Source organism: Vanacampus margaritifer, chromosome 1 (genome assembly GCF_051991255.1).
Source record: "Vanacampus margaritifer isolate UIUO_Vmar chromosome 1, RoL_Vmar_1.0, whole genome shotgun sequence".
NCBI classification, from domain to species: Eukaryota; Metazoa; Chordata; class Actinopteri; order Syngnathiformes; family Syngnathidae; genus Vanacampus; species Vanacampus margaritifer.
This window is the reverse complement of record NC_135432.1, coordinates 31,937,636-32,477,347: the sequence shown is the minus strand read 5'-3', so window position 1 is coordinate 32,477,347 and position 539,712 is coordinate 31,937,636. Positions and strand designations below refer to the sequence as shown.

The window sequence follows — 539,712 nt, the reverse complement described above, 5'->3', positions numbered from 1 at the left end:
CAACCGGTAATCATTGTCCTTTCACTGACTGAAGGAGCAGACAGTCAGATCATTAGTGGTCACTTTGAACCTCAGTACACAATATATACCAAGTGGTAAACTCATAACACAAGTATAATGTAATTATATATTATCTTATGCAGCAACAGCCACAATGCTAAATACTATAGACAAACTAAAGATTAAACATTACATTAATGCGCCATTAAGAGTTTTTAAAATTTATTTTCTCCACATCCTTTTTCTGTGCTATTCTGACTGTACACTGCCTCCTGCCATCCCCCAGCACGCACAATAGGCCTCTGTGTGCACGGCGGCCCGCGGAATGCTGCGAGATGGCAAGGCGGTGGGATAGCTGCATGGTGAGGATGGGGGTTGGTGGGTGAGGAAGGGTGTGGAAGCACGGTGGATGAAGGAAGGAGGGGGGCCTAGTCTGGAGGTAGGGAAGAGATGGCAGTGGCGGCCGCAGGGTGGTGATGGTGATGTGGTGGGGGGATATTTTGCGACTGTACTGCTGCACAGAGGCTCCAGGGGTCTACAGGGTGTCTAGGTTTCGGCAGAGTGGCCACAGAGAAGCAGTCAGCGACACTCATCTGAGGGGACGGAGGTGCATCATTATTAAAAAAATGTTTTGTGTGCACAAAACCAGGGATTTTTATTTATTTATTTGCAAAATTTCATAATTATATTTTGTGCATTCTTTCCTCCATGAGCTCATTTATACCCACAAAAGATAGACACAACTCTTTTTGAGCTGTGTGCAGAGTGGCTGTCATCTTGAAACGGGATCCTGCAATGGTCTGACTCCTGCCCCGCCACTTCATTTATTTCCATGGAGACCATGGGCATGAGCACAATTCGAAACATCATAACTCACTGAATCAAGCAATTTTCATGTGTTTCCTTTGTTTAATTGAAAACGTCAGACATGAAGCCATAATACAAAAAAATCAGTGTGTGCTAAAATTATTTCTTAACTCAAAAACCTTCACTAAGGAAATAGTAGGCTGAAAAATAGACATTAGCTAGATGCACGAAAACCCACATTTATAGAGTATTAATGACGAATCTATTTTCAATATCTAAATATATGTTACTCTCCGTTCTTAAATGTATAAAATAATACATAATGCATATAAATATATACTGTATATATATATGACCATAAATAAGTACAAGTAAAAATAAATACAATGTTTTCCATGTCTCTCACAGCAACACAGGTGTTAGTCAAACGATTAGGTAATCAACAAGCTTGCATGAAGCCGGATAACGATCTTCAGGTGTGTTGGCTGTCTGGCTTGTGTCCGAATGTCCACCCTTGTTCCCTAACCCCTCATTCACTACATAGCCCCGCACTATTACGTGGCCTAATACTGTATGTAGTGCCCTCATTTTGTTTTGCGATTCGTACAGCCAGCTCACTACTTTCTCCTCGTCCCAGATCACGTGACCACCGTAACTGTTAATGTTAACTGTGAATGAAAATGTTTTAAAACTGTACTTTAGTTCCTTTGTTGTTAATATTTTGAGCTAAAACACAGGAATTATTTCCATAGTATATATTAATGCATCGCTTTGATTCTCGTGCTTGCATGACACTTTATGATGATAATAATTTGCATGTCCACAAATCTTTATTTATAATTGAATTATTTATTTATGTATTTATTTTAGTTTTATCTTTCTTTTTATTTCCAAATAGTTCAAGAGACCACGTAAATACACGTAGAGTTCTAAACTTGAATAAATCAGAGAATGATGGCACTGCACTCGATTTTATTTATTTATTTTTCTTCAATCAGAAATGCTTTAGGGGGTACCAGGCTGAAGGGAAAAAAATATTTCGCAGGGTGTATGCCACTGAAAAAAAGTTGAGAACCACTGGTCTAAAGCACTTATCATGTTCAGGGTTGTGGGAAAGCTGGAAATGGTGTTAGTTAACTGTGGGCAAAAGGCAGACTACACCCAGCACATCGGTGTCAGTCAATCATAGACAACCAGTCACACTCACTGAGCAGGAATGGAATACATGCTGACCACACAAAAGTCAGCCTTGTGTATTATTACATTAGTCAGTGACTATTGTGGTAAGGTAATTGAGAGGCCAGGAAGGTCAGTAGGTAAGTAAGAAGCTAATTGTAAGTAAAAACATAACAGCCATAGGTACAGTATGTGAGGTAAATAGTAAACTATAATACAAAATGGAAACTGTTTGATAATAATTAAATACACTATAATGTGCTCAAATGCTGTGTGATTGTTATCCAGTTCATACTGTATTGTGCGAACAGTCATGTAACCCAACAGCTACTTGAGCTAAATGGCCAACATTGACTGTGGCCACTAAAGCAACTCTTCAGCCAGTCCTGACTTTACTGAGCCTGAATCAAAGACTCCGGCCCGCTATGCTCCTTTCCTGTGTGAGGTGTAGGGGGAAGAGGTTAAGTTTGTGCAGTCTTGGTGAGAGCGAGGGGGGCTTTCTCACACAAGATGGAGGATGAAGGGACAAAGGTAGTATTCATTGGCCCAGGAATGGAAAACATTTTCGCCTGAAAACAGAGAGGGTACAACCGGCTGATATAGTACGCAGAGGCTACATGTAGCCGCTCACCTCTTCGGATAAGTCACAGGCCAAAAGTCTTCGATAGATCAACATAGTCAAGTAGGAGCTGTACATTTGGAAAATACTAATGTACCTCTCCTCGCAAATGACATCAATGACGTTAGTATGTGATTCTATAGGCACAGTGAGCACTGTGAACCTGTTTAACAATGACAATGATAAAAAGGATTATTGTTCAAATTTGATACAATTGAGGGAAGTTGAATTCAAAATTCCAGGATCTTCTTCTTTGCATTTATAGGTTTTCATTTCAACAATAACAACAACACGCATGAAGCATACCTTTTAATGCCTAAAAAAACATTGTGCAACAAAAGCATTATATACCAAAGAAAGTATTTATCAAAGAGACCATCCAGCATCTTGATGTAATTCAACATGGACTCTCTCTTTTTCAATGAACGCTCTGCAATTTTGACGAGGAGTAAAGATTTCCTAATTAAATTTGCCTTTTGGGACTATTTTACAAGTGAAACGTTTGACTTTTTACTGTCTTGGAAGAATTTTTCTGTCTGTCTGACAGTGGAAATAGACGACAGGAAGTAAAATTCAAGAAAAGACAAATCTCATGATGTTTTGTGTGTTTAGAGGAAGCATCTCAGACACATGAATGTGAAGTATCCTCTGGAGAAACCTGCCAAGAGAGCTGCCTGAGACTTGCCCGAGCTGACGGTTCTGGAGTGAGGGCGCTGCCTAGAGGAGGAACTTATTAATGTTCAGTGAAGTCAACTCACCATGAGGTGTCACTACAAAATCTGGCAGCAGCACAACTGGCATGCTGTAGTAAACCACTCGCTCAGTGTCTTAAAATGTGTCTTTGTAAAGGTGATTAACACTGTCGGGGTTAGTAGTCAGTCAACCATCCATCAATTCGTTGTCTTTCGTGACAAGCCAGTCGCAGGGGTCGAATAGACAAAAAAACATTGACACTCACAATCACACTTACAGTATAGACCAGGGTTCTCAACCTTTTTTTTAGTGAAGTGAAATATTTTTTTAGTCAAGTATCCCCTAACCAGCGTAAAGCATTTCTGATTGAAGGAGTAAAAAAATAAATAAAACTGAGTGCTGTGCCATTATTGTCTTATTTATTAAACGCAGAAACTCTATTTGTATTTTTGTGGTCTCTTCAACTATTTGGAAATAAAAAGATATACCGGTAACAAAAAATTAATGAATGAATAAAGAAATAAATAAATAAGAAAACATTAATTAATTAATTATAAATAAAGATTTGTTCAAATGCTCAATTGTACAAATTATTATCAACAACCAATGTCCTCTTTTGGGATCATAGTAAAGCTCTGTTCTCAAAAAGAAATAATTAATTACATTTTAAATAAAGTTTTCAAGTGATTGACAGGTGATTCTAGGTGGCATAATGACAAGTTGGGTCAAACCATTCTGGTATGGGGGAGATGCTGGGTTTTTAGCACACTGAAATTGAATAGCCTACTGAATATAAAATTCCATTTATGAACTTATATATATATTTCCAGAAATATTTACATATACTTTTAAAATATATTTTAAAATCTCACGTACCCCCTTGGAAGTGCCTTCACCTACCGCTAGGGGCACACGTACCCCCATTTAAGGGACAATTTAGAGCGTTCAATGAACTTACTGTGTATGTTTTTAGAATACGAGAGGAAACCGGACTACATGGAGAAAATATGTTGTTACTCCATAAGAAAATCAACACAGGCACAGGTAGAACATACAAACTCCGGATTTAACCAAATGTTCTGTATTGAAATTGAAACACGCCCGCAACCCTTGTGAGGATAAGCGGTTCAGAAAATGGATGGATAGAGACGGATGGAAGGATCTTGAACATCATGAAGTTGGTCCTAATATTTTGGTTACCTAAAATAGTTACATAGGTATATAGTATGGTTGTACAGTAGTTGAAGGCGAATCTTTCTTTTTGCCCAAAGTTAGCTTCCGGTTGACCAACACATGTGGGAATATAATGTGTTATGATCCGATAAAACCAAGTTTGAACTTTTCCGTCATAATTCCAAAAGGTATGTTTGTCGCAAACACAACACTGCTCATCACCAAAAGAGCACCATAGCTACAGTGAGGCATGGCTGGCGGGAGCATCATGAACAGGGGCTGGTTTTCTTCACCTGGAAATACGGACTGAAACAAGGTGGAGTAATTATGAGCAGTTTCAAATACCTGTCAGTGTGTGGTGTGGTTACTTCTTTTTTCTTTTTTTTTCTCAGGAGAGCTCAGCATCGCTCTCCTTTTTTTTTAAAAAAACAAACAAACAAATAAATTTAAAAAATTTAATAAATGTTTTTTTTTTAAATATATATACATATATATATACATATACACACACATATATATATATATATATATTTTTTTTTTGTATGTGGGTGTGTATGTTTATGTGTATGTGCGTGTGTGTGTGTGTGTGTGTGTGTGTGTGTGTGTGTGTGTGTGTGTGTGTGTGTGTGCGTGCGTGCGTGCGAGCGTGTGTGTATTCATCAGTTCACCTAAAGCCCATTAAAAAAAATCCCATACTAATAATATAATATAATAATAAATTGCCAAATGCAGAAACATCAATGTAAGTTATCACGATGTAGTGGCTCTCGCTAACAGACAGAATTAAGTAACCAGAATTAGGTTAAAAAATTCTTTGGTGTGGTTACTTCTGAAGTGAGGCGCATCCCAGTTACAATAGGGGGTGAACACCACATTCTTTTTGGTAATTTTGTTGTTACCCCTCTCTTCTTTTTGTTTTCTTCTGTTTTTAAAGGAGAGCTCAGTATTATTCATTTGGCCGCCGTCAACATGTCATCATCTTTGCGCTCCTTTGGTTGTTGTTGTTTGAACAGGGAGTGTATAGACTTTTGCACCCACTGAATATATACTGTGTGTATTCATATTGCTAATTAGAATACATGTACTGTACATGTTTTTTTTTTTTGTGTGTGATCAACGTCTATCTAAACTATCTATAAGCATGCTTCATGATTAATTTTCCCTTTATGAAATTGTACAAATGGAATGTTTTCCACTTTAGTTTGAGAACATTTTATGTGAAGTTAAAAACGAAACAAAATAACAATTGGAATTAGATTAAATTGTCAATTCAAGGGTTTAACTGTCAAACCTCACATGTGTACTTTCCAAAGAATTAAACTGCAACAATAACATTTGACCAATCAGGATCATGCACGGTAGCTCAAAGCATATCCAGTTCAGTCCCAGCAGCTGCTGCTGTTTATTTACTCTGGCATCTCAACCATCACGCCGTGTGACCCTGCCCCCTTAGGCAGCATGTAGTTGGAAGAGCAGCTGCTGCAAACTGTGAACACCCCACAGCACTGGTCACAGTAGTCTAGATAACACCTGGAGGGCAAAAGTAATCAACTATTTTCAATTATTACAGATTAGTTCCTACTACAATGCATTGTCTGAAAGCTCTGAGGGCAGCCAACCTCGGAGTCTTGCAGCTGCTTAAAAATGCAGGTGTCGCGACCAAAGTTGGAGCTGACAGCAGTGTTTTGTCCAGGACGCAGCAAGCTGTTTTTCTGCCCTGCTGGGTCACAGCATCACCTCACAACCACAGAGCCCTTCATCACCACACCGGTCCTGATGGAGACCAAGGACAAGCCAAGTAGGTCATCGCAGGCCGACACACTTGTCCGCTTATAAATGCACCTTGTGTGTTATTGAATGGAAATAATACGTGTGTCGGCAGGCGAGTGTACAATGTATCCTAGGGTGACCGTATTTTCATTTCCAAAAAAAGAGGACACTCAGCCTGACCTCCAGATACTTGATACTCAGAGACAAGATGCCATACATTCAAACTATTTTAACATATGCCTCCTCTGTATGGGTAGAAAATAAAACCCCAAAAAATTACTCTCTTACATTTTTTGCTCTGCAATCTTTTTCTTTTCTACTTCGAGCGGGGTTCGTACCCGTCGCCTCCGATGCGGCAGCTCAACACTTGCCACCCAGCTAAAGTTCTGGGCCACCGTCAGCCAGTGCGCAGTCTGCCAGCCACAGTAAACGTGCAGTGTGTTGAAAACAGACAATTTTAAACCCGCCCGGATGCCCGGAAAGAATGTAATCAAAAAGTCAATATCTCCCTGTAAAACAGCCTAATTCCTCACAAAATCAAGCTAGCAAGAGCAATAGCAATGCCAAACACCATGTAAAGTGAAACAGGCAGTTAATCGAAGCACATCCACAAAGCCAATCTTTCCTTTTGCACCATTCTTTGTAAAAAGTACGAATAATTCTTTGTCCCTTACTTTGCCGAAGATCCGGTAGCTAAGGCATTGGTCTCCCTCCTTCAAAATATGGCGTTTTCCCTCAAAAGAAAGGCGTGAAAATAATTTTATATTTTCCAGAGTGGTGTCATTTTACCGCTTTGCTGTGCACTAAGTGTGTTTTGAATTCACGAATGCACTGTGCGAACGTATGTTCGCATAGGAATAATACAGCGACGTAAAAAGGCCACGTAGCGATCTGCCTATTAGCGTAAAGGACTTTTCAACTGGGAAACTGACTACGCATGCACGAACACACATCGCTACGCGAACAGGGCTGGGAAAAGCACAGCAGCGGTTTGCCTTCAGGAAGATAATTTTTGCAGCATTTTTGCCTGCAGGCCAGACGAAGTAATGAGTCATTTATAATTGAGGTATGAAAATCATTAAATGTTGTCACTTTCAAACCTATAGGTAGTGTAGGCTTTCTGAAATGAAAGTAATAATTAAAATGAATAGAGAAAGCCAAACGGTTTTCAACTTTCATTTTAGCCTGGGGTAGGCAGTGCCTACCTTGCCTATCCTGATCGCACCTCAATATATATATATATATATATATATATATATAACACTCTTAATAATAAATAATGACCGCCCCTTACTTGGAAATCCTGTACTGGGAGAATGTCCACGTCAAAATTTAGTAGTAATAAATTGAATAATAATGCATATATTTATGGAGATTGGGGTCAATTTGTGTTTTACAATTTTAAAAATGCCCAGAATTTCATAATTTATTTCAACGCCTTACAAATGTAATTATGCCATCTAGTGGCAGAAAAATGACCTCAACACAAATGAAAATCACTCTTGTTTTTTTTACAATGCTGTACAGTAACCTCTTTTTAATTTTTAAAATCTTTGAATTTTTATGAATTTACTGTATCAGTGACTAAAAGATGCAGCCATATTTCTAATAGTTTAACATTTTTTCCACTTTTATGTTAACAAGAGCATCAAATATTGTACATTTAGAACAGATATAGAATTTGTGATTAATCGTGAGTTAACGATTGACGTCAACAACCTTAACAATAACAACCTTTTTTTCCCAGTATTTCAGTAATAGCTGGATGTAAACATACATTAGCCCATTATTTTCATCCTCTCACTATCTATTTTGTTTTGTGTTAACAGCAGTCAGTTGATGTCTAGTATGGAGGATCTACTTTTCTACACCATCACTGACGGCAGAGAGATGATCCCCCTCTCGCAGTTCATTTCAGTGAGTCAACAGCACCCTCACATTACTTGTGTCACATCACATCACTTTGGCCGTCCGTCATGGACATTCTGTGTCAGTATGTACACAAGCACATGTTCCCCTCCTGCCACTTGTGTTTCCTAAACACGCCTCTGACATTTGTAGCAGCAAAGAGCCCAATGCAAAAATACACCTCCAATTGAATCACAATTAAGTAATATGGTGTCTAAGAGTTGTTTATGTAATTGGTGTAGTGGCTGTGAGTCACAGGAAAGGACACCAAAACAAAACCACATGGATTGATCTCATTTAGCATTTTAATGACAACAATACAATACATTTTATACATTCTATAAGACATTTAATTGAATGTGACCGTGAGTAATTAGTCATGCTTAATACAGTAGTTCTAATACAGCTTGATAAGTTTCCAGGTTGGTCCACCAATAGCACCATCTCATTTTACTGTTAAAACATTTTACAAGTCTGATATGTGTGTATAATGCAAGCCATCGTCCTTTCACTTCAGTCAACACATTACATAAATATTGGACATCTGGTGAACTCTGTGTCTATGGTAACTTTTTTTTTTGTAATGGAACATACCGTATACCTTAGAAAAGTGACCCTTGTGTACATAGGGGGGCTTGTTAGTGCTCTTCGGATGACTGGATGTGTTTGTAGAAGTGACTCAGGTAGAAATAGTCGAACTAGATGAATCTGAGCACAGCAAAACCTTGGCATCAATGTTTGCATAGTCAGAGGTGTTTGTCCTTGTCCCTTTCAATCTGTTGTTGCATAAAGGTTTAAAGAGTAGAGGGGAAAAACTCCACGTGCTGTGCAAGCATATGAAACATTTGCTTGTTTGTAGATGCTCATACATTAAATTTGACAGATGTATGCATATTTTATTCTAAACATATCTCGCGGCACATTTCCAAACTAATGTGACCAACAACAATTACGGGAATAAAGATGATCTTGTTTCAAAGTTTGATTTTGTGTGACATCTAGGCCTGTTTAGTTGAACATGAAGCTATTATTCTGTTGTATAAATGGCAACAGGTGAATACACAGGTTAATTGTACCTTCTGCCATCTAATGGAAGAGAATTTATTTCTTCTGCCTGTCATTATACGACACTGGCATATTGATAAATGAACAAAGATATATATACATCCATCCATCCATCCATTTTCTTAACTGCTTGTCCTCACAAGGGTCGCAGAGCCTATACCTGCTGGCTTTGGGCAGTAGGCGAGGTACAGCCTGAACTGGTTGCCAGCCAATCGCAGGGCCAAAGATACTGTATATAGATAAAAGATTTTGTTGGGAATCAGTGGTACAGATGCTATGCTAATTTCAAAACATGTTGATGTGTTGATTATCATAGTTAATGAAAACTAACAAATAAACTAAAGCTAAAGTTGAAAGAGAATATTTTAGTTAACGAAATAAAATAAAAATGCTTTAAAAGGCTAAACTTTACTGAAAACTATATTACGTTTATAAAACTAACTATAATTATAGTGAGCATTTTTGTCAATAAAACAAGAACTTTCAGTGTTCATTTTAACTTTAACAGCCAAAGTCGCAAAATCTCAATTTACAGTATGCCTTTATCTCTAACCATTTTCACACTACAACCTTTTGAAATAGATAATAAATACATTTTATTGAAAAACCTCTGGTACCTAAACGCTTAATATTGGTGGTCTAACAGTTTACTTTTTTACACAATACTTATCGTGACCCATTTTCCCCCAATCTTGCACTCGACAAACACTCCATATTAAAAAATAATGAAAATAATAATGATAGTAATAATAATAATAATAATAATAAAACTACTAAAAACTAAACTAGAACATGGCATTGTCGACTAAATAAAAACTAGAAAACTTCCTCTAAAAAGTAACTGATTTTCAAAACAAAAGTGAAGTACAGTAAAACCTAGCTAGAATGAACAATCCGAAGCTAAACAGTGTACAGTAGGTTGCTAGGGAATACATTTTTTTAATTGATTTATTTATTCTAAATAAGAAAACCCTGCTTTTTTGTTGTTGTCTGTACAGGCTTTGCGAAAAACAGGTCTGTGGACTTCCGACCCTCGACTCCGTGACTGTATGCGTCAGATTCGGCAATTCACACTTGACTCGCTGGGGCCATCCATGATGGACAAAACGCTCTTCAGAAGGTATTAAAAGCTCCTCGCGTGTGCTGCAATGCACTCACGTGTTCCCAGTGATACTCGATGTGCCCACATTGCTTCTACCACCGCAGCTGCTTTCTTCTTTTCGCCTGCCAATCATTCACAGGACAAGCGTGAGGAAGAAATAAGAATTTGAAAGGATGAGTGAAGTTGAGGGGCTTTCTAGATTTTAATGCCGATATTTAGGCTTTGGTGCTTGTGCTATTTGAGTTAGCAGGGAGTGACAGAGACAGGCAGGCGTTTTGGAGGCGACAGCTGTCACCAGACACTTTTCACGTGCGTGCATGCATGCATGCTAAGAGTTGCGGCAGGAAGACAGATTGCCCTCAAGGCCTGTGAACGGCTGAGCTTCATTACATAAGGACGCTCAACAGTTCCATGCTCTAACAGATTGTTTCCTATCAAATGGAAAGGCTTGTTTATGGACACAAGTGATCATTCTTTTCTTCAAAAGCTCACTATATGATGGAAAGCAAACCTTTATAGTTATTCTTATTTTTTGCATAAGAGTGTTGTTTTTTTTTGTTTTGTTTTTTCAAATCTATCCTCCACCTGCAGGTGTGTCGGTAACAACATCATGCTGCTGACTAAGGCTTTCCGAAAAATGTTCATCATCCCTGACTTTCAAGCGTTCACCCAGAAAATCAACGAAATATACGACAGTGCACAAAAGCAAGATGGAGGACAAGTAAGTAGCAGATGAATGAAAAATGTTATTCGGTTCATTGGCAAATAAAAAATTTAGCATGGTCAAAAACTAAAACAAACAAACAAACAAAACTAATTACATACATAAATATACAACTGAAAGGGTGAAGGCAGAAGCAAAAGCTTTTCATTTCTGTGCCTACCCCTCTGGCACTACAAAATAGAAGAAAATAAGAAATAATCAATAATTCAATAATTGTACTTTTTATATAGCACCAAATCAAAACAAGTCGCCGCAAGGCGCTCCACAGCAAGGTCGAACCTTGCACGTACCCTCTGACTCAAGCAAGCACAACAGCAACAGTGGTAAGGAAAAACTCCCTACTTCATTTTCAATTGTAGGAAGAAACCTCAGGCAGACCGGGCTCAGAGGATGACCATCTGCCCTGGCCATTCGAACAGCAGGAAAACAATACTGCGGTTTAGAACACAGATCATCCATCAGAACAATGAAATCATGAACAATGGAAAAGAATACCAAACATTTAACACATATCAACTAAATCTGTGATTATCTTTCTATAGCATAGCTCATTATCATACCATCCTTACAAAGTTTTTTCATCATACTTAATGACCTACAGGTTTTGATACTTTCAGAACAGTTCCACAGATTGACACCTTTTAACATTTGTACGTATTTTTGGTTTTTCAAATAGTAGGGATCCTCTGAAATTATATTCTTTGTCTCTTACTTTAAACAACGTCTGGATACTTTGTGGTAACTGTCTTTTCTTTCTTTCTTTTTTTTGCCTTAAACATAATTTAGAGTGTGTCATTACATTTTAGTATATTTAACTGAATAAAAAGTAGATTAGTTGATTCTCTAAATGCTTTTTGACTAATAATTCGTGTTGCTTTCTATTGCATCAAGAAAATAGCATTTGTATTTGTTTTACAAGTATTTACCCAAACCTCAATACAGTAAGTCATATATGGAACTACGAGTGAATAATATAATATTTTCAGGGAGGTTTAGTTTCGAAAATGTTGTGCATTGTATAAAAGAGCAATAGAGTTTGACATTTTCATTTTGACATAGTTTATATGAGATTTCCAAGATCATTTACTATCGATTATTACCCCTAGAAATTTAATTTCGGTCACAGTAACACAATTTCAACCTCATTAATTTTAATCATTCTTTGTTCATTTGATGCCCGATTTCCAAAAATGATGCATTTTGTTTACCCAGTATGCAGTGACAATTTGTTTGCATTAAACCATTTCTTAACAATTTGTAATTCATTCTCAACTGTATCCCCTGGGGTTGTTTCAGGTCATCCCCACTACAAAAATACGTTGTCATCAGCAAATAAAAACACCCTTCAATGACGTGGTAACCAAATGTAAATCATTAATATACAAAATAAAAAGTAAAGGTCCAAGAACTGATCTGATGAGAAATCTTTGAATTTGTGTTGTTAATATAAACAAACTGTTGCCGTTCTTCTAAATAACTAGTTAGCCAATCATAGGCCAATCCTCTAATACCATACGTATGCAGTTTTAACAAGAGCAATTTATGATCAATAGGGTCAAAAGCTTTTTGCAGATCCAAGAAAATTCCTACTGAATATTCATTTCTTTCAGTAGTATTTTCGATCTGTTAAACCAAATCGAAGTAGTTTCTGAATCCATTTGTTGCTCATTGAGTATTTTTTGTTTAGTTAGAAAGTAATTCAACCTTTTATTAAATATCTTTTCTAAAATCTTAGAAAACTATGATAGGAGGGATATATGCCTATAATTGTAAAACAAATGCTTGTCACCTGATTTATAAATTAGTATGACTTTAGCTATTTTCATTGATTTGGGGACTTTTCCCACCATCAGAGACTGATTGCAAATATAAACTAAAGGATTAATAATACAATCAATGTTTTTTGTTTTTTTTAATCAACATCTCATATTCATTCCAATCAGTGGATATTTTTTTGGGGCGAATTTGTAAACAATATCTATTATTTCTGCTTTATCGGTTCCTCTTACAAAAATTTAATGTACATTACTATTTTAGAGCACATCTGGTGGATCTAATGTTGTTGCTGGTAAATGTACTGTACTGTATAGAGTGCATAGGCTGTCTAACCTGCAGGTACATGTCTTCATACAGGTAGCTGATTACATTCCTCAACTTGCAAAATTCAGCCCTGACCTTTGGGGAGCATCTCTGTGCACCATAGACGGACAACGGTAAAATCTTTCTTGTGAAAATGAGTACATCCATTATGATATCATTCCACATGGGCACCATCTCACTTCTTCCATTTTTATTCACCTGCCCGTGCCGTGCAGACACTCGGTGGGTGACACCAAGGTTCCCTTCTGTCTACAGTCGTGTGTCAAGCCACTGGAGTACGCCATCGCTGTGCACGAGCTGGGCAGCGAACAAGTCCACCAGTTTGTGGGAAAAGAGCCCAGTGGGTTCAGGTTCGACAAACTGTCGCTGAATAAGGAAGGTAAGTGAGGCTTTTGTGACAATTATTCTTTCTTTCTTGAGAAACTTGAGTCAGTTTAGTGGATCAAGGTTCAGTTTGAAACAGTATATCCAGATCGGAATTTGGTTTTTACTGTGGAGAATTTTTGCAATCTTCTGTTCTAGAACTCTTTTTTTTTTTGCATAGTTTCCCAACTTTAATGTTTAGGATCATCAAACAAATGTATGTATCAGAATCAGACAAAGATGAACAAAGTAAACATAGAAGGCCATTTTTAAAAGGTAATTTTATTTAAATAAGGAAAACAAATATTCAAAGCTACTCGGCCCTGTGTGAAAAATGAGTCGCCCCCTAAACGACATAACTGGTCAGGCCATCCTCAGCAACAACTGAAATCTTAACATTTTCTAGAACTGGCAATGCGTCTTTCAAATCTCAGTGGAGATATTTTGACCCACATTTCCTTGCAGAATTGCTTTAGTTGCACAACACTGGAAGCTGTTTTTTCATGAACGGCCTTTTTAATGTCATGCAACAGCATTTCAATCAGACTCAAGTCTGGACTTTGACTCGGTCATGTGTTTTTTTTTTTGTTGTAGACATTCAGAGGTTGACTTGCTAGTATGTTTTGGATTGTTGTGCACCTGTGGAGCCCAACTGCATTTTAGTTCAGGTCATGCACTGGTGGCTGAACATTCTCCCAGCAAGTCATCCAGGTCCTGAGTAGCAAGGCAGCTCCAGACCATCACACTCCCACTACCATGTTTGACTGGTGGTATGATGTTCTTTTTCTCAAATGCTGTCCTACATTTTACGCCAGATGAAACGAGACACATACCCTCCAAAAAAAAATTCTACTTTCCTCACTTCAGTCCATAGCATAATCTCCCAAAAGCTTTTGTTGCGCTTAGGTCCAACTGACATTACTGCAAAGCAAAAAGTGGTAGTGTGCAGATCTGGTAGCATGTGATCGTGAGCTGTTAAATCCCAACTGAAGCATGCTCCAAATAAGTCGTCGTGAAGTACATCTTTGAATCTCAGCAATCCATCGGCAGGGGGTCGAACTAATAACAACATGTTCTCATTTCTTGTGCAGATCGACCACACAATCCAATGGTGAATGCTGGAGCTATCGTTATCAGCTCTTTAATAAAGGTAAATACTGCATGACTGCCACCATCTGTAGCCTATTTTAAGATTTTAATTTTAGAAAATACACCCTGGTTTTGACTTCTGATGTGTGCAGCAATGTACATAGTGTGGTAGTAAACAGTAGGATAAATACAGTTCGCATGGATTACACTAAAAATACGACACACCTTGTCACTCAAGGGTTGGCTCATGGTACAATGAGAAAACAATTACATTTGACTGTTTCTAATGTTGGGTTGAATAATCGCGACCTTTAAACGTGTAAGATGTTCATAGAAAGTTAAGCTGTTTTTCATAATGAATGTTTTTTGTTTTTCCCCAAGTAAGATAGGACGGGTTCTTTTTCAAAACATGTTATACAAGTTTAACGTGAGGATCCTGAAAAGTTCAGAAAAGCACGTTGGAATTGTATCAGGTAACCTAATTGTGCTTATAAAACAGATTTCAAAGCCAAAATCTGTCTGCAAACTTATGTGATTTGTATTTGTAGAGAGTCAGCAAATACACAACAATCGCTCCGTGACAGTCGGTTGGTGCAGACGTTGGACTTTGACCGTCACCGTTTGACTTGATAGACGTCAAACTTGTCTGTGGTCACAAACAAACACGGCGCGTGTACGTGTTACACCCGTTGAATTTGGCTTGACTTTCACAGCTGATTCAAGTAAACTTTTGAGAGGGAGGGGTTGTTGGGCGTGTGTGTTCTTTGGCCCAATCAGAGCGTCCGCAGGAGTAGCGCCCTCGCCAGCTTGACACTTGTGTATATTTGGTGAGGGGGCAATTTATAGTTAAGTGGTTGCACAATTGAAGCAACATAGGGAAGAAGACGTGCGAATGGTGACGTTGTGTGACCAGTCAAACCACTCAAACACTGCCATCTTTAGGACTGGTAGACATCAACAGAAAATTACAACGTTTAGACATTTGTCTTTTTTTGCAGCCTGACTCAAAAAAAGCTGAGAGGTTCGATTATGTGAGTACAGTTTTTATTGTTGGTTTTGTTTGTATTTTTCCATTCACTATATACTGTTTAGGTTTGTTTCCACCTTCCACCTCCTAATGGCATCTCCTCACATTGTTTGCAGGTAATGGATATTTTGAAGCGTACAGCGGGAGCAGAATATGTTGGCTTCAGCAATGCAACGTGAGTATAAAGAGTAGCTGCAACCGTTTTGTTTTGTTTCATTTGATTCATTTTATAGCTGTGATGTACTCACAGGTTCCAGTCAGAGAGGGAGACGGGCGATAGGAATTATGCAATTGGGTATTACCTCAAGGAAAAAAAGGTAAGTTTGGTTGATGTGTACGGTTTCATTTCCAAATGAATTAGTCATGGCTTGAGTCTGATGTGAGAATGTTCTATTTGCAGTGCTTCCCTGAGAACGCTGACATGATTGATGCCCTTGACTTCTATTTCCAGGTGAGGATCTTTCCGACACATATTGTGATTGTCGACGTATCAAACCAAGAAATGTAGACTTTCCCGAGTATGTGTGCACCCCAAATGTCAAGCCAGCGCATGTTTAGTCATCAACAATTGATTCCTTTCCCTCCAAGCTGTGCTCCATCGAGATGACCTGTGAGTCGAGTAGCGTCATGGCGGCCACGCTGGCCAACGGAGGCATTTGTCCAACCACCGGCGAGCGTGTGTTGAGCACGGCGGCGGTTCGGAACACGCTGAGTCTCATGCATTCCTGCGGCATGTACGACTTCTCCGGACAGTTTGCCTTCCGTGTGAGTCCCTCTTCTAAATGCGTCACCTACGTGAAATGTTTCTTTCGATCACATCCAGGTGGTGTAAGATATTATGCTTGTTTGTTTTCTTTCCAGGTGGGCTTGCCCGCCAAATCTGGAGTTTCTGGTGCCGTGCTCCTGGTGGTCCCCAATGTCATGGGCATGATGTGTTGGTCTCCCTCTTTGGATCGCCTCGGGAACAGCGTGCGCGGCATTCAGTTCTGCCAGGTACATCGACGTTTTACCAATCAACCTCGAGTGTGTGATTTCTTCTAACTTTTTATTCACTAGGAGCTGGTGTCTCATTTTAACTTCCACCATTATGACAACCTGAGACACTTCACAAAGAAGCACGACCCCAGAAGAAGCTTAGATGAAGAGCCAGTGAGTTCAGAACCGAGTTGCAACCAGTCTCAAACTCACGACATCATCATCAGCATGTTTATTTCTCCATCCTTTAGAACAAGGCCGTTGTAAACTTGATGTTTGCGGCCTACGGCGGCGACGTCTCTGCTCTGAGGAGGTATCAGGTTCTTCATGTGACAGAGAACAGACCTTTTTGCCAGAAGTTTTTCAAAATTAATGTGTTACTGCATTTTATGATAAGTAAAATATTTGCTAATCATACAGAAGAGGATTAGGGCCAATGAAGAGAGAAAAATAAAAGTTTGGCAGGATTCTCACTTTATTCTCAGAATTCTGACTTTAAAGTGATAATTCTGACTTTAAAGTGAGAATTCTGACTTTAATCATTTCTCACATTAATCTCAGAATTCTGACTTTAATCATTTCTCACCTTATTCTCAGAATTCTGACTTTAAAGTGAGAATTCTGACTTTAATCATTTCTCACCTTAAGCTCAGAATTCTGACTTTATAGTCAGAATTTTGACTTTAAACATTTCTCACCTTAATCTCAGAATTCTGACTTTATTCTCAGAATTCTCCCTTTTAATGTCAGAGTTCTGAGAATAAAGTGAGAATTCTGACTTTAAAGTGAGAATTCTCAGAATTAAGTCAGAATCCTGCCAAACTTTTTTTTCTCTCTCTTCCCTGGCCCTAATCCTCTTCCGTATAATTAGTATGCTTCGGGAAAAGTTTTTAGTGTTTGTGTCTCATCTTTTCTTGACCAGGTTTGCTCTTTCAACTTTGGACATGAACCAGAGAGACTACGACTCTCGTACAGCTCTCCACATTGCTGCCTCAGAAGGTGACTCTCTTTTCATCCATTTTCATCATCCATTTTCTTGAGCCCTCATTCACCTCAAGGGTAATTGGATCATTTTCAGGCTGGGTACACCCTGGACTTTGCAGTCTCTTTCTGTTGACTTTTTTTTTTTAAACAAGATATTATCTAGTCAAGGTTTTACCAAGCCTGATATTCACATATCCGAGTTACATATGCAGCCCACACACTCATGCAGCTGCGTCAACCTACAGAAAGCTTGTCGATTTTAGTTTCAAATAATTTACTTTAACCTCCAGGATCCCTTGTCGTACAATAGCCAGTGGCAGAACACAGGGTGTTTGTGTTTTGGTTTTTCCACTTTTGGTAAATTTGTACATCAATCCGTGTCGTCCATCCGTGTCGTACTATTGTAGTAGCTAGCTAGTGCTGAAGCTAACCTGGGGAAGGTTTCGTCTCCAGTTCAGCGTGCACAGCGCTAATATGATCACACACTTTTTCTTTTAGGTCATGTCGAAGCTGTGATCTTCCTGACTGAAGAATGTAAAGTGAATCCTAACATCAAAGACAGGTAGACGGTGTACAATTTACAAAGTGCAGTCAAAGTCAATGTGCAGTCTAACAGTCCTTCTACTGACACGGTGTTCCTTGTCAGATGGGGGAACACTCCTCTGGATGACGCCAAGCAGTTTGACCATCACGTCATCGCCACCATTCTACAGCAGTACCAGATTGCGTACACCGATGGGGAGTCATCGAGCTTCAAGGAGCAAAAAAGCACCGTGGACACGCTAAAGAGCATCAATTGAGGGGACCAGAAGAGGAGCAAATGTAAAGCACAGCACTTGAAAGGAAACAGGGTGACTTAGACAAGTGATGAATGTAGGATTTTAGATGTACGGTACTTGCTGTTATTAAGATTAATTTGTCTGTCATGAATATGTTTGTAGTGTTCTAAACAAAACATTATGTTTAGATCACCCTGTTTAGTGGCACAACAATCAACAATGCAAGCTGTTCTGCACCACTGCAACCTCAAACCATCACCATGAAAATATTGTTGAATTGATTACTGAAGGGGACTTAATGTTATTGAGTACCAATATTTTTGATGTTCTTTCATTGAATTTCACAATTGTGTGCAAATGTACATGTGTGTTCATTGGGAGCATAATGATATGTGATTGAAGTCTATAATATTGCACAATATTTTATGGCACTGTTCTGGGGAATACTGTATTTAATTCCATTTGTGATATACAACAGTTTTTTATGCTGTATATAATTAGTCGAAATATAGTAGTTGTGCACATCTTAATAGTGAGAAAAGCCAATTCCTATCAGGAAGTTTTCTTTATCCTCCTTGATTTAAATGCACAAACGTTGCTGAATCAGATGATGTGGACATTTGTGGTTTTAGAGAAATAACTTTTTATTGTAAATGTGATGCATTTAGGACCTGAGCATCTGTTATACACCTGTTGCTACTATGAACATTTTTTAATAGCTTCAATCAGTCAGGTTGACTTTTTCACAGAACTGTGGCAAAAGACAAAATCCTGTTAGTCTGTCCTTGTATAAAAATATGCAACTAAGCTGTGAAGGAAAGAAATGTGAAGCCAATGTAAAAGATATTCTTTTAATAAACAATATACAGTATTAACATGAGCATGTGGGTAGCACCAGAAAGGTTAGCACGGCATGCCGTGCCACGCGAGTCGACGTTAGCAAGACTTGTCAAAACGAACCTGCAGAAAGTCTGAAATAATTAATTTGTATATACTAATAAATGTAACACGCAAGTGGCTGAAGTTGCAACATTTTGGAAAAAGTTGTGAACTTTCCATGGGAATTTATGGGCTCAAACAAAGAATTCAAAAAATTGAAGTTGGCTCCTAATTGCTTAGTCGATGTTTTTGCTGTATGTCGTAAGCCAAAATTTGAAGGAGTAAATTTCTGATCTGTTAATTGAGTAATGTCTGTGTGTGTGGGGGGGGGGGGGGGCAATTAAGGCACCATAATGCTCTCACATGTAGGCAAGGCAATCTATCCATTATGCATGCAAAATGTTTCTATTTAGGCTTGAATATGATATTTCCTTTAAATCCCCCCTCTCCAAAATCCTCCATTTTAACATTCCATGGAAATTCACCCAAAATGTTGCAACCCTAATCCCAGCTATCCCTCAAGGCCCTCTGGCTCTTCCAGACCCGAGTGCGTGAGCAGCTCCCCGTCCCAAAGTCCAAACGCAGGGCAGAGGGGAGTCTTGAAGTGATTCCTGATGGCGTGAACGACCCTGCGTTTCTCAATGTCGACCAGCCCCAGAACGCCCGCCTCAAAGTCTAGCAGGACGCCCACGCGGTCCGCCTTGCCCACCAAGGTGACGGGAACGATCTTATTGTTGGTCATGGCGAACCACTTGCGCTGCGCGTAGCCAAACACCCACGAGGAGCCATCCGTGCCCACGCAGTCGTCACGGGACATCAGCGCTTCGGCCACGCCCACACGAAACTCTTGCGACTTTTTGACCGTCACCTCCCAGTAGTGGCGACCGCCAGTGATCTTCTCGTCGCCAAACACCACCGCCCAGTCTCGGAAACGCTCGGGGTTGGCTTGCACGTGGCTGGGGTCGAGACCCAGCACGCGGTAAATGACGCCCGTGTCTTTCTTGAAGAGGTCCAGACTGCTGTGAGCTGTCCTCTCGTCCAGGCGGAACTGCAGACCTGCAAGCAAACATACAAGAGTGGGTTTGTCTTTTTGGATGCTAAGGCTGATTTGAAATGTGTCCATCATTCCTTCTTACCCTTTTAACAAAATAGTCATTGGAAATGAGAGAACAAGCAAAAAAGTGATTGATTACATTGGTATTGTTTTCAAAAAGACAGATGCGTATTACCAAACTTCCGGTTGACGTAGCCCTGTACAATTAAATATTTTTCTACGTTGTAATTTTTTTTTATCTGAGTATAAAATTGAAATCTAAAAAAAGAAAAAAAAACTTTTAGCTTTCAATTTTTGTTTGTGTGGATTAAAAAGAACATACAAAAATAATGACAGCCTAATTATTATTTTATAATCATCACTACTAAAAATACAAATGTACAGTATTAAACATTAACGAACAACTGTCCAGTATTTCACAGGACATTTTGACGCAAGAGTAAAAATGTTATACATTATGGATCGACTCTACCCTAAAAGTTCACGTTAAAACTTTCCAAAGTTATCCAAAGCACTAAGCAGACTTTGGCTTTCGTCCAGTTCGAGCGACAAAAATAAGTGCCCACTGACCTCTGACCAGCTACGAGTCCGAAGCTAACGTGTGGCTATTTTTCTCAAATCTTTGACATCGCGTTCACTTACTGTTCCCAGTCGACGTGATGAATTGTCTCCTCGCCGGCCAGAGAACACTTTTCTTGGGGCTCGCCGACACAAAGCTGACGGTCCGTCCCGCCAGGCGACTCACACAAGCAACACTTCGAGATGACGCCATGTTTCCTTGCTCACGTGCTCCCTGTCCCTTCGCTTCCGCTTATCAAAACTAAAACAAGCTGGCTTTATCGCCGCCTGCAGGCACGAGGAAGAACAGGCGTCAGTACCATGGACAGATACCTTGCAAAGAAAACTTTGGCATCAATTTGCCAGTCCTAAAGTTCCCATATATTAAAGAAAAGAAACTGTAGGTAAGTGAGGTAAATGAAATCCATGAGTGTGGCATTGAAACCCATAAAATCGCTTTTTTAAAAATTCTTTGTCATTTACTTGGCTGACTTGACTACTTACTTTTTTTCTAATGTTTTCTATTATATAATTATCATTTTTACGACAAGGCAGCTATTTCATGTAATATTCAGAGTTTCCAAAAGACGATTTAATGGACTGCACTCCAATGGAGTAAATGAAGTGCATGAATGAAGTGCAGAAACCCTGTGCTGACCACACAGAAGAATTTCATTTTAATTGATAAATGTTAAATAATTCAAGAATTTGAAGCTCCCCCCGATGCTGTTCCGTGCATGTCACACCGGCAGGAGGCCCCCCAGGATGACCCAAGACAAGCTGGAGAGACTGTACGTCTCTTGGATGGATGGATGGAAGCTCCCCTGATGACTTCTATAGACTTGGTACTGAGAATACATGCGCAGTATATAAACATCATTTTTGAGATTGTTTTACAAGCCGTACATTGTACAAACAAACAGGAATTTGAAGAGTTATAAATGATAAAAATAAAAATATATACCATATGCTAGAACCCTTTTGGAGTGCAATATTTAGTTTAAGCATAAATAATAATAATAATAATAATAATAATAATAATAATAATAATAATAGCAGCATGTGTCAATCTCCAGTCCAAGATCTTTGCCGCTGGTGATTTTTTTTACGCACACGTACGCGCGCGCGTGCAACTGCACACGTGGACACACGCACGAAACCTCACGACTCAGCAGCACTGCAACAAGCAAGCGTCTCATTTCTCTGCACGCCCGGAAGAGAGAAGCTGGACGTGAAGATGTGCGCATCGAGAGAGACACGCGTGTCTCCAATTCCTCTCCAACGCGCTGAATTGTCTTGAAGGATTTGCGTGTTCTTTTTGTGTCTGCGACTCGATCAGACTCCTGCTGACACGCGCATCCACCACGCGCGCTCCACTGCACTTGGGATCGACCAACAAACGTGCAGCCCGATCTCGCGCTGCGTTTACGGAACTTGACATCTTGTGCGAAACACCCGACTCTTGTGTTTTTTCCCCCTCTTAAACAGTCGCAGCAGTGCACGTGAAAAAATGGCGAGTCGACTCGGTGGGCGGTTTGCGTGTCTGCACCTGTGCAGGTGGACGGTAGGCGCCACAGGTGATCGAATGAATGACTGAAGGGACGAGTGGATTGAAGTGCGTGCAGGCGCTGCTCTCGCTGACATCGAATTTTTCCCCACCACGCCGTGACGATCATGGACCTCAAAGTGGAACGGGAGGAAATGGACTCAGATCATCCTCTACCGATTGAAGTTTTCGCACACAGGTCCACCTTGCACGGCATCTCACACATTTTCACTTACGGCCGCTTCTGCTTCAGGCGCTGCCTGTGGCTCGTCTTCTTTTTCGCCTCTCTCTCCCTGCTGCTCTTCGTGTGCGTGGACCGGATTCATTTCTACCTGGAGTATCCGCACGTGACCAAGCTGGACGAGGTCGCCACCCCGATCATGACGTTCCCCGCGGTCACTTTCTGCAACCTGAACGCCTTCCGCTTCAGCCGAGTCACACGCAACGACTTGTATCATGCAGGAGAGCTGCTGGCGCTTCTCAACCACAGGTAGCCTTCACTTTGCATTTGCACGCTTTTCTTTGCAGAGTCTAACTCTGGTCTTTCGTTTCCAAGTTGAATTCATTAATATCACTTCACAAAAAGGGAGCCCATTTTTGTTGTAGATTTTTTTTTTAACACACATGAAATGGTCTACAGTATCATATATATACAGTAGTGTTGACAATGGCATTACCATATTTTAAAATAGTTAGGCCAGGGCTTGATGTCACACTTTTTACATTTCGTTATTTCTTGGAATCAGCACATCATAAACAAAATGTATACCAGGTGAAAGACAAAAGTCTTAGGTATGTATTTCATCATCATGTCATTTTCACATTTTGTGTCAGTGCAGACTTACAAGCAATCAAATAGAGAGTGTGAACATGTGACATATTGCCCCAAATTTGGGTAAATTGTCTCACCATATGGGATAAGATGTCACACTGGATTTTGCAGCAACTAATAAAACAAGAACAAAATTGTTGTTCTCCTAGGTTCTGTTTTGTTTTTTACTTGAAATTGAACATTGAATCAGCCAAAGGCTGATCTTTAAAAAAAATGTTGAACATAGATATAGAGCAAATGTTAACAACAAATATTATGCAACACACACTGGATTAAAGTCCTTAGGAACTGCTGGCATGTGGGTGAAGGCTCTCAGCCTCAAATGCCTGTTTTGCCTTCCTTGAACTGAAAATATAAGATGAATTTGAATTCCAAACAGAAAGCATTGCTTCATCATGAAATTTAAACCAGTCCTGAAATGTGGACATAATTCCAACAACAACTGGAAAATCAATTTTTAAGCAATGAAACAAAACTAATTTCCTCCCTCATCAGACTTATTATTCGAAGGGCTTTTCTGGCGTATGTAAACAATTTGCCAGCAGTGTGTTGCTGCCCAAAATGAGACAAGTTGCCCCAAACTATCATTTTGGCTAATACTAGCTCTAGTTTAAAGTTAGCTTAAAACAGAAATGCCTGTTTCTCTCCTCCGAGTCCACATGAACTGCTTCTCGATTTTGTGTGTGAACAACACTTGTTTCAAAATATGTAAAGTTAAAATATTTTACTTCAGGTTGTGCAATATTGTTAACTAGCGCTCATCTCATCTCACCTCACACTATGCGATTTTCTTCTCAGACAACACACAACCCCTAAACATATAGAGAGAGAAAATTATCCACTTCTTAGTTGCGCCCTTTGCTGGAGAAGATAATTGCAGTGTGACAACCTACCCGTGTGACTTCAAGCCCCGGCAGTCTCCTATACTAAAACGAAGAAGTCTTGCACTGTAACGTATAAATAGTGAATTTCCAATATGCGTGAGCCATAAAAGTTTCAAGCTAATGCCAATTTCCAACTCTAGTCTCCAGTGTGCATGTTGCAGTCATTGCTGATGTTACTCAAGCTTAGTTGTTAATGTGGTGGGGGCGGAGTGAGGCCGCCTCCACAAGGGAAATATACTGTAATGCATGCTGTGGAGGCTTGCATGTGCTTCATATTTTTTAGTAGTTTTTTTGTTTTTGTTTTGTGATTTAGGGCTCTATAAGTTGTCCAAACATGTTATCAAAACACTGGGAACTGTTTTCAAAATTGAAATTCCATAATGTGTCTTCCTTTTCTACACTCAGAGACAATTGGCTTATTAGTTGAGCTTGTCTGAGATGCTGGATGTGACCACTAAAGACACATTATTAGATCTCACAGGACAGGTCATAGAAAACTCTGCTTCCTCTGATCACAAAAGGTGGCAAAATCTGTGAGTTAAATGTTAACGCATTTGAGACCATGTTTTGGAAACCTGCAGGGCAGATCTCAGGAAGAAGGTCTCTTGTTTCTGAGATGTTAAATATGCAGCTTCCCTGCTAAATAAAACAAGAGTTTTAGGTGAATATTGTTACAGCAATATTTTCAATGTCTGAGATCATGTACGAGCCTGTCTGAACACAGGAACTGGGAGAACGCAAGAAGTAGAGAGGCTTTTAGTGAGACGTGGGGTTGCAAACGGCATTTGAGCGTAGAAATTATATCGCTGGTGTCGGGCGGAATCTTCACACCTCCAAAATCATCACTTTTTAGGAAACCGAAAAAATATCAGTTTGTTTGTTCAGCAAAAACAGCAAGCAATTTTAACCACTTTGTAAAAATAACTGACCCAAACAGGGACTGACCAATAGCATGGATTTATGAAAAATATGACATTGACCAAATTTGGGCATAGGTTTCCACCCGATAGTGACGATATGCAAAACGTTCGACTGTTTCTACTTTTGTCTTTACATTTCTTCCACTGTTAAGTATGTCCCCTCAGTGACATCTATGAAGACTTTATCCAAGAAGGCTGCTCTGAAACATGTGACTGGATAAATACATTATTTCTATTGCCCAGCAGGGGGCGACTATTGCTGTTTACATGGTAGCCAAATTATTTACAATTTTAAACAGGTAACATTTGGTGTTCTAGTAGAAGTTCATTACAAGTTTGGTAGGTCAGCATGACGCCAATGAGCGTGCTTGTGTCATGACACCTCATAAGTCACATCTTGTCTATTGGTCGGTTGATTGGTTGTTCTTTCTCAGGTGCAGTGGTTTCTTGTATGACAAATTAGAGGTACAAGCTGTGGCCAGAATTGATAGATTTTTTTTTCACAGATCACATTTATTTATATATTATTTACTACTGTCAAAGCATAATGAGTATTTTTGACAAATACGACAAAAAGTGCTTTTTCTTTGTTTTGTTTTAAATGCAAACCCCCACTCTAATGTCGAGGTATGACGGAAAAATGACTTTTTAATCACTTGTCTACTTCTATTTGGCTCTCTGGAGTGCCTGCCCAGCCCTCAAGTCTTCAAATTCAAATTACCAAGCAAATCTTGTCAAAGAAATATTAAAATAAAACTGTTTTAGATTTTGTAAAATAATTAAATAAATGCACATCTCCTTAGAACGAAAGCTCCCTGAAGGCATCCGCGGAGTAATTTAATGTAGAAGAATTTGACTCAATTCTGTCAAACACATTTGGGCTGAACTTAAACAGAGATTTTTGAGCCATCAGGCCTTCGTTGGCACAACCTCAGTGACCTCTTCACCTCACAATGGTCTTCTGCATGAACGGACAAGACAGCTCACTCCAGCAGCTCCAAGAGAGACTTCCCAGAATAGCGGATGATGTTTCAGCTCTGAGTTTTTCAGGCTTGTATTTTCTTTTATATTTCATCGTAATGGCCTGATTCCCCAATACATGCGACCATTTGGTGTAAGCACAGCATTAAAATAATTTCATGTAAATGTAATAAACTGCATAAAACCGCCAGCTGCTGCCAGTTTTTCCTGGTGAAGGTTAAATACATCAAGCTACAAAGGACCAAAACTGCCAAAATTGAAAATAAATAAATAAATGACCCCAAGTGAAAATAAAAACAAATATAAAAAATATTATTCAAAAATTGAATTAAAAAAATATAAATGGAAATTATATATATATATATATATGCAGTGTTGGGAATAACGGCGTTTAAACTAACGGCATTGGGTAACTCCGTTTTCTTTTCCCTATATGGACTAAGCTAACGAATTATTCTCCCCATATTTGAAACGCCGTTATCGTTATAGTATGAGAAATGCGTTGCGTTACAATTTATTTATTAGATTCAAGGCTCGAAGTAAGTAAGTAAAAATAAAAAAACGAGTTTCAAAAAATAAAAATAAATGTCGAAAAAACTACAAAAATAAATATAATTAAATATTAATCAATAAATAAAACACTCAAGTTGCAAGTTGTGGTGACAGCGGACAAGATAGTCGTCCAATGCTGGAGTTCTCCAATGCAAGCCGGCGAGACTTACTTGTTTGCTGACCCGCTCACTGGACCAATGAAAGGCAGTTTGCAACGGCGGAGTCCAACCCAAGACACGCTTAGGACTGCCCCCTCATTTGAATAACATTTTGTCCTGGCAGAGCAACTGCAGAGCGTTATTGATTGATATTTAATTCTATTTATATATTAATTTTTATATTTATTTCAACATTTATTTTTTGAATCTCGCTTTATTATTGTTGTATTTATTTTTACCTTTATTTATATATATATATATATATATATATATATATATATATATATATATATATATATATATGTTATTTATTTTAATTTATATATATATTTTTTGTATTTATTTTTTTTACCATATTTTTTTACATCTGTTTTTATTTTCACTTTTAGTCATTCTTTAAAATGTATTTAGTCATTTATTTATTTTTAGCTTTGGCAGTTTTTGTCCTCCATACGAAGTTTCAGGTGACGTCAGCCTGTGATGTACTGTCACTGCAGATGTCGACGGTATGACAAAGCTAATGTTGCAAATTGCCTTGTATTCATGTTAATTTTTTGTTCACTTCCATTTGAGAATGTTTTCAGGCCACTTCTATGTTTGGAGTTAGCATTGTGTCCTGAAGCTGATTGAAAAGCAGTCCAACATATTTATGAGCCAAAGTTAAACACCATATATAAATTCACAGGGTGCACATTACGCACAACAGATATTTACAATAAAATGTCAACATTTATATGATGCTTTCTGAAAGGCCTTTCAATTGTAAGTTAAGTTGGACAAGTGGAATCAAAGTCAAGACTCTTTGGCGAGTCCATTATGCTGCTGTATTATTACAAAAGTGCGCATGGAAAGTCTGCAGCCGATGCATTTACGGCTATTCCACTCCGCTTTGATACATGGCAGCGTAACCAGACATTTATGAGCTCCATTTGATGAAAGGAAACTTCCCGGGGGCCTACCATAATGCTGAGGGTGATGTGGGATATTTGGCTCCCTCGCTCTGTTACTGGCTGGCATTTAGCGCAGGAGAAAGGCGCCTGGTGGCTCGCACCAGACAAATATCAACGACATTTCAATGAATGCCAAATTCCTCAATCAACACTGCGATTAGATGTGGGAGTTAGTGTGATTACTTGGAAAACAGAAAAGTGGGAAGGACATGCAGGCTTAAGGTCAGATCTACTATGCCATTATAGGTGAACAGAAAAAAAGCCTAAAATATTGTGACATTCACACTGATTCCATCATTAAACTACAATAATTTGTATTAATGTACCCAAATTTCAAAGTCAGAGATCTTTTTTTCCACATCACAGTAGTTTTGACACCAATGCAATACATTATTGTGCACGTGATGCTGATTTTTGTATTGATGTTTCTTCCTCATGACCAGATGAATTTTATGGATTTTTTTTATGAAGTCAACAAGAACTATAAATGGATCATTTTGGCTAGTGACAAATTTTGAATCGGATTCTCTGGGGAGCAAGAGAACAAAATGAAATTTGCATGGGGGTGTGGGAGGCTTGTGAGAAAATTGCAGTACTTGAATAAAATACCGTTTTTTTTTTATTATTATTACTCCACACTGCTACTTTGTCTGAACTTTACGCAGTTGACTTCTGAGCAGATGATGAAACGTTAGAACTATATTCGATTGTATTCCCTTTGTGAAGGTATGAGATCCGAGACGTGCATCTTGTGGAGGAGAGCGTTTTGGAGAGCCTGAAGGTCAAAGCGGACTTCCACAACTTCAAGCCGCGACCTTTCAACATGTTGGAATTCTACGACCGCACCGGCCACGACATCAACGACATGCTGCTCTCTTGCCACTTCCACGGCACCGTGTGCAGAGCCGAGGACTTCAAAGTGGTACGTTTGCATATCATTAAAGCCCTTTTGTGACGGTCTTCTTTTCTTTTCATTCTTTTCTTGTGATAGTGGATTGAACTTCATCGTCGCTGTCACAGGACGAAAATCAGTTTAATCGCCTGACGCCCCGAGTTTTTAAGAATTTGTTCTTTTTAAAAAAAAAAAATTCATTCACTGCCATTGACGGATATAAACGTCAAAAATTCATTTGAACTATTTCTATTTGTTTAACATTTTTTCCAACTTTTGTTAACAAGAGTATGAAAACCTAGAATTTTTTCATTGTACATTTAGAACAGATGTCAAATTTGTGAGTAATCATGAGTTAACTAGTGAAGTCATGCGATTAAATACAATTAAAAAATGTAATCGCCTCTTGCCCCTAATTTTTAATAATATACATATATTTTTTACTAAATGTATGGCAATGAATGAGTTAAGTGACCTAGAAAGCCTGTGCGAACACATCTTACACACTATACAAGTGCACAGGATTATGTATTTTCGTTAGAAGGTGTGATATTGGCCAAAGTGGACATGTATGACGTTATTGAAATTGAAATAAATTTGAATACATTTAAATATAAAAATCCTATCAGACTTAGAGTCGTGCTAATTGGACTGATGGTATTGATGTAGAAATAGCATGATTTGATAAGTGGGTGTTCTGAAGATTTGACCTCCTTCACGTCCAAAGTGTTGATATTTGCAATTATTCTGCTGCAATTGGTCACACCTACAACAAATAAATTAGCATTTTTGGGATTATAACGTGCATGCAGAGTACTTGTAAGTCTTGTTGATCTGATGATGTTTTTTGCTGCACAGTTGAGTCAGCCCCTGCGGTCCTGTGCAAATGTTTACACCTGTCTTTTTCATCTTTTCCGTGTTTGTCTCCTCTGCTTGATAGTGGAGTTGTGTATAATTAAGCAGTTGTGGAGTGTAGACGAATACACGGCGCACATGAGTGAAAAGAGAAATACCTTCACTGGAGTGAAACAAGATCAGCCATAAAAGACCTGCTGTGTCTCATAATTTTGTCATTCCACACAAACAGCATTCCCTTTTTGGTTTCAACATTAGAAAATATTAGCAAATTGACACGACATCTCCTCTTGGACTGAGCATAGAAGTGGTTGATTGAGTGGATGAACTTCAGAAATTCTAAATAAAGTGATGAAAATTGGTGTTTCGATACAGTAGCTCAGCTCTAACCATAGACAGGTGTGTTCAGTAATTGTATGCAAGACTTTTTATTTTCCTAATTGTACTTGTATGTTCCTTTGTTTGTTACCAGCGTGACTCAAAAACTACTTAACAGATGTCCAAGTAACTTATAAGCCACACTGCGGTTGCACCCCCTTAAGAGCTCTGTTGTTCCGCTGTGTCTGTGGCTTTATGTGCTGAGGTTTTTTTACCCAGGTTCATACTGTGAAAGCAGCAGAGTTGAGCCTTGATTTTCCCTCCCCCTTCCTTTTATTCATTTATTTTATACTCCACAAAAATATAAAGGCAAGACTTTTGTTTTTGCTTCCATTTTTAGGAGATGTACTCAAAGATCTGAAACTTCTTCCACACACTGATTAGACACCATGATTAGTGCACAGGTGTGCCTTAGACTGGCCACAATAAAAGGCCACTCTGAAAGGTACAGTTTTGTTTTGTTTTAGGGGGGGAGGGTGCTCAAAAAAACAGTCAGTACTGACTCGTTCTCATAAAACCCAGAAAATGTAACAAAACTGCACCTTTCAGAGTGGCCTTTTATTGTGGCCAGTCTAAGGCACACCTGTGTACTAATCATGGTGTCCATTCACCATCTTGATATGGCACACCAGTGATGTGGAATGGATTATCTTGGCAAAGGAGAAGTGCTCACTATCACAGATTTTGAACAATATTTGAGAGAAATGGTGAGATTGTGTATGTAGAACAGAGGTGGGCAAACTCAGTCCTCAAGACCGGGTCCGGTTTTGGTTTTGGAGGTTTCCCTGCTGCAACGCAGCTGATTCCAATCAACAGGATCGTTACCAAGCTTATGCAGAGCTTACTGATGAGCTGATCATATATCAGCTGTGTTGGAGAAGGGAAACATCCAAAACCTGCAGGATTCCGGCCCTCGAGGACCGAGTGTGCCCACTTCTGATGTAGAAGAAGTTTTAGATCTTTGAGTTCATCTCAATGGGAGCAAAAACAAAAGTGTTGACTTTATATTTTTGTTGAGTATTTATTTATTTATTTTCATTGAAGAAACTCAAGGCACTGAAAGGCGACCCACCACGCTTCCTGTTCTGTTTTACACTGTTGGTCATTGCTGTTTCCGTGTTTCTTGGACGCATTGTGACTGAGAGAATTATGGCAATTCAAATCTGAGTCTGCATCTGAATTGAAAGGCAAAAAGTTGTAAGGTATGAGAATATTTTTTTTTTGCCATAATGCTATTAATTATTAGGTGTAGTATTGTGGTATAATTTGTTATTTTCACAAGGGCACTCATACTTGAAGAATATAGTTAATTTTGCTGGCATAATTTTTTGGGGCACCGTTTATTTTATTTTATTTATTTTATTATCTCATTCACTGCTGTATTGTAGTGTATTCACATACACTAACTAAATCTTTAGAAATTAGTCTAACATTTTTTCCACTTTTTTTAACAAGAATATGAAAACCTAGAAAAAAATGATTGTACATTTAGGACAGATATAAAATTTGTGATTAATCGTGAGTTAACTATTGAAGCCATGCAATTAATTATAATTAAAAAAAATTGATCGCCCGACGCGATTAAAAAAAAGAGAAAAGGTTATTAAAAATTAGTGGCGTCAGGCGATTAAAAAATCTAACCGTGATTTTTTTACGTCTATAGCCGTCAATGGCAGTGAATGAGTTAACAGCAGGTGCCCGTATTGATGCAACCCAACCATTTTCTTTTTTAATCTGGCCTTGGAACCTATGGTGACTGCCAGGTACTGGGCCACTGGCCAGCTATTGAACATATAGCAATTTAATAAAATGCAGCTTTATAGTCCATTACACCATCAGTACACTTGAAAGCAATAATGAAAGCATGAAATTGAATCAAAGCGCAGATGCAAGGTTGGGGTTGATGCTCGGCTGAGTCCCCCCCGTGTTTGTGATGTGCTTGACTGGCCAAAGTCTTCAAACTTTAAGACTCATTAACCTTTTCTTCTCATTTGAGACGAATGTATAATTCATGTGAAAAACATGCACGTAAGCTGGCAGCCTGTCTACTGTGATCGAGTCATTCCAGTGGTCTTTGAAGAGGAAATTACATTTGTTCAGAACACAGAGGGAGAGGAGAGGTGCTTCCCCTGGAGCGCTTGAGGCCTGTATTTCCCTCTAACTACCCTTTGTTGGCTAAATCTGTGCAGAGTTCTCCAACATGTACTCCCTTTGAAGACGCCTTTGATGCAATGCATTGGTAATCTATTCATTGTTTTGTTTGCGCAGTGTGTGATAAACGAAGAAAGATAGGTGTCCTAGTAGACTTTTCTTTGTGCATAGATCAAAAGGGGGGAAAGAGGCTGATAAGACATTTTGAAACATTTGCATCAAGAGTCCGAGATAGATGCTGGACTTGCATGTTAATACTAGTCAGCTCTTCCACCTTGAACTTAGAATCCAAGTCAAGGATGAAAAATTGGACACAAGTCTTTTATTTTTGAATGAGACTAATAGTCAGAAGGTTATTGATGACTCCGTGACAGAGCAAATTGTTGTCTATTACGCTACGTGACGTGTAGCAAATTGACAAGTAGTCTGCCTTCAGTCTAAAGTCAATTGGGACAGTTCCAGCTCCCCGCGGCCCTGAACAGGATATGCGCTACGGAAAAAAGATGGATGGATTCTTTGTCTGTTTTTGGAGAATGATGAAATGTCAAATCGCAAGTCTAAATCAAGTCTTGTATTTTAAGCTAACCTAAGACAAGTACGTCTGTGATCTTTTGGCTTTGTTTGTATACTCAGTCCAAAATCCTATTGCCAACTCATATCCTGCTTGAAATCCAAACAGCAGAATCACCTCAATTCCATCAAACCGCATGTGACATGAGATGAGATTGAATTCAAGTTCTTAGTGCTTCTTTAATCCAGACACTGTGGTCTCACAAACTGTTTAACAGAGAATGTAACATTCATTCATTCTGAGATCTTGTAACCCTTAATACAACACACATGCAACACTGACATGACGATAGAGATGGACATGTTTGGGTGCAATAACAGAGCTGATGAAGAAACGATGGTAGAAGACACGAATCACCACTAGTTGTTACTACGTATGTGGATGTTTCCAAACCTCTCGGTTTCAGCACTGCAATTTAACAGCCATATTATTATAGCTCAGTGTTGCATTATGCATAGTTCCGTGTTTGTATTCAGCATTCATATTGATGCTTGTGTTGTTATTATCATGTGTGTATATTTATACAGCACACACAATTCCCAGTGGGAACATCCCCTTGACATAATGCATTTGCTAGCCCCTAACCCTTAACCATCATAACTGATTCCCTAATCCTAACCCTCATCCAAATCCCAACCAAAACCTAATTCAAACCTAAACTCTAAAACCAAGTCTTGAGTCGTGAGGACCGGCCAAAATGACCCCACAAAGCACCTGTGGTCCCCACAATGGTAGTAAAAACCCAGAATATGGTCCTCACAAGACAACACACTCACACACACAATGGAATGGAATCAGATTCCATTGCACTAGCCTTTATCTTTAAAGCAAGAGTAAAAAATATGTATATATATATATATATATATACCATAAGTGGTTCCTGAAGCTTCATTTATGTCAAGCACTTCCTTATGACTGTAATTCTTCAAAGCATACCATTTTTATCTGCATTCCTGCATTTGATTTGATGACGTAACAGTTGTTTTCCATGCCTAAGAAATTGTCAATTATGTGTCATTATTTATCATTAAACAAGTAATGTTGCTGCGATGGCATGAGACAAATCCAATGGACCCCTGACAAACGCAAATGTCAAATGACGATGCGGAATAATCAGCAGTGCTAATATATTCTGTGGTGATGAAATAACCCGACTAAGGTCACACTCAACATGACGCACAAGTCTGGTTTTCAGATTGAGTGTTTGGCCCCAGTGGGAATCATCTTAAAACTAGACTGAGGGATCCTGCGGTCATCTCTGCCTTTGCTTGGAGCTGGAAATGAAGCACGCTCCTTGGAGAGGGGGGCTTCCGTTGTATTTCCTTCAGATGTGATGGTTCGAAGGGACAGATGTGATGCAGCCCACTAGCAACACTGCGCAGCGGCTTTTGGGTCAGCACAGCTGCGCTTCCTGGCTCCTGAACGCCCTACCACAGATAAAGTTATGTCACCTCTCAGTCGGGGTGTTTATCCTCATTCTGTCCCCTCGTGCCCTCGCCCGTCTTCAGCTGCGTTCCGCATTCCTACTTCGTCGACTGTGCAGCGAATCCTTCACGTCAGCCCCCATGGGCATGACAATCCTCATTATGTTTTCATGTCATGCTCTTGACTCCCTCTCTTCATCTCATACCCTTCCCTTTGTTCTCTTCGTTCGAAAATGACGTCCCCTTTTTCAATTAGGAGTTAAGGGCTTTGGACGCAGAAAAAAATCTTAATAAATCCATTCATCCATCCTTTTTCTGCAGCCTGTTCAGGGTCCTTGGGAGCTGGAGCCTATCCCAGCAGACTCAGTGTGAAAGGCGGACTACACATCCTAGACTGGTCGACAGAAAGTCCCGAAAGAACCAGACCGCCATTCACACTGGAACAGAGTTGGAACTAAATCCATTCTGCTTGGACCAATCACTAACTTTTCTCTTAACTCATTCACTGCCATTGACGGCTATAAACGTCAAAAATTCATTTGAACTATTTGTATTAGTTTAAAAAAAAAAAAAATCCCCTTTTGTTGACAAGAGTATGAAAACCTAGATTTTTTTATTGTTCATTTAGAACAGATATGAAATTTGTAATCAATAGCGAGTTAACTACTGAAGTCATGTGATTAATTACGATTAAAAACTTTAATCGTCTGACGCCCCGAATTTTTAATAATATTTTCGTTCTTTTTTTAATTCATTCACTGCCGTTGACGGCTATACACGTCAAAAATTCATTTGAACTATTTCTATTAGTTAAAAAAAAAAATCCACTTTTGTTTACAAGAGTATGAAAACCTAGAATTTTTTATTGTACATTTAGAACAGATATGACATTTTTAATCAATCGCGAGTTAACTACTGAAATCATACGATTAATTATGATTAAAAACTTTAACCGCCTGCGATTGGCTGCCAACCAGTTCAGGATGTACCCCACCTACTGCCCGGAGCCAGCTGGGATAGGCTCCAGTGCCCCCCCTTGTGAGGAAAAGCGGTTAAGAAAATGGATGGATGGATTGATGAACTTTAATCGCCTGACGCCCCAAATTTTTAATAATATTAACTTTCTTTTTTTTAATTCATTCACTGCCATTGACGGCTATAAACGTCAAAAAATAATTTGAACTATTTCTATTAGTTTAACATTTATTTTCACTTTTGTTTACAAGAGTATGAAAACCTAGAATTGTTTATTGTACATTTAGAACAGATATACAATTTGTGATTAATCGTGAGTTAACTAGTGAAGTCATGCGATTAATTACAATTTTAGAAAAGCGGCCAAGAAAATGGATGGATGAATCGCCTCTTGCCCCTAATTTAATAATCTTTTTTTATTGAATTTATGGCAGTGAATGAGTTAATAAAGTTATTAGGCAGCAAATATTTCCAACATTCTCGTAAATGTTCATTTCCCAGCACGCTCTTGATAAACACAACACACGTGACGGATTAAAGTCATATTTGGCCACATGCTGAACTTTGACTATTTAGTGCTGACTACCAGCAAAGAGTCATCGTCAGCTGAAGCAACCACATTTCCTAAATCAGCAGGTGACTACTCGGGGGCTCATAAAGGAGACTAATCTTATGTACAAAAGGCATCTGTCAGCAGTGGGACTATTAAATGCAGCAAGAGTTTCAATTTGACTTCACCAAGCGTGTTTTAAAACAGGACTGATATCACTTGTTTCATTTGTTTTCTCCGTGCTTGTTAATTCGACAAACACCCGCAGTCTTTAGGGGACGATGAGCAAGCATTCATGGTGTAATTTCAAGTAAATAGTGGATGAATATTAGGAGATTAGGCTCCATGGATTTTGGAGTGACTTTCCCTGTCAAGTAACAGGAATGCATAAGATTCGGGCCTGGTCTGCTGACTCCTTGGAGGTGACTTGTAACAGTGATAACATTTTTACTATTTGTTTTCAAACAAAGGTAAAATTCAAACCCTAGTCATCTAACACAAGACGAATGCTGCTAGTTTCCACGTATAAATTACTTGTGTGAGACTTAGTTTGTCCACACATAAGAAAAAAATGGAACACTGGAAAAGCTAGACCTTATTTCATTAGAATAGGGTGATCAGCTATCCCGCTTTAAGCGGGAAAGTCCCTCATTTTGAGCCTCCTGTCCAGATTCACAGCAGATTTCGCCAGGCCAATTGTTTTGTCAATTAATACGACTAACTACATCTAATGGCTAACAGTCTTTATACGGGAACTAGAAGCACTTCCTGCTTCTGCGTCTATGAATAATGGGAAATGTAGTCCTACCAGCCTAAAGCCTGGGTCACACAGCAAGACTTAAAAATTTTCGTCCGACTTCCAAACTCTGAGAGACACCACACATGTAAAGAAAAAAATCACGGGAGTAACAGTTTTGAACATTACCGTGTACACACGAGCCGAGTTCATTCATGAATGTGACGGGAAGTCTCGCAAAACCTCTCGAGATTAAACGTGACTTCCGAGTCAACAAACATGCCGGACCAGTCGCGATACTTCCTGGTTTTCAGCCAAAAAAGCGGCATAAAATAAAAGGTAATAATCTACTCCAGTCTGACTCGCCAATGCTAATTAGTGCTCTACTCACGGCACTTTTATCACTCAAAAAAACGGTTCCACACTACAAAAAAAAATACTTTTATTGGAATAACTTGATCGTGACTTTTTCCTTCTACTCTCTAATGTGGCTACAACTTAAAAGTGTATCAGACCGCATGGAACCACAAAGCCCCTAAGTGGCCAAATCGGGTACAACATGAACAGCGCTCCCAATAAAGGGACACACAAAAAGGGAAGACAGTATAAAATAATTTAAATAAAATCAATTTGGGGGCATTTAAAATCGATTCTGAATCGTACTAAATGAGAATCGCGATTCTAATGAGAGTCGATTTTTTCGGCACATCCCTGTTTAATGGTCAATCAAGATATCATTTAGCATTAGTTAAAGCAATAACAACCAGACTGACTAGCGATTACATTTTTTATACAATAAATTCAAAATTTTAATAATTTGGAAAATCTGGTCATCCTACTTTAGATGTACTTGCCACATAAAACACAATAAAGAATCCAAACCGCCATGATTGTTGTTGAGTAGTATGAGCATGTCAATATGAACTCTTTTGACATTCAAGCCAGCAAATGTAAATACAAATAAGCTTCTTTCAGTAGCGGTATTAGCCTGTGTGCTAACTTCACTGGCCTGGATTAACTCACTCCATTCGATTTTCATCAGTGTGCAGACAATTAACGCCGCTTGGCGGATATAGGCCTACACTGATTTCATGTTCGTTGGGGGCGAACAGCACCTCTTCTAGTTCAAACCCAGTAGTCCACTCCATTTTACAATTGTGAACGATTAATTATACACAATCGCCAGAATTCCAAACTGTCGATAAATCAACTAAATAGTTATCGTGGCCATCCGTATAGTCTTGGTATGGTAACAACTGTATGATTTTTAAAGACCACCATTTCAGGGATGTCAATATAATCACCCCAAAATAACCCAATCTCATCAAGTTGTGTATTTCGGTGATCTCACATCTTCATAGCTATAATTGTCATTTTCATAACTGCTAGAGGACAGGAAATGAGTGTACCAGCCATGTGTACCTGTTGAACTATTTTGAGTGTAAAATCCACACCAATGAGCTCAATCAAATGATCTGAACTTGAAGGTCATGTTGTTAAAAGGCGGACATCTCCATAACTCCAGCTGCTTTCTAGACGGATCCGTAATGCTGCTCAAGCACGCTCTATTTGCCCAAACCAGTGAGGGGAGGGGAGGGGATGCTTTTTATAAAGGCATTTTGGACCGAGTGATGCTGAAAATAGCTCAAGTGGTCTGCATTGCTCTGCCCATGGTTTATTTATTTTGAGGTTTAGTGCAGGTGACTCTGCTGGTCCGGGCTCTGTGTTTGCTGACAAGAGGCTTCAGTGACACGCTGGACTGCGGGATGACGCGACGATCCCAGCGAGTCACCTCACCTCAAAATCAGCTCAATAATTCCCGATGAAATAAAGTGGCAGGGTGACGCAGTGTGTCTGATTTCACTGACCAGCATGATGAGCTTTTCCTGTTGGTACCCTCTGAGTGTTGCCAAGGTCACCATGTCAGTCTGAATCGCAATCATGACAGGCTGTGTGTTTCAATATTTCACTCGGTGTGAATGGGAGATCACTTTAATGACACGCAGCAGCAAGCCGCTGCCTAACAGAGTGGAAGGAATGAAGCTTTGTAACGGGAATTTAAGGGAGAGAGTAAGAACATCGGTGTGGTTAAAATGGGTTATCCGGTTAGCTGCACAGGCACGCCTGCTGTTTTACTTCTGTTTGGACTTGGCGAGAGGGAATTATAGCTTGCTGTGTTTGGACCAACAAGCAAACCTGTGATAATTGTACAAAACCCTCCCCGTGTGGAAAGGTGGCATACTTAGACTTAATGAGAACAGACAGTTAGGAACAGGTGAGCATTTTACTGACACTAGTTTGGTGAGAGAAATCTGAAAAAGGAAAGAAAGAGGGGGATTTAGCTGCAGGCGAATATTAAGAGTTATAATTAGGATTTGAATAGGAGGAGAAAGCACGGGGAGATTAGGACAAGGAAAGCTCTCTGCATGTTCATCGGACTCTAGCATAATGAGCCCTTTGATTTTATTATGCAGCAAGTGCCATCCCAAAACTCTAGCTTACATTAACTGAACTTACAAATGTCGACGGGAAAGCTATGGCCAAAGCGCTCACACTGGAACCAAACTCACACAGATCAACAATAGCAGGAACAGCCTCACCAGAGATTGACACACTGATTAGTATTTCCTCGATGTGCCCTTTCACTTTTATATCAGCCTCAGCTTGGCATTTCCTCTGCAATTACTGAGCGAATCTGTTTGCCCGGCTTGGCCTGCAGCCTGAGTTTGGCCCACTGTTATTTTGAATCTCGTATTTCTCGTATTTACATAATTCGCAAGTGGAGAGCTTGCACTTTTCTTTTAAATGTACTTTGCACACACCAGTCTTCTGAAATGGACTCCATCGAGTCCTTCTGCCACATCGACCACATACCTTTCTCTACGCTGAATTTAAAGGGAATGAGGGGAGCCGCTTCCATTGGATGTCAATCAAGTGTGCTGTATTCCCTCCCACAATAGCGCAAAGCTATTTTTCTGTTCAGGAATGCCACATGACTATATTTCGACATCTTCATTAACTCATTCACTGCCATTGACGACTATAGACGTCAAAAATTCATGTGAACTTTTTCTATTAGTTTAACTTTTTTTCCCATTTCATTAATTTTTTTATGAAAACCTAGAGAAAAAAATGATTGTACATTTTTTACAGATATAAAATTTGTGATTAATCATGATTCAACTATTGAAGTCATGCGATAAATTATACAAATATACAAATCGTCTGACACCACTTATTTTTAATTAAAATAATTCAATTAGGGGTCAGGCGATTACATTTTTTTATTGTAATTAATCACATGACTTCACTAGCTAACTTATGATTAACTCTTTGACTGCCAGACGTTTTCAGAAACCGGATGTCGCCAGTGCCAGCCGATTTAAGCATTTTGACTGATCTTTCAAGGTCCACAGAAAATGTTGAGTTTGGACTATGGAAACACACATACTACCAAATGAAAGATTGAACTCTCATCTTTCATCAGAAAAAAAAGTTTGTTTCTACCCTATTTCGTTCTTCAGTAATCAACAATAGAAAATGGTTAGTTTCACCGAAATGCTCTGTTTTGAAACAAAAAGCGGAGAAAAAGAGCTTTTTGTGAAACTATGTTATTTCATGCACTCTAGTGAATTGTACACTTCTTTTTTTCCATGAATGATGCCACAAACACCTAAATAGTGCTTTACTTCTGTAAAACGCTATCACCAACAATGAAAAAGTGTTTTTTGGTTGCAAAATATGTTTATTTCCATTCAACAGTGTAACAATTTGACAAAACAATTTCGCAAACTATTTACAAATGTGTGCAACTGTGGTACTATTTACAATTATGTGAATGTTTCAAATACAGTTTTTCTTTTTGTAACGCTCCCATGCGCGCAAGTTGACGCAGCAGGATTTGCACAACAGATTAGTTTCACTTGCGATGGCTCCTTTCGCGTGCAGACGTTACACTTTCTTGACGGCCTTTTTTTCCAGGGAATAGCAAGTAGCAGACTGTACCCACTACTCCGATGAATATGCGTTGGACTCGGGGCACTCTTCATCGTCCGATTGAACGTACGTCTGAGCGTGCTCGGTTGTGCTCCGCGTTTTCCGGTGTTAGCATCGCTAGCCGGTGAACCTTTATGACGTCGTCATAGCCGCCGCGTCAACGCTTCCAACTTCGGCGTCAACCTCGGAGTCACCATCATCATCATCGATGATGATCATCGTCGTCATCAATGTGCTCTTTAGCGTTGGTCGATGCCTTTCGTCTTTGAAAAAAATTCCCAAGTGTGAGCTGCTTGCAACCGGTCGCCATTGTTCGCTTCTTCAGCCATCTAGCTCCGCCTCACGTCTTCTACTGCCGCGTCAATGCTTCCAACCTCGGAGTCACCGTCATCATCATCGATGATGATCATCGTCGTCATCAATGTGCTCTTTAGCGTTGGTCGATGCTTTTCGTCTTTGAAAACTTACTTGACGTCTTTTAACGTCCATGGCAGTGAAAGAGTTAATCACACATTTTATATCTGTTCTGAATGTACAATAAAAAAAATCTAGGTTTTCATACTCTCGTTAGCAAGTGGAAAAAAATGTTAAACTAATAGAAATAGTTCAAATGATTTTTTGACGTCTATAGCCGTCAATGGCAGTGAATAAGTTAATAATAATGCGCTGTACTATTTATTTAGTTTATGAATATACAATGAATATATATATATATATATATATATATATATATATATATATATATATATATATATATATATATATATATATATATATATATATATATATATATATATGTATGTATATATATATACAGACGCTCCCCTACTTACGAACATTCGAGTTTCGAACAACGGTACATACGAACATGTCTGCGCGCATGTCAAAAAATGTTCGGAAAGAGATGCTGTAAGTTAGATTTTGTATTGCGCACCTTTTTCCGAGTACTGTAGTGCTTCTTTCCGCCGCTTATACCGACGCTTGGCGCTGTGAGAGCTCACCCAGCATTGGAGGCTCAGCAACGTGTCGAGGAGGAGGAAGAAGAAGAAACGCCTGTCGCTCATAGATAAAGCCATCGCACTCTTCGAGCTGCAAGACCCAAATATTGAACGTTGCACAAAGGTTGCAAATCAATTGAATGATGCCATACAGTGCTACTGCATCATTTATGATGAAAAAAGAAGAAAACTGTGCAATCGTAGTTAGATCACTTCTTTCGGCCAGTTTCTAGTAAATCCTCCAAGGAAGATACTCATCAACCCTCATCTTCTTCTCCGCCACCCTCAACTTCTTCCTACATTGAAGTTACGGAGGAGGAAGTAACTTTTGAAGCCCATTCCAGCGACGACGAAGAACCTCTCATGATATAAAATCCTCCTCTTCCTCCTCCTCCTCCTCCATCAAATCCTTAAGCATCGAGTACATCTTCCAAAAGTAAGTTGAACTTCATTTTATTTATCTTATTACGTACATGTACATACTGTGTGTGTCTCTCGCTCTCTCTCTCTAACATACGTAGTACAGTACTGTACGTATTCTCTTTAAACATAAATTATAATACAAAATATAGCACTGAAGCAACTTACGAACAAATTCACCTTACGAACGATCGCTCGGAACGTAACTCGTTCGTAAGTTGGGGAGCGTCTGTAGTCCTTTTTATGCTTGCCTGCATCCACATACGTACTCACAGTGAACAAAACTATTCTCTTTACTCCTAATGATGAGAAATGAAAGCCGTCATTCATCCCGCTTTGCAAGCAAAACAGGCATTACCGCTTAATGAGTGATGTTGTGACTGCCACCAAGTGTAGAGGACATCAATCACTGCAGCATGCAGCCACGCTGAGCAGCGGCAGGTCTGATTGGCTTTGCCGTCATTGTTTACTCACTGCTGGTCATTGCCTCTCAGCAGCTCTGAGAAGAGGAGCAGAGTTGAAGGTGGAATTGAGACCACGTCGTCTTTTCTTGACCACCTCTCAGTGTGTCTTTTGGGTGCAGGAACGCACCTGTTAAAGATAACAGAATCTTGCTTATTATGCACCTCAAGTCTGGCCTGTGTCACCTCTCCACCTCAATTATATTCCTGTGCTTGAGTAACATTCTGTCAGAGTAACTAAAAAAACATGTTGTACTTTTTGCTCTGACCTCTGTGACGACTCACTAATTCTAGTCATTTTTGGTGTTTTCAAGAAGCTTTTCACTTCCAAGGTGGGTCAGAGAGAAAAAGGAATGATCCTACTGGATAGTATTTAGCTGTGACCAATCTCCTCATTACTCTGGGACAACAGAGGCAAAATATCAGTGCTGCCTCTTGAAAGTTTGTGAGGTGAATTTGCCAGCAAACAGTCACATCAAGTTAAGTCAGTGTGTCCAACAGCTTGAATTTAAATTTAAAGAAGCGGAAGAGGTCACATAGGTTCATAGAGGGGATGTTGGTGCAGTGGAGGATTATTGAGCAATAGGACATAGTGAGACATTCAGCTGCCACTGTGCTGCAATTCTGGTCGATTGGTGCTTCAAAATGTTGCACCAAAATACAAAGTCATCAAAGATCATTTACTTTTCAAGGCATCTGCAACTCGCGACCACCTCCACTTTAAGGTCAAAGTTCAGTAATTCCGATTCATGCTCAAATCAAAACATGATAAGCTTGACCTAATATAAACTGTCATCGAGAGAAATGATGTTGTGTGTTAAAAGGTTAATTGAAATATGCATAACGTAAGACAATAACCTCCTAGGTAGCACACAGCATTATCCCTTATACTTGGAAAAGAGTTTCTCCTCATTATAATGCTGTTGTTGCCTGGCAGCAAGGGAGCGATTGGGAAGTTATCACCCCCTTGTGTTGTCACCTGTGACACATTATTAATGCAAGTGTCGTTTTAATTATACATTGATGGAAGGCGGACGAGTAACGATTGACTGGCATCCGCCATGTATACCATTTGCATTTAAAGACACACAAATGAGCTGCGTTGCAAATGTGCATATTTAGCTCGAGGAGATGCTGAATCTTTAGTTTTTATTACAAGATTCTTCAATTTTATTAAGCATTTGCGCAGTGATGAGTCATTTTAAACACAAGGGAAGGTCATTTTTATGCACTCTTCACCATCATAGCTTTCATATTAATAATCTAGAAAAAAAACATGTTTATTTTCTTAGTTTGTTCTCCAAGAAATCCTACAGGGGAAGTCAACAAAAACATTATTTACCATAAAATACTATATGCGCCCCCACTAGTCTAAAATTCTGATTAATATTGCGTTTGTGGAATCTGAATAAAGCAGCAAAATCCACCCATTTTTACCCATCTAGGGGGGCGGCCATTTTGTCACTTATTGTCTACTGAAAATGACATCACAGTTCCTCAGGGTACAGGTAACAACCAATCAACATCTGAGATGGATAAAAAAACAGGTGGATTTTGCTGCTTTATTCATATTTCACAAATACAATATTAATCAGACTTTGTTTAGACGAGTGTGGCTGCGTAGAACATATTATTGTAAAGGAAAATAATTTTTGGGGATGACTTCCTCTTTAAAGTAGCTATAAATATAGAAATCTTATTTAGTGTTCCAGATAATAGCATCTCTGTTATTGCCATGACAACAATAGATGACTCAATTTAGTGTGTAAATGTCTATAATATTAGTGGATATATGCCAGGAAATATCTCGTGTGTGTGTGTTTATTTAATTTTATGTATTTTTGTCAATCATGTCAGATAATATTTTATGCAGCTGCTCACGAATGAGCCTTTTCACCTGTTTGCTTGTCAATGTTTGACCAATATCCAAAACCTTAATAAATGTGTTGTATGACAGTCGCTAATGAAATAACAAAGCTCCAAAAAAGAGAAAGCATTCTTTTGTCACTACAAATACAAGGCATGCCTGTTTTGAGAGCTTCCTGCCTTCTTCTTGGCAAATGAAAAGACACAACATGTAATGAGGAATGTCCACCATCCTGCTACCCTGCCTTGTTCCACAGAACTGGGAAAAAGTGGTGTAGCACACTAAGCTTAGATCTGCAGTGTGAAAGGGGCTTTATATAAAGATCCAATATGAAAACTGCATTTGCACATGATGAAAATGAATGATTAATAATGTCTGAGTATTTGCATAAATGCGCACAAATCATTCTTCTATGCAGGGACCTGTGCTTTTAAAACTCCAGCTTCTCCAGATGTCCTTTTGTCGGGTTTTGGAGTAAAATGTCTTTTTCACACTTTCGCCACTTTGATCGACGATTTGTGGCACAGTGAGGTGCTCATCAAGTTATTATGCGGCTACTTTTGGTGTTTTTGTAAAAAGGTACCTTTGCCTTGAATGAATCGTTTGCATGAGCTTAATCATCACGGCCTTTGAAGACAACCTTGAAACATATTACTAATAAAAAGAAAACTCACGGGTCTTTTCTAACAATTGTTTAGTAACAAAGCTACAGGATTAAAGTTGAAGCCTTGTTCGAGGGCACCTCGACCCCTTACACACTGATCAAGGAAATCGAAGCAGTGACAGGCCTAATACCTTAGCTTCTTGGTCCTGGCGTCCCACATTTTTCATTTTCATCATTGGGTCACCATAGCAACACCTCAACTTATTTTCAGATTGACCTTTGAAACCTCTGAACATTATCTTCATATACCGCTTGTCCTCATTATGGCCGTGGGTGCAGTGGAGCCGAACTCAGCTGACAATAGATTAGCAACCATTCACACTCACATGCACACCTATGGACAATTTAGAGCAGGGGTGATTTATGCTCATTTTCATTGCAGGTCACGTGGTAGTTATAGTTTCCCTGTTAGCAGTTTGAAGACCGTACACATGCACAAACAATATGATCACCTCATCCCATTATTGTGTATGGGTAATTGCCTCTACATTTGATAGTCATTATATGCTGTCTATTTTAAACATCCATCCATCTATCCTTTTTCTTAACCGCTTCTTCTCACAAGGGGGCGCTGGAGCCTATCCCAGCTGGCTTCGGGCAGTGGGCGGGGTACACCCTGAACTGGTTACCAGCCAATCGCAGGGCACACAGAGAAGAACAACCATCCACACTCACAATCACACCTATGGACAATTTGGAGTGTTCAGTTAACTTGCCATGCATGTCTTTGGAATGTGGGAGGATTACCCGGAGAAAACCCACGCAAGCACGGGGAGAACATGCAAACCCAGGAAGGCCGAAGCCCGGACTGGGGGGCGGACGTGCTAACCAGTCAGACACCGTGCCGCCCCCATTTTAAACAGCAAATCAGAAATCAGACATTACGGGCAATTGTGACAACCAAATATTTACGGATAAAACTATAGTTTTTAATTTGTTTTGAGAGGATGTGGTTGGAATAAAATTATTTTAATATCAGTAAAAAATGTAGAAAAATTGCAATCTTGGTACAGGGTTTTTTTTGTGCCAAAAATGAAAAGATTAAATCCATTTTTAAAAAACTAATTAATTAAATAGTCATACTTCATTTGCTTGAGTGGGCCACCAAAAAAACATATCTGGCATGCTGGACCCTGTCATGTCTGGGGAGATCTGGCTTTGGTTGAGGGCCCTGAGTGGGTTCCCGCCCTTCCACGGGTTGACTAATCCGGGCCCTCAGCCACTTGTGCCTGGCCCCAGGTGTGGCTAGTTACCAAATTAGTGTGGGTGTATTTAGTTCCTGGGTGGTGATCAGTCCGTGTGGGATCATTGCCGTTTGTCACGGTCACCCCCGGAGTTCGTTCTGTCATTTTGATTTGATTTTGGACAATAAAATACGTCAGTCTAACCCGCACTCCTGCCGTGGTTCTCCTGCCTCCCTGCATTTTGGGTCCTCTACTCCACACGCCGCTCCGTGACTACACCGTGACAGACCCAGCCCCCGAGCCTCAATTTTGAGACCTGATTTGGAGTCGGAATGAAGCTAACATGCATGAAAACCCACACAAACATAGTAAAAACATGCAATCAACACAGGAAGGCCGGGGCTGAAATTCAAAGCAAAAACCTCAGACCAATAAAGCAGATGCGCTATTGTCAGGTATCTTAAAATAAATGAATAAATAAATAAAAAATGTCTCTTTTTTTTTTTTTACAGTAGCCTATAAGTGTATTTGTATTTAATATATTTAATTTAAGACTTATCTATGTTTTACTTTTCACACCTCACTTTTTTCGAAGCCTTTGAACTGACCCAGTTGGTTTTGACAGTCTTTCCAATTGATTTGACAACACAGACGTGATTGTTAGCCTGAATACATGCATCATATGCTTCAGTGTCACACTGAAGGCACACACTTGCTGTGTATCTTTTAAGGCGTGATTGTGAGTCCTACGCTGTTCTCTCTCCGACTCAACACAGCAAGATGGCCGACTCCTCCCGAGTCCGCCCGGTAAAACAACAAAGAAACCACCATGCACACACCTCAGTCGTTTGATTTCAATTTCTAAAAATGTGTCTGTGAGCAAACCGTAATCTGCACGTCTACCAATGTTACATAACAGTGGGGCTAATTTACATAATAATAACGAACCAAGTTTTTCAACCAGTGACCAATGGTTGATTAGCAACACTTGTAGTAGTAATAGTTTATAAATTGCTTTCTCCATGAGTTAAAAAAACTTGTCTGAGTATTGATACAATCGAATTCTGTTACTCTGGGGAAATGATTCAAAAAGGGTGAGTTACAGAAAGAGAAAAGTGAACGTTCACAGTCTTGACTGAAGAACTCAGGCTGGAACACGGACGGGCTCACAGCCAGCGTTGAAAATGCTCCAAGCAAAGCAAAGAGAGGTGAAGAGCAAACATGCAAGAAAAAACACCAACTTAAAAATTCAAAGAGGAGATTGACAGGGAAGACCTTGAGTGATTCAGACAGCGAGCAGAAACAAAAAAGAGAAATGGTCCTTAAATCAGGCAAAAGGAGTTCATTCACAAGGAAACAAAGACACTGGGGGGAAGGAATGTGCTAGAAAACTGACAAAGGTGACCTGAGATTCAGCGGGAAGTCGCACCTGGGCCTCTTTGACATGGTGCACGATTCATTTTGCCCCGCGGCTTGTTGTAATTTTAATTAAATAATCTGTTTGCATTCAGAAACAGTATGTGAGCTAGCGGTTGTGAGATCTTTGCGTGCTGCACTCTTAATCCACTAAAACTGTATCAAAGGGTTTCTAGAGTCTTAGTGATGAATTGATAGTTTGTAATTATGACTCCATGAAAGACGGACTGGTTTGTTTGGTCTCGTTTCAATCAGGAGGCTGGCCACCTCCCCGATTTGCATGCTGTCCTTGAGAGTAGCATGACTCCATAGGTGCTTGTTAATCCATACTCCGATCCAATCCATGCACTTCACATACTCATAGCTGCTCACCATCATAATGCAGAAGCAATTTGAGCTCTGAGCCTGGACTCCATAAGATGAAGCATTTCTCAAGGCATCATTGTTTCTACTGCCTGCCGTTAGACTGGTTTGTTGAGATAGACTTTTTTTTTGTCGCATTGGTTTTGTCCTAAATTGTGCAAATATCGATGGATTTGAGGAAGAATTTGGCCAACATCACAACACAAGATTAACTCATTCACTGCCATTGACGGATATAAACGTCAAATATTCACTTAAACTATTTCTATTAGTTTAGCATTTTTTCCCACTTTTGTTAACAAGAGTATGAAAACCTAGAAAAAATGTATTGTACATTTAGAACAGATAGAAAATTTGTGATTAATTGTGTGTTAACTGTTGAAGTCATGCGATTAATTACAATTTTAAAAAATGAATCACCTGACGCCCCTAATTCTTAATAATCCTTTCTTTTTTTTCCAACAAAAAAAGATTAATAAAAAAATGTCTAGGTTTTCATACTCTTGTTAACAAAAGTGGGAAAAAATGTTAAACTAATAGAAATAGTTCCAATTATTTTTTTAAGTTCATAGACGTCAATGGCAGTGAAAGAGTTAAGATTGCGTAGCAAGCATTCTTCAGTGTCAATCATTGCATCATATGAATGATGATATTGGAATAGTCACATTGCATCAGGCACAGGTGTCGACTCCATCCGTCCATTTTGTATAGCTCAGGTGAGCTGGAGCCTATCCCAGCTACACAGTAAATTCTGTAGAGTAAATTTGACTCTTCTTCGAGTGGGACCAAATAGACTCAGTTTCAGAGTAATATTTACACTCGGAAGAGAGTAAATTAAATAATTGAAAAATAAATAAATAAATATCACTCTAAAACTGAGTCTATTTGGTCACACTCTAAGTAGAGTCAAATTTACTTAGCTCAGGGTGGGATACACCCTGGACTGGTTTCAAGCTAATCACCACAGTCATCTTCACGACTATGGACAATTTACACAAAGAATAAGCAAAATCCGTAAAGGAGGGCCTCAGAACTGTTTGGTGTAACCATGTTGCCTAACGTCAACTCCAATCAAACATTTTCTCTTGATCTGTGCTCAAGAAGACCCTTCACAGGGGACATCTCAACAATCCCTGGTATCACTATCACTATGGAAAGCTTTCCAAAGTAGATCAAAGTAGAGATGCCGTTCTACCCGCTTCAGTGATTCACCTCTTGAGGTACAAAAGCAGCACGGCTTTCATTTTGCCTGACTGTATGAAAGCAGTCCCGCCTCAACCCACACAGAGCTAAACTGTTTTAATACTGCCACTCAGATGATGAATCATAGAGGAATGCCAAAAATACATTTAAGAGTCCTCTATTGCTCACTATGTGAGAGTGTTGCAAGTTGAGAGTGAGCAAATGTGAAAGTTTGGCATGCATCATCTGTGTTCCCGTTGTGCATCTGTGCAAGGTGTGTGGATTTGAACTTGTGTGACATGCTACCATATGTCCGTGTTTTCGGCCCATCATTTTACAAACTCTGTGTGACATCGGAAACTGTCTCAGTGGTACACGACACTGAACATAATGACTGTAAAGTGATGTAAGCATTCTACATAATTTCATTATGTGGGTGAAGGAGTTATTGACTGAAGTCAGAGTAAATTATGAGAACAGCTGGAATGTTTCTAGGACGTGATATTTTAGAGGCCTTGAGCTGATATGGTTAGTGGCTGCTTAATTTTCCTTATTCTGCATTCTCATTATTATACGCTGTATATTATTAGACATGCACTAGAGATGATCCATAGCCACACATAAACACATAGTGGAGCCACTGAGGTCAAACACAATCAATTGTTAGATGCTGGTCGACATCTAATTGTTCAATAATGGAAAATGACAATCTTTTTTCCGGTCTCCATCATGAAACTATAATGTTTGTATTGTATTGTTATGCATTCCTGTATTATATTATTTAAATTTCATATTCATGCGTCGATTTAAAAAAAAAAAATCACATATAAAGTCAAATATATATTTTTTTATTATTGACAATATGTTATATGCAGCCCCACTATTCTAAATATGTTGAAGATGACGTCAATGTTGCTCAGGTCTCATGTAACAACCAATCACACAGCTTCGAAAACAAGTGAACTGTGATTGGTCGTACAACATTGAGTGGCATTGAGTTGGCATTAAGTGGCAAAATGGCCGCCCCCTAAAATGAATAAAAATGGCTGGATTTTGCTTCATAACTCATATTCCACAAATGTAGCATTCATCAGACTGTCATGTTTAGACCAGTGAGGTCACATATAACATATTATTGTCAAGAAATGTTTAAGGTTGACTTCCATTTTAAAGCACACTGTGTGCACATACACCTAGTTTATGAAATGCCCTACACAAATGACGCTGCCTTATTTTGCCAATTACTCAGTTATTTTTTACTCGTTCTTTTTTTCCCACTGCATATGTATTTATTCTTATACAATAATTATTTGGAGGGCTACTTTTTACCTTGACATGAGTCCAATTTTGGGCTATTTTACCCATCTCTGTTTATAAATTATACAAGCAATGTTCAAACGTTTGCTGCTTATCAGGTCTATCTATTGGTGCGGAAACAACATGGTATTAAAACAAATTGAACAAGATAAGAGAGAGATTTACTGTCTAAATCTCTCCATCACCCTTGAGAACATCATATTTAATCCTAGTTAACCCCACTGTCTGCCACCTAGAATGTTGTCAGTTATAATAAGGGGATGTCTTGCCTCTGTGACTGACCCCTAGGCTGTTTATCCCTCCGTGTTTACTCAACTGTGCCTGACAAGGGGTCGGTGCACGGTGGAATTACAGCGCAAAGAGCTGTTGCTGTGACTGTGTCTGCCTGCCTGGCATTTTCCTCACAGCAGAGCTGGAGCATGAACTGTGTATACACGCCAGTTTAGCACAAATGGACATGCACGAGATTAGTGAGTGGGAATTGAAACATGCATGGAAAAATACCAGCAAGTTAAGGCATCCAATAGTAAATGTAAAGAAGTGGGGGGCAGTGACACTGTGTGACATATCGTTCTTTTCATTCTGCGCAGAACTCTGAAACAGCCATACATCTAGAATAGTGTTAATTTCGTCAACAAAAACTAAACAAAAATCATTTCGTCAACGCACATTTTTCACCGCACTAAAACTAGACTAGTCTAAAACTCTCATTAATAAACAATAGCTGGGAATAAATCAATATTCATTTTCGTCGACTAATGAAAACGAGACAAAAATGTACTTCATTAAAAAAAAAAAAGGACTAAAATCGATGGACTTTTTAGTTCATGAATAAAAATGAGACAAAAATGAGATGATTTAAAAAAAATCTTGTCTCTGCTAATCCGTCACTGTGACACACAGTGACACACCAACTTTCAAAACTGCAGCTAGCGAGTGCACATGGGACAAACAGGAGGAGGATTCACAGTGAAAGGTTTAAAAAAAAAAAGAATTACATTTTTAATTAATCCAACGGCTATAACGCGCCAACAATAATGTTAAACCAACCGCTAACTAATGTTGGCTAATTTACTAGCTTGTAGCATGGAGCCATAGTAGCCACTTGTTTATATACTGTAATTGTGTGTCAAGTTGTTTATCATTAAAAAAAAAGATGAGAGAAAATTTGATGTGAAATAGTTTTAGATTCGAAATGTTCAACATAATCTTCTTACAAAATATATATTATACAGAGGCAAAATGATTGTCCTGACTAAAACTAGACTAAAATGTTGACAGTTTTTGTTGACTAAAACTAGACGAACAAAATTATGTTTTCTTGGATTAAAATAAAGACTAAAATGCTATCTTTATAGTCGACTAAAATTTGACTAAATAAAAATGGGATGAGGTTGACTAACTATGATAAAAACTAACAAGCGCGATTGAAACTTAACTAAAACTGAGAATAAATGTAAAAATGGCAGATAGAATTAACACTAATCTAGAACATCGAATCTGATTAATGTTTGAAAATGGCTGCATACTGTAAGTGCATCACATAAGTGGCTGACTGCTTGTGCTCACCCGAAGGACAAAATTACCAGCCAACAATTTATTTCCATAATCCAAATCAGAAATAAATTTCTTTCTGTGGAAGCCTTATCTTATTTCAAGCAAAAATGTGTAGTAAGTTCACTTAAACTCATTCACTGCCATTGACGGCTATAAACGTCAAAAATTAAATTTAACTATTTCTATTAGTTTAACATTTTTTCCCACTTTTGTTAACAAGAGTATGTTATTGTACATTTAGAACAGATATATAGATATATAGACATTTGTGATTAATCGTGAGTTAGCTATTAAAGTCAAGCGATTAATTAATATTTAAAATTTTAATCACCTGACGCGATTAAAAAAAACAAAAGTTTTTTTTTTTAATTAGGGGCATCAGGCGATTACAATTTGTAATTGTAATTAATCACATGACTTCAGTAGTTAACTCACGATTAATCACAAATGTTATATCTGTTTTAAATGTACAATAAAAACTTCTAGGTTTTCATACACTAGTTGACAAAAGTGGGAAGAAAATGTTAAACTAATAGAAATAGTTCAAATGAATTTTTGACGTCTATAGCCGTCATTGGCAGTGATTGAGTTAATAAGAACTTATAACACTGTTTTAATAAGTTGGATACCATCTCACTCATTGACCCCAGATCAAAAGTTCTGAGAATAAGTGAAGTCCAATAACAGCATTCACGCATAGAAGTTCTGAGAATCCAATTGGATGAAAGCCCAATGCAAAGGAGCAGAGATGGTGTCCTCTGCGGATCTGTTTGACTTTGCAAACGGAAACGGATCATGGGAGGGAAGAATGATGTGTAAGTGATTCGCACTCAAGCCACACAATACGGCGGCAATGGCAGGCCGTGGTCCCCTGCGCTTACCACGCTCGCCCACACGGGCCCCGCCGCGGTAGTTGCTGCGCTAGCGGGGAGGTCGGTCGGGGCTGACCTCGCTCGGAGGGCGTGAGAAACGCTCCCATGGCGAGCCTTTAGTTGAGCGAGGAGGTCGCTTGCAGTGCTCAGGGAGTCTTTTGAGGTCAAATGACAAAAGTTGCACGCAGTGCGCATAGTGAGTACGGTAGTTGTTGACAGTTTTTGTATGGCCGTGTTTGACATGATGTTGCGTTCAAGAACTTGCAAATAGCAGCACTCAAAGTAACAACATGACATCATTGCTACAAGCCTTCAATGGCAACACATAATAAAACACAACCTAGTTCATGCTATGTTATACTGTAGTGATAAAAATATATATTAGTGCTGTCCATCCATCCATCCATTTTCTTAACCGCTTTTCCTCACAAGGGTCGCGGGGGGCGCTGGAGCCTATCCCAGCTGGCTTCGGGCAGTAGGCGGGGTACACGCTGAACTGGTCGCAGGGCACACAGAGACGAACAACCATACTCACAATCACACCTAAGGACAATTTGGAGTGTTCAATTAACCTGCCATGCATGGCTTTGGAATGTGGGAGGAAACCGGAGTACCCGGAGAAAACCCACGCAAGCACGGGGAGAACATGCAAACTCCACCCAGGAAGGCCAAAGCCCGGACTCGATCTCACGTCCTCTGCACTGGGAGGCAGACGTGCTAACCAGTCATCCACGTGCCGCCATATTAGTGCTGTCAAATGATTAAAAAAATAATAATAATCAATTGCACAATTTTCCATAATTAATTGTGATTAATCGCAATTAATCACATTGTTCTACTTCTGCTTCTACTTTTTTCTTCAAAGCTTGCAACAGATATTTACTTGTAAAATCATCAAATAGAAAGTATGTTTATTTTTTAACGCTTTAATGAATTTAATCTCCAGAGTTAACGCTTTCATTTTTGACAGCCCTAGTTTGTACATATTTTTAAACAATTCAGGCTGTAAGCTAATGATTCTTACATATAAGAGTAAAACCTAGCTGCTTGCTGGCTGGCAGGGCAAGGCAATTTTATTTCTATAGCACATTTCATACAACTCAATATAACTTCCAACCTCCCAACGGAACCTCCTGCCAACCCAGGTTAAACTGTTTAGAACCGTCACTGCCAGTAGCGTTCCATAAATGCCGTTAGTGTTTTAGCAATTCACTGACTGTTAAAAATATGACAGATATTGAATGTTATGCATACATTTTAAACAAAATACTGATGTTGTAATTTCCTAAAAAGGTATCAGTGTCAAGTTATAAGTGAAATTCTGTGACTATTTTGTGGTGATAAAGGCCCAAACAATTTTTATTTTTTAGGCCAATGTAGAGTCCAGTGGTTGACTAAAAAGAAAGGGGAAAAAAACATGCGTTATAGCATCTTTAACTCATTCACTGCCATTGACGACTATAGACGTCAAAAATTAATTTTAACTATTTCTATTAGTTTAAAAAAAATCCACTTTTGTTCACAAGAGTATGAAAATCTAGGGGAAAAATATTGTAGACCAGACATTTAGACCAGACATAAACATTTTGATTAATCATGAGTTAACTATTGAAGTCATGTGATTAATTACAATATTTTTTTAATTATCGCCTGACGCCCTAATTTTTAATAATCATTTCTTCTTTTTTTAAATAATCTTTTTTTAGAAAAAGAAAAGATTATTAAAAATTAGGTCGTCAGGCAATTAAAAGTTTTAATTATAATTAATCGCATGACTACAATAGTTAACTCATGATTAATCACAAATTTTATATCTGTTCTAAATGTACAATAAAAACGTTTTTCTCGGTTTTCATACCTTTGTTAACAAAAGTGGAAAAATGTTAAACTAATAGAAATAGTTCAAATGAATTTTGGACGTCTAAAGCCGTCAATGGCAGTGAATGAGTTAAATGTGTTTGAAATTAAGTCAGATAATTTGCTGTGCACAACTTGACAAGTCCCTAACATGATTTCATTTATCCCAGGTACTGTCCTCGTGGCCTCATCCGCCACTACTATCAGGGCCATCTCATCTGGTTTAGTGTTGAAAGTGAAGGCAGCTGCTCCTCTCCCCTAAACAACTCCCTATGGATTAAAGAGAGCCATCTCAACATTACCCTTGAACATATTAGACATCGACTCAGCAACTCTTGCTTACAACCTCAACCTTTTTAGTCCTCTACCAGAATGTTGCCTTCCTTATATGTGTTAATAAGCCGCCCTGATATTTAGAGACGAGCAGCACTCATATATACACCCACCCAGTCCCCTCAAGTGGCCCTTCCCCAGCGAACCGATGCTATCGTCTCTGAAGGTGATAGGTAGTGAGAGGCTGGACAGAGCCTGGGAATAGGATGAGAGAGGCTGAGCATCTCTACTGGCCTGTGAAATATTCATCAAATGAAGCAGAGGTGGGTGGGGAAGTGCGGCAGCAGATAGAGAGAGTCCACAGGGGTAAAGAACGTCATACTTTTCAGCACAGGCAGAAGAACTACAGGCAAAAACTGTGACCAAGGAGGTGGTGGAACGTTTTTTTTATTCTAATTATTACTGTATGTGAGCAGCTTCTTAACGACCTGAATATAGCAGCCAACGTGAGAGCAGGGTTTTAAATGTTGATGTTTGGTTTTGTTGAAGCAACTGGCCGTATTTTCACCTTATGGCCTTAAAGTCAGGTGTCTGCCTTGTCACAAAGAGCAAGATAAATTCTTAGCCTTTATTTTGACTTTGCTTCTTTTCTGTAATATTTTCATCCAAGTCGGGCTACAACAGATGTGAGTTTATATCATTTGTCATATCAGGTCAAAAACAGGCCAATGCTGGACAATAGCGATGTGTGATTTCAAAGCAAATTTCCCCATAGTTAATCGTGGTAATAGAATTCATCTGTTCCAGGATCATGTTTTTCACCATGATAAAACTAATACTTCTTTCTTGCCATACAACAGAGTGTAACCAGAGTGCAAAATGTCCACACAACTGTGAGCTACAAAAGGTCACCAGTTACGGTTATCACCAAGCATATTGTAGTTGCTAACGCTTCCAGCGTCCTTGGACGACTTTACACTGCAATGATGGGTAAACGAAGAGTGTGTAGGAACAACAACTTTATTATACAACAGTAACATAACACGCACCAATATTGCAACACTTGTGTCCCTTTATGACACAGACATTACTTGTTGCAGTATCATGGCCGTATACAATTGCTCTTAACAACAATAGCACCCCTTCGTATCCTACACCCTAAAAACAGATTGGTCAAATTGACCCAAAAACATTACATTTGACCAATCTAGCTGGTGGTTATATGTCCCACAGATTCTTTGGTTAAAACAGGGGTGTCAAATATACGGCCTGCGAGACGATTTAGAAAAAGTAGAAAAAATGAGTAATGTCAGACCAATTAATCCACCTGCCACAATCACAGCATATAAATTTGTAATTTCACAAGTAATCCTCAAATGAGCGATGCAACTTGTCTTGTACACGGAATTGTTCTGGATGTCATTATTTTACACACAACTTAAAGTTATTTTGTTTAAAAAAAAAAAACAGACCAACATAAATCAAACGTGCTACATACGACACAAATTCAACTACACAAATGACATGGATTAACGTCCTTATAACTTCAGTAATGGCACCACAATGCATTCTGTGAAGAATATACAGCTATATGCAAAATAGGTAGATATAAGATGCCCGGAACTTATACGAGCAAAGTGTTGCCGCGTTATATTTGTATTTGTGTTTTTTTTTTGGGGGGGGGGGGTGGGGGGTGGCAATATATTTACAGTTGAGCCCTGCAATTTAGGGCTGGTGTCATGTCTGGGAAGATCTGGCTTTGGTTGAGGGCCCTGAGTGGGTTCCCGCCCTTCCGCGGGTTGACCAATCCGGGCCCTCAGCCACTTGTGCCTGGCCCCAGGTGTGGCTAGTTACCCAATTAGTGTGGGTGTATTTAGTTCCCGGGTGGTGATCAGTCCGTGTGGGATCATTGCCGCTTGTCACGGTCAACCCCGGAGTCTTGGCTGTCACTTTGAGTTTGTATCTGTTCAGTTCCTTGTTTTGTTTAGCATTAACCAGTACCCTGGTTAGTGTGTTTTGTAAAATAAAGCACGCCAGTCTCGCCTGCACTCCTGCTGTGGTTCTCCTGCCTCCCTGCATTTTGGGTCCTCCACCTCACACGCCGACAGACACCACGCCGCTCCGTGACCACACCGTGACAGCTGGCTTGCAAATCTCGAAAATCTGCGTATAATTGACGGCAATTGTTTTTAAATAATATACCATGATTTTATCGATCCGGCCCACTTGGTAATATATATTCCTCCATGTAGCCCCTGAACTAAATTGAGTTTGACACCCCTGGGTTAAAACAACCACTCTAGAATGGTAGGTGTTTTCAACCAATATATATTGGTGATTGGGCCAACCAATACAAATTGGTAATTCTGACCAAGATATTGGTTAATCTGTGTTAGAGGCTGAGATTTTTTCGGGAATCCCCCAAAAAAGTACCACTGATTGTCACACCCATTGTCTGATTGTCGTTCTCCACATTTGACCCAGGGAGCAGTGGGGGCCGCACTTGGGAATCATTTGGTGATCTAACCTCCAATTCCAACCCATAATGCTAAGTGTCAAGCAGGGAGGCAAATGTGCCCCATATTTTTAGCTTTTGGTATGAACCACCCAGGAATTGAACCCACAACTTCCCAATCTCAGGGCATAAACTCTACCACTAGGTCAATGAGCTGGTCACGCCTGGTGATCTATCTAGACATACATTTCCATTTTTAAACACTATATTTGTAATAATATACTGTAATCACTTATAATAATTAATAAATACATTTAGAATACAATAAATTGATACAATAAATATATTTCCAAGTGATCTATCTAGACTTACTTTCTACTGTAATCAATTGAATTGGTTGTTTGGCTAACCCCCCAAAAATTGGTATACTCGTAACCACCCGGAATGGTCAATGGCTGACCAATCTATTGGTTAATCAAGCCAATAGGAGCTTAACCTGCTAGATTGGTAGTTTTTTTAACCAATCCATTTTTAGATTTCAGTGTCCTTGGAAGATTTTACACTGCAATAATGGGTGAACAAAGATTGTGTGGGAAGGACAACTTTATTACACAACACGCACCAATATTGCAACACTTGTGTCCCTTTATGACACTGACATTACATCATGGCCATATACAATTGCTCCTAACAACAATAGCACCCCTTCATATTCTAGCTAACTAAACTGGGTAGACCGCAAAGTATAAACACATTTTCTGAGAAAAAAAAACTTTACTTTACTCTTGCTCCTCTTCCTTTTGATTTTATATAGAAAAAAAATTCAATTATCCATCCATCCATCCATTTGCTACTGCTTATCCGAGGTCAGGTCACAGGGGTAGCAGCTTTAGCAGGGAAGCCCATACTTCTTTCTCCCCAGCCACTTCATCTAGCTCCTCCGGCGGCAGGATCCCGAGGCGTTCCCAGACCAGCCGAGAGATATGGTCTCTCTCCAGCGTGTCCAAGGCCTCCTGCCGTTGGGACATAGCCATGAACACCTCATCAGGAAGGTGTCCAGGAGGCATACTAACCAGATGCCCGAGCCACTTCAGCTGGCTCCTCTCAACATGGAGGAGCAGCGGCTCGACTCTGAGTCCCTCCCGGATGACTGAGCTTCTCAACCTATCTCGTGGGTAGGCAACCCTGGTCCTGCGTGTTTTAGATCTCTCCCTCCTCCAACACGGGTGATCTAAATGATCAGCTTAATCATCAAGCTCTGGAGAAGTCTGATAACGATCCTCACCTGTGTCCACCTGCGGCTCTCGAGGACCAGGGTTGCCTACCCGTGCCGTCTCAAAGCGAGAGCCTGGACAACCTGCGGAGAAAACTAATTTGTCCATGTATCCGGGTTCTTGTTCTTTCGGTCATGACCCACAGCTTGTGACCATAGGTGAGGGTAGGAACGTAGATCAACCAGTAAATCAAGAGCTTCACCTTTCGGCTCAGCTTACCACGACAGGCCGATACAGAGTCGATACAGTGTGAACAACACCCCAAGGGCAGGATCTCATCCCCGACCCGGAGAGGGTGCTCCACCTTCAAGTTTGGAGGTGCTGATTTTCATCCCAACCGCTTCACACTTGACTGTGAACCGCTCCAGTGAGACTTATAGGATATTGTGGCTTGAAGAAGCCAACAGTATCACATCACAAATCCAATTGTGTGTTGTTGTTGTTTTTTACAAACCCAATTCCAATGAAGTTGGGACGTTGTGTTAACTATATAAATAAAAATTATGTTCAATCTATACTTAATTTAATACACTACAAATAAAATATATTTAATGTTTTTTTTTTTCTAGTCTAGTACCCGCACACTTTAACTACGAAGCCACACCGATGTAACATGTGCGGAATGTATTGCTGAAATAAAATAAGCAGGGGCGTCCATGAAAGAGACGTTGCTTGAATGGCAGCTTGTGTTTTTCCAAAACCCGTATGTACCTTTTATCATTAATAACGCTTTCACAAATGTGTCAGTTACCCTTGCCAGTGGCACTAAGACAGCCCCATACCATCATAGATGCCGGCTTTTGAACTTTGCGTCCTGGATGGTTCTTTTCCTCTTTGGCCCGGTGGACACGACGTCCACAATGTCCAAAAAACAACTTGAAATGTGGACTCATCAGACCACAGAACACTTTTCCACTTTGCATCAGTCCATCTTTGATGAGCTCGGGCCCAGAGAAGCCAGCAGCGTTTCTAGGTGTTGTTGATAAAGGCTTTTGCTTTATAGAGTAAAGTTTTAGGTTGCACTTATGGATGTAGCGCCGAGCTGCATTTACTGACATTATTTTTCTGAAGTGTTGTTTTTTGATGCAGTGCCACCTAAGGGATCCGAAAGTCACAGGCATTCAATGTTCAACGTTTGGCCTTGCCGTTCACATGCAGTGATTTCTCCAGATTTTATGAATCTTTTGATGAAATTATGGATCGCTGATAATAAAATCCCTAAATTCCTTTAAATTGTACGTTGAGGAACATTGTCCTTAAACTGTTCGACTATTTTCACAAAGCGGTGAACCTCACCCCCATTTTTGCAAAGCAATTTAGGGAAGCTGAATTTTTGAAAATGTATTTAAATGGTAAAAGCATACTGACTCACTTTGCATTGATTCCCTCCCACATTCACACCTTGGATTGCTTAAAGATCCCTTGCAAAGGCTCCAATGTAACATGACCCCCCCCCCCCCCCCCCAAAAAAAAAGGTCAAAACAACTAACTAAAACCTTTCACATTACAACAACAACCTTCAACATTAAGGAAGCAATCACCATGGTAACATGGTTCATCACAATTGCCACGAAGTCCGTAATAAGTAAAGTAAAAAGAATGTTAACCCACCAGCCTGCAGGTCTCCATAACCTCACTGAGATGAGTTTTCTTCCCAAATGCAATGGCAAAAATGTTCCTTTTTATTTTTCTCTTCCCTTTTCTCCATCGTTTTCCACCGTGAAAAGCCTTTTCTACCCGTTCAGACATAAATGGAGACAAACACTGACACCTAGTGGAACTGTGAAGAATTTTAGCACTCACCCCAACCAACTAGTGACCAGCAGAAGAGAAAATCTCTCTGGTCTATCTTTCAGGTCTTCACTCGCTATGGCAAGTGCTACACCTTTAACGCCGGGGGTAATGATCGGCCTCCCCTCATAACCACCAAGGGGGGGATGGGAAATGGACTGGAGCTCATGTTGGACATCCAGCAGGACGAGTACCTGCCTGTCTGGGGAGACACAGGTGGGTTGGAACACTCGTCCCTCTTTGACAGTATCACACACCGGCATTGTGGCTGGGTTGCACTGACCACATCATTTGCCACTTGTCAGATGAGACGTCATTTGAAGCCGGAGTCAAAGTGCAGATCCACAGTCAAGATGAACCTTCTTTCATCGATCAGCTCGGTTTCGGAGTGGCTCCGGGATTCCAGACTTTTGTCTCTTGTCAGGAACAGAGGGTAACAACTTTTTCTTTCATCACAATACAATACATACTTTTATAGGTTTCCACTGCAACCTCGTTCAGTTGTTGTTTGTTTGGGGGTGTTACTCACTTCAGTCTCCTCTTAACTCATTTACTGCCATTGACAGTTATAAACGTCAAAAAAATGATTTTAACTATTTCTATTAGTTTAACTTTTTTTTTCTACTTTTGTTAACAAGAGTATGAAAAACTAGACTTTTTTATTGTACATTTAGGACAGATATAACATTTGTGAATAATCTTTCAGTTAACTATTGAAGTCATGCGATTAATTACGATTAAAAAATTAAAAAATATATTTTTTAATCATAATTAATTGCATGACCACTAGTTAACTCACGATTAATCACAAATTTTATATCTGTTATAAATGTACAATAAATAAAAAAAATCTAAGTTTTCATACTCTTGTTAACAAAAGTGTGTGTGTGTGTGGGGGGGGGGGGGGGTTAAACTAATAGAAATAGTTCAAATGAATTTTTGATGTTTATAACCGTCAATGGCAGTGAATGAGTTAAACAGGTCAAATGCATGCTTTATAAGGTTTATGTCTCGAACCTTCCACTTCTTGCTCCTGATGAAGTCAATTGATTTAGCAGGGTCTGTTTTCAGTATCAGTTTGTTTCTTGCTTTCTTAAAATTGGCAGACAAAATGTTTCTGTAGTTACATGTTCCTAAGGATTCACCGGAAATGTTGATCTCCCGTCACATTATTTTACTTTACCATTATCATATAATTAAACCTGGTTCAGATAATGGATAAATGGATGGATGCTGTCATTGTCAATCAACAGGGGAAAAAAGGGACTTGGCCTCACTTTTCCAATGCTTTTGGAGGGGAGTTTTTACAAAAATGTGTTAATATGCTGTGCGGTATTTTTGTTCTTGTCTTGCTTTTTAAGATTCCTTGCATGCAAAAATAAAAAGATTTTCAATGTTGCAGCTGATATATCTTCCACCACCCTGGGGTGACTGCAAGGTGACGCCCATGGATTCAGACTTCTTTGAGACTTACAGCATCACAGCCTGTCGCATTGACTGCGAAACACGCCACTTAGTGGACAACTGCAACTGCCGCATGGTGCACATGCCAGGTTGGACATCAGCCATTAATTATCAATAGTGGGTGGCCAAATCCAGTCCCCGAGAGCCTGTTTTAGATGTTTCCCTCCTCCAGCGCGCCAGATTCATATGATTAGGATCGTTATTAGGCTTCTGCAAAGCTTGCTGATGAGCCGATCATTTGATTTAGGTGTGTTGGAGGATTATCTAAAACAGGCTAGGTAGTCGGGTGGCTCTGGAGGACCAGACTTGGGCACCCCTGCTCTATACGCTTGAAATAAAATGCATGTGAACCTTTTGGAATGACCTGGATTTCTGCATATATTGATTATGAAAAATTGAAAAAAAATTGTGCAACAACTAAATTACCACAGAAATAATTACCAGTATAAAGTTTTATTTTACTGCTCACACCCTGTAAAGCATTCACAATTCAGGATGGAAAAGGAATGCAAACCCGATGCTAATGAATTTTCCAAAATCTAATCAGTCAATACGACAAGAATTGGAGATGTTGGTTAAAGCTGCCCAGCCTGCCCTATTAAAAAACACGCACGTTTTTTTTTACCCTGAAGAAGCATTACCCGATTTGAACCATGTCTCACACAAAAGTGCTCTCAATTAAGAATTGCTCATTTGCGTGATGTTCCACAGTGCTACTGGCAAACTATTGTCAAGCCCTTCATTGAACAGGGCCTCACATTTTTTACTTGAAACTACCAGCTGACTGAAGGTGAGGGGCTGGGTCCATCCCAGACCAAGACCGATCTTCAGTCATTGTTTGAACTGACACATATATGGACTATTTAGAGCAGGGGTGTCAGAAATCTGAGAGATGCCAGGGCCACAATGACATTCTACGACTTTATTAAACAATCTAAAATCAATCCATCAAGCAATTGTGCACTATTTTTTTGAGAAATGGCATCACGGCTTTGTAATAAGGTAAATCATTTTGGCTTTTTCATGATTTTTGGAGTGGCCCTGCATCCCACTAGAATAAGTCTGCACCTGCCCTGAGCAGATCTCCATATTCAGGACCAAAACAAGAGCAATCTGTATTAAGCTGACAATCTTTAAATCAGTTATTACGTGACGATCATACTGCATTTTTCTTTGTCCATTATTTTTTTTTGCTTCAAAAAAATGGAGAGGGTGTATTATACACAAGTATACGAAAAACTACAAACATTCATCCCATTATATGGACATTTTCTTTGTATACTGTGTCTCGAAAAGCTACATAAGATCATTTTATTATCAACAGTGAGATGTATTATTTTAACATCTACACCTAATAGCATTGAGGAATAAATGTTTTTTTTAATGTTTATTTTTAAATACGTACAGTACAGGCCAAAAGTTTGGACACGCTTTCTCATTCAATACTATGCTCTATTTTGATGACTATGTACATTGTAGATTCTCAGTGAAGGCATCAAAACTATGACGACAACTAATGAACACATGTGGAGTTATGTACTTAACAAAAAAAGGTGAAAATAATAAAATAAATACATAAATAAATAGCCACCCTTTTCGCTGATTACTTTTTTGGACATTCTTGGTATTCTCTCGCTGAGCTTCAAAAGGTAGTCACCTGAAAGGGTTTTCCAACAGTCTTCAAGGAGTTCCCAGAGGTAATAATGACAAAATGTGCAAAAATATGCACCATTTTTTTAGTTAAGTACATAACTCAACATCAGTTCATACATAGTTTTGATGTTTTCAGTGAGAATCTCCGAAGTAACCAGTCATGAGAATAAAGTAAATGCATTGAATAAGAAAGTGTGTCCAAACTTTTGGCCTGTACTGTACTGTATATGTTGTGGGCCGCTAAAAATAGTCAGCATACTTTGGTCACCTCTGATTTAGAGTTCTCAATGAGCCCATTGTACATTTAATTGGATGATAGAACCTACATTCCACACAGTAGGCCTGTCATCAACAAGGAAACTCATAAACCTGAATGGCCACAATGTAATGCACCTAATCCATGTTATTAATCAATATAAAGTGCATTTACTACAAGCTTCCAAGTGCTAAAGGTTTTTGCTTGTGTGTTTTGGTGGCAGGCGACGCACCCTTCTGCACCCCGGAGCTGTACAAAGAATGTGCTGATCCCGCTCTTGGTAAGAAAGAGGCTTTGTTCAGCTCTAGTCTAGACTCATACACAAGTTACTGTAATTTGCATCATGGCATTACCTATTTTTCGATCAGAAGAGTTTCATATCACAAGTTCATGATCTTATTTTATTTTTTATTTTTGCCCTCCAGATTTCTTGGTGCAGGGAGATAATGATTTTTGTGTGTGTGAAACCCCATGCAACATGACCAGATACAGCAAAGAACTGTCCTTTGTCAAAATCCCCAGCAAGGCCTCAGCTAAATATCTGGCAAAGAAATACAACAAATCTGAGCAGTACATTAAGTAAGTACCAACAATGAGCAATTAGTTTGTCTCGTTTGAAAACTGGTTTAAATGTGCAAAGCGTACGTGTGAACTTAAAAGCTGCCCATTTTTGAAAGGGTGTCTCTAAGCAAGCCATTCTGAATTTTGCCCGACAACAAGTTTTCTTTCATGACTTGGAAGTTATGATTGGCTATTTTCAAGTGATGACTGGAATCTGGCCAATGGACAACAGTGAAGCACCACCATGTAAAAGCCTAACGGTATGCAGAGCGGCAGGGTTAGCTAACCACTAACCAGCATATAATTGAATGAAGGGCGAAGTTGGTGTTGGGCGTAAATGCGTTGGTGACGTATCCAATGCATGCACCTCATGTACAGATATGCACATCAGTTTATAAATGTAATTTGGTGGCTTGATGCCATTGACGGCTATAGATGTCAAATTCATTTAAACTATTTCTATTTGTGTTCCACTTTTTCCACTTTTGTTAAGAAGAGTATAAAAACCTAAAAAAAGTGTACATTTAGAACAGATATAAAATTTGTGATTAATCGTGAGTTGATTATTGAAGTCGTGTAATTAATTACAATTTTAAAAAATTATTCACCTGACGTGATTTTAAAAAGAAAAGAAAAGATTATTTTAAAAAATGGTGGCGTCAGGCGATTAAAATGTTAATTGTAATTAATCGCATGACTTCACTAGTTAACTCACGATTAATCACAAATTTTATATCTATGTACAATAAAAAAAAAATCGGTTTTCACATTCTTGTTAACAAAAAGTGGAAAAAAATGTTTAACTAATAGAAATAGTTAACATTTATTTTTGATGTCTATAGCCGTCAATGGCAGTGAATGAGTTAAGCGCTGCCACGAGAAAAAAATAAAAATGATGCTTTTATTTATGTTCATGGTGGTTCCAGTTACTTTCAGACTCTGGGCTGCTTCAGAACAAGTGTCCACTTGCTTGATTGCAACACCCAACCTGCAGCCAGTCGTCATGGTAACAAAATCCAGCATAGGCTCCAATTTGGGGGGCCTGATGTAGGGTGGCTAATTAGGATGAGACTGGTCCACCCCCTCAAAACAGGCTTATTTCAGGGTGACTAGAAAAATTAGGTGTTGTGTGTGTTAGTATTTGTGATCCTGTTTTTAAGACAACTGTTTTTTTCATGTTTCTTTTAAATGCTAAAGCTAAATATAAACTCTGGAATCTACAGGGAAAACCTTCTGGTTTTGGACATCTTTTTTGAGGCTCTCAACTATGAAACTATTGAACAGAAAAAGGCTTATGAAGTGGCTGGACTATTAGGTATTATGTGCATCATCTATAACTGGATATAGTGAATTTGGTGATCATTTTAACGTTACCATCCTGTATGCCTTCATTTGAATATTGTAGGTGATATTGGTGGTCAGATGGGACTTTTCATTGGTGCAAGCATACTCACCATTCTGGAGATATTTGACTATATTTATGAGGTGAGTCATTTCTGAACAAATACAGTGGATATAAAAAGTTTATACACAACATGTTCAATTTCCAGGTCCAACAAAGCATTTCAAAACGGTTTCAATCATTAAAACTCATTCACTGCTATTGACGGCTACAGACGAAAAAATAATAATTTTAACTATTTCTATTAATTTAACATTTTTTCCCACCAAGAGAATGAAAACCTAGATTTTTTTGTGAGATTTGTTATTAATCGTGAGTTAACTAGTGAAGTCATGCGATTAATTACAATTTAAAAAATTGAATCGCCCGTGACCCTAATTTTTAATCATCTTTCCTTTTTTTTCTAATCGCATCAGTCGATTAAAATTTTTAATTGTAATGAATTAATCACAAACTTTATATCTGCTCTAAATGTACAAAAAACATTTTTTCTAGGTTTTAATACTCTTGTTAAATAAAAGTGGAAAAAATGTTAGAAATTGTTAAAATGATGACATCTATAGCCGTCAATGGCAGTGAATAAGTTAATGTTTCCTAGAACCTGTACAACTAAAAACAAATAAAATAAAAATACAGGGGAAGTAAAAATAAATGAGATAATATTGTTGCACAAGTGTGCGCATAAGTGTGGTGTGGCTGTTAATAATTAATCAATCACATTCAAACTCATTTTAAGAGCTTGTCAGCTCACACCTGCCACCACTTAAAGTGCCTGTAATTAACTCCAAATAAAGGTAAAGGTAAGCAATTGTCTTATAGTTTTCCTGACATTTTTGTCATCACATCAAACAGCACAAGCCATGTTCTAGGGATCTCATTGTCGGATTCAAAGTGTTAGTCATGAGATGGGCATGAGACAATTTTCAAGGCATTAGGCATGACATGGAAAACAGTAAAGACCATCATCATCAAGTGCACAAAATATGGCAAATAGATGAAAAGACAAGAGGAAAACGGGTCAGGGTTTTTAATTTTTTATCTGACGGTCGATAATGGATCTTTTTAAAACTGTGTTGATCTCTGGGAACTATTTATTTAGATTTTCAGTTAACTTTATAAGAGATGCTGCTGACCCAAGGAACTCTCTCCATCTTTAGTTTTTGTTTGAAAATTAAACAAAGATATATAAAGGTTTAACATTTCAGTTACAGTGTTTCCTGATTTTCCGCTGGGTTTGGGTTCCAAAAAAATGCCCGCAATAAATCAAATCCACGAAGCAGTTAGCTTTATGTTTTACATTTATTATAAATATTTTAAGGCTCTAAAACCCCACACCACACAGTTTGTACACTTTTTTCATCGAGGCATTTAAATTTTTTCACATTTCTCTCTTGTTTAAACAGTCTCAATGTTCAAACTTTCATAAATTTTATAAAATAGGTACATTACAGAAGAAAAAAAATGCATGTAAAATTGCACACAAAAAAGTCCGCAATACAGCGAGGACACGAAAAGTGAACCGCGTTATAGCGAGGGAACAATGTATTTAGAAATTTTGGCAAATTTTATTTACTGTATGGGGAGCTATGATATTTACTTGACTAGGTTTTCATTTAGATTTTAAGACATAGGCTACTGATGACCCTGGGAGCTACCTGAAGTTTTTGTTAGAATTTTAAAACTTAGATGACGATTGTCTAATATATTAAAAAAAAAACAAAAAAAAAAACGACATTTTGCAAATCTGAAAAAATGTTCTATAAACATATGCTTTAAGACATTCCAACAAAGTTAAGAGTTGGAATATGTATTTTGAAAATTTTTGACTCCAATATTTTTTTCTTACCATCGGTTATTGGTCTCCTTGACTAGTAATAATCGGTATCTGCACTGAAAAAAAACATATCGGTTTGTCTCTACTTACAAGGAAAACACACAAGCTACATTTAGAAAAAACACACTTGAAATCTTCCAAATGAATGTGTGATGTTCCCATGAAACAAGGGTTGAACTTTTTGGCCATAAATCCAAAGAGAGGCACTTCAAATGGTGACAGGCGTGTGCTAACTCCTACTTAGCATGAATTTGAATGTGAATGTTTAATTCTGAACACGTGTATGCACACTGGTACAACCACATTAGCTCAATTGCTAATTTTTACTTTCTTCTTTATCCTATCGAGTAGTACAAGTCACATTAATGGTGAAAAAAAGTTTAGAAATGATTTTGGGCTCAGTTTAGCTAGCATTTCAAAAGGGGTGTGCAGACTTTTTATATCCACAACGGTTAAATGAATCCAGGTTTGTTTAGTCATTGACCATTCTGTTTTTATCTTCTCAGGTGATAAAGCACAAGCTGTGCCGCTGCTCTGATAAAAAGCACAAACACAACAACAATGATCAGGGTACTGTGTTAAGCCTTGATGATGTCAAATGTCACGTCAGTAACTTCCATTAGGTGTCCAGCCAACAATCAAAGTATCTCAATTGTGCCTGACCTTTTGGCAGAAGCAAAGGAATGGCCGGACTGCAGGGATGATGAGCACGACTGACTTTGAAGAGCCGTATGGCAATCTCTCATATAGTAGCAACAAACATAAAACATAGGCATGAACAAAACTCAAGTTCTGATGTGTTTGGTTTATCAGCATAAAAAGATTTTGCTTTGTTGTTAATGTAAAATAATGAATATCAAGCCATTTATACTTGATGACTTGCATGTAACTTTTAGCGACTTTTCAACAAGTTCCCATTTTTATTTTCATGCCATCCAAGGCCATATTTGGGCAGCCTTACCCTGTTAAACACCTGAAAACATCTTGACATCATACAGTTTTCTTATCGTATTCTAATTCATTGTGCAGGGTGACTGCACGTGCAAGTGACTGAGCTGGGCAAAAAAGGAAGAGTTCAAGTAGTGTACTGAAAATGCTAAAAATTGGGCAGAAGAAAATCCAACATTGGCACCATCGCCATTTGCAGAGCAGCAGTTGTGTACATTCAGTGGAAAAGGCTCTAATGCTATGGCTAAAAATTGATTTAGTATGATTGACAACTTTCACTGCTAATGCTGGTTGTCTAACTTTTGAGAACGGATGTGTTTACACGACAATGAATAGCTGAATGTCTCATCATCTAGGGCTCAAGACGCATGTAGCAGCACTGTGTTGAAATGTCATCGATCACATGTTGTTAACCTGCAGATGAGGTTGTATACTGATAGCATCTACGTATGTTTCTCATTGTGCAATGCGAGTGTCAAAGGCTGACGCTGATATGGGAAGAGTACATGTTGTTTTCAGCAGTGCCTGCTTGAAAGTTTGTCTCTTGCAACATTCCGTGACATATTATTTGTACTTATTTTCTCGAGATAGACCGATAAGCTTTTTCCAGGGCCGATACGGATTATCGGTAGTCAGAGAGGCCGATAATCGATATACATTTGCAGAAAAAAAAAGTTGGTGTCAAATTTTTTAATCATAAAATAATAATAAAAACTCCAGCGCTTGACTGCTTAAATGCCTTCAAGGACATGTTTATTAAACAGCTTTTGTGATTTGCATCATGTTAAATTTTTTTGTTTGCCATCAGCTTTTACAGCAACTATACAGTAATGTGGCTTCCGCACACTCACTCCCAAATAGACGCTAATTTGCAGGCTATTTATGAGCTTGCGGGCTAACTATTCACCCACAAGCTAACCCCGGGATAACTCCCAAATAGCCGCTAAAAAATGGCTATTAGGTTAGCCCGCGGGCTAACCATTCACCCGCACATCAGCTTTTGCACCAAATATAATGTGGCTTCCGCACACTAACTCCTAAATAGCTGCTAATTTGCAGGCTAACTATTAGCTCGCGGGCTAACCATTCACCCACAAGCTAGCCCCGGGATAACTTGTCAAGCAGGCAAAGTTTGGTGGAGGACCCAGTCGCAGGGAAGCAGGGCAAGGAGGTGAAGGTGATGTACAAAAAAGGACTCTAATTACTACAAAACAAAAGCAAACTTCAAATGGCAAGAGAAAACAAAACGCGGGGGTGGGGGGGTGGGGGGCATTGACAACAAGGCAAAAACTGGTAGCATGACGGGAGGGAAATGACACTGAACCGACACAGACAGAGGGGAAACTGGAGACTAAATACACACACATTAATGACACAACAAGACACACCTGGGGCAAGACACTTAACAAGACCAAGGGAGACACACAAGGAAAAACAGAACCCAAACATGACATAACTCCCAAATAGCCGCTAAAAAACGGCTATTAGGTTAGCCCGCGAGCTAACCTAATAGCTGCTAATTCGCGAGCTGTTAGCTTGCAGGCTAGCTATTTACCCACACACTAACCCTGGATAACTCCAGAATAGCCGCTAAAAAACGGCTATTAGGTTAGCCGCTAATAGCTACTTATTGGCTGTTAGAACTGCACGAGCAAGCAATCAGATGGTGCTGTGGGCTGGCCAATGCTGCAGGGAGTCAACAGCCGCTGACTTAGAGCAGACGGAGGAGAAAAACGCCCGTCGGAACAAAAATAACAGTTTTTAATATATCGGCCATCAAAACAAAAAAAGAAGGCGATGGCGATATTCATAAAATGCAGCCGGGCCGATTATCGGTCTATCCCTATTATTTTCACAATTTCCCATTTAGCTCAATGCTAAGGTCCAACAACTATACCATCAGTTGACATTAAAAGAAAAAATATTAAAACTACAGTTATTATGTATAATAACATTGTTTTAGCATAGCCTAAATTGTATACTACTGTACTAGATTTGCTATGCGTGTCTGTTTTCTGTATGATGCCATCAGTAAACAATTTGAATATTAAACTTTGCTTTTTAGTTTTGTGGCTACAGTCTGAGATTCTTATATTGTATCAAGTAATTACAGAGCTACATTGTGTTTTGCAGTGAATACTGCATGAAATCATACACTTCGTCACTGTCTGAATAAAAGCATTAATCTTCAAATGTTATGGCATTTTTGCACATTTGACAAGACATTGTTTGCTTTTTCTGACTCAAAAAAATACTACATAACTCACACAACTTGGAGATACATGATTTTACGGAACATGCCATGTTTTTGTTGTTGTTAGGGCTTTCCTTTTGCTCTTATAATGACATTAAGTGATTATGGAATTAAAAAAAGTATTTCATTAAAGTTCAACTTCTTACCATTTATTCATCCTATGTCTTGTGTCTTGATTTGTTGTTTACAAACTTGGGTTGCGCTTCCTGCTTATATTCCTCCCACACTCCGGTGAGTTTTACTCGATTCAGAAAAATTCTGAGAGAGGTTGTTCGTTTTTCTGAAGTTTAATAGAAGTGCGTTAGTGGAAAAGTATTTACACTAACTCAGCGCTCCCGGCAGTTGCTGCCGTACTTCAAATAGTGCTGCCATGTGAATAAGCAGTCTGTCAAACAAATTACTGTTTGCATATCTAAATTTAAAAAAAAAAATTCTTGCTCACATACTGCTGAGTTTCAGAGAGACTGAAATGTAATTCTTCTAAAGTCAGCTGATTTATTTTGAAACCCCACAAAACACCAGACTGCTGAATCCGTACTTAATAGTTCCTTCACGCTTCTCTGGTCTCTTGTTCAAGTCTTACACAACCAGGTCCGCTTTTATCTGAGTCCTGTAAGACTGAAGTTTGGGTGGTACATCTTGTGACTTTTAATGTGCTGGTTATGTTTAAGGTGAAGTGATTTTAAACAGAGAGACTAATGCACACGATTGTAAGCACATTATTGGTAAGAGAATAAATAAAATCCTTTGTTTGTTGTAAAAACCCAATTAAAATTGTTAATTAAAGATATAATGTAATAAAAAATGACTTTTAGAAACATGTTTTAATGTTATTAAATAATTGAATATTTTTGTTTCATGTATGTGCAACCGTCACAGTTCAACCCAGCGTTTGTGGAAACTGAAACATCACAATTGCACTCACACAACTTAAAATTATGCAGATTTTTTTTATTTTATTTCACGTGCAGATATTTGCTCTTGCAGTAAATCCCATTACAGAAGACAATTAAGAGAATGCTAACACAATATATTAATTAAATGGATAGGGAAAATCCCTTCTATTTAGAGACCTTAAGTGAATGTTTAACTATCCACTGCTATCTTAACAACCCTTGAAGGGCTGTTTGCTTATTTGGTAATCAAACTTTGCAAATAGCTGTTGAGAATAAACTTCCAAATGTTTATTTGGGGCGGTGGGGGTGTTGTGGGGGGCAGAATGTTGACTTTGACAGCAAGATAAATTCTCGCGGTATTTGTGAGTTCACAAACTCTCAAGAATTACATCTTGTACAGCTCCCGCTGATACGTTTGCAGCCGATCTTTTTTCGATCGGACCAATCAGACGTTGTTTAGGTAAGACGAAACCAATAAGCGGGGGGGGGGGGGGGGGTCAACCTAACAGACGAATGGATGCTGCAATTAATTACGTTCTCGCAGAATTACTCGCCGTTTCCTCGTTCAATTTGAACACGGAGAGGAGTTTCGTGCATTTTTATCTGGCAAAGATGTTTGTGCCAAGACGAGACGGAAGACGAGATTTTCATCCGTTGCGTTGATTGGTCATAACAATATGCGCTAAGATGCCGCATCGTCCAATCAGCTCGAAGTATTGTACAGCAAGCCCCGCCTTTTCCGAACGGTGATTGATAATGTGAAGAACTCCCTTGAGTGAATCACAATGATCAATCTGGCTGGTAAGGTTAACAGAATGTCGGGCATGCCCAAATCACATTAGAGCCAACTAAAAACAAAAACAAAAAAAAACGGCAGAAAATATCATAGTTATTGCGCAGGTATTGTGCTTATGTTTGGCCACTAATAAAACGTGTGATATATTGTTTAATTGTTTATTGTAATATTGTTTCATATTGAGTGATTCTAACAAGGACAGTAGCCTACTATTCTATTTCCGGTAACTTCTTTCATTTTTTTTCTTTTTTTTAAACCAGTCTGGTAAACTAGCCAAGTGAGCTAAGGAAGTAAGAGACATTTGCCCAAGTTACTTTGAGCCCACTAACCTCATGTCAGCTCGATGAATGAGTGACCGAGCGGGGTTGGAGCGTCGCCCGCAATGGGCGGACCGGAGTGTCCCCTCATGCTGGCCAATAATAACACGAAAGGCTCGGCCTCTACACGGCACATTTGGCAGGCAGGCAGGCAGGCAGTCAGTCAGGCAGCTGCTTGAGCGTTGCGTAACCTCACGTAGAGTTCACTCTCTCATCGATTTGCCTTTTCACCATGGCAGCCGCGAAGAAAGTCTGCATCATCGGATCTGGAAATTGGCAAGTAGTAGCACTGATGCTCCAATGTGTACAGAGCGAGGGAGGGAGGGAGGTTGGTGGATCGGGCTGACTTTAAAAACGCTTGGCCATCTCCCCTGTGTTCTCAGATGCTACTTTGGTTAGCCAAATTAGCATCACCGGCCAGCCAGTGTCAAAAGCTAGCTAACCAGCTGCTTTTCTCTGAGCTTTTGCTTCGCTGGGCTCTGTATTGTACTTCACCACTTCAAACAGTAGTGCGGTCTGACTGGCTGTCATTCGCTTTCGGTAGTTAACGCGCTGCCTTTTTGAATTTGTGTGCGGAGTGTTACAAGCATCTTGCTTGGACTGCGGTATGACGTCATACATCACTGTCAGTTGGGAAAAAAACGTTCACACAAATGAAATTACCTGTAACCAATCAATTAAATATACAAATACGCAGTTGAGACTTCATTTTAATGCCGTTTTATTTAGGGTTAGGCGGATGATCACAAAAATAAAATATGGACATTAAATGTAAAGAGACATTTCATGATTTTTGCGTTTTCTTTTGTGAATTTGTTTAGAAAACCGTTGACTTACTACCACAACAATACCTGTGTACTTAATAAATGACCTGTTTATTACAGGCCAGTGGTCACCAACATGCCCGCGGGCCATCAAGTACCGCAAAGTAGCCTGTTCTAAAAATAGCTCACCAGTGATTGGACATTGTGATTTCCTAGAAAAGTTGTCGTGATATTTTAAAAATGTTTTTTTTTTTTTTTTTTAATTAAACTACTGAATCACCGTGAGAAAAATGAACACGATCAACACCTTCACATACAAACACAATTCCCAAAAAGTTGGAACACGATACAAATTGTGAATAAAAACTGAATGCAATTAAGTGGAAGTGCCAAATTTCTATATTTTGTTCAGAATAAAACATTGTTGCTTGGTATACCGGTACCAGTACCGTACCTTGATGTTTTGGTGTCAAAAACGGCTGGGGTATCATTTTTTCTTAGTACCGGTACTTAAAAAAATAAATACAAGACAGCCCGCCAACTCTGTTTTAAAGGCAGGTACACATACACGCATGGCCGCCTGTCTACCAATATGCGGAAAACGCCTTAAGTAAGCGACACACCTCTTTCAGCGTGTGTGCAAGAGGCCGCAGGAAGATTGCTTCACGCACTGAAGCGCTCGCTGGACGTGCACTCCTCGTTGAGAAGCATGAAGCGCTAATTAAGCTTATTAAAGTTTATTAAGTTTGGTATCTTGACAACACTATTTTCAACACAATCAACCAAGTGCCCTCCCATCCTTCACACCAACTGAATTTTAATGTGACTGTAACATATTTTGGGATCAAGTCCAAAACTAACTATAGATTATGAACAATCCAGGGGCTCTGCCATCGCCAAGATAGTGGGCGCCAATGCCGCTCGGAATTCCAAGTTTGACAACACAGTAAAAATGTGGGTGTTTGAGGAGTTGGTGAATGGGCGCAAACTGACTGAAATTATCAACACTGACCATGAGAATGTGAAGTACCTTCCTGGGCACAAGCTACCAGCAAATGTGGTAAGACCATGTTGCTTTCTCATCATTTACCACAACATTTGTGAGACGTTGCTTTGCCCTTCCCGCTAATGCAACGCTTGTTAGAATGCATGTTTTGCTATATGTCCTTCTATGTAAAGTCTCAGCGTTTGTCCCCGTGGACCTTCAAAGAATATTATAGCACATCAAATGTAAATGCATCAATGGCCTCTTCCTGTGATTGTGCTTCAGCTGGCAGTTCCAGACCTAGTGGAGGCATCCGGTGATGCAGACATTCTGGTGTTTGTCATCCCGCACCAGTTTATTGGGAAAGCCTGCGACGCCATGAAGGGCAAGATAAAGAGTGACGCACTGGGCATATCTTTAATCAAGGTTTGACTTTGCAGTGTTCTAGTGTCCTGTAAACAACCAACCCCTATTGTTACAATAAAGTGAATACACGTTAACATTGGTACATGCTTGCTTTTTTTGTAGGGAGTTGACGAAGGGCCCGATGGACTTAAACTCATCTCTGATGTGATCCAGGAGAAGCTTGGCATTGCAATGAGTGTGCTGATGGGGGCCAACATTGCCAATGAAGTAGCTGATGAGAAGTTTTGTGAGACCACCATTGGTTAGTCTTTTGAATGGCCTTGTTTTCTATGCCTCTCGCTACTGTCCGGCAGTACCTACTACAAATCCCAGAATGCACTACAATTGGTGTAACATGTATGTGGTTGTTTAAATCAGTTTTTTTTTAAAGTGTTTTCATTACAAATCAGACTGCATGCATATGCAAGGTCAATTTACTTCTTCATTTTTAACTAATTTCCAACTTATTTTACTCTTGTTGCATTTGACTGTTTTTCCATACTACCGATCTTAGAGAAGTATGGGACTTAATACCTCTTCCTTGAAATATATATTTTTTTTTTGTATGCTTACTTTGTCTGTTAGCAGTATAACACAAGAGTCTAGATGGCAATTGTGTCCGGAATTGATTTCAATTTGGAACGTCTTTCACAGTTGATGAGCCATTTAGGAGAAGACAAAGTCCGGATGTAACGGCCTCAGGCTGCAATTTTACAGCAGCCATTCATGCTGTGTTTCAAGAGAGACAAAACGGAGAGCTTTGTTTAAAATTTAAAGTAACATGAAGAAGATGTTCTTGCCAGCATAGGTTCTATATTGAGCATTTTGTCTTTTAAGCATGGAACGTTGTTAAATTTGCCTTCTATTTTCTTTTTTAATGACAGAGTGGTTTGGTTTGGCTTCACCTCCCTGCAGTTTGCTTCAGTTTTTTTAAGCCACACCATAGCTGAGGGGAACATTTATAGCCCTGGTGATACTGTTGACAAAGTTGCTTCAAGGACAAAAACAAAAGATTGACACAAAGGTTGTCATTCATTTACAATAAATAAATAGCTGTTTGGTTTTCATCTTCCAGGATGCAAGAATGAAAACCACGGGGCTCTTCTGAAGGAACTCATGCAGACCAACAATTTCCGTGTGACGGTCGTGCAAGAGCACGATGTGGTGGAAATCTGCGGCGCTTTAAAGGTGAGCTTTCTGCACAAAATCAGTGAAACCGTTCACCACCAAAAATGTGAGGTTTTATCTTATTAGTTGTTTAACGTGGGCTTTATTAAGTAATATTTACATTACATGCAGCATTATAAATTAAGAGGTTGCATTTTCAAATTTTAATGACCAGTGACTATGATGCCTCTTAATAGCAGTCAATCTAATTTAAAAGTTATTCCTTTGTTCCTGTAGACTCAGAAAATGCTTCATTTACCTGTGAATTGACAAGAGAGTATTTGGGTATTGTGCAATATTGATGAAAAGTTCAATTTCATGGAAAAAGCTTAATTGGAGCTTTTTTTTTCTCCACGACTTTCTAGAACATTGTTGCTGTCGGGGCAGGTTTCTGTGATGGTCTGGGTTTCGGAGACAACACAAAAGCAGCAGTGATCCGATTGGGCCTGATGGAGATGATCGCATTCGCCCGCATTTTCTGCACTGCCGGACCTGTGTCCTCTGCAACCTTTCTGGAAAGCTGTGGCGTCGCTGATCTCATCACAACCTGCTACGGTGGCCGCAACCGCAAGGTAGCCGAGGCCTTTGCAAAGACAGGAAAGGTGAGTGCGAGGAATACGTCTCAAGTGTGGTAGCCTCTCCGTGTTTTTAATCAGAGGCCATTGTCATGTTCCCGCTTGGTTAGTCCATTGAGGAGCTGGAGAAAGAGATGCTGAACGGTCAGAAGCTGCAAGGCCCAGCGACTGCGGCTGAGGTCTATCTCATCCTCAAGCACAAAAATTTGGTTGACAAGTAAGCCAAACTTCAAACATGCAGCCCAATTTGGGGGAACCAAATGTCATCCGTCCACCTAATTTTTACACTCACTGCAAACTGTTCCCTCCACCAGGTTCCCATTATTCAATGCTGTCTATCAGATCTGCTACCAGGGCCATCCAGTCACAGAGTTTATCAGCTGCTTGCAAAACCATCCAGAGCACATGTAAAACGCAAACAAACTGACCAAGTGCCTTCTACATGGAGAACGTTACGTCATCTGTTACTCATCCAAAACTTGAGGCGACCAGTCACTCCACAGCTGTGTTGCAACACAGTGGCCCTCTCGTTCACTCCATGGAGACGCTGCATAACATTTGTTTTTAAATCAACCACTTTGTCCTTAACCATGGGTTAAAGTGCTTTTTCATTTCATGAAATCATGCTGAAGCTTGAAAGATTTTTTTTTTGTTTCCCCATGTTTAGTCCTGATAGGTCTTGTTGCTTGAAATTTTGGTTCCCTGAATGTCAACTTGACTTCCACCACTAGGAGGTGGTCAACAGTGATTTGGCCGGATTTTGGCTATCCTGCCCATATTAACACTGTACAATATTTATTGCGCATCAATGCATGCATTCAAATTTTAATGTCTAGCGGATATGGACAAGATCTATGGAAGTAGCTGGGGGTGATGGAGAATATTAATGCCGTCCAGAAGTCATTTCATCATAATGTAATCCTGCTTCATGTCTTAGTAGCTTTTAGTGTCCTCAAATCAGTTCCTGTCTTGTACTTTAAATTACGCACAGCAACTGTTTTTACTAAACGCAAGTGCCTTTCAAATGCACGGTTGCTCCAGTAAGTCTTGGCTAGCGCACGCATTTGTGCAAACCAAATACTTATGTCTGAAATGTCCGTCCATTTGTTAACATAACTGTGCCTAAGAGCTTGCATTTTTTTTTTAATTTTGTGTCAACATTTGTCTGTGAATAAATTGTCATCCAGACATCGATGGAATATTTTACCCAAGTTACAACTACTTAGAGCATCAAAATGTGGTGGCTAAAAATACTTTGACTCACTTCACTTAAAAAGAAAATCGTGAAATGATGTGGGGCAAAACGGGTAAAAGCTATTTGGCAAATACTGCTGCAAGGTTTCAATATTAATATCTAAAATTACAATATGTTTGAATAAAACAAATTCTACTACAAAACATTCAAAATGAGGCAAAAGTAGTTTATTCCATGATATTGCTAGCATTACATGACAGCAGAAAAGAGCAGCACACAGTTGGTCATTATAAGGACATTCAAAGCTGACGCGTACACCTGCGGCATGTTTCTAGATGGAAGAAATATGGAATGAACTTGAATAATTGTGATCATGTAAACAAAAGGGAATGCAATCAGAGGGACGCTTAAGACTATTCCAATAGAAATGCTGCAAATATAAACAGAACTCTCCATTCTCATATGTGTCTGTTTACAAGACGAGCCAGTGTTCTTGGTCACAGGCAGAAAACGCAAAAAAAAAAGTTCCATAAAATGCAGTCAAAGCTTTGTGCTATTACAATCACAATAATGGGTTTTGTTTGAGCACGGTACCGGTACTTCCTGTGGTCCACCGCTGTGGTGAACTACCATCTTTTTGGTACAGTAGGAGATTCCGCTGAATGTGACAGTTGATTAGTTAATGGAGGATAGGGAGCCTGCTTATCAGACCTTTTTTTTTTTTGTCAAAAAACATTTGGCTTTCATTTGTTTTATTTCCAAATTAAGTTAACTGTTCTCCACAATCAACCACATAATGAGGTAAGTCATGATGCCAACTTCTTTTAAAAAAAATCTTCACTCTTTTGAACATCTGATAAAGTGGCGCTGAAAAAATAACCTATTTACCTGAGATATAATAATTGGAGCCACAAAGTGGAAAAACGTCACTTTAAAAAGCGGATTGGGACATCGTGTGGCTCACCAACACCAACCATGGTGCACCCTTCAAACTATTCTACCTACCTAATTCCTCCCTAAAATCAGCACAGCTCAAAGTTTGTTGGGGTTCACCCATCTGTAAGTGCCTTCATAGCGGAATCCAACTCGCTTTACGAGCTCATCTGCTTCTGCTGGGCCACGGCTAGAAGGAGGAGAGATGGAAGTGAAACTGTCAAGATGTGTTTTTAATGTTTACTTCCAATTGAGGATAAAAACACTGACTAACCTTCCGTATTTGTAAGGAATGGGTTTTGGCTTCTCTTTGTCTATTTGGTGAAGGAGCGGCGTGAAGATCCTCCAGGCTTCCTTTAATTCATCACTGTCAAGGCATTCAAATGAAACTTAGAACCTTTCATCATTTGTACCGTTTTTAAAAAGGCACAAAAACTGCATCACTGACGACACCTTTTGGCCAACATAGTTCATTGCATCTAAGTTTTCAAATGGTAATGTTGACTACCGACCTGCGCACAAAGTGCATCTGACTCCCACAGAAGACATCCAGAATGAGACGTTCATAGGCATCTGGTAGCTTCACGTCCTGCAAAAAACAAAGCTGATTATGTTTTGGCAGGTACAACACAAATTTATAATGCATGGTAAACTTTTATAAGCAGTGAGAATACATGCAGCATGATGAATGAAATTGGATAACGCATGCCTTATATCGGCTCTTGTAGGTGAGGTCCAGCTCCGTTTCCTCCGGGGCGAAGTACACACCAGGTTTCTTGCTCATCATCTTGGCGTAGACGGCTTCGTTGGGTTGCACGCGAACCACCAGCTCGTTACGGCGACACCGATTTTCAAAAATGTCCCCCGGGACATCTGTGAATTGCAGCCGCACCTCGGCCTTTCTCTCGTTTAGCGCTTTTCCACAACGAAGGATGAAAGGAACGCCTGAGAAGGAAGCATGCGTTTGTAACTCGGATCCGAAAAGGGAATTTTTCTGATGGACAACACAACTTTACCATCCCAGCGCTCGTTGTGCACATAGAGCACTGCTGTGGCAAATGTGGCCTGAGTTGATCCTTTGGGAACTGTGGGATCATCAAGATAACCCAGTTTGGCATCTCCTTCCCCCTCAGGATCACCCACATACTGACCCAGAACCACATCGGACATTACAATTGGATTGATGCATTTCAGCACTTTGACCTTCAAGAAGAACACACATCGATTGGATAAACGATGAAATTCCATTTTGGATGGAGCAATAAAAAATGATTTGCACCTTTTCGTCCCTGACATCATCAGAGCTGGTGGAGGCTGGTTTCTCCATGGCAACCAAGGACAGCAACTGGAGCAAGTGGTTCTGCATGACATCTCTAATCAGGACAAAGAAGAGCAGACAGATCACAGAGAGGAAGCCGCCTAACATGTAGCATGTGATGAGTGATCATGGTGATTATTATGGGAGCTGATCATGTGACCTCATCAAATCTTCTCTGGTCAACAGAATTTAACTGCAGCGCATTTTGGCCTCTCACCGGATGATTCCAAAGTCATCAAAGTAGCCTCCTCTTCCCTGAGTGCCAAAAGGTTCTTTAAATGTGAGGACCACACAGGCCACACTGTCCCTATTCCAGATCGGTCCGAAGATGCGGTTTCCAAATCTGCAAGAACATCACATGAAGTGTTCTTCAGAGGCATGACATGCAAAAACAAGCTGTTGCTCATGACGACAAGCTTCTTTTGTTGAACGACCTCTTTTGGTTTACTCTATGAGGCGTTTGAAATAAATTATTTGATTTAAGAATCGACACGTGTGATCACACACTAGTATGTGCAGTTCAGATTCTGACAGATATTGGTTTAACTGTTTATTCTTGTTGTTATAGTTTGCAATGATGCAGCATTATAAAGTGTTTCCTGTATTTTTGGTAACATGACAAAGCCATCAATATTAAGACCAGCTCTCAGTATGCAGTTATATCACAGCAAACTACCTCGATACCGCAACAATGAGCCTATTCAATTAACACCACTCTGATCGTGTTAAAACTTATAAGGCAGAATATTTGATCCAGCTATTGTACTGGACTGGTGCAAGGAAGCATAATGTTTTTGTACAACTTCTTATTTACACTTTTTGATATATCATTGGTGTATATTCCAAGACTGGTCATTCATTCTTCCAAGGATAATAGACATTACGTAACATTTGTATTTCTTACCTGAGCACCATAAGGTTCTGCACCATTTCTTTCCCAAGATAGTGATCTATACGATAGATCTGGTCTTCCGTGAAGAGGGAAGAGATGTGAGCCGACAGCTCTTCTGAGCTCTGAAGGTCATGTCCAAACGGCTTCTCTACAATCACTCTTGTCCAGCCTCTACAAAGAACAAACGGGGCAATGTTAAAAGTCACTATTCACATCTAATCCAAGACCTGAGCTTCTGGCAAACTGTGTATGATTAATTTAACTACCGCCATCTTACGTTTCTTTAAAAACAAAACAAAAAAAAAACACCCAGTTATCTAGCTTATCTAGCGCACTGCAAGAGATAAAGGTGAACAAAATGCGGACTGACTTCTCACTCATACAGTGGTGCCTTATGTTCTTGGTAACATCGTGGTAGACTGTGGGCGGCAGAGCCAGGTAGAAGAGCCGGTTTGCCTCTGATCCTCCCGGCAGTGTGAGGATGTGTTTATTGAGATTGGAGAAGGAGTCATCATCTGCATATTTCCCACTTATGTATGAGTTTCTGCTGAAGAAGACCGACAACCGATCCACTTCAGAGTCTGTCACCTAGGACAAGAGATGAGCAGATGCAATATCAGTAAATCACAGCCAGGTGATATTTCAAAAGAGAAAATACCCCAAAAGCATTTACATATAGTACAGTAGTACTGATATGCTTCCTTGCACGGCTACCTTGAGGTATGGCATGCAGGAAGCCCTGATAGCATCAACCTTCAGGTCAGAGCGAGCAAAGCCAACAAAGAATGTTTTCTCTGGGAGGAGACCGTCTCGGAACAACCACCTGGGAAAGAACTTCCACAAGTTACTCACAACCTCTATGAGTCAGTCTACAGTGTAGAACTTGACATCACTAGTTGCAATATGAATGGCATTGAAGAATTTTCCTAGGTAATTAATTCATTCACTGCCATTGACGGCTATAGACGTCAAAAATGTATTTGAACCATTTCTATTAGTTTAAAATTTTTTGAAAACCTAGAATTTTTTTTATTGTACATTTAGAACAGATGTAAAATTTGTGATTAATCGTGAGTTAACTAGTGAAGTAATGCGATTCAATTACGGTTAAAAATTTTAATCGCCTGATGCGATTTAAAAAAAGAAAAGCTTATTAAAAATTAGGGGCGTCAGGAGATTAAAAATTTTAATCGTAATTGAATCGCATGACTTCACTAGTTAACTCACGATTAATCACAAATTTTATATCTGTTCTATATCTGTAAATGTACAATAAAAAAAATTCTAGGTTTTCATACTCTTGCTAAGAAAAGTGGGAAAAAAATGTTAAACTAATAGAAATAGTTCAAATGAATTTTTTTTACGTCTATAGCTGTCAATGGCAGTGAATGAGTTAAATTCACTTACCAGAGAGTTGGGTAAATTTTCTTCTTGGCCAGATCACCCTGCAGGTCCAGACACACAAACAAAAATACAATAAAAATATTGTTTGCCTGCAAACATATTCAAGTCACCCTGCTGAAGTAGGTCATCACTTTCAACAACACAAACATGTTGAAAACACATAATAGATTATCATCAACACGTACGCGCAAACACACACAATGTTCAACATGAAAGCTGAATCAAATAATGCTCATTTTGAATGAATTATTGTGTTAAACGGCAGTTGCATTTCTGAAAAGGATAGGAGGGCACGGGAAATGCATAGATGGATGCAAAAGTATGAATTTTGCTATGCAGTATTCTTGCCATTAGATTAGATTCAGCAACCGCTGATGCACTAGCCTAAATTCCTAAATTAATTCTTGCATATTAGTGGATGTTGAAGTTCTGATAAGGTATAATAAAGTTAGAAAATCCTTTGCTGACATTTTAAATGCTTATTAGTTTACTAGAAATCGCCAACTTTTGTATAATGGTTCAAAGTTAGACATGATAACCAACTGGCTTAGATAAAACTATAGCCTAGTATACACAAGTAAACAGCATCAACTAAAGTGAAACAGCACACAGCTGAGTCCTTCCCTTTATCTGCCTGCATAGCGACCTGAAAGGAAAATGCTGACAGCCAGTGACATAGCAAAAATACCAACAAAGCAAGTGGAGAAAGGCTGAACTGGTAACCCTGAAAGACAATAATCACATCTATACGGACTGTGCGTGCAACAAAAGGGAAATTGCTCATTTGATGGCGTGAATCTTGACAGTGATGAAAAAACTGACCTTCAAAGTTTCATTTCATAAGGCAACAACCTCAATTTCAATGAATTCAAGTTCATCGGCTTCCTCTTATAGCCAGCAGGTGGCAGTAGTTTTTACAATTGTGTGATCAGTTTTAACTGTACTGAAGTCCGTGTGCGGCATCACATGAGATGTCAGCAAGTCTCATGAGACTTCAGCTCAGTGAACAGACAATCACAAGTGTTTTTTTTCTTTTTCTTTTTTTTAGCTTTTTCTTTGACAAGAGTACCAGTGATAATGAAATGTGAAGTTTGACGATGGCAATAGAACCGGTAACAGAACTAACTTACTGTGACAATATTCATATAAAGGGCAGTTGCTTACAGTGCCATTTGCAGAATGTACGGTATCATACCAAGTCGAAGCAAAGAGGAAGCTCAAGGTGACGCTTTTGAAACCTTGCATTACTGAGCAGACCTTGTTTGTAGAAGCTTGCTGAAATCACTTTCAACATTTCCTCAATCCGATCATGCTGCAGTAGTTGCACTGCAGCATTTTTGAATACTTACAACATACTTTAGTTTTGATTGAAATGTGCGAGAGCTAATGCAAAGGGAACACATTTCAGATGCTTTTGATACAAATTCTAACAGTATTACTATTTACAGGTGACTTACTTTTGAAAAACTGCAGCTGACAACCCAGACTAAATATAAATTGCTTCCAACATTCAAAAATGTCTCTCAGTTGTGATACATCACTTCAACATCTTTGAGTTTGACACCAAGTACTCCCTTGCAGTGTTTCCCACACCATGTTAATACTTGGGTGGGCCACCCAAGTAAACTGGCCACCACCCAAGAAGTGTTCAAGAAAATGTATTAAAAACATTTTTTTTTTTAAACAAAAAACATGTCGTGACCGGATATACCACATGTAATGTTAGTTTGCCCTCACTTTGTGAATCGTGAGGCTAGAAGAGACGTAGTAAAAGGATTGTGACACCCGCCCCCCACTGGAGTCCACCCAACCAAGTAGATTTAAAATTTGTGGGAAACACTGCCTTGCTATTAGCCAGGGCATGGGCGCCATCTCATGGCCTTCTAAGTGTCACTTTAGGATAGGTTGCAACAAAAACACAAATAGATAAATAGTGGACCGTAAACAGGTTTGACTCTTTACTGTAAAGTTACCGTGTCATGAAGTGTTTCTATCATGTGGATAACACACCCAGGTATTACAGAGAAGTTACCGGGAAAACAGTACAAGAAGCCACTGTCTTTCTTCATTGTGCTCTAAAACGTTTTTCAGCTAATCTATTTGGGGATTCCTGTTGCTTTTAAGTTGGAAATCACTTCTCAATTCGGCCCATAAAAGCAGGTCCAAATATTAAATAGGCACTTCATTTGTCCAGGGACGCAACTGCATCAGTGTAAAAATGGGCAAACTTAAAATCTCACCGAGGCTCCCATGATGATAAATACGTGAACGTCGGATTCTCGGAACTCATCATCATTGTGCAGCTCCTTCCTCAGCTCCCCAAACACCTCGGAGCGAGAGAGGGGGATGTTGCTCATTTTCTCTGTAAAAAACAACAACAAACAAAATAAGGTGGACAAAGACAAGTGATATAGAGAATAGATGGATCGTTAAAAAGCAAAACAATGTTTCTCCACTTGTTAACCCAAAAATGAAGATTACAACAGGAAATTGCCTGCATTACTAGTTTGCATAAATAATTATTCCAGCAATGTATAGTGAGCAACGAAGACACCTGACATTATCTGATCGTCAATAACTAACGTAAATTTGATTACAAAAAGTTTAATGAGTTGTTTATATGTGGGAAGTAGGGGTGCACACATGTAACCATCGCTATTCCAATCTTGTTCTATTGTAAAACATTGGACAATATCTGTGAAACAATACAAACGTGTTGTTTTAAAGGCGGGGTCTTTAGTTTTGACAGTTTGTTTGTAAACAAGAAATTAAAAACGGACTCCTCCCATGGATCAACCCCAACTATTCTCGTCAACATTGCACCTGCCTTCAGCGACACGCCCCCCGCTCTGTGATTGGCTGGAGGAGTAAACATTGACTACCCTCCCAGAAACGTCTTTTAAAACCCTTTATGGCAAAATACAGGCTGGGGTGGTAGTGGATGATGACAAAATCACCACCACACATTAACAGAAGCCCAGAGGTGTTGATTGAGAAGGATTGCATGTGTATACATCCAGTGTTTAAGAAGTGTTTATTTCTGAGTGAAAACTAAAGACCTCACCTTTAACTGCACATGGAATAGTGCTAATAAAAATGAAAAGCTTATTAGTCATCTCAACAGAAGAGGACAGTGGCTTTCAGACCTCTTAGGAGGGAGATGAAATCGGTGGAAAACGTTGGTTTATTTTTAAGGGATCAGCCAATCACTGATACCTAAAAATTAAGGCAATTGGGGCAGATCGAGTGCACCCACCCCTGGTGGGAAGATAAAAAATTGACTTCAATATCCAGTGGTGGGAAGTAAAGAAGTACAAATAGTTCATTACTGAACTTTAGTAAATTGTTCAGGTATCTGAGACTTTACTTGAGCATTTAGTTTTCTGCCGATTCTTAAGATTTGCTCACAACATTTCAACACACATATCTGTACTTTCTATGCTTACTCTGTCAAAATAGGACTGTTACGTTCTTTTTTAATCCCTAGATGAAAACAAGAAGTAAAGACAGACGTAAATAGAAAGAGATAAAGTCAACTATGCTTAAGATCTTGATTAAGAGCTCAGTGACTTATGAGGTGGAAAAAGCAGCGCCATGGAGGAACGTTAACAGTGAGCATTAATGACGATGATGCACAAAAGATTCAGAGAAGCAAGATATTCCCAAACCACCTTGTTTAAGAGAATTGTTTGATGTTTGATTTTCTTTTTGCCAAGTTATCAAGATATTGTAACTTATTTTTTACCCTTTCACTTGAAAGCATTTCAGAGTCTGTACTTTTTTTCTTATACAGAGTATTTAAGTAAATGACTCAAATTAGTACTTTTACTTTTACCAGAAACTTTTTTTCTTACACAAGTATCCATACTGGTTTTGGACTATATAAAACACTTTGTGAGTCCTCGCATTGAAAAGAGTGTGATACTTTTGCCACCTCTCACAATATTGCATAGCACAGAGACTGCTGCATTTCTGGCGACTGCATATTGTTCAAAATTACTTCCTCGTTCATACTCACCACTCAAAGCGGAGTTGAAGGAAATTCCTCCACTTCGAGTGATGATTAAAAAGTAATTAGAGACTTACTTCCTGGGGTACTGCGATTATTCATTGCGCGCATTGCAGCTCTGTCACGTCGGATAAATACAGCAGATAATCATTTAAAAGCAATAGTGTATTGTAAAAATAAAAAAAGACAGCGAGAGCACGTGGATTTGGGCTCAACGTACTAACCCTTCCACAGTCACTCCAACTTCCACAAATAGCCTGAGAAAACTATAATGATATTAGTGAAATCCTCCACGAAATCCCGTATTAAGCAGGGATCAACCTTTCCGCTGATCACCTTCAAAGATGACACAACCAGCCAGTACAGTCACAGTCACAGTCAGGCCATCATTCGGTTCTTCGTCTATCATTTAAATCAAATGCTAGCGTTGGCTTCTAAATGCAGGACGAAGTTTTGTCTGTGCTGCTAGATGTTTCTTTCTGTGAGGCATTTTGCAGCGGACTGCGAACCGAAACTGCCCTCTCATCAGTGTTTAGCTTCACGTGCTGTTATGACAACACAAGCTGCGTTCTCCCAAGCTAGCAAGCGGCGTCAAACTCGGTCTAGTAATTCAACGGAAAACAACGTTACTTACTTGTCCGTTGTCAAGAAGATACACGCGCCACAACAGAACACACTTTGTGTGCCAATAATACACACGAAAGCCCTGCCCACCGAACCGGGATGGTGCGGCACACTACTTCCCTGTTCAAGTGACAAGCCAGAATTGCGCGATATTATTGGTTTGCGAGAAACTCACCAGCGCTCGCTCGAGTTCCCATTGCTGCCGGATTACGTCACGGCCTCGTTGGTGGGCGGGGCGTCTGTCGCTCGCTCACGCCACGTGCGCGTGCACGCATAATGAGACATTACAGGTAGTTTGGGGAAAATTCATGGCACCCCACGAAACAAAAATGTCATAATAAGCCATTGATAAAAATTATATATGGGTCATTACAGAAGTGGAGTCCATTTTAGAGGTTAACATTGTTAATGGACAACTTGGATTTTATAATTTATAGTTATGTATAGAAAAATAAAGAAAGAAAGAAACAAACAAACAAAATGTCCTCCAACTTTGGAATGATGACCCATATACAGTACTAAACTAATGATGATCTTTTCTCAAATTGCTCAAAAATTTACTGGCGCAGCGTAAAATCTAGGTCTGCTGAGTTGAACACAAAGCTGTTATATGTTCAGTAGTTGCGCCATTATTTACGAGCTAAAAGAAAATGACATTGCATTGACGACTCTAGCCTGTTATTTACCAAATTTCTAAATTTGCTTTTAAATGTCCCATTTTGTTTCTCTTTAATCGTAGCTGCAATGTGATTATTTAGAATGTCGTTTAAGATGGATCCATAATTTTTTTTCTGCCTATTAAGTGGACTTCCCTAAAACTACCAAGCAGCTTTTCGTAAAACTTTTGTTAAGTAATTATAAATGATGGCTTACATAGACAGTACCGTACAAGGTGTTGCATGACAACTTGTGGCTGCCTCACGATGACAACATGTCTGCTCAAACCATGAGCATCCGACAGTTTCTGGCATGAAGAGCTGGAGTAACCTTGAGTTACTATGAAACTGAGCTGGAGTAACCTTGAGTTACTATGAAACTGCCTCTGTGAGATTTTGTTTCCTCTTTCATCAAAGGGACCTGTTTTGAAGATGTGGATGACAACAAGATGGCCGTGATGACAGAGGTGCGGAGGATCCCGGAAGACTCCTTCCTGGAGTGCAGGATGGTGCGGCAGAAAGAGCTGGAAATGTGTGTTGGACTCCAGGGGCAATACTTTGAATGGGAGATTTTGTATTTTTTAATAATAGTAATAATAATAATAATAATAATGTCACTCAATCTTGGAACATTTTTTGAACGATTTGAAGACTTGGGAAATGTGTATACAAATTCTTTCTGATGCCACAAAAGTAAGTATGTCCATACCAAACATGGCAGCAAATTGACAAGCTAGGGCTGATCCTGTGTAACCCCCCCCCCCCGTAAAAACAGTGTAGTACTGTTCGACTGAAGACAACCTGAGGCTGGAGTAGTATGCACATTAAAGCAAGTGCTAAATTATTGGTGCACTCTGGTGCCATATACAAATTAATTATACAGTGGAGGTTTTACCAAACAGTGTTTCCTTGTTAATGACAGTGAATGCAACAAATGTAACATTTAGCCCCCCCGCAAAAAAATTTGAATAAAAAAATAAAATGATGATGAAAAAAAAAAAACCTGTATAAAAAAAAAAATCTGTATAACAAAAAGGCCTATTTGGAGCCTGGAATCTACATACTTTGGTGAGGAGCCTATAAACCAAAGTAGATTTATCAAAAGGTTCTTCTTTTTGGAAATGGCACAACAATTCTGACAAGAATGAGGAAATAAATTTCACAAAGTGTTTCATCATGTACTTAGTTGACTTAATGATGGTTGACTGTTGCTACAGCTCCTGTTCATCCTTAGCTGCCTGTGGAGGCTCTTTTGAAGTACAAAGGACTGTATATTCTAAATACAAAGTACCACTAGTCACGACTAAGTGACATATATTACAAGATACCTACAGCAAAAATAATGTAACTCTGACATTGTTAAAGATTGTCTGGAAAGTAAATCCAGTGTGACAATGAATATTAGCAAACATCAGCAGACTGGAAGGGGGTGGGCGGTTCTTCACTTCTGCCATTCATGCACACTTCAGTCCAGTCCAAGCTGCCTAACCGGTAAATCATGTTGACTATAATAACTGCTATTATACTGTGATTACCAAAGATCAAATGCTCCACTTATTCACAGTAGTTGTTTGTGAAACAGCAAAAATAAACTGTAGCTGACATAATTACGGTAGGTATTCATTCCCTGACTGAGACTTTACAATAGACTTAATTAGGTCAAGCATGTAGCAGATGCAAATGTGATGCATGGCGTGTCTGTTTAGATTACATTTCATAGTGTGCCATACATAACCCTGCACAATCCAATAACATTAAACTACAAGAGTTGTTTTGGATAAGGCAAAAACAATGGAGAGCGCAAACAATGTTTTTTTTATTTCAGCCTGAAGACATCAAATGAATATTGCAGCAACCAGAAGACTGCATTCAATAATATTAAAAAGGTTTGCACCTCCTCAAAAGTCCAAGCATGAATCTGTTTGAAAGCCATTGTTGTCCTCTCTTCATCGTTAATGGCAGCTCTTTTCCCGGGGTGGTGTTTTGCGCAGCTGCACATTGATGACATGTCTCAAACCAATCATTGGCCTCCAAAATAATGACGTCACGTTTTGGAACTGAGCTACTTTTTTTTTTTTAGAACCGCAAAGGAGCAGGTACCAAAAAAAGTGAGTAGAGTAGAGCCAGGTAGATTTATTGGTGGAGACGGGGCTTTTGCAGAGTAGAGTAGAGTAGAGTAGAGTAGAGTAGAGTAGAGTAGAGTAGAGTAGGGTAGAGACCGTCTGTGGAAACGAGGCTTTATGGCCGTTCTACAATCTGGAACTAGAAATTAGGAAATTTAAAATTAGAAATTCAAAAGTGGTATTGAACATACTTATAAAAACAAGGTCAGTTTTGATCGTCGGAAAAGTACTAATTTAACAATCGGTTCATTTGAGCTGAATATGATAATCAAGCGTGCCATCCATTTTGGCCATCCAAAATGTGAATCCTCCTATGTGAAAAATGGAAACCTAAGAACTTGTTTTACCGCAGAATGCTATTTGTATAAATCCTGTTTATTCTATAGAAAATCCTGCAGATTGGAAGTTTTCATTTAGGCCACTTCCACTTTCCACGCAGAAGGTGTGAAGCTAGTTTTCCACGGTTACTTTCAAACTCAAAGTGTTACTAGTTACCAACGTAAGCTCTGTTTCCTTTAGTAAAATTCTGAATAAACATAATTTTGTAGTTTCAGTACTTTTTGCACAACTTGCTGTTCTCTGACAAAGCAAAACACTCACAACAGGAGTTTCATCCAGTAATGAACAAATAAATTTCCAAGGACGTCCACTTCTATGACTTTTTGTGACTCTTCCAGTGTCTCTGTTAACTCTGTTGCAAACCTCTGCTAACACTACACTCAGTGGCCACTTGCCTCTGAGCATATCCTGTTGCAAAATGACGAGGGCACCGTTGATCAATTGTTGTTGTATCTTGGGTCATGACTCATTTTGGTCGTTGTTAGAATGAAAACAGCATGATGAAGAGGACTGTTTGAATACTAATTTGAAGTGAACCAGGAAATGTATTGGCTGATTCATGGTTAAAACACCTGTTGTGAATTTTGCCGTTCTGCTCAAAGTTGTGCAAAAATTACTGAAACATTAAAAAGTTGTTCTTCTTTTTTTCTTTAGGTTATAAGTTTAAAGCTGCTGAATGCAGAACATTCAATTTCAAATTGCTACTGCCATGTGTGGCTGAAAAACGAGACTGCACTCCCTTCTCACGTGCACAATGTGCACATGACATCACAGAGGGCAGTAAATTTGAACCCGAATCCAGTCTGAAAACTATTGCCCAGAGCCTTGCAGGAGTACCCGTTGTGAACAGCTCAGGTGCTTATCAGCTAATTAGAAGATGCTTGAGTCATAAATGGCCAAATAAAACGGCTACTGTAAAGATATTTTGGGGCAAATTGTTACATATTGCAGCTTTAAAGAAGTGTTTATGAAATTCTAAAACTGCTGCTTACTGTAGGAAACATAGGAAGTTAGTAAATGACAGTTTCTTAAGCAATTCGCCAATAATCGTCAGACATGAAGGAGGTATATTGTGTTGATCTTCAACATTTGCAAATAAACATAAAATCTTAAGTTTACAAATAAAACAGTTGACCTATTTTGTCTGCAACAATAAATCCATAAATTTTTCGTTATTCATTTTTTTAGTTTTACTCTAAAACTGGAGCCTATTCCAGTTAACTTGCAAGAGGGAGGGCCATGAACTGGTCACCAGTCAGTCACATATGGGGCAACTATAAATCTAAGGTAACTGACTTAAGTCAATAAACTCGCGTGCAGGTAGATACTGCTGCCCCCCCCAAAGGATGAAACAACTTTTTTCTGAGCATGCTTTCAAATGCCATTACAAAACGTTTTAAACGCCTTATAAAGAGACCCGGTGTGTTGTTCTGGTTTAGTGAAAAAAGGCATGTGTGAATAAACACACCCAAAATAGGGCCATCATAAAATAATGTGATGGCAAATTATTCAAGAATAGGAAAATTAATACCTTACATTTTCCACCACTATTAATGTACTTATGCACCACATAGAAATGAAAATGAGCCATTGATCTTTTTTCATTTTCTTTCTTCAAGGGGGGATTTTATTTTTCTTTGTCATAGTCCTCAACTCTTCTTGTCATTTAGCAAAACAAGCCCCTCTCCGCTCCTTCAACTCAGGAAAAATACAAGTAAACAAAACAAGTAGGGAAGGTTGTTTATCAGGCCTGAGCAAAAATACTGTTTCCGTTGTGTGGGGACAACCTTCTTCTACTGCTTCCTCAAAACATCCTAAGATTGAACAATTAACAGAAGTCCATGGACAGCCAACAGAAATAAATACATACAATGCACTTTTTTTTTTTTAATATATAAACGCTTGTCCAATCTATAAATTCTTTGCTAATACGAATCACGCTTTATTGGTCACAGTTCACTCGTGAGTTGGTGTTCTCCATTACATTGCTGTCTTCTGGTGCTTGTGCCACGTCTGACTCCACACGGCAACAAAGCAGGGACCGAAAGCACAAGGCTGCGCGAGCTGGCTTTGGCACAAATTGTTTGTCGCCGTGGAGTCGAGTCAGGGCAAAAAAAGGTGGGTGATGAGCTGTTGCACATAGAATATTCTCAACAAGCCCTTATTCTTTTCTCTTTTTCTCTCAATCAGCAGTCCAGGAAGGGCCAGCAGGCACAGTTCCTTTAGAGTGTTATTCGAATAAATGTCTTCTATTAACTTAAGGCAATCAAAGTCAGCCGTCAGCACAAATGTTGCTGAAAGACCGGGGAAAAGAATACATGAACTGAATAAATTATCCTGAAAAAACATGTGCAGCCTTCTGCTTCCCCCTCATCCACTCACCACATAGTGGTATATACCAGGAAATATAGGTATGTTCTGTTCTCTGCTGAGATGTGTGGAAAGGAGACATCACTTAAAAGCCTGGCTGCGATTTACAATACTGCAGGAGTGTCATAAAAAAAATGAAAAGAAGAAAAAGCACAGTGAATCCTTCAAAAATCTGTTCACTGCTATGCTTATGTGAGCACACATCGACTGGGCTCAAGTTATTACTTGCTGTACATGATCGCACCGACGGCCAGTGGAAATACTGTCTCGTATATTAGGACTGAAGAGCAGTTGTTATCCGTGAGCTCGAGCTTTACCACTGGCGTTGAACAAAAAAACGTGCTGGTCTTTGATCCTTTTTCACTGGAATGGAATCTTCAGAATAAGCATTAGAATTTGTCTTCGTCATCATAATCATAATAACAACATTAAGAATATACAAATGATGGATACAGAAGTGGTACAAATTACCCTACATTAAAACAAAGAAAATGGAACTGAAGATACCACAATAAGACATGCTTCAAAGCGGTTATGTTTGGCAAGAAAGCAGTTTTGCTGTAGAATAAAAACCTCACAGTGAAAATAGTTATGCCCCTCCAGGATTACAAAGCACAGTATTCAGTCAAAACAATATATATTTCTTTCCTCCTTAAATCAGGCTGCGCTGAAATCCAAAGTGTTCTCCCCGATTCCTTCGGAACAGCTTGCTAACAAAGTTCCTCCATTTCTATTTGCACCAAAAATACACCTCCAAAAGGTGAAGGGGGGGCTTGACATACTGTTACGGCTTGAAAAGAGCTGGATAGTGGCGGCTCAAACTCTGAGAAAGCAACAAATGTGTTGTGAAACAAGAGCTTGAACCCAGCTGAAGCTACTTGCGCTCCTCAAAGAGCACAAATAAAAATAGAGATTTGAAAGACAGCCTCCTTGAAAACATCCTTAGTCGCCTTTAGTCACCTAAAGGTTGAGGGCACTATAATAATTTAGAGTTAATGCTGCCGGAATGACAGACAAAAATAAATACTTCTTTTCTCTTCTTACATATTTTATGAAAACAACGAAGCAGTTTTTACTGCCAGCAGCTGGGCAAGAAGACAGAAGGTTCAGGCCTCCGTTGATAACGGTCGCCACAACATATCACGTGACATGCCTTGCCTCGCTTTTAGCAAATACTTTAGTCTTTGGTCAATATAGTCCTCCTCATTTTATACATATATTCATACACAAATATGCATGTACATACACACTTATTATGGTGTAGTAAACTGGATATTTGTGCACGCATTTTATGTAGTCACACGTTTTCATAAAGGACCTTTTGCACAATACATTTGAAATTGAAATAAATATTTCATCTGGAATTAAAATACTAGTACCTCTTCTGAATTCATGTAAAACCCAAATGAAGACGTAAAAGAAAGTAGCCTTATGTACAGCGTTCAATCTTCTTTTGACACAGGCTAAAAGGCGTTGATTTAAATAAACAGACTTTGCATCTTTCAAGAAGCCCGATAGAGGCTCGACACGAGAAAAACGGCTGTCCTTCGAGTTGTCGCTGTGCCGCGAAGGTCGTCCATTCAGACGCTTTTCTCTCTTCCACTGAAGTCCGACACTTTCCCCCTGCTCCCCTCCTTGCTCCCCTCCTTGCTCGGCATTCAAGTGATGGCGTTCCGAGTTGTTTTCGCCATTTGCTCAACACTGTGAGTCCTCACTCAGTGGTGCTGTGTCCCTGCAGTGGCCACCTGCGCTTGCCGTGGCTGCTAACTGTTGGGCGGCCCATCGTTGAGGAAGTAGGTTGTCATTTCCCCTTTACCTTTGACCTTCACCACCCCACGACACTCCAGCACGTAGCCTTTGCTCGCCAGCACCTGGTGGAGGTCTGTTGTTACCTGAGAACAGCAAAAGCAGAGATACAAGAAGCTGAAATGTTTATCAAATAAAGATCAATTACAAATATATATATATATATTTTTTTTAAATCAGAGATGTAAACTTTTATACAGGAATGTATTGCGCGGATTCTGAATCTACCCTTGTTTTTTTGTTGCAAACCAGATTTTCATAATAATAATAATATAATATGCAATTTAGTAATACTGCATATTATTTTCAAATATTTTAGAATTACATAGTGCTGTATCAGGCCGATACAAGGCCTTATTTCAAGCTATTAGTACTCGCAATGGAGGTCGATACCGCCCTCTTGTGGCCATTTTACAACCAGCAACTAGAAATTGGAACAAGACAATTGCCATTAATTTCATGCAATTTTAATTAAGGAAAAATACAGGAGTCTCCAATCGGTGTATGAATGTGTGACTGCCTTTGTAATGTGCTTTGAGCACCATAAAAGCGTTATAGAAGTGCAGTCCAGTTACCATAGAGGCATTTCTCTAAAGCCCCAGTGTGTAGTCCTTAGCGCCATCTTGAGGGTAGAAGCACGCAGGAGATCACATTTGGCAAGCCTATCACTAATTCTTATTTTGCGTGAGCAAACGAGCATCTTGGCAAGCGACGGCGACTTGGCAGCCGTCGTGATGCCCGGCGAGCGACGCCGAAAGACCGAGCGAGCCAGAGTTAGGCCGAACAGCTAACAAGAGCCTCTAGCGGGAGTTAGTCTGAGCCATAGGTTGGAGTGGCTAACAAGAGCGGCTAGCGGGAGGAGCCAGGAAAAAAAAAAAGCTAATGACAAGCGTTGGGCCAAATCACGGGATTTAGTGATGACCACCTGCAGGCCCCAGCTGTGGAAGGCAAGCGGCGGTCGACTCGTTGGGTCCGACACTCGATGCAAGCATGACCTGGACTAACTACATAAAAAATACAAATAAAAAATACATTCACTGATTGTCCCTTTAAAATGATTGATTGATGTTTTTTGGGGGGTAGAAAGTTTATCTATCAAAAGTACTAGTGGTATCGGTGACTACTCAAGAGTTTAGTACAGTGGTATCAAACATCCCTAGAATTACTGGTTAGGTTCAGCAACATGGTCAAATCAATATTGTGCAAGCTTTTAAGGGTCAAACTTAAAAACAAAAAAAATGAAAAGATCTTAAAAAACAATGACGTGCAAGAAAAAGTAAAGACTTTTTGGAAATCAGTGTCAAAAATAAGTTTAGAGAGACATAAAGCAAATCTCTGATTAAAATTGCGCCGTTTTTGATTGCGTGTTTTATGAATCCTACAATTGTCTATACGGCTTGTCCTCATTGGGGTCACAGGTGAGCTGGAGCAAGGGATATTGGGTGGCAGGTAGACTGGCATATGAGGCGTGTTTGTCAAGTTGGCCGGATATCACATGGTGAAGCTCCTGCTCTTGTCAGCACCAGGCCTGCATGTTTGCTGTGAGAATCAGAAACTCACCTGTATGCAGTCGGGTACACCTGTGCTGTCCATGCGACTGGCCACATTGACCGTGTTTCCCCAAATATCATATTGAGGCTTCCGTGCGCCAATGACCCCTGCTACCACTGGTCCAATGTTCAGACCTGGATATTGAAGGGGGAAACCATTTATTGATATGCTGGAGGGAGAAAAGAAGGCAATCGTGTCTCTTTACCTATCTTCATTTGGAAGTTGTTGAAGGAATGCTCATTGATGTATTTCATCTGCTCCCTCAGTCGCATGGAATAGTCAGCCAGTGCAGTAATGTGCGTTCGTCCCTCTTTGTCATAGGTGGAGTCATTGAGGCCGGAGGCGGCCATGTAGGTGGAGCCGATGGTCTTGATCTTCTCCAGCTGCTTGTATTTCTCCTCACTGATAATCTGCCAATAAATGAAATGAATAAATGAAACCTGTCCTTTCACTGCATCTCGAATGACCATGTACAGATGTCGGTACCTCATCAAAGTCAGCGATAATCTCATTGAGGAGACGCAGACACTCCACCCCCTCGTTGTTGGCCTCCAGTTCCACGTAGAACTCGGAGAAATTGCTTATGGAGGCAAACATGACGGCCACGCACTCGCAGGATTGGTAGTAGAGCTCGTCATTACGTCGCTCGCGTGCCAAGAAGTGAGCGGCCACGTCTTTAGGCAGAATATTGTGGAGGAGGCGACGATTGTAGGCTTGGAGTTCTTCCATCTCCTCTTTTTCTTCAGTGGCCTGAGAGGGAAGGTTCTTCATTAGTGACATTCATATTTGACATTTATGTTTAGAGCGAGGCATGTTTCACAAATCTATCTTGCCAAGCTTCATCCATCCATCCATTTTCTACATTAGATCACAGATGAACTGGAGACGTCCTGTACTGCTCAACAACTAAAATCAACAGTCAAGCATCTGATGCAAATGTGGTTAGAGCTTGCAGATCTGGGTGTGGCTGATACATTGCCACCAGACTAGTTATTCCCTGCAACTTCCCAAATACACAAAAGTGTGACAATCAGGTTTATTTGATCTGACTGGATCATAATGATGTGACAGAATGTAGGGCCAATCATTCCTCTTGATGTCGTTTTCTGTTCTATATGCATTTTCCCAGCTGGATTTATAAAACCATTTCTTGTGAAACTAACCTGCTATGTAAAGTATGTAGTGAAATGAAAACCATTTAAAGCTACGAGCAGTGATGAAAGGGAATTCAGACCCCTGCACCCGTCAGGGACACGTGAGAGTTGGGAGGTTTGCCAGGCAGAGGACAAAATGTGAGCACACAGAGTCTGAAGGAAATCGGAACATCAGGACCACGTATGAATCTCAAGGGCGGGACCTTCATTACACACAAAACGTTTTGTCCAGTTCCGGACTTGTGGAGCTGAGTTTCATGTTTTCTGACGAATCAACAAATTAAACTCAATTTTGCTTCACCAATCTGTCTAGTACTTGTGGTTCGTTTTGTTCCAGTGCGACGAAATGTCTGGGACAAGTTCACCTGGGGGCGGCATGGCTCAGTGGTAGAGTGGTCATCTCCCGTCTGGGAGGTTGTGGGTTCGATCCTCACCCCTGGCGAACAGGTCGGAGTGTCCTTGAGCCAAGACATTGAACCCTGATTTGCTCCCAGCAGGCCTGGCAGCGCCGCTGCGTGGCAGCAGTTGACCACTAGTGTGTGAATGCGTGCACGTGAGGATTTGTAAAGCTTTTACGGCACCATATGGTGTAGTTAAAACACTACATAAAAAGCAGCCCATTTACCAAGGAACTTCAATTAGTTGACAACTCAACACTTATTTAATTAATTGACAACTATTTTAATAATCGAGTACCATATTTTTACCACTGTAAGTCACTTTTTTTTCATAGATTTGCTGGTACTGTAGTAGAAGAAGAAATGCAAGAATAGTGGTCATTAGGGGTGGAAATCTTTGAATGTCTCACGATTCAATTCTATTCTGATTTTTGGGTGTGCGATTCGATTCAGAATAGATTTTCTATTAAGAACGATTTTTGATTCAAAATGATTTGATTGACAATGATTTTTGCTTCAATTTATAGATGTTCAAGGAATCGTAATGATCTACTCCAGTCTGACTCGCTAATGCTGATTAGTGCGCTACACTTTTATCACTCAAAAGAACGGCTCCACACTGCAAAAAAAACAACTTTCATTGGAATAACTTGATCGGGACTTTTTCCTTCTACTCTCTAATGTGGCTACAACTTAACAGTGTATCAGACCGCGTGGAACCACACTGCCCCTAAGTGGCCAAATTGGGTACAACATGAACAGGGCTCCCAATAAAGGCACACACAAACAAAGGGAAGACGGTATAAAATAATTTAAATTAAATAAAAACGATTTTGGGACATTTAAAATCGATTCTGAATCGTACTAAATGAGAATCTATTTTTTTACACTCCCCAAGTGGTCATGCACGCCGGTCGCACTCTTTATAGCATGATAAAGAAGGTGGTAATGCACCAAAAGTACATGCCGACCACCAAAAGGAGTATAAGAAGAAAAAGTAAAAGAAGAAGAAATACACGCTAAAGAAGAAGTAGTTGTCATGGCAACAGTTGTGTGACCTAAGATAGCTGTCGCCGCTAGCATGTGGCCACAACAAGGGTTTGCTATTTACAACAGCAAAAGGCACAATAACCAACCAGGATTCTACCTTTGGCCACAATGTAATGCAGAATTCTAGTTAAGGTAAACCATTTTAAACTAACACACATTGACATTGACATTCATTCATGTGAAATATCACGCTTGTTCAACTTTTGTCACTGTCGCCCGGTGCTACAACCAATCAGCGGAGGTCTCATTGACAAGCCAATGAATGCTAGCCATTAACATGGTGGAGAAGCTCATTATAGCGGTGTCTGACTTTCCAATTCTTAATGACACTTTGCGTAATTATTTCAGCAAAATGAATAAAAAGGTGGCATTGGAGATTGTTGTTTGAAAAATATGGTTATCATTTAGAGTCACAATTTAACTTAAAGTTGTCCAAATCCTCTGATTTCAGCCTCTCATTCGAAATTAATCTCTGATTTCTGTAGTCGTTTATGAAAACAGACTGATTATCTATTGAGTTTAGTAAAAATAAGACATTACAAACATCTGCTTTCACTTTGAAGAACAATGACCGAACTAGTAACTGAATGAGTTTCTAAAAAAACTTTTAATCACTTAACAATACCAAATAAACAAACAACAATACAGTAATTGGTTAATAAACAGTAATCAGGGAAACACTTTACACTTGAATTTACAATAAAATTCTATCCATTATTTGCTAAAAGATGGAATAATTGATAGAATATTCCTAAAAATCAATTGTGATTCCTTGTGGCTTTTTATTTTTTAATGAGTTTTTTTTTGTCAGCAGATAATAGACATCTCCATTACATTTCTTGTTGCCAATTTCACTTATCAGATAATTATTATGGAAGCCCTCATGAGGGCTATTTTGACTAAATAAAATAAAATAAATGAATTAAGCTCCACAAAGCAACTAAGCATTCTCAAGATAGCTTTCTTAAGGTTGCGAGGTAACGACTCGAGATACATTAGTTTACAGTAGTTTGCGCAGCCACATAAGAAGCACTACTTACTCTGATTGTTTTATATTTAAGGCCTCAAAGTGTTTCTCATACAAATTTTTACTGTATTTTATTGTACTTTATTTTTAACCCTTGTTTTTAAACTCTGCTATATTTTACGGTAATTCGTTTTTAACCCTGAGATTATTATTAATATTATCATTATTACTATTATTATCATTATCCTTGCACATTGATGGGTGCAGCTAAGACTTTTTTTCCGACAGTTTAAAATTTCATCATAGCGCCCTCTGGTGGGCAGAGGAGATACCTGTAATTTCCACAGGAAGTCGAGGCGTGCAGTCGATTCGACCTGCTGCGCGTGCAGGTACAGTGCCAGGACAAAGACTGTGAGGATCACTGGCGTCATGACCCTCAGGGACACTTTGGTCACAACGAATGGGCTGCAAAGAGGCAGACATGTTACGAGGCGGCAGATTAAGCGGACAATTGATAGAAAGAGAGTTGAGGTATCTCACCACTGGTTTGTAGTTTCATTGAAACTGGACCTAATTAACAAACACAAGGAAATTAGGTCTTACAATAAAAAAATTAATTAAAAAAAGTTGAATTTCATCAGTATTAGAATGTTAGTACTTACCACTGAGTACTTGTTTCATTTAGATCGCTACAATGACAACAGAGAAACAATATTAGAAATCATAAAACTTGATAATAATGTCCACAAGAAAGAAGCATGGTCAAGTAACAACAAGTCTGTCCAATGATTGTTTGCTTGCGTTGCGTTTTAAAATGATGTATTTTGCCTTGCACCATGACAATGAATCTTGAGGAGCATTTGGAAGAGCTAGCACACAATGAAAGTCCATCCCGAGGAGGGGGCCCTCGTGTGGCACTTACATGGCATTGGAGGTGACAAAGAGGTCTGCGTTGTCGAACAGTGCTACTTGTGGCCACTCGACCAGCAGCAGGAAGGTGAGCTGGATGAGCAGCATCAGAGCCAACTTCCCGATGCTGCTGATCTGCAGGAACACTGAGCAGGCCAGCAGCGTCAGCAGCACGCTGTAGCTGAAGTACTGCCGCAACACAGGAGAGCATCGTCAACTCTCCAGCTCACAAATGCAAATGTGACATTTCCTCACATGAGAACAAAAGGCGCTTAATTGGAGGACTTGCCACGGAATCACCGCTCACCTCGGGAAAGGGGCAGGAGGGGCCTTGGCTGGGGCAGATCTCCAGACCCCCTTCAACAGACACATTCAAACGGCGGATCGCGCAGGGCGTCACCATGGCTGCAGAGGTGTTGGACTTCTCCGCAACACACTCCACTAAGCTCTTGGTGTCGCATGCAAACTACAACAAAGACACAAATGTTTTCGGTCTGGCTTCAAATTGTTAATATTTTTTTTGTGCGGGGGTGATTTTGATCGTACCATGTTGACAAAGGCAGAAATGAAGACGAGGATAATGGTAAACACTCCAACTAGAGTGCTGTTGGTGCGAGACTGGACAATCTTCTTCGAAACTGTCTGCATTGCAGCAGGGAAGAGCTGTGAGACAAAACGACAGGAATCGTATAACCTAAAATCCACGGTGGAGAAAATGTGCGTTTTTACGAGCTCTGCTACCTTGATGCAAGAGTATATGGCACAGATGAAAAGGATGTTGGCCAGGATGATGAATATACTGATGTAGATTCCCAGCATGACCGGAGTGCTGAAAGAAACAGAAGAGTTTGAGAGGGGGTGTCAATGACTCAACCACAGAGAGGACCAGACCTCCGTTAGATATGAGCAGCTCAAGATTGTAGAGCAGCGCAGCCTGAAATCTTGCATATCCTGATTTTCATGCCGACGCAAGCCTTGGTGTGCTTGTTTGGGAATCTGGTTCATCTCTATGTGCGCGCCCAGGGCATTTTAAATTTTAAGGCCTTTTTTTTTTTTAATTTTACAGCCATTTTAAAGCTTGCTGAAACCATGTTTAAGTATTGGTGCAGGTAGTGTAACGTGCCTTTGGTGAATTTGATCCAGGTGCAAGAAGACATATTCCAAACTCTGCGGATGTGTGTGGTGGCAACAGCATGCATCAGACCCTCTGGATGATTGCAGAAAATAATCCAATCATCTTTATTTTCATAATTATACCACTGGGCGCGGTACGACACGTACAAGCAGTCAGCAAGAGCCCACTTCACAGATCTGAAATCTCCCTGGCCAACTTTTTCTTACATACTTTGCACACTTGGACCTACTGCAAGAACTCCAGCAAATCAGTTCTTCTTTCCGCCCTGTCAAAAGGACTATGCGCCTCTTGATCATAAAGGGAATGAATGCTTCTATTGGCGGTAAATAAAGTTGACTGTGTTCACGCCCACAACGGTGCAAAACTGCACCAAGCGGCGTGCCTCTGAGTAAATACCAAAACAATGTCTAGCCCGCCCCTGCGCAGACTTACACAGCGCCTTGTGCTGCTCATGGAAATAGAACCTGAGGTTTGCTAAGTCCTTTACTTGTGCAACCAGCTGACATTGGTGAAAAGGCAAACAACATCCTCCACTGGTTGCCAGTCAATCACGGACTTGTGCAACTTGTAGTCCCCCACAATTATGAATGGTCGTTTGTCTTTATCTGCCCTACGATTGGGTGACAACCAATCCAAGTCAGTTGGGAGAGGCTTCAGCTCTATGTGACCCAAATGCCAGCCAGCAGTATAGAAAACAGATGGAGTTGTAAAAAAAAAAAAAAAAAAAAAAAAGACCATTATGTCGAATAAACAGCAACACAGTAATAATACCATATGCTGGCTATACTGTATAGAAGCACCTGAAACACTGTAATTGGCAGAAATGTCATCTCCACATAATAAGATCATTTTGAATACTGCGCCGGGAGTGGCGAGTAGTAAGACTCACTACTTGTGTGAACAATAGCATCTAAACTCAGGTATTTTCCCTTGCTCCCAGCTAGTGTATTTTGGGAGAGGTAAGAGTAAAGGTCATTATTTTAGGAAGTATGATTACAGTGAAAGCTGTCAATCAACTCGCAAGGGTTCGAAGAACTAGGATAAAAGGCGTCGTCGTAAATTGCTAATAAAACATTGAACTACCAGACGAAAGAGGCCTTCAATTGGCGAGAGGAGCCATATTTGGACACACATGCGCGTCAGCAAACCTCGACCTATTCACAAGTATTCAGCTGAGGGCCGCCACTCAAACATTTGTATTTGGTTTCCCTAAAAAATGTGTCAATTAAATGTTAGTCACAGCAGGTGTACTACGTGTCCTGCTGGTTACATATTGTGTGAAGGGGGACAAATGAGGGCCTATGTTCTGGCAACAGTACAGCGTCTGTGAAAAGCGAGTTTCTTTTAATTTCATTTCTGTCAATACAAGTCTACCATATCAAACACAAATAAGGTTAGTTTCTTTTTGAAGAACAATTTTTACATTTAACATTGTTATCTAAAGTAAACAAAAAATATTGTTGTAACGCTCTATTGAGATGGATGACAGTGCAGTAAAATTGTACTATGCTGTAAGATTATTTGAAGAAGTCTCCTCTTAGCCTCAATTCCCTCTACTCCTTTGCATCTCACTGGGTTAAGTGCATGGAAATAAACCTGACGGGAGTTTTTCCATATTCAACTACATCCCATACAGTGCAAATTGGAGTATATTCAAGTAATATTTGAGCTACTCACTGTGGAAAAATAACAATCTGTATGAAGGATATGAAGCAGAATACTAGTAGAGTGCAAGCCACATAGCCACCAAAACGATCATCCACTTTCTTGGAGTACTGAAAAAGTAGAACAATGGAGTCCAATAAGAGGAAGTGTGGTTTAAAGAGCATCAAGTGATAATTAAACATCTCAGACCTTCTTCTCCAAACTAGAGGTTTGAAAGGTGAGTAGGAACTTTTTAACGTGGTCTTTTCTTAGCTGGTCGATGCTGCGAGCATCAATGGCTCGACCCAGGAATTCATCCACCTCGTCTTCCGGGTTCATGGTTTCCTGAACACCGCGGCTGAAAAAGAAACAGATCATAAGAAGAAGAAGAAAAGGCTGCAAACAGTTCATCACCTTTGCAAAACTCACTTGTCTTTACTGGAGGTTTCATCAATGCCCTGAAAAAGAAAAGGAAAATCACTATCAATGTGGCAAAAATCCATTTGTAAAAGCATAGACAATACGATATTAATCCTGGCTCTGGCAAGTGTTGGTGGCAACTCACCATTTGTCTGAATACTTTGGAGTCTTTGGTCCTGGCGAAAGTTCTGTCAGGGACCCAGCGTGGCATCAGTCCCTCGTTGGAGTTGGCTCGCGTCCTCTGCATCTTAGCCATCATCGCCTTTTCTTCCTTCTGCTCAGACAGAAAAACATGAGGGCTTTACCAACTGTTCTCAGTGCAAGTGACTAACTGCAGCGGAAGTCCGTCATGACAGCCATAAGTGTTCTTCAGTTCAAGATCAAATATACTTTTTTTTTGTGTGAGCACGTTATTAGCTTTAGCTATCTCAACGGCTTATATAGTAATTGGAAGAATACCTGTTTTAATGGTTAACAAATATGCCTATCAGCATCTGTTAGCAGCTTAGCATGCTATTAGCTAAATCTGTTACAGTTTACATGCCCAAGTCATTGTATTGGCTACTTTCTCATTCATGGAGATTGGAGAATAACTTTGTTTTTCTTGACAAATCAAAGGTTAGAACTTGACTACATTACCAGATTGACAGTAGTTATCTATTCCCTTTTCTGATTCAAAAGCTTCACTATAAAGCATCATTACTGCGATGGACAGCACATCTACTGCACCATATGTTAACATTGCATGACTGACCCGCTTTTGGCTGCAACCGAGGATCAGAAAGGTCTCGATGCTGTTCTCCTTTAAATAAGCGTTCCGCTCCCCTCCAAAGCCTGGCTCGACTTCGTAGTCTCCATTAAGATACTGCAGGGTTGCCTTGGTGATGTGGATCCGTCTAAAAGAGGACATAAGGATCAAGTATCCCATAACAAATCTGAACACGAGTCCATGTTTGCACTTGTTTTGGGGATCTGGTGCTTATTCCGCCTACCCTGCTTTGCCTCCCGCTTCCATGTGATTAGCCAGTGTAACGTCGTTTGACCACACGTCAAACTGCCACTTCCTGAGTCCGAGGACGCCACAGTGCACGCGTCCGCTGTGGATGCCGACACGCATGTTGACGTTGACTCCCGTCACCTCGCGCACCAGCCTGAAGACACAATGCCAAGAAGGTTAGTGTTATTTAACCACTGCAAAACAAAACGTGTGCCCTAATTAGTTTTTGTACTCACGAGATGGCCTCGATCATGTCCACGCCCATCTCTACGCAGCAGTGGGCGTGGTCCGCACGGGGTTCAGGGAGCCCAGATACACAATAGTAACAATCACCTAAAATTTTAATTCGCAGACAGTGGTTCTCCTAAAGAAGTGACAGGGAACAATAGAACAGCATTTAGGCATAAGCATCTACATGACCTCATTCTCTTTCTTTTTTAATCACAAAAGGAATTTAGCATCATTGGATAACATGTTGACTTTTCCACCTAAATAATTCAGTCTAATTTCTGTTAAGTTTTCTTTTTTTTTATGTTTTATTTATTTATTTATTTATTCATTTATTTATGTATTGCAAAGTATTTATTTTTATGGTTAATCTAATGAAATTTAACAAGCTGTATCATTTTTCATTCAGTATGCAGAATTTTTAAACCACCTGTTCAGGTGTATATGATGTATTTGTGACACAATAAAATCAGTATCTTTTGTTAGGGATATTCAATACCACTTTTTTTCCAGACCAAAACTCTTGAGTTGTCACAGATACTAATACCAAGTGCTGATACCACTCGTTCTAATTTAATACATAAATCCCCCCCCCCCCCCACCGCCCTAAAAAAAACAAAAACAATGATAGATACTTTTAATGTAATGAAAGACCTATATATCCCAATATAGCATTTTCCTTAAAATTGCCTGAAATTAACGGCAATTTTCTCTTATAATTCCTCATTTCTAGTTTCAGTTTGGCTGCCATCATGAGTACCGATACCTTGGTAATAAGGTTTATTAGTCCAATATCAATACCTTGAAATATGGTGTATCAGTCCAATACCGATACCTGGTATTGATACTCGCCCATCTATATTTTTTTTATACTATATTTGTGAATGTTACAATGGGCAATATTATACGTTTTTTTTTTGTTAGTATTACACAATAATAATTTTGAGAGATTTAATTGCTTTAGTCAGCTTGCTGATCATTTTATTCCAACCACATCCAAAGTTATTATCCCAAACTATACCTTGACAAAAACATGCGTCAACATAAGAAGTTTGAGTGAGGGTACAGGTGACTGCGGAGCATTACCGAGGCCAGCTTGTCGAAGCGGGCGAAGAGTTCATTAAGTGTCATGACCAATTCCTGAGCCGTGCACTGGGAGGCCAGGCTGGTAAAACCCTCGATGTCAGCAAAGAGAATACTGAGAAGGACACAAACATGAGGTTTATTGTTGACATTTTGCCTCAGCGGGTAGCAAAACATCCACCCACATATTTTCTATGCACTTGTCCTCATTAGGGGTTGCGGATGAGCTGGAACCTAACCTGGCTGACGAGAGGAAGGGTACACAATGGAGTAGTTGCCAATCACATGAAGGGTGGCACAACATGTTGCTGCATTTACACAACAGGTCCAAGTGCCTAATTTTTAGTACTGTATTGTTTTTGTGACCCACATCCATTAACATTGTGCATGTGTTTTGGTTAATCTAGAATGTCATGGATAACTTTAAGGTGGGGTCTTAAGTTTTGACTGTTTCTGTTTGCAAACAAACATTTCAAAATGGACTCCTCCTATGGCTCAACCCCCCACTCTTCTCATCAACATTGCACCTGCCTCAAGAGACACGCCCCCCGCTGAGGGGTAAACATTGACTTTCCGCCCAGAAACGTCCCTTTTATGTCAAAATACAATAAAATGGCAAAATACAGTCTGAGGGTGGTGGTTGATGACAAAATCACCACAACACATTGACAGAAGCCCAGAGGTGTTGATTGAGAACAATTTCATGTGTATACATCCAGTGTTTATTTCTGAGTGAAAACTTTGGACCCTCCCTTTAATAGTTTAAATCAAAACGTGAAACATACTGTAGATTTACTACACACGTAGTGAAATATTTTTATGATTTTTTACAAATAATTTTGATGATTTATGAAAACACAAAATTACAGTGACATTTATTAACTTTTCTACACTATTCTAATTCTACACTACTCTACATAAATGAATATGGCAACTATTTCTACCACCAGGACAATGATTCAAAACTAATTCACATTCATATAGAGTATAATCAAGGCCGGATTCGGATTTGAGGGTATCCAATTCAATGCACGTTTCTGCTTACCAACCATGTCTTTTATTTGTAGAATGTAAAGTGTAAAATCTAGTCAGATTTAAAAAACTAAACAAAAAACAGCAACAGTAGACTGAAGTGTAGTGCTGCAACTCGAGTCATAAAAAAAGTAATATATCTCTAATACAGACAGACACATAACCATAAATGGAAAAAGCCAAAGAATAAATGAATTTTAACAGAAATCGCTTTAGTCTGCCACATAGATTGGACAACTGAGGATGAAAATCGAATCACATCCAATCAATGCACATGACAGAATTACATTTCGGGATGAAGAATACGTTTGTTTTAGATAGCGAATGTGTGCAGTGTGTTGGCTGCGTGCTGTAATTGAATGTGTGCCGATGTTCTTCATCTTTGGGGATTATCTTTCCTTGGCTGCTGGTGATTAAGTATTCCCTCACTAGTGTTAATTAGGATGCACTCCACCAAGCCACACTAACCTCTGTCTGACTGAGTGTGTGTGTGTGTGTGCATGTTTTGTCCTTATTATAAATGATATCATACCAACATGCTGTATTTCCATGCATGAAACTACCATTAAAGAAAGTGAAAATTCTCAATCAATATTGAGAAAAATGAGATTATAGTGTGACATTGTGTGTCCAGACTGACCTGACATTGTCGTGTTTCTGGATATAGATCTTATGAAACATCATGTCTTCCTTCTTGGCATTGATGTCAGCCTTCATCTCCAAGGCAACATGCCTTGGCAGCACTGAGAGCAACAGACGTTCCTGGGAAACATGCAAAAAAAAATTGAAACAAAATGCAGACTGCATCACACAGTGCGGGTGTGTTCCATGATGAACACGGATTACATGGCCTCAATCATGAACACAATGCTGTTTCATTATCCTTGTAAACGCATCTTTTTGGCTGGCATTCATGTGACTCGATTTGACTCTGATTTGAACTCCATGACTAAAAAATTAATGAAGATTTTTAAGGTAGTGTGGGTGAGGATCGTTATCAGGCTTCTCCAGATCTTGCTGATGAGCTGTTATTGGAAACACCTGTGTTGGGAATAGGGTCACATGGAAAACAGGCTAGATAGTGTGCCCTGAGGACCAGGGCTGAGAAACACTGCCCTGTAAGCTTCTTTTCATGGCTGACTTCAGCCATAACCAATTGTAGAAATTTTCTGTTCATAGTTGGCTGCTCTCCGCCCAAATGTAGCTCTGTGAAAAGTGTACTACTGGACTCTGTAGCACTTATTGTGGTCTTTCGCAACTCTACATTGCATACTAGATTAGCGATTAGCATTAGCTGCTCCATTAGCTTCTTTTCATGTTTATAGTGTAAATAATCATTCATTAATCTAAATAAAATTCTGGTTCTAATTTTGGTTTTTCATGATCATAAAAACATGGTATCCGAAGAAAAACTGTCAACGTGCCAAACCGACATTTTGAAAGCACCCTGAATGCACCGTGTTGCTTGTACAAGCGTGTGATGTGTATGTGATTCTTCCTTCCCTGAACGTGCTTTACAATGTATGGCACCCTAATTGGAGTTTAATGCAAAACTTTGTTTTCAAATAATGGATATTTACACACAAACACTGAAGGAACACATACCGGCAGGTGATATAACAATATTCAAATTTGTGAAAAGTTCATTTGCTATTTTCTTCATAGATGCACAGCACCACACTGCCCCTAAGAGGCCAACACGTGCACAGCAGGAACAATCAGTATTTCTTTTTATTTATATTTTAGTATATTGTTATATTACTTTGTTACTAATTAATTTTCTAGTTGTCCTTTTAATTTATATTTGGTTGAGTTTTCAACAATGCAAGGATATTATTTTTATTGTCATATTAACACATATTCCCACATGATAAAGTACGAAATACGATACCAGAGGTCCCAAGTTAGCCCAGCAAGTCTAGTGAAATTTGTGAAAATAAAAATATAACAACAAAAGGAGATAGTTATTCACAGTTTGAATGTGTGCAAAGACGCAATGCAGCAAATGTGTGAATGCAGCAAAATGAAAATGCAAGAGGCTTTAATTTCACATGATATTTACAAGGTCATTGACTTGATGAAAAGAATAGCGTGTTAAATGTGCAGGAATGAACAGACATTAGCTATGATGACACTTTTGAGTAGTTCGGTTTTGGTAGTCAAAGCAATGAGTAATCGTTTATTAATTGTGAGCTCACTATAAGTCAAAAATAGTTGTCATTAATATTTATTCCCATAATCACCCAGCACTACATCAGATGTTCTGGGGCAAACATTTTTTTATTGCGGTTTACATACAAGCTATAAACTGATCTCATCTAGTGCTGAGTAATCTGTAGTGTTACATGATGCCAGAAAGAAATTGCAGAAAATTTTCAAAGCATCAATGGCCTGTATGATTACGGAATTTTTTTCTTCACTGAAAAAGCAAGAAATGTTGAACCACAATAGGTTACTGAAGAAAGGAAAGGTGTTGACTTCTAACCAGCGCTGCCATGCATTGTACCTGTTGCTGATTCTCCCTTTGCAGATGTAGTCGGGCCTGGATGTATCCTCTCGTCTCCTGGAAGGCTTGTCTCTGAGAAACCTCAGCAGGGTAGTGGGTGCAGATTCCAATGATGTTGGTGCACAGGAAAATAAGGACATTTGCACTCACCTACAGAGAGGAGGGCGAAAAAGGATCATGTTTGATGAACAATGTGAAAGAGGGTCGTTGAACTCAGGAGAGAGAGATTTGTTTCTAAATTTCTGGGGGAATTCACAACATTTACAATAGAAGTAATTCTAATTTGCAAATAAAAGGGCACAAAACTAACTCACTGCCATTGACGGCTATAGACGTCAAAAATTAATTTGAACTATTTCTTAGTTTCATTTTTTTTTCCCACTTTTGTTAACAAAAGTATGAAAACCTAGAAAAAAAATATTGTACGTTTAACACAGATATAAGATTTGTGATTAATCGTGAGTTAACTAGTGAAGTCATGTGATTAACTCATTCACTGCCATTGACGGCTATAGATGTCAAAAATTTATTGGAACTATTTCTATTAGTTTCACATTTTTTCTACTTTTGTTAACAACAGTATGAAAACCTATGTTTTTTTATTGTACATTTAGAACAGATATAACATTTGTGATTAATTGTGAATTAACTATTGAAGTCATGCGATTAATTACAATTACAAATTTTAATCGCCTGACGCGACTTAAAGATTATTAAAAATTCGGGCGTCAGGCGATTAAAATTTGTAATTGTAATTAATTGCATGACTTCACTAGTTAATTCACAATTAATCACACATTTTCTATCTGTATTTCTAAAAAAAATCTAGGTTTTCATACTCTTGTTAAGAAAAGTGGAAAAAAATGTTAAACTAATAGAAATAGTTCAAATGAATTTTTGACGTCTATAGCCGTCAATGGCAGTGAATGAGTTTACAATTTAAAAAAAATTATCGCCTGATGTCCCTCACAATTCATTGCAAATTGAGCAGCACTGAAATCTGTTCTAAATGTACAATAAAAATATTCTAGGTTTTCATACTCTTGTTAACAAAAGTAGATTTTTTTTTAACTAATAGAAATAGTATTAATATTGAATTTTTGACATCAATGGCAGTGAATGAGTTAAATGGTGACAACTTTACCCTGCTCTAACGTTGTTGTTTTTTATCCTACTCCCATTGTAGATCATTTTCTGTTCCATTATCTCTTCAATATTTTCCGAACCGCTTATATTTTTATGTTTATTATTCATTTTCTTTGTTTGACTCTGTTGTCTGCTTCCAGGTCGATATTTCAAATGAGAACCTGTTCTCAAGTGTCTTAGGTCAAATAAAGAAAGAAATGTCTATATCGGTAGTACTGGGTGCAGCAATTTGTCAACTGGATGTCAAAAGTTGTAGAATTATAAAAAAGTGTTTATTTTTAACTTTCACTCATTTCTGCATAGGATTTTTTTTTTTAAAGCAGCAAAAAATAAGATAAATGCTCCATTAAACAATTTGAACAAAAACATATTCATTTTTTTGTGTTGAATTAGTTAATTACATAGAGAAAAAAAATTGGTCAGTCAAAAACAAAAACGAAATTATGGTGCGAGCGTCCAGTACATGATGGTGACATAAAAAGAAGGCGATAGATTGGATATTTGTCATGTGTGATATTAGGTGGCCTGGTGTTGGAGTTTCCATTGCATCGTGGGAATTGCCGTTGACCCGCCACTTCCTTTAAAGATCTTCGTGTTTGCAGAGTGAACGTGACACTCCTCACCCAACAGGCTACATTTGGTCACTGATAAAGAAGGGGGGTGGCAGTTGACGGCTAAGGAAGCATGCGGGAGAAAATACATCCCGTATCAAACATTAATAAGAAGACCTGCCACACTCGACTGGATCATGTCAACTGAAAGTGAAAGTGGAAACAAACACAGGAATCTACTATGTTGCTTCCTTTGAGTTCAATCGAGGCTCAACTTTGTTCTTGAGTTTCAACAGACATTTAATGTCGTCTACATGTCTTTTTACAACACACCGACAATGACGTCACAACTAAGACAAATCGCAAATAGGCTTAATTAGCACACAAAATAAAAAGGCTTCCCAATAAACTCTTAATGTTTACCTCATTGGCCACATTCACTAAAAAGGAATAATGACTCTTAACAGAAAAGCAGTCTTCTGAACAAGCTCTTTCCTTGCCGTATAAAGTTTTAAATCCAAATTAGATTATCTGAATATTATGACTTATTTAACATTTTTACATGCAATAATGACTTTATTAATTGTTCTTTTTCTACCAAAATAAAATTATGGAATTAATCAATTAAATAAATGATAGTTGCCTTTGATGGCAGCAACATAATAGGGGGGGTGCGAGTGTTGGAACGTGGCCATCAGTGGCCGGAATGATGTGTGAAACCCGGAAGTCCGTGGCATCTACCCCATTTGGTGACAAAAAGTAGACTTGATTTTAGACTTGGTAAAAGCAGGTCTAAATGGTAGCGCAGGTGGTGTAACGAAATTTTGATGTACGTATAGGAAAGGGATAAAAATGCACTTAATGAATCAATTCAAATGTATTCTGTATGTTAAAGCCACAGTGTGTAATAAGTGACCACTAATCATAGAATGCAGCCAAAATGTATGCATTTCGAAGCACCAAGAAGCACACACAGGCTCAGAGAGACCACACTTCACAAGCCTACCACCAATTCTTATTTAGTGTGAGCAAACGAGCATCTCGGCGAGCGACGGCGACTTGGCAGCCAGTGTGAAGCCTGCCCGCCGAAAGATCGAGTGAGCCAAATTTAGCCAGAGCAGCTAACAAACCTAGTGAAAACAAGCAAATGAGAAGGTGACGGGAACCCGAATCACAGGACTCAGTGACAACCACCTGGAGGCCCCAGCTGTGGAAGGTAATCGGCGGTTGATCCATTGGGCCTGACACTCGATGCAAGCACCACCAGGGTTAAGGAAGACGGCGGCGAAACAAGGCAGTCTTTTGTAAGGTGAGACGACAGCCATGTAATATAATTAGTGATTACTAGATTACATTATATTAAAAAAAATAATTACCTTGATTTTTAATGGAACATTTTTGTTGTATTTTATTGGAATCAATAGTGTTTTTTTAAATTGAATGAATTATTATTTCACCAATAGATGAGCTAAAAAAAATACACACTGTGGCTTTAAATAAAAATGTACTTGCATGTTTAAAAACAATTAAAGAATATAAATGAAATGTATGACACTTAAATACTGTATACAAATGAACTGCACTTAAAGGTTAACTAGGGGTGTGAACTGCCTAGTACCTGGCGATTCAATTTATATCACGATTCGATTCGATACCGATGCGAATCTATAAATGGATTAGTGCGATTTTTTTTTGTACTCAAATTTAGAAAATACTAATCCATGAACTTGTACATGTACACTGTAAGATTTTTTTGTAATTGTATTTATTTATCTGAAACTTCAGGCTTGTAACTGAGCTACTGCCTGAAATAAAATATTAAGGCTTAATGTTCCATTAATATAACATTCTTCCATGCTTAATGTGTGAATCCTAACCCTAAGTAAGACGTTTTGTTGAATATTCTAATAAAAAATGTATGTTAAAAATCGATTCAAAAATCGCATATCGAATCGATTCGAGAATTGCGCGCTGTAATATCGCAATATATTGCTGAATAGATTTTTTTCTAACACCCCTAAAATGTACTGTACAAATACAACCTTCATTTTAATATGCTTGATTGTGTATGTCACATTTTCAGTGTAGTAAATTACATTTTTCAGTGACCCCAGTTAGGATAAGTAAATAACCTGGATGGGTGCATAATATGTCTAACCCTAATTACCAAAGGGCCTACTCATAGTAAAAAAAGAAAAATTAAACATTTTGGAAAACAAACATTCTAGAAGAACAGAATGCCATTTTAGTGCTTACCTAAGAAAATAAATGCCAAGAAAGAGAGTGTATTGAAGTGGATGAAGTTGAAGACGGATATCAAGTGGTAATAAGCAGGATGTGGAAGGAAAAAGAGAAAAAGAAGCGTGTGAGTGAGTGATATCTGCAGAGGACAGATTTAGGCCGCAGTGACATGAGGCAGATGGCCCCGGGCGCTCACTTCTGTTTACATTTCACTCGCTATTCAAGCAAAAACCAGCCAAGTGCTGCATGGTGTTTGTCTGCAGGTACAGGTACGTTTCCACCCCCCAGCTATTTGATGCGATGAGATTCACACCACATGCTTATCATACCTCGTGTGTCTGAGCACACTAGCCACTGCTAATTGCTTGCTTTTCTCAAGAGGCTGAGGGCTCGTGGCTGTGCAGTGTACACAGGAAGCTCCCGTGTTTACGCAACAGCGCTGCACCTCTTCAGGAGCTTAGCAGCGTTTACCTGCTCCTCGTCTCTTCCGCAGGTGCAGGACCCCGTGCACCTGCTCGCGTCCTCCGTGCTCATTTGCAGCCATGCGTCACTTTGTTGCGATGCCGTTTTAATCACAGCGCGGATCCATTATCGTCTTCACGCTCATGAAGCACCGTTTTAGCCCTCTAAAAGGGTTCTGTTTATTTTACAAGGCGGAAATAAAGCAAGAATGATATGACATGACCTAATTTCATGTCCGGCACAAAAGCAGACGCTATTTCCACTGACCAGTCAGGACAGGACCACATCCTAATCTCTAGATATCAAAATGGCATTATGTAAGATCTCTTCTCATCTAGACTGGACAATGTATATTAAAATGTATTTTTCCCACACAAAGCCTCCATCAGCTTAGGCAAGATAACACAGGTTTAATCAATGAATGATCAACTCGCAAAGGACGGGAAAAAACACTCTCGTAGACCACGTTTTAATACATACATACATAAACTTTTGCTGCCATTAAAACTAGAGATAGACCAATGTGTTTTTTTCAGTGTCGATATAGATACTGATTATTACTAGTCAACCGGTAACTGATATTTCAGTAAAAGGAAAAAAATATTATAAAAATTCCAACTCTTGAATTTTTGGAGCATGTGTTTATTGAACAAAATTTCAGATTAGCAAAATGTCTTCTTTTTTTAAATCTTAGGTAATTGTGACCTATCACAAAAACTTAACTTAGGGTCTTAACAACCAAATGAAAACTTAAACAAGTAATTATCATAGCTCCCTATAATTTTCTACAATAAATATTTATTTCCATCATTTCAAAATTACTGAAATGTTCAACTTGAATGCATCTTTGTTTTACTTCCAAACAAAAACAAAAGATGCAGAGAGTTACTAGGGTCAGCAGCATCTCTTTTAAAGCTAACTGAATAAATAAATCATTCCCTGAGGTCAACACAATTTTAAATTGATCTATTATCGGACGTCAGATTTATTTTTATTTTTTTTAAAGGCAGATACCGATATTCGTCAAAATGCCCAATATCGGCGCCGATCTATCCCTGATCAAAACAATTAAATCCCTTTCCTTTTTCATGTTGTCACATGAATTTCCGAGCCACTCCTGAACGCATCATTGACTATGGGGTGCACACAAGCTGTTAGACACACACAGAGCAGGTGTTTGGGACGAAAGGTATACAATGAGGCTGGTCATGGCAGCAGAGATGATATAATGTTCAACAAACAAGTCGTGTAAGTTGACTCATACTGTTTCACGTTAATAAATTAGTTAAATTAATTAATAACGCAAGGGAAAATGTCAAGTGAGACTTCCATTATTGTGAAAAATCCACCGACAGGGAAACGTTAAGAGCATTTTACACTTTGTGTCAAAAAGTCAATTCAGAGAGCTCAGGCTGATATTATTCTTCAGCCTTGCAAAATAAATAAATTATTTTTTATAATTTTTTTTTTCCTCTGGCGAGCTCAGTATTGTTCATTCGGTAATTTTACCGATTTGACATGTCATCATCATTGCTCTCTCTCTCTCTTTTTTTTTTTATATATATATTTTTTTAAATACATTTTTATTTTGTATGTGGGTGAGTACGTGTATGTGCGTGCGTGTGAGTGTGTGTGTATTCATTAGTTCACCTAAAACCTATTAAAAAAATCCCATACCGTTCACCTAAACCGAATGCAGATCAGAGGAAGGTAGCTTCTCTTTTTGGTAGAAGTCTCGAAAAAACTAAACATGAATTTGACAGTCAAATGAATGAAGCTGCAGGATGTGCACTTGGAATCTAGTCAAATACTTCCTTTTAGTTGCATCTGCGAGGATAAATCAGTCAAACGGTTTATTTTAACAGTCCTGCTTTACATCTTCTCTGATGTCAGCTTACAGTAGAAGCTGCATTCATGTAGCAGAGTCATTAAAGGTTCTCTCCTGCATGAGCGAGGGAGCCGTGATACCCATTTGAAATGCAATTCTCATTTGCTCCCCGCGTGCAGATTTTTTTCGCAGCGCTGCGCGAGGTTCTGCACGAGTGTTGGTCCGAGACTCACACCCACGAAAACTGTGAACTATCATCCAGGCTGCACAGCTTTCACTTAGCAACTATCACCCACATTCCGCAGCTTTCCTCTAAAGACCTGCAGCACCCCCACCTGGGTTCAGGGCCGGTACAGGACCGGAACCAACCAAGGAGAAAAGGGCACTGATGACTTGTATGGGCGCATCACAGCAACATTCCACAGTGGGAACATATTGTATGCATATAAATGTTCTGACTGATTCTTTGATGTCATAATAGGGATGCTCTTTAGCCTGGATTTACACCGTATGGTTCAAGTGATGGCATTTTGATTATTTTTTGCATTTTTGTGATACCTTCTGATTGGAATCAGGCCCTTTGACTTAAAGTTGATTAAGGTATTGAAACGTGATGCAAGAATTTCTTCTTGTACTTTAAAGCAGTATGACAACGTTTTTCTTGTGTTCGGATCCTAACATAACGCTTGCTGGACACCCAACAGTCGAGTGACTCCAAAAGGTAACACCAACCAACAAGTTTCTATGGAGAATGGTTTACCCCCTGCCGTACCACTTAACACAAGAGAGTAACCTGTGCAGAGTACAGTGCAATGCCAGTTAACTTGAAATAAGATGTAACACTCAGGAAACTACAAAATTCAGTTTTTGCTGACAAGCAAAATAAGGAGATAATTTTGATCGAAAAATTATCAAACCAAAAACAAGGTAGCTATATACCACTACTAATAAACACAATCTTTAATAAATCAATACGTTAAATTAGGGGTGTGAATTGCCTAGTACCTGGCGATTCGATTCGTATCACGATTCATAGGTCATGTTTCGATTCAATACCGATTAATCCCGATACAAATCTGTAAATTGATTATTGCGATTTTTTTTTTACCTCAAATTTAGAAAATACTAATCCGTAAACTTGTACATGTACACTGTAAGATTTGTACGAAAATGTATTTATTTATCTGAAACTTTAGGCTTATAACTGTGAGCCACTTTATTTAACAATCTGTTGCAATCTGTTTCATGGTTAAACGGCATTGAAATAAAAATATTCAGGCTTAACTCATTCACTGCCATAAATTCATTTAAAAAAAGATTATTAAAAATTCGGGTGTCAGGCGATTATTATTTTTTTATGGTATTTAATCGCATGACTTCAATAGTTAACTCACGATTAATCAAAATTTTTATATCTGTTCTAAATGTGCATCTGATCTCCCTGCATGAAATTTCACGGAGAACTACTGAACTGTACGGAATGCTTATGAAATAAGATAAAACCAATGAATGAAGCCAAATTGCGAGAAGGCAAGTTTGCCGGAGGTCAAAATGAGTTTAGAGGACCAAAATAAAAAAAACAATTTATCACTCTTTGCCATTTTGGTTGTTTACTTTCGTCATGAACGCTTTCAGGTCGGAACTGCGAAAAGCCAACTGGGATAAGTCCGACTTCCGACCATCCTTGAATGCAACATAAGCTCTATCACAGCCTTTCCTCAAGTAGAATGCACAGGTGAGACGGGGCAACCTTGGCAAAACTTTCCAACACGATGATATATCTGTACTTTTGCAATGTATAAATGGGCACTATGTCTCTGCTACTGTACTTTCGTTTGTACGTGTTTCTCAGAAGGAATTCAACTCACTAGCCGCTTTAAAAATAATAATTAAAAAGTCACTCCAATGGGTACAAACAGTCTCTTCCTGACAATAGAATATTAAAATGTATAGGAAAATCCTATCAACGACTGTAGAGAAAGAACAGAAGGCATGACTAAGGAGTCTTGTCAATCATTTGCCGTGTACACGATGTTAGCAACCCTGCGGGACACCTAGCAACCTCGGTTTCAGCCTCGTAAGTAATTGGACAGCTCCAAAATCAAAACAAAGGTACCAATGTAACACTCATCATTAATAAGTCATGTGAGCAATGTAGCAGCCGTGCTAACAGTGCACGTTTAATGATGGGCATGACGTTGGTCAGAAACTCATGCGGGGGTAAAGAGACGCTACATTTTAATCTTGCTAGTAGTGTCATAACGGCAAACTACCCTTTTAACAGATGTATTACGAAGCGGCAAAAAAATTATTCGTCCTGAGTAATAGAGTCACATTTATCTCATCACCCAACTTTCGTCTGCATCTATTTTCAGATTTTAAAAAAATGAGGGGGAGGGGGGGTCATGGGCACAGATCACGACATGGAACACGAAATGCGAAAGCAAGTTGCCTTAGCAATTTGAGGGATGAAATAAAGCGTGTGCTATAGACACCTAGAGGACTTAACTCATTCACTGCCATTGACGGCTATAGACGTCAAAAATTCATTTGAACATTTTTTCCACTTTTGTTAACAAGAATATGAAAACCTAGAAAAAAAATATTGTACATTTAGAACAGATGTTAACTATTGAAGTCATGCAATTAATTACAATAAAAAAATTTAATTGCCTGACGCGATTAAAAAAAAAAGAAAAGATTATTAAAAATTAGGGGCGTCAGGTGATTAAAAATTTTAATCGTAATTAATCGCATGACTTCACTAGTTACAGTATCTCAAGATTAATCACAAATTTTATATGTTCTAAATGTACAATAAAACAAATCTAGGTTTTCATACTCTTGTTAACAAAAGTGGAAAAAAAATGTAACTAATAGAAATAGTTCAAATGAATTTTTGACGCCTGTAGCCGCCAATGGCAGTAAATGAGTTAAGCGAAACAGCGACGAGGACTCAGTTTGAGGAGTCAAGTCTCAACCTTGTGAATATAGTGTGAGCACCTTAAGCGATTAAAGTTGTGTGTTGCAATTTAAAATCAACACTTGTAAAATCAGATTCTAGCATATGCCAAATTTTATTGAACTCTAACCCTAACCCTAACCCTCCAATCATGTTTTTGTGTGTGTGTATTCAGAAAATGTTTACATTTTTGTAGGTAATTTGTAAGCTCCCTAAAAAAGGCCAACATTTCACATCAAAAAACCATTGTGGTGTAAAATCAGCGTTGGGTGATGTTGCCGGACTTTGAACGTACTTCAGAACAATTTAGAGCAGCGCAGCGCTGCAAACGGGCTGAAACCGGAATGAGTTCAGCACTGCTTGATTTCAGCTGGAAGTTGTGACTTTGTTACTGATCGGATCGACCTTTGAAAAGCATATGTAACTCTTTTCAACATCTGTGTAAGATCCGGGGTTGATCAGGTTGCACCTTATCTTTGCTTGAGAGGTTACTTAATTCAATATCCTTCCGTTTCATTTATTGGATTCCACGCCTCCTCCCACGCACACTTGTGCCCAATGTCACATGAGCCTTTGTGAGAGAGTGCGTGCGCCGTGCCAAGCATCTGCTGAGTTTGTGTACTCAGCCACGGTCTCGTGTCTACACACGGCCTTATCACAAATGACCAGAACCGCACTCGATAACGAGTCAAGCCCCACCTTCACACTAACTGCAGCTACAGGCGCTCAGTGCTTGCTCCAGCTGCAGAGTTTGGAGCAAATTGCTTCAGTAATTCATCATTTTTAATAGAAATTCTACTTTCCACCCATACCAAATTGGCTGATATTTTGCATTTTATGCACATTTTGTGATTGTAATGTTTGAATTTTTAAAGCAATCTGATCAATGGCATCGTTGATCGAAAGCCGCACTGTTTCCTACATCAGGGATGTGATTTGACCAAAGTGAAATTATCTGACTACTCACCCACATACAAAAAAAAGGGTATATATATATATATATATATATATATATATATATATATATATATATATATATATATATATATGTGTATATGTGTATATATATATGTATATGTATTTAAAAAAATAATAATAATAAAAAATAAAACATTTATTAATTTTTTTTTAATTGATTTGTTGGATTTAAAAAAAAAAAAGGAGAGCAATGATGATGTCAAATCGAATGAACAATACTGAGCTCTCCTGTGAAAAAAAAAAAAAAAAAAGGGATGTGATTTGACCAAAGTGAAATTATCTGAAAATTTAGCCGGGGGTCTGGGGGCCGCTGGCACCCAGCTAGGTCCAGGGCAGTGCCCTGGTGGGGGGACAAGGGGTGCTCATGGGTTTTCCGTGTTTTTAAGTACTTTCAATGCACTCACATGACAAAGAAATAGATAAAACAACAGCATAAATTTTCAATGTATATTGAACTATCCCATATAAAATGGCAGTTTTAGTCAACTCAAAATCAGTCACATTCAAAAACATTGGACTGCCTTTGCTTTTAAAAACTATCACTGAGAATATCATTATATCTAACTAATGTGATTACTAAGTTAACACATAAATAATGTTGAAGAGTTCAAATTTCATGAACAAATAATTGTATCATGACCAAATGAAAAGTAACTCATATTAGAGCATACCACAAATGTCTTTGTTATAGCAGAAGATGTTATCTGTCGGAGTCATGTGCATACACAATGAACTACTAAAAAAAATAAAAAATAAAAAAAAAATCGAAATTTTTTTTTTGGGGGGGAGATAAAAAAAGCGGAATTCCGCGAATTAGCGGAAAAATCACATCCCTGCTACATATTGCTGGCGTCAGGCCAAAACCTTGTACTGTACCTCTAAAATAGTTACTTTTCAGGAGAGCCTAAATACGGCATGTTAGCTCAGCCGTTAACAGCCCACCAACAAAGAGAGCAAGTCTATCGATCATCCATCGAAATTCAAATACAATCGGCTTCTTCCTCTGGTCGTTGAATCGGTGGAGGCTGAAGTCTGTGGATCTCACTCTGCTTCATCTATCCGTCCTTCCTTTTCTCAGTCTCTCCTTTGGTCTCTTGAGGTCTCCTTAATTTGTTGGAATTTAGATGTTTCTGGGGTTGGTGAAAGACTCTGGTTGGTAACCCGGTGGGTAGTAGGTAATGTCTGGTCGGTGCTGGATTTCACTTTACTTTCTTTTCTTTGATCCTTCCTCGGGTCTCCTGACGACCTCACGACTCTAGCTGGATTCTGAAGTATTCGGTTTAGCTGAACGGTATGGGATTTTTAATAATGAGTACACGCGCACACATGCACATACTGACGCGCATACAAAATTAAAAGAAAAAAAAAGAAAGCAAGACATTATCAACACTTTTGATGAGTCAATCATTAGTACAAATAAATAAATAAATAACACCCACACGTGAGGACTGACCGTTGGTAGCCTATAGATTTTTGAACAAATATTAATTTTAACAATTTTATTTTTTGGTGGTTTCGGCCCGACGCCAGCAGTATGCGCCACAAATGAATTCTGACCGCCACTGATAGATTTTGGTGCTACCTTCCAATATGTAACCGTTACTTTCTTTTGAGTGGAGATGTCATCTCGCTCCTTCTGTCTGTACTGCTATTTTTCTGCTATGATACTGCAAATACAGTACCTCAAGTTTGTTAAGTCTGAGAATGGATTTTAGTGACATCAGATGCATCAACATTTTTGTCAGTATCGATCCCGCCACCGCACTCCAGTAGGCATAATGGCCGTCACGTCACAGCACTCTTTGTGCTCTTTTTGTTGTATTTGTGTATATTTTTGCTTAGGCAAAGACTATGTACAGTCATCAGGATATTCTGAGTTTTGTTTTTTTCTGCGAAAAGACTATTACAAGAAGAGAACCAACCATCAGCACGGACATTGATTTCCTCCCACACTCTGCATATACTGTATAATGTTGTAGTATTATAAACTTAACTAAATGACCCCAAATTAAAATCACTGATCAGTGCTCAACCCCAAAAATCCTGAAGGTGTAAAGCCAAAGAGAAATCACATTTTCCCTTTTTTTTTTTTTTTTTTTAAGTGCTTCCACTTGCTGGTTTTCGCTGTTGTCACTCTTGTACACAGACGTGAAACTGCAATTTCTTTCACTTAACACACAGATTGTACATTCATTCATCATTATACGCACATCTGGCAGCTGTGAAAATATAGTTGTTGTTGTTTTATCACAATGCATGCAATAATTAACAATGGTTTAGCATAATATCCCCGTCCACAGAAAGACTGTGATATAAGGCCTGCACTCGTGCTGGCTTATTTTCCGAACAGTTTTTATTTTCTTGTCTATTGTGCAAATACGATGCAGCGCAAAAGTCTTTGACCATAATTAGACGATGAGCATTTATGATGAGAATATCTGCCAGGGCCAAACTGGTCACATAACTAAATACAAACATCATGTGGTTGTTTTGTGCGGTGCTTTTTTTTTTTTTTAACAGAAGTTGCTGAAGACTTCAATCGAAACTAGGAAAGTTAACAAAATCTTGTTTCTTTTCATATGCAAATCTGTCTTCCTCAGCTATGCGTCTGTATATTTGAGCAGGGACGTGCTGGGGGGTCCTGGCGGTGTCAAACTCCTCACCACACATTTCACTTGGCAATCATGCAGGTGTGATTTCTGTGGAGAGAGTGTGACTACTAAAGTGTTCTGTCACTGGACTTGCCAACGTGCTTTCATTTAAAGAACAGGAAAATATACGGGAGAAGGGTTGAAATTGAGGACCTAAAAAGCCTTTTGACATGCCCTAACTTAGCCTGTTTCCTAAAAGACATGCTATCAAAGATAAGCTCCGACTAACAAGACCACATCCGGTGTGTCCTTCTTTCTTTCTTTCTTGACTCCTGACCACCCCCACCCCACTCATATGACCCATGTTTAATTATGGACCGTCTCATTACGACAGCAGCGGAGGTGGCAAAGCAGCGGACAAGCTCGGAGCCCTCAGTCACACGTCAATGTCCTTTATTCAAAGTGAAGAGCGGTAATACGGTTTGAAAATATGTTTTAGTCTTTTTTGGGGGGGGGGGGCGAGGGGGGGTGTGCTGTGGGGTTTGAAGTGACAATTACCTAACTGTACACCAGTAGAATGAACTGGGTCTCGGCAGCTTGAGTCATACCTGTTTCCATGGCAACCACTGGACCAACTGAGCACAGGCACAGAGGGAGACACTTAGCAATGCTGTTTATTCCCCATCATTCTCAGAAGTGATGTTGAACTGGTACTTCATTTCCAGCCTTCTTATTGGCTTAGTGACTAGCAGCCGTGGTATGTGTGAGTGGTGTGTGCGCGAATATATATATATATATATATATATATATATATCCTGTTAAAGTGTTAACTCCATTAATCACAATAAATGATCGCATTAATCATGTATTAATGCAAATTAATCGATTAATCACACTATTCGTTTTGATGACAGATGATTCTTGAGCTTGACAGCGGATGGTTACGTGAAAGGTTGTGTTTGAGCAATCAACATAACTACATGCATTAAAGCATTTAACACATGTTTGCGTATGACATTCAGAAAGAACAAGATCCCGGATATAAGCTGCCGAAATGAGTTTCCTCCGCAGGGTGTCCGGGTTCGAGATAGGGTGAGAAGCTCGGTCATCCGGGAGGGACGCAGTTGAGGGGAACAAGTTGAGGTGGCTCGGGCATCTGATTCGGATGCCTCCTGGACGCCTCCCTGGAGAGGTGTTCCAGGCATGTCCCACCGGCGGGAGGCCCCGGGGATGACCCAGGACATGCCGGAGAGACTATGGAACGCCTTGGGATCCCGCTGGAGGAGTAGGTGTCAAACTCCGGTCCTGGAGGGCCGCAGTCCTGCAGGTTTTGGAGATTTTTCCCTCTTCCAACACAAGCTGAATCCAATCAGCAGGATCATATCAGGCTTATGCAGAGCTTGCTAATGAGCTGATCATATATCAGCTGTGTTGGAGAACGGAAACATCCAAAACCTGCAGGACTGCGGCCCTCCAGGAACGGAGTTTGACACCAATGAGTTAGACGAAGTGGCTGGGGAGAAGGAGAACTGGGCTTCCCTGCTAAAGCTGCTGCCCCGAGACCCGACCTCGGATAAGTGGTAGAAGATGGATGGATTGATGATTAACATGATTAAAAAAAATGTATCCTTTGACAGCTCTAATATTTACTAGGGATATTCAATACCACTTTTCTTCAGAGCGATACCAGTATGAGTACTCACCTCTTGAGTATTCACCCATACCAAGTACCAATACCAGTAATTTTGATACATTAAATTTCCCCCAAATACGTCGGATAATTTTACATTGTAAAGCGGCCCCAAGAGGGCCACCGTCGCAAATACTGATACCTTGAACTAAGGCCTGATATTGGCCTGATACCGTACTCGTCCATCCCTGGTTATGTGTCCGTGTCCATGTAAAGTCAGTCAATTATAAAACTGTGAAACTTGGAAGATATAGTTCACACATCCCGTTTAGTTGAGATTGCTTATGTTCTCTTCACTTTAACGTTCCTGAGTCAAGACAAGCTGTGATGTGGCTCGCATCAGTCAGCAACCATCATAGTTGTGAGCTACTTCAAATGCTGCTGCCACGCTAATCACACAAATGATTTATTAAGTAGCATGTGGAGGAACTGCGTGGGGAGAATGTCGGATTTGTGGAGTCCTCATGCACCTCCTTCGTGCATGGCACCTTGTTCTATAGCTTTAGCTTTGCACAGGTGATCATAGATTGACACTTGCTCCGATGGGATCCAAGTCTTCCTTCTCGATGCATAATGCACACGGGAACATTTCAACACCACTCGCATCTGTGAGGCTGTGAAAAGATGACTGGATTAACGCAGTGTAAAGTTTTGTGATTTGGATCCTTTTGCTTTTAAAACGACGCAAAAAAAACACATTTAATACTTGAGAGAGACCCCAATACAATATTATTGTACTATTGTCATTTGGTAATGACAGTGATGCTATTAAGAGCGACTTTTTGATCATAAACAAACAACATCCAACATGTGATTAAACAACAAAAATCTAATAGTGATTGATGATAGATATGTTTTAAAATATTCATGCTCACAGATGGTTAAAAAAATGTACACAGAGAAACAGGTGTATGTATGTAGTTCTCCACTTTTAACAATATGTAGTAGTAGTTAAAGATTTTTTTGTAGTCGATGCTAAAGTCGCTTTCAACTACGTGATCGATTATACTAGTGTTATTTTTTTCAGTTGTCAATTCACTGTATCTCCAAACACAAGCTCGCTCAATTCGCCATTCCCAGTTGCACAGGCATAAGACAACTGCAAGGTTGCTAACTCCCTCGTTTGAAATAGTATACAAAAAAAAAAACGAGAGGAGGGAATGCATTGTCATACTGTATTGTCGTTGACGCAAAGATGCAGTTGTGTTACATGAATTGTTGCAAGAGTTTTATAAGATCCGTCTGTCTGTGAGGCAATGAAGGTGTCTGTGATTTGTGATTGGATGAGTGAATCTGGGGCTGAGGCCAGTGGAAGGGTGGGAGAGGTTTGCGAGCGAGTCTGCTGAAAACAGGCTAACAGTTGAGAGAACGTGGATGTTTTCTATGGCGCCATTAACCATTCATTTTTACAATAAAGGTTATTGATCACCCGTCGCTTGTCTTCACGTCATCGTCTCGAAAGACTACTGTATGTTGTCTGTCTTTTCACGTCTTGATGCCAACCGCAACCGCTGCTACTCATATGAGAAGAGAAGCAAAGTGAGAAGTCGTTCGAAGATCGAGTGTGACCTATACAGCGGCGAACAGTGCCATAGCAAACTGTTTGCTGCTGAAATGCAATGGAATGGAGCCCCATTTGAATAAGAATTAGGATGTCCTGTTCGTTCATCTTTGTGTCACTGGTATGGTGGACTTTGTGACCTCTGTGTTTGGGAGTGTGTGTTTAAACATATTTGAGTTGTTACCCGTTTATTTCTCTTTCCGGAATGGCTTTCGATCAGTAGAAGGTGCCGTTTCATGTCTTTCTCACGTTGAAAACAAACCGAAACAAGCTCATCCCATCCTCCCGTCGGTTAGAACAAAAACTGGCAACGCAGCGATAAGCCTTAATGTTAATTTATTTCAAAATGAGACGAATCAGGAGGAGAAAAAACACATGCACACACACAGCCAGCAGGTAACAACTTGGCTCTACTACGTCCTATCCGGTTTGGCCACTGCGATCGCCCCACTGGGAAGATGTTCGAGGAACCGTTCATTTTGCCGTGTATGTTATGTTGTTTAATACAACATATTTAAAAAATACCCCACAGAATCCCATACACTTTAATAAGACGCATTAGAACATCAAGCTCAGCACTATTCGCAACTCCACATACTTTACTTGGAGGTCAAACAGCAACACTATTGGCATCCGATTCTGGCATTCCCGTACTGTACCAGAAAAGATAATGATATATGATATATCACAATATCAATAATTTGTGTTGCACCTTTTGTCAAGTAGACCTTAGAAACATTGAGTATATCTTGGCCAAAAGTCTATTGAGCTAGAGCAAAGATGTCTCTATACAATGTCAACAAAGTTATACACTGACAACCAGAGTTTATACAAAAAGTGATATATATATATATATATATATATATAGATATATATATATATATATATATATATATATATATATATATATATATATATATATATATATATATATATATATATATATATATATATATACTGTATATATATATATTTATTTATTTATTAGGGGTGTTAGAAAAAATCGATTCCACAATATATTGCGATATTACAGCGCGCAATTCTCGAATATATTCAATATGCGGCGATTTTTAAACATCCATTTTTTATGAGAATATTCAACAAAACGTCTTACTTAGGGTTAGCATTCACACATTAAGCATGGAAGAATGTTATATTAATGGAATATTAAGCCTTAATATTTTATTTCAGTGCTGTTCAAACATGAAACAGACTGAAAGCTGTTTGTTAAATGCAGTGGCTCAGTTATAAGCCTGAATTTTCAGATAAATAAATACATTTTCATACAAATCTTACAGTGTACAAGTTTACTGATTAGTATTTTCTTTGAGTAAAAAAAAAATATATAGCAATAATCAATTTATAGATTTGTATTGTGATTAAATCGGTATCGAATCGAATCGCCAGGTACTAGGCAATTCACACCCCTAATATATATATATATATATATATATATATATATATATATATACACATATATATATATATATATATATATATATATATATATACATATATATATATATATATATATACATAAAGTACTTCTCATATCTAGTTGACAAAACATACTGCATAAAACCACGTCGTTACTGATATGATAAGAAAAATCCATCAAATTAGGATTTGGTCCAAAGTGTGGCTACACCTGGTGTATTTCTGGGAGTGGGGACATACAGTGCCACTATCGTATTGATGTGCTCGCTTGGCCAACAATTATGAACAGTACACCTCACGAGATATGGTCACTGAGGTTGAAACATACATAAATGGGATCTTAACCAGAAACAATAGCACATTTGTAATTACTAAGACAAAGGGTTTTATTTTCATTACACATGGAAAGAAAATCAACATGTCCTGTATCCGTTTTTTTTTTCTTCCACAGCCCAGCCTTCAAGGTGCAAAGTATCCAATATAAAGACCCATATAACATGAGACACTTTTTTTTTTTTTGACTGGACCGCGTGTGCACCATGAGTAAAGAAAAAGGGGGAACAGAGTCACTTGCCTGCTGCGCTGACAAAAGCTCTGATAAGCCTGTACGTACCATGTGATGTTAGCAGAAGTTTTTGTTTTTTGTTTGCTCTTCCAGCCCTTTAGTCACCACCAAGCCCATGATAAAGCATCCATTGCTTTTGGCTATAGAGTAAAACCCACAGGGTGCAGGAAATAAAACCCACAATTTCACTCACTATTTAAATGAGCAATGCAATATGAAATATGAAGTAAGCGTTCCACGTAAGTAACATTTTTGCTCATTAAATGTAACAAACTACTTCCTTTCTGTTAATCACAGCACTACCTCTGTATTTACTTTAGAAACAAATGTCACATGAATGAAGATAAAAATAAAAAATATATAATCATTTTCAAGTATTCAAAGCTGAGATAATTGCTTAAAAAGATAAATACACATTTGCCTTATACTGTATTTGCTTTACGTGGTGTGTTTTCCTAGCCATAGTTTTTGGTCCCAAACGTACCTCAAAAATCCATTTTGGGTCCTGTCCTTGTTGCCTTGTTAATTGTTATTGTATAGAGCAGGGGTCTCTCTCATCTCTCTGCATACTCCTCAGCATCTGATTTGTTCAACACTGCAACTTCATCTGTGCCTTCAAGACAAGTCAGGGTGACCCTTTACTCCCCCCAAAAAATATCTCCTGTTTTTCTTGAAATTGGTTGTTCTCGTCGCCAACCTTTCACTTCAAGGCAGATTTTGAAAAAGACATAAGTGGGACTGGGTCACAGCATACAGTATCTTTTCCTTCCACTTGGTGTCACTTCAGATTTACATTTTGTCAAACGCTGTCATGAGCCTGAGCTATCAAGTAATTAAAAAAAATTGCAATGACAAAGCAAAAAAGGTGGGGACCGCACTAACATTTAAACTTTGATGTGAAATAGAGGGACCGCAAAATATCATCCTGCGGGCCACAAATGGTCCCCCGGCCATGAGTTTGGGACCGTTGGGTCCATGCATCGTGATTTTCACATCACTTACTCCTTTCTCCGACTGCATTCTGTTTTGCTGATTCAGGACAACCAAATATTCTCATCATGAATCCTAACCTTAAATCATATCTCTACACAAATAAATAGTCATGTTTGCACAACTCCTGCTAATTTGTTTCAGCTGTGAAGTCTGAGGATCCGGAAAACGAGCAGAATGATTAACTTGATACATCACCGTTACAAGCTGTTGCATGTTTCATCGATTATATGCACGTTTTGAAAGGCCTCTTATGTTTAACAAAATGGTTCAGCAACTCCACAATAGTGTATTATGTGCATCAAACAAAAAGACCCTCAAAAAGATACACACAGTGCCGAAAGCAATGCAGCTCACCAGCAGATGGCTTTGACTATGTTTACAGGAACTTAGGAAGTTCCATTTCAAGAGCCAACCATGTCACATCATCATCACTCTCGGAATCATGTCACATTTTCTCCAACAGCCAGTTCACACACAGCAACATTCCAGGACATACTGTCACTGTGATCATGACAAGTTTTTTGATGTGTTGATATTTTTAACTCCACACAATTATGCCTTATGTCTATTTCATTAGACAAGTCTAATAGATGTTGATGAAGATTATTTTTATTCCGATGCCCCATCTATTGATATGTGGATGCCCCCGACCTCCCCACCTTTTCACGCCACTGCCTCTGTGGTTCCACTGTATTGTTAAAATACAGTAGCTCCCAAATAAACACAAATCGAGGGGGACCTCGTTTTTCTTCTTTAGGAGTTCTGCTTCTCCCAAAAGTTGTACGTCAGAAGGCATCGCAGTCTGACTTACGCTAAAGCGGTAGTAAAGTCATAACTGCAATCAATATTCATATGAAAAACACTTAAGAAAACAATCAAGTGAAAAAAAACGTACGTGCCTCTATACGGTTCAGAATTGATCCTCATATTTCCATTATGTATTTATACAATGCTTTTTCCATTTGCTACAACACATTTGTTGTTGTTACATGATGAACTTTACATCTAGAAAACCACACTCTGAACCACAATCAACATTAACAAGGCTTGCCTTTGCAAATACCTTTTTGTTTTAATCTGCAGAGAGCAAAAAAGAAAAACGAGGATCGGGAACCATCACTGCAGCCAGAAACCCAGTGGGGTTAATGAGTGAGTGGAGAAAGAGGAAATACACACGAGTGAGAAGCCGTGATTAATGACACTGTAAAATGGTGCCTCATAGTACACAGGCGACCTTAGGAAAACACACAGCATCGCTGAGCCGCAGTTATCTCACAGCATTCATTCTCTTAACGAAGGCAAACATTGTCGAAGCGGGTGATGGATTGCACTGCGTTCACTGAGTTCCCATGAATGTGTTGCTTCATATGGCTTTCCTTCTTTTAATGGCTGCAAAAAATCACAGTTGAGTCTGATATGAATTTATTTTTAGCTATATAAGACAGATCATTGGATCTAAATGTGAGTGGTCACCATACTGTAACCCCGCCCCCAATCCCACTGCTCTCATCCTCACCACTATGGGTCAATGCACAAAGTGTCTCTTATGTGACGACACAGAGACCCGAGTGACCCTTTTTAATATCATCATACTCGCCCACTGTCATACAACGCTAGCACGGAGTCGTCCAGCCGAGGTTGCCTAACTCGGCCCGCTGACCTTCAGCGAGCCCCCGGGTCCTTGGCATGACGCACAAACAACACACTGTTCGAACTGAGCCGAACAGTGCATGTCAGTTGGTGGATGTGACGTGGTGACAAACATGGCAGACATTTTACCACAATGTCTGCTCACCCAATATTAGCCCATTCTAAATACGGTACTGAGATGACATTTTGAAATTGATGTATATACTGTAAAATATGTCATGTTCTGTTAAATTGGAGGGTCAACTTCAAAATGGATGTTTTTAAAGTAAGTTTTTAAGTAAATAGCCGTGTATGAGCTTTTTAAAAGATCATGGGGTTCGCTTTAAAAGCAACATAAACAATATACCACAAACAGTGTTTTCTTGTGCACATCAATATTTAATGGCGTTTTTAGCAACCATGGATTTCTTTCCCAACACTGTTTAACTAACTCGTGATTACATGTATTGCTCTGTGAGAGAATTTGCTTTCCTGGACACGCAGTCCATGAAAACAAAAGATTAAAAAGAGAAACAGGCTCGTTAAAGAAAATGATCCAAGAACTGAAATTAGGATTTGAATTACAGAGATTCGCTTGTGTGTGGATCCGAAGACGGCGATCGCTTCTTTTAACGTAAAATGAGGCTAAACCTACATTAGGCTGCCCTAGATTAGCACTGTGAGCTTTTTACAAGTTTCTTTACGAAGCAGAAGCAGATAGCTTGTACACGTTCCATGTCTGTCAGACTTTATTTGACATGTACTGTATTATAAACTAAGTATCTAAACAGATTTGGAAAAAGTCAAACACACATACGACATAAATGTAGCTATTTTTTGCTTAAATAACAGGTAATATTCTTCCTAACATTACTATAATACCACACACAGTGACACATCACTATCGTAACCAGAATTTTTTATTAGTAATCTATATGGAGCAAACAATATTGATTTATACTTTCATATTCATGGATGTAGAAGGAGGCATGCTCCTTAAAGCCCTTCTCAAAATTGTTGCTCGGTGCTCTCGAGCAAAATTAACAAAGACGATGTCTGTCTGGTGGTGAAAGGTACTTTGGGTAAGCCCTGTAAACACTGTATGTAGAACTTTTCAAAACCGGAAAAGAGTGAGCCGCATTTTGTCATCACGGGAGATTATGTGCAAAGAGCCCATTCCTCAGCAGCATCCTATTCAAAGGTTGAATCACCAAATGAAGTAAACAATTAAATCACTTGTTGTTTTAAATTCACTCATTTCTGTCCTTAGAGTACTCTATGTGTACTTATCAGAAAATCTGACTGTGTCGTATAATCTGCTGTGCTTAATTGGGAACAATGCACAGATTTTTTTGACAGGAACCACTTGAGACATTCTGAGAGTCTACATGATCTATCACAGATAGAGGTGATAATCCTTACATAAGATACACTTGTTCCTACTTTAACTATCGGAGTGACAAAGTTGGTCTCTTACATAATTTCATTTCATCATGATGTGCAACTTTTCAGAAAATCTGCATTTATCTAAGAAGAAGTTAGAACAGCGCATTGTTCTGGTTGAACAGTCTTTAAGTTTATATTTCTCGTTCACCCAAAATGCTTTCGGGCATATTTGTGTTGAAGTTTTGAAGGCAAAACTACATACACACAGAAACCCACCGAGCTCCACCGTCCCAAACTCAAATAGCAGACTTAAGTGGCAGTCTGATGAACATGGTAGATCTGATCTCTGGGCCAAAAAGCATATTTGCCTACAGATGAACACTAACACTGCTCCCATCTCTCAGAGATGTTCGTCAAATTAGATCTGGGTCAAATCTTTAGTAAACCACAAGGCTCAAACTTTAGGCTACAAGTTCAAATCCTACCCTCTTCTTTTTTGTCTCTTTCTTTTGCTTTCAGCTTGTCCTGTTAGGGGTCATCACAACATGTCATTGTCCATCTAAGTGGATTTCCAGGGACCTCATCCTCTCTAACACCAACTGCCCTCATGTCTTCCCTCACTACGTCCATCAACCTTCTCTTAGGTCTTCCTCTCAACGCTCATTCCGGGCAGCTCCATCCTCATCACCCCTTTATACTCACTGTCTGTCCTCTGGACATGTCCAAACCATCTAAGTCGTCTCTCTCTAAGTTTTTCCCCAAAACATCCGACCTTGGCTGCCCCTCTGATGACCTCATTTTTAATCTATCCATCCCGGTAACTTCTAATGAAAACCTCAACATCTTGATTTGCACCACCTCCAGCTCTGCTTCCTGTCGTTTCTTCCGTGCCACACTGCCACTGTCTCTAATCCGGACATCATGGACGGCCTCTGTCAGTCACTGTCTTATAAACTTTCCCGTTCATCTGTTCCAACCTGCTTGGATCCGCTTCTTCACCTCCTTACCACACTCAACATTTCTCTGGACTGTTGGACCAAAGTATTTAAAGTCCTCCACCCTCACTATTTCTTCTCCCTGCACCCTCACTCAAGCTCCACCACCCATCTTATTCACGCACATACAGTCCGTCATGCTTCTGTTCTTCATTCCTCTCATTTCCAGAGCATGCCGCCACCTTTCTAAATGTTCCTCCACCTGCTCCCTGCTTTGACTGCAGATCACAATGTCATCTGCAAACATTATCCATGGGGATTCCAGTCTAACCTCATCTGTCAGCCTATCCATCACTAATGCAAAGAGGAAGGGGCTTAGTGTTGATCCCTAATGCAGGCCCACCTCCACCTTAAACTCCTTACACACCAACAGCAATTTCTGCTACTGCTCATACATGTCCTGTACTATTCTAACACAATTTCCTGCCACTTCAGACTTCTTCATGCAGTACCAGAGTTCCTCTCTGGGTACCCTATCATAGGCGTTCTCTAGATCGACAAAGACGCAATGCAACGCTTTCTGGCATTCACCATCAACACTCTCAAGGCAAATAAAGCATCTGTAGTACTCTTCCAAGGCATGAAACTATACTGTTGTCCATAAATACTCACTTCTGTCCCGAGTCTAGCTCTAACTCTTTTCCATAACTTAATTGTGTGATTCATCAACTTCATTCTACAACAGTTCCCGCCAACTCTGCACATCTCCCTTGTTCTTGAAAATGGGCACCCTTAGGCATTTTCTTATACTCTAGAATTTTATTAACGAACATGATCAAAAACCTTCCAGCCACCTCTTCGAGATGCTTCCATGCCTCCACAGGTATGTCATCAGGACTAACTGCCTTTTCACTTTCATCCATTAAAAGGAACCTTGACTGTAATGACAAGTTTGTGCCTTCTGATTTATTTGGTTGTTATTAACATAACTATGAGATTCATTTTTCAAAAACCATTCCCAGTTTAATACATTTTCTAGAAACTTCATTTGTATATACAGTACGCCACCATTGATGTTTACGTCACACACATTCGGTGTAGCGATGTAGAATGGCCGCTCGTCCTCTGCCGAGCAATGCGAAACGGGTATAAAGAAAGCGAGGTAAGCCTCCGTAGCGTTCCTAAAGAAACAACATGCGATCGGGAGTCACCCTCCCCCATGCTGTGCTCTCCAGAGCTCTCCCAATCGCATGCGCCTTACCTCGCTTTCTTTATACCCATTTCACATTGCCATTCTACGTCGCTGCGCAGAACAACAATGGCGTATGTACAAATAAAGTTCCTACAAAATGTATTAAACTGGAAATGATTTTTGAAATATGCATCCAATAGATATGTTAGTAACAACCAAATAAATCATATGGACCAAACTTGTCATTACAGTCGGGGTTCCTTTTATGTGACGTTCCATTTCTTCCTTACCAAACATTAGTTACTTCCTGGCCCACCATAACAAGTGAAGTTCGCATCTCGGCAGCGCGGTGCATTATGGGTAGAACGGCTGGTAGCTTGCTACCAACTTGTCATTGAAAACTAATGGAGTCTAAAGGGGGAAGCGCTGATTTGGACCATTTCAACCGTTGGAAAGTTGACGTTTTTTTATTGAATCTATTTTAAACATGAATAGCATGTCGTTACTGTCTCTGCCGGGATGCGACAGTTACGCCTATTTAAGTGCTTATTAGTGCGCCAGTATGGAATTCTTAACATGAATGCTCATAATTGTTTAGCAAAGTTTTAGGCCGGATGCCCTTCCTGACACAACCCTCTGCATTTACCCGGGCTTGGGACCGGCCTACAGTTTGCACTGGGTTGTGCCCCCCGTAGGGCTGCATTAAGTTCATAACCAATCTTAAAGTGTTCAAAAGCTTCTGCTTGAATTTATTGGCGGGATGTCAGAATAACCTCCCAGTGCTGCTGTTTGGATGTGCCTCTGCTGCCCACACTGATCTTTTTTGGAGGATGCTCCATAGGTTCTCACCCGGTCTTGAGGTCTTTTTATATACAGTAAATTGCAGCCATTTATACAAAGGTATTCCCTGCAACATTAGATTGTTCACTGATGAGTGCCGTGCAACCCTGGATGGTACAGATGGATTGAGTAGTATCTTCATTCCAGCAAGGCTACAACGCCAGTAGTGAGGTTGCGGAGTCATGTTTTGGGCCGGAATCATGGGTAAAGAGCTGATCGGCCCCTTTTGGGTCCCTGCCATGAATGTGTGAAAATAAACTCTGAAAAGTATGTGGAATTTCTGACTGACAACTTTCTTCCATGATACAAAAAGAAGAACCATGCTTCAATCACAAAATCATATTCATGCAAGGCAATGCACCATCTCATGCTGCAAGGAATGACTCTGCATCATTGGCTTCCCAGACCCAAACCCTGTTGAGAACATTTGGAACATCTATAAGATTAGTACACAGTCCAAGCAGCAGCTCTAGGAGGTGATTTTGACATCCTGCAAAGAAATTCAAGCAGAAACGATCCAAATACTCTCTGGTTCAATGGATTCAAGAATTGTGAAACTGCCATCAAAGTGGTGCTATATTAAAATGTAAATGGAACTTCAACTGTTATGATGTATTTGCCTTAAATAGCTTTTGAATTCAGTAAATATGACCTTGTAATGCTGGGGAAAAAAGAAGAAACAAAACATGTTTGCAAACTTGTGCTAAATATTTTGGAACAGTGCAGTTTATTTTTTTCATCTTTGGAAAAAATACAGTTAGATGGATGATAGAGAGTTTTGTTTAAAATAATTTAACTTATACTCTAATAGTTGAAAATTATGACGGCAGTCATTTGCATCAACTGTCTTTAGAGGAATCCAAGCAAAATATCATTTGCACAATAATTTGGTGCATGGTGTAAAGGTGCTAGTGATAATTATTGGGATGGGCATTTGATTACATGCCTGGATCTATTACATGAAAATGATCAATTACTCTAATTGCCACCAATCTTAATCTCACACTGAATGTTATAAACATCCTAGTTTGATGCCATAGTTGTATTGAGAAAACAATGAAAAACTGAACAACAGTGCCTCTGCTGGTTACAGCGTAGTGCACTTCAATTAACCACAATTACTTTCAAATGTAACGACTCCGCAATCAATTCCGCACAATCACACTTATTAACAATCATTCAAGTACTTGATTGATTGCCCTGCCCATCCCTTAAATGTAACTTTTTTTTCTGCCCCCTTTCATTTATTTTCTTTTAAATAAATAAATGAAAAATGAAATAAATCCCTAGTCTGAAATCGCCTTTAACGTTTCTATTTGCTATGGCAGGATGACATGAAATGAGTTGGTGAGACAATACTAGACTATTGCAGTCTAAATGTCCTCTATGTTTGCTCCTCTTCTATTTGGGTGCTTTAGGTTAAAATGTTGACCTTTTTGGCTCTAGTGTGCTCTGAACTTTTTCACTCCAAACCCTTGGTATGGTCTTTTGGAACAATGGGACCAACTGAAAAGCTTTCCAAATCTCCAACTGTCAAGTTATTTTCTGTCCTGTTTACCAATCACCAAGTACGATGAGCAAAGCAAGCAGCGAAACCAGTCAGATGTCAAGCTTTCTTACCTGTTTCCAAAGGAATTCGTCCTCTTGGTTGATCTGCCAGGTGGTGATCACGTGTATGATGGACAGGACAGCTCCGCTAAGCACCGCCGCCCTCATCCTCACAGGCAAGAGGGTGTAGATGATGTAAATGAAAAACACAGACCACCAGATGCCCTCTGAAGCACTCCGGGGTGCCACCATGAGCACTCCAAAGATTTGGACTGACACCAAGACGCCGATGACCAGGTAACTGACCATCCACATGTAGTCCTGATGGAAGCCGTTGCGGTTGCACACCACCATAAGAGCCATGAAAAGCGCCATGGCCACCGACAAGGCGGACGAATAGGCCACGTGAGGGGGTGCGTGGACACAGTGGAAGGTCAGCATGATGCCGCACACAATCACGAGGACCCCCATCAGCATGGTCAAAGAGCTCTGGTTGAGCCTGAAGAAGTATCGCTGGTATAGGCGTTCCAGTTTGCGGGACTGGAACTTTTTCGATTGGAATACCTGCACCACCCTGAGCCAACAGTCGGCAGCTGTCACCACGCCGGCTGCACCGTTGCCGCTGTCGTCTCCCATGTCGCCACCTCCTCCGTTACACCCGCCTGTCCTGCCTTTCAGCTCCCCATCCTCAAAGTCCAAGTCCACCGACTTCAGCCCCACCCCTTCCCTATGGGGCCCGGCCCTTTTTCCGTAGTGGTCCTCCTGCCATCCGCAACGGGCGCCAAAGCTGCTCCCGCCTCCCATGGCCCCCGCCATCCCTCCACGATGGTGCTGGTGGAGGGGGGCGCCGGAGGGAGGCTCCATTGCATCTGGATCCCGCAGACAGCTCATGTAACGTGGGTTGCAGAGAGATGAGCCTCCCCTCCGTTTGGACTTCTTGCCATTGCGCTCCCCCCACGCAGTCTTACGGTCATCCACTCTGGCGACTAGGAAACCACTGAACCAGGACATTCTGTGTGAACAAAGTGACGCAAAGAAATTAAAGACAAATTTGTACATTTCAAGATTTTTTTGGGGCATCTTACCTGTTGGGGTTCTGGTACATATCCCCGCCCTTTCCCTCGCAGCCGGCTCACTCATTTATACGAAGTTTAGAAGGTCTGAGTGGATTCTCTGAGCCACACTGCAGGGCTGCACACTGAGAGTGAATGGATGGGGTCAAAATGTGTGCTACAAAGCTCCAGATGTCTGTTCCAGAGACGTGATCGAAGCACCAAGGTTTGTGAGAGGACCGATCTCTGCTGTCAGGCCTATCTCCACGGTTTTCTCTGGGTCTAAAGGAGAAATATAGATAGAGAGCAAGAGTTACTCAAACATTGAAGATCTGTGATTACATTTGAGAAACAAATCCATTTTGGAGATGAGAAGGTCAAGCATGTGTAGCCCAGTGAATTTGTGGTTAGCACTTCTGCCTTAGGATCTAGATTCAAATCTCAGCTCAGGCGCTCTGGCGTGGAGTTTGCATGGTCTTTATATAAGGCTGTGTGGTTGATTTGATATGACTGATAAAAAGCAGGTCGGAATCTATCAGCACTGAACATGCAAATGATATACACCACATGTGTGAACAAACCAAAAGAGAGAGAAAAAATAGCTCAAAAACAACAAAGTCAAAACAACATAGAAAGAAAAGAAAATAACAATTACACCTACATGTCCGAAAAGGTTTCGGGCTTGGTCTTGGTCTTCGTTTTTTAAAGACAGTGACTCCAAGTGTTTACTAACAGCAATCCTCTTTTCTTTATTGCAAAAAACAATTATCTCAGTTTTGTTTTGGTTTAATTGAAGGACATTTCGGTTCATCCAGTTGTTAATTTGCTTTACAGTGACACAACATCTTAATTGAGCTGTTGTCATTTGAGGACGCTGATAGAAATTTCATCCGCATAGCCATGAGAGCCAACACTGGCGTTATGAACAATTTGAAGCAAAGTGCAGCATATAGAGGCTGAACAAAAGGGGTCCAAAGACCAGAAAGTGCTTGGTCTTACAAAAATTCCAAACTTTTTACAAAAGGCTCAGTTCGATAAGTCCTCAAAAGCGCTTCACTGACCAAAGTACTGGAACAAAAATCACATGTGCTTCTTTAGCTCAGCACAACCGCGCTTATGGTGAGCTGAAGCTAATGCTAACAGCACAGCCTAGCGAGTCCACATTCATTCAGAGCCCAGATCATATTATATTCGCATTATCCCTCAGGACAACGTGTACCATATTCTTGTTTATATTCTACTGACAAATAAATGGTTTTGAGAGCCTTCCAGATTGTCGTTGCTGTGAACCTGACAACTTGTTGTCTATCAGAGAACCAACATGTGTAGCCATAACATTGTAGAGGTCTGCAAAGTGGCATCGGCTTGGAATCAAATTAAAGTCCAAAAACAAAAATCCCACACATATGATGGCCGTGCCATGTTTACGTATTATGTCATACAATAGAGGCTTGGCACGTGACGCTCTTAAAGTGGCGGTAGCCAGACCAATATTGGTGTATTTGAGGCATTTCTTGTTATTGGCCCCGTTTTATTGATACCAGACTGAGTCTGTTAGTTATCTGCCTGATAGTTATCGATCATGCATCCTTATAATCAACAGAGGTGGGCACTTCCGTCTGTCCGTCAGCCCTGTTGTTGACGGATGCCAACATTTTCGACAAATGCCCACGTTCGCGGTGAGTGCTTTATGACGCAAACTCGTGAAATACACGGACGGACTGAGCATCGACTGAAGCAGGTGTTCGTCTGTCGATCCGGGTCAGTACAGACGGTCCTTCTCAAGTCCGTGCATTTTTTCAAGGCTTCGCGTTATAAAGCAATCACTGAAAATATGGGAAGTAACAGAAGTGCTACTTCTGGTAATAAACCCACCAAAGTGGCTAGTGAGCGTACTCTCGCCACCCTTCCAAATTCACCCGCATTTTATGGGTTGGTGGTTTTAATGTCAATCCTTATGAGGACAAGCCAATGGATGGTTAGAGATTGGGTGAGACAGTACGGTTAAATCGTAGACTATGGTGATAGCAAGATTTTAGTGTTTGGTATATCTGACATGAACCAACACTTTGTGATCCCTTGCAAAGAAGACACTCCTTCTGGTAATGCATTTTGAGAGAACTACTGTACTTTGCACTTGCACTTTATTATCACAACTGATGAAGGAGTAATAAATACAGATAAATGCCACTGGACAACAGGACTCTGTCAAGATGAATATCGCAATAGTAGATAATATTCACCATGGCAAGGCTGGATATGAGGGCCCTGCAGCACATCCTTAAAATCACAAAAACCTCCTGCATGCTAACACTGACAGTAATGTTTATAGTGTCTCAGTGACCAATGCTATTGGTGAATCAGCAAACCAGTTTGACTGCACATGTATGTGGAGTAGTGGCTGGCCTGTCTATAGAGGCAAGCAAAACACCACATTAAGATGGTGTTCGGCAGACAATTTTTATGAATTAGACTAAATAGCATTTGAAACTTAAGTGTTTTCCACAATTATCTGCTGCATCCATAGTTGACACTGCTTATCCTGTTCAGGGTTATGATGAGGAAGATGGAGTTTTATTCCAGCTGATTCATACCGCCTTTCCAGACCTAATTTCTTTCTTCCAAGAAAGTGAGTGTGGTTTGCCAGTTTATTTATCCCTAAACCAAAAGAACCGTCTAGAACACTAATTAAAAATATCGCAAGTGGTTCATGAAGCTTCATTTTCCCATCACTAAAATCAATATGCATCAGTCGCAGAAAAACACGCTACCAACCAGAAAACAACGCAATGGAGGAGAATAATGTAAATAATAATAGTGTTAAACCTGCATAAAGTACCGAAAATAATATTATATTTATTTGGGATTTTGAATTAAATGTAGGACAAAAATAGCATAATAATAATAATAATAATAATAAGAAGATATTTATGCAAGTTGATTTTTGTGAAAACACGCACAAAATTCAAAGTTCTTGCACATAATGGTCGGTTTGCTGTTTACCAATTTTGTACAATCTTTAATTTTTATGCAAGGCAGCCGTTTGCATGGGAAAAACTTCCACAGTATGTGGTTATTTTTTGGTGGCTTCAACACCTTTGTAGTTGAGGAGTGGATCTTTTATATATTGCTGCTGTTGGGTTGAAACCTCCTCCTATGTCAAAATTGTCTGAATTTCATATTAACAAATCTAAATGATCTAATATTGTAATATCATTATATACTGTACTCTATATACCATATTTTTATGGATTTATGTAAGCCATCTGGATCTCACTTCAAATGTTTGTTTTTGCTTTTGAAGCGCATGTGATGACACAGCATTTTTGTGACACACACCTTACACCTGCGATTCAAATGCTGCAAAACAAGTGTCGGCCACTCATGAAAACTAGAACCTTGCACACTTCTCACTATTTCTGCAGTGAGTCTACTTTGCACTGCCATTTAAAACATCTGTCTTCTTAGCACCTGGCTGGCTGATGGCATCAGGCCTGCAGACCTGCATTTTGAACTGGGGAGCATGCTGTGTTGATGAAGCAAAAATAGCATTTCCTCACTACATCTTGCCTGCCTGTGCCTTCTCTTGCACGTCCAGGCCCTCCTCCTCCTCCTCCTCCCTCCTCCTCCATCGACCAGATTCAAAGAGACACCCCCTCCTCCCTTCCACCTTCCCCGGCTTCGTCACTCCTCTCCCCTACACAAGGTCGACCCGCGTGGACCCACTCGCATCGCGGTGGTCGCTACGAGCGTGGAGCTCGCTTGGGAGGGAGGGCGGGCGGCAGATGGGCGGGGTGGGGATAAGAGAGGGCGTGGGGTTGACTATTCCTACAGGGGCCATTTTTTAACCGGACTGCCGCTACATTGGCGCTAACTCCCTAACCCACTACACGTACACACTCAAACACACCAAACAAAGTCATTCATCAAGCGGCTCGCTCTATTTTCGACGTGATGCCCTAGTCAGGCTGCGCATCTTTAGCTGCGGTCCAGATGTTCCAAATAATCACGCGATCTGCGGGGAAAGTAATGTTACATTATGCACTGCCGCGTTCAAGTCAAATACAATGATGTGATGTAAATGCAGGAGGGAAAAGGCCACGCACAGGCCGTGTGTGCGAGACCGCATTCAAACAGCGTAGGCTTCTTGTTACATAACAGCGTGGCCTATGTGACAACCATAGCGGGGACCATTCGTCCAGCGGGCCAGTGGACCGACACAGACACGCCGCTCGCAGCCATTTAGCCTTTTCCATTCGAGCGCATCAGTATCTCCGCAATCGTTTATTGACAGCGAGACATGCAATTGCCGCTGCACATTCCTCAGCATCATTCGGCGATTGCAATTTGTTACAAACTCAGTTTCAGTTTTTTGGGGACTTTTATTCAAATGCATCTCGCAGCCTCGGGTCTATAAGAAACACGGCAACGGCGCAGCCCGAATGTCCAACGCAGATACCGAATATGTTGTTATTAGCGTCAGAGTGGGAAAACATGCACCGGCCGCGTCTCCTTTGCCAACAAGCAGCAGCAGAATGGCGGCCTCCAGCTATGTCATTCACTCCACTTTGACGGAGAGTCGCCAGGCGGTTCTGTGCAACAGCTTCTGGGACGTATATGTGCCAGCGTGTGTGTGTTTATGTGCGGGTTTGACATATATTACACATGTCGGTCTGTCATTATGGGTGCAAGAGGCAGCTCGCTCGAGAGCAAGACGCGGACTCACCGTGATCATCTCCGCGACCGCAGCGGACAAGCCGATTCGGCGAAGAAGTCGCAGGGAGCGTCCAGGGTGGAGGACCATTGGCGGGGCTAGCTGTCCACGGACGGTGCCGCTGAATTGGTCACCCTGTGTTTCTCCTCCTGTAATCGTCTTGCTCCACTCCCTTGCATCTCCTCCCCCCTGACCCTCTCGGGCTCCCGAGCACCGCTATCAAGACGAGGGAGGCAATACGATACGATATCACACTTCCGGGTGTTGCTTTTCAAATAAAACTTAAGCGTCGTGTTCGACAGTACACTATCGTCAGACTATATAGCCTACTGTATAGGGCAGGAGGTGACTATTCTGAACAGCATTATTTTTTTGGTCTGTGTTTCAGTGTTATTATAGTTCATGTAAACTGACGAAATAACTAAAAAATAAACTTGAAAAACATTTTTATTTATGAAATAAAATCAAGAGTGCTTAAAAACGAAAAACAACTGAAGCTGGACTTTACATTTATAAAAACGGACTAATTATTATAGCAAATTGTTTTAGTCGTTGTATATTAATTTCATACAGGAGCTTTTGTGGTTTATTTTAAATATATTTATTGCTGGCCACATACAGAAGAAACAGGTTGGGCAGTTGTTTGAGAATCGTGATATTATTACACAATATTGTGACCTTCATATTATCTCGTAATCCCCAAATATTATTATTTTTTAACTAATACTAAAATCAAAACTATAAAGAAGCAGTTCTGGAGAAAACAAAAACTAATTAAAACTAACTGAATTTTCAAAACAAAATTAAAAATGACTATAGGGCCTATAATGGGAAAAAAAATAGTTTAGTTTAGTTTAGTTTAGTTTAGTTGGGCATGGTACTGTACATTCCAGTATAACCCGTGTGTTCCGGAAACATCGGGCCAATACACTTTTAAAAAATTCCGCTGCACTATAATGTTAAATTGTGGTTCAATTTCGGTAGAAAAAAATAGTTGGCTCCAGCATAAGGCAATTTTTCTCACCCAGGGCAAATGAGCAGGTGCTGTGGGCATGTCTGCCATGGACTGCACCTTCCAATCACACGAGTTACATAGAAACATTTCGGGCAGATGCTCGCATGGTCAAATTAAGGAGGATACCATTTTGTGCAGTCTAATCAGGATGCATTACCCTGAGGTTTATGTCGCTTTATGGGACTCGGCTAATGGAAGCTCTTATTTTGAAAAATGATTTCCCAAACATCCTGTGTAAGTGGATCTAACTTTGGTTGGCTGGCGCAGCTGTTCTCAGCCATGCGCGTTTTTGCCGAGTGCGCTCCCATATAGGAAGGCGGCACTCCCTCTGGTGGTGAAACAGGTTTCCGCAGGGTTCCGTCACCACATGAAAACGAGCCATCTGAGTATTTATTCTATATCCTTGATATGAGAAGCATGTACTGTGCGCTCTTTGTGCTCGCTAAGTAAGACAATTCAGCACACTAGCTGAACAACTGTGTCTAACTACAACTTTTTTTTCCCTTTCCACAACTACTTTCCACTCACACTTCAGCACACTGAGGACAACTTTGGCAAACTAAATATCACTAGCCAGGCAAAATGCATTATTATAATTTATTGTGCTTCAGAATGCCTGAATGGGTCTGGTTTTATTGATTCCAAGTATCACATGCCTGGTGACCAGTTTTTTGCTGACAGGTTTACCCTTCATGAGGACTTTGCTACTCGTTGCAGAGCTGTGAACTCTTGACTCCGGTGTTTACAAAGGGTAAGAAACGGTTACCTGCCAGGGAAGTATTGAGATTTCCTCTGTGAGCATATATGTTTTGTGTTTGTTTTTATTTGTTCATTTTTCCTTTCGGACAATCATTGTGACAATTGACAATATTCAATTTTCAAATAAATAATTTGCACATGTCAGTGGCCTCAGGAAAAATGGATACTATTTTGAAAGGTACATTGCCAATTCGAAGTGTGCGGAGTTGGAAAGATAAAACACTGGGTTGTACTGTGTGAAATTGCAATAAAATTGTGTGAGTACGTGCTACAAGTATTGTGTATGACGAATAGTAAGTTGAAACTGTGCAATAAAATTACCATGTTTGACTTTCCTCCACGTTGAGAGGAACCAGTTGAGGTGGCTCGGGCATCTGGTTCGGATGCCCCCTGGACGCCTCCCTGGGGAGGTGTTCCGGGCATGTCCTACCGGCGGGAGGCCCCGGGGACGACCCAGGACACGCTGGAGAGACTACGTCTCTCGGCTGGCCTGGGAACGCCTTGGGATCCCGTCGGAGGAGCTGGCTGAAGTGGCTGGGGAGAGGGAAGTCTGGGCTTCCCTGCTAAAGCTGCTGCCCCCGCTACCCGACCCCGGATAAGCGGAAGAAGACGGACGGACGGACGGACGGACGGACAGACGGACGGACTTTGATCCCGCAGGTTGCATTGGGAATCTATATTTTTATTGTTGCTCCAAAGGTGTTCTGATTTGTCATTTTTTTATTAGTAAATTTACAAGAATAAAGGCTAGATTTGCACCCCGAGTGAACCATCCCTTGCCCCACAAAATAAGAACTTACCCCTAAACCCCAACACCAACATAACAATATGTTATTTGTTACATATAACGGTGATGACCTGTTAGCACGTCCGCCTCTCAGTGCTGAGGACGCGAGTTCGAGTCCGGGCTTCGGACACTCTAAATTGTCCATAGGTGTGATTGTGAGTGTGGATGGTTGTTTGTCTCTGTGTGCCCTGCGATTGGCTGGCAACCAGTTCAGGGTGTACCCCGCCTACTGCCCGAAGCCAGCTGGGATAGGCTCCAGCACCCGTGACCCTTGTGAGGATTAAGGGGTTAAGAAAATGGATGGATGGCTAGATCATCTTAAATACAAAAATGTGCCAGTGTTTTCCATTTTTCAACAAAGGTGAGGTGGATTGGATTGTTGCCATGAGAGGTGAGCAATGAACTTGCATGTTTCCTGTCTGTCAGACCTGAGCTTGATAAATTAATTGTCTTTTTTTAGAGAAATATTTGCAGCAGAAGCAGAAAAAGCTGCTGTTTTCTCTGAATAGACAAACCAGCTTCTGGGAAACTTTTCACCATTAACCAATGTCTTTTTGAAATACTGGTGATGACAACTTTTTCCATCCAACTCATTCCTAGGGAAAGCAAAGTAAGCAGGTTCCTCACTTGGTTCTCTACAAACCAGCTGTGTCCGAATCCTGTCAGCCAAACCTGAAGGCCATTTAACAGGGTCAGCAGACAGAAGCTCATCCTCGTGCACAGGATTTGGGTGGATTTCTAATGGAGGTGTTTTGAATAAAGACAAAATGATAGATTGCTCCTCATCAGACTCTAGGACAGAGGTGGGCATCGAGGGCCGGAATCCTGCAGGTTTTGCATGTTGCCCTTCTCCAACACAGCTGATATATGATCAGCTCATCAGCAAGCTCTGCATAAACCTGATACATGATCATGTTGATTGGAATCAGCTTGTGTTGGAAGTGTGAAACCTTCAAAACCTGCAGGACTCCGGCCCTCTAGGACCATGTCTGTGGCTACTGTGCAAGTGGCCAATGGGTGCTCCAGCACCCAAATATTTCAGAATTGCCCCTGAATGTACAATTAAGATACAATATATGTTATGTTTCGGTTTTGTTTATTATGGGTGTGTTTGTCATTTTTGTCTGTTGTTGGTGTTTGCCATGTGTTCCTGATTTCTCCCCTTGTCTCGTTATGTCTGATCACGTCCACCTGTGTGTTTTTTCCCTTCCCAGTGTGTGTGACCAATCGGTGCCTTCAGCCAATTGTGTTTCCCCAGGTGTGTCTTAATAGTGTTGTTGTATTTAGGCCCGGTCCACACGAAAGACAGTTTCAAATTATCCTCACAAGTTTCTTACCGTTCAGGCCGTTCGGCCACACGATGGCGCAGTTTTGGAGCTTGAAACCAATCACTTTTGAAACCGGGCTCTAGAGTGGAAAGATTTCAAAACGCGCCCGTACCCGTCTGTCTGGACACCATATGCAGGATACTCCTCCAGCGATGACGTAATTGTCGCAGCTCGATGACGGTGCATTGTTGCAGATTGATGACGTATGCGCCAATTCTCACGAACCGGCAGTCTGTCAACAACAATGGCGGTTAGCCGTGTCGTAGTCGTTTTGCACAGCCTCCTTAGCTTGCTCATGCTTTTGCAGCAAAATATTTTTCTTCTTCATTCCCACGTTCAACAAGCGGTCGTACTTGAATCACCCGTCTTTTTCAAGTTGTTTTGATACATGCAAAGCCATGTTTGTTCTGTAGATTGCAATAAAGTTAGAAAAAAAAGTGTCTGTCTTCTTCGCTGATTCTTCTCCTACGCTTTCTGTTAACTTCCTGTGGCTGCGCTACAGCGCCACTCCAGACTTGGCATATACATTACAGCCGTTAAATGTCCTCAGCGTCTTTTTTTGGACACACGCAAGTCTAAAAATGCTTCTGTTTGTACGAGATTTGTTTGAGGAACGAAGCCGCTTCCGTGTGGACGGGGCCTTAGTCTGTTGTGTTTGTCCAGTCTGTGTCGGTCCATTGTCGTTTCCACATTTTGTCGTTTCTTCCATGTCTTGCCAGTTCCTCGTCATGCCACTTGAGTTTGCTTCAATTTAGGACTTTGCTTTCTTTGTTTCCTTGTCATGCCGCCTTGTGCATCACCTTGTTTTTGTTTATTTAATAAAACCCTTTTGTTTTGGACTTTACCTCAGCCTCCTCGCTCTGCCTCCCCACACTTGTGTCCAAAACCACAGCCAATCGTGTCAATATAATCTAAGTTAGATCACACTGACATCACGCATGAATCAGTTACCCAATTAAAATGACCATAATACACATTTTGTTAACATTTGTTAACATCCTATTTGTTAATAAAGCAATATCACTTGTAGCTTACAAAATGGCATGTCAATGTATGTGAGAGTTATTTAATTTAGTATATGGTATATAGGAATAAACATTTTTAAAAAGTCCACAGTCAAGTCGTTTAAATTTATTTGCACTTGTGTTGCAAACATAAACTGGACTAGGTTGCCTGTGGGTGAAATTATTTGCATGACATGATTCCTCATTTTTAATAGTTAGTAGTTCAGCAAAACTAAATACCAAATACTAGGAATTGGCGTTGTTACCTATGCCAAGTATCGGCATCGGGCAGATACCCAGTCTTGTTTGAATAAGGCGATACTGGTATTGGCTGCCTCTTGTAGCCATTTACTGAAAATTAGAATAATATTGACATTAATTTTAAAAGAAAAACGCTATAATGAGATATAAACATCTTTCTTAAATATCTCTTTGAGTGATATTTTATGTATCAGAAGTACTAGTGGTATCAGTCCTTGGTATTGGTATCATATACATAAGAGTTGAGTACTCATATTGGTATTGGTCTGGAGGAAAAAAAAAAGTGGTAACGCACACCCCCACCAAATACAGACGTCTAATGCTGCATTCATGGAAGGTGGGAAGTCTGACATATCCCACTTGGAATCTCCCAGCTCCGACCTCAAAGCGAATGTGAACAACAAAGATGGCTCATTCGGATAAATTGTTTGTTGTTCTGGTTAACACGGTCGTTCGAAATCACGTTGAGTTATATAAAGTTACTTTTTTCTAAAAAACTAAATTAAGGCTATAATAAATAGATTAATATGTTTATAATCGTGTGCCATTGTCGAGTGACGGTGATATTTCATTGGATTTTACTTTATTGTAATTTACATGACAAATATGGCAAGAGTAAAGTTTTTGTTTGCATGTATCAAAACAACATAGGGGGATTGCAAAAAGGAACATCGTGCATGGATCCATCAATACAAATATGATTTAACATCACAAAAGGGAAATGATCGATCAATAATAGAATTACAAAAGAATCAATAAAAATGAATTAAGAATTACAAAAATATGAAACCACCACCACCACCCCCAACCAAAAAATGTGAAAATAGTACACAAGGGAGGAAAACAGTTCTTAGACATTACACAATTCAGTAGGGAATTCTTTTAAATACTTTACTAATTTCAGAGATTTCAAATATGAACTGAATTCACTTAGAAAAACAACAAATTTGGGAAATGATTTCAAAATCCTATTCTTACGAACAAAAAACTTGGAAAGACAGAGAATTACATTACAGCAGATTTCTGATCAGTCTCGGACCCGTCTTTGCAACACGTATTTCCGAGTTCAAAGGGGCGTTCCCGTGCTCACTTCCTGGTATGAATTCGGCAAAGTCCGACTTCCGAAGTCCTCCAATGCAGCATTAGTCTGTGACTTAGCAACATATTAGCAATATGCTAATAAATAGCCTATAGCGGTCCTGCTATCCACTCATATCACTCATATCTACATACCTTTTTCTTTTGACACTTTCTCCTCTTCTTTCTTTCTTCTTTTTCTAAACTGGGCACCTGATGCTTTTTTGGTCTTTTACTCTTATCAATGAGCTTCATTTGAGTCTTGCCTCAAAACATGAGAAGCTTCTGCACACATTACATTTAATAGTCAGCATCTGTGAGTGTGATGATTTTATTTACAGTTTTCTGTCAATGTTTTTGTCGCGTCACTTGATAAATGTTGCTTTGGAACCGTTTCATATGATGTACGAGGCAGAGTTATATTGGGTTTTGTTGATCAATTCTACAGCTGTGACATGATAGTGGTGATATTGAGAGGGGGCTTTAAGCCCACGAAAGTGAAATAAATTTTCATGAGTGATAGATCCACTTTCCGCCACTGGTTTCGCTGTAATTTAACATTTGAATCAATGGTGAACAATTTTGCTACATCACAGGTGTAACAGCCTATCAAAAATGCATAACTTTAAAAAATAATGTTTCTGGAGTTTAGGCATAAGTGAGACCTAAGTGGCTGGCGGCCATCTCCAAACTGTGCCAACACAGTAGACATTGTATATACATTGGTATTGTTTTCATATAATAATACTGAACAGTAAATTATGCAAATTAAATGGGGACCAAATAGACTTAATTTTAGAGTTAAATTTACACTTGGAATAAATAACTGAAAAAATAAAATAAAAGTCAGTCAAGGGTTGAGGAACAAACTCACAACATTCAGCTTGAGCTATGCCCCTCCTCCTGTTTACTTATATCCAAGAGTACATCAAAAACATTGTTTTTGGTCTTAGATAGACGAAGATTCCGGCTGACACAAGTGATATACTAACACTGAAGTTGTGGGTTTGTTCTCCAACCCTTGAATTACTTCTTCTTTTTTTAACTCTCTTCCAAGTGTGAATTTTACTCTATTTAGAGTGAGACAAAATAGACTCAGTTCAGAGAAAATTTCCTGTGTGAACTATATTTATAATTAGGGATGTTCTATACCACTTTTTTTTTCAGACTGAAACCAATACTCAACTCTTGAGTAGTCACAGATACCAGTACCAAGCACCGACGCCACAAATATTTTTGATACATAAAAGTTCCAAAATACATAATGACAGTAACTTTAACAAAGACCTCGATACAGTAGTATTTTTCCTTAAAATTGCATAAAATTAACGACAATTTTCTATTATTTTTTTCTCACATATATTTACAAAAATTGCATCTTAATGGATATCTGTCCGACGTGTATGCCTTAAATTCCTGGTCGTAAAATAGCCACAAGAGGGCGCCAATACGGGTTACAGCCCCCATGAGTTATCGATACGTTAAATTATGTCTGGAATCGGCACCGATACCGACACCTGGTATCAGTAGCCTATACTTCCATCCTTTTTTTATAATGTCATATATGTAATATGTACCTGTGAAGAGTTCCTGTTTCTGAAATGCACAGGTGCAGTCTCTGAATAAGCCAACGAGGGGATTGATCATTGGCTGCAACAGTCTCCAGATAGCCACTCTCTCCTAATTGTTATACGTTTTTTGTTTTTTTCTTCATCTTTGTGGTTCAATTAAAAAAAGATAAAGAAATCAACAACACAGGACAGTATATTGTATGTGTAGCCTCAAAACCTGAATACAGGATTGTACTGATTAGCAGATCAATAGATTCTGCTGTGCTCGGCAAAAAGTCACCAACTGTCTTTTTTTTTTTTTGCACTTTGCTTGGTGAATGGTGCGACTAGTCAGGCAACCAACTGTCACTGAAGGCCTTGGTACCAAATTCATGGTCACTTAGGCTACTGTAAATTGTATAATAAGTAATGTAGGCTATACGTGCTGCTGGTAGATTACATTTTGGAGGAGAAATAAGTAAAATAGTATATATTAGCATCTGAAATGAAAAGATGTTATGAAACCATATGTGAACCACATCATCAAATATTCAATTTATCACATCCGCCATGTTAAATACCTGAATACATAAATACATATACAAAAGGAATTTAATTTTAAAAGGTAAATTATTCTAACGGCATGTCTTCATTGCCGTGTGGAGGTATTTTTCCTCCAGATAAAGCAGCGTGGACACCCCCAGCATTGAGACACTTAGTACGGACCTGCTGGCAGCCTCCGCTTCAGTCCCAAAGGCGCGTCATTACAGCTTCTCTCTTTTGCTGCTACCACTGTCACATGTTTTTTTTGTCGTTGTTTTTTTTGTTTTTGTTTTTTGCTCGGCTCTGATAACTGATCGCCTCGCCATCGTTTTGTGGCTTCTGCGCTCGCTTGCATCGCGGATTTCGATGTGCTTGCGGTTGCCTACTGCCTCTCTCCACCTCCAGTAACCCATGTCCGCGTGCATCTCGCCTCCTCCCCGCGCCCCCGCTCACGCTCCGCGGTGCCCGCCGCCGTCACCATGTCCACGCCGCCCGTAGACCCGCTCTCGGCTGTGGAAAGCGGCCCCCAGTCGCACTATTTCCAGGTAGGTTGGGAGGATTGAAGCGACGAGGATGGCTCGTTGTGGCTATGATTGAAAATGAAGGCGTCGCATTTTGGCATTTGGCTACTTTCTTTCTTCTTCTTTTTTTTTTTCACGGAAACTGCAGTTGATGCTCGGTCGACAAAAAAAAATGCATTATTTAAAGGGACTGTCATTATGATGGACATATTTTCACACAATTTTACAATATTGGTGCAGTTGATGCTTGTGGTGTATCATTTACAGCGTCTTTTTGTGACTGTGAAAGAAGCAAACACTACCGTGTTAATCTGCTTCACCTGTAGCCTCCATCTGCTGGGCCTGTGGCATTTAAGCTTACTGATTTATTTATTCTTTTTATTATTATTATTATTATTAACCAAACAGCTAAGTGCCATATCAGCCTGCATCCATCCTCTTGCAGTCTTAATTTGTGATTTGAGGAAAGATGCAGTTCAAGAAAACAGCAGCTCTTTTCCACTCAGCTGCTCTTAAAGAGGCTACATGGTTCAAGATGATATCTGGGTTTTGTGTTTGAATCAGGTACTGCCACTGGGAAAAAAAGCATATAATAGGTTAACTGTCAGATTTTGATGGCTTAAATTTTCTTAATATGTGATCAAAATGCTTGACTCATTCAATCTCAAAATATCAAAACAAGTGCAATATTGGTGAGTTCTTTTTAACCAAATATACAGTTATGTGATAGGGCTTAAAAGTGCTTTGTCAACCTGGCACTAAAGCAGCAGAGTTAGTTATTTAAGTTGAGATGGTTATAGAAATGGAAATTGTTTGTGGACAAGCTGACTGAAAAGTACTGAGTTAAATATTGTAAATTGGACTAACAACAGCTCTCTTGGCGATTAAAATTATTTTGCATAAAAACTCTTCTGAAAGGTTGCAATCATTTATATTGTCCATCCATCTCATTAGTATAACATGTGAGCTGAAGCCATTCCAAGTTGAAAGTGGGCAAGAGTCAGTCGCAGGGCAAATACAAACATTCACACCTATGCCCACTACTGTATAGAGTCTCCATTTAGCATGTTTTTGGAATGTGGATGCCAGAGAAACTCCACACAGGAAGGCCCAAGTTGAGATTCAAACGTTGAACCCCAGAACTGTGCAGCAGATGTGCTACTAACCAATAGTCCACCGTGCTACCCCATTTTTTATTGTTTATTTACGTGTGTAAAACGTGAATAAAACAAAATACAGTACAACAATTTGCATATTTTTTTCAATCTATATACAATTGAATATACAGTACTACAATATGGAACGTTAAAGTAGCACTAAGGAACTTTTCAACCTTAATAAAATATTTTCATATTACACAGTATAATGTGATGAAAGGGACAGTAACATGAAAAATCAACTTTTTGGAGCTTTTAGCCACGTTAAAATGCTAATTCCTCACCAGAAACATGACCAAAGTTGTGTTTTCCTCCATTCACCCGTCTATGAGAAATTCTAGGTCATTCTGCTCTCCAAGCACCAGCCCATCCCAACCTGAGAAAACGAGTACTCATTTTTTGACGTCATTACGTGCGGAGCCACCCCGCACTGCCTCTGTGGACTAAACGCACGCCCACTTTCTCTCCATGGGACAGTGACAAAAGTAGACTTTATAAGTAAACATTCTGTCCAAATGAATTCAAAGCAATTAATTATGGCATTTGTAATGGCAAAATAAATGACAATTGGCCGTCTTAAAATCTGTTCTGGCGGAGACTTGTGTAAATTACAAGTAAAATTTTTGCACAGTTGTGCCTAACCTAACTGAACGAACGAACAAACTTTTTTTTCTTTTTCTTTCCTCTCTCTTGTTCCCTCTCCTCCCCTCCACCAGCACGATTTCTTGCGGCAAGGAGCCATTCTGTTTCAAATGTTTATTGAGGAATTGATAGCTTGCGTGGCCATTCAGAGGAGTGCTCAAATGCAGAGCTCCAGCAGTGGCCCGGATTTCACTCGCTGGTGTGAGCTAAAAAACGATGCAATGCGCTTGTCCTCATAGGAAATGTGGTCTTCCTTCAGACACAACAATATCGCTTTTGTCCATATGACGCCGCCATATTCAACGCAGACTAAAATTTCCTTAGTGTTGCTTTAAGGGGTTAAATGTTCAATCTGATCAAATGTATTGTTTTTTTTTAATATACAATATATATACTTGACTTAAATTCCATGCCTGCAACATGTTCCAAAAAAAGCTGTGACAGTAGCATGTTTACCACTTTATCACATCACCTTTCCTTTTAACAACACTCAATAAACGTTTGGGACCTGAGGACACTAATTGTTAAAGCGTTGTAGGTCAAATTATTTCACATCCTTGCTTGATGGACAATCTTCAGTTGCTCAACAGTCCAGGGGGCTCTATTGTCATATTTTTTGCTTCAAAATGTGCCACACATGTTCAATGAGAGGCTGGTCTGAACTGCTGGCAGGCCAGTCTGTCAATAGTTGGGTTTCCATCCACCCATTTTTATTTGAATTTTCAAGAAATGCAAAAATAAAACTGAATGGAAATTCGAAAAAAAAGGGCCCACAATTCACCAAAAAGTTTTTACGCTTAGATGGGGTGGATTTTGAAGCATATCGAAAAAAGGAAAATGCGAATTTTGGCTACGGAAAAAGGTTTTGCGAATAACCGCTGGCAAGACCGGACACACGTCGCACGTTTTGACCGGATATTAAGTCACACGTACGTTTGTAGTCCCAAAGCAATGTCGGACAATAAAGTAACGTATGTTTGAGGGGAAACAGAAATCTTTTTGGAATAAATTAAAGAAGCGAAGCTTAATGCTATTTTAGATGGAAAACAGCAAAGAAACGCTACGGTTTATCAAAAATTACAAACGCAAACTGATACTCATCACTTCCTGGTCTTCTTCTTCTTAAGTCGCATGTCCATTTTGCGCATTTTCAGCAAATTTGCTTAAAAAATTCCAAACAATTGGATGGAAACCCGACTACTGGCACTATTTTACTACTAAGCCACGTCGCTGTAACATGCAGAATGTGGCTTGGCATTTTCTTACTGAAATAAGCAGGGTCTCCTTGAAAATGGCATTGCTTGAATGACAGCAGATTTTGCTCCAAATTCATAGTATATGTTCACAAAGTGGTGAACCTTGCCACCCCTATCTTGCTCGTGGACAACTAAGCTTTTCAGGAGGCTCTTTTTTCACCCAATCATGTCACCCTCTTGTTTCCAATGAACCTGTTCACCTGTGGAATGTTCCAAACAAGTGTTTGTTTTTTTAGATTTGCTCAACTTTCTCAGTCTTTTTTTTGCCCCGTTCCAGGTTGCTTGGAGTGTGTTGCAGGCATTAAATTCAAAGTGAGAGAATTTATTTTTATTTTTTTAAAGAAAGCAGTCATGTTCATCAATTGTTTCCTATTTATGTATTACACAACGTCACAACTTAAGTGGCCCCGGATTGGTCTTATATACGTATTTTGGTTTCATTAATGTCTAACTAGCTGGGGGCGGGTGCGCCTCCTGCCCTCGCCGGGTTGGTAGAGGCCCCGCTGATCACTCCTCTTAACTCACTCCACTAGTTTTGCACAATACACTTTGTTAATAGACACATAGGGCACATAAAACACTCCTTGGGGCGGTAGTACAGGTGGCTGGGTGGGGGGTTCTGGGGATGGTCTGTGGTGGGTGGCGGGTGTGGGCGGGGGGGTGGTGGCTGTGGGCCGATGGGGTACCTGGTGGGCCTGCCGTGGCCCGTTCTGCTGCGTTGGGCTGGGGGCGCGGGCCGTGTTGGGGTAGGGGGCGCTCCGGGCTCCTGGGTTTGCTCTCCGGCCGGGGGTTGTGCCCTGGCGCTGCCGAGGCCTGGGGGGCCCTGGGGTTGTTGTGCTTGCCCTGTCCTGGCCAGGGTCGATGGGTCCCTTCTTTGGTGGAGGATTTTCATGCATGCCAGATCCACCACACCAGCATATACCGAAATTCAAACACAATCTGCTTCTTCCTCTGGTCGCTGAATCGGTGGAGGCTGAAGTCTGTGGATCTCACTCTGCTTCATCTATCCTTCCTTTCTTTCTTTAGTCTTTCCTTTGGTCTCTTGAGGTCGCTCTAATTTGTTGGAATTTATATGCTTCTGGGGTTGGTGAAAGATTCTTGTTTGTAACCCTGTGTGTAGTAGGTGGTGTCTGGTCGGTGCTGGATTTCACTTTTTTCTCTTTTCTTTGATCACTCCTCGGGTCTCCTGACAACTTCACGACTATTGGGATTCTGAAGTATTCAATTTAAGTGAAGGGTATGGAATTTTTAATAGGTTTCAGGTGAATTAATGACCACTAACTCACACGCACACGCACACAAACACACACACTCACACACACACACACGCACACTCACATGGCTGCTCCATAAATATTACAGCCCACTGAAGTAGCTGATCCTTGATCACCATTGCAATGACAAAAATAATGTAAGAAATAAGGGGTATGCTGCACAATACTTGTTCTCATAATTTGCAAAAAAGGATTGCACATAAGCATCAACAAACCCAAGAAGCAAAGCGTACAGCACAGTATACTGTATGTCTGATATTGGTCGAGGAGTATTGGAATATTCATCCGATGTTTGCCCACAGCTGCCCAGGAAGTTGCCAAAACGCAAGAGCCGCTTCAAACGTTCGGATGGCAGCACTTCCTCAGACACAACATCTAGTTTCATCAAACGGCAGGTAAGAAAACATTTCCATTACTTCGCTCGCTTCTTCTTGACTTTTGTTAAACCAAGTTAAAAACAAACAAACAAACTGAGATTTACAAACTCTTTTTGCCAGAGTGACCTGGCCAAAACACGAGGGTCCATAACATACAAATACAAAAACATTTTTACTCATTTTTGTTATTACAGACTACTTTGGTTTCTGGCACGAGGAGGAATTTAGATTAAGAATGCAGTCATTGAGTTATATGGAGGCCATTTTGTGCCATCTAAAGATCAGATTCAGGTTCTAAAGAGGTCATAGGAGACTGACCTTTCCATGTTTTTGCCTGTTCTAAAAGATTAAAGTAGTCAATTTTTGGTGTTATTTTTGTCATAATGAGTTAACGTTTAACATAGTGGCATTGTTGGTTATTGACGTCTCCTTAGTTATAGTTTTTACTTTGATCGGAGGAGGGCAACAACTTTTTAAAATATGGCAATGTTAGATGAAAAATCCCTCCAGAGGCTCAAATTGTAATTAAAGTTTTTGGGTCAAGCACATGTAAGAGACCCAAATTAAGATTTGGTGAAGTGCAGCATCTCTGCTAATTTGATGATGTCCTCTCGAGGCCGTTCGTTATTATTCGCTGGTTTTGTTGTTTCCAAGGTGTATTTCATTTGATGTGTCCCGGTTTAGGAGGAGGGCTGTTTATCGTTTATAGAGACATGATCCTGACAGGAGGTATGAGGTTTTACTGAGCTAATGTTAACAAAAGACTGCAACTCATTATATTGTTGCTATTTTCTTTGTTGCTCAAACATGTGAACTTGTTTCTGTTTTCTGTGGCAAGAAGCGTTTACACAAAGAAGTGGGGCAGCTGCAAGAAAAAGGGGAGGGGAAAAAAGGCTGAGCAGACACCTTCTTCAGGAGGGAACATTAGTTATCCTGATCGCGGTTGGGGGGGGCTTAATGACAACCTCCAGCTCGCATGAAAATATTGCAATGGCGTGAAATATTCACAATGTTCCCTGTAAAGTCCTCAGGCGACTTAATGCGTGGGTTCCATGCTCACACGGACCCCTCTGTCATGACCTCGTCTCTCCACACAGGAGGTGGCACCCATAGGTGATCTGACAAAATGCGTTGAATGCATAGGGAGGCCATTTTCCCCCAACAGAGCAGATAGTTTCTTGTCTGGGGTGGTGGGGTGGGGTGTCCATGGAGGAGCTGTGGCGTATGACTCATTTCTGCAGCAGCATGCTGCCATAAGTGGGACTGAATGTTGCTAGGCCTTCAATAGTCTCTTCTCCTACTAAGAAGTTTTTGGAACAAGTTGCAAATAGCTTGTTGGGATTAGATGAGGTCGCTGGTGTCTGCCTCCCATCATGTGGGTGGGGGGAGGCTGGCTTCAGTCAGTCTGCATGCAGCATGTACTGGAGTGTACGGAGAGGGAGGGACCAGTTACCAGCAAATGACTCCCAACATCGTGAGCAATGTCATCGCGCCCTCATCATTGTAGCATTAGCATGATGTTCTTCACCTTTCAATGGCGCTTTTGTTCCCTTCATTCCTCTCCCCACCTGCTTTTCTTTCTTCCAATTCCATCCCCTTGTTTTTCCTCCAGACCACCTTCCTCCTCCTCCTCCTACTCAGATTGATCAATTGACACATCATGACTTTGATATTGATGCAAACGCCCTGTGATTTATGGCATTGTGTACCAGAAAGCTATACACATGTCATTTTTTGACAATGAATTATGACCAGGGCCGGACTGGGACTCATTTTCAGCCCTGGAGTTTCAGGGCTCAGACCGGCCCACTTTAGTTAACATTTTAATGAACATACACAATTTTACAGTTTGTGGATCAATGTAAAATAGATGAGCATTCCCTCTAACGATATTCGTATTGCATTTGATTAAAAATGTAATTTACAATTGAATGCTCTTACAATACAAAAGCATGGTATTTGTTTATTTGAACAAGTTTGTGAACATAAAATGGGCCCCAAAAAAAAGACAAAACAAAACCAATAAGCAAATGTACATTAGATGGGTTAAGACATTTTATAGGACACACTTACTAAATGAAGTTAAACCAGCAAGATTAAGGCAGCTAACACTGTACTTCCTGTTTGTACTCTTATTTTGAAATGTATTCTCGCCACTTCTGAGGCACACTACTAAGCTGATAGACGCTAACTTGAAGAGAGCAACGGTAATCCTAGGAGGCTTTCCCATCATGCTTTGTTGCTGTTACTAGTAACACTTGTGATTGTGTTTTGCCTCTTTTATGTGTTATTTTTGTACAGACAAGGTTTAATATAGTTATATTTGCCTCTTTTATGTGTTATTTTTGCACAGACAAGGTTTAATATAGTTATATTGTTTATTGTTTCTATTCATGGATTAAAGTTTTGCTACTCTTGATATTAAATTATTGTAACTTGGTGACACCCTGATTAACAAAGCCAGGCAGTCAGTGCTATATATAATGGCCTGTAAGGATAATTTTGTGACAGTCAACATAAAATGACATGGAGATGTATGGGTCTTATTATGTGTGGACTGGTACCTTCCACTCCTGTGTGATTTTGAAACGTGTGGGCTCATGCCTGCTGATTCGCAGTTCAAAATATAGGACTGTCCATAAATGAGTTTAACACCCGTATCCTAGAGTAAGTTATTGGCTGAAAAAAAATCAGCACAATGGTAGTGATGAACAGTGGCAATATAGGGTCAAAGGTTTAAGGGTGCTGAGCTCCTGGCCAGGCAAGATAAATTTCACCATTTTGTAGTACTTTGGCTAATATTAACAGATGTGCAGGACATACAGTTAGCTTCTCCCATTCCATTCAAAGGAAGGACAGTGGTTCTGTCTCTGGCCACATAAAATATCAGATAACTCCTGCATAAACGACATAAACAATTAAATTCAGCAAAATCCAGCTTTTTTCATCCTCATGGGGCGGCCATTTTGTCATTTGCTGTCGACTGAAGATGACACCAATGTTGCTCAGGTCTCAGGCAATGACCAATCACATCTCACCTGTTTACTGAAGCTGAGCTGTGATTAGTCGTTACCCGAGACCTGAGCAACATTAATGTCATCTTCAGTCGGCAGCAAGTGGCAAAATGGCCGCCCCCTGAGATGGATAAAAATGGCTGGATTTTGCTTCATAACTCTTATTCCACAAATCAGAATGTCATGTTTAGACTAGTGAGGTCACATACAACTTATTTTTGTAAAGAAATATTTAAGGTTGACTTCCACTTTAAGACAGGAAATTACCACTTAAACCACAACTGTAATGTTTACTGGAAGGCAGCATATTCATCTGAGCCCAATCGGGAGAGATAGTAGAGACTGGGTGGAACAAACCATTTTTTTCTTCATAATATTAAATAAAGATTGAACAAAGTAGCATAGTTCTCTGGGTTGTTTAAAAATGACACAGGGGGAAAAAATCTCTTACATTTTAGGCGTGCATGAACTATTTATGTCAAACCAGTGTGCTAGTCAAACAATGATAGACATCCCAATCTCACGCCATTTCTTCACCGCATTCTATTACCTCCCCACGAGATAACCACGCTTATCTCGCTTGTAAATCGTTAATGACTCTCTCGTCTCTATCCGTCTGTCAATCATGGCCATTCTTAAGAGCTTGTAAACAGTCTTCTCTCAGTAATATGTCCAACGGTTGACTCCAATCATCCACCTCATTCTCCTTTTATTCATCCAGTGCTGCCTGGCGCTGGTGCAGTGTTGCTTTGCAGAGCTTATGAGAGCAAGAAATCAGACCTTGTTATCTAACATAGGCAAACGCACAAGGAGGAGAGGTGATCGCTAGCTGGTTGGTGATACGAGATGATGGGCTTTCAGATGGGCAGAGCATGTCTAATTTGCAGATCTCCTTATTTGGGTCTCTTTTTTGGGGGGGAGTCACTCAGTCTCTAGTTGTGTCTGTATACAGTAGGGAACATGATGGCTCTCTGAAGTTTTTGTCTTGTAGTGAAAACCAAGAAGATGATGAACACCATTTCATTTTCATGTATTTTTTTTTTAATTTTGAGAATACTGAACCCATTTGCAGCACAAAATAAAGTTTGTCTTTGTTTGATCTGTTGTTTTCAACACAATGCGGCACAAGCCAAACTGGGATGTGTCCTGAAACTACTAGGAGTGAAAAATGATCGTAGGCATATATTTAGCTAATGAGGAAATGGATGTCTTTGGAGAATAAACAGGGCAAAAAAAGGATGTATATGTACTGCACTGTGTGGGGGATGCTGGGATGGAATGGGGCCAAGCAGGCGAGAAGAGAAAGCAGTTTCCTCCTTTGTGCTATATTTGGTCTTCCAGAGGATGTGGGAGAGCAGCACATTGTGCTGTACATACACACAACGCTCCCTCATGAGCGTGTTGGGGTGAACAGACACCTGCAAAGGAACACAGCAGCACCAAATACAGCACACGCTAGATCTGGTGTCGCAATGCAAATGAGGAAATGACTGCATAAAGACTCTTGCATTCCCTCGCACCAGGGGTCAGCTGATTCCTATACCAGTAGACCGTCGGATTCCGACCTGTCAGCAGAGGAGGATCGCGAGGCGTATCGGCGTGAAGCCGAGCGCCAGGCACAACTTCAGCTCGACAGAGCTAAGGTACGATAGCCACTGATTTCGTACCAAGAAACAGAATTGTTCCCGGCAATTTGGAATCATAGTTGGATATTTTTGCTCATTTGCTATTTGTTTTGGCATGTGCAGTAGATTTGTATATTGATTCTGTTAAATTTATAAGATTAGAGATGCATGTAATACAGAATGGGAAAAGGGTTCAAACTTGACATTAAAACAAAATTCCAGAACCCATTCAAAAACTTTTTTTATGACTCTTTTATAATGGGTCATTGTTGGAAAAGATTTTACTAGAGCCAGTGGTTAATTTGTTATGAAAACACATAGAATATTTATTGAGGGAATTCTGAAAGCAAACGGCAGAAATGGCTCCATAGTTAGAGCAGTTACCTGCGACCAATGAGTACCTGGGTTCAAACCCTGCTTCGACAGCTCTTTAGTACAAATGCAACATTAAATACTAATCATTGTCAAATTATTTCACATCCATTACTTTTTATTTCATTTGTCATTATTAAGTTTTGTTTCTATATTATTGTGTTCTATATTCAAAATTCAAATTTAACGCCTCCTTTCAGTATAGATGTATTCGCTACAATTACATACCTGTTGACATACATGTCACAGATTCTTCTATGACAGCAATGGCTAGTTCAGCGTAGCTTTGACCGGTAGGCAGGAGGTGGGGGCTTGAATCCCGCCTTCACCAGATTGCGGATCAAGTTTTCTTTTTATTCTTTCAACTACAGTTAAAACTTTGTTATTTTCACATAATTTATCTTTCGATTTAGTTCATAAGCATTTAGCTTAGCATTCATGCAATTTCCATGCAATTTCTGCAGAAATTGCACTTAGTCTAGTTCTTTATTATTATTATTTACTTTTTTTTTGTCTTTTGTTTTTACAATTTTACTATTATCTACAATTTAGGACATAAATCTATCATGGAAATATTTGATCTGATTTGGTCAGACCACATAATATTTTCAACTGAAACCGAAGTTATGAGGCTATCAATTAGCCATCTAAATAAAACAAGCTAGTAAGCCACATAATTAAAATTATAATGAAAAAATATATTTGTTGGACCAAATTAATATTGTTTTTTTTTTCAGGCCATACCAAATGTGTCCAAATATGACTACAACATAACTAAAGTGGTAGCTTTTTTACATAGCTGTGAGACAAACTTGATAGCTGCTCCCATGTGGGTTCTTGGCTGTCTTGTGGATGATACAAACTCCTCAAATGTATTTCAAAATAAAAGTGCCAAATTGTTTATTTCCTTTTGGTCGCACCACGTGATAATTCATAAAATGGGGGTCATCGGACAATCCGTCAATGATCCTAAAATATAACGACAAAAAAAAAGGTGCAAATCGCGCAAAGCATTCCTCAGCAAATTTAAATGTTGCTTTTTTTTCCTTCGAAGCAAAAGAGTTTCTTGTGCAGTAAATAATTTTAGGGGGCCAAGTTCCCAACACTCTCAGTCCATGTTGTCATATGTGCCTATCAGATTATTCACACCAGGCAACTTCTTTTTTATTTTTTTTAGTCCAAACCTGTAGCGTTTGCAGTAAAGACAAATGTGAGTTACTGTGGAGCTCTGGATGAGGACTGTCCTGTCCAAGGAGCTGCAGTCAACTTTGATGCCAAAGACTTCCTGCACATCAAAGAAGTCAGTGATTGATATTCCTTCTTACACACCTACACGTTTGTGTGATGCTGAAACAGTTGTCAATTTAACAGAAGTACAATAATGACTGGTGGATCGGCCGGCTCGTCAAAGAGGGAGCGGACATCGCATTCATCCCCAGCCCGCTGCGACTGGAGGCAATGAGACTCAAGCAAGAGCAGAAACAGAGGTACTTTGCCTTTTGCCGAGTTATTTCAGAATCAGGTTTATTACCAGTGGGCAGTAATTGCTCCTGGGAAGACAGTGCATGTATCAGAGTACAAGGATTGACAGAAATAGGGCAGTAATGAACAAACCAGAATGGAACCTAAACAAAACACTGTTTATAATAATAATAAATAATTAAGTACAAATGAAGTGTTTATATGAATTAGAGGTATCAAAGTACAAATTTTTTCTCAATTTTCTTTAGGTCAATGGATTTTATGTAATATTGTGGTTTGGCATTGCAGGAAATCAGGGGGCAACTCGTCCAGTTTAGGAGACATGGTGACTGGGAACTGGAGGACCACACCACCATCTGCAGGTGAATGTAAGTATTACACATGCAGCCTGTTTGTCAGACCGCTGCCGGTGTTTTATCTAAATCAACTTAATCGCCTTTTTGTTTTCGAAAGCAAAACAGAGGCAAAAACAGGTAGGTTTGCTCATTAGTCTCCTTTTTGACATTTTCTGTGGTTGTCTTTTCGCCAATTTTATCTCCCCATCCTTTTCCGCTACCCTTCTGTGAAATTGTCATCTCTTTCAACTTTTACCTTGCCTTGTGTGTGGCAGGAACATGTTCCTCCATACGATGTGGTGCCGTCCATGAGGCCGGTGGTCCTTGTCGGACCGTCACTGAAGGGTTATGAGGTCAGCATGCACTATTTAACCTGTGGCTAATCATTTTGCACTAATGTTAATTTTATCCACCATTTTTAAATTTAGTCTCACTTTTAGTCCAGTTTCAATCACGCTTGTTAGTGTTCATCATAGTTAGCCAACCTCATCCCGTTTTTTTTAGTCCATTTTTAGTTGACTATAAAGCTAGCATTTTAGTTTTTATTTTAGTCCAAACAAGCATAGTTTTATTCGTCTAGTTTTAGTCAACAAAAACTGTCAATGTTTTAGTCTAGTTTTTGTCAGGACAATCATTTAACACCTGTATTTTTTTTGCCCAGCAGATTATGTTGAACATTTCGGATCTGAAACTATTTCACCTGAAATGTTCTCACATCTTTTTGATGAAAAACAACTTCACACACAATTACAGTATATAAACAAGTGGCTACTATGGCTCCATGCTACAAGCTAGTAAATTAGCCAACATTAATTAGCGGTCAGATTAACATTATTGTTGGAACGTTATAGCCGTTGGATTAAAGTTACGCTAACTATAATTTCCTTTTTTATATATATGTAATTTACTTTTGTTTGTTTAACCTTTATTAACCTCCAGTCTGTTCCAATGTTTTTACATGTTGCACTGGCTAGCTGCAGATTTGAAAGGGGGTGTATCACTGTGTGTCACATGTGACAGATTAGCAGAGACAAGATTTTACTAAATCATCTAATTTTCATCTCGTTTTTGTTCATGAACTGTCCCATAGATTTTAGTCCAGTTTTTATTAAATTATGTTTTCGTCTTGTCTTCAATAGTCGACAAAATGCATACGTATTAAGTCCCAGTTATTGTTTATTAATGAGGGTTTTAGTCTAGTCTAGTTTAGCTTTAGTCCAGTGAAAAATGTTTGTTGATGAAATTATTTTTGCTTAGCTTTTGTTGATGAAATGAACACTCATTTGCACTAAACCTACTATGTTTACTGTCAAATATAGTAGTTACATTAAATATTATTTTTTTCTCTCTCTCTCTCTCACAGGTTACAGATATGATGCAGAAAGCCCTTTTTGACTTCCTGAAACACAGATTTGAAGGGAGGTCAGTTGACGTCAGAGAAGTGATCGTTTGCTGTATCTCTGGTTTGATCAATGGTGCCCACAATATTGCATTGACTGTATGTTTTTGCCATTTCCTTTGAAACTGCAGAATCTCAATCACCCGCGTCACTGCCGACTTGTCCCTAGCTAAAAGATCCGTCCTCAATAAAAGACCCATAATGGAGAGGTCCAACACTCGCTCCAGTTTAGGTAAAGTCTCATTAAAAGAGGGGAATTTTTGATGGACAAAAGTTTAAGGACTGAACTTGTGTTTTGTTTTTTTGTAGCGGAGGTTCAGAGTGAGATTGAGAGGATATTTGAACTTGCCAAAACGTTGCAGCTGGTGGTCTTGGATGCGGACACCATCAACCATCCCGCACAGCTCGCCAAAACCTCCCTCGCACCCATCGTTGTCTACGTTAAAGTCTCCTCACCAAAGGTACCGTCAAACAAAAACTCTCTTTTCTAACGCCATGGAAACAAATTCTGCTCTTTTGGCTCCACTTAGGTGCTCCAGCGGCTGATCAAGTCCAGGGGGAAGTCTCAGAGCAAGCACCTGAACGTGCAGATGATGGCTGCAGACAAACTCACTCAGTGCCCCCCCGTAAGTTCGACTGACATTTCTTGTCAGAATATTTGAATGAGCTCAAATTTACAGGCTGGTTAAATATTTACCGTTTGGGTTCGACTGGCGACCAGTCCATGGTGTACACTGCGTTTCCAACACAACTGCGACCCTAATGGGGATATGTGGTATAGAAAATGAATGAATGATATACAGCACATTGGGAAAGAGCCCATATTCATATTTCACAGTAATATATTTAGTTGGAGTGTTTTAGAATGCATCCATCATAGATGTTTGAACGACAAAAAGATGGTAAATCTGAGTTTATAGTTATTACATATCTTAGCTTCTGTAATTGCTAATCACAAAAATACCAAAATGTCACTCCCACCAGAAATACTTGCATGTATTCTAGTAGCTGTCAAAATGAGTGGTGGCAATGCCAAATACACAAGGCAGAGCAGGGCGAGCAGAAATGAAATAAATATTTCATTGACTCAAGAGAACAGCGGGAATTATACACCGAAATGACAGGGAAATCAATTCTCTAAAAAGGAATGAGCAGAAACAGGAGCACTAATTACAACAAAGAGCCACCCTTGGTAGAACACAAGGGCGGGTCACGAGTTGATTAGGGACACTAGAGGGCTAAAACAAATGAATGAATAACAAGGTATGGAAACTGGGAAAATATGTGCATGAACCCAAACTACCTGTAGCAGACCACAACTGCAGCTTAATTGCGCTCAGATAATTGAGCATAGTTGAGAACAATCAAAGATGGGTAAAGTAACCGGGAACTCAGGTTCAACTTTGTCTCCTGACCTTCGGTTTTAATTTTTTAAATATTAAAAACATTGCGTTGCCTTATGTGATATCTTTTGATTATTAAACATTAGAACGGGTCACATTGATTGACCCATGAACATCGTTAAGAAACAAACACAACAGGAGGGCTACGTTAACATTTACAGTTCCCAAAGTACGCTCACATTTCTAAAAAAATAATAATAATAAATCTTTAAATGGAATTAAAGTAGAAGTCAAGTCAAATTTTATAAAATGTTCTACGCAGCCCCACTAGTCTAAACACGGTACTGCTGATTAATACTGCATTTGTGAAATAGGAATAAAGCAGCAAAAATCCATCCGTTTTTGTCACTCAGGGGCGGCCATTTTGCCATTTAATGTCAACCTAAAATGATGGATGGATGATAGATAGATAGATAGATAGATAGATAGATAGTTGGTGATGCCATAGGTGTGCTTTACTTCAATTTACTCGTATTACACTTCTGCCCTTAGGATTTGTTTGATGTCATTTTGGATGAAAACCAGCTGGAGGATGCTTGTGAGCATTTGGCTGAATACCTGGAGATGTACTGGCGGGCCACTCATCTCCCAGGCACCACCCCTCTTAATCCTCTTTTAGAGCAGAGTCTGATGACCCCGCCGTCCGCCATGTCCAGCCTCCAGGTGAGCTGCTCTTCACTGATCTTGTCTGCCCCGCGTCCAGACTTTTGTGTTATGTTGTCGCTGTTTTCAACGTCTTCCAGTTCTCACTCTTGTGTTTTTGATATAATTGTCTTCGCTTGTGTGTCCTCTCGCTCATCCATGCTTAACATTTTCTGAAATACAGGAATTAATTGAATGATGGCTTTACCAGCTGGGGTAAGTAGTGGGGTATATACAACACACACACACATACACCTATTAACACCTGAGCCCAACATGGGGATGACAGTGTTTTATCCGTGCGCCGCATCCTTCCTCCTCTCCTTGAGTTGACGTTCTCAAGTGAATCAACACTTGGAATTGACCGCAATGAATGACACATGGAGCCGAAAATGACTAAACTTGCGTGTCATTTGGCAGAATTTCCTCATTATTCCTTCTTGTCTGTTGATCCGTTTCCACGCATGCCACATAAATGTGCCAGCTCTCACAGTGGCACATGACGCTATCGGGAATGTGTGTACTTCCTGTTACACAATAATAGTAATAAGACCACAATGCAGTATGTGTACAATACACTAACACTTATGCCATCTACACTTTAAAGTTGTAAAGTACATTTTCCTCAAAAAAATAGTCTGTTTGGTCCCACTTTAACAGAGTAAAATTTATACTTGGAAGAGAGTAAAATATTCAGAGTCAATTTTACCCAAAGTATTTTTACGGTGTATGAGAGAATTTGCTTATCCCATGAAAAAATACTTTTCACTCAGGAATTCTTAGTAAATTTTTGGACTAAATTTTACTAGTTTATAAAAAATAAAAAAAATGAAGTCACTTACGGGTTTGAGGAACAAACCCACAACTTCAGGTTGGGAGACAGCTCTCACTCCCTGAGTCATGCCGCTCCTACTGTGGGTTGGATATTTATTAGCAAACAGTAGGAGTGGCATAGCTCAGGAGGTAGAGTCTCCCAACTGAAGGTAATGAGTTTGTTCCGCAACTTTTTTTATTTTTTTATTTAATAAACTAGTAAGTGTACTAAAAAAAATCCTTCCAAAATTTACTTTCAGTTTCTGAGGGTTAAAAAAAACTCGATTTTTGTCATGTCAATTCTCTCATACACATTGAAAATATGAATATTTTATTCTCTTCTAAGTGTCAAATTTACTCTGTTTAGAGTGGGACCAAATAGACTCTGTTTAGAGTAAAATGTACTCTGCAAAATTCTCTCCCCATTCTCGCCATCTCCACCGTTACGTTGTTGTAACAATGTGTGCACACAGACAAAACTTTGCAAACACTTTGTTGAAAAGGACATACTTGAACTCAAACAAAACTTATCATTTATCACTTTTAATGGACACATATGATTTTTTTATTCATAATTTAAACCAGTTCCCGGGTCTCATCTTGTCTGTGACACACAAAATACACACAGATATCTAGCTAGCTAGCTTGCTAGCTCGCTAGCTTGTTAGGTAGCTATAGACACAAGACAGACTGACAGACAATTTAATCATACCCATCCCTTAATACAAGCGCTCATACAGATTCCATTCTGTTTTTACTCATGGAGGCAGCATTCACAAGCCGTCAAATTACACATTAGTGTAGCGCATTAACACAGCCACCAAAGCAATGTTTACAACTTATTATTATGCCCTGAACACAGGTCACAGTTGGTCTTGGCTAAAATGGTGTCTCTATCTTCTTTCATGTTATTTGAAAAAACACACAAATGAATAGTTTAATTATGTTGTTTGCGGTCAATCCCTTTAGTGGATCCGTAAGAGACAAACGCACGGTATGCAGTAAAAATGAATAAATAAATGAGGTGCACATATAACAGTTTTTATTTCTTCGTATGCCTTTACTTTATCACACGTGGTTTAGTAAGTCCTTCCTCTCATGGTGTTTGCATTCTTTTGTCACCCTCCTTTATTTGCATCCACCAAAACATTGACGTGACAAAAGCTGTCACGAACAGGACGTGTGACTGTGAAGCCACTTGTTGTAGAGTTGTACCACGCGAGTCATCCTCCTATTGCCCTTCCAGAACAAGAATCAGCCGCAGCCTAGTGAGGCTGTGGAAATGGAGGCTGAGGAGCAGGAAGAGGAAGAAGAGGGGGAGGAGGAAGAAGAGGCAGGCGAGGATGCCGTCTCCCCCTTGGAGCAGGACAGTCTCATGCCATCGGACGAGGCCAGCGACTCCCTGTCTCACGGCCAGAGGGGGAGCCCGTGCCGAAGGGGCAGAGAAGAAGACGAGGAAGAGGAGGAAGATGAGTACGCCTCTCCTTGCCACGGCCGCACATACAGGGGCATGTACCCCGCCCACCGGGGGCATGCCGGCGGCCATAACGCCAACAGCCACGAGTCACAGGACAGGCTGCTTCAAAGTGAAGCCCGGCAGGGTCACAACCAGAGGAACAACCGCCAGCGCAGCCGCCCTTGGCCTCGGGACACCTACTGAGGAATCCACAAGTCCAGGTCTATTTTTAGGGCATCACAGGGGACATTTTGACATCTCCGGGCAGATTGTCAACAGGGCTACTCTGCAATGGAATGTCTTCAGGCAAACTTGCGCTGCTTTGCCTGTTGTAGGATGTCTCCATATACGTGCAGTATACTGGCCTTAAAGTGAAACATGTTTAGGTATCTTTACTGTTGCATGTGTGACTAGGGTAACATCATTTTGAGACTATTTGCACATTGATGCCAGGACAGGAGCTGAATGATCTTTATGGCGAAATTCATGTAGGAATGTTTACTGTAGAATCCACAGATGGGAGATACTAATGCATTTTTTTGGATCATGTAAATATGAACGGGCACTTAGTTTAGTTGCTTCTTGATTTGGTCGCTTGTTTCGGATACACGCTGCCACCCACGTTTTGTCATTTTTGGACATTGGGAGTGTGAAGCTGCAGTACATGCCTGTCACCACCAGCGCATCTCTCTCTGACTCTCTCTGCTATTGCACAATCACTCGCTAACACCTCGAAAAAGCTAATGGGCACAGAGAATGTAAACACGTTACAAAAAAAAAGAAAAAAAGGAATGTTGGTGCCCTAATTGCTTGTTTACATTGACCCGTCCCCACACATGAAGCACCAGAATGTACGTTTGCATGCCTCAGGGTGTCTCCCCTGAACCACCCTGTCGTCCGATTGTAGCACATCCTTTGATTGTAGCATCCCCGGGTTCCGATATTCTCTCCTTAACCATCGCGCCCACTTTGCGTACTGCAGTTTTACCGCGGCCGACCCTCAGGTGTCCCTCGGCTCCATGTGACAAGCGTGCGGCTAAGGACTCGCAGCTGTAGCACCTGCCTGTGACATGACATTTATGCAACACTAAGGAACTTACCGTTTACATTGATTATGGCGGTGCCATATGGACAAAAGCGGCATTGTTATGTCTGAAGGAAGACCACATTTCCCATGAGGACAAGCGCATTTTATCGTTTTTTTTTTAACTCACGCCAGTGAGTGAAATCCGGGCCTGTGTTGATCATTGACTGGCCTTTCATCCGGAGTAGCTTTTGACGTATGCCATAAAGCAGTCAGCACATTTGTAGTTTTTTGCGTAGCATTGTTCCTACCATCCTCCTCTAAGTTGCGTCGTGCCAGTAAAAATGATACAGACCCCCTCAGGCTATGGCAAAGGTACCATTCAACTAGTTTTAAGTCGATGTTTCATCAGAAGAGTTATGAAAATATTTTATCAAGGCTGAAAAGTTCCTTAGTGCTACATTAACGTCATCAACCTGCGAGCATCTCACAGGGTCCATACCAGCTGACTTAAGGAATTAATTGGTTACTGCTTCTATGTCGCACATGTATCTAGTGTTGTATGTATATTTTGAAGAGAAAAAAACAGCATGATTGAGAAAAAAAAGACAAAAAAACTATGCAAGTGCTGCATGAATTCTGATTCTTTTGACCGTTAAGTATTTTAGTAATGCATCGTTTCTGGTTCTGCCCGTTGTCTTGCAGTGATAGTCGTCTTTGGGGCGGTTTCCTTCTCCACTTAGAACTAACAGCACTCTTACTCACTCCCTCAAGTTCAAGTTGAGCTGGGTGGGCACTCACTCACTCACTCGTCGCACTTTGAAAGTCCGCCACTAAAAATGGTCTCCAAATCAGATTGATGAATGATGTCCTGCATGTCTTAGTTCAACAATTAGCTATTTTCGTTCTATTTTGCCCGAGTGGACCAATGATTAAACAACTGATGAAGCAGTTGCAGTTAATTTCCAATTTATGAAGCACAATTTTTACAAGGTTATCATTTAATTTCCTATGTCTTATTCTGTATGCAATACTAAGCCTAACGTTGAAAAATGAAACGCCTTACACCATCTGGACTTCCTTTTCAGTGTGAGTAGCGGAAAAAAAGAGAGAAAAAAATTGCACTACTTCTTTTTGGGGATGGTTGCTTTGTAATGCAATAACTGCACTAAATCTAATCGTGTATCTACCACACTACCACAGCGTGCTAGCGTGACACAACACGCCTCTTCCCGCTCCTGATCAAAAGGTGTACAAAGTGAGACATTTCCTGCCTGATGCTGTAAAGAATGCTTTCTATTTGAAAAATAGATTTACAATGCTAAGAAAATTATGACTTCAAACAAAATAAACACATTTTATGTACTTCAATTGTTTGTGTCCATTTTGTGTTTCTTATTCAGCGTATTTGTTCATGTCCATACAATATTTGCACTATAAAATGAACCTACAGTCGTGCTTTCTGAAGGCATAAAAATCTGGATTACAAAGGATGACATTCAAGAATTTTCAACAAAAGCTAGGTTGTGCTGAAATACTTCCTGTTTTTGTTCTTTCAAATTTACACCATCTCAAACTGAATACTGAATTACAATCAGTTCAACAGAGTTATACCAAAATGGTTAACTGTACTAAAAATAAATACAAAATCTGTTAAACCACAGGACTGCATAACCTGTGATGGGGTGGGAGAGGTTATTGTTTATTATAGTTAACTATAGAAAGGTATACAGAGTTTTTATTGTTATCCTTGCCTTTGAATTTTGGATGAACATTTCTTGAAATAAAAATTAGGCCAATAGGACTTTACCTTATAGTCTGTTTGATTAGCAGGTGAATGGTCAATGTGTGTCATGATGGTCTGAAGTAGTTGTGGGCAAACTCGGTCCTCACGGGCCGGCGTCCTGCAGGTTTTGGAGGTTTCCCTGCTGCAACGCAGCTGATTCCAATCAACAGGATCGTTACCAAGTTTATGCAGAGCTTGCTGATGAGCTGATCGTATATCAGCTGTGCTGGAGAATGGAAACATCCAAAACCTGCAGGACTCCGGCCCTCGAGACCGAGTGTACCCACCCCTGGTCTAAAGTGACACAACAGTACATTTTCCTAAATTTGGAGGGCCCAGCCTTAGGTTTAACGATGAGGCGGTCGTACTTCCCCTTCGCTATGGCCTCCTTCATAAGTCAATTCAATATTAAAGAATTGATATAGAGTATCACATTACATGCGTTGATTCTTCAAGAATGTACAGCACGTTTTTAAACAGTAACAACAAAAAAACAGATAGATGCAGATGATGATTTATTCACAAGACTTATTGTTTTCATACAAATGTTTTGAATTAAAATGTTGCATCATAATATAGACGGTAATTTTTCTAAGTAAAAGTAGAAAAAAAAAAACTTTAGCCAAGAAGTCTATAATAAAAGTAATTTGGGGGGGGACAACAAGTCAGTTACTGTTCTGTACGCAACCTGAGTTATTTCCAGCACTGCTAATGAAGATCTAACCCCTTAACATCATAGATCTTCATGAGAGGAATCTCAATTTTTGATGACAAATGCACTGAAAACCCAAGACATGTTCTAAGTTCCCAAATTTTAAACAAGTGTTAAACAAACAAAAAGACTTCAAGTTCAGGCAAATATTGTCTCCTCTCGCCTCTTCTTGGTCAAGATGGTTCCAGGTTTGTGCTGTGCATCCGGATGGTTAGTCAACTCTGGCGGGCATGTCGACACGGGGCTCTCTAGGATGGCCTGCTTCAAGTCATAGAACACAGCCGAGTCCTCCTTGGTGAGGAAGGTCAGGGCCACGCCGCTCTTGCCAGCACGACCCGTACGGCCAATACGATGGATGTAATCTGGGAGGAATGATCAATGGAATGTTAGTCAAGTGCTACAACAGTACGCACCAAAACCCAACTGAAAGCAAGCTACAACGGTACTAGTGCAGTCCAGTCAAAAAAGTGCAGTTTTGTTTGTTTGCGCTTCAATTTCTTAGTTAGAAGCCAGGCTATTTCCCAGTCCATGATGGCTAATTATGATGCTTCCATTCACACTATATTGATTCAAACAGCAAAAACAGAAAGTCAAAAGCACAACCATTATGGTACGTTTCATATTTAGCCTTAATTGATGTTATTTCACATTTGTGCAATTTGTTTGTGCTCAATGTTATAGTCCTATTTATACAATTTTGATACATGCTCACTCCCCTGTAATGAACAACAATTAGTTTGACTTGAGTAAAAGACGAGGGTGGAGAGCTGCTTACCCTCAATGTTCTTGGCCATGTCGTAGTTGACGACCATGGACACGTCCTGGATGTCGATACCTCGACCAGCCACGTCGGTGGCCACCAGAATGTCTTTGGCACCCGCCTTAAGGTTGGAGAGTGCAAACTCTCTTTGCTCCTGACCTTTGCCACCGTGCAGTGTGCAAGCGTTGTACTGTCGAGAGAAATTGTAACATCTCCATTACTATAAATTGCAGCATGCAGAACTTTTATTAGAACTACTATCTTGGGCAAAATTATCGTGATTATAATATTGTTGCGATATTAACTCATTCGCTGCCATTGACGGTTATAGACGTCAAATATTCATTTGAACTATTTCTATTAGTTTGACTTTTTTTCCACTTTTGTTAACAAGAGTATAAAAACCTATAATTTTTTTTATTGTACATTTTAAACAAATATAAAATTTGTGATTAATCATGAGTTAACTTGTGAAGTCATGCAATTAATAATAATTAATTACGATTAAAAAATGTAATCGCCTGACGCTCCTAATTTTTAATAATCTTTTCTTCTTTTTTTTTTTAAATCGCGTCAGGCGATTAAATGACTTCAATCATTAATCATAATCTTTATATCTGTTCTAAATGTACAATAAAAAAACATTTCTAGGTTTTCATACCCTTGTTAACAAAAGTGGAAACAAATGGTAAACTAATAGAAATAGTTCAAATGAATTTTTGACATCAATAGCCGTCAATGGCAGTGAATGAGTTAATAAAAGAAATGCAGTTGACGTGTGGCGCTGGTTGACTAATCCACAATGACTTACGCCCATCTTCTCCAACGACTTGGCCAGCACGTCGCAGCCCTTCTTCTGGTTGACAAAGATGATGATGGGGGGCTCGAAACCATGCGCCAACACCTCCAGCAGTTTCTTCCTGTAGCACACAAATCGCATGACCCCGTAAGCGCTTGGAGCCGCCAATACGATGCGGGATGTTTCATTAACTTAATGAGTCTCACCTTTTCTCTCCCTCGGACATGAGCAGCACTTTCTGTTCGACTCTCTCGTGAGGTTTGCCCGCAGATCCGATGTACACCACGGCGGCGCGTCTCAGGTAGCTCCTCGCCAGCCTCTCCACAGCGGGAGGCATGGTGGCCGTGAACATGACAGTCTGCAAGGCAACGAGCAATCAATGCAGGACAAATGGAGCGTGGGAACGCCAACAATGGGAATTGACATACTTGTCTGTATTTATGTTTCCCAGACTCAAAGTTCATGGTCATTTTCTCAGGGTCCTCGGCTTCTTCTGTGTCCGGTTTCTGGTTGGTCACCGGGATATACTCCAGAATCTTCTGGACGTCGGGTTCGAAGCCCATGTCGATCATACGATCAGCTTCGTCCAGGACCACGTAGGTGCAGCGGCCCAGGACCAGGTAGCGATTCTCCAGGACGTCGATCAGACGGCCGGGGGTGGCGATGACGATCTGGCGGAACATGTGAACAGTTAGAAGAAGATCTACAACACGCGCGTCGTCTGACGAGCTATCGATTCATCTCACCTCGCAGCCCATCCTGAGACGGAAGCCCTGATCTTCTCTGGAGATTCCTCCAATAACAGCCACGGTACGGATGCCGAGCGGTTTCCCAAACTTGATGGTTTCCTCCTCGATCTGTTGCGCCAACTCGCGAGTCGGGGCCAAGATCACAGCATAAGGACCCTGGTCCGAGTCCTCAATCCTGTACCAATCAAATGCCATGGACGGACGGATGTGAACAAACCAGCACGTTTCCAGGTCACGTCACTCCAGCCTAAATGGTATCACCTGTCAATTTTTGGAAGGGTTGTGATCCAGACGAGCAGCGGGATGAGGAAAGCAGCCGTTTTACCACTACCCGTCTCGGCCACACCGATGATGTCACGGTTCTGTAAGCCAATAGGAATGGCCTGCCTCTGAATTGGTGTTGGATCCTGGATGTTTAGAAGAAAACAAATTGTTTTGTAAAGAATTTCCAAACAGAACAAGCTCAGACGACAGCATGCAGTGGAAAAGTGGCATGATTAAAAATAAGTGTCACTGTAAAAATTAGGGGTGTCAGGCAATACATTTTTTAATTAATCGCATGACTTCAATAGTTAACTCACGATTAATCGCAAATTTTTTATCTGTTCTAAATGTACAATAAAAAAAAAATTCCCAAGTTTTCATACTCTTGTTAACAGAAAAGTGGAAAAATGTTAAACTAATAGAAGTATGGCTGCATCTTTTAGTCAATGATACAGTAATTTCATAATTCATAAAAAAAATAAAAAGATGTAATGTACTGTAAAAAAAGAGTGTGATATTGATTTATATAAATAAAGATGACTTGACCTCTGTTGAGGTAATTTTGTCTCTACCACTAGATGGCATAAATGCATTTGGAAGTCATTGGTGACAGCTCAGTACATTTTTCTTTTCATATTAAAGGCTATCTGATCTTTAACATGAAGCAACACATTTTTTAAATTGTATAATACAACTTGAACCCAGTCGCCACAAATATATACATTATCATTACATTTATTACGGCTAAATTTTGACGTGGACGTGTCTGCAGCGTTGCGACTGGAATTCCCCCAGTTCAGGCTTTACAAGTAAGAAGCAGTCAATCACGCGTTTAAAAAAATGTGTGGCGTTAAAGGAACTTGAAATGAACTTAAAACTAACACACTAATTTTGACACCCCAAGTAAAATGACATCCGGGTGCTCACAGAAATGAAACACACATGAAGTGGCATGTACTGTATATAAGTATGTGTTACAGTGTCGGGTGACATGCTGACCTTGTAGCCGCATTTGTCGATGACCTCGAGGATGTGTGCTGGCAGCTGGTACTCCTTCCAGTTCCTGATGGGGTTCGGGATTTTCCCCCCCTTTGTGGTGATGCTGTAGTCCTCTCGGAAGATTCTCCAGTCTCTGTCGGTCATCTCGTCCAGCTTCTTCTGAGACCAGTGCCTGTCGTCCCAGCGCTGCTTGGCTTCTTTCTTACGCATCTTCTTCAGTCTCGTCCTGAGAGCAGTGACGAGCACGGATGGCAACAGTGCCCAGACGGAGGGTGAGTTAGGACGATGGGGTCATTGGAGGGGGGGAATGGCAGGTCATTCAAAAAAATGTAGACTCACTCTTCCTGCTCCTTCTCCTCCATCGTACGCCTTTTCTCCATCAAGTCGCCATAGAAACGTGATTGCTCTCTTTTCTGCTGCTTGAGGTCAATTCCGGCGATGAAGCCACGTCCATACAGCTGCACCGAATGTTTGTCTTTGTATCTGTGGCAACAGTTCAATTATTATTGGAGGTGTGACACTATATAATTGCAGCACGTGCTCGCTGCACTGGCCACGCTATATACTGTACCATGTAGTCCAACAGATCAGCTGTAATTACTGTATAAACAGCCACATATAGGTAGTGGAAGTCCTATTGGAGTAATACTGTGTGCAAATTGGACTTACATGGGGTTGTAGTCGACTGACGTGTCTTCAGAAGCATCCCACTCAAAAACAAATTTCCTGTCATTCAGGTGACGTGTTCGGCGGCGTTTCTTCATCCCACCCAAGTAACGTTCCTGTTAAGTTGAAAATGTTTATTGAAACTGGACTCTCACTGAAGGTCTAAGTTCACAACTGCGATTTAGAACCTATCGCGGTTTCGTTTTTTTTTTAAAGCTCCACATCTTCAACTCTTCCTTTGCTCTCATGTTCCTCATTCGTTAACTTCTCAAAGTATCCTTTCCATCCATCCAGCAGACCACTGGCATCAGTCAACACATTTCATGCTAAATAACTGAAGGAGTTCTAATGACAACATACGCATTTCCAGTGGGCACAACACATTCATAAAGTGCAACAAATTTCCAACCTTGATAGCCTGCAGTTCTTTGCCTTTGTCTTTCTCCTCTCGTATCTTTTGCCGCCCATCATCCTCTTCGTTCCCGTTGTTCTCCCGCTCCATCCGCTCTCGTCGTTCCCGTCTCTCCCTTTCTTGTGGATCCTCTGCAACACACATTAGTCGCTTAGTACCGACACCTCCACAGTGCAATAAAGTAAAAGGATGACACACCGAGCATTTTCCGCCCAATGTCTTGAAAAGCCCTTCGCTTCTTCCTCTCCTCGTCCATCATCTTCCTCCTCTCCTCTGTTTCTTGCTCCCGCCGCTTCAGAGCCTCTGCCTCTCTCTCTGCTTTTGACAGGAACTTTGGCTGAAATAAGGGCAAAGGTGTATAGAGGTGACGAACGAAATGCGCTGTGGGCTTATAAAAGGTATGGCAAGTGTTTTTTAGAAAAAAAAAACCCTACCTTTGCCTCTGCTTCTTCCTCTGCCTTCTTCTTGGCGAGAAGCTCCTCCAAAGATAACGGCTGCACCTGAGAAGAAGGAACACAGGTTTAACACTTGTAACGGCCACAGTATAAAATTCTCGGCCAGACCGAACCTTCTCTTTTTTCTTTTTGTCATCTTCTTCTTCATCTGGTTTTATGTCCTTTTCGCTCTTTAGCTTGACATCCCTCGACTTGGGTGAGAGACTCCTTTGCAAAAGGTGACAAAACAGTGTTGTGAGGGACTAAAGCTCATGTTTTATTGTACTGTTTTTTTTCTTTACTCATGCCTTCATCATCCATCCATTTCCTATATACCGCTTATTCTCACTAGTGTCACGGTTGAGCTGGAGCCTATCCCAGCTGACTTTATGCAAGAGGTGAGGTACAACCTGGACTGGTCGGCAGTTAAGTACATATAGACACACAACCATTTACACTCACAATCACGCCAATTTATAGTCTTCAATGAACCTGAGAAGGATATTTTTGGATTGTTAGAAGGAGCTGGAGTATCCAGAGAAATCCCATGCAAGCACCAGGAAAACATGCCAAACCACAGGATTTGGAGCCTGGATTTGAACTACCAACTCCAGAACTGTGAGGCAGTTTTGCTAACCATTATCCCACCATCATTCTATTATAATTAATGTCAGTTATTTTTTACTTCAAAATCCTCAGCAGTGAAAATAGCTCAATTGAAATTGAAACCAAAATATTGTAAATAATATAATTGAAAATATTTGCTCCCCCAAAGTTGTGCATACAAAAATGTACCTGGAGCGCCGGCTGCGATCCTTATCACGTCGGTGGCTGTCTCTGTCTTTACGGCTTCTGTCTCGGTCACGTTCCTTGTCCCTGTCTTTCATGCGGCGGTCTCTACAGTCACGATAAAAGTGAAAAGAGGAGACAAGTTGAACAAGAGCCACGCACAAAATGTGTTCTAGAGCAGTAGTTCTCAACTGTTGTCACCCTGGGAGGAACATTTTCCTTATTGACACAAAGTTACGACCAACTTTGGAGAAGAACAATTAACAAAATGATTAATTTAAAAATAGACACTGAAAGCATATGTATAGTATACATCATTTTCAAACCGTTTGAAATGTGTTTAATGTACCACTCGAAGTATATTGCTGGCCAACCAGATGCTGAGCTGCTGCTGCTGCACTGTATTTGTTTATGAAGTAAACTAGTGGCTAAGCATGAGGCAGCTACACTTCCTGTCACTTACTTAATATGAACTTCATAAGGCTCTGTACTGTGCCACTGATCAAGAAAAGAACACGTCTTTTTTTATCTATTTGCTCTGCATCCCACCAGTTGAGATTCATTGTTCTAGAGGGGGCTGCTTTCAAGCGTTGGGATACCTTTCAACAGATTTTGAGCGATTACGCTCCCGAGATCGACGCCGTTTGCGTATAGGTGATGGTTTCCGATCTCTTTCCCGTGAGCGGCTGCGTTTCCTCTCTCTGTCTTTGGTCCCTGAGGAGTCAGCATCTTTTTTCTCTGAGGAATCGGCTGCCATCTAAAAGCATAAAGATAACATGGAAATGGTCATAGTTCATAGATATTTGACATCATCTTTTATTAGGCAGCTTGTGCATAATGTACAGACTAGTTCAAAAGACAATGCATCAAGAACTAATAGCATATAGTGAATAGATTTTATTTAAAATCATGCTTGACCTGGTCGGCGTGAAATACAAGCAACACACGATCGGGAAATATATATGAATGTCTTATTTTTTATGGACTTCATTTATGCATCCATTGATTCTCCCTAGTGATTTAGTTGTCAGAAAGCTGCAACACAAATAAACACAGAAGTCCCCTTTCAAACCGCTGTTTCACACACCGTGAAAATGTATTTAACTGAATGACTACAGTGCGCAGCATGCGGAGCAACTGAACTAGCATTTGAAAACGCAAACAACTTAAAACAGGCGAAGTCTATATCAAAAACAGCACGAATGTTTACCACTTGTTTGACATTCAAACCGAGTGTTTAAAAATAATATTTTCAGCTTACCGTGCTCCCTTGTAAATAAAACACTTGCGATTAATGTACGCTTCAAGAAGACGCCATATTGCTCGACACAAGGAATGGCGACAAGAAATTGTGGGAATTGTAGTACTGAAGGACTAAAATCTGAGTTATAACTTCAGTTTAAAACTACATTTCCCTGCAAGGCGAAGCTACATCAGGGCCATGTTTCTGAACACCTAAATGCCTGTCAAATAATAATAATAATAAGGTTATACTTCCACTCATCTCAAGCACAAGGTGGCGACTGTGTGTTATGTAAAATGACGGTTTGTAAATAACGTCTGTATTTGGTTGAATATAAAAACTCCATATTTTATTGAGCAATTATGCACAATTTATGGGACATAGTTTAGGTATGTGCGTAAAATTTCAAAGAGCAATTATTTACATGAAACCACTGCCAACGTTATCAGACAGACCTACAAGTATAATTTTCGCGTGACAAATATTAAGAAAGTTATGACTCTTTAAAAGTCGTGAAAATGCACCAATTTTTTGCCAACGTAAAATCAATGGGTGTGAGATTTTAACTGCGACTTTTTTTTCTACAAAAAAAAAAGAGTTTTGTTCCAAAAATACAAAACATTAACTTCTTACTACTGAAAACGTCTAAATGAGTCAAGTATTCGTTTAAGCTGCAACCTGCATCGTTGGAAAGCTTCATTAGCTAAATAGGTAATTCCATTTTCTACATAGAACAATAGGCTAATTTTAAAACATCTACACAATTTTAAAACTACAGTAAATCTTAATTTTAAATGTTCAACTGAAAATAAGCCTGAAGCCTCCTTATCCATCCATCCATTTCCGAACTGCTTATAATGTACAAATTTAAAGTAATCTGAATGTGGTAAAATTCAGCCAATAAGGCGACAATAACAACTATTTCGCTGGACATCATGCTTATAATGAAAAAAAAAAAAACTAGTTAAGCATCATGAATGAATAAACACACATTTGTTAATATACATCGTAAGGAATAAATAGGTCTGAGGCATGAAATACATGATACTAACATTGGAAAAATATGAGCCATCATGGCAGGTCAGAGTAACATCACAATTAAGGAACCTGTAAACTCTAAACCCAAAACAGGCATCTGTAAGTAGAACAATTTACTTTAGATTTGGCAGAAACATAGAAAAATATATCATACACATGCCCATTTGTATTTGAAGAAATCACAAATTTGGGAAATGTTGACCAGGCCTTATGCCATGTGTACTTGAGTTTTCAAGAAATTTCCAAATCGTGGTTAAAACTGGGACCAGTGTTTTACATCATTGTTAGTGGTTTATAGTCAGGGTTTTATGTTTCCTGATCCGATCATCCATGAGTGAGACTGGCTGATACCAATACTGATCACTTGTATGCGATGCACATTTTTCAATTCTAATGCTGCTTATTAATGATTATTTTAATAATCAATATGTCATATGTTCTATTAAATCAAATGATGAATCAGTTTATTTTATTTTATCCCAATTCCTATTCCTTTATTATTCAAAATCAGGACATTATGTCTAATTGACAGCACAGAAAATGCACCAACATTTTCTATGATTCAGTTCCTGGTTTAATCTGCAATGTGCAGTGTTAAGAAAAGGGGGAGGGGACGCTACACTGCTCACAGACTCACTGATCTGCAGTTAGCTGCAGGCTGTGAGGTACAGTACGAGCTGTGCGTGATCATTTTTTTGTGGTTGGCAATGTAAGGCATTGATGAACCTATGTCGACATATGCTCATGTAGCCTACTTTTCAGCGTAAATTGGCCGATCGATCGGAGCACCAGTAAATTATAGCAGTAAAATAAAAAAGGTGAATGCAGTAAATCCGGGAAATCAGCAGTTCTACTATCACTCAAAACGCACGATCATGAGTGTAACTCGTTGAAATGCCATATGTTTAGAGTAATTCTGTTGCTGTTTAAATTGTCTTAAATATGTGGCCTAACCATACACCCCTCTAAAAAAAAAAATCAGGTGAAGCCAATTCGTTTTTATCTGTAGACTGAAAACATTTGGGTTTGATATCAAAAGATTAACATCAGACAAAAGATCAAAAGATTAGCTTTTATCTATAGATATTTTTCCTGAATTGCATAAACAACTTAATTCATGGTTGTTTGCAATGAAACTATTCGATAAGAATGGATGTGAGATGTTTTGGAATCGGAACAGATTCAATTCAAATACATTAAAGATGATACATTATGCATGTTTTCACAATTTAAAACAGTTCCCACTGCCAGGTGTCTTAGAACATCTGTGGCATGATTTCATCAAAATGCTCCAAGGATCAAGAATTATCTAAACGCTCGATGGGTGAACAGCAGGCACTCCAGAGAATCAACTATTTGTATGCAAACATTAAAAAATCAATTTTATCTCATTTAAAGTAAATGAAATTAAGTTGCAAATCCTTTGTTTGTAATCACTGCAATCCAGACAGTGGCCCATTGACAGCACAAAAATTCTGTCTCCTTTTGTCTCTACTGAGTGCAGTCTTTGAGCAATGGCTCTGATTTATTTTCCATTTTCTCTAGCCTTCACAATAGTGCAGTGAAGTAGCTTTCACAGGCAAGACCCAAATCTGAACAGAAACTGAGTGAAGAAATTCAGCTCTAAATATTGTTTGACTAATTGGTGTAATAGGACACACCCATCAGTCACATGTTCTATTAGTTTTGCCTACATACAAAATGGGTGGGCCTCAATTAGATCCAGATGTAAAAAAAAAAATTGTGGGGGGGGGATCTGAAATGCTTCTTATATTCATCTTTTGATGTCAAATCCAAAAAGTTTAAAAGAATTTGCCTCACTGCTTGCATGCTTTTGGAGCGGAGCGTTTCTTAGCTGAGCTGAGTGAATCATCATTATGAAAACCAATCACTTGCCAGAAACACAAATTGCTTTCAAATCAACTGTTTTAGGATTACAGTGACATGGGTGACTACAAATACAATCCATGGCTTCTATCATCACATTAATGCAGACTGAAAAAAAGACCTTGAAAAGAAAATCTTCAACTGCAGATTCAGTGATGCTGATTCAAATTCTGAACGTGTCTTTCCCTCCGCCAGAAGATCAAGAGAACTATATATTGGCCTTCTGGCGGGGAAACCGTGTCAGATGAGTTGATGTCTGAGAAGATACATGAGACTAGATTAACTGGTGAAAATGATAGTTTGCCAGAGCCTTTTTTTTCCAAGTACAGGTATTAATGTCTAATTTATGTAATTCGCTGTGCCTAATACTGTAGGCTGTAACCATATTGTAATGTCACATGTTCAGTCAATCATTGAAAAAACAATTTTGTCAAGTAAAATACAAATGGTGGATGATTCCCTGAAATAACTTTGGTGAAGTCATTGGAGAGAGTTCAGTGGTAGGCAATGGTGGTGTCAATTGTAGATGGTTACTGTAATTTTAGAGTGCATAAGCAAGAAAAAGCAAAGGTGAGCAGAAGATGAAGCGCATAGACGAACCGAAAGGTTTCAAACATCTTTCAACCTTACAGCACATTGCATTATGAAAACAATGAAGAAAAATATAAAAATAGTTCAGGGTTTTAGGCAGACGTCTGTCAGACATCGTAAATCGAGTACCAACAATTTAATCTATGTGTATCACTGGTGGGCGGTGAGTTTCGGACATGGGCCTTCATTGGGGACTTAAGTGACCTATAATCCACCTCTTAAATGCATCATCACGTTGCAAAATAATATCTAAAAGCACAATATAACTACTGTATATGTAGTATGAAAGAAGAGACAGTTTGTGGATTTGATCACTGTAAAAAAATAAATAAAAAATGGAAAAAAACTAGTTCCACTTAGAAGTTCTAAGTACATTTTAGAATATATATTTTTTTGCATTTCACTAGTTTACTAATGAAGAAAAAAAGTTACCCAAGCATTGAGAAAAAAACTCATGACCTTCAGCATGGGAGACAGCCACTCTACCACCTGAGCCATGTCACTCTGTCTGTTTGCCACTGTACTGCATTGCTGGTGTGTCCAAAATGAGGCCAAAAACTGGTCTCTTGGCAGTACAAGGATTCCGCCAGACACCATCAATATATTTAATTATAATAATATAATTATATCCCAACCTGAAGGGTGTGGGTTCGTTCCTCAACCCTTGAGTTGCTTTTTTTTAATTTATAAACTGGTAAAAAGTACTCAAAACTCTCCTTGTAAAATAATAAAGTAAGTATTACTCCCTTTTTTCAATGATGAATACCATTTACTGCACAATCTGCACATGCAAGACACGCTACGAAATGACTACAAAACACTGTTGGAAATAAATTATTACAATTTCACATGAATTGTAAATGTAGGTCTGTGCTTCTGATGGGTCAGCAGAGAAGGCCCCAAACAAATCATGCCAACTGAAGTCATTTCTATACAGACGCAACATGGAAAACATGCTACGGATCAGCAAACATTTAGCAGGATTTCGCTGAAGGTACATGACAGGATGGCACAAAGCCTAACCACAATCCACCCCTAATTCAGTCACCGCTTGTGCCCTAGCTTGAGTTCCCCCCCCCCCCCTTGCTCTCCCCGATGCCAAGCAGGACTGTCTAATTAAAGCACTGGAGGAGCGCTCCGTCTTGACGTGCCCTCCGGGTATGCCAAACTGGGCACAGGGACATCAAAGCGTGTGCATCTGTATGAGGAGCCTTCGATTTGGTGAAGGTGAACAGGAGGAGATAATGAGTGCAGGGATGTCGATCCGTTTCCTATCAGAGAAAACTATTAACCACTTGCAGGCACACAATGCGTCTTAGCTTTGCAGTATTCCCGAGCTGAAGGGCAGCGTGTTCACAAACATGCACTATAAGGAAATATGCAGAGCAGATGATATAAACTGCTTAGTATACACAGCACATTTGACACACATTGATACACCACTTGACGTGTGTGCATGAATGCACCGTGCCACAAATAGTGCACAGGCAGACCTGAACTAATGGTGAGAGAAAGAATAACAACAAGGCTATCGCAGCAAAAGCCATCTGGTTAATAATAATACAAGCATCTGGGTTCATGGTTGACTTTGGTTTGTGTTGTCTCTCTGCCATCATAAAATCATAATGCTGCATATTCTTTCACATTAGAGAACAGAATTAACGGATTCAATGCCTTTTTCTTTTTCTTTTTTTTAAATAAACATCATCCCAAATGAATGCAGGCAGACATAGCCCACTATAGATGGGTGAACGCAGCATGAGGATAGACGTAACTGAACCACATGATGACAGTCAGGAGATTGTCTCTTTCCACCCAGCTGAGCCCAATGCCCCCCCCCCCCCCCCCGCCCAAACCCACCCCCGTTCCCCAACGCAGATAGGAGTTATGATGGTGTCAGTGCAGCTGTGGCACTGCTCACTATTTTGTATGTGTGCGCACTGGCAAGGGATGTGAGGGAATGTGATCTATATGTCAGTGCAGATAGCTAATCAGCAAGCAGGCGGCATCGTGCTGCAAACCCCCCATCAGACCCTGTGCCGGCTTTTTCCGCTACTGTATCTCTCTTGTAAGAGACAGCGTCATCAGAGTGTTTTTATTTGTCCGCACTGCCATGGCTGATAGATGATGCACTCGTGTGGTAATGAGATACGCAGCGCGGCGTCCATTTCTTCCTAACACTCCGAGGGTTTTAGACGAAAACGCACTGCGAACAAAGCCATCGTTCCTCCAGGTTCCTGATCCACGACTGGCTCAGCGTCTCTGCTGCAGGTTTTAGTCAACCCAGGAAATAATAGAAACAATATTCTAGTGATGCCCAGAAACAGGACTGTATGTAGTTCATTGCGCTCTTGTGGTTCGTAACCTTTAAAGGTCGTATAAATACCTGCAATTTTTTCTAGTTGTCCACGACCAACCCAAGATGGCTTTATGACCCACTTTTGGGTCCAGTTAGGAATCATTGAGGCCCCGTCCAGACGGAAGCAAAGCCGGCTTCGTTCCTCAAACAAATCTCGTACACAGACAAGCATTTCAAGACTTGCGTGTGTCCAAAAGAAGACTCTGAGGACGTTTAACGGCTGTAATGTATATGCCAAGTCTGGAGTGGCGCTGTAGCGCAGCCACAGGGAGTTAACAGAAAGCGTAGAAGAAGAATCAGCGAAGAAGACGAACACTTTTTTTTCCTAACTTTATTGCAATCTACAGAACAGACATGGCTTTGCGTGTATCAAAACAACATGAAAAAGACAAACACAGGAGAAGTGACGATGGTGGGTGATTCAAGTACGACACCGCTTGTTGAACGTGGGAATTAAGAAGCAAAATATTTTGCTGCAAAAGCATAGGCAAGCTAAGGAGGCTGCGCGAAACGACTACGATACGGCTATCCGCCATTGTTGACAGACGTCATCAATGTGCGACGATGCGTCGTCATCGAGCTACGACCATTACGTCATCACTGGAGGAGAATCCTGCATATGGTGTCCAGACGGACGCGTACGGGGCGCGTTTTGAAATCTTTCCACTCAGGAGCCCGGTTTCAAAAGTGATCGGTTTCAAGCTTCGAAACGGCCTAAACGGTAAGAAACTTGTGAGGATACATCGAAACTGGCTTTCGTGTGGGCGGGGCCCGAGTAAAGGCAATGTTAAAGTTGCACTAAATTGACAGCATTGGTAATTACCAGTTGCTGCCCCTGTTGGTGATGGTGGATGGTATAGTATACCAAAACATTTTTTTATGTCTCTGTAAAGGTTAATACATCACTATGTAGAATCTCTCTAACCAAAATTATCATTTCAATATTGTCATGTCTTGTAGTTTATGTTAAGTTCTCAGTTTACAGTCTGTCTTTCATGTTGTCATGTTTGCTTTTATTTTGTAATAATTGTTCCACTCATTTCAAGAGCTTTACTTCCTGCCCTCGTGTCTCCTCATTATGGTGATTGCCTCCACCTGTGTCCCACTCCCCTGTGAAATGCTCCTCACCTGCCACTCTCCTTTGTCACATCATCTTGGATGCTGCCATGTCCAGAAATCGAAACGTTTGTTGTGGTTCCTGAGTTCGTTTTTGCTGTGATGTTTTGTTGGTATTTTTGTCCCTAGTTTTTCCAATATGTTGCTTTTTGCAAGTTTTATTTTTATTTTTTATATTTGCTATGATCTTTTGTTGGTATGTTGGGATGCCTGTTGAACACAATAAATGCAGTTGATTTTTAAACCTGTGAATCGTGCTGGGTTTTTATTTGTGTGTGTGCGTGTACGTAGTAGATTGTGGGGACCAAAATATGTCTTTAACCAACAGTTTGAGGACATTTTTGTGAAGTGAGGACATCTTGGCCGGTCCTCACAACTCAATACCTCTTTTTGAGGGTCAAGACTTGGTTTTAGACTTTAGGTTTGAATTGGGTTATGGTTCAGGTTAGGGTAAGGAATAGAGGTAGGCAATCATTTTTGATGGTTGGGGTTAGATGGAGAGGCGAGGAAATGCATTATGTCTATGGATGTCCTCACAATTATATAGGTACAAGTGTGTGTGAGCTGTCATTTATCCACACATGTTTTAATTGTTTTACAAAAAAAGGGGGTAAAGACATTATTTCCTGATGAAGTTGTCAGATCACATTTATTTACCGTACATGCATTCCTGAATAGAAAAATAAAAATAGTGGGGGAATGTTGTACTTGTCCGACTTCTCAGAAAATCTCAATGAGACGCCTCAAATTTGGAGTTTAAACGATGAATTCTTTAAATTCCTCATTCCTGTTCCAACTAGAGTAAAATAGAGTCTCCATTAAAACGCTAAATGATGTGATGATGTTGAACACTACATGTACGTTTGTATCATGGGGGAGTGGCAAAAAAAGACGCATCAATGTCTGTGCAGACGAGATGACATTTATTAGAGCGTGTGTAGTGTATATCCTCACAAGTGATATCTCCCTGTTATCGTGCTAATAGATAAGGAGGCCACGAGTCTGCACTGTATGCTGAGTGTGATAGCTGAGGAATTCCAAACGTTCAGCAGCCACTGCACCCGTGTCGTTTGGAGAGCAGACTGTGGCTGGGATCCTGATAAGACTTCATGCAAATCAAAGGAAGGCAAAGCAGATGCAGGACAGTCGGCTAAGTAATCTAATAAAGAAAGCAGGAAATGGATGAGGATCAGCAATCTTTGGGTCAAGTGTACCTTGTGGCATTACTAAGTAATAAGGGCTCGTGTGTGTGCAATAGTACGCTAAAGCAGTGGTCCCCAACCTTTTCTGTACCACGGACCGGTTTAATGTCTGACAATATTTTCACGGCCCAATCTAAAGGTTTAGCTGATAAAGACAAAATAAAATGACAAGAAAAAAACTGTGCAATTTTCTCCATAATAATAATGAACGTAAATCTACTGTGTAATCATGTGCAACTTTATTAACGGTGTCCGTAACGTCGCACCAACAACAGAGTTGTAAAGTAAGATGGATGTAACAGACGGAATCCGGCCACTTTTCAAAATAAAACATAATTTTCGAAAAAAAAATAAAAAATAATGCAAATTTTTTTCTTTCGGTACCAAATGACTCACGGCCCGGTACCAAATGACCCACGGCCCGGTGGTTGGGGACCACTGCGCTAAACGATGAAAACTAACTAACAGCATCAGCCAATGCTAATACAGATGAAAGAAGAACATGTTAATAACTTTCCCATCCCACAGTGAGGAATTCGCAATGACAAAGCAGCAGAGGTAAAAATAAATAAATAAAATAAAATAAAATAAAGTTTACTATCCTCTTCCTTGCCATGAAGTCATGTGGTGAAAAGTTGTTGGCAGTTCAATATGGCCACCATATGAGCAAAAATTCTAATCAATATGCAGCAGTTTCATGATGTCATCTTCTTCACTGGCCTGTCCAAGGAGACGAGTGTCTATGTCATTGCCATGGCGACCCTACATAGAATATAAGCTGGGAGACCCCTTATGGATGTACAATTCTTGTAGGCGGAAATGATGGCATGTGCCCGGGAGGTGAGTCTCTTTATGAACGCTTAACAACACTGACTTTGCCAGACATACTGTACACTTCTCAAAAATGTCACAATGTTGTCCAAAAGTTAGTTACTGGTCTATATTTTCTGGTACCTGCAACGTAGAATTTAGGTAGCTGACATTAACAAAAATACTTTTGCAACATTTTTATGGTGGTATGTATGAGATTAATATCACATTTAGTGGGCCTAAATGAAATGACTAGTTATCACAATGCATCATAAAAAGACATTGTAAAACAAACTTCAGACTATGATGTTTTGAGTTGTGGGGCGTTCTTAGGTAGAATTACTGTCAATTGGATGGCGTGTTTGTGTGTTACGTACAGTATGTTACCTTTACCAGGCGTAAATCTAGCGTGCAGTGTCACTTCAGCCCACCTGAGCTGCTCATAAAAGACAACCCAATGCGACTATTTGCCTTTTGAGAATAACAACACAAAGTGACAGGTTTTCAGAATAAATCATACACGTAAAATGATGCATAGTGTATATACTAGGGGTGTGCCGAAAATTCAATACTCATAAGAATCGCGATTCTCGTTTGGTACGATACAGAATCGATTTTTAACTCATTCACTGCCATTGACGGCTAAAAACGTCAAAAATTCATTTGAACTATTTCCATTAGTTTAACATTTATTTTCCTCTTTTGTTAACACGAGTATGAAAAGCTAGAATATTTTTTATTGTACATTTAGAAAAGATATGAAATTTGTGATTAATCGTGAATTAAGTAGTGAAGTCATGCGATTAATTACGATTTAAATTTTAATCACCTGACACCCCAAATTTTTTATTATCTTTTCTTTTTCTTTTTTTTATTCATTCACTGCCATTGACAGCTATAAACGTCGAAAATTCATTTGAACTATTTCTATTAGATTAACATTTTTTCCACTTTTATGTGAACCTAGAATTTTTTTTCATTGTACATTTAGAACAGATAACAAATTTGCGATTAATCATGAGTTAATTAGTGAAGTCATACGATTGATTACAATTAAAACATTTAATGTTTTAGGGCCTGTCGCCCCTAATTTTTAATAATCCTTTTTGAATGATTATGATATATTTATGAATTTATGCCAGTGAATGAGTTAATGTCCCCAAATCGATTTTATTTAAATTATTTTATACTGTCTTGCCTTTGTCTGTGTGTGCCTTTATTTGGAGCGCTGTTCATGTTGTACCCGATTTGGCCACTTAGGGGCAGTGCTGTTCTATGCGGTCTGATACACTGTTAAGTTGTAGCCACATTAGAGAGTAGAAGGAAAAAGTCACGATCAATTTATTCCAATAAAAGTTGTTTTTTCAGCGTGTAGCCTTTCTTTTGAGTGATAAAAGTCCCGCGAGTAGCGCGCTAATTAGCATTATTAGCGAGTCAGACTGGAGTAGATCATTACGATTCCTTGCGCATCTATAGGTTGAAGCAAAAATTATTGTCAATCAAATCATTTTGAATCAAAAAGTGTTCTTAATCAAAAATCGATTCGGAATCGAATCGCAGACCCAAAAATCTGAATCTAATCGTGAGACATTCAAAGATTCCCACCCCTAGTATATACAGTATGTGGCATTGGACATGCGTGTGTGTGTGTGTGTAGTGGGGGAAGGGTTGATCTCCAAGGCTGTGCTCACGCTTCAGTGGCATCACTTCTACAGGCTCGTTCTGACACCACGTCTTCATCTGATTGTAGGCCACACGGTCCCTAAGGGACAGAAAAGTTGATGTTCGTACAGTACGCTATGGTCTGTGCTATGAGTGCAAACTTGGCTGCACTTCATTAACATTGCTTTGACTGTACGTAGCAGTCAGAGGTTAATAGGAATGAGTTGGCCTTTCAGTCATCAAATGGAAGAAACAAATAGACTACTGTGAGTCTCTGGCTTCATTAGATGGTCAAATGGAATGCCATAACCTTGGCCAGAAAAGTATTATCACTTTTGCTTGAGACAAAATAGACATAATACAGTTATCTGGTGCCTTCAATAAGATTACACAAATATATTTGTGCTAATTTGATGAAAAATGTGTCTCAAGGAGGGGTTAGAAAAAATCAATTCGGCAATGTATCGCGATATTAAAGCGCAATTCTCGAATCGATTCGATATGCGGCCGAATCTATTTTTACTATTCAACAAAAAGTCTTACTTAGGGTTAGGATTCACACATTAAGCATGGAAGAATGTTCTATTAATGGAACATTAAGCCTTAATATTTCATTTCAGTGCTGTTCAAACGTGAAACAGACTGCAACCTGTTAAATGTAGTGGCTCAGTTATAAGCCTGAATTTTCAGATAAATAAATACATTTTCATACAAATCTTACAGTGTACATGTACAAGTTTACTGATTAGTATTTTCTAGATTTTTGTTTTTAAAAAAAATCGCAATAATCAATTTATAGATTTGTATAGGGATTAATCGGTATCAAATCGAATCGTGACCTATGAATCGTGATATGAATTGAATCGCCAGGTACTAGGCAATTCACACCCCTAGTCTCAAGAATAAAATAAACTTGATGTTGAAAACCAAGCAGATTTGACAATATCACACACTGAGTCAAAAATGTTTTTTAAAGTATATTTTTATTTAAATAAAGATTTGAAGATGAAAAATAGAGTATGGCAATAACAAATACAGAATTGAGTTAATAATTGAAGACATTATTGTCAACTTCACTGACATTCTTTTAAACAGGCAAGGAAAGAAAGCCTATTTACAGAAAGAAAAAAACAAGCGAGGGAGCAAACAGATATTTTTTGGGGGGGAACGGAATGCTCTAGAAACGAGTGTGGAATTAGAGGTGCATTTGAGAAGTTGTTCCAACGCCGTTCTCTCGCGTGCTACTGATGGATGCCTTTCAAATCGGGGTCTTTAATAGCAGACCACGTCACCTTGGCCGCGGCTTCCGTCTGATGCTACAAATGAAAGGTGATGCACCCGCTCGCACAATCATCCCTCCATCTCCGTGCTAGACAGGAAACCCTGCGCACTGTTGCTAGGCAACATGTTCAATTCCAGTGTTCTCTATTACCCGACAACTCCGGTCTTCTTGGTGCAGACCTACAAATCATCGGGTCCTCCATTAGTTTAGCTGTCAACAGACGACTCAAGTGAATACAAGAAGAGCGACAGCTAGCGAAAACACTCAAGATGGCTCGTAGCAAGGAGAAATATAAAGACACTTTGCAAATGTGTTTTAGGGAATTTGAAAAGGAAAAGCGGGGAAAGAAAAAGATGAAAAAGTCTTTCTGCAAACAGGACCAGCCTATTTGAGTGTTTCTGCTCCTTCCCCCTGTTAATCGGCATCAGCTCAGGACTTTTGTGTTAATGCTAACAAGGCAAAAGGAGACGTTGTGGATAACAGAAAAATGTTGCATAACCAGCTACAGGCTAAGTTAGTGAAAGGAACCACGCGAAAATGGCGTAAACAGGAATGCTTGATGAATGTTGCTGGGATGTGGATCGCAGGCGTCTTGAGATGATGTGCTCACGCGCAGCACTTAAATCAAAGCTTACAGTTAATGCCGCCTCTACACTGGAAGACTCACGTGAGCGCTGAGTCACATCTCATCCCTTGAGTTCATCCTCCCACTGCCTTTGCAAACGAACACTCTTACTTGCTACTTTCGACACTGCCAGCCTTAATCCAAATGAAAAAAAACACAGCAAAGGGACAGCAAGGGAATCAGTCCTCCAAGGACCGCTGGGCTCAATGTGCGCCATTCACATGAGTAAGCATGAACAATGCAAAACCACAACGTTGAGATCATTTCCAGAGGCAAAGCATTATAGTAAGACATTTCACCTTTTCAGGTAACATATTGTAGAGTATTAGGTACACCTGCACAACATGAGCTTCAATAAGAAAAATGTTGATTGTCATTGTCTGACTCTGAATTATTCGTTTTACGATATATCATGTTTTGTAGAACTAATCAAATCACCCAAAAAAAAAAAATCTTGACAATAATATGTTTTATGTGACCTCACTGGTCTAACATGACGTTCTGATTAATAATGTTACATTTGTGGAATATGACTTGTGAAGCAAAATCCAGCCGTTTTTATTAGGGGTGTGCCCAAAAAAATAATCGATTCCCATAAGAATGGCGATTCTCATTTAGTACGATTCAGAATAGATTTTAAATGCCCCAAAATCTATTTTATCTAAATTATTTTATACGGTCTTCCCTTTGTTTGTGTCTGCCTTTATTGGGAGCGCTGTTCATGTTGTATCCGATTTGGCCGCTTGGGGGCAGTGTGGTTCCACGCGGTCTGATACACTGTTAAGTTGTAGCCACATTAGAGAGTAGAAGGAAAAAGTCACAATCAAAGTTGTTGTTTTTCAGCGTGGAGCAGTTCTTTTGAGTGATAAAAGTGCCGCGAGTAGCGCGCTAATTAGCATTAGCAAGTTAGGCTGGAGTAGATCATTACGATTCCTTGCACATCTAGATTGAAGCAAAAATCATTGTCAATCAAATCATTTTGAATACAAAAATCGCTCTTAATCGAAAATCGATTCTGAATCGAATTGCGCAACCAAAAATCGGAATTGAATCGAATCGTGAGACATTCAAAGATTCCCACCCCTAGTTTTTATCCACCTCAGGGGGCGGACATTTTGTCACTTGCTGTTGACTGAAGATGACATCAATGTTGCTCAGGGCTCAGGTGACTACCAATCACAGCACACCTGTTTTCTGAAGCTGAGCTGTGATTGGTCGTTGCCTGAGCCCTGAGCAACTGTGATGTCTTCTTCAGTCAACAAGTGGCAAAATGGACGCCCCCTGAGATTGACAAAAATGGCTGGATTTTGCTTCATAACTCATATTGATCAGAATGTCATGTTTTTGTCCAGAAGGAATTTAATAACTTAATTATTTTTCTCGTACAAATAACTTTAAAAACGAATTTCTCTACTTGCTGTCAACTAAAGATGGCATCACCTGTGCTGAGGAAGTAGGTAACGACCAATCATGGCTCACCTGTTTTCTGGGTTTGGTCAGTAAACCGAGCCATGATTGGTCGTTACCTACCTCCTCAGCACAGGTGATGTCATCTTCAGTCGACAGCAAGCGGAAAAAGTTGTATTTTAAGGTATTAATTGTAAAGTTACCAAATTCATTCTGGACAAAATATTAACTTTTTGCTGCTGAAAATGGCTCAATGAGTCGAGCGTCCCTTTCAGGTTGACTTCCACTTTAATTATACTTGTTATAATCCCTCGAAGGGAAATTAAACGGAGACTCTGCCGCATATTTTTGTGCCGCACACCACACACAACCAAATGGCAGACATTCAGGCATGCAAGCCAAGAACTAAGGTAACCACTATGAATCAACGTCTCATTTTTGCTACATACTCACTAGATTGCGCAGGTGTACCAAATAAAGTGTCTGACGAGTTGACGTCGATACCTTCCAGACAGATGGATAGCGGCGGCACTAGAATTTCAAAGGGGTGATAATGAAGGTAACGCGTTTAAATGCAGCATTCGCCCTATCCACTTTGCTTGGATGACCTCCCTTACAGCAACCTTGCAAGGAGTCGGGCTTGTTGATGTGTCTCAGCAGCAAATGATCAGTATAGATAGGGACAAGTGACGGGGATTTGGGGTGAAGAGAGTCTAATCTATTAGAAACCCACATCACTGGGCTGAACCGTCAGCAGTTCACTTGTCCTGGTCTGCATCCACTGTGTGTTCACATGATGGTGCAGCTCTTTGACTTCTCCTTGTTGAAGGTGGAGGAGATGATCTCTGTCTTACTGGGCAGGTGTAGGAGTCTCTTGGAGAGGCGGCGAACTGGACTGGGCTTGTCGGCCGGCTGGAGTTTGTTCATGCAGGCCAAGGCCGCCGCACGGAAGACACTGTGGATGCTCTTCTCCGACGTGAAGGCTGAGCACTCCAGGTATGCCTCAGCTCCAAGCTGCTTGGCCCAGGAACAGCCCTGCCGGGAAGGAGGAACGGCATTGCTTGTTGAGGCTTCACATGATCGCGGTTGTTCGTCCGTTCGCTGATCAGTGAGTTTGGAAAAATGATCACCGATTTGATCAGAAGATGGAGCAATATACTGGATCTGTTTAAACAACTTTTATATTTGCTCTACAGTCAACCGCCACCATTCGCGTGGTGTAGGGACTGGCCCGGCCCAGGAATGGTGAAAAGTCTAGGGATAGACCGATTATCGGCTTGGCCGATATTCAGCATTTTGACGAATATCAGCATCGGCCATTTTGAAGAATCATACAGCCGATAATAGATCCATTTAAAAAAGTGTTCAGGGGAAAAAAAAAATCTGGGAACTAATTATTTAAATTTTCATATATGCTTCTGACCCTGGGAACTCTGCACCTTCTGTTTTTGTTTGTTTGTTTGAAATTAAAACTAAGATAAGTAAAATTTTAATACCTCAGATATTTTTAAATTTAAAAAAACTTTATTTACTGTAGCAAACAATAGGGAGCTATTTACTTAAGTTTTTATTTAACTTTTAAAGACATGCTACTGCCCCTGGAAGATCCCTAAACTTTTTGTTAGATTTTGAAAACAAAGAATTTTTTTTAAACTCCAATTTACAAGTAACAATTTCCTTACGATGTTCAATAAACAAATGCTTAAAAATTAAATAAAAAAAAAAATGAAAAAAAAAAGAGCTGGACTGTATTTTATTTTTTTATGCCAATATCTTCCCTTTTAGTGAAAATGAATATCAGGTCCAAATATTGGTTATCGGCGTCCTTGACTACTAAATATCATATCGGCCCTGGAAAAAAAAAAAACATATCGGTCAATCTGTAGAAAACTCGCGTATAATTGATGCCAATTGAAATGGATTGGGGGGGTTAAAACCCCAAAAATTAGAAAAATAAAAAATTTAAAAAAGGATAAAACTTGAATATAACATGTAATGACATGAAATAAGACGTGACAGATTGATCCTACCGATCCGATATATGTAAAAAAATAAAAATAAAAATAAAAAGTCCAGTTGATCCTCACCAACACACAATGGAAGTAAAGACAGAAAAAAGGGAATTAGAACACACCTGCTCATGGGATATTGGCGTCTGTTTCTGATTGGACAGCTCCATGCGTGTGCACACGTCGGTGCGCAGGTCTGTCTTGCAACCTATGAGCAGGATCCGTGTGCAAGGGCAAAAGTCCTGAATCTCTGCTTTCCACTGCAAAACAGTTTGTTTTTGTTAGATGGGTGACATAAGGTGATGATTTGGCACATTTCATCAAATACAACTTTCATATTAACAGTGTAGCAGTGGTTACCTTCTTCAGCGCACTGTCAACTGAGTCCGGTCTGCTGATGTCGAAGCATAAGAGCACCGCATCTGAGTCACTGTAGCAGAGGGGCCTAACGTTGTTGTAGTATGGGGAACCTTGAAGGGAAGAGTGGGGTACAAATTTCCCATCGGTGTCATCATATCGAATGTATTAGCGTGCAGGCAATGCAAGACACAATTGTGGCTACGCATTAAAAAAAAAAAAAAGTCCACTGCCTGACCTCAAATAGATTCAGATGACTCCTAAATGAGGTCATGAAAATGGTATACTGCAAGCAGCTCTTGCGAACGAGACGACCACCACAACAAAAAAACAACACATTTTTGATCATTCTCTATTTTGTTCTTCACATCGATCATAACTAAACATTTACAACCACCTAGTGTTGAATCAGGTAGATAAAACAGAATGATAGCTACCTAGAAGCTATTTTTAGCCTCAGGAATGCTCCTGTGCTAAAAGCAGTCTGGCAGGATGTCCGCCCTTCATTGTCATGATTCTGCCCCTCACACAACAGATTTAATTTCCAACACTTTTCCTGAGGGTTGTAAACAATATTTCCTTCTAAATAGGAGGACAGAGAAGTATATCAGAAATGGATACTTTGCATATGTTTATAGCAACAACAAAACTCGGCCTCTGCAACGTAACACAACTTATACAACTGTCAGTCTCTCCAGCTTCACATAACACCTGAGGAATGATGTAAGGCCTGAGAAAGAGGAGGCAGAGAAATCGAAGAGGAGAACAATTTCTTACACCCACTATGACCCAGCTACACACATTAAAGGCCCCTTTAAACCAAACACAAATATGAGACAAATGTGCGCTCTCTACTGCCAAGACAAAAATGAACGAGGTCACATATACATACGAGAAAAAAAGCGCAGATTTGTGACATTATAAAATGGCAAATTAGCAAGAGAAAATAGTCAATTTCTGAGCAATAAATGTATCGTTTATGAGAAAAAATCTCAGAAACTTGCAAGAAACACACGTAGCGTTCTCGGATGTTTGTGCCAATACTTTTCGGTTAAATAATGAGATAGTAATTGCTTTAGCAAATTGATGTGTTGAATTTGCTGTTCTCAGTCCTTCACTTGCATTTACCTAAAGTCTGCTAGCTTCTGATCGGTTTGTGTTAGTCAGCTGATAGTGGGTCAGGAGGTGATGTCGCTGTAGCTTGCCGTGTGTAACAAGTCAAGTTTAAAAATGTTGAGTTATCCAATCTGCCTTTTCATTTTATAAAGATTGTTACATTACCCACCAACGAATCTTCACGTTGTCTAGCACCTGGTGGTCAAAAGCCAGCACCTCGTCCAGACTATAGGTATGTACGGAAGAGGATTAGGGCCAGTGAAGAGAGAAAAAAATTGTTTGGCAGGCTTCTCACTTTAAAGTCAGGTTTCTGACTTTAAAGTTCACTTTATTCTCAGAACTAAGTGAGAATTCTCACTTCAAAGTCAGAATTCTCATTATTAGCGCTACTATTATTCTCACTTTAAAGTCCGTATTCTGAGAATAAAGTCAGAATTCTGACAATAAAGTCAGAATTCTGACAATAAAGTCAGAATTCTCAGTGTGAATTCTGTGATTAAAGTCAGAATTCTCACTTCAAAGTCAGAATGCTGAGATTAAAGACAGAATTCTCACTTTAATTTAAGATTTCTCACTTTAAAGTGAGAATTTTGAGAATAAAGTCAGAATCCTGCCAAACATTTTTTCCCTACACCTCTTCAGTAGCTATGCTACGCTTTGCAAGGTTTTTTTCTCTCACAAATCTGCACGTTTATTTCTCGTACATTTATTAGTTTTTTTTCTCACAAATTTGTCACATTATGTCAGAAATCTGTTAAGTTCTATTTCTCGTAAATTAGTTAGTTTTTTTCCCCCTCTGAGTATTACACCCCCTCGAAAAAAAATTTTTATACGTGGCGGTGGCCCTAATACGCCGTCGTACATGGAGTAATAGAAGATGTAACATGAAACAAAAATGCAACATTACGGCCTTTTGGCCTCTTGGTTGGCCGCAATGTACACAGATTGCTACCAAAAGCAAGAATCTTTTTAGTCAGTAATGAAGTATATATAGTGAGTGGTGGAACTTTGTTGCCACTGTAAATATCTCTTATGTAATGCTGACAGACCAAAAGTTTTTGCTCATTGGGAATTGAAAATGAACACACAAAGGCATTATTCAGCTGCATAGAGCATAAGGTGCGAGGAGTTCATGAATTTGTTTCTTCACAGTGCCCTCACTTGTGCCTTCTGTTCTCATGATAGGATACGACACACACACACATACACACTTCCACCCCCTGCATGGCCCAGGCAAGCCATTCTACCCTGTAAAACGAGCCAACTGGCACAGGTCAACCTCCTCCGAGCAGAATGCCGCAGTCGATGCTGTTATGAAAGAAATCCATAAGGGAGTGGACGGATTTTACCTTATTGATCTTATTTACATAACACTTTTCATTATGTCAGTGTGCCATGCACTGCGTTTCACCTACTTATGAATTCAGTTGTCAACATGGGAAAGGACCACAAATCAAAACACCATCTAACACAAACTGCCCAAAGCTGTCGTCATAATAATAATAATAATAATAATAATAATAATAATAATAATAATAATAATAATAATAATAATAATAATTAGGGTTGGGCGAGTACCAATACCAGGTATCGTATCGAGCCGAAACAAGTCTTATTATAAGATACAGGTACTCGTGGAGGCTGTCGATACCAGCCACTGATATTTCAGGAAAACAAAATCTGACATCAAGTCATCATCTATAAACTATGGCAGTTTGACACATCTGTGAATTATTATCTGCGTCAGAAAGAAATGTCTTTGTTCACAATTTTTTGTCATTGTGCTAAATTCAATTTTACAAGTTTATATCAAAAGTACTTGAGCCAGTACTCTGAATCGGTGAGTATTCAAAAAGTGGTATAGAAGATCCCTAATATAAATATGGGTATAACTGTTTTGTTTTGATTATCGTTGACCAAGGGATGGTCATAAGAATGACTGAATCAATGAGGAATTCTGATGACTGTATGAAATTGATTGTTGATTAATCGTGCCTTGAAACACTATAGCCAAAAGAGGCACTGTGGATTTATTATCTTCAAAAAAAAAAAAAAAAAGGGGCCGACGTAGCTACATGTGTAAGCAACATGATTTGTCTAACGCTAAATGAACTGAAGCTTAGTTTGAAGGCCTTCCTTGTCTCCAGGCAAACTGTCTCTGTGAGAAGGTAAAACTAGTACCTCAAAAACGAACAGTGAATACTGATCAATCAAGTGAATGCTTGTGCTGAAACACAAACGCTCACAGGGGTTATGAATGAACTCATTCACTGCCATTGACGGCTATAGACGTCAAAAATTCATTTGAACTGCTTTCTATTAGTTTCACATTTTTTTCCACTTTTGTTACAAGAGTATGAAAACCTAAAAAAAAAATATTGTACATTTAGAACATATATAGAATTTGTAATTAATTGTGAGTTAACTATTGATGTCATGCGATTAATTATAATTAAAACATTTAATCGCCTGACACCCCTAATTTTTAATAATCTTTTCTTTAATTAGGGGCATCAAGCAATTAAAATGTTTAATTGCAATTAATCAAATGACTTCACTAGTTAACTCAAGATTAATCACAAATTTGATATGTTCTAAATGTACAATATATTTTTTTTTTAGGTTTTCTTGTTTTTGTTAACAAAAGTGGAAAAAATGTGAAACTAATAGAAATAGTTCAAATGAAGTTTTGACGTCAATAGCCGTCAATGGCAGTGAATGAGTTAAAAATCACTCAAAAAAATGATGCATTCTTACCTGATGTGTCCCAAAGACTGAGCTCAACACGCTGGCCATCAAGCTCCATCGAGGCGGTATAGTTCTCAAACACAGTCGGGACGTACGTCTGGAGAGGAGGAGGAGACCTTTATGTAACTCATCTTAAAATGAGAAGCTCGAATTGTACTGCAATATGGCCTGCATGTGATGACATGTATCGGCCATGGAGACATGTCATGATTAATAATTGTTCTTTGCTTGCAATAGGCCATATATACCTGATTTTATTGCCAGCCTTTTGGGTAGATATGTACGGTATGATCAAGCTGCATGTGGCAAAATAGAAGCGGTTCTTGTATAGATTATAGATATATGGTATAGATATCATGTTGTTCTTTGAAATCGTCTTTAACATTTTCAATCAAAACTGAGCATTATTATATTTGTAAATTGGCAGTGTTTTTATTGAATCTCTTTGTGCTCTCATTAGATATGGCTAAAATATACAATAGCCAATTTGCATTTGCCAAGTTTCGACGTAACACTAGATGTGTATGATGGAGTACGTGTTTTTTTGATTTTTTTTTAATCTATGATTAACACGTCTCCGCTCTAATCGTAGTCAAAAGGATGTCAATGCTGATCGCTGTTGTTGCTGATGCTGACGCCGATGATGGCGTGGTGCAGAAATAAATCTCTTACCTCCGGGTAGCAGTCCTTGGCCAGGACTTGAAGCATGGCCGTTTTACCGCATTGGACATCTCCAACCAGCACTAATTTGCAGCGCGCTACAAAGGGCTGCGGGAGGCGTCTCTCCTTCATGCTGATGATCAACGACGAGACAGACAATCAGCAGCGTACAGATGCAGACGGACAATTTTCTAAATCCACGCGGTGATGGCTTCGGCGTCTCTTTTCAGGCTTGGTGATAATGTAAGCGGAGCACTGCGGGACTTTTATAGCGTGACGCCAGCCAATGGGCGCTTAGCGTGACGTGTGCCTGCCCGCGCGCGCAAGAGGAGCGTCGTGCATAAAACGTCTCGACCCGCCCATCGTTTAGAATCAGGATTTCCACGTTTCTTATCATTCCAGTAGATTGACAAAGAGGAACTGCACCCACCCGGGAAAAGTGATGCATTTAAAAGTTGAAAGAAGGCTATTGATACCACATTCGATGTTCTCTTTTGAATTCGTTGAATTCATTGTCTGAATTCACAATTTATTATGTGTATTAAGGGGGAAATAGGAACACGAAGAATGACATGTCTATTGTTCCGGTTTTTCTTCCAACGGCAATGCTTCGAGCAAAGATAACACAAATCATTTTTTCTTTCTTTTTTTTTTACTTACTGCAGTAGCATTTTAAACGGGGTGCACACAAATTGTTGGCATTTTTTGTTGTTTTAAGCTTTATATCCATCCATCTATTTTCAAAACCCTTATTAATTACAAACATACAATAAACTTCCCTTAAGTTGACAAGTATCAAAGATATACATGTATATTTGAAGCTGCATTTAGCTGTTATGCTGCACACAAATGGAATAAGATGCCAATAGAAGTGAAGTCAGCCCCGAGTGTAAACCCTTTTGAATCCAGGTTAAAAACATTGCTTTTTTCCCCCACACAGGCCTACCGTTGATTAAGGTATTTAAAACATTTTTAAATCATATTGGGGGGGGGGGGGGGGTTCCCTTTTAATTATTATTATTATTTTTTAATGTTTTTAATTCCTTACGCAATTTTTTTTTTATTTGCTGTCCAATGTTTTAACATTGTCAATGTATGTTCTTTTAGTAAATTTTACTTTTGTTTTCTCTTCTTTGCTTCTGAATGCTGTTAACTACTGTGTTTGTTGATGCCTATAAGTGCTGTATTTCCTTCATCGTGTAAAGCACATTGAGTTGCCTTGTGTATGAAATGTGCTATACAAAAAACTTGCCATGCCTTGCCATACAAGTTATGAAAGAGTACACTATTGGAGTATTTCGTTACGACTGAACCCCCACAGAAAAAAACACACAAAACAATTAAAAAATAAAATAAAAATAGGCTGCATACAATACAAAATAATTAGCTAACAACAAAAGTCACACATCAGGCAACTTCTGCACATACAGTATAGTTAATAAATAGTGTCCATAGTATTGGTTTTGAAAACCTATATAGACAATGTCTTAAATAAGCACATCATGACTTCTCTCACCCACTGAATGAAGGAAGGTGCATTTCAGGTGGATTAACCTTTGAGCGAAGAGTTGAGAAAGTAACTGCATTTGTTTGATAGGAGCTTATAGACCACACACATTTGGGATGACACTAAATATTGCTGTTATGGGGTTAGTATCAATAATCCTATTCCTATTGCAAATATAAAGGGGAAACTCTAAAAAATTGCATCCACTTCGGCGTCCTTTAAAAAAAGCTTTTTGGACTACTATGTATACTTCTATAATGTGACTAATAGTATGTTTCAAATGTTTTAAGTGTCTGTATTAAAGCCCTTCAATGGACGTCATTGAAATGAGCATTATAAATGCTGTGATCAGTTCCTAGATCAGGACAACATAAAGTCCTAATAAACACAAATGTGGCATCATATCAAAAAATGGTTGTAGTTCTATTTCGTCCCTCCCGACCGCAAGGGGGCGGTGCTGAAACAGCACAGAAAATTATGCGGTCTATACTAGGACCAAATTTGCACTGCCTAATTTATGCGATATGTTATATAGAACTGGATGTTGGATGTTTCCCAATTGGTGACCTAATGCCATGTGTTTATAGAGCAAGTATGTGACTGCTGCTCAAACAAGGCAAATGAGGCCCAGTGCTGCCTTGCAATGCCAAATGTGACAGATGGCTCCATCAATCTGAAGCATACACTAACAGAGAATATTAAAGTGTCAACCATTTGAGAGGAAATAGAGCATGATGACTTGAGCACATCATTTGAGTGATCAGCTGTCATAGAGGCCCTTGGCTTTTTCAATGCCATAAATGTATAGAGGGTGACATCAATGTCATGATGCCCGCAACAGTGAATAATGAGGTAGTGACATAACTGTACTGTCTAAACTGTACAAAATGTTGCTGATAATAGCTCCTGGATGCAAATCAATTTTCTCAAACTTAACTCTTTTAACCCTAACTTTCATTTCGCCTTTTGTAACATCACTCTCTCACCGTCACACCACTGCCGGAATCTTAGACAATAATCTCACCTTTCCCCAACACATTAAGGTGGCAAAAGCAGCTTTTTATCATCTGAAAAACAGTGGCCACCTTCTCTCTCCTTCTCTGCAGCTGAAACACGCATTCATGCCTTCATCACATCACGCATACTGTAACAGCATCAAATAATGACACACCCTCTAATCTCCTCAGCAAGCTTCAATACTGTACTGTACATTAAAAACTCGGTCGTCTGCCTCCCCACCCATACCTGTGCCCATGACCACATCACCCCCACCCTACAGAACCATCACTGGCTCCCGATCTCATTGCATCAAATTTAATATCCTCCTATTCACCCATAAAGCCCTCCATAACCAGGCCCCCACATATCTTAAACACTTCAACCCTACACCTCATCCCTACCCTCCATTCATCTGACATTAACCTCCTGGTCATCCCCAGGACCAAGCACCGAACCTGGGGGGACAGAGCTTTCTCTGTTGCAGGCCCACCCTTCTGAATGTATTCCCGAACGACATCTGCAACAGTGCAACACAAGTGACCCATCCATTTTTAAAAACGAACTAAAATCACAGCTGTTACGCACTGCCTGTTAACCTGTAATAATCTACATCAATGGAAACGGAGGCAACATAACTCAACATCATAAAACTGTAACCCCCTCATACTCATCGACATTATCCACTTCTCTCTATAGCCTCACTTAAGTTGTGGACTTTTGGTTTACTTTTTCCTCCTTGTTCTCTTTGATTAATGTGTGTTTGTCTTTTCATTATGTCTGTCGACTTTTAAACTGTAAAGTGTCATTGATTTCTTTTAAAAGCGCTTCATAGATAAAATGTGTTATTAATATTATTACACCAAAAGAAGAAGCAATTATCCTTTATCTAAAATGAAAAATGAGAAAACAAGTACATATAAAGGAGTAAATAGTGAATCCACGAATAGTCAGCTGTCATTATTGCAGCACTTAAATATAGAAAATTGTCAGGAATGCACCATCTTTCCTGCGTTCACTTTGTTTTGGATATTTTACGAGTTCAGGCACACACAAAAAAAAGACGTTATATTTCCTTTCTCTTCGCATGTGGACTCTATATCATGGGTTAAAAAATACCTGTGATGCATTTAGAACTGGTGAAGCTATGTTGTCTTTCTCAAGCTCTTTTAATGTTTGTTGATTGGATATGTAAATATTCTTTATTATATTGAATACTTTCATTTATAATGTTCAATTCTATGCTCTGTTATACGTTTGAGAGTGTCCGTAATTTTTTCTCTGTATTAAATTATAAAACAGGTATTTCAACACAATAGATTATCCAATAGATAGTACTCTTCTGCCCTCTTTAGGTGGACAACGTGAATCTTTATTAACGCACGAAAGGGACCTGCTATTCATGTCAATGGACCTCTGCAACCTGGGTGTTTCCCCCTTACCAATTAAAAAAAAGCAACAACAACAATAACAACCATATTAAAGTAGGTTGCTTTTGATCTTAAGGTACAATACGTCTCATAAAGCTGAAATTGTACCTAAAATTTGACTCCTGTTTCAAAAACTACACGCATGACTACACGTAGATACGACCCCCCCACCCCTTTTTTTTTTGAACAGCGTGCCTACAATGACTCAAACCTAGGAGGGGCAAAGTCGTCAGTAGTTACCGTGCGTGTGGATGGAAATATAACAGACATAAACATTTGTGCACAACGCCTTACAATTACGATAAGGGAACTATCAATAACCTCTCACAAGTATGTCGTGCTCAATTTTGCTGTATGAATTTTGGTATTGTTTTTTGGGAATGTTGTGTGCTGACAGTACACCTTTTGACATTGACGTAAAAAAAAGTAAATATCGTGAAAATAAGTTGACAAACGAGCAATATGCAACTTCTTCATTCATGCATTCCATTCGATGCGAAAATCGCCCCTTCCAATATGGCCGCCGCGAAAGCATATCCGTATGCCAGACTTCTACAGCGCGCTTGGCCGCTTGCAACTACATATCCCTTAAAGCGAAATCATGCCCATATTGCACTTCGGTACCATCTGTCCCAAAGCAAACAGCCCACATTTGAACGATATAGCATATTTTTTATAGTCTTGTAATGGTATAGTTGAGTGATAGTTTATAATGAAAATCTCTTAGTTTATACATCCATTTTGCAAGCTCGCATTTCGACTTCCGGTTACGTAATTTCTCGCCTCTTTTCTCATTGGCTCTGTGCGATTATTGAAGCGTTTTCCCGCGTTGTGTACTTCGCAAAACAGCACACTGAGTTGTTGGGTTTGTGGGGTAACTAGTAGACATTTTAATCTTAGATTAACGGCGGTACTGTGTCCTGAATATATTGCGAAATGCCGTCGTCATTAAATTATGACCCAGCGATCTTACCGGATTTACTACCGCTTTACTACCGCCGACTGTTTCCTTTCTCACAGTACTACCGTTGGCTCAACTATGGAGGAGGTGAGCGAGCTCCCAAACAGCCGTTGTTGTTTTACGTTCCTGTTAATATCATTATAATGTTCAGGCTACACTTGTGATGGTGAAGTCAGTGACACGTGTATTCGATGTAACACCCCCTCCCCATTTCTGACATCAGTGCAGAAAAACTATTTCCAGAACCGAGAGTTCTCCTTCACCCTCAAAGACGACATATACGTCCGCTACCAGTCTTTTACTACGCAGAACGAACTGGAGAAGGAAATGCAGAAGATGAACCCTTACAAAATTGACATTGGAGCAGTCTATAGTCACCGAGTATGACGTACAATCCTACTGGGCAGTATGTCACACGATTGTAACAATTGGTTGTTGATTTTTGCTCACAGCCCAGTCAACATAACACGGTGAAGTCCGGATCCTTCCAAGCTCTGGAAAAAGAGCTGGTGTTTGACATAGACATGACTGATTATGATGACGTCAGAAGCTGTTGCAGGTCATTCAAACATCCATCCATTTATTTTACTGTTATTGGTAAGGGATTGATTCATACTTACTGACCATCATTTCAACCACAATATTTGATTATAGTGCTGCAGACATTTGTTCTAAGTGCTGGACTCTAATGAGCATCGCTATACAGATCCTTAACAGAGCTCTTCGAGGTAGGTCACTGTTGGTTCATATGTTTCTTTAATATCTAAAAGAGTATGGACTTTGATGTAATATTTTTTTGTGTGCAACATTCTAGATGACTTTGGTTTTCAGCACCTCCTGTGGGTATATTCTGGCAGAAGAGGGGTTCATTGTTGGGTGTGTGATGAAGCTGCTAGGACCCTTTCGGTATCTGCTCGATCCGCAGTGGCAGAATACCTCAGTTTGGTCAAGGTTACTGTGTTGTTACTCCTACTAAATAAATAATGCAAGGCATTGACTAGAAGTTGAAGCTGCCCGAGTCCTGTAGATTTGCTTGTGTGGTGAGTCATTCTAAAATTTAACTCATTATTTCGTCTGGTTTGTCATATCACAGGGTGGTGAGGAGACTATAAAAAAAGTGGTGCTGACAGAGCCAATTCATCCCTTAATTAGGTATCGCTGTCCTGTTTTGATATTTTACTTTAACTCAACCAAACATTTTTTTGTCTAAGTCTCTATTTATACTTTCAACAGAGAATCTCTGACAGTTGTGGAGGGATACTTCTCCATGTATGCACTGCAACAACAGGACATACTGGGCCGCAAGGAGTCTGTGGAGCAAGTGCTGGCCCTTGTGCCTGAAGATATCCTTTTTGCCGTGTATGTCTAATCTACATTTTTTTCCATAGTTGCATGTGAAAATGACTGACCCTTAACTCGGGTGTACATGTTCGAAAAGAGTTACAACAGGACTTCAAAAATGAGAAGAACCCAGAGAAACGGTGGCAACTCATCATGGAACAAGCCAGCAGGAAACAAGTTGGTGATTCTCTTTGTGTTAAATAATTGCACTTTTCTTGATTCGATGTTTAATGGCATGCTTTGTCTTCCAAGGCGGCTGCCAAGAAGGGCCAACACTTTGAGAAAGAAATCATGTTGCAGTATTGTTACCCACGACTTGATGTCAACGTCAGTAAAGGGGTGAATCATTTACTGAAGAGCCCCTTCAGTGTCCATCCTAAAACAGGTAAATATGAGGACATTTTTCTTGTCATTATGAGTTGTTTAAATGTGACTAAATCTCTCTCTTTCTCTTTATTTTTTTAACTATGATCAGGGCGCATCTCTGTTCCCATGGACCTCACAGAACTGGATACGTTTGATCCCTTCAACGTACCCACAATCAGGTAAGCAACAATTTCATATCTAATGTTACATGTCCACTATTGATGCAGTATTCTATAGTTTTAAATTGATGTTTAAATCTCTTTGTAGTTTGCTCTGCGAAGAGTTGGATCGGGCCAAGGTGGCTGAGGTAGAAGATGAAAATGAAGAGATCAAGGAAAATGAGGAAGTATCTGCAGAGAAACGGAAGATCAGAGGTGTCATCAATCTGCCCATTTTGTCGTATTATGCCATTCAGTTAAAGTCATCCACACCTTTCACATTGCTTACCCTTTTTTTGGACATAAACTGATATCAGGCAATAATTTTTCACATCAATACTAACATAGAATTAGAATTTTGATCCAGATTATTAATTTGTGTTTATGCAAGACATGTAATCTGATTTGCACATATTTATTAAAAAATGGAATAAAACAGATTATATGTATGTGTAGAAATAACAATCCATTGAATCCTGTTGATTGATTAGTTATTTCTCATGTTACAAAGTTACGAAGCATGTTTCGTAACTGAGAGATTGCACTTGAAATATGTGGAAGAACTCATTTTCCTATTTGTGTTTTCTGGTACCAGTAATATAAATGACGTAACACTCAATTCCAATCTTTTCACAGATTACAAAAGAACCAGTCTGGCAAAATACATCAAGTATTTTGATACATTTTTGGATGGCGTCTCTCATTCACGGAAAGGAGAACTTCTCAGAAAGAGTGGTATGTTTTGTTTGGTAAAATAAGGAATTGTTGGTGTTTAATATTGTATTAAGTCATGAGTTGGCTGTTGTTTTACTTTTCAGATGTTCAAAAGGAATTTTGAGCTGACCATGTAAACTATCTTCATTTGGAACATCTATAATGTTGCCGTTGCTCTGATAAACGATGCCTTCATTGCGACTCTGTTATTTTTAATTGTACTCTGCACACCCAGCAACACATTCATAATTAAACATTAAATAATTTTGTGTTGACCATTATTTTTGCTTGAGTTCTCCTTTTCTGGTGTATAGTAGTTTGTAAAAATGCTATTCGTCTGATGTTGTTGAAATTTGTTGTAGTTGTATGGCAAAAGATCTGCAGGGGTAGGATATTTGAAGTCTACAGATTTTGAACATGAATACTTACCGGAGAACATTTTCAGATTGTTTGCATCTTAGCTGCTAAAATTACTCACATTATTTTAAATTGTCTGAAATTAAGTATAGAGAGAGACAGAATGTTGTACATTAATTGATCATTAGATGAATCAGTTTTCTAATAGAATGTACTACAATGGTATGTTTTTATGAAATAAAAAAGAAGAAGATAAAGAGAGCTTAATGTTTACCTTTACTTTATCACCATATACAACATGTGACCTATATAACCTGTTCAGCGATAACAAAATCATTTTGAAAGGGGAATTGAAATTAAACAGGAAAAATGTGGGTGCACATGCACACCCTCATAAAATTGGTGATGTAGCTATATTTACAAATAACCAATTACATTAAAATTAATTTCAAATGGGTGGCAGCACACACCCAGCACCATTTTAAAGGCCTCTGATTAAAATACATAGGCCTACACTTTACTTCAATTCCTAACACCTCACTAACTACATTCAAAGTGATATGAATCACAAATATTTGCTCAGACTAAAAACAATTTAATTGGCAAAGGAATAATGATATTGTAATGTTCAGACATTTTACAACAACAGCTGCTTCAAGTAAATCCAAGTTAATTAAATAAAAATAAACTTTTTCATTTAATTTACAGTATTTGGATTGCTTGTCATGTTTTGTGTCACTTGCTTTAAAAATGTGTACCGCTACAGCTTTCATGAATATGATATACATTTAATTTGTCTTTGTTACTCTAATGTCAATTTAATATTTCTCAGCGTTCCAGAGTAAAATTACAGTACAGTATATCGGATTCGATAGTAACCCGGAAAAGGAAGTTTGCTTTCAAGGCCGGATATCCACTTGTAAGTGAGGTACCAGGTTCTCTCTCGCAGCCATCTTGGATATAGCATCCCGAGTCGGTGAGTACCTCCCTTCTAAATCTAATGTCATCCAGCCGGTTTCCAAAGATTACGGTCGCTATCAACGCTCTCGAACGTTAACTCAAAGTAGTGTTATTAGTCGGTAAGGCCATTTGCCTATCTGCTCATCACCTTGCCATGATTATGTACACCTTTGTACTGCTGCCGTTAACAGGCTCAAAATGGGGGAACATGATGCCTTCCAGGGCCGCATTCTTAACAAGACAACTGTTATAGACGTTAATGATTGACAACTAGTAAGTCATTGTCAATGGTTGTTTTCAGGTAAAAATAAAATAAAAATAAAGATTAATTCTAGTGACCAGCATTCTACCCGTCTTAAAGAAGTTGTTTGTAGCTTAACGTAGCTAAATTGGCTAACCTAGCTAAAGCATGGCATGCCTTACCGGTCCGACAAGTACAGTACTAGCAACAGTTAGTGACCCGCAGAATATGCAAAATGATTTTCTTAAATTAAAATGAAATCGATTATAACACCCACGTGTGTTTTGCCCGTGGTTTTGCCAATGAGGTAACCATTGTGTCTTTTGTTAGCAACCATGCCTGGCGAAGCAACAGAAACAGTCCCAGTCACTGAGCAGGAGATGCAGCAGCCACAAGTGGAGACTGGTTCGTATTTTTTAAATTGTTGCAAGCATGTCACCTGAAACGCTTTCTCCAGAAACAACAGTCGTGGGGTCCTGGTAGTGTACTCGGTGGTGCTTGTGAATGTCCTAAATTTGGACACTTGTTTTGAGGGGCTTGATGTAAGGGGAGTGGTTGGATTGGGTGTGCATGTAACAGGTGATGGTCATTTTGACTGTCAGCTGCTAGGTGTTGCACATGTGTTGCTAACTTGGCTTCCAGAGAGTAACCCAGGATCCCCTTGTATTTATTCAGATGTGTGGCATTCTGCTTTGACAACTTTGGTTTAGGAAGCATCTTGTGTGTTTTGTGTGTTTACTAAAGACCGTTTCACAACTAAAGGAAACGCAACTTCCAAACTAGTAGCATGTGGTGTTTTATTTGCGTGTTTTCATTTGTTTAACCTCACACTTTTTGTATTTTAACTAAGACCTGGGGTGTGGGCATTACATTGGGACAGTTCTGCAAGGCTGCTGAGATTCTAGGTCAACTGGCTTAAATTTATATGAACATGATGAATTCAGCCTCCTTAAAGGGGCTGTACACTAGTAATCTATTGAAAGTGTAATGCTCCTCTTCAACACAATCTTCTAAAATTTAAAACAAGGGTGTACCTGCACAAATCGCCGACTGCCATTTTGATCCACGCCTGTTGAGTTAAACCAAATCCCTACATCAACAACCCCCCCCCCCCCTTTTTTTTTTGAGGGTTAACATTTTGCACTGTAATTTCCAAACTACAAAGCGCACCTAATAAAAAGCTGCAACCGCTAAATTTAGCGGTACATTGTACAAGTACATATACATGGTTAAAAAAGGCCTTTAATATGAGGTATGTTTAATCAAATGACGCAACAAAGTTAACTACGCAGGTAACTGTTCCACCGGCAATGAATGAATTAGTGACATGTAGCAGATGTAGGTGTGTTCTTCCGCCAAGTCACCACCTTTGTTCAGATTAAGGTTCCTGTTCCCTCGCCATTACGCGGTTCACTTTTCGCGGATTTTGTTTTAGTGCAATCTTGCAGGCATTTTTTTCCAGTAATGTACTTATTTTATAAAATTTATGAAGGTTTGAACATTGAGAATGTTTAAACGAGAGCAATGTGAGAAAATGTAAATGCCTCGATGAGAAAACTGTATAAACTGTGTAGTGAGGGGTTTTAGAGCCTTAAAACATTTATAATAAATGTTAAACAAAGCTAACTACTTCGCTGATTTAATTTATTGCGGGTATTTTTTGGAACCTAACCCCAGCGGAAAACGAGGGAACACTGCATAACAAATGTAAGTTTCAGGCACTTTATGTGCGACGCATTAATATGGCTTTGTGACTACAGGATCCGATTTCTGCTTTTAATTTTAGCCCATTAAGTCAAGTTCACACATTCAAATTTTACCTTTTTGTTTGAACAACTCTCCTCAAAGAGTTATTCACATTTATATATGAACATACCTAATTGAAAATATGTAATGATGTGTGAAAACATGTTTAGGCACTTAAGTTACAATAATATAATGGCAGGATAAAAAAAAAGTTTTACAGTGTATTGGCTGCTTTGCTTTATTAGCCACCGGTGTCCATGTTAAAAAATGGGATATTTGTACATAGAGAGGCCACAGTTGTATTTTTTCATCTGTTTTCTCAGTTTTGTCGTGTGACGTTCGCAAGCTGAGGTGTGATTGATGTTACCTGAGCCCTGAGCAACCGTGATGTCATTTTCAATCCTCAAAAAGTGGCAAAATGGCTGCCCCTGACATGGATTTAAAAACAGGTTGATTTTGCTGCTTAATTAATCTTCCACACACACAATATTAATCAGATTAGTGTCTAGACTTGTGGGGTAACGATCCCATTTGCAATGACAAATACATTATAAAGAGTTTTTGTTCCTGAGTATTTTTTTATATTTTTGTGTTAACAAGCTACAGGGGCTGTTGCTTAATTTACAACTGTTCCACTATTGCTCGGTTATTTAATCAACAATTCATAAGGTTCCAGTGTTTTTCCTGTGTTCAAAAATACGAGGCGGCCACCTCCAGCTAATTTTGTGCTGCCCCCAGGCAGTGCGATATATTGCTCAACTAGGGTGAACAACCGCCCTGCGTAGCATGTCCACGCACAGCGTTTGAAGCTCAATTCATGCTTCGATAATTGGAGCCAAGTCCCGCAAAATCAATGCTTGCTTTAATGAGAGTTTGGCGCAATTACTGTCAACCTTAACCACAACAACAAGTCGTAGCCACAGACTTTCTTATGTAAGGCTGTCTGTATGCGTAGCTCACGAAGTCCCCCGTTCCCTTCATGGCCCCCAGACTATTGCAAACCACAGAACCCCTGAACCACCATGGTTGCTTTTTCGTTGTTGACCCACTTCTGCTCAACACTTCGAATCAAAAGACTTATCTTATTGAATCAACGCAGGCATGATTAGGATGTTGTGATGACAGAGGGACTGGGGGTGATACAGCACGCTATCTCGTCGAGATGGACTCGCCTCGCAAGCACTTACTTTAAAGTCATGTCGACTTCGTCGATACAAAAGACAAGCTTGCTTTCAATCACCGTGCTCGTGAAGCTTAGCAGCAGCAACTCTGAGCCTCTGCGTTGTTTGTGACATAAAATCCGTATGAAATATAGTATGGTGGGCTGGTAATGCTGATAGCCTATTTTCAGTGACAAAACCAATTGAAAAGCAAAAGGAGCTCTATATAAGGGGGAGAGATGTGGTATAATCACGGTAAAATAGCCGATTTACAGCAGGCCAAGACTTTCTTACTCCGGGGACTTGCCAATCAAATAACGCTAACTGGAAAGTTGCCAGTCATGGCAAAATGGTCACCTCAGTTTACATAACAGTACTTGTACTGTACTTGCAAAATCAGCAGACAGTTGGAGGGGATGAAAAGCTCAGACCTCGGTTCTTACATTAAAGCTAAAATGGGATGTTTATTTGTGTCATATTGGGGGGAAACGAGTAGCACCGTTTATCTTTTAAAATAAAAATTGGCAAAAAAAGTTTTCCACTTTATCAACGCATAGATTTACATATCCAGAAGTACTTGATTCAAGGTAGAAGTTTGTTAACTGATAAAATAAAAGAAAAACTTTTTAACTTCTTGGTTCATGTTAAAAAATATATATAAAAGGGGATCATAAATTTAATTTTTTGTTTAAAAAAATCTGAGATTTTATTTTTAGGCAAAATCGCCCCGCCCTAGTACAAGTGTTAATTTTAGTTGTGTTCAGTGTATTTTCTAGTGCTCACTATTTAACATTTTTAGAATTAATTAATCTATTGATTATTAATCGATTGATCTAATCTCACTCATTTTAATTTTGCAATAAAGTGTATTGCAAAAACATTTTTTTCCCTGATTACAGTTTATTAAACAGTGATTGGTGTTTATATCATACTAGTTTGTATTTGTTTAGTGATTGTTTTTGTTTAAAAGGGGGGATTGACACCCAATTTACTGCAGAACTGCCGCGGTGCATTTTCCTTACGGCCGCCGCGCGGACGGCAATTTACACTGACTGCGTTGCTTCAGGTGTCCGGAAATATGCACTTGCCAGACCACAAGATCACGGGGGTCCACGCTGGAGAGTTGAATTCTGGCGATAACAACCGTGTATATAGAGTCCTATTGGCAAACAATAGCCACACTTGCCTGTTGTCACATCTATATGCTTTTGGACATTATTTCTGTGACTTCTACCATGGGTAAGTACGTTTGGTGTTTGAATAGTGTTATTTTGTTATGTTTAATTTAATCCGAGCTTGTTTTTTGTCTTAAATGTCCGACTCATGTCATACTATGTTGTTAGCTAGCTTTCCTCCCCCCAAAAATGAGTTCGCCAACAATTTTATTTTGAAATATACCGGATCTACCTTGATGCCGACGCTCAACTTCCTGTCCGGCTCATGTAATTTCTTCAGCTTCATGAAATTTCGCATGCGGCGTCCAGAAAAAATAGAACGCTTGCGGAAACCTTTCGCAACGCCGCATCCCTTCCGCAACACACTGCAGCTGGTGTAAATTGACACGCAGACTCGAATGCTTTCTATTCCTTGCGGCGGCCGTACGGAAAACGCACCGCGTCTGTTCCGCAGTCAGTGTAAATTGGGCGTAATGTACTATGTTACCAGTTTGATCATTGTTTTCCAAAGTAAAAATAGATGATTGAAAATATCTTATTTTCTTATCTTTTTTCATGAAGGATGACAGAAATCAGTGAACAATTACTGTTGATATGCTGAAATCAGAGGATTTGGACAATTTTAAGTATAAAAAAAATGGCACCAAACAATTACTCGATTATTCAAATAGTTGTCGATTAATTTGATAATCGATTACTAGTCGATTCATTTTGACAGCTTTAGTATTTTCCTAATTTTACTCGTCTGATTTCACTACCTTCTACATTATAAAATATAGTCCCCAAGAAGAGTTAACTATGTTACAAGTATTTATTTTTGTATTTATAGTTTCATAGTTTTAATGCTACTATGCCTAGTTTTTGTTTCAATTTTTTAATACACTAAGATTTACAGCAAAACATTTTTTTCTAATGAACAGTATCGCCATCAATTTAACTCTTTGGCTGCCAACCGTTTTCAGAAAAGGGATGCTGTGGGTGCCAGCTGATTTAAGCATTTTGACTGATCTTTCAAGGTCCACAGAAAATGTTGTTTGGACTATGGAAACACACATACTACCAAATGAAAGATTGAACTCTCATCTTTCATCAGAAAAAAAAGTTTGTTTCTACCTTATTCCGTTTTTCAGTAATCAACAATAGAAAATGGTTAGTTTCACCCAAATACTCTGTTTTGGACCAAAATACGGAGAAATCAAGCTTTTCGTGAAACGATATCATTTCATGCACACTAGTGAATTTGACACTTTTTTTTCCATGAATGATGCTACAAACACCTAAACAGTGCTTTACTTCTTTAAAACACTACCACCAACAATGAAAAAGTGTTTTTTGATAGCAAAATATGTTTATTTACATTCAACAGTGTAACAATTTGGCAAACTATTTACAAATGTGTGCAACCGTAGTACTATTTACAATTGTGTGGATGTTTCAACTGCAGTTTTTCTTTTTGTGTAACACTCCCCTGTGTGCAAGGGGACGCAGCAGGATTTGCACAACAGATTAGTTTCACTGCGATTGCAGACACTACACTTTTTTGCTGGCTTTTTTTCCCGGGGAATAGCAAGTACACTGTATATACTGCAGTGTGTGTTTGGCCATGTTGCCGTCAAGTCTACTCTCAGGATCATGATACGGTGACGTTACGGTGGTGTTACGTCTGTCCTTCAGTTCCTATACCAGGTGGTAAGAGATGTTCTGATCCATCTTATCCGCTCCATTCATGGTGGCATCGTAGTCCATAACCAGTGTCTTCTCCGTGATCAGATTGTACCAACTCCTCCGATGAATATGCATTGGACTCGGGGCACTCTTCGTCGTCCGATTGAACGTCCGCCTGAGCAGAAGTGCTCGGTTGTGCTCCGCGTTTTCCGGCGTTAGCATCGCTAGCCGGTGAGGCTTTACGACGTGATCATAGCCGCCGCGTCAACGCTTCCAACTTCGGCGTCAACCTCGGAGTCACCATCGTCATCATCATCAATGGGCTCTTTAGCATTGGTCGATTTTTTTTTTTTGTCTTTGAAAAAAATGCTCAAGCGTGAGCTGCTTGCAATCGGTCGCCATTTTCGCTTCCTCAGCCATTCTCCCCTCAACACTCTAGCTCCGCCTCACGTCTTCTACTGACGCCTACCCGATCTTGTCTAAAGAGTCATCACTGCCATCTAGTGCCCAAAAATAGTCATTATACTAACTCGATCTGATACTTTCAGCACAGCTGGCCAAGGCTTTCCTCCACCAGTTTCCCAAAAAAACAACAACAAAAAAACAGTTAGTCTTAACGTTTTTGGCGGCCCTCATTTGGATTTTACTAAACTTTATTGAACGTTTTTGGCAGTCAAAAGAGTTATGTGCCTCCACTCTCCATCTTTATTAACATGTAAGAAATTAGGGTACAAGCTGCAAAACCCAATCAAAGGTCAATGTAGTATAATATTAATCATCTTCATTATTTATTTGCACATACTTTCAAAGAATTCAATGTAAACTAATGTTTTTTTTTTTAAGAGCAGCCGCTTATTGGTGCAATATGCTTCTATTTACGTATGTTCCGATTAATCAACTAATCGCGACTACTGTTGATTAATTAATTGGCAAAATAATCATTTGTGGCAGCCCTAATTAAAATCAAAGGCATGGAATAACCAGACAACTCTACACCTGTGACTAGCCAGGTTGTTGAGCAGACTACCTTTTGAATCTCATTGTCATTCATTAATTACTTTTCTAGCTGAAATTCTGAATTTGTGCATGAAATATGAGTTGGAAATATTATTGGACTCATGGCCAAAGTGTCCCCCGACTAAATGAGTTCTGTGTGGAATTAAAAAAACAACAACAGCATTTTGAATGGTGGTTTGCATCCAAGAAGTATCACTATTGTAACCCTAAAATTATGATTGTCTTGGTTTGATCAACCTTTTCATTTAACCTGCATGGGAAACAGTTCCACACTACTGTTTGAAAAGAAATTAAAGAATCTGTTTTTGTTCAGCAACATCTCCTGCCCCAGCTTCCATCCAGCAACCTCAGGCAGCTTCTGGCCCTGCAAAGCCCAAAGGCAAAGATGCCAAAAGCACTCAGGGTTCTTCTGCCCCAAAGGCCGTTCCAGGCAGAAGGAAACGCTCTTCCATGTCTGCCTCATCCTCCTCTCCCACCTCGCCAAAATCCACTCCTTCCTCCACCCCCTTGTCACCGCTTCCGTCCCCCTTAGCTTCCTCACCTTCAGCTAATCATGCTATGCGTTTTGCTCCAAAAGTTGTGAAGGTCGGCAAACAAGATAAACCCAAGAAAGGAGTGGCCTTTGTGCCTCAACCTGTCCCCCAAGATGTCAAGGTCATTGAAGAAAGTAAAAAATCAGTGAATAAGCAAATTGTTGAGCCAAAACATAAATCGCCAGCTGCTGAGAAGCCTGTTCCAACCCCAGCAGCCCTTAAAATTACCCCAAAGTGCGCAGTGGCAGCTTCAAATTCATTTGCTTCTAGCCCTTCCAAATCTTCTGAAGCTACTTTGCTGACACCTGCTTCTCTTCCTGCTAATGATGATCTCCCACCACTAATCCCACCTATTAAGCCAAGTAAAATATTAAATCAAAGCAGTCTCATTGCCCCTGTGGAAATATCTAAAACAGAATCCAAATCTAAGCATGTATCTCAAGAGGAACTCAAGACTAACATAGAGCCAAAGACTATCCCTGCTGAGAAAACTGTGAAACCAATGAAACAATTTAAGGCCTCAAATGTCTCTACTGAGACCATAATACCATCACAAACTAAGGCCAACCCAAATTCTTCTGAGACTAAGCCAGCTGCTCAGGTCAAACCTGCTCTTGTGGAGATGGCAAAACCAGCTGCCCAGGCTGTTCTTGTGCAGCCTCCTACTGTCAATGTTACCAAGCCTGCCCCTGTACATGTCAGCACAACCCCACAAGACAAGGTGGTCAAACATGCTCCGATAGAGGATGCTAAGCCACACTTGAAGGAGAATCTTGCTCCTGTGGTGGCTGCTAAAACAGCCACACAGAATAAGCCTAATCCCATGCAGGCTGCCAAGCCTGCTCCCGTGGAGGCTGCTAAGCCAGTCCCTCAGGGCAAAAGTGCCAAGCCTGCCCCTCAGGATAAATGCACTTCCATGCAGGCTGCCAAGCCAGCCCCACAAGACAAGGCTGCAAAGCTTGCTCCTGTGGAGGCTGACAAGCCAGCCCCTCAGGACAAAAGTGCCAAACCTTCTCCCGTGGAGGCTGCCAAGCCAGCCCCACAAGAGAAGGCTGCCAAGCCTGTTCCCGAGGAGGCTGCCAAGCCAGCCCCACAAGAGAAGGCTGCCAAGCGTGCTCCTGTGGAGGCTGCCAAGCCAGTCCCTCAGGACAAAAGTGCCAAGCCTGGCCCCCAGAATAAAAGCACTTCCATGCAGGCTGCCAAGCCAGCCCCACAAGACAAGGCTGTCAAGCCTTCTCCCGTGGAGGCTGCCAAGCCAGCCCCACAAGACAAGGCTGCCAAGCCTGCTCCCGTGGAGGCTGTTAAGACAGCCCCACAAGACAAGGCTGCCAAGCCTTCTCCAGTGGAGCCTCCCAAGCCTGCCCCACAAGACAAGGCTGCCAAGCCTGCTCCAGTGGAGGCTGTCAAGCCAGCCCCACAAGACAAGGCTACCAAGCCTTCTCCCGTGGAGCCTCCCAAGCCAGCCCCACTAGACAAGGCTGCCAAGCCAGCCCCACAAGACAAGGCTACCAAGCCTGCTCCCGTGGAGGCTGTCAAGCGAGCCCCACAAGACAAGACTGCCAAGCCTTCTCCCGTGGAGCCTCCCAAGCCTGCCCCACAACACAAGGCTGCAAAGCCTGCTCCTGTGGAGCCTCCCAAGGCTGCCCCACAAGACAAGGCTGCCAAGCCTGCTCCTTTGGTGGGCACCAAGCCAGGCTTGCAGGACAAGCATGTCCCAGTGCAAACTGCCAAGGCAACCCTTCAGGACAAAAAAACTCCCTTGCAGACTGCCAAGCCTGCTCCCCTGGAGGCCACCAAGCCTACCTCGCAGGACAAACATGTCCCTGTGGAGGCCGCCAAGCCATCCCCGCAGGACAAGGCCGCCAAGCCATCCCCGCAGGACAAGGCCGACAAGGCCGCCAAGCCATCCCCGCAGGACAAGGCCGCCAAGCCATCCCCGCAGGACAAGGCCGCCAAGCCATCCCCGCAGGACAAGGCCGCCAAGCCATCCCCGCAGGACAAGGCCGCCAAGCCATCCCCGCAGGACAAGGCCGCCAAGCCATCCCCGCAGGACAAGGCCGCCAAGCCATCCCCGCAGGACAAGGCCGCCAAGCCATCCCCGCAGGACAAGGCCGCCAAGCCACCCCCGCAGGACAAGGCCGACAAGGCCGCCAAGCCACCCCCGCAGGACAAGGCCGACAAGGCCGCCAAGCCACCCCCGCAGGACAAGGCCGCCAAGCCATCCCCGCAGGACAAGGCCGACAAGGCCGCCAAGCCATCCCCGCAGGACAAGGCCGACAAGGCCGCCAAGCCATCCCCGCAGGACAAGGCCGACAAGGCCGCCAAGCCATCCCCGCAGGACAAGGCCGACAAGGCCGCCAAGCCATCCCCGCAGGACAAGGCCGCCAAGCCATCCCCGCAGGACAAGGCCGACAAGGCCGCCAAGCCATCCCCGCAGGACAAGGCCGACAAGGCCGCCAAGGCCGCCAAGCCATCCCCGCAGGACAAGGCCGCCAAGGCCGCCAAGCCATCCCCGCAGGACAAGGCCGACAAGCCATCCCCGCAGGACAAGGCCGCCAAGCCATCCCCGCAGGACAAGGCCGCCAAGCCTACCCCGCAGGACAAGGCCGCCAAGCCTACCCCGCAGGACAAGGCCGCCAAGCCATCCCCGCAGGACAAGGCCGCCAAGCCATCCCCGCAGGACAAGGCCGCCAAGCCATCCCCGCAGGACAAGGCCGCCAAGCCATCCCCGCAGGACAAGCATGTCCCGGTGCAGGCTGCTAAGCCAACCCCACAAGACAAGGCTGGCAAGCCTGTTCCCATTGAGGTCGGCAAGCCTGTCCCCCAAGACAAATCCACTCCCGTTCAGGCTGCCAAGCCAGCCCCACATGACGAGGCTACCAAGCCCTCTCCCGTGGAGACCAGCAAGCCAGCCTTGCAGGACAAGCCTGCTCACGTTCAGGCTGCCAATCCAGCCCCTCAGAACAAATCTCTTAACATGAAGGCTGCAAAGCAAAACTTACAGGACAAACCTGCTGTTGTGGATGCAGCCCAACCAGAGAAACTTGCTCATAAGGCTGAACTCAAGTCTGCTCCAGGAACTAAGCCAGTTGTTGAGACAAATTTGGCTGCTGAGTCTCCTGTCCCTGACCCAACTTTGCGCAAACTGACGTTTGCTGAAGCCCTTGCAAAGCGGGCACCTATCCAAACTGATGTTGAGGTACTAAGTTCCGTTCCATCACTCAAAAGTGACCCCACAACTGATAAAACCCCAGCCCAGGTGGAGACTGTGATCAACAACGACGAGGGTATTTCTTCTTTCCTTCTTTCTTTCTTGTTGCTTTGTCATACTGTCACTGAACGGGATAGTTACTCTGATGCTGAAACATCAGCATTTAGTTTAAATCACAAATTCCTCATCTTGAAACTTAAAACTCAAAAATAGAATGTAAATTATTTAGGGCTACAGCTATTGAATATTTCCGTATTCAAATATTCGACTGAGAATTCCATTGAATTCTTGAGTATTCGGATACAGTCAAATATGATTTTTGCTTCGATAAAGAGTAGTTTTAAGTACACAACAAAAAATACGACATTTTCCCTTACTGAAGAACCAATTGGTTTCCTTGTTTTAAGCCAATTTTTTTTTTCAAATTGTACATTTACTCCGTGCGTGCGGTTGAGGACAAACTTATTAGCCCCACGACAAAAATGTCATTGTGTTAAAAAAAAAAAAAATCCTAAGTACTTTTAAACAGAGCAGCACATTTTTAACACAGCCTTTGTATACATCCTAGTTTTATTTTTGGATGCTTGTACATTATTTTAGTTTGCGCACACAAAATGGAAACCTCTCCATCCATTTTCTGAACCGCTTATTCCTCACATATTCCACAAACTACAAAAACTACCAGGGTCCAAATTATTAGCCCCTGGATCCTAATAGTCAATTGATTATCCTTTTTGCTGGATAACAGCCTGCATTTGGTTGTCATTTTCAACAAGTCCCTCACACTCATTTGGAAGAATCCCAGCCCATTCTTCTTTGGCAAATCTTTCAAGCACCTCCAGATTTAATGGCTTTCTGGCATGTACATTCTAGTGGCGCTTTTCTACGGGACCGGTTCCACACCGAAGCGGCATTTATTGTCCCCAGATGTTTGCGTCTCAATGGGACTTTTTCGGGGCCCAGCGGTTACAACGATACAGTCGTTAAAAAACATCTCTGCGGGTGGTTCTGCAACGCCGGTCGTCTGGGGCCAAGCAGGGCCGTGTTGTCACCTGTCATCTGATTGACCGACAGCAACGCAGCAAGCAATGCCATAGCACACGCCCATTTCCTGGTTTTATGCGAGAAAGGCAGAGTCATAAAGTCATAAAAATACAATTTATAGAATGAATATGTTTTACAACAACGCTGAACTATATTTACAATTTACAAGGCACTTGTGGATGGATTTGTAATGATTGTGGTTTAAAAAATAATAATAATAAATAAAAATCGCGGGTGCACACTGCTCGCCTGGTCGTGTGTTTTCATTCACTTGAATGAGAGCTTTAGCCACAGTTAAATGAATGAGGCTGAGTTCTCCATTCAGAAATAGTGCAGTTAGCAAGTTTTGCGAGCTGGTTGTGAAATCAAGATCGCAATATTTCATCCATGATGGTTTATATGAAATTGTAAATGCGGTTCAATGTTGGCGCGACTTCTCACTCGTGAAATGTTATGGCAGAGCCACACACACTGCAAGCTTTGCTTGGACACTTTAAATGATCCCGTCTCCTTCTCGCCGCGCGCCTGTTGTAATGGAAATGCAATGGCGGCCGTGTAGTGTCGTTCCGTGAGGTGTGGTGTGATAGCGTGCCGTGCGGGGCTAATGGAAAAGCAGCATAGGTCGGTCAGGGGTTAATGTTCTCCGTCATTTTGAAAATGAGACAAGGGTGCACCCCATAAACAAGTCCCCATGGGGAATGCACGTTTGTTGTTTAAGATCCCATCACTAAACTGACATTGCTTTCATGCATTGAATTCATTAATAGCACCTTAAAAAATCTTGAAAAAGTATTCAATTTTAATATCTGGGTGAGGTCTTAAATTTCATGCCGCGTTTACCTTCTCTGTGGAGAAGCAGCAAGCCATATTAGGATAAATTGGAGGAAATGTCTGTCCCTAGAGTTCAGGGTGGCACTGCGGACGGGACATGTCGAGAGTTGAGTTCTCCACACACTACGCGGCCAATTTGAATGTAGGAGGGGAAAGAGGATGTTTTAATCGTTTTTCACCGTTTGGAACTTACTCTCTGAAGAAAAGGAAAAAGTTTGAACTGCCAGCGTGCTGCGACGTCCTACTACGGAGGAGCTAATTGCTAACCCGCTACATGCTAACATGAGTCAGAGTTCCAGCTTCCTTGCATATCACGCACCGATGTACTATTTAAACACCATATTAACAATAAAAATGTAAAAACTAACAACTAGGATAAAATTTCGCTTTGCGGTTGATGCAAAGCAAAAATGACTAATTATGTCATAATTAAGGTGCTTGGTTGTGCGCACGCTTGCGTCTTTGTGAGAGATAAAGGCAAGGTTATTTGGATGTGGATCTGTAAATGTTGCCTTCATAAGTGTTATTTGTCCCCTTTTTCCCCATTTCACACGTTATGATGGCAACAACTGTTATGGAGAAAGCAAATCTACTTTCCTCATGGGCTGAATAAATAATCTATCTGAGGTGAACAGCTCACCACCAATCCATCCATCCATGCATTTAAATGTCAATTACACATGGATTTTCGTTATTCGCTGTCCTGGCCGGTCTCTACCCCTGCAAATAGTTGGGGTCCACTGTTACTCCAAGTTACATTATTTTAATAGTGTGGTGATCCGATTACGTTAAAAACTACTTCTTTTTTTTTTTAACAACGAGAAACTGTATCCGAAGAATACAATTTAAAAGTAAGCCTCCCAACCCTGCTTATATAGCATAACCATGTATAGATAGATATTTTATTGTACATTAATATTGTCTTGTAAGTCTGCTTGATTTTTATCTCTCAAAATGCGTCAAATTGATGTTTTTAAGTATGTATTAAGTATTTTTAATTTTTTGCATTCCCAATTACCCTACTAGAGAGGTCGTATACTCATCCCTGATTAATGCCTAAATATTATTATTCAAAAAGAATTGGTGTGCACCCTACTGCCCTGCAAAATGTGTTGATTGACAGCAGTCAATTTAAACCATTTTTTCCCCCAGCCAAATTAAAAAAAAAAAATTGCTTTAACCCTTGGCATAGGTGACCCCCACATATTTTCAATGGGATTCAAGTCAGGACTTTGTGCAGTCCACTCAATTACATTCACTTTGGTCTTCTGGATATCTTCAGCAAAGACATGTAAGTTTTGGATTGTTGTCATGTTGGAAGATGAAGCAAAGACCAAGACCCAAGTTTTAATGCTGACTGCTTCAGGTTTTCTTTCAAATTCTCCACATATTTTTCTTTGTGCATGATTCCTTCCACCTTGACAAGATTTTCAGTTCCAGATACACTGAAGCATCCCCATAGCATGATACTCCCACCCCCGTGCTTTACTTTGGGGACGGTGTTCTTTGGGTTATATGCCCCTCTCTTTTTCCTCCAAACATTAACAGCGTCACTATGGCCAAAGAGCTCTAATTTAGCCTTATCTGACCATAGGACACGCCTTCCAGTCTACATAATCTTTCTCCAGGTTGTCTTGAGCGTACTTGGTTTTACTTGAAGGTGTCTGTACTTCAAAAGTAGAGTTTTTCTTGGTCTGTAACCTCGCAGTCCATTTCTGTGCATTTCTGGTTATTGTCTTCACAGAGACTATGATTCCTGATGTGGCAAAGTCATTCACCAGTGTCTTAGCAGTTGGTTTGGGGTCTTTACACACATCTCTCACGAGTTTACTTTTCAGAGTCTTTGAAATCTTTCGCTTCCTACTTCTTCCAGGCTTATTCTATGCTGTTTCTGTCTTTGAATCCCTGGATTATTTTTCTCACTCCATTTCTTGACTCTTGGGGGGGTTGAATAACTTACTTTATGCTCCAGAATCCCGTGCTGTCACCCTTTTTTTCTTTGGTTTCTTCCAATTTCAAATCCAAAAAACGTCATAAAGTGAGCTAGTTTCTATGGTCCACAAAGCGTCCGTGTTTGCAAACTCCCTTGCGTCTGAGTGCATTGTGGCTAACTGGGTCAATTTGGCTCGGTTATTGCACATTTGGTTGCGTAAAACCATAGTAATAGTCCTTATGGCAAATGCTGGATGGCTAGCCTGCACGCTACTTGGAGCGGGAGTCACCGACTCGCCATATCGGGAGGAGTGAGTCTTGTTGACGCACGTAGGGCCACCATCTTACGTGTGTCTGGCTCCAATAAATTCATTAGAACTCTTTGTTTATTTAGCTATTTTGATGCGGATTGTTTTGTGTTAGTGATGCAAATGTTCTCCCTTTTCAGTCAAGAGATCACAAACAAACCCTAAGATGCATCAGGGGTGGGTGATATTGCCTAAAAAGTATACCACTATATTTTAAAGAAATTTGCGGTGATGGTATTTTTGACGAAATTGGTAATAATTACTGAACAATAGATTTGTGATTGGTGCTTCGGAATAATAGCACTTTTATTGCAGCATGATATTTAAGCCACCTTTTTTTCACAATTGAAATGTAAACAAAGTGCAAATATAGCAACCGTAATGGAATCAAATTGGAGGGAAAAAAAGGCCAGGTAGTGTTTATCCTGCAAGGTCTAATTGTAACATAAATGCTTAAAGCACATTTACTTAGCAAATACAAAGAAAACACAAACCTTCAGAAGTCAGTGGCAAATTGCATAAGTCACCAAAGGCCATTATTTTCTCCTGTGTGGTTGATCCTCGTGTTGTAGAGGTGGAAAAAATTCACCGTAGCAGCCAGTTTGTGGCGTCATGCTTTGCACATTGCAGGAAAGTGTACTATAAAAAATGTTTTTCCCCTGTGATTGTTTAGGCAGTGGTTATTTTGCCGTAACCGGCAACCCTCCTGCGAGCGTTATTTTACCGTGATTGGTCTCTGATTGGTCAATGATCAGAGGAGTGGGAAAATGCCATCATTGCTTGTAGACATTACAAGCCGGTATTAATAACACAAAAGTGCATGATAACGCAACTGTGCGACAGCAACGAGCATGCCGTCTTGTCGAGCATGTTAGCATCACAAACTCACGTCAACTGGATGACGAGTTACCGGTCACGGTAAAATAAACACCGCTGATTTTTTATCTTGGCCAAAAAAATGTGCGACCGCTTCAGTATTAACCAACCACAGTCTGCTTTTTTCTTTTCCATAAGGAGTGCGTCTAATCAAGAGTGCTACAGTAGTTAGCTTTTGTTCACGCCAAACATGAGCTGTTTCCATGTCCTCTTCGCGTCTCTTAAGCCTGTGCATCCTCTTAACTTGAATGGCAACAGTTTTCCTGAAGAATTTGCAAACAATCATATTTTTTTGCGTTATATCTGACCTCTTGTAACCAAACAGCCTCCACACAACAAAGGTAGCTCACTCCCACTTTGCCAAAGACGTGACAGAGCTGGCTCACACGCTCCGACATTGTTTTTATGCAGCAGTGAAAAATGTACACATGTCCAAATGGATACGAAGACGTATGATGTTACGCATTACGTCATCACCCCAATTACGCAAGGTTTCAATTTTTTTATCACCCAGAAAAATACGCCGATAATATTGTAGAAGGTATGATATGGAACACCCCTAAAAGGCATCTTAGTTGGTAGTGGTGAATGCCGGTCAGAGTCCGTCAGCAAAAAATATATAGAAATATTGGGCCTTTAGCAACTTCCAGGTGCAGCAAATGTGTTTTTTTTTTTTTTTTAATGATTAAAATAGCTTCGACACATGCATTTTTGCTTTCCCAGCCCTAGTTTTTTTTTCTGCCTTTGTAACAGTATTTAAATGCATTGCAATGTTGGAGTGGGGGCAAGCTACAAAATCAGTACTGTACATGTTGGGGAGTTGGACACGCCGTTGGAGACAATGTAAACTATTGTCATTGTGCCAGGATTAATGCAGAATTTTCATTCTTTTCTTCTTTCTTTTCATTCTCATTTCTTGGAATAACTTTGTTTTGATCCAACTTGTAGGTTCTGGCACAGAATCGGAGAGTGACGACTCGGTCCCTGAGCTGGAAGAACAGGACTCTGCACAGACACAGACACAGCAAGCACAGGTAAGGCTGAAGTCTTTTGTTTGTATATGCAAAACATGTTGTTTTTTTTTACTCTTGGATGATGATTAACACAGTGACTTTCGTTCTTCTGAGCCTACTGAAGCCAGCCTTTTCTGTCCTGAGAAGAGTTGTTTTTGTTTTTTTAATCAAAGATGCTCAATTTCTGGATCCACATTAATATGGATGAACACTTTGCTTGCTGTAGGTTGCAGCTGCTGCTGAACTAGATGAAGAACCCGTCAGTAAAGCCAAACAAAGCCGCAGTGAAAAGAAGGCACGAAAGGTATGCTTAAATTGCTGCAAATTGTTTCCTTTGGTCTAATTTATCTACACTTAGACACAAATGGTATGGATGTTTATTTTAGTATGTTTTCTTCTAGGCAATGTCTAAGCTCGGTCTCAGGCAGGTAACAGGTGTCACCAGAGTCACAATTCGCAAGTCCAAGAACATCTTGTTTGTCATAACCAAACCAGATGTCTACAAGAGTCCTGCATCAGACACATACATTGTGTTTGGGGAAGCTAAGGTGTGTATCTGTGTAATTTGTTTGGTTCGTGACAGTAAGCAAATTCTGCTTTTACTGTTTTGTGATTATCCAACCCGCTCATCCTTTTCTAACCTAGATTGAAGATCTCTCTCAACAAGCCCAGCTGGCTGCTGCAGAAAAATTCAAGGTGCAGGGAGAAGCTGTATCAAACATCCAGGAAAATACACAGACGCCAACAGTACAGGAGGAAAGCGAAGAGGAAGAGGTGAAAATGAACTAAACATTGGGCAAATGGGCAAAAGCCACCATCCTTCCACTCATGCCACAAATTCTGCTATTTAGGTTGACGAGACTGGAGTTGAGGTCAAGGACATTGAACTCGTCATGTCGCAAGCAAACGTGTCACGGGCAAAGGCTGTACGTGCCCTCAAAAACAACAACAACGACATCGTCAACGCTATTATGGTAAGTTCTCCAAACCTTCACTGAAGTTGTTAAACTTGAGGAAGCCATGTCAAATGGTGTGCTCAAAGAACTCTGCAGTGATGATTAAGACAGTGACTTTCGTTCTTCTGAGTTGAACTGAAGACAATATTTCTGTCCTGAGAAGAGAGGATCGAGTATTCCAGTGAGCAAATTAAGTCATTATTGTTACTGACAAACTTTTTTCTCTCTCTTCATTGTAGGAGTTGACAATGTAAAATGGACCCTGGCAAGAATCGTTTGAAGAAAGGTTGCTGATTCAATATTAGCTCATTTATAGAATTTATACCCAAGATGGAAATTAAAATGTGACTTAATATGAAAATGTTGTTTGTATTTATTTCTGGAGGGGGAAAAAATCTTCAATTTGTGAGTTGAAGGTTCAACATTTTTATGGTACAACATACTCTTGAGACGGGATAGCCTGTTCAGATGCTGGCGGACAGCCTCGAGTGGAATCCTTACGCTCCACATTCACATCAGACTCCGATGATGTCACATAGGCTGGCACCCTTTTCAAAGGGAGGCTGGTCACCCAAGACAAGCAAGAAGTATGGCTAAGTATGACAACAAAACTAAAAGCGATCATTTCAGGTTGTCATTATACTCTTACAGTAAATCGGCCAGTAGAAAACTATCATACATAAAGACTTACGAAAATGCCAGCTGGTATACTTTGGTTTATTGTGATGTAAATGATCTAATGTGCACAGGGCTTCAAGTACTCCGGCATGGTAGAGCCACTAGTACAATGACAAATCCAGCGAAGTAAACAAATACATGTGGGGATTATTTGACACGTCTGGCAACACACTGCAAATGCGGAGAGAAACTTCAAAATAAACCTCCCCATACCAAGTAATTTGTGGAGCACAATGCCAATGAACGCTTTTATTTTCACGTTTTTTTCCGGGAGCGTTTTGCCATTGCCGGCGTAAACAATACAACTTCGTACAGAAGTCACGTTCGATCGCCAATTAAGAGCATTAAAAAAAAGAAGCCTTAATTACGCTGACATTGTATAGCACGGTGCCTGTTGCCAGTGTTTAGGGCATCTACAGTGTTAGCGTGCTAACGGCTGCAGCTAGAGTCATCGGACTACTTTTCAAAGGCAGTCTAATCGACATGATGATTGCACACTTTGATGCTGACAGGCGGACACAGTTGCCGTTCCTAGAGATCAGTTTAATGAACTGAGCTCACTCAATTGTGCAGTTGACGGTCGACAAAATCACAACTGTGGTTCTGACGTCACTGTCTCACAGACCAAAAAGTGCTTAACTCGGAATTTCATTTCATACAAAGTGCTGTACATGGAGTAAAAATCAGTCATGGAATAAAGACAAGTAAAACAAAAATAACACCAAATAAATTAAGAATTATCTTAAGTGGGTAAATTAATAAATCAATAAATTAACATAAATAGGTAAGTAAATACATTAACAAAATACAGCAGGCACCATAAAACATTGAAACAATGAGTCAAATGCCAAAGAACAAAGATGTGTTTTAAAAGTGGGTAGAGAGGGAGGTTGCCTAATATGTAACAGAAGGAGAGATTTGTCTAAAATCTTCCCAACATTCTAGAGAGGAAAATAATGTGCTGTTAAGCACAATTTAAGTAAAAAAAAAATAAAATATATGTTTATCTAGAAATGAAAGTTGGGCGATCATTAGTAAGTGGAAATATATTTTTAATGTCTTCTGTATTCATAATTGTTCTTTCACCAAGCGAAAATACTATTTTTTTCAAATACTGTACCTGATTATTCAATAGAATTTCCCGTAGGATATTTGAACACCAAAATATTCTATAGCTGCAGCATTAGCGGGCACTGCAACCCGCAGTGCTATACTGTACTGTCTATACATAATATGAATAAATAATGAAAGAGATGACCTGACATTTGGGGATGACTGGCCATTGGGAATTTCATGAGTTTTCCCAAATGCCCAGTCCATCCACATTGACGAATCGAATAGTAATGGCTTGATGTCGGTCGAACAACAAATCGGCACGTTGGACACTGCAACACCGCTCCTCTGGAAAAAGTTCAGGCTCAAGATTATTTTTTTTTTACTTTAAGCCCTGTGTGCACAGTATAAGCAGTACTAAAAGTAGTACCTGTTCAATCTTATTCATATCTTGCAATGTCTTTTCCTCTACGTAACCCTCATTTTCTTCAATAAGCCTCTGTTGCTCCCCTGTCATCGCTCGCTCCTGTTGTGACATCATGTCAGTCATTTTCATGTCAGTGACATGTACAATTGGCAATGTTGGTTATGTTTGTTATGCATGTCAAAAAAGCTGCTGTAACAGCACTATTTAGCCCTTAAAAAGCACGTTACGATGCATATTGCTGCTCTATTACTAAATATTTTGACAACTGGCAGTCTTGGTCTTCTCTCGAGATTTGTGCTTACATCTGCTACTAAAAGGTTTCTGTGGAGTATTGGAAAAATGACAAGTGTATAGTTTTGTCAAGTGTTGGTGGCATTGTGCAAACATGACTCAGTCAGAAAAGGTACTAGTTTGAAACAAATCACAAATGTAAGTTCTAGGGGTTTTCATGAATTACATTCATCAAACTTTTGCAATATACTGTACAGTCAAATCGATTTCATTCAAATCAGTTGGTAATTACAGTGTCTATTATTGCTTCTTCACCTGCTGCAGCAAGTTGGAATGCAGATTTATGTTCTCCACACTATCAGACTTTGCATCAGATGATCCCGGTTCCAGAATTTGTCCCGCTCAAACCCCTACAAGGGGATCTCCCCCACCTAGTGTGGACAATGGAACACATCACACTGTTCCATCATTGGTTAAATGTCATGTTTTAACATAATACATTTCAAGTTAAGATTGGATAAGTTATCACTGTAAAACATGAGTTTGACTAAATGTGTGTCATATTTTTATTAATTTTTTTGTTTCAGTTTTATAAGGTTAGGCTATATAACTAGTCTAGCAAACATTGATTTAAGGCACACACACGCACAGACACACAAAAAAAAGAAACATACGTACGAAGGCTCTGCCAGTAACCTGTACCGAAAGGATTTGCTTGAATTTGTTTTGCCGAATACAGAAGTAGAAAAAAAAACAGACTCAACCATTATTCAAAGACACAAAACAAAACCATTACCTTGAACAGTAAGCAATCTAATACAAAAGAGACATTTCTCTTACTTTGAACTAACATTAGTTAGCTTGTTTTTTTTTTAAAGCACTATATTATATTTTCTTTGATATGCAACAGCCAAACAGCATGCTTTGTCTAGACTGGACTCTGAGTTAGCTCAGCTTCGCAGCAGTCATAGGAGGCTCAGTCAAATGTAAAGCTAGATATCAGAAAGAGAAAGAGTGGCACAGAAAAAGACCAAATGAAAGAAAATGACAATGGCGAATCCCGTAGAGGCAAAGACCGTGAATGGCAAAACATAATTTACACAATTATAAACATATTTATTTATTTAATGCAATAGAAAATAACTCACGATAGCATTAAAGAAGAAAAAGCTCATATTGGGGAAAAAAAACAACCCAACAATATTGTGTTTTTGTACAGAAGTGCCAGTGACTAAGAAATAGTCTTGGCCATGTTATATGCTCCTATTGACTCAGCGGTACAAAGCATCATGATCTATGTAGTTCACAATGCTGTGTTCAGCTGAATCGGGTGAAAAGTAATGTTTTTTGACGAAGGTGTTGAAAAGTATGACGGATTCATGGGATCACGATATCACGACATTGCCGTTATCATTACATCGCTAGCAATGAGAGCCTCGCAAAGAACGAACTTTACTGTTTGCAACTTTGCATCGACCATTTACAGCAGACCTGGGCAAATTACGGCCCGCGGGCCACATCCGGCCCTTTGTACGTCCCTGTCCGGCCCGCGTGAGGCCAATCATAAACACCATAAATTAAACAAAATTTTTTTTAACTTTTATTTTGAATTTTTATTTTGAAAAGTGTTACGTCACTACGTATGCACGTCGTAGACGTAGCACTTTTACTCGCGCCAGGTTACCCTCAAGATGTCAGAACACCCCAAGAAAAGAAAAGTTGATAATGAATTCCGTATTTTCAACAAGACATGGACTGCCAAATATTTCTTCACAGAAATTAAAGGTAAAGCAGTGTGCTTAGTCTGTGGTAAACAGGTTGCTGTGTTTAAAGAATATAATTTGAATCGCCACTACACGACCAAGCATGAAGATAAATACAGAAATCTGTCTGGTGAAGAGCGTGCAATGGAGTCTGATGCATTGCTTGCAAAACTACAAACCCAACAAGGATTTTTCACTAAACTTCACACTCCCAGAGAATCAGCCGTCAGGACAAGTTATGTCATTTCTCACAAAATCGCCAGAAAAAGTAAGGCATTTTCCGACGGAGAGTTTATTAAGGAGTGTTTATTGGACTCTGCTGCGCTGATGTGCCCAGAGAAAAAGGGCGCGTTTGAGAACGTGTCACTCTCCCGACGCACTATAACCAAGTGGATTGAGGACATCGCGGGAAACTTAGAGCTTCAGCTGAAGAACAGAGCGGCCGACTTTGACTTTTTTTCTCTGGCTTTGGATGAGAGCTGCGATGTACGTGACACCGCCCAGCTGCTCATCATCTTACGTGGGATAACCGCAGACTTTCAAATCACGGAGGAGTTGGCAGCCATGCAGTCAATAAAAGGGACAACCACAGGTAATGACTTGTTCAGAGAGGTAAATGCATGTATGGCCATGTTAGGCCTGAAATGGGACAAGCTTACAGGTGTGACAACAGATGGTTGTCCAAATCTGACCGGGAAAAATGTTGGACTTTTAAAGAGAATGCAGGATAAAGTGACAGAAATTAACCCTGATCAGAAATTGACATTTTTGCATTGTATCATACATCAGGAAGTGTTGTGTAAGACAGTGTTAAAAATGAAAAATGTCGTTGATGCTGTCACTAAAATAGTTAACTTCATCAGAGCGAGAGCTTTAAATCACAGACAGTTTGTTGCTTTGTTGGAGGAAAATGAGGCTGAACATGGTGACATAAGCTATCACTGCACTGTTAGGTGGCTCAGCCTTGGCAAGGTTCTGAAAAGTGTCTGGGACCTGAGAGACCAGATTCAAGAGTTCTGTATTCAGAAAGGTCATGACGTCCCAGAACTTTCAGATAACGACTGGTTGGCAGACCTCGGATTCGCTGTGGATGTGACTGCACTAATGAACGAACTAAATGTCAAAATGCAGAGCAAGGGCCTTTTTGTGCATGAGATGTACAGTGCAGTGAAGGCTTTCATGAGAAAACTGCAGCTTCTCTCAAGCCAAGTGAAGGAAAACATTCTGACCCACTTGCCAACACTTAAGGAAGCCAAAAGATCAGGTGATCATCTCCAAAAGTACTCAACCATGTTAGAAGCATTGCATGCAGAGTTTTCAAGGTGATTTCAAGATTTCAAAACTCTTGAGAGTGAAATGCACATGGTTTCTTCTCCCTTCAACTGCAGTGTGGATGATGCACCAAGTGAAGTTCAGATGGAACTCATTGATCTGCAGTCTGACACACTTCTGACAGATCACTTCAAGTCAGTCTCACTGCTGGACTTTTACTCCGCCCTCAAAGAGGAGAACTTTCCACACCTGAGGAGGCATGCTCAGAGGATCCTAGTCCTCTTTGGATCTACCTATCATTGTGAACAGACATTCTCAGTTATGAAGTTCAACAAATCCAAACACAGATCCTCTATGACTGATGACCACCTCTCAGCTGTCCTTCGCATAGCCACTTCAGACATTTCGCCAGATTTCACTGCCCTTGTTCAAGCCCAGAACAGACTGGATTATTCTCACTGAAGAGGTAACATGAGGTGGAAAACATTACAAGTTATTGTTTGTGGAGATTAACAAATTAAAAATAAATTGCACTGGTTCAATAATTGTTTTTCTTATTTAACCAATACACCACAATTTCACATAACCTAATATAAATATTTACAGAGTGTTTTATTCTTCTGATTATCAGTACCAGCTATTCAAAATATTTAATTTGAGCATTTTACAATGAAAGAAAGTTGGTGGCCCTCTGACACAATTCAGGTTTCTCATGCGGCCCCCGATAAAAATTAATTGCCCACCCCTGATTTACAGTATATTTTCTCAACGTCATGACTCACATAGGTTAGGTTTGCATTTCACAGCATTTTTTTTCTTCCTGATGGGCTTTATTTTCACTTGATTGTTGATGGTGCTGACAACATAACGCATATGAATTTTTGAGTAGCATCCAGAGATATGCCTTACAAGAGAAAATTAAAAGCCTTTTTCTTAGCAATGAAATGTACATGTAGCGCTTCTCCCTAACTTATTGGTACCAACTGTATTTCATACACGTTGTCATTTTCACCGTAGAGGCAGAAAATAACGTGAAAACGCTATATGTATTCAGGTTAGACGGCCTTAGTGAGTGGCAACGTAAGATGGCCGCCGGTGGCTTCATTTCTCCTAAAGGCGACACCCGCCGCAGCTGTGGCTGAAAGCTCTAGAAAAGTCTAGTAGGGTCGGACGTGCGCCTCCCTCCGTTGCTATTCTCAAACCCACACTACGTAAAAACATACACTGTAGTGTTTCCTTCACTGGCTGGTGGTGACGTTTTACGTTGCCTGTGTGTGGCAGCAAGCGTTTCTTCTCTCTGCAGGCGATAAGCGCTCTTTTCACACGAAACCGGCCTGTCTCCGAAAAAGACAATGACATCAAGCCAAGAAATGTAAGTTGTGTGACACACGGCCCGGTGCTCAAGCTGAAATGTGGAGACATTGCTTGTATAGCCGGCTAATGTTTTAGCCGCCCGACAACATGCTGCGGTAATGGCGGGAGGCTGGCCTTTACCTCGGTGAACTGTGAGCTCAGCTACCATTAACTTGCTAACTGTCCGACAATTTCGGACCACTCTTTCAAATACTCTGCCCACTAGTGTTTACTGTAGTATGCGATGATTTCTTGGAACTGCGACTACTTTTGTATGACGTTATGGCGTATGTCAGGTGCACCGCATGGCCATACTCAACTGTTAGCTTGGCTAGCACAGAGACATTCATTCAACGACATTCGAGCCGGTTCTAATGAGGATCACATCTGTATCGGCGTTTTTGATTTTTTACGGTTAGCAAATTGCACTTTCGCAAAATATTAAAAATAGGGAGAATATTAACGTTATTGGATACAAAACGTTTACGCTTACTATTAAGATTATTTGGCTCGTGGGGCCACGAGTTTATTGCATTGTAGAGGAAAGTGGCCATTTATAGGCAGCTTATTATTCAGATATTCCAACACACCATGACAGGAGCTATTCGCCCTCTCGAATCAGTTATTTATTTTTTTAGTGCGGTTAGGTGGTGTTTTGATATTGAGACCCGCTGTAACTTGCCTTTACCTGATACTGGCTTTTAATGGAAGACTGGCTCTATTATGATCTATGCTTAGATTTCAATTCCATTTAATTTCTATAATATACTATAAATCGAATAGTTATAGTTCCGGGCCTTTTGAAGATCTGAGTTCTCTTTTGTCATTCTACAAAGTACCGTGCAAATCACTAACGTCGGGCTGAAACTTCATGTCACAATTTGGTAAATTTTATATATTTTTTACAAATCTTTACTATTGGTCAGTCTGCATGTGTGGCCTGTTATTTTTATAAATTGGCCAATGTGAAGAGTTGAACATGGCTTGCACTCTTTGACAAGCAATGTTGTACAAACTTTTTGGCTTTTTTGGTGTCTTCTGAAAAGTGATGGTTTTGGAGGTGCAAGGATTCAGCTTGACACCAGTGTTGTTTGATGAGTTAAAATGAATTGCTGTGCTCTCATTGCTGTTTCTTTACAGGCATCCGGCAAGTGCCAAGTGGTACGATAGGAGGGACTCTGTTTTTATAGAGTTCTGTGTAGTGGACAGCAAAGATGTAAAGGTCACTTTTGATAAAACTAAATGTGTTTTCAGGTATGTATGCATCATAATTACTGTGGACAATTTGACTGTGTCAGCTAAAGTGTCTTTGATGGTTTTGGTTTTAAAAAGTCGTGGAGGTTTTGATCCATAGACTGTCACTCACATTGGAGCTGCCATCTTAACTGTCTATCACAGAGCTAAAATGTTCTCCAAAATGGTGGTAGCCATAAAGCCATCCAAATATTTAATATGCATGCACCGTATTTGTAATGTGAACATGTTTCCACTGGTTGGTTAATGCATGAAACTAGCAATGTGAATGACTGTCACATTGAAAGACAAAATAGGACAAGTTGAGTAATTGTGTACTGTGTGTTTTCCCACAGTTGTGTTGGAGGAACTGACAATGTCACACATGAAAACAAAATAGAACTCTTTGATGCCATCGATCAAAATGTAAGTTTAGTTAGCAGCATTGACCAAAATGTACTTTTTTTTTTCATTTCCTCACCATCACTGTCCTTGTAAATGCAGGAATCCAAACACAAGCGCACAGATAGATCTGTGTTGTGCTACTTGCGAAAAGCAGAGCCGGGCAAGTCGTGGCCGAGGCTTACCAAAGAGAAGGCTCAGGTTGGTTGCATTCTCAAAATGCCGTCTGCTTAAAATGCACCGAGCGGGTTAGATGACTTTTAATGGGGTGTGTCTCCACAGCAGAGATGGGTCAGTGTTGACTTTAACAACTGGAAAGAGTGGGAGGATGACTCAGAAGAGGAGATGGGCAACTTTGATCAATTCTCAGATGTAAGTACTCTTTAGCTGTACATTGAAACTATGTTTGTGTTTTGTCTCGTGGCAAATACGTCATTTTCTGTTACTTTGAGTTCATATGCGCAACACTCTGTACGTGGTCGCAACTTGCGAGAGACAGTGAGGGAGCGTGTTCAATGTCAACATGACCAAACAAAAACTGTTTTGGTTGTTAATAAACGTGAGTTTGCTGACCAATGCTTCCGTAATTCATAATAGATGCAAGATTCAGAAAAACAGGGAAAAAATATTTTAAGAAAAAAAGCAAGAAATAAAATTATTCCGAAAAACAGAGCTGGTGTTCTGGTTTTCAAAGTAATTATTATTATTATTTTTACCTCTGAAGTCCAAGTGACCTGTTGCAGACTCGTTAATAGCGGAAGCGGACACTTTCCCGCATACCTCCATATGCTGTAAGATGGTCATGTTTACTTACTGGCTCTCAATAAAGCAATAAATGTGTATACTGTATTGTTGTTCGTTCTCTAATCTTTGATGGAAAACCTCTTTAAAAATATATATATATATTCAGAAAAACGGGGAAAATTTTCAGAAAATAATTATTTTATAAAACGGAAAAATGACTCCCCAAAAATATTCAGAAAAACAGAGGAAATATATATTTTCTAAAAACAGAAAGAAAAAAAACTCAACGGGGGAAAAATCAATAAAACAGAAAAAAATACTCAAAAAAACAAAAGCTCAATTAGTCAGAAAAACAGGACTTTTTTTTTCCTCTGGTGAATGCAATACGCTTCCGTACCTATTAATTATCAACGACTTTGGTCGTCAACATTGTTGTGACGAGTCGACTAATCTTGGCAGCCCTAATGTAGACTCAATGATATCACTTACATGGCAGTTATGAGTATGCACATAACATATATATTAGGGGTTTAAATCTCTCCAATCAAGACGATTTGATATGCATCTCCATACATGGGGTGTGATCCGATAAAAGATGGTTCGATTTTAAAATGGAACGATTAGGTTCGATTAAGTAGGATTTCGATTCGGTGTAGCGGTGCAACGATTATTTGGTTACTCAACAATTAGTCAATCGTCAAATTAATTTATAATTATTTTGCTACTCCATTAATCGTTTGAATATCCTGTTCAGTGGTGCCCAAGTCCGGTCCTCGACAGCTACTATCCAGCCTGTTTTCTATGTCTCCCTCCTTCAGCGCAGCTGAATCTAATGATCAGCTCATCAGCAAGCTTTGCAGAAGCCTAATAACGATCCCGATCATGAATCATGTGTTAGTGGAGAGAAACATAGGGGCTATCGAGCGCAGAACTTGGCCAACCCTGATCTTGTTTGATTTTAAATGATCTAAATCTTGTAATTTGCAAACATCTGCTTTTATTTTGGGAAAACAGTGCGCAACATTTTTGCATATGTAAATTTAATGTTCTGACATGCTACAGACCAAATTAGTAACTATCAGTCTTTTAAAATGCTCTTTTAACATGAATCTTGTCCACGTGACCGCGTCCCATTCAACTTCTGTCACCAAACTGAAAGCGCAGTGCTGACGTCACATAACTGTGACAAGTCTTGCGTGACTTTATTTTTTTCACCCACGCCAAACGAACAGGTCTCCCGGGCAAAGTCTCGCGTGACTTAATAGTCAAGGAAATGCAGTTTCAACAGCTCGCTTGTGAATAATATTCTCATTCATCCAGGATATTTCATTCTCATGGCATTGAATCGATCGATCGGTTGTTTAAAAAAAAAAATAAACGTTTTGAGCAGTTCTATCAGCAACATAAAATCGATCTTTAACGTCTTGACCGGGCCATCGGCTGGTTCAAGCTATTTTTAAACCGATTCATGAGTTTGTGTGCCGGCGCACAAACCGGATTTCCGGTTCAAATCGCTTTCTGTTACACCCCTAATATATATACAATGGGGGTAGGGGAAGTTTCCGATTCTTAGATTTATCGCAATTCAGACATGGCCGAGTCTGAACCGAGCCACAAACGTCCACATTCCGATTGTTAAAATATGTTAATAAAAATATACAGAATAATATTGCGGAACTCAGAAGCGCTGTACTGTCATTTCCCGGACGAAAACAAACATGGATGATGCCAACCTTGTCGTGAGATCCAAAAAGCTGCTTTTAATTTAAAGGCACGTTCACATGACGGCAATAAGATCAGTCCACATTCACTGTGATGGCAGAGAAAAAAACCTTATCCATCATGTAAGTAGCATGTATGGGAGCATTTTGTGTGACTTGCAACTAGTCTGTGACTTGTCAAGAAAGCGACAAACGTTCAATAAAGTAGCATGCCGCCTGAACAAAGGCTAAGTTCAAAATAAAGCTCAAGAAATAATATGTTGATGCCATGCAATAGCCTTAGCACACTTTTATTTTGAAGTTGGCCTGCATGGTGGCGTGACCGGCTGAGGGCAAGCTTGACTTGCCTTCTACACATTTCGGATTGCCTTATCGCAGTTTTTCATTGCCATTACATGCCAGCATCAACACGTCGCCATCCCGAAATCTTATCAATGGATAATTTAGGGCGCTAAGAAAGATCATCTAGTTAATTACGCTGTCTTTGTGTGATTGGTCTCCGGTGTTAGCAGCTAGCTGCTAGCAGTGAGTGCACAGCTGTCTGCCTTTAAAGTACCGCTAGTCCGACAACTGTGACTTTATCTTTCTTTGGCTCTTTTACAATGATGTGAACATAGGCTAGTTTGTCATTCACTCTCCATGTAGAAGGAGTTATGTGCCTTAAATTGCAGTTTGGTGTATTTTTCTTTCTTTAAAAAAAGGAAAGAAAGAAAAGATAATTAGAATAATTTTCATTCTCTTTTTCTTTCTAAAACATTTTTCCTTCAAATAAATTAAAACATTCATCTTAAAATGTCAAATATGGCTTACATTCTAAATTGACATATTTGATCATTTGAGTTGAATCTTGTTATTTAATGGGAGCAAGTGTTATAAAATAAAGACAAAATTCTATTTCTATTTTTGCTGATCCCAAAAATGATCTGATCCGTGATTCAAATCCGTGATCTGACCGAACCGTGAGGCTTTTTTTTTTTATATCCATTGTACCAAGTGATCAATACTTAGTGAGATGAATAGAAATGAGTAGTATAAACTGCATCAATATACATAAATTAAAAATGGATCAATAATCGAATCATATCTGAATTGTAATCGAATCGTGAGGTGTCCAAAGATTGCCACCCCTGGTGCTTCATCAATTAAATGAGGAGGAACATCGTTTCATTCATGGTATTGGTCAGCACAACATAATGCCACGCACAGAAGTTTTTACTCTCTTAATATGCAACCGCTGACAACGTTGCAGGGGACTTTTATTTTCAAATGATTTCAGCGCAGTATGTGTTTTGATTTGTCACCACTCAGTAACGCACGCTATTGTGTCCGTATGTACGCAAACATCAGAGACGCATAAATCAAAGCCAACCCTTTTATTTAACATGGACGACACACAACTAACAGTCGTGGTGGCTCACTTACACATGACAGGTCTGTTAGCACAGACACACTGCCACACGCGGCCACAGCTTTTGTTTTGTTTTGTTTTTTGTAACCTACCGGGGCAAAAAATAATGACTGTTTGTGTGTGTGTGTTTTGATGCCACAACTGAATGGCACCAGGAAGTGAGATAAGTTTGACCTGTGCCTGTACAAGACTGTATAGGCAATTATGTACAATTAGCAATTATAGCATTCTCTATAAAAGTGCCACTAGGTGTCAGTATTCCTCTGTAAACCTTCCAGTCTGTCATGCGTCCTCAAAGGGTTAGTAGGGGGTTGTACATCTCCCCAATAAATTGTATATTTCAAAGTGCATCTTCTAAATCAAAACCGATTTATTATTTTTGTTACACCCCTAGTTAGTAAAGTTGATTTTTTTTTTTTTTTTGTTACACAGTGGTTAACTTCTCTCAATGCTTCTTAAAATATGAGATCATAGCTTCACAGTCAATGATTTTTGTGGAGGTGGCCATTTTACCCCAGAACAAAAACATTTATTTTAAATTACGTTTATGTAAAATGTAGCACAACTTTGAAGACCCAGCGTCATGAAACTGATTGCTTTTGACTTAGGATGTTCAACTGTAGTAGTGATTTAGCAGGTTTTACTTTCTGTGATTATTCAATGTTGAAAGCACTAGATGGCTGACGGAAAATTTTTCAGGAGTGTTTTTTTTAATTAGTATTTTTGGTTTGTCTGCAATTAGTGAAAGTTACAAAACTAATGGAACCGTGTTCCTTACGTAGTATAATATGAATCTCCATGCACTTTATGAATGTGTGAACATAATAAGGGAGCGGCGACGACAAATGAGTACCCCACTGCAGTTTGCTTTTACAACTTTTTCCACTTTTCATGGTGCAGATGGTGAATACCATGGGAGGTGGTGATTTCCAACCTGATCTAGATGGTGACGATGTAAGAATCATTTTTGTTTTTAACCAGATTACTGTATGTTTCTCATTGAATTTTTTACTTGATTTGTCACCACATTGTCTTTTTCCAGGATGAGTCTGCAGACAGCGACGATGACGAAAGTAAGAAATACGTTCCGATGTAACATCAAGTTATCAGTCACTTGCTGGTGGAAAGTGTAATTGTATTTCCCTTTGCTTTCAGAAATGCCAGATTTGGAATAGAGGCCCTGATACTCCGGAAAGAAAGGACGATCAGCAGACAAAGGAAGCAAAAGAAATCGACACTTTTACACACTTTTTTTTTTAAGGCAGTGGAAAAAACTAATGTACTGTCGGCAGCCATAATTAAATCCATAGCTGCTGCTCTCCGCTCCTGTGAAGGTTGACATGCATGGTAATACAGAGCAGCTATCTCCACTTCCATTTGCTGTACTGCACGTCAGGTATCTTGCTTTACTGTTCTATGACCAACGAAGCACATCTTAATGGATGGAAAAGATTGTCTTCAATTGAGCAATATGTGTTGATCAGATTGACTATATCAGAATTGTGGTTTATGATTAGTAAAACCTTTGTCAAATGTTGTGGTTTTAAATTAGGTATATAGTGTAGTTTGCTCTGTTAAAAAAACAAATAATAATAATATTTTTTTTTTTTTTTTTTAAGCTGGGGTCCCTCTAAAGCCTTCCATGTGCTGTGATTAGATGACCAGGAAGCCGGTCTTTTGTTTTTGTAACTTCAATTTCCTGCTTACATGTTTCCCTTTACTCCTTGTTTATATGAATCATGGCAAACATTACATCTGTCCAATGACCATCTAATCAAGTATTGTAAATGGAGTTCACCCATTTGAATACCTTAACTGGTCCTCTCTCCAACATACCAACATGCACTCGGCCTGCAGGATCAAGTTGAAACTAATTTGCAGCAGCAGACTTGAAGCTTGGTTTAGCTTCAGCATCACATCAATGTGAAACAGAACCTTGTTGGACACATGCAGTGGTGTGTTATGACCAAATTCTATTTTGCACTGTCAACAAAATGTATGGGAAGACATGTTGAATTACAGTGGACATTCATTTTTATTGTCTACATATTTCTAATAAACTGTTTAAGAAATATTGGACGCTCTCTTGCTGGTAACAATTTATGTATTTTGATTTGAACAGACACGAGTTGGTGAAGGTGAAACCTTGGTTAGCTATCTTAAACTGTTGTACTTTGATGCTAAAATGATACAATTTCACTACACGCCATAGGGTAATGAAAACTGCCACAAGAGCACTGCACAAAGCGGTCTTCGTGAATGCGGAAATTCCGAGGTGACCATGAAGTTATCACAGGCTACTGACGTCAAGGATTTAAAAACTTCTCTTTGATAGCGATTACGCTTCTCTTTTAAAGTTTGACCTTTATCCGCTCATGTACTTGATAGAGAATTAGTTAAATAATTGAAAGAGATCGTGTTTCTTTTGCAGCTTGGACATTAACTTCCTCTTTGGGCTTGATTTCCTCTCACCCATCGCAACAAAATGAAGTGCGTATCGTACACGTGACGTTTCCTACTTTGATGTTTAGCAATTTTAAAAAATATAAGTGACTGAAGTATTGCAAATTTCCGCCGGTGTTGTTTAATAATGCTATTACTATAGAACACGTACTCGATAATTAATTGGTGCGAACTGCAAGTCACAACGTTTGCTTTTATTTCTTTCAGCAGCGTGGCAAAGGGTAATAACGACATAATTACGGTTAAAACGTTATAAGGCATTTTACTTTGAAGTGTTGGGGTAATTTGACCGGATGTGTACGATCATTGTGAGGAAGCTTACGCAGCTGGTGTTCGCTCTCTAGAATCATGGCTACTCAGGACCACACCAGCCATGTTTGCTAATTTAAAACCCAAAGGTTATGGAAGAGTTGTTTATTATTTATCGCGGTGACATCAAAGCTCCGTTGACTGCTTCGACGCGGGGTACAGACACCCGTACCATCGAGATCCGCGGAATGAAAGGTTTGCTAGTTCTGATCGAGATAATACTAGTTTGGAAAGCGCAGTGTGGGAGGATGATGCTCTGGAAATTGCCCGTGTGCGTTCGGCGTAAACAATGTAACTTCATCAGGCTGCTAGCTAACGTTAGCCGACGAACAAAAGGCACCGCATACCCAGCTGTTAAGAGGCGAGTTTCTGACCATTCTCCTCGAAGGATAGGCACGGTGTTATGCTTACAAACAATAGGCATTACTGGCGGTCACCGTGGATATAAACCAGGGTGGTTGTAGCAGGGCTGTTTGCTAACATCGAAGGAAGCCCCGGTGACTAAACGCAAAGGATGCTGTTTGGTTAGCTTCTTTGGCTAGCATCGACTCGCTAGTTTCCATTGTGATGATTTAGCATAATAACCTTGGAACTGAGAGAGTAGAGTTTGTTGCCGGTGTGAATGGAACCACGTTATTTGATGTCGTGGCTGCTTAGACCCACGTTTACCACGTCCGAAAACACACAAGCATCGCTCTGACGTGAATTGTTCTCGTGAGAATCAGGCTAGCGCCGCTTAGCTAGCGCGGCACTCGTAATGGCCTCTTTGAATTGGGAAATCAAGTATTTAGAGGGTTACATCGGTTAGTGATAGGGACATAAATCAGGCCTCTTGGGTAAATGTAGTAGAACTGGTCACTTCGTTATGAATTGGACGAGGTCGGATCTTGCGTTAGCGTTATCGCGGAGGTTGTGTACATTTTTAGCAGCGTCTCATCAGCCGAAATGACGAGCCTCTAGTGGGCTTTAGTCCGCTTTTGCGTTGCGTTTTGGCTGGGCCTCGCTGGCATCTGCTCCTCACTGTAGCATGCTGCGACATTTTGACGCGTGTTGTTAGGAGCAAAATGGTGCTGACGAGTCGACACTTTCCAAATTGAATCTCGCAGTTAATACACGCCGAACGACTATGGGGTTACATGTATATTAACTAATAGTACAGCACAGGAAAATGGTGTCGCACGTCTGTTGAAAATCTTGTTTCGTTTTAATTGCACACTGAAATGTGTGAATGATTGCGCGTTGCTTCCTTCGCGGGTACTAACGTGTTTGTTTGTTTTACTAGATGGAGGCAAATAATAATTTCAACTATGGCACCCATTCCTCACCAAACTCAGGACTGAAACGTTCCTCAGGGGATTCTCTTTATACTAATGGTTCCTCCATGAGTTTTCCTCAGCAAGAAAAGAGTGGGTATCTTATGTATTTAATCATCCACCAAAGTGAAGATTAAAATAAATTTTGCTTTAATTTCTAAAATTTGACTGCAAATGTGTCCTGTGTACTTGACAGATATGAATGGCGAAATGAATGTGAATGGTATCGCTACTGTACTTGGGTCTGGTGCACCTGCTTCCCAACCACCTTCCAGTCCTTACCCACATATCAGCAACCACCATCAGAATAGCATGAGCTACCTGTGGGGAGGACATCCTCAATACAGTCCGACCATGGCCACATCTCCTGGGCACAGCTTACACCAGAAGCAGACGGCATTGGGCATAGTGCAGCCTCAGTCACAACATCACTTCCAGGCTCAAGGACCATACCAACTGAATGGGGATATGGAGAGCTCCCAGCAGCCACCCCTGGCGGGCCCATCAAATGTGTCCCCAACCAGCAGTCAGTTCTGGAATAGAAGTAACCCTGCCCCACAGGCCGCCGCTTACACTTCCCGTAGCATATATGGGACATACGAGAGTCAGTCACATCCTGGCATTTCGCCACCACCACATCACCAGCAAGTGTCCCCTCCGTCATCACAGCATCACCTCCATTCCCACTTGCGTCCACCCCTTCACCTCCCGCAGCATTATGGCGTGATGTCAAATGGGATGCCGTACTACCAGCAGCAGCATACGTCTTTGTCATCTTCAAAGCATCCAAAACAGTCTACAGGTCAGAGGATACAGCATTTTGGACCCCTACATGACACAGAGGAGGCACCTACGACAGCAGTGACGCCATCATCGATCGTGCAGGCTGGAGGATCTCCCATGAGCAGGGAAAAGCCACCCAATGCGAATCTGTCTGCGTCCATGCAAGGTGAGCTCTCGGCACAGCTACAGTGAATGTAAAAAGTCTACACACCCATGTTCAAATGCCTTTGTTTTGTGATAGAAATATGAGAAAATGACACATCGTTTGAACACACTTTCCACTGTTATTGGGATCTATTACTTCTATAGCTCATTTGGAAAAAAAGTAATAGAGGAGTGACGTAAAAGTAAACAATTGAAATAGTTGTACGAGTGTCCATATCCTCATAACTGATATGTAGCCAACCACATTCAAGCTCATGTTAAATAGAAGTCTGCAAGCACCTGCCACCATTTCAAGTGCCGCTGATGAACTTTCCCAAAAAGTTCAGACATTCAAGTTGGCATTTTTTGCATTTTTTTTTTTATCCGGTTCAAAATAGCCTTCAGATTTTGCAAAGCAAAAAAATAAAATGTCAGGAAAAGCCTACTAGAACATTTGAAATTTGGGGTTTGTAGGGGCACCTTAACCCTGCTGTAGTCCTAAAAAATTCTAACACATTTGACCCTATGGGTGAATGGGGTCAAATGGACCCCAAGTAAGTGTGTGTTTAACCCTTTAACCCATATTTAACATGAGTTTGAATATGATAGGTTAATTCTGACCACAGCCACATCCAGTGACGTGCAGTGAGCTCTAGGTTTGGGTAGGCAGACAGTTGCAAATTGAGAATCACACACCAATTACAAATTTGTGTGTCGGCAGGCGAGTGTACAACGTATCCTAGGGTGACCATATTTTCATTTCCAAAAAAAGACACTCAAGCCTGACCTCGAGATACTTTATACTCAGATACAAGATGCCATACATTCAAACTATTTTAACATATGCCTCCTCTGTATGGGTAGAAAATAAGACAAAAAAATATGACTCTTTTGAAGTCTTACATTTTTTGCACCGCAATCTTTTTTTAATTTTTATTATTACTTCGAGCGGGGTTCCTACCCGTCGCCTCTGGTGCGGCAGCTCAACACTTGCCACTCAGTTAAAGTTCTGGGCCAGCGTCAGCCAGTGTGCAGTCTGCCAGCCACAGTAAACGTTGCCGTGCACTCTGCCTCCCATATGCCGCACAACAAAAAACAGACAATTTCAAACCCGCCCGGAAAGAATGTAATAAAGTGAATATCTCCCTGTAAAACAACTTAACTATCACAAAATCAAGCTAGTAATAGCAATGACAAACACCATGTAAAGTGAAACAGCCAGTTAATGGAAGCACATCCACAAAGCCAATCTTTCCTTTTGCACCATTATTTGTGAAAAGTACGAAAAATTCTTTGTCCCTTACTTTGCCGAAGATCTGATCGGCGTTGGTTTCAGCCTGGGGTAGGCAGTGCCTACCTTGCCTATCCTGACCGCACGTCACTGGCCACATCCCAGTTATAAGAGGGTGTGCCTACTCCTGCAATCACATTATACCAATTATTTTTACTTTCTTAAAGATGAAATAAATCTCTTGAGTGGTACGTTATAGATCGCATTAACGGTGATAAATGTTTTGAATGTTTGTTTGTTTTTTAAACCCTGGGGCCTCACTTCAAAGAGTGTCTTAAGATTCTCACTAAAAATGGACATATGCACAAAATCTGACAATGTGCCCCCCCCCCCCCCAAAAAAAAAGAAACACTACATACACCAGCAGAACATTTTCCTTTGATAGGTTGCAGCACTGATTGGGAACCCGCATGTGGATCTCACCCTCTATATGGCCAAATCTAGCCATATAAGGTCAATGCAAAGCAGCACATGAAAATGAATGCACCTTTCAGGCCAATGATTTGTGAAAGGTGAGCCATGATGACAAAGATCATCAATGTGGCAGTAAAAAAGGAAGGATGGATTGTTTGGTGGCCTTCGTAGCATACAGTCGTAAACACCAAAAAAAAAATCCTGCTCCTATAGTCAGGGCTGTCATGGATGTGGCCGTATGCTCACACACAGAGACGTGCAAAATGTTGCTGCTCTGGAGGAGGAGGAGGCGGGTGGGGGGGAGTCCTTCAAATTCATGTAATTTGTGTACATCAGTTACACATGATTTAAAATGTAAACTTGACGATTTTCAAAAATTGGCATTTTACAATATGTGCAAACGATGTAGGTTACATGATCTTTTTTTTTTTCATCATGGGCATATTACAAATGGAGGCATCAACTTTGCTGAGAGACGATCCAGAAAAGTACTGTTTCATTCTTCATTGCAAACAAAATACAATGATAAACTTGAACATCATGCCCCCCCCTTTCCCCTTTTTCGCAGTGGTGTTTATTGACTGTGGTGTTTTTTTCTTAGTGCATGAGATGGAGGAAGGCAAGGGGGTCCACACAGACGGCAATCACACAGAAGAGACAGCTGTTACTCTCCGGCCTCCCAACTCTTCCTCTGGTTCTGTCAGACATGCAATTGATCATCATGAGAGTTCAGAAAAAACAACTGCCCAATCACCAGAGGGCATCAGAGGGGCTGGAGCAAGCACACCACCACAGACTGCATCTTTATCTTCTGCTACAACATTTCTGAATAAGATGTCTGGTGCTCCTGCTGTTGAATCTCCAATGGCTTCCCCCGAATCCACTATTGGGTCTTACTCTGATGTCAAAGCTACTTCACCCCAGTCCTCATCAGGTCCTCCTCCCAGGCATTTGTCACCTCCCCTTCCTCCCCCCGCTACTGAGATAACACTTCCTGGATCTAAACCTCTACTTGTGGGGTCCTCTTCTTCCTCCTCACCTGCAACACATCCAAAGTTTTGTCCACCTCCAGGCTTGACTGACAGTGTTTCTGGGCCTCCTTGGGTTTCTTCGTCTCCTTCTCATGAGTCTCTGGCGCATCATTCAGTTTCTGGACCAATAACAGCTGTTTTAGCACCTGCCATAGTGTCCACATCTTCCTTCTCTGGGTCTACACCCATCTCATCTCTTCAACAAATGGTTCAAGGCTCCAAGCTCCCTCTGATGCCAGCTGTAAGCTCAAACCTATCAATATGTGATGCATCAGGTAGTGTTTGTTCTTCAATAGCGTCACCTTTGGGAGGGTCATCTCCTGGCATGGTACTACCCATGCACGGAATGGCTTCTGCTGGCAGTAAACATGCATCCGTTCCCCAGCATGACTCCTTGTACTTCGCCTCAGCTGTTGGCTCTGGTCGAGCCATTGCCTCAGTATCACCAACCCCAGAGGGGCTCAATTCACCTTCCCAGTCAGCCCATGACAGTCCCTCAACCAGACCTCTTACTACCCTACCTCTACAAACCACGCAAGGCTCCAGGACTGCACCAGTTTCCATCCCTCTTACCTTGGCATCCGTGCCTCCTGCAACAACTTCCGAAATCATTCAGAGTTCTGACTCTGTACGGCATTTTGCCGGGTCATCTCCTGTCGGCGTGCTAAATCAGTTACCTCTGTTGCCAGAGCACCATGGCCACAGTAACAAGGGGGAAGACTTGGTACCTGGAATGGGCACAATGGTGGACGAAGATCGCCCTCTTCTTGAGTCAGGCAAAGTAAAGACGCACAAAGCCTGTGACCATCACAATTCATCTAATCTTCCACGGCAACCTTTGCAGACTGAGCGACAGCCCAGCAATATACAAAAGGAGCCAATGGCCATTGGCAATGCTGTTGATGTACTAAATGCAGAGAAAACTCCAAGCAGAATTTCAACACCCCATTGTCCCAGTGCCAGACACTCCGCACTAACTTCTGAAACAGGTTTTGACCCCTCTTTGCTCACCACCTCCCAATATGGTGACAGTTCAGCTTGCAACACGCTGTCAAGAATCCATATCAGTTCCTTCTTAGATAAATCCTCTGCTAACAGCACTTCACGCATACGTGACTCCAGCAGTTTAGGCAACTGCTTTATCCTTGGAAATGGCACGTCTGACACAGAAGAGCAACAATCTTCTGTTTATGAGACTTCCAGAGATGACATCTCATCTGTGGATTATTCAAGTTTGAACTACACCCATGAGCGGGGAATGTCCGAGGCAGGAGAGTCCATGCTGGAGTCTTCCCTAAACAATACTTCATTTGGGGCATCTTATCCACGTTACCAAGGTATTTTCTTAAATTATACAGCCAGAAAAAATGTTACTTTGAATTTTTGTATAGTGCTTAGAAAATAATATAATGTCTTTGTTCAGGCGCCGAAGCAGGCTGGCCTTCTGTAGGTCATCATACACCCGACTCAGATGCCATTAGCAAAACATCCACAGCAATCGAGATTTTGACTCCCCCAAGTTTCAAGATGAGAGATGAGAACTTCATTGCCTTCAGTACCCCAGCACAAAGACCTGCTGTACACCCACTGCAGCCAGTTACAGACCAGGTTTTGTCAACCACTGGAGGATGTCTGAAAAGCCCAGGAAGACCTTGCAAACCTCAATCTCCAAAGGCTTTATGGATTAGTAAATCAGGTATTTATCAGGTCTTACTGGTTATAAAATGTTACTTCTAAAATCTTTGTATAATATGCATTTTTTTTCCCCCCAAGCTCCTGAAGAGGACAAGAGAAAACCCCGAAGTCGAACACCAAAGGTGGAAAAGATCAAGCCTGAAAAAGGTGCCAACAAAGAGGAGGGACCCAAAGGAAGGAAGAGAAAGGCATCTCTTAGACCAGATCAGATCAAAGGAAAACTGGAGGAATGTGATCAGACTCCGCCTCCATCTGAAGAAATTGACTCAATCACAGCCGCCATTGATGCGGTTCTTGCCAACATGTCAGCCATCAGCTCACCTTTTGAGAAACCCAAGAAGAAAAGAATGAGGAAACAGGTGCATAATGAGAAAGAACTGTCCGCACTAAACGTTAATGCTGGACCAGCGGCCAGTGATGCTGAGGACAATGGAGAGGAAAGCTCAACATTAGATAAAGGTGAGAAAATGTTTTTAGATAAATCTGTTTTAACAGGCTTGCCTTGACCGTGTGTTTGTGTGTGTTTTCAACAGGTGAACGTACCAGGAGAAGGGTTGCAACTGAGCAGCAGGTTCAGTTCCCTCTGCTGCATGGGTAACATACCTATGATTGTTTACTAGGGCTTTAGTTTAAAAAAAAAAAACAACAACTTCAGATTGGATGAAATTCATTTACCATATATTTTGGACTGTTGCTGTTTGTCACTTTTTTGTGGTCTGGGGCTATTTGACAAAAACCGAGACTAAACAGCAGAACTCACTTGCAAAATCCCCTAATGCTACGTGCAGTCCGAACGTGTTTAAGTGTTACTGGTGGCATACTTCCATATATAGTAATGCAGTTCGCGCAGTCATGCGTGGTTGCAAAATAATAAGTTGAATTAACTCTTTGACTGGCAGACGTTTTCAGAAACGGGATGTCGCCAGTGCCAGCCGATTTAAGCATTTTGACTGATCTTTCAAGGTCCACAGAAAATGTTGTTTGGACTATGGAAACACACATACAGACGCTCCCCAACTTACGAACGAGTTACGTTCCGAGCGATCGATCGTAAGGTGAATTTGTTCGTAAGTTGCTTCAGTGCTATATTTTGTATTATAATTTATGTTTAAAGAGAATACGTACAGTACTGTACTACGTATGTTAGAGAGAGAGAGCGAGAGACACACACAGTATGTACATGTACGTAATAAGATAAATAAAATGAAGTTCAACTTACTTTTGGAAGATGTACTCGATGCTTAAGGATTTGATGGAGGAGGAGGAGGAGGATTTTATATCATGAGAGGTTCTTCGTCGTCGCTGGAATGGGCTTCAAAAGTTACTTCCTCCTCCGTAACTTCAATGTAGGAAGAAGTTGAGGGTCGAGGAGAAGAAGATGAGGGTTGATGAGTATCTTCCTTGGAGGATTTACTAGAAACTGGCCGAAAGAAGCGATCTAACTTCGATTGCACAGTTTTCTTTTTTCATCATAAATGATGCGGTAGCACTGTATGGCATCATTCAATTGATTTGCAACCTTTGTGCAACGTTCAATATTTGGGTCTTGCTGCTCGAAGAGTGCGATGGCTTTATCTATGAGCGACAGGCGTTTCTTCTTCTTCCTCCTCCTCGACACGTTGCTGAGCCTCCAATGCTGGGTGAGCTCTCACAGCGCCAAGCGTCGGTATTAGCGGCGGAAAGAAGCACTACAGTACTCGGAAAAAGGTGCGCAATACAAAATCTAACTTACAGCATCTCTTTCCGAACATTTTTTGACATGCGCGCAGACATGTTCGTATGTACCGTTGTTCGTAACTCGAATGCTCGTAAGTAGGGGAGCGTCTGTACTACCAAATGAAAGATTGGACTCTCATCTTTCATCAGAAAAAAATAAGTTTGTTTCTAGCTTATTCCGTTCTTCAGTAATCAACAATAGAAAATGGTTACTTTCACCGAAATTCTCTGTTTTGAAACAAAAAGCGGAGAAAGAGCTTTTTGTGAAACGATGTTATTTCATGCACTCTAGTGAATTGTACACTTCTTTTTGTCCATGAATGATGCCACAAACACCTAAATAGTGCTTTACTTCTGTAAAACGCTTTTAACCAACAATGAAAAAGTATTTTTAGTTTGCAAAATACGTTTATTTCCATTCAACAGTGTAACAATTTGACAAAACAATTTCGCAAACTATTTACAAATGTGTGCAACTGTGGTACTACTTACAATTATGTGGATGTTTCAAATACAGTTTTTCTTTTTGTAACGCTCTCCTGCGTGCAAGGAGACGCCGCTGGACTCGCACAACAGTTTACTTTCACTTTCGCATTTGTCCGTTTCGCGTGCAAATGTTACACTTTCTTGACGGCCTTTTTTTCCGGGGAATAAATAGCAAGTAGCAGACTGTACACACTCCTCCGATGAATATGCATTGGACTCGGGGCACTCTTCGTCGTCCGATTGAACGTCCACCTGAGCGTTGTGCTCCGTGTTTTCCGGTGTCAGCATCGCTTGCCCGTGAACCTTTATAACGTTGTCATAGCCGCCGCGTCAGCGCTTCCAACTTCGGCGTCAACCTCGGAGTCACCATCATTATCATCGATGATGATCATCGTCGTCATCAATGTGCTCTTTATCGTTGGTCGATGTCTTTGAAAAAAACGGCTCGACCGTGAGCTGCTTGCAAGCCGCCATTATGGCTTCTTCAGCCAATGTCCCCTCAACACTCTAGCCCCGTCTCACGTCTTCTACTGACGCCCACCCAATCTTGTCAAAAGAGTCATCGCTGCCCTCTAGGGGCCAAAAATAGTCATTAGGCACAACAGACTTGCTGGAAACGTTCACCACAGATGCGGAAGGGTTCCCTCTACCCGTTTCAAAAAAAAAAAAAATGGGTGGAAGTCTTTTAACGTCTTTGGCGCTCCTCCGTAGGTTTTTGCAGAACGTCATTTAACGTCTTTGGCAGTAAAAGAGTTTAAAAAAATAATAATACATTGAGGTCTGTTGGACAGAGAGGTATGCATATACAACACAGCCAGCTTTCTTTACTGGACGTTACCTCGATTAAAAAAAAAAGGTGGGGGGGGGGGGGGCATGATGATAATGGCAAGCGAGATATTTGGCATATGTATCTGAGTAGATTAACTTGTTTACAGCTGTTGAACTGTCAACCAAGATAGCAGCCAGCACAACCACAGGTCACATTGACTAGCGATTTATTTATTTATTTTCCTGTTGGAGGAGAAGGTGGAGCCCTTCTCTACTCGAAGCAACGTCGGTGTGGGGTCATTCTTGTGATCACACACATACGGCGTGATATTTCATGTTAGGTCTGCACGTAGCATAATCGTGATTTGTCGGAAAATTACGAACGTATCCAGTGTTGACGGCAGCGAACAAGTTCCTGTTGCATTTGAAACTTCCGCTTCTAACTCCAGAAAAGTTCTTTTTTGGATCCCACGTCGCATTGTGGCCGAAGGTAATCCTGGTTTAGTTATTGCACCTTTTGCTGCTGTGAACATTAAATCCTTGTAATGGCCCCATGCTAGCGCCATCAGCTAAATTGTCACAAATTCATTGCCACTTTGTCTTCTATTAATTCTTCCTCCATTTCTTCTATTTCCTTGGCATTTGGCATATGATTTTGCTGCGCTATTCTAGTTAATATTGTTTAGTATCACACACTATGTAAATTGTTGCCCATTTGGCATCCATTGCAGCCTTGAAAAGGGGGATTAGCACATTTGCGGTCCCTTCTCAAGGTTTCTAATTTTTCCCCTGATAGGATTTTTTGAGTTTTTCCTTGCACTCTTGTGGTTCGATCAGGGGATGTCCTTGATATTTGTCAACTGTTGGCATGTGAAGCCCTTTGAGACTCTTGTAAGATTAACTCATTCACTCCCAGCCATTTTCACTGAATCAACACCCTTTGCTCCCGGCTGTTTTACTGGATTTTGACCGATGGCCCACAAAATGTTCTATTTCTATGAAAACATAGAACCTACCAAAAGAAAGATTAGAGTCTCTTCTTTCATCAAAGTATCTTTGTCTGTTTCCATTATAGCTAAGTTTCATCATCATACACAGTGGGGAAAAGAGCTTTTTGCAACATGGCCCTGGTTGGTCTTTTATACTCTGGTGCACTTGCTGGACATTTTTGTAATAACTACCATTATAAATACGTCTTTGAATATGTATGAGTATGGCAATATTTAAAATAGAACGTATTTATAGGTTTTTGGGCGCAAATGAGTTAAGGGCTATATAAATAAACTTGACTTGCATTACCGCCACCTTCTTTAGCATGCTATAAAGGTGGCCACTGGCAGTTATGCGTTACGGCTACTACTGCTACTACTTCCTCCTCTCACTCTTCTGCTATTTCTGTGTCTACATCCATTTCTTCTGCCATTCCCTCTACTATTTTGTCAGTTGAAAAATATTTTAATGCATTACCGCCGGTGGAAAGAAGGTGGCGACAATTTACAGAAAGTCAACACAATTAGGCTCACGGAGATTTGGGTGCCAATCTGAGCTCTAATTTAACTTAATTTAATTAATATTAGTCACAGGACCAGCCAAACTATGAAAATGTAAACGTTAAAAGTCTGAAAAATAAAGTAACTGAAAATAGCTACAGTTTTCTACATCTTTAATAGCTAATTGTGTTAGATTAGGCCTCTTCAGACTTAAGCTGTTATATCGCTGTGACCTTTCTACTTGCTTCTTTATATCCTAAAGGAATCTTTAAAGTTCTTTGACAATGATGTAATAAAGCTCTCCTGATGATAGATGGAAGAGAGAGATTCGCGTGAAGAAGATGAATGATCGCATGAAGGGTGAAACCTGGTATTATGCGCCTTGCGGAAGAAGAATGAAGCAGTTCCCAGAAGTTATCAAGGTAATTTTTGCATGCTCCAAAACAATCTCCAAGACAATTATACTTGTGATTGACAGAATTTATTGATCATGTCCTTCTAATTGTGTCGCTCAGTATCTGAAGAAACACCAGGGTGGCGTTGTCTCCAGAGAACACTTCAGTTTCAGTCCACGCATGCCTGTCGGAGACTTTTATGAAGAAAGGGAAAGTCCTGAGGTTGTTCACGTTACGTTTCTTACATTTCATCAATTTGTCAATTAAAATTTGGGCATTTATTTACCAAACTGCAAGTTTTCAAAACAATGTCACGTTCTTTATGATGTGTGGCAGGGTGTGAAGTGGTGTCTCTTGGCTAATGAGGAAATTCCCTCTATGATCATGGCCATCACTGGCAAGAGAGGTCGACCGCCGAACCCTGATAAAGAGAAACCAAGCAGGGTTGGTGGCCCTAAGGCAGGACGGGCCCGCCGGCCAGGTAGACCCCCCAAACCCAAGATGATTGACTTCCTGAGTAAAGTTGATGCCAAGCTGTTAAAGAGACTTGAAAATAAGGGTGAGTGACTGTGATGATAGATTGGAGGAGGTTGGGTATGGCTTGTAGTTCGTGGGAGTACAAGCATTTAAATATTTCTAGTCAAATAATTGTATATTCTGCTACTGCAGAAGCTCTCACGGAGGAAGAAAAGGAGAAAATTATAAAAATCAAGAAGAAGATGAAGAGGAAGGTTTGTACTTGGTGTGAAATTATTAATTTTATGTGACGTGTCCAATACTGATAAAGTATGAATTAATCAGGCCAGAATACGGAGAAGAGAGGATGCTAAGAATAAGAAGACAAGAGAGGACAAAAAGAGAGCAAAGGTATATAGCTCAAAAATAATGCCAATGACCTTGCTGCATTTTGCTCACCACCACTAACACTTGTGTGTTGTGACTCGGGTTTCAGCAAGAGACCAAGAGTTTGGAGGTAAAGGCTGAACCCCAAGATTTGGCACCCCCACAGACAACTGAGCTTGCGCCACAGTCTGTTGATGAACCCAAGAAACCTGGTCGACGGAGATCTGTCAAGGTTGAGGTTCCTCCTCCCATTCAGCAGACCGATGAAGAAAGAATAGCCCAAGGCAAGAGGGTGTTGAGTGCTCGCGGTAAAGCCAAGGCTCTGGCCAAAGCGCAGGCTGAGGCGGAGGCAGCAGCTCGGGCCGCCCTGGCAGCCAAGAAAACTGCAGAGCGGAGAGAGCAGACCCAAAAACGACTGGAGGAACGCAAGAGGCAACAGCTAATTTTAGAAGAGCTGAGGAAACCCACTGAAGACATGTGTCTCACTGACCACAAAGTGAGTTTTGATGGTTTTTAAACACGTTTCTCGCTGTGATTGCACATTAGCAACTGTAATGGCCTTTCCTCTTACAGCCCCTGCCAGAGCTGTTACGGGTCCCTGGTGTGATTCTCTCAGGCACAGCCTTTGCTCACTGCCTGGCTGTTGTAGAGTTCCTTCATGGTTATGGAAAGTTGGTAGGCTTCAATGTGCCCAAGGACACCCCCAGCCTTGCAACTTTGCAAGAAGGTCTGCTTGACATGGGTGAAAGCCAGGGAGAGATACAAGATCTGCTCATAAAGCTAATGGAAGCTGCACTCCGTGATCCCGGCCTGCCATCATATTATCAAGTGAGTAATGTTGCTTGAGTGTTTTATTATTATTATTATTATTATTAATCTATGCACTTCAATATACGGTGCTATTAAGTTTTGCTTTTTACTATCCACCATTAGTCAGTCAAGATCCTCGGGGATAAGCTGGTTGAGCTCCATCTGACCCGCAGCACAGTTTCAGAGGTACTGCGCATCTTCCTGGAATCTCATGGCTATGAGACAGAGGTGTGCAACACCTTGAGGACCAAATCCTTTCACGCCTTGCCTCCCGAAACCAAGGCAGCCGTGCTTGGTTTTGTGGTGGAGGAGCTCAATGGTAGCAACATAGTGACAAGGTTTGAAGAGCGTCTGAAGATTTGTGTATTTATTAACAAGTTATTGCTTTCTAAAAAAGTATCTCTTATCCACATAGTGACATTGACAACACACTAGAGAACATGGGAACCTACAGGAAGAACAAGTGGATTATAGAGGGGAAGCTTCGCAAGTAAGGCACACCATTTTACAACCCCAGATTATGATATTGTGGTGCTGTATATGACTCAGATGTTGAATGTTTTCTGTCCTGCAGGCTAAAGGCTGCACTTGCACGTCGCACTGGCCGCTCCGAAGAAGAGCTGTGTTTAGAGGAAAGACGACGCAGTGCCAGAGTGGCTGAAGAGGAGAACCTTGGTTTGGAGGAGAGTGTGGAGAAAAGCAACCGGCGTGGTCGCAAAGAAGAACCCAAAATGAGTGATGTATGTATGCATGCACTGAAACTGCAAATGTTTTAAATGAGCATTTTACACTTTTTGGTATCGTATTTTTCTACAGAGTGAAAGCCCGACCAATGCCAGTGTGCATGAACTGGAAAGGCAGATAGATAAACTAACCAAGGTAAGGCAAATTCTTTTCAGACACATTATTAAAAGTTTGTCACATTGTGTGAAATAATCCTTGACTCATTTACCATCAACAGCGGCAAGCATTCTTCCGTAAAAAGCTGCTTCAATCGTCTCATTCCATGCGGGCTATAATGTTGGGCCAGGATCGTTACAGGCGTAGGTACTTCGCTCTACCTCATCTTGGAGGAGTCCTAGTTGAGGGTCCTGAAGAGCTTCTGAGTGAGTCTGATTGAATATGTTAATATGAAAATTGACTTTGCATGGGTTTGACATCTTCTGTATGCTTGCATCACAGCCTCAGGGGACGTTGTTATAGCAGAAGTGCCAGTCACTTTCCTCAAAAAGGAGCCCAAAACAGAAGAGGTGCCTGTGGCCACTACTCCACCTCATCCTACATCTTCCTCACCTGCCCCAGAAACCCCGCAAGTCCAGACATTGTCCCCAGAGGACGATTCACTCCCTGGCACTGCGTCGCTTATGAGCAGCCAAAAAGGAAGAGGACGGCCCCGAAAAATCAAACCCGAAGTGGAACTCCACCTCCGCACGGCAAAGATTCGGCGCCCGCGCCGAAGTAGCACCAGGTCAGTGGGAGAAGATGGTCCGGGGTCTCCGGTCGCCACGTGTACTCAAGATCTCTCGCAGTCTGCTTTCCTGAATTGGCTCAGCCAATCGAGGCATGCAGTATCCAATGATGATTATGCAGATGAACCTCTAGAGGGCAGTCAAACAGAGGAGGGTGTGAAAGAGGAGGCAGAGAATCAGGGCCAGTGTTTCACACAGCCAAGTGATGGAAATTCTCTGAGCGAGCCTCCGGTGCCGAGTACACCGCCCACACTTGATGCCCCACTCATACAGGTTGGTGCTGTTTGACCAAAACATTACCTACAATGCTAATAATCTGTCGGCTAAAAATGATTTGTATTTGCGTTTTCGCTCATTCCCTCAGTCGGACGTGCTCATGACGTCTATTGGCGAAGTTCCTTCTGACCTAGATACTCCGGCGGCGCCAGAGGAAGCTCCCGTTACAACACAAACATCCTCTATTCCTGATTGTATGCCTTCACTGCCTACTCCCCTTGCTTCTGCTCAAAGCCCCCCAGCAACACGGACTCCGCCCACACGCGCCAGGCCAGGACGCAGGCGGAGAAGAGGGAGTAGAGGCAGTAGCCCTGCTCGGAGGGGACCACGTGGAAGCGCAGCCAAAGGCAGAGGACGCACTGCCACTTCTGCTTTCCAAGACCTTGAGCAGCAGTACTTTATACAATTGGTGGTTAAGCCCATACCAGCATGTAAGCAGAACACACTTAATATAGAATGTTTAGTTTAGTGGCACTCATGTCAGTGCATCATGTTAGTGATAAGTAATACTATGAATTGATTTAATTATGTACTATATAATAATTCTGGCAGCAATGGTGCGTGGCTGGTGGTGGATCAAGGATCCAGAGGAGCTGTTTAGCACATTGCAGGCTCTCCATCCACGAGGCATCAGAGAAAAGGTGCTCCACAAACACTTGGCCAAACACATGGAGAGTTTAACGGAGTTGTGCACCAAAGGCATCAGTGGTGAGCAGGAATGGAGACGCTTAAAACTCTTAACAGCTGAACTGTCTATTTCATGTAATGCTCTCTCCTGCTAGATCCGATGTTTGAGATAAAGGAGGAGAAGAAGGAGGGGCTGCTAGAGGTTCTGCAGAAACCTTGGCAAGTACAGGAAAAAGCAATGGGGACGGACAACAGCGCCCTCCGGTGGGTGGAGGACCTGGAGCAGCGAGTTATTGCTGCTGACCTCCATCTAAAGGTGGCAAATCATAGCATCAAGATGATCAACCTTGAAGGAACGCAAAGGCGTTAGAGCAACACAAAATAACTACTTTTTTCTTTTTGTGTCTCCTCAAGGCCCCTCCCCCTCAGAGTATAGTCAACGATGCTGAATCAAACACAGAGGCACCAGCTGTAGAATTTCAGGTAGTCAGAGAACCAGACTACTGTACAGCAAGATGCCCAAGTATTTATGCTTAATCTCCAAGTGCTCTTTTCCTTGTTAAGCCCTACACGATCCCAGAGCGGGACTCCACCCGGGCTGACCTGCAGTATTACGAACATGACACCGACCCGCGTGATGACTGGATCGTCCGAACCAAGAAGGAGTGGTCTGGCCTGCCTCGCATCGCCACTCATCCGCTCGATTTGGCCGTGCTACGCCTTGCCAATCTTGAACGGAACATTGAGAGGCGCTATCTGAAAGAGCCGCTCTGGAACCCATCTGAGGTGATGCGCCTCGCTCCGCTCACGCCGACACCAGGAGAAGAGCAACCGATGGATGTCATCAGGTAGGAAGGAGAGACAGAGGGCTTTGTTTTTGTAGGTGTGTAATGGAGGAATCATTGTTGTGCTGCTTTTTCCCTGTTCCAGCCTGGAAAGTGAGATCACCTCCAGGCTCAGAACGTGGCGGCAGGCCCTCGATCGCTGCCGCAGTGCTCCCCAGCTGTGTCTGTGTTTGCTGCAGCTAGAGAAAGCTATTGCCTGGGAAAGATCTGTGACTAAAGTGGTAAGAAGGTTCACAGGCTTGCAGGTAGGGCTGGATGAGTAAGAACAGGAAGGTTTTCTTTGAAAATCTTTTTCTTTTAAATGGTTTTGGTAGTACAAAGGATGTCTATGCTATGCACACACAACATTCATTCATTTTTATTTTTTTGTTTCAGACAAGGGGGGGGGGGGGGGGACAACAAAAAAGAGAGAAAGAAAACAAGAACAAAAAGAAAGTCCAATTCTGCCTGAAAGGGAGTGGGAAGAAGAAAACTTATTTAATCCCACCCTCATCTCCAATTCAAAATTTCAAGCTACTCTGCTACTTAACCTTAATACTCTGTAATAAATAAGTACCCAGAGAACAATAAATATTAAATCCAGTATTTTCACGACCATAGGGCGTACCGTATTATAAGGCGGAGTCAAAGTTACGTGTGCTGTTTCTGTGTTCAACGCGCACATAAGGCGCACCGCACTATTGGGCGCAGGCACGATTAAACATACGCTAGCTCAAAACATATGGTAGCATGCTATTATGCTAACACACATGCTAGTGCTAGCGCATGTTTTTAAAAAGGCAGCGAGCGGAACAAAACTGAGTTCGTTTGAAGTAACAATGTAAACAATGAGTTCAGTTGTACTTGGAAGTATATAACAATGTACTCATGTTGCTTTTGATCAATCTTAATGGGGATGGAAGGGGGGTGGGCTAGAGAACACGCCACCAAGTTGACTCTTTTGTGCTCTCATGTCTGTCCTAAGACCGGGGCCGCCTTTCTTTTATATAAGCAATGTGTCGTGGGAAGTCCTCCCACACAGTCAGGTTTTGGACCTTGGTCCACACAAGGTGCACCTCACTATTAGGCGCACCATCGATTTTTTTATTTTTTATTTATGACTTTAAAGTGCGCCTTATAGTTTTGAAGATAAAGGTAACCAAGGAAATAAATACATTACAATTATAACAACACAAATGTGGGAAGTAAACAATACTTGCACTGGTAGGACAGTATATATCAGAAATGCTAATAAATTATTTACCAACAATGGTAATAAACAATATATTGATAATGGTAAAGAAGTAGCAAGCACATATTTACACAAGACAGAAAGCACTGATGTCATCTTAACACAAAAGAATACTCAAATGTATTGTGACTAGACCATTTGTTTAAATAAGTTTAAATCTATAAATGCTTTTTCATTGTTTATGTTGTAAACTATTCCATAATTTAACACCACATACAGACACACAAAAACTTTTTCGAGTAGCTCAGATTTTTGGTAGCGGGAAATCTCCATATCCTCTCAGTGTATGAACACACTCTCTAATTGTGACCATTTGTACATTAGCCGGTAATGTTTTGTTAAAGGCCTTGTATAAAATTATAGATGTATAGTATTTCACAAGATGTGAAATTTTAACAACTTAGATTGAATGAACAAACTATGCGTGTGCTCCAGGATTCCATACGCAAAGCACGTTTCTGTATAGTGACCAATGGATTAATTGTATTCTGGTATGTGTTTCCCCGAACTTTAATACAATATGTGAGGTATGAAAGAACTATGGTGCAGTATAAAATACAAAGTGCATACTCATCAAGATACAATTTACTATCAATTATTACTCCCAAGAATTGATTTTCAATCATACTTTCATGGCGTCGAACAGAGTGCTTTTTGAAAGATTTTTTTCCCCCCAACAAAGATAATGTAGTACATGTGTTGTGGCGATTATAGAGGGGACAAGCCGAAAAAAAGTTGACAGTCGAGACAAAAAAAGTCTGTGCGTTGGTGGTTTTGAAAAAAAAAAAGGTATTTTCCTTAAAGCGGAAATCAAACCCCCCAAAATGTCTTGACAATATGTTCTATTTAGCCCCACTAGTTTAAATACGCTATTCTGGTTAATATTGTGTTAGTGCAATATGAATTAAACTGCTAAATCCAGCAGTTTTTAACAATATCAGAAGACGGCCATTTTGCCACTTGCTGTTGAGTGAAAATGCCTGTGTCCAAATTCACAAGGCTCTGGGTCCTCCAAAGGCCGAATTTGTCTGCTGCATAATGTCACTCCTGGCGCGACTTAACGGCACGCCCGGACTTACATATGCATGGTTTGTCAATGCTGCTTGTCGGTAGCGCATTGACCGGCACTCCATTCATGTGAAAGTCTGTGCGTGCTGTCAAGTCGCCCCGTGAGTGACGTTATGCAGCCGACCAATTCGGCCTTCAAAGAGGACCCAGCCTTGTGAATTTGGACACAGGCATTTTGCCCCTTGCTGTTGAGTGAAAATGACATTGCGGGGTCACAGTGGCTCAGTTGTATGCATTGTACTTGACAAGCAGTCTTTGAAGTCAATTGGCTTCAATTAGTCCACGTGTAGCATGAGCGCAGTGGAGACGACGGACACCAGTGCCTTTTGCATTGTAGCCTACTTATTAAAAAAATAGTGTTCGTGTGAAGTCTTTTAAAAATAGCACATCAGTGATTGGATACTGTGTCTTGCTAAAAAAAAATTAAAACAGGAAGAATAAACATGGTACATGTTTATAAATGTACCAATTTTTTTTTATTTAACCAGAAGAGCATTTTTGCCATCCAGCATAATAAACATCTCATTTAGGTATACAAATGGCTGTTAACCATAAAATGCAAGTAAATTAATGTAAAATATTGGGATGTGTATCGCCTTGAAGATCATGTATTGGGATACATATGTATCATGATGCATATCTTATTTTGAGGTTGTTGGCAATACCCAGCCCTAATGTATATATATACGATTTCATGTTTTCACAGAAAGCATGGAAATTGTGTGGGTGCCTCACTGTACAACTCTGCATGATAAAAGATGGTGCAAGAGCTAGAGGAGGTGCGGTTTTACTGTGGGACAAAAGACTTCATTTTCTTTGACATCTGACTCATGAGAAATAAAGCAAATGTCAAGATTTTTTTTTTTTGTCACTTGGTTTTTCCATTTGTAAATGAGCAAAATGGATTTAAAAAATATATTTTGTTTAACAACAACTCGGGATTTCATTTAAATAGTGATGCTCAATAGTACTTTTCAGACAGACGCCAGTACAATTTGTCCACAAGAGAGCCCCTTCAGATGAGTGACTGGTATCAGCCGCCGTCTCTAATATCGATAACATTGAAATAAGGCCGGTATCAGCCCAATATCGATACTTGGTATCAGTGTTGATACCAGTATCGTGAGAGGCCCCGATACTGCATTAAAACAGTGGTATCTGTATCTGCAAGTACTAACAAGTAACATGCCGATACGATTATTTTCGACGCTAATATACAACTTTGGACGCAGCATCTTGTGTCTTGCTTGTGCTCGACATTCACTGATGCGACGTGTTCACTGCATGCCGAGCCAAGGTATCGTATTGGCCCTTGAATGCTCTAAACTAATGGCAGGACAGCTTTTTCATGGTGAAAAAAAACAACTGGGTATCGGTACGGTATCGGCATCGGCCGATACTGCAAAACTGGATATCGGTATCTGGGGCCAAAAAACGGTATTGGAACAACACTGTTTGCCTCTGTACTCACCCAGCCCTACTATTAAAGCATATTGTTCTCACTCTCAGCTCTTTGCGTTTCTAACTTTGCACTTTAACCATGTCTTTTGGTTGCAGACATGCCAGATCTGCAGGAAAGGCGACAACGATGACTGTCTGCTGCTGTGCGATGGCTGCGACAAGGGATGTCACATGTACTGCCTGAGGCCCAAGATCACCCAGGTGCCGGAGGGAGACTGGTTTTGTCCAACTTGTGTTGCCAAGGTCAGAACCGGATCAAGAAGCAGCTTGATATCAGATCACATTATGCAGTAGTTCTTTCCCAGCATATGATAGTCTTATCACTTACCAGCCTGGTTATGTGCCTCATTGGCTATCCCTCAGGAGGAAAGCATGTCGCCACACTCCAAAAAGCGGACTAGGGTGAAAAAGAAGCGATATGAAGAAAACAGCTCGGACGACGATACGACACGGCGGAGCTCTGGCATGGCAACACGGCACAAGGAGGTGGTGACGGCGTCACCAGTGGCAGGCCCCTCCTCCTCGCGGCATTCAGGAGAAGGAGCGGCGGCTAAACGGCGTCGCATGACAACTCGTAATCAGCCGGACCTCACCTTTTGCGAGTGCGTCCTGCCTTCATCTTTCAACAGTAGTCTTTGGTGAATTGGTGGTAATTCCTTGTTTTTGTTTTTGGTAGGATCATCCTAATGGAAATGGAGTCTCATGGAGATGCGTGGCCATTCCTTGAGCCCGTTAACCCCCGCCTGGTGCCGGGTTACCGCCGCATTGTTAAGAACCCCATGGACTTCCTTACCATGAGAGAGAGGCTGTTGCAAGGAGGGTAAGGTTTCTCCACACGCGAACGAACGGTATGGAAGTGGTCAATCTTGAACAAATATAACCCCAATTCCAATTAAGTAAGGACGTGGTATTAAATGTAAATTACAGAATAGTTATTTTCAAATACTTTTGAACATTCATTCCATTGAATACGCTACAAAGAAAATATTTTATGTTGAAACTGATGGGGGGTTTTTTCCCTTCTAAATATTAGCTCATTTTGAATTTGTTACAAAAAAAGATGGGACAGGGGCATGCTTTACACTTACCACAAGTGTTTGGGAGCTGAGGACACTTAATTGGTGAAGCTTTGTAGGTGAAATTCCTTTCCATTCTTGCATGATGCACAGCTTAAGTTGCTCAACAGGCTGGGGTTTCCATTATCGTATTTTGCGGTGCATAATGTCATATATTTCCAATGGGAGACGGGTCTGGACTGCTGGCCAGCCATTCTAGTACTCAAACTACAGCGTGCTGCTGTAACACATGCAGAATGTGGCTTGGCATCGTTTTGCTGAAATAAGCAGGGAAAGCAGCAAGTGCTGCCCCAAAGCCTGTATGTAGCTTTTCATTATTAATGATGCCTTCACAGATGTGAAGGTTGCGTAGTAAAACTTAATTGTTGACGGTTGGCCACTCATGAAAAGCGGTTGCGGAACCCGACGCTTGGTGCGCGACGCGCTGACGGCTAGCAGGGTTTGGCTGTCCCTTCAACAATAGTTCACCTTTAACTCAATCACCTCCATGTTCCAGGTACTGCAGCTGTGAGGAGTTTGCGACGGATGCTCAGCTGGTCTTTAGCAACTGTGAGCTGTTCAACGAGGACACCTCTGAGGTGGGGATGGCGGGACACTCCATGAAGCGCTTCTTCGAGAGCCGCTGGGCGGAGTTCTATTCAAACAAGGAGAAATAGAACCCGGCGCCATTCCTACCAATGGTGGAGCTGCTGACTGTTTGTGCAAGAGGTGTTACTACTAAGACTGTCAGGTTTCTCCAGCTATGTATATTCCTCTCATGTATAGGTATCTCTGTGTAGAATTGGGTATTTTGTTCCGCCGTTTGTTTGTTTTATTTGGGGGGAGGGTGGGGCTTGTCTAAGGCCTGCAACTGATCTGACTTGAATTTCATTTCCAAGCACCCTCACGTCAGCTCCTGTCTATCCTTGTGCCACGCCCTTTCACAAGTCCCAAAGTTGGACAAGGTCACTCTTTTTGGACTATTTTGATCTCCCATTTTCATTGCATTTTTCCATCTGAGCAATTGCATACTGGACCTGCATAGTAACCCACAAAAAATAGCCAGGCCATTTCTCATATGAATTGTAATGTGGTCTTATGCCTAGAAATTTGTTTTGCTCAATATATTTTTATTATACATATTCTATATATAAATATATATGAAGATGACCGTAGCTGGGATTATTTAATAGCAATAGCTTGTAGTGAATGTGTACAGATGACCTCTAGTTGATGTATGAAAATAGCCAGTTTGACAAAAACAAGTAGAATTTGTGTAACTTCCACTTAACCATGCATACATGTTCACACTGCTGCTGTGTGAAAGACACTGGTAGACTTTTGATGTTGGTCAGTCCATGTGGATTTCATGAATGAGTGACACAGCAGGCTGTACACAAATTGTATATAACTGTGCTACTTGCACTAGTTTGTGCTTTGGTAAAGGATCTGTTTTAGAGGCAACACACTGAACGCTTGCCCTTCAGACAGATGGCAGGTGTGTGTAAAATGCGCCTGTTGTAAAAAGACTCGAGTATTTGTCTGAAAAGGTGCAAACATCTAATTTTGGTCGTCTTAATATTGAACAGAGTAGAATTGCAAAAAGAACTCTGAAGCACTGGCTACATTCCCGCCTGGTTACATTCTTTTCCGTCACTTCATAGGCCAGCATTCGATGGGCACTGCTTTTTTGACTGCGGCGGGACGTCACCGCGTCCAGCTTGTATTTAAACAGTTTTTCTTACACTGACCTCAGATCAGCTCGTAAAAAATACACATTATTCCTATTCAAAATGACAACAAAAAAAGACCAGAAAACCAAATGTGGTGTTATGTGACTTTTTAATAATGTACAGTTTTGGTGACCTGAAATTTTGTTCCTTTATATTTTTAGGACCAATTCATTTTTAACAGGATGTATTACAAGACTGTTGTATTAAGGTGATGTAACATGTGTGCATCTGTAGAATGTACTGTGAGTTGAATAAAAAACAAAACACACACACACACAGTAGTAGTTTGGCTTTGTGGTCTTACATCGCACAAGTTCACTTTTTTTGTGCACAATTTTGACAGGATGATTCTGCATTTAAAAGGGTCTCTACCCCATAGGTTGGATTTACCTGGTAACAATTTTTTAAATACCCAAATTTGGGGGCATCATTCGTATTTTCGTCTCAGCTTCTGAAAACAGGTTAGCTGTGATTGATGGTTGCTAGGGGGAAATCCAAGACCCTGCTATTACCAGCACGATATGAACAGCCAAACATTCGGTGTAAACATGGAACAGTGGTCCCCGACATTTTTGGGCTTGTTTACCTGTGCTGCACACGTTTATACATTTGATGAATGTGTGTGAAATAAGTTATTTGTGAATTATTTAGTTATTCTGTCGGCCAGAAAAGCGACTCAAAAGTACACGGAGGAGCCCAGAAAGTCATGCCAGCATGTGTCAGTGCTGCACTCCATTGGTGCAATGCGTGGAAGAATCCGATTGACAATTCCAAACATCCGAGCATTTCTTATATTTCCGTAATGCAAGGCTTCATTCAGAGATGGGAAATCCAGGTCCAGAAAGTAGCTCGGTTTTAGCTACAGGTGCTTGTACTCAACCGGCAGGTACGCGAGCAGCACCTGTGGCTCAAGCCAAACTCTGGCGGGGTTTTTTACTTTCTTGACCTGGTTTTCCCATCTCTGGCTTCATTTTCACGGCATATTGTATTGCTTTTGGCTGTGACTAGCATACACAGTTTTTGGGTCAGTAGTTTATTTTTGACTACTATAACATAATGTTATAGTAGTCCAAAAATATGTGATCACATTTTCAAATCAAAAATAATCCCCACAAATTGAATTACACCAATCCAAAATATAATACTTACATAAATTTCACCGAGAAAAAAATGCTGCATTCGTGGAAAGTGGGGAATCGTATCTATCCCACTCGGATTGTGCCAGTTCTGACCTCAAAACGCGTTTGAGGCAAATGTAAATACAAGACATGTTAACGTGACACAACTTGATTTTGAATTACTGTATTGGCCAGAACAACAAATAATTGATCGGAATCAGCCATCTTTGTTGTTTGCATTTGCCTCGAATGCTTTGAGGGCGGAATGGGACAATCCGAGTCGGATAATTCTTCTGTATCTTGACTTTTGAGTTGCTTGAACAAAGTAATCAATGACTTGAATCGACTGAAATTCGCTTTGACTTGGTAATCCCCCCCCACACACACAGAGTAACTTGAAGGCTACGTCATACTTCCTTGTGACTTACACATACTTTATGTGACTTACTCCCACTTATTACAGATTCATTGTACCTTTTGCTATCCAATGGAAGCCGGAAGCGCATTCAATTTTTCTGCCTATCACTATATGCCACAAGCATAGACAAACAAAGATATATTGCCGATTAGTAACAATTTTTTAAATCATAATACAATAACACATAATAATTACTAATAATTATGTGAGAATACTTCAAGACTTTTTTTTTTAACCCAAATTGTTTTTTGTTTTTTTACACAACTGTTTTTAGAATGATACCTGCCTTTATTGTGCTGTTTTGCATTTCGTTTTTTTTTTTTTTCCTTTTACTGTATTCCTTCTGCATCTCACGTTTTTCTTTCATTGCTATCTGGAACAACAGAGCTAGGAAAAGCACCGGTGATTCTTTCGTGGGCTTCAAACGATTGTCCTGCTCAAAGTTTGAAAAGCAATTAGTGGCCACACCATACTTAATGTAATTTGGAAAAAGCAAAAAATAAAAATAAATTCGAGTAGATAGTGGTTACAGTGCCGCTGGCGCTGATCGATGTGTTCCAGATAAATCGAGACCTTAAAGGCTACTTCCTTTGTACTTTTCTAAAACCTCTATTTGCTCCGAAATGTGCAGCCTTAAAACAGCCGCGAGGTAGATGTGGTGAAGTGCTTGCACCTCCGCGGAGAGTCCTGTCTGAGGCACATGTTCCTCGGGAGGGGTTGCAATCACTGCCAGCTGCTCTGCGTTCAAGTGGGACAACCTCTCACCGTGATGCTCTTCCTTCACAGGCACATATACAAACAAACAAATGGGCAAAAATGAACAATGCAATAAAATATCCCTTTCTACATCACTCCCTCAAATCCCCGAGCTGGCACTTTGTGTGTGGCCAAAATTGTGTCGATGTCAGCACTCTGGGCGGAGGGGGTTGAAAACTCCCCACGCCAGCGGGTTCCAGTATGGAACCCCCCACCCCCTGCCACGCCCGCTCCGCGCATTTGGATTTAGTCCCACAAAAGGGGGGATAATAGTTTAACAGTTGCCATGATAAGAAGGGGCTAATCCACCTCATAATGGACCACCCCCCTTTCCCCACCTCTAACCAGTTCATTCCGAACCCTGTCTACTAGATTGAGAGCCTGACACCCGGAAGGTCCAAATCCAAACAACCCGCGATGTGGAGGCCCAAACAAAAAGTCCTCCACATGCAGTGGTAGTTACGTTATGAGATTAACGGCATTTAAGTGACGCTGCGAGGTCTCTGTTTGTTGTCGAAACACAGAATGCTTGAGTTCTTTCAACTCAAACAAGGTGTATGTTTGTTTGATATCAATAATGAAGAAAAAAAAAAAGCATGGCCAGATGCGGCGGCACAATAGGCACCATGGCAACAGCATCATGAAAGGGTCTCCATGGAGATCAGAACAACACTGCACAAGTAGGGCTAATTTGTTAAAATGATGCTGTGAAGGGGCATCAATTTTGGGTTGTGGGTCAGACCAGACGTTTATTTATTTATTGCTCTTACGTAATGTGTTATTGTGTGCAGCATTATGTACATGTCCACATGCTATAGAAATTTACCTGCATTACAATTAATAGAAAATGTGCGTTCAGGTTGCATCTATTTCTGTAATACAAAAACTATATATCTAATTAAAAAAAAAGCATCAATCCAAAACAACAAAACTTGTATCGATAAGATTCCAGGGGTCAATGTGTTGGTAAACACATATATATTCCTTTTCTTACACAATGCGTACATTACGTCATGTTCGCAGACAGAGGGCGGGAAATTCGAACCCGAATCCAGTCTGAAAACTATTGGCCATTGTGAACAGCTTATGTTCTTTATCTGCTAATTAGAAGATGTTTGAGTCATAAATGGTCAAAAGAAAAGCTACTGTAAAGATATTTTTGGGCACAGTGATGCATTGGGCCGCTTTAAAGTTTTAAGTGAACCTTTCACACATGTTTTTTGGAATGTGGGAGTCAGCCAGAGTGGCCAACATGAAAACTCCACAAGGGAAGGTTTAGAATAAAAAGGAAATTTCAAAACTCAAGTCTTTAAAATGGCTGCCCAAACATTTGGGACATTTTGTTTGAAGCACACTATTGATATTTAGTACTGTACTGTCTCATTCTCACTGATATGTAATGAGAAGAAGTTTCTCTGAATTGCATTGAATTCAATTCCACTTCCTGTCATTCACATTTCATTCAACATCCTGTGGGGTGGACTGGAGTCAATTCAAATTCAAATGCATCCATTGAAATGAATTTTGATATTCTGAACTTTGCCCAACCATTCTTTCACAATGAAAACCACTATTCCACCATATTGCCATTGATCATATCAGCAATTTTTTTAATGCTGGAAGCTCTGTAACACTCAATTTAATATAAATAAAATGCATCAAATATCAAAACTGTGTAAGGTGGATAGGATCTGGCCTACTTTTACATTTAATATCCCAAATCTTGCTTGTCATATTTGAAGTAGCCAAAAGTGTGTATAAAGTTCAGATGGGAACTATCTACTGGCTGCCAGAAAAGATCGAGTACACAGCTGTGGAGCCTTTTCTGCTGAATGCGGAAGAAGGTCTAATCTATTCAAAATGGTCTCTACTCTTATATCTATTCTTTTGGGGGCGGCTCAGCCTAGCCCATATGAAAATGTGAGAGACCTGATGGTCTTAACTGGTTTCAACTGGAAAAGTGCGCCAGAGTGCAGATAGATAGGAAGAAGACACCACACCAGGAGAGGTCACAAGAACACAACAGCCTATCTCAAGTCACCTATCTTATCATTGAGAGGAAACATGTGCTACACAGGCACACATGAATTAGGGTTATGCACTAAAGCACAGGTGTCAAACTCAAGGCCTGGGGGCCATTTCCGATCCATGAAGGCACATCAGGTGTGTTGAATTCATGTTTCTTGCAAATTGTCTTCATTTTTAACAACACTGAGATATGAGTTATTGGAATAAAAGGTTGTTTCTAATCCTCCTCTTCCAAATAAATTGAAAAACAATTTACAAGTGTGTATATGTGATAATAGAAGATCACGTGATCATGCTTATTTATATGGCTTCACAGTCATAATAACATGACAAACCATAACTATGATGTGACCGTCGCCAAAAATGAGTTTGACACACTTTGCACTATAGCGTTGACAAATGGATTGTTTGTTACTGGGGTCAGCTTATAATTGTTTACTTTCAAAAGTTTGTCTTCAAGTGCTTCATCCGGTTGGATTCAGGCACACTATGTACAAGCCTCTCAGGTGGGCGCAATCACTTTGCAGACACGTGAAAAGCTCTTTGAAGATGTAACAAATGACTCAAGGTCACCGACGCAGTGTGTTACAAACACACACACTCACACGCTTGATGTGGGCCATGATGACTAAAGCACGCATCCACACTTTCCAGACGGAAGCTTATGATAAGGAGAGAGGTGAGGGTGGGGGGAGTGTGGGAGGAGGCTGCGCTCGTCAGAGGACCTCTCAGACTCTAACGAGGGATGGAACGGCGACTCCGAACCCCTCGCCACCTGACAGACTGACGGACGCTGCCGAAGGACGGCGCGACCTCCTGACCGCAGCTGGGGAGACACTCGGTGGGTGTGAATGTGAAATGACGTGGCATGAGGTGAGCATCTTCTCCCTTCAACTTTGCTTTGTGTGCGGAAAAAGTGGTTATTTGGAATGATGTACTTTTCATTTGGAATTGAATTCGGAGCAGAATAATTAAATACAAGAAGGCTTGAAAATTCTGGTGTGTCCAAAGTTGCAAACTTCCTTGGGAATGAATGTCAAGTTATGGAAGTAAATGGAAATAAACCAGGGATTTACTGAATTGAAGGTTGGCTCCTATAGGGAACTTTTGAGCTTTTCTTGCAATCTTTGGATAAGCTATCAATCAAGGGAAGGGAAAAAAATTAACTCATTCACTGCCATTGACAACTATAGATGTAAAAAACTCATGTGAACTATTTCTTTTAATTTAATTTTTTATTTTTTTATTTTTTATGAAAACCTAGATTTTTTTTATTGTACATTTATAACAGATATAAAATTTGTTATTAATCGTGAGTCAACTATTGAAGTCGTGAGATTAATTACAAATACAAATTTTAATCGTCTGACGCCCCTTATTTTTAATAAAAAAAAAATAGGGGCGTCAGACGATTACATTTTTTAAATTGTAGTTAATCACATGACTTCAGTAGTTTATTAACGATTAATCACACATTTTATATTTGTTCTGAATGTACAATAAAAAAAATCTAGGTTTTCATACTCTTGTTAGCAAAAGTGGAAAAAAATGTTAAACTAATAGAAATAGTTCAAATTAATTTTGGACGTCTATAGCCGTCAATGGCAGTGAATGAGTTAAGGTATAGTAATGCCCTGGCACTTGGGCAAGGAGAACCATTTACATACGCATGGAGGACATAAGAAAATGTTTATATTACGAATATTCCATACCACTTTTTGCAGACCGATACCAGTACGAGTACTCAAAATTTGAGTATACCGAAACAAAGTACCAATACAACTAGTACTTTTGATACATAAGATTTCTACAAAAAAGCTATGACAGATAACTTTAAAGATCTCTATATCTAAATATTGCATTTCCTTTAAATTGCATGAAATTAATGGTAATTTTATATTCATCTCATTTCAAATTTTTAGTTCCTGTTTGTAAAACAGCCAACACAAGTAACGATACCTTGAAATAATAAGGTCTGGTATCGGTATTCATCCATCCCTTATTTATATTCATACTTAAAATTAAGCTCTTTCTATTAAATTCCCCACAATTCCTATTTTTTCCAAAAACATTTTCAAAATACACCTGCTTTTCTTCCCTTAAAAAAATCCCAGAAATTTTCCATCTCTTTGCAAAAACATAACAAGCAACAGATGGTCAATATTCCTCCATGTGAATCTTTGATCTTACAATGTTCAGTTTTCACAAACACTGCTTTGTGTCCTGGTTCCGAGGAGCTTCGTAGCCGCCAGTTCTGGCGAGCCATGGTGGCGGAGCTGATCGGCACGCTGGTGCTGGTAAGCGCCGTGCTGGGCGCTTCCGTTCCGGGCCCTGGGGAGACCCCGGGGGGATCCTTGTACCCGGCAGTGGCACTTGGTGCGGTGGTTGTCGTACTGGGACACTGTTTTGGGGAAATAAGTGGAGCACAGGTAAAAAAAATTGACAAAAAATAAATAAATAAATATATATATATATATATATATACATATACTGTATATATAGAGAGAGAGAGAGATTTTTGTTGTTGTTGTTGTTGCTGTTCTTGATTGTTCTCATTCACAGTTCAAATTCCTTTTGAACTCATGAATGTAAAAGTGTTTGTGTGGTCCTGCTTAGGTCAACCCTGCAGTCACTTTGTCCCTCCTGGCTACACGGAGGCTGGATGTCCTAAGGGCTCTCGTTTATATTTCCGCCCAGTGTTTGGGGGCTTCATTGGGGGCCGGGGCCCTCTACTTGGCTTTACCTCTCAAAAGCACTGCAGACTACTTTGTTAACAAGGTTTGTTCTTAGAAAACATCTTCTTTTTTTTTAGAGAGAGAGAGAACTCAGTATTGTTCATTCGGTAATCTTACCGATTCGACATGTCATCATCATTGCTCTCTCTCTTTTTTTCCTTTTTTTTTTTTAAAAATGTGCGTGAGTATGTGCATGTGCGTTTGTGTGTGTGCATGCGTGCGTGTGTGTGAGTGTGTACTCATTAATTCACCTAAAACCTATTAAAAATCCCATACCGTTCACCTAAACCCAATACTTCAGAATCCAGCTAGAGTCGTGAGGTTGTCAGGAGACCCGAGGAAGGATCAAAGAAAAAAAAGGGAAAGTGAAATCCAGCACCGACCAGACATCACCTACTACCCATCAGGTTACCAACCAGGATCTTTCATCAACCCCAGAATACTGTGTGTTAGAAAACATCTTAAATGGAGTCCATATGCAGTCATCCTGTGCTCTCAATTCAAATCCAATTATTGAACCAAAAGAGTAGTTTTCTAAAACAGAGAAAAACATTATTTAAAAATATTTAGAACACCCCAATGAAAGATATAGGAAAAAAGCAGTCTTTAAGCTGGATTTAAAAGCATTTTACACTTGAGGGTTACTTCATTTCTATAGGCAGCTTTGTGTGCAGCATAACAGCTAAATGCAGCTTCACCATGTTTATTATGGGTTCCACTCACTGACGAACTAACATTGCTCCTCTTCCTCCCTACTTGCTCCATCGCCAGGTGCCCATTGAGTTGAACGCAGCGCAGGCCCTCGGCATTGAGGTCTTATGCACCTTCCAGTTGGTTTTCACCGTTTTCGCAGTTGAGGCCCAGCGACGAAGGGAAAGCCCAGAACCAGGAAATCTGGCTATTGGACTGGCACACACTGCTGGCGTGATGATAGGGGTGAGGAAAGGCTCGTTGCTGTTTCGATCTTTTTTTGTGTGTGCTTGTGTTCTGGAATAGGCTAATAAAATAGCAGTTACGTTTTGGTGAAGTTTTCATTCTTTTGGTATTTTTGGAATGGGTGCTTGCAACGTTGTGGGACTGAACACAGGATGATGTAACGTTTGTATTAGGGCGATGGAAAATAGCATCCAATAATTATATTTATGATAGGGGTTCAGAACCGTGTTTTGTCTGGTGCCTCCCCTCAGACCTATTTGCAATTGTTGTAATGATTTCCGGGTAAACCAGATAGTGGATCCCACAAACGCAGAGACACAAAGGGTAAGATTGACAAATTTATTCTTGCACAGTGGGGAGTAACAACATAAAGCGCTGGACGAAGCCAGGAGAAAAACTACTAACAAAAGATGCTTGCAAAAGCTGCAAGGAAAGAAAGTAACAAAAATACGTCCGAGGGCTATACAACTGCACAAAGCAAAATCAAAACTGTGTTGTGGTACATACCGGAACCCAGGCGGAACTTGTGATTCGAATCGCGTTCCTAAATCTGTCTCAGAATCAGTTGCCTTTCGCGTTCCATTACGCCTCCAACGTCACATCGTTTCAGCAAGTGCCTTTCCTAAAATTAAATAAAATCCGACCATTGCACTATATTAAAACGTCTTGAATCTGAAATAAATCAAACCTAAGTATACTTTGAATGTAAAATTGCCGCGGATACATGATACAATGTCGACATCCTCTTGATTAGTTTAGTAGAAATGCACCCGCACAATGGACTGAGAATAAGGTCCGTAATCCAGGTTCAATTCCCGCTATGGGTGTCATGTTTTTGCAGGTCATTTTTTTCCTCTCAAGTACATTCTGTCAAAACTTGATGCCCTTTTGCAAAAAAAAAAGCCTTTGAAATGTAGCCTGTTGAAATGTAGTTTTGGGTTAAATGTGATAGCTGGGGGTTTCATCAAAGTATTTAAGTCATGTTGAGAGGCAACATTAAAAACAAACCAAGTAACAGCAACAAAAAGCTCATTTGTACTTTTATACTTATTTTGACGGCGTGGGGGTTGTTCAGTTTTTGTTTCCCATGATTTTATTGGCGTCCATTACAATTATAGCTCGATTGCCAGTTGTGTAAATTAGGTGATGACAGCCAGCCAATAGTTAGTTTCCTTACTGGGGAGCTGGTAACACTGATCTACTGTTTGATTGTAATATTTTACACTTGCCCACCAGATGTTGCTGTGGGGAGATGTTTTAAATGTTCTAAAATATCGATTATTTTTGTGAATCAATGGTTTCAAATGATTTGCTCATTTCAATGTTCCATTTCTGCCATCCCTACCGATGAGACAATAACTTAAAACTACGGATCAAAAGGACTCACGCAAAAACTGGAAACAAAGAACGAAAACACGAGATCTGAATAAGGCACTTGGACGAGGACGTAACAAGGTCAAAACACAAAGCGCAGGCAGTTCCAGTCCTTATAAAGCGTTGATTAGGAATAGGAAACAGGTGTGGCGCAGGAGGACACGCCCCTCTGCTCAATCAGAGACTGAAAAACAAACGAGAGCAGAGCCATGACAATTGGTGACCCTACCAAGGGTGCAAAGCCTTAAGTAAACTTGTCCAAATACGTAAGCTCCTCCATTTCCCATGTTGCAACTTTCTTCGGCACTAACATGATTTAGTTTTCACAAATACATTCTAGAAACGATATGCACTGCAGTTTGCTGGCGGCCCGTTCCAGGGTCAGCTGGGATAGAATCGAGCTCACCTCCACTATGTGAACAAGAGCTACGAATCAGCACAATTTGACAGCTAGCTTGTTGTTTCCTGCGCAGGCTCGCTTCTCTGGTGCCAGCATGAACCCTGCTCGTTCTCTGGGGCCGGCCCTCATCACTGGATTTTGGGAAAACCATTGGGTGAGGACTCAGAGACCGGCTGTGTTGTCATATTGAACCACTAGGTCATGTGACGAATGACCCGCTGTAAAAAAAAAAAAAAAAAAAGTTATTTGATGTAGTGCCTGGCATCCATTTCCGTCCACCCGCAGGTGTACTGGATCGGACCGGTCATCGGGGCTGTACTGGCCAGCGTGTCCCACGAGTTCTTCTTTGCCCAAAGTGCCTCCCGCCAGAAGCTAGTGGCGTGTCTGACGTGCAAGGATATTGAGATCGTGGAGACGACCAGCATGACTGGCTCGTCCCTGTCCACGGTCACTCCGAACGCTGCCCGAGCCAAACAGGGCCACAAACAAGACAATAACTGAGCGTTCGTTCCAACGGCTAAATGCGATGCCTCGCGTTTGCAAAGACGGAGACAACATTGTTATATATTTTCATGGTTGCAAATCATTGCACTACACAATGCAGGCTCATCAAAACCCTCCTGCAAACAAGCCCACGCTCGTTGTTGTGTTGTATCCTGCGGCCGCGAAGGCTTTGAAATGCTAAAGAGCTTCAATGATGCTGCCTATGAGTGTTTGTCTCTTCTCCTCGGCTCTTTTGTACACAATCAAACGGATCTTAGCACATTAATGACTACATGGAAGGGGGAGGGGGGGGGGGGGGCACATTCAGTTGGCAATCCACTTTGTTATTGGAAATGTATTTTGTGTGTTTGGGCATGTGAGCCAGGTGTAGAGAGTGTTGTGAAAATGTGTCTGATCTTTGAAATAGGCTTCATGTTGAAAAATAAAATATGTCTCAAAATCCCTACAACATATTCAAACAGATGTAGCTTTTATGACCAATTATACAAAGCTCTACAAATGTTCAACAAGCACATTGCCTGCGACAGGACAAACAAAATTTGCTTTCCAGTTGGTGTATTTCTTGTGAATTTCCATGAAAATGCATGCTGCATATTCTTCATTGATATTTTTCAAGTACACATTGCTAGTGAATTTCATTCTTCACCCTGGCAAAAAAAGGTGAATAGTAGTTAAAATGTAAAGCGCTGGTTAAATGATGTAAAATGGTTACCATTTTACATCATTTGAGCAATAATTGGCTATACAGTATTATTATCTGTGAAATTGTCTAGATTAATATGTGCTGTGATTTTTGCATTGTCTTATACACCATGTATTGTTGATTGTCAGTGTTTCCTTATAAATAAACATACATGTAATATATGAATGTAATGTTAATTTCAATGTATCATCTCGTAACCTGTCACTGATATAACCAAACTACTAACTAGCTCATATTCATATGAAATGTTTACGCAAACAAGCGTTAACAGCAACAAATATAGTTGTTCAGAAGTATTCAGAGTTCTTCTAATTTTGCTTTCATGCAACGTCACGGTGGATGTGAAAAAGATTCATAGCTTTCATTTCAGAGGTTTCATTCAGAAAAAGTCACATTATTAATAAATACTTGTGAGCCATACGTCAGCTACTTTAATTGTCTTACTTTGAGTTAATGGCTGCCATCCATCCATCCATACATTCAGAGTTTTTGATAACTTATAAGTCGAAAGAAACAGAGACCGCTGTGACACGGACAAACTTGAACCAGAGAGCATTAAAAACAATAATGCAACAGATTTAAAGGTATTTCCATTCATTTCAATGAAGAAAGATGATTTGAGATTTGAATTTTCTTTGGGTTACAAGCATGATCATGGACAGACATTAACTTGTAACTCAAGGTAACAACTATACAAACGTGATGTAATTTTTTTTTTTTAAGTGTTGGTGTTGGGGGGCAAAGATATCTCATGTGCATTATTTTCTTTGCCACACCAAGTTATCAAATTAGGTATACAGTACTGTTACATTTATGTGTACAGTTAACGGTAAAAAATATTTTTGAAAGCTGTACTTAATTAGCTTTTACTTAAGTAAAGCAGTTGAATCAGTTCTCATTTAAGTACTATTCATGCCTATGGACAATTTAGAGCGGTGGTGTCAAAAGTAAGAAATGAGCAATGTCAGACCAATTAATCAAACGGCTCAAATCAAAACATAAAAATTCACAATTCCACAAGCAATCCTCAGATGAGCAATGCAACTTGCTCACGGAATTGAACATGATGTCATCTTTTTTACACACAACCTAAAATTGCGGTTTGTTGAAAAATAAAATCAAAATAAAAACATAGGCCAACATAAATCAAACGTAAAGGTGCTGAACATGACACAAACACATATGACATGGATTAAAGGTCCTATAACTTCATTATCTGGTCCACACAATGCATTCTGGGAACAAAATATATGCAAAACAGATACATACAACACGCCTGGAACTCATACAGGCAAAGTGTTGCCGTGTTCCATTTGCATTTGGGTCTGGCTGTAATTCCTGAAATGAATGTTAAATGCTAACTTTTTGTGAAACCTTTTTAATTCAAAGTTGCTTATTTCAAATCCATGATGGCGGTGTAAAAGGCAAAAATACACGGAAACACCCCGTGGTTGTCTAACAGGACATCTTGTTCGTGTTTTGCCAATGAATTTGCATATTTCCTTTTTCCTGAGCATTTTGAGATGTTGTCGCTGATTGCACAGGCAGGGTCCGATCCCGATGAGTCGCGCCCACAAAACAAGTTTGATCTACAGTCAACTAATCTACACGCCCACACAATGTGCACAAAACCGCTGCATCGCTGCCAGCATTTTACATTGTGTGTCTTCTTTCCGAGGCGTCAGCGATCCGCATTCACTCTCCCCTCCCACCTCCCTCCAGCAGAAAGAGGGCTCTGGACTGCTCAGTAACCCCAGCGTGCACCCTCGGCATCCCCACTGCACCTCTGACTCGCCCGTAGAACCTTCACGGCTCTGCCAGTCACCATTAATTGTTGACTATGTTCTACAACAAGCGTCACCCTTTTTCTTGACTTCCAAATACGTTCCTCTTCTTGAGTCGCTCCCCAAACAGAGCGTTGGTTTCTCACCTTGAGTGTTGAAACTTGGCTTGGGGTTTGAGTCTTGCCCACACGCGTGCTGCACACAATGCTTTCACAGGGTCAGGCTTTTTCGCTCTACGGGTCACTTCACCACTGTTAGCTTTGGGCTCTTCCGTCCGGGGCCTCAACTGTATTATCTGTGTGTGCGTGAGTGCGTGTCCATCCGTCAGCGTTTGTGTCCCCTGATTGTCACAGTTATGATATGTCAACAGAAAGACACTTTGTCCTCTGGGCTCCAGCTGCTCTACACTCAGGTTGTGGGTTTGGTGTCTCGAGTGCCGCCCGCTGACTTCAGAAAGGCTTTTCGCGCTCGTTCTCGTTCCATCGCTTTCGACAGGCCTCTTTTGACCGTCATGGCGGCGGAAAGGTTACATTTGTTTGATTTGGGATGTCCGTGGACGCCTCCCCTCCCTCCCTCGGCCCTTACAGGGGGGGATTATGGCGTCATTTGGGGCCCCCGGAGGGTGTATTATAAAGCCCCTGTCTGGCCCTCTCCGCTCTGTCAGAGAGGCTAAAGGTTTACCGGACACGGTACCGGTCCATCTCTCAATCGCTCATCTTCCTGATCCCAGCTGAGATTTGTTTGCGCACACTCCCACACACTTATGTCTTTGAAACAGGTGGACGCAGGTGGCAAACCAGCACAGCAAGGTCACGCGACTTGGTGAAGATCCGCCGCTGGATTTTCTCAATACCGATTAGAGCTGACTTTCAGAGGACTGAAAAGGTTGAAGCTTTGGTTGATTGCTGCCCAAGAGTTGTCGTCTTCTGCTAAAGAGCGACCATGTGGGAGTTCCGGTCCATGAGTTTTTGGCGGGCGGTCTTCGCAGAGTTCTTCGGGACCATGTTCTTTGTATTTTTCGGTCTGGGCGCCGCCCTGCGCTGGACCACCGGGCCTCATCACATTCTCCATGTGGCCTTGTGCTTCGGGTTGGCAGCCGCCACCCTCATCCAGTCCATCGGCCACATCAGCGGCGGCCATATCAACCCCGCCGTTACCTTCGCTTACCTGGTCGGGGCCCAGCTGTCTCTTTTCCGTGCTTTTTTCTACATTATCGCCCAGTGCCTCGGCGCTGTGGCCGGCGCTGCCGTGCTGTACGGGGTCACGCCTGGCAACATGAGGGGCAACCTGGCAATGAACACGGTAAGATTAAGCGCCGTACAGTTAGCCCTGAACTCTGACTGAATCTAACATGGCTGTTTCAGTAGATTGATTACATTTGAAAGGCGGGTCGCTAAACGAAAGAAAATCCCCCGTTTCCGCAGCTGCAACCTGGCATCAGTCTGGGGATGGCCACCACCGTGGAGGTCTTCCTTACCTTGCAGCTGGTGGTGTGCATTTTCGCTGTGACCGATGAGAGGAGGAACGGTCGCCTGGGTTCCGCCGCCCTCTCCATTGGCTTCTCCATCACCATCGGACATCTCATGGGGGTGAGACACGCCCAAACGTGGAGATGAGGAGCTCGCTCCAACGTTGACAGCTGGGCTGCTTTGTGTTTCAGATGTACTACACAGGTGCCGGCATGAACCCCGCCAGGTCTTTCGCTCCGGCGGTCCTGTTCAGAAACTTCGTCAACCACTGGGTAGCATCCCCGTTTCCTTCGTTGCCGTGGTACACGTGCGTCCTAATACTTGTGCGTGTTGTTGCAGGTCTACTGGGTGGGACCCATCATCGGCGGCGCCATGGGCGCCCTCCTGTACGATTTCATCCTGTTCCCACGTATGAGGGGTCTGTCCGAGCGCCTGGCCACATTGAAGGGCAGTCGACCCCCGGAGAGGGAGACCCAGCAGGACACCCGCGGGGAGCCCATCGAGCTCAAGACGCAAGCCTTGTAAACCCGACCTCTCTCTCCCCGGCACCTGATGACCCACCTGCGGCTGAGAAACGAGGGACAAGGCCCCTCCTCCACTGCTTATCAACCCACATGAAAAGTAACAACGCGACAGGTCTCCCCCTCCAACTCCTTACTCTGTATTGAGAAGTGGACTTTGTGTTTGTGATAAAAGGCAGTCGGGCCTGCTTCTGTGACCTGGGAGGGTGTTGTTGTTGAATTGAGTGGGAGGGGGCGGGCAAGCGAGGGCTAGGATGGGCACGGGTGGGCAACAACTCTGGGTTTGTGCTTCTTTCCAATTTAGACCAGTCAAGATGGGCGTGGTTTCCGACATGCATCTCACATAATCTCCGATGTTGTTTTTTTTCCCTGCTTTATTTTGTTTTCTGCACTTCAAACACAAAACGGTGATGTGAACACGATTTTACATTTTACAAATGGCTACATTTTATCTGTGTGTGAGCATTGTTGTGTGAGAGTGAATGTGTGTGTGTGCCCGCTTGTATATGCGAGTGTCTGCAGGTGTGCATGTGTGTGCGTGCCAGCGTGTGAGAGATGAAGATTGCCGATAAAGTACCTCTTTTTTTCTCATTTTCATTGCAGCTCGACTGATTTTGTACCAACCACTATTCATTTTTGTAAGCCCTTTTTAAGACATGACACATGGCTTCCCTCACTGTGATACTTGTGATGATATCCATTTTTACATAAACACATCCATATGCATCCCCTCCCCCTCCGACGTAACCAGCACAAAAGCAAATGTAGAATCTGAGAATGGGAAGAATTGGAGATGTCTGTTCACTGCAGACCAACAGTGCCAGCTTTACATTGAGTCTTTTGTTATTATTTGATCCTAACTGGGATTACAAACGTGTTTCAATAAACTTTCACTTATAACAAATATGCACATATTACCGTACATGATTATTATCCCCTCGCCCATTCTTCTAATTCAACAACTTTGAGTTTGCTGCAATAAATACGTTTGGCCAGAAGATGGCGAAAGTGAATATCTCAATCCTCAATGCGATGTTGTACTGTCCTGCCTGCCGACAGTGCGTTGTGGGTTGGTGTCAGAGGCTTTTTGCTTTACACCCAAAAATATTTAAATCTGGGAGCAGTAATACAAGAATGTGAATAGATGAATGTACGGTATTCACCCATACAGCAATGCCTATCTCAGTTGATTTTGTGACCGAGGCGGGATACCCTCGATTGGTAAAATGTACAGAAGCTAATTTGTAGCAGTCATCGAGTGATTTAAAAGTGTGATCTGAATACACAGATTACCTATGACTCCTTCAAATTTGTGAAAAATGGTCTTACAGTTGATTGCATGCCTGATGTTTTCTTTCAACATATGTTTCATCTGGTTTAGAATCTGACCTTTACCTCCGTGCACTCAAATCCATTTCTCTACAAGAAATGTCTTCAAATGACTCATGTATGCTTCCTCCAGCTCAACAACATGCAATCTTCATTCTGCGCTGATACGGACCTCAATAACTACCACGAAGAACAAACAGCACCCAAGCCTTAATAGGAAACATTACTTTTATTTTGCATTTTCTTACAAAAGGTTACATATGGCTTCAGTTATTTCGTTTTTTTTAATGACAAACATGGTTCCATATAAACAAGGGATGCCAATCCAGCTTTGCTCGAGAATTAGTGTGATTGTTACAGCTGGCAAAAAAACAAAAACAAAACATGTATTGCATTGCTGTGCTCTCTTTTCACAATAAACTATAACGCTTTCATTATCAAAATGCGGCAACATGTAGCGACGGTTTTGGAACTCAACCAAGAGCAACAACTTTCTTGCTCTAACTATAACAAATCTCAACAAGATTTCGGCTGCAGCAAAAACAAGCAATAAACAAATACAAAAAAAACCCAACACGCAATAAATTCAGTGTTGTCATGACCACCCTGATTTAGCATGAGAACTGAACATCAACATATGCAGCTAGGCTAAAACAATGAAACGTTGAAATGGGGGTAGGAGGACAGAAATATTTTTTATGAGGCTAATTGTTTGCATTGCCCTGCCGCCTTTTTTATGTGTTCTCCAAAGAGCCCTCTGGTGGCCAGCCTCCGGGCCCATTTATTCGAACCTTAAGTATTAACATCGAGGTTAACAAAGAAACAGTAACAATAACATGGGGCGAGATGGTTAAGGTGATAAAGTGGGTATCTCCCAAACCAAGGTTGTGGGTTTGATCCTCAACATTTGTCATCTGTAGGTGGAATGAGGAGACCGTATTAAAGCGCCACACAAGTGATAGCCCCTTTACATTTTGATGAACTATTACAACAAACATACAAAAGTCAGGAGTGCTTTCAAAAAGCCCTTTTTGATGACATCACCCTCAGAACAGGATGCCACATTGTACTGATTGGTCGCCGGGGCTGCTTACAGCGTGCGGTGGCGCTGGTGCACAAGGTCAGGGATGGTGACCTGCGGGACGGCGGGCAACACGGAGAACATGGCCAAAGGCGAATTGGTGGTTGGTGGCGGAGTCTGAGGGGCGAAGAGAGTGTGCGTTGGCATTCTGGGTGAGAAGCTGTAGTTGAGGTAGGGCAGCGGTGGCGAGCTATAGTGCTCCAATCCGGAGGGAGTTAAGTGGGGGTGGGCGATGCTAGGCTGCTGCAGCAACACGCCGGGCTGCAGGAAGGCATGAGGGCAGATGTAAGGATGAGCCAGCCTGAAAGGACACAGGTTGGATTATGATTAATTTAAAACATAAGAACACAAGGGACATTTCAAAATGTATTGCGGAAAAACAAAAGTGGTTTTTACTTTCAATTTGTGGTCAACATAGAGTTTGGCTGAGCACATATCAAAACACACATATCAAGTATTTTCAAATTGTGAAAGGTATTCTCATTTTTCAAAAACTGGGTTAGGATTAGAATAGAAAAATCCCTAAGTGTGTGCCCCGCTTTGTTTGGCAATCAATGACGAGGATAGTGAGAGGTTACTATGAGATGTTATGTTCCTGATGAAGAACTACAATAAATGGAATGGTTGGCAGGCTGGAATCAAATGTATTGTCATTGCACGTCATGAGTACAGCGCGACCAAAGTCTTAACAGCATGTCCTAGAGACAAAAAAAGCACACAAGCAAAACAAAAACAATGACTAACAGAGGGAGACAGAATGGGATGCCTGATGGGTCGCCAAACGGTACCTTAATTCTCTTAGATGACAAAAAAAAAACACAAGGAAGGGGGAGGAGCTATGAGGGAGGAGGACAGTATGGATGAGGAAAAAGTTGAGACACCATCTGATTAATTCCTTGAGTTTGATTTTCTGTGTAAAATGCAGCCGAAGCTCAGGTGATAAATGAGACAGAAAGACTACCAGTGACGTGCGGTCAGGATAGGCAAGGTAGGCACTGCCTACCTCAGGCTGAAATGAAAGTTGAAACCGTTTGGCTTTCTCTATTTATTTTAATTATTACTTTCATTTCAGAAAGCCTACACTACCTATAGTTTTAAAAGTGACAACATTTGGTCATTTTCAAACCTCAATTAAAAACGACTCATTACTTCGTCTGGCCTGCAGGCAAAAATGCTGCAAAAATTATCCTCCTGAAGGCAAACCGCTGCTGTGCTTTTCCCAGCCCTGTTCGCGTAGCGATGTGTGTTCGTGCATGCGTAGTCAGTTTCCCAGTTGAAAAGTCCTTTACGCTAATAGGCAGATCGCTACGCTGCCTTTTTACGTCGCTGTATTATTCAAAACACAGCAAAGCGTTAAGATGACGCCACACTAAAATTATTTTCACGCCTTTCTTTTGAGGGAAAACGCCATATTTTGAAGGATGGGAGACCAACGCCTTAGCTACCGGATCTTCAGCAAAGTAAGGGACAAAGAATTATTCGTACTTTTTACAAAGAATGGTGCAAAAGAAAAGATTGGCTTTGTGGATGTGCTTCGATTAACTGCCTGTTTGACTTTACATGGTGTTTGGCATTGCTCTTGCTAGCTTGATTTTGTGAGGAACTAGGCTGTTTTACAGGGAGATATTCACTTTATTACGTTCTTTTCTGGGTGTCCGTCTTTCGCACTGGCTGACGGTGGCCCAGAACTTTAGCTGCGTGGCAAGTGTTGAGCTGCCGCACCGGAGGCGATGGGTACGAATGCGCTCGAAGTCAAAAAATAAAAATTAAAATAAAAAAAGACAGTGGAGCAAAAAATGTAAGACTTTAAAAGAGAGAAATGTTTTTTGTTTTTCTACCCATGCAGAGGAGGCATATGTTAATTTAGTTTGAATGCATGGCATCTTGTATCTGAGTATCAAGTATCCTGAGTGTCCTCTTTTGGAAATGAAAATATGGTCACCCTAGGATACGTTGTACGTTCTTTTTATTATTATTCAAAAGAGCTCAATCATAAGCATGGGGGGGGGATGCATAGTTTTAAACCTTGATTTAAAAACATTCACACTTGGGGCTGACTTGACTTCTGCTGACAGTGTGTTCCATTTGTGTGCAGCATAACATGTAAATGCTGCTTCACCATGTTTGCTTTTTAACACTGGACTACACTGTCTGACCCACGTCTAAAGGCCTTACAGCCCTACTGGGTTTTTATATTCTATTAGAATTTCTTTAGGATATTCAGGACCTAAAGCATCCGGCGAGAACTTTTAAGTCCACTGGATAACTGAATGGGAGCAAATGTCAAGACATCAGACCTGGATTCATGTGCTCTGATCTCTTTGTTCTGGTCAGAAACCGAGCTTCAGCGTGAATGAGCTGCAGCTGTTTATTGCTCTTTTGAAAAAAGTGACTGTTGAAGGACTCCATCCGTGATGGGCAATTCACAAACTTCCAATGCTCACAAAATCATAAACTCTTTTCTTCCAATTAGGATCAGAACCGTTTTAGGACTGTTCCATTCAGTCCTACCCATTTTTCCAAAGTTGTTCAACGGTATATTATGATCTAGTGTATCAAACGTCACACTGAAGACTAGAACTGACACCGTTCTCGGGTCAGTTTTAAACCTTGGCGCTTTGATGAGAGCTGATTTTTTCCTGTGATGAGGTCGGACACCTGAAAATGGTCAAAAAGTCCAATGGCAGCTAGAAATGCTTCATGAGATTTCAAAAACACGGTTACATCAACCGGTCCCACGCAACTATTTCATTTAAATTGGATGAATGTTGGATGATTCAAATTGAGCTAATGTTCTTAATTTAATACTACATTAGCTAGTTGTGTTGAATTTACTCAACATCATTATTTTGAATTTACCTGATATTGTTAAATACAAATGATCAATCCTCATTGTGTTGAATTTACTTAACACCATTATGTAGAAGTTATTTAACATCTATTTTTCTTGATTTACTGAAATGGTAGCACTTTTCCAACTATTAAAGCTTCTCATTCACTTACTGATGAAGCAGCAACAGGAGCAACTGAGCGCTCAGTATCGGGTTCAAGGACACTTCATCATGGTGACTGAAGAGTCAGGTATTAAACCCACAACCACTGGTTTGTGGGACCAGAACTCTACCACTGATCCATGCAGTCTTGCTACAATCTCATATGTCAAATATACTAAACACAAATGAGTTTTGAGAGCAAAATGTGCCAAACACTGGATTCAAATGCTTGATGTGTTTGTGCTTGTCTGACTGTTTGTCCATCTGCAGCAAATGGCCATATGTATAATGGACTAGAAGTAACGTGGCTATGAGAATTAACCTAAAATTTGAGTCCATTTAAATGATTATTTTTAATTTCCTTTTTATTAGAAGATGTGATTATTGGACATTTTTGTCCAGTCAGTCATCGCCATGACACATTTGCGTGCAAGCAACCCCTGTTCATTTTGCACTTGTTTCCTGATCTCATTTTGTGCTGTAAAAATGAGTTATGATGTCGTCAAGTATATTGCCATCATTTCGATATCACTCAGTCAGGTTTTTCATATTCTTCCTTGGAGAAAGAAAGGGGGGAAAAATATGTTTGTAGACGTGCGACATCAGTCCTTACGGTGGCGTTATGAAAGAAAACCGTGACTGATTGTCCCCAAATTTTATGAGCACATGTGCAGACATATGTTAATCATAGGCTAAAAATATTAGAACAAAGTTCGCAATTAATTGGGGGCGCATTTGGTCCAAGCAGCAGACAGACTGAGGTTGCAATTAATATGTAATGCAAAGGTCAAAAATCTGAATTGCATTAAGACCTGCAGTGCAAAACTAGCCTTTTAGTTTCAATGAGAGCAAAAGCATCAAGGACACTTGAGATCTTCCAGGTGAACATATCCAGAAGTTCTTCACAGTTGGTGACATGCATGATCTTTGCGCTGGTGTTCTCGTTCGTGTACCTTTTTGGATAGACAAAGGTTGCCTGAAATGTTGGGATTATTAGCGATACATTAGCCAAATCCTTAACCTCAACAGTTAAAATGTCAGCATCTTTAGAGATCACCAGAGGTGGGTAGAGTAGCCCAAAATTATACTCAAGTAAGAGTAGCGTTCATTTTACTAAGTACTAAGTAAAAGTAAAAAGTAGTCATTAAAAAAAAATCACTCAAGTACAAGTAAAAAAGTATTTGCTGAAAAGAATACTCAAGTATCGAGTAACTGCTTGAACATGAAGTCTGATTTATTTTCTTCTTTTTTAAAAAAATATTTGCTTGTTTCAGAGTTTAACGACCCGCTTACAAGTTAATTGTTTGATTGACGCTAATATGCGAAATGTAATGTATGAATGGGGAGGCGGGTAATGACTCTAGTGTAGCCCAATATAGCCGAGTAAAAGTAGCATTACTTCTTCACACATCTACTCAAGTAAAAGTAAAAAGTATTGTGTGGTAAAACTACTCTTAGAAGTATCCCCCCCCAAAAAAAAATACTCAAGTTAAATGTAACGGAGTAGGGGTGTTAGAAAAAATAGATTCAACAATATATCGTGATATTACAGCGCGCAATTCTCGAATCGATTCGATATGGGAATATTCGATATTCGAAATCGACTTTTAAACATCTATTTTTTATGGGACTATTCAACAAAACGTCTTACACATTAAGCATGGAAGAATGTTATATTAATGGAACATTAAGCCTTAATATTTGATTTCAGTGCTGTTCAAACATGAAACAGACTGAAAGCTGTTAAATGTAGTGGCTCAGTTATAAGCCTGAATTTTCAGATAAATAAATACATTTTCATACAAATCTTACAGTGTACATGTACAAGTTTACTGATTAGTATTTTCTAAATTTGAGTAAAAAAAAAGCGCAATAATCTATTTATAGATTCATATCGGGATTAATTGGTATCGAATCGAATCGTGACCTATGAATCGTGATACGAATCGAATCGCCAGGCACTTGGCAATTCCCAACCCTATAGCGGAGTCAATGTAACTCGTTACTACCCACCAAATCAAGAGTATGACCTTGGGCATTTGTTGGACTTTTTCACATGTTGTGACAGATTAAAAGTATCCAGCACAGCAGAGAGAACTTTGGTATCCCCCCCAATGTTATTGTCAACATGAATGTTATGAGCAAATAAATTGTAGTCAGTAGAGATAACTGACAGCAGTTCTTCAAACCCCTTCATAAATTGACCATTTCATCTTAGAGGTCTATAAGTGACCAAAACAATCACATTTGTTGTTATATTACTCTATGTTGTGTTATGTTAAACGTCACACTCCAAATTATTCTTATCTGTATTTTCCCAAAGGCCCCTGCACATTTGGTACATTGCCTTTAAGTTGCGTTCTACCACCACCGATAGCACCTTGTGGTCATTTTGGGCTAAAGGCTGATGTTGTTGTCAGGAGGTGTCGAGCTGGAAAGAAGTGAGAGCATCGGACCTGTGGGGCTGCTCTGCATCTGGACAGCGTGGCCACTTGCGCTGCACACCTACAACATGTCTGAGCAAACTGCCGCCTGGGGTCTCAATTAGCCACACCACCTCCTGCTTCTTCTCCTGCATCCTCTTTGTTCGTCCGCTGCCTGACCTTCGGTTATATAAGCAGAAAGCTAAATGGTGAGTTCTGATTAGCCTACAAGTACCAAGCAAAAACATGCCGATGATAACAAAAGACAAGAAAAAGTCCAAGCAACTGTATTAATGATGCGCCCCACCCCACCCCCGGCATCTCATGTCTCCTTGCTCGCGCAACGACTCTCCCCGAGCAGAAGTGCAGTGTCATTCTCGCGACCCCGAACCGCCGGCTGACTGATTGAATGTGACAGCCGCATCGTACGAGAGAACGCAGCGCCTCGCCTTTCCCCGACCCGGGCCACGTTGCTGGCTGTCAAACGCACATTTATACGCGGGCTTTCTTTTTTTTAAATGCAAGGACGTCGAAGTCACATGCAGAAAATCTGAGCTTTGAAGACTATTCGTATAACAGGCTGCGCTTGTATTGTGATTGTGTGTGTGAAGGGATGAGGCTAATTGGCACAGCTGCACGGCTGTACGCTAACAGAGCCACGAGAGCAGAATAACCTCCACAGACGGCGCTTTACTCCCTTGCAGTCAGCTTCCTCTATACTCCCCTTGTCGAAAAGCACGACAACAAAACAAGTGTGGGATGAAGTGAATAAAGGCGGGGGTGGGGGTGGGGGTGGGCATCGGGATACCTTGGGCGGGAAACGAACAGGATGAGACGTTCAGAGGTGAAGGGATCAGCCATCATATATCTCTCATGCCTTAAGACAGTCACGCTTTTAATAGTTCAGATGACGGATGGGAGTGAGTCAGGCAGAGGCAAACACACACACACACACACACACACACACACACACACACAGACACACACACACCCCTCATCCTCTTTCGACAAACGCACACTCAAAGCTTGGGGGAGGGTTAGAGACAGAAGGGCCAACGTTCGACTACTTGGACACTCTGTCGTGCTGTCAACATGCAAATGAATTTTGGTCTTCAGATTGAGAAAATGTCCAATACACATGATCTTGACACAGAATGTCACAACGACTTTAGATTGAAATGCCTGCAAGCCATGCAGGAGGGGGAGCAGCATAATTAGCCATTTCCGCTACGTTACACAGCTAAATGCTACTCCACTCATTCATCAATAGCAAAACTAAGCATTTGAGGGACAAATGTGGGAAGTGAGTTAAATAGTAACGGCCTGCGTACAGTACGTGATCGGTACAATTTGTAACTTTTCTTAAATAATCAAGCTTTGCTGATAGTAGTAGGATCCTTAAGTGAGGTTCTGTGACCATCGTGCGGCAACAATGTTTTGATGATTGTTTTGAGCTCTATGGCCCCTTTAGAAAAGATTTAGCCCCAATGTCACTCCCAAAAATCCCAGCATTTTTTGCTCGAGGGCCAAATTCAAAATGGCGTCTGGCATCATGTATAAAAAATAACTTTTGATCCGGATGACCTAGAATAATATATGAAGGCACATTTCCATACAAGTCAACCACGAGGATTCCAAATCTAACGTCATTTTAATCTATTTTTCATTCGGTAATTTTACCGATTCGACATGTCATCATCATTGCTCTCTTTTTTTATTTTTATTTTTTACATTTTTTTATTTTGTATGTGCTGAGTATGTGCGTGTGTGCATGTGTGCGTGCGTGTGAGTGTGTACTCATTAATTCACCTAAAACCTATTAAAAATCCCATACCGTTCACCTAAACCAAATACTTCAGAATCCAGAAATAGTCGTGACGTTGTCAGGAGACCCGAGGAAGGATCAAAGAAAGAAAAGAAAGGAAAGTGAAATGCAGCACCGATCAGACATTACGTACTACCCACCGGATTACCAACCAGAATCTTTCACCAACCCCAGAGACATCTAAATTCCAACAAATTAAGGAGACCTCAAGAGACCAAAGGAGAGACTGAGGAAAGGAAGGAAGGATAGATGAAGTAGAGTGAGATCCACAGACATCAGCCTCCACCGATTCAACGACCAGAGGAAGAAGCAGATTGTGTTTGAATTTCGGTAGATGCTGGTGTGGTGGATCTGGCATGCATGAAAACCTCCACCAAAGAGGGGAGCCATCAACTCCAGCCAGGACAGAGCAAGCACAATCCGCAGGAGCCACCGGCAAACCCAGGAGCTCGGAGTGCCCACCCCCCCAACACGGCCCGCACCCCCATCCCAACGCAGCAGAACGGGGCACGGCAGGCCCGCCAGGCACACCACCGGCCCACAGCCCCCGCTCACCCACCCCCCACCCCACCCCCCATCCACACCCGCCACCCACCACAACCGAGCCCCAGCCGCCCCCAGGCCCCAAACCCCCAGACACCGGATTCCGAATATTAACCCTTAGTGCCCATTGGAAGTGAAACTTGAGGAGTTGGTGACTGTAAGGTGTCATTTGATGTAGTCTGCTCGATCCTGCTGGCAGCCACTGGTTTCCTGACTATGAAAACATAACCATTAGTTATACCAAATTTTTAATAATGTTTTTTTATTATTATTTTTTTAAAGATTATTTAAAAAATGTCTAGGTTTTCATACTCTTGTTAACAAAAGTGGATTTTTTTCAAACTAATAGAAATAGTCTAAATGAATTTTTGACATTTATAGACGTCAATGGCAGTGAATGAGTTAATATAACATTCTTCCATGCTTAATGTGTGAATCCTAACCCTAAGTAAGACGTTTTGTTGAATATTCCCATAAAAATCGATTCGGCTGCATATCGATTTGAGAATTGCGCGCTGTAATATCGCAATATATTGCCCAATTGATTTTTTTCTAACACGCCTAGTTTTGAGTAACAGTGTTACATTTTTTACTTGTCTTTAATTGAATCACACTTGAAACATGAAGCATAAAGTTGACGTGTGGCGTAAAATTCAGCCCTGCAGACTTCGGTAGACTTCGGTCAAGGAGTGTCACCTCATTTCCCCCAAATATTTCTATTACCTATTCCAACCTCGCTACTCTGGCGACATGAGATAAAAAAAAAAAAAAGTCAGACGGGTTTCTGTTGCTGTTTGTCAACAGCACGTTCAAAACTGACGCAGGAGGAAGCCGAGGACAGCAGCCAACCAGGAGCGAGCGTGAAAACAGTCCACCAACCAGGAGCGCGGGCGTTGGCACAGCTGAAAGACACATGAATCGAACTCCTAACACGTCCGCAAAACGAGTCCACCAATCCACCAATCTGTAGCGTGCGTTGGCACAGCCAAATTTGCATATGACACTGAGAAAAGTCGCTTGCCTCGGCGGCTTGGCCGGTACATAAATAGATCGGATTTAACAAAAAAATCATAATTGTGTAAACGTAGCCTTAGTGTTTCCCTATTCCAAATATGATGTTTTTTTTGGGGTCAGGGGTCACAGCCTGAAAAGGTTGAGAACCACACTGCACGATATGGCAGCTATCTTGACTATCGCAGTCAAAACAAAGTTGTATGACTGAAATTAAAATGGCGTCAGATTTGGAATCCTTGTGATGGACTTTTTTTTTTTTTTTTTAGATGACGCCGGATGCCATTTTGAATTTGGACTTCTAGCAAAAAATGCCGGAATTTTGGGGAGGGACATGGGGGCTAAATCTTTTCTAAAGGGGCCATAAAGCACAAATAAATCATCATTGCCAGAGGATGGTCACAGAACCTCACTTTATGGCCCTACTACTGTCAGGCTGATTTACTAAAAGTTTGCACAGGTAAAACTGGCACACATTTGTTTGTATATGCAAACAGATGCAATGGATTACAAAAGTCACGGTTCGGATGGGATCACGGATTTGAGTCACGGATCGTTTTTCGGATCAGCAAAAAAAAGGAAAGAAAAAAAAGATAAATAGTACTTTGTCTTCACTTATTTTGTAAAGCGCTTTTTTCATTAAAAACAAAAAAAATTCCCAATGTCTAAGATAGCCGTGTAGGATTTATTTTTGTCTTCATTTATTTTGTAAATCGCCTTTTCCATAAAAAAAAAAAAAAAATCAATTCAAAATGTCTAGTATAGTCGTTTAGGATGTAGAACACAACTTTTAAGTGCAATATGAGGCAGAAAACATTCTTATTTTTACATGGTTCAAGTGTAAAATAAGGTATTAATGGCTTATAGTTAAATTTCTATAATCTAAACAGCTAAGTTTGACATTTTGAGTTGAATGTTTTTCTTTTTTAATGGGCAAAAGTGTTTTATAAAATAAATTGAGTCAAAGTTCGGTTTATCGTTTTTTTTTTTTTTTAATAATGAAAAGACCTCAACGTGCAATTTAAGGCACATTCCCTTCCTTTAAACATGGAGAGTGAATTACAAACTAGCCTTGGTCCAGAATATTGAAAAAGAATTCAAGTAAGTCAGTTACCAGCTGTCAAACTTACTTGCCAGCCAGGAGCCAGACACCCATGCACATTGGTCATGCTAACAGGTAGCCGCTAGCCACTTACGTCAAAGACTTCTGCCGTATCATACGATGACAGCGTAATTAATTAGCGGTTCCTTAGTGTCCTAAATTAGCGATTGAACATGAGTTTGGGATAGCGTTGGGTTGGTGTTGGTCGCAACTACTATGTCAATCAAAGAAACGTCTAAAAGGGAAGTCAAGCTAGTGTTGACATTGTTAACATTTTTTGTTTTATTTTACATTTTACCTGTTTTCGATTTCATTATAGATGTGTTGATGAAGGTGTAATTATGTTGACCTAATATAACCTGATGAGTAATGCTTTTAACTTTCTTGCTATCTTTTCTGTTTTCCCAGACATGAGAAAGTTAATATGTTTCTATGTTTATCTAAGAAGTCTAGTTGCTGTTCGTCAGAAATCCGGTTTTTAAAAGTTCAAGGACGATCTAGTTTACTGGGAAAATGCAAACTCATTCTGTACCTCACAGGATGACAGAGGCGTTTCCTCATGCTTTGAATAAAGAGGATGTGTGGGCAAAAGCGGACACACACATTGGATGACACTGCTTAGGTGATCTCTGTAATAAATCAACCTTGCAAGGGCCCTCTTCACCAGAATCTCATCTTGGAATTATTTGAACAATGGTAATTCCTTCACTAGCCATCACGCTACGACGTGGGCGAACTTCAAAGTAAAAGTGTGCTAAGCCTATTTGCATTGCCGGCAATGTGTTACTGCATTTTGTAAACTTTCTTTTGAAGTTAGGCTTAGCGTGTTATGTTGAGTAAGTTTCAGGTTCCTCGACATGTCATGACGGAATAGTATCGACTGTGAATGTACACTTTGTTTTTTGTTTTTTCTTTCCCCCACCAACCAATCCGCGAATCAGGTGTGATCCAATCCGTGGTGCGTGATCCGAATCGACCACGGATCAAAGATGATCCGTTGCACCACTAGTGTAAGCTGATTTGTAGTAGTAGTAGAAGAAGAAGGAGAGGCGACGGGGAAAACCATTCTTTTCTGCTCATGTAGACATTTTTGAAATGCCAGAGACAACTATTATAGTGACATATTGTCTATTCCACAATGTTGCGACTCCAGTCCAGTCAAGTTGCGATGGATTGACTACCCTGCGAATGAGATGACCTGACGAATGAGAATATCCACAAGCATATTCCGCAATGCAATTTTGGAGCTTCTGAAGAATCTAAGGACTGAATTGAAGCAAGGAGTCACGCCAAATCACATATGACAAAACTCCTTTTCAATTCTGAATTGGTGCTGGTCTCTCCCACACAGTATTTTGTGTGTGTGGTCAAACGTTTTTTTAACACAACCTTAATGTAGGGTGTCAGATACGTGATATTCCCACACACTTGGGATGACTTCAATCAAACAAAATGTGGCTTTTATTGTGTTAGCCGGTTTCCCAAAATCACCGGCGAGACACATTTCTTTTCTGTAACTCATAATTTGTTTGCCTCTTCCACTAACACTTCCAATTCCATCACTTCAAACTTAATTTTGCCCTTGCACTGAGTGCTCTGCTGAATTTTCTACCACAACAATTTACAATCCACAATTTAGTGCCCACTATTTGGGATCTGAATCAATCACTACTGGTTAATTACTAGGGGTGGGAATCTCTGAGTCGATTCCGATTTTTGGGTCTGCGATTCAATTCGGAATCGATTTTTGATTCAGAACAATCTTTGATTCAAAGTGATTTGATTTCTGCTTCAATTTATAGATGTGCAAATAATCGTCATGATCTACTCCAGTCTGACTCGCTAATGCCAATTAGCTTGCTACTTGCAGCACTTTTATGACTCAAGCAAACGGCTTTTCATGCAAAATGCTTCAGGAATGTATACAGAGAAGCATCTTAACATTACTCACCGGCATATGCTCTTCTTATGCTGCAAAAAACAACTTTTATTTGAATAACTTGATTGCGATTTTTTCTTTCTACTCGCTAATGTGGCTACAACTTAACAGTATATCAGAACGGGCTGAACCACACTGCCCCTAAGTGGCCAAATTGGGTACAACAAACAGTGCTCCCAATAAAGGCACACACAAACAATGGCAGGACAGTATAAAATCATTTAAATGAAATCGATTTTTTGGACATTTAAAATTGATTCTGAATCGTACTAAATGAGAATCGCGATTCTTATCAGAACACCCCTATTAATTACTGGTTATCATAAACCAAGCAATGCAGTGTACAAAAATGGTCTTAATTAACTAATCATGGGAGGTCCCGTGTGATTATTATTCATCCTGACAAGTATTCCTAATTGGTGAGAAGGACAAACACCCATAATGAGTGCACTCAACCATTGAATTTTGTGCTGAGAGACGGGATCTCGTGTAGCGGGTAGAGTGGTCGTCTCCCATCTGTGAGGTTGTGGGTTCGATCCTCACCCCTGGTGACCATGTCGAGTTGTCGTTGAGCTATGCACTGAACCCCGATTCGCTCCCAGTGGACCTGGCAGCGCCGTGTGTGGCAGCAGCCGACCGCTGGTGTGTGAATGGGTGAATGTGAGGCTATGTAAAGCACTTTAGGCACTGTAGCTAAAAAAGTGCTATATAAATAGCAGTCAAGATCAGAGTACACTAGCGGCACAGTAATTCCCCTGCCATCCGCTCTGCGCAGCTGTTTTCTTGCACCCTATCTCCCGAACGGTAACAGTTACACTTCCTATACAAACCGACCCACGGCAACAACAGCATGTGCCATATACGATACAATTTTCAAACGCAAATGTGTTGATTGATTTCGGAAAGGTACTATTGTCTAACTCAATAATACTTTAACACATGGGTTATATTGTGCAGTATTTTTATAGCACAAAAGAATATATATTATATATTACAAAACCATAACACGCAAATATTATTTTTTAAATTTGCAGGTGTCAGCCCCTGTTTGTGTGTATGTGAGTGTTTACTGTCATGATCAAAGCTGCAATTGAGATTCAGAAAAAGGTTGCTTTTCGAAGAGACTGTCCTTCTTCGCCGTGAGAGACTTTCAATCGATCCATCATCACTCATTTACGGATTCATCTGGGTCAGCGTCAGCTTCCTCATCGCTCATTCAGAAAATAAGGACTACAATATTAATAGCGCTCGGAGCAATTGAGGTTTTTAATGGACTTTTTTTGTAGCCCCGGGACGAGCGTTTGGCATTGAGAAGCAGGGCAGCGCACACAACACAAACACAAGCTCTGCATTTAACTCCTTCACTCCCAGCCATTTTCACAGAAGCAATCCCCTTCACTCCCGGCTGTTTTTCTGGATTTTGACTGATTTTGCAAGGCCCACAGAATATTGTGTTATATTGCTATAAAAACATGAAACCTACCAAAAGAAAGATTAGAGTCTCTTCTTTCATCAGGAAAAAAAGTATATTTCTATCTGTTTACGTTTTGCAGCCATTAGCATTAGAATATAGCTAAGTTTCATCAATATTCACAAATCTATTTAGAAATGTGAGTATAAGAGCTTTTTTTTCTTCCTCAACATTGCCTTGGTTGATCTTTTTTGCTCTGCTGCCACCTGCTGGCCGTTTGTATAATAACGACCATTTTTTTCAACTGTTCTTTGCAGTTGAGAGGCGTCTCTGGGAACAATTAAAACATTTATAATAGAACGTATTTATACGTTTTGGGAAGCAAATGAGTTAAATTACACATGTAAAAAAAACTTCAAAAAATTATCAGTTTTTCATTCAACACAAAAAAAACATTGCGTTTAGTTGTAATTCAAAGTGAAAATGCAAAATTGCCTCCTCAAAGTTACATGGACATTGTGACACTAGTCATGTGACATGTCAACACCAGAGCAACACGAAGCAACGTCAAGTCACCATATCATTGGACTCATCAGTTCTCAGCTTACACAACAAGACGCCACTGCAATGGTCTCGCAGCATCTCTGCGCTTTCTGGAACTGCTCGAGCAATGAATCATGCTTCTTCTTTTACTGAGTCATTATTGTTCTCTTTGGGACTCAGTTCAGCCTGAAGGCTGTTACACGCCAAATCGATGGTGGGCCGACGTGCAGATACAGTGCAACAACGACTACCGTACCTTCTGCCCATGCATGAGAAGTAATAACCCTCCATAGCATCAGGGGGCAGTAGTCATTGTTTCCTCTTTTTTTTTTTTGAGGCAACCATAAGCTCTACGAAAGCGTAAACAGAGCATATCAGTTTCATTTTCACTCTCCATACCACAGACACCTGAAACCAGGGTTCCCCGCAGTCTTTTCTTGCTGAATCACAACGCATCTAAGATTTGTTTTTTTACAACATATGTGTAATGTAATTATTCCTCACAATCTCTGCTGTAGTTCATCCCACTGATTAGGTTGAGGTCAGGGCTTTATGTTCTTTCACACCGGTCTCATCCAAAATTCACTCACTTCCTCCGAGCAGTTATTTTCTCTTACGGCGTATACAAAAGAGTGGATCCAAATAAGATGTGTTTTGGCAAACCAACAACCCCTGAGTGCAAAAGTGTGATTAGATGACAGCAGCTGTGTGCGAGTGAGTGTGTGCGCTCACAGAAGTTTAACTAAGTGGCTTGCTGCCTCAGTGAAGCCCAAGTCAACCGTGAGTGAAATCCAGAACCAAGCATTCCGGCCGTGTGTTTAATAGACGAGAAGGAGAGAAGTCAACATGGCAAAGAGAAATATTGATTAATCTCAGCCTTACCCGTAGTGCCTTTGAGCCCATACAGGGTGGACTTGCTGGATTGGAGCAGCGAGACCTGCAGCAATGAGAGGCAGTGGTGAGTCAAGATTATTATAGGTAATGAAAACACGTAAAATACAATTGAAAAGGCATTTTCGAACCACACCCTACGTTTATAAAACTAGCTATAATTATAGCGAAAATGTCCTTCATTTTTGTCATATCATACATGAGATTTTGGGGTTTATTTTAAATGTACTGTATTAATTTTGGTATTGCTTTACAGCCATACAAAAGAAGGAAGGTCAATTTGAGAATTGTAGAAGGGCTGCATGATATTGGAAAAACGTGTGATACGGATGTTGAATATTGTGATATCAATATTTAACGTGTTCCTAAAGAAAATACCGTTTTATTATCTAATGAGAGAAATACATATTTTCATGCAATTAACGGGTTCAATCTATCCATCCATCCATTTTCTTAACCGCTTGTCCGCACAAGGGGTGCTGGAGCCTATCCCAGCTAGCTTCGGGCAGTAGGCGGGGCACACCCTGAACTGGTTTCCAACCAATCACAGGGCACACAGAGAAGAACAACCACACTCACAATCACACCTATGGACAATTTGGAGTGTTCAATTAACCTGCCATGCATGTCTTTGGAATGTGGGAGGAAACCAGAGTACCCGGAGAAAACCCACGCAAGCACGGGGAGAACATGCAAACTCCACCCAGGAAGGCCGAAGCCCGGACTTGATCTCACGTCCTCTGCACTGGGAGGCGTAGTAATAATGCTACTGGATACCGCTGCTCTCTTATTGGATGGTGATGCACATTTAAGACTTCATTTGATTGGTCAAGATGAAAGCATACAATTGCATGATATGAAAGTATTAATTTATCGCATGTCATTTCGCATAGTGCACATGCCATTATCACCATGACGACATTTTGCCAAATGTTGTGAAACCTTAAATTATAGTTTACTCTATTACACAAAAGTGACCTTTTCTTCAATCTTGCACTGAACAAATACTCCATATACAGGGAGTCCTCGAGCTACGTCGCACGCGACCTATGTCATTTCGACTTCACGGCGCCCGTGCCCCGTCCGCCGCACCTTCTTATTTGTTAATTTCTCACAGTACTCACACCATTTTAAAGTAATTTCAAGCTGTGTTGCTACCTCCAGTAACGGACGTCCCTCAGTCGGTCGGCTCGACATCAGGCGTGTCACATTTCCGTGTTTAAGCTTGAATTAGCTCCGCCATCCGTCACCAATGAATGTCCGTACGAAAACCCGAAATATTGGTTCCGGCGTCTTCCGGGTCGTGCATATGTTTTTTAATGTAAATATCGACTTCAACGGGGAAATCCGACTTCGGGTTACATTGCCAGCGTAGGAACGGAATTCCGCTGTAACTTGAGGACTCCCTGTATTAAAAAAAACCAAAAAACTAATAATAACACTCATAAAAACACAACTAAAACTAAGCATTAAAACTAACTAAAACTGAAAAAAAAAAGTCAAAAAATAATTAAAAGTATCTATAATGAAAAATCCCAAAGTATTATAATCCTGGTGGTGAGACAAGGACCATGGTCTCTCTTCGTGCTTGTTGAAATGCAAGCGTGCATCCACGGATATTGCTGACTGGCTGCCAGTCCCTTGACATGCAACGTCTGTGACCTCGCTGCCTTCAAGGTTCATCAAGAATGAGCTGAGGCTGAGTAAGAAGCAGAAATTCATCCTTCCCTTCATTCCTCCAGCCATTTGGCCCTCTCATGTGGCTCCCGTTCAACTACTTTCCTATCTCTTCTGTTCAAATGTACACTATATAGAAATCCTTCTTTTAGGTCGCACAAAGAGGGAACAGACATGCTCGTATTTTCCCCCCCATCTCGCTGCACTCACACACAAATGAGACAAAGCACTGCCATCTCCCATCAGCTGCATGTTTGCATGCGTCACAGCGCTGGCCTGCCGATGAGGACACACACTCAGTGGTAGTTGGCTGTGTTCGCCGCAAAGCTCCAAAGGGAGCTGTCAAGGTTTGGTGTGCAGCAGGACGTTGTTTGGAAAACACAGAGCATGTGCTCTGCTGGTTCACACTGAAAATGCCCGGCGGCACGCAAGCTGTGCGGGAACCCGAGTGGAAAACGTACGGACAACAAGACCGGATGAATGCTGGCGCTGAATATTTTATACCACTAACTTGATTTTTCTTCACATTTTTTTTGGGAAGAACTGCATCCTTTTCAAGGAAACTGTTCTTATATTGCAGAACCAAATGAAAACTGACAGACATACATTTTTATTTGTGTTAAGTTACACTTGGAATGGCACATTAACAATAACACATCTACTGAAAGCAAACAGAAATTGCCACTTTTTGGCTGCAATAGTTCTTCATCTCTTTTATATTCATCATACAATAATATAATACCTTCCTTTTTCTGTAGCACTTATGCTCACTAATCGCAGGTGAGCTGGGGCCAATGCCAGCTGACTTTGGCGAGATCGAGGCAGAGTACTTAATGGATGCAGCTGGGAGTAAAGTCCACAGTAGTGCGGTGGTTAAAGCACGACCACCACATGGGAGATCTGTGTTTGAATCCCAATTGAAGCAGCTCAGTTGCCTAGTGGTAGAATGTCCGCCCTGAGACTGGGAGGCCATGGGATCAATCCCTGGCCGGGTTACACCAAAGACTTTAAAAAAGAGACCCATTGCCTCCCTTCTTGATACTCAGCACTAAGGGTTGGAATTGGCAGTTTATATAACCAAATGATTCCCGAGCGCGGCACTCTGCTGCTCATCGCTCCCTCAGGAGATGGGTCAACTGCGGACAACAGATTTCACCCCACCTAGCTAGATAGGTGTGACAATCAGTGTTTCTTGTCATTTGTCATTAATACGCAGCCAAAAATAATGATAGAACTAGAGCTGCAGCTATCGAATATTTTGGTATTTAGATATACTAAAAATTCCATCAAATAATGGGCTATTTGAATTAATACGATTATATATATATATATATATATATATATATATATATATATATATATATATATATATATATATATATATATATATTAGGAGTGTGAATTGCCTAGTACCGGCGATTCGATTCGTATCACGATTCATAGGTCAAGATTCGATTCGATACCGATGCGAATCTATAAATAAATTGATTTTTGCGGGGTTTTTTAAACTAAAATTTAGAAAATACAAATCAGTAAACTTGTACATGTACACTGTAAGATTTGTATGAAAATGTATTTATTTATATGAAAAATCAGGCTTATAACTGAGCCACTGCATTTAACAAACTGGTTGCAGTCTGTTTCATGTTTGAACAGCACTGAAATAAAATATTAAGGCTTAATGTGTGAATCCTAACCCTAAGTAAGACGTTTTGTCGAATATTTCCATTAAAAATGTATGTTTTAAAATCGATTCGGCCGCATATTGAATCGATTCGAGAATTGCGTGCTGTAATATTGCAATATATTGCTGAACAATTTTTTCTAACACCTCTAATATATATATTCATATATCCATCCATTTTCTTAACCGCTTGTCCTCACAAGGGTCGCAGGGGCACTGGAGCATATCCCAGCTGGCTTCGGGCAGTGGGCGGGGCACACCCTGAACTGGTTGCCAGCCAATCGCAGGGTTCCCTTGTCGCCTTCATAATCTCCCACTTCACCGGAAGTGCCAAAGCCTGGGTCACAGCTGAGTGGGCACGCAATTCGCCAGCGTGCAACTCCATACTTGAATTTCGAGCAGCGCTTCACCGAGTTTTTGATCCCGCTACCATTTACGACATCTTTTTACCCCTGCCCGTTATTTTGTTTTGATTAAATTCTTGTAATTTTTGCCCAAATCAGACATTTCCTTTGAAGTGGATAACTTAGTCATTTGTGAATATTTTTTTCACTTTCAACCGCTCAAAATGTTCTCTGGCATCAGACCTATCTATACATATAGTTTTTTTTTTTATGCCCCCTATGGACAATAATAGCAGTATTATGCTAAGAGCAAAATTAACTATGCTGTGTGTGTGTGTGTATATATATATATATATATATATATATATATAATAAAATTCTAATTCGAATATTTCATATGACATAGTTAGAGGCTTGAATGAGTCTATGAGTCATAACAGTAGAATTTTTGTATGCATGCCCAGTTTTGACACAATGGCAGTTTTCTGAATAGCACAAAATTCTTGTAATTTTGTCCCAAATCAGGCTTTTCCTTTGAAGTGTGATAACTTAGTCATTTATGAATATTTTTTTTCCACTTTCAACCGCTCAAAATGTTCAGTGGCATCAGACCTATCTATACATATATAGTTTTTATTTTTTAATGCCCCCTATGGACACTAATAGCAGTATTATACTAATAGCAAGACTAACTATGCTGTATATATATATATATATATATATATATATATATATATATATATATATATATATATATATAAATAAAATAAAAGGCTAATTTGAATATTTCATTTGACGTAGTTAGAGGCTCAAACAAGTCCATAAGTCATGACAATAGATTTTTTTTTATGCATGCCCAGTTTTTACACAATGGCATTTTTCTGCATACAATTCTTGTAATTTTGTCCCAAATCAGGCTTTTCCTTTGAAGTGTGATAACTTTATGAAAACTTTTTTCACTTTCAACCGCTCAAAATGTTCAGTGGCATCAGACCTATCTATACATATATAGTTTTATTTTATTTTTTTGTGCCCCAATGGACAATAATAGCAGTATTATGTTAACAGCAAAACTAACTATGCTGTATATATATATATATATATATATATATATATATATATATATATTATGGATGGATATAAATCAAAGTAAAATATTTCCTATGACATAATTAGATCCTTGAATAAGTCAATAAGTCATAACAAGATATTTTTTTCTTTAGAATAAGAAGGTCAAAGTCACAATAACTGATTTTGATGACAGAATTTATGAGTAACACTTTAGAACAAATATGCAGAATTCATGAACATGAAACACCAGTTACTGAAACGAAGAACTACTACTAACTAAACACCAGAACTACTTTTTTTCCCATTTAACATTTCATGCATTGGGTCTTGATATGTTTTTTGCAAATGTAAGTTCCACATTTTGCGCAAAACGTTTGGCTTTGTGCAAAGGCTACATTGTTTGACGGGGGTCCAGCACGCTGCTCTGCATGCTCCACCTGCTCCACCTGCTCCACCAAGCCTTTGGCAGAAGGCTTTGCTTCCCGTTTCAAAATTTCAGGCCAAATTAGAGCCTTGCCTTTTCTTATGGTTCGCTGTATGATGCCCTAGTTGGAAAACAAATCTAACGCAGTTTTAGGGCTGCTGATTCTGGCTACTGCGTAGAGGGGTTGCCCCGGGGTTAGGAATGGGATGGGGGGAAATAATGTGTGGCCACTTCGTGAGTAGGAGACCATAATAGTTATTTTTTTGTGAAAGACACTCCACTAATTTCTTTGCCCTGATCGCCGTCATTTTCATCATTCTCTGCCTCTCCGTCGTGTTCATCTCGGCCCCCCTCCTCCTTGCTCTCACCTCCGCGATCATCTGCGTCCACTTCCCACACCTCGTCATGCTCATCTCCATATTCATCATCATCATCCTCTTCCTCTTCCGGCATTCAAAGTCCAAGAGTAGACTCTTCAACCTCTTCCGAGCTCTCCAAACTAGCGTCCGAATAAAATTCTTCTTCGGAATTAGTACTTTCTAAAACGAGCCGAATCGCGACCTCCAATACCATCTTTCCAGCCATTGCTACCAGTTGTGGTGAAAGAAATGCAAAGTAGAGATCATCGCGAGAACAACGACCTCAAAAATGCCCAGAACCAATAAGAGTAAAGAAATTCCAACATCCAACCAGTAAGAGTTGAAATTCAAACAACAACAATAAACAAGTGCATTTTTTTTGCATTTGTGGGCAGTACCTTTGTATTTTCTTGTGCACACCTGCTAATATGCATGCCCAAATAGACTGAAAGTGAGCTCAGACACATCAACACCAAACTTTTTGGGAATGCCAACCGTTTTTATCACATTCATTTTGACCAATCAGCAGCGGGCTTTGCACAAGCAAATTCATTTATTATTCATTTATTTCATCTATGGCGCCACCTGGTGGATTTTGGGTGTTAACACTCAACACACAAATTCCTTTCATGTTTCGTCAAAGAAGCGATTGCATCAGTAATCACGGAACATGCATTATAACACATCAGGTTTACAGCATATCAAAAACTGTGATGTATAACTGGAGTCAATGAGCCAAAATCGGGCATTATTACAAGAATTTCGAGTGAATCTCTCCCTCCTGTTTGCAATAATTATAAATTGCAGCATAGCGCTATTTTGAACTTCAAATTTTTTTAACAATCCTGGTGAAATGTCAGGTCCCTAGTGTATTTTTTTCAAATGCTTTTTTTTGATGAAACACAGAAAAACATAAAAAAGCCAGAAAATGGACAAATAACACCGACGGGTTAAGGGCCTAGCTCCTCCCATTCATCAGCGGCTGCTTCCGGTGGACCGGCCCACCGATCTGGACTCCTTCATCGCCCTCGTCATCCGGACTGACCACCGAGCGCGGGAGCTTTCCCTGGCCGGCGAGCATGAGCCCAAGAGGATCGAGGGATATCCCCGAACTCAAGCACCTGGTGTGGTTGTCTCTCCTACTCCACAGTGGTGCCCGCCTCAGCAGCCCTCGGCGTCACGTGAAGAGGAACCCATGCAACTGGGTCCCCTCGTCTCGTCTTGCCCAACCAAGAGCTCCGCCACAGTGAGTCAGACCACGGCTCCCGAACTGTCATCCCGTAAACTCACCCGTTAAACTTGTTTAACATGCCACGTCAACTAGTAAACTAGCACTGATCGATTCAGGGGCAGAAAAAAGCCTGGTCGATTGGGGGTTAGTAAGAGCCATATGGGCCAGAACTGAACTTCTTGCCAGGCCCATTAGGGCCAGGGCACTTAATGGCCGAGACCTTTGTTCTGTTTTGCACATCAGCAAACTGCTTGAGTTGCACATAGGAGAACATAAAGAGCACCTTCAGTTCCATGTGTTTCAAGCCCCAACACACACTTTGGTTCTTGGGTTACCGCGGTTGTGCCTACACAACCCCCACATAGACTGGCAGTCTGGGAAAGTCCTTGAATGGGGAAGGAACTGCGGGAACCATGGGGTGGGATGCTCGAAACCTGAGGCGGAAGTAACAAAAGTTAATCATGTTTCTGTCATCCCTTCCACAGAACCCCAAAACACAGAATCGAGCTCCTTGTACCTCCTTGTTACCGCCATCTTCACGAAGTCTTCAGCAAAGCCAAAGCATTGTCGTTATCCCCGCATCGTTCATATGACTGTGCCACTTGATACCTGGTTCAACCATTCCCAAAGGTCGTATGTATTCTGTTTCCGGTCCATAGAGGGTCGCCATGAATGATTACATTGACACTTCTCTCAAGGCGGGTTTGATCCGTCCCTCTTCCTCGTCTGCAGGATTCTTTTTTGTTGGAAAGAACCGGTACCCCCTACCTCTCATGCCGTCAGTATTTGATCAGTTGCAACAAGCTAAGATTTTTACTAAATTAGACCTTCGAAATGCATACCATCTCACCAGAATCAAGGAAGGGGATGAATGGAAAACAGGGTTCAACACCCCTAGAGGACATTATGAGTATCTGGTGATGCCTTTTGGCTTCACAAACGCCCCTGCTCTATTCCAAGCTATGATTAACGACGTGTTAAGGGTTTCATAGACCACTTTGTCTACGTGTACCTGGATGACATTCTCATTTATTCTCCTGACCTGATCACTCCCCAAATGCATGTCACTAAAGTTTTGCAGAGGCTCCTGTAACACCAACTCTACGTCAAAGCTGAAAAAAGCGAATTTCATCTAGGCAATTTCTCCTTCCTGGGTTTTGTGGTGGCCCGCGGGAGGGTTCAAATGGACCCAGCCAAGATCAGCGCGGTGCAGGAATGGGCCACCTCTGTGACACGCAAGAAGGTCCAACAGTTCTTGGGATTTGCAAACTTCTATCTATCGTCGTTTCATACGAAAGTTCAGTTCCATTGCTGCTCCACTGCATGCGCTTACCTCTTCCCAGGTGCGGTTCTGCTGGACACCTGAGGCAGAGAAAGCCTTTCAGGCAATCAAGACACATTTCGTCACTACCCCCAACCTCAACATGCCGGATCCGCATCGGCAGTTAATTGTGGAAGTGGATGCCTCAAATACTGGAGTCGGGCCGGTCCTTTTCGAGCGCTTGGCTGCGGATGGCAAGGTCTGCCCATGTGCCTTGTTGTCAAGACATCTGTCCAAAGCTGAACAGAACTATGACGTGGGAGACAGGGAACTCCTGGCCGTCAAAATTGCTCTGTAGGAATGGAGACACTGGCTAGAGGGAGCCGAGCTGCCGTTTGTTGTATGGAGTCATGCACGTGCTTAGCAGCACACTATTTTCCTCTCTAGAAACATTAGTAAGTGAGATTTTAGACAAATCTCTCCCCATAGATTTTGGCCTATTAAGTGAAGTGATGTCAGAACCAGAGTAGCTGCGAGGTGGTAATGCTGCTGCTAGCCACTAACATTGCTAGCCGCTGCCAGGGTTGGGGAATCCAAGTCCAGAAAGTAAAAACAGTGAAATAGTTTGTCTTTGGCCACACGTGCTTCTACTCACAGGTGAAGATGAGCTTGTTTACCTGCCAGTTGTGGCTAAAGCCAATCTGTGGCAGGGTTTTTACTTTCTAATCCTGGATTTCCCAACCCTGGCCATCGCTTAACGCTTGTAACAGGCGGCATACTTCCGTCAGCGTAACATGAACGCCACAAACACTTAAACGATTTACTCGAGGACTCATTGCAACAACATATTCCAGAGGATTCCCAAAGCACAGACATGTTGTTGGTTTTGTCATCGGATTGTACGATAGCAGGCGGAAAGGAAGCCTACAAATGATGTGACTGTCTGTAAAAGCACACTCACTTGACGGTGAGCCGCGCGGCTTGGCTCCCAAGTACGCCAGGTTGACGTTGGCCCTCCTGCCGTCGATGATGGGGTTTGCGTCCTTGCATGCCTGCTCTGCGGCCGCGCCATCCACCATGGTTACCTGTTGACACAGCATCCCGCAGGTCAACTCCAAAAGCAGCCTGCATCATGCGCAAACCCCTCCCCCCCTCATTTGTGCATGGACAGGCTCGTGCATGGGCGGCCCCGCAGGAAGCTGATGTCCTTGTCTCTGCTCTACAAAAAAAAAGACTATGGTTTACAAAAATACACGGGGAGGAAGAAAGATGTACATTAAGGTGCTTCCAGTTGAGCTTGAGCGGTATGTTAAGTTAGCGTAGGCTGCTACAGTATGTGGGAGTTTTTTTTTTCCTGGACTGGGATGAGCAACTGGAATCTACCTTGAGGGAGTGCGTTTGTAGAGTGTGCGGATAGCGTGGGAAGGGGAGCTTTGAGTGTGTTGAGCTCAAGGTCAAGACACACCAGCACAAATAGATGCTCAATGTGAAACTTTTCAGCAAACGGTTGCAGGATGCTTTGAGATCTGCTGGAGTTCAAAAAGGATGAAATGAGCAGGCCGTGGCTTGGTAAAAATCTTGCTCACACGCACACACACGCACACACGCACAAAGCACCGCTGCAATGCCGGCAGTTCAAATGAAACTAAGAAGCCACATTTGCACAAAAGAGGAAGAGCAAGGGTGGGAATCCTATGGGTAGTAGTTTGTGACATTTTCCCCCATCCCTTTGATTAAGGTATTTTAAATCAGTTCCATTGTAATGGATTTTAATCATTTTTGGAATTTTAGTAACCTACATCGATTTTGTGGCTTCACTATTAAAGTCTTCTGTTAATGTTGATTTTGTTTGTTATTTCAATGTGTTAATGTGCCAGCCCTCATCGCAACCCACATACTAATCCGTCAACGACAAGACCGGTGTTAGTGAGATTGACAAACACACGGCAGGATCTTGCCGGTGTCTTCCTCCTCGGCTTTAATTGTTTCCTCACCTGCCACGAGTGCTCACGACTGCAGGCTTCTTGCTTCTACTAGCTCAGTGGTTACATGCAAATGTATTGAACTTGGAAGTTAAATACTACTGAACTGTACTTAGTGTGGGAGAAGTTATTATTTGTTAATTAGCTGCAATTTTTCGTAACAAAGAAGAAAGTGCATAGCAGCTCGTTGTAGACACATTTTCAGAAATAGGCAGCTTTAATTTCACATTAGACCAGAGGTGGGCATCGAGGGCCGAAGTCCTGCAGGTTTTGCATGTTGCCCTTCTCCAACACAGCTGATATATGATCAGCTCATCAGCAAGCTCTGCATAAGCCTGATAACGATCCTGTTGATTGGAATCAGCTTGTGTTGGAAGTGAGAAACCTCCAAAACCTGCAGGACTCCGGCCCTCGAGGACCGAGATTGCCCACGTCTAGACCCAATTACAAAAATTCCTTGACAAATTTAATTTGTTCTGTGATTAAGCTCATAACTCAATTTACTCGTATGTCAAGCCAATTTTCTCCATTAAAATAAATGAAATGCCCTTAATCTGCATTAATCAGCCACTTTTTTTTTTACCTTTTAATAAAGAAAAATAAACTGTATATTAGTGTTGCACGGGATACCGGTACCAGTACCGTACCTTGATGTTCTGGCGTCAAAAAAGGCTCGGTATAATTTTTTCTTAATACCGGTACTTAAAAAAAATAAATACGAGACAGCCCGCCAACTCTGTTTTAAAGGCAGGTACACATACACGCATGGCCGCCTGTCTACCGATATGCGGAAAACGCCTTAAGTAAGCGACACGCCTCTTTCAGCAGGTGTGCGAGAGGGCGCAAGAAGATGGCTTCACGCACTGAAGCGCTCGCTGGACGTGCACTCCTCGTTGAGAAGCATGAAGCGCTAATTAAGCTTATTAAAGTTTATTAAGTTTAGCGTTCACTGGCCGTCCACTCCTCGTTTAGAAGTATGGTGCGCTAATTAAGGCTCTACGGGAGCGCGCAAGCAAAGTGGAAGCCACGCGACAGCATTGGCAGTGCCTTTGCATGTTTTCAATAAGCACATGAAGAACACACGTGTGGTTTTCAATTTTCAGTTTCAGAAACATTTTGTAACAAATGTTTTTTTTGCGGAGAAGCAGAATAAAAAGCAGCAATCATTCCTGCAGTGGACTCAAGGTGCGTCCAATGAACAGGCACACAGTAGGAAATCACAGTTATGCAGAGAAAAAACTCAGACGACTGACAGGGCAACAGACAAAGGTTGTGACGCATTTTTAACACTTCCCTTAAAAATAAGTGGAGTGAGAATTATTTTGTTCCCAGTTTGTACTATTTGATTACGCATTCGACTAATTGGGAGCGGAATGGAGAAGAGCAGAGACATGCACGCACACTCAAGCAGGGTTACATTGAGTCATTGGGATGCCACTGTATTGCCAATATTTAAAACGGATGACATCAAATGCAGTCAAATACAGTACTTCAAGACTATGGCATGCAATGTGAAAGCACATACAGTATAAACATAAATATATACATAAATTAACACCTATACATCCCAATATTTTGAATTAATAATAAATTAAAATAATTTGAAGTTCTTTTGTCAGTTTTAATTTTGCTGCTTTTGCTAATGTTTTAGAGTTTTGTCGAGGTACCGTTTCAGTACCGGTATCGAGGTATTTTATGCAGGTATGGTATCGAACTCAAAATTTTTGTATCGTGACAACACTACTATAGATATTAAAATTTTAATAAAACACCATTAAAAAAGCAAAAGACTTAAAAAAAAACTAGTTTAAAAACATGCAATTACACTTGAACTGTATGTACTGTAATGTAACATTTAAGCGTTGAATGTGGGCCTTTAAGGGGCGTGCTCCAGTGAATGGTGTCAGGCCGCACAATTAGTCTGCATGTGAGCGTTTTTCCATGAGCTTTAGCATAGTTTTCGCGTTTGACTGTTGGGGCACGGCTCCCTCAAATAAATATCTTGCACCCTCAAATCAGAAGTTGAGGAATCACATTTTTAATATACATGCAAAGTTAATATATTACAAGCTGACAAATGTATCTGCTGTAGCAGAAATATCCGCCAAAAAGTGGACACGAATACAATATAGTTAGTATCAGCTTCCTGGCTCAGTCTCATTGGGTGGTGACCATTTTACTTGGGCGGGCCACCCAAGTATTAACATGGTGTGGGAAACACTGCGCATACATACCATCCTTGCTATCTAGCACTAAGCTATTTCCGGGTTTAGCGAGACACAGACGCCAGCCGACCAACTGTTATCAAGCCAAACATTTTGCATCAAACTAGGGTTGGGTATCGAAAGTCGGTAGTAACCAGAGCGAATGAAAACGAACATTTTGGCAGCCAACTTTTATTGTTGTAACACCCCCTTGCTCTTCCAGTGTCAACTTGCGTGACTTGATGCGCACTGCAGTAGAAATCATGATGAACGTTTGGATAAATTTTTCACCGAAGAAGTATGACTTTAAGAGTGCAACAAGCAACAGGTGTAGTAAAACTTTTTCATGCACCTCCAATTTAATAAAACACTTGGCGACTAATGGAGTCTGTATAAAAGCTGAGCAGTGCGCGGTGTTTACGTGCCAAAAATCCAAGCACTTGAGCAGCAGCAGACGGAAACGGACAAATAAAACAAAGGCCCACTCGCAAACCTGTCACTGCCAGCATATTTGAAATGGCAGATGACACCGACAGCAGCCTCTTCTTCAGCTAAGTCTCATCATTTAATGCCAATCGCAAATCTTGCATATTAGTTCACTTTGGTGAGCAAACTTGTTAGCAAACACTGTTGCCGTTCAACATGTGTGTGACAAACGTGTACGTGGCTCTGTATACTTCCACTTGATGCTCACTTTCTGCTTCATGTGAAACTCAAAAGTCGTTTATTTTTTATGTAAAATGTTCACAGGGACACAACATAGAAAGGTTAGCTAAAGATGGTTGGCTAGGTGTCTCGAATATACCTCCTGCCTCGGGCTGTGTTTTAAATACCGTTAGTCAAAATGTGAAGACTAAATTTAAATCTTAAATATTGTCATCGTGAGCAATTAATGGGCTACTACTGGTAACCTGAAGAGTTAGGTGTATCTTCTAAACTATTTTGATCATAACGGTAATATTTTTATTTCTAGCTTTCAAGTTACCACAGTGACTCCTTTCACCTTTATTTTTAATATTATGTTCAATTTAACCCTGAAAATAAAAGGGTATTGTTTTTGACAAAAAATTTGCAGTTTTGTATTGTTTAGGTACCGATTTGAGAACCGTTTAAGTACCGAAACTGTTTGAAAAGAATCGAGAAGACACCGGAATCAGATAAAACGATACCCAACCCTAGGCCTGACTAAGTGCAATCCACTTCTCTACGTTGGGGCTGGAAACATAGCTTACACCCCAATTCAATCAAAAAACAGTGTTACTATAAACACAGGGGGAAAAAGGTTCTGGCGCATGATGTGTGCATATGATGCCCCATTCACATTTCTGACTGCCCCCTCAGATAAGCCTGCTTACAACCGGCCCTGTTGACCGTTGGCCCTGTTAAATAAACAGCCCAAAGTGGCGACTGTGACTGTCCTTGCCTACATGCGAGGACATTACCTCAGTTGCTCCATTTTTTTTTTCACTTCACTTGAAGAGCATTTCATAAGTTCTGTTTGTAAGCTATATCGGGCTACCAGGAGCCAAATTGTGGTGGCCCTGCCAGAACCAGCACTGGCCCTGCATATCGCTGACTTTGGGCCGATACATCACATGCCCAAATTTGGTCAATTCAATATATATATTTTAAAATCTATACTATTATGCCTCACATATGTCCATCCATCCATCCAACTATGAGTTAGTCATATGTGTGTTATTTATTTTTTGGGGTGTTGAAAATGATTTGCTTTCTTTGATGACGCAATGTCAATGAGTGAACAAAAATGCAATTTTTTTTTTTTTAGGTCTCCTGAAAAGAGATGATGACTACACAGCACATCAACAACAAAAAAACTCATCCCTTAAAGGATCTTTGTGCAGTTTGTCACTTTTTTACCCGCGACTGCCACCTCTGGCCCAAAGCGTAACTGCAGCATCTGTGTCAGGCTCATTCATGGTGCGCGCGAGTACGTGCACGATCCTAAAGCCACAGCCACAGTTGGCAAATGAAGACATGACTTCAAATGAGGTAAGAAAAACTCCGCCCCTCCCCTCCCCAAGGAAACTGTGGAGTGTGCAGGGTCCGCACACTCTACTATAAAGGGAAGATAAAAGCTGATAACTGCAGTCAGAGTAAAACAGTCAGGGCTCTTCGTACTCATCTGGGCATTGATGGAGCATGCATGATGTAGAAAAAGCTTTAATATGACCTTTTTAAACAACACAATGCACCTTTAAATCACCGCAAGCATGACTCCACTTGGCAAAATAAAATAAAAGATAACAATAAAAATAAGTAATAAAAGTGAAATAATGATTCATAGTAATAATAATAATAATAATGATAACATTATATATTTAAAGCGTCGATTTCATCACATTTATTTGTGAAATTTCTAGGCCCATTTGTATTTTTACTTCTGTGTCCACTATATGAACACCCCGGTAATAAAATTAATTTAAAAAACTAAATACATAAATAAAATTAAAGAAAAATATCGAGTGGCCATAAAAAGTCTGAATCAAAAATATGCTGTTGTACAAGTTCTACAATGCAAGTGCAAATAATTTAATTAAATATGACAGTGCTTCAAAATACAGTATCATTTATCTGGAGTCTGAACACAAGTTGTGTTGTGCCAGTCTGAACACTGGGTGGCACACTGGGTCACACCCACATAATGACGTACTTGACAGAGACAGCCGAAGAAGACAGTGTAAATGATTGAATACAAATAGAAGACTTTGATTGCCGGGAAGGTGTACAAATCATTAAACTCAATGTCCGCTAAAGGCACGATTCGCGACGATTGAAGTCTTCAATCTGCCGTGATTGGAATGCAACGAAGCTAGATGCCATGCTAACAGCCACAGTGAATGCAAAGCAGAGGCATTTCAACGGCCGTACTCAAACGTAATGCTACTAATAATGCATGTGGGTTTTGAGGAGAGATGTGAAGGAAATCTCACCCAACTTTCACTTCACTTACTTTTTTCTCGACAACAAAACATTTGCTATCGATACAGAACGTGCATCCTTGATTTTTGTTTTGTTTTGCTTGTTTGTTACGGACGTGTCATATCAATCTATTTTGCACATCTGGTTCCCAGACTGCACTGCACTAAGTGAGATTGCCAAATAGTCGTATTAATAATAAGTAATATGTTGACCAACTTGTACATGTAAGCAGCGGCGTTTTTTGCTATGAGTAATGTGGGTGACCGCCCAGGGCACAGTCAATGTGAGGGAGCACGGGCACTCTAAAAAAAAAACAATTTTTAAACGTCAACTTGCTGCGAAGGCAAATGGAAGGGGGGAGCGGGCAGGGTGTCAATTTGTGACTGCTGGGGGGGAGGGGGAGAGGGATAGACAAACTTGTTTACGTCACGTGACTCCGGTTGATTCAATGGACGGCGTTGGCAGGCTATGATGTCGAGACTTGAAGATGATGGATCAAAAGTACAACTGAAAGGAACCCATCAGGTGTCCAGTTTGGAAAAAGAAAACTAGAGAAACACAAAAGGTAGGCCGAATTCTATGAGTGCATGTTGAGAGTGACAGTCGGCTATCGGCTACTTATTAGCTTCTTGCTAATTTGTTGCTCAGCCACAAAACGTAACATTTCATTTGGTATTTAATTTTGCTGGACCAGCAACTATTACAATTGAGGTGTCGTGATGAGACTATATTTCACCCATAGGCAACCTAGTTTAGTTTGTAGTGTGTTTGCAACACAACACAGACAATCTGGCTGATGTGGACTGTCTTGCCAAGTCATGACATTTTGTAAGCTACATGTGATACATAATTTTCTAGTAGGGCTGAACGATTAATTGCAATTGTGATTTAACCGCGGTTTGAAAACAAGCAATTATGTAATCGCAAAGGGTTGCGATTTGATTGATCATTTATAAAGGGGCGCAGCAGAGGAAGTGGACAGTGTGTGATCAGAGGGAGACTGCGTGCGTCTTAGGTGGAGTCATTTCAGGAGGGGAGGGGTGGGGAGCGACGGGTTGGGGAGGGGTGGGGTTCGTGTGTTAATATTTACTGTGACGTTTTGAAAGTACAGAACCTTGAAAACGTTTGCAATTTTATGATAAAAGTTTATAGATAAAAGTTTTATCTAATGCTTCTCAATGGTTGATTTATGTTTAATAAATCTGTTGATGCTTATGTTAACATGGATTTATTTGTGTATGTTGAAAAATAAAACAGTACCTAAAAAAAAATCGCATAGTAAATAGCTATCACAAAATTTAGAGGAAAAAAAATCACAATTAAAAATTATATTATTATTTTCCATAATTGTTCAGTCCTAATTTCTAGTGTGGTTGATTAATCTTATTAAAAAACGTAGCTGAGACTGAAGCGTGCGTCTCTCTGGGCTTGTCATCATCAGCATCAATCAAAAAATTGCACAACCTATTTCATATGATGTCATTGATGATTTTGCATCAAAGAAAACTAGAAAAGCCATTTTTAGATTGCGCTTCACAATTGTTCATTTTAATCAGAGTTCTAAACTGGGTGAAAAACCCATGTTGATAAATAGTTAACTGCAGGAATATACAGTATATAATGTTTTATGTTGCATAGTTACCTTATTATCATCATCATCATTATTATCATTATTATTATCATTATTATGCTTTCTTCAGGTATTTCTCAAGCATGTACAATGTATGTATTTATTTATTGATTTAGTTTTTTCTTTGTTCTAGTTACATTTTTGTATTATGATTATCAGTGTTAGGAACGTTACTTTAAAAAAGTAATTAGTTATAGTTACTCATTACTTGCTTAAAAAAGTAAGAGTTAGTAATTGAATTACTTTATAATAAAAGTAACTCGTTACCAGGCAAAGTAACTATTTTCACTACTTAAAAAAAAGTTTAATATCAAACAATTTGGATTTGTTTTTAAAATATATTATTATTATTATTATTATTATATTTTTATACGAGGAATTCAAATTATGTCCAAGCTATACAGAGTGTTTTCATTTATTTTTGTGAGTATTTATGTCACACAAATGCCTCACTCCATAACATGACACATCACACAGTAATAATAATAATAATAATAATGATAATAATAATAATAATAATAATTCCTTAAATTTGGAGTGGTGATGTATGTTCTACCACTGCCAGTTACTACAGCAATCAGAATAATAATACAAATAAAATAAATACTGGGTTGATGGTGATTTGTGGCACATATGTCATCTATAGGTAATTTGTAGACAGTCCTAGCCAGTCCCTCCAGGATTTCCCGGGCTTTTTTATGATTGTTGCGGGCTAAAATAATCAATAATAGATAAAAGAAATTGCCAATGCTATTAAAATATACATTGCTTAATGCTATCATGGCCAAAATCATAGCCATAACTACTACTATATTTACTCCTCAGAATCATCAGCTTCCAATTGATCTCTCTGAAAAACATATACTTTTGTACACTTTCAAATATGAGAGTATGAGAATATATCTTCAGTTTATAATTCCACACATATAAAGACGTGTTTAATGATAGATTTACGTCAGAAAACTGCCCAACTCTAGGCTTAACATGCATCATTCACATACAAATGTCACTCCATCGCCTCCATGTGTGCGAGTATATTTCTTTCAACACTTTTCACATGTTTACCACTCGTGAAATAAGAGAAATACAATTGTTGGCGCTATTAATTACTAGGCGAGCATGTCGCTATGACTAACCGGTATCTTTATCGCTGTGCTTGTGGAGTCGCAATATGGCTCTTGACGGATCACGATTGTCAACAAATCGCTTCTCATGGCAGCCGTTTTTTGGGCAAATCTCGACTTAATTTTGATTAATGTCACTCTTGTCAAAGTTGTTAAACCAGTTGCAGGGACGTGGACTCTTTGCTAAAATGCTAAAATATGCTTAAGGTCCAGAAGGAAGGACGACACTCCGTCACGTCGTGACACGCTTCCTGTGGCACCTCCAAAATAAAAGTCACTCTACATTTCAGCTGTCAAGGCGCTTTTATTGTGACGAGGTCCGACAACAACAGTGCCTCTAACTGTGCGCCCAGGGACAAATCTAGCCAGGACCGCATCTACCTGTAAATTTTCAACGAGTGAACTCCTGGTGGTCCGACACAGTCGCGTGGTGGCCCCGTGCCATCGGGCGACGTTAATGTCAAACCATGTATGAGTTCAGGCTAATAATGCTCCTGAGGTCATATAAATTCTAATTTGAACCTTACCAATTTGGGGGTAGTTGTTACGTTTCATCACCTTCATCATCCATGATGGAGGTTGGTGAAGCTAAAGTTCGGCTAACCTCAAAGGATTTTGGGCACGTGAGCAAATAATTAATGGCACGCTTAAACAACCTGCCACTCAATAAGCATGGCGCCATGATTGTTGGCAGTTAAAATAAACAATCAAGACGCCAAAAAAGAGTTAAGTCCAAAAGACTAAAGATATAGAAGTATACTTACGAATCCGTATCCTCGGGACTTGCCCGTGTGTTTGTCGGTGATCACCACCGCTTCGGCGACGTCCCCGAAAGTCTGGAAATATTTTAGAAGTGAAGCGTCGTCGGAGTGATACGGCAACCCGCCGACAAAAATCTTCGTGTGAGTCGTGTCTTTCTCCACCGGACCGGGATCCATTGTTTCCACGGGAACCCCGACCAGATGCCCTAAGAGCAGCGGTGAAGTCATTTGTGGGGAATAAACCGTAACAAACAAAATTAAATACAAATAAAAGAGATAAGAAAAAAGAGATTGCAGGGGGGAAACGCGCGCTGCAACGAGAGGTTACAGTAACGGAGGCATGATTGAAACATGAGCACACACCGCTTCGGTATGCCAAGTGCAAAGCAAAGTGCTGGAGTGAAGTCTCGGTCTTGTCTCCTGTTCCGGGAAATAAGGCAAAAATGTTAGTGCGGCTTCGCGAAGGGGGGGGGGGTCCACGTGCACGTGCAGTCCAATTGACAAGCCGTGCGTCTCTTTCATGTCTCCCTGCCTTATGCCCATGTGCATCTAAGGTGGCAAAAAAACGGACTCAAACTAATTTGATTAAGCAATAGGCCCTGCTTACCTTGGCAAAAGTAGTACTGATTCAACTCCTTGGCTTGTAATTATTTTTTTTCAATAAAATACAAAAAATACAAGAAAAATGCATATTTCGCACACAAAATATATGCCTGGGGGGGGGGGGGGGGGTTCACTTTAGCGACCAAATCACCGGACCCCTACAATAAGCTGGAACACCGACAAGAGAACGCTGTGTTGTTTGTCTGTTACACTACCTACTTTTTGAAAACAAAATTAATTGAGATTTATAAAGTAGGCATTTGCATCTTGCTTGCATAAAGTCATCAAAACTACTTGATCCTTCTCGCATATCACGTGACCACCGTACCTCACATGACGAACCCAATAAATCTATTGACTATTTAATGTGAAAAAAAAAACAACAACTCCGTAGTGTATAGTTAATGTATTGCTTTGATTCTCGCGCTTGCGCTGTCGCTCGCGCCATGTTTTGAATATTTTTGACACCCCTACAAAGTGGCGTGATCCTTATTAGTGCATTAAATGTGAAGTAGCGTGCACATTTAGGCACAGGCTTAGATACTCTCCAATAATTTATATTAATTGCATATGTATAGTAAAAAAAAAAAAGACGACAATTTGCCAACCTTTATTGAACCACATCCACAAAAACAAAAAGCTGACATAATGATGACGTCATCTCAATTTACTCACACTGGCAACCAATGTGAATCTGGCCGTTCTTTGGAACACAAAGCTGGCATATACTCACAGAAAGCCATGACTTCTCGTTCCATGACTAGTAACATTATTGTAACGTGCAAATCTAACGGGATGTTATTTAATTGTTATACCTATATGTCACTAGCATAGACAGATAAATATAAAAATACAGTGAACCCCCGCATACTTGCGGTTCGTCACCTGCAGTTTCACTTTTTTTTTCAATATAAAAAAATATATATATATTGGTTGCATTTTTTGTTTTGTTTTTAGCTTTTTGGCAGAGCCAACACCCGTTTTTCATGGAAAATGATTATTGGCAGTTAATCTGTAAGAATTTTTTGGGTTAGAAAAAAATACTGCATCAATTATATGCGGATTAGGATTTAATATGAAAATTTTATATGAAATTTCTGGACATATTCAAAGTCAAACCGCGCGCCCCCTAGTGAGGATAAGCGGGATGGATAATGGATGGATGGACGGATAATTTGCTGCGGCACCCGTGATGATTTCTCATAGGCTCACAGCACACTCAAGTGTCACAGCACCCTGATTGAGAATCACAGACCGTCGGTACTCCAGCCATCTTGTTGACTTGTGTCAAAAGAAATAGGAGGCTTCCATTGACAAAAAGCAACTCATTGTTGCAACTCACAAAATATTACCGAAAGGGATGGTATTAAAAAAAAAAAATGCCAGCAATTGTGTAAGAAATAATCTGAGTGGAAAAAGACAGCAGAGACAAATAGTTTAAATATAAATTTGTATTTACAACAATATTAACATCAATAACAAGGTAAGAAATAACAACAGAAATGTACATCCTGTAATAACAATATGAATCCCACATTGGGTTTGTCTTTTCTCTCTCTAAGAGGAGTTTCTTCCATTTAAATCAAAACACTGTTTAAATATTCTTTATTCGGGCTGTGAGAAAAACAATTCTTGAAATTCTTCCATTTTAAATCTTAAATCTCTTGTAAAGTAACTGCACCACAATTCGGGCAGGAAGAAAAAAAAATCCAAGGGCAGGATATAAGTACGTACCAAAACCAGATTCATGTCGACCATTTGTCTTTCGGGAGGGGGAATAATATATACTGTATGCAATCATATTCAACATCATAGGCGCAACAGTAAAAGCCCACGAATACAATCTAGTTCAGGAAGTATCTCTAAGCGATGCAAAACGACTAACAAAAACTCTTTGGATTGAGCACGTCTTCAGAGGTCGATTCCTAAAACAGAAGCTTCACAGGAAATATATATTTATATATTGTATAGAAAAGAAAAAACATTTCAAGTGGGGAAATGTCACACATCAAAAAACTAACATGAGATTGAACTGATTTGTTGTTTTCACATTGACATATTCTGAGGCCTAGCGGACCAAATGGGCTCTTTGCACGTAATCGTCCACATTGTCGAAATACGGCTTATGGGAACACGGGAACATGAACGCATTTTTTTTAATTTTATTTTTTACTTATTAGCTAATGTAATACGTGGATTAGCACAAAAAAACTGACATTGGCATTTTCACTTAGACTTGACCACCCTAGGCTACCACATGCTGTCTATATTGTAAATGGTTTAATGCGCTGCTTCCTATAAATTGTGGGCTGGTCTCTTCGGGTAAAATGGAGGAAAAATAATTAAATAGCACCACATCGACCCCAAAAGAACACCAGCCCACTGGGCATCTGCCCCGTATACTAGATAGCCAGTCCAGCATGTCCCTACTATTGCTACTTAGAACAAATTGTATGCTGTTTGTAGACTACACACTGTAGTGTATTCAGTTTGCAAATCCTGCTTGTGTGAGTGCTGTTTATTTATTTTGTTCACAAGTTTGTGACGTTTTAAGTAAACTAGCATCAAACAAGCCAAAGCCTCATGGGAGCAATCATCTTAATAACAAAATCGAAATCGTCGTGCTCGCTTAAACGTGCACGTGAAAGCTAACTTAGCTTAGCATAGCTTAATCCAAAGTGCGACTCTTTACCAACACATCTCTAAGAAGTGATCCAGTGTGGGTGTAAATTATTCTGAGAAACGTGTACGAAAAATAGATAAAGAGCAGAAAAGCGTGACAGTTATGGCTGGATCCTTTTTTTTTTTCCTCACGTCCACTGCCAGCGGGCCATTGGAGCAGCCTTTAACAGCCACCACAGGCACTTATATGAAAATTTATATGAAAATGTTTATTCTGAAGAGGCATTGGACAGTTTCCACAGGAAAAATAAAAATAAAAATCCACTGGGGGATGTGGTGGGGTAATTGGTGGAAAAATCGATAGGATAATTTATATTAAAAAAAAAAGATTGAGTGACATCCCTACACACAATCTTTCATCTGATCTTTTTAGCCTTCATGGCTCATACTCAGCTGGAGATGAATGAATACACGGCCGTTATAGTTTGCCAAACCGCATTGTTGGCCACGTGGCATCATGGTGTTATTATGTGCAGAGAGCCCATTGGTAAAATCCAAACGACAGCCTTAATCTCATGTGAGAGTCACATAAAAGAATGCGGGTTCCGTTAAAACACACATGGATGAGGCACGTAGGCCTAAAACAAGTCGTTCTGAATATATTTGAGATATACCGCTCCAAATATTTCTTTTAACTTCTTATTAGCACCTCTATAACAATGCTTACGCCCTAATAAAAGAAAAAGAAATAATGATTTGAAAATGACAACAAAAAGTGCTTTTGGAGAGGATGCAAGTGCAATATGAAAGAAATGATACATGTACTTCTTTCAAAACAATTCCAGGACTTCTTTCTCCAACCAAGGGTTAAAGTCTTTCAAATAAAAGATGACCTATGATGGAATAAGAAATTAAATATTACGCCTTGCAATCTGTGCAAAAAAGTATGTGACCTACAAAAGCATTTATAGAATTATATACTTTATAGTACATTTGAAGTCTATTTACAATTACTATTAACAATAAAGAAAATCCAACAAGACATTGTGTCTAATACTGCAGTACCGCCACTTTGAGGAACTGATGCTTCAACACAGACGAGAACCAGGAGGAAGGATTATTGCTAGAAATCAAGTTATTATCTTACACTGTCAATTTATTTACACATCAACGTCACACTTGGCCACTTTTCGATTTCTGTACGTTGAAAGATTGAAAATTTTCCGTAACCAAAATATCTTCAACTTTCTGATTAAAAAAAAAAATCCTGTGGATTGATAAAACATCCTCCTCTTGAATCTGTATAAATATACGTCAGTTGGGTTTTAAAAGGATACCCCACCCCGCCCCCCTCAATGTCTGCTCATAATAAATTGGTACACTGACGACAAGAGGGTTGTAAAATCTGTGCTTGCTACCTTTCTACTGGTTCCCACTTTAAGAACGAGATCCTCAAACCCATTTTCAATACACCCACCCTCAGACCCAAAATGATCCTTTTTGAGCAAACGTGAAATAAAAGTGGAAACATCTTCCGTTACGGGTTCAAAGTTGAGTAAAGGCCTCTATAGTGCCACAATCCTGTTGATGTTGGCTTCTCCGTAAAGTGCAATCAGCCAACAAGTAATTCAGGTGTACGCTAGCCGGCGGAGGATGAAACAATGTGCTGCTGCTTCTTTACTGACATTCATGCGAGTGTCACAATCGGCTGGCTTGCTTCAGCTCTACAACCATCTTTACTGTCGGCACCTCCGTCGGAAGCGGGAGCCACAAAACAGGCAAACAAACGCTAATGAGAAAAATGCAGTTTCGTGGTACATTCGGCTTCAGAGCTACACAGGAATAACCCATCAACACCACCCGTCCCAAGAGCGCTTCAAACCCACTGACACCGTATAGCCCAACAAGTGCAGCGTGTCTACATAAACACCTGTTTTTGAATGTGTGTGTGTGTGTGTGTGTCTGTGTGTGTGTGTGTGTGACAAGCACTGAAGTTTCCCTCCATCTGCCGCCAATCCAAAGGCTTGCGACCCCGTCGGTGTGGTTTCCCACACACCAATATGTCCTCCATGAGGCTCAGCAATATTTCTGGATTAAGTAGAGGAAAAGCAGAACGGGTCAGTTGTGCATTCAAATCATCCCAACTCTAAAGCGAATCAATCATTTTCCGTTGCGCACGTACCTGATCTTGCCCCATCATGCGTCCCATCATCATTGGATTCATGCCCATCTGTCCTCCCATCTGACCCATGTGAGCGGCTCCTCCACTGCTCGCCATGCCGCCGTTCATCATCATGCCCCCGTACTGGCCAGGATTTCCTTGCTGCCCGAACTGCTGCTGTCCCGGAGGCACTTGTTGGCCAAACGGCTGCGGCGGGTACGAACTGATACGAGAGCAGACGAGATCTCAAGATAAACATTCGTGGCAATGGCATCAGACAAGCGCGGTGGCCTTTTGCGCACCTGGTGCGTCCCATGCCTCCTTGTGACCAGCCCTTCATTTCCGTGCCCTGGTACATGGGAGCGCCCTGTTGGTGTTGTTGCATCATGGTGTTTTGAGGCCCCAGGCGGCCCGCCATCATGGCGTTCGGCGGACTGTTAGCAACGGATGGGCCAAATGAGGGCTCTCCCTGCTGGCTCATACCTGCACAGATACGTTTGATAACCAAATACATAAGGTCACCCTGTTGCCCTGATTGCAGTTCACCATTCACGCCACTGCTATGTCTTTTAGTTTATTTCTACTACAGATTTTTATGAGACATAGTAGGGTTACAGTCACTAACACAACAGTTAAGTGCGTACGCTCACATGCCACCAGGCCCCGCCTCTTAAAGACATATGCATGTACACCATTGCTAGTCACAGGTGATATGGACCAAGCACGACTGCAATAGCAAAAAAAATAAAAAATCACGTGTAATTCAAGCCCCCTTGAAAAAGGGTTTGTAATTGCTTACAGATGCTACATGAGGGTGGCAAATATTTTTTTGCTCTAATTTAAGCTCTTAAATTGAACTTGTTTTGTTTCCTTGCTGCCAAGATGCCGACAGATGGTGCCAAATCAATACGGTTATTACTTTGGCCTAAGCACAAAAACAGTAAAGAGGTTAATTTTAGGATGGATTCCCCCAAAAAGAAGCTAGTAAGGTGAATTTGCAAATGCTGAACTGTGAATTTGCTTGGGCTCACGATATTTGCGATTCATTTCATCTTTCCTGTTGTTGTTTTTTTTAAATTGTTTTTTTAAGTATAATGCATTTACAATATGTTTAATAAAGTTTTCAAAATGAATTTAAAAGTGTTGCCTTCGGCTATGAGTACCCAACTGGCCTGAGTTTTTTTTAGATACAAGCCGTCATTCAATTTATTTTTTACTTTACCTTGTGAGCACAAACTTCAGATAAAACCGCTGTTCGGTGAACTCGGTTCAACTCACTTCACAATAAGGAGAAGTTCGGCAAATACTTAGCAAATTTACCAATAAGCGGCTTCAAGCTCTTTAATGCCACTCCCAGTTGAAGTCAAACTAGACATAGAAAAAAACATTCTCATAATAAATTACGATGTTATAGAGTCAAACAAAAATGATTTTTTTGGGGGGGTGTAACAGATACTTGGCATTTCCATTCATTTCAATGAAAAAGATGATTTGAGTGTTTTAGGTTACAAGTATGGTCACATAACTTTAACTCAGATCTCAAGGCTCCACTGAATATAAAAATAAAGGTTTTATATGATCTTGCTAACGTATTTCCTCCAATAAACATTCACTTTTCTCTAACCTGATACACTTCAGAGAATCACCACCAGGGAGCAGCATTGTTCTGCTGCACCAGTGAACTCACCGTAATTCCCTCCGTAAGCAAACTGCTGAGGACCAGGCTGACCCATGTTAGGTCCTCCCACACTATTGTCCATGCCGCCAGGAGCTGTGACGTTAGGCGGGGGGCTGAATCCACCTGCAGCTGCCTGTTGCTGCTGTTGCATCAGCATCATCATGCGCTGCCTTCTCATCTGTATCTCCCTGCTGCGCTGAGCCATCATCTGAGCATTCAGGAAACCCTGCTGGCAGAACAATTTTATGAGCATCTGAGGAAGTCTGAGTACGAGTAGAATATGGATGGGTGGACAAGTAAAGTCTACTGTCATCTACCTGCCCAGCCATGCCTGCCTGCATAGCAGGCCTCATGCCAGGGTTGCCTCCAGGGTTCTCCATCTTCATGCCCATGGCCTGCCGGGTCTGATTCATGAACTGAAAAGGGGAAAAGGTTTTGGATTGTATCAAAACGAAAAGTATCTCTTCAAAAAAAAAATTCTCATGTGGCTGTTAAGGATGCAAAAAATAATCGTTTTACAATAAATTAAACAAATACCCTTTGTAAGATTCTTATACAATGTCCATCTGCATGTAAAATATCAGCATATGATTGTTTTTTAAGATGTAAATATTAACAATGCATTGACATCAAACACCCGTTAAGATTCGACTCGTACCTGCTGTCCCTGTAGCCTTTGTTGCAACTGGAGCCTCATGGGTTTGTTAGCACTAATCATCCTGGGCCTCATCATGTTGGCCCGAGGGTGACCCATGCTCCCCATTCCACCCATGCCAGGGAAACTATTACTTTGGCCCATTTGAGACAGCATGGGTCCAAATCCGCCTTGCTGAGGTTGTCCCTGCATAGGATTCCCTCCATAGCCGGTCTGCATCGCCATGGTTGGGGGTCCGGGATAGCCTTGTCCATAAAGAGGCTTCTGGTCCAGAACCATGGAAGGTTCTTGTCCAGTAAAAGGTTCCAACTGTTGTTCTGCTCCCTGGGTCTGCAGGAACAGACAAGAAAGTCTTTAACTTTCTCTGTCTTATTGATTCATTTTCTGTTTGTTATTACAGCAGAGTGGGCTAATTTATCTCACTTCATCAAACCAACAGACAAAAAGCTTGTCAAGATAAATTATTTTAAGTTAATCTATGAGTCAGGATAAAAAAGGCAGTTTTTTTTATTAACTATTATTCCACCTGGAAGTCTTTCGATATCAGAGACGGTTTTTCGTCTGTTCTCGCAGCCTACCTGACTGACCAGGTCTGGGATGCCAAGAGCCCGGTCGATCTCTTCCAGAGCGGTGCCGTCTGTGTTGTTCAAAAGGGAATCCAGCTGGTCCAAAAGCGCCCGCTCGTCACTCTGACCCTCACTTGTAGTGGGCGGTGCCAGAAGTTCATCTAAGGTGTTTGCAAACTGGCGTCTGTGGCAAATGCAAACGCAGATGACGTTTTTTTGTCTCTTAGGACGAATAAAAACATTTAAAAAACCTATGAGGTGGGCAATGTTCACCTGTTGCCTTCCATCCCCATTAGAGTGTCCGGCCATGAGGGGTTGGGCTGGCCCTGCTGGCTGAAGGAGCTAACGCTCATCACCATGTCAGTGGAGCCACCTTAACAATAAGACAATGCAAATTTATATTTCCTGCAATAACGAATGGATTGTCAATGTGAAGACGGCAACATACCCATATCCATGAGCTGCTGCTGCAACATGGATCTGGATCCCGGGTTACTGTTGGAACGGCTCACCATGGGGCTTGACATCATTCCCTTGCTACCGTTGTACTCCATGTTGGCACGCATCATGGAGGGGTGAACAGATGAACCCACTGGACTGGGACTGGAGCGGGATAAAACCCAGTCTCCGGATGCCCCCATGGGAGACCTCTGGGCAGCCATAGCCCGATTCATTGGTCCTGAAATGAAATGTGCACAAGAATCAGTCACGACAGATGGTAACACGAAATTCATTTTAGCATTGTACATCAGATAAATTAGCAGATTTCTACAAGGAAAATAATAAATAATGAAATACTGTCCATACCTATACTTCCTGGGTAGCCTTCTGGGCTACCCATCACATTCTCCTGCTTGACAAGCATCGGGCGCCTTCCCGCTCCTCCAAGGCCACTAGGAGGCTTCCCGTCTACAGACAAGGCCCTCTGGAAGGCCCCACGAGGCCCGGGACACAAACCTGGACTTGCTAAGTAAACAAAATATTCACAGTCACTCACTCCACTTACGCCCACACAAACTAGGTTCAAGACTTGATTACAGCTCCACTACAGAGCTGAGAAACGGAAGCTCAGATATCCCAAGTGATGACATGCTTACCCTGCAGGCCGTCATCAAGGCAACCCTGAGGTTTGTTGCCGTCGTTTGGCCCAGCGCCTCCTGCCTGATCCGAGTAAAAATCAGAGCTGGTCCCCCGAAGATCCCCCAGGATAGACTCAAGGTTGTGCAACTAGCGATTTTTTATTTTTTTAGAAAGAATAATGTCAAGGTCAAAGTAGCTACTTGAGATGGATCCGTATCTAATTGAGTCAAAAACAACCAAAAAACATGATCTGAACTTACATCATCAGGTGGTTCAGACTTGATCTTGCTCTCATGATGTTCAGGAACATGACCAGGGCCACCACGTGGGGGACCACAAGCAGTTCCCGAGAGTCCCTTGCCATCGAGCTCCTCCAGTTTGGGTTTGACGTCCACTGGCTCTTTGGAATCATCCTTGTTGAGGAGATAGTGGAGAAGGGCATGGGTCTTCTCTTTCTTGGGGCTAAGTTGCTCCTGTTTCGGCTCAGTGATTAAGCCGGAGACACTCCCAGAACCCGAACCTCCCGGACCTGCTTCACTGCCCTCTTGGCTGCCCAATGCCACCTTTCCTGTAGCCTCTGCTGTGATCTTTGCTACCTCATCAGGTGTATTGCCATTCTGGAGGAGCTTGTGGAGAATCTTGTGCTTTTCTTGGAGTGAGCCCGTGTAGCTGGCCGATGCAGACACCCCCGCTAACCCACTTGTCTGGTTTGAATTGGCATTAACAGAGGACGAGGAGGACACCCCAGTGGATGAAGGGCTAGTCATGCCCCCAGTGGGGTCCTTACTTTCTGATGCTGCCGGAGTACAACTGTTGTTTGACGGCTGTGGAGCAGGAGGCACTGGAGGTCCACTTCCAACTATTCCCAGCTCCTCGGTTGGAGAGGTCAGCAATTGCAGCAATTTCCTATGACCCTTAGTTTCTGCTGCCCTTCGAGCAGACTCCAACGTTGCCGCAGGGACCTCATTTCCCCCCTCTCCCAACTCTTTCGGTGTTGTAGCCGCCTGGCTGTCGGGTCTGTCCCCCGAGCCTTCAGCCTGTGGATGCTGATGATGGTGCAAGGGGTGGGGATGGTCGCCGGGCCCGGGCCCCAAGCCGCCCACCGGGCTTTTGGTTCCATCCTGGCTTGGTTTGGCCATTTGGTTCGGCTGAGAGGAAGAAGAGGAGTGGACACTAGGAGAGCTATCTGGTTTATGGACTGGAGAAGGAGACATAAGTGTGGAGGGGATTGAGTTCCCTACTCCTTCACTGATAGCTTGTAAGGCGTTAAGGGAGCTGCTGGAATAGGTTGTAGTGTTGCCACCACCTCCTCCACCGCTGCAAATGCTACCCATAGGAGAGTGCATGCCTGAAAGAAAACCACAATACAAACAAGTTTGCAAGAGGGCACGTTAACAGGTGGTCTACACGCCAGAGTGTTCAATCAACACTTACCACCAGGAGAAAACTGATTGGCGCCCATCTTTGGACTTCCTCGATTTCGGGGAGACATTAAGAGCCCTGATTGGGGAGCGCCCATTCGAGGGCTTCCTGAAGGGCTGTTCAAGCCACTTAGCCCAAAGCCCCCGCTACTCTGAAAGGGGGGCTGATGTGGGTGGTGCTGCATGCCTTGGCTTGGGTTATTCATGGGACTCATTTGACTCATATGTCCCATCTGACTCATCTGCATCATGCGGTTACCCATGGCTCCACTCCCACCCCCACTACTTCCTCCGTACGCAGAGCAGCCGCCCATCTGACCCATGTGACCCATGTGACCCATGTGGCCATGCTCGTTCATTCCGAAGCCCCTGTTCATGCCGCCCATGCCCCCCATCACCATCCCACTACTGGGGTTCATATTCATTTGGGCATTTGGGTTGGGGCCTCCCATAGGCTGCTGTCTCATGGTGTTCGGCATCATGTTCCCAGCCTGAGATGAGCGGTAACCATTAGGTTCTCTGATTGGAAAAAGAAATAAGATGATTTTTGTTTTTTTAATTGCAATTCATCACAGCGACCTCATTTTTTAAATTGCAGAAGCATAATATGAATCCAGTCACAATATAAGCTGTGTTCTTAATGTTCATGTCTTTGCTCTATGTATAAAAAGTCACTTACTACTTACAACTTACTTCAGCTTCTAAGAATGGCTCCATAATTTATTTTTCAATTTACTTCATATGCATTCCACATGCATTCAAATCTTAGCATTCAGCTTTCCCACGCAATTTCTTCAGAAATTGCACTTAGTCTAGTTCTTTTATAATATGTTTTTGTATCTAACCTCTGAAGGAGATGAGTAGAGATGAAGCCTTGTGGCTCGTTGCTCATTGGGTGACGGTACAGTTTGCTCTTTGTCTGGGCTGTGACCGGCGTGCCGTCGGAGAGGGAGAAGCGATACAGCGGTGTCTCGGCGTGGCCCTGCAAAAAGGCTGCAAAGAAAAAGCCGCATGTTGAGCCAATGGTATAATATCGAAGGCTGCCGTTATAATTTGTTTGTATTCATGATGAGCCTCAATCGATGGCGAATATGTTCAAAGCGTGTGGCGCACCCTCGTGATAGTGGCGTTTGTGGGACCAGGGTTGCCCGTCGCTATGCTGGAGGAACATCTGGATGCAACGCCTCAATAAATCCTCCCAGCCTGGACGCACTGATGCTCGCAGAGAGTTCTGGTCAATCTGGATCAATTTACCTACCAGAGTGAGAAATGAAGGAAAGGAAAGTGAGAGAAGTAAGGATTAGTCAGAGTTGAAGAGTTTTAGTCTTTGGTAAAAACCTAGTTAGTGTGGGTCCTCACCTGAGAGCTCATGCCTTGTATTGAAACTCTCCGTTCTCTCCATAGCTGTAACCCGACGGGCCACGCAGATCATACATGACTGCAGATCTGGTAGAGCAGAGAGGGTACGTTTGTTTTTTTTTACCAAATGTTTTGTACATTTGTGGTAGTTTTTCAGATATTGGACTGGTTCCAACTCCCAAATGAATTAAATGTTCTGGCTCAGACAACTTACTAACTACGAGAATGGATGTGTTTTCATCTAAGTAATTTAAAGGGATACTTGACTCATTGAACCATTTTCAACAGTACGAAGATATCACTTTGTCTATAATTAAATGATAACTTAATTTTTCATGAACAATTAATACCTTTAAAAACAAATGTTTCCACTTGCCGTTGACTGAAGATGACATCACATGTGCAGAGGAAACCGGTAACGACTATGGCTCAGTTTGATGACCAAACCCAGAAAACAGGTAAGCTGTGATTGGTTGTTACCTATTTCCTCAGCACAGGTGATGTCATCTCCTGTCAATAGCATGTGGAAACGTGTTTTTAAAGGTATGAATTGTACATGAAAAATAATAAAGTTATCAAATGAATTCTGGACAAAATATGAACTTTTTAACTGCTGAAACTGGCTCAATGAGTCAAGTATCCCTTTCATATTTTTTTAGTTCTAGCAATATAGCCTTGGTCTCCTGACACTACTTCACACATTATTATTTACTGAGGTCATTCTACAACAGTAGTAGGTTTCGTATATCATTGATTTCTGTCACCTAATAAAGCTTCTACACTTTCCCTTTGATCATTTAAGTCAAGTTCTTGCTTTGACTTTATTTAAGAACATTAAAGTGTCATATCAATTTAGACATGTCCCATCATTTTCCACGTTCTAACTGTTTCTGGGAGTGAAATGTGGTCAAAGGTTTATTGCATGCAAAAAGTTGTGAAGTATTCCTGATGTACCTTCACCCTCCTCAATCATGGCCTTCGGCTGTGTAAGGGCAAAACACTGCATGGTTTCATAGCGCGGCCCTCCTGGTCCTTCCTCCATAGCGCCATGGGCGTGGCCAAACTTGACAAGCATTCGGCAATTGAAGGTGTGACTCTTCTGTCGGGCTGCCTCGTTTCCCCACGACACTCCATTTACTAGTGAAAGGACAAAAACATGAAGTCTACCGACACGGAGCAAATTCCATGACCGTATACGCTCACAGTATACAATCAAACGTCACAAAAACACTCACAGAAAAAGAAAGCGACCACACTGAAATCTGCATTTGCCTGCTCCGAACGAGAAGCAGGTGTCTTTCCTGGCGTCCAGATCCCGGCTAAATGGACCATGGGATTATTGTAGCTAACGTGTCGATTTCCAATACCTCCCCTTCTAAGTGTTCTCTGTGGCGGCAGAGGCCAAGTACACTCTGTCATCTATCCTCATTAGGGTCCTGACTCCTCATTACACTCACAGACTTTCACGTGCGTGGCACAGCCAGGCAGAGCTGGGGTCACCTTCAGGGGAGGAGAGAGGAAGAAGACAAGAGGGAGGCAAACTTCACAGAGGAAACAGAAACCGTCTTGCAAGGTCTGTGTGAAGTCTCGAGACCTTGAATTGTTGGCAAGAGGGATCTGTCTGGCAGGTGCGGGGAGGATCTGGGCTGGAGATATGTCAAGAGGGTCGGATATAAAAAAACAAATCAAATGGAGCTGGGGAGTTGTTGGGGCAAGTTGATAGTGTTAGGTTTTTTTCTCTCTCACATCTCAGCCAAGAAAGCCCAGCATAGTCACAGAGGGCAAATGGTGGTCCTCAAAAATTAAAAACATCAGCTTAGGAGTTTTTGTGTATTTAACTATAGTTGGCGTGCTCAGTGGTCATCCCGCAGGAATGTGCAGCGAGAGGTCATTTCATTCACGCCACCGGAAGCCTAATGGTGCTGGCAAGCAGCAGAGCGAGACACAATGACGGCTGGGAGTGCACACACAAGCATGTTGTAAAAGAGCCAACTGTGAGATTCATCTTATTTGGCAGCCGTCGCTGTCTGTGTGAAACAAGGCCAGAAAGTCAGGAGGAAAGGTACGATGAGACAAAGGGAGAAGGAGTACGGGAAGGTGCAGGACAGAAGGCCAGATATCCTCTCGTTTAAAAGTAATGCTGCAGTATTCATTTAATTGAGTGGCCGGCTCAGTCAAACAAACATTCACCACCAATCACTTCAGAAATATTGCTCTGTAGTGAAAACGAGGCAAATAATACCGTCTTTAGCATGTAAATGTAAGGATTCGCACATAGCAATTGAATGTAGTGAGAGGAGCGTGCAGAGGTGAATTATTCAGCAGTAAGTACTTTCCAGATGGCTGCCACGGGATCTGAATAAAGCTCGGGCCTGTTTGACACTGTCTGGACCACTGAGTGTGACTGACAGCTGCGCCACACTGCCTGCTTCGCGCCGGGTGGGGAGGTGTGTGTTTTTGTCAGGTGTGTTGCGAGTTCTCTGAAAAGACACTTCCCAGGAGCTCCTCATTACGACGAGGAGATAAGCACGACGGAGCATAATCCATAACTGAGGCGTATCCACTTGGGCAAACGTTGCTTTCTACCTTTGCCCTGTGGATGATGTCGTCAAGTTTTATTCCCGAGAGGAAACGCAGCACCACAGCTGTGCGGATACCAGAACATGCTGAATGTCACAGATCTCAAACTCAGGTCCTTGAGGGCTGCAGTCATGTATGTTTTAGATGTTTCCCTCATCCAACACACCTGTTACAAATGATCAGCTCATCAGCAAGCTCTGCAGGAGCCTGACGATATTGATCATTTGAATCAGGTGTGCTGGAGGAGGGAAACATCTAAAACAGGGCTCACCAACACCCGACCTCGAGGTCCCCTATACTGCACGTTTTAGATGTTCCCCACTTCCAACACAACTGATTCAAATGATCAGGATCTTTATCGTGCTTTTGCAGAGCTGGCTGGTGAGCTGATTATTTGAATCAGAGGGAAAGATAGACCAACACACCAACACACCTGATTCAAATGATCAGCTCATCAGCCAGCTCCGCAGGAGCCTGATAACGATCCAACGTGATCCATTGAATCAGGTGTGTCGGAGGAGGGAAACATCTAAAACATGCAGGACTGCGGCCCCGGAGAACCAGAGTTTGAGACCTATGCGTGTATGGAATTCCTAACAATCAACTTCTGACTCGAGTATGACACATCAATGGGCCAGTCAAAATATGGTTATAGTGATAATTGAAGACGGCAGGACCTCAAGACCTTTCTGACTTTAAAGACTTTTTGTCCATACAGAACATTTAAACTCTGCGTTCAAGTAGCTAAGATGGCTTGTCACTGTCTTTGCTACAACACTTGTGACATCAACATAGCCAATAACCTTGTGAGGCGGCAGGACTGGCAAGAATACAACTGCAGTATATAATCTCACACACAAGTCAGTACGGGAGGGGTTTCTTCGTTTACAATGGATTTCTGTTAGTCCCATAGTCTACCACTAACCCAAGTACAGCGATAATAGAGTGTGCCCTCTTGTGCCGCGTGACAACATATTCTCACACTGGGCTGTAGGCCATCTTCATGGACTATGCACTTCCTGACCGCCACTCTTTTATATTATCAGAGTTGTAGACTGTGACCAATTTGGCCGTGCGGGCGCCCTCATTTCACAAAAAGCAGCTGAAGAAAAAAAAAAAATCAAAGGTTGCACCCGTGCAACCAATCGATCGAACGGGGAAAAGTCTCCATGACTCACAAAGCCCCATTTTACCCCATCTCACATAATGGTCTCAGCCAATCTGAGATCGAAGGGTGGTACCCTACTCTGATTGGCCACGGTCCAGTATGCCGATACATTTGTGCAACAACTACAAGCACGTGTGAGTCTTGTTTGCCTCGGGCTCGCCTGCTGACACCCGAAAAAGAGAATGCTGAACCAGTGAAGACGAAGTGCGCGTGTGGCTTAACTTTGTTAAAATAAATGACCAGTTTCCTGTCTATATCATGTGTTGCAACCTTCATGCTGATCATCACACATTGAAGTCACAATAGAGTGGGTTAAACAATGAACAACAAAAAAAGTCTTTTTACAACAATGAGCCCACTAACAAGTTACATTAGACCTACCACGGTGGGTTAACTGAAATTAATGCACTTCAAGAGACTATTAGTTGGTGATTTATTTATTTTTTTTAGATTTAAGAGACATTGTAATGAAGTGTCTTAATGCTACTGCTTTAGGAAGTACCTTTAGTTTTACATTATCCGCAAATACGCATTTTCGGCACTGCAAGGGGAGCAAGGATGTAAACATTACACGCGAAAATGTACGCAGCAATAATGGTGTACAGTCCTTAAATATGAGTTTTTCTACTTTATATATTGAGCAGTATTTTTTTTAAATACTGTTTCTAATTTGAATTAGGTAAAAAAAATTATTATAGATATTGACTGATTTGAATTACTTATCCCGCGAAACCTTATTCAGTGACCAATGACCTGACGTCCAGCTAAACAGCTGATGGGCAGCTAGGACTTGGCATTATCTTCCGAAGATGAAACTATTATTTTGACAAGAGTTCCTAACCATCGCTTGCATGGCGGGTTTGCCAAAGCGACGTGGAGTAAATGAAGCAGTTGTGCAACGTATGTCCTCAAAAACAGGCAACATAACAATTCTGTTGATTCATTCATTCATTTGAGCAAGTAAAACCCAAGTAAACAGGGTTTGCACAGCCCGCTCACACAGCATTAGCAGTTTTTAAAAAAAAAACACTTCATGTTAATTCTTTTAAAATACTGTACTCTTAAAACAATGTTAAGTCGTGATCATGATTGCTTTTGTTTTTTTTAATAGCACCCTCCCACTCACGCTCCCCAGTCGCAAATGGTTACCAGCCCACAAAAAGGATATATTTGTATGAACCGGTCCGTGACGCAAAAAAAAGTTAAGGGGGCTTATCATAACATAAAGAAATTAAACTATGACTGTACACATTATTCATCAAAAGCACAGCTATGATATCACAGTTTGTTATGTGCATGTGTTTTAATGGATGTGACAGACACAACATTTGGCCAATAATCAAATTTGTTCCAAGAGAAGAGACTTTTTCCAAAACCAACTCAGTTGGCCACTCAGTTGGCCACTCAGTTGTAGACTGACGCTGCATTCGAGGAAGGTCGGAAGTCGGATTTATGCCAGTTGGCTTTTCCCAGTTACAACCTGAAAGGGTTTGAGGCGAAAGTAAACAACCAAAATGGCGGATAAATCGTTATATTTTGGTCCTCAAAACACATTTTGACAAAACTTGACACAACTTCTCACAATTTTGCTTCATTTCGTTTCATTCGGTAGTTCACCGTATAAGTTCATGCATGGAGATAGCGGCATACTGTCATGTCTATAAGCTATCTAGGTTTATATTCGAGTAAATTGTGTTTTACCATTTACGCTATGTATCCATTGTGGTCGCCATTGTAGAGTGACGTCACATTGAAGTCGGTCGGTGAAGTCAGGGTCTACCCCCCCCCCCCCCCCGCCCCCCCGATTTCGCAAGTGCAATTTCCGAGTTCCCGTACACACTTCCTGGTTTGAAGTGGGAAAAGTCTGACTTCCAATATTCCTCGAATGCAGCATTAGAGCAAGACCAGCCCTTTACTGAGAGATGAATGTGGCGTGTGCGTGTTTCATTCTCACTGTTGCTCTTGGGCAGATTCTTGTGGAATTCTTCCCTATCTTCTTCATGTAGAATGTTGTAGACGCTGGTATTGATGAGCTCGTCCTGCTTGTACTGCAGGTACTGTGTCACGTTGTCCGACACAAACACAATGCTGCCCTCTCGGTTCACCACAAACAGGAAGCCATCCAAAGCCTGGTGGCGCAATGACAGCAAGTCAGCCCAAGGTTGACTTGACAATGAGTAAGGGGGGCAACTGGACTTACCTGCAGCAGAAGAGGTCCTAGGTGGTCTTTATCAATGACCCCCTGACCTGTTGAGGAAACGTCCGATTTCTGAACATCGTCGCTGATGGAAGCCTTTCCTGTAAGGGGAGACAATGAAATTGTATTCAAACGCATGGAAAACCCCACTGGCATTCTCTACTAAAGATAATCCAGCAGGGGGCAGTGTTTCCCAAGCATCGGTATCTTTTTTTTAATATATCCAGGTAAAGGAGGGGGGGGGGCATACAAGGGGGCAGGTTTCTCTAAGGAGCCCATCAGGAAGAGTGGAGGGCTGGGTGCATGTGCAGCAGGTAGTAGTCGTCCTCATGCTTTATATTCAGTGTCAGACTCAGGGGAAGTGTCTGGTAGGCTGACTCGGAGAGGGGGAGCGTGGGAGAGAGCTAGCGAGGCTCTGCGAGCCGTAATGGTGCAGGGGCAGGAGTCGAGGCACCTGAATTAAGGGCGGGGGGTGATTCTGGGAGAAGCAGATGGCTGCAATAATAAATGATACGAGGAAAAAATGCATTTGGCGTTTGGTTTGTCGCAATAGCGGCCACTTATTTGGATAAATACCCACCACACAAAAGGCTAATAAATACAACACTGCCTGAATTGGAGTTAAGGCAGGAGAGGAGAGAATGAAAGGAAAAGGAAATATGGAGAGAGCCACAAAAGATATTGCAACCCCAAAAAAAGAGCGAGCAAACCAAATAAAAAGCTGCACGACAAGCATGCGAAAGTCAGACAGGGAGAAGTAGAACAGGTAGGAAGCGCGAGATGCGTCCAAAAGCCTGTGTCATGTCTGTCTCCACTTCCTGTAACTATGGCAACCTGTCAGCAGCCAGTCAGGGCCAGCTGTAGCCTCTTCCCCTTCCTGTCGAGGTGGCAGACTCCAACTGAGCCCCACAGAAACACAAACACCACCACCACTAATTCTCCCTTCTAATTAACCTTTAACTTGCTTCAAGATCAGAGTTAAAAGATTATTAGCAACAGAACCCAAACAGGGAAATGCAGCTTGAAGACAAGTGAGGATTTGGCCCTTTGGCAGAACGGATGTGATTACCTGCAAAACGCTCAGTTAAATGGCCAATCCACAGCTGCCCCCCCCTCCCCCACCCCACACACATGCATAAATGACAGGTTCACACAACTCTGCCAATGTTTACTCACATCCTCACAAACAAATAGTTGAAGTTGTGAAATTTGAGGGAGATGAATGACTGATTCACCCTTGCACCTGGGCTTTGAAGTGTGCGTGTACTCTCGTTGCCAGTCCCCACAACCCTTGATTTCACGCAACTTCCAAACAATCAGTCCGACAACTCACCCTGTTCTTTGATCTGTCGGATCTGCCGCACCGTCTCCTTGAGGATGGCGCATTTGTCCGGTTTGACATTGAAACTGTCGATGTCGCTGAGGTTGGCCGAGATCAGCTCAGCCAGCTCCTCGATGTACTTGCTTTCCTGCTCCCGCCGCTTCCTGTCACTCCTACAGGTGGGAACGTTCAGCAGTTAAGTGAATGCTGCGAGCAAAGACCCATCGTGGGCTGTTTATCTGATGCACTTCCAGAATATCAACTCATGTGTTTAAGAAGTGGTTGATTCAGTTTCGCTAGAAGCAGCATACTGTATCACGCAAATTGGGGATGCACGATAATGCTAATTTCAACCGATACCAATAAACCAATAAGTCTAGCATGTACAAATACATTGAAACATTGTGTAAAGCACCACAAAGCTGAATTTTCTTGATATCTCTGCTTCAAAGACAAACAGTAACTCATTTTGAGTTTACCAAAACAAAACAGTCACGTTTTAAAAATGCAACAAAAAACTGTGAGGGTGTTGTGGAATTTTCAGAAGTTAGTCAAGATGAATAAAACAGTCTTTGTCTTTTGGGTTTCTTTATATTTAAAGAAAAAATACACAAGTCTTACAGAGCAGTCTATAAGAAGTGATCTATGAGAGTGTGCGCAGTAAATTATCATGGGAAGATTTTTATGCAGCAAGGTTAGGTTTTGGGAGGAGAAGGAGAGGGTCAGCTAGATAGGAAAGCAAGAAGTCTGTTCCGAGCAGGCTTATCAGTCAAGGTCAATTCGATATTGCTTCATGTACAAGAAATAAAAAGCTCATTGTTAACTCTTTTACTGCCAAGGACATTAAATGACGTTTAGTAAAAACTTACGGAGGGCTGCCAAGGACGTTAAAAGACGTTCTCCAATTATTATTATTATTTTTTTGGGGGAAACGGGTGGAGGAAAGTTTCAAGCAGATCGAGTTAGCCTAATGACTATTTTTGGCCCCTAGATGGCAGCGATGACTCTTTTGACAAGATTGGGTAGGCGTCAGTAGAAGACGTGAGGCGGAGCTAGAGGGGACAATGGCTGGGGATGGGAAGCGAAAATGGCGACCGGTTGCAAGCAGCTCACGCTTGAGCATTTTTTCCAAAGACGAAAAGCATCGACCAGTGCTAAAGAGCACATTGATGACAACGATGATCATCATCGATGATGATGATGATGGTGACTCCGAGGTTGGAAGCGTTGACGCGGCAGTAGAAGACGTGAGGCGGAGCTAGATGGCTGAAGAAGCGAACAATGGCGACCGGTTGCAAGCAGCTCATCGACCAATGCTGAAGAGCACAGTGATGACGACGATGATGATGATGGTGGCTCCGAGGTTGACGCCGAAGTTGGAAGCGTTGACGCCGAAGTTGGAAGCGTTGACGCAGCGGCTATGACCACGTCATAAAGCCTCACCAGCTAGCAATGCTAACACCGGAAAACGCGGAGCACAACCGAGCACTTCTGCACAGGCGGACGTTCAATCGGACGATGAAGAGTACTCCGAGTCCAATGCATATTCATCGGAGGAGTGGGTACAGTCTGCTACTTGCTATTCCCCGGAAAAAAAGGCCGTCAAGAAAGTGTAACGTCTGCACGCGAAAGGGGCAATCGCAGTGAAACAAATCTGTTGTGCAAATCCTGCTCCGTCTCCTTGCACGCAGGGGAGCGTTACAAAAAGAAAAACTGTATTTGAAACATCCACATAATTGTAAAAACAGTTGCACACATTTGTAAATAGTTTGCGAAATTGTTTTGTCAAATTGTTACACTGTTGAATGGAAATAAATGTATTTTGCAATCTAAAAACACTTTTTCATTGTTGGTGGTAAGTGTTTTACAGAAGTAAAGCACTGTTTAGGTGTTTGTGGCATCATTCATGGACAAAAAGAAGTGTAGAATTCACTAGAGTGCATGAAATAACATCGTTTCACAAAAAGCTCGTTTTCTCCGTTTTTTTGTTTCAAAACAGAGCATTTCGGTGAAATTAACCATTTTTCTATTGTTGATTACTGAAAAACGGAATAAGTTAGAAACAGACTTTTTTTTCTGATGAAAGATGAGAGTTCAATCTTTCATTTGGTAGTATGTGTGTTTCCATAGTCCAAACACAACATTTTCTGTGGACCTTGAAAGATCAGTCAAAATGCTTAAATCGGCTGGCACTGGCGGCATCCCTTTTCTGAAAACGTATGGCAGTCAAAGAGTTAAATACAGGTGTCCACAATACAGCATAAACGTATGTTAATATGTGTTAAATCGTTTTTTTTCCATAACAGGACAGTAAAGAAAGCCCCCATTGGCGACTGCCATGTCGCCATGATGCATCTTCTGTGAGCACGAGGTTGTGCGCATTATGACGTCACAAATATGCAACACTACCATAGGAGAGGGGAGGGGTTGTGGAGTTGGGAACAACCACAACAGATGGACCAACGCGGCATGTCTACTATTATTGGCGGATTTGTTTGTTATCTGGTTTATCTGAATGACGCCAAATTGGTCGATGATTGCCGTTAATTATCGGCCACGCAAATTCAAATGAAATTCAAAATATTGTTCTTTACATTCTTCCAAACTTGGAAGTAGAGTGCAATTTTTCCAAAAGTTCAATATTTTAGGTTTAGAACCACCCATTATTGACTTTTGAGATGAGCACGTCAATCACTCGGCAATTGTCAACAGTCGGGACAACCTTCCGTCATCGTCAATCCGGCAATACTTCAAGCTGAACCATCAATCTGTCATTCATCGACTGCTCAGCAAAATGAGTGTCCGTCAATGTTTCTGTCATTCGAAGTATTGGTATTGTACAATGTTTTACAATAAAACACAATTAGAACATGGATGGTGTAGGCTGTTAACCTTGCTCTCTGCAAGCTCAATTCTCAGGGAATTTTACAAACTCCCCAGAATACATCTTGTACCGAGCCCGCTGATTTTCACCGATCACCAATCACAGAGCAACATTGTGTTTGGGGGCGGGATATGCAGCTGTGACGAAACCAGGAAGCGCCAAAACCGTAGGAAACAAACTAACCTAACATGGACAAATGGACGCTGCAATTAATTCTGTTCTTGCAGAATTACTCACCGTCCGCCTCCCCCCCACCACTACGAGAACGAAGAGGACATTTTCATCCGTGGCCGTGATTGGTCAAAACAAAAGTTAGGTAGACGTGCACAAGACAGCCTTGTCCAATCAGCTGGAAGTATTGTACAGAATGTCCCGCCTTTTCCGAGCAAATCCCCATGGAGCAGTCCCAGATTGATATTGTGAGGAACTCCCTTAAATTAATCACAATTATCAATCTGGCTACTGCCAGGTTAGTAGGCTGTTGATTATGAAAAAAATTGGGATCGAGATTGGCAGGTAAGATTTTTTAAAGATCGGGGACCAGCGGTTGGCCAGAAAATTGGGATGAGTGCGTGCCTAAATCCAAGGGTAATATTTACTTCCAAGGCATTTTTTACTTCTCATTTAATTAATTTGTTATTTTTCCCATGGCCAAATGCCCATCTCTCATTTAAGCCACATCATTTTGTCATTTAGTTCCAATAATACAGAGCCTTGTTTTGGGTGAACCATGACATGACCATACAAGCCAATCTGAGCTATACTTTTATACTGTCTATAAAAGATACAAACAAACATCTCTCTCAGCCAAATTTGTTAAATATAAAGTCCCAACCAAATATATGAAAAAAAGTTAAAGTCTAAGAATAAAAAATATATATATATAATTAATAATTATTTGATCAAGTCTGTCTATAAACACAATTGAAGTACAAGAATCACATGATCTGTTGTATTTTGCTGATCAGTCACACTCACCCGAGACCAGGTGTGTCGCAAGTGGAGAGTTTGCGTTTCCGGTTTTCTGAGATCAGAGGTTCCATGGAGTTCTCCCCCAAACTGCTCATCATGTACACATATCAGCACCTGCATCAAGGCAGAAATAACGTTAATCAGACTAGAGTTTCCTAGCTCTCATTCTGACTTGCGAGCGTGTGAATTGAAATTCCTGTTGCAATCAGTCGAAATAACACGTGTGGGGCAAGTTGTAAATTGCAATTATCAGGACAAAATATGCCTTTATCACGCATATGATAATCTGCTGGCAGGGAGTAACAAACACAAACACGTCTGCAGGCCTCTTCCGCTGAGAGAGCATGAGAGTAAGAATGTGAGTTTGTTTGTGTATTTGTGTACGTGGGAGTTCATCAGCTCCCCCTCACAAACGCACACAGACAGGATTAGCAGTGTCTCTGATGAAAAGACACGCAGCACAACTAACCCCGTTAGACAGCCGTCTGTCTCCCATAATGCATCACGTTTGGTCTCCAGGAAGTGAGCTGATAAAGGTTGTTGGGAGGCAAAGCAGATGGAAAGAGAGGAGGAGGAGGAGGAGGAAGAGGGGAAGGAAGGAAGGAAAAGAAGATATTAGGGACGGAGGGTGGGAGAAGCCGTTGAGCTCTGATTGGGCACTTTCTTTGCCACAGTGACAGCGACAGGCACTGGGGAGAGGTGGGAGGAAGGGGGAGAGTGAACACAACTATAGACGGAGACACAGAAAATGCAGAGGACTAGAAAAAAAAAAATGGAGAAAAGAAGCAGGGCGAGGGAGTGGGTAGGGGCGGGCGGTCAGTAGGGAGGAAGAGACAAGCATGTCAAAAAGACAAACAGGTGAGAGGAGAGGAAGAAGAAGAGAAGATTGAGCGCCAGTGCTCCACGTTGCGCGTGCGCTGCAATGAGTGGCCTGAAAGCCGCCAGCAACCCTCTTAACCTTCACAGCCGGCGCAGCGTTTTCATTTCATTGATTACATGGTTATCCTCTGACCAGACTGCCGCCTCTGCTGCATAGCAATCCAGATTCACGGCAGAAGTGAGACAACAGCGTCTCATTTAATCACCACGCAACCTCGTCTCAATGTCTCATTTCTTTGCCAGAATTGAAAAATCTCAAGCTGACATGAGTAGTAAACTACGATGGCGTATTAGGGCCACGTAGTAATAGATATTTTTTTAGAGGGCGGGGGCAATATTCCGAGAAAAAACACTCGAGAAATACACGTAGCGTAGCTATAGTCTAATCATGTGAGGATTCGTTGGTGGTTAATGGGACGACACCGTTTCTAAAATAAAAAGGCAGGTTGGAGACGGATTCATTCTGAAATTTAAACTTTACTCTTCATTCACCGCAGCCAGAGCGACAACACTTCCTGATCCACTATCAGCTGACTAACACTATCCAATCAGATGCTAGCATACCATAGGTAAATGCAAGTGAATGGCGGAGAGCTGCAGATTCGACACATCAACTTAGCTTACTTGTACAAAAAAAATACCAAAATGTATAAACGTGTAAATAATAATTCTGGAAACATAAATGTACAAGTATATATACATTTTAACAAATTAACTTAAATCCTTGATTGTCCGGGTGTGGATTTTCGCAAAGCAAGGCGTCTTTGTCGCTGGCCAGTGGCCGTACACAACGGTTCAAAGAGCCAATGCTTCACATGATATGGCTAATCTATGCTAAAGCAATTACTATCTCCTTATTTGGAAACCCGACTGAAAAGTATTGGCACAAACAGTCGAGTAGTACGCTACGTGTATTTCTCTTAAGTTTTTTTCTGTCGCCAATTGGCCACTTTCTAAAGTTGCAAATTTGCCAGTTCTAAAGAAAAAAATTGCAAGTTTATAAAGTGGCAAATTTGAGAGTTTTCCCCCCCGCCCTAAATATATAAATACACGGCCCTCATATGCCGTTGTAGCAAACACTTGGATTCATGTATAGTGCTAATTAAAACAGGGACAAGTGGCCACATAAGGTATGTCTTCAAGTCTAGGTGAAATTGTTGTGAATTCTCACACAACCGCCTTCTTGCTTTTGAGATTTTCAATCAGATTTCCCTCTTAATCTCTCTCGAGAATCTCCTCCCATCTGTCCGTCAGCCTCATTGCTTTTTCGTCAGCTCACCTGCCTGCTGCTTACCAGGAGACAATCAGCACACTTGCTGGCTGAGGAGGTAACAAGGCAGAGGTATAAAGTCAGGGTTGGACAAGAGGTCTGCCTTTGCCGCCACTACTCGCGCCCATCCGAGCCGCCCGCCCTCCCACCTGCCAAACTCTTGATGGAGCTCTCCGAAAGGGAGTTGCTCTAATTGTGGAGTGAATGAAACGGCCTCAGAGAATGGTTGATTAGGAGGCCGCTGAATGCCCGGGGGAAATGGGTCACCTCCAGCCTGAGCCTGGCGTGGGCCGCCCGCTTTTTCCAGTGCAGGGATAAAGTCAATTACACGCCACAGGCAGTGGGACCTGGTGGCAGAGAGGCAGCCTGGTCATGCCGGGCACAATACCGCAGCGGGGGGCGGTGGGAAGAAGAAGACGCCGAGCGAAGGAAATAGGAGATGGTGTTGGCAGCGCTGAGGGAAGGATGCTGATTTAAAGCTGAAACTAAGAGGAAAAGGCCAGCACAATAAAGCTTGTCTGAACTGGTCTGGCTCCAAAAATGTACACACACGGATGCTCATAATGAAGACTTGCTACCATGAAATTAACTGTGATAACTGAATTAGTTTCATCAACAAACCAAATTCCATTCACGATAACCTCGACCTTAAAGAATGAGAGAAGACAGCAGAGGACTGAAGTCACAAGTTTGAACATTCTTCCCGTGATTGCAGGGATTTTCCGCGGGTACTGCAGCTTCTTTCCACATTTTAAAGTGAAGACTCTAAATAGCCCAAAGGCGCAAATGTGCTTGTTGACACTAAAGAGGACAAGTTGTTGAAAATGGATGGATGGTCTGGACTATGGATGTTCGATAACACTCAACACTTGAGTAGTCACCGATACCAATACCAGTAGGGGTGTTAGAGAAAAAAAATTGATTCGATATGCGGCGATTTTCAAACATCATTTTTTTTTATGGGAATGTTCAACAAAACGTCTTAGGGTTAGGACTCACACATCAAGCATGGAAGAATGTTATTTTAATGGAACATTAAGCCTTAATACTTTATTTCAGTGCTGTTCAAACATGAAACAGACTGCAACCTGTTTGTTAAATGCAGTGGCTCAGTTATAAGGCTGAATTTTCAGATAAATAAATACATTTTCATACACATTTTACAGTGTACATGTACAAGTTTACTGATCAGTATTTTCAAAATTTCAGTAAAAAAAATAAAAAAATAAAAAATCGCAATAATCAATTTATAGATTTGTATCGGGATTAATCGGTATCGAATCGTGACCTATGAAACGCCAGGTACTAGGCAATTCACACCCCTAAATACCAGTTACCAATACTACTAGTAAACAAAATTCCCCCCCAAAAATTGCAAATCATTTAAAAGAAAGACCTATAAATCCCAACATTGTAGTTTTCCTTAAAATTACATGAAATGAATGGCAATTTTCTATTCCTTTAATTTCTAATTTGTCGTTCCTGATTATAAAATGGCCACTAGAGGGCGGTGGATATGGTATTGGCCACCGTCACAAGTACGGATGCCTTAAAATAAGATTGGTATCTACCTGGTAACGGTACTCGCCCATCCCTAATCTGGACTGACCATAGTCACATTGGCAGCTATCCAATACGATTTTGTACGCACATTTGGAAGAAACCTTGTGATCTGAGGGTACCCGGTTAATGTTTTTGTTTTCTACTGTTGCCTGAAAAGTGCCAACAAACATGAAAATAAAATCAGATGAGTTGTTTGCCTTGAGCTATTTAAAGTAAATCCTTTCTTTCGTGGCAATTCATTAGCTGGCATTCCATTTCTTGTTGAATTAATCAGCAAAGGGTTTGAGTTAGTGAAATGTGCTCAGGATGCAGACGGCACACGTCTCATTGTGGCCCTCCATCATGCCAGTCATTCTTTCGTAATCTCGGTTGACAAAGCAAGCGGCCCCCGTTGGCAGTGAAAACACCAGACAGTGTCGCACCAGTAAAGTAGGGGGAGGAGTAGAATGCTATAAAAGTTAGAATAACACCAGTTTAAGATGCAATGTGGAGTTTGTCACTTTTCTACTCCCGACTGCCACCGCTGGCCTGAAGTGTAACTGCAGCATTGGTGTCAATGGTGCACATGCGAGTAGATGTGAGAGAATAAACTCAATAATATTGAGTTGTTATATTATATAATATTCTCAATAATAAGCATCTGAGAGTTGAAATGAGCTCGGAATTGTTATTTACACACAGCACAATTGATTTTGCCATCACACTGAATTGTTCAATGACAAATAGTTGGCAAATATTAAAGAGAAAGAAAGACTCGGTGAAAATGAACCTTTCCCCGTACTCTCTGCAGTCATCGCATGCCCCTCCTCGAATTTACCCCCTTGCTGGCCTCAAATGTATTCATCTTGTTATCTGTGCAATAACAGAGCATCAGCAGCAGCGTGTGAATGAAAGCGAGTGCGATTTCGTTAAGTCTGCGCACGCGCTCCTGTGGTGTCACCTGCCGACGGAGGTAAAAGATTAATGCTCTCCTACAGCCACGGCGGCAGGCAGAGCACAAGGAATAATTTGATTTCGCCTTCTGTGTATATGCTTCCTCCCCACACTTCATTTTCTCATCTGCCTGAAAAGCCTCCTCCTTCATCTTCGAGGCGCCACTGGGCGAACCCACTTCCTGTCTTGATGTAAACCCTGACAAAGGCGCGAACCCGCCAACACACCTCCATAAAACATTAGCATCAGAAAACACATGCCACTCTGTGGTTTTAGCTCAGGGTGTTGCAAGAATGTGGCAACAACAAGAAACTCTCTCAACCTGGTACACCGTTGCCATGCCAACCGCGTTGGATAAGAGCACACCTGAGCACTGAGGTGACGGACAATCAGACCCCCACCCCTTATGGTGGCTGGTCAGTCAAATCTGGAGGAAAACGGAATGAGAGTAAAAAAGGTCAGGTTCTTTGCTACATTTCTCAAAACGACTCCAATTTTCACTCAATAGTCAAGTTTCCATCCAAATGTTTCGAAATTTTTACGTGAATTTTGTGACAATGCGCAAAACGGACATGCGACTTATGCCCGTTTCCATCCGCTCTTCTTTTGCCAATATGCGGCGCGAGATGACGTAGTGACGGAACTTTGGGACAATGGGGAGTTCCAGGTGGGAATGTTGGTTTTGACGGACTGAACGGAAGTAGTTTGTCTTGTTGGCTTCCCTCCCGCATGTAAGTGAAGTATGTCGTTACATTGAGAGTTAATGTTAAATAAAGCCATCTAATATTGCATTCATGTTTTTTTTCTTTAATTAATTATAAAAAGAATCGTGTTTCTTCGTCTCCCCAAACATATCTTACTTTATCAGCCGCCGTTTCTTGTGAATACAAACGTGCGTGTGACGTAGTATCGGTCAAAACGTGCGACGTATATCCGGTCTTGGAGTCGCTTATTCACAAAACATGTTTCCATCGCCAAAATGTGCATTTTCCTTTTTTCAAAACCCTTCAAAAACAACCCCCTCCAAGCGTCCAAACTTTTTTTTCTCAAATTTTTTGTCTTTTTTTTTAAATTTTTTTTATTTCTGGCGTTTCCATTCAGTTTCTTTTTCACAATTCTTGAAAATTCGAATAAAAATAGGTGGATGGAAACCCCCACACACATAAAAAAACAGTTTCTCATCAAGTTGAAAATGCTTTTGCACATCCACGCAAACGATTATGTACAATTTTTTATTATTTTCCTTTTTTTTTTTAAAATTGCTTGTCAGTGATAAAAAATATAGGGACGCTGTATAATGGTCTCACACCCCACAAAATGTTGGCCATAAGGCCTTTGTATAAATCTTTACATGGAAAACTAGTTGTTTGAAGTGAAGATAATTGAGAATTTGTGGCCCAAAGGAAGTAGGAAGACTGTACTGTAATTTCTACATGTGTAGGAGATTGTCCCATTTCTGCTTTTTTTCTTTGTGCTATGCAGTGCTCTGCTTTGCCTATCTGCATCAAAATCAGACAGTTTGTCAAAAATTTACAGTACAAAGAGTTAACTAAACTCCTGGCATCGGGCAGAATCCACGTGCCTTCAAAATCATCACTTTTCAGGAGAGCCCAAAAATGTCACGTTTGTTCAAGCATTAACATAGCGTCATCAAAGATAGAAAGCCCTTTTCAACACTTTAAATTGGTCAATAATTGGTCAAAATAATACCCACGCATATGCACTGACCAATAGTATAGATTTGTGAAAGCAATATGACATTTGCCAAATTTTGAAAACAGGTTTCAGCCTGACACCAGCAAAAAGTGAAATGTTTATCTTGCCCAGTCTCTTGCAAACAATCCTCCACAGTCCCAAAGGTGTAACTTTCAATTTCCAATGCTGAATTTGTCAACAAAACTTATGTTGCAATTTATATCAGAACGTCGCTTCAGAGTACGCTGACTAAGCAATTTCTATACACAAAGACTCCTTGTTCTGATGTTCGGTGACACAAATATTTACTTTTGAGCGATGTACTAAAGATTTTGAGGAAGAAAATGGCTTTTGTAGGGGAACCATGACCATTTGTATGAATTTGAAAAATGCGCATACTGTTTTGCAAATTTTAATTTTCACTGAGAAATGTACCAAAGCGACTGAGAAAAACTAATAAGAGACGATGAGACGATAGAACCAATCTAGCGATTTTGCCGCCCAGCTAAGACAGCACATTTGAGTAAGCCTTGTAAAAAAATTAAAAAAAGTCCAGTGGCACTCGCCAGTCGACATGAGGTACTTGAGTGCTGCTAGCTGCTAAATGCTAGAGCCGCTGCTAAACATTGGCAACAGGCGCTGTACAATGTCAGCGTAATTATGTCTTTGTGTTATGCACCCTTAATTACCATTTGAATGTGATTTCAGGACTAAGTCGCGTTGTTGACATCAGTAGTAACTAACATGATAAACAATTTCAAAATAAAATCTTTTCAAGGCATTGATCTCGATTTTATTTGGTAAGTTCAGGTTTATTCTGAAGTTGGCCTTCTCAGCTGGCGTGTACTGTCATGCTTAGCCGTTGGCTTGACTACTACACGTAAATAAGCGGCAAATTCCAATTACTCGAGGACTCGTTTCAGCCCGAATCAACACTATACTGTATATTTCAATATAAGGGATATTACAACATTAAAAACATAATTACAGAGCCAAAAACGCATGCAAAGGAGGCTTGATTAACTCATTCAATTCCCAGTCATTTTCACTGAAGCAACCCCCTTTGCTCCCGACTGTTTCACTGGATTTTGACTGGTTTTGCAAGGCCCACGGAATATTGTGATCTATTACTACAAAACATGAAACCTGCCAAAAGAAAGATTAGAGTATCTTCTTTAGTTAGGGTTAGGATTCACACATCAAGCATGGAAGAATGTTATATTAATGGAACATTAAGCCTTAATATTTTAATTCAGTGCTGTTCAAACATGAAACAGACTGCAACTTGTTAAATGTAGTGACTCAGTTATAAGCCTGAATTTTCAGATAATTTAATTTTCATACAAATTTTACAGTGTACATGTACAAGTTTACTGATTAGTATTTTCTAAATTTGAGTAAAAAAAAAAAATAAAATAAAAAATAAAATTGCAACAATCAATTTATAGATTCGCATCGGGATTAATCGGTATCGAATCAAATCGTGACCTATGAATCGTGATACGAATTGAATCGCCAGATACTAGGCAATTCACACCCCTATTATTTACCATCACTATAAGATAGATGGTGAATAATGTTATGTCATTTTGAATAGTGATTTGACCTTGTTGTCTACAATATTGTTTTCTTGGATTATTATGTTTAAAAGAACAAATGACCTTGCAAAGTGTACCATGATTAGCATTACATTTTCAGCCTCTAATGCACATTAGAAGTCAATGTTCTTTTCTTTTTGTTTTTTTCCTGTCTGTCTGTTGAAGACAAATGCATTTTGAAGCAATTTTTACTTTTTGTTTTCATCTTTGTATTAGTATAACATAATTGTGCATGGTTAGGCATGATGTCATGTTTGCAAATGTGTAAATCTTGCATTGAAGTTTGCTTTGGGGGGGTGGGGGGTTGGGGGGGATCGCAACAAAATTGAAATCGCAATATCCGTCAGAAAAATCGCAATTCAATTATTTTCTTAACATCGTTCAGCCCTAGTTAAAAGTAGAATACAGTGTAACTTTAAAGATAGCCCTGGGGCAAAAACAGCCAATTAATCCTTGCTTTAACCATATGAAGACTTCTCCTAAACGGCAAATATCAGATTGTGCTTTGTGGCTGAAGAGAAACAAAAACATTATTGGGCTAATTCCAGCCATTGTGATCTGAAAAAGAAAGCTAATCGCTTAATTTGTGTCAATTTAATTCTTGATAAGATCATCAGCGTGTACATGGTGCATGTGTGTGTGTTTTGGCCACTCTGGCTTGTTGGCGCAGCTTAAGTGCACCGTCTCAACAATCACGGGAGAGATCCCGTGGGGGAATCGAGTGTGTAACCATGGAGAGCGCTGGGCGTTTCCATGACTCCCTGTCATCTGTAAAACACACCACCAGTATGTCTCATGTTCATCTTGTTGCTGCGTGCGCGTGTGTGGTTACATTTTAGGAAAAGGTCTATATAGGCAAGCACACCAAAATGTGCCAAAATGTGTGTGTATGTTTACATGTGTGCGTGTGCTTTCGTGTGCCATTGACCGTCAGCGACCTGACCGCTGGCTGCACTCATGATTAGGAGCAGATGGGGGCTGTGCGTGTGTGCGCGCGCGCGCGTGTGTTTGTAGGAGTGGGGAGGCGGATGCTCCACTTTAAGTGATGTATGGACTCTAACACACCAACAAAGACCCTCCTTCAGACGGTGTGTTTCCTTTTAATTGAGAGTGGAGATAAATGGAGTTGGAGAGCGACATCTCAAGCATGCATGAGCGGGAAATCCTGCTCCTCGTGCTAACTTTGAAAAAGCCATGAAAAGTGGAGTGGATGTAAGTGTTAACAGCATGTGGTTCTGCGCACTATGGAGTATAAAAAGGCAGTGCCAATATGCTGTAACACTTTTCACTTTGCACCCCCCCACCCCCCGTATCATGAGCATGTCAGTTTGTCTGTACGCTCCTCAATTAGAGGAGCCTTGCTGCTATGTGTTTACAGTTCACCAAGCACTTGAGCAATAAAAGCCTTACACAACAGCATCTTCCTCTAGTAAAAGCGGTTTAAAGATGCAATAAAGATGCAGCCCGTTTACAGTTTATTGAGGATGTTCATGGAGAAGCCAATAATTGCATGAACGTCAATCACAACGTAAATGTTCAGAACAGCTGATTTCACTCGGCAGACAATTTGATGTGACATTACATAATACGTTATGCTTTGCAGCAAATATTGCTTTGATTATTTTTACAGGCGAGCTGTCTCGAATTGTTCAAATAACAAAAGCTTTATTATCCAATGCCATCGGTTGTCATTTATTAAAGCCACTTGTCTAGTACCGCTTCCACTCCAACCGCCTAGAATTTTCCCACTTCGAAACAGTGCTGCAGAAAACGGAAAACGACATCACACAAAAAGCATCATTCGGAATTGGAATGAACAAAAGCAACTGTGAACAACAGGAATGTTATTGGAGAGGAGACTGAAAAGAGACCACTGCAGCAAAGAGGACAGTGCAGAGTAATAATCCCAGAAACAAGGCCGAATGGGTGCCAAGCAGTGTAAATAAGTAAAAGTAATAAGGAGGCCTAACTAGTGTAAAGACCAAAACATGAAATGTGTTATTAGTTAACTTTCATCTTTGCAAAAGTCATCAAGCTCAACGCTCGCATTTACCACTGCAAACGTGGCTGCCGAGCAAAAGACAGGGTGCACTGGATTTTTATTGAATTTTAATCCTATATTGAATCCTCTTATTAAATTCAAATCCATGCAAATCCCTTAATCAAACCTGATTATATTTCACTTGAAACATCTACAACAAACTAAAGTTAGAAATAAGTGAAACTCCATGATTCACTTTAGATCTTTAATCACCTTGTGTTGTCTAAGAATGTAGATTTTGCGGTGCTTGACGAAGTGGCCTAATTAGTGTTTACAGCCCTTAGCTATGCTCTGAAAATTAAGACGAGCAACAGGAGAAATAAAATGCTGATTAAATGGGTGTGACACGGCAAAAGAACAGATGCCGCCTTTTTTAAAAACGTGTTTTTTTCCGCTTCCTTTTCTTAATGGACTACTAGATCTAAATCATGGGGGTTCTGATTGATCTCTTATACTCTGACTGTAATTACTGATAAGCATAGAAAGGGGAGGGTGATACACGTAAACCTTATATATCTGTTGCATATTGTACATCCATCCATTCATGATCTATTCTGCTTTTCATCAAGAGGGCCACAGGGGAGCTGGTGCCTATTTCATCTTTGAGCGAGAGGTGGGGTACACCATGGCCCGGACAGGTCGTCAGTCAACCGCAGGACAATAAGAACCATTCAATGAAAAATATGTACATTTGCCACGAGTGTCCTAGCTGAGATTTTAAACACAGGCCTCATGCAAAAAAATATATATAGTGAAAGCTGAAGTTAAATACATCAAGGCAATGTTTCCCATTGAAATGAATGCAAATGCAATTAATCCGTCCCACCATTTTTTTTGCAACCAGTGTGTAGTTAAAAATAATATAATTCAATATAAAAACAAGGGTAAACAACACCAAAAAAAAACACTTGGAAACCCCACCCACAATATCTATTGCTCATTAACTAAAAAGGGGGAAAGGGGAGGAGACTTCAACTGTTCCATTGAAAAAGACTCTTCCCTTCCATAATAACTCGGGGAAATTCTGATTAGTGTTTTTGTTTTTGTTTTTTTAATAATGTTTGCTCCTTCACTAAGTCAATGGTTCATTTTGGTATACAAATTCAGTTGTTTTTTTTATAGAGTGAGAAGTAACATTGTAATTTAAAAGATTCATTCACTACAAATTTCTTTTAATCATTTTTAGAATTTTTGGATTGCCTCGCTTACATTGTCACCAACGATTTCTCTCATTTGTCAGTCTTATAAAGACCAGAACAACAGCAAGACACCGTACCGGTGCCTACTTTGCTTTGCATGATTGACACAGTATGGTTGCACAACGTGAATAGCAGCACAGGGTAGATCTTTCAGCTCATCTATGACAAGTGCTTCCCAAAACTCACTTCAGCAGTTTCTCTTTTCTTAGGAGCCATTCTGACTGTTTAGTACGTTTAAAGTTTAAATTGTCAACATGGGACCTACTTTCGCATTCATTCATAAAAATGCGGCTGCTTCTTGAAATCTGTGATAAGGCGAATGTACTGTACATTGGTGGAACTTCCGACCCGTGACAACATGCATGGATGGTTATATTGCAGTGAGTACACTGTACACCGACATAAAGCTCATTGCTTAATTAAAGAGAAGCTACAATTCAACAAATGATATACACAATTGTAGATGGTATTTTCATATGATGCATACATGATGTTATGCCTGCATAGAACTGTAATCAATACTGAATATTTTAACACATGCTGCTCAGCCTAAGATTTTTTCACGTTAAAACTTTGCACCCATTTTACATATTTCTATCCTAAAATCAACCAAAATTACATCATTTCAATAGTTCAGTATTAGCACTTGATTTTTCTGTGTCCATCATCTGTGATGAGCATGACAAAAGCAATAGTTTATGGATGTTAGGGTACTGTATATACTGATAGAAAAGAACACCACACAGATGTAGATTTTATGAAAATCTGGGTGTACTCAGGAAGACCGTGTATGCGCCAACAAATCGAGCAATGACACTGGAGTAAAACAGGAACTGAGCCACATCTTGGCACTTTGCCTGCGCTTAAATCAGACAATACAAAAAGACTCGACATCCAAGCTTGCCTCTGCAGACAAAGGGGGACCAAAGAGGGGCCAACAACAGAATTAAAATATTGTCTTCTGCCATTAATATTGTCACACTTAGGACCTCTCATTAGAAACAAAGCACTTCCAACTTGAGTGAGAAGTTTCCTACTTTAGAGACCAATTACTGCGATCACAGTACACAACCTGCTGCGCCCAATCTCACACTTCCGAGTGGAAGATGAGGGTCGAGGAGAAAGAGTAGCGGGAAAGACTTGTTGAACTGTGAATCTCATCCAGGCAGTCAGTGTGCCTGCTGTGGGCCGACATCACCTACATTTGCATATTCAAAACAGGAAATAGGTGCTTGCATGAGTCACTGTTTCCAAGAAGGTAAAGGAAACCAAATTAGTAATGTCACTTTTACCAGTTCTTATCGAAGATTGGACTCCGAATGTGAACCCAATAAAAGTTTTTTTATGGCACGTTTGATACTAAAGTGTTAAACTCTGCTAGACACGACAAGCACTGAGATTGAGAAAATGAGTGTAGTTTCAACAACAACAACAACAAAAAAATCTGGACAATCAAGGTAAAGAATAAACATGACTAGCAATAAGGTAGCACCTGAGGCTAAAATGGCACAGGCTGTGTCCAAATTGACAGACTGGGTCTTTCGGAGGCTGGTTTGTCGGCCACATGACGTCACTTCCGGCGCGACTCGACCGCACGGGGTGTCCAAATTCACATGGCCTTTAAATCGAACCTTCAAATCTGGCCTTCGTTTCCATGGAGATGGTCCTCGAGCGAACTTCAGCGAAGGCTGCTTTGGCGCACACTTTCGTTAACGCCCACACTGCACCGCTCTTCTACAACGCACGTGTTCCGTGTTTGCGGTATTCTCTTCTCTTGAATCGTTTTTTGGCCTAAATTATGGGCCATCTGGAATGGCAGGACAATTCCTGGTGGGCCACCAGAGGGCACTATTTATTTTGGGCTGCAGGCTTCTAATATATAATAATATATTATTATATAGCACTAACAGCCTGCCTTTGTTACTAAGTGCCTTTGTTACTAAGGGTGTCACCAAGATACAATAACCTAATACCAAAAGTAGCAAATCTTTTATCCACGAATAGAAACAAAACAATGAACAGTGGTACCTCTGACTTTGAACACAATTCTTTCCTGTGAAGTGTTCAAAATCCGAATTGTGCTGGTTGCTTTAATCTTGCTGGTTTAACTGCATTCAGTAAGTGTGTCTTGTTAAGTGTAAAATGTTGTATCCCATTTAATGTACATTAGCTTATTGGTCCCTTTTTGTCCTTTTGCCCATTTTATGTTCACATACTCGTTCAAATAAACACTGATCGAGCCCTTGTAAGAGCATTCAATTGTAAATTACATTTGCAATATGAATATTGTTGGAGGGAATGCTAATCTATTTTACATTTATACACTAACTGTAAAATTGTGTATGTTCATTAAAATGTGAGCCGGTCTGAGCTCTGAAGCTCCAGGGCTGAAAATGAATCCCAGTTAGGTAATTATGAAGGCAATTTGCATTTTTTTTTTTATACGTTTCAGAGCTGTAGTTGAGGTTTTATCGTGGGGTAAGTATTTTTTTTCTCCCTCTTACTTCAAGTTGTAATTGGAGTATAAAGGCTGAGGAGGGCAGTAATACGCCAAAAAGTGTATACACTGCTGGAAATGTGAGACGAGAAACGACAAGAAGTGTTTCCGTTGGGGCATTCAGCTTCGAAGCTCCAGGTAGAAGTGGTGTGGCATTGCTGGACAATTAATATTTTTCTTCATTCAAATTCGTAGGCTGCTGTCCCCTTTTATTCTTGAGCTATGGACCCCAAAATAGTTTTTTACGGAATGTATTTCACTTTGTATTTTACTTACTTTTTGAGGAAGAGCGACGAGCCAAACTCTCTCATTGGTGTGTTGGCCTCTACAAATGAAGTAAGTTCTTGCGAGGTGTATTAGCTTTCTCATTCTATTGTTAATATTGCCAGGGTAATGGTAATGGGAATATAAATGTATTGCTTGAAGAGGTGGCCTTGCTACTAAAAATATAGTGCGTAAGATCTCAAAAATAGTTATGTTTACTTCTTCCTACTCCCTGTGAACATATAAACTGCATTGAACTATAACATCTATTGATAATCATTTTCTCTTTCAATTTTTATTTTGGTATCTATGTAAATTTTGATTTTTTAATTATGTATGACATGTAGTAGATAAGTACATACTTTACAGTGAATAAATGTTCCATTGTTCCTAATATTCCTGAATTTGTATTTTTACAAGCAAAACTATTTCACGCACAACCTGAAGTTACAGTTTGATCAAACATAACAAAATAAAAGAAAATGCAGTGCATCATAAATCAACCATAAATGTGATGGTTAAATAAGACACCCATTGAATGAGTTACTTGTAAAACAAAGACAGAAATATGACAAACGTCCTAATATCAATAAATCAATGCATTGCACCATGCAATGCTTTCTGGGAAAAAGAGTGGCTTTACCATCCTCCCATTACCATACATATGAGTAATAGGTAACGATACACCTGTGTTTATGCCAACGTTAAAATGGTAGGGGCAAAGTGTTGGCCTGTTACTTGATAATACATGGTAAGAATATCAAAATGATAGCACACACTTTGGCGTGACATAAAAGTAAACGGATGGAAATTGGCTGACAAATGAGACATTTATGACTTATTTTCAGTGTTCATGCATTGCCTTTGATGGGAAAGTTGCCCCTACAAACATGGCCGACACGTAGGCACAACAGTTGACATTCAGGGGAAAATGTCTTCATTAGCGTCACTTGTTTATTTATTTTCTTTTCATGCAACTCAATTTGAGAAGATTGTGTTGTATTTTAATAACAAAACTGTGGAAAAAAATAAAATTTGTTTAAATATTTTTTTAAAAAAAAAAAAGCAAATATTTGTTATTGCTAATTCATCATCAAGAGCATGGTTACACATTTGGGGAATGCAGCAGATCTGCAAGTGAGTATACCATATACAATAACACATTTACCTTGGGTAGATGTCAAAAGCAGAGACAATCATAAAGTCATTGTGTATGAGAAAACAAGAAAAATGCAAACTCATGATCATTCACTGCGACAATTCAAGCACTTTAAGACTACAAGTTCACTTCTGAGTCATCAGAGGAAAAGTATCAGGCATTATTAGAGGATCTTCAAAATGAAACTGCAGCTGGATATTAAAGTGAAAAGAACAGAAACAAATGTAGGCTGTGTGCATGCATACATTAAACTATGTGACAAACCTAGGCAGTCATACTGTCTGTTAGGTTGAAGGAAGTAAGCTGCACAGTAGTAAACTAAACGAGGGCTGACAGGAGTGATTAAAACCCGTCACTGAACTTTAATCTCACATTTCAGTCACACTTGCCAGGCATCAAAGTGCATGTTCTCAACAACAACAACAACTCTTCCTGGGGCGACTCATTTCGACACGTGAGGACGCCTGTTGAAGGAAATGATGCTTTCTTGTGTGTATAGTAAAGACTGTGCAGAAACAAACCCTGATAAGATAAAAACTCTTCAACTCATGTCCTCGCCTGTCACCTTCATCTGACCCCGGAAGACACATGCACCGGGAGGCCCAACCTGACAGCACAAACACTGCAGTCAAGTTGCTCATTCTCTTAAATCTGCATGTCAATGGCGGAACGCTGCAGTTAGTGCTATACTTTATAATAAAAGCAATAATCAATTACGAATAATAGCATCCATGCCAAAAGATCCTCCAAGAACAGCATGTGGTACAAATGTATACAGTAAGTAGCCTCTACCAGTGTATCTGCTTCTCTCACACACACACACACCATATGATTAATCAATAATGTGAGTAACAACGTACCCAGGAGATGTTTGACCATAACCATTAGGCAAACACAAGTAATTGCCTGGGGCCTCAAGATTTCCAGGGGCACCTAACAATTATTGTTTTAAGTCTTAAATCACACGCTTAAAAACACATCAAAATGCATGCGCAGACTTCACAAAAAGTTTAGCACTAGCAGAATAGAACATTGTGAAAATAATTCAACTGAGTTATCCCAGTGGAGCGGGGAAGAGAAAGAAACAGTTTTTTTTTTTTTTAATCAAAACTACCAAAGGTTTCATTGAACCTTTCAGCGACACTGAATGTACATAACAGACACGTGTCAGCAAGTGGAAAAGTGGCACAAGTGACAGCTTTTATGACCAAGATAATATATTTACAAAGCAAACTGACAATATTATTGCAAGTTGACTTCTCATAAATGGTACAAGTGATCATCTCCCTGTATTTGCAAATTGTCAACATTTCTTTCAGGTCAAAACAAAAGACTTCTGCATTAGAAAGTGCAAGACTGATGACAGAATCCACTACAGCAGGGTTCACCAATTCCGGTCATCGAGGTCCGGAGCCCTGCAGGTTTGAGATGTTTCCGCCTACTAGCACACCTGATTGATATAATCAGCTCATCAGCATGCCTGATAACGATCCTGACCTTCAGTATCAGGTGCGTTGGTAGGCGGAAACATCTAAAACCTGCAGGACTCCGGACCTCGGACTACAGGTTTGTGTAAAAATGGAGCAATCGGGGTGCGTCCAATTCACAAAGCACACGCAGATGTGGTAATGCATTGCGCTGTCAAGCAGAATGCGTATTTATTGAACCCCCCCCCCCCCCCCCAAAAAAAAAGAATCCTTTGTGAATAGGACGTTGAGAGGTAGCAAACTGCGGATTGAAATGGAGAGCAATTTATGGCGCTATCAGCGGACACAGTTCATTCTTTGTGGACGCAACCTGAGAATACAGCGATCCATTGTTGCCCTTAAAGGAACAGCAACGTGAAAAATCTACTTTTTGGAGCTTTTAGCCATGTTAAAATGCTAATTCCTCACCAAAAACATCACCAAAGTTGTGTTTTCTCCCATTCGCCCCCCTATGAGTAATTCTAGGTCTTTCTGTTCTCCAAGCACCAGCCCCTCCCAACCTGAGAAAACGAGCTCTTGGCACTTTTTGACGTCATTAGGAGTGGATCCACCCCCACACCGCCTCTGTGGACTAGACGCACGCCCAGTAATAAAAGTAGCTTTTATCAGTAAACATTCTGTCCAAATGAATTCAAATCAATCCATTATCCTTCACATTTGTAATGCCAAAGTGCAATGAAATGACAATTGGCCGTCTTAAATTACGTTCTGGCTGATATTTGTGTAAACTACAAGTTGCTGAATCTACCTGGACGGAAGGATGGTGTAATAGTTACGACCAGCTTTGAAGTTTTTTTCCTCCTTCTTTCCTCTCCTCCCCTCCTCATCCACGATTTCTTGCGGCAAGGAGCCGTTCTGTTTCAAATGTTTATTGAAGAATTGATGACTTGCTTTGCGTGGCCATTCAAAGCAGTTTTCAAACGCAGAGCCCCAACAGCAGACTGCAGCCAGCTCGCCGGGGGTGCGGCAAGCACACGGTTAGAGGCGGGGTTTTACTGAACCGGGCGTTTTACTGAACCGGGCGTTTTACTTCCGCATTAGAAAACTAACCAGCAAAACACCTAATATTTCATTCTAAATTACATCGCCATGGTGTCAAAGGTACGATTGAATCATTATATGCCTATAGTTAACTGTGGAAGGGCTTAAAATACTGCGATCTAATCCCTTTAACCTATTTTGTCCACAGCGCACTAACGTGTTTCTACCACTAGATCCGGGAGCGCTGTAGGGTTCTTCTACCTTTTAAAGCCGGGGAAGCGGATACATCATTTTGTTTTGTTTTGACAAATTCACTGTCTCTTAGCCGATGAAATGCATCAGATAATACATGTGAAGAGTGACGTGAGCCTCGCAGAATTTCCTGGAATTTTATTTGAGCATTCACGGCTGATGCAGATTTGCGGGAGTTATGAAATAATTAGAGCTGTCAAACGATTATTATTCTTTTAATCAGATTCATCACATCTTAGAATTTTGATTAAACATGATTAATCGCTTAATGAAAAAGGCTTTTTTTAGCAACATTCTTTCCCTGCCAAATTTTAAGAGCACCGTTTATGTGTTAATTCTTTTGACATTTAATGTTATGAGGAAGTCTTCAACATTTTTTGATCCACTACACACGCTCATCCTCCTCTTTTTCTAATCAGTTAGTTTATTGCATGATTTAAAATGGAAAAAAATTATCCCAATATTTTGACATAAATATTCTAAATGTGATACGCAAACATTTATTAAATGCTTTACTTAAATGCATGTAATGAGGTTTGTTGCTCAAACAACCTGTGACCTTAAACGTAGCCATCCGCTGTCACGTTAAAGGATAATCTATGGCCAAAATTAATAGTGCGATTAATCTGCGTTAATTCATGATTAATGCGATAATTGTTTGTGATGAATTAATTAATCAGTTAACGGTTTAACTTTGACAGCACTAGAAATAAATGACGGTGATAGACGGCGTCCTGAGGACTTCAAACTAGAGGTACTAGTCGACAGTGACATATTTGTTAAGAGTTAAGACATATGTTAGACAATGAGGATGTTGAAAATTTCGACGGCTTTGAAACGGAATGGACGACGAAATATTACCACTCGATCCCCCGAGGTTATCACAACTGCACTCCAGTCTTGAAGGTAAATATACCCGCAGATGCGACAGTTAATTGTTGATTTTTAAAAAATATATATATATATTGAATGTTTATAATAATAAACTTAGGTTTGTGTGAAAGCCACAGGTTGTAAGATGACAAATGTTTTGGGAATTATGGTTCCATCTGCTCCCAGGGCTGAGATATGCATTATTAAGTAGGCATTGACAATATTGTTGAATTTCTAGGAAAACTTCCTTTTCGGTGGTGATTTTAAAGTCACCCATAGGTTTTAGAGGCATGTTTTGGCAGGCACTTTAGGCCTTAATGGGTTAAGAGATGCACCTCGGGAAGGGGTAGGGAATGCTCCTCCTCGAGAGCCACTGTCCTGCTTGTTTTCACTGTCTCCCTCCTCCAACACAGTAAAAGACAAGACAACAAGAATATTTCCTAAATTGGAGCAGGTACAGCCTTTCATATAAATTCAAATGAGGAAAAACAATGCCAGCCTAATTTTAACTAAAAGCAAGCAGCAGAGGCAAAAGGAAGTTGTGGGTAATTTCCGCTTTAATTAGTATAACAGGTCAATCAATACGCCACTCCCCTTTATCTTGAGTAATGGTCACAATTTTTCAGCAGCACTACCAGGGGGCTACATAAGACCACACACTATTTACCCTGATGTATAACAAAAATGCAAATTTTTAATATAGACAAATGTACATATGTATGTTTTTTTCCCCATTCTATCATTCTGAAAATGGTATCATTCAGGATTGCACCAATACAATCTCTTTTTCAAAACAAGTACAAGTACTTCCATTTGAGCATTCCAAGATAGTCAGCAGATCAGGGCTGTGCAAAACTCTGAATTTCAGAATTCAATGGATGAATTTGAATTGCAGGGAGTGGAATTTACCGTTTATTGGGCCCCGATACCGATTCAGATACCCAGCTTTGCAGTATAGGCCGATACCATATCGATTCCTAAGTTTTTTTTTCTCAACATAAAAAAGCTGTCCTGTCATTGGTTCAGAGCATTCAAGGGCCAATAGGATATCTTAGCTCGGCATGCAGTGAATGTCGTGCAAGAGCAAGACACAAGATGCTGCATCCAAAGTCCTATATTAGCGTCAGAATTAATGGTATCGGCATGTTACTTTTTAGTACTCACCGATACCACTGTTTTAATGCAGTTTCGGGGCCTCTGCCGATAGCAGTATCGGTATCGGAACAACACTAGTGGAATTGAATTCAATGCAATTCAGAGAAACTCATTCTCATCACATATCAGTAGGAATGAGACGGTGTACAGTATTTCACAGGTGTGCTACAATCAAAATGTCCAAAAATGTTTGGGCAGCCATTTTAAAGACTTGGGTAAGGCAAGGTGTTCTTGGAAATGAAGTACTGTTCGACCAACATATCAAACCATTTCAGAGGTTTTACTTTTTTGAATCATCTGTTTGAGTAGTCTTTTAATGTTAATTAAAAACAATTGCTATACTTTACAATACAGTAAGATAAATATTCATTGTTAAATACATTTTAATTTTGCATCATAAAATTATATTGCATTTTCAATTTGAATTGCAATTCTGCTTCCTATTTGCCACCTCCATTCAAATTCAAGAATTGAATCGAAATTTAGGGGTCATTCTTAATTCTATTCTGAATTTTGTCTACAGGAATGAAAATGTTTTAAAGTGTCTGGGACACGTTTTAATATGTTGTTATTGAACATTACAATATACATAACAAAATGAACGGTTCCTTGAATTAATACAGTATATACTAACAGAGTATTTCATTATTTTGTAACTCGCCAAATATTACCGGGCCAAATTTTGTTCCCAGTACATCCCTTACTGTGATCAAATAGTGTGTGCTACTAAAGCATTCCAATACAAATGTTAATTCCCTCAGTAATCCATTTCATAATACCGTGCAGAAAGGAACAAACACATTGACTTTCATTAAAAAAAAGTGTACCTGAACACAGCTGAAACATCATTATTAGTGTACAAAAAAAAAATATATATATATATATATATATATATTATTAGTGTACACAACAATGGCAGCTGCACTGAACTGCACTGAGCAAGGCAGCAATAATTACATAACTAACGGGTGAAGAATTACGTAGAAACAAACAATACAATGAAACCAACACAGAATCGCATCGAGATGCTAACAACGCAATTTCATCTGCACAACACAAGAACTGCAAATTTGTTGCTTTGTGGGGCTCGGAAAACTTTGCGCTTGCAGTCTCCATATCCGTTATAAGTTCACACACGCAGTTGACAAGGCTCCTGCCCGGAAGGGATATGTCAGTGAAGTAAAGTCAAGGTATTGCATACAATATTGAATCATTTTAACAAGCACTGATACGTCATACTGCTGTTGATATATTCCTAGTGTAATTACTGTCATGTCAAAATTCAAAATGAACTTGAGGTGTGTGGAGGTACAGCTTTTTTCCCCCTTTTTTTTTTATGTACGGCATGTGCGTGAGTGAGTGAAGGTGGAAAATCTGTTAAACATTCGAGTGGGAATAGGGCAATGTCTCAAAATACTCTATCAGAGCGGTCTTTGTGAGAAAGGATAATTTCCTCTGGCATATTGACTTTGCTCCTCGCTTACATCTTCACACTTTTGTAAGGTGGCAAAGGGAGCAGATTCACCAATTGAGCACCCCAAAAAAAAAATATTAATGACTAACAGATCAAAAAATGCACAGTCTGGGAAAAAATGCCGATGTGTGGTGGGGGTGGTTTAAGAAGTGAGACAAAGAGGGCAAAACACAGGTAGAGAACACACAAAGAAAGATACAGCTGTGAGCGCACACACACACACTCTTAGTACCACATCTAAATCACATTACCTGCCTGCCTGCTATCCATCACTCCTACAGACAAAAGCACATGGCAACCAAGCATGGCAACTGCATGGCAACACTACCCACACACATCCAGGTGTCAGTCACCACTCTTTGATGCATATACTGTACATACTAAATACTTCCTGCTGGAAAACCACCTTGCACAAACGCAGACTACAAAACATAATAAATCATCAATTTCAGGAGAAGAGAAATTTGACATATCGATAGATTAATTGATTCTAAAAAATAATGACAGCACTAGTTCCTTATATTTAGAAGATGGCGTGGGTACACCCCCTCCCTCACATAATGGGAGTGAGTATCGAATAGGCTCTTTCCTGGGTGAGGTAATTACTTGGCCGAGTAAGAGAAGGTGAGGAAAAATGGAGTCCTCCAAACTTGCCCAGCACGCCACATACATTTGAGGCCATATGGCGCCCCCGATGTGAGGCGGGAGGCAGTGGAGCAGCACTGCTCGGCTCTCATGCACTCAAGCAGGTGTCTCGGCCCCCACTGTAAGCGCCCCCTTCCTCCCTCCCACCAGCTCAGTCTGCTTAACTCAATAACATCCACTGCCTCATCTCTTAACCCACTGCCTCCTCCACAACCTCCTGCTGCTTCCTCTTCATCCCAGTCCACTAGCGCTCGTCTCCTCACCTCGCACCTTTCCTTGCTCGGCCGGACCTTCACTCGTCACGGCGCTTAATCTCAGCCAAAAAGGATTAGCTTCATCGCATTATAATCTGAAAATAATGACAGAAATCTTGACAAATGTGCATGTGGAGAAGAAGAGGTTGATAAGTACTTCCTTAATAGACTGCACATATAGTGTGAGCATGTACGCAAAGAGCTGATGAAGGAATCTCATACACAAAGCAGACCCCCATCAAGGGTGTTTGATGTGTAATGAGAGAAACGATCAGCAGAAAGAATGGGCTCTTCCCGCCCCACTGCTCAACAGTCAAAGCGGCAGTTGCAGGGTCTATTTATACATTTGCTCCTCTTCGGATTTTCTTTACTGAGGAGCAGCGTGTGTGTGTGTGTGTGTGTGTGTGTGTGTGTGTGTGTGTGTGTGCGTGCGAGAGAGAGTATGGCACACGTTCAAGAACATTCCTGCCCTTCTCTCCCCATGTCTTCCTCTGCTGCTTTGCTCCCTCAGTCTCTACTCCCATCCCCCTCTCCGCCTGTCTCCTCCCCCTCTATACCCTCCCCCTCAGCCTTTTCCTGCTCCTTCCCTCCCTCCCGCTCAGCAGACTATATGCAGCAAGGCACAAATTCATTGGGGATAAAGAAACAGCAAAATACAGCTGGAGCGTGGCAGGGTGTGGGTGTGTGGCGGGGGGTGCTTTGCACTGCAAAGAAGCAAAAACCACAGCAAATGGTGGGATAACTAGAAATGAATGGTGGAGTAGGGAGGAGCAGAGGAAGGCAATGGGCGGGAGCTCTCGCTACAGCGATGGGCGTTCCTCAGCCTGCTCCTGGTGAGGTCAAAAGTTTACCATGGTTTTAATTTCACCTTTCAGCAGCCAATCAGAGTGTGGCTATGGCTGCTACGAGAACTTTGACCCACACAGAGACGATCAACTAACAATGTTTAGCCTCCAATTGTTATTTTGTTCAATGATTTAACTCTGTTATTGGAATCAATGCTCATACTATATCCAGAAACCAAACCATCATCACTGAGCAACAGAGGAGCGCACCTCGCTTAGTACCACCATGCTAGTGCATGAGTGTGCGTAGGCATGTAAGGGGTGCAATGTGTGTCTCCGAAGGGGGAGAGGCTATACAGTTTGATTATGGAATCGGTGAGGGGAGGGGCGGCTCTGCAAAGTAAGCGAGCAGAGAGTTAGCACGGCTGTTGAGTGGAAATGCTTTAAGCCTCTAAAGAGACTGAAAAAATTCTTAGTCAAGAGACAGCTTTGTTTTAAAAATCCAACAAAAAGTTCAGGGATCTCCCAGGGGCAGTAGGATGTCTTGAAAGGTTAAATAAAAACTTCTCCCTATTGTTTTCTACTATAAATAAAGTTTTCAAAATTTTCAAAATATCACAAGTATTAACATTTTACAGAAGGTGCAGAGAGTTTCCAGGGTCGAGGGGTGCAGCAATTAACCTGTTTTACGATTAACCGTGGTTTTTAAACGTCAGGATTAAATAACCGCAGCCGTTCAACAACACCGGTTATTTCCGCTCACAGTCCATCATGTGCAGCGCAAAATGCACCATGCAGCATAGTTCATAGCTCTTCTGTTTCCACATGACCCATTTAGCGGGCCGCACAACAACATAGGGCTCAGCGTTGAACAGCGCCTGGGGAGAGTTACTTACCCGATGGCCGCGTTCAGGGTTTCAAGGTGGCCTGGACCAGGACCAGGACCAGGACCAGGACGAGTGGACGTGGAAAAAGGAAGGCCGAAAAGGGGCGGCCGCGGTGAGCGAGGCCCCGCGGGGCGCGACGGTAGGGCCTCTTTGCCGCCTCCGCCGGGAACCACCGGTACATCTCTCGCCGCGCCGCCGCCGCCGCTCTGTCGCCACCGACCGACCGCCGGCCGCCTCCCTGACCCCGGGGCTCCGGGCTGCAGCCGGACGGGGAGCTCCCGTGAGCCCCCTTATCCATGGCCGCCCGCTGGAGAGGCCATAGGCCGAGACTTTTGAAGCCGCGGGACCAAGAAACGGCATACGCATTTCGCTGCAAAATGCATACATGTGTAGCGGTAAACTGCCCATATCGCCAGTTTAAAGGCTGTGGGCGAACATTTCACCTGTACGTATGGTTGAAATGAAAGAAATTGATGAAAGATGAAAGAAAAAGTTTTTTTTTTTTTTTTTAAGATCAAAGAAAAAGAGGGTACATACCGTCCACTTGTTATACATAGTGCCCGGGCCCTATTTTAAGAGCAGAGTCCGTCTAATCTGCTGTATTTGTTTTGATAGGCAGCGACTTAAAAAAAAAAAAAAGTATATATATATATATATATATATATATATATATATATATATATATATATTTTTTTTTCAGTTACACTATTTATTGTTGTTAAAAATAAACATTTTCAAAAAATGCTGATGTGTTTTTTTTTTATGTCTACAAGAACAACCGTAAAAACTGTAAAACCGCATTTTTTTCTCAGACTATAATCGTACACCGAAACCGTTGCACTCGTACGAGGGTCAGCAGCATCTATGAATATTTAAATACCCGGTAATTAGTTCTCTGAAGAATGGATCTATAATCGGCTGTTTGATTCTTCAAAATGGCTGTTGCCGATATTCGTCTAAATGCTGAATATTGGCGCCGATAATCAGTCCATCCCTAATATACATACAATAGCACAAAGTGGTCATATAAAATAGACATCACTTCACGTATTCTATCTTCATGTTAGAAAGAGGCTTTCAGGTTATTGATGCTCTACACAACAATGCAGTAATTTGCTTTTATATACAGTTTTTCTAATAACATAAGAAAAAAATAGTCATTTGAAGACAATGTTGAAAAAGAACCAAATTGTTATTACCGGCAGTATCCACTTGACTACTAGCTTACATCTACAGCATTCTTATCCTCATTCATAGATAAACTGATGAAAAATATCTGCAAAAAAAAAGTAGCATAGATCCATCCAGTGGTTTTCCGCACAGAGAAGTCACCCATATCATATCTATGACGACAGTCAATACTCTCAGTAGTTTACAACAAATACACCTTTTGCTCAATAAATGCAATTCCTTCTGTCGTGTGCTAAAATGTATTTTTGTGTGCAGATGAATACTTTTAATATGAGCCTGAAATGCAATGTGGTACAATGTCATTTTTCATTCATTGTTTTATTTCCTTTGGTTCAATATTATAAAGCAGAATAAGGCTGCAGCTTTGCAAGCTTGCGTCCAAGAAAAAGGTCTGAAAATAAAGATGAACCAGAAAGTAGATGATCAAATCGTTCAATTTCAATAAGTGGCTCTGCTAATTGTACAGAAGTGACACAGTTATAGCTGAAAAAGTTATGATAATTGCTGACAAATCCCCCGGTTGCCAAATTTAGTGAGTACAATGGACTTTCGAGTTTAATTCATTCTATGACCACAATTGTGACTCAAATCCCTTGTATTGTATCTCAAATCAGCTTCCTCCACTGAAATGAATGGAAATGCTTTTAATCAGTTCCAGCCCCAACTCCCCATACACCCACAAAAACAAAAAACATTTTATGTCGGTGCAGTCGTACATTGAGGTATCACAGTATTTAATATTTTTGCAAAATACTCAATATCATATTTTAAAATAAACATTAATTACTAATTATATTGAATTTTGAAATTACATCATATTAAATGCTCAAAACAGTCACATGCATTACAAAATAAAATGCATGTACTAGAGTGATTTTTCTGTCTTAAATTTACCATCAATCCTGATGAATTAAAAAATGTCCTTCATTTATTATTATTATTTTTTATATGCATTATAATCCCTTGAAAAATTTGACATGATATGAGTCTTAAAAAGCTTACAAATTCTCCTGCAAACAGCCAAAAGCACAGTATTTGTAAAGCTTTGGATCTTGCAAGACGGCACGTGTGGTTCGCACATCTGCTTACAGTTCTGAGTTTGTTGGTTTTCTCTGGATACTCCCGCTTCCTCCCACATTTTCATAAACACCTGTGTTACCCCATGGCCAGCGTTATGCTAAGACATGCACATCAGAGGGGGCAGCGCAACATGTGTAACATGTGCATTGTGCAACTTATAAACCAATGCGGTCTATTGACTGAATCTTGTGGTGCACAAAATTCACAATGTAATGGAAAACTGTGTTAACACCATCGTATGACAGTAAAATCTTTTACTGTAAACTTTCATTTCCTTGGGCCTTAGTGTCACCAAGGTTTAAGGTTACACACATTAACTGGGCACAGGACGCTTAAAATGCATTCTTCTGCTACTTTGAATCCCCTTGTGACACTACAACCGCAAACCTATGCAATGATCCTTTGTGTGCCCGAAGCTGAGTGAAACTGAAGCTTCCCTAAAACATGGCCTTAACCCTTCTCGAGGACCTTATCCTGTTTGTTTTGTGGGTAAATAGAAACTCTGTGCACTGAAAACAAACACTGCACATTGTTTGTCATGGGACCACAATCTCATAGCAACAAGCTGCTCTCCCTTCTAAATCCACAGGCTGCATTTCTCCTCTTTGTGCAGATGAAGTGTGTCACAACAAAGGTTAAAAGGCGAGCAGTCACAAATCACCAGTCTAAACAGAACTAACAGCTTCAAAATCATGTTAACGGCACACCAGCTTTCAATGACTTAATATCTGCCATTGCCATGCAGACCCTGGATCGCCAACATGCTTCATAGGGGAACCCATGTCAGACGTCCTAGCTATGAAGCACAAATCTCCATATGCAAATAGTCCCACAATTCTCCATGCGTTCAGTCATGTACAGTATGTGATCGGTGAAACTATAATCATAACACTGATGGACAAATAAAGTTTAAAACATCCATTTATCAACTTTTGCAGACAAGCCCAGATTTCCCTCTCCCAGCCACTTTGTCTAGCTTCTCCGGGGGAATCCCAGTAGGCGTTCCCAGGCTCTCCAGTGTGTCCTGGGTCATCCCCAGTGCTTCCTCCAGGTGGGATGTACCTGAAACACCTCACCTGGGAGATGTCCAGGAGGATGCCTGAGCCACCTCATCTGACTCTTCTCAATGAGGAGCAATGCCTCTACACTGAACCCATCCATCTATCTGCAATTAAGTCCTGTTTTTTGCATACATGTCTTATACATAATTTCAACTTGAACAGGCCGGTTAAAGGTCCTATGCCATCAAAATCTATTTTTTCCCCACTGTTTTATAGGTCCAAATGAGTCTATGACACGGTTTGTCATTTGCATGCAATAACCTGTGAAAGGTAAAGGCCAGCAAAAATGAGCACATTTGAATTTGGTGTCATTGTGACATGGATCACTCACTCATTATTCAAGTACCTGCACACTTGGTGGTTGTTCAACGCAGACTCAACTCAGGAAAAATGGCTGGCCGCGGTAATGCGCCTGCATCTTGTGCAAAGCTAAAACTGCTAAATCAGCTGCCATCCTCGGAGGAGTTGAGGAATAAACTGCTTCGATTTATATTTGGAGAAGCATTTCTGAACTATAATTGTGCTGCGTTCAGGTGCAATTCATAGATGATGGCTTCATCAATTTAAGCTTTCACACACACTAAAAATACATATTTGGGCTTTAAGCAACGCAGCCACACGTTTACACATTGGTGAGTCCCCTCTGCCGGCCTTGAGGTCAAGCAGTGTCACCATGGAGGTGGATTAAATAACTCAATAAATACATAAATACATAAACAAATAATTACAGTTATTTCTGGACTATAAACCGCTACTTTCTTCACTTGCATTCGACCCTGTGGCTAATACAAATGTGCAGCTTATCCATCTGATCACTATAAAGGAAGTGCAAGAGCGTCAGACAGAGCAAAACAAACCAAGTCAGCCCAAATACAGTAGGAGAGACAGAACGAGAGCGAGACAATTTGTGCCCTCATTATGGAAAATAAAGTAGCAGGAACCCTTATATACCAGTGCGGTAAAAGACCTGCGGCTTACAGTCAAGTGCAGCTTATATGTGTAGCAAATTCGAGTATTCCCCAAATTTAGCTAGCGCGGCTTATAGTCCAGAAATTACTGTAAGCGTACAACTGAGAAACAGCCAGGGACTGTGGCTTTGCGCTGAACAATATTCAATGTGCCTGAAGCACTATGGACACATTAGTGTAAATATTCTACTCTAATGTTAGACGGTGATTTACATTACACCACTTAGTTAAAAGCTGCCTCAATTTTGGCGATAGACATATTTTAATGTTGATAACGCACAGATTATGAATTCCCTTAAGTAAAGCGCGATGTTGGCTGAGGCTTGATTGAAGCTCGTCAAACACCGTTGCGTTCATTGAGGTGGCTGACTTAATTAGCTGAATCAAGCTAAACTGCCGTTTCAATCGGTGCCGTGTGCATGCTCGCGACATGGGTGCGCACATTTCTACATTGGTCTCAGCAAGTTCTTTTTCAGGTCAGTGAAACACAGGCACATGACAACCAGGGCAACAGTTCGTCTGTGGTATGGCATGTCGCACAAAGTGAATTTGAGGATTCACTGTATGATATAGTTTGGGTTTATGATTTGGATTGGTTCTGATGGAAACAATCCAATACCAATTCAGTCATTTTGGCCTGGATCGTACTCGACCATTAATAGGCAAATAAGCCTAATAGGCTTATCTAAAAAGCTACTTACTGTATTAAATGACTAAATGTTGTGTAAAAAAAATACTTTCCTTTACAACTATACTGAAGTTCTATGTTCCTATTTGAAAATCATTCATATTTTATTATAATGCCTAAATATTTTAAATACACACAATTGAAGTAAAGAATAACAAAATTATTTACATTCGAAATACCTTTTGATTTGAATTTTAGATGATTTGTTTCATAGTCTGACCTCATAGGTCAAATTTAAAATGTTTCACCGTCTTACCTTTATCTTTGTTACTTTCCTGTACAACTCTTCCTTTTCTTCTTTGAACTCCAAAACTCTTGCTGTATAAATAGAGAATATTCCCAGTAAAGAAAGCCTGCCTTGATCAGTCCAATTCCGAAAGAATGTTTTCAGTCTGGAGTGACTTTGTCTACTCCCCCACCATTTGTGAGTTGTGAGATCAGGCTTTATTCTTACAAAGTCTAAGAAAAGTCTCACTAGGTGAATGTGCCGAAGAAGAAGAAGAGGAAGAGGCTTGTACTGTAAACATGTGTACTCTTGTACGCCCCCTTCAGTGTGGATGCTGACAATGAGATGAAAAACCTCGGTTGAGCACATGCAGAGAAAGCCACCTTTTTCAACCAGGATTCCCCAGGCATCTCACCATCATTTATTTGAATCCACTTCTATCAAAGTAACTATGGGTGTATTCACACCTGCATGGTAGGGCTGGACAATTAACCAAAATTTTATCGGGATTTCGATTTTGGCTTCTCTTGATCATTAAAACGTAATCGAAGAATAACGATTAATGTGCAGAAAGCCGCGGCACGTTTACAAGTTCTCTACGTTTCGAAAGTACCCTGAATGCACCATGTAGCTTTTAGCTAGGACGGAACAAATCAGTGTCATTCTGCCATCACCACGTGTTCTTGAAGCTGTTTAATGACACTGCAGTTGAAGATAACTGTAAAACTAAACACACGATAAGGAGAATTACATAAAGTGTGTATTTAAATGCAAAACATGTTTCTAAAACATCGCTAGCATAGCGGATTCCATTCAAATGGAAACTTTGGGTGTAGTAATCCTTCAAATAACGAATATTCACACACAAATGCTGTGGAAACACATACCCACAAGTAAGATAACACTACGCAAAGGCACAAATACTTCCCAATTTGTGAAAAACAAATTACTTTAATATAATTCAATTATAACTTTCTTCTGTTCTCGTTGTAAGCGTGTACACCATGGATACACGGCACCACACTGCCCCTAAGAGGCCAAAACGTGCAAGACATTTTATAATAGAGGGTCCTAGAACATAGTTCAATATGCAATGCACCGTAAAGTCACTTGGATGGTCCACTGGCTGGCAGGCAGGAAGACCCGGAACTACTTGCTGTGCTTAGCTTGGAATACATCCTGAGCTCCTGCCCAAAAGTGCTAGGCGAGGCCCGTTTCACCTGGCGCCACAATCAGGTGTTGGAACTGCCTGCAGAGGCCATCAGCATGGGCACATGACTGCGACAGCAGGGAACCTGTCTGTAGGGATCTGGTCGCCGAACCCACAAAAAACATCCTCATCATAAAGCTGACAGTACAGCGGGAAGACTCCTTGGGAGAGGCGTGTGAAAGGAAGAGGACCAAATATGAGCATCTAGTCATCAGCTGTCGAGAGCAGGTTTGGAAGCTGGAAGGTGAATTGTATGCCCATCGAAGTAGGCTGTAGAGGATTTGTGAGTCGCGCCACAGTGCCCTCAGCGTACTGGGCATCATGGGAGGAGCAAAGGCCAGAGCCGTCAAGAACATCCGTGAAGCAGCTCAGAAATGGCTTTGGATCCGAAGATGTAAATGTCACCTGAATATACACTGAGGCCTGATACACTGAGGTGGCAACACCTGCTAGAGGATGTGTCATGTTACAAGACCCAGAACACCCGAGCACACCAGCTAACATCACTCATGATGTGTTCAGGTGTATCAGAAGATTTATTTTAGAACAATGTATTTACAACCAAATCACAAAAATGACGTTACAGGGTCTTTTAGGTTTTTATTTTTGAACAGCTTTGAGTAACAATCTGTTTTTTTCTTCTTCAGTTATATCTTTGGATGTGAATGTCACACAACCAGTAAGATCATGTGATACTTTTCCAACATGACAATACTCCGCACAACACTGTTCTCTGCTGAACACCAGTGGCCAGAGCTAAAGGTCGACCTGGAAGTAAATTATTAATGACTTGTTTTCTTTTTCTCCCTACTTTCTACTACTCAGTCTTCTCTCCTCTGTCTCTCTTTCTGATTGGTGTTTACTCACTCTGCCCTCCAACCACAACTGCTGCTACCATACTGCCTCCAGCACTTTTGTTCTCCTTGTCGGTAAGTGGAGAAATGTTGATATTGCAAGCAGTGGTGTGTTTGAGAGGGAGTGACTGCTATAAGTTTTGGTGGCAACATTTAAAAACAAGAGTCAACATTTAAAAACAAAAAAGAATGTCTTTTTTTTCATTATTTTTTTTTACCCCCATCTCATTTAAAATTTAAGTAAGCACCTGAGATGACACTGGATTCTAAAAATGATTGGGCATAATCCTTTTTTGTTCATTATATAGTACTAAATAGTCTACAGCAGGCTTCCCCAATCCAGGTCCTCACACATGATTCTAAAAATCAGGATCGTTATCAGGCTTCTGCAGAGCTTGCTGATGAAGTTATATGAATCAGGTGTGTTGGAGGACGGAAACATCTGAAACCTGCAGGAAGGCCCTTGAGGACCAGGATTGGGGAAACCTGGTCTACACACAGCATTCTACAGTCGGGCCACCCAAAATTTACTGACACTGGCCTGATCAGGCCAGTAAAATCAAATTAAAAAAATTATAAATACGATGAAATTGACACATTCTTGCTTCTAAAAAATATATATATATTTTTTTTTGGGAGATTTATCCACTTAAATTGATGACTAATTATTGATCTATGTACAACATTTTTTAAGAATCCTATAAGGAACAAGATATACAGACCAGAAAATATCAAATGGTAAATATTCAGTTAGATTTTATGCTGCGCAAAAGAATAAATAAATAAAACATGAAATGCAACAATGTAACTACACAAAAGTCATATTTACTTAACATCTTAAACAGTACAGTATAGAGACGTCACACTACACATGAAATAGTTATTGAAACTTTTCATACTATCAGTACCGGTTTCAAGCGCGGCCACCACAACTTGGCTCATGGTGGCCCTGTCAAAAGAGGCTTAATGTCAGCCCCTACTCAACGCAATTTAGGTTGAGCATAGCTTTTAATCATTAACTATTTCATTAGGTTGGAGAATCAGATAAATAAATTCAAACTATCTATGATGACAGCAGTATTTTTGGCACTCTGCACAAGTGATCAAGATACAATGTTGCAAATGATAGACAGACAAACACTTTATTAATCCCGTTGGGGAAATTATGGCATCTCACAGCTCACAGTCAATGGACTAAAATACATACATACTGTATGCACAAACACTTAAATAAATACATAAGAGGTAAAGACATAAAATACATAAAAAATACCAACAGCACTCAGTCCACAAACAAGTTTTGAAAATATTGATCGTAATAATAGGTTGGAAAGAAAAATGCCTTTTCAAACTAAAATGTTTGTTAACACGTTAAAACAACATGTTTTTTTGCTTTGTTTACGCTAACATAAGAGCCCCTCTTGGATATCACCGCAACAATGCTGTCATTCATTGAACATGTAAATTTGTGGATAGTTTCAGCCCGTATCTCATTTGAGGATGCAAGAGCTGCCTCCCAAAACACACTTTTTTTTTACCATAGCAGGAAATGGTGTGTAACAGACTACCCTTGATATTTTTCAGGGGTAATTTTAACAACTTCAGTCGCCTTAACAGAGCCTACCATCTCATTCTCCATTTATTCCAGCCCAAAACATTACTTTGCCAAATCCTTGTGGACGTTGCAGCCTTGTTGGAACATGTTGGCCATCAACCAACCATCCAAAACCCCATTCAGATTTACCATCCCAGGGAACACGACATTCAAAAGTAAATATAGCTGCTAGATAATTACACTTCATTTTCTAAATGCACTGCAAATGTTTCTCCTTATGAGAATGGAAAGCTTTATGCATGACTGCAAACCTTTGGATGATCTTGCATCAAGAAATGATTGGAACTCCACAGACACCAGCTGCTACAAATACTTGCTTTCTGCTTATTAACGGCATTTTAACAGCTGCTTTCTGAACACAATGCCAGACAAACACTTTTCTTATGCACCTCTTTCGGAACGAACCCATTTGCGCTCAGTCACACACAATTTGTTTAACAGTATCTTGGTCATCTTGCTTTAGTTATCTTGAAACGTCTAGTGTTTCCATTACTTTCGCAAGGCATTGTATGATTTTTTCATAAGCAGCAAGATCCTTCTGATTTCGCCATTATGCATAAAAACTGCCAATACTTGCCCAAAGTAATTTCCCTTTAATTAGACTGAGCTATGTTACTAATGATCAAACCTGCTTGACATTAGCCATTTTAACATGGAGACTTTTTGTCATTCCGATTTAAATCATGGGTCAACTGTTTACAATGTGACGTGATCTATCTGACGTTTAAATGTGTCCCTACATTTATCAGAACAGCTGTTACAGCAGTGTGACGCACAGATCGATGTAAACATCACATGATTAACCAAGATGGAGTTTGTTTGTCTATTTAGCAATAGTTGTGATTGTTTTAACACTTTTATGAAAGCAACAGCTTGATCAAAAAAAGTACTTTAAAACAAGTTTTCCCGTCGCAGACGAGCTCTAGCAGGACGCTTCAATTTTCAAGTGTGTAAACGAGGATGTCGCTATGCATTTATATCAGGACACCGCATGCGCAGAACAGACTCAGCGTGGCTATTCTGATTCAACTGTTTACATGATGTTTGTTCTGATTGGCAAAAGCAATATACCACACCTGTAAAGTTGATTGAAATTCCATTTGTATTCGGCCTTTTTAATCGCCATTAAGGTGTTTATATGGAGCACTTTCATTCCATTTGGTCATTCAGTTTCATTCTAATCCAAACAAAAGGCTCCATGTAAACCTGACTATTGGTTTCAGTGATCGAAACAGGCAGGTGAAACAAAACGCAGTATGCAAAATGTGCCACAGAAAACACTAAGACTGTCATGGTTATTCAATAAAAAAAATCTTACTACAGTACATTTTGAACCCAGTGTAGTTTGGAGCTCTTACACCATCTCCCCCTAAAAACAAACCAAAAGCATTTTTTGACACTAGATTAGATTTTTTTTTTTTTTCTTGCTACATAGGATCGACAACAAGACAGCCAGAGGTATGCCCTAATTACATTTTTCACCTTGAGAAATCCAAACAATGGCTGTTAAAAAGACCCAGGTGGACACAATCACGGCATCTTTTTCTCATATTGCATAAATTCAATATTAATATACAACCGTTCAAAGAGACATGCCAGTGTTTACTACGTCTCAGATCTCGCAGGACAAAAAAAGTTTGTTGTGAGAAAGAAAAAGAAAGTGATGTGGAGGACTGGAAATAGAAAGAAATGTGCTCCCTATGCTTCTCTTCCATTTACCAGCATTTCAGACATGCATACTCAAGGTACGGGAACAACTGTGCTTTGTACTCATCCACACTGTGTAATTCAGCACTTTGGTTGAAGCCTAATCCACTGTCTTGTCTGCGCGTCATGTGAAAATCTCCTTAGTCACATGTATGTCACTGAGAGATTCCCAGGATCTTGCATTCTGCATGAAGCTCTTTTCAAATAGTGTTTGCAAAGCATTGCTTTCAGTGGTGAGTCCATCATCATGCCGCCTACCATTGTTACAATACTACTGCCTCATCCACATTATATTCTGCTCCACCTCTTCGCAGTTTACTCTGACCAGGTCGGAACCAGATACAGAATAGGTGGCTGGTAATTCGAATAATAAATTCTTTGCATTTATACTTAGGGACTGAGCCAACCCGCAAATAGCAAAAATATAATAAATAAATGAATATAATTGACACCCATTTAAATTTATTGGAAGAAAAAAAAGCTTGTAATCAAAGATTTTTTGGTGAAAAAAATATTTGAAATATAAAAAAAAAAACATTGGAAAAAGAAGGAGCAAATATGTGTGACCATGGGTGCGGAACCACAAGTGTGTGTGCGTGTGTGTGTGTGTGTGTGTGTGTGTGTGTGTGTGTGTGTGTGTGTGTGTGTGTGTTTGCCATGGTGTAGCCTAGTGGACGAGGAATGAACAGGCCTCTGATATCCCAGCACAATATGACTTGAGAAGGGAAGCAAGTAGGTAACCTTGCTCTGCAAGATGAATTCTTGCGCTATTTGTGAGTTCACAAACTCCCGACAATACATCTTGTATTGCACAAACTTGTATGCACATTGATTTCCACCGATCCGAACCACTGGTGGAAGGTAAAGATTTTGTGCTTATTTCCCCTCCTTTGATGAAAACGAAGACGACGCTTTCATCGGTGACCGTGATTGGTCAAAACAACGTTTACAAGATGCCGCATCGTCCAATCAGCTCGAAGTATTTTACATAATGTCGCGCCTTTCCAGAGCAAATTTAGCGCGGAGCAGTCCCAGATTAGTATTGTGGAGAACTCCCGTTAGTGAATCACAATATCAATCTGGCTATTGCCAGGTTAGCAAATAAGTAGTCAACCCGATGATAATCACTTGTCCCGTCGAGCTACTCCAAATCACGGTGACGAGGTGGGTATAGCAAACCTTTGGAGGTGCTATGCTCAAATGAGTGACTGACTATGTTTAACTCTTTGACTGCCAGACGTTTCCAGAAAAGGGATGCCGTGGGTGCCAGCCGATTTAAGCATTTTGACTGATCTTTCAAGGTCCACAGAAAATTTTGTGTTTGGACTATGGAAACACACATACTACCAAATGAAAGATTGGACTCTCATCTTTCATCAGAAAAAAAGTTTGTTTCTACCTTATTCCGTTTTTTTAGTAATCAACAATAGAAAATGGTTAGTTTCACCCAAATGCTCTGTTTTGAAACAAAATAGAGAAATCAAGCTTTTTGTGAAACAATATTATTTCATGCACTCTAGTGAATTTTTTTTCCATGAATGATGCCACAAACACCTAAACAGTGCTTTACTTCTGTAAAACACTACCACCAACAATGAAAAAGTGTTTTTTGATAGCAAAATACGTTTATTCACATTCAACAGTGTAACAATTTGACAAAACAATTTGGCAAACTATTTACAAATGTGTGCAACCGTGGTACTATTTACAATTGTGTGGATGTTTCAAATAGTTTTTCTTTTTGTAACACTCCCCTGCGTGCAAGGGGACGCAGCAGGATTTGCACAACAGATTAGTTTCACTGCGATTGCAGACGCTACACTTTTTTGCTGGCTTTTTTTTCCGGGGAATAGCAAGTATATACCGCAGTGTGTGTTTGGCCATGTTGCCATCAAGTCTACTCTCAGGATCATGATACAGTGATGTTACGGTGGTGTTACGTCTGGCTTCCTCATGTCCTTCAGTTCCTATACCGGGTGGTAAGAGACGTTCTGATCCATCTTATCCGCTCCATTCATGGTGGCATCGTAGTCCATAACCAGTGTCTTCTCCGTGATCAGACTGTACCCACTCCTCCGATGAATATGCATTGGACTCGGGGCACTCTTCGTCGTCCGATTTAACGTCCGCCTGAGCAGAAGTGCTCGGTTGTGCTCCGCGTTTTCCGGCGTTAGCGTCGCTAGCCGGTGAGGCTTTATGACGTGATCATAGCCGCCGCGTCAACGCTTCCAACTTCGGCGTCAACCTCGGAGTCACCATCATCATCATCGCCATCATCAATGTGCTCTTTAGCACTGGTTGATGCTTCTCTTCTTTGAAAAAAACGATCAAGCGTGAGCTGTTTGCCACCGGTCACCATTTTCGCTTTCTCAGCCATTGTCCCCTCAACATTCTAGCTCCGCCTCACGTCTTCTACTACTGACGCCTACCCGATGTTGTCCAAAGAGTCATCGCTGCCATCTAGGGGCCAAAAATAGTCATTATACTAACGAGATCTGCTTGATACTTTCAGCACAGCTGGCCAAGGCTTTCCTCCACCCGTTTCCGAAAAAACAAACAAAAAAAAACTTGGTGAACGTCTTTTAACGTCTTTGGCGCTCCTCCGTGGGATTTTACTAAACGTTATTTAACGTTTTTGGCAGTCAAAGAGTTAAATGCAGACAATAACCCTTTTGAAAGGCCATGTAAACACACACAATAAACCGAATATGCTCTTATTCGGCTTTTTAAAAACCCGAATAAGACGCCTGGGTTACCACTTTCATAACCGGAAAGGGGTATATGCCACGGATGAGGCGGGACTTCCGACTTTCTGGCTTTCACACATCAGCTTTGTTTCTGTTACCTGTTTGTGATGTGTGGGCCGCGTCCTAGTTCTTGCGCTTCCGCATTTGTGTCTCGGTTGCGCGTTCCCGTAGACGGGTGCGGGTGTGTAGTGTGTCTGTCTTAGTTGTCCGAAGCATTTCAGAGATGGGGGATTGGCGGGACCGCGCGGTTATGGAGGCAGAGGTGGGGGTGCAAGTGTTGGAACGCGGCCATCAGTGTCCGGAAACGACGCTGATGTGTGAAACGCAGAAGTCCGTGGCATTTACCCCATAATGGTTCATATAAACGCAATTATACAGTGTTCTCTCGTTTCTCACAGGTTCATCTTTCGCAGCCTCGCTGTTTTTTTACAGTGTATGCACGCGCCGTCTGTCGCCTCAGTCAAGACGGCTCAGCGCGCCGCCTGCTCCCATGTTCACGCAGACCCGCGCTGGCCACAACACTCGAGAGGAGTTTCGGGGGCACCGGGGCGATGCGGTCCCGCGGCCAAAATGGGTTTATGTCTTTATGTGTCCTGCCTCATATCTTCATCATTAAAATTAAGATTGGCAGCCTGAAACCATGCAGTCGTGCCCGTTGACGGCTAAGCACGTCATGCGTCCACCACCCACTACACGGTTCACGCGGGCCCACCGGCCACGAACGCGCAAGTGGAGTTTCGTTGGCACCGCGGCGATGCGGTCCTGGTCAAAATGGGTTCACGTGTCCTGCCTCATATCTTCATCATTAAAATTAAGAGATAAAGAGCCGACAAACGACGGATTTTTACCCGGGATGGGAACCACGACAGCGGGGTAACGTTTTGGAAATCCTTGGTGTCCTGGAGGTCTTTAGCCGGCCGTATCTGCCCAGCCCTACGTCCTACCGGGGGGGCGTTCCGACCTTGCCCATTGCCTTCACGACCTGGAGATAGAGGCCCGACAGTTTCCCAATTTCATGCCCTGGAACACTTGTGCATCCAACCACCGCGCCATGGCTCATCCCTAGATTACACCGCATACGTGTGCATTGCATTTTGTTTCCATTTCCAGCTTGTTTATATTACACCGGCTGCGTATGCACTGCGTATCGACTGCTGACCAGCTTGTCGTACCAAGACCGCCAGACCCCCGGCAAAGCGCTCCCGAGCCTCCCGGTCAAATTTCTCAGCCTCGTATCATCGTTATTAAAATTAAGAGTGTCATTTCTAACCGCTATTTTGTTGTTGTTAATTACTCTTTTTTATAAAAAAATAAAAATAAAATAGGAAAACATGCGGCCGGAAAAATTGGATCGATTGCCGTTATATTTTGTTTCTCAAATAAATGTTTTGGATATTAGTTTAATTCTATTTTATTGTTATTATTTTAACATCTACAAAGGTTTGAACGCTGAGAGTGTACAGGCCTACTGTGCTTAAATAAGAGATACAGTATGTGAGAAAATTTTAACGCCTATCAAGAAAAGTGCATGGATAAAGTGTGTGGTGAGGTGTTAGCCTTAAAACATATATAATAAATGAAAAAAATATAGTATAAACGAAAAAACGTTTAGAGTAAACGAAAAAGGTAAAGGAAAACAATACTTTTAATGAAAAAAAAATGACTGTAAATGAAAAAAAGAACATATATGATGAATGAAAAAGCATTCATAATAAAACTAAAAATCATACCAAAACGAAAATACATACATAATAAACCAAAAAATATATATAATTAACGGGGAAAAAATAAAAAATAAAATTAACGCGGATTTCCATTATCGCGGGTACAGTAATTTCTGGAATATAAGGCGCATGTGGCTATAAGCTGCGCTAGCTAATTTTGGGGAATACTCGAGTTTGTTACACATATAAGCAACACCCGACTATAAGCCGCAGGAGTTTTAATGTTACCGCAGTTACTTTCTTTTCAATAATGAGGGCTCAAATTGTCTCACTCTTGTTCTGTCTCTCCTACTGTATTTGGGCTTACTTTCTTTGTTTTGCTCTGCCTGACGCTCTTGCGCTTCCTTTGTATTTCACCCCCTTGTGATCTGATGGATAAGCTGCACCTTTGTATTAGCCACAGGGTCAAATGCAAGTGAAGAAAGTGGCGGTTTATAGTCCAGAAATTACTGTAATTATTTGTTTATGTATTTATGATTAATCACATCTTAGAATTTTGATTAATCACGAATAATCGCTCAATAAAAAAGGCTTTTTTATCAACATTTTTTTCCCACCAAATTTGAAGAGCACTGGTTGTGTTCATTCTTTTGACATTTAATGTTATAAGGACATCTTTAACATTTTTGATCCACTGCACACCTTTATTCTCCTCTTTTTCTAATCAGTTAATTACTTGCATAATTTAAAATGGGAAAAAAATGACCCTAATATTTTGACATGAACAAATATTCTAAATGTGATACGCAAACATTCATTAAATGCTTTACTTTAATGCATGTAATTATGTTTATTGCTAAAACACAATTTGACTTACAAACAACCCATTGTGTTCGTAAGTTGATGGCTACCTGTACTTTATTTAGCGTGGTGAGTGAAATTAATATAATGTATATTATTGAGCATTTAAAGTTAGACGCAGAAATGACGTCAATTTCTGCCATGACGTCGTCTGTGCTTCGCCCTTTTTACATCGAGTTATTCCAAGCGCCATGTATATGGAGCTAACTGTCAACTTGCGCATGTAAATGTGTTATTCTGATTGTTCCAGAAACCCGATTTCTGACCATAACCCGAATATTGCCTGCATGTTAACGTAGTCATAGATGCTGCCGACACTAAAGAGTAGAGCTACTAGAAGGAGATGATTGTGTGCGTGCGTGCGTGTGCGCATGTGGCAGGGGCAGAGCAATAGGAGCAGAGTGGCAGCAGAAGGGAAGGCAGGACAGGGGTGAACCGAGTTGAGGTGGTGGTCACGTAATAGACGGGTTCAGGCAGAGTTGAAGCTGCTACCTCACTGGGCTGCATCTGGTAACATTTACCTCAACTTCTGCCCTGTAAGTGTGTTCGCGCGTAAATAACAGCTAAACGGCATAAAACCAGGCCGGGATTTTTTTTATTTTATTTTTTTACAATGGAAAATAAGTCAAACAGAGCACCCCTTCTTCAAGCCACACACATTCCTATGAGGAACCCATTTAACAAGCATCTATTAGCTTAAAGCAAGGAAAGACATGAAACTACAGCCCCTTTCAAGAGTTCTACTTGAGGCAAATACAAACAGGCCAGATTGTGCTTTCCAAGTCCATGCTCTTTTAAAAGACTTATCTGACTCTTGGAAAATAGTCCATCGACATGCGGGAAAAAAAAAATTGCCACATAGAATCCAATCATCCTGACTCTTTAACATAGATGTTAACAACCAGTTGAAACATACAATGAAAATCCAGCCTTGTCACTGAAGGAAGGTTAACGTGTATAAGGACCATATAAATAATTTATCAAATAATTAAGCTCAACTAATTTGTGTTCAATCTTTTCCATTTTTACTCCCTAAAATTTTTAGAATTTTTTTAAATCAGAGAACCAAATTTATTTCAACCTAATTTGCTTGTAACAGGTAGTGATTGCTATCGATAAATGGTGACGATTTTGCCGACCTCAAAGATGAGGAAGAAAAGACTGATGGGGGAGGATTGAATAAAAACGATACCAATGCGTGTTGGAGAACAAAAAAACACCACCGAACCAGCATGTTTCTAAGACTGACAAGCTAAATATTTTAGCAGAGCCTACACTGCCATATGTGCAGGGATTCCTCAATGTTTGTTGCTTAATTGATAAAAATAACAGTGTGTGTGTGTGTGTGTGTGTGTGTGTGTGTGTCAGCGGGGGAGATGAAGGGTTTCGTATATGTTCACCAACACTACATCACTAAAGCGCTTTCCATTGGTCACTTAGATGTCATTTTATCTTTGCCTGCCTCTTCTAGCAAGCATCCTACAGTGTGTGCTGCATGATGCTCAGTTCAGCGCTGGATGAACGACCTTGAGCAGGCGCGAAGGGCTGCGTTGCTGTGGCAACCAAGCCTCGCACAACCAGTAACAGCTGGATGCTACAGCACAACGGGAATTTTGTGGGTGTCGCCGCTTCATTACAGCCACTCTTCCCCTCCTATATAGCCCCTCCTCTACCTTCGTTGCTCACTGTGTCTCTTTCGTCATCTCGCTTACATGCAAACACGCGAGGACACTCACACAAAGGAAGGCTGGTTTTCCAATAACAGTCATACAAACTTAGCTTGAGTACGCCACTTGAGAAAAATCAAATCAAGTCCTTTGTGTATGTGGAAAGACAGAGGAGGTGAAGCAGCCATGAAATGCACGGAACAACAGGAATCCAAAGCCACAGGCGACTAACAAGTTCGCACATAAGAAAGGCATCAAGATGGCCACTTGACATTCCTCTCACAGAAAAAATGAAGTGAGCGGAGTGGGAGATGGGCTGTGCTGAATCGTTCCAGACGAGAAAAGAAAAGTGCAACCAAGAATGCGCTGCTAGTAGTTGCGCTGGCATTGATTGTACACACTCACAACTCTTTCCTCAGAGGTTTGCATGCCAACTCTGCACACTAACCGTAAATAACATGTCAACTATGCAAGTTTTAATGAATTAAATTATTTTCTGACCCCAAACTTGGAGCAAAAACCAACAAACTACAAATGTATGCCTTTATTCAGTTACATATTCATACAGTTATTGTGATATATTAATAACGTCCCCGTTTTATTGCAAATACCCCATTTTAGGAACTTTGAGACATTTAAATTTTAAAGTACCACAGTTTCACTTTTTCCAAGTTGGGCTGCAGCTTGGCAGTGACTTTTCATGATGCATTCAACATTGGTACCACAATTTAAGTGTACCCACCAAAAAAGCTGTCTGATGTCGTGCCTGTCTTAACTAAAGTACTCACGGCATCAGACCAGGGTTATAATAGTTTGGCATTTTTTCTTATAGTCTTAAAGTTAGTTTTTATTTTGTTTTACTTATTTTATAAACAAAAGGGTAAAAATCTGTTAGTTTCAATTATTATTTTTGGGTAATTTTTTAAATTAATTTGTATTTATTTTTCCCCCAAGAAAATGCTTCATTTTAGTTTACTTTTTATCAGTAACTTTATTTTTATTATGATATGGAATGTTTATCAAAGAAAAAATGGTCACTAATTATTGTGTACAATAAAGTGAGGTAAACTGAAATTGCTAAACAATTGTTTGTCCTTCCTTCTCCAATACGGACGTACATTAGAACTTAAAAACTGTACATTTAAACGCTGAAAGCTCATGTATGATAGTAACTGACAAAGATGAAAACTAACAACATTCTAACTATAATTATAGTTAGTTAGTTGTAATTATTTTTCTTTAAATGTAAGATGTACTTACAATTACCATTTTTTCAAAGCATGGGATTTTAAAATATATTTAAAAAGTAGCATACATGCAAGAAAACATCTTGGCTTTTTTTCAGTTTCTGCTTTTTAACTAGTTAACTAAATTATTAGTTTTGAAAACCAACCAGTACCATGATCCCAAAGGAGGACTTGTTATGTTGATAATTATTGCACAATATTTATTTACCATTAAGATAATTACTTCTTTGCTCTTTCTTTTTTGAACGATACATAGTGGGACTGTGGTCAAAGTTAAAACCCGTTCCCAAATTAAAACCAGACACAAGATGGCACAGCAGTGTTTTGTTTTGTTCAGCCAAATAACTTTGCGCTGGTTGGGGGTACTAGGCTAAAAAAATATTTTACATCGCTGGAAAAAGGTTGAGAACCACTACCTTACATGATCCTAATCTAGCTAGTTTAGGGCTAAGTTGCTAACGTTAGGATAACGTTAAATTTTTCCTTTCTTTTTTTTTATGTGAAGCACATTGTGTTTTTTTAAAGTATGAAAGGTGTTATAGAAATAAAGATTTGATTGTTTGATTGACTGACATTAGCCTAGCCAAAACGCACAGTTTAACTACAATGTATTTGTGACAAAAACCTCCTCTGTACAGTCACGTTGCCAGTAGCTTAAAACAATGATTTTTTTGGAAACAACTTTAAAACTTACCTGTGAATGATGTTTTCATTGTATGTACAGTATGTTTGGACAGCCTGCATGCCGTCACTCACTGGAAAGACATTTATTCATTTCTGCCTCGCGCAAGAGACGGAGCGACCTGTCAATCAACTGAAGTGGCATAGAAACCCACGCGTTAGCAATAAAGTTCTTGGCATGACCCGCCCTACTCATTTTCTGATAGGGGCATCAGTTCTCATGCCCTTAATTAACCAATATGACAGCGAGTGCAGGCCAGCCAGTTAAAGGCAGCGGAAGGTGGGTCTTGGCCACAGTGGGGGGGGTGGGGGGGTTACGTCATTTGTATCGGTCCGATGCTAAATTTGACCGCTACTGAAAGCCACCTCAAATACACTAACGTTGGTTTGGTTACTATCACTTTAAGAGTTTGCTGCTGTGCATGACGTAGGAGGCAAAATGGTGCCGCTGCGCGCGAGTCACGACTTCAAAAGTAAACAATGAACCATTTTCTACTCAAAAAATGATAGGTAGTACACACACAAACAGCTGAAGTCTCCTAGACTCTAAAAACAATATTATTATAAATATTGAAACGCTTGCCGAGTCCCTTTCACTTGAATGAGACTGGATAATGCATACTTGGCTTAATGATAATTAGTCAGCAGAGTAATGAAAATGCATACATTTATTTGACTACCCTTGGGGAGCTTATTTGAACGCACGCACTTTTAAGCCATGAATGAGTCTATCAATGTGCTTTGATCCATTATGTTTTAATTGCACACAAGCAATGAATTAATTAACGAGATTGACAAAATTACCCAAATCACCTTCAAGAGGGTTTCATCCACCATTTTGACAATGAGCTGCAAGCTTTGGCACCGCTTGAAGGGCCGACTTAGTAGCCCTTGTAGTCTTGGACACTAAAATACTACAACTTTTTAGTTATTTGCGTTTCAACAAACACACTTGCTGCGTTGTAATTTTTTAAAAGTGTTTTTTTTGTGTGTGGTAGTTTTGTTAATATGGAAACAAGGTACTATACAGAAAAATCATTTCTTATGACTCAAAGACATGTGATGGCATTCAACTAGACTGAGAGGCATTGACCACTGGACAGGAGCAGGACAAAAATGAACAAAAAGGACCCCCTCCTCCACTGACCTGAATCAATGTGAACCAGTGAAGATTAATTCCTGTTTAACACATCCTGACACATGGAGAAGGCGCCTCAATAACAGGACAACAGTTCAGTCGGCAGTACACTGCGACTGGGGGGAGGCAGAGGACAGCGGGCAAAACAGCCCTGAGAGACGAGCAAGAATGGAGGAAAGAATGTGGAGCGTTTCAAGTCAGAAAGCAGAAGACGGCACAGAATAGACCAAGAGAAAACAAAAAAAAAAACAATGGAAGAATTCCAGGTAGAATTCCAGCAAGAGGCTCCACCTGTGCCCCTCCTCCTTTCGATAGCCACATTCTCCTCATCCTCGCAATCTTCCCAGGCTGGTGGTGGTTGAGGTCCAGCCTCCTCAGCCCTGCCCCACTCAACAGCATCCCCTGCTAACCTCTGTCCCCATTTTCCCCCCAATTCAGCAAACATCGTGCATCACTGTCACCCTCCTTCTTTTTGCATTCATCTCGCCATCCGCTCATAGCCAAGACCAGCCAAGACCTGGGCCACAGGGACAACTGAGAATCTGTCAGAAGAGGGACGCTTTGGCGGAGGAGGTTGATCGACTCCGCGCCGCCATGCGCCTTCACTTGGGACGATGTGCAATCCTACTGTACGATGGTCGCGTTTTCAAATTATTTAGGCCACTGCACGATTGAATTCAATCTAAAGTGTCAAAATCATAATAACTAACAATACACTTAAAAATCCCGGATACAAGCGGCCGAAATGAGTTTCCTCCGCAGGGTATCTGGGCTCTAGAGATAGGGTGAGAAGCTCGGTCATTCGGGAGGGGGACAGCGTCGAGCCGCTACTCCTCCACATTGAGAGGAACCAGTTGAGGTGGCTCGGGCATCTGGTTCGGATGCCCCCTGGACGCCTCCCTGGGGAGGTGTTCCGGGCATGTCCTACCGGCGGGAGGCCCCGGGGACGACCCAGGACACGCTGGAGAGACTACGTCTCTCGGCTGGCCTGGGAACGCCTTGGGATCCTGTCGGAGGAGCTGGCTGAAGTGGCTGGGGAGAGGGAAGTCTGGGCTTCCCTGCTAAAGCTGCTGCCCCCGCGACCCGACCCCGGATAAGCGGAAGAAGACGGACGGACGGACGAATACACTTAAAAATGTATACAAGAATGATTACTGTAAAATCCCGTGAGATGCATTTTTCCCATATAAAATGATCCAAAAATCACCCCGCCGTACGATACACGCAATCATAAAAAAGAAAACTTTTATAGACCTTTAACAGTACCTGGATGTTATAGAAAAAGGTGTACTTACATTCCAACATGATTCCTAACACTAACCCTGGCCTGTATAATAAAGGATGCCAGCAAATTGGGGGACTGTATTATATACACACTTTTTGAGGGTGATTTTTAGGAGAGTGTATAATACACGGGTGCATATTGTACAAAGAATTTTACGGTATTGCAAACTACTAAGAGGAAAGACAAGATGACTCTTTTCAACCTTCGGGAAATAAGCTGTTTTTCTTTTTGGAGGATGAGGTTTATTTATTTTGTTGTGAATTGAGTTTTCAAAGTTAAAAATTAAATATTGGAAAAGGTGGCTATTACAAATCTAATATTCTCATTGGAAGTGACAGTGCGTTGGAAGAGGGAAACCGCGAAAATATATATATGTAAACATTGTCTACAGTGTACGAAAAATTGTATGCAAAAAAAAAAAAAGGTAGCTGTGTTGTCATAAAGTGAGTCTATCATTTTTAATTAAGATACATTGAATTATTTATTAAGTGATCAACAGAGAGGCAAATTACATGAATTTGGCTCAAAGCACACTAACTGTTTGCTCCCAAATACTTCTGAAGTCACATGTTACATTTCAGTGCATATGTGACTAGAAGGAAAATATTACTCAATGACTTCTAAATACAATATGAAAGTAATATTAAAGTGAGAATATTTTTTATTTCAGGTTAAAAACTATGCTTTTCACCATGCCGATGATTGAGATCTTTCAAAGTTTTTAACCCAAAATTATTTTTAAGCTTTATTTATTAATTTTAGTAATCTCTAAAATTTAAACGTGTATTTCCGTACTTTGTAGGTGTCTTTAGTTCTTCCAGGTTTTTTTTTCTTTAAATATTGTACTTTTAATTATGTAAAGCAGACCGAGTTTCCTTGTGTATGGCGTGCAATAGCTGCCTGCCTGAAATATCTCCACTTTCTGTTCATTAAGTTAAATTAAACGATGCACCTTTACTGACATGTTTCATATTCATAATATTAAATCCATATTGAGTTTTATATGATTGTTAGACTCTCGCTGTCTACACTCACGTCTCCAGTAGGTATCGCTCCACACTTGCGCTCTCTACTCATCGTGCTGTTTCCTACAATTCAACATGGGTGGAGGATTAGTATTGTCAATTATATTATTATCATCATCCACTGACGACAACCATAAGTGAATGATCTTTTTTACTTTAGTGTGAATTAAAGCATAAAGTTCCCTCTAAAAACCCGCTTCATCTGTATATCAGCCAAGAACTTCACATGCATTGTAGAGTAACTATTTGACAATATAGCATGAGACTTTCTGCTGTTAGCTAGGCTGTAGCCACGTTTAACTAATTATTACTAGCAGCAGACAGTGATGAAGACTTACTTTCTTCTTCAGAAACTTCCTTCCTTATATCATCATGACTCCCTTTCTCGGCCGTGATAGACAATGGACGCTAATACCGGCAGGTTAGGAGCAAGCAAACAAGCAGGAAAGCATGGAATGGATTATCAGTAATAAAAGTGTTCAAGTGGAACGGATTAGAATTGCATAACAAAACATGACAAGGGCTCTCGCTATCTACAAAACTATTGAAGTGAAGGAAATCAATTGATTTTTGATCATATAAGTAATTAATTACTGTACATCAGTCACGTTATTTTCCTAAATGCTGATTATAGTTGGCATGTTAGGAACACTTGGCTGACAGAGGCACGTTCAACTGCAAGCATAATCACAGTCGACGACGCAGTGAAAACATGGACTAGATTATTACTTCGACATGATTAAGTGGAATGGATTGGATAATCACACACGAGAAGCGTGGACGACCTTACACTTGGAAGTACAGGAAAACAAACAGATTTATGATTATATTTACATGAATAATGAGGTTATGTGCCTGGATATTTAGCTATATATATATATATATATATATATATATATATATATATATAAAAAAATACACAACCATTTAGGGAGGGCTTAAAAATATTTTAGGTAGGCTTGAGCCCCGTGAAATAGGTCTAACGACGCCATTGCTCCCCCCCACTGCAACTATGCGTAAGATAATAGATGGATGGATTTACATTAGCATAAATAGTTTCCTTCAATATGAAGGTTCGATCTTTCTGGGTCATCAACATCAACGTATGTCACACAAATCTACCAACCGTCCAACAGGTGCACTAAATCCTGTAAGGAATCAATAATTATGCTTCTCTTCTGTTACAATTTTCTGCTTGTATTCAAGTGCAAATTAGAAATTAAACTACTAATGCATGAAAATAATAATACAGAGGGTCTTTAATTAGCAATTAAGGTGTATCCTTCCACAGTCACACACCACATGCATCAGTTTTACCCCCTTTGTGTTTACACACAATGTGGGGAGCAGACAGTACATGTGAGCTGGCACATACGCACTGAGTGAGGTATCAAACAAGGTGTACAGAAGTGTCGGAGCACGGTCGCTGTGCTGCCCCCTGCAGATATGCACAGCGAGACGCGTTCTGGAAGGTGATGACAGAGATGAAATACTAGTCTTCACAGCAGACACAACCATGTAACGAAGGAAAAAAACGAGCACGTACTTTCACCTCCGATATTTGCCCCCAAATCATTGACGATCTAACGCACAAACATGAGCTTGTGTACTTTTCCATTGCTCAGCAAGACGTGTGGACTCCGGCTCTTGCAGACTGGCAGCATCGTTTCCACAAATCGCACGCTTGCAGCAGCAAAACGCAAGCTCACGGCTCTCTCAAAGCAGTGCGCGCAGTGAATCATATGCGCGATCGTGTGCGTGCACTCATCAGATCAGCAAACCTTTCGCACCCTTTTACGTCGCTACCGTGCCGTGGACAGTCTGTCTCTCAAGCTGCCGGTCGACCGTCGCTGTCAAATGCAGCCAAACGTTCACGACTCACCTCACGCTGTTTGCGTGCGTGTTTGGTTTTTAAACATAAACTTCCAAACACGTTAAGCGGAAACACTTGCCACCAGCGGCGTGTGTGTAAACTAGCCAGTTCGCGTGAAGTTCACTTGGTGAAATAAAGATGCAATTAAAGGAATAATTGTTTAATCGTACCGACTGCGTGACAAAGACACGTATCATGCAAATAGGAGATGAAATGTTTAGTGTCATTTAGAAGAGCGTACACTATGCCCTCTGCACCGCACCAATATCAATTTGTGTGCACTGCCGCAGGGAACACAAGTAAGCAGGCTGCATTTCCGTCCTCTATCAAATCACAAACCAAACGCAAAGTGTGGTGTAATTCGTGTCTCAAAGTAGGGGAGGAAAACACATAGGCAGGGCTTACCTTTTGGACGTATCTCTCTACTGGATCGATTATTTCGTCTTTACACCATTAACTCTCCGCCATCTTCGTCACTGTTTGTTTAAATGAGAAACACTCCCGGAGCCTAACGAAGCCAGTTCTGTAAGTTGAGGCGTCGCAGGCGCTTGTGGGTAATGACGTTCATTTGTAGAAAGCGTCGAAGTTCCGGCCTCGCTGTTCAACACGGAAATGGACTACAGACAGACGACACCACCACGCCGGAGAGAGCAGGGGAGGTGAGGGGCTCACGGGGGCGTTCGCTGTCTGTCTCGCCGCTTCCAGACGGGTGTCAGTGACTTCCGCAGGTCGGCCAGAGGTGACAAGGTGTGAACCTTCCCTTGACCTCCAGACAACTTTCAAAATGCCTGGCTTGGTTGGAGAAAGTTGTTTTAACTGACGACCCCAGTGAAGTATGAGACTGATATTTATTTTATCTAACAAAATGTTATAAATTTTACAGAAAATTAGTCAAATAAACAATCATAATAGATTTGTGTTATAGTACTGAGAGTGAAATTTTACACAGTAACTACAGAAAAGGGAGAAAACAATACATGAGATCTATATGTCCCACTGTTTACCGTTTGTTGAAATTTATGGTGTAAAAAGTGTCATTAAACTACAACCGTTGTACAGTAAAGTATTGCTCTTTTACATTTTACATCATCTCTATGGGCTATATGTGTTTAGCTTTATCAACCATATTAGGCTCATTAAATACGTGTATATAGTGGTGTCCAAACTATGGCCTGGGGGCTATTTGTGGCCCAGCGTCCATTTTTAATCGGCCCGCTGCATTTACTAAAAAAATGTCATGGGTTTCCTCCACGTTCTGCTCTGTGTAATGGTCCAAATGGCGAATATATTGCTTGACTGATTCCCAAGTAACTACTTTAAAAATAACAATTAAAAATTATCGGCTTCCGAATTATTGCTCCTGTTTTGGTTTGGAATTACTAGTTTAACCAATTAGTTACTGTTTTGGTTCTGTACGCAGTGATGGGATTCCACTGCTTTTCAGTGCAGGGGCAGATATTTTATGGTGGGTTACAGGGTTTCGACCATCCTCAAATCTTGTAAAATCCTAAACTATTTGCCTTTTCATGTGCTTGACAAATTAAAGTAAAAAAAAAAATAAATAAAAGTGTCTCTTGCATCATTAATTTTTTCTGCATGTGGCCATCACAGGAAAAAGTTTGGACACCCCTGTATTATATTGACTGCACTATAAAGAGGCGTGTGGCTCTGTTCTGTTCATTTCCTCCAGTGTTTCTAAAGCTTCACGAGCCAAAGCAATTGCTGTATTTTACTTTACAAAAATACCACGTCACACAACCAAACAGAAATGTCATAAAAATGATGAATAATGATACTCTTGTCTCAATTTACTCACAAATTTATTTACTCAGGCGAATTTTGCGGCTGTAAAGCTGATATCCTCACAGGAAGCCATGACTTATTCTGTTGTGTGAATGGCAACAGATCGGGTGTATTTGTTAATTGTACATTTTGCCATCTAATGGAAGGGCATTCACTATAAGTAGCTGGCATAGAAAGATAAATAAACATACATTTGTCATTCACAAATAATACTTTCAGACAACTAGTGTGAAATTGGGTATCGTCCTTGGCACCCCTGATTATCTCTCACAGCGCCCTGGTCAGGAAACACTGATTCACTGTATTGCCATAAACAACAGCATGTTTCTGAAACATAGCGCCAAAGAGATATTAATAATACTGATACTCATCAACATGATGCATGATAACATATTTCTGTTCAATGAATTTAAGCTGAATATGTTTGCATCAAAAGCCTTGTTTTGTAAATAATATTGATAAATTAATACAGTTTCATACATGAAAGAAGTTTATTTTACTACTACTGACCTGTCTGCCCTTTTTTAATCTGTATTTGTCATGTGATAAATGAAGACTTATTCTTTATTTGGAACTCTTTGCAAACAAGACATACGCAGAAATGTCATTCAGCAACGCGGTGCCAGGCTTCTGTGAACTGGCTTTGTGTCTGACTGGAGGGACTGTGGCTCCTCCAGGCCAACCATCTCTTAAAGATGAGACCCATATGCAGTCTCCATATGCGAGCTGGCGGGTCCAGCATGGAGCACTGACGTCTTTGCCAGGTGGCCTATGAATCGGGGCACGTCGACACAGCGGCCCAACTGCTGCCAAGATACACTAAGCAAGGGACAGACAGCAGCAGAATCCGTCGCCATGGTGATACCAGGCAGACAAGAGCACAGATAGCTGGATAGATGCACACGCACGCACGTGCACGCACACAGTCAATATATCCTGTTGTGTCAGTGACAGTGTGAAGGCAAGCGGATGAGAAGTGAAGAGAAGGGTGAGAGAGAATCAAGACAAGATGATGAGATAGTGGCATTTAGTTTAGAGTTAGTAAAGGACCAGATCACAGATAATGATAAATGCCGCCTATTTCCTGGAGAGAGGGGCTGGGAACGGCAATAAGTGGCAAAAAAAAAGAGGCAAGAACAAAAAGAATAGCAAAGAAGCTTTGTAATAAAAGTAGTGTAACTGTGCAAAAGTTAGCGATGAAGAAAGTGTAAGACTACAGAGAGTAATTGGGAAATGTGAAAATGGGGTTGTGGTGGAGGTTTAAAGTAATTAGCCTTGTGGGTCAGGCTTAATTCATCAGGCAAAATGAAAGGGTCTGCCAAGAAGAATAAAAGGAGATTAGAGCATAACTCAATGGGGGATTCGGAAATGTGTCTGTTCTTGGAAAGCAAATTTACACAAGAAAGATTTTTAGAGTTTAATACTGACGTTTTCAAAAAGTGCCCAAAGGTGTCTTGGACAGACTTTGTGTCACGTTTCGGTTCTGTAGGGCTGGGTTTTTGTTTGATTTTGGGTGTTCAGTGTTTTGTTCTGTGTTCCTTGTCTTACCCCTCATCTCGTTATGTCTAACCACGTGCACCTGTGTGTTTCTTCCCTTCCCAGTGTGTGTGACCAATCAGTGCCCTCAGCCAATTGTGTTTTCCCAGGTGTGTCTCATCAGTGTTAGTGTATTTAGGCCCCGTGCACACAAAAGACAGTTTCAATTTATCCTCACAAGTTTCTTATCGTTTAGGCCGTTGGTCCACATGATGGTGCGGTTTCAAAGTTTGAAACCGATCACTTTTGAAAGCGGGCTCCAGAGAGAAAGGATTTCAAAACGCGCCCCGTTCGCGTCCGTCTAGACACCATATGCAGGATACTCCTCCAGCGATGACATAATGGTCGCAGCTCGATGACGACGCATTGTCGCAGATTGATGACTTATGCGCCAGTCTGTCAACAACAATGGAGGTTAGCCGTGTCGTAGTCGTTTTGCGCAGCCTCCTTAGCTTGCTCATGCTTTTGCAGCAAAATATTTAGCTTCTTTAGTCCCACGTTCAACAAGCGGTGTCGTACTTGAATCACCCGCCATTGTCACTTCTCCTGTGTTCGTCTTTTTCATGTGGTTTTGATACACGCAAAAAAAAAAAGTGTTCGTCTTCTTTGCTGATTCTTCCTATACGCTTTCCGTTAACTCCCTGTGGCTGCGCTACAGCGCCACTCCAGACTTGGCATTACATTACAGCCGTTAAACGTCCTCAGCGTCTTCTTTTGGTCACACGCAAGTCTTGAAATGCTTTTGTGTGTACGGGATTTGTTTGAGGACGGGGCCTTAGTCTGTTGTGTTTGTCCAGTTGGTGTGGCAGCATTGTCGACGTTAAGCCTGGGAGTATGTGTTTCTCGTCTCGTCGCGTCAAGCCAAGCCTCGTCTCAGTCAAGTCGTCCGCGTTTCAGTCAAGTCGTCCACATCGCTGTCATGGCGACCAGCCTACTCTCGTCATGTCCAGTCATGGTCTACTCACCTTTCTCTTGATGCTTCAATAAAGTTCTTCACATCGTCCTTCATTCCTGTCTCCCTGCCATGTTTTCCCGCATTTGGGCCCACCATCCCTCAACCTCTCACGCCCATCATGACACTTTGCATAATCTTCAAAGTTCAATTACACTTGTTTTGATCAATTACTACAGCGGTTAAAAAAAGAAGAAGAAGAAGAAGAAGAGGCCCCATTGCTAAACATCATGTTTGTGTACTCGGAAATATTGAATCAAGAATTGAATTAGCCAAAGACGATGTAGTGGTTCACTCACCTGACTTCTGTGCAGACAGCGTGGGTACAATTTGTTAACTTTTGAGTAATCATCAATCGTACTTAGTTTTCAAGGATTTGCAACAAATGACAGTTATTAATGTTACAATTATTAGCAAGCTGGATTCAGGTTTCAATTCTGAACCAAAGAGCATTGTACTCCATTTACCTATGTGGAATTCATTGTTGAGAGTCGCCCTGTGAGGATTTTGGAGATTGTTGAGTGAGGTGTGGGAGGGTGAGAACAAGAAGCTGCTTGAAATTCTTAACAGGTAGAGATGAGGTTTCAGGAGGATAGTGGAACAGCTAATGCTCAAATACGAACACACTCACACACTCACACACTCACACACACACACACACACACACACACACGCACACACACACACACACACACACACACACACGCACACGCACACACACACACACACACACACACACACACACACACACACACACACACACACACACACACACACACTAGTATCACCATCGATAGCACCTCGCGTACACCGACAGTGATGAGAATTTTTTTGTTAGAAGACATTTAGGCAGCACTGTGTCTAATCTTACTAATCCACTTGGGTAAGATTCAAAGAGATACCTTGTTTGTTTTGAAGTTTTTTTGAAAATAAAATGAAACTGTATTGTTATTACCGTACTACCGTTAACATGAATTGCACATAACATGCGTCGACAACACAAGAGCCTATTGGAATACATTTCGCACTGAATGAAAAACCACTCCCTACTGACGCCCTTAGTTGTCATGGTAACAAAAGCTCTTCTCGCATTGGCAGAGTATAGGACAGGGGGAGCAGTGGCTCATTTGCATGAGACAGAACCGCCCATCCAAGCCTGAGTGATTTCAATAAAAGTGGATGTAAATCACAGTGTGTGTTACCACAATGCCGAGCACAACACAGTAAAAGAGTACAAGTTACAATATTTAATTAATAAAAATATATGAATGTTTATATCTATTATATATATATCCACGACTGTGCAACTAACTATCTTGTGCCCCATGAGTGCAAAAGTCATATTGAAGTGACTTTTTAATCGCTAGAGTCAGGCCAAAACCTTGTACCTCTAAAATAGTCACCTTCCAAGAGACCTCACAAACATATTTGGCATTGCATCATCAACACTACAGATTGGTCAGTAATTTGTAAAAACCCACACGTGTGGATTGACCAGTAGTATAGATTTTTGTCCAAATACGAAATTGACCAAATTGTGACTTATGAGGTTTCAGCCCGACGCCAGCGAAGTATACTGTATGTTTAGTCTTGCTGTTCTGTTTATATATTATGCTGAATGCAAAAACAGTGTAGAACTATCAGAATGTTTTTATTTTATATATGTGGCCAAATGCGTTTTTGTCAAAATGACTGCCATAGAGTTAGAAATAGGTGGTTGGTTACAGTAGGTGTAGTGCCCACGAGCCAGTGTATCGGCTAGCCAATGTGTCATTTTGGTATCAAATATTGCCCCAAATAGATAAGACATTCAGTATCAGCAAATATGTATCTTCAAACTGAATTAATTAAATAATGACAAAAACTGAGGCTTAACTAGTTTAATTGAAGTCCTGCATCGTTCACCATCCGCACGCCCATTTCATCGGTCACCCAGAAGATACATCAGAGGTCCCTCAAATTAAACTAGACCCTGGAACCTCCTTGATGCTCGATCCTTGCACCGCGATTCACGTTACAATACAATTGACCATATGTAGAGCAACTTACTGACCCTGAGAAAGATTAGGTAGCATACGAGTTTCCAGTCAAGCTACTGGGATGGAAGAGAAAATATCCTCATGCTTTATATGTGTGACAACATGTGGTTGGGTATATTCAATAGTTCGGTGCTTGGTGCCTTTCAAGGTGGAAATGTCAACAAAAAAGTTGTGACTTTTTTTTTTTTAATGGGATAACCCCTCCAGCCAATTCTGTGGTGTGTTTATGCGATAATAACGATTCAAATCAGCTTTTCATTTGTGAGCTGATAGTATAAAGAAGATTGAAAGTTTACACGATCGGTGAGACAATTTTGCCACAACCACAACAAATCGGTGACAGTTGAAGCTCTGTCTTTCCAATTCTTTCCGTTTGGTGCCACTTGACACCCGATCTCGAGTCTCGTCCTCTCTCGACGCTGCTTGACTCCCGGCGAGCACCATGCAATGACAATAAAGGCTTTCCACACTACTTATGTTCACTCTTTCTGTTCAGAACTATGTGACAGTTGTAGTTGTTTAAGTAGTCTTACTGGTGTATTAACAAAGTTGAGTTGAGGGTTGAGCGCCTACTCACCGACCTGCATGTACTGGGAAATTGCAAATGGCTCATTAAATCATACACTCACTGGCCAATTTATTAGGTACACCTGGCTAGTGTGGTGTGGTCTTGTGCTGCTCAAGGTTCGAAGTGTTGTGTGTTCAGAGATGCTTTTTCTGCATACCTCGGAGTGGCTATTTGAGTTACTGTTGCCTTTCTATCAACTCAAACTAGTCTGGCCATTCTCGTCTGACCATTGGCATCAACAAGACATTTTTCGCCACAGAACTGCTGCTTACTGGATATTTCCTCTTTTTTGGACCGTCCTCTGTAAACCCTAGAAATGGTTGTGTGTGAAAATCCCAGTTAATCAGCAGTTTTTGCACTCTAAAAACAACTGGTTCAAAAAGGGACCGACACAACTTTTGGGACTCAGAAAGTTGGGTCAAATGAATTACGCACGAAACAGCCCGAAAAACTGGGTTGTTTTTGCACAACCAACATCGATATCTTGCCCCTTTTTTCCAACACAAAAAAATCAGGTTGTTTTGTGATTTAATCATTTGACCCAAGTTTTTGGGCTAAATAAATAACCTAAAAAGTTGGGTTATTTTTGTGTAGAATAAATAACCCAAAAAGTCGGGTTATTATATATTTTTTAGGGATTTAAAGGGATACTTGACTCATTGAGCCATTTTCAGCAGTAGAAAGTTAGTATTTTGTCCAGAATGAGTTTGACTACATTATTTTTTTGTATACAATTAATACCTTTAAAAACTTCTTTTTTTTTTGCCACTTGCTGTTGACTGAAGATGACATCACCAAACAGCCATTATTGGTCGTTACCTACTTCCTCAGCAGAGGTGACGTCACCTTCAGTCGACAGCAAGTGGAAACATTTGTTTTTAAAGGTATTAATTCTACATGAGAAATAATGAAGTTATAAAATTCATTATGGACAAAATATTAACTTTTTACTGCTGGAAATAGCTCAATGAGTCAAGTGTCCCTTTAATAAATAACCCCAAAACCATGCCACGTTCAAAGTCACTTCAATCACCATTGTTCCCCATTTTGATGCTCGGTTTGAACTGCAGCAGATCGTTTTGATTATGTCTACATGCCTAAATGCATTGAATGCCATTTGATTGGCTGATTAGAAGTTTTTGTTAACGAGCAGTTACTAATTTGAAATTAGGTCATATGGAGAGAAACTTGATCAAAAATCTTTTGGAATGTTTTTTTTTTTTTAGGTCAAAACTTAATTATAATTGAAGAAGCAGGTAATCTCAATTCTCCTCATTACAAACCTGCAATTATTACATGGGCAATTCTGACATGCACACACATACAGACTCACATACTCTCTTTGAGTCTAACCATCTTTAATTGCATCTGCCTTGAACACATACACACATGCACTTTTTCCTATTTTACTGCATTTATGTCAACTCTAAACAGAAACAGAACAGTCTGCTCAGCATTTTTGCCTGATTATCTTCCCCTCGCTTCTTTGAGCATGTCCTTTCAACTCCCGTCTCCTTTGTAGTCCCAGATTTCTAGCGCCTCCAGATGTTTCCATTCCTTCTATACTGTTCTTCTTCGCTGCACACCTGCTCAGCTGGCCACCTCAAACACTCCCCTCTGGTTTGCTGGCCCAATAATAGCCAAAGGTCATGAACGTCTTAGGTCAGATCTCTTCTGCGCTTCACAGAGCACTGCACGGAAAGAAGAACAAAAAACAGTCTCGGAGTGCAGCTGCTGCCCAATTTGCTCTTCTGAGACAATCAATAAAAACAATGTTGGAGGAATACAACCTTTTACAAGAGATTACACGCACACTCGCGCTCACACACACGCACATTTTGGGTTTACATTTCTTGTGGGGACATCTCATTGACATAATGCATTTCCTAGACCATTAACCTAACCTTAACCATCACAACTGACTGCCTTACCCTAACCTCAACCAAAATCTAATTCAAACCTAAACTCTAATGCCAAGTTTTGACCCTCAAAAAGATGTTTGGACTCATGGGGACCACCACGCACGCACGCACACACACAGACACACACACACACTTGTACTTATATAATTGTGAGGACATCCATAGACATAATGCCCCTTCACCTAACCCCAACCATCAAAAATGATTGCCTACCCTCATTCCTTACGCTAACCTCATCCATAACCCAATTCAAACCTAAACTCTAAAACCAAGTCTTGACCCTCAAAGGGAGGTCTTGAGTTGTGAGGACCGACCAAAATGTCCTCACTTCACAAAAATGTCCTCAATCTGTTGGTTAAAGACGTATTTTGGTCCTCACAATGTAGTATGTACAAGTATCCACCCACACACCCACACACACGATCCATCCCAGCTAATTGGTGGCTATTTGTCTGTGAGTCTGGGATTACATGTCCTATTAAATACAGAATTTAAAATGAGCTTTGTTAAATAAGAAAGTACTCCACTTTTAATGAAGTTAATTTATATGGAAATTACACATAATACTGACAATCCACAAAAAGACTTATCCTCGTTGGTTGTAGGGGAGGAATTACTAGGGATGGTACGCTCTCCTCACTTTTATCCTGGGCACTTTGCCTCTCAAGCACACTCCAGATCATGTATGTTTGGGCTGTTGATGAGTTTGTGTGTGTTTGATAGAGAATGTGTGTGTGAACTCCCGTCCTTGTAGTGACCCTATAGAGCTGGAGCCTTCCTCCCTGCCTCTTATGGATCCATCATGCTGTCTGCTTGGCATGAGAAAAGCCATTACGGGCTCTGGAGCAGCACAACATGTGAGAACTAGCTGCAGGTGTGTGTGTTTTTTTTCTTCTTCCTGAAATGAAATCATTCCCACGATCGATGAATACACACGTCATGTTAGTGTCACACTCAAATCGCATAAGGTCGGTTGAGGCAAGGCCAACATCGGAAAACACACCCAGATTTAGATTTATGACACTAAATGTCAACTGATTTGGTTGACTGACAAGGGATAACTGAGGACAAAATCAACTGAATGAAGCTATAGTGGGTGAGAAGATAATGTTGCACTCTCTCGTTCTCACTCCGACAAATGATTTATTAATGCAGCTTTGTGTGCAGCTATGACCACTTCTGTCCGCCGGGCAAATAAAGCTCAGCGATGCCCTCTGGTGCCAAGAAGTAGGATCAAACCAATAAATCCCACTGATTAGTTAGTTCCTTACGTCCATTTAGCCTCAATTGGGTCACGCCAGCCAATCACTGTGTATTCATATACTTCAAACGCTTAAATTTCTCAAGAGAATTAAGGAGTAAGTGCAAATAATAATAATAAAAAAAAGTTGTGGTAAAGTCGTAAGAAGATGAATTCGGAAACGTCGTCCTATTCCTTTACTCTATAAAACGACACCTTTGGCACAACTATTTTAGAAATTCCCTAGTAGGCCTAATGCAAAAGCTGCTGTGCTCTGATTCAATTGGGGTCAAAAGGCGTGTTGTAATGAACAGAAAACTTTATGTAAACACAACATTTAAAAATGACAAAAAATATGATTAGAACACACAAGAATTTGCATAAATATATACCGTATTTATATATACCATCAGCCCATTTCAGAGACAACATATTCAAAAAAGAAAATGCACAATCATCGCATAACAGGAAACAACATAATAATTCCATACAGAAGTGAAAAAATTACATACAATAAAACGTGTCTTATTGGAGGCAAAGACATTGGCGACTGTCCGTTAGTTAACAAGTGAAAAAGCAAACCAATTTTATTCAAGCATCTTCAATTTATAATTCTGACAAATGTATGTATTACATGATGTATTTTTTTTTATGCAAAAGATGCATTTTGGGTAACTAAACTGTACATGTTTTAAATGGACTGCCTTGGCGGCCATAATACAATGGCAAATTGCAGATGAGCAGGTCGCCAAATCAAGGGTGGTCAAATTATGCCCATGGGCCACATACAGCTTTGCTTTGCTCTTTAATTCATCCTACCAAACATTTACATTAACAATGCTGATATTTATGTTACATTAATTTAGATCTTTTCCTTAAAACTGTCACATAATAAAACTAGAATTATTTTATAGTCTTTTAGCTCATAAAATATTTTATAAAATAATTGTTTAATCAATTATAATTCAATTTCTTATAAATAACACATACAAATTAGATAAAATGTCTTTGGGACAAATTTGACCTAATGTACACTTTATTTATTTTTCACCTCACCAATGATCTGGACCATCTGTCCATTTTAAATTTAGCTCTTGAGCAGAAAAATGTGCCTGCCTCTGCTCTAAAATTGATTCGATCATGGTTACGGAACAGAGTCAAAATACAAATCAAATAAGGTCAGACATTCACACAACAATATATAACCACACTAACAGTTCAGCAAGCTTCATTCCTGGATTAAAAATAATTTGAATAAAACACATACGCACACCGCTTAGAATAACGAGAGATGCCCCCAATATAAAAATAGCTGTAAAATCTGACAATTATTAGTTATTACAGTGTAGGGTTCCTTTTACATCTTTGACAATACTCTGCTCCTCCCTCCATTATGTGACACTGTCAAACACTAACTAACTGGGCTGCCCAATTCCCAATAAGGTGAACTAAAAGAAGCAAACGGGATTGGCATTTTTATTTACTGTCTGTCTTCTATCTACACTTAGACTCCAAATAAATTCTGAATGTCATATCTTCACAAGGCCAATGGGAGGAACGTTTAGGTCCAACAGGACAATTTGAGTGATTCCTAGTGAAGCACTTAAACACAATCACAGGCACTCACAAAAAGGGAAGGTCGGTCGGGTTTTGTGCAAACACAGAAACATTTAGCAACTGGAACTTTTGCAATTTAGCCTTTTACACACAGGAAAATCTAACGGGCATGCTTTACAGTTTGCAGGGGACCAGATGAGGCAGGATTTAATTGACTGACTTCTTACAATTCATGCGCTGCACAGGCTGTTATTATTTTTTCTTTAACAGACGACTAACAGACAAACACTTTTGTCATCCTCATAATGCCGGCCAAGTTAATTCCCACACATCACGTACAATATTCAGAACACAAGTCACACACAGACACACTTCTCATTGCACCACAGGATGTATGCAGGGGAACAGTTAATGCCTTGATGCCCGAGAATGTGAAAGAAAAAAACTGAGAAGGCAAACAGAACAAACACAGGCAGAACAAGTGATATGACCCACTGACATTATAAGGACACTTGAAGAAGGATTGTATTGTTTGGATTGACTGAGCACAGTTGCTATGTTCCCCTGTGTTTGCTGGTTATAATAACCAACAATAGTCTGGGATAAAAAATAAACCTCTTGCAGCAGTTGTAAAAAGGCCACTGAATGCTTCTGTGTGTGTGTGTGAGAGAGAGAGAGAGAGAACATAGCAAACTAAACAACACAGGCAGGCATTAGTCATTATGTGTTCAAACCACCAAGCATTGGCGTTACCATACCAAAACACAGAGTTGCAGCCTTCTTGCCCATGCTGATAGTTGGATTTAACTGTATGTATACAGCGAAGCCTCAAAAGTAACAGTACAGCTTCCAGACGTGGACGCCCCCCTGTGAGCAGGGTGAAGCTGCGAACCAAGCTCGTGATAATGGAAAACCGCCGTTCCAATGAAGTTGGGACATTGTGTAAAATAAATAAAGAAATAAAACAAGGATTTGCAAGTCCTTTTCAACCTATATTCATTTGAAGACACTATAAAGACATGATTTCTAATGTTCAAACTGATCAACTTCATTCTTCACTCATTTTGAATTTGATGCCTGCAACATGTTCCAAAAAAGCTGGGACAGTGGTATGTTTGCTGCTCAAGAAGTGTTTGGGAAGTGACACTCACTTGAAGCTTTGTGAGTGGAATTCTTTCCCATTCTTTCTTGATGTAACTTCTTGTAGCTCAAAATCTCTAATATCATATTATGCACTTCAGTGGGAGACAGGTCTGGACTGCTGGCAGGCCAATCTAGTACTGGAACTCTTTTACTAAAAAGCCACATTGTTGGCTTAAACTTTGCTGAAATAAGCAGGGATGACCCTAAAAAAAGCTTTCTAAAAAATTTCCCTGAACCCACGTGGCAATATCTTTTGCACAAAGATGCCAGTTATTAATGCAAGTGCTGCCCGAGGGATCAAAGGGCACAAGTTGGTTTTCAGCTTTGCTACTTATATGTAGAGATTTCTCAAAATTCCCGGAATCTTTTGATGATATTACAGATTGTAGATGAAGCAATCCCTAAATTCTTGCCATTGTATGTTGAGAAACATAGTAAGTGTTGGACTATTTGTTTACGCAGTTGTTCACAAAATGGGGAATGCGACCCTATCCTTGCTTGTGACACTCCTTTTGTACCCTATCATGATATTCACTGGTTTCCAGTTTAACTGTTCACCTGTGGAATGTGTCAAACAGGTGTTTTTTGAGCATTGCTCAATTTTACTTTAAGCTGGAAAGGATTCCTCTTTTATTTGCATTTTACACAACCTTCCAACTTCATTGGAATTGGGGTTTATACAATAAAACAAGAAAAAGTGCCTCAATCCAGTGGTGGATTTCAAAGGCACTGACTATCTGTAATGGTCACAACTTTGACACAGTATCTAAATAACACTACTACTATTCACAGGGTGATTAATAGGGATGTTTTTTTCCCCCCTGTCAAAATCATAATTTCTAGTGAGGTGCAATAAAGACTTTTGGGACATGAGCCAGCAGCCTGTTTGGTCAGTTTATCTAATTAAGGCCCAAACAAAAACAAACAAACAAACAAACAACCCTGTACAGTTTATGTGTAAAGAAACACTTCACATAGTTGCATTTTAAAGGACTGAAATGTGGACTCATTTATCACAACAACTCAATGCAGGATCATGGTTCTACACAAAAGGACACTTTTTCGAAGAGTGAAATCTGTTCGGTTTAAAGCACAGACCCAACTCTGTCTGGCCAACCAACAGAGAACCAAGTTAATAATTTGCAGCGAGTATCTAACAAAGTGAATCTTAATATCAAAGAGAGGGCTACGCGAGCTTTCTTAGTGTGATTTTGTTTAGATAGCAGTAGACACATTGCTAAGTGGTGTATAGAGCATATAGTATGTCACCGTGCCAGCTTTTTCGCGACTGCGCCATCTTTATGAGTTTTTAACTCTTCTTGCCCGTGGTGATGCTTTATCGTCAGGCTTCACAATTCCATTGGCAGCTCCTGCTGATGAAAGAAGTAAACAAAACACAAGTTTTTGGTTCAATGTTTCCTACATTACAATAGCGTCAACATCTGAAAGATATTACTATTAAACTGGGTTGGAATCTTTCTGTTTTTTGTATCCTCACCTTGAGCTCTGTATCTATATAATTTACTCAATATACAGTATCTTGCACATCAGCGTGAGAGGGTGTCAGGGTTGAGGGCACTCGCTAAAGTTCTGATGGAGTGCAGTAAAAGAGATAAAAGAGATATTTCTTTCTGTGATTAATTAATTAAGGTTTCCGGAACTTCCGGACCAAATATATTTTCATTTAATTTTAATGGTGTGATTGTGTTGGATTTAAGATGTGCAAATCATAGTCTGAAAATATTAGAACGAAATGTACAATATTTTTTATTCTGTTCACATCGTAACATCGTCTCTCCCAGTCGCATTACATCCTGTATGTAATGGGAAAAAAAACGCAACTGATTGTCTCCAAAATGTATGAGTACATGTGAGAGATGTTATAATTATAGTCTGAAAATATTCACAATATTTTTGATAATATTAATGTTGGAATCGCTGCCACATTCATGCATAACGCTTCCGATGTTAATATAATCCAAAATATTGTGAGTTTCGTTCTAATATTTTCAAACGATTATGACATGTCTACACATTTACTTGTAAATTTTAGTGATAATCTGTAGTGTTTTTTGGACATAAGGTGAATAGAGTGAAAAATATTGCGAGATTTTCAAACGCTGTTATAGTGTCAGTCTATATTTTCTTTCATATCGAGTTCCTGCTGGTGCAAAAGCCTTGTGTCTTCACGCCTTTTCCAATAACTGATACTATTAAACAACCAATGCACTCCTAAAACACTGAAAAATAACGATAGTGGGTAGAGGTTGCAAAACGATAATCCTTACTATTCTAGAGAGACAAAAGCTTTCGATGAATTTGGATGTCATTGGATGTAAAAACGTATGTGGCCTTTTCAACTACAAGCACGTCCACTTTGTCAGTTTGGTGCTGCTGACTCAATGCTGAGGCTCTCAACCACTCACCCCTTGTAAGCTCCCTTTTGTGAGGTTTGCTCTTTGGGCTGGCAGTCTTCTTCTTTGATGCCTGGTTCTGGCTGTGTTCCCTCCACTTCTTCAACTGGAAATTGATAAACTTCCACATCATCCAAGCCTGAGTCAGGCAGATGGCTGCCAAACATGCCATCCTAAAAGGAAATAACAGACACACTTGAGCCTGCAACACTAAAACTGTGTACACCGATTTATATTTTCATATTAAAACTGAGTAAAACTGTTAATTTGAAGTACATGCTTTAGATGACCACAAAGACATCTGGATATTCTCATTCATTCCTGCATGATTAGATATACTGTACCATTGCGGTCCATGTCAACTAGGGGTATAGCAATTAATTGCTCAATGAAATGATCATTGAGAATTATGACAATTGTGTGGAATTGATTGTTGATTAATCCCTTCTTTTAAGAACTGAAACAAAATGTAGTGCACAACTTGCCCGCAAGTAACAGTGGCACTGTTTATTCATTCTCAACCGGTTTTAGGCAGTTTTAACTGGTTTAAACTCTTTTGGACAACAACAGTCCACATAATAATAATAATATGTATATAGCGCTTTTCTAAACAAGGGCACAAGGTGCTTTACAAGAAAGAGTCCATACAATCAGAAAAAAAAAAATTAAATGCTGCATAACAGAACAAAACCAGCACCATTAAAAGAATGCAAAAAAATGTTAAGAGATATAAAATCAGACAAAGTTTGCCTATCTGAGATCTTCCCAGAGAGTGTTCCAAAGACTAGGAGCCAAAAAAGCAAAATCGAATCTCCTATGGCGACAAATTGGGCCCAAGGAAGGCTACAAAATAAAAACTGTAGTAACATTTTAAAATCAACATTTAAACTTATGGGCGACCAGTAGAGGGCAGCGAGGACTAAAATGTGCTCAATTCACCTAGTGCTGGTAAAAAATTAAAAAAAAATGGCAGAAGTGTACATTGTAACAGTGTATATAGTGTATTCCAGACTGTAAATTTATTAAGCATGGATTACTTTTTCCAAATCCATGGGAGAGAGAAAATACCAGATTTTGTTTAATTTTCTGAGGTGGCCAATCTGCATCATCTTGGCGATTTTAAGTATCAGAAGACAGCTATGAATAAAAAATGACGTATTGTTATATAACTATTGTTATTATTACTACTATCATCATTATTATATTTTTAAATCATCACACAGGGTGGGGGGTGGTCTCCAAGTGCCCACTTTAGAGCGGAGATGTGCATGAGACTCGTGTGCAATTAATTAGCGCACCACATCCCAAGGTTATGAGAAGGGGTGGGCAAAATAGCTTAAAAATTATATCACGATATTTCAAGGAAATTTGCAGTGACAATATTTTTGACAATATGGGTAATGATTACTAATCGTGATTGCTGCTTCGGAATAGCTTTTTTTTTTTTTATTGCACACAATATTTAAGACACCTTTTTCACTATTGAAATGTGAACGAAGTCAAGTCAGGTCAAGTTTATTTATATAGCACTTAATCACAAAAGAGTCTCAAAGGGCTTCACATGCCCACAGTTGCTAAATATTAACGACATCCCCTGATTGAACCACAAGAGGGAAAGGAAAAACTCAAAATAACCCATCAGGGGAAAAATGAGAAACCTTGAGAAGGGACCGCAAATGTGGAAGTGCAAATATAGCGCAACTGTTTAAGCTTGAAATGCAATCTATCCAAGTCTATCGATCGCATTTCATATGTCTACCAAGGAAAAGTTATTTTGTGAGTGTCTTTATCATTTCATCAGCCAGCCTTAAAAGATATTTTAACGAACCGTCGTAGCCGCTGCACAACGAGACGCCCACGAACACTACCGCCTCTTTGGTGGCCCCTCGACACTCAATCACTGTCGCTATCAAATTAACTAAAAAATGCTTAAATATGTTCAGGTGAGGGATTTGTTCGCTTAAACATGTTGAGACCTAAACAATAATCAATCTCCATCTGCTCAAGAGCAGAAAAATTGAAAATTGCTTAGTGCACAAATGCAAAGTGACATGTTTAACTTTGGTGTGCAATCAGAATTTTCTGTGTGCATGCACACCTCCACACCATTTCTGTGAACCCCTTACTTATAGGTGTTAAATACCAGGAAACTTGTGCGCCCTAAAAAAACAAAACAATTACTGATTAAATGATAATTATTAATGTTAGCTGTGTAGAGAAATGTACTCAAATGAACATTCCAAATCTCCATGTGTTGTAACCCCGCAAAATGTGAGTATTTCTGAAAAAAAGAAGAAGTTTTGCACACAAAATATTTGTCAGAATAGATAAACAGTCACATTGATGGCATGCAGTTGGACTTGCCTTATGGTGAGCACATTAAAGTTGCCTTCCACAAGAGAAAAGCCTTGGTTTTCTGTCCGGGGCAAGCCAAAGCCAAATGTCAGAACTGACAGAGTGAGAGTGAGGAGGCGAGCGATGACGAAAAGCAAAGCCCACAGAGTGAAACTGTAACAAGACAAGAAAAACAAAATGACATTACATTACACAATGTGGTTGTGGTCACAAGGAGAGTATGTCACCACCTTTATGACAACTTATTAGTTGTATGAACGATACCCCTTCTGCTTGTTCTCATCACTGAAGTAGAAGAGGCGCGAGGCATGAAACAGGAGCTCCACCAAGTAGTGAGGGACCAGCAACACCACACCGAGTCGATGGAGGCTGAACAAATGACAGAAGGCAAAGAACAACAGAGACACTTTCACTGATTACAGGCTCACTCTACAAGTGGTGCAATTATCAGCCTAATAAATGTCATAAAACAGTGAATTTTTAGGTGTTGACATAAAAATAAGAGCACCCGTGCCTGAAATCTGTCACAGCCCATAGCTCACAAAAAGACAATCAATAAGTCCATTAACTTAATATTGTGTTGTACATTGAACTTAAGTAGCTGTCCAGATTGGTTGGCATGGCCAATTTGCTTTAAGTTTCAAAGACGTTAGAGGGAAACATTGTTACAAGTTTGCCAAGAGCATATTTCTGAATTGAGTTGCAATATGGTCATCTGTATATCTGCCTTGCCATCTCGGCTGCAGGGCACCCATCTCAAAGCAAAAGAGCAGCTACAGTGTCAAGCTGCTGTTACTGAGGAAATCCATTCTCCAATATGCCCTGTGGCTTTTTAATTCCACCCTAGGCATCGGGAAATGTCACATTCCCCCAACATATTGCCCACATAAATGTGAATGAAACTTAAAATAGCAATCAGATGACAGTGAGGTCACGACCCCAGTCGGCTTGCATTTTAGAACCACCTCATAGGAGGTTTTGAAAAGTGATTCCATTGTAATTGCAAATCATATCATGGATAACACACATATACCACCACTTACTTTAAGATGTAGGCACCAGTGATGTGAACAACATAAAGGCAAATGTAGTAGAGTTGGCGGGGGATGTCCTCCTGGAGACAGATGACAAATCAGACAAGAGTTAGTGATAGAAAGTTCAGTGACTTACTTCCTCGCGGTGGAACACTTTTTGAAAAAGATCCACAATGTTAAGTTTAACAGTTTCGGTTTGGTTCGTCTAGAGCAAGTGTCAAAATGACATCTGTTTGATAAATTCAACTGCATTGGTCACAAGAAACAGTTTTCACAGACATTTCGAAGCTGAGAGCTACTTCTTGTGCACCACATTGCTGACGTCTGCTTTAGTGGCTAAACAGTGCAAACGGCCTTCAAATCGTTACCAAAACACAAAGACTTGTACAATATGCTAACATGGGGACTTTAAACAAATGAGCCTTACCTTGCGGACTTTTTGAAAGTACAGCTCAGGAAGTGCATGGAGCCAATAGGCAATTTGGCAAATGTAGAAAAACTTGACCTGAAAACTGAGCAGAAGAGGTTATTTCTCACTATACATATTTTATTTTTAAATACAAAGAGTGACATGAAAGGAAATATTTACGTACACCATGTGAGTGTGGGGATAACCCTCCCAAAGGAAAGTGGGATTTTTTGCAAAGTCCTCCTATCAAAAACAAAAGGTGGAAAGAAAAATATATATACAGTGTTACAGTTTTTCCCTGTTGGTTTGGCTCATTTGTTGAAACAGAAATGACATTCTTAGAATCACAAGGTCATTTACACAACCAGTCCTGCTAAAACTTAAACACGTTTCAAAACTGGGTTCCTTTCCCGTATAAAGTCAGTACCATCAAAATTGCAAAGAGATCCTTCTCAATTGCTTTGGCTCATTTGCATTCACTTATGTCATGTCTGGGAAGATCTGGCTTTGGTTGAGGGCCCTGAGTGGGTTCCCGCCCTTCCGCGGGTTGACCAAGCCGGGCCCTCAGCCACTTGTGCCTGGCCCCAGGTGTGACTAGTTACCTAATTAGTGTGGGTGTATTTAATTACCGGGTGGTGATCAGTCGGTGTGGGATCATTGCTGCTTGTCACGGTCACCGCCGGCGTTCTGTCTGTTACTTTGATTTTGTATCTTTCAGTTATTTGTTTATTTAATACTAACCAGTACCCTGGTTAGTGCTTTTGTAAAATAAAGTACGTCAGTTCAACCCGCACTCCTGCCGTGGTTCTCCTGCCTCCCTGCACTTTGGGTGCTCCACCTCACATGCCGAATGACACCACGCCGCTCCGCGACAGCACCGTAACAACTTAGTGCTTTTGCCAAAATAACCTAGATGGTCCCTCTTAACACCATGGATCACCTGCAAAAGCTCGTATCTTCCCAAAGCAGTTTACCCATGTGTCAAAACTAAATTTGTTTTCAAATAGTAAGTGCCCCCAAAATGCATCGTCCCTTTGACACTGTAAGTCAAAATGCCTAGATGTTTTGTTATGATGGCAAACTGTCAGGGAAAAGTCTAACCATTTGTATTCACACACATTAAGTAACTTCCATACCCATACATTACGGTAAAGAACATTAAAAGAAAATTCATATGATATAATAAAATAAATATAAACACAAAAAGAAGCAAAACTATGTCTAGCCTACAGTGCTATAAATAAAGTTTCACAACTAGCGTAACGAGATGTGTTTTTACCGCTGTCAAGATGCTGCAGCCCCAAATGAAGGAGAACAAGTAAAATGCTGCCAATTGCCCTGATTCATTGAACTTGCTGTGTTTGGTCTTTGATAGATGCAACCTTCTGTTCATTTTCTGAAAGCAAACAAGATGAGCACATTAAAATGGCACATGAAGCATGCAAATGACACATACAAGAAAAAAAAAGAAGTTTATCGTATATTTTTAGTAAAATTGGTAAAACTGCAGGCGGAAATGACAAAGGTTTGGTCAAAGCATTACCATATTTTGAGTATTTTGACTACTACTACTGCTACTTTGCAACAGATTTACATGTAGTAGTCTCGTCACATCTGAATAATGAAATTACCGAATGCGTCAACAGTGGACCAATTCAACTGTCAGAGTCCGCCCTCTTACTCAATATTCATATCAGCGTAGTTAGTGGGAGTCACTGATGGTGAAATGTTTTACCAAAACTGGCCGCAAGAGTGAAGCGAAAACTTTGAATATTGTGAATACTTGCCTGATACACTGTACAATTTCGATACATTGCAGATGGCCCTTCAAAACATATACCAATAGATAGGATACATCAGGGGTCACATTTATCAAGTGTGTGTAGCCGTGTACACACCGAAGAAGTGTGTATAAAGCATGCGTACGAACTTTCCCTCACAAAGCATGGTATATTTATTTACGTTTTCAAGGCTAAAGCAATAACAAAGGCTTACCAAATTATCTACACTTTTTTTTTTGAAAAGTGCAGCGTATAAAATACCCAATATATTGAGGCAGAGTGTTACAAGGGGCAAGGTTTTTGAGCTTGTATACTCACGTCAAGAATATACTCTTGTATCAGGGCATGAAGGATGACAACAATTAGAAGGTAAAAAAACATAGTGGCCACATCTTTAGGACCATAATGGTAAAAGTTCACTGGATCGTTCTTTTCATCTGGAAAAACAACCCCAGACAGAAACAGAAATAAATGTTGAACATGAACTCTGCAAGGAGATGATGATCACCAACCTTCTACTCACCGAGAACTTGTGTGACGTTGTACTGCACTGTGATGAACATGATGGCAAACTTTGCTGTGACCTGGAATGCAAAGAAAATGTTGGTGGACTAACTCAGTTGTTGTAGGTATCTTGCTTTGCAGAATGTGTCATTCATTACGTAACAAAATGTTTATAAATAACATGAGGACAATCTGCAACTTGCAACCTGTTTGTAAGTGCAAACAATTTTTCAAATCTAATGATCTGTCAGACAAAACATACAACAGAACGCAAGGAGTGAGTAGACGTTTCATGGATGGAACTACGCTGCAAATACTTTTTAAAGGGTTTAATGTTTATGTTTAAAGTTTATGCAGCTTCACACATCATGGGGCCCAATTTTCGTGCCCAGTGCAAGTCTTGTGCAAACTGTGCACATAGGAGGAATTTTCTTTCATGTGCTATTTTCATAGATGGCCGCAGTTTGAAAAGTCTATTTGCGCTGTTGTTGGAGTGAACACAGCTGACGTGCTTCCCAGCAAATGGCGCAGCTCTGCTCATTCCCTTTAAATTGAGCACAGGGGAAACGCACATGGTCGGACATGGAGGAAAGGGAAAAGGACTCAAAATACATATTGTATCTTTACATTAGGGACAAAAAGAAGATCTCCACTTGTGGAAGATGTCAAGTCAGCCAGGGCAATCACATATCCCCACTGTGAAGTGGGCACTTGGAGATCGCCTTCCACTGATTGTTCATGTCCGTGTGTGACACCCCCCCAACCCCCCAAACAACTGTGCCGCGGGTGATTTTAAAAATAATAACAAAGATGATAATACTTTGCCCACGGAATTTTAGACAACATGTCAAGTACATGTCGAAACGTTTCCGCACATTGTTTCTCTTACACAGAGGAAATTAGGCCTTGTAATGATAATAATGTGTTCATTTTGAATAGCAGATATAAAGAAATTTGCCACATATCCTTGTTTAGGTAGGTCTACTCACTTAAACAAATACATGTGATTGGAAGACTGCATAGCATGCTTAGCTCACCCCAGTAAAAAGAGACGAGAAGGATCGGGTGAATTTTTGTTGATAAAACATTTTTTGACCAAGTCCTGAATAGTTTACTTTGAACTCTTCTCTAGCTTGTGAAAAAAAGAAGCATATATAGTATATAATGATTTCAAATTTTAGGGAGTGCTCTGATTTACTTTAGGGTTGCCTCAGCAACCACCAAAATGAGTTAGACATGATTATGGGGTGCCCTGAGACTGTCTGATGACCAGTATATCGTCTCTCCCCCGAAGTCAGCTGGGATAAGCTCCAGTTCATCTATGCGACTCTGACGTGGGCAAGCACTATGGAAAATGGATGGATGTCAAATATTTCAATGATATACTGTATAACGGTACATACTTGCGAGACACACTTTTTAAAGATGCTATAAATCCATTTGGATTATTTCGAGAAAAATGACGTTAAATTTAGCCAGGCATGTGAATGTTACAAATACAAACTTAATCCTGTTAGAAAATATAATTGGCTTGTTTTGCTCAGAAGTTGTTAATAGATACACAATAAATGGCAAGCTAGATCTTTTTTAAATGCATGTATTTAGTTGTGGAAAAGAGCTCCTCGTGTTTAAAATTTCTATACCTCTTTATATAAGTATTTTTCGTTTTTGAAACCCCCATAATGAGTACGTCCAAATGACATATGTGTTTGGTTTTCCATATATTATACTAACATAATAATAATTCTGGAAAGTTTTCTATGCATTTAAATATTTGAATTTAAATAAACGGTATTTCGGGTTGAAGCACGGTGGCCAATTAGTTACCACGTCCGGCTCATAGTTCAAACTAGAGGTTATGTGGATTCAAAGGCTCTGGCATTCCTGTGTGGAGTTTGCATGTTCTCCCCGTGCTTGCATTTTGTCCAGGTAGTGTACTCTGATTTCTTCCAACAATCCAACCAAAACCATGCATGTTAGATAATTTTGAACACTCTAAATTGACCTAATGTGCGAGCATGAGTATTAATGTTTGTTTGTGTATAAGTGCTCTCTGACTGACTGCTGATCAGTCCAGGGTGTGCCCCGCCTCTTCTCCAAAGGCAGCTGAGAGAGACATGCTTCAGTACATGCTTGACCCTGATGATCAGTATAAAATGGATGCATGGTTTGGATTGGTTGTGCTGATAATCAATTCATCATCATGTGTTAATAGCTGTAGACTCATCATCTTACATAAGTAGTAAGAAAAGAGCAACTTACAATCTGTTATCTTTGAGTCTCTTTTTTTTCTTTGTGTTATATTTATTATCTTACGATTTCCTTGATAGTTTTTGTTATTTACTAAATCAACTGCAGTTGTTCACAATTAAAATACTGTGTATAAATTACATTCACTATGCTGTCTTCAAAATGCCATACAGTTAGATGTAATGTAACAATATACACTGTGCGTCAATGCATTTATTGTACAACATGTATTTGTTGTTGTAATCATACCCCCAATATCACTTCCAAGCTGTATAGGCCCCTCACAGAATCCATGTGCTGTCATGCCAGCTAACGGAACCTCGCAGAAGCTAGGCGGCTAATCAACGCGCTTGCATCCAACCACACAGTTCAGTACCTCAAACATCAGGCCCAGCAGGATGATCATGGCCAGGCATGACACCATGTCGGCGTGGTTCTGGATCACAAACTCGTGGCTGAGCACCGGTGGGCTCTTGTTCTTCTTGCGAAAACCCATGGCTCACAGGCAGGACTCTCAGCCTCCTCCTGCTCCGGGATGCCACGACCCGCACAGCTGCTAGCCTGCGCAGCCGATGGATGTTTGCTCCCCTCTAGGGCTGATCTCAGCAGTCTGTAGGCGCAGTAGTCCAATGCTCACGTGCCCCGAAACGTCGTAGCGAACCAAACAGTAACAAATGCTTAGTTAACGCCCATTCTTTAAAAAAAAATAAAAATAAAAAGTGGTCAAATGAGGGCCCCCTCTTCCTCCCTCACAGCCCATTCATGTACCGCCCTGTGTTGTTGACGTAGGTAGTAGAACCCACTGCAAACGACCGGTGTTGCTTGGAACAGACGTAAGCAGCACATTTACACTAATATCTTGGATAAGTATACAAACATGCTTGCAGATTTGTTGTATATTTTATTTCATTTTATTGTCTATTGTTGACAACTTGACACACAACCTTACAATCTAATGACAACCAAGTGCTGTAGCAAAAAAAACTAACTGAGCAACATAAAAAAATAATAATAATAATAATAATATCGCTTCAATTCACATTTAGATTAAATGTGTAAATAATTGGAATTTACTTGGTCAGTCTTTAAAGTGCCGTCTTGTTTTTCCGGTAAAAGAAGCATCCAGTATTTATGAACAATGTCTAAAGTCTTGAGAAAAATGACCGACCATCGATGCGTGTTATGGAAGCGGTCCCACCAGCTGGGGGTGCTGTGGCTGCGTCAAAGCTTGAAGTCTACCACCAGCACCACCAAGAAAGCCACATCCACCTAGTTACCTGTTAGTGTGTTTAAAAAAAAAATGCATATATTTTTATTTATTTTTTGTATTTTTTATATATTTTTTTTATCTTAGTTGGTTCTTGGTTGCTTCTGAATATCTCCAATTGCCAATGTGATAAGAAGCAGAGTCTCGTCTATCTATCAGCCAATCCCTATTCTCGAATGCTAGAAGACTGGAGGACAACGGAGGAGCGGATGGCTGCACTCAGGTGACTAATTCTCAACACATACCTCTTATTTGTAAATTTAAATGCCTATGTAGTATAATTGTCATTTCATTGCTATGTATTTGACATGTTTTAAGGCTGTACTAATGGCTCTTGAGTTGAACTCGCCTAACATGATTTGTCCTTCTTGTTTTGGTTTTTAGGCGTCAGTGTGCGACAGACCTGGGAAAGCGTGTCCACTTCAGGTACTTCTTTAGCTCACTGTAAAACAATTATGTTTAATTTGACTTTGTTTAGTTTCAGAGGACACATTTCTGTTGCTATCTTTACCGCTCTTAATCCATCTCGTGTTTAATCCTTGCACTTCATGTCATGCTTTTGCCTTTTTCATATTGTATTAATCGTAGCATAGCCGGCAAACAGGCAGGACAGTATTGTGAAACTCTTAATTGCAGGTTTGTTAGTTTGAGCCCTTTTCGTGCTACTATTTCTGAATTTGGCTGCCATTCACTTCTGTAATACGTATGTGCTATCCATTCAAATCACTTGCATTCTATATTTTATGTAGCCTGTATGCAACAAGGTATTTTTATGCAAAGAAACTAAAACTGATTATTCTCATTAGTACGTAATGTAAGTCTTCTTTATTAACTTCTCTGTGGGAAAATACAAATTTTACAGCAGCAAAGAGAACGGTAGCAGCACACAATTTTATATATCTATTTTCTGTAGGCTACTGTTTATCCTCACCAGCGTCATGTTAGAGCTGAAATTAAGATAAGATATGCTTTTGAACAATTTAGACTCTTAAATTAATCTAAGAAGGTTATTTATAGAATGTGAGAGGATGCACGCAATGGGATAACATGCAAACCCTACACAGAGTTTAATACCTGAATCTCTAAACTGTGAGGCAGTAGTGTTAACCTATTGATCACCGTGCTGCCCCAGTAATGTTATTCACCCCATAAACAAATTTAAAAAGGCTTCACAATTACTGACTCAATTGGGAAAAAGACAATGCATGACTACAGTATCTCACCAAAGTGAGTACGCCCCTCACATTACTGCAGAAATTTAATTAGATATTTTCATGGGACAACATTGAAGAAATGACACTGACACAATGAAAAGTAGTCACTACATTGTACAGCTTATATAACAGTTTAAATTTATTGTTCCCTCAAAATAACTCAAAATACAGCGATTAATAGCTAAAAATGACAGAAGTGTTGTTGTTTTTTTACGTTTAACGTCTTCCTCTCCATAGGCGCTCCTTGTACTTAAGGTCAATAATGAAACTGCTTAATGGTTATATCATTTCAGAGGTTGAGGTGGGCATAAGTATAGATGTCCACTTGAATTTAGGTGGCAATCATTTTCTGACATCACGCATAATTTTCGACTGTTCCATCTTGTCGTCTTTCCCGTAGAGACACTGGTAAATAACCACAAGGTACCATGTCATCTTTAACCGGTGGGAATCTTTTGCATCCACTTGTATTGAGGTGGAGTTGTTTGGCTCCAATCAATCATAACTCGTCGAATTCTTTCCCGATTTTTACATGGGTTGGTTTGTTAGAAACATCAGACGTGCAGTTATGATACCGGACACATGGGTAATTTTATCTTAATTTAATGATTTAATAGAATGTGATAATCTTAATGTAATCGTTCTCACACGGCTTCAAGGTCTCGGCTGTTAGATGGTAATACTGTAGTCACCGAGGATGTCTCTCTGTTAGGGGAGACGGATCCTATATTGATGACACAAAATATGCCATTGACAACCACCTTTTGATGTTGTTGTCATTGACTGTATCCACCTTTATGAGATTCTGACTACACCATATTTCAAAACTAACCTCATTACAATTACAAAGTGGCAGCCCTTGTCAAAAGATGGGTAAAATGGTGCTAATTTGTTACCATTTACAGTGTCATTTAAAATTGGAAATCGATAAATGAATATGCTACACTTTGAAAAAATTACTTCTGTATTCATATTAATGATTATTATATGCTTATAATGCTTATTATAAAATATGTAAGATTGGATATTATGCAATTTATACAATGGGGCAAAAAGTATTTTGTCATCAACCGATTTTATAAGTTATTCCCCTTAACGATGACATTGGTCTGTAATTTTCATCATAGGTACTGTGAGAGACAGAATGTGAAAATAAATCTTGGAAATCACATTGTAGGATTTTACATAATTTATTTGTAAATTATGGTGGGGAGTAAGTATTTGGTCAGCTACAAACAAGCAGGGTTCTGGTTTGGGGCTCCACGCAAGTTCTCATCCCGTGGGATAAAAAATTATCATCAGAACGGAGAGTGAAAATCCCAGAACAACTCGGGGGGCCTGGTGACCTGCAAAAAACTGTGACCAAAGTAACAAAGGTTCAGTGACACACTATGTCCTCAGAGAATCAAATCCCGCAGGGCCAAACGTGTTCCCCTGCTTAAGCCAGTTCATGTCCAGGCCTGTCTAAAGTATATGGATGATTTAGAAGAGCATTGGGAGAATGTCATGTGGTTAGATGAAAACCAAAACCAACCAACTTTTCGTATTGGATGAAGAAGAATGCTGAGTTGCATCCCAAGAAGACCATACCTATTGTGAAGCATGGTGGTGGAAACTGGAAACATCATGCTTTGGGGCTATTTTTTGCAAAGGGGACTTGACGACTGATCCGTGCTAAAGAAAGAAGAATGGGGCCCTGTATCATGAGATTCTCAGCCAATACCTCTTTCCCAAACTCACCACACAGGCAACGAAGGAGTGGTTCCATAAGAAGCATTTTAAAGTCCTGGAGTGGCCTAGCGAGTTTCAACTCTTTAGAAATTCTGTGGAGGGACTTGAAAGTCTGTGTCGTCCGGCGACACCCCTAAAATATCACTGCTCTTGAGCAGATCTGCATGCAGGAATGGGCCAAAATACCAGCTGAAGTGTATGCAAATCTGGTGAAGACTTACAAAAAACATTTTACTTCTGTCATTGCCAACAAAGGTTATATTAAACAGTATTGAGTTGAACTTGTTTTATTGACCAAATACCAACTTTCCAACCACAATTAAAAAAAAAAAATCATAAAAAAATTGTACAATGTGAGTTCCAGGATTTTTTTTTTACATTCTGTCACTCACATTTGAAGTGCACCTATGATGAAAATTACAGACGTCTGTCATCATTTTAAGTGGGAGAATTTGTTTTTCAAGTTAACACACTTTTCCTTCAAAGTCAGTTTAGTTTTAGTCTGACGTTTGCAACAAAACAAACCAAAATCACTTTAAAAAATTCAGCGCTCATACAAAAGGCTCAGTTGAAATAAGTGAAGGTCCCGTGAGTCAGGTGAAGCTTAAGGTGTCTTCTGGTTCAAATTTTGTCCCGGCTCAAGCACCCTGCGGCACAAGAAAATATCTTAATTTGAATGAAACGTCTAAATTGCCTGTTATCAGTTTTTTCCTTTTCCCATTTGTGCACAAAATCGGAAATAGTCTACGTGCATTTACACGGTCTCTGACGCAGCATCAGGATCAATTGGGGGCTCAATATTTTGCCCAAGGACACTTCAACATGGTCACAAGGGTTGAAGACTGAACCCACAACCTTCGGGTTGAGATACAACCACTCTATTTCCTTAGGCATGCCGCCGTTTTTAATATTTTTGTCCCTCTCCCTCCCCATTTTTCATGGAAAAAGTATATTGAATGTTTTATGTATAGCGTTTAATTTTGGGGTTTTGGGGAAAGTTTTTTTAATTATCCAATACATTGCAATTGGCAAGAATCATATGGCGTCACTATGTCCAGTGATAAGCCAGGGTTGACAGGATGTTAATTTTGTCATTAGGCCATAATATTGCTATTTTAGTGAGAAGCAATGAAAAGCAGATCATAAGCATTCGTTTAGTACTCTTTGTAAAAAACAAAACAAAACATTTTTGTGCATTGTGTAACAGTATTATTTTGTCTGTATGTTTGTCATAGGTGAAGAGCCCCAGCCTGTCAGCTCATTGAAAACGACCAGAAGGGAGGGAGGAGTTTAAACAAAGGCCCTCTCCATAAAAAAAAAAAAAAATCTGGCTTGTTTGGAGTAGCCACGGTGTCTTGCTTCTACCTTGCTTGTCTTGCTCCCATTTCTTCCTACTTAGGCAAAAGAGAAGGCAACTTCTACCACAATCTACTCTTGGAAACGGCTTACGTGTGGTTTGTATGTTAAACATGTTGATATTAGTCATGTTACATGGCTTTTTTAGGCCTAGGAGTGTGCTTATTTTTCTTTCTCTGTCTCTGACACTCACAGAGCTGCCCCTGCCTGCTCTGAACAAAGATAATTACTCAGGAAACGTTTCGGCCAATCAGATGCTGCGTATCATCTTGCCTGCGTGGAGGGCAACCAGTCAGGATCTGGCTAACAACACTGGGGCCTGATCGCCTTGCCTGAAGAGCGGAGCCTTCCCCGGCTGAGGGCTGAGAGTGTCCTCCATGTTTTTTAAGTGTTGACATAACAGTGTGTCAGGCAGCCATGCATCCACAGAGGTAAGCTCTGTCTTTATATTCTAGCTCAACTCTCTCGTTACAGCATGGCTTCCTTCTCGTTGTTGTGGTGACTGTTGGTTTCATGACGAATGTGCACACATTGAAATCAGTTTAGTGTGCAGGAGGAGGAGGAGGAGGAGCTGGGGCGGATTGGAGGCCTCGCCAGGCCTCTGTGTTTCACTGTGCTGAGGGTGGGGGGTTGGGTAACGACTCTCACCCTTGCTCTCTATCTGTGTCTGAGGGTCACATGGGTGCCCCTGACATGCAGGCTGCCATAGAGTTGGAAAAGTGGACCATGGCAAATCCTTTTCCTTTTTAGTTTTTTTTAAACAATGCAGAGAAGTACTAGATTTTAAAATGGCACCCACGTCTCCTTCCTTTCTATTGTAGCCTGGCAGAGAAAGAATGGGGGATGGGTTTTAGAGGAGGAGGAGTGGAGGGGTTGTTATATACCCTTTGTAAGTAGATTGGCTCTGTGTTGTTTTCCTCTGCGTCATGCCAGGCCAGGGAATAGACACTCTGGGGAGAAGAAGTTGCTTACAGTGGATAAAAAGTACAGATCTTTTTTCTTTTTTTTTTCCAATTAGAAATATTACATAATTGCAAGTATACCACATCAGCTGGCATGTAAAGTACACATTTTGGTGACAAATGTAATCTTATTGGATGGCATTCCACTCTCCATTTATGTGAAATGATCCCTTACAAAGTGTATTTTAAGTTGGAGGTGGATTCTCTTTTAGTTATTCCTTTCTAAACTTCAAAAGTAAGACAAAAATGCTGGTTTCCTTGATTTACAACCACAGGCCTTGCGTTTACATTCCAAGGCAACACCGGCTACACTGCGCTATTGTGTAACTGCTTCTTCCTCTCTCTTATCCTCACACAGTGGCCATTTTGTGCTCAGGGATCTCTTTTCAGCTAAGGTTGTACTCCTCACACAGATGACCTGACAGTCAAACATCTTTAATGCGAATGTAGGTTTAGTTTCCTGGAATATCTCTGGGGGTTGTTAAGGTCAGTACAACATGTACCAGTAGTTTCCCCCCCACTGCTGATACTAATTAATTTATTGTCATTGATAAATTCCAGTAGGTGTCATGTTTTTTTTTCCACTAGAGACACAGGGTAAAACGATATACTGTTTTTGACATCGACTGTGAGAAGCAAGCAGAGGATTAATTGTATTTAATTAGCTCAGCAAAGTCTATTTTTCATTGTAATGCCAAGACTTACTTATACATAGGTGTGACCTACCATACAATCCTGAAAACAGCCATTGTTATAGTGTTACACTAACTTAAATGTATGCAGTACGTTACGTCATGGTGTTCACAACCAATTTTTGCACCTATTTTCTACATGCAGAAGTTGAATAGCAAAGCCACTAAGGGATACATTTGATCCACACATCTCTCAAAGGGCCTTTTAAAGTCAACTCAGATTTATACTGTCATAATCAAGAAGGACAAGGTACACTGAATGGAAATGAACTGTCTTGTGTGAGGGAGGGGGGGGGGGAGCTCTGCATTGCAGCAAAAAAAATGCTTTTGAAGAGGGGAGCCGGCACACTGTGATCCGTGTGGCATAACTCAGCTGACCAATAACGTTCCACCCTGTTGGCCCTCCAGCCAATTGCGAATGCAGCAGAGGTTAAAGATTGACAAGCAGAGGGAGAGCAGCAGCGAGAAGGCCCTTCTGGAAAATTCCACCGCCATCTTTGATTCAGCCTTATATAAAATCCAGGTCAATTCTGTTCTTTTATTCAGAACATTCAGAGCTTATTTGCTAATGCAGACTTGTTTTGACGCTGCAATGTTAAAAATCTTGCGTTTTGATTAAGAAAAGCAGATAGCTTAAAAACGACTGCATTGTACTGTAAAATGAGTCTTTTCTTTTGCATATGTTAAATACATATCTTGCTTCATTTGCCTGCATGTTGTCTTGACAAAGCCAGTGACATTTGTTTCAGGAGGTTCCATAATACAACCCTGATAATATCCCAGGGGCTTTGTGTCGGTGGTTGGGATGTTTTTACATTAATTCTAGAAATCCCATTTGCTTCCTGTGTGCCTCGTTCTGGAGCAATCTGCTCTTTTGAGAAGCTACCTCTTCAGTCATGTGCTTATTTTACTTATAATGATTGTCTTTTGAGTTTTAGGGTTCTGTCTGAGGGCCTGCCTGCTTTTTCCCCCAGTATGGTCTAATAGTTGTGAGACTGCTGCATTCAAAGGCAACAAGAAAAAGACCAGTTGGGGGATTATTTTGTAAAAGGCATTCTGCCAATTATTCTTTTGCCTGTGTATTTAGCTTGTATCGTCATAATTGAACCTGTTATATATTTATTTGATTTTATTTGTATGTAGGATTGCAATCTCTACAGCTCTCTCTGGTCCTTCTGCATGGATGTGCCAGTGTCTGAGTCTGAGCCTGGGAGTGGGGGATGGAGGAGAAGGGGGGAGGGGAGCAAGCTGTGGCCTCCATTTTCTGTGACGATAGAACCCTGCTCGTCTCTCACAGGAGTGGAATATAAAGGCACTGAGTCAGGGTTGTTTTCGTTTTATCCGTCAGGTACGACCCGCACAGAGGAATTCTGTCTGTGTGTTTTTCAACATGCGGCTGTGTGGAATTTATGCCAGAATCAGCTGAGGATTTATTTACCTGCTCGTGTGATGGATCATTGCTGCTGATCTGAGAATGCTCTTTGGATCACCACATATTTTTACATCCTAAATTCCTGGTTCCTTAAGGAATGTCTTTTCATGGCTATGATGTGTATGTGTGTGTGTGTGTGTGTGTGTGTGTAGGAGTCCCAGGCCTTTTGTCGAGCAACTCTGCAAGGCAGAGGCTCTCTCTTTTTCAGTGCTTCGGTGCATGTAGCAGAAGGACTCTGCTAGCATTTTTCTTATTTTCATGTGGGCCTCGTTTGTTCACTTAGTCCGGAAGAGGAAGGCCCTGGAGGGGTTGGGGTGTGTGCATGCGTGAGTGTGTGACTGTTGGTGGGATGAAACCAGATACCCATATGCCACAGTATTAAAGGAACTCTGCTCAACCCATGTCAGACCTATAGGATCCAATTCAAGTTTCTTTAAAAAAAAGTTTAAAAGCAGAGTTAGAATTTCTGCTTGATTAAAAGCTGGTATTAAGCAGTCTTGACAATGGTAAGTTACTATCTTGGCTTGCCAACTGCTTTTGGTAATCTTGTGGATAAAGGACTAGTGTGGGTTTAATGTGTGGTGGAATCATAATGTCAATTTTGATGCTGTTAAACCCATGAGATGAACAGATACTGCTGGTTGGACAAGGATACAAGAGGAGCACTCCTTATTTTCAGATGGAAGAAGTAAAAAACTAAAAGTAAACAAAAACTGGGAAATGTTCTACATAGTTGGGTTGTAGCCTGAAATTCATTATGCTCACCACTAATTACCAGAACTGCACCAAACTGTCTCTGAACTAGTCAAATGGGTGACCTGCTAGTTGATTTCTATCTGTGGGCTTGTCAATGAAGACCATATATAAGTTACAAAAACGTCTCTTTTATTAGCTGGTGCAAACAATTTAGCATTTACTATTGTCCTTTTTGCTTTAAGTGTTAAAAAAAGGAATATGGAAAGTCAGCCTTTCAATGTAGCCCACTGTAAGTCAAATGTAGCATATGTATAACCTCTATTAAAAATGTTGAAAAATTGTGCTACAAATACACATCCAGACTCACTTGTAAACAGATCCCATGTTGTTTGCACATACAAATGGTCTGGTCCTTCAGGGGCTTCAAATGTTTAGTGGACTATTTTTGTCCATCTTGCAAGTAAGGAATCTATTGCTAACAAAACCATTTTCTATCAGTCGCACTGAACGCTGTAAACTGTAATGTCTTCTGAAGGCGCGGGGCAATACCATGCTAAACCCATGTTTATCTTTCTGCATGTGGACTAGTGCGTAGCAGACAAGAAGGTTGCCATGGTGACTGTTGCCATTCTCTTTCCACACGAAGAACAAATTGCATCTGTTTTGTGACCGATGACTGGGAAAGGATTTGAATTTGGGCCATATGCTCTCAGAGATGCTGAAATTTAATGACTATATAACAATGGAACCCCACCGAGTCTCTGTTGACAGATGCTCTGGGACCTGGGTGCCTTAGGTGGTGTTCCACTTGTTTACTGTTAATGCCACCATGTTTTTTGAACACCCTTACTGACTTTGTGTTTCTGTCTCTGTTTGTCCCTGGATGTTTGCTTGGTTTTCCTTAGTCTGGCTGAGGAAGAGATAAAGACAGAGCCGGATGTGGTAGACGGGATGGATGCATCTGTACGATCCAAAGGTAAGTGACAGGTCTAAGCATTCAATTCCCATTTACTGTAGAGCCTCTATTTGGTTATATGTATGCATGACGTATAGATGTAAATCAGCGTGGAAGACAACTTAGACAAGCATCAGCAGCAGACAGTGAAACAGAAATTAATAATAAAAGATAAATAAATATAGACATTACATTTAATAAACAAAATTTAACATACTGTGTGCACCTTGTAACCGAGTACTAGACACCGTCTTTCTCTCTTTTGCTCTTGCTCGCTCTCTCGCTCTCTCTCTAAGTAGCATATGTAAGTGCCCAAACAGAAAGTAATTGTTCACAAAACATTCTTGAAATAAATAGTTTCACCCAGATTTAACAGAATCCTACAACCATAAATGTTTATATGTCAATAAATAAACATAAATAAAATATTAGACTCAAACAAATGTTGCAGATTTGTGTTGTTGACAATGGCAAAGTGAAGTGACATAAACTTTACAAATTCGGCTGGTTCCGCGTCCTAAGCCACTCACAGCCAGCAAGGAAACAAGTCTCAGCAGAGATCCTTTATTGATGGGATTAGTCACTCTCACACTTATACACAGATTATTCAATGCAGTCCTCTTAAGCAATACACACTAACAAACATATCAGAGACATGCAAAGTGTGCTTCCTTCAGTCATCAGCAAAACAGGCGTCGGTCCATTTGTGAGAGGTACGTTGGTACTTAACCTCGTGAGTGACAATTACACTGACGGATGAAAACCCACATCTGCCGTTGCTTCGTCCACCAGTTTTTTTTTTAGTTTCTTGTCATTCGGCAGATAAATGTGGGGTCATTGGCGACGGACCGACGAGCAGTCCGTCACTCCAGACGGACTGTCGACCTCAGCCAAATACATTAATGTAGCCGTATACTCAAATTGCCATACTTAAGTGTTACGTCACCATGATTGATGATCATAATTCTGTCACTCAAAATGCAGACTTCTACACTAATTATAATGTTGTCAAGGTTATCTTGATTATTTTAATCAGTCTGTGTTTTGTGTGTTTGTAAAGAAGTAAAGTTTATTAGTACCCCAGCCCTTCAGCATGGCACGAGTTATGTATGATGACCTGTTTGTGCGTCTGTATGTAGCCCCTGATCCACCGGGGTCAGCTGAACGTTCTCTGGCACCACAGAAGAGAAAGGTGTCCAGTCCCACCCACTCGTCCAATGGACACTCTCCGTCTGACACTTCCTCCAGTCCGCTCAAGAAAAAGAAGAAGCCTGGGGCCATCAACTCTAACAAAGACCAGGTAATGGGACCCAGTGTTTCAGAACCCAGTGTGTTGGGAGTGAAATTCAGAGGTTTGTGCTTGCACTTGTGCCCTTGAACAGAGTTTGGCACTAATATAACTTATTTTTTAAACCAAACACTATTTGGTGGTCCTGCCATCCAATTGAAAGATAAGGAACTTCATCCCGCAAACTCAATCCATACCCTTTCCCCCCCCAAACGTGTAGCACAAAATGTACTGTATGTAATGAGAGGCTGGAAATTTTGAATGTGACTAACAGTACGTTGCAATCTTAAACTTGGACACAATGTGCTTCTAGAACCTGTTGTGAAAATTATTTAATCTTGTGGTTAAAGTGATTTGAAGAATGTATGGTCAATGCAAAGTGAATTTCTACTCATACAGTTTATACTTTATAATTTGCACTTGGTGGTTTTTAAGGCTTTTTCACATGTGACATCAACTTTGGTTCAATCACGACCGAGAATTTGACCTTTCTCTGCATGCTGGATCTTGCTATGATGTAAGCATAGACATTATCTGAATACGCTACATGTTGATACTGTAAATAGGAGACTTAACATGACAATATTTGCAAGAAGCAAGTCTGTTATAAAAACGTATGATTATTTCAAAACAATCTGTTTTAGCGTTCATCTAGCAGATTCAGTAAGTCGGGTTCTGAGCTATTTAGTAATGGAAAAAAAAGATCATCATTTATTTTCACAGAGCTCAGTCCCTAAACTTGTTAAACCAGTTGTGTTTGACCCGCAGTTGAAACTGTCACATGATCGGATATAGAGATTAGCTTCCTGAAAGTTTATTTTCTGTCCTTGCTTACCTGGCCTACCTCACTGTATTGTTGCCTAATTTTTGTTGCACTGCACCTTTTTGTGTTCCTGCGTGTTTTTTGAAACTTGCCCCCTTTTTCTCTTGCCTGCATTTCAGTCAGAGCTAAGACATGGTCCCTTTTACTATATGAAGCAGCCAGCACTCACCACAGACCCTGTTGATGTTGTACCGCAGGACGGCAGGAATGACTTCTACTGCTGGCTGTGCCACCGCGAGGGCCAGGTGCTCTGCTGTGAGCTCTGCCCCAGGGTGTACCACGCCAAGTGCCTCAAACTACCAGCTGAGCCTGAGGGCGACTGGTTCTGTCCCGAGTGTGAGGTATCTCAGTGGATACGTGTTTGTGCATGTGTGTGTGTGCGTGTGTTAGGGCTGCGTGATTATGAAGAAAATCAAATAATCACAATGTTTTTGATTGATATTGAAATCATAATTAACTCATTTGCTCCCAAAAACGTATCAATACATTCTATTTTAAATGTTTTAAGTGTCCCAAAGATGTATTCATAACTTTTTATGCTAGAGCATACAGAGGGTTTTGATGCAGCCTCTCAATGGCAGAGATTGGTTGAGGAAATGGTAGTTATTACAAAAACGGCCAGCAGGTGGCAGCAGAGCAAAAGAGATCAACCAGGGCCATGTTGAAAAAAAGCTTTCACCCACAGTTCTGTATTGATTTGTGAATAATGATGAAACTTAGCTATATTCTAATGCTAACAGCTGCACAATGGAAACAGATAGAAATATACTCTTTTTTTTCCTGATGAAAGAAGAGACTCTAATCTTACTTTTGGTAGGTTCCATGTTTTTATAGCAATAGGACACAACATTTTGTGGGCCTTGCAAAATCAGTCAAAATCCAGTAAAACGGCCAGGAGCGAACAGGATTGCTTCGGTGAAAATAGTAGGGAGTGAATGAGTAAAAGAACAAAAAATAATCAAATAACAAAGCAAATAATATAATAATACAAAGAAAAGGAAATAAAAATCAGTATTTGCTGTTCCTGCTATGTGCGCCTTTGACCTATTAAGGGCAGTGCTGAGCCGTGAATGCATGGAATACACTCATGACTCGTTTTTCACAGATTATAAATATATCCTTTTGATTATTGTTAATTATTCATCTGTATCTTTTACTGCAGCGTTTGTATGTGAATATTTGTTATTTGGCTGAAAATTACTCCCACAAGTCAATGCTGATTTTCTATTGGGCTGTTTAGTCAATGTTTTCTGTCATTAAACAGCTTATGGGGCAGAATAACATTCGTCACACGTGTCCTGCACAAGCAACATAGTGCATTCAGGGTGCATTCACAATGCAGGAACTTGCAAACACACGTCGCACAACAACAATTTTTTCTTTGATTGAGATGTGTTTGATTTTCGTGAGAATCTAAAATCAAAATCATGATTCAATTTCGATTACCGGTAATTGCTCAGCCCTAGTCTGTGTGTGCGTGCCTGTATGTGTGTGTGTGTGTGCGTGTGTGACTGTGTGTAAAACGCAAACAAAAAGAAAAAAAATCACATCATAAATACAAAATTGCTAATATCTCTGTAAGTATTGGATTGTTGCATTTCTAATGTTGAAGCCAGCGGAAGAAATTGAATTGGCACTAGCCATGGGTGTTGGGCTCTCTGATGTGGTGCAGAAGAGGCTTCAGTAAATTGCTTTCATCTGTTGCACCAAACCTTGCAACTCTCATTATAATTTGGTGAAATGCACGGAACAGCCTTTCAATGATCATCTCACTTTGAACATTTTACATTTTGTACAGCAATCACATTGTACAAAATGTAATGTGTAAATCTTCAATTAATTATTGATGACGTCAGCCCTTGTTTGGTAATTTGTCATTCATAAAACACTTGTTGTTGTTGCAGAAAATAACAGTTGCTGAATGCATTGAAACACAGAGCAAAGCAATGACCATGTTGAATATAGACCAACTCTCTTACTTACTCAAATTTGCACTCCAAAAGATTAAACAGCCTGGGGTAAGTCATACAGTCGAAATATTGTTGTAACTGCATGAAATATAAGCTTGAAATAACACACCCATACTCTTTCTGATACATTCATGCTCCCTTATCCATACTGAGCAGACAGAGCCCTTTCAGAAGCCTGTGTCCTTGGAACAGCATCCAGACTATGCTGAGTACATTTTTCACCCCATGGACTTGTCTACTTTAGAGAAGGTAGTATTTTTTTTTTTTAATTTTCAGGTAAAAAGTTACCCTTCATACAATAATGAAACATTCAACCCCTGTTTTAAAACAGAATATCAAGAAGAAAATGTATGGCTGCACCGAAGCTTTTCTGGCTGATATGAAGTGGATCTTACACAATTGCATCATTTATAATGGAGGTAGACCACTGACATGTTTACACAATAAATGTGTTTACAAAGTAATAATGGAAAATCACAATCTGCGCTTGTTAATTTACTCCAGGTAATCACAAATTAACAGCAACAGCAAAAGTCATCGTCAAGATATGTGAGCATGAGGTAAATAAAGATTATTCATTTCAATTTGAATACTTGCTTTTATGTTTGTAATTCATGAATAAATGTAATGTTTGTCTTTATCATGCTTTTCTTTTTTTAGATGAATGAGATCGAAGTATGCCCTGAGTGCTACCTGTCTTCCTGCCAAAAAAGGGACAACTGGTTCTGTGAGCCATGCGTACGTTATTGACATGATTTGGAATATGTGTGTGTTTAATCTTGATTTTGATTGTTATTCTTTGAAATCAACAGAGTCAGCCTCATACACTGGTGTGGGCGAAGCTGAAAGGCTTTCCTTTCTGGCCAGCAAAAGCTCTTCGTGAAAAGGATGGACAGGTAGATGCACGGTTCTTTGGACAACATGACAGGTGAGCTAAACCCCTGACATTAGAATATCACTTACATTGTAGCAAAATATAGTCTAGTTGTATCTAATTGTATCCTTATGAATTTTGCCTTACTTTTTCCGCAGAGCTTGGGTCCCCATCAATAACTGCTACCTCATGTCCAAAGAGATCCCTTTCTCCGTCAAGAAGACAAAGAGCATTTTCAACAGTGCCATGCAAGAAATGGAAGTTTATGTAGAAAACATTCGTAAGAAATTTGGAGTCTTTAACTATGCGCCATTTCGAACTCCGTACACGCCCACCAATCAGCTTCAAATGCTGCTGGACCCTTCTAACCCTAGTGCTGGTATAGTAAAAACGGAGAAACCTGATAAAATGCGCTTTAACTTTGATTTAACGGCATCTCCAAAGATGGTTCTTACTAAGAGCTCCACACCCAGCGGTATGAACCGGAGAGTCTCAATGACAGACATGCCTCGGTCCCCTATGAGTACAAACTCTTCAGTTCACACGGGGTCTGACGGAGAGCAAGATATAGAAAAGGCAAGTAGAAATTCTGCCTTTCACTACAGCACTGGAGAGGAATCCATGGACTGTACCGGTAAATGCTCTTGTCTCTTCCCTGGCTCCACATTACACATTTTAAGCAAATACACAGAAAAGCGAAATTGCTAGCATACATTTTGTTGTAATTGCAGCATCTCCTGTCTCAGGAAAGGTTGGTCCAGCAGGCAGCTTGACAGGCAGCCCAAAGCCACTCAACCCTACCTTGGTCCCCAAGCAGGAGAGGCCAGCGTCCACAGGTGGCATCCTCAATCTCAACCTAGGTCAGCGCCACAAAATGATCCCATATTGGCAATATCACAAATAGCCCAGCCCACCCAATGATAGACTTTTCTATTTTCTGTTCAGATCGCGTGAAAGCTGAAATGGACCTGAGAGAGTTGAGCGAGAGTGTGCAGCAGCAGCAACAACAGCAACAATCGGGGTCTGCTGCCCTCCCCACGCCAAAGAGACCCATCAGGAGCCTCGACAAGACTATTGAAAGTTGCAAGGCTCAGCTGGGTAATTACACAAACCGTGATTATGACTTAAATTGTATGAATTTTTGAGAAATTTGTCACATGTTGTAACTTTATGGCAATATCTGCACAGTAATTTGGATGTTATAATGACTTATAATAAGGAGAATTGTGTGTCTGTCTACTTACACAACAGTATATACACTCATTATTCTGTGTAACAATTTCAATGCGCATATTGGCTCGTAAGAAAGAAAAAAAAAAACACATGGAATTGGATATTCTTGGATCAAAATCAGGCTGCTTCCAAATATTACTACAGCATAAATAGACAGATCGAATACATCCCACATGTATTGGTAGACCAGCCTCCAGTGATGTGTTAGCACTCTCTTTGTTGCATCGTTCGCTTCCCTGCTATGTGCAGATTTTTAAGATAATGTTCGGGGAAAGGTTCCAGCACATGATGACCCTAGTGAGGATAAGTGATTCGGAAAGTTAATGAATGAATGTTTTTTTGGTTGGGTTTTTGCTGTAGACTTGCCTGCTATACCTTCCTACTTACTGCGTCTTCTTTTAATTTTATGTAGCTTTAAAGCACTTTGATTTGCCTTTTGCATGAATTATTATCTACAACTAAACGTGCCCTGCCTTACTGTAATGCCCTCACATGTGGGGAAGGAGAGCCACAGTTGCCGATGATTTTTTTCAGCTGTTTATTGAATGCCAACAGACCAGTAAAACACAGTAAGCACACTAACACTGAAGTTGCTTTCGGCCACAGCTCTCAACCAGTCACTTGTATGCAGACTCTCAAGTCATACACGACTCCACCAGGCCCTGCCTCTTAAAGGCACATGCATGTATCTAACACAGAGACTACAATACGTACAGTAGCGCTAGTAGCTATATATTTTACAGGGATTTGACAGGGTTCCCGACTTCCTGCAGGGTCTTAAAAATTCCTAAAAGCATTGAATTTATGAATTTGGAAATAATACTTTAAAAAGTATTGAATTTTTATATATGTGTCTGAAATTTTATGCTGTATGTAAATTATCCGTGGCTCGTTTCTCCTCAAAAGTGTTATTTGTCATTTAGATCAAATAGCCTAGCTTAAATAACCGGAGCGGAGCCCCAGGTCAAAATCGTTACCATCTATGGTTAAAATACAATGAACGTGAGAACATGTGCTACAACACCACTACTACACCGATACCGTTTTTGTTTGTTTGTTTTTTATAATTTATTTGCCGATATGGCTGTGTAATAGGTCTTAAAGGTGTATTCAATGAGCTTCTTAAAAAGTAGAAGCCAAATGACCGTTTGTCACTTTTTTGAAAATGCTTATGCGGAAGACCATCCTACCAGCTCTCCTGCTCGTCAGGGGGAAATGCCTATGCTGTAAAAATTGAGTGATATTTACTTGAAAAAGCAAAAGTAAAGGTTGATGCACTCAGAAATGTTAAGTAAATTTTACAAGGAGTTTGACTAGAAATTTAACTCAATTTTTTTAAAAGTAAATCCCGTTGGGAACGTGTGAGCTCATCTTCATCAGTCTCTGTAGCCGGATTCGCTACATAGACGGATGTCCTCTTGCGGCTCTCAGTCATTTTCAAAGTATGCGGTGAGGTCGGTGGAGCTACACCGATGAATGGCTGAATCTGAAGCTCAGCGGCTACATGCTACAAACGCTCAAAGTGCGCATTGCGCAGCTAGGAACGAACACGCACGAGTTGTTGTGGCAGATTGATTGACGGGATCAAGAACCAATAGTTAAGATCCACATATGTATGATCCACCCGGAAGACGCAGCGACAAAAGATCCTTAAATACACCTTTACGTTTTTGTTTATTTCGAATGTCTCAAAAAAATCTTAAATTTAACTTGAAGAAACCTATAAGAACCCTGATTTATGTTTTTAATTTTGGAAGTAAACGAGCTCCGAGGTTGTTTACGGAATCCTATAGCTTCAATTGTTAAAAGTTGCTTTTGTGCAAAAAAAGACCTTACTGCTTTAACTGTGGTTTCTGTTTCTATAGTTATTATCTACTGTGTAGCCATGGATTAAAAAAAATGTTTTTTTTAAATTTGAACTTCAACTTCATCTTCTTCTTTTGCAGGGATAGATGACATTTCTGAAGATGTATATAAAGGTGTGGATCATAGTGACACAGAAGACTCTGATAAGTCTGACTCTAGTGATAGCGAGTATGCCAGTGACGAGGAACACAAGCCAAAGAGCTCTGTACAGGATGAAAAGGTCAAAGTGGATCGAAAGAGGCCCAGAGCAAATGCAGAAACTGAGAATAAAGACTCTGTTGGAGGGAAGGGGGAAAAATCCACCCCTGCTACCCAGATCAAAGAGAAGCAGAGTAGCAATGGACAAGATGAGACCCTTCAAGAAAAGCCCAGAGTTACTCAAGCTCAGCCCCTCACTGACAAGCCAAAGGTCTCAGAGGAGGGGAGAACATCTAATGCAACCTCAGTGGCAGAGCAAGACTCTGATTCTGAAAGAGAGCTGGTGATTGACCTCGGAGATGAACATGGGGCGCGTGACTCAAAGAGGTCAAGAAAAGACACGGGTAGCTCTTCTACCAAAACCCCCAAAGAGACCAATGCTGCCAAATTGGAGAGTAAGACATTTTATAGATGATTCCCCATTATTGCTATTTGAGAGGAAATAATCATCACATTTCAATCCTATCTCAATATTTTATTTTTTCCAGGTAAGGTAACCACTTCCAGTGCAGCAGTTGCGCCAGCAGCTTCCACTCTGAAAGATGGATTGCAGCCTTCCTCAACTGCTCTCAACCCCGTTCCCTCTGCCCCATCTGGCCAGCCCAGTTCTGCCTCGACTACCAGCACCACTTCAAGCACTCCCTCCACCTCGGTTGCATCAACTTCACCAGCAGTGAAGAAACAGCGCCCCCTGTTGCCTAAAGAAACAGTCCAGGCTGTGCAGCGAGCAGTCGTTTGGAATCCCACCAAATTGCAGACTTCCTCTCAGAAGGGTCACGTTCAGAAGCAGCAACAGGCAGAGCAGTCGACTGCACAGTCACAAGGACAGGTGCAGACACAAAGTCAGTCTCAGCAGAATTCTTCAAGTACCCGCTACCAGACCAGACAAGCGGCCAAAGGTATTTACACGCACTAACATTGATGTCAAAAATATCTAATGTACCATATTTTTGTGAACATGTTTAACATGTTTCTGTTACTTTTTAACCCATCTAGTTCAATTGAAAGACTCTCCTCAGAGTACTTCAGCGTCAAGTAGCTCATCTTCTTACTTGTCAGGAGACTTGCCAATCCCCATTGCTTCTGCAGATGCAGCTGCAGATATAGCCAGATACACCAACAAAGTAAGTCCTTACTTAACATAGACTAACTGCAGTTATATATTGTGGAAAGCATGATGCCTTTAATTAGTTTGTTATTTTACGGTAGTTTTATTTGTTCACTTACTGTTTAAAATTATTGACAAGATAAAACCTTTGCAGATTATGGACTCAATAAAAGGAACAATGACTGAAATCTACAATGACCTTTCGAAAAGCACTTCGGGAAATACAATCGCAGAGGTGAATGTTTTAGTGATTACACTTGGTAACACCGTACAAGAATTGCCGTTAACTTGTTTTGTTGTTCCATAGATTCGACGGCTGAGGATAGAGATTGAGAAACTGCAGTGGTTGCATCAACAAGAGTTGTCTGAGATGAAGCACAATCTGGGTATGTTTCTTGTATCATAGGGTGTACAATCCTTTGCTGTTCGGCATATAAATATGGCCGATAATTTTTATTTTGCAATAGTTATGCAGAGTAAATGTCAACATATGAAAGTGTACACTACAAATTTGGTGGTCTTTAAAATCGTTTCCGTTATCCGCCTACGGGACGGTGACCGGAGCTCAGTTCTCCATAGAGCAATCTACGGGGCGGCCGAGACTCGGACATCCGGATGATGTGCCCAACCCTTCGGAGCTGGCGCTGGATGATGGTGGCCTTGATGCACAGACATCCTGATCTTGCTAGAACATCAACACGAGGGATGCGATCCACCCAAGTAAGACCTAGAATACGCTGAAGACATCGGCTGTGGAAGGCCTCCAGTCTTCGGACATGGGCTCTGTACAGAGTCCAGGCTTCACAGCCATAGAGTAGGGTGGACTGGCAGACAGCCCGGTAGACGGCCACTTTTGTAGCTGTTGTGAGGTTCTTATTTGTGAATACTTGGGAAACCAGTCGCCCAAAGGAGCACGAGGCTAGGCGGACCCGATTCTGGATTTCCTCCACGAGACTACAAGAAGAGGAGGCAGACAAATTGGTCTACACAATTCATCTTGTCTACTTCTGCGAGGAAGGAAGGCTGGGAGGGGCTATCGCCACGTGCTGTGTACTGGCATAGGACCTCGGTCTTCCGAATGTTGACGAGACCAAGTTTGGAGTAAGTGTACATCATGGAGTTGAGAGCATGCTGGAGACATGCTCACCTGAAAGCCGTCCTGAAAAAATGCAGCATCCCGCTAGACAACCTGGAGGCCATCGCAGCCACCCGGGCCCTCTGGCGCAATACCTGCCACAAAGGTGTGCGGCACTTTGAGGCCAGCCGCACCGATGAGCGTGAGGATCGCCGGCAGCGCAGGCACGAGCTCCTGGCACGTGGTCCCCTTCCTCCCGGTGATGGGATTCCCTGTCCCACTTGTGGGAGGCGGTGTGCATCTCTTTTTGTCCTCCGCAGCCATTAGCGTGTTCACAATTAGGGACGATAATCCACACTTGTCTTATCATTACTACATCTGGAGCTAGGGACGTCATCGTCGTATCGACGGACTACCCTAGGAGGACGATACTATAAAATTGCCTTCAAGGATATTTCGCCTTGCTGTAAAACACCCTTCAATTTAGAAAGAATGAAGATGTTTTTGTTTGTTTCTTTGTTGTCATGCAACTGTCACATAGAACTGACAATGGCAGAGATGCGGCAGAGTCTGGAGCAGGAGAGAGAAAGGCTGGTAGCGGAGGTGAAAAAGCAGATGGAATTGGAAAAGCAGCAGGCTGTGGATGAGACGAAAAAAAAACAGTGGTGCGCCAACTGCAGGAAGGAGGCCATCTTCTATTGTTGTTGGAACACAAGTTACTGTGACTATCCCTGCCAGCAAGCCCACTGGCCCGAACACATGAAGTCCTGCACGCAGTCAGGTAATAAGCCCATCACGCCAACTCGTTTCCAGTTAATGTGTTGAATCGTTAACAAAATAAAGTTAATAATCTTCATTTATTGTCTGACTCAAAACCCAAAACATAACATAACATAAATGTACAAAAACTAAATGTCACTTAATTACACTCTAATTTAATGAATAATCATCAAAATTCACATGCACATCTCTACTCATGTCAACTTCAACCTCTGAAAATATCAAAACAATTCAATAATATTTTGGATTTTATAGGCATGAAACTTTTTCTCACCATACAGTGCACTTATTAGATGTCAACTTTCAAGCACAACTGTATTTACAGTGTGTGTGTCATTTTGTTGATGTGTTGTGTTTTTCTTGGGCTTACAGCTTCAGCTTCACAACAAGAACCAGAGGCGGAGCCCAACACAGACACTTTGGCCAAATCAACAGGCAATTCCCCGGTCGCACAAACTCTGACTGCCCCAGCAGGAGCAGCCGTACCCTCCTCATCGTCATCCATATCCGAAAAAAGCAGCTCTCCCACATATATTGACAAGAGCAAGGACAGTGCTGGGGTTACTTTGACATAATTGCCTCTCCACGTGATGACATGTATTCCAAGACTGCTGTGGCCCTTGCTGTATCACACTTGGAGCATCAATGCTTATTCTATGACAGTTCACATTTTGGTTTCCATTCCCAAATGCTTGGAGGACATTTTTGTTAGTTTTTTTTTATAATATTCTTGCAGATTCATCATATGAAAATATTTGGTTAAAACAAAACAAATTAGATTCTCTATGTTGCCATACTGTAGTTTTGTTATCGTTGTGTTACCACTTAATTTCTTGTCTGAACAAGATCATAACTAACTGCAGTATCTTTGTTACACTAACATGTTTCATTGCTGCTCTCAAATGTTTATTTGCTATTCATCATACCATGTGAGTTGAAACAGCCATAAATAATTGGTTCTCAATTATCATGGTGCCATCAAGTTTTCTGGGTTTTGCATCTTTCTTTTTTGATAAACATGTCCTTTTTCATGTCATGTTTTTGTTTTTTCATCCCACTTTGTATAGGTCTAAGTAAAGAAAATGATGTGATTTATGAAAAAGATCTACAACATTTAAGTGTAAAAAGTTTTTGTAAGAAGATACATGAACAATATTTATTATGTTTTATAGTAAGTTTTGATGAAACCACATTTTTATGTGTCTAAAATTTATTTGACCTAAAATACACATATGAATGTCAGTACTGGGTGAAGTCTGTTAAACTGTTTTTCCAAAGTTAACGTAAATTCCGGTCAGACTGTTTGAAATTGTGTATACTTGAATAGAAACTAAGGTTTGGCTGGTTATGATTACACGAGCATGTCTAATTTGATTTTGTGTTCGTTCTTGTTTACATATTGTAAATATGCTAAAATGGCTCGTGAGCTAAATAAACATGTTCCCCATATTTTGCAGCTGATTGGTTCGCTTGGTGTTAATTAAACTTCTATATATTACATCCACCTTTACTGCAACAAGAGCCACTGTCCTGTCTATTTTCCAAGTCTCCCTCCTCCAACACAGCTGACTCAAACGATAGTTCATCAGCAAGCTCTGGAGAAGCCTTTTAACGCTCCTGTTCATTAAATCAGGTATGTTGGTGGAGGGAAACATGAAAAACAAGCATTACAGTGGCTCTCAAGGTCCAGGGTTCCCTACCCCTGTTCTACCGTATCTTATTTTCTATCATACTGGTCTTCCTTTGTAGGCAATATAATCTGGGAGAAAGTTTGGCTCTTGCCACACAAATTTCTTATAAAAATGACGCATTGATTTTCCCTATATATATATATATATATATATATATATAATTTTTTATTTTTAAAGAAAGATTTAGATCTTAATTACAACCTATGTGGCAAAATAAGAGAACTATTTATTCTGGTCTTGACTCTTCTCCATATAACTTCTCCGTATTTTGAAAACATTTACTATTGGTATCATTGAATATGATAAGACTGCCAAGATAAATTATGATAAACGTTATTTTAGCAAAAATAGATCCAAATACATGTATAAGAAACCAAATTTAATTTAGTTTTATTTTTCTTCATTATCTACTTGTACGAATCAAAAAGCTGTCAAAACATAAGATTAGTGCAAACTTGTCTGCAAATTTGTCTGGTTTGATACTGCCCTTTCTATTTATTTTTTTAAATCTGGTTTTATTTTATTTTGCGTTTATATCCTTTGTAAACTTCCCGATATAATTTTAAATAAAGTTTAATAGAAAAAAACGGAAAAGGAAATAAGTACCAGGAACTCAGACTCGCAGAAGTCTCGCGATATCCTGAAAGTAGAGCAAGACAAAATGGATGGTTGTGCTAACAGGACAATTCCAGTGTTAGTTGGATAATAATCCACTTGTATGCGGAGGTATGAGTTCTGATTTCCTCCTGGCGTCCACGCAAAACAACACACAGCCGTTGAAGGTTAGATTTGTCTTAGTACATTAGCCGATTACTAGATAGACGAGTTCGTAGCCGTTAGCCAAACGAGCTATACATAATGTCGTCTGCTTAACTCGTCTGTTCAACTGCTCTTTTGTGCAATATCAAAGTGTTTGTGGTCGAGAGCGCTTTCCTTCATTTTAAAGGCCTGGCACTTGATTATGAAAATGTATTCATCGTTTGCTTAGTTGAATGTCTTGACTATTCAGATAATAATGGCTTTGGTTAACGACGATTTTACCAATGCGTGCCAGGCTGATTTCCCGTGTTGTCACCTCCAAAAGAGAAAGTAGCTATCGGCCGACTAGCCAACTATCTGAACCCAGAAATGCTGAGTACAGTACACCAAAGTGTTATTGATAGACATGTGAAGTATGGGTCCCCACTATACAGGACCTGCCTGTATAGGAGCTTGGGCATGTTAAGCATTTTCACAACAAGCGTTATTCTTAATCGTCCATTTTGACCACGCGTTTCCACTGTTTTGTATATCTAATGTTTTGCAGTTGTCTTTATGATTTCATAGAGCTAATTTTATATTTCAATTTATGTGGCGTAATTTCAGGATATTTTTTTTTAATGGTAAACACGGTTTACATTTCAGAGTAACACGTTCTCTTGTTAAAATGAATGCATTGTTTTCAGGTTGTAGTGAACCTGAATCCCCTTCTGAACATTTCACTGCTTGGAACAAAATTTCATTTTGGATAAACGATAAATAGGTTGAATTAGGGGTGGGCGATATGGGCCAAAATAAAATATCTTTATATTTTTTCCCCAAAACTCTAACGATATTTTGACGAGAAAAAAAAATCTTGTAAATCTGCACTTGCTTCATAGAATAATTATTGACAGCATTTTTTTAACTCTTGTTTATATTTTGTTATGCTCAATACATCTTCTGCAAACTATTTTACAATATTCTATGGCAACATTTAACTATGATAGCTTTATTATTATTTCCAGGCTATGTGAGGTGTTTTCATTGATTTTTCTGAATCTTTGTCAATTAAATGTCTTATATTATTTCATAATAACAGATCTGGTCAATGGTAAATGGACTACTTTTTATATAGCGCCTTTAACTACACCATATTGTGCCCAAAGCACTTTTCCTCACATTCACCCATTTACATCATCACATTTTAATCACTGCCAAATACTCCATAAATCACAACGACAAAAGCTGTTTACTACAGCAGCCACAATGGGGCTTGGGGTATATGTGTGTATATATATATATATATATATATATATATATATTTATTTATTTATTTAGAGTTATATAGTTAGAAAGAGCCTGCATATATTGTAATGACAACAAATGCAGCCACGATCTTTTGACAGGCAATTTCTGAAGTTGTCCTGCACATAATACACTATGATGCAGAGTACAAGTGTGTAAAAACTGAATATTAAGCCAATATGGATTGCAACATCCGGTCAACTTCTACTCGCTTGCATAATGGCGGCATTTGTGAGGCATTGCCAATGTTTACCTGCTTTGTCAATTACAGTGTGTTAGCTCAATGCAGTGAGGATTTTCTGATTTTGTTCGGCTGCTTCACTTATCTTTAGCGGTAGTCGTATTTGTGGAGTCTCAAAGTCACGTAATCCTCCATATGGTCTGTGTTGGAACAGAAGTGCTTTAAACGGCGAGCATTTTTCGGCACACGTTATGGTGTTATTTTGGTCTTGTCAACCCCAAATTATTTCCAGGCTAGGGACGTGGACTTAAGTCTTGCTAAGTTTATTAGTCACTAATACGAGACTTCGATTCCATGTTGTCACTTGTAAACACTTCTCCCGTCTTCCTCACGACTGGCGCCATAGAGTCACGTGATTGAGTCCTGCCTGCTGATTTGCAGAATGAAGATGTATCACTTCCCCCTCTTCCGTCTATGCACGCTGATTCGCCAAATGAGAACTTTCATCACTTCCTCCTACTTTTCAGCCAATCAATTGAGCCTTCTTTTTTTCCTCATTTAAAGATAGTATTAAAACTCGATAACTATGTAAAAATACAGTGTTCCCTCATTTTCCACTGGGGTTAGGTTCCAAAAAATGCCCGCGATAAATTAAATCTGCAAAGTAGTTAGCTTTATGTTTTACATTTATTATAAATGTTAAACCCCTCACCTGACAGTTCATACACTTTTCTCATTGAGACATTTACATTTTCTCACATTTATCTCTTGTTGAAACATTATCAATGTTCAAACCTTCATACATTTTATAAAATAGGTACATTACTGTAAAAAAATATACACCAAAAAAATCAGCAAAACGGCAAAGCCACGAAAAGTGAACCGCGTTCTAGTGAGGGAACGCTGTACACCCAAACATGCTTTAGGTATTTGCATAACATTTCAAAGAATAGTTGTTTTACATACAACCAGTGTCTTAAAGACTATTCCGGTTACTTGCCTGTGACAAATATTAAGAAAGTTATAGCTGTTTAAAAGCAATGAAGATGCTTCAATGTATGGCCTGTCTATTACTGCAATCTTTTTTTCAAAAAAAAAAAAATAGAATTCGCGTTTCAAACTTCCATAACGTCTTTAATCTTTATCCTATTTTCAAAAGATTGATAATCGGAACGCTTGTTGAACATAAACACGCCCAACATAGTGTTCACCAAATCTAATTAATTCTAGTCACTAAAGGAAACAATAGCTAAATCTCCAGAATAACGAATGACGATAATAGTAATTTGAAAACTAGAATAAATATAACATCTAAATTTTCAACAGAAAATATTAATGTACAAGTGTAAAGTAATATAAATGTAGTTAAATACAGCAACAACAAAAAAAGGCCACTATTGCTCTACATCATTTCTATAATTAGTTCCATGCATGGGAAAAAAATTAAGTGTTCAGAATGAGTAAAATTTTGTTGTTAATTAACAATGCAAGAAACACATATCACAGTTAGGAGTTATTTGTAGTTGATAAAACTCATGAAACTAGCAGTGAAAGCAATGGGAAATATGAGCCATCATGGGTGGGTAAGAGCAAGATCACAAGTGACCTGAATTTCAAAGTTGTTATTAAAAGTAGGACACCTGTTTGTACTCGTTTGCTCGTGGTTTATTGAAAAATGCAAACGCAGTGAGACACTGAAAACAAATAGCTAAAATTTGTGTACACAGCAAATCGGCCATTGTTAATGTTTCAGTCTTCAATCAAAAATGCAGTAAGCAGGGTTATTTTAACACTGTCACAGTACATTTCCTGGAGTGTTGGGGTGGATGTTGGGTGTAACCTGAATAGCACTACCTTGAGTGTTAAATTAACCATACCCTCATTTCCGGTGAAGGAAAACTTTCCAATTTTTACATCATCATTTTACATCTAGTTGTTGTTGAGGTGGTGTAGATCAGTGGTACAGTGGTCGCCTCCTGACCTTGAGAGTGTGGGTTCGATCCCAGGCCAGTGTGACTATGTTTAAGTATCCTGGAGCAAGATAATGAATCCCTAATTGCTCCTGATGCCGTCTCATCAGTAGTTAAAATGTAAAGCGCTTTGAAGGCCTTGGAAGGAGGAAAAATGCTATTTAAGTGAAGTACCATTTACCAAAGTGTAGTTTGAGTAAAAAAAATAACACTGACACTAGCACAATACACACCAGAGTTAAGTGTAGTTAAGCAGAATGAAATGGTTAACACTGACATCAGTGTAGAGTACTTTCAACACTACTCAGTGCTTACCAGCGTACATTTTTAACACTATAAAGGAACACTGGTTAAGTGTGAAAAAAGTAACACTTTGAAAAGTGTCAGATTTACACTCGTTGGTGTGGACATATTAACACATTTTATTGTCCGATTTAACACTCAGTGTTATTCTAGCACTGGATATTTTGTGGCGTATATTTGACGATATGTGGAAAATGGGGCGACCCCAAGCCCTCCCGATAAAGACCCCAAAATTGTTTAATAAATAATGGGAAAGAATTGGGGAAAAAAAGACTGTACAAGCTGTGAAACATTAGATTATTAATAATAGTAGCACAGAAAGTCCCTGGAGTGAATGAGATAGTGCTTTCTGTAATATTTTATTTTGCGGATGCGATCAATGACATCGATCAGCTGGCAAACTATGTATGACATTACAGACTATCACCAAATTTGCATAAAATGCAGACTATCTTAACTGAGCTGATCCAGCTGATCAGATCTGTGTAAAGTCTAATGGGTGTGGCATTCAGCGTCGGATAAACACACACATGCTGTACATACCCCACAAGACAGGCTGCGAGTCGCTCGGTCTAAAATGGGAAGAGGGCTGTCCAGGTTGGTGTGCAAGTCACATGATATAACGAGAAACCAGTGAATACTCGGCCAGGCGTAGGAACTCCAAACGAAGTCTGGGTAACCCGGTTTAGCTTGCCAGATGCAAGCTAAATGGAAAGGGCTCAGCGTCCGCAACACACAAAGCACACACTGGCCTCCACCTTCAGGCATCCACTGTTACCAATGATAGATACGGGAACTGAGTTCATATTTGAAGAGGGAATTGAGCCCATTTTTTCCCCCGGACCTCCCACCAGCAACAGTCGAGCGAATACGATTCAAGGGCGCAAACAACATTTACACGGACATTTATTCAGTTTTAGTTCAGATTTGGAATGTCATAATTATTTGGAATGTCATAGTCACTACCTTTGTTAGAGATGAGTGCATGAACTTGTTTGCACTCATGCAATGTAGAACCGAAGCTGGGCAGCTGTGAATTGATTTACTTGCATTGGCGCTACTTCCTGAGAGCATTGTAACTCATGGAGTTAGGGTGAACATCAGCTGCAGGTAGGTCCATGACGTCATTCAGTTTCTCAACTTTCTGCTCAAACCTCCTGCCGTTCAGGACATTTAGACAAAATCAGTACTTTGAATGCCTGTCCTATCTAAAATTTGAAATTTTTTAAAAAGGATTCCTTTTTTTGTTTTTGTTTAGGATTTTTAGTCTTTTTCTTCACAATTAAGACCACACAACAAGCACTGTTTTGAATAATCACAGGGGAGATTGTTGAGAGTGGTTGATTCGTTTTCTCGACTGACTTGGACATCAGTCTGACTTGTGCTTGTTCACATTTCTAGAGCAAGACTGACAATCAAATGTGTCTTTGGTCTTAAAGATAGATTAGGAAAAAAAGAAAACACGAGGCATCACTCATTTGTCGAACACTTACACTAATTGCGGGCGCATTCAAGCAGCCTGGCAAAAAAAAAAAAAAAAATATATATATATATAGGGATACACAATAATGCTATTTACAACCGATACCGATAAACCAATAATTTAGAAAGTGTCGATAACCGATAAGTAAGCTGATAATTGTTTGCAAAAATAACTTGAATACAAATATACTTTCAAGTCCTACTATAAATCTAGCATTGGCAAATACATTGAAACATTGTCTAAAGCACCATGTAGCTGAATTTTATTGATAATCTCTGCTTTAAAGACAAACAGTAACTCATTTTGAATTTGCCAAAACAAAACAGTCATGTTTTAAAAATGCAAAAAAAAAAACTGCAAGGCTAACATTTTGGGGAGACACAGTAAAGAAAGACCACACCATGATGCATCATCTGTGAACACGGGGTCGCGTGCATTATGACGTCACAAATATGCAACACTGAGGGGTTGAGGAGTTAGGCACAACCTGAACCAAAACAGATGGTCCAACGTGGCATGTCTATTTTATCGGCTGATTTCTTTATTATCTGGTTTATCTGTATGATGTCAAATTAGTTAATTGCCGATAATTATCGGCCACCGGTACTATCGGGCATCCCTAATAAATACTGTATGTAATAGCACAATAATATCGGTGGCCGATAATTATCGGCCAATTTGACGTTGTACATATAAACCATATAAAAAAAGAAATTGGCCGATAATTATCGGCAGTTATAGGCCAATTTGATGTCTTACAGATAATTAAGATAATAAAGAAAACCGCCAATAATTACCGGCAATTATCGACCAATTGGATGCCATACACGTAAACCGGATAAGAAATCCGCCGATAACAGATTTGCCGCGTTGGTCCATCTGTTGTGGTTGTGCCCAACTCCTCAACCCCTCCCCTCTCCTATGGTAGTGTTGCATATTTGTGATGTCATAATGCTCACTACCTCGTGTTCACAGAAGATGCATCATGGCGACATGGCAGTCGCCAATGTGGGCTTTCTTTACCGTCTCCCCAAAATGTTACCGTTGCAGTTTTTTGTTGCATTTTTAAAACATGATTTGTTTTTTGGAAAACTCAAAATGAGCTACTGGTTGTCTTTGAAGTAGATGTATCAATAAATATCAGCTTCATGGTGATTTACACAACGTTTCAATGTATTTGTACGTTAGACCTACAGTAGGACTCGAAAGTATATTTGTATTCAAGCTAATTTTGCAAACAATTATCGGCTTATCGGTAATCGACATTGGCGCTTTCTAAATTATTGGTTTATCGTGCATCCCTAGTATGTAATAATATTCAATATTTACGAGTTTTATGTAAATTTATCAGTCACCATTGATCTTTATTCAACGCATGCTGACCAGTTTGTTTTTGTTGTTGTTTTTTTGCGTGTCAGGTTAAGGCCATTGATAAGGAACAAAATATTCATCCATCCAAATTCTACCACTTATCTGTTGCCAGGTCGTGGGGACAGCGGTTTTAGCAGGGAAGTCCCTGAATTCCCTCTCCCCAGCCTCTTTGTCTAGCTCCACTGGGAAATCCCAAGGAGTTCCCAGGCCGGCCAAGAGACAGCACATGTCTTGAGTCGTCCTGGGGCCTCCTGCAAGTGGGACATGCCCAAAACGCCTCACCGGGGAGGCATCCTAATCAGCCACCTCGCCTGGCTCCTCTCAACGTGCAGCAGAAGCGATTGAACTCTTGAGTTTCTCCCGAATGACCAAGATTCCTACCCTATCTCTAAGGGACAGCTGGACACCCTGCGTAGGAAACACATTTTGCCAGCTTGTATCTGGGATCTTGTTCTTTCAGTCACTGCCTGCAGCATGTGACCATAAGTGAGGGTAGGAATGTAAATCGACTGGCAAATTGAGAGCTTCGCCTTTCAGATCAGCTTCTTCTTAACCACAACAGACCGATACAGATTCCGCATCGCAGCAGATGCTGCACCGATCCGCCTGTCGATCTCCCACACCTCCTTCACTCACTTGTGAACAAGACCCCAAGTTACTTGAACTCCTCCACTTGGGGTAGGATCTCATCCCTCACCCGAAGAGGGCAGTCGACCCTTTTGTGACTGCGCACTGTGGTCTCTGAACAAAATATAAAGCCCCAAAAATGTGAAATATTTAGTTAGATTTTATCCTGGGGGGAATAAACGTAAAATGCAAGAAAAAGTAACTATACAGAAGTAATATATTTTTAAATATAGTATAAAGACACTAAATATGAACTCATAGCAGCCATTTTCATTGGAGCAAACCCCTTAAATACCAGCCCTTTACTTGATTTTGACTCATCTTGCTATATAAACATGTTTAGTTCTATCTTTACTTATTAGCGTTAGAATATAGCCAAATTTGGTCAAAATTCCAATTCCTGAGAAAAAAAAAATGTAGAAAAAGAGCTTTTTGTAAAACAAACATTTCAAGCACAATTTAGACTTCAACACTACTATTTTTTCTTTTGTGACAGCTCAAACATCTAAATAATGTTTTAGTGCAATAAAACAACGTTCCTAAAAGTGCTTTTGATAACAAAAAAAACAGTTTATTGCACATAAAAATAAACAATCTAACTGCAGCCCTGCCGCTGCATCCAGTGGTCCAGTGGTCGAGCCATTAACCCCGCATATCATCGGTTGCCCGTTGCGTTTGCTCGACGAACGACGCGTCATTCCTTGACGTGCAGCAACTCGATCGCCACTGTTATGCTTTGATGAGACGATGAGGATGTTTTTTTTTTTAAAGCCAAAAAGCAATCCTGCAGGGTTAACAGTTTTGTTCTGCCGATCGCTTCCGGCTGCTCCCCGCGACTGTACAACATGCTAGTAGTGACGGACAACACTCGCAGTCCCAATCTACACTTCCTGCTTCTCTTTTTCTACATGATCCTTGCGTGATACTGGCTGATCTTATACCTGCTGCCACCTGCTGACATTGCAGTCAAGCCTAATCCTTCAGTCAGAAGCGTCGCCAGACCCTCCTGTACACTGTTGCATAAAAAAAAAAAAGAGCTTATGACGCATTCATGATACATCATGTGTATGCGGCGACCATGACGCTTATGACGTATTGCTACTTAAATAATCATTGAACCTTTATATAAAGAGGTTAAAAAATTGATTCAACGATATAGTGCGATATTACAGCTCACAATTCTTATACTGATTAAATATGCGTCCGAATCTAAGTTTAAAGATCAATTTTTGAAAGAAATATTCAACAAAACATTTTACTGAAGAATGTTATATTAACTCTTTTACTGCCAAAGACGTTAAATGACGTTCTGCAAAAACCTACGGAGGAGCGCCAAAGACGTTAAAAGACGTCCTCTCATTTTTTTTTTTTTTTTGAAACGGGTGCTGGGAAGGCTTGCGGAGCTCTCCTGAAAGTTTTAAGCAGGTTTTTTGAGCCTAATGACTATTTTTGGCCCCTAGAGGGCAGCGATGACTCTCTTTTGACAAGATCGGGTGGGCATCAGTAGAGGCGGAGCTAGAGCGTTGAGCAGGAGATCAGAATGGAAAACAAAGGAAAATCGCGAGGAGCTAACGCCAGAGCCGTTTTTTTCAAAGACCAAAAGCATCGCTAAAAAAGCACATTGTTGATGACGATCATCATCATCGATGATGAAGATGATGGTGACTCCGTGGTTGGAAAGCATTGACGCAGCAGTAGAAGACGTTAGATGGAGCTAGATGGAGCTAGATGGAGGAGGGAACGGGCAATGGTGAGCATTTGCAAGCAGCTCTACACTTACAAGACGAAAGGCATCGACCAACGCTAAAAAAGTACATTGATATCCATGATGATGAAGGTGAATCCGAGCTTGACGGCGAAATTGGAACCGCTGACGCGGCGGCTATGACGGTGTCGTAACGCGGAGCGCAACCGAGCACGCACAGGCGGACGTTCGATCGGACGACGGAGAGTGCCCCGAGTCCAATGCATATTCATCGGAGGAAGTGTGTACAGTCTGCTACTTGCTTTTTATTCCCCGGAAAAAAAAGGCCGTCAAGAAAGTGTAACGTTTGCACGCAAAACGGACCAATGTGAAAGTGAAAGTAAACTGTTGTGCGAGTCCTGGCGTCTCCTTGCACGCAGGAGAGCGTTACAAAAGGAAAAACTGTATTTGAAACATCCACATAATTGTAAGTAGTACCACAGTTGCACACATTTGTAAATAGTTTGCGAAATTGTTTTGTCAAATTGTTACACTGTTGAATGGAAATAAACGTATTTTGCAATCAAAAAACACTTTTTCATTGTTGGTGAAAGCGTTTTACAGAAGTAAAGCACTATTTAGGTGTTTGTGGCATCATTCATGGACAAAAAGAAGTGTACAATTCACTAGAGTGCATGAAATAACATCGTTTCACAAAAAGCTCTTTTTCTCCGTTTTTTGTTTCAAAAGAGAATTTCGGTGAAAGTAACCATTTTCTATTGTTGATTACTGAAGAACGGAATAAGGTAGAAACAAACTTTTTTTTCTGATGAAAGCTGAGAGTCCAATCTTTCATTTGGTAGTATGTGTGTTTCCATAGTCCAAACACAACATTTTCTGTGGACCTTGACAGATCACTCAAAATGCTTAAATCGGCTGGCACTGGCGACAACCCGTTTTTGAAAACGTCTGGCAGTCAAAGAGTTAATGGAACATTAAGCCTTAATATTTGATTTCAATGCTGTTCAAACATGAAACAGATTGCAACCTGTTTGTTAAATACAGTGGTTCAGTTGTAAGCCTAAATTTTCAGATAAATTTTAGTGCACACAAAAAAGTTCACTTATTAGTATTTTCTAAACTTGAGTTTAAAAAAAGAAGAAGCTATAACTGATTTATAGATTTGTATCGGGATTAATCGGTATCGAATCATGCACTATGAATCAATCGCCAGGTACTAGGCAACTCACACCGTTAATATAAATGAATATACAGTGGCATACATATACTCTGGGAGAACCACCACCCAAAAAGGCATAGCCTAATTAATGTAGGATGCTAGAGTGTGCCCATGAGTGCATGACAAATGAGTGACACCTCGTAAGCCATGCTTTGTGTTTCTGATTCGTTATATTTCCATTTCCTTGATGGTTTCTTGCACAGTGGATTGCTATTTGTAGAGCATGCTTTCGTGATTCTTGTCCTCAAGGGCCGGAGTCCTGCAGGTTTTAGCTGTTACTGCCTTCTAATGCACCTGATTCTAAAGATCAGAATCGTTATCAGGCTTCTGCCGAGCTTGCTGATAAGCTGATTATATGAATCAGTGTTGGAGTATGGAAACATCTAAAACCTGCAGGACTCCGGCCCTCGAGGAACAGGATTGTGGAAGCCTGTTGTAGAGGATAGGGACCGGACCGGCCCGCACGTAGTGAAATACTGTATATAATAGACAGCCATAATGCGGGGCGGCACAGTGGGCGACTGGTTAGCACTGTAACCTCCCAGTGCAGAGGTCGTGAGCTCGAGTCCGGGCTCCGGCGTACCTGGATGAAGTTTGCATGTTATCCCCCGTGCCTTGCTTGGGTTTTCTCCGGGTACTCCGTTTACCTCCCACATTCCCAAAAAACCTGCATGGTGAGTTAATTGAACAATTTCCCATAGGTGTGATTGTGAGTGTAAATGATTGTTAGTCTGTGTGTGCCCTGCAATTGGCCATCCATTAACTCTTTGACTGCCAGACGTTTTCAGAAACGGGATGTCCCAGTGCCAGCCGATTTAAGCATTTTGATTCTGTGGACCTTGAAAGATCAGTTTCAAGGTCCACAGAGTGGAGCAGATTGCGCTTACAGAGCTTTTCTGAACGTACCCTCAGATAAGGAGACAAAGTTCTCTCTTTGGAACGGGAGCATGCAGAAGGAGGAGACTGTCTAAAGTAGTGAAAATGTCGGTGACTTTCAACCATGTTTAATTTAAACAACGAGACTGCAGAGGGATAATTAAAACATATACTCACGCTACATTTATGAGCATTTTTTTGGTAGTCTTGAGCCCTGAAAAGTTTGTCATGTTCTTATTTTCGTTTTGCTGTACATTTTTTTCTCTCCCATTTTGAGAACAAAATTGTAGTCTGACACTATTCAACCGTTTTCCATCCATGTCATGGCGAGTGTGCATGAGCTGCACGTAACTGGTACCTCGTTTGACAAATTTAATCGGTTCCATCGGCGTGCTTGAACAAGCCATCATCACATTGCACTTGCTCAGTGTGAAAGGTCTCCGCAACTGAGTGCACATATTTGGAAGTGCTGATGTGTAGCAGCCTACCAGGAATTAAAAAGTACGGATTTTCCAGTGGTTCAAATGACAAGTGCACCGTGTCATGACAAAATGTATATTTCATTGTTGCAAAACAAAGCAACTCTCTTTGCCCATTTTAAGGAGGAGACAAGATCTATCTTTTTGTATTAATGCTGTTAATTATCAAGGCAACACTGTATTTATCAAGGCTTCCTCCATTGTCCTCATGCCGTTACATGTAAATAAGTCTGTCAAAATAGCAGTAAATTGCTCCGCCAGCCCCTCTCCTATTGGAAATACTTTCTGACATCAGGGCAGCACCTCCTCTACATTAAAAAATAAAAAAAATAAAAAATGTAATTCAAAGTAGGCTGGGTGATTTGGCCTTAAAATAATAATAATAATAATAAAAAATTCCCACAAAAAAATTTGATTTAGATAATTATTTCTGACTTTTTGCCAACTTTTTTTTTAAATTAGTGCTACTTTTACCCCTTTACATATGACCAAAACAAACATCACATCGACGACGCCGTCTTTAAATAATTGCTTTGATTTTTCAGCAAACACAGAAACCATTGCATCATGAGATGATTTAGGCAAAAAAAAAAAAGCAAAAATAATGACGTAGGCAATTATTTTAAGAGTTTACAAACAAATAGTTTATTGTCTTTAAATCGTTGGAAACAAAAACGTTTATATTAATCTTAAAAAAAAAAACAGTATTGCACATACCTAATTCAAGTTGACTTGCGATTGTGACAGACGTCCTTCAGTCAGTGCCTGCCCCTCACCACATACACAAGGAAGGGATGCGGCGAAATGAAAATGGTTGGCCGAAAAACGAAAATAAAAATGCTTTGCCGAAAACCCAAACGCCGGCAAAAATTGATGCCAATTTTTTCTATCATTGCATTTATTATAATTAATTAAAATAATAATTTTATTATAAAATATGTATTTAGAGTTGGCATTTTAACCAATATAATTTGAAATGTGCCCACATCGCAGACATGTTGGCTTATGGTACATTAAACACCAAACAACGATTGAGCATTTTCTGGCGGTGTGATTGCACCTTATAGTCGATGTAGTTCGCACAGGCGGAATACGAGAATGCGTGTGGCGGGACAACGTGCGGCACATTTTAAAATCGGCATATTCACCAATGTTTAAAAATAAATAAAAAATCAATAAATAATGAATTTGTTCGCACCAGCTAATCGGCTTCTGGAACTGACTGCAAAGTCACACACAGCGTTCTGTACAGGTCTGCCCACCCCCTGTGGCGTCGGCCGAGACATTGGCACGTCGCGTAGAAAAATGACGTAAATACACACTGCACCGACTATTACGTACCTTTAGCGCATGCGCAAGAAGTAATTCCCTCCGTACCGGCGGCGGTAGTGATTATTCCTAAAGGCAACCTCTTTATGGGGGCGGGGATATAAAAACTTAAACAACTCCTACCGGTATTGACAGCGGCACCGGGGTAAACGCGGCAGCCAGCTGGTGAAGCGAAAACGGGCGCTGGAACAAGCTTTGTCCCCTTCTCGTTCCCTAAAGCATGGATGTACTCCGTTGGGGGGTATCCTAGACCCTGTCGACTCCTGGCTGCTACTGATCGTCGGTTCACCCGAAAAGCTTCCGCCGTGCTGCCCTCCGCGTTTTGGACGTGGTGCCGACCTCCAGTTTCTGAAGGAGCTTCCTCGAGACCGCCGGACGGAAGGGCCATGCACCCCCTGCTGCTCCTTCAATAATCGCTCTGTTAAATGCGTGGTCATTGATAAACAAAATGTTTATTTTGAGGGAGTTTTTCCATTCCAACAACTTGGATTTCCACTGTCTGACAGAGACCTGGACTGTCGCTGGTGAGTCCACCGTTGATTATTGATGATTGAATTACTACCGCCTGGCTGTGCTTACTTGGGCACTCCAGAGGACGTTGGGCCGAAGTGGAGGAACAGCAACTGTTTAAAAAAAAAAAAAATAATTTAAATGTAAACAATATGTATTTACCAATCAATCACAGCTTTGAAGCCACCTTCTTTGAAATCAGCCAATCTGTCACTGTGCTGTGCTGTATCATTTACTAACCTCCGAAATACAATAAGGACTTTTTAAACGACTTTGCAAATCTTCTTGCCGAAATCATGCTGAAATATGATCATATCCTCTTAATGGGGGACTTTAAAATTCACGTGTTGAGTTGAGTACTGTTTATCCACGTTGTCACTTGCTCTTCTTGACCCGTGCGCGGATTCGCTAGCTAACAGCCAATCACAGTGATCAAATGCCCCCGGCGCCAATTCAACATGTTGAATTTGCTGGAAACGCCCCCCGACGTATTCCAACTCGATCCGATTTCACGACAGTAAATTATACACTGATCAGACGACGCATGCCGCAGATTGGTATATCTAGGCCTTAACATGGCTCACAGATTTATGCATCAGGCTGATAGAACTGAGCATTTAGCAGTAGAGTACATTCCCTACAGTATTGGCACCAGGGTTATGAAAGTTTGGGAGTTTTTAGGGATGCACGATAATGGTATTTTCAACAGATACCGATAAACCAATAATTTAGAACGTGCCGATAAGTAAGCCGATAATTGTTTGCCAAAGTAACTTGAATACAAATATACTTTTGAGTCCTACTATAAGTACAAATACATCGAACGCACCATGAAGCTGAATTTTATTGATATCTCTGCTTCAAAGACAACCAGTAACTAATTTTGAGTTTGCCAAAACAAAAGTCATGTTTTAAAAATTTTAACAAAAAACTGTGAGGGTAACATTTTGGGGAGACACATCTTGAGCCACAACCACAACAAATGGACCAACGCGGCAAGTCTATTATTGTTGGCGGATTTCTTTATTATCTGGTTTATTTGTATAGCGTCAAATTGGTTGATAATTGCCGATAATTATCGACAGATTTCTTTATTATCTGGTTCATCTGTTTGACGTCAAATTGGTTGATAATTGCCGATAATTATTGGCCACCGATATTATCATGCATCCCTAATAGTTTTTATTTCCTACAGATTTGTTTGATGTTTTGTTTATATTTCAGTTTTAACTAGTTTTTCGAGTGTTCGATTTTGCTAGTTACATTTTTTTTCTCAAATGCTTCGTTTTAGTCTAGTTTGTTGTAGTATTTTCAGATTTTTTATATCGTTGGAATTGGGGATTGGATTGGAACCTCATAAGTGACAATTTGACAAACTTCATAGTTGATACTTTTTCAAAATTCTATACTATAGCCCACACATGGGGGTGTCATTTTTACAAATTGACCAAGGTGTTTGAAAAAGGCTTGCTCTCATTGACGATGCAATGTTAATGATTGAACACGCAATGTTTTTGGGGTCTCCTGAAATGTGAGGATTTTGGAGGTACAAGTTTTGGCCCGATGCCAGCGATGTAGCATTTGTAGATTGCTAGACAAAGGACGAAAAAGTATTGTGTAATAAAGTAAAGAGAACTACAATTCCCAAACGACTGTTCAACCTTTCCCATATACAGCCATACAGTAATACCAAAATAAATACATTCAAAATAAGCCCCGAAAGTTTTATAAACGTGCTTTAGTCTTTCTTTTATTTCATAAATGAAAATATTTTTCCAAATTTATTTCATTTCTTTAGCTTTTGTTAAATATAATAACCTTGATGGGTGCAGATACTCATACTAGTATTGATATCATGGCATCCCTAATTTAAATAGAAATTTGAAGAATAAAGTATGGCATCATGTTATGGCATGGTAGTGTCAAAAACATGTCAATCGGGACTATTCTGCTGATTCCAATGAAGTGTATATTTATATATGCAGAAGTGGATAGAGTAGCCAAAAATTATACTTAAGAGTAGTGTTACTTCAAAATAGTATTACTCAAGTAAAAGTAAAAAGTAGTCATCAAAAAAATCACTCGAGTACAAGTGAAAAAGTATTTGCTGAAAAGAATACAGTATTTTCACGGCCATAAGGCGCACCGTATTATAAGGCGCAGTTACTGTGCTAAAACATATGCTAGTGCTAGCGCATGTTTTTAAAAAGGCAGCGAATGGAACAAAACGGAGTTTGGTTGAAGTAAAGGAGTAAACGGGGAGAGTGAGAGGAGGGGCTGGAGAACTCTCCACCAAGTTGACTCTTCCCTGCTCTCATGTCTGTCCTCAGTCAGGTCCGCCTTTCTTGTATATAAGCAATGTGTGCGGAAAGTCTCTCTCACACAGTCAGATTTTGGACCTTAATCCACACACAAGGCGCACCTCACTTAGGCGCACCGTCGATTTTTGAGAAAATGTAAGACTTTAAATTGCGCCTTAGAGTCGCGAAAATACGGTACTCAAATACTGAGTAACTGCTTGAACATCAAGTCTGATTTATTTTTAAAAAACAATGTCATCAGACACAAAAACATAAAATTATGTGCAAATGCTGGCATCTTCAAATCATAAAATTAAAAAAAATTGAGCTTGAACAACAGTGCAAGCAGACGCGTTAGCAGCCCAAGCATGCACAATCCATTCACAAATTGTGGCGTAACTCGTTCAGCGCTGCCTCCCAGTCTAACGACCATAGATGGCAGTTTCTTAAAGCAAAAGCCCCAAAACTTTCAGTTGACTCTTTCGGGTTCTCATCATGCCTGCCAGTCTTCGACCATGGCTGTATTTCCTGTATATAAGCAATGTGTCCGCTAGTGATGGGATTTCAATGAGGAACTGTTCACCGAAAAGAGCCGTTCAAAAGACTGGCTTTTTTATGCTTTTTACCATTATTTTGCATCATCAATGTTTTACTCATAAAATCAGCACTGAGGTTAGTGATGCATAGTTATAGTATACTATACAGTATACTTAAAGTGTATAGGAGTTAGTTAAGACATTAATCATGGTCTTCTAAATTATTTTTAAGTTTTAATGACGTAGGTGGAATTCATGTCAGAGTAGGCGGTACATTCGTCATGTTGGAATTGTGCCAAACATTGCTTCATTTTGACATATAGAATAGTATTTTTTTTTTAAACATTCAATAACGTTTTTTAAATACAGTGGTACCTTGGCTCACGAACTTAATTGGTTCCCACAGAGAGTATGTGAGCCGAAAAGTTCGTCTTCCAAACAAGTATTTCCCATAGGAAACCATTGAAATGAGAATAATCCGTTCCCAGGTCCCCATAAAACACAATTTTCTACTAAAAAAGCCTTAAAACTACACAAAATATACCTTATTTTATGTATTATAAATGTGCTATTGTATTGTAATTAAAGAAATACACTGTAATGTATAATAAAGTGTTTTTATTTGCAAAACTTGCAACTTGCCTTTGTGATGGTACAGTAGTTGAAGGCTTGATGGAATGGAGTGGGAGGAGGAGGGAGGGAGGGAGGGAGTTACTGTTTGGAAGGAGAGTCCTCCGGTGTGGCTTCTCTTCTTTGCTTCTTAGGAGACTCTTTATCCTTGTTGCTGACTAAAAACCTCTTGACACCTGCTGCTTTCTGAGTTGTAAGGTCTTACGAAACTGAGGCATCACATTATCATTCATCATGTTGATGATTCTCATAGCCACAGTCTTTTCTGAATGGTACTGTTCGACAAAATCCTGCACATCACTCCACTTTGCTAACATGGTCTTGATGCTCTCACTTGATGCTGACAAACGCGCACCTCGTTCGTGTTTGTCGATGATCTCCTTCTTCTGCTCGACCGTAATTTTCTTCAATGTCTTCTTAGGCTTAACACTAGCCTTTTGTGGGGTCTTTTTCGGTCCCATGGTAGCAAAAGTACACTCCAAAAGTACTCCAAAATGATCCAAAATGTCTACCGAACACAAACAACGTCCGCACTCAAACAAAGGGGGCGACGAACTGGGACGCCGTGAGCGTACGTCAGTTTCTCGTGATTTCTCGTGTCGCGAGATTTGGTTCGTCCGCCGAAAACTAGTTCGTCAGCCGAGACAAAATGCTCGCGAATTTAATGTTCGTTAGGCGAAAAGTTCATGAGCTGAAGCGTTCGTGAGCAGAGGTACCACTGTACTAACATAAAAAAAATATATAAATGTGTACAACACATTACGTGAGTTGACGTTGGCCAGCACGTGTGTACACTGCACAAGTGATGTTTTGACTGTCTAGCTGTCACATCTATCAAATCTACCCTGTAGCCACCCACTTCTACTTGGTCGCAAGTTCTCCAGCAGCCAAACTCCAGTTTTTCTCCCGCACTGATGTTGTATTCTTTTCTCCTCTTTGCTTCATCTCTCTGTGACTTGTGTTCTAACTTCTGCAATGCTGCTAAAGCAGGCATGCGCGGTGAGCAGTGTCCTCTTCTTTGTTTTTGCTTGTTTCATAGCTTAACGACCCACTTACAAGTTAAATGTTTGATTGACGCTAATATGCAAAGATGAAGCTCCCTCCAAAAGCGAACGGTGGCGCGTGTCCATAGAAATGCTCCAACACAGTCAGTCAAGCGGCGCGCTTATGTGAAAATATGGGCGGCGTGTAACGACTCATGTATCCCAATATAGCGGAGTAAGAGTAGCGTTACTTCTTCACACATCTACTCAAGTAAAAAGTATTGTGTGGTGAAACTACTCTTAGAAGTACATTTTCTCGGAAAAGTTTAAGTAATTTGTGGACTATAAGGCGCACCTGACTATAAGCCGCACCAGCTAAATTTGGGGAATACTCGTGTTTGTTACGTATATAAGCCACACCCGAGGTGTTTTAATGTTACCGCACCGGGTTCCCGCTACTTTCTTTTCCACAATGAGGGCGCAAATTGTCTCAAATTGGCTCTCGTTTTGTCTCCTACTGTATTTGGGCTCACTTGGTTTGTTTTGCTCTGCCTGACGCTCTTGCGCTTCCTTTATAGTGCACCCCCTCGTGATCTGATGGATAAGCCGCACCTTTGTATTAGCCGCAGGGTCGAATGCAAGTGAAAAAAGCGGCGACTTACAGTCCACAAATTACTGTACTCAAGTAAATGTAACGGAGTAAATGTAACTCGTTACTGCCCACATCTGGGTATATGCCACGGAGGAGGCGGGACTTCCGACTAAGTCTCACACACACACACACACACACACACACACACACACACACACACTGTTTCCGGTTACTGTTTGCGACGCATCCCAATACTCGCACTTCCAACCTTGTGCCCCTCAATTGCGCGTTCCCGTCGATGGGTGTGAGTGTGTAGTGTGTCTCAATTCTCCGAAGCATTTCAGAGAACTGAGACACACTAAACCAGTGTTGTCCAAACTCGGTCCTCGAAGGCCATCCTGCAGGTTTTGGATGTTTCTCTTCTCCAACTCGGGATGGGTACCTTTCACATTTGAACAGGTACTGTTCCAATACTCTGTACCTGGGAATCGATACCGGTACTCAACGGTACCAATTTTTATTACTTTTGTACTCTCTCTCTCTTTTTTTATTTGTTCAATTTTATTCATTCATTTATTTGGGTGGTAGCAAATGTTTATCATTGTTTATTTATTTGTAAAATCTTTTTAAAAATCTAGTTAACAATTAATTACCTTTCAATATGTAAAACTTGAAAAATAAGATAAAATTTGATTCAAATGAGCCAGAGAGGAATAGTAAAAATAAAAGTATAACATTTTACAATTACTGAAGTATAATTAATAAACATAAGTTAATACAAACCCAATTCCAAAAAAGTATGCTATACAAAATGTATGACACTATACTAGTTGTGAATAAAAACTAAATGCAATCATGTGGAAGTGCCAAATGTTAATATTTTATTCAGAATAGAACATAGAGAACAGGTCAAAAGTTTAAACTGAGAAAATATATTATTTTACAGGAAAAAATCTCCAAAAAGTTCTTCTTACAACAGTCTGCAAACGTCTGGGGATCGAGGAGACAAGTTTCTCAACTTTAGAAATACAAATGCTGTCCCATTCTTGTCTAACACGCGTCTCTCTAACTGTTCAACTGTCTTGGGCTTTCTTTGTTGCACCTTCCCCTTTATGATGCGCCAAATGTGCTCTAGAAGTGAAAGAAGTGGACTGCAGGCTGGCCATTTTAATACCCAGATCCTTTTCCTACGTAGCCATGATGTTGAGAAATGCAAAATCGTCTCTGAAAGTGATGATGCCTGGATGGGAGCATATGTTGTTCTCCAATCTGAATATTCCTTTCTGCATTGATGATACCTTTCCATATTGGAAGCTGTCCATGCCACATGCACTCATGCAACCCTATACGAGCACAGATGCAGGCTTATAACAACTTGGGTTATCATTGGCCTCTTTAGTCAGTATGATATAGCGCCCCAGTTTTCCACAAAGAACTTCGAATCGTGGTTCGTCTGACCGCAAAACAGGTTTCCACTTTGCTACACTCCATTTTTGCCATCCATCTTCTTGTTCTGCTTTAGAAATGGCTTCTTTGTACTGTAAAGTTTCATCTGGCAACGGCGGCTGGCACGGTGGATTGTGTTCACCCACAATGTTTTCTGGAAGTATTGTTGAGCCCTTTCTGTGATTTCCCTTACAGTAATCATTCTTGTTTGCGGCGCAGTGCCGTTTAAGGGGCGGGAAGATCATGGGCATCCAGTAGGATTTTTCGGCCTTGACCCTTACACATAGAGATTGTTCCAGATTCTCTGAATCTTTGGATGATGTTATGCACTGTTGATGATGATTACTTCAACCTTTTTGCAATTTTTCGCTGGTAAACACCTTTCTGATATTTCTCCACTATCTTTCTGCACAACATTGGATGAATTGGTGATTCTTTACCCATCTTCGCTTCTGAGAGACACTGCTTCTCCGAGAAGCTCTTTTTATACTCCAATCAAGTTGTCAATTGATCTAATTAGGTCTGGTCTTCCAGCTGTTTTTTTTTTAATTTATAAGTGTAATTTACTTTTCCAGCCTCTTATTGCTACCTGTCCCAACTTTTTTGAGATTTGTTGGCACCATGAAATTTACAATCAACATATTTTTCTCTTAAAATGATACATTTTCTCAGTTTAATCTTTTGACCTGTCATCTATGTTCTATTCTGAACAAAATATTGAAATTTGGCACTTCCACATAATTGCATTCAGTTTTTATTCACAATTTGTATAGTGTCCCAACTTTTGGGGAATTGGGTTTGTATTACAAAAAAACAGTGTGAATCTAAGTTATGTGCAATGAACAACAGTAAATATATCAATTAATAATAATTGATGCACTTGTGCAGGACGCAAAGCCTGCTGTGCGATGAGCTCGAAGTTTAAACCCATATTGGACTCAAATATTAACAAATGACCGTTGGAAGAGGACATGACATGAACAAAGAGAATAATTGATTTAAATGAATCATTTGAATGTACCCGACATGGTCTGTAATGCTTGCTACATCTTGGCCACAATCTTTTGCTTTTTAAAATATGGTCACTAGTAGTATATCCAAATTACAATGTCTATATACCTTAACGATGGTGAAGCTGTGTACATTCCAGCATGATTCCATTTGGTGGGGGAAGACCGCCGCCAACACCTCCCTCAGCCGTGCGCTGATTGTGCGGGGACATTGCCAGCTTCCGCCCGGCGCACAGGCTTTCATACTTCCATACTTCCATACTTCATAAACTATATTTGTTTGGCTTGGCGAGGCAAAAATATTGCTCATTTCCAAACCCAGAAATGTAGGCGTCCCCGCGTCGCTCGTGGCCGGGCTAGAACCAGGTTGCGTGGATGCTGCGGGGCAGACCAAGGTGGCGGCGGCGGTCGATCTCTCAGCTGAACCGCTGCTGGCACCTGCTCACCGCCCGTCACTACCACCGGCCCCGACCACGCCCTCTGCCTCGTTCTTCGCACGTGAAATCCTATGCAAGTGGGTGACGTCAGTATGCTGGTGCACGTTGCGTTCAAGTGTGCCAGGGAAAATCGTCAACTCTTCCTCTCCCGCTCAGTCACAACTTTGAAACACGTGTTTCAGAACCGAAACATAGCACCGTTTGATTTTGCATGAATCGGTGCTCGGAAGTACTGACCCAAATCGGTCTATACCACAAAAAGTACTGTCTTTAGTACCCATCTCTATCTTCAACACACCTGAAACTCAATCAGAAACCTCTGCATAAGTCTGATAACATCCTGTTCATTGGAACAGGGGCGTTGGAGCAGGAAAACATCCAACACCTGCAGGACTCCGGCCCTCGAGGACCGAGTTTGGACACCACTGCCCTACACACTCGCACCCATCAACGGGAATGTGCAATTGAGGGGCAAAAGGGTGGAAGTGCAAGTATTGGAACTAGTGTTGCACAGGATACCGGTACCAGTATCGTACCTTGAGGTACCATTTTTTCTTAGTACAGGTACTTAAAAAAAAAAAATACGAGACAGCCCACCAACTCTGTTTTAAAGGCAGGTACACATACACGCATGGCCGCCTGTCTACCGATATGCAGAAAACGCCTTAAGTAAGGGACACGCCTCTTTCAGCATGTGTGCGAGAGGGCGCAGGAAGATGGCTTCACGCACTGAAGCGCTTGCTGGACGTACACTCCGTGTTGAGAAGCATGAAGTGCTAATTAAGCTTATTAAAGTTTAAGTGTAGCGCTTGCTGGCCGTCCACTCCTCGTTGAGAAGGATGACGCGCTAATTAAGGTTCTATGGGAGCCACGTGACAGCATTGGCATTGCCTACGCATGTTTTCAATAAACACATGAAGAACACGTGTGGTTTTCAATTTTTAGTTTTAGAAACATTTTGTAAAAAGAGCAAATGTTTTTTTTGCATAGAAGCAGAAAAAAAGCAGCAATCGTTCCTGCAGTTGACTTAAGGTGCGTTCAATGAACAGGCACACATTAAGAAATCACACTTAAGCATAGAAAAAACTCAGACGACTGAAAGAGCAACAGACAAAGGTTGTGGCACATTTTTAACACTTCCCTTAAAAATAAGTGGAGTGAGAATTATTTTGTTACCAGTTTGTACTATTTGATTACGCATTCGACTAATTGGGAGCGGAATGGAGAAGAGCAGAGACATGCACGCACACTCAAGCAGGGTTACATTGAGTCATTGGGGTGCCACTGTATTGCCAATATTTAAAACGGATGACATCAAATGCAGTCAAATACAGTACTTCAAGACTATGGCATGCAATGTGAAAGCACATACAGTATAAACATAAATATATACATAAATTAACACCTATACATCCCAATATTTTGAATTAATAATAAATAAACAATTATTTGAAGTTCTTTTGTCAGTTTTAATTTTGCTGCTTTTACTGATCTTTTAGAGTTTTGTCGAGATACTGTTTCAGTACCGGTATCGAGGTATTTTATGCAGGTATAGTATCGAAGTAAAAAATGTTGGTATCGTGACAACACTAATTGGAACGAAGCCTATATATCGCAACAGTAATCGGAAACTGCGTAGGTGTGTGACTTTCGGAAGTCTGTAGCATCTACCCCTTTGTGCTGAAGCTATTGTGCATTGTGCAAATTGATAACGTGAACATTAGCGTATTTCTGTATATTGGGGATCCTTATGTAATATTCCTGTAATAAATCTTTGGTGTGCTCAAAATTTCTAGGTTCACAAAGGGGCTCTACGAGCTGGCTGCCAGACAATATTGGTGAAACCCCTATTATAAAATATGGCGAATGTTGGATTGTTTGTTAACATTGTGACCTCTTATAAACGTATAACTAAATCTATAACTAAAATATTGACAATGTAATACTGTTGCAGTAATGTTTGCTTCAGGCATGGCTGGAGTGTAAATATTGAAATTTGAATTGTTACAACCGTGTATATTATGTCTCTTTGACACACACAAACACAAATAATTTATACTGTTGAGTTCCAGTTTCCTGCGTGACTACTTTTCAATTGTGCGCTAATTAGTAATGTACTTTATTTTGGACAGCCTTGATTCATTCCAGTGGATGTCAGTGTGGAACTAATGGAGAATAATGCAGGCTCAGGTAAAATATCTTATACTTAGTGTACTGTGTTCTGTTGACAGGCCGATCCAAATAATCATCAGATAATTGATCTTTATTTGTGGGTTTTATGGTTTATTTTTGTAGACGAGCAGCCAAGCAAGTCAGAATCTTCGGGTGAAAAACCGGGATTGTCCCAGCTTAGAAAATCTTGGGGTTTTAGGCGATCAACTATAGCTCGACGTGAGTTTATAGAAGAAGTTGGAGACTTAACCCACAGCCCTCCACCTGTACGGAGAGTCACAGGACGTCGTCTTCCACAGACAACGCTTGCCTCGAAAGACAACAAAGCTGCCCAATCTCCTGAACTACCTCGGACTGTTGTAGAAGATCTCGAGTGGTCTGCCCCGTCCTCACCTGTATCTGAGGAGACAAAACCAGCTTTAGCCCCTGCAGGAGGGTGTCTCGACCCAAGCATGTGGCAGGATATTGGGTCAGCTTTTCACACAGCTTTTACTCTTCTTGGTGGGGATGAGGATTTGCCAGTGGAAATATCTCAAGCTTTGGCAGTCCCCGATATTTTGGGAGTTGGCAATGTCTCAGAGGCCCCTTCTCCACAGACGGCAGATGACCCAGAGGTGTCTGAACTCGGGAGACCTACAGACAATGTCGGAACTTTGCAGTCTGTTGTTTCAGATGAAGTGGCACATGCAGATGTCAACAATATAGTTTTAATCTCAAGTCAAGACGAGGATAACGAAGACATGCCTTTGATTCAAATGAAACCCAGGCAAGGAGGCAGAGCCAGGAGAGGCGGAAGAGGAAAGGCCAGAGGGAGAGGGCGAGGAAAGGTCAAAGGAAGGGGAAGGGGCAGAGGGAGGGCTAAGGCATTGGAGGTTGAGACAATTGTAGCAGATGAAGAAGATGATGATGATGTGATACTTGTTAATTCATCAGATGCACCCTCTGTAACAGCTCTGAGTCCCGTTCAACAAACAAGCCCAGACTTTATTATTATAGACACAAATGAAGATCTAAATACTGACATCACTCCAGGCCAGTATAATGATGCATCAGATGAGGAGGGAAAGCAAAGCGGCAGTGTTGTTGAACATGTTATGGAAGATCCAAGTTTATCAGACTCCAAGGATTATGAACCTGATGCTTTGTACTGCATCTGTCGGCAAAAACGCAACAAAAGGTAACTTTGGTACTACATCCCCTCGGCAGAGTTGCTGCTCCCATTTGAAATGATTAGTTTAACTTCCTGATCCCTTCATTTGGTTCCTTCTCTAGGTTCATGATCTCCTGTGACAGTTGCCAAGAGTATTTCCATGGTGACTGCGTTGGTGTCAGTGAGTCAGAAGACTGTAAAGAGTACATATGCCCACCTTGCAGTACAAAGCAGCTGAGCCTGCAACTCCAGTCTGAGTGTCACTCCCAGGCAGATCCAGAAATTTCTCCTGAGGTCTTGTTACTCAGTCCTTCTGGTGATGAACCTGAGGGGAAAGAGGAGTGGGAGACCCTGAAGGTTCGGATTTAATTTGGATTCTGGCACTGAATTTGTAACTTAAGTGACTTGATTGTTTTATTATTTGTAATTGTTCGATTGAGGTCTGGTCATAAAATGCCAATCTGGTTTCAGAAAACTGTAGACGTGGAGGTGAATCACATAGAGGAGTTTCTTGCAATAAGGCCTGAGCCTGGAACTGAACCTGAAGGGGAGATGGAGACGGATTTTTCTCGTCCACTATGTATTGGCCCAGGATGCTCCAAACCGGCATTACAGGAATCTGTTTATTGTGGCAATGATTGCATTGTACAGCATGCCACTGTCACTATGAAGTCCCTCTCTGACACAAATGTGTCCAATCCTAGAGGTCAACTGCAGAAAAAAGCTCCACCTGTAATACCTACTGCAAAGGTATTTAAGTCAATTTAAATATAGTCATCTAGAAATAAAGTGTCTAATGTCAGTCAATATAAATGTTTGATGATTGAAAATATCTTCCCTTCAGGCTCGAAGCTCTAGTAGGGTGTCTGCGAGGTTAGCAGCAAAAGCTGAAGAACGTGCCAAAGAAGAGGACCTGATGGAAATTGATGGATCGCAGACAGAGGAAACATCTTCCATAGCCTGTGACCCCATTCTCACGGGAGTTCAGGCCACTCTGCAACCATCACCTAAGTTTTACACAGCGTGTATGTACCATTCACTACTCATCCTCTTCCATATCATACAGCAGCGTTAAATTCCCCCTTTGGTATTAGGGTTCCTTCCTCTTTGCACAAGTAACACAATCATGCACAGTGATACATAAATACAGTATATAACAATTCTTTGGGGTCACTGATACATGACAGGGGTCAGGAGTTGGTAAGTATATTACAATTCTTATGTCAAATGTAGCTCGTGATATACTGAAACGCAATCTTGATTTTGCCTTTTTTTAACACAATTCAAACCAGTTTTGTGTAACTGGAAAATGAAAAAGCAAAGCACAGTAGTGCCTTTTGGGGTTTTATCCAGTACGCAGGGGTTTTGAATGAATTAATTTGAATGTACATGTCTTAACACTGATTATACCAGTGCAGTTGCATTTGCAGTTGTTCCCTTAAGTGGGAATTTAAAAGTGACCTAATCCACCTCTTCACCATCACGTCACAAAATAATACACAAAAGTATGTAAATATAGTTGGCTTTAATCAAATGACTTAACAGCATTAAAGGCTCTGGGCAGATTACATTGACATGACAACACACACATTTTAAATCTGATTGGACAAAAAAACAAACAAACACATAGGACTAGAAGTTGGGCAGCCAAGATGCTATGAAGTGAAGATAATGGACTGTTGTAAATAATTTAATGCAACTTCATGTAATTTGTAAATGTAGGTCAGTGCTCCTGATAATGTTTAGGCCAGCAGAGAATGCCCTGACTGCATGTCACTGGTTTATACAGATAACAGTGATTGAGTGTCCCTTGTAAAGTCTCATGCAGTCTTGGTATTTTCGGAAGAAACTCACTCGAAACATGTAAAAGCAATTTATTAAAGTAGGTACCACATGAAAATTACATCCCCAATTTCATTCATCTCATCATGTTTGACACATCCAAACAAATAGGGTTGCAGGTGGTGTTAAACATTAAGCCCAAGTCCACGTCAAATCATCTTAGGGATAAAGCACATTGCCACATTCAATATTATTCAGGTGATGGATTGACATCTAATTGACAGTTCTTTGTGCAAAATTTGATAATTTTACAAAATCATCAAATTAATCTTGATTAATTAAATTTTAATATAATATTTGTCATCAAAAGCAAACATTTTTCATTTAAATGGAATTAACTAGACTACTAAATAAAATAATAGACGATGTGAACATATGCATTTTGTGGCATTTCAATACAAAACAGTAGCAAAACAAATAGAAAAAGTTCTTGGTCAGACCTGAACAGACCAAAAATAGAAAAGTGGATCCTTGAAGCAAATCATTTGATCAAGATTGGTTTACTTCAAACTCGTACTACGACTACAGTTTGGTTTCTGTTGTAGTTTTTCCAGCCACTGATCTAAATGAGCTAGGCCAGTGTGCCCTAGCAGCCCACCTATTGACCATGCCTATGAAGCTGATATTTTGGAGACTGGAGCGCAAGGGGGCAGAGGTTTTATCTAAAGCGATATTGCGATATAAGCGACATTGAAAATAAGTCACAACTTGCTCAATTCAACTGATTTTCATGAGGTTTATTTTTTGGCTGTTAAGTTACTGCATGCACTATTATTACAAAACATTAGAAAAGAAAGAGAAAAAATCTTACATACGAAAGGTTATTCCCTGTTTCCTCGTTAAGAGTATTCTGCACAATGTGCAGGCATCCTTTGTTGTTTTTGGTTTTCGTGACGTCCACACACATGAAATGTGCTGACACTTTGAGAGACACGCACACAGCTTAACGTGGCAAGTCGTATCGACCTATTCTTCATATGTATGGTACCGGACGGTTCAGTGAGATGCAAACATTTTTTTTGTGCAATTTGCACGAAACTACACTTTTAACAGGGCTTCCATCAGGTAGTTTCTTTCTTTATTCCATTTTCTCTTAATGAACTTTTGTCTCCTATCAGTCATAGCAACGAGGTCGATTTCCCTGTTTTGCTAGCCGAACTGAGCTCTGACGTGTCAGTCAATGAGTGCACTAACAAAGGTTCCATATTGTTTGGAACAAAGGATGAAAAACTTAACTATTATTGAAATGGGTTGATTATTTAGATGTATTAATTTACTTGTAGTTAATCAATTGTAATTAACACGTCAAAGGCCCACCTAGCTTTTTTCTCTCTACATTATTATTATTACATGCAGTACATATACACCGATTCAATGAGCATACAAGCAAATGACTGAGCATCTCAGTGTGGTGCCTTGCTCAAGGGTGCAAGAAGCAAATCCGGAGTGGAATTAAACCTTTTAAATCCCAAGTAGTCCTACATAAATGATACTTGAAGCTTCGTTGCAAGGGTGTATAATACATTGCAATCACTTGTTTAAGGATGTTACATTAGGATTTTGTTATATTTTCACTGTAGATGATTGATAAAAATGTCAAGAAGGTTACACTGAGAAAGTAATTGTCACACTTACTCAATGCTATCAGACATTTTTTCCCTCACCCCTAACCATGAACTGAGGTCAACATGAATTCCAAGCTCATAAATATGCAGAGATGGGTTAGAGTAGCCCAAATTTTTACCCAAGTAAGAGTGCTGTTACTTTTAAATAGTAGGACTTAAGTAAAAGTGAAAAGTAGTCTTCAAAATAATTACTTGAGTAAATACATATTCAGTGAAAAATACTGCTTAAGTATTGAGTAACTGGTAAGTTTGAATGTAATTTTTTTCCCATCAGTGTAAAAATGTAATAATAAAATATGAATGAACTATAGCCGTTTTAAAGCAGACTACTTAAAAGGGAAGTCAACCCAATTTTTATTTTTTATTTTTTTAACAATAATATGTTCCATGCATCCCCACTAGTCTTAATATGGTATTTCTGGTTAATATTGTGTTAGTGGAGTATAAGTTAAGCAGCAAAATCCAGCCGTTTTTTTATCCATCTCCATTTTACCCCTTCCTGACGACAAAAGATGACATCAACGTTACTAAAGTCTCAGGTAACAACCAATCACAGCTAATCTTCAGAAAACAGGTGAGCTGTGATTGGTCATTGCCTGAGCCCTGAGCAACATTGATATCATCTTCAGTCAACAGCCAGTGGCAAAATGGCCGCCCTTTAAGAAGGATAAAAACAGCCTGATTTTGCTTCATAGCTTATATTCCACAAATGCAATATTAATCAGAATGTCATGTTTAGACTAGTAAGGTTACATATAACATATTATTGTCAAGACATTTTCAAGGTTGACTTCCCCTTTAAAACAATTGATGGGCTTACCTACTGTTGTTCTACTTTAGGAAGAAAAAAAATACAGTATGCATATGTACATGAAACAAGCACAAATGCAGCAACATTTTCACAGTAGATGGGCGGCTGGATGAGTCATCACATGAAACATGTTTACAGTAATATCTATAAAACTGTAGCAGCACAAAGAGATTTTTACAGCACAAACGAATGGGTCGGGGTCACTTCGAAGGGCTACCGACGCTACTGCAGTGCCCCGGCGGGTGCCGCAGCTGGATCCGCGGGAAGGGCCCAAAGCATGTCCAGTCGCCAGCGCCTGTTGGCGGCGGGGCTGCCCGTCAGTGAAGTGCAGCTGGGAAGCATGCTACACATTTCTATCCTTTCCGCCAAACGAAATGCTCACTTGGCACACAGTGCAAGTCGCACCGTCGCCGCTTTTTACTTTAAAGATAAAACTTATTATCTACTTCCAAATGCCTGCACACAGCCCACATAATGCACAACTAATAGCTATTTCCTTGTTTTGCCTACTTGACGGCAATCAGCCTATAGTGTCACTGTAGCAAAGTGACGGCATGCCGCACGCTAACCTGTGTGGAAAAATTAAGTCTCATTCTGTGCCACTGCGTAACTCCAGATCTAATAAAGTTATTAAAAAAAAAACCCTCAGATATTTATCCGAGTCCTGATCCGGAGATAACGTCCGATTCTGATTGAGTCAGCAGCCACGTAAACTGGCCCAATTTCCGATTTTCGATGATCGCAGGGGAACATCCCTAGTTTTTACTTTTTGGACCTGGATTCCCCAACCTTGGATACAACTTAACCAGAAACTTGGAAGACACACATTTTGGAAACATCTTTGCTCTGTTCTCGTAGAGTAAACCTTTCTTCATTTTGTCTGTACTACAATAGCATACAAGTACAGTTAGTTATATGCCACTATAATACTGATTACAGTGGACCCTATGTTCACAAACTCTCCTGTACACCAACAAATGGCTTTATGAAGTAATTTTCAGATGAACACCGCTTCAATTCACAAAGTATGCTTCACAAACAGTCACGGCATCCGCATGGAACGCTCAGTTGTACTTTTGCTCACACGGCGCGAGCGTCGGTTGCTCCATGCATTTCACACACAGATGCATATTTCTTTCTCCCCAGTAGCTAGCCCTCAGTATTGCTCCCAAGAAAGTGAAAATGCAAGTGTGATTTGAGGAAGCCCTGGAAAGTGTCTCAGTTCCGGCGGCGTCCGATGGGCTGTCGCTGGCGAGGCTGGTAGCGTGCTGTGGCTGGGGAAGCAGCAGCTCCGCTGCCTGCCAGTCCTACAGTGCGGATGGGTCGTCCAGCAGCTCAGTGTGAGGCCTCCGGTCACATCTCAACGTGGGGGTTATCCCTCCTGTGCAGTCTGCTCCTTGTTGGGCGTTTGTGCCAGCTGTACGCAAAGGCATCTTTGTTCTGGGGCTGGAACAGATGAATTCGATTTGTATTTATTTTAATAGGAATATTTCTCACAAACCTTTCACAAGTCTGTGGACGAATTCAGTTTCTGAACTGCGATTCTTGTATTTTATTTATTTCATCCTTTGGGAAACTGGGGGTTGGGTTCACAGTCTCAATATTTCATACGTACACTACACTGGCACAGTACAATTTACAGCCATCATTGCCCTGCATCATGCTTCAAACATTCTATATACAAGCAAGCATATGTCTCAAACTCCGGTCCTTGAAGGCCGCATACCTGCATGTTTTGGAGGTATCCCTCTTCCAACACAACTGATTCATCAGCAAGCTCTGCGGAAACCTGGTAATGATCATTTGATTCAGTTGTGTTGGAGGAAGGAAACCCCTAAACCATGCAAAATTGCAGCCCTCGAGGACCGGAGTTTGAGACACATGGTATGCAGTATGTTAAAACCAAGTCTTACATTTTCTTGCTTCTGCAGCATGCACGCTCCTGATGCTGCTTCACTTATCACAAACTAACTAACTTACACTGTTCCACAATATCACACATTGGTGTTGGGGGTTGTTTGGGCTCTTATAGGAGATGGAGAGTGAAGTCATAGTCCACGTGACAATGAATGGGATTAGATTTTGTTTACCGGTACTTTACATTCTTCCCCTGCAAAGGATGTTTTTTTTTTCTCTGTCTCTACACTATATTAAAACATCCAGAGGATTGGTTTGGTTTAGGTGAGAAAGCTGATGATCGTTACCTTGACTACCCCACCCCGCACGTTTTTCTAACATACTACAATTCTTTGTGGGTCAGTGTTCTCCTAACTGGAAACCCCATCCCACCATCCTCCAACAAAACACTGACATGTGCCACACTGAAACAACAAACACTGAACAGTGTCTTTGACAGTGAACCAGATGTGTTAAGATTTTGGTCACATACAAAGAAAATGATCAAACATTCACCTCATCAATAAATAACCGACTCTACCCATCTACCCCTAAGATGCTATCCCCAAGGAAGGTACATCTTACAGTAAACAAACACAACACAATGCAAACAATGTACAGTGGAGTGCCCATTTGAACAAGGTTAGAGTATGTCAACTTAAAGCAAGGATCTTTTTATTGTACATTACGGACAGTCATAACTCATCATGAGCAGACGCTGGTGGGCTGTTAGTAGTCAGATAAGCAGTTCAAGAATGGATGGATGAATAGAATCATGGTCTTGTGGAACATTCAAAATGAAATCAATACATCACAGAGCAACATTGTGGAAAAGTGGAATCTGTCATCAGCCACATCTGTTCCCCTTTGATGACACTTCTGTCAAGTTCCCAGATTCAAATAAGTTCCGACGGATATCAAGGTCAAGAGGCAGTACACACTTACAATGGTTGGGATCTGTAGCCGACATCACAACTACACTCGCTGACTTGCTGCGCATTTTCATCCTATTCAAGGGAAGCAACACAGCAATCTAAACATGTCTGTTCTTGAGACGTGCCTGTGAAATTGAGGCCTTTTTTGAACATACCCTCCATGTATGCTGGGTGTTCTGGTGCTTGGCAATATTGCCTTCTTGCATTACATGCACATTTCTTGACAATTTCACCACATAGTATCATAAACGTTGCCCATCCCTGCAAACATTCTCTCACTTTTGGATGTTCAAAATGCCTCTTGCGAATTGATTCGCAAAACATCTTAACAAAAGAATATTTAAACAGATAATCAGATGTCAGCATTTTCAAGTTGTGCAGGAAGCCATGACCCTCTTATTTTGTTCGTTCGTTCGTTCTTTTCTTTTTTTATCTGTATTGTTGGTCAACTGGTTCCAAACAACACATTCACTGTCATGGACTAGTGTTAATTTTATCAGCCATTTTTAAAAATTTGTCTCATTTTTAGTCCAGTTTCAGACACACTTATTATTTGTCATTGTTAGTCAACCTCATCCCATTTTTATTTAGTCTTTGTTTAGTCGACTATAAATCGAGCATTTTAGCATTTATTTTAGTCCAAGAAAACATCATTTTATTCATCTAGTTTTAGTTAACAAAATCTGTCAACATTTTAGTCTAGTTTTAGTCAGGACAATCAGTTTACCCTTTTACATTTTTTTTGTTAGAAGATAATATTGAACACTTCCATATAATCTAAAACTACTTCACATAAAATGTTCTTTCATCTTTTTGATGAAAAACAACTTCACACAATTACAGTATATCAACAAGTGGCTATGACTCCATGCTACAAGCTAGTAAATTAGCGAAGATTATTTAGTGGTCGGATTAACGTTATGGTTGGAATGTTATAGCTGTTGGATTAATGTTGCATTATTAACCACCACCACCAAACTTTTTGTTAACCTTTCACAATGTCTTTGTGGTGCGATGTCTTTGTGGCTGTGACGTCTCTTCAGATTTATTGTGTTGTTTTTCAGCTACCTTGTGTCCACTTTTTCTTCCCTTCGACTAAAATCAAGCATAGATTTTTCTCCACACGTGTAGCAATAATGTGTCCATATGTCACATCTTTACTGTTTTTTCCCCACCTTCCACCGTGAATCCTGTCTGTCCCATGTGTTTGTGCACGTTGCACTCGCTAGCTGCAGGAAGGGGTTGTGTCCCTGTGTGTTAGACAGATTAGAAGACAGGATTTTACAAAATCATAATTCTCGTCTCGTCTTTGTTTGTGAACTAAATTGGCCATAGATTTTAGTAAAGTGAGTTACATTTTTGTCTCGTCTTCATTAGTAGACGAAAATGCAGAACTGATTTAGTCGCAGTTGTTGGTTATTAATGAGGGTTTTAATCTAGTTTAGTTTTCATCAACAAAAATAACATTATCATGGACTGAGAAAAAAATGCCTCTCGAGTAAATTATTATTCTCAATGGTAATTGGCTAAATGAGTGTCACAGTGACGTAGGGCTGGGCGATCTGGCCCAAAAAGAAAATCTCGATTTTTGCAATCATTCAGGACTATTTAGATTTTAATCTAATAAACCCAGCAAACATTTATTTAAAGGTTTCATTTTTTCAAAAATAATTCCTGTGCAAAATGTTCAGACAACAATAATGCATACTGTAGGCTGTAGGGATAGACCAATAATTGCCGCCGATATTCAGCATTTTATGAATATCGGCATCAACCCCCTTTTTTTTTTTTTTGATGGCCGATATATTAAAAGCTGTTATTTTTGCTCTGACGGGCGCTTTTCTGCTCCGTCTGCTTTGAGTCAGCGGCTCTAGACTCCCTGCAGCATTGGCTCGCCCACAGCACCATCTGATTGGTTACTCGTGCAGTGCTAACAGCCAATAAGCAGCAAATAGCAACTATTAGCCCGTGAGCTAACGGTTAGCTTGCTAATTAACAGCTATTAGGTTAGCTCGCGGGCTAACCTAATAGCCATTTTTTAGCTGCTATTTGAAAATGATCCCAGGGGTTAGCGTGTGGGTGTATAGTTAGCCCGCGAGCTAACAGTTAGCCTGCGAATTAGCGGCTATTTGGGAGTTAGTGTGCGAAAGCCACATTATAGTTGTTGCAAACAAAGAACCTTTAACATGTTGCAAATCACAAAAGCGGCTTAATAAACATGTCCTTGAAGGCATTTAAGCAGTCAAGTGAGAGGTTTTATTATTATTTTATTATTAAAAATGTTTACACCAACTTTTTTTCTGCAAATATATGTATATCTGTTATCGGCCTCCCTGACTACCGATAATCGGTATCGGCCCTGAAAAAAGCATGTCGGTCTATCTCTAGTATACTGATTCTGAATCAGTTTTATCATAAACTTAGCATTCATAGTTTGTGCTTAAATGCCAGTCAAGTAGTTGGTGGCTATTGTAAACATGTCTTGTAAACCACCCATCCAGCATTCTGCCACAAAATTACAACTCACAAAAACATTTGGATTTAACAACATAAGAACAACAGCTTTTAATAATCCAAAAGCCAAAACAGGATTTCACAATTTAGCAAATTTTCAATCTTTATAGATTTTTAAAATGACGATGTATCGAATTAATTCGATTTATTGTCCAGCCCTACAGTGACGTAACAGTTAATACGTCTGCCTCAGAGGTGAGAGGTCCTGGGTTTGAATCTCAGCTCTGGTCTTGCTGGTTCACCCCACCCTTTTCTGCTGATTCTCCTGCTTCTTCCCATTTTCCCGAAAAACAAACAAAAACATCCAAGTTAGGGTAACTGAAGACTGAATTGACCATAGGTATGCATGTGAATGTAAATTGTTTACTTTATGTGTCCTGTGATTGGCCAGGGCCACGCATCAAGTGCATACATGCACACATACACATACTGGTATCGGGCTGAAACCTTAAATCACAATTTGGTCAATAAAAAAAATATATTAAAAAAAAATCTACTTTTTTGGTCAATCCACTTGTCATTTTTATGAATTATTGGCTATATGAATATTAATCTTAACTCTTTGACTGCCAGACGTTTTCAGAAACGGGATGTCGCCAGTGCCAGCCGATTTAAGCATTTTGACTGATCTTTCAAGGTCCACAGAAAATGTTGTGTTTGAACTATGGAAACACACATACTACCAAATGAAAGATTGAACTCTCATCTTTCATCAGAAAAAAAAGTTTGTTTCTACCTTATTCCGTTCTTCAGTAATCAACAATAGAAAATGGTTAGTTTCACCGAAATGCTCTGTTTTGAAACAAAAAGCTGAGAAAAAGAGCTTTTTGTGAAACGATGTTATTTCATGCACTCTAGTGAATTCTACACTTCTTTTTGTCCATGAATGATGCCACAAACACCTAAATAATGCTTTACTTCTGTAAAACACTTACCACCAACAATGAAAAAGTGTTTTTAGATCTAAAATACGTTTATTTCCATTCAACAGTGTAACAATTTGACAAAACAATTTCGCTAACTATTTACAAATGTGTGCAACTGTGGTACTATTTACAATTATGTGGATGTTTCAAATACAGTTTTTCTTTTTGTAACGCTCCCCTGCGTGCAAGGAGAGGGAGCAGGATTTGCACAACAGTAGTTTCACTACCGATTGTCCCTTTCGCGTGCAGACGTTACACTTTCTTGACGGCCTTTTTTTTTCGGGGAATAGCAAGTAGCAGACTGTACCCACTACTCCGATGAATATGCATTGGACTCGGGGCACTCTTCGTCGTCCGATTGAACATCCGCCTGAGCGTGCTCGGTTGTGCTCCGCATTTTGCCGTGTTAGCATCGCTAGCCCGTGAACCTTAATGACGTCGTCATAGCCGCCGCATCAGCGCTTCCAACTTCGGCGTCAACCTCGGAGTCACCATCATCATCATCGATGATGATCATCGTCGTCATCGATGTGCTATTTAGCGTTGGTCGATGCTTTTCGTCTTTGAAAAAAATTGGTCGAGCGTGAGCTGCTTGCAACCGGTCGCCATGTTCTCTTCCCTTCCCCAGCCATTGTCTCCTCTAGTTCCGCCTCACGTCTTCTACTGACGCCTACCCAATCTTGTCAAAAGAGAGTCATTGCTGCCATCTAGGGGCCAAAAATAGTCATTAGGCTAACTAGATCTGCTTGAAACTTTCACCACAGCTGGCCAAGGCTTTCCTCCACCCGTTTCAAAAAATTAAAAAAAATTGGAAAACGTCTTTTAACGTCCTTGGCGGCCCTCCGTAGGTTTTTACTAAACGTCATTTAACGTTTTTGGCAGTCAAAGAGTTAAGTGTTGGCTTGCTCTCTGATAGAATGTTAAAGGTTGAACCGTTTTTGGGGCCTCCAAAAAAGTGAGGATTTTGGAGGTACAAAGTTTTGGCCCGACGTCAGCATTATACACATTTAATGAAAATGAACACTGAAAATCAGACATAGCTTTTTGTGTTTCAACAAAATTATTTTAGATGAAACGGCCCTTGACAAAATTGATGGTACCCTTAACTCGTAACTAACCCTGGCCTTAACTAACTAATACTTTGTTGCAAAACTAAACCTTTTGAGGCAATTACTACAAACAAATGATTTATGTAACTTTCAATAAGACTTCTGCACCTCTCAACAGGTATTTTGCCCAAATTATCATGACCAAACTGTTTAACTCGTCTCTGGTACAAAGGATGCTTTCTTCCAGATGGCATGTTTCAGCCCCTTCCACAAATGCTGAATAGAATTTAGATAAAGGCTTATAGAAGGCCACTTCAGATAAGTCCAGTCATATGGTCTTAGCCATTCCTGATTTTTTTTGTTTTTGGTTTTTTTTTTTGGGGGGGGGGGGGGCATTTCTGCTGTTGCCAGACCCGTGGCTTGGGCCTGAATCCAAGCTTTTTGACACAGTCTTTCATTGTACCCTGCACAGATTCAAGACACCCTGTGTCAGATGCAGCCCAAGAAAATAGCAGCCTCCTCCTTTCACAGTATGGACAGTGCTACTTGGTGTGCTTTGTTTTTTCATCTGTGAGCATTGACCTGATGTGTGTTGCCAGAATCTTTAACACGTCCAACATGCAGTTTGGCAAATTCCACTCTCACTTTTTATTTTTCAACAATGACGTCTTCCGTCCGATCGTCTCCCATGAAGTCCACTTTGTCTTAAATGACGTCAGATGTGCAATCTGACACTGATGTACCCTGATCTTAGAGTACACCTTAATTTTCTCTTGTTCTGAGCTCTGTTGTTGCCATTCATATTAGCAGTGTCTTTAATGTGTCATCAATTTTCTTCCCATGACCACATCCAGGAAGGTTGGCTGCAGTCCTGTGGATCTTACATTTCTCAATGTGTGCAACTGTACTCACAAAAACATCAAGCTCCTTGGAGATGGTCTTATCGCCTTTACCTTTAACGTGCTTCTAAATTTTCTTTCTGAACACCTGAGCCAACTCGCTCCTTTGCTTTCTCTGGTCCATGATTAGTACACACCATGTCACCTAACACTAGCACACTGACTACTGTACGCACTTGTTGCCCTTTAAGTAGACTGAGTGTCTGACGTACACGTTTGAAGACACCTTTGATGCTATCTAGAGGACACACCTTGGTTGAACATGTCCCTATGATCAAAGTATTTTCAATCTTCTGGGGCGCCATCATTTTTTGTACAGGCCTATATCATGAGTTTCGTTTTTTTAAAACTGTAGAACCACAATTCAAAAGTAATGTTGGATTTTCATTGGTTACAGGTCATTTCCATTTTTCTTTCATTCACATAAGGGGTATCAACAGTTTTGTCCATACATGGACGTATGTATGCCTACAGTCCTACACGCATACATAAACACGCATGCAAACACACACATACACGTTCTCAGTGCATAAATGCACATGTCTTAGTGTATTCTCTAGAACTACTGTAACTGCTTTATGCAACAATATAATAGTGTAACGTGATCACCCCCTAGTGGCCGAAATTGTTATGCAACCTTCAATGACATCTGATATGCACAGTATACAGAGCTGTACATACATGACTACAGTTTAGAAGCTGTTCAACCCAATTAGTTTTTTAATACTAAATTGTACTTACCCACAAATTTAGAAATTTTACACGAAAGAAGTCATTACGATACCATTGTATAACTTCCATTTCTAAACAAAAATATTTAGTTTTAGTGTTTGAATGTTGTGTGTCAATAATTAATTCTCAGAGGCGAATTGAGTGGTGTGGCTACAGAGCAGTTTACACTCCACTGTGCTCATATGATGTCATGATCCAGATTCCCAATTTGTTGTGTTTTTATAACAAATACAACTCCTTTGTTAACTCAGTATTAACCAATTCAAACATTTAAAATGAACAAAGTTATTTTGTTAATATCAGGCTACTTTCAAAAGAGTATAATTAATCGTTCAGTATTCTGAGAGGAGGCCTTTTAATTCTTGCCCCTTTTGCTTTTCTCCGTGGCGGAAGTTAGCATTATTAGTACCCTCAAATTAATTTGTTAGTTTTGGGTTTTAAAAATAGCATTGAAATCCGGCTACATTTTGAAGTGGATATTCAAAGGACAGCTGAGAGGTGTTCGTCAGGGATAGATCATCCATGATTGGATTTGATTGAATTTTATCACTCAGAATGACTGCGTGCATATTAAGGAAGATCCAAAGAGGATTAGTGTTTAATGTGCATGCCTCCTTAGCGAGTGCTCTCCTCTTTCAGAGAAGAGTAAAATTCAGGCAGTGAGTTGGACCTGAAGTGCTCTGCCGGTATTGTCTCACTGCAAGTCAGTGTGTTTAAGCTAAGTACCACCTGATGCACAATGAATCCACAATGAAAAAATAATCAACTGCAATTTCAAGCTCAAATCTTTTAAACCACCTTGAAAACTGCGGTGCTTTTTCCTTCAGTGTTGGCAAGTGGGTGACAATGTCGTTTAGCTGCAGCTGTCATGGAAGCCTACAAAGCTGTACATTTGACACTGCAATCAAGCCTGCGTCTGATAGCTGTGCAATGTCATTTCCTTTCTCCACACAGACCTTTTGAGTCTCTTTTTCCTATTACAATTTTGCCCGGGCTGTACAGCCTGATAGTTGTGTAGCAGCCCATGTAAGGATTTTCACCCTCATGCCTGCAAGTTTGTCCCTTTTGAGTCCCAAATGGACCAAACATTATTTCACCTCCGTAAATAAATCACTTGGAGTGATTTGTTATTATTTACTTTCATTGAGTGGATGGTTGCCAGTTCCGCAATAATTTGAAGTCTGTAGTTATTCCACGTACAAGGAAAAGTTGCTGAGCAGGTGAAACGTACAATCGGGAATTCTTAGTTATTTTAATTGTAATTTTTTTAAAAGGGTGCTATTGAGCCATTTATTAAAAACTGCACAAGGAATACTTAAAATTTTGATGTTCATGACACGTCTGATGTGTGCTAAGTTTCATGAGTTTCCGTCCATGTTAAGACCCTCAAAAACAGTTTTTTGGGCGGGGTTTTGCAAAGTGTATTGCAATAGCGTGCGACAATATAAAAACCTTTCAATAACTTTTCATCTTAAACATCTTAGCATGAAATGTTCAAAGCTTGAAGACGATTAGATACATTTTGATGTGTGTGTAAAGTTTGGTGAGGTTTCATTTATATTTATGGTCTCAAAAATGTGATCGTTTGTGGAGCATAATAATAATAATTCCTACTGAATCAATAGGGAGCTCACAGCTGTTTGAGATCTAATAAAATTAGAGGCGCTAGATAGAGCCAGCGAAGGAAGATTTTTTTCAAAGATCATTCTAATATTCTTTTGATTCTAATATTCTTCAGGTTACACACACACACAGTTTTAGCATATGACATTTTTTTAAACTGCAAACTCCCTATTAAGAAGTTATACAAAAATCAACAAAACAATGCGTTTCTAAAAGTATCAAGCATAAGATCTCTACTTAAGCCTCTGGGCAGTTAATCTGAATTTTTCATCAGATCTTTGTGATCGTGTGTGTGAGTCCTGTTAGTTCCTTTCCTTGAGAGAATGTGGAAACGGTGATTTTTATTTTTTTGGTAGTGTTTTCTTTTCATTGTCTTGACCTATATTACTGTGCAAACGTCTTCGACCAGCACTAGCTTTCATTTAATTATTTTCACTGCACTCAATTTGTGAGTATAAATTATTTTAAACTAAGATGATACAGTTTGAAGTATGCAATTATTATACAAAAACTCAAACATTTTCCACAAAACCTATTGACCTTTTGCACGTGACGTCACAGCCCTCATGGGAACGCCCCCTACGGGATGCTGGACGGCAAAAGAGCCACTTGCCTGTATTGTAACCATTGAATCTCATACAGCGTAAAGTCCTTTATCAAATCGATTATCTTATAAAATGGTCATATCTTGCTTTGCAGTCGGTTGTACAGACAAACAAAGGAGTAAACCAAATGTTGCTTTTTATCAAGTACCTACTAATGAAGACAAAAGACGTCGATTGATAGCAGCAATCAACAGAAAGGACTGGCAGATCACAAAGTATTCACGGATTTGCAGCGATCGTTTTTTGCGAGGTTAGTAGATAAATGTTGTAATTAGTGGGTAAATGTTCATACATTTTTCTAATAAACGTACACTCTAACAAAGATTGTAACAGAGGTGTCGAATTGCGTGTTTTAAAATCACATTAACGAGCCAGATAGTTAGCGTCCACTCCAACTGCATGAACACACAGTTTAGTTTAAAAATGCACCTTCTTCAAAACTATTAAGTGCATTTGACTGTTTAATAATGGGGGATTTCGTCTTTGTGCTTGGAGTTTTTCACTCTGGAGCCGGAGTCGTATTCATGAAATGACCGCATAGCTTGCCACCACGATTTGTACATTTGTTCCATGCTAGTAAACAAACATGACATAATCACAGCATTTCAATATAGAATGGACTATGTAAAAATAAGTCAGTTAGCATGATCAACAAGTTTTACCGTTGCATTACGAGGTATATTGTCCCCGGTGTGAGTGTAGCATCTCGTCCCAGAGACTCAGCCAGCGACAAGCTTTTGAATCAGCTCCGTTGTAAGGAGAGACGGCATTGACTACATAATAATATAGGTTGTGCGCTGTGAATTCCAGCTAAGTCGGCGATTTGATTACCTTGGTAAAAACAGCAGGCAACAGCGCTCTATGAGACCCGACTAAATGTGCAACTTCGACTGACAGGCGCAACCTTCGGTTGAAGTAATAGATTCCATGCGCAATAATAACTTTTGAATGGTAAAATAACAGTCCCTAAGTCACTAAATCGCTCCGGTTCACGTCCACTTCCATTCAACAATCATTTCCTTCCGCCGTCTGTCATAGGGCAGTCACATGATCACGTGACATCGGTGCAAATGGTCAATAGAGTGCTGGTCCATGTGCTAAAGAGGAACCCAGTACCACTACTGGCTGCAATTCCAGATGTCACCTCACAAGTGCTTTGCTGACATTACTGACGGTCAATTAAACGATCTTCTGCAACAGAAATTCAAATTACATTTAAAAGTACTGGGAAAGATCCCTTCCTGCCACTGTCATACAGCCGTTACAATATTCTGTATCCATACACACGTATATTGTATTTAAAACAAAAAACTTATAATTCAATGTGTACCCCTTGCTAAAAAGGAAAGTGAGGAAAATCTCTATTTTCTTTCCAATTGTATTCTGTGTGGTAAAATATCTAGTTTTTTCCTTTCTTCTCACTCATTTCCTCTCTTTCTGTTATCCGCTAACAGAGAAATAAAGCAACAGTGGTAAAGGCAATTACTTTTTTTTCTTCACAATTGTGCCATGTTCTTTGTGGCTCAAAAACAAATTGTATGCAGTGATTCAAGATGCTGTTTACTAATAAATAATTATTTCATAATTGTCCAGTTCTGACTAGTTAAACTCACCCAACGTGTAGCTGGCTAAGACTTTTGCACATACTATATGTCACGGTGTCATCAACAACAATGAAGCTCACACAATGTCTTGCTGTTTTTCCACCTGACAGCTTCAAAGGAATGTAAACAAAAAGAGGATGAAACTCCCCAAGAAGAAAATTCAGAGGATCCCTCCACAGATGCATGCCCCTCACCTCAACCTGTGTCTGAACCAGTTGTAGCACAGAGTAACTCTGATGTCAGCACAGTGGAGTCCAGAAAATGTCCCGCTTCAGTTGAAACAACTGAAAAATCTGATCCCTCCGTACCTCCCATAGAAACAAAATCTGGTCCACAATCTCCAACCACATTAAGATCTGAGCACAATAAAACGGAGGCTGTTTTGAACTCCTTGACATCATATATAATACCAAAGAAGCAATCTGGACTTCAGCCCTCATCAAGCCACATGGCAGCCTCATCCCAGAAGCCTTCGGTCCCAGCCTTGCTGAACGAGACCCGAAATCTACCTGTGCCACCTGCACCAAGCGCTCCCCCCTCCAGACCTTCTCAGCCAAATAACCAGGTCAGACAGAGCATCCAGCGCTCTCTCACAAGCATCTTGTACAAAAGGTAAGTCTCAAGCATATTCATCATTTTAAGTGTTTTATGTTGTTTAACTCTTTCACTGCCACTGACGTTTAAAGACGTCAAGTAAAAACCTACGCTTCACTGCCAATGACGTCAAAAGACGTCATCCAATGATTTTTTTTTTTTTTTTTGAAACGGGTAGAGGAAACCCTCCCGCATGTCTGGTCAAAGTTTCAAGTCTGTCTGTTGTGCCTAAGGACTATTTTTGGCCCCTAGAGGGCAGCGATGACTCTCTTTTGACAAGATCGGGTGGGCGTCAGTAGAGGCGGAGCTAGAGCGTCGAGCAGGAGATGAGAATGGAAGACAAAGGAAAAATGGCGGCCGGTCGCGAGGATCTCACACCCGAGACGTTTTTTTCAAAGACCAAAAGCATCGCTGAAAAAGCACATTGTTGACGATGATCATCATAGATGATGAAGATGAGGGTGACTCCGTGGTTGGAAAGCATTGACGCGGCAGTAGAAGACGTTAGATGGAGCTAGATGGAGGAGGGAACGGGCAATGGCGAGCGTTTGCAAGCAGCTCTACACTTACAAGACGAAAGGCATCGACCAACGCTAAAATAGTGCATTGATGACGACGGTGATCATACTCGATGATGATGAAGGTGAATCCGAGCTTGACGGCGAAATTGGAACCGCTGACGCGGCGGCTATTACGGTGTCGTAACGCGGAGCGCAACCGAGCACGCACAGGCGGACGTTCGATCGGACGACGGAGAGTGCCCCGAGTCCAATGCATATTCATCGGAGGAGTGTGTACAGTCTGCTACTTGCTTTTTATTCCCCGGAAAAAAAGGCCGTCAAGAAAGTGTAACGTTTGCACGCAAAACGGACCAATGTGAAAGTGAAAGTAAACTGTTGTACGAGTCCAGCGGCGTCTCCTTGCACGCAGGGGAGCGTTACAAAAGGAAAAACTGTATTTGAAACATCCACATAATTGTAAGTAGTACCACAGTTGCACACATTTGGAAATAGTTTGCGAAATTGTTTTGTCAAATTGTTACTGTTGAATGGAAATAAACGTATTTTGCAATCAAAAAACACTTTTTCATTGTTGGTGAAAGCGTTTTACAGAAGTAAAGCACTATTTAGGTGTTTGTGGCATCATTCATGGACAAAAAGAAGTGTACAATTCACTAGAGTGCATGAAATAACATAGTTTCACAAAAAGCTCTTTTTCTCCGTTTTTTGTTTCAAAAGAGAGCATTTCGGTGAAAGTAACCATTTTCTATTGTTGATTACTGAAGAACGGAATAAGGTAGAAACAAACTTTTTTTTTCTGATGAAAGCTGAGAGTCCAATCTTTCATTTGGTAGTATGTGTGTTTCCATAGTCCAAACACAACATTTTCTGTGGACCTTGAAAGATCACTCAAAATGCTTAAATCGGCTGGCAGTGGGGACAACCCGTTTCTGAAAACGTCTGGCAGTGAAAGAGTTAAAAAAGCAAGAGATTCTCGTGACAATATTAATCTCTGCAGGGACACTCATCTCAATTGACTGGAAATCTATTGCCTAATATATTGATAAACGTATCTTTTTTTTTGTCAAGGGTTTGTGACTGTGAGGAATTGGACATGTCTGAAAGTGATGCTGCAAAGCTTGTTGCAAGCATTGAGGTGGAGATGTTCGACATATTTCGCAATACAGACAGCAAATACATGAACAAGTACAGAACAATTATGTTCAACTTGAAAGATCCAAGAAACAAGGTTGGCTCAAACTCAAGTGCTATTTTATTATCCTTGTCTATACTGCGCTATTTAAGATGACAGATTATTTTTCTCTAGGGCTTGTTGTATCGAGTTGTGCAAGGAGACATCAGTCCTTTCAGACTCGTCAGGATGAGCCAAAAGGACATGCAGGCTACCAAGGCCCCAGACCACAATGTAAAGGACACATCAGGGGTAAATCTAATTTCACACTCAAACACACACAAAAAAAGGCAGGCAACCATTCATTAACACATTTTCAGTAGTTTCCCTTTGAGATCAATACCTTCCTGTTTGTTTTTAGGGTAAAGATGCAGCCGCCAAAGTGCCCATTTTGTTGCAGCAGCCTCAAGCTGTCAAGGTTGATCTTTCCTGTTTGAATATCACTAAACCCGAAGCTGTGAAGGTTGACGTTTCCAGTTTGAACATCACAAAACCTGATAAAAGACCAGTGGGCAATGTGAGCATTTATCTTATTCCGATGCAGATAATGTTTTGATATAATAATAATAACAACTTTATACTCTCTTGCTAATATACTGTAATTCTCTGCAATCTGTGGTTATAATAACATTTGTGTATGGAAATAATAATGTGATGGTTTTTTTTTTATCCTGCAAACAGAAGAGAAGTATTTCTACTCCCACTCCTAAGAACAGAATAAGTGAGCCAAGCAAGGGGAGTGCAGTGCCAGATGTTCTTGCCTGTATGCTTAAAGACATGACCTCAGAACACAAGGCTCACATATTTGACCTCAAATGCAAGATATGTACAGGTGAATTAAACATATGTGTGGAATTATAAGCATAGTATTGCTACATCATACGGAGTTGCTAACATTTTAAATCTTTTTTTCTTTTTAAAGGACAAGTAGGGGAGGATGAACCCCCAAACAAAAAAAATAAGACGTCTGAATCAAGCGATAAACCTCTTTCATGGTGGAGAAAGTCTGCAGGAAATGACTCACCGCTACGAGCGCCGCCTGACTCACCTGATTCGCCTGACTTTGATTATTCATCATCATCTAATTTCGAGCCTTCTTCCCGTCTTGTTATTGACACCAGTGTCTTTGCTGTCACCGAATCTCCCGCTTCTCCCATTAAGAATTCTCCAGCCTCCCCAACTTTAGAGTCACCTGCTTCCCCTGACATGGCGTCACCTGCATCCCCAGACACTTCTAACACAATGACATCAAAAAGAACATATACGCCTGTTGTGATTCCAGCTGTCTCCACAGTAACTATTACAAGGCGTGACCCCCGTACTGCAGCCAGTAGGAGCTATGCTTCATCATGTAGCACCTCTGGAACCACAAATACATTGAAGAACCAATCAGCACCTTATGCTCCTCTTAAAGAGGAGAGCTCGACAAAACCAAAACCATCTGTACCCAAGTTGCCAGCGCCACCAACCAAACTATTACCAAAATCGATCCTAATGAAGCCATCATCTTCAGCTGATCCCCGACTCTATGGCACATCCTCAAGGTATTTATAGAAATAGTTATATAGGTATGATGGAATAATATTTCTTAAAATTGTGTGAAATGACTAAAATGTGTTTGTTTTGGTGGATTATTTTCCAGAAATGCGATCACTGACTCTCGAACCAATGGTGAAACGTCACAATTCCTGGCCAAGCAAGAAGTACTGTGGAAAGGCTTCCTCAACATGCTCACTGTGTCAAAATTTGCGACGAAGGGCTATGTGGTTTCAGGACCAGCCGAACCTCTGAAATCGGTAATATAAAAAAATAATAATAATACTGGATCAACTCCATCATTTTCTTTGGCGTTTAACTAAAATGAATGAGCATCTTATTGTTCTCTTTAGGAACTACCTGATTCCATCGAAATTGGTGGACGAATCATGCCTCAAACAGTGTGGGACTACGTTGCCAAGCTCAAGACCAACATTACAAAGGCAAGCATCATTTGCACTCACCTCCATAATTATTGGAACAGTGAGGCCAAGTACTTCATTTTTGCTGTATGTAGACTGATTGTTACACCATTAAACAATGCTAAATGTCTATGCAATGTTTCCAACATAAAATTATGTAACAAACACACACACACAAAAACTTTGAAAACCAAGCAATTGTGAAGATGAAATTTGATCCAGATATTTTAAGTCTATAGAAAACTGGGGGGAAAAGAGAAAAGAAAAGGAATTGGCCTCGCTGTTCATATACTTTTGGAGTGGAGTGTATATTAGATTCATTTGTCTTCTTGTGCAACACTATTTACATTATATCCTTTTTTTGTTATTGTTTATCAGGAATTATGCATGATCCGCTTTCATCCTGCTACTGAAGAAGAAGAGGTGGCATATGTCTCACTCTTTTCATACTTCAGCAGCAGAGGGCGTTTTGGTGTCGTTTCCAACAACAGCCGTTCCATCAAAGATGTCTACATTGTACCACTTAGCGCAAAAGAATCCATTCCATCCATACTGCAACCTCTGGAAGGACCAGGTGTGAAAATGCTCCAGTCCTTTGACTATATTACTATTCCTACCTTCATCGTGACATTTTGTCTGGTTATTTAATGATTACCTACCAAATATATTGCAACTCAACAGCTTATTATTTAGAAGCAAAACAGACACATTCTTTTATAGATTAGGTTGCACATTTAGGTTGGTGGTTGAAAGCATAAAATAGACAAACCTCATCCACTCAATGGACATGTGTTGTTTAATTAAATCAATTTTATGTATCATGGTAGATGAGTGGTTACTATGTCTGCCTCACAGTTTTGAGGTTCAGGATTCGGCTCTCTGCTCTGGCTTTCGTGTTTAGTTTCTGTGGGTACTTTGGCTTCCTTTCACATTCCAAAAATATCCATGTGAAGTTAAGCGTAGAGCTGTAGACTCTAAATCAGGAGCCTCAAACTCAGCTTTAAATAGCTAAGATATTAGTATATATATTAGTATAGTAGTATATTATTATTGTATAGGTAAAGTTTAAATGGGTTAAAAAAAAGTTTAGAAAAAAATCACTACTTATATGAAACGCATACGTCGCGATTCACCCAGCTCTACTAAGCACATTATGTGTAAAAATGTGTTTATTTAATCTCTACAGGGTGTCCATCAAGTCTAGTTACATGGTAAAACAAAACACATATTTCTTAAAATAAAAGAATTTTATTCAATTGTAATGTTGATAATATTTTCATCATGATTTCCATCATTTTCAATGAATAATTTGATGTGCTTTTCAAAATTCAGGTGAAGTCAATGGAATAGGTCTACATTGCACTTGATTTCAGCACATTGACTGGTAATGGTAATGCGTTCTCTCATGTGGTTTAAATCTATAATCGTCATCGAGTACACCTGAAATTTGCAAAGTGCCTCAAATTATACATTGAAAATAATGGAAATCATGTTGAAATTGTTATTTATCAACATTACAATTGAATAAAATTGTTTTGTTTTAAGAAGTGTCTTTTTTTTTAACATATACTCAGACTTTTTGGGCACCATTTATGTTGACCAGTTACTTTGACAGGGGTGCTGTTAAATACTATAGTTTAAAATAATAACCTAAATTCAGTCTGGGTTTTTATTCTCCAGGTCCTTATTTTAAATAGTAAAACAGTAATTATCACTATCGACTGATATCAAACACTAAAATTGTGATGTACTTTTCTGCGATGCTGTCCAGCCCTAAGTAATATAATTATACCTAATCCAATCTTTTCAAACTTAAATAATAACAATTTGGAACATAGTCCATCAGAATGTGAACATGATTTGTGACCCGGTTCCCTGTCTAATCTCCCTAGTATTTTACATACTCCTCAGTATGTCTAGTTGAATCTGATTTCTTGAGCACTTTAACACTCTCTGTGCATTCAAGACGTATTGGGTGCCCCTATGCTCAACAACAACAACAAAACATTCTGAAAATCTCATCTGCCTGTAAATGGCCCCCGGAACCTCAAGTTTGAGACCCCTTCCTCTTAACTCTTTCACTGCCATTGACGTTTATAGACGTCAAGTAAAAACCTACGGAGCACTGCCAATGACGTCTAAAGACGTCATCCAATTTATTATTATTATTTTTTGAAACGGGTGCGGGCAAGGCTTCCGGAGCTGTGGTGAAAGTTTCCAGCCGGTCTGTTGTGCCTAATGACTATTTTTGGCCCCTAGAGGGCAGCGATGACTCTCTTTTGACAAGATCGGGTGGGCGTCAGTAGAGGCGGAGCTAGAGCGTCGAGCAGGAGATGAGAATGGAAGACAAAGGAAAAATGGCGACCGGTCGCGAGGAGCTCACGCCCGAGCCGTTTTTTTCAAAGACCAAAAGCATCGCTGAAAGAGCACATTGTTGACGACGATGATCATCAGCGATGATGAAGAGGAGGGTGGTGACTCCGTGGTTGGGAAGCATTGACGCGGCAGCAGAAGACGTTAGATGGAGCTAGATGGAGGAGGGAACGGGCAATGGCGAGCGTTTGCAAGCAGCTCTACACTTACAAGACGAAAGGCATCGACCAACGCTAAAATAGTACATTGACGACGATGATCATCATCGATGATGATGAAGGTGAATCCGAGCTTGACGGCGAAATTGGAACCGCTGACGCGGCGGCTATGACGGTGTCGTAACGCGGAGCGCAACCGAACACGCACAGGCGGACGTTCGATCGGACGACGGAGAGTGCCCCGAGTCCAATGCATATTCATCGGAGGAAGTGTGTACAGTCTGCTACTTGCTTTTTATTCCCCGGAAAAAAAGGCCGTCAAGAAAGTGTAACGTTTGCACGCAAAACGGACCAATGCGAAAGTGAAAGTAAACTGTTGTGCGAGTCCTGGCGTCTCCTTGCACGCAGGAGAGCGTTACAAAAGGAAAAACTGTATTTGAAACATCCACATAATTGTAAGTAGTACCACAGTTGCACACATTTGTAAATAGTTTGCGAAATTGTTTTGTCAAATTGTTACACTGTTGAATGGAAATAAACGTATTTTGCAATCAAAAAACACTTTTTCATTGTTGGTGAAAGCGTTTTACAGAAGTAAAGCACTATTTAGGTGTTTGTGGCATCATTCATGGACAAAAAGAAGTGTACAATTCACTAGAGTGCATGAAATAACATCGTTTCACAAAAAGCTCTTTTTCTCCGTTTTTTGTTTCAAAACAGAGAATTTCGGTGAAAGTAACCATTTTCTATTGTTGATTACTGAAGAACGGAATAAGGTAGAAACAAACTTTTTTTTCTGATGAAAGCTGAGAGTCCAATCTTTCATTTGGTAGTATGTGTGTTTCCATAGTCCAAACACAACATTTTCTGTGGACCTTGAACGATCACTCAAAATGCTTAAATCGGCTGGCAGTGGGGACAACCCGTTTCTGAAAACGTCTGGCAGTGAAAGAGTTAATTGTCCATAAGTATGATTGTGTGTGTAAATTAGTCGATTGTTAAATATAATATAATATATAATAATATAACAAATTAAATGATTGTTGTTAACAACATTTTTGTTTCTTTGCAGGGCTTGAAAAGAACAGACCCAATCTTCTTCTTGGTTTGGCAATTATCCAAAAAGTAAAACGTTCGGGAAGTCTACTTCAGGAAATGGAAGAAAAGAAATCAAAACCTCTCTCTAAAGACCCTATGTGGATCCCAAAACCGCCGGTCCTCTATGGTTCTGACAAATTGGAGGTTTTCCAACCCTATGATCCTGAGACTCCTAAAAGCACAACTCCTCCTGTTTCACCCTCTCGTCCTGGGTCACCATCAGATTTCTCTTCTAATGCAAAAACGCAGCCATCACTTCGGATGTCTTTTAAATCAAACACCACTGTTTCTACCTCAGCCCTTGCTGCATCCACCCAATCCACATCTAGTGGCGTTTCTGACAGGAATATGAAAGGCCACAGTGATTCACCACTCTCAACTATCTTGCATACATTGTTTAAAGATAAGCAAACTACTGCCATGGTCTGTAATGAGGAACATTGTACTACTAACGTAACAACAGTAAGTGCTAAGGTATCTGTGTTTTCTCACGTATCCGGCTCAATGATAGATCCAATTGTTCAACAATATGGACAGAAGTCTAAAGTCAAAAATTTAGAAGAGGAAAATACATTTGATCGTCCCTATGACCCAGAGGAGGAGTATGATCCAGCAATAGGATATGGAGCCATTTCGTCACAGAGCAAAGGAAAAAATAATTTTAAAGACCCTCCATTATCAAGCTCTGTAGATGATGATGTGGCCTATGATCCAGAGGATGAGACTATTTTTCAAGATGTGCAATCTAATGCAAAGAAGCCGACTCAAACTAAAATCTTAAGCTGTCCAACATCATTTCCAATTTCTACACCGGTTGACACACCGTCTTTTGCAAAAACTCCACCCCAAACCTCTTCTCTAACTTCAGTTCCACAGAACCTCCCCACAGGTACTATAGTCGTCTCAGCTGCGACACTGACTGAGCAGCAGCGAAAGCTTGAGGAACTTAACAAACAGATTGAAGAGCAAAAACGACAGTTAAAGGAACAGGAAGAGGCACTTCGTCAACAAAGAGAGGCTGTTGGCATGTTCATGGCTAAATTTTCTGGTGCCGATTCCATGATGTCTTCTCCCTCAAAGTCTCTGCCTCTCAGTCATACCTCTTCCCTTCATAGTGGTATAATACTCTCAAAAGATTCAAAGCCAGAAGAGGCACACAGTCGAACAGAGGCTGTAGATGCTCCCGGCAGAGAGTCACAAACTGATGCCATTCCTTCTTTGAATGTCACTTCAGTTACAGAACAAGCTGAGTTATCTGATAATACAAACGATAACGAAAAATCTTCTGCTGGTGAGATTGAGGAGTCTGATGTACCTTATGATCCAGAGGATGATCTTTTCAATGAAATCCAAGACGATGTATTTCAAGCAGTCACCACAAAGATTGAGGATTCCTCCTTACCGAGACAATATGCATCTCCAATTTCATATCAAAGCAGAAGGCGTAGGTCATCACCGAAGAGGCGAAGCCATCGTGAAAGAGACAGCTGCAGAAGTCCTTCAAGGAGATCCCAGCAGCGTTCTGGGTCACGTTCCAGGAAACACAGAGAAAGGGATAGACACAGAAAAAGTGAGAGAGACCGGTCAAAGCATCGAACTAGAGATCACTCTGAACGCCAGACACGTCACCATAAATTACACAGTACACACCGGCATTCCCGTGATCGGAGGCGGTCACCATCCTTTCCTAGCGAAAATGATTTGATGTCACATGCACCGAAAGAGTTCACGGCATCCCCAAATGTCACTGAGAAACAAACTGAGAACCAAGGGGGTTTAAAATGTGAGTTGAACCCAGATGTTGGACAATTTGAACCTAGTAAGACACTATACGCCCCACTTTCTACGAAAAATACCAGCAATGAATGCAATTTAAAATCTGAAATATCTGACAAAGACATTTCACAAGAAAATTTGCCAAATTTAAAACTTGAAACTTCACAACCACCAAAATCCAATGAACCTTTAACAAACATGGACAGCGGGCCTGATAACTCAGTTAATGTGCTACCTCCACAGATGAATAAACAACTGGGAACAAGTGGAGATAAATTTGAAAGTTCAATTCCTCTAAGAGAGAGTGACCCCCCCATTCGAGATTCCCCTGAGAGCCCTGATCCTGATCCACAGTTTATCAAACCAAGTAGCCAAGAAAATAATCCCTCTCCTGAATGTAATGAAATCATAGATTCCCAGACACAAATCAATAACCTGACACCAGCTGTGGAAGTAAAAAATGTTTTCCAGCTTCCCTTTAGCCAAGCGACTTTGTTGAACATACCACCAAACATTGAAGGTACTTCAATTGGCAATCTTATTTTTAAAGCACTTGATATACAGAATGCAGATTCAGGAAAGCTGAATGTGACAAAGGAAGAAAGTGAGAGGAAATATTTAGATCAAAAACATTTAGAAATACTGAGTCAAGGGGGTGGACCTTTAAATTCATCTGTAGAAATAAGTACTTTTTCTGGACCTGAAATGGGCCAAGGTCGAAAATGTTCAAGAATGGGTAATGATCCAGAGCAAGATACTAAAGTTCTTAATCTGATGGGAGATGAAAATATGTCCCAGTCACAACCAGCAAGCAAGCAATGTGTCAGAGTTATTGGAGGTTCACAATATCAAGGCAGGATTTCAGATTTGACAAAAAATATCGGTGACCCCGGTATCAAAAACAAGATTTTTCCTCAGGTAAAGGATTTACAGCAACATCAAAGAGATGTTGACTTAAATGTAAGACATTGCGATCTAGAAAGTAGTTCAAAGTCACATTTACCCACATATTCTGATGATGGGTATCTGTGTACAGCATCCCCTGTAATGTCAGATGAAAAGCATCAAAATGAAAAATGCTTGAAAAGTGAAGAAGAGGCATCTATGCGTAGACCAGGACTAACTATAAATTATGGACATTTTCAGTCCAGCACTTCACGTATGGGACAAGACAGTATTGAATCAGAACACCATTTCAAGGAAGCGCAGTATCATATTAAGTTTGAAAGGAGTGTGCATAGCCTTGACATAAAAGTATCAGAAAACTTAAATGATCGTAGAAGATATGATGTCAGAGAAGTTTGTTCTTTAGTGCCCGGCCAAGGTGTGGCTTGTATGGGTGGTCAAGATTTTAGTCATGGAGTTAGCCCACATGTTCCAGATAGAGGCATTGGAGGAAGACACACAGACAGGAACTATGTAAACATTCAAGGAATCAAGCATGACCAATGTCCTGAGAGGACAAATGAAAAAAATTGTCAGCAAGACCAATACGCTATTTCTAATATTATAAAAGCAGATTGGCGAACTGAAAAAACTGGTCCAAGCATTCACAGCGTTCAAAATATGGAACTGTTCGAGCGTGAGACATATGTTGATTGGAATTGTCCAGGATCAGTTAAAGATTCCGTAAAAGTAGGGCAACACAGACAAGATGAAGATAAAGTCCATCCGCCCGGTTGGAGAGGAACAGCAATGCAAAGCCATGAGCCTGAAAAAATAGCTACTGGTTTTGTAGACCCTTGTAAACCACTAGTTGAAATGGGAGGGACAAATGTGGGGCCTTTAAAGCATGACAGCACAGGTGGTTCACATGTCGCTGGACCAAGGGAGGAGAAGATGTTCCCTGATATAGAAGTCCCAATACGTGACAGGAGAGAACTGGGTGGTCCAGATTTCACCAGACGCAATATGAATAACTGGAATGGACCCGAGCGGTTATGTGGCGACATGAGAATTCCTTTCCATAGGAGAGGGCCAGGTTTTAGTGATCTCAGAACACAGGAACGGAACATTGTAAATCCAACTATGGTTGATTGTGCTTATGACACAAACACTGTAGGTCCTGATTCAAGAGAACCAAGACCTGAAAATAAACATCCAGCTATGAATAGTTTAGGATATGGTGTGAGAGGACCAGGTGCCCCAGATAATTTAGGATCATGTTTTGAAAGAGGTCCGGGTAGGGAGGGCCCTAGCCATGTACATGATAGTAGAGGGCAGCGAGGTCCAGGAGACCATGATGTCAGGGGACAAAGGCCTGATGGAAGAAAACCTGGACTGGAATTTCAGAGGATCGACGCAAAAGGACTTGCAGGCTCACATTTCAGTGGGCCAGGGAATGAAAGGAGAGAATCATCAATCAACCATCCTGAGGTTGAGAGAAACATATCTGAATGTCCAGATTTTAGTGGAATGGAACCTAGAGGAGAAAGAGGATTACCATTTTTTGCTGGACCAGGTCGCGAGAGGATAGGAGGCAATAATCAGAGAGAACATGGATTCAAAAGGAGCTTAATAGAGGATCAAGTGCCGTCTGGTGCTTGGAGAGACCAACACACTGATGACTTGGGCCATAATAGGCACGGACCTAGTAGACCAGCCTGGGACCCTCAGTTAGAAAGAGGGAATCCAAATCTGGAGACAGCCTTGCATGACTGGAGAGGGCCAAATATTAGGGGACCAGGATCTGAAATAGATGACCCAAGGCCTGATAACAGAAGACATCAACCACAAAAACTAACGGTAGAAGCAAGAATTCCAAACCGACCAGGGGATCAACATATGGGTCCAAACACAGAGTTCCCATGTCCTGATAGGAGACATCCAGATAGGCAGGAAACGAGGCACGGCGATGTTTTTTCTGACAGGAGAGGCACAGACAATCGACCTGGCCCAGAAAAAATGCCACCACAAATGATGGGCCCAGAGTGCAACTGGAGAGATACACATTTCAGAGCAGACTTAAGGCCTGAGAGGAAAGGTCCAGCTAGTCAAGATTTTAGAGGGGCACTATTAGAAAAGAGAAATCCAGACATTGAGGGCTTGGGGCCTGACAGACGAGAACCAGAAAACCGTTACTGCCGAGACAGAAATTTTGAGAGAGATCCAGGTGGACCAGGTCCTAATTGGAGAGATAATGAACCATCATTCATGGGACCAGGAAACAGGCAGAACAACAGATCAGGTCAAGATAACAGGGAAGATCAAATAAATAGAAGTAAATGTGACTTGGAATATAGTCACGAAACAAAATGGAATGTGACAGATTGCAGGTATCCAGCACCAGATCATAGAGGCCCAGACGCTGAGAAGCGCTGGTCTGATGGAGGTGAAGTTCAATTTAAAAATGAGTTCAACCGTCATGATAACAGGTATACTCGGTTGATTCCAGAGGGCGTTGATGTAGACGTTTTTGAATATAATACAGGTGGCCCTGTGCTTAGGGAGCATGAGCACACACCAGATTGGACACCTTCGGGGCCAAGAAGAATCCCTGACGATGACTGGGGTGGTCCTGACTGTAGGGATCCAAGGCCTTTTCAAGATGATGGTGATGTGGGGTTTGCTAGGCCTGATGGAGTAGGACCGGGAAATGACTGTCGAGAGACTGGTAGAGGAGGTGCTGAGCCAAGATGGGGATCAGAAAACATGGGCTGTAGACAACAGGGCCATGAAAGGAGAGTTCCAGTCGGTGGAGTACGTGGAAGAAGAGGTCCAAGCATGGAACGTCAAAGGCCTGTACAGGGGGTTCCTAATAGAAATAATTCATTCCGAAACAGAAGAGAAATGCAGGACAACCACGAGCGAAGAGGAATAGGAGATACAAATGTTCGACGCAATGAAAATCTGTATCTTGAAAGGCCAGGGAGTGATAGTAGAAATTTACATCCTAGAGCAATGGAAAGAGAAAGTGACAATTTAAACGTTGAAGGCCCTACACCAGGTGGCCAAGGACCTGAACCTGGATTGAGAATGCAGGATTGTGACATGAAAAGGGGTATTCATAACAAAATGGATACGAGGGGGGCACCTGACAATCCAAGACTGGGACATGGACCTGGTGGTTGGGATAGAGACACTCAAGTCCCTGCGTGGAATCGAAGAGGTGAGGACAAAATGGGCACTGTCTTAGATTCACGGGAACCCGATCCTGCCACACAGAGTGGCATGGAATTGTCTGACATGAGGGACTCAAGACGGTATAATAGACGAGGATTAAACAGCCGAGGTAGGAGCACAAGACAGAAGCGTAAAGAAGTCTGTGGTCCTCAGAGGGGAAATTGGGGTAGTTCAGAAAATCCGCAAAGTCAGCAAGATGCAGAAAGTCTAAAACCTAGGGCTGGCTTGCTGCCCACTCCAACCGAAGGCCGCATATACTTATCAAATCATAAAATGAGCAATCCCAGAATGTTCAGCATAGAACAAAAGCAAATAGGCCACCATGGGAACAGGCAGTGGATTAGAGGTAGATCATTTAGTCCAGGAAGACAAAGACATGAGGCGGAAAGAAGTCCTGCTGACAATGGGGGTCAATAAGCGTTAACAAAAGTAACAAATGGGGAGCCTGAGATTCGCCTCCAAAAACTTAATCATAGAATGGGTTCATGATAATGCACATAAAAAAAATTAAAAAAAACATTTTCAATGCAGTCAATCATAACAATATATTAGTTGGAGGAGTCCCATTCCTTAACATTTAACAACATGACCAAAATACAAAAACAACATGATGACTGCTAAGTGAAATCTCAGCAGGTATTTCTGTTAACTACGTTTTTCTTGCTTGTCTCAGTTATAAAATTATATAAGCCCATGTATGATTCCTTTTGAATGGGATTAAATGTGTATCACACTAACCTCTTGTGAAGTCAAGTCATGGAGCATTTTCTTGAAGATTTACAAATTTGTACATAAATGTATATGTTCAGTTTATAGTGTATATGTTGCTTCAGTTTATGACCCTTTTACAACAACAAAAACACATTAAAAGGCCTAGCTTTTCAATTAGGTGTTTGAGTCATTTATTTCTTCCCTGAGTTTGAATTATTAAATTCATTGAAGGCTACACAGTAAATTCTTTAGAGTACATTTGATTCTAGAGTAAATTTGACTCTTTTTAGAGTGGGACCAAATAGACTCCGTTTTAGAGTAGGCTAATATTTACACTTGGAAGAGAGTAAAATAAAGAATTGAAAATGAAATAAAATTCAAGGGTTGAGGAACAAACTCGTAACCTTAAGCTTGGGAGACTCCCACACTACTGTTTGCTTATCTCTTGGAGTTATGAAGATTCCAGCTGACACGAGCGATATACTAACAGCAGGAGTGAGTTCGTTCCTCAACCCTTAAGTGACCCCCCTCCCCACCCCCAATTCTTTATTTTACTCTCTTCCGAGTGCAAATATTACTTAAGTCTATTTGGTCTCACTCTAAATGGAGTCAAATTTACTGTGCCATGTGATTGACCGTCTCCTCTCACCCCAAATCAGATGGTGAAGGCTGCAGACCATCCAAAATCCTCATGAGATGATTTTTCATCCTACAATGCCTATGGTATATTCTTAGACCAGGGATCTCCAAGTTCGGTCCTTGAGAGCCCCTATCAGGGCCGTTTTTTGCTGTGGGCAATGTGGGCGACCGCCCAGCTCACATTCTATGTGAGGGCGCGCAACACCCTTAAAGAAAAATCTGAACAAATCTTGCTAGTTTTCTACTAGAGTACCGCACATTTGGGTGCTGGGGCGCCCTCATCTTCACGTCAACTTCTTGCGGAGACTCAAATCGGAAGAGGCAAGCGGGAGGGGGGCAAGGCATAGACAAACTTGTCATGTGACTCCGGTTGATTGACGGGAGAACGGGTGGCATTGGCAAGCTAAGATATTGAGACTTAAATGACGGTTATGGATCAAAAGTACAATTAAAAAGAAGCCATCAGGTGCCCAGGTTAGAAAGAAAAAAAAGAAGCAGCGCAAACTACCAGTGCATTAAATAATCAAATCATTTTAAAATGCAATGTTGGAGGTGGAAGGTCTTCACAGGGGCTACACAAATTTCTGATGAGGCTATAGCACCCCCTAGCCCCGGTTCAACACTTCCTACAATCTACAATTGCAAAGAATTTTAGAATTTAGGGATGTCATTATCTATGGTCCATAATATCTTCACAAGATTTTAGGGAGTCTGGCGAAATCTCTGCGCGTTAGCAGCAAATCCAAAAACTACCATTGAATGCTTATGCATTCTTTGATGGGTAAATTGCACATCTGTGAAGGGAAATTTATGCTGAAAGGTACATACAGGTTTTAGAAAAACATGCTGCCAGTGCCAAACAAGCAACATCTTTTTCAGGGATGTCCCTGTTTATTTCAACAAGACGATGCCAAACCACATTTTGAACATAGTACTACAGTCTGGCTTTGTAATAAAATACTTGAGTACTAGACTGGCTTGCCAGCTGTCCAGACCTGTCTCCCATTGAAAACTCATGGCGCATCATGAAGCGTAAAATAGACCAACAGAGACACCAGACTGTTGAGCAACTGAAGTTTGTACATCAAACAGGAATGGGAAAGAATTCGACTTAAAAAGTTTCACCAATAAGTGTGTTGTAAAGGATTTAAAACAGTGGTAATCATGTCCCTGCCCCAGGTTTTAATTTTTTATGTCTGGACCGTGTTAACAGGCATTACATTCAGAATGAGGCAATAATTGTAAAACAAAAAAAAAAGTTTCAGTTAAAAGATTACATTTATTGTCTTTATAGTGTATTACATTTAATACAGGCTTAATTAAAGGCTTTGCAAATACTTTTTTTTCCTTCCAATTCACGTTTTTTTTTTTTTTTTTTTTTACAACGTCCCAAATTCAACAGAATTAGGGTTTGTACGATAGGAAAATACTATTTGTCAAAGAAAACGGAGGGTATTTATGTAATTCGTGCGTGAAGAGAACACTCGTGGTGAAGCTGTGAGAATGATCCAACCATGTGCACTTTGTATGATTTACCACAGGGGGGCGACACTATTCCAGCAAACCTCCTTGTTGCAGTTAATGACGTAAACGTCGAAAGTTCAATTATTTTGATCATCTGTACAACATGAATGCAAATACGGTAGACCAATCGCAAAAGGGCACTATGCAGTGCTTTAGACTTGCGTTATTTTTATTTTTTTTTATTGCGCAAGGATTCGCAAAAGATAAGTGTTGGTTTAAAAGTTAGTTTTGAGTTATTACTATTATGTCTTGCAGTATAAAAACTGGTTATACGAGCATAGTGCACGTAACTATGGTTGTTTGCATCCGAGGTTGGTGTTTTTTGTTAGTTTTTTCTACCACTAAGTGGTCTTAACACCTTATGGTTAGTGAATGTCTTTTTATTGTGGTGCTGCTGGTATAAATCGAATGAACTGTAAATGGGTCTGAGTGCAAGTGGATCCTGTACACCGAATGTGTTATCGGGAACAAAAGGAAAATTTCCTCATACCGTTAAACATCTAATCACAAAATGGTAAATGCTATTCCAAAATCCAAAACGTTTAATCCAACAAATTAGAAATGTATTTATGTTTACAATATTTCAAAATATTCATGGCACAACTAATACATTTAAGTACTGTATACTGTACATTTTATTTATGTATTTATTTTTAAGTAGTGCGCTGTGTTCGTCATTTGCAGTCTGATTTTGGGCACACCTCAACCACTTCTTGGTCTTCAGCGATCAAATTAGTTTATTTAATCGTAGTAAATTAACAGATTAAAAAAATACAGGTACGACGAAGTTAAATAAACTGAACGACATAGTTTTACGTTGCTCAGTTTAAACAGTTAAAACGATTAAAACGGTTAGAAGTTTATATTTTATTGACTCTATAGAGTTGAAAATTTTGAGTGGTCGACGTGGAGTCTGGAGAAGTAAGTAATGACTAATGCTCGTACATATGATGTGGACGTATTAATAATTACTTTCTAGGCGAGTAGTTGTGTGGTCATTGGGCTAATCCAGTGTGTATCCCACATGATATGAGGTGAAGCTAAAGCTAAAAAGCTACACGTTCGTGACAGCCGTGACAAACCTGTAATAGCTATCAAACTGTTGACATTTGCTAAAGAGGGTCTTATTTACTTCATCCCTTCGGCCATGGTGAGATTTTATTTTTATTTTAGCTTGTGTGCATGTGCGCGCGTGTTTGTGCAGGCCTATGTAACAAATTGACATGACCGAATTTAATTACATCTATGTTTTTGAGTGATACACATGGAAGTCAAACAAGTACTTAACTATTTGGTGCCCCCCCACAACTGAACATGAAAAGGATTCATCAAATTCTGTTTAACAGTACTCTCAGAGTAGCCTACTAACTTTAACCTAATAAAGAACTCTGCTCTTTATGCGCAACATGTACATACTTTACGTTACATCTGCATTTCAGGATCTGGTTATTATAGCCACATATAATCGTTTTGCAGTAATATTTCTTCACAGTAACAGTGCTGCATCATGGAATCATTAGAAATACAGCATTGAAATACATACGTGGGTTTGGGCAACTTTAGTCAAATTTTAGATTATTGTACTTAAACAAGCCAAGGAAAGATGGAATAATCCCCCAAAGGCATCAATTTACAGATGAGACATTCTTATAACATGTCAACAAAAAAAGGAGGCGGGGTATTTTATTTGCAGCATTTACACTTTCAAAATAACAGAAAAGCACATTTGGGTACCTTGCAAAGTTAATACCTTGTACTGGCCCTTTTGGCAAGTATCACAGTTTGTAAACACTTTTTGTCTTTCCATTGTTGTTTGAGTTCTCTTCGCCCATGACAAAAGTGTTCTGGTTCTGTGAGATTTCTGGGTCTTAACGATGCAATGGAGACGGGCTAAATTTGCACTGCATCTTTAAACCAACAGCACCATTTAAGTGGAGTAAAAAAATATCGCAAGTGGTTCATGAAGCTTCAATTTGTTTCCTGATCTCTAAAGTATATCTTTAAATTCCTTCCATGTTGCGATTTTGACTCAGATGGAGCAGGTTGGAATGCTGCAGCATACTTTGAAGGGGGTCGACCAGGGCCAGGGGCAGAACCTTCTCCAAAACTGCACCGAGGACACACAACCGCTCAATTATACTATGGCATCCTTTTCTTCAAAAATGGGTAGCGAGCATCAGATGGTGATGCCAGCAGAGGAGATACCAACTCGCCCTGACGTTGCAGGCTTTGGTCTGCCCAAATTGCAGATAGAAAACGTGAACAGCACCACTTCGGTTTACCTGGAAAATAGGTCTGACACCTCGTTTGGTGACAGCTTTGGTGTACAAGTTCCTGCAAATGAGCTCTTTTCATGCTCGTGTTTCAGTTTGGTGTCAGTGGAGCAGCACAGCCCTGTGGAGCAGAATGCTGGAGCAGGAGCGCTCAGGCAGGACTGCATGGACGCCAATGAGACGGATCCTGTTCAAATCACAGGTGACAGCACTACAGAAAATGGATGGATGGTTGGATTTTTATTTGATGTTGTTTAGCAGTTTTGCCCAATTAGCATCTTTGAGCTCTAGCACCTCTAAACTACCATAACATCCTGTGAATAACATGTACCTGTGTATAAAATGTCCCCCACAAAAAAATCACCCTTAAATAGATGTTTTTTTCCCTCTGTACTTCAGGATAATACTTTCCCTGATTCATTATAATAATGAAGATTCAAAACATGCCAATAAATATTTTTTAATTATTTAATTAAATGTATTTTATTTTTAAATCATGTTTCTGAAAATCTTGCTCTTGTACGACGGCGTATTGGGGCCACTTATAAATATTTATATACAGGGTGTCCATAAAGTCTCTTTACCATTTCAAAAATTTTTTAAAAATGCAATTGATTAGATATTTTATTTAGATTTGTTCTATTGTATTCAGCGTTTATTAAAGTTTTTTTTTTACCTCTTTTAATACACTTCTACATGGGCATCATTAGTTGCACGAAGCACATCAAGACGGTACTCGATTTCTTGCCATGTTCGCTGTAGCATAGCCTCATCAATTGTGGCAATGGCATCAGTAATCCTTTGCTTAAGGTCAGTAATGATAAACACTGTGTGTTTTTTTAAACACTGAATACAATAGAACAAATCTGAATAAAATATCTAATCAATTGCATTTTTAATAAATGTTTTAAATGGTAAAGAGACTTTATGGACACCCTGTATATTTTTAGAGGGCGGGGACAATATTCCGAGAAAAAAAAAGTGGCAAATTTGCAAGTTTATTAAGTCACAAATTTGCGAGGTAAAAAAAAACCTCAGACACTTGCGAGAAATAGTAATAATAATAATAGTAATAATAGAAATAGTCTAATCATGTGAGGATTGCTTGGTGGTTAATGGCACACTGTTTATAAAATGAAAAGAACACTTCCTGATCAGCTGACTAAACACTAACCAATCAGATGCTAGCATACTTTAGGTAAATGCAAGTGAATGACGGTGTTGGTACCAGATGTGATCGGGCTGCCAGATCGTATCGGGGTCGCCTAACGAACACGTCACGCTACAGGATTTGCTAAAAATTATCTAATTGACGACAAACATTGGAAAGAAAATACTAAAGATGTCATTTAAATAACAAAATGTACGGGCTGAAATTTGGAAAACGTAAATAAACCTAAGAATATAAAAGCAAGATATATTGAATAAATAATAAAACAATTTGTGATTTATTGTGAATTGTGAACTACTAAAAAAGAAACCCAACTAAAGTGAACACGTCTGAATCGCGCATTTCGTTAGCGCCGCTGTACTGACGTCATCAGCAAACTCGTCGGCGCTTCTATCTATTTTTTTATTTTTTAAATCTTAAAGTATACTGCTTTTTATATTCTTAGGTTTATTTCCGTTTTGACAATTTCAGTCCATCCATTTTTTTTATTTAACTCATTCACTGCCATTGACGGCTATAGACGGAAAAAAATTAATTTGAACTATTTCTATAGTTTAACATTTCCCCCCCACTTTTGTTAACAAGAGTATGAAAACCTAGAATTTTTTTTATTGTACATTTAGAACAGATAGAAAATTTGTGATTAATTGTGAGTTAACTATTGAAGTCATGCGATTAATTACAATAAACAAATAAAAATAATTATTAAATAAAAAAAAATTAATCACCTGACGCCCCTAATTTTTAATAATCTTTTTTTTTTTCAACAAAAAAAAAGATTATTAAAAATTATCTTACTCTTGTTAACAAAAGTGGGAAAAAATGTTAAACTAATAGAAATAGTTCAAATGAATTTTTGACCTTTTATAGACATTAATGGCAGTGAATGAGTTAAATGACATCTTTAATATTTTTTTTCCAATGTTTTGACGTCAACCAGATTTTTTTTTCCAACTAACTTTATTGAACAATTGTAAACGGATCATCTCCAGCCAATCCTGTAGCTTGACATCATCGGTAGGCGACCCCGATGCTGGCAGCCCGATCACATCTGGTACCAACAACGGAAAGCAGCAGATTCGACACACCAACTTGGCTACTAGTACAAAAAAATACCAAAATGTATGAATGGTTAAATACTAATTCTGGAAACATAAATGTACAAGTAAATATACATTTTAACAAATTAACTTAAACATCCGAGTAATACGCTATGTGTCCCGTAAATTTCTGATTTTTTTTTCTTGCAAATCTGCCACTTTATAAACTTGAGTTTTTTTCTCGGAATATTGCCCCCGCCCTCAAAAAAATATATATTTATACGTGGCCCTAATACACCGTCGTATTCTTGCACTGCTCTTTTAGTAATTTTAGTCAACTATTTTTTTTTTTACTTCTTCCAAAAAAAACATTATGAGTGGTTGTTGCTTGAACTTCTTCTACTCCTTGTGTATATTCCAGAGAATAAAAAAATGACTGTCCACCAGACGGATGGCTGCCATTCTCAAGCAACTACAGAGCAACAGAGCAGCACCGAGACTGCATCACTCAAAAGAAAGATCCGCTGCCTCAGGGAGAGGGAGCGCAGGTTTGTGCTCTTCATGAGATTCTTCATGGAGAACTCAAGGCTAAAGTTTGCTTTGCAATAATAGCTTTGATGTCTATTGTGATTAATAATAACACGTTGGTGGGCTCACCCGTTTTCTGGGTTTGCTCAGTTTCAGTCGACAAAATGACGGCGCCCTGACACTGAGGAGATTGGATGGATTCATACGCTTAATTCTCATTCCACTAGCGTGATATTAATCAGTATGTGGGTGGGGGCACATAGAATAAGAACACTTTTGAGTTTCAGTGCTCCAGACTAACTTTTTTTTTACTAGTCCCTTAATCTGAAATTGTATTAATTAATTTACTTGGATTTAGGCATACACACTGTAAAGTGACTTTCAAATGAAATATTCATCCCATTCATTTTTACTATATTACTGAAAAATGGAGCACAAGATAGTCAGCAACAAAAAAAATGTTCACGAGTAATTATACAAATAAAATTTAAAAAAAAAATCAGCAAATCTACTGGTTGGACTTGAGTGAGTCGATGAAACCTGTTGTCACATCGTCTCAAATTTTAAAATGCCACCTTTTTGGCCATTTTGAAATGCCATGGGTAGCAATTACAATAGCAATGCACTGATGATGTGTTCCTCACTTTTTGTTGGAGTTAACATACATATTCAACGAGTTCAAAAAAGTTTTGTTTGGTTTGCTGGCTTTTAAAATTTGGCCACAAATGTTAAATAGGGTCTCGATATTTAATAATTAATAATCAAAGAAAAACTATTAATGTGCAGGCACAGTGCGTTTACAAGTTCCCTACGTTATGAAAGTACTCTGAATGCACCCCACGTTGTTTGTGGCGAGCCCGGAGCTATTAAATGTGATTCTACCGTCACCAAACGGCCTTATGCTATTTCATGACACCCCAGTTGGAGTTAACTGTAAAGCTAAACACATGACAAGAACAATTACATCCACAGTATATTTAAATACAAAACATGCATTGTTTTTAAAACATCGCTAGCCTAGCGCTAATTCTAATAGAGGATCCCATTCAAATGCTAACGGAAGTTAGCATCAACTTCGGGACTAACAGTCCTTATAATAATGAATATGCACACATAAATGCTGTGGAAAGTAAGATAACACTACTCAAAGGCACAAACTCTTCCCAATATGTGAAAAACAAGTTATTTTAATAGATTTAAATCGCAACTTTCATTTGTTCTCATTGTAACCACCATGGATGCACGGCACCACACTGCCCTAATAAAAACTAATAGCTGAGTTTTCATGGATTCTAGAAAAGTTACCACACATTTCCACATGACATAGCACAAAATACAAACCCCGATGGTAATGTAATGCTTAAGTTGAATGACAATGCAAGAGGAAGAATAGTGTTCAAGAATAAAGTGTTCAACATGAATGGATGACTGGGCATCAGGCTATGATTATATTTTTGAGTAGTTGACTTTAAGTAGTTGAAAATATATAACGTTTTAAAACTGATGAATAATTGTTTTATCTATTTTGATTTCAATCAAAAAGAATCATGCTTATTTTTTTCACATAATCGTCCAGCCCTAGTCCAAATTTCATGTTCATTTGTGGTGAATGTACCAGTAAAGAAAGTCTTGCGGTAGCTCGCCATAAAAAAAAAAAAGATTTGATATTACGTCTTGATGAGGATTGATATAATATTTCTTCTCCTGCAGTGTGTGCAAACCTCCGATCGCAGCACAGCCCTTCTCTATGCAAACCAACCAGATCTTAAGCACTACTATGTGTCCGTGGTTTCTCGCAGGAAGGAGATACGTACATTGTGTAACGAGTTGAACTTTTTGGTGCCATCTTGTGACCAAAACACTGACACCATCTCCATACTGAGGAAAACCTGCACCTATCTGAAATCCATCAGGGAAGCCAATGTTGAAAATGTGAGTGATCGGTGGGGGGTGGGGGGTTTGTTTATGGCCTTGCCTTATGTTTGTTAACTAACTGATGTTGTCTGACACTTTCTGCAGGATTTTGGTAGGTTTACTTATCCGGAATCCTGCTCCTCGAAAAGCCAGTACCAGGATAGTCAATATTGCACTTGCAATGGGCAGTGACCCAAAACACGTCTCGTTATCATCACGTTTGTTCTATAGAGTTGAACTATGTTGTTGAGTTGCACATGTTTGTGAATTTCGACTATTGATACGTTGGCTTGTTTGCTGCCATCTGAGATGCACACCTTCCACTAATCATATGTAGAGAACAGTAAGGTTTTACGGAAAAGTGGCTTTATTTGTTCTTTGTTACAACATGTCGCTTATCAGCTATCAAGTGTACACACAACAGTCACCCACAAATAATAAATAGTCTTTAATTGTTTATGTAATAGTTACAGCACCGCCAGTACATAGTGGATGTGGTCAATGAAGAGTCCAATGTCCAAAAAAAAGAGAAAAGAACACCTAAGATTACGGAATTTATTTTGCAATGTCTGATTTCTTCATCCACAAGTTTTATTTGGCATTTGATTCTAGACATTTAACGTCAAATGTTATAAAACAAAATGGATACCAAAAGAAAAAGAAAAAAAGTAATCTTTTTTGGCTTACTTGCTGCTTTCCAGAGGCCCGATGCACTTATTTGCATATTTAAGACATTACGCTTGTGTTGACGTAACACCTGCGATCGTCATCAATGGGCCATATTGCTTGTATGTATACTCACTGCGGATGTTGTCAAGAGTAGACCGTAGAAATGTGGGCGAGGACAACATGTTCAAGGTTTTTATACACAAAGCACTTTTTTCCCACTTGTTCAAAATCTCAAAGTTTTATGTAATCATAATTGGAGGGAATGCTGATGTTGTCCATGCGTCCACCTCAATTACGGAAGACAGACGGATTTTTTTTTGGGGGGGGGGGGTCTTAGTTGAAGTTATTGTTGTCACATGTTGTCGGATGTTCATCTGCTCCTCTCCAAATGGCACAGCTGTTGACGTTTTCCTTCCAACTTGTGATTTGCATATTCAAATAAAGAGGAGATTTTGGTGACCACCTTCGTCTTTAATTCCATCCTTTCCCTTGCCGTTTTTTCTTGTAGTTGGGAATGGCAACAGGTGGCAGGAAGCGATGTTTAATAGTTTTTGGGGCTCGATGCTTTCCCGGCAACTGACGCTCCTTGACAGGCTGACGTGTCACAGATTCCAGGAGGTCCCTGGTGCCCAGTCCTACCTACCCTGCCATGCTCTCCAGGCTCACCCGGGTCTCCAGGAGAGCCGTCGCGGCCATCTTTCACAATCCCTGGGACTCCTGGAAGACCTGTGGAAGAAATATACAGTTATTATGACAAAGACGGACCTGTTTGTGTATTTGTTTGGTTGTGACCGTTATCTCGACTCAAGATAACATCTATAGAATATTGGTGTCATATAATCACGCCGAATTTAAAGGTAGCATAGCAATTCTCAAATAATGATGTCAGGACTGTACCTTGGTATCCTTGGTCTCCAACGGGGCCCTCGATTGCTTTGCCGATGGGTCCCTTGTCACCCTGCTCACCAACGTCACCTGTTGTTAAAAAAGGTAACATACAGATGAGCAGCAGGCTTCTTACACCCGTGGATAAGTTCACATTACACTGGTACCTTGACTTAGGAGTTTCATTTGTTCTGCGAACACGCTTGTAAGTCAATTTACTAATTTATAAATCAGTTTAATTCGTTGAAATGCTATAAACCTACTCAGCACCCACCATTTTGTTATGTTTTAATAAATGAAAATAGCACTGTTTTGTTGACAGAAATCCCCCACGGAACTAATGTTTGTTGAGTGTGTTCGGGGGGTTAGAGTAACGGACTTCCTGTCTTGGTTATAGAGTGATGTGACGTTCAGTAAAGTTTTTTGTGACACTCCTGCGTCTCTTTGGTTTCGGCACCACAAGGTGGCCATTTAAATGTCAACTAACATCGCAGAAACAAATTGCTGGTGTCGGGCCGAATCTTCGTACCTCCAAAATCATGACTTTAACATTGCATCATTAAAGTGAGCAAATAATTTTCAACAATTTATATTAGCCGGGCTTGGGCGCCGTCTAGTGGATTACCACTGTATTGTGGCGACCACGTTTTGAACGTAAACCCATTTATTAACCTGAAAGTCGTGCATATTCCATTTATTAACGTGCTAATCGTGCAAAATAATCGAGCAGTTATTCATCTGGGGAGTTCTTTTAATTTAATATTTATTTTTCAATATATTAACTATATTAACATCATGAATTTCAAACAAATGAGACAAAAGAGGATGGAGTAAAAATAAATAAAGGCATATCATTTTACAAGTAAACCATACATTAATATTGCAAAATACAAAGTGCTAAGCAAAGTTCTTTGCAATGAACTGTACAAGGAACAAATTAAACAGTAATACAAAGAATGAAGATAAATATTTGCATTAGTTTTTATTTATCTTCATTCCTTGTTCAGTTGTTTTTGTAAGTTCACTGCGCAATGTGTTGGAACCCAGCCGAACCATTGCAAAAAAAACAAAAAACAGTTGGAAGAGGATGTGGATGAAAATAAAGACAATAACTGGGATCAAATGAATAATTACAATGTACTCGATGTGGTACGTAACGCTGGCTACATTTCGGCCACAAGCTTTCAAAATTTCACCCGAATGAAATGATAAATATGGTTAAGTATTGTTGTGAAACACAATATGTTGTAACGATGGTAAGACTATGCTAGCTTAAGGTTAGACGTCACGGTTGCGATGTAAAAGGCCACTCTGAAATGTGTGGTTTTATCACACAGCACAATGTCACATATGTGAAAAAAAAATTGAATAAAAGCAAAAGTGTTGCGTATATTTTTGTTTGCGTAGAAATTCTCAACACTGCCAACAGATATTACAAACATCATGCGTTCTAACTAGAGATGGTCGGCATCAATGTTCCTTCTTGTGTCTCTACATGCCTTTTTTTTTTTTATGTGAAACATTTTCAAACTTTAGGCAATCTCTCATTACTCACATTTTCTTGCTTTTCAGGGCTATGCGTGGTCAAAAACAAAACAAAGAGACCTAAACACATAACACGGGTGATAGTTATTAAAGCAGAGATTTTGCTCCAACCTTTTTTTGTCATCTAATTATTCGGGTTATTCCTGCAATGGTTTTAGCTCAATCTATTCCTGATGCAACCCACCCATTTTTCTATCTATTGTCAAATAAATATACAAAAATTAGGGGTGTCAGGTGATTAAAATTTTTAATTAATCGCCTGACTTTAATAGTTAACTCACGATTAATCACACTTTTTTATCTGTTTAAATGTGCAAAAAAATATTTTTTTCTAAGCTTTCATACGCTTGTTAAAATAAAAGTGGAAAAATGCTAAACTAATAGAAATATGGCTGCATCTTTTAGTCATTGATATAGTAATTTCTATATCATTCCTAAAACTGACTTAAAATTAAAAAGATGTACTGTACTGTAAAAAATGAGTGTGATATTGATTTGTGTTAAGGTTATTTTTCTGCCACTAGATGGCATAATTGCATTTGTAAGACATTGGTGACAGCTCAGTGTATTTTTCTTTTTACATTAAGAGCCATCTAATCTTTAACATGAAGTAACCTTTAAAATTTGTAAAATACAATTTTACCCCAGTCTCCACAAATATATGCATTATTGTTAAATTTATCACTGCTAAATTTTGAGGTGGATATGTCTGCTGCGTTGCGACTGGAATTTCCCCAATTCAGGCTTTACAAGCATTAAAAAAAATGGTGGCGTTAAAGGAACTTTGAAATTAACGCAAAATGTACGCACTCATTTTGACAACCCTAATAAAAACAAAATAAAAGAATGTAAAAAAAATGGTAATCAGACTGAAAGTCACACACACAATGTAGTATTTGTATGATGACGTGCCTTTAAGGGGCGTGGCCTAGTAAGTGAGGTCAGGAGATCTGTCATAAACTTTTGGACAAATCCAGATTGCTGAACAAATTGTCCAAACCACTTGCTGTTTGGTTGCTTAGCAACCAGCGGCAGATATAGGAAAGCCTTGCACTTTGCCTGCTTACATGCTCCTTGCGAGCGTTTTCATTTTGTGTGCTTGATTGTTTGTAAACGAGTGTCGCCATATCTGAAGCTCACTCATAAGTCAAGGTGTGACGATCAACGCTCATACCTCTGGTACCAGGATCTCCGAGTTCTCCCGGCAGGCCTCTGTATCCCGGAGGTCCACGGGAACCTGGGTGACCGATGGAGCCGGCGACCCCGGGCTGTCCCGGAGGTCCGGCAGGTCCGGGTCGGCCGACCATCCCCGGTGCCAGGGGTCTGCGGAGATTGGCGGCCAGTTGTGCAATTTGATCTGCGGGGTGCGGCAGGCCATCAGACAGTCAATTCCCATCTTACATTTCGCTCAAGTCGGCAATGAATTTCAATGTGGATCTTCACCATCGATCATGGAGCCACACAACTCTCTGATGTGCTGTTCACTCGTTAGTTTACCCTAAAACACGAGAGCGAGATTTGATTATGGGCCCTGAAATATTGCAAATAGTTTGTTAATCTTCCAAATGAAACACTTACAGGAATACCCGTCTTTCCAGCAATCCCAGGAAGACCCTGTTCTCCCTGGAAGCCCATCAACCCGGATTTTCCTGGGAGCCCTCTTGCCCCAAGCTCTCCTTGTGGCCCCGTGACACCTTTAGGCCCCAGTTCTCCTCGTTTCCCTGCCTGTTTCCAACAAACACATTTTAAATGACTTCTGATTTCTACATTAAGTGCTACTTTAATGGAAGCAAGATCTGCAATTACACTACTAACACAGAAGGACAAAAAAAAAAAACGAGCATGAAGCCCATCAATGCCGTGCTTGTAATTACACAAATTGTGCTGCACCTTCATGCTACTCATCTCTTGTGCCATTTAGGCAGTCAATGATGCTGAATAAACAATGCCTGCCTCTAATTAATCCCATTAAACCTGGAATGTGAGGCAGAAAGTGCAGTGACTGCATAAATGACCGCAAGGCAACGGGCAGACCTGGAACGTAACGGCTTTACATCCGTCACTTTTATTGCGGTGTGAAAGTTGGCTGTACACACTACCAACAAAATGTAGAAATCCACATAAATGCGGCCCACCTCTCCTTTTTGTCCAACAGGTCCAAAATGGCCCTGTAAATAAAAGATAAACAGGAAGTAAGCACCATTGTAATAATGATATGTGCAAGGTTTGACAAGGCTACTTACAGGTTCTCCGTTCTCTCCAGGTAAGCCGTCGCTTCCCGCTACGCCCTGCATAACAACATGGCATCACACAATCACTCTCACACGTTGGCCGTAGTAGCGCAATAAAACATGCAGAATGCGACACGAGTTCAGCTGAGGCTCTGTTAAGCGTGACCATCTTGAACTTAAAACCATGTACCGTGTCTCCTTTCGCTCCCGAAGCTCCAACTGGCCCCTGTGAGGTTGGGGGTGAGGAAGGATGGGGGGGAGACAGAACATAAATGAGAGCAATGTTGAGACTGACTTGAGATTTGTGCAAGAGGGTAGGAGATGAAGTGGGCGGGGGCGGGTGCTTTTTTTTTCTGCACAGGCAGTGAGGTGGGCAGGTTGCGGGGAAGGGAAAGCCATATAAAGACCATCTTTGTTCTGTCCTTCTAAGTTGGGGACAACTTTGTGTTAGAACTCCAATTCTACTTGACTCGGCCTTCATATTGATATTCATAAAGACAAATATTGCATTGCTAGTGTTGGCGTTTGACGTCGACCGAGGGTATGTGACGGACTCACTCTTTCACCAAACCCTCCTCGGATTCCTGTTGGACCTGGAAGACCTGGATCCCCCAAAGTTCCTGCGCTTCCCTGCGGGACGTGAACATCTGTAAAGTGACTGATAATATTCATTGTAACAACAGCAACAAAAACGCTGACGGGCTTTACCTGGAAACCTTTGACTCCTTGAGGTCCTGGGATGCCTGCGGGTCCAATGCCTCCCTGCAGGAAAAGCACACTGCCAAATAAATACTGGTAACATTTCAAATTATAATGTTGATTAATACGACAAAATGTGCTATATTGACATAATAATTATGTGTGATGTGCTTCATACGTCAATTGCTATGCTTTTCTCTCATGGCTCAGGGTTTGATACGAGCACAAAGACCTCTTTGTCTACAGATCTACCGGTATGAATACCTCCTACAGTCCCTGGCCATCTATTTATACGGACTCCACAGTCGCCTCATTCTCCATCTGTAGCAGAGCAGCTTGCTAACTTTTGATAATATACTACATTGACATTCCTCTTCTTAAGATGCTTGTTTTCCACAAGAGGCGGGCCTACACCCTGAACTGGTATAGATAAATAATTTAATAAAGATTTTTCAAGGTTTCCACAATTTGACAATACTACACAGTGTTTGTGAATTTGAATTGTGTGCATTTGATGGGCGTACTGGCACAAACTTACCGCCACTCCTCTGGGTCCTGCGATGCCTCTCTCTCCTGGCACGCCCATGTCACCCTGCGGTAAGACATGAAAGAGTCGAGAAACCAGATGCGGCATTGTTCAAAATGGAATTGAGCAACACGTCGGAAAGATTCTGTAACTGCCCACCCGATACATACAGGAATACCTGGCTCTCCAGAAGGTCCCGTCTCCCCAGATTTTCCTGGACCACCCTAACGAGAGGGAGGGGGAAGAAAAAAAAAGATGTTTTGCATGGTTCTTCCTAATGCTTCAATCTTGGAGGCTTGCATTTGGAATTAAAGCTTACAACTTCTCCTTTGGATCCTTTGCCACCAGCCTTTCCTGGTAGACCCTACAGAGCAAAATATATTCACAGTGAACTTTTTTAGGCATATGGTATGTTACAGAAGACACACAAGCAAATAGAATTGCAACTTACAGGAAGTCCGTTTGGTCCTTTTTCTCCAACTACCCCGTGGCGCCCAGCATCACCCTATAACCAAACACACAAGCTACGACTGTAAGATCAGTCGTAATCAGACGGTGGCTCGCTGATCTCTCTCAGGAAGCCAGAACTGCCAAAACGAACCTTCTCGCCATCCATTCCTGGTGTGCCATCTTTGCCATCCCTGCCAGGAATTCCCTGTGAGGCGATCAGACATATTTCTTTGCTGTGTTTTTATGGACCATGTAAGAATGCATTTTCATCAGGTGGTCACTTACGGGCTCCCCTTTGGGTCCAGCACCACCAACACCTCCTTTCGGACCAATTTTACCCTGTTCAAAGCACATATGCATTTTTACCTCATTCAGTGCCATTGACGGCTATTGACGTCAAAAATCCATTTGAACTGGGCTGGCAGTGAATGAGTTCATATATGATAGTTGAAGAGCGTCCAAACTTCAAATCCTTGACTTACAATTTCTCCTTTGGGACCTCTGAAACCTTGCGGACCCCTTTCTCCAGTATCACCCTGGATGAATCAGAAGAAACACAAACAGCTATTTATTGATGGGACCAGTGTTTAATTGTGGCCATAGATTATGACCCAAACGCCAAGATTTTGTTCCAAGCGTTTCGGATATAAAGAGAGACTCACTGTCTTTCCGATGATGCCGGCGATGCCAGGTTTGCCCCTGAACCCTGGCAGACCCTACACACCAACAAGAGAATCAGGACAAAGAGAACATACACGCTTTTCCCAGTGAGGTTAAATCAGTGCCGTTTTCTTACTCTATCTCCCACAGATCCCATCGGACCCGGCACACCCCTTAGACCGCGCGGGCCCTGAAAAATATCCAAGCAACATGCTGAGACAGTCTTTGACAAGAGTCCTGTAAAAGCTGCAATTCTGAAATGACCTCACCTGCAGGCCAACTGTCCCAGGGAAACCTGGTGGACCAGAAGGACCGGCGATACCCTAAAGACAAAGCAGACACTTAAACCAACAAGCCGGCATCATCTTTAGGACAGTTGTGCCATATATCATACCTTCTCTCCATTTTTCCCAACTTCTCCCTTGTCTCCTTTATGGCCTGTGTGACCCTATAAGAAGACTTGCAACATTAAGTAACATGCGATTATACTGTAGGGTGTTGCAAATGTACTTATCGTAAACAGTCACCTTAAATCCTGGCATCCCTGGAGGACCAGGAGGTCCATTAGGGCAGATGGCAGGACACTGTAAAGAAAAAACACTGAGGATCTCGCTCTTTTTGCAGCGCATTCAGGTGTATCATTGCATACTCACCAGAAGGTCACCAGTGAGATCGTGAAGAGTGCCAGGAAGACCCTGGAAAAGCAAGACTTTGTGTTTCATGCAACATAAATGACTAAGAAAGTCGCTTGGTGGACAAATATGCAAACGGTATTACAATAGCAGCAATATTTTTGGCTGCACTTACAGGTGGCCCATCAGGACCAGAAGGTCCAGAAAGTCCTGGAAGACCCTCAGCACCCTGGTAAGATAAAGGAAATTCCAGTCATCTTAAATGTCCTATTTGTCTCCCCATGTGTTGTCACGTTCAACGCTCTCCAAAGTAGACCTTTCACATATGTAAACACCTACACTCTTATTCTTTTTTTTTTTCTGTATTGGATTAACACTTTTTGGTGATCCTCTGAAAAAGTTCTTCTACATGATGCACGGGCGCTTGTGGAGTATCTGCTTGACAAGTGTATTAAATGATCTCTTTCAGATTGAGTGGATGACGCTCCAGGAAATCTAATTGGGGATATAAGAAAGAAACTCACCACAGCACCCTGAGGTCCGACTCCACCTGGCAACCCGTTGGTCCCGGGTAAACCCTACAAACAAAACGCAGTAAATGTACCATCGATCAAAATAAACTTCCTGGACACGACAAGAGTATAAAAATGTTTTGAACTCACTGGAGCTCCTGATCTCCCCCTGCCCTACGGGAAATACAATAAGTATTACCGGCACAAATTGTGCTTGAAATCGTGTCAGTCATTAGCGCATGTTGGCGGAGTTTGATGTTATGTTGGGGTACTTACAGCAGGTCCAGATGGGCCAGGAGGTCCGGGGTCTCCCTGTGGAAGTGTGATCATCTCAATCAGTCACTTGAAATTGTGTAGAGTGGCATTTGCGACAAAATGGAAGTGGCTTATGTTAAGGTCTTAACAGAATATGAAAATATGACTGATGCGTTGCTGCTGTCAAAGTAAAAGTGTTATCTTTGGCGATTGATTAGAATTTTATAAAGTGTTATTTTATTTACTTCCTGTGGCAGCTGACCTTTGCTCACTTTGCAGCCAAATTCAGATGATAGTCACGGGCGCCAAAACAGACTTTTATGTACGGTAGTTAAAACTAAATAAATTCAGTTAAAACTAATTTACACACTTTGCAAAGCCAAATTCAAATATCATATTAGTTGCACAGCATTAACTTTGACAGCGCTACAAAATATACTTTGTATTTGATGATTTCGTATTCATTCAAGATTTTACTTAAGTAAATAACTGTTGCAAACTTCACAGAATATACTGGTTGAAAAATTTGATTAAGAATTGTGAAAAATTGTGCGATTAATTTGTTTAAAAAAATTGGAATCACTTGACAGCACTAATTTTTACGTAACTTGAATTGAAGATAAACATAAGACTCTAACATGACCGTATAATTCCTGCCACAAATTACTGTACGTCATTCACAGAAAAGAATATGTGTCAATAATATAGCTAGTAACACTGCACCTGGCAGTTATCATTTACTACATTTACATGCAGTCAAGAACTTTTCGAAACCCATATATTGCATACGCAAAAACTCAAATATGCTCTCATTCAGTTGTTTTTTTAACCTGAGTAAGACAAGACAGTAAGACAGTAACCGAGCCTAACTTGAATACGCTGATTTCTCTGTGACGTTTTCTTGTTATTTTTAGTACGGAGAAAATGCCACATGATGCAACTACACACATATATGCCCAACCAACTGGAAATACATAAACATAAAGACGCAACAAAGAAAGCTTTTTGGAGCAAAAAGGAAATCGACGACTTTATGAGTGTGGTGAGTGACATAAATGTAATGTCTTTTTTTGACCGTAGTAAGTTAAAAGCAGAAATGACGTCTATTTGCGTAATGATGTCCGTGCCATCAGAACATGTATGCGCAAATAACTCTGTTGGCTCACGCATGCAAACGGGTGATCCCGAATGTTTCAGAAAGCGGAATTATGATTTTAACCCTGATATTGACTGCATGTAAACGTAGGCAACGATTGGGGTAATTGGTTTACCCCACATCATCCGATCAAAAACTACATAACCACCCCCACACAGTAAAATTTGTAGAGTACATTTTACTCTAAAAAGACTCTAAAGAGAGGAAAATGTACTCTTGGAAGTGAGTAAAATATTCAGCATACATGTTACTCAAAGTAATTTCTTTAACTGTGTACTAGAGAATTGGCCTATCCTATGACAAAAACCTAGTAACGTTTTTTTTTTTACTTAAAATTTTTAAGTGAATTTTAGAAGGAATTTCTTTGAGTACATTTTACTGGGTTATTAAAAAATAAATAAAAAAGCGAACAAACTCAAAACCTTCAGCTTGGGATATGACCACTCTACCACCTGAGCTATGCCACTCCCACTGCTTGCTAATATCCAAAATGAGACCATCGTTTTTGGTCTTGGAGGTCCGAAGATTCCATCTGACGAGCGATATACTAACACACTGCTTCTCACACACAGTAGGAGAGGCATGGCTCAGGTGGTACACTGGCTGTCCCCCGACCTTAAGTTTGTGGATTTGGTCCTCAACCCTTGAATGATTTTACTTTAAAATAAATAAATAAACTAGTAAAATGTTGTCAAAATCTCTACTTGCAACATTTATTTCAAATTACTGAGTGAAACATCTTTAATTTTCATGGAATATTCTATTTCTCTCATACACAGTAAAAAATAATTTGAGTAAAATTTGCTCTGAATAGTTTATACTCTTCCATGTGTAAATTTGACTCTGTTTAGAGTGGAACCAAATAGACTCTTTATAGAGTAAAATTTACTCTACCAAATTTACTGTGCACTCACAACCTCTTCTTACTCTTTATTTAACCCCCTAACCCCCTAAGAGTCCAAATAATCGCAAAGATGTTACACTTGGTTTGACTGCATTCCTCACAAACAAATACGGGTTCGTCACCCTCAATCTCATAGAATGATGGGGGGGGGTTTGACATTCCGGGCCGGATTAGAGAAATAAAGCTGATTTTGACCCCTCATTAAAAATGCTCCGACCACAAGGCTGAGCTCGCTTGACAAATCTGGATTGACGGAGGTCATGCAGAGGTCATGCAGGCATCATACCTCCATCCTCACATAACCTGCAGATACTGTATATACCCTGAGCTGAATTTGTCTCGTATCAACAGCACGCAAGAGACTTACTGCCTCTCCTGCCGGTCCGTCCTTCCCAGGGGGACCATCAGGACCTGTCAGACCCTGAAGAAAAGATGGATTTCATCACTTTGCAAAAAAGTAGTGATACTGATTCATGGCAGGAAAAATATGTTAAGATGATTCATTCCTCGAGAACAACACAGGTAGTGTGCTGATTCGAGGCACTTGACTTACATCCACCCCCGGAAGTCCTGGCAAGCCTGGTTTTCCTGCGACTCCGGGTATTCCTGCTTTTCCTTTGGGGCCCTGCAACAAATAGAGGCAACACCATCAGCAAATATCTAAATATACATTTCATGTTTAGTTTGAGACTTTCTTAAAATGGGGGGCATGTACTATAAAAACAAAGAATTATTGTTATTATTTTTTTTGTTTAGTGAAATAGGGTAGTCAGTCTGTGAAATTCGTTTTTTTTTTTTTTTTTAATATATACATGTACATTTGATTGGTGGTTAGATGAAAGGTAGGTTGGCTGGACTATCAATTAGGAAAGAAATTCAAAATAATAATAAAATAACAGTGTGGAAAAACACATTCTAAACACCTCTTTAGCGTTCCAGTTTGAGCTGGAGCTTAGTCCAACTGATTTGGGGGGAGGGACACACAGATTGGAGGGATAGTGGAGGGGTACTGGTTGCCAGTCAATTACAGAGCGCACAGATACAACCATTCACACAAAAGATGGACCGATATGTTTTTTGCAGGGCCGATACCGATCCTTATTCTTAGTAGTCAAGGAGGCCGATAACTGATATTTGGAGCCGTTATTCATTAAAATTGTTTTATTGAACAACTTTTCAAAATGTAGATAATTTTAAATTTTTATTTTTTTTAATCGGAGACAATAGACATCCTACATTTAAAATAAATGTTCAGGAAGCTCCCAAGGTTATGAATATGTCTTAAAAAGTTAAATGGAAACTTAAACAAGTAAATACAATAACGCTCTATAGTTTTCTACAGTAAATATTTGTTTCTTCCAAATTTTTAAAATATCTGAAATCTTAAACTTTCACATTTCTTTGTTTTAAAGTCAAACAAAAAGAAAAGGTTCAGAAGGTTCCCAGGGTCAGCAGCATCTCGTATAAAGTTAAATGAAAGTTTAAATAAATAGTTCTCTGAGATTAAAATTGTTTTAGATTTACATTTTAGCAGTCATGAGATTTTTCAACACACACACGACCACTCCGATGGACAAGGCATGTTTATGGAATCCCACACAAGAAAGTGAGGCACAGCCCAATAATTAATATCAACATTACTGAAATACTCACAGCTTTCCCCGCCATTCCAGAAGGTCCGGGCTTGCCCTGTAATTAGCAGACATATATTAATGGGTACATTTGGATAAACAGAAAAAAATATGGATAAATACAGCAAATGTATGCATTTCATTATTTGTTTTCGCTTTGGAAAAGAAAAAACATCACAAGGAATGTATCATAAGTTTCTACAGGCTTTGGGGGAAGAACAAACAAAACTTAAAAAAAAAAAAAAGGACACATTATCAAACCCCTCCGCTGGTTTTGATGGAGGGGACTGAAGGTGCAGGGAGGAGGTGTGAGGTGGAACTCAGGATAGTCGCACACAGCTGGGGAATGTATGAATAGATCCTCTGTGTGCCTTAACCCCACTGCTGGAACCAAAATATCTCCAAATAAAATATTCGCTCTTTGCCTCACAAGGGCACATTCACATCATTTGCGCCAATGATCAACGTGCGTAGTGAAGATTATCGAGAGCTTTGCAAAATGGGGCAACTGCAAATGACTTAAACTCATACAAACGATCAGAGAAGTTGTCCATCAAGTAAGCAGATGCACAACAAACCCTACTTGCACTTGCCTGTCATTATTGGTATGAAATAATTGTGGGTGGGAATGTGGGAGGGGCCACGGTGACAAAACCTTTAAGAGACCAAGAATGCACATCTTTACCCTGCAAAAGTGAAAAACGCGATGGAACATGACAATTGAGCAACAGGGCTAGGAAGTGTAAAGCTACATGGATACGAAAATTCACATTATATACAGTATTGTTTTATATATTTGGGGAGCCTGAAATTCACCAGATTTTTCATTTTCTTACTGGGGAAGTGGCTATGAGAATGATGCTACATGAGGTATTTTAACACACACATTTTACATTTTTTAATATAGGCCCTATATGTGTCTCAAAGCCAACCTGCTGAAATCCACCATGTTTTTCATTTGCTCACTGGGGCCGATGACTGTCAGAGACAAAGGTCAACTCACATCAATGCCATCCCGTCCAGGGAGCCCTGGCGGCCCCGCTGCCCCAGTGGCCCCTCGTGGCCCAGGCCTCTGCAATATAGGATAAATGGAGCATCATGTCACCATGCGGCACAGTTCATTTTCAGTGATAAAAAGTCAATGTAACTTTAGTGCTATCATTGTGCAAGAGAAACAAGACATAAACGCACCATAAAAGACTAAACAATGCAGTCAGGAAAGATTAAATGAGAAAATACACCGAATACGTGGATTTGTCCACTGAGCTTGTGCGTTGGTCTGAGTGAACAGAGGTGGTATTGTGTGCACGCAACTCAATCTGTACATTCCACAGGTTGAAGAAAAACGCAAACAAAATCTAGCCACTGCACCAGAACCAGCACATCACATTCATGCAATTAATGTATGCTTATTCTGAATATATTAATAATGTCAAACTCAAGGCCTGGGGATGAGATCTGGCTCATCACATCATTTTATGTCAATCAAAAAATTAAGTAAGTTCCTTTCATTTTGCCAGAAAATATGTACAAAAATTGCGCATTTATTTCCCCACCAAATCATCATCTTGAGCTAACTACATTATTTCAAATCGGATTTGTTGTTAAAAATATATGTCATAACAACCAAATGCAGGGCCAATTGTGCATAAGTAATAATATGAGGTGATTAGGCTATACACTTGCGTCATAGGGAAACCATAACTACGCTGTTGCTTGCCACAAAAATGACTGAGTGTCAGTGACTGGGAGGAAATACCAGACCGCGTTTTTATGTTGTTACCAACACCTCCATCACAGGCTTCTGAGGACAAATGGCAGATGTTGCTACTCCGAGGGGCTAATCAATGGACCACTGATGAAAGCCTACCTGGCCAGAAGAGGATGTCAAAAGCTGGCACAGTAAGAGCACCCAAAGAGCCGAGAAGGTCGTCATGCCTCCCAGCTCAATTCCCAGCTCAGCTTTCAAGCGGAAAAAAAAAGGTCCAAACCCAGTCGCCGGTCCTGGCTCGCTCACCCCCCCAAGGAGTCCAACGGAGCCTTCGTTCACCTGAAGGCGCGCAGCTCCTGAATAACGTCCTCTTAGCTTCCAGATAAACCCGAACCTCCAGAAAGTAGGAAGGGGCTGAGCTCAGTCTGGACTCGAGTTGCCGCGGGTGAGGGGGGTGAGGAAGAATGGCACTTTACACTTCACGAGGAGGACGGAGAAAGTCGAACAGCGATCGTTGGGGACCATTTGTCGAGTGGGCGGAGCCAAAGGGTTGCGCTTTGACCAACTACAAGACAGATAGGCAGTGATCGACAGCTTCAACGCCGTACTTTTTTTGTTTCCGTGTTATTTCTCCTTCAACGTTATTTTCAAGTCACTTTGAACAGAAAATTATATTTTGTCTACAATTTCATAACCTCATCGTTTTTTATGTACAATCCATACCTTTAAATACATATTTTGCCACTTGGTGTTGACTGACACCAAATGACATTACGTGTGATGACCAATCATGGCTGCTAACGTCAGATGAGCAAACCCAGAAAACAGGTGAGCCGTGATTGGTCGTTAACTGAGATCTGAGCACCTGTGATGTCATTGTCAGTCGACAGCAAGTGTCAAAATGTGTTTTTAAAGGTATTGTAGTAAAAAAAGAAGAAAAAAAAAAAAGAAGAAGGCTTAATGCCCATAAATGTAAACTAGTGTGGCAATACTTGAGATATCTTCAGAGGTTGAAGTGGACAAGAGTAGAGGTGTGCATGTGAATTCTGGTGTCGATTCATAGCATTTTTGACTTTTATACAGGTAGAGTTGTGCTCATAAGTTTACATTCCCTAAGGATAAATACATTTAGGAGCACAACACTATTGTTCTTTATCAGTGTTGACAAGATGGCGTAACCCCCCATAAAAAACATGAAGACAATTTTTTTTTTTCTTAAATACCATGTTAATACCATGGAAAACTTTTTTTTTTTTAAGTGGAGAAAATATGGCACAACAGTGACACAACTGGACATCCCCCCACCCCAAATTGTGGCTTGTGCTCACACACATTTAACTCTCGAATCGGTAAGATTACCGAATGAACAATACTGAGCTTTCTCTTAAAAAAAAAGGATCGCGACTGGTAGATTCCATGAGACGTGTCATCACTTACATTTTCTAAATCAATACTTTTCTGCAGTGGCCTTATATATATCATTGCTTGTCCAATTTCAGCCAAAGGGCTGCAGAGGTAGCCCACAGTACGTAGGTTAGCATTTAGCATGTAGGCTGCACTGTTAATTGAACTTCCAAACTGTGACACAGCCTCATGCTGCAACCCTTTCTCCGGTGAAGGCCTTAAGACGTTATGACCCGATTCCAAACGATTTGTTACTTCTCGGAGTACTTCTAAAAGTGACTTATCTCCCGCAGACATTCTTTCACAAACCCGTGATTGCCGCGGTTACTCATCAACCCCTAAAGTCTCCCCGCGTGAATCGATACTGCAAGTTCCGCTTCTCATGTCTGTATAACGGACTCAGCCAACCACGTAACTGGCTACGCCTCATGTGATTTGATTGACAAGGTCAAGTCATTCGGCTGTAATTGGCCATTATGTAATTGGCCATTGTGGAAAAGGACATCATGAAATAAAAACTGTCCGTCCGTCCGTCCGTCTTCTTCCGCTTATCCGGGGTCGGGTCGCGGGGACAGCAGCTTTAGCAAGGAAGCCCAGACTTCCCTCTCCCCAGCCACTTCAGCCAGCTCATCCGACGGGACCCCAAGGTGTTCCCAGGACAGCCGAGAGACATAGTCTCTCCAGCGTGTCCTGGGTCGTCCCCGGGGCCTCCTGCCGGTAGGACATGCCCGGAACACCTCCCCAGGGAGGCGTCCAGGAGGCATCCGAACCAGATGCCCGAGCCACCTCAACTGGTTCCTCTCAACGTGGAGGAGCAGCGACTCGACGCTGAGTCCCTCTCGGATGACCGAGCTTCTCACCCTATCTCTAAGGGAGAGCCCGGCTACCCTGCGGAGGAAACTCATTTCGGCCGCTTGTATCCGGGATCTTATTCTTTCGGTCACGACCCACAGCTCGTGACCATAGGTGAGGGTAGGAACGTAGATCGACCGGTAAATCGAGAGCTTTGCCTTTCGGCTCAGCTCCTTCTTCACCACAACGGACCGATACAGCGTCCGCATCACTGCAGACGCTGCACCGATCCGCCTGTCGACCTCCCGCTCTAACCTACCCTCACTCGTGAACAAGACCCCAAGATACTTGAACTCCTCCACTTGGGGCAGGACCTCCTCCCCGACCCGGAGAGGGCACTCCACCCTTTTCCGACTGAGGACCATGGTCTCGGATTTGGAGGTGCTGATCCTCATCCCAACCGCTTCACACTCGGCTGCGAACCGCTCCAGTGAGAGCTGGAGGTCACGGCTTGAAGAAGCCAACAGCACCACATCATCTGCAAAAAGCAGAGATGCAATGCTGAGGCCACCAAACCGGACCCCCTCAACGCCTCGGCTGCGCCTAGAAATTCTGTCCATAAAAGTTATGAACAGAATCGGTGACAAAGGGCAACCTTGGCGGAGTCCAACCCTCACCGGAAACAAATTCGACTTACTGTCGGCAATGCGGACCAGACTCTGACATCGGTCGTACAGGGACCGAATGGCCCGTATCAGGGGGCTCGGTAACCCATACTCCCGAAGCACCCCCCACAGAACTCCCCGAGGTACACGGTCAAACGCCTTCTCCAAGTCCACAAAGCACATGTGGACTGGTTGGGCGAATTCCCACGCACCCTTGAGGATCCTGCCGAGGGTGTAGAGCTGGTCCACTGTTCCACGGCCGGGACGAAAACCACACTGCTCCTCCTGGATCCGAGATTCGACCTCCCGACGGACCCTCCTCTCCAGCACCCCTGAATAGACCTTACCTGGGAGGCTGAGGAGTGTGATCCCTCTAAAGTTGGAACACACCCTCCGGTCCCCCTTCTTAAAAAGGGGAACCACCACCCCGGTCTGCCAATCCAGAGGCACCGTCCCCGATGTCCACGCGATGCTGCAGAGACGTGTCAACCACGACAGCCCCACAACATCCAGAGCCTTCAGGAACTCCGGGCGGATCTCATCCACCCCCGAGGCCCTGCCACCGAGAAGTTTTCCAACCACCTCGGCGACTTCGACCCCAGAGATAGGGGAGCCCACCTCAGAGTCCCCAGACCCTGCTTCCTCAAAGGAAGGCGTGTTGGTGGAATTGAGGAGGTCTTCGAAGTACTCTCCCCACCGGTTCACGACGTCCCGAGTCGAGGTCAACAGCACTCCGTCTCCACTATACACAGTGTTAACGGTGCACTGCTTTCCTCTCCTGAGACGCCGGATGGTGGACCAGAATTTCCTCGAAGCCGTCCGGAAGTCGTTTTCCATGGCCTCACCGAACTCCTCCCATGCCCGAGTTTTTGCCTCAGCGACCGCCAAAGCCGCATTCCGCTTGGCCAGCCGGTACCCGTCAGCAGCCTCCGGAGTCCCACAGGCCAAAAAGGCCCGATAGGACTCCTTCTTCAGCTTGACGGCATCCCTTACCGCTGGTGTCCACCAGCGGGTTCGAGGATTGCCGCCACGACAGGCACCAACCACCTTACGGCCACAGCTCCGATCGGCCGCCTCAACAATTGAAGCGCGGAACATGGTCCACTCGGACTCAATGTCCCCACCTCCCCCGGGACAATGGAGAAGCTCTGCCGGAGATGGGCGTTGAAACTCTTTCTGACAGGGGATTCTGCCAGACGTTCCCAGCAGACCCTCACAGTACGTTTGGGCCTGCCTGGTCGGACCGGCATCTTACCCCGCCATCGGAGCCAACACACCACCAGGTGGTGATCAGTTGACAGCTCCGCCCCTCTCTTAACCCGAGTGTCCAACACATACGGCCGCAAGTCCGATGACACGACTACAAAGTCGATCATCGAACTACGGCCTAGGGTGTCCTGGTGCCAGGTGCACATATGGACACTCTTGTGCTTGAACATGGTGTTCGTTATGGACAGTCCGTGGCGAGCACAGAAGTCCAATAACAAAACACCACTCGGGTTTCGATCGGGGGGGCCATTCCTCCCAATCACGCCCCTCCAGGTCTCACTGTCATTACCCACGTGAGCGTTGAAGTCCCCCAGTAGAACGAGGGAGTCTCCAGGTGGTGCGCTCTCCAGCACACCCTCCAAGGACTCCAGAAAGGGTGGGTACTCTGAGCTGCTGTTCGGTGCATAAGCACAAACAACAGTCATGACCCGTCCCCCCACCCGAAGGCGGAGGGAGGCTACCCTCTCATTCACCGGGGTAAACCCCAACGTACAGGCGGCTAGCTGGGGGGCAATGAGTATGCCCACACCTGCTCTGCGCCTCTCACCGTGGGCAACTCCAGAGTGGAGGAGGGTCCAGCCCCTCTCGAGAGGATTGGTACCAGAACCCAAGCCGTGTGTGGAGGTGAGTCCGACTATATCTAGTCGGAACTTCTCAGCCTCGCACACCAGTTCGAGCTCCTTCCCTGTCAGAGAGGTGACATTCCATGTCCCCAGAGCTAGCTTCAGTAGCCGGGGGTCAGACCGCCAAGGCCCCCGCCTTTGGCTGCCACCCAACTCACTGCGCACCCGACCCCTTTGGCCCCTTCCACCGGTGGTGAGCCCATGGGAAGGGGGACCCACGTTGCCTTTTCGGGCTGTGCCCGGCCGGTCCCCATGGGTATAGGCCCGGCCACCAGACGCTCGCCTTCGAGCCCCACCTCCAGGCCTAGCTCCAGAGGGGGGCCAAAAAAAAATAAAAAATAATATGCTAACGGCGTCCACTTTTTTTCTTTTTTTTTTTTAAGTGTCCGTTTGCATTATAGCCATTCAACTATATACACGTACTCTCTTCTCAATAATAATAAATAAAAACTGACTTTGCAAAAACAAAAATGTCAAAAAACATGTTTTATGATCGCCATTGAGTTATGAATTTATGCAGAAATTGAAAACTGGACTGCAGATGAAAAATAGCCTTTTGGCTAAATCTGGCAAATGTTTATTAATATGTACTGTCCTTGATACAAATCAATCAATCAATCAAAAAATGTCCAAGGGCCCGTACAGTATACTTTCCCACCCATTGGACACTTCAATTACATTTTGATTGTTTAATATCCCATCTATTGTGGTGACAGAAACGAAAAAATTAATGCCCCGAAGGTGGTTTGTTAAATTTGAGCGAGTCATGTGCCAAAGAGGAAAAGTTTGCCATGTGCATCATGTAAATAAAATACTCGGATGCTACTAAATCCATTAATAGTGAATTAAATCTGTAGACCTTAAATATAGTGCCAACAATACTTAAGCCAAATACAAATACCAGTTCTGTGTCAGAAAATATCTTTATTCAGCTCTTTTAAGTTGGAGGAAAAGTCACATAGAAAGAACACAAATTGTATTTTGTTTACATTTTAAATCAATCATATTCACAATTAAGTGCAAGTGCTGAGGGGGGAGGGAAAAAACAAGCACTCTGGCAAACAGATTCCAAAATACTAAGAATCAAAATACAGATTTGAGCTAAACTTAACCAACTCTGGCGCAAAGACAAACATATTTTTGATACAATCAAGCAGTCAATCACATTTTTGGCAAGGCTTTCGGTTGTCCAAAAGTCAAATTCCCACAATCGTGAAAGCAGACAATATTACTAAAGGATAACATTGGTGACAATCAGTCAAAGGATGTGTGAATTCAGCATCAACACAAAAACGGCCTGCAGCAAAAGAAAACAAAACTTTAATTCTTCAGTGCAAAAAACATCTCAGAATGACAAAAAAAAAAAAAAAGTGTAGAGCATTTTGCTCACTTAAATTAACATGAGTACTTTATAAATTCTGTAAAGAAATTAAATGAACCTAGGAAAGTCATTTTAAAGCAGTCACTACAATACATTTTACTTTCTACATAAATTCCTTGTCTTTCAATTGATGTTCAAATTTCACGGTTACAAAGTAGGTTGTTTAACTTGTGAGCCACATTAGGTCCACATGCAAAATCCAATCAGATCCAAGACAAGAACTACATAAACAATTCTACCTTTACAAAGATATGATGCTCGTCCTTGACACTGACAATTCCTTGAACAATATGCACATCACTGTGGTCGTAATTTGCACTGGTGTAGAACTATGCTGCATCAAGCAAGAGTTGTTTCTAATACAGTACATTAACGATGTGACCGTTCCCAAACTGAAACAGAATATTGTTAACGGAAGCAACGCACATGTCCCTAACACACTTGTTCGTGAGCGGGCAATTGTGAACCCAAGTTCAATGTATTTTGCCGCTCTAGTGCCAAAATAAGGTCAACACAACATTACGAATACAGTGCAGTTAAACACTAATTGTCTCTGACAGCATTATCATATTTGCAAAGGCAGATTTTTATTTTTATTTTGCAGGGGTACCGCATCAGTCCAATAAGGAAAACAATTTATTATAATAATAAAATAAAAAAAATTACCACAGAAACTGCACATTTAACTGGTTAACATTTCAGTGTCCATCTGCCAAATGTGTCATGAAAATGTCATTCATGCAGTGCATTTCAAACTCAAGTGAGGCTTTTCTGTACTTGGCCCAACTCGACTCTCTGGCTGTGTTCACACTTGTAGTCCCATATGTTGGTCCAGGGGACACATGCTGCAGAGATTTGTGCCACTTCACTAGTGATCACACAAGCATTTCCCTATCTGCGGACCAAAGTATTAAAAGAAAAAAAAATAAGAAAAAAAAAACACGTTTGTGAACCGATTGGACCGTTTGTGAATGCAAAGTCACAAAACATGAAAAAATCTGTTTGATAGGTTGAATATATTATTTTACACTCAGCCATTTTTGCCAGCTAAGACGTGTCACGAAAGGCTCCTTAAACACTTTACACAGCACCGTTGCAATGGGAAGTGTGAACACAGCCTCAAAATTCAAGGCCAACAATTCAACTTTAGCAGGACTTGAGAGTGACAGTCTAAATGGAATGGTGGTCTGTAAACGACACTGGAAGTCTCCCAGATTCCAAATGTACAGTGACTGTGGTCATAGCGTTGTCGCTCAACATTGAACAGTGCCAGCAGCTCCTCACAAATGACCAATTTGACTCCTATTTACTGGAGAGTTGGGCCTTAAGCAATACGAACTATTCATGTATTACCCAGGCTTGGATCTAAACTAGAAGGGTTCTCCATGTCGACATCCTCCACCTTCTCGGTTGTCAGCTCATCCCGAGCTTCATGGTTACTCCCGTTTGCGTGCAACCCTTTGTCCTCTTTGTCTGGCACTTGAGCAAAATCAGTCCTGGGGATCTTTTCCTCCCTCCCCGATGACAGGCAAGGTGAGTGTTTTGCAGTCTTAAGGGGCGTTTGAGCAGGCGAGCTCATTTGGCCAGGGGCTGTGTCGCTGCCAGCCTGGCCGGCACTCACGTCTGCAGTGGAGCCATTGCTCTGCATGAGCGAGTTGTCTTCCCTCTTCTTCTTGGGTGGCTTCTCTGTGCTCATATCTTCATCCGTTTGCATGACACTGTCCGGTTCCTGAATGGCGTCCGGCGAGCAGTTTGTAGGTTTGAACTTGATGTCTGCACTGGGCTCAGTTTTGACACTCGCACTGTCAGGAGTGGGCGAATGATCCATTTCATCAATTGAGTCAGTGCTGTTCCCTAAACTGTTGTTATTGGACTCAGAATTGCCATTTCCAACTGTCATTTCATCTGCTTTTGGGTTAGGGGACGTCTCTACTTGTTTGATTTGGTCTCTATTTGTTTCATTTTGTTTCTGCGCCTTGCCAGCATTATCCAGCTCCTCCTCCTTGAGGTGAACTCCTTTTTCGCCATCTTTGCTTTTAGCCCTTGAGCAGACGTCGTCCTTACCGTCTCCATTTCCAATAGCTTCCGATCGTTTCTCCGCCTTCCTGAACTGTTTCTGAATCTTTCTGGGACACCACACAAATTTATCCTTTGGCTCAAAGTGAAGGTAGGCGAAGCGCACAAGCTCTTGGCGCTTTTGTTTATCCAGAACTGCAAACAGAAAATAGTCTAGCACGCTGCGTTTCACACTGCTCAGGTTCTTCTTGACCAAAGTCTCTTCGAGGAAGAAGTGCACGAGGGGGCCCTGATAGTGTTCAAAGCCCAGCTCTCCCAGGCTCTTCAAGATGCGTGTAATGCGCAGGTTGTTGTGCATGTTCCTGTTGGAGATGAGACAGTTGAAACTGAAATGAGCACCCTGAGATTTCATGTGAGGCCACTTACTGACATGACAATATTAGACGGTTTACCGCTCAAGGTTCCCGAAGCGCTCTTTCCAATTCTCTGCACGCGCCACCTCGCCAATCTCTTTGTTAGCAAGGCGAATGCCGTAAAAACCCAACATGAGTTCATAAGACTCCACTAGTCTCCTTTTGGCATCCTCATTTCTCTTAAAGGCCTGGGGAGCAACAAACACAAATGAGTCCAAGTTTAAGTGATGCGGGACTCTTAACTAACTATGAGACACGCACCTCAATCTCCTTCTTGGTGAGTTCAGAAGCCATGTAGTTGACCCCTGGTTCACGGAGAGGGAATAGCCTGATGAAAGCAGAAAGACTATAACACATGCTCAACATTGAGGAGTACACCGCCACACCCTTTTTGCGTGCGTCCACTTCATGTTTCTTACTAAATGGAATCTACAACAAAATTGCATTCTTTACTTTTTACTACAATTTGGTTTATAGCTTTATATCTACATCTTTAGCGCTCATGGCTTTTGGTTCAGTGTATGTTGACTCTTACAAAAAAATATATTTTGTAAAATTAGGATAAAAGTGAAGGCATACACTCACAGCATTATTATGAATTACTATTGTATTATGTAAATTATTTTTTGTTTCTATCTATGCCAGGGGCATATAGTGGCAGGCATCACACATAAATGGTTTTTAATTGGATGACAAAAAAGGTTCAATTGGGACAGCGTGCATCAGTAATAGAAAGGTCATCTCGCAACCCCGAGGTTGTGGGTTCGATCCCAGGCCACTGACCATATTGAAGTATCCTTGAGAGAGACACTGAACCCGCAGTTGCTCCTGATGCTGCATCATCAATAGTTGAACGGGTAGTCAAAAATGTAAGGCGCTTTGAGGGCCTTGTAAGGTGGAAAAGTACTATATAAATGAAGTACCATTTTCCATTTAATCTGCGTATCAACCTGTTGCCATTCCTCCAACAGAATAAATATATAAATACATATGCATTATACAAGCCCAGATTTCACACAGAGTACATTTGTGACTAACCTGAGACAAGAGCATTATTTCAGTATGTATAGTTTTTAGAAAATTTTTGTTTGGTTGTTTACCATGTGGTTTTCTTAAGTAAAACAGGTGTCTTGGCTTCACAGGTTGGTCTAATCCAGAGGTGTCAAAGTCCGGTCCTCAAGGGTCAGAGTCCTGCATGTTTTGGAGGTTTCCCTCTTCCAACACACCTCATTCAATGATCAGGATCACTATCAGGCTCCTGCAGAGCTTGCTGTTGAGCTGATCATTTGAATCAGCTGTGTTGTTCGAGAGAAACCTTTAAAACATGCAGGACTCCCACCCTTGCGGACCGGACTTTGACACCTGTGGTACACTCCTAAATCAAAGCTTGTTAATAAATAAAATATATGAAGCAGATGGACTAATAATCATGTGTCATAATTCATATCCAACAGGGATAAAGGAATGATTAACATTTGTGTGTTACCATCTACCTGATGATAATCATACATGAATAAGCTCAGCTCGTGCATTATGTAACTTCATCTCTTCATTCGTGGGACATGAAGAACACAATACTCCTTTCTTTATTCTTTTTTATTTATTTATTTATAAATAAATACTCTAATACTCTTTTAAACTCTAAAACACTACCCACTATGGATTTGATATGAAACAATATGTGCTTTCGCTGCTGACTTTTAGCTTTAGTTTGAGGGTATTTGCACACCAATCAGGTAAACGCTGCAGGAATTAAAACACTTTGTGTATATGCCTAAGTTTTTAACAACGGGGGCCAGCAAGCTGCATTCGAGCTCATCTCAAACCAAGTTTCCGTGACAATCAAAACATCTCCGTCACGAACATAGCGATTTCCAGCAAGTTATAATTCCAAGTCATCTGTTAAAGAAGGTGGCGGTAATGTACGAAAAGTATTTGCCAACCGCAAAATAAGGTAGAACAAATAGAAGCACCAAAATGCGTATTAATCCACCAGGATTCTACCCTTGGCCATAAATGCTATACGGTATTCTAGTTAAAGGTAAGCCATATTTAATTAATACGTAGTGATGCACTGAATATTCGGCCACCGGAATTTTGGGCAAAAATGCTAATTTTTGCCATTCGGCCAAAATAAAATTCACGCCGAAAGAATATGCCCGGAAGAGGATGCTGTGGTGACGGAAGCAAAAAAACTAAACAAAAAACTGCCGGAAGCAAGTGTGTTTAAATTAAACACCAAACACGGGAGTGAGTGTCCGCCTTGCTCCTCGCTGGCGTTTGTGAGACCCGGCAGCTTCATTGTGCACACCGGAGAAGGAGAGGGTCACTTGGTAAACTATGACAAAAAAAGAGAGCGCTGCCGAGTACTGCACTACAGGTGAGCTACTCTTTCTCCTGCAACGCCTTACGTTTTTTCTTTAATGAGAGCCCCTTGAGCGCTTCCACTTTTTCACTTGCATTCTGGTGGCCGTGCTAAATACTTAGCACTATTGCTATCAACAGTTTTAGACAAGTAAACACTTACCACTATCTGCGGGTGATAGTGAAATGTATTTATTTTTAAACGTTGTTGAATATGTGAATTTGCCGATGTTAAGTGAGCCGCACTGCGTCCTGCTCCAAAAAGCCTATAAATGTGTCATCAGCACCGCACGCATCTGTGCCTGCCGGTGCGAAATACTGTACATTGACTATAAAGAGCAATTGCACCGCCAGAAAATGATCAGTTGCTCACCCCGCGTTTGGTGTTAAATGTACTATTCTCCACCATGTCTCTGATGTCTGTGGTTTGGACGCATTTCAATTTATATTGTGCTTTGTTAAAATGCCCGAGCTAAATAGGCCTAAATATTTTATAATTTCAATTAATTATAATAAAAAAATAATAATTGCATGATTTTTTGGGGGTGTGTTTCGGTTTTCGGCCCCAAAAAATTATTTCGGTGCATCCCTACTAATAAGAAAAACTTTTTCATATTTAAAAGTGCAAGTTCGAAATCCAACAGGAACTTGTTCCCTGCCGTCAAAACGATTAGGGAAATTTTGGGTGCCAGTATGAGCTCTAATTTTAATATCAATAAATCGCACCTGAGTATAAGTCTCGACCAGCCAAACTCACCAGCCCTAGTATGAACATCGGCAAATGTTGCAATGCTTTTACTACTTTGTGTTTGTATAAACACATCTGCCCAGAGCACACCAATTAGCAATGGAAAAAAAGAAGAAGCACATACCACTGAATGTACGAGTGGACTCTCTCCAGCCTTTTGTAGTCATTTTTCCATTCTTTGAGGAAAGAGTCAATGTAGACCTCTGTATCATGTAAGACACACAAAAAAAGCATGTTAAGCTCATTTCACCTTTCACCAGTATATTGTTGTTTGATTTCAGTACCATACCATCAGGTGAAGAGGGGAATTTATTAAGGTAGAACTGCAAGTTGTTCATTTTGTCCTCTGAACACTCGTCGTCTGCAAGATTCTGACAGAGGAAAATAATCGTATAACTTGAGCCCCACACAGAGTCAGATGTTTGGAGTGTAACTGTCGAGCACTTACAGGATATCCTCTTCTGTAGTTCTGCATGTCCTTTGCTGCCCTCATGTTTCTGGGTGGGTGATGCCTCTGTGAACCACCATGGCAGTGAATTAAACCCACATCAAACATTTAACCAACATGGGGGAAAAATAATCCCGGGGGAATGTGAAGGGGTATGTTTTAAATAGGCAGTGGTTATTGTGCCATGACCAGCAACTCTCCTGCTAGCATTGTTTTGCCGTGAACGACTGATTGGTCAATCGCCGGAGCAATATATTCTTGGCCTGGTGTGAACTGCTATTTTGCCATGATAAAAGTAGGTTGTATAGTGGCTATGAATTAGTTATTTAAGCGTGATGTCATCGAAAATAGGCATTACCAGCCTAACCTTCAGGATAACTATTCAATTCTTCAATAAACACGTGAAACAAACTGGCTCTTTTAGACTCCCGACTGGCTGCAATAAATAAATAAAATTAAGATGTAAAGAGGACAGTGTTTGAACCCTAGCTCCTTCGAGGGGAGCGCACTACCCACTTCACATTCACGGCAAAATAACGTTAGTTTGAGACTTGTTGGTCCCGGCAAAACAACACTGAGCTGTAAATAAGTTTGAACTTCTTCCTAGACCTAACATACACGCTTATAGTACGCGGCACATTTTTTCCAAGCATTTAATTTCTGATTGAAGCATTTTGATTTATTTTTGTTTAGAGTCACATTAACGAAATTAAATGCTCGACCAATCAAATAATCCACTTAATTTTCAAGCCAGGTGCTACGGCAATTACCCATCGTTCTTGTCTTCTTTATCGTATCTACAAGTATGTAGAACAAATGTTGCCACATGCAGCCCAAAACGAATCAAGTAGCGTATCCTCACCGACACAAGGGAGTAAACTAGTACGCTAGCGTCAGTAGCCAGCTAGCCTAGCCTAGCTAGCTAACTGGTAGCTAAAAATTGCCTTGCACCAAATGCAGCAGCAGCAACAACGACGTCTAGCCAAGTCACCAGAAAAACGCCGCGGCCTTCCAATGACACGTCAAGCTTTAACTTTGAGTTTAGACAAGCACTTACCGACACAAGAGTCCTCGACCGACGAGGCTGACCATCTCCGGTCGGCTCCTCTCCATCACTCTCTGTGTCCCACGTCGAGTCGTACTCACACACACAGTCGTCCTCCATAATTCCCTAAACGACAAAAGCCACCTAAAGCTAGCGGAGCTTGCTTCCCGATAGAGATGTGCATGGATCCAGCTACACTGACAAGTTCACTCAGGTTAGCCGAGGACAGCCCGTAACATGAACACCCTCTCTCCGCAGGCAGGCCACCATCGCCTCTCAGTCTCTTCTTCACTCCCGGCGGTGATGACGTCTTCCCTCAGGTGCTCGAGTGGGCGTTTTAATCATCACGATGCCCGCTCACGAGCTTAAAATACAGTTCGCTTCGCATTTTTAACGTTCATTTCCACCCCCACCCCCGTGAATTCAATATAATTTTTAACGAAAATGTTTTTAACTCAATATCATACATGAATGTAGATTAATTGATTTACATACATGAATCCAGCATAACCAGACGAGTCCAGCTATATAAATAAAATTTTCCTGTGATAAATAACAAGTCAAGTCATGACTTTTTAAAACTAGCACAGTAAAAAATGCACACTCAACGACGTACATGTGCTCCTTACATTTTGTGGACATTGGCGGAGCTATTGACCTTTTGCACATGACGTCACAGTCCTCATGGGAACGCCCCCTCGGGGACACTGGACGGCAAAAGAGCCACTTGCCTGTATTGTAACTAGTGTTGTTCCGATACCGTTCTTTGGCCCGCGATACAGATTCCGATACCCAGCTTTGCCGTATCGGCCGATGCCGATAACATACCAATACCTACGTTTTTTCCCCCCCCTCAACATATAAAAGCTGCCCTGCCATTGGTTCAGAGCATTCAAGGGCCAATAGGATATCTTAGCTCGGCATGCAATGAACATGCCACACATCAGTGAATGTAGTGCATGAGAAAGACACAAGATGCTGCATCCAAAGTCTTATATTAGCGTCAGAATTAATGGTATCGGCATGTTACTTGTTAGTACTCACCGATACCACTGTTTTAATTGCCGATACCAGTGTCGGTGTTGTAACAACACTAATTGTAACCATTGAATGTCATACAACGTTAAGTCCTTTATCTAATCGATTATCTTATAAAATGGTCATATCTTGCTTTGTGGTCGTTTGTACAGACAGACAAAGGAGTAAACCAAATGTTGCTTTTTATCGCATACTTTCTAATGAAGACAAAAGACGTTGATTGATAGCAGCAATCAACACAAAGGACTGGCAGCCCACAAAGTGTTCACGGATTTGCAGCGATAATTTTTTGCGAGGTTAGTAGATAAATGTTGTAATTAGTAGATAAATGTTCATACATTTAACTAATAAACGTACACTCTAACAAAGATTGTAACAGAGGTGTCGAATTGCGTGTTTCAGATCACATTAACGAGCCAGATAGTTAGCGTCTACTCCAACTGCACGAACACACAGCTTAGTTTTAAAATGTACCTTCTTCAAAACTATGAAGTGCAATTGACGGTTTAATAATGGGGGATGTCGTCTTTGTGCTTGTAGTTTTTCTCTCTGGATCCGGAGTCATATTCATGAAATGACTGCATAGCTCGCCACTACGATAGTCATTTATTCCATGCTAGTAAACATAGTAACATGACATCATCACAACGTTTCAATATAGAACAGATTGTGTAAAAATAAGTCAGTTAGCATGATCAACAAGTTTCAGCCCCGGTGTAAAGAGAAGAGACGGCATCGACTATAGAATGTTATAGGTCGTGTGCTGTGAATTCCGGCAAAGTCGGTGATTTGATTAACTTGGTAAAAACAGCAGGCAACAGAAGCTAAGGGGCTGTTTTCAAACTAGCGATCTCCAACTAAGTAAATATAACGCTCTATGAGTCCCGACTAAATGTGCAACTTTGACTGACAGGTGACCTTCGGTTGAAAGAATAGAATCCATGGCTCTATGGGCAATAATAACTTTGAATTTGTAAAATAACAGTCGCTAAGTCGCTCCGGGTCACGTCCACTTCCATTCAACAATCATTTCCTTCCGCCGTCCATCATAGGGCAGTCACGTGATCACATGACGTCGGTGCAAATGGTCAATACATGGTGCCCAGTCACCCATGGTCACTCTCTGGCCGAGAAATTGGGAGTTGCTCTGGCCAGTAGCCACCCTCCTATAGCCACCCTTTATCCAGGAGAAAATTTGCATACTTACCTGCCATTTTTGTATGGATGCAGTATTCTTAGATTACTTGACTCTGACAGAATTCATTTATACAGTTGTACTTCGGAGTTTGAACATAATTCATTCCTGCGTAGTGTTCAAAGTCCGAATTGCTCAACCATATGGTGTAGTTAAAAGTGCTATATAAATGCAGTCCATTTACCATAACAAGTTAGTTGGCTGAGAAGTCTGTTTATTCATTCCCTACTGTTTATTCTCTCACTGTTCTAAAAATAGTTCACCAGTGATACAACATTGGGATTTTCTGGTAATGTTGTAGAAGTGATCATCTGAAAATCTGAATACGGGAAAATATTTATATAAAAAAAAAAGGGTTGCATCTTGATACTTTATTTCCCAGTTTTTGAATTATTGTGAAAAATCAACATGATCAGTGTAATGATGATGCTAATATAACATTAACATTAAAGAGTGTCCAGTCTCCCCCATCCTGTTTATCATGGGCATGAATCTCCTCATTTCTACAAGCCTCCAGAGGTCCAACATTGGAATCTAGTGTCCGTCAACCGGCGATAAAGCAGGAGTGAAAACCAGATCAGGATGGAAGTGGAAGGCCTCTACAGCACCTGCCCAAGCAAAAGGAAACCTTAAGCTCAATAACATCATTGGGGCACCTAGCGTAGGCAGCTAAGGTCTGAGGTTGACCAATTCAAAGTGCAGGGTTGCCATGAACCGAAGGAACTTGAGTGACATCATGGTCCGGGAATAGAGATGGGAAGTAACAAAGTACAAATATTTCATTAATTTACTTGAGTAGTTTTTTTTCAGTACTTTGTACTTTCCTCAGTATGTATTTGTTAGACTACTTTTTACTTTTATCTGTTACATTTTAACATGAGTAGCTGTACTTTTTACTTGATGCATTTTCAAAACAAGGTCGTTACTATTGTTTTTAAATGTATAAAAACGATTAAAATACTTGACCTAGAAGAAAAAGCAGCCATCAATGTCTCTTGGCTCTGCCAATCGTATGAAGAGTTTCACACGACGTGCAATTGGCTAGATTAGAACAACCCGTATATATGAGGGAAATGTGTGCCGCCACAACAGAGGATAATTTAAATTTGATAGCAAGTCAGAAAGTCTATGGCCTATGTACAGTGGAACCTCTGAGTTTGAACGCCTCGGAACTCGTACAAATCTGACTTAAACCAAAAAATCGGAGTAAAAAATGCCTCGTAGTTTAAATTTATTTTCGGAGTTCAAACACCCAAGCAAAGCAAGCTAAGCCGAACGCACCTTGAAAACGGGTAGCCGAGTGAAGACGAGCGAAGACGAGCGAAGACGAGCAATGCCTAATGCTCACGTTGCGGTAGTTGAGACGATGCACTGAAGAAAGACAACAGTGCCAGTGACAGCAAAGAAAAATTTACAGTGCTACGAACCACAGTGGAATTAGGATTATCACGCCATTGTAACTACCGTGACTACTTCTGTAAATACTGGCACGAGGACCCCCTGTAGCTGTTCAACAACGTGCCTGATGTTAAACGCACGCAAGGACCGTTTAGTAGTCTAACAATATGCCCAATGTAAATTACACAAACTCAGCACTGAACTAAAGCAAGCATTGACATAGCATTTATCATCCACTGATGCCTTTACACCACAACAAAAATGGTAAGGTATTTTTTATTGTTTAAATAATTTACATGTAAATGTAAAAAAACATAAATAGAAATTTAAATAGGATTTTTTTTGTTTTGGGAGCTTGGGAACGGATTAATTGCATTTACATTATTTCCTATAGGAAAAAATGTTTTGGAGGTTGAACAATTCGGACTTTGAACACTTTGCAGGAACAAATTATGTTCAAACTCCGATGTATCACTGTATACCAATGTTTGCTCCATTAGCTAATATCTTTCAAATTGACGTATAGGAGGAAACATTCGGTAAAAATACTTTTCACTTCTACCCGTCAAGTACATTTCAGAGCCTGTACTTTTTTACTTTTACTTGACTAATTATTTGAGTGAGTACTTTTACTTTTGCCAAAGTAGTTTTTTTACACAAGTAATTGTACTTTTACTCAAGTAGAGAATGTCAGTTCTTTTCCCATCTCTGTCCGGAGAGAGTCTGGGAGGCGTGAGTGAAAACTAAGCGCTCGCCGAAAAGTTGGGCATCCGTCAACGACGGAGAGACAAATTTGCCGAGCTCTGGAAACACCCAAAGACAGCTATTCCCCACAAGCTCCTGGGTAAAGGCTGCAGTCACTGCGTATAAATCTGACAAGCATCTCAAGATGTATTTAATTATCATCATTAAAGGTAATTTGTGCTAATTTGTTATTTCAAAAGTGTGTATCTAACTTGTAGCCCTTCGCGTTAAGCGCTAACCAAGAAGTAGCTCTCAAGTATCAAAATGGTTGGTGACCCCTGCATTTGAGGAAGCATACTCTCACTGCAGTGTGACCACACTTTGACAATCACTGATAGGGGATCTATGCATCCATCTATCAATCCATATCAATCTGAAGCTTATCCGGTTCACTTTGGGCGAGAGGTGAGGTACACCCAGACCTGGTCACCAGCCAATTGCGGGGTACATATAAACAAAAAGTCATTCTCACTCTCAATTACACCGATGAGCGATTTAGAGTCTTTAATAAATCTGTAATCTGGGAGCAAGCCTGGGTAGAACATGCAATGCACACTGGAGGGCCTGCATCAAGATTTGAATCCAGGACCTCTAGACTAAAGGTAAATGTGCTAACCCCCATGCTGCACATATATTTTACATAATATTTAGTGCTATTTGTTTCCATAAAATACATGACATTAATTGTAACCCTGAAGTGTCATAATATCCAGACCTATAATGCAATCCTCTCTCCGTCAATGCCTTTACACTGAATCTAGTATTAATCTTCTTGTAAATTGTTATATAACAATGCTAGTTGGTGGACAGATGGAAAAAAAAAAGAACTAGAATTGGATATACATTTCATAACATAATAATCCTTAATACGGCCGCTGCAGTGGGAAAATTATACAAGCAAAGATCAAATATGAGCACAACTAAATTGAAAGAGTCTCATGCTAAGAGCAAAGAAAGTACAATTTTAGTGCCAAGATGGAATCTGATTTACTGCACTGGTATCACGTTGATAATATATGCTAAAATTAGCATGTAACAATAAAGCATTGGACAAGGTCCACTGTACAGCATAGTTTTTTTATGTATGCACACACATGCATCAAGGCTCAAAACTCACATATTTAGTGGTCTGAACAAATGATTGGGCCCATACTGTCCACGGCTCGACAGGAACTGGTGAGATGCATTTGTACAATACAGAACTATAAATAGAATCACGTATCTTCATACAGGAGATTCATTGTTGATGGCCATTGGTGTGAGTTTCTATTTTTAGATCTGGTTGCTGTGGAAACCAGAGGGCTCTGCATTCACAGTAGCTATTTAGTGTTGCCTCTTCATCACTTATGCTGTTTACTCAATGAGTAGGGAAACATTTGTTAATACACAGCAAGATGAAACTGAATTCAGAGACTGGATTATGCTAATTGGAGATTAGTCACAAATTTACACATTTTACTGTCTAAGATTTGCTTTCTGTAATGAAATGCTGTCTGGAGCAAAATGGTTGTAAGTCTGAAACCTTTTGACCATAGAAATAGGGTGCGAGGTGAATACCCACAAGGCTCATGGCATGACCCCTGGCCTGGTGGGCTTTTTCTTTAGAAATAACAATACAGTACAAACAACCACAAAAGGAGTATTTCAAATCGCATTGTTGTACAGAAAAACGGTTTGAGCGTAAAAAAGGCATGCTGATCCACCGTTGCATCAAAATGGGGTCTAACAGAAAAAAAGACGAAAAAAGTGCTGACTGGAGCCTGTAAAGAAATGATTCAGAAAATGTTAAATGATTTCATTTGTAGCCTGTTCTTTTGCATTGATAGATACATTTCATCAAGCCATGCAAAACTAAAGTTATTTGCGTGATAATCAACCTGACATGGAAGAAATGACAGAAGCTAAGACATATTATTCACTGTAAAGCAGTGATAGGAAAATGAAGCTTCATGACCCACTTGCGATGTTTTTTTAAAACTTCTCTAGATAGTGCTTTTGGGTTAAATATGAAGGTTATTGCAATGTAATTTAAATTTCCATTGCATCTTTAAACCAAGAGCACTATCTAGAGGAGTGTAAAAATAACGATTCACGAAGCTTCAATTTCCCATCACGACTGTAAAGCCTTGCCTCAACAGTCACAGCATAGTCAACATATAGACACATTATAGACACAAACAGTGGCTATGTTCTACCAAAATAACCTTACAACTAAGGGTATATATATTTTTAGTAATTTCTGGGAGTGACAGACGCTCCCTTCCAGCCACAACACAAATAAACACATTCTATGTACACCAGGGGTGGTCAAGTTTGGTCCTCGAGAGCCCCTATCCAGCCTGTTTTCCATGTCTCCCTTCTTCAGCGGAGCTGAATCTAATGATCATTGACAAAGACAATGATAAAGCCTGATAACGATCCTGATCATGAATCAGGTGTGTTAGTGGAGAGAAACACGGAAAACAGGCTGGATAGTGGCTCTCGAGGACCGAACTTGGCCACCCCTGATGTACACTATCATGTTCACAGATTATTATTATTATTATAAATATTTTTGCGAGAGGCTACAAGGCTGGAAATGCATCACAAAGGTAGAATGCCAAGGTTTGGTGATGTCATTGGGTCATGGCAACAGCATAAGGTCAAGGATTTCAAACTGAATTCTTAATCCCTTTTAGATTTTTCTTAAATTATCTGTTACAATACTTTTTTGTTAATCTAAAAAAAAACCCACTGGTGTCTAAATTGTGTGAAAAAAGAAATACTTGGGAATAAAAGATGAAATATTCTTCTGTTAAACCAAAATATTTGTAAAGTTAAAATATGGGAGCTGTCCTCTCTCTTCCAATACTTTTGTATAATGGGAGAGTACAGTGTAAGTGTGCAATATATTATCGACTGTTTTATTTTGAATCAGGACCAAAAGTAAAAGCGCATGTTGCATATCAGCCTCAAACTCACTCGGCCCGTGCTTGCTTTCGCTACAGGTAACCATGGAAACCAACATATAGAACAGGTCTCTACAGAAGCAGTGAATTGATGTATTCTTTCATTTTTCTAATGGACATCCACAGACACATTTCGTGGTATTCCTGAACACAATGACGTTGCAGGCTATTTGTATAACGTCATTACAAAACAAAGGTTTCCCCACACTCCTTTTCTTTGTTGGCATTGATCCCATGTACACGCTCAACTTCCGTTCGTGTTCTGAGCTGAATGTGCCAATTTTTTTGCGGGGAAGGCAGTGCGTGTGGGTTGCACCCTTTCTGACAACTACGTAGTAGAGGAAACGGGTCCAGTATCTGACCTGTCCATGGTGCTGGACGCCGGATGGGAGGGGGGACTTGTTGCTTACACACACACACACGCATGCACGAATACATACAGTACCGGGGTCTTGTTTTGCGCATGCGAAGAGAACATCTTTAACAGACCACCGCGTGGATTCTGATCAATCGCCTCCTTTGATGATGTAAATGTCGACGTAAAGGGCTATCTTCTCACGCAACAGGCTGCACCGCCAATGCGAAGGGGCAGCACGCTCCCACCTGTAACCACGCTTTCTTCCGCCAGCGCCGAGGATGAAGAAACAAAACGTCCGGACCCTGTCGCTCATTCTCTGCATGTTCTCCTACTTGCTGGTGGGCGCCGCCGTGTTCGACGCACTGGAGTCCGAGACGGAGAGCTCCCGCAGGCGCGTCCTGGAGCAGAAGCGCAACGAGATGAAGAGGAAGTACCGCTTCTCCGAGGAAGACTACCGCGTAATCGAGCGGGTGCTGCTGCAAGCGGAGCCTCACCGAGCCGGCAGACAGTGGAAATTTGCCGGCTCTTTTTACTTCGCTATTACGGTCATCACCACCATTGGTAAGATGGAATTCACATTTGAATAATTCATTGCTATTACATAGCCACCTGCAGTGATCATGTGATTGCTGCCTTTGGAATAGGCCTGGTACTTTTGTGCATGGAAAGTGCTTAAAAAGGTGGATTTGCGATTAAAACTCACATGAAACTGCCTCTCATTTGAAGGTTACGGCCACGCGGCACCAGGCACAGACGCAGGGAAGGTGTTCTGCATGTTCTATGCGGTACTGGGCATCCCTCTGACTTTGGTCATGTTCCAGAGCCTGGGAGAGAGGATGAACACATTTGTGCGCTATCTCCTCCACAAGACCAAACAGTTCCTGGGCTGTAAACACACCGAGGTGTCCATGGAGAACATGGTTCTGGTGGGATTCTTGTCTTGTATCGGCACGCTGTGTGTGGGGGCGGCAGCTTTTGCTCACTTTGAAGGATGGAGCTTCTTCCATGCTTATTACTACTGCTTCATCACGCTCACTACGATTGGCTTCGGAGACTTTGTGGCCTTGCAGAAGAAGGAGGACCTGCAGGAGAAAACCCTCTATGTGGTTTTCAGCTTCATGTACATTCTGGTGGGACTTACAGTTATCGGAGCCTTCCTGAACTTGGTGGTGCTTCGTTTCCTCACCATGAACAGTGAAGATGAGAGAAGAGACGCTCAGCAACGGGCATCGCTGAAGAAGGACAGAGGATTTTTAGATGGGACCTTGAGCCTCCATCTTTTGGGGGAGCGTAACAGAAACCAGTGCCGGGAACGGGGCGGACACAACATGGCGTACGGTCACAGCCGGAGTCTGCTGCTTTTGCCCGTGGAGGAGGGGACCAGTCGCACCAACCTCATCAGCTCCTCGGCGGAGCGCCACCAGCGAGGGCCAAGCCCCTGCAAACATTCGGAGGTGACGCCAGAAGCACGCAAGTCAGAGTCTGGCCTCAGCTCCCTCTGCTCGTGTGTGTGCTACCGTCTGGGCATTTGCGATAGCCCCCTCGTGGCCCGCAGTCAGCGCAAAGGCGGCCATGTCAGCTCTGTTTACTACAACTCGGTCTCCTACAGGATCCACAGCGGCAGGAACAATACTGGGCTCCATTCACCTGCAAGCGCACACTCTCCGGGCCACAGCTTCCAGGAGTTCCCCAGAACAAGGAGACTATCTTTGTGAAGGCCAATCTTATTATTATTATTTTTTTAAAATTCTTTTTACATTTTCACCTTGTTTGGGAATGGTCAGTGAAGTGATTTTGCATCGAAAACCAATTTCTTTGTTAAAGCTCACTACTGTTGATGAAGCTACTGATGCACGTTTTCCAAGTGCATGCTCAGTGGAATGTGTAGCGCACAATGTGGATATGCATGAGTGCTTTTGTAATATGAAATGTCTTCTAATCCACATTGAAAACTAAAATGTTTTTCTCTTCCCGTAGCATGCTACTAAATAGGGAACAGCTCTCTGTATCTCTGCACAGTACAATTACGCTAATGCACAACATGAATGCCTCTTTGACCGTGTCACAACATTAGGGGTGTGCCCCAAAAAATCGATTCTCATAAGAATCGCGATTCTCATTTAGTACGATTCAGAATCAATTTTAAATGTCCCAAAATCGATTTTATTTAAATTATTTTATATTGTCTTCCCTTTGTTTGTGTGTGCCTTTATTGGGAGCGCTGTTCATGTTGTACCATGCAGTGTGGTTCCACGCAGTCTGATTCCCTTAAGTTGTAGCACATTAGAGAGTAGAAGGAAAAAGTCACGATCAAGTTATTGCAATAAAAGTTGTTTTTTTTTGCAGCGTGGAGCCGTTCTTTTGAGTGATAAAAGTGCCGCGAGTAGAGCACTAATTATTATTAGCGAGTCAGACTGGAGTAGATCATTACGATCTATAAATTGAAGCAAAAATCATTGTCATTCAAATAATTTTGAATCAAAAACCGAAAATCGATTCTGAATCGAATCACACACCCAAAAATCGTAATCGAATCGAATCGTGAGACATTCAAAGATTCCCACCCCTACACAACATGTTTTAGTTACAAATACTATTTAACACTTCGAAAAAAATGTGTTCTTCTATTGGATGTCATTAGATTGTACCTAATGATTTGACCGGTGAAAGGTAAAAAGGCCTTACGAACTTTGACCCAGCAAACGAGAGCTGTGGCTTCTTTGTGCAGTGAATTTAATACTGTATATCTTTGTAATACATATCAAAAGGGGTGGTGTGTGGTTAGTTTTAATTGTCTAGCATTAATGCACTTGAATGTAAAGACTGCTTTATACTTTGAGAGGCAGTCAATACCTGATGCAAAATGTAGCATGGTACAGTAAACCTCCCAATATATTGGAAAACAAATTAGGGAGGCAGTGTTGACTTGAGATTTAATGTGACTCTTGTAATATTGTTTGATTAAACAAAACAATACAAAAACAAATGACAGCATTCCTTTGTTTTTATTAAAAGTATTGTTTACTTTGGCCAAAGATCAAAGTTGTTTTGTGCTTTTTTCAACTACACAGTATATATATTAGGTATATTATTTCAATTAATTTAAAACACACATTGAAAGCCTTGTGTTAAGACACATTTCTGGCATCCAAGCAGAGGAATAGTGGAGAGCATAGGCTTATTTTTGTTAGATAGGAATTAGCTGACGTTTATTCTAGCGAGCAAATGTCATGTGGTGGGACAGTACCAACTACTACAGTCCCCTGTTTGAACTAGATTGAGAGAAATCCATTGTTGTGTCATAATATGCAGTTCTCATGATGATAATAAAGCCAAGAGAGCCCATTAAAGGGAAACTCCAGCCGGGAAGGCCCATTTTTGACTCATAAACTATATGTATTTTTTCATCAGGAAAACTTATTTTAAGCTTGCAGTTTCAATTTCATCCATTTCTTTTGACGAAATCAGTAAAAAACTCCTAAAAACAACAACACACCCGTTCTAAAGAGCCAGTATCGCCACACCCATCTCACAACCACACTCGGCTGGAAAAGACCGGCCTTCTTGCTGGAGCGCTTGTGGCCCGAATTAGTGCTGTCACTATCGAATTTTTTTATCTATCGATTATTCAATCAATTAATCGACTAATCAGATTCTTTTGAATTTTGCATTAAAGGGTATTTAAAAAGCATTTTCCCTCTGATTACGGTTTATTAACCAGTGATTGTTGTTTATTTCATACTTCGTATTTGTATAGGGATTTTTTTTTTTTAAAAAAGGGGGTGATTGATGTTGTACTATGTTACCCATTTGGTCATTGTTTCCAAATTAAAAACACATGTTTGCAAATGTCTTATTTTGATTCTTCTTTCATAAAGATATGCAGACATCAGTAAACAATTACTATTGATATGCTGAAATCAGAGGATTTGGACAATTTTACACGATTACTCGATTATTAAAATAGTTAGATTAATTTGATAATCGATTACTTGTTGATTAATCAATTCATTTTGGCAGCTCTAGTCCAAAATTTTCAAAGTCCACTCATATGTACATTTTCTGCGCCTCATTGGCGTCGCGTGCGGGCATTTTTCAAAGTCCTACTTTTCGACAGGGCAACCTCTGAGGGTTGTCGTGCACTTCTCTAGCCAATAGTTGACGCTCTCGAAGCGGCCACAGCCAGTGATCGCCGCACGCCTCCGATCTGCTTTACTCACACTTCTGGCTGGACAGAAGCCAGCATTTGCCCCGGCCGCTATGGCTGCATGCAGGTCTGGGCTGACACAAATAATCGGCCCTGGCATTTTGACTTGGGCCTGATTCCTGACCATCCTTGGCTAACACGTAGCTCTACCACTGATGTTTATTGGTTTAATTTGCTCTCTATATTGTAAATGGATTAACTCCTCTCTCTCTAGGGGTAAAATGGAGGAAAATAATAATTGAATAGCACCACATCAGCCCCAAAAGACACCGCCCACCGGGCATCTGCCCTTTACGACAGATGGCCAGTCCAGCCCTGGCTGCATGGGTGGCCGATACTGAGCTCCTTGGCTGCCTGACCGGTCACCGGTGGCGGGCGCGACGTCCAAGACATGGAGCCCCATGCTGTTTTCATCCTGCAAACTTCATTTGTCTGTTTAGAAGCCGAACCACTGCTGCCTTGGTAGCTGTGTGTTTTTAGCCAAGAGGAGCTAGCTAGCTGCCTGCCTGGAGTCTAGCAAAATTTGTGTCGCTAAATGTCTACAAACGGAGACCAATCGCCACCAAAATTCATACGCACATCAGCATAATATTTCCACTTTGTGGAGGTGGTAATGCAGTTTTCTCATAGGAGCTCACATTATGTCAATAAAATCCCAAATAATGGGCCGATCGCTTTTATACTTTCACAGGTTGAGGTGGACAAGTGTAGGAGTGTGCACAATGCATGTTTTGGTGATGATTGCTCACTATTTTCAGACACTAGATGACAATAGAACGCGACAAAACAAGCCAGAATACAGGTTACGATGCTTGCTTACTTCCATCGATGACGTTGACAGTGAGATGGGCGAGCAAGGCAGACCGCGCCCAAAAAGTGGGCGGAACAAAATGTGTGTAACGTAGTCATATAAACATGTTAAATCACTATTCACTTTTAGGGGGTTGAATTTTAATGCTGACCTCATTTTTACAGAGAGATCTTTCACATAAGTACCAATGTTCATCTCAATAAAGTGTCCATTTAACATGATTATTCCTCTTAAAACAGAGAGGAGCAATGAGAGGAGTTCATGCAATTGAATTCAAAGTATTCTTAAAAGTTCATTTCTGTTAATGTGTTTTACGTTCATTGTATAAAAAAAAAAAAAAAAAAAAAAGTAGAGCGTTTTGTCAATTTGGTTGGTCTGCTCGCTATTTAGAGCAGGTTTACTCCAGAAAAAAATCATTAGGCTACTGTTAATGTAGAAGGTGCTGCTGTACCAAAATGAGTGAACTTCACTCAGAAGCTAGGGTTAGGTTACAATATAGATATATTTTATGATTCCACTTAATTTCTTTATTTTGTGTTATTTTTTTTTGCTGTGGCTCAACATTTAAATGAGTCACGAAAAATAAGATGTTGGGATTAGCATCGTCATTACCGAGGATAACTTTGACGAG

General features: G+C 40.6%; 24 protein-coding genes, 2 non-coding genes and 1 pseudogene across 45 annotated transcripts; 17 read left to right on the top strand and 10 right to left on the bottom strand.

Moving 5' to 3' along the window:
* Nucleotides 1-5,908: 5,908 nt before the first annotated feature.
* On the top strand, nucleotides 5,909-19,225 carry gls2a (glutaminase 2a (liver, mitochondrial)). Of its 2 annotated transcripts, none has more exons than XM_077548877.1 (18): nucleotides 5,909-6,266; nucleotides 8,071-8,155; nucleotides 10,210-10,331; nucleotides 10,905-11,034; nucleotides 13,171-13,250; nucleotides 13,353-13,516; nucleotides 14,592-14,650; nucleotides 15,588-15,620; nucleotides 15,733-15,791; nucleotides 15,867-15,933; nucleotides 16,017-16,067; nucleotides 16,205-16,381; nucleotides 16,478-16,609; nucleotides 16,673-16,765; nucleotides 16,843-16,904; nucleotides 17,514-17,590; nucleotides 18,074-18,137; nucleotides 18,222-19,225. In XM_077548877.1, the coding sequence occupies exons 1-18, from the start codon at nucleotides 6,055-6,057 to the stop codon at nucleotides 18,373-18,375; spliced, it is 1,821 nt and encodes a 606-aa protein (XP_077405003.1). In that variant the 5' UTR covers nucleotides 5,909-6,054; the 3' UTR covers nucleotides 18,376-19,225. The 2 variants fall into 2 exon arrangements, with proteins under 2 accessions (XP_077405003.1, XP_077404994.1); XM_077548868.1 differs by having other exon boundaries at nucleotides 5,910-6,266; nucleotides 8,068-8,155.
* spryd4 (SPRY domain containing 4) lies at nucleotides 19,192-21,104 on the bottom strand. Its single transcript, XM_077548903.1, has 2 exons — nucleotides 20,930-21,104; nucleotides 19,192-20,289 (listed from the first exon to the last, which is right to left on the bottom strand). The coding sequence occupies exons 1-2, from the start codon at nucleotides 21,057-21,059 to the stop codon at nucleotides 19,745-19,747; spliced, it is 675 nt and encodes a 224-aa protein (XP_077405029.1). The 5' UTR covers nucleotides 21,060-21,104; the 3' UTR covers nucleotides 19,192-19,744.
* Nucleotides 21,105-22,229: 1,125 nt separating this feature from the next.
* On the top strand, nucleotides 22,230-70,671 carry LOC144037412 (acid-sensing ion channel 1-like). Its single transcript, XM_077548890.1, has 10 exons — nucleotides 22,230-22,881; nucleotides 28,395-28,590; nucleotides 60,213-60,363; nucleotides 60,453-60,580; nucleotides 61,550-61,700; nucleotides 63,744-63,800; nucleotides 63,946-64,099; nucleotides 65,305-65,396; nucleotides 65,487-65,566; nucleotides 67,824-70,671. Exons 1-10 carry the CDS (start codon nucleotides 22,520-22,522, stop codon nucleotides 67,938-67,940), a joined length of 1,488 nt encoding a protein of 495 aa, XP_077405016.1. The 5' UTR covers nucleotides 22,230-22,519; the 3' UTR covers nucleotides 67,941-70,671.
* Nucleotides 70,672-72,463: 1,792 nt separating this feature from the next.
* On the top strand, nucleotides 72,464-77,612 carry LOC144037394 (glycerol-3-phosphate dehydrogenase [NAD(+)], cytoplasmic). Its single transcript, XM_077548856.1, has 8 exons — nucleotides 72,464-72,804; nucleotides 74,175-74,352; nucleotides 74,563-74,703; nucleotides 74,806-74,944; nucleotides 75,758-75,870; nucleotides 76,215-76,451; nucleotides 76,535-76,641; nucleotides 76,739-77,612. Exons 1-8 carry the CDS (start codon nucleotides 72,761-72,763, stop codon nucleotides 76,833-76,835), a joined length of 1,056 nt encoding a protein of 351 aa, XP_077404982.1. The 5' UTR covers nucleotides 72,464-72,760; the 3' UTR covers nucleotides 76,836-77,612.
* Nucleotides 77,613-77,831: 219 nt separating this feature from the next.
* On the bottom strand, nucleotides 77,832-87,019 carry g6pd (glucose-6-phosphate dehydrogenase). Of its 2 annotated transcripts, none has more exons than XM_077548844.1 (13): nucleotides 86,975-87,019; nucleotides 84,407-84,528; nucleotides 82,170-82,207; nucleotides 81,477-81,585; nucleotides 81,133-81,350; nucleotides 80,775-80,933; nucleotides 80,088-80,213; nucleotides 79,832-79,925; nucleotides 79,569-79,755; nucleotides 79,262-79,497; nucleotides 79,065-79,141; nucleotides 78,827-78,919; nucleotides 77,832-78,742 (listed from the first exon to the last, which is right to left on the bottom strand). In XM_077548844.1, the coding sequence occupies exons 1-13, from the start codon at nucleotides 86,994-86,996 to the stop codon at nucleotides 78,652-78,654; spliced, it is 1,572 nt and encodes a 523-aa protein (XP_077404970.1). In that variant the 5' UTR covers nucleotides 86,997-87,019; the 3' UTR covers nucleotides 77,832-78,651. The 2 variants fall into 2 exon arrangements, with proteins under 2 accessions (XP_077404970.1, XP_077404961.1); XM_077548835.1 differs by lacking the exon at nucleotides 86,975-87,019 and adding an exon at nucleotides 86,253-86,779.
* Nucleotides 87,020-91,500: 4,481 nt separating this feature from the next.
* LOC144037375 (adenylate cyclase type 6-like) lies at nucleotides 91,501-141,680 on the bottom strand. Its single transcript, XM_077548824.1, has 24 exons — nucleotides 141,481-141,680; nucleotides 136,788-137,036; nucleotides 135,775-136,714; nucleotides 109,168-109,317; nucleotides 107,302-107,423; nucleotides 105,633-105,744; nucleotides 104,555-104,682; nucleotides 104,314-104,472; nucleotides 104,076-104,217; nucleotides 103,467-103,595; nucleotides 103,331-103,359; nucleotides 103,112-103,259; nucleotides 102,935-103,032; nucleotides 100,864-100,951; nucleotides 100,669-100,785; nucleotides 100,430-100,588; nucleotides 100,136-100,311; nucleotides 99,876-99,902; nucleotides 99,754-99,783; nucleotides 99,546-99,678; nucleotides 96,131-96,394; nucleotides 95,850-96,054; nucleotides 95,654-95,778; nucleotides 91,501-94,179 (listed from the first exon to the last, which is right to left on the bottom strand). The coding sequence occupies exons 2-24, from the start codon at nucleotides 136,805-136,807 to the stop codon at nucleotides 94,051-94,053; spliced, it is 3,630 nt and encodes a 1,209-aa protein (XP_077404950.1). The 5' UTR covers nucleotides 136,808-137,036; nucleotides 141,481-141,680; the 3' UTR covers nucleotides 91,501-94,050.
* Nucleotides 141,681-149,969: 8,289 nt separating this feature from the next.
* LOC144037361 (voltage-dependent L-type calcium channel subunit beta-3-like) lies at nucleotides 149,970-169,955 on the top strand. Its single transcript, XM_077548797.1, has 14 exons — nucleotides 149,970-150,337; nucleotides 154,945-155,037; nucleotides 159,557-159,676; nucleotides 161,208-161,330; nucleotides 161,402-161,517; nucleotides 161,801-161,880; nucleotides 161,966-161,985; nucleotides 162,123-162,200; nucleotides 163,211-163,269; nucleotides 163,378-163,478; nucleotides 163,556-163,707; nucleotides 163,777-163,872; nucleotides 165,142-165,312; nucleotides 167,351-169,955. Exons 1-14 carry the CDS (start codon nucleotides 150,272-150,274, stop codon nucleotides 167,762-167,764), a joined length of 1,689 nt encoding a protein of 562 aa, XP_077404923.1. The 5' UTR covers nucleotides 149,970-150,271; the 3' UTR covers nucleotides 167,765-169,955.
* Nucleotides 169,956-170,868: 913 nt separating this feature from the next.
* Nucleotides 170,869-178,300, bottom strand: ddx23 (DEAD (Asp-Glu-Ala-Asp) box polypeptide 23). 2 transcript variants are annotated; one of them, XM_077548776.1, is made up of 17 exons: nucleotides 178,216-178,300; nucleotides 177,554-177,711; nucleotides 176,961-177,062; nucleotides 176,300-176,393; nucleotides 176,166-176,231; nucleotides 175,930-176,068; nucleotides 175,729-175,862; nucleotides 175,323-175,435; nucleotides 174,993-175,136; nucleotides 174,654-174,879; nucleotides 173,652-173,797; nucleotides 173,388-173,565; nucleotides 173,070-173,312; nucleotides 172,848-172,999; nucleotides 172,654-172,762; nucleotides 171,858-172,032; nucleotides 170,869-171,444 (listed from the first exon to the last, which is right to left on the bottom strand). In XM_077548776.1, the coding sequence occupies exons 2-17, from the start codon at nucleotides 177,709-177,711 to the stop codon at nucleotides 171,221-171,223; spliced, it is 2,403 nt and encodes an 800-aa protein (XP_077404902.1). In that variant the 5' UTR covers nucleotides 178,216-178,300; the 3' UTR covers nucleotides 170,869-171,220. The 2 variants fall into 2 exon arrangements, with proteins under 2 accessions (XP_077404902.1, XP_077404910.1); XM_077548784.1 differs by lacking the exon at nucleotides 178,216-178,300 and adding an exon at nucleotides 177,873-178,032.
* Nucleotides 178,301-192,310: 14,010 nt separating this feature from the next.
* Nucleotides 192,311-199,298, bottom strand: rnd1a (Rho family GTPase 1a). Its single transcript, XM_077548749.1, has 5 exons — nucleotides 199,079-199,298; nucleotides 198,416-198,503; nucleotides 194,546-194,655; nucleotides 194,311-194,445; nucleotides 192,311-193,211 (listed from the first exon to the last, which is right to left on the bottom strand). The coding sequence occupies exons 1-5, from the start codon at nucleotides 199,196-199,198 to the stop codon at nucleotides 192,966-192,968; spliced, it is 699 nt and encodes a 232-aa protein (XP_077404875.1). The 5' UTR covers nucleotides 199,199-199,298; the 3' UTR covers nucleotides 192,311-192,965.
* A 4,341-nt stretch (nucleotides 199,299-203,639) lies between these two features.
* On the top strand, nucleotides 203,640-207,157 carry prim1 (DNA primase subunit 1). The gene is made up of 13 exons (XM_077574801.1): nucleotides 203,640-204,047; nucleotides 204,184-204,341; nucleotides 204,413-204,519; nucleotides 204,615-204,688; nucleotides 204,775-204,911; nucleotides 205,054-205,112; nucleotides 205,194-205,305; nucleotides 205,389-205,478; nucleotides 205,554-205,686; nucleotides 205,777-205,846; nucleotides 205,935-206,041; nucleotides 206,462-206,560; nucleotides 206,644-207,157. Exons 1-13 carry the CDS (start codon nucleotides 203,936-203,938, stop codon nucleotides 206,661-206,663), a joined length of 1,278 nt encoding a protein of 425 aa, XP_077430927.1. The 5' UTR covers nucleotides 203,640-203,935; the 3' UTR covers nucleotides 206,664-207,157.
* A 625-nt stretch (nucleotides 207,158-207,782) lies between these two features.
* On the top strand, nucleotides 207,783-225,925 carry naca (nascent polypeptide associated complex subunit alpha). 2 transcript variants are annotated; one of them, XM_077548726.1, is made up of 8 exons: nucleotides 207,783-207,872; nucleotides 208,428-208,502; nucleotides 224,544-224,629; nucleotides 224,835-224,912; nucleotides 225,010-225,156; nucleotides 225,254-225,382; nucleotides 225,460-225,582; nucleotides 225,804-225,925. In XM_077548726.1, exons 2-8 carry the CDS (start codon nucleotides 208,433-208,435, stop codon nucleotides 225,816-225,818), a joined length of 648 nt encoding a protein of 215 aa, XP_077404852.1. In that variant the 5' UTR covers nucleotides 207,783-207,872; nucleotides 208,428-208,432; the 3' UTR covers nucleotides 225,819-225,925. The 2 variants fall into 2 exon arrangements, with proteins under 2 accessions (XP_077404852.1, XP_077404862.1); XM_077548736.1 differs by lacking the exon at nucleotides 207,783-207,872 and adding an exon at nucleotides 207,889-207,975.
* Nucleotides 224,682-224,756, top strand: LOC144042005 (small nucleolar RNA SNORD59). Its single transcript, XR_013290494.1, has one exon. It is a non-coding gene; the product is annotated as a small nucleolar RNA SNORD59 (small nucleolar RNA).
* LOC144042006 (small nucleolar RNA SNORD59) lies at nucleotides 225,654-225,728 on the top strand. The gene has a single exon (XR_013290495.1). It is a non-coding gene; the product is annotated as a small nucleolar RNA SNORD59 (small nucleolar RNA).
* A 4,118-nt stretch (nucleotides 225,926-230,043) lies between the features above and the next one.
* Nucleotides 230,044-231,450, top strand: LOC144035674 (general transcription factor II-I repeat domain-containing protein 2A pseudogene; annotated as a pseudogene).
* Nucleotides 231,451-232,170: 720 nt separating this feature from the next.
* LOC144037317 (prostaglandin E synthase 3-like) lies at nucleotides 232,171-239,923 on the top strand. 2 transcript variants are annotated; one of them, XM_077548715.1, is made up of 8 exons: nucleotides 232,171-232,360; nucleotides 233,482-233,595; nucleotides 233,931-234,000; nucleotides 234,079-234,177; nucleotides 234,262-234,348; nucleotides 238,750-238,803; nucleotides 238,892-238,922; nucleotides 239,005-239,923. In XM_077548715.1, exons 1-8 carry the CDS (start codon nucleotides 232,341-232,343, stop codon nucleotides 239,022-239,024), a joined length of 495 nt encoding a protein of 164 aa, XP_077404841.1. In that variant the 5' UTR covers nucleotides 232,171-232,340; the 3' UTR covers nucleotides 239,025-239,923. The 2 variants fall into 2 exon arrangements, with proteins under 2 accessions (XP_077404841.1, XP_077404833.1); XM_077548707.1 differs by having other exon boundaries at nucleotides 234,259-234,348.
* Nucleotides 239,924-240,211: 288 nt separating this feature from the next.
* baz2a (bromodomain adjacent to zinc finger domain, 2A) lies at nucleotides 240,212-263,839 on the top strand. 3 transcript variants are annotated; one of them, XM_077548685.1, is made up of 30 exons: nucleotides 240,212-240,339; nucleotides 241,904-242,027; nucleotides 242,131-242,883; nucleotides 245,168-246,934; nucleotides 247,021-247,293; nucleotides 247,371-247,751; nucleotides 247,826-247,886; nucleotides 252,066-252,174; nucleotides 252,268-252,369; nucleotides 252,484-252,706; nucleotides 252,817-252,878; nucleotides 252,949-253,014; nucleotides 253,100-253,486; nucleotides 253,564-253,818; nucleotides 253,924-254,138; nucleotides 254,216-254,290; nucleotides 254,375-254,540; nucleotides 254,617-254,679; nucleotides 254,762-254,906; nucleotides 254,983-255,542; nucleotides 255,634-255,976; nucleotides 256,098-256,253; nucleotides 256,328-256,488; nucleotides 256,587-256,655; nucleotides 256,737-257,020; nucleotides 257,103-257,238; nucleotides 260,874-261,020; nucleotides 261,141-261,379; nucleotides 261,454-261,597; nucleotides 262,350-263,839. In XM_077548685.1, the coding sequence occupies exons 2-30, from the start codon at nucleotides 241,904-241,906 to the stop codon at nucleotides 262,507-262,509; spliced, it is 7,626 nt and encodes a 2,541-aa protein (XP_077404811.1). In that variant the 5' UTR covers nucleotides 240,212-240,339; the 3' UTR covers nucleotides 262,510-263,839. The 3 variants fall into 3 exon arrangements, with proteins under 3 accessions (XP_077404811.1, XP_077404802.1, XP_077404820.1); XM_077548676.1 differs by lacking the exon at nucleotides 240,212-240,339 and adding an exon at nucleotides 240,628-240,816; XM_077548694.1 differs by lacking the exon at nucleotides 240,212-240,339 and adding an exon at nucleotides 240,963-240,982.
* A 4,780-nt stretch (nucleotides 263,840-268,619) lies between these two features.
* On the top strand, nucleotides 268,620-274,841 carry LOC144037273 (aquaporin AQPAe.a). 2 transcript variants are annotated; one of them, XM_077548638.1, is made up of 6 exons: nucleotides 268,620-268,758; nucleotides 270,120-270,314; nucleotides 270,502-270,663; nucleotides 271,392-271,556; nucleotides 273,404-273,484; nucleotides 273,616-274,841. In XM_077548638.1, the coding sequence occupies exons 1-6, from the start codon at nucleotides 268,744-268,746 to the stop codon at nucleotides 273,829-273,831; spliced, it is 834 nt and encodes a 277-aa protein (XP_077404764.1). In that variant the 5' UTR covers nucleotides 268,620-268,743; the 3' UTR covers nucleotides 273,832-274,841. The 2 variants fall into 2 exon arrangements, with proteins under 2 accessions (XP_077404764.1, XP_077404758.1); XM_077548632.1 differs by having other exon boundaries at nucleotides 268,651-268,758; nucleotides 270,123-270,314.
* Nucleotides 274,842-276,969: 2,128 nt separating this feature from the next.
* Nucleotides 276,970-279,324, top strand: LOC144037285 (lens fiber major intrinsic protein-like). Its single transcript, XM_077548652.1, has 4 exons — nucleotides 276,970-277,623; nucleotides 277,746-277,910; nucleotides 277,982-278,062; nucleotides 278,130-279,324. Exons 1-4 carry the CDS (start codon nucleotides 277,264-277,266, stop codon nucleotides 278,313-278,315), a joined length of 792 nt encoding a protein of 263 aa, XP_077404778.1. The 5' UTR covers nucleotides 276,970-277,263; the 3' UTR covers nucleotides 278,316-279,324.
* A 526-nt stretch (nucleotides 279,325-279,850) lies between these two features.
* LOC144037292 (RNA-binding protein 38-like) lies at nucleotides 279,851-314,535 on the bottom strand. The gene is made up of 4 exons (XM_077548664.1): nucleotides 314,101-314,535; nucleotides 304,415-304,538; nucleotides 295,394-295,448; nucleotides 279,851-281,022 (listed from the first exon to the last, which is right to left on the bottom strand). The coding sequence occupies exons 1-4, from the start codon at nucleotides 314,323-314,325 to the stop codon at nucleotides 280,731-280,733; spliced, it is 696 nt and encodes a 231-aa protein (XP_077404790.1). The 5' UTR covers nucleotides 314,326-314,535; the 3' UTR covers nucleotides 279,851-280,730.
* A 1,601-nt stretch (nucleotides 314,536-316,136) lies between these two features.
* On the bottom strand, nucleotides 316,137-386,567 carry LOC144037254 (nuclear receptor coactivator 3-like). Of its 4 annotated transcripts, none has more exons than XM_077548594.1 (22): nucleotides 386,449-386,567; nucleotides 337,371-337,478; nucleotides 333,521-333,681; nucleotides 332,191-332,288; nucleotides 331,945-332,119; nucleotides 327,197-327,379; nucleotides 326,243-326,329; nucleotides 325,997-326,137; nucleotides 325,729-325,876; nucleotides 324,897-325,402; nucleotides 323,723-324,810; nucleotides 323,480-323,609; nucleotides 323,190-323,348; nucleotides 322,831-323,061; nucleotides 322,656-322,755; nucleotides 322,395-322,566; nucleotides 321,820-322,146; nucleotides 321,479-321,577; nucleotides 321,171-321,390; nucleotides 319,786-319,966; nucleotides 319,505-319,706; nucleotides 316,137-319,410 (listed from the first exon to the last, which is right to left on the bottom strand). In XM_077548594.1, the coding sequence occupies exons 2-22, from the start codon at nucleotides 337,460-337,462 to the stop codon at nucleotides 319,399-319,401; spliced, it is 4,512 nt and encodes a 1,503-aa protein (XP_077404720.1). In that variant the 5' UTR covers nucleotides 337,463-337,478; nucleotides 386,449-386,567; the 3' UTR covers nucleotides 316,137-319,398. The 4 variants fall into 4 exon arrangements, with proteins under 4 accessions (XP_077404720.1, XP_077404738.1, XP_077404731.1 ...); XM_077548612.1 differs by having other exon boundaries at nucleotides 321,171-321,387; XM_077548605.1 differs by lacking the exon at nucleotides 386,449-386,567 and adding an exon at nucleotides 366,500-366,547.
* A 9,564-nt stretch (nucleotides 386,568-396,131) lies between these two features.
* Nucleotides 396,132-410,337, bottom strand: LOC144037243 (translocating chain-associated membrane protein 1-like 1). Of its 2 annotated transcripts, none has more exons than XM_077548573.1 (11): nucleotides 409,927-410,337; nucleotides 407,320-407,380; nucleotides 407,115-407,233; nucleotides 406,295-406,411; nucleotides 405,200-405,258; nucleotides 405,034-405,118; nucleotides 404,616-404,686; nucleotides 403,837-403,941; nucleotides 403,582-403,725; nucleotides 401,230-401,390; nucleotides 396,132-400,176 (listed from the first exon to the last, which is right to left on the bottom strand). In XM_077548573.1, the coding sequence occupies exons 1-11, from the start codon at nucleotides 410,044-410,046 to the stop codon at nucleotides 400,103-400,105; spliced, it is 1,116 nt and encodes a 371-aa protein (XP_077404699.1). In that variant the 5' UTR covers nucleotides 410,047-410,337; the 3' UTR covers nucleotides 396,132-400,102. The 2 variants fall into 2 exon arrangements, with proteins under 2 accessions (XP_077404699.1, XP_077404707.1); XM_077548581.1 differs by having other exon boundaries at nucleotides 396,132-400,173.
* A 454-nt stretch (nucleotides 410,338-410,791) lies between these two features.
* LOC144037231 (MYND-type zinc finger-containing chromatin reader ZMYND8-like) lies at nucleotides 410,792-432,526 on the top strand. Of its 2 annotated transcripts, none has more exons than XM_077548560.1 (23): nucleotides 410,792-411,040; nucleotides 411,202-411,243; nucleotides 414,998-415,220; nucleotides 415,314-415,549; nucleotides 419,806-419,876; nucleotides 420,995-421,155; nucleotides 422,164-422,307; nucleotides 423,871-423,984; nucleotides 424,093-424,185; nucleotides 424,268-424,355; nucleotides 424,441-424,496; nucleotides 424,597-424,674; nucleotides 424,749-424,864; nucleotides 424,969-425,444; nucleotides 425,542-425,670; nucleotides 425,756-425,908; nucleotides 427,990-428,502; nucleotides 428,596-429,006; nucleotides 429,104-429,231; nucleotides 429,370-429,450; nucleotides 429,523-429,601; nucleotides 430,832-431,071; nucleotides 431,443-432,526. In XM_077548560.1, the coding sequence occupies exons 4-23, from the start codon at nucleotides 415,536-415,538 to the stop codon at nucleotides 431,643-431,645; spliced, it is 3,348 nt and encodes a 1,115-aa protein (XP_077404686.1). In that variant the 5' UTR covers nucleotides 410,792-411,040; nucleotides 411,202-411,243; nucleotides 414,998-415,220; nucleotides 415,314-415,535; the 3' UTR covers nucleotides 431,646-432,526. The 2 variants fall into 2 exon arrangements, with proteins under 2 accessions (XP_077404686.1, XP_077404677.1); XM_077548551.1 differs by having other exon boundaries at nucleotides 422,086-422,307.
* An 867-nt stretch (nucleotides 432,527-433,393) lies between these two features.
* LOC144037216 (uncharacterized) lies at nucleotides 433,394-489,833 on the top strand. Of its 4 annotated transcripts, none has more exons than XM_077548512.1 (16): nucleotides 433,394-433,543; nucleotides 456,927-456,984; nucleotides 457,090-458,143; nucleotides 458,239-458,473; nucleotides 458,588-458,866; nucleotides 458,961-459,141; nucleotides 475,288-475,789; nucleotides 477,361-477,520; nucleotides 477,599-477,715; nucleotides 477,825-477,980; nucleotides 478,145-478,295; nucleotides 478,386-479,007; nucleotides 479,106-479,259; nucleotides 479,353-479,442; nucleotides 479,800-479,995; nucleotides 483,025-489,833. In XM_077548512.1, the coding sequence occupies exons 2-16, from the start codon at nucleotides 456,963-456,965 to the stop codon at nucleotides 489,363-489,365; spliced, it is 10,260 nt and encodes a 3,419-aa protein (XP_077404638.1). In that variant the 5' UTR covers nucleotides 433,394-433,543; nucleotides 456,927-456,962; the 3' UTR covers nucleotides 489,366-489,833. The 4 variants fall into 4 exon arrangements, with proteins under 4 accessions (XP_077404638.1, XP_077404666.1, XP_077404656.1 ...); XM_077548520.1 differs by having other exon boundaries at nucleotides 433,402-433,487; XM_077548540.1 differs by lacking the exons at nucleotides 475,288-475,789; nucleotides 477,361-477,520; nucleotides 477,599-477,715; ... (5 more) ...; nucleotides 479,800-479,995; nucleotides 483,025-489,833 and adding an exon at nucleotides 470,569-470,738.
* A 1,875-nt stretch (nucleotides 489,834-491,708) lies between these two features.
* Nucleotides 491,709-499,876, top strand: LOC144037165 (uncharacterized). Of its 4 annotated transcripts, none has more exons than XM_077548426.1 (6): nucleotides 491,709-492,133; nucleotides 493,856-494,115; nucleotides 494,191-494,297; nucleotides 496,728-496,854; nucleotides 498,634-498,766; nucleotides 498,854-499,876. In XM_077548426.1, the coding sequence occupies exons 2-6, from the start codon at nucleotides 493,856-493,858 to the stop codon at nucleotides 498,938-498,940; spliced, it is 714 nt and encodes a 237-aa protein (XP_077404552.1). In that variant the 5' UTR covers nucleotides 491,709-492,133; the 3' UTR covers nucleotides 498,941-499,876. The 4 variants fall into 4 exon arrangements, with proteins under 4 accessions (XP_077404552.1, XP_077404533.1, XP_077404542.1 ...); XM_077548407.1 differs by lacking the exon at nucleotides 491,709-492,133 and adding an exon at nucleotides 492,162-492,186; XM_077548416.1 differs by lacking the exon at nucleotides 491,709-492,133 and adding an exon at nucleotides 492,168-492,743.
* On the bottom strand, nucleotides 499,291-513,731 carry col9a3 (collagen, type IX, alpha 3). Its single transcript, XM_077548385.1, has 32 exons — nucleotides 513,374-513,731; nucleotides 512,507-512,575; nucleotides 511,526-511,561; nucleotides 510,426-510,497; nucleotides 510,240-510,293; nucleotides 507,834-507,869; nucleotides 507,708-507,731; nucleotides 507,570-507,623; nucleotides 507,221-507,274; nucleotides 507,067-507,108; nucleotides 506,941-506,997; nucleotides 506,808-506,861; nucleotides 506,683-506,736; nucleotides 506,550-506,603; nucleotides 506,416-506,469; nucleotides 506,236-506,289; nucleotides 506,039-506,092; nucleotides 505,905-505,958; nucleotides 505,755-505,808; nucleotides 505,623-505,667; nucleotides 505,474-505,527; nucleotides 505,316-505,369; nucleotides 504,787-504,840; nucleotides 504,637-504,708; nucleotides 504,269-504,304; nucleotides 504,091-504,135; nucleotides 503,983-504,015; nucleotides 503,426-503,572; nucleotides 503,291-503,345; nucleotides 503,022-503,204; nucleotides 500,315-500,392; nucleotides 499,291-500,143 (listed from the first exon to the last, which is right to left on the bottom strand). The coding sequence occupies exons 1-32, from the start codon at nucleotides 513,437-513,439 to the stop codon at nucleotides 499,959-499,961; spliced, it is 2,037 nt and encodes a 678-aa protein (XP_077404511.1). The 5' UTR covers nucleotides 513,440-513,731; the 3' UTR covers nucleotides 499,291-499,958.
* Nucleotides 513,732-518,871: 5,140 nt separating this feature from the next.
* On the bottom strand, nucleotides 518,872-527,389 carry ogfr (opioid growth factor receptor). The gene is made up of 7 exons (XM_077548371.1): nucleotides 526,395-527,389; nucleotides 525,338-525,403; nucleotides 525,179-525,260; nucleotides 525,014-525,092; nucleotides 522,039-522,105; nucleotides 521,817-521,965; nucleotides 518,872-521,726 (listed from the first exon to the last, which is right to left on the bottom strand). The coding sequence occupies exons 1-7, from the start codon at nucleotides 526,500-526,502 to the stop codon at nucleotides 520,691-520,693; spliced, it is 1,587 nt and encodes a 528-aa protein (XP_077404497.1). The 5' UTR covers nucleotides 526,503-527,389; the 3' UTR covers nucleotides 518,872-520,690.
* Nucleotides 527,390-533,933: 6,544 nt separating this feature from the next.
* kcnk15 (potassium channel, subfamily K, member 15) lies at nucleotides 533,934-537,049 on the top strand. The gene is made up of 2 exons (XM_077549694.1): nucleotides 533,934-534,624; nucleotides 534,790-537,049. The coding sequence occupies exons 1-2, from the start codon at nucleotides 534,342-534,344 to the stop codon at nucleotides 535,776-535,778; spliced, it is 1,272 nt and encodes a 423-aa protein (XP_077405820.1). The 5' UTR covers nucleotides 533,934-534,341; the 3' UTR covers nucleotides 535,779-537,049.
* Nucleotides 537,050-539,712: the final 2,663 nt, after the last annotated feature.

What these genes read in the sequence shown, in the direction of transcription:
- gls2a (XM_077548868.1), top strand. Translation starts at nt 6,055, where the DNA reads ATGCATTGTCTGAAAGCTCTGAGGGCAGCCAACCTCGGAGTCTTGCAG. An exon ending in GGAGACCAAGGACAAGCCAA is followed by an intron (nt 6,267 to 8,067) that starts GTAGGTCATCGC and finishes TTGTGTTAACAG; the next exon opens with CAGTCAGTTGATGTCTAGTA. An exon ending in CCCTTGACTTCTATTTCCAG is followed by an intron (nt 16,068 to 16,204) that starts GTGAGGATCTTT and finishes TTTCCCTCCAAG; the next exon opens with CTGTGCTCCATCGAGATGAC.
- spryd4 (XM_077548903.1), bottom strand. Translation starts at nt 21,059, where the DNA reads ATGGCGTCATCTCGAAGTGTTGCTTGTGTGAGTCGCCTGGCGGGACGG. An exon ending in CATCACGTCGACTGGGAACA is followed by an intron (nt 20,290 to 20,929) that starts GTAAGTGAACGC and finishes GTTTGCTTGCAG; the next exon opens with GTCTGCAGTTCCGCCTGGAC.
- LOC144037412 (XM_077548890.1), top strand. Translation starts at nt 22,520, where the DNA reads ATGGACCTCAAAGTGGAACGGGAGGAAATGGACTCAGATCATCCTCTA. An exon ending in GCCTGTCTGGGGAGACACAG is followed by an intron (nt 60,364 to 60,452) that starts GTGGGTTGGAAC and finishes GCCACTTGTCAG; the next exon opens with ATGAGACGTCATTTGAAGCC. An exon ending in TGAAGTGGCTGGACTATTAG is followed by an intron (nt 65,397 to 65,486) that starts GTATTATGTGCA and finishes TGAATATTGTAG; the next exon opens with GTGATATTGGTGGTCAGATG.
- LOC144037394 (XM_077548856.1), top strand. Translation starts at nt 72,761, where the DNA reads ATGGCAGCCGCGAAGAAAGTCTGCATCATCGGATCTGGAAATTG. An exon ending in CCTTTGCAAAGACAGGAAAG is followed by an intron (nt 76,452 to 76,534) that starts GTGAGTGCGAGG and finishes CCGCTTGGTTAG; the next exon opens with TCCATTGAGGAGCTGGAGAA. An exon ending in CACAAAAATTTGGTTGACAA is followed by an intron (nt 76,642 to 76,738) that starts GTAAGCCAAACT and finishes TCCCTCCACCAG; the next exon opens with GTTCCCATTATTCAATGCTG.
- g6pd (XM_077548835.1), bottom strand. Translation starts at nt 86,286, where the DNA reads ATGCGCGCAATGAATAATCGCAGTACCCCAGGAA. An exon ending in TTATCATCATGGGAGCCTCG is followed by an intron (nt 82,208 to 84,406) that starts GTGAGATTTTAA and finishes CTGGACCTGCAG; the next exon opens with GGTGATCTGGCCAAGAAGAA. An exon ending in CCTGCATGCCATACCTCAAG is followed by an intron (nt 81,351 to 81,476) that starts GTAGCCGTGCAA and finishes CTCTTGTCCTAG; the next exon opens with GTGACAGACTCTGAAGTGGA.
- LOC144037375 (XM_077548824.1), bottom strand. Translation starts at nt 136,807, where the DNA reads ATGTACCAGAACCCCAACAG. An exon ending in CCAAAGTATTCAGACAAATG is followed by an intron (nt 103,360 to 103,466) that starts GTGAGTTGCCAC and finishes TTTCTTTTTCAG; the next exon opens with GGCATTGATGAAACCTCCAG. An exon ending in CCTCTAGTTTGGAGAAGAAG is followed by an intron (nt 103,033 to 103,111) that starts GTCTGAGATGTT and finishes CTACTTTTTCAG; the next exon opens with TACTCCAAGAAAGTGGATGA.
- LOC144037361 (XM_077548797.1), top strand. Translation starts at nt 150,272, where the DNA reads ATGTCCACGCCGCCCGTAGACCCGCTCTCGGCTGTGGAAAGCGGCCCC. An exon ending in ACTTCCTGCACATCAAAGAA is followed by an intron (nt 161,331 to 161,401) that starts GTCAGTGATTGA and finishes TCAATTTAACAG; the next exon opens with AAGTACAATAATGACTGGTG. An exon ending in CAAAACAGAGGCAAAAACAG is followed by an intron (nt 161,986 to 162,122) that starts GTAGGTTTGCTC and finishes TGTGTGTGGCAG; the next exon opens with GAACATGTTCCTCCATACGA.
- ddx23 (XM_077548776.1), bottom strand. Translation starts at nt 177,711, where the DNA reads ATGGCAGCCGATTCCTCAGAGAAAAAAGATGCTGACTCCTCAGGGACC. An exon ending in TCAGTCGACTACAACCCCAT is followed by an intron (nt 175,137 to 175,322) that starts GTAAGTCCAATT and finishes CTGTTGCCACAG; the next exon opens with ATACAAAGACAAACATTCGG. An exon ending in AGTCGTTGGAGAAGATGGGC is followed by an intron (nt 172,033 to 172,653) that starts GTAAGTCATTGT and finishes TTCTCTCGACAG; the next exon opens with TACAACGCTTGCACACTGCA.
- rnd1a (XM_077548749.1), bottom strand. Translation starts at nt 199,198, where the DNA reads ATGAAGGAGAGACGCCTCCCGCAGCCCTTTGTAGCGCGCTGCAAATTA. An exon ending in CCAAGGACTGCTACCCGGAG is followed by an intron (nt 198,504 to 199,078) that starts GTAAGAGATTTA and finishes CCTCCTCTCCAG; the next exon opens with ACGTACGTCCCGACTGTGTT. An exon ending in CGCCAATATCCCATGAGCAG is followed by an intron (nt 193,212 to 194,310) that starts GTGTGTTCTAAT and finishes CCTTCCCGGCAG; the next exon opens with GGCTGTTCCTGGGCCAAGCA.
- prim1 (XM_077574801.1), top strand. Translation starts at nt 203,936, where the DNA reads ATGCCGTCGTCATTAAATTATGACCCAGCGATCTTACCGGATTTACTA. An exon ending in CCTTAACAGAGCTCTTCGAG is followed by an intron (nt 204,689 to 204,774) that starts GTAGGTCACTGT and finishes GCAACATTCTAG; the next exon opens with ATGACTTTGGTTTTCAGCAC. An exon ending in TTCAACGTACCCACAATCAG is followed by an intron (nt 205,847 to 205,934) that starts GTAAGCAACAAT and finishes ATCTCTTTGTAG; the next exon opens with TTTGCTCTGCGAAGAGTTGG.
- naca (XM_077548726.1), top strand. Translation starts at nt 208,433, where the DNA reads ATGCCTGGCGAAGCAACAGAAACAGTCCCAGTCACTGAGCAGGAGATG. An exon ending in GTGAAAAGAAGGCACGAAAG is followed by an intron (nt 224,913 to 225,009) that starts GTATGCTTAAAT and finishes GTTTTCTTCTAG; the next exon opens with GCAATGTCTAAGCTCGGTCT. An exon ending in AGGAAAGCGAAGAGGAAGAG is followed by an intron (nt 225,383 to 225,459) that starts GTGAAAATGAAC and finishes TCTGCTATTTAG; the next exon opens with GTTGACGAGACTGGAGTTGA.
- LOC144037317 (XM_077548707.1), top strand. Translation starts at nt 232,341, where the DNA reads ATGACATCAAGCCAAGAAAT. An exon ending in TTGATGCCATCGATCAAAAT is followed by an intron (nt 234,001 to 234,078) that starts GTAAGTTTAGTT and finishes TTGTAAATGCAG; the next exon opens with GAATCCAAACACAAGCGCAC. An exon ending in TTACCAAAGAGAAGGCTCAG is followed by an intron (nt 234,178 to 234,258) that starts GTTGGTTGCATT and finishes GTGTCTCCACAG; the next exon opens with CAGAGATGGGTCAGTGTTGA.
- baz2a (XM_077548685.1), top strand. Translation starts at nt 241,904, where the DNA reads ATGGAGGCAAATAATAATTTCAACTATGGCACCCATTCCTCACCAAAC. An exon ending in ATCTTATCCACGTTACCAAG is followed by an intron (nt 246,935 to 247,020) that starts GTATTTTCTTAA and finishes GTCTTTGTTCAG; the next exon opens with GCGCCGAAGCAGGCTGGCCT. An exon ending in GAGAGGCTGTTGCAAGGAGG is followed by an intron (nt 261,598 to 262,349) that starts GTAAGGTTTCTC and finishes TCCATGTTCCAG; the next exon opens with GTACTGCAGCTGTGAGGAGT.
- LOC144037273 (XM_077548638.1), top strand. An exon ending in GGGAAATAAGTGGAGCACAG is followed by an intron (nt 270,315 to 270,501) that starts GTAAAAAAAATT and finishes GGTCCTGCTTAG; the next exon opens with GTCAACCCTGCAGTCACTTT. An exon ending in CAGACTACTTTGTTAACAAG is followed by an intron (nt 270,664 to 271,391) that starts GTTTGTTCTTAG and finishes CTCCATCGCCAG; the next exon opens with GTGCCCATTGAGTTGAACGC.
- LOC144037285 (XM_077548652.1), top strand. Translation starts at nt 277,264, where the DNA reads ATGTGGGAGTTCCGGTCCATGAGTTTTTGGCGGGCGGTCTTCGCAGAG. An exon ending in GCAACCTGGCAATGAACACG is followed by an intron (nt 277,624 to 277,745) that starts GTAAGATTAAGC and finishes CCGTTTCCGCAG; the next exon opens with CTGCAACCTGGCATCAGTCT. An exon ending in CCATCGGACATCTCATGGGG is followed by an intron (nt 277,911 to 277,981) that starts GTGAGACACGCC and finishes TTTGTGTTTCAG; the next exon opens with ATGTACTACACAGGTGCCGG.
- LOC144037292 (XM_077548664.1), bottom strand. Translation starts at nt 314,325, where the DNA reads ATGACTTCACCGCTGCTCTTAGGGCATCTGGTCGGGGTTCCCGTGGAA. An exon ending in GCCGCGCGGCTCACCGTCAA is followed by an intron (nt 295,449 to 304,414) that starts GTGAGTGTGCTT and finishes TCATTGCTGCAG; the next exon opens with GTCTCGCTGCTCCAATCCAG. An exon ending in TGGGCTCAAAGGCACTACGG is followed by an intron (nt 281,023 to 295,393) that starts GTAAGGCTGAGA and finishes GTGTCCTTTCAG; the next exon opens with GCTGGCTCATCCTTACATCT.
- LOC144037254 (XM_077548594.1), bottom strand. Translation starts at nt 337,462, where the DNA reads ATGATGAGCAGTTTGGGGGAGAACTCCATGGAACCTCTGATCTCAGAA. An exon ending in CCGACAGATCAAAGAACAGG is followed by an intron (nt 332,289 to 333,520) that starts GTGAGTTGTCGG and finishes CTCCCCTTACAG; the next exon opens with GAAAGGCTTCCATCAGCGAC. An exon ending in AAAGGCTACAGGGACAGCAG is followed by an intron (nt 321,578 to 321,819) that starts GTACGAGTCGAA and finishes TCCCCTTTTCAG; the next exon opens with TTCATGAATCAGACCCGGCA.
- LOC144037243 (XM_077548573.1), bottom strand. Translation starts at nt 410,046, where the DNA reads ATGGGTTTTCGCAAGAAGAACAAGAGCCCACCGGTGCTCAGCCACGAG. An exon ending in TGCTGGGCCTGATGTTTGAG is followed by an intron (nt 407,381 to 409,926) that starts GTACTGAACTGT and finishes TTTGCATTCCAG; the next exon opens with GTCACAGCAAAGTTTGCCAT. An exon ending in GCTGCAGCATCTTGACAGCG is followed by an intron (nt 405,259 to 406,294) that starts GTAAAAACACAT and finishes TGTTTTTGATAG; the next exon opens with GAGGACTTTGCAAAAAATCC.
- LOC144037231 (XM_077548551.1), top strand. An exon ending in AAAAGATTAAACAGCCTGGG is followed by an intron (nt 423,985 to 424,092) that starts GTAAGTCATACA and finishes CATACTGAGCAG; the next exon opens with ACAGAGCCCTTTCAGAAGCC. An exon ending in TTCTTTGGACAACATGACAG is followed by an intron (nt 424,865 to 424,968) that starts GTGAGCTAAACC and finishes CTTTTTCCGCAG; the next exon opens with AGCTTGGGTCCCCATCAATA.
- LOC144037216 (XM_077548512.1), top strand. Translation starts at nt 456,963, where the DNA reads ATGGAGAATAATGCAGGCTCAG. An exon ending in ATGTAAAGGACACATCAGGG is followed by an intron (nt 477,716 to 477,824) that starts GTAAATCTAATT and finishes GTTTGTTTTTAG; the next exon opens with GGTAAAGATGCAGCCGCCAA. An exon ending in ATAAAAGACCAGTGGGCAAT is followed by an intron (nt 477,981 to 478,144) that starts GTGAGCATTTAT and finishes TCCTGCAAACAG; the next exon opens with AAGAGAAGTATTTCTACTCC.
- LOC144037165 (XM_077548407.1), top strand. An exon ending in TCGGTTTACCTGGAAAATAG is followed by an intron (nt 494,116 to 494,190) that starts GTCTGACACCTC and finishes CTCGTGTTTCAG; the next exon opens with TTTGGTGTCAGTGGAGCAGC. An exon ending in GGATCCTGTTCAAATCACAG is followed by an intron (nt 494,298 to 496,727) that starts GTGACAGCACTA and finishes TGTATATTCCAG; the next exon opens with AGAATAAAAAAATGACTGTC.
- col9a3 (XM_077548385.1), bottom strand. Translation starts at nt 513,439, where the DNA reads ATGACGACCTTCTCGGCTCTTTGGGTGCTCTTACTGTGCCAGCTTTTG. An exon ending in CTGGTCCTGATGGGCCACCT is followed by an intron (nt 507,109 to 507,220) that starts GTAAGTGCAGCC and finishes TTGCTTTTCCAG; the next exon opens with GGTCTTCCTGGCACTCTTCA. An exon ending in GTGTGGCTCCATGATCGATG is followed by an intron (nt 503,205 to 503,290) that starts GTGAAGATCCAC and finishes CGCACCCCGCAG; the next exon opens with ATCAAATTGCACAACTGGCC.
- ogfr (XM_077548371.1), bottom strand. Translation starts at nt 526,502, where the DNA reads ATGGAGGACGACTGTGTGTGTGAGTACGACTCGACGTGGGACACAGAG. An exon ending in TCACCAAGAAGGAGATTGAG is followed by an intron (nt 521,966 to 522,038) that starts GTGCGTGTCTCA and finishes GTTGCTCCCCAG; the next exon opens with GCCTTTAAGAGAAATGAGGA. An exon ending in CGCTTCGGGAACCTTGAGCG is followed by an intron (nt 521,727 to 521,816) that starts GTAAACCGTCTA and finishes CATCTCCAACAG; the next exon opens with GAACATGCACAACAACCTGC.
- kcnk15 (XM_077549694.1), top strand. Translation starts at nt 534,342, where the DNA reads ATGAAGAAACAAAACGTCCGGACCCTGTCGCTCATTCTCTGCATGTTC. An exon ending in TACGGTCATCACCACCATTG is followed by an intron (nt 534,625 to 534,789) that starts GTAAGATGGAAT and finishes TCTCATTTGAAG; the next exon opens with GTTACGGCCACGCGGCACCA.